This window comes from Trichosurus vulpecula, chromosome 1 (assembly GCF_011100635.1).
Source record: "Trichosurus vulpecula isolate mTriVul1 chromosome 1, mTriVul1.pri, whole genome shotgun sequence".
In the NCBI taxonomy this organism is placed as follows: domain Eukaryota; kingdom Metazoa; phylum Chordata; class Mammalia; order Diprotodontia; family Phalangeridae; genus Trichosurus; species Trichosurus vulpecula.
Window position 1 is genome coordinate 512,989,275 of NC_050573.1, and position 543,813 is coordinate 513,533,087.

Sequence of the window (543,813 nt, forward strand, 5' to 3'; positions counted from 1 at the left end):
GCTAAGATAATAGAAAAGGAAAAAGACAGAAGCTGGAGGAGATGTAGAAAAATAGGTACACTAGTGCACTGTTGGTGGAATCACAAACTAATCATTCTGGAGAACAATTTGGAACTATGCCCAAAGGGCTATAAAATTGTGTATAACCTTTGACCAGAAGTATCACTACTAGGTCTGTATCCCAAAGAGATTTTTTTAAAAAAGGAAAAGGACTGTACAAAAAATATTTATAGCAGTTTTTGATCAATTGGGGAATGGCTGAACAAGTTAGTTGTATGATTAGGATGGAATACTATTGTGCTATAAGAAATTAAAAGCAGGATGCTTTCAGAAAAACCTGAGAAGACTTATATGAACTGATGCAAAGTAAAATGAACAGAACCAAGAGAATATTGTACACAGTAATAGCAATATTATAATGATGATCAACTGTGAAAGATTTAGCAACTCCAATTATTACAGTGATCTAAGACAATTCCAAAGGACCCACAATAAAAAAGGCTATCTACTTCCAGAAAGAGAGCTGATGAATTCTGGATGAAGATTGAAGCAATCTTTTTTCACTTTATTTTTCTTGCTTTTTTTGTAACATGGCTAATATGGAAATATGTTTTGCATGTCTCCACATATATAATTGATGTACTGCTTGCTTTTTCAATGGGCAAGGGAGGGACTAGAGAGAGGGAAAGAATTTGAAACTCAATTTTTTTAAATGTTAAAAATAAATTTTAAAATTTCCAAAAGAAAATATAATTAGGAATGTTTAACAAAATAAACAAAAATACAATTCAACATAGATTTTTAAAATTAGTCCAAGCATTTCAGAGTAAATATTGCTAGACAAAGGAAAATTAATCAACACCTGAAGAGAGAGAATGCAATTAATTTCCAAAAACAGAATGATGTTCTTGATTGGTTCAAAAGAGAAATAGATATAAGCATTCTTGGTCTTGCACATGCCTAGAATGCCTAAGAAGGAAGAATTTGTTTCAGCAAAAGGATATTCTGCGTTCTGCTACCACATTGGTGGAAGCAGCCTCTTGCTATTGGCTGTGTAACCTAAACAGCCTTTGTCTTTAAAAGAACTAGCCTGCAAACAAAGCCAATGCAACAAAGATTAAGAGGGAAGGAGAAAATTGGGAAAGAAGCTTTACAACCAGTGTCTCTGATAAAGGCCTCATATCTAAAATATGCAGGAAACTTAGCCAAATTTATAGGAATACAAGTCATTCCCCAGTAGAGAAATGGTAAAAGGATACGAACAGGCAGTTTTCAGAGGAAGAAATTAAAGCTATCTATAGGCATATGAAAAAATGCTCTAAATCTCTGTTGATCAGAGAGATGAAATCAAAACAACTCTTAGGTACCACATCTCTCCTGTCTGATTGGCTAACATGACAAAACAAGAAAATGATAAATGCCAGAGAGGATGTAGGAAAATTGGAACATTATTACATTGTTGGTGGAGTTGTGAACTGATCCAGCCATTCTGGAGAGCAATTTGGAACTATGCCCACAAGGGCTGTAAAAATGTACATACCCTTTGACCCAGCAATACCACTTCTAGGGCTGTTTCCCAAAGAGATTGCACAAGTAGGAAATGGACCAATATGTACAAAAAAATTTATAGGAACTCTTTTTGTGGTGGCAAAGAATTGGAAATCAAGGGGATTCCCATCAATTGGGGAATGTCTAAACAAATTGTGGTATACGAATGTAATGGAATACTAGTGTGCTATAAGAAATGAGCAGCAAATGGACTTCATTATAACCTGGAAAGACTTACATGAACTGATGCTGAGTGAGGGGAGCAGAACCAGGAGATCATTACACACAGTTACAGACACACAGTATCTCTAAGCACTAACTGTGATAGACTTGACTCCTCTCATCAATACAAGGTTCAAGATGGGTCCAAAAGACTCATGATTGGAAAGGCTATTCATATCGAGAGAAAGAATTATGGAGTCTGAATGCAGATTGAGGAAAACTATTTGTTCTCTTTCTTTTCTTCTTTTTTGGTCTCGTTTCTTCTTTCTCATGATTTATTCCATTGGTTATAATTCTTCTTTACAACTGGACTATTATGTAAATAAGTTCAAGGTAAAGGTATATGTAGAACCTACATTGGATTACATGGCATCTTGGGGGAAAAGGGTGAGGAGAGGGAAGGAGAGAAAATTTGGAACCCAAAAAATTGTGGAACTGAGTGTTGTAAACTAAAAATAAAAAATAAATTTATAATTTAAAAAATTACTAGACTGGAACAGTTTTGTTCTATCCCCATCCCACACCCAGCAGTCAGTGGGGTGAACAATTCACTCAGACCATGAACTGAGCTGAGTGGGCGGAAGAACTACCTCTCTCTCTTCTGATTAGTGTCTGTGGCCCCAAGAATCAGACTTCGGGTTTTGGTTTCTTTTTCTTGTCTTTTTTTTTTAGTTCTAAGCACAGATTGTAGAGTCCTCTGACATGGGAACTTGAATGATATTGGAGTCAGGATTCAGTCAATCAGTTAGTCAATAAATATGGGCCAGGCACTGTGCACCAGGGATATGAAAAGAGGCAAAAAAAAAAGTTAGTCTCTGCGCTCAAGGAGCACACATTACTACCAAGCCAGATATTACTGTCAATTCAGCAGGGAAGTCTCCAGAAGCCAGGGTGTCAGGACTGAAGCCCAGGGGTGGGGTATCTGACTTGGAACTTGGTGGAAACACATTATATAGGTACTGAGTTAAGCAGTGAACCTGATTCCTCTCTCCTCTCCAGAGACTGAGGTGGTCTCTCTTCAGTCCCCCTCCCACGTTGGGCGGGGAAGGGAAAAAGGATTTTTGTATATTTGCTCTTACACTTTTAAAGTAAATACCCCTTTGTTAAAGATAATCTGACTAACTAGCTAAATGGAACTGGGTGCAGGAAATCCCTAAAATTGTGGTAACACCATCAGTTGGTGCTTAAATCAATCACAGAGAGACTAGATACCCCCCCAACCCCTTTAAGGGTACCAGAAAACTCTGGGGGGGGGGTGTAAAATGTAACATACCTGGTCATGTATTGGGAACCATGACAAACATTTGTTACATGAGAATCATGAAAGCAAAGTTTATGGCCTGCATAGTAGAAATAATTGGCAGAACAGAAATATTTAACTCCATGGTGGCAAATCTTACTCAAGAAATAAGAGAAAACAGCTGATTGGAAATTCCAATACACAGGAGTGATAATCTGGAAGAAAGGAAGCAAAGAGCTTTAAAAGAAACATTAAAAGAAAACATAATTACTATACAAGCAAAGCACATTGATCTCAAAGACAGGTGCACAGAGACAACTTAAAGATTATAGATCTCCCAGAACATCACAAATCAAAAGCCTGAATACCATAATGAAACAAAAATAACACAAGAAAATGGCTCAGAATTTCTGAACACTGAAAACAAAGCATCAATTGAAACAATCCACACATCACTTCCATAAAAAATTAATTAAAAATAATTTTTAATATGCTGGGAGTATGCTGCATACTCCCAAGATAGTTAAATTTAACCACTCAAATAGCAAACAACAAATTCTGAAGCAACTAGGAGAAAGACCCTCAAATAGAAAGGAAAGGAAATATGAAATACACAAGACTATTATCTACCCAAAAGAAACTGCAAAGGTCAAAGACAGAAATAAAGGTCCCATGTAGGCCAAGATAAACATACTACTCTTTTTTGTCATAGCAGAAAACTAGAAACAAAGAGATCAATTGGAAAATGTCCAAACAAATTGTGGTATGTGAGTGTAACAGATGTCATTTTTGTTATTGTTGTTTTGTCCTTCATGCTTGAAGAGAACCAAAATGACATCACGATGTCATAGTCGATACACCGTATGACTGGCTGTGGCTGATCATAATAAGAGCCCCGAAGCCTCCACCACAGGTCAGACACAAATAGTCTATACGACCATTTGGGAAGGAGATGTCTCTAAATTTGTGTATCTTTTGAGCTACCACAATTCTACTTTGCTCAGAGCACAGAGACTTCTTTGATGTGGGTGTACCTTACTGGACAATCCTGTACCACAACTGACTCCAAAGTTCTTCAGAGAGACCTTGAGAGAGCTCTTGTATTGCTTCTTCTGACTTCCATGTGAGCACTTGCCTTGTGTGAGTTCTCCATAAAATAGTCCTGTAAGGAAATGTACCTTTGGCTTTAGAATAACGTGGCCAAACCATCAGAGTTGTGCTCTCTGCAAAAGAATTTGAATGCTTAGCAGTTCAGCTCAAAAAAGAACCTGTGTCCAGTACCTTTTCTTGCCAGATGATCTTCAGATTCTTCCTAAGATAATTCAAATAGAAGCAATTCAATTTCCTGGCAAGGCATTAATAGATTGCTCAGGTTTCACAGGCATACAACAATGAGGTCAGTACAATGGCTCTGTAGACTTCAGATTGGTAGGCAGCTTCTCTCCCATACTTTCCTTCAGAGCCTCCTAAACACTGAGCTAGCTCTGGCAATGCATGCATCAATCTCATTATCAATGTGTACATCCCTGGAAAGTATACTGCTAAGGTAAATGAGCTTATGCACGGTATTCAGAATTTCTCCATTTGCTGTAACCGATGGTTCCACATATGAATGGTGTGGTGCTGGCTGGTGGAGAACCTATGTTTTCTCAGTTTTAATTGTCAGGCCAAAATTAGCACAAGCAGCAGAGAATAGATCTGTTGCATCTCAGCCTCAGAGGCTACATTGAGTACACAGTCATCTGCAAACAAAAAGTTGCACACCAACCCTCCTTCCACTTTAGTCATGGCTTGTAGCCTTTTCAAGTTAAATAATTTACTATCAGTGTGGTTAGATGACCTTGATACCATTTTCATCCTCAGTGAAAGCATGGGGGCAAGCACACAGCCCTCCATTGGTAACAGAGAAAGAATGACAGCATCGTCCATTATCCAGAAACCATGCAAGCATGTCATCATGGAACTGACATACAATTCTGATGAACTTCTCCAGGCAACCAAATTTTGCTTTCATGACTGAGAGTATCAAAGGCCTTGGCAGATCAATGCATGTTGTCTAAAGACTATAGTTATTGGGTAGCAAACACCATATTGACCATTCCTCAGCCATTTCTGAAGCCACACTGGCTCTCAGGTAGATGACCATCTTCCAGGTGAAGGATCAGCCTACTAAGGAGGTGTTTGGCAAGAATCTTGCCAGCAATGACTAAGAGAGAGACCCCACTGTGGTTGTCAAAGGCAACTTATTTCCTTTTCCTTTGTATAGATGGCCATTAGCAGCATCCTTGAATTCCTGGGGGGTAAACTCCTCTTGCCATATAACTAGGAAAATTTCAGTCAGCTTTTGTATGAGCAATGAACCCCCTGCCTTATAAATCTCTGCTGAGATGGAAGAAGCACTAAGCACTTTGCCACATGAGAGGAGCCTAATGACATTCAAAGCCTATTCTTTAGTTGGAAATTCAGCTAGAGGGGAATTGATTCAACCTGAGGTATATGGTCAATGACTTCAGTATTGGTTGATGACAGTCTACTGAGAACACTATGGAAGTATCCAGCCCATCTCTCCAGGATCATGTCTTTATCACCAATCAATGTGGCTCCATCAGCACTGAGTAGTTGAGATGTACCATAGGTCTTTGGCCCAAAAATGGCCTTCAGGGTATCACAAAAGCACTTTAGATTGTATTAGTGTAAAACTGAATTTCATCTGCCTTCTTATTGAGTCGAGAGTCCTACATCTCTTTGAGCTTTGTTTGCACTTTACTTTTGATGGAGTTAAATGCTGCCTTCTTAGAGATAGATGAACTATTTGCCAGTAGACCCTGTAGAGTTCTCATTTTCCATTTAGTAGCTTCTGAATTTCCCCATCATTTTCATCAAATAAATCTTGATATTTCCAAGTGTTCTGGCCCAGATGAGTAAATGCAGTGCTGTACAGCAAATCTCTGAAAGCTGGCCACTCCTTTTCTGCTCTATTGTTACCAACAGAGAATTGGCTCACTGTGAATTTCCCTCCAAGCTAGCAAGAAAATGTTCACGCACAGATAAGTGCACTAATCTGTTGATGTCGAGTCTTCCGATGGTTATCATGCCTTAAGGCTGCTTTGTTGAATGTAAAGATTAAGCTTGGAGATGATAAATCTATGATCAGTCCAGTACTTTGTTCCACACGTTGCCTTCATCACTTTCATATCCTGTCTCTTCTCCTTGCAATGACATAGCCTATTAAAACCACTGTGTTGATGCATGCATGAAGTTTTGCTGTTTACGTAAAGAGAAGACAGTGTTGGTGATGAGAAGATCATGAGATACATGAGTCCTCAATAGTAAGTGCTATTTCTATTCCTGACTCAATTCCTCCCAAGGACTCCCTACCATGTCTGATAGTCTGCACCTAATCTGGCATTAAAGTCACTCAGAATTACAAGCTTCTCCTCTTTTGGCACATTGATGATAAGAGTCTCGGGTCTTCATGAAATTTTTCTTTGACATTATCAGGGTTCATCATGGTGGGAGCGTATGCACTGATGATGGTGTCATGATACTTTCCTGTAAGTGGCAAGTGCATTGTCATGAGCCTATGACATGTCAATAAGAGTATCATGTTCACTCCTTTTGGCAGACATACAAGCTTGTTGACTAGATTAAATTTCATTGTGAAACCTATGCTACTTTCATAACACTCTCCATCACTGGGACTGCTCCAGAGGAAAAAAAAAGATATATTCAGCTTGGAATTTGGTAAGCTGGCCTTCATTTGCCAGCCTTGATTCACTCAGGGCTGCTATTTGGATGTGATACCTGCTGAATTTTCTCCCAAGAGCTGTTTGTTGGGAAAAGGACTCACATGTAAAAAATATTTATAGTAGCTCTTTTTGTGGTGCCAAAAAATTGGAAATTAAGGCAATAGCCATCAATTGGGGAATCCAGAAAAAGTTGTGGTACATAAATGTAATGGAATACTATGGTAATATAAGAAATGATGAACAGGCAGATTTCAGAAAAACTGGAAAGACCTACATGATGCTGAGTGAATTGAGCAGCACCAGAAAAATATTGTATACAGTAACAGCAACATTGTGTAATGAGCAACTCTGATAGACTTAGCTCTACTCAGCAATACTATGATCCAAGATAATTCCAAAAGACTGATGATGGGAAATGCTATCCAAATCCAGAGAAAGAACTATGGAGTCTGAATACAGATCAAAGCATATTATTTTCACTTTTTTGTTTGTATTTTGTTTTTTCTTTTTCATGGTTTTTCCCTTTTGTTCTGATTCTTCTTTCACACTAATGTGGAAATATGGTTAACGTGATTGTATATGTACAACTTATATCAAATTGCTTGCTGTCTTGGGGAGTGGGGACAGGAAGGGAGAAAACTTGGAACTCAAAATCTTACAAAAATGAATGTGGAAAACTATCTTTACATGTAACTGGGAAAAAATACCTTTAAATAAAAAAAAGAGTTGTTTGTCTTTCAGGTCTAATAGATTTCATATTGTCCATAAGTGTGAACACATTCCATGCACCAGTGGTGAATGGAATCATCTTCTCCAAAGTTTTTGTACATGTTTTTGTGGTTCAACTGCAAAGTGAATGCCATGGTAAGCAGGACAAGGTTAGGTCAAGCAGACAATTTTTAGGGTACCTTTTCTAGTGAAAAGGAAATCAGCTATTATTGATTACTTTGATTTATTTTTAGTTTGATTATAGGATTAAGGATTATAGGATTAAGCTCCCTTCCTTAGGAAGCTCTAAAATAAGCCAAACTAGCATAGATACTCTCTTAAGTCTCGGTTTACCTGTAGGTTTAGTGAATAGGTAGATTAAGACTTTATCATTTAGTAGCAGATAATTTAGAATAAGACATGATCAAATCATAGGATTATTCTTTTCAAAAGCTATGTTTTCCTTTCTGGCAGAAAAGGGAGTTGACCTGATCAGAGGCCTTTCTGTCAGCTAGAGAAAGGTTAGCCAGAGGTTGAGCTCCTCTTTCTGGTGTTATTGTATATGCTACTTTTTATTCTTGAGCTATAGTCTAAATTTAGTAATGGACTCTTCTAAGGAACATGTGGCGGGGGAGGGATGACTGCTAATCTCTAATCATAAATTCTTCTTTCCCAGTACATTTTCTGGTTACAAAAGGCACCATCTGAAGGAAAGGACTTCTGGCATAGGATTAAGAAAAGTCTGGGAGAAGCTAACTAGTCAGGTGATCTCTTTTGTCCAATTGAATTATGTTTAAAAGAAGTTTCTGTCATTTTCTGTTCCTCTTTTTTATTATAAAAATCCGCTCTGTAAGTCACTCTTTGTCATTGACTTCTGAGAAATCAGATAACCTGATTTGGCATGCAAATGCTAGCTTTGCAAATTAAATCATAGATGGCTTGGTTACTTTTTCCTCAGTTTTCCTTTTTATTTCATACAATTGATTTTAATGTTAGCCCCTTCCCCATGCCAGGAGGTGAGCAGTGTGGCTGTTCAGACACCCAAGGGGCTGCTGAATCCCACTGTTGCTTCAGTCTAGTGAGAAGATGGCCCTATGGCCTGGGCTACCCCTGTGCAGGGTTGTGACTACAACTCCTAGTGTATCTTCACCTGCTACTTTGTCACTAGCCTATAGTCGCAGCACTTCAAGGCAGGTAAAATAGTGTGGGTAATGCCTTTTCGCTTGAGCATTAATTGCTTCTAAGTGAGGCAGAGCTGAGGGAAGTCATCAGCATCACTCTCTCTTCCAGAGTCACCAGAGCTTAGTGTGCAAGACAAAAGTCAAGACGACTGGCTCTGGCTGCGGTGTATGACCTTGGCATCTTCAATGTCTGACTAAATTCTAAGCACTCTATAGCACCTGCTTCCACCATTCATGGTGCCTTGAAACAAAATGTTCACATCTGCTTATTCAGTCAGGGAAGTCTTCACATGCTTGGGGTAGTCACCCCACAACTCACAGACAGGTTTGAGGCTCATTGGTTACCCTCAACTCAGTTTAGACCATCCAAAAGAGTTTAGCAGGATGTGCCCACAAGGCATGCTACAGCTTCTTGGAGACACAACTGAAAGAGTAGCCCTGAAGATGGCTGAGCAAGCTCACCCCATATACCCCATGTAGCAAACTATTACCTTACCATAAAAAAATGATGAATAAAAAAGTAAGAGAAGCATAGGAAGATTTATATGAACAAAGTGATTTAGAACCAGGAAAACAATAACACAATAATTACATCTAAAAATAAAATATAATTAAATGACACTGAATACTATGTAATTCTAGTAACCAAAATTGGCCCTGACTCATGGTTGAGAAATGCACCCCCTCCTTTCTTTGGAGAGTTGGGAGATTATGCCGGTAGAATAGTGGGTTTCCTGGCTGACTTAGCTGATGTATTGATTGGTTTGTTGGACTTATTTTTTAATCTGTAAAAAAGGACAATTTGATGGGGAGGAAGAGATATGTTTGAAGTAAATGTGATATAAAAACAAAAAGTATCGATAAAAACAAGACATAATTTTTTTTAAAAAAGGATTTCTATAAAGCTTCTAAATTTTTTGTTGTTTAAGTCATATCCTATTCTGTGATCCTCTCTGGAGTTTTCTTGGCAAAGATACTAGAGTGGTTTGCCATGAGGAACTGAGGCAGACAGGGTTAAGTAACTTGTCCAGGGTCACACAGCTAGTAAGTGTCTGAGGCCAGATTTGCACATAATAGATTTGCAGTCACCTTTTTTATTATACATTATGGAAATGCTTGTTTTATTCCATAAACTAAAAATAAAATAAAGGCATGTCTGAGGCCAGATTTAAACTCATGAAGAATCATTCCTGTTTTCAGGCTCAGCACTTTATTCTCTGTACCACCTAGCTGTCAGTTTCTATATATATCATCCTACAATGGAATGGAATGGCATTGTGAGCAATGATTAATATGAGAGATTCAGAGGCATATTAAAAGACTTTCATGAAGTCATACAATGAAAAAAATAGAGACAGAAAAAATATACATATAAACAATATATACCACAGCAACATAAAAAATGAGAGTCAAAAAACTAGTCAATTATAATTTTGTGTTAATATCATACTATCAAAGATAAAAGGCGTATCTTACCTTTCTCTTAATAATAAACCTTATTTAAGGGAAAGTATTTTAAAAGAAGAGGGCACTTTTTTCTCTTTGTTGATAAATGTGTCTCAGAACAAAATATAAATAATTTTAAATATGTAATAATTGCTTGCAAATAAACTATGTATGAAGATTATTTTGGCTTCCTATCAACAGCTGGGGTCATTTTACACCTACCTAGAGGTATAAGGCTTTGGAAGCAATTTAGCCCCAGATAGGAGTGTTATTTCCTAAGGCCCTACCACATAGATTATATAGGCTAAGTTTGGGGGTGTTTTTCTTTCTTAAAAGACATTGAAACTGTCCTGGAAGCTCAGTTGACTGAGAAGACTACAGCTGGGGCCACTGTTATGGTTTCCTTGATATGTGAATACAAAAAGAGTCAGGGCCAAGAGAAGCTCCAGCTTTTGCTTCAGCCTCTGGAGCATGGATCATCATAGGCAACACAGAGTCAGGGAAGCCATGTTCGAGTGAATTAAGCTTAAATCCTTATTAAGAATCTTTTCTAGGACCCACAGGTACAAAAATATTTATAACAGCTCTTTTTGTGGTGGCCAAGAACTGGAAATTGAGGGGATGCCCATCAATTGGGGAATGTATGAACAAGTTGTGGTATATGAACGTAATGGAATACTATTGTTCCATAAGAAATGATGAGCAGGCAGATTTCAGAAAAACCTGGAACTGATGCTGAGTGAAGTGAGCAGAACCAGGAGAACATTGTATACAGTAACAGCAACATTGCCCAATGACAGACTTTGTGAGATTTAGTTCCTCTGAGCAGTATAATGATCTAAGACAGGGCCGTCCAAAATACAGCCCGCCTGTGGGTTTTAATTTTCATGAGCAAAAAAATAAAATAATAATTTGCATGGAATGAATATTAGATTTTTTAATTCCATCACTAATAAATAATCTCATTGATGTTAATTTTCTTTGATGTTTTTAAGCAGTATTAAGGACAGAACTTATCGCATGGAATTTTCAATTGATCTGTGGCATGCGTTCTGCCTGTACAATGCAGACTAGTCAGTAAGCACCTACCTTTATACTGTTGCATTGTCACTTTGTTGTTTTGTGTTTGCTTTCGCGATTAGCGCCTTAGCTTGTCATATTGATGATGGCTCATTCCCCCACTTTCTTAGTGTACTGTATTTTTTATTCTGGGTGCGGCTCTCGAATAATTATTTTATTTTAATGTGGCCCTAAGATTACCTAAGGTTGGACAGCCCTGATCTAAGACAATTCTAAAAGACTCAAGATGGAAAATACTATACACATCCAGAAAAAGAATTATGGAGTTTGAACACAGATAGAAGCATATTATTTTCTCTTTTTTGTTTTGTTTTCTTTCTCATGGTTCTTCCCTTTTGTTCTGATTCTTCTTTCACATGACTAATGTGGAAATATGTTCAATATGATTATATATGTATAGTTTATATCAGATTTCACGAAGTCTTGGGGAAGGGGAATGGTAGGGAGGAAGGAAAAATTTAGGACTCAAAATCTTATAAAAAGGAATGTTGAAAACCTAGTAATAAATAAATAAATATTTGTAAAAGAATCTTTTCCATGCTTTAACTATGCAAACCTCTTTTTGTTAACTGCTGTGTTCCATTTCATTTCAATCTCAAAACTGAGGTACTTGATCGAAGCCATATTTATATTGTAGAAGGAATTTGGAAGGATCCTTTCTTTGCCTATTTTTGCAAACACTTTGTATAATATTAGAATTGCTCTTTAAATGTTTAATAGAATTTGTCTGTAAATCCACCTATTCCAGGGTTTGGGATGTTTTGTGTTTTTTTTTAATTCTTGGAGAGGGAGTGTTCATTTATAGCTTATTCAATTTCATTTTGTTTTTCTCAATTTATTCTATTAGTCTAAGCACTTTATGTTCTTATAAATATTCATCTATTTCATTTAAATCGTCTCTTTTATGAGCATATATTTGAGCAAAAGATTTTCTGATCATTTCCTTTATTTAAATTCTTTTCATTTTAAATTTGCTTTTCCTAGTTTTAAAAATCAAATTAGTTGATGGTTTCTGTACTGTGTTTTTGTTTTTAATAAATCAGCCCTAGTTTAAAAAAAAATTGAGGTACCTGACTGGCCTACTCTACTATAGTTCCCTAGGCCAGGAAAATTTAATGATGACTGAAAACATAATTTGGAAATTTCAGCCTCAAGTCAATCTTACTGTTGGATGACCTTGTATGTCAGTTCCAATAATCTGGCTCTTGCCTTGCTCTTCATGACAAAGTAGAACCAAAACAAGGTATTCGTGTGCCCCCAGACAAGTTGTTAAAATATCTTCCATCTATGTTACCATCAACCAGAGGCTTTGTCCCTTTTCTGTAATAAGTACACTTTGATGTATCACAAAATAAACACCTATGAATCATAGAGAACCAAATTTTCTGAAACTAAAAACATTTGCATTTTTTCAGGTATAGGTATTTTTCTACCTCTACCCTAACGGTTTTCTCACTCTACAAATGCCTCTGCCCCTGCAGCTCCATTCTCTGATTGGTAACTTCCTGTCCAGGACCATGACTTAAGAGAGTACCCAGGCTATTGATGCTAACTTCTCTCTCAGTTTGGTTCCTCACACTCCAGATGTTCCCATCTTGCCCTAACCTGCATCTTGTGCCCTTAGTAGCTCCCACTCTGACTTCTGTGATCAATCTTCAATTTTGTATCACAGTTCCCAGGTCTCTCTTCTTTCTTCACACCAGAGTCCTTGTCTTGTTTCCTGTCAGGAACATTAGTTTCTTCAAACATAAAATTTTGCTTATTACCCCAGTTTCCTGGAGGCCTATAACTCTGTTATTGAATCTTATTTTCTATTGGCTGTATCCCTACTATTCTCTCTTCTAGAGCTCCTGACACTACCTGTCTTCTTCCCATTCTACTTCTCAACTACCTCCAGATTTCCTTTATTCCCTGAACCTGCCTGAACCCTAATGCCTCTTAAATTTCTACCTATCATTGCTTCTGTAACCTACCCTACTCAGCTGTCCTGTGAGTATCAGGACAGTAACCTACCCTACTCAACTGTCCTGGTACTCACAGGCCTGCCAACTTCAGTCAGACCTAACCCACTTCAGACAGAATGCTGGTTCCAACATTTTGCCACAGTTACTTTGAGTTTGAGTGATGAGTTCTATTGAAAGATGACCTCTTAGGACCCATCTTACTTAAGGATCTATTGTTCTATGATGTGTCAGTTGCATAGACAAAGCCACGAGGAAGATCTGATAACAATTTAAATGTTCTTCCCAGAAGGCCTAATAACTTAAATGTTCTTTCTAAAATAGAAAAGAGTCACAATTTAGAATAAATTTAAAAGACTAAAATAAGGTACTTTGAAGGTTCAAGGCAGCAAAGAAGTAATACATTAAATTTTTAGGGGCATAATTTATTGGTAATATGTCTGCTACTGTTCCTGTTAATGCTTCTGGTGCAGCTGTGCCTCATTCTTGCAGGAATGATATCACAATTCCAAAAAACAAAACCTTTCTGGCCATAAAAAACTATGAGGTCTATAGACTTGAGACCACTATTTGTATGCCCTTTAACTGATGCATGAATTATGTGCCCCTTGATCTATACATATAATCTTCAGTGTAGGGAACATGCCAATCTCCTGTGTATGATTGGTTCTGACAGAATGACTCCTAGAGTCTCCTTCCATTCTGAGTTTGTCTCCCCGGCAACAAGCTTCCTACTCAACTCATTACAGTAAAACATGGACCACAGTCCAGTTCCCTCACCAGCATAGCCAGACAATCTTCACCCATTTCCCAAAAGATAAAGTGAAGTCCACGGAAATATTAAAACAAATATAACCAGGAATTGCCAAATGTGTAGACCCTGTTTGCTCGGCTCTCCATAGGAAGGCTGGGAACCCATGGGAAGAAAGACCAGTGCTGGTGCAGGTGCAGACATTCTGTAAATCCTGGCCCACCAACCATCTGGTGAAGAAGGTGTTCTTTGATTTCATCTAGAGGCATTCTAAAAGGCCTGCCAGCATTAGCCACTTTCCCTTCACTTAATTCAGTGGCTTCTTATGTCATGGCATCAGGTGACTCAGGCTACAGGGAGAAAAGCACTAGGGCCTTCTCCCCTCTCAAGTCATGTGGTCCTGAGAAATGGGCCATGAACCTTGGCTCTGAGTATATTATTTTCCATTCTAGGTGAAGGGTGTGGAATGTCTAAGACCTTGTGAGTTTTAAGAGGTCTGGAGGGCAACTTGGTAACCAGATGTTCCACAATCTGAAATACAGAGCCAGTGAAGCAATGACACCCTGAGAAGAAAGGAATGACCTTTAAGAGTGACCTCCAGGACCTGAGCCCAGCTACAGCTGAGACAAAGATTCACTCAGCAGAGATGCTGCATGTAGACTTGAACTTGGAGGAATCAATGCTATGTAAATACTGACCTAAGTTGAGTTTAGTTTCCTCAGAAACTGAGGTAGTTCAAGAGAGGATATGCCATTAACTCTTGCTGTACCTTGAAGTAAATATCCCTTTGTAAAAACTAATTGATGTTAAATAGTTCAGTGGAACTGGGGGCTAGTCCCTGGCCTCTAACAATTGAGCTGAGGACATTAGAGAAGAAATAGCTCCAAATCCGTCCCCTGAGGGGAAGATATAGCCTGCTTCCAGGAAAATGAGCATACATACTGCACGTGATTTGTGTAAAATGCCCCTTCCTGAGCCTGAAGAGAGCTAGAGCAGATCTTTGGATGAAAGAAGAAGCTGTTCTTTGTCATGGCTTCTGGTTCAAAATAGTTTGAGGAAACTGTGCATACCCTTTGATCCAGCAATACCACTACCAAGTCTATATCCCAAAGAGATCATAAAAATGTATAGCAGCCCTTTTCATGGTGGCAAAATATTGGAAATTGAGGGGATGCCCATCAATTGGGGAATGGATAAACAATACGTGGTATATGAATGTAATGGAATACTATTGTGCAGTAAAAAATGGTGAAGAGACAGATTTCAGAAAAAACTGGAAAGACTGGTACAAACTGATGCAAAGTGAAATGAGCAGAACCAGGAAAATACTGTACACAATATCAGCAACATTGTGTGATGATCAACTATGAATGACTCAGTTCTTCTCAATAATACCATCATCTAAGACAAGTACAAAGTACTCACAAAGGAAAATGCTATCCATATCCAGATAAAGAACTGATAGGCTCTGAATGCAGATCAAAGCATTTTTTTCACTTACTTAATTCTTTTTCATTTTTTTAAAAAAATTTGTTTCTTCTTTCACAACTATGACTAAAATGGAAATATTTTTAATGATAGTCCATCTATAAACTATATCAAACTGTCTACCAATTTCAGAAGAAGGGAGATGAGGGAGGAAGGGAGAAAAATTTGGAACTCAAAATCTTGAGAAAATGAATATTAAAAATTTTCTTGATGTGTAACTAGGGAAAAAATAAAATACTATAAAAATAGTTTGAAGAGGTAAGTGGAATTGCTACCCATTCCAGGGAAGAAGTTGCTACAAGTAGAGAGATAGCAGTCTGTGGCTGACTGGGCACCACAAAGAAACTGCTACAGGAGATGAGTGGAGAAGAAAATTAGCTATCAGAGGTGGTAAAACCATAAGTAGTGACAACACTATGGACATCTGGTAGTTCTCTTGCCACCAGATTGTTCCAGTACAACATGCAAGCACTGCTTCTTCCTTTTGACCACAAAGGAAGACTTATCTATGAAGGTCTTCCTCATATTGCTGATTAAGCCATGAACATTTAGAATTTGGTTTTTTCCATATCTAAAACTTGCTTTAACTTCTGCAATATTATACAACTATGTTTATGTGCTAATAGGTATCTGTGTTTGGAAGCAGCATAGAAAGTGAAGCCCCGGAAAGGAAGGAGAGTTAGACTATTAGATTTTCCAAACATTTGCCAACAATTGGCTGGCTGGGGACTCAGAAATTTGGAGAGATAAAAAGGTTTTACTGGACCCGGGGGCAGGGGGGTGGAATTTTCACCAAGGTTTCTTCCTCTATACATCAAAAAGTTAGAAACTAACTAACTGGCACTTCCTCGGTCTGGTTGAACAGGAAACCGCTGCCACAGAGGGAGGAACCAAGGAAGGTACTAGAGAGAAAGCCATGTCCCAAGAGAGGTATAATTCAATCCACATAAATATTGGGGGGTAATAAAAGTGACTGACAGCTTTGAATGCATGCTTACCAGCCCACTAGCAAGAAGTACATTACATTTGTAATCCAAGTTCCTATTGGTATGGGATTCATTTTCTCATTCTCAACATCCCATGCCTGAATGAGGGGTGGGATGGAGTTGGTGAGAGGTGAAAGAGGAGAGCTCCAGTCTCTTCACTCTCTTGCCTTGCTTCAAATATCTTGAGTCTCTTTGGTTTCTGCAGTCACTTCAGGTGCCTCTGGCTTCCAGCTTGGGGAGAGATGAAAGATGCCAACCCTACTTCAGATTGCTGAAGGGAGAATAAACCTCTGAGAAAAAGCCAATATTAGAGGAGCTGACAGTCTCCATCAGTCCCTATCCCCAGTTTGCTATCCTAGAAACTTCAGAGAACTTCCCCTTGGGTGAGATCTGAGATTCTGTCTCTTACATGAACTGAGTTGCCTCACTCCCAATGAGAGATGTCCTTTACTCTAAATTATCTGGTATATATTCTTTTATGTATACTTTTACTGATTTCTGTTTTGCTATCAATTTAGATAAATGTGCTTCTTTGCTAGTTACTTTTTGTATGTTCATTGTGGTCATTGATGGTATCAAGCCTTGTATATAGAGCTTAGGGTCTTGCTTTCCCCAATAATGAATAATGATCAGAAGTCTGGCTGAACATGAAAACTATATATACATAAATAATAAAATTAAAATAAATAAAATAATAAAATAAAATTATATAAACTATATGTATCTGTGTGTATGTAACCTGGACTAATAACATTTAAGAGAGGATGTATGTGTGTGTGTGTGTGTGTGTGTACACATATACATGTATATATAAAATTCTAGCCTGGAACACCCTCTTTCTGAGGGGAGCAAAGCTTCTGGCCCTACTCCTGATTCCCTTCCTGGAACAAAAAAAGTCTGTCTTGGAGAGGGGTAGGGAGAGAAGAGTCTAAATATGTCTATTCTGCCTCGTTTTGAGCCATGACACCTCCATACTACATATGGAGGACAGACTTCACTGCACATTTATATAAACTGAAGGCTCTCACCAAAACCAAGAGATCTGGCAATGATATCACAAGGAAGGAAAACCAAAGTTAAGAAAGTGAGCAGTTTTTCATGCAATAACGCCTCAATATTTCAAGGGTTTATGTACTCCCTCCAGTGGTACATACTGAAACTGAGAGAGAGAGAGAGAGAGAGAGAGAGAGAGAGAGAGCACCAGCAGATCTTCTTGAGTTGATGAGGCTGAATCAATCTCATGATGATCTTCTGTGAATTTGGGAAGGCTGTTCCTCAAATGACAAACCCACACTGAGATAAAGGAATGGAATCAGCATTTATTAAGCACCCACTATGTGCTAGACACTGTGCTAAGCACAATCTCATTTGATCTTCACAATGACCCTGTGAAGTAGGTGCCAGTATACCCCCATTTTGCAATTTACGTTTTACAGTTGAGGAAAGGGACTTGCCCAGGGTCACACAGCTAGAAAATGTCAGAGGGCAGATTTGAACTCAGGTCTTTTTGATTTTAGGCCTAGTACTCTATCCCCTATACCATCTAGCTGCCCCATTAATGCCCACACTGCATAACTAGACATGTTTGAAGGCTTTCCATATTGGTAGGACCTTCTAGAGCATTCGTTCCATTGACATAGTATTTGAGAACCCAAGATTGCCTTCACATCAATGAGAAATCATAGTAGAAGAATAATGGTACTAACTCACATTTACATAAAATTTTAATTTTTACAAAGTCCTTTCCCTACAACAATGTAATATGGGTGGTATAAATATTATTATTGTTATTATCATCATCCGGAGGTTTTAAGATGTTAAGTAACTTGTTCATAGTCATATAGCTAGCATCAGAGGTGAGATCCAAATCCATGTCTCCTGACTCCAATTCTAGTATTGACTACAACATGCTATTGTGGTATAATGTCCTTAATCTCTAGTACAGTGCTACTGACTCTGTCTTCAATCAGTGATATTATTAAATAACTCCATCAGTTTCCAATACTACATCAGTTTCATTACTATTTCAATACTTACATGATTATTTATATATTTCTCTTGGTTTATTTCCCTTTGTTTCTATGTTTTTATTTTAATAAATTTCCCAAGAAGTTGGCTTTCCCTATTTTTGCTCATATATAACACTAGTATTCTTTAGAGCATAAAGGGCTTTCAAGAAGTTATTGATAAAATCCCATTCGCAAACAGGTGTTTGCTTAAATCAGCCGAGAGAGATAGCTATCTACCCTTTTTTGAAAGTTTTCCTCAGATGAAAATTTCTACCTCTGTTTATCTGTTTTATTGGTAGCTTTTTTATTCCAGTATCCTCTCATAGTCAATAAATTCTTCCTAACAAAATGCTACTGCAATTTAAGAATATTTAAGAGTAAACTAAATGCTATTTACTTGATTCTGCTTTTTATATGAATCAGTATTTCCTCAATCCATATCAATATTTCCTATATCATAGTAGGAATATCTGAGTCTCCGATTCAAGTGGCCAAATGACTGACCAAGTGCTACTGAGTTTCTGACCTTGTCAAGCCAGAGCAAAACTGAATATTAAGGAAGTAATCAAGCAAGAGAAAGTGATAATACATACAAAAGGATCATGGGATCATAAAATCATAGATTTAGAGATTAAATGGCCCCTAAATGGTAATGGTACATACACAATTATTCAATTAATATAAGATATTCTTGATAAAACTATTATGAAAATAAACTGTCATACAATATAATACACAAATTCCTTCTGGACTGAAGTAATTGATGTAGGGCAGGGACTATTTGGATTTTGTCTTTGCATCCCCAATCCCTACCACAATGCCACATAGTAGGCATTTAATACTTATTGATTGAAGCAAGTACTAGATCATATGCATCAAAACAAATAGTCACTGTGTTCCTCTGTCAAAACCTACATTCATATGCTGCCAAATGTTTTTAATTGGTTGCATAAAAATGCAATGCCAGGAAAACACACACACACACACACACACACACACACACACACACGACAGTCCTATAAAAACTATGTCATAAATGGGTGATTAGCCAAATATTGCTAGAGTGGAATTTCATGGTTTCATTGTAAGGTTTGATTATATCATATTATTGAAATTATGGCAAAATGATATTATTCTAAGCAACCTTATGCAGGGGATACCTGCACATATTTTGAAGCATATGGTGAGTTCTCATCATTTCAACTGTAAAATACAGGGCATTTGAGTCAGACGAGTGTATAGCACTGCAATATATTTTTTTAAGGAAAGGAGAAAAGGCCAGTGTATTTTTCTCTCTAACACAATGACAACCAATTATTTCAGTAAAAAATTTCTGCAAACTCTCCTCCTCCTTGCTTTATCTCTCTTAGTAAGTCACAGTGTGTTTCCATGGCAATACTGTTGCTAAGGGTGTACCCTGAAAGCACATCAATATGTTATCTGTAGCTCCTTGAGGTTGCTACTACCAAAGGCCCTGTTCACTGGAATATTGTAATTTAAAGTAGAATTAATTGCATTCTTCTTTCTATACAGTCATATCATATTGAGTAGGAACAATCAATAGTCAATGACACTCTTTTTTTCCCCCTAAAGGATAGTGAATCTGGGGCATTTCTGGGAATATCCTATGAGAATTTTAATTGCATTTGTGCCATTTTTAAATTTTGTTGCTGCCCTGCTATATTTTTTTGATGTGAGAATTTTATGAATGACTACAATTTCAAATGTAAATAAAATGCCATGAGACTAATTTTTTCCAATTGTTTATAAGTGAAATACACAAGCCAAAAAACTTAAGTTGTTAGGGAGAAACATAAAATAGTGGCCCATCAATTTTTTTCTATTCTTAAAGTATTTAAACAATAAATGTTTAGGAAGATTAAATGATGAAAATTAAAATATTTGTGAAATTTTCATGACTAATGTCCCTAAAATTATATTTTGGTAAACATAAATACACTCATTAGAAATCCAAGATAATTGGAATACTTTTTTTTCATAGAATTGACTTTAATATTGCAAGTAAATTTCTTCAAGAAGACATTGAGTTTTCAAGGTTTTCTGCCTATTTATTTGATCTCCATAAGGATAGGAACCATCCCTTTTTAATTCCCTTTGTGCCTATCTCTGAATGCAGGTAGTTTGGTAAATGCATTTTGTTCTTAGTGATTGATAGTTGTTGCTGAAGAGGACTCATTTGGCAAATACAGTTAGGCAGACACACAAAATGAATATGAATTAAGGTGATTTGCAACTCACTAGCCATGTTCTTCTAGGCACTTAACTGGGTGAAAGTCACCTGACTACACGAAGGGCTAAATGTAGCAGAAAAGTGAGAAGACAGTATCATTTTGTGGTAAAAGCATTGAAGAACTAGGTTTAAGTCCCAGCTCTTCTGTTTGCTAGCTATGTGACAGTGGAGAGGTCACTTAATCTCTCTGGGCCTCACTATAAAATGAGATTGGGTCATTAGATGAACTTTAAAGCTTCCTTCAGCTCTTAAATTTGGTAAGTTTATGGTTCTAAGTTGAACGTGAAGGAGATACCCATCTGTTAGGTGCTCTGAATCTTTGGAAAGGATCTGCTAAATCCAACAGTGTTATGATAATGATCATAGGAAGCAAGAATTTGGATGTAAAAGTATGAGACAAGGAAACCAATATTTGTATGATATTTGAAATTTTGCCAGACAAAGGAAATTATTTAGATTTGGAGGTCCAACAGCATATCAAATGCCACGCAATTGCCCACACCGCAAGCAGATCCTAAGGCTGCAAATTGAAGGCAAGGAATTCCAGGGGGAGGATTCCTCACCAGTTAGCTCAGTGTGGCCCCAGGAGATTTACCCTACAACAGTCATGAATAATTTCAGAATAGATATGAGGAATAGTTCCATAAACCCCATCATGGGGTTTATCCTAATTCTCCTGAGAATAGGAGTCTGATACTTTTCTCTTCCTTGTTCTATTCTTGTACCCCAATAGGCCACATTTGGACTAGTATCTAGGTAAGAAGGAGGAAAGGGAGAAAAGTTAACTATGCAAATGCTTTCCTGTTATGGCATTTGTTTCAATGTTATATTTATGATACCCATTCATTATGTCTATTGATTTCATTTTACTATGGCTATGTTTTCACCCTGGAGCACTACCTAAAGATAAAGATTCCATTTTATTTATACTTATTTTCACAACCAAAAAAGAAGAGGAAGTCAATGGTAAGAAATCAGGCAGGGGTGTGGGTATGTAGAGTCAAGAGTATCACCTGATGCCAAGGGATGCAAGTTTCCATAGGACTTACCCTCTATGGTTTGGTGGATCTCTGCTGGCAGTTTCTTCCTTCTCCCTCTAGTTTCAATTTAAAGGCCTTCTGACTAGCTTCACAAGGCTACAAACAAATATATTTTTATCCACCCTTGCTAGTCACACTCTAGCCCTAGCCAAGAGAGACAGCATGGGAGTTGTGGCTCATCTGCTGGTCATGAAGTCAGAAAGATCTGGGTTTGAATTTTCTCTGAGATACTTACTAGCTATGTGACCTAGAGCAAGAATTTACATTCTCTGAATCTCTGTTTCCTTATCTGCAAAGTGAGGAGGTTGGACTCAGTGACCTCTAAGGTCCTTTCCAGCTCTAAATTTATGATCCTCTAAGTCCTATGTTTTAAGCCATAGTCTATAAATCCAAATCCTATTGTGAAACACTATATTCTTTATCATCCAGTTACTTCCTCATATTTACCTTTCTCTCCTCAATCCCCAACCTTCAATCAACAGTAGTAATGAAAATACCATGAAGCCTTAAGTTCTTTGGTCTTTTGCCCAGGATATCATTATTCTTAACAACATTTTCTAGGTTCCTTCTGACAGTAACTAAAGAAGTTTCAACATGAATATAGGATAATGGGAAGTGCCAAAGGAATTGATAAATAGCTTAAGGCTTACACTTTGAATTGGGAGACCATGACATTATTGGAATACATACATTTATAAGATGCTACCTTGTCCATTCCATCTCTTTTACAACATCACCACCAAGTGGTCACCCTACCTCCGCTTAAAAACCTCTAGTGGGGAGGAATCTATTATCTCTGTAAGAACTCCATTCTACATTTAGGCACCTCTAATTACTGAGAAATTTGTCCTTACGTTTCCTTTTCTTCAAGCTGATGATTGAAGTTGTTAGAGTAGATGAGATTGTTGAAAGAGCATATAGAAAAAAAGAGTTCAGGACAGAACATTGGGAAATATCAAATATTCCTGTCACTCACTTGCTTTATGTATATGTCCCTTAATGAAAAAAGGGCTGCTAGCCTCATGCAAACTATGATATAGTTTCCAAGAATATATCATATCATAAATTTGATTTTCCAAAATAACTGTTGGAAACTTGCTCCACTTCCCCCTCTCCTGTTGATCACATCTCATCATATCAGTCTTCCTTGCAGCCATCATTCAACAGCAAAAGCCCGAGTCCCTCTGGGCCAGCACAAGAATCTCTTCTTTCCAACATTCCTATGATACTCTTAAAGAAGCACCTAAAAACTGAGATCCTTCCTACATGCAGCCTTAAACAGGTAAGTAATTTATATGATAGATACAGATGATTCACAAATAAATATTGTGAAGGAAGGTAGGCTGATTCCTGACTCATTGTAAATGCATATTTACTACTTAGCATGACTGCATAGACTTAAAGTTGACAAGCGTGAGCCTAATGTAGTTGGTCCCTACACAATTTACCTTTCAAGACTCAGTCAAGTACATCTACTGCATTAAGTTTTTCCCAGCCCATTGTTATTTCAATTACCCTGGAGCTTTGTTGTGTTTAAAGTCAGTAATCATTGTTGCTCATTCTTTGTTTTTTAAGAGGACCAGTGATATCACAATGCTGGAGTAAAATAGTGGATGACAGGTGATGTCTTGACCTTTATGTGAATTGAAGTGAGGCAGAGTTGCACAAAGTCATCAGCCTCACTCTCTCTTCCAGAGTCATCAAAGTCCAGGGGGAGAGCAAAAGTCAAGACAACTGGTGATGGTCCAGGATGCAGTGGATGACCTTGGCATTTTTGATGTCTGAACAAGCTCTAAGCACTGAATAGCACCTGCTTCTGTCACCTTCATGGGCATTAGAACAAATTATTCTCATCTACCTATTCCACTGGAGAGAGTCTTTACATGCTTGGGGTAGACATACCCCTAACTCACCAACAGGTTGGAGGCCTGTCAGTTACCCTTAACTGGTTTAGCCTGTCTGCCAAGACAGTTTTACCAGCATGTGACTACTGCACATGCTACAGCTTCTTGGAACCACAGGTGAGAGTTGGGTGAAGGTGAACACCAAAGATGGATAAACACCCCTGAAAAGGGCCTGGAGAGCCCTCACACCAGAGGTGCTAGTCCTCCCTAAACACCCCAGTCAGGAATTATATAGTTTAGTTATTAGAAGCAATTTAGTTTGCATATTTGCATAATCCTACTTCTACTGGTATCTAGTTTGTCCTCTCTAAGATTCTGGTTAGATCAATTGCTTGTTACTGCTTCAGTCTTTTTCATGACATGGTCAGTAAGGGGTGGGGGCTGAGATGTGACTCACTCTCTGGGTTCACTGACCCCACTACTCTCATTCCCATTCAGTAAAAGCACAATGGATTGGCCTTCTCAAACTCTCAAAACTTGGCTTATTGAAGCAGTTGCTGAAATAATGCTCTTGTTGGAATATCTTCCATATATATATATATATATATATATAAGTATACATATACTTGTGGGTGTGGGTATATGTATATGTATATATGTGTATGTATGTATGTATGTTGTGTGTATGTATATGTATGTGTGTGTGGTTATATATATATGTATATATACATACATATGTATATATACATATATATATATACACCCAGAGATATGTTTAATTCTTTCAACTGATTCCAGTACATTTCCTGTGTAGCATCATCTTATTTAATCCAAATAAGCATTTTATTCCTTCCATATTGATTAAGGACTTTTTCCACAACTAGTTTATGCCTTTGATGGAATGGTTCTATAACTCAAACAAAGAGTTACTCTCACTTGATAAAGGTGTCAGAGCTTAGAGAATTTTGTAATTTACATTGATTTGGGTTGAGAGGAGAGAAACTGCTCTTACTTTATGGCGAATTATAATGACTGATTAAGAGACAGCTATGTACAATTAAAATGTCCTATTTAGTATAGCTTCTTCAAATCTCATCTATCTTACAGATGGAATCTAGGGTCTAGAAGAAAATGGAGAGAAATCTAATTCAAACCCTTCATTTTATAGATGACGTAAATGAAGCCCGAAAATGGTAATTGGATTGTCTAAGTTCACACACGTAATAAGTAACAGATTTAAATCAAAGTCCCAAGACTCCAAATCCAGCACTCTTTTGATAACACCACGTCATCTCTGGAGTACAACCTTGATCCCTAAAGTAAGCAAAAAAACTTTTGAGCAGCCTTGTATTTGCAAAATTAAGCATTTGAATTATTAAACTCAGGTTCCAAAAGACACAATAAACTTCAAGCAGAAAAGAAGTTACATTAATAGCATTAATAAAGAGGACAGAAGAGATCAAACAGGTCAATTGCAAATGCAATCTTCATTCCTCAGCAGTCTCTGAAAAGACCACTATATCTAAATACAATCTACAACACAGCATAATAATTGGTGTTCATAATAAAGACCCTTAGACACAGAGGAAAAAGCCAATCGATCAAAATACGAAATTTATCAAAGCTAAGTTATTTATTATATTGTATTATTAAATTAACTTAAGTAATTGTATGAGGTAATTATTTTCTCCCTTCTTCCAAACAGGTCTCTAACAGATAAATAACTTAAGTGATAAACTATATATGACTCACAAGTAGTTATTTTGAAAGAAGTGAATCTGTCTGGTAGCAAGCCTATTTTATACAGTTTTAAGTCAATTTTTGAGAGAACATGAACAAGAGTGGCACAGGATGGGTAGACAGGGATGAGTTGTGATCTGCATCTTTGGAGGAAACTACCAAATTAATATCAATTAAGAATTAATAATATAAATTTTAAATAATATAAATTTTATTATATCTTGTTGTTTATATACTCTATTAAGGTAGAGAAATGTTTATGTATCAGAAAGATTTCTAGTTTATAATTCTAAGGTTTTGGGGCTTAAACAGATAAACTTCAGTTATCAAGAAAAATCACCCTTCCAGAATACCTGATGATACTAGGTTACTACATATACATATATACATATATTGGGCATCCCTTCAGAAATAGATGCCTAATTGAGTTGGGAGGTGGGAAAGAGAGAATCATTAGGAAGTGACTAAGATTCTAAAAAAATAAAAGAATATCAATAGAATAATTAAAGTGGAAAAATAAGAAGAAATAGGATGCTGAGGTTTTATTGTTGTTTTTAGGGAGAAGATGATCTTTTTTCTACTATTCCTGGAATTAGGAAAGAGAAAAAACATTAAATGTTAGATATCAAATATTAAATGTTAAAATATAGAGGTCACCCATAGTCAAATGGACAATTCCTAGAAAGGGGGCTCCTATTCTAGGATTTATACATACCAGTCTTCAAGGTGTCTGCTCCCAAATTCTAATGAATTTCTAAATCATTATGCCCCCCATCCCAGAGTTAGGGAAAATATCTTTAACAAAGCCTAGGTATGGCTCATGTCTAGGGTCTCCCCTAGAGCAGATTAATAGAGTCCCTCCTCAAAAAGCTATTCCATGTACAAAATAAATATCAGGCATACCTTCTCTGGAATACTTTCCCAATCTCATCTGCACTTGTGCGTTGGGTCCATGGAGCAATTAACTTCTATTCTTAGATTGTCATGTAAGTTTAGTTGAGTCTCATGTAAAGGTCTTCACACATAAATCTATTTGGGCATGTAGGGTTGAATTTGCTTGTGGATTGCCTTCCTGTAATATATATCAAGGGACAGACACAGCTCCCACATACTGAATTTAATGGAGGTCATCACATGCAAAGAACAAATGAGGAATGAGAGAATAATCCCCTGGCATTGTATTTTGCAAGGGCACGTGTGCCCCAGTTGCAGATTTAATAGCATGTAAGCACTAGTTAAAAAAATAAATCCAGGAGGACCTACTTGTAATATATTCAAGCATAGCAAAAGGGCCAGTCACAACTCCGGGCACTTAATGAACTAGAAGTCCTTTCTTGAGTCCATGGCTCCTTTATTGAGTGCAAGGGATCATGTTCCTTCAAGCTTCTTCTCTCTTCCAGTGACTTTCCAAACCCTTTTATTCATGCTGTGTCACTCTGCTCCCAGCTAGATGTCCTGTCTCCTACTGTTTCAGTCTCCTTGATCTTAGCTAGATGCATTGTCTGTAACTGGTCTTTCTGATGACATGGTCATGAAAGAGTCAGGGAGTGGATGGAAAAGAGAGACAACTCTCTCCTCCCCCCCCAAGAGTTATTCCTTTTCAGAAGCCTGGTTCCAACTCTAGTATCCTCAGCTCTGGAACACGGATTTCTTAACCAATAAACAATGCTGAAATTCCTCCAAATATTTGAAGCCCCATGAGGTATACTTAACTTGCTTGATTAGCCAATCACTCTTATTTCCTTCTTCAGCCAACCAATGGGGTTTGAATGTTATAAGGGGATAAATCATCTTGTTTATAAATTTAAAACTTCATCACTTGCATTGACGGATTCCGTTGAGGTATCTGGGCTTTCTGTGATTATATTACTTGGGAAGGAAGAGATAGGGAGGTACAGAACAATCCCCATTATACAGATATAGGTGAATGTTGTTTATTTCCTCCACAATTGTCAGTTATCATTCTTCCACCTTTAGCAAGAGATCTATGCTTTCTTTAACGCTTTTCTTTTTCCAGCATGTTGGGTTTTCCAGTATGTTAGTCACTACATGTAAGGAACAAAAAAAAATAAGTAAGGAAGATATTCCCTGGCATCTGATCATATTCTATTATCATCCACTACTACCTATGCCTTATAACTCCAAACACTGTTTTTCCTCCACACTGGGACTTCTGATCCCTCCACCCCTCATTTCTTTCCCAGGCTACCACTCCTGCATGACCTATATTCTCCTCCCTTCTCTATCTTTACCTTTTAGTGAATCAGTTCAACTCTATGATTTCCTCTTCTCTTGAGTTCCTTCCCCCCTCACCTTATTCTTAATCTTGCCTTGCCAAGGCTGAGCTTTAAATTACTCCCACCATATATTGCCTTCACTCCTATACACATTCTCCTGAACAAATCTGAAGAAAAAAACATGACACCCTGTGAGTTGGTTCACTACGAATTTGTTACCCAACTTCAACTGAACACTCTTCTGTTGCAAGGCACTCCTTAATTAACTCACTATCTGACTCACTACGACACCTTTTCTAAATCTTTTCATCCCTCCTCAAACCTCCTATAGTTCTTTTGCCCTTTATTATCTCCACTAAGAACTTTGCTTCAAATATTTCACTGAAAAAAAATGATGCCATTTGCCAGGAGTTCCAATTTGAGAAGACATATGAACTGATTTGGAGTGAAATACGCAGAATGAGTAAAACAAGATATACAGTGATTGCTTTGTTCAGTCATTCCTGACTTTTCATGACTCCATGGTCACATGACCCCACTCTTCATGACTTCTCCATGGGTTTTTTTTGATGGAGATACTGGAGTGGTTTGTCATTTCCTTCTCCCATGTGTCCCCCATTTTACAGATGAGGAGCTAAGACAAATAAGCGTTAATTGATTTCCCCAGAGTCACACAGCTAATAAGTATCTGAGGCAGAATTTCAACTCAGATCTTCCCAACTCCAGGCTCAGTGCTTTATGCACTGTACCACCTACAGTGACTACACCAATGTGAATAGAAAGAATAATCAAATGAAACTGAATTCTGTGAAATTATACTCACCAAGCTTGACCCTGGATAATAGCTGAGGAAATGCACTTTACCTTCTTTCCAGAGGTGGAGAGTAATGGAAATATTGCAAATACTGTCAGACACTGACAACATTTTGGCTAGTTTTATTTATTTTCCCTTTCTTTTTTTATCTTTGTTGAAAGGGAAAATTCAATAGCTAAGGGAGAGAGGAGGGATACTTATTCAGAAATCAATGCCATGTGAAAGCAAAAGGTATCATCAATAAAATAAAAATTTTTTAAATGAGATAAAAAGCAAAGCTATGAAATGGGTACCTCAATTACACTGGGAGCACTAGAAAGAAAATTAAAATTGCCTACCAAAAATTCCACAGGTAAAAATACTTTGGGGCTTTGCCTTGCTTTCAGGCAAAATTTTCACTATCATATAATGCCAGAAGAGTAATCTTTGAGTTCAAGATCCTTAACCATTCTGTGAGAAGAAAATATAAACTAAGTCCAGCTATACTACCTTCCTTTTTTAATACACTGCTTTGCTGCAAGAAACAATTTTCAGAAATTCTAATAGAGCTTTAAGTATCTGGACATCTTAGTTACAAAAAAAAAGCAATTTATTCATGGTATCATAGGATTTAGAGGGGGAAGAAAATTTGAAGATCAAACTCCCCTCTGCCTCATTTTACAGATACGGAAACTGACCCTGAGAGAGGTTAAGTTACTTACCCAAGATCATTGAGGAAGTAGATCCGAGATCTGAACCCATGGTTTCCTGACTCTAAACTCTCTGTCTCCAGATGTTATGGTTAAGAAGCTAAAAAATCTTGGCAAACAAAAAATAATTAAATATTTTAAAGATAAGGAATATTGCCAAAATAGGAAAATTTGAATTTATATCAGAATTTGGAATTCAAATTAAAGAAAATAGTTCCTAAAATATTTCTACATTACTTATTGATATTTTAAAAATTATTTCAGAATATTGCCAGTAATTTTATCTGAAACATTCCTCCATAAGAATTGGAAAGTCCTCTTGTATTCTGAACAAGCCAAAAGGGAAGCGTAAGCTATCTAAGGAGAAAATTTATCTTCAACAGGAATCTATCTTAAGTACATGTTAAAAGAAAAATGAAAATGAAAGGGCTAGTTACCCCTTTAAAGTCTTTATAAAAGTTGCATTTTGTGCCAATTATGTTGAAGAAACATATTACCCTAAATTGCCATAATGAATGAAATAAAACTCTGGTTCAATTCAAAAAGCTATAAATTGGGGGCAACTGGGTGATGCAGTAAACAAAGCACCAGCCCTGGAGTCAGAAAGACCTGAGTTCAAAAAACCAGCCTCAGACACTTACTAGCTGAGTGACCCTGGGCAAGTCATTTAACCCTGATTGCCTCCAAAAAAACCTAAAAGCTATAAATATAGTCAGATATTGCATATTACTTATAAATTTTAAAATACAACCACATAAGTGACTGGAAAGCAAAATATTTATCTTATGTTATTTACTGATGCCTTGCCACCTTTTTTCCATGAAAATAGAGGCTGACAAAATATTGGTTTTTTTATTCGAAAAGAATTTGAATTATTTCACTTTATCATGTTCACAACTTTTTCAGTTGATCAGTAAATAATCACTTATTAATCACCTATTATATGCCAGGCACTGGAGTGCAAAGAAAAGTTTTTTAAAAAAAAATAGTACTTACCTTCAAGAATATCATGACCTGATGAGGAAACAACATGCAAATAACTATGTCCAAATAAGCTATGCACAGAATAAATTTGAAATAATCAACAGAAGGAAAGTAATAGAATTAAGAGAGATGGAGAAAGGTTTTCTGTAGAAGATGAGATTTTAGCTGGCACTTGGAAGCCAGGAAACAGAGATGAGGCGGGAGAACCATTCCATGCTTGGGGAATAGTAAGTAAAAATGCTTAAAATTGGGAGATAGGCTAGTGTCCCTGGATTTGTTTTTTACCATCTTTTTTTTTACAACAGATGAATAATTTGCAATTCAACTAAGATAATTTTAGTATAAATACTACATTTCTCAAGAGAAAATTAGCAAACATTCATTTCTAAATTATTTCTGTCCATGCTAATATATAACATATTATGGCGCACAATTAATTGCCTATTTCAATATGTAAACTTAACTGTTTTTCCTTTCATAGTACGATTATCTTCTTCAAATGCATGTGCACTATAGAGGTCCACATCAATATTTGAAACAAAAATAAATTATTCAAAATCTGCAAATTAAAAATTATAAAAATATTAAATCAATTTGAATTTCTCAAAAATCATCCCCTCAGTTTGTAAAACTTTAGTCCTGATTTATTTTCATTTTCATTTAGGATTGCTGTTGCTTCAAAATTAAAGCTGCATTCTAGGAGCCAGTTGAACTGTGATTATGGAAATGGAGCTCTGAATTTATAGGGTTAACTTTCTGAGTCGTGACTACTTGTAACTGTCAAATTCTCTCCAAGATAAATAATGAAAGCTTCAGGAAGAAAAAGCACCCACGAAGCAGTAAAGAATGGTTGAACGTAGGTGTTGAGGGCATTCATTTTTATCCAATAGCTGAATAAGAGCACAATATTCATGCAATCTTGTTCATTCACTGCTACGTGATCTGCACCATGATGGAGGACTGCAGCAGACCTTTGAAAGATGCTGCTTTAAAAGACGAGCAAGATGCAGAGCTGTAACAGTAATCAGCACTGTATTTCAAAAATAAAAACAAAATTCAGCCTTGTGGATGTATACATATCCTGTGGTTAATATTATCCTCTGAGACAAGTTCTGCTTCTAGTGGATAACATTTGAAATACTTCCTTAAAAAATTATATTCATTTTTGCATTCAGCAGATAGACTTTCAATTCTTCCATCTTTCTTAAATCATGCCTATGATTAAACGTACTATTACAATCTCTAAAAAAAGTCTCTAATCGAAGTCCCATATATTATAATTAGCCCTAGAAAAGATAAATGTGATCTGTGCATAACATAGCGAGAGCTCCACTGTACATTCAAATTGCACATGTCCAACTGTAAAACATCTGCCAAAAAAACAACGGATGATAATCTAATAAGACTTACTTTAAGATAATGAACTGCAACAAAGGAATCTTATCTGCAGGGGATGAAAAAAAATCTTTTTTTAAGAAAAAGTGGAGAGAAGAAAAAGAGAATAGTGGAAAGAAGGCAAGATATGGAGAAAGAAAGACTTCCTTTTCTTTAGGTAGATTTCAGTCTTTTTCTATTCCTCTTGGGACACAACCATTTTCATAATAAGCACACCTCAAACCATACTTGTCTTTATAGTTCATCTTTGTTAAGTGTCCTTATGTGACCTTTCTAATGTAGTTACCCATTTAAATGTTATGTTTTAAACAAACAATTTTTAAACCCCACAAAATAATTACAATTTCTTTATGGTATGAATAAAATAATATTACAATTTCATCATGGCAAGAAAGCAAAGTATGACTAAAAATAATGAGGTTAATTTCTTCTGTCTTATGAACTTCAATCTCATGAATTTATAATTATGCTATGCACCCCTATGTCATCTTATTCATTAACTTACATTAAGACAAGTACGTTATCAATCAACAACCATTTATTAAGCATTTCATATATGTCAAACACAGTACAAGGCATGAGAATACAAAAACTGTTCCTGCCCTCAAAGAGCTTGCATTCTATCACATGTATGCGTATATTGAGAAAGAGGCAGGGTTAACAGAAGTACTCAGCATCCCCCAAGTTGCAGTAGTCTGGTCCCTGACATTGAACTTGAAAGGACTTATGAGATGAAGACTTTGGAGGAGTCTTTGAGCACAGCTTCTGTGTGGAGCCACTGCCAGTAGCTAAGAAGAAACTGAGAGGTCTGGACTGGATACCTTTCGGGTTTTCTCCTGAAATCTTAAGTGCTTTATGAATGGAAGAATTTGGCTTCACTCATGAGCTCCCCCTTGGGTTGGGAGATATATCTGGGACTTCTGTTTTTTTTTTTTCCTTCTTTCATTTACTTGTCCTTAACAGAATTACTTGTTGACTACACAGGGGCTCCTTCATTATGAAAATAAAATAATAGAAATCCTTTTTTCCTAGTTTGAATAGAATTTAAGTCTAGCATTTCTGGATAGTTTTTAAAGGAAAATTTTGCTTACATTACCTTTTCTTAAGATGTTCATATTTAACATTTTTAAAACATTTATGTTTATTCACTGAATTTTTCCAGTCCTGAATTTTTTCCTATGGAATGATTTTCTATTTTTTAAATTTTGCTTTTGCTTCATTTTATTTCCTGTCTGAGCTTTTATATCCTGTTTTAAAATATTTTGCCTTATGTTTTACTTCAGTCTCACCTATGAGTGAGGGCAGCTAGGTGGCACAACGGATAGAGTACTAAGCTCGGATTCTGGAAGACTTGTCTTCCTGAGTTCAAATCTGGCCTCAGACACTTAACTAGCTACGTGACCCTGGGCAAGTCACTTAACTCTATTCACCTCAGTTCCTCTATAAAATGAGCAGAAGAAGGAAATAGCAAACCACTCCAGTATCTTTGCCAAGAAAACCAAAATGGGGTCACAAAGAGTTAGACATGACTGTAACAACTGAACAACGATGAATGGGTGAGCCCCTTTCTCATGATCAATCTGTTGCATTCATAATGAATATGCTCCTGTTCCTGTACAATGTTCCTATTTGAGGCTACTGATTATTATATTAAGTATGTGTTGCTGAGGTAACCTGAATATGAAATTAATTTTTATTTATTGGGTGTTTCATCTAGTTACATACAGATTACTGGTATGTCAGCATAGTTGCTGTTGATACTTTCCTGTGATCCTATACATGTCAAGTAACGTCACTAATTTGTGTCCTCACTTTATTGTTTTATTTGCTATATACTGCAATCAAAGCATTGCCTCATTATATTGTTATGACATACTCTAATATTTGTTTCATTGTTTTTCAGTCATATCCAGCTGTTCCTGACCCCATTTGGGGTTTTCTTGGCAAAGACACTGGAGTGGTTTGCAGTTTCCTTCTCCAGCTCATTTTACAGATGAGGGAATGGAAGCAAACAAGGTTAAGTGACTTGTCAAAGGTCACATAGCTATTAAGTGGTTTGAGGTCACATTTGAACTCAGGTCTTCCTGACTCCAGGCCCAGCACTCTATCCACTTCACCACCTAGCTGTCCTATATACTAACAAGTTTGCTGTTAATTTATTTCTATTGATTTTCTGAATGTTATAATCATGGAACAAGCTCTTTTAAAAAATGAAGAGGCTAATTTTGTTGAAACAAATTGTTATATTATAGGTGTTGAAATTGACAGAAGTCTTCTGATATTAGGAAAGACACAAAGAGTAAAAAGAAGGGCATTAGAAGAGTATTAAGAAGAAAGGTGAAAGAATTGGGGAATCATGAGATAATTTATAGTAAAGTTAAGACAGAGGAGAACATCCAGTAAGTACTTTGTGAATAACCCAAAGATAGTAGCTGGCAACTAATCTTCAAACTTGCTCCCCACCACCACCCCAGGAAGGAGGAATTGGTCAAGAAAATAAATGTCATAACGACCAAAAGCAACTTGCCAGTGGAGAGGTAAAGAAGATTATTTAAGTCATAAAAAGAAAGTTCACCTGTGCATAGGATTTCTCTATGTAAAGACCCTCCTCCATTTGAACTTTGTAGAGGACACTCTCCATAACAGTAGTGGCAAACTATCCAACCAAATATACATCTTCCCATCTTATCTCTCATTTTGTTCCTGTTAATAAATGTATTATTTAATAAAGCTATTTTGTGACTTGACTCTATCAAGAGCTCATATCTGATGTGTATATACATTAGAGAGTCTTGTTAGTGGAAAGCTTTAAAAACCGTTTTGCTTCATTGAGTCAATATTTTTCCCATAATTAACAGACAAAAATTCTCTACACCTCTTAGTCAATAGTGTTACTAAAAATTTAGATTATTGTAGATCATTATCTGCAAAAATCTTCCTGTCCCTTTCTCATATTTTCATCAAGGATACCTTCAGTATACACATAGCCCATTCACACAAACACTTTATAAGAAAAAGGAAAATAGGTATATGGATTTGTAGTTAACTAACAGCTTTCCAGTCATATTTTTTGGTATTACTACTACCTATGGCCTTTTCCATGCTTTTAGAATCTTCCCCTCCCCCTTTAAGATATCTTAAAAATTACTCCCTAAGTGCCTTTGAAGTTATGTTGCCTCTAGCATGGTTTTCCACTATATACATGTTTATGCACATGTATATGAAGAGAGAGAGAGAGAGAGACAAAAAGACAGAGAGAGACAGAGACAGAGAGAGATAAATACAGACACACACACATACAGTCTTGTCAATGACTTTTGCCATTTTCATTTTCGGAGTTTCATGTCCATTTCTCCTTTTAGCACAACTGCTATTGAGATATAAGAATCAATGTTTCCTGTTTGTTAATAGTAAAAATAGAACACTATAAAAATTCTAGCAAATATGCTCCATTTCATATCTACCTGTTATCTTTCCAGTTTTGTCTTATAAATGTTCTCAATATCATCTGGCTTAGTTGGGTCATGTGCTGAGTATTCTTCAGGTTCAATTTCCCCTATGCTACTTTTTGCCAATTTATGAGACAATATTGTTCATAATCTCTCATCATCATTCCCATAATATTTTGCAAATTAACATGTATTCTAAATAAGTTTTGCCCTTGGCTCCTTACCAAAAAGGCAAAGTGCTTGCTGAATAAAGCATTTTCTTGGTTTTAATAGCCTCTTCTTTGTGCTGCTTATTTTATATGACTTTAGCTTCTCTGAGAAATGGCAATAATTAGAGTCAATGTCTTTACATGGCTACCATAGCAACATTAAACAACCAGTGATGCTGTATGTCTAAAGATCATCTTAAATGTGTTAATATAGCACTGGAGCCACCAACACCTTGCCAAAGGAAAGAGTCTCCACTATTTGTTACATTGCTTAAAAAGGATAGCTATACTAAGCAATCAGTAAAAAATTCATAGTGTGCTGGGCAATGGGAATATAAAGATAAAAATTAAAGTCTCTTCATTCAAGGAGTTTACATTCTACAGGGGAAATCAACATGTAAAACATATAAGTATTTATAAAGTAATGCACAAACACATACATGCATATTGATGACATTACAAGGTCACAGTATAATTGTTGGGTTCAGTTGCAGCTGGGGCTATGATCTTCTTCTAGTTTAATTTAATTCCACTCAACCAAACCTTTAGTGAAACCAGAAAGATTAAATATTAATGCCCATAATTACCAATTTAAGATCTAATATATAGGTAAAAGAGAAGGAAAAATGCTGGAGGAAAGGGAATGGAGTGAGAAATGAAGAGAGAGAAAAAAAGAGAAAAAGAAAAGAGAGAAGAGGAGGAAAAAAGATACATGGTAGGGAATGCAATTCACTTCAATGAATTTACTAAGTACTTGCTTCATGCAGAACATAGGGCTAAGTGTTAGGAGAAGCAAGGAGTTTAGATAAGATGTGGTACCTACCTTCATAAAAACTTAGACACCAGCAAAAGGGTATGACATGCAAAAATACTAATAATATTTTCTAAGTACATAGCATGTACCATGTACTTTAAAGTATTTTTATACTTTAAAGGGCTCTAATAAGGATTTACATTTACAAGAAATTTTATGGTTTACAAAACACTTTACATATATCATTGGCTCATTTGATCCTCATAACACCCCTGTAACATAAGTAAAGTATTATTTTTACTTGCCCAAGTTCACTGTTAGCAGGTAGCAGACCCACTTCTCCAGCATCTATTTCTGGTTTTCTTTGCATTATACCATGCTGCTGTAATGGTCTGAAGAGTTAAATGTTATTACCACCTGGTAAAACCAAAGAGAATATATTCCAGGGTTAAGGACAAGTATGTGTTCCTATAAGCAGTCATTCACAAAGCAAAGTTGTCCAGTTTGGTTCAAGCATAAAGTACATGGGGAGAAAATCTGAGTAAGCTTTGCATGGAAGATTGTAAAAGACCCTGAGTGTGAAGCAAAGGAAAATGAATTTTACTCAGCAGATGATAAAGAACCCCTGAATATTTTTTAGCATAAGGGAGATAACTCTGACAGTGTTGATCCAGAAACATAACCAAAGAGAGGATCGAGTGGAGGCAGAAAAGTCTGTTAGGAAGGCATTTCAAGACTCCAAATTGGTAGTAATGGAGGTCTATAATAGGACAATGGCATTTGGAATAGAGAGGAAGAAATAGACCCCAGAAACATGCTGGTGGTAAAATTAACAGAACTCAATAACTGAATGAATGAGTGGAAGGAAAAGTAAAGAGTTAAAGATAATCATAAAGGTACAATCATGAGAGACCGCTGAATTGTGCTGCCATAGAAAAATGTAAAAAGTAGAACAGGTAAAAAGGGAAAAGCAAATAAATCCACAAGATAAAAAGGTAGGTGAGACCTAAGAGGTCAACTAGTCCAAACTCCCCATTTTATAGATGAGGAGACAGGGGCACAAAGAGGTTAAATAGTTTACCTAGTGTCACATAGACTATAAACAACAGTCCTAGGATTCGCACTCAGAACTTAGGATAACAAATAGAACATTGCTTCTCTTTCCTTATGCTGCAGTTAATGATTTTTCCTAAGGTCATAAAGGTAACAAGAAAAAGAATTGAGATTCAGTTTGAAATCCAATGCCCTTTCCATTATACTTCTTCTCTTAATACATGCTCAGCTAGAATACGGTTAGAAATATTGTGTATATTTCTGTACTTGTCCTTGAAATATATAAAAAAAAGGTTGGATGGACTAGAGAAATAAGCAGGTGTTATTTTCCTCAGATTTTGATTGAGATTCTCATAGCTCAGTTTGAGGCATATTGAATTTGAGATGGCAGATGAACATCCAAGTAGAGATATAATGGAGACAGTTGTAGATGTAGGTTGAGGCTAGGAATTAAAGAGTCAATTAGCACAACTGTCATTAAGATACAAGAATAAAATATTTCCTGTTTATTAATAATGAAAATAGAACACCAAAGAAATTCTACTAAATCTGCTCCATTTCATATCTATCTGTTATCCTTCCAGTTTCATCTATAGATATTCTGGTGGTATAAGGTATATTCAGGTAGGACTAGTAATTTTGGTGTGAGAGCTGCCAAAACCTTTTTAGGGCTGTTTTCTACCTTTTATGTCCCTCTGTTTCATCTAACTCTCACCTGTGGCTCCAAGAAGCTGTAGCATTGCAGTGGCCACAGCCCAGTAAACCATTTTGGCAGATGGGCTAAACCAGTTTGAGGGTAACTGAGGGGTCTCAAACCCTACAGTGAGTTAGGGGGTGTCTTTGCTTTGCATGCAGATTTCCTCTGGTGGAATGGGCAGAGGACAACAATTTGTTCCAACATCCATGAAGGTGGCTGAAGCAGGCCACAACTTAGAGATTGGTTGGACATCAAAGACACCAAAGTCATCCACTGTATCCCAAGCCACCACCAGTTGTCTTGACTTTGTCTTGCTACTGGAATCTGATAACTCTGGAAGAGACAGTGAGGCCAACAAATTGCCACAACTCTACCTCACTTTAACCCATTTTATGCATAAATCAAAAGACAACACACATACCATTTTACCTTTTTTACCTACCCCAAAGTCCTTTGGCAACAGGCAAGTTATGAAGCAGCAGGTGCAGATACACTGGAAGCTGTAGTCACTACTCAGCACATAGGTGGCCCCTGTTATAGGGTCATCTTCAGCAATGGGATTTGGCATCCCCCTGAGGTCTGAGCAGCCTTTTAGGGGCCACACTGCTCACCTTCTGGTATGAAGACGGGGCTAGAAAAGGTGCCTTAAGAATTGTCTGCTTCACCCAATCCTGGCCTGCTTACCCTAGCAGGCAGAGATCCCACCCTGAGGTCAAAGCACAAAAAAAATGTACAAAACTTTTACAAAGATGATTCCACTCAGTATCAGGTCATAGAATATGTACACACTTATAGAAAACACAAAATCCAGCAGACCTGGAAGATGAACACCTCTTGTTGTGAGAGAACTCAGCAGGTATCACATCCAAATAACAGACCTGAGTGAAACAAGGTTGGTAAATGAAGGCCAGTTTACTGAAGTCAAAGCTGGTTGCATGTTTTTCTGGAGTGGTCACAGTGAAGGAGAATGTCATGAAGCTGATGTAAGTTTCGCAATCAAAACTAATATAGAACTTGGGGCAGCTAGGTGGCACAGTGAGTAGAGCACCGGCCCTGGAGTCAGGATGACCTGAGTTCAAATATGGCCTCAGACACTTGACACATGTACTAGCTGTGTGACCTCGGGCAAGTCACTTAGCCCAAATTGCCCTGCCAAAAACAAACAAAAAAAAAAACTAATATAGCCAACCAGCTTATACGCCTACCAAAAGGAGTGAATGACAGACTCATGAGAATGAGATTGCCACTTACAGAAAAGCACCATGTCACCACCATCAATGTATATGCTCCCACCATGAAGAATCCTGATAAAGTCAAAGAAAATTTTTATGAAGACCTGGAGACCCTCATCATCAATGTGCCAAAAGAGGACAAGCTTATAATTCTGGGTGACTTTAACGCAAAAGTAGGCACAGACTACCAGACATGTTAGTGAGTCCTTGGAAGAAATGGAGTCAGAAACAGCAACAACAGCCATTTAACTACTGAAGACCTGTGCATCTCATGATCTTGCCATTAACAACACTGCCTTCTGTTTACCTAAATGCAATAAAACTTTGTGGATGCATCTTTGCAGCAAACATTGGCATTTAATAGGCTATGTCATTATATGGAGAAGAGACAGACAGTATGTGAGAGTGATGAAGGCAATGCCTGGTACAAAGTGCTATACTGACTATAGACTTATCCTCTTCAAGCTCAATATTTGCATTCAACAAAAGGGGTGGCCCCAAGGAAAGATGACTACCAGAAGACAATGTCAACAGATTAGAGTGCTTCTCTGAATGGGAAAAGTTCATTGCTAACTTGGAGGGAAAGCTGAGCCAACACATGGTTAGCAACAGCGGAGCAGAAAAAGAGTAGGCAGCTTTCAGATATTTGGTGTACAGCACTGCTTTTACTCATCTGGGCCAGAACACTTGCAGACATCAAGACCCATTTTACAAAAATGATGGGGAAATTCAGAAACTACTAAATGAAAAATGAGAATTCCACAAGGTCTACCAGCAAGATAGTTCATCCATCTCTAAGAAGGTAGTATTTAACTTCATCAAAAGTAAAGCACAAGCAAAACTTAGTGAGATGCAGGGCTCTTGGCTCAGTAAGAAAGCAGATGAAAGTCAGTTTTATACAGACAGTAACAATCCAAAGTGCTTTTGTGATGCCCCAAAGGCTATTTATGAGCCAAAAACCTGTGGTGCATAGGTCTTCGCATCAACTACTCAATGCTAATGGAGCCACATTGATTAGTAATAAGGATATGATCCTGGAGAAATGGGCTGAACATTTCTATAGTGTTCTCAGCAGAGTGTTATCAATCAATGCTGAACCCATTGACTGTATACCTCAGGTAGAAATCAACCCCATCTCTATAAAGGTAAATGAAATACATTGTGTTGTGACAACCGGGGCGGGGTGTTCTTTCTTAGTCACCACTGGTAAGATTCTTGCCAGAGTCCTCATTAATAGGCTGATCTTTCCCATGGAAGAGCCAGTATGGCTTCAGAAAGGGCTGAGGAACAGTTGATAAGGTGTTTGCTGCAGACAACTCCAGGAAAAATGCCAGGAGCAGAATAGAGGTCTGTACACCACATTCATCAATCCAAACAAGGCTTTTGAAGCTGTCAGTTGTGAGGGTTTGTAGAAAATTGCATCAAAATTTGGTTGCCCGGAGATGTTCATCAGTATGGTATGTCAATTTCATGACAGCATGCTTGCCTGGATTCTGGATAACAGAAGATGCTCTTGTACTTTCCCAGTCAACAACAGAGTGAAATAAGCCTGTGGGTTTGCTCCCATGCCTTTTAGCATTATGTTTTCTGCAGTGTTGTCAGAAACCTTCAACAAGGATGAAAATGGCATCAAAGTCAGCTACCACACTGATGGTAAATTGCTTAACTTGAAAAGGCTACAAGCCAAAACTAAAGTGGAGGAGAATTGGTGAGCAACTTTATGTTCACAGGTGCACTTATGCTCTGTGCTGAGATACAACAAAGTATGGATTGGAGCAACTAGGTGGTACAGTGGATAAAGGAGATAAAGGCCATGGAGTTAGGAAGACCTGAATTCAAATCCAGCCTTAGACACTTGACACTTACTAGCTGTGTGATCCTGGGCAAATCACTTAACACTGATTGCCTCACAAAAAAAATTATAGATCAATTCTCTGCTGCTCATGTTAATTTTGTCCCAACAACACCAAGAAAACAAAGGTTCTCCACCAGCACCACATTATCTATACTTGGAATCATCAGTTATAGCAAATGGAGACATTTTGAATACTATAGATAAGTTCACTTACCTTGGCAGTATACTTTCCAATGATGCACATAAATGGTGAGGTTGATGCACACATTGCCAGAGCTAACTCGGTATTTCAGAGGCTCTGAATAAAAGTGTGGGCGAGAGGAAATATTAGATTGCCTACCAAACAGAAAGTCTACGGAGCTGTTGTGCTGTCCTCATTGTTGTACGCCTATGAAACCTGGACAGTCTACCAGCACCATGCCAGGAAAATGAATTGCTTCCATTTGTCTTAGGAAGATTCTGAAGATCAGCTGGCAAGATAAGGCAACACAATGAGGGCCTTTCTCTAGCTAAACTACCAACCATTCAAAACCTGCTACAGAGAGAACAACTCCGACGGGCTGGCCATGTTGCGTGAATCCCAAATGTCCATTTGCCTAAAAGATTATTTTACAGAGAACTCATGCAAGGCAGGTGCTTATATGGTAGTCAGAAGAAGTGATATGAAGACACTCTCAAGGTCTCTCTGAAGAACTTAGGAATCGATTGTAAGACATGAGAGATACTGACAAAGGACCATCTAGTATGGTGTGCCCTCATCAAAGAAGGCACTGTGCTCTATGAGCAATTGCAGTAGCTCAAAAGAAATGTGAGATATTCAAATTTAGAGACATCTCCACTCCAAATGTTCATAAGGATTATTTGTCCCCGACCTGAGGTAGAATGTTCCAAGTTCATATTTGTCTGATCAACCACAGTTAGATATACTGTACCTTGACTCCAGCATTTTGGTCCCCTTCGAGAATGAAGGACAACAACCAACCAGCCAACAAACAAATGTTCTCAATGTCATCTGGCTGAGTTGGGTCATGTTCTTAGTATTTTTCAGGTTCAATTTCCCTAAACTACTTTTTGCTGATTCATGAGACAATATTGTTCATAGTCTCTCATCATCCTCCCCATAATATTTTGCAAATGAACTTGTACTCTAAATAAGTGTTGCCCTTGGCTCCTTGCCAAAAAGGTAAAGTGCTTTAGAGTGAAACTTAAAGACAATAGGTAAAAAGGATAGTTAAAACCTTAGCGGTAATAATGAAAACCATGATTGGGAATGAAGCTGTCAGAAATCAATCAATCAAGTTGTGTGCCAGATACTGCGCCAGGCAATAAGTGTACAAATTAAAAATAAGTAAACTAGTATCTGCCCCACCATTCCATGAGGGAAGACAACAGGTAAAGATATAAGTATATACAAAATAGATGCAGAATAAATACAATGTAGTTTTCTGAGTAGCAACTGGGAAGATCAGGAAGGGCTTCACATAGCACAGAAGAGGGCACTTTGTTTCAGTTTTGATGGAAACTAGGTATTCTAAAGGATCAAGGTGAAGAGGCAAGGCATTCCAGACACTGAGATAGCCAGGTGTCATCTATGAGAAATTATAGGCAGATCAGGTTAGTTGTCAGATAGACAGTCAGTCAATAAGTACTTATTAAGTCCCAACCAACCAACCCACCAGTTAAATCCCTAGTATGTGTGAGACACTGTGAAAAGGACTAGGGATACAAAGGTGCAAAAGATATGCCTTGCCCTTGAGGATCTCCCAGTCTAATGGGGAAAACAATGCACAAGGAATTATATACAAACTATTTGTATGATAAATAGGACATAATAAAAGAGGGAAGGTGCTAGGATTAGGAGGGGTTGCAAAAGGTTTCTTATTGAAGGTGAGATTTTACCTGGGATTTGAAGGAAGCCAGGGAAGTCAAGAGGTGGAGACAAGGGAGGAGAGCATCGCAGGCATAATGTGTTGCCACAGAAAATGCCCAGAGCCAAGATATACAGGGTGTTCCTAAAGTCTCGACACATAGGCAAAAATCCACATTTTCAAGAAATGAAATGAATGAAATTTTCAATGACATTTTGTTTAATTGGAATATTAACAAATAACATCTTCAATATGATTTCCATCATTTGTGATGCAAAGGTTGATGCAATTTGCAAGATTTCACGTGAACTCAATGCAATAACTCCACATTGCCATCAATTTTAGTACATTCAACCTTTATGCATTTATGCATTCAATCAAATGTTTTGCATCTGTGATTTTCATTGAGCATACCTTCTTTTTTAGCATACTCCAGAAAAATAAGTCTCTGAACAACACAGAGTCTTTGGTGAAATGGTTAATGAGATGTTAATGAGATTTCCTATGTGTCCAGACTTTAGGGACATCCTGTAGAGTGCCCTGTTTGTGGAATAGTAAGGAAACCAGTGTCATTGGATCAAAGAATGCATGGGGCACGGAGGAGTAATGTGCAAGAAGACTGAAAAGGGGAGGGGTATGTGCCAGGTTATGAAGGAATTTGGACACCAAACAGAGGATTTTGCATTTGAATCAAAGGTGATAGAGAGCCACTGGGGTGACAAGGTTGGACTTGTGCTTTTGGAAAGTCACCTTTGAGACTAAATGGAGGATGGACTTTGATGGGGAGAAACCTGAAGCAGGCAGACCCACTAGCAGGCTATTGCAATAGTCCAGGCATGAAGTGATAAGGGCCTGCACCAGAGTGGCAGTGGCAGCGGCAGAAGAGAGAAGTGAGTGTATTTGAGAGATGTCACAAAGATGAAATTGACAGGCCTTGGCAACAGCTTGAATGTGGGGGCATAAAAGATGGTGAGACATCAAGGATGACACCTAGGTTGTCAGCCTAAGGGACTGGGTCAGGATGACAGTACCCTTAATCATAGGGAAATTTGGAAGGGGGAGGGCTTACAGAGAAAAATAATGAATTCTGTTTTGGACATGCTTAGTTTAATATGCCTGCTGAACATCTAATCTAAGATGTCTGGAAGGCAGTTGGAGATGTAGGACTGGAGGTCAGTAGAGAGGTTAAAGCTGGATAAATTGATTTGAGAATTATCAGCATACAGATAATTTAATCCATGAGAGCTGGTGAGATCATCAAGTGAAGTAAGGGAAAAGAGGACCCAGGACAAAGCTGTGGGACACTCATGGTGAGTAGGCATGACAAGGATGAGGATCCAGCAAAGAAGACTGAGGAGTCAGTTATGTAAGAGGAGAATCAGGAGAGAGTGGAGTCCTGAAAAACCTCATGCACTTCAGGGTACATGAAGAGAAATGAGGATAGAAAGGTAGGTTGAGGCCAAGTTGTGAAGTGATTTAAATGCCAAATGGAGTTTACATTTTATCTAGAGGTGATAGGGAGCTACTGGATAGGCAAGTGGCATGATCAGACCTCTCTAGGAAAATCACTTTAGAAGCTGGGTGGTAGAAGGCTTGGTTGCAGGGAGACACCTGGACCAGAAAAACCAGAATACAAGGGGGTGTGAAGTGGTGAGAGTCTTAACTAAGACAGTTGCCATGTGAGTGATATAAAGGCAACAGGTGCAAGAAATGTTGTGGATACAGAACTGACCAGACTTGGCAACTGATGTAGAGTGAATTAGGTGAAGAGTGAAGGATGTCACTGATGCTATGAACCTGACTGACTGCAAGGATGATGGTGCCCTTAGAAAAAATAGAGAAGTTTGGGAAAGGTATTGATATTCAGAGAAACATGAAATCTTGTTTGTAACAGGTTGTATTATAGTATTTATAGAAGTCGAACAAGGATAAGATCATAATATATTAAAATACATTTTGGGGTTAACATTCCAGAATAGTCACCATTTGGTTCCTTCCTGGACAATTTCCCACTAAGAATTCCCTCCTGTGATTAATATCTCAACCTTGAATTTCAAAAAAGAAAATACTATCTCCAGGTTGGATTACAGTGCCAATCACTCCAGGTGTATGTGAAGCAATAATCTCAGCTAGACAAGAGTTAAGTTTGATTATTACTGTTACTCCATTTCAAAGGAAATCCCTAGCCTTTGTTCTTCCCACTTTTCTAAAGGGAAAGATTAGAAAAGTTTTAGGCTGCAGAAATATTATTTCTTAGTGTTTCTAGAAAAACTAAAAAGGTTTTTTTTTAATATACTTCCACTGTGCTTATTTTCCCCTAGCAACTTAGCTGACAAAGGGAGAATAGAAATGGGGGGGGGGGGGAGTTGGGAGGGTGGCAGGATACAATGAAGATTTTTTAAAGAAAGGTAAAACTCGGATATGTTTGTAACCAGTAGATAAGAAAATATTGAAGGTTGGGATAGTGGGGAATGGTCAAGAAGGCAATCTGCTAGGGAAGATGGGAGGAAATTAAATCAAGACTACAAATAGAAGGTTTGACCTTCATTTAGTGATATGTGAGGAGGAGTAGGAGAGAAGGATATAATAATGTTTAGCATTTAGTGAGGCATGGATGTCAATAGATAAGGGTTTCAAGAGTGATAGTATAGATTTGAACTTGTTAATTTTAGGGCATACGTAAAGGGGAAAAAGGCCACACCAGGAATGAAGGCCTGGGGAAGTATTGAGAAGTAGAAGGACAATAAGGACAAAAAATAGGTTTGATAAAAGAAATGAAATGGTGGGAAGTCATGAAAAGAATTTCAGAGATATTAATCATGGAAGATATTAATAATTAGAGAGTGATGGTGAGATGAAGCATATGACCATCTCTTTGAAAATTGAGAAGACTGAGGAACTGGGCAGGAAGGAGAGGCAATATTAGCATATTTGTGGCAACATCATATTATTTAAGTTGCTTTATGTAAATTTGCATTATGTACATTTAACTTTATGTAAAGAATTCTGAAAGAAATCCACATTTTTTAAAAAACTATGTTCACTTTACTGCATAGTACTGTGCTCTCTCTGCTCCTCCCCTCAGCTCTATGCTCTGCAGCCTCCTATCCCCCAACCCCACAAATGAAATAAAATAAAATAACTTTCTAAAAAATGTCTAAGTAAAAGCAGAATAGACTGATGGAGAGACTGCCACTGTGACCACCACAGGATCAGGATACTGTCTGGAGACCTCTGACACACATAGAGGAGACCTTTGCCCTACTCCATCCACCCATCCTCCTCTGGTTCCAGCCCCCCACCTCAGTTTTCCATCTTTCTGCTCTTGGATAGCACAAGTCTGTCCCTGGCCCTGCATGTCACTTGTCTTCTCCTCTGTCCATTCCTCACATGTCTGCCCCCCACATGTTTTTCCTCTTGGTACGGGACAGGATTCTACATGGCTGATCCCTGCATGTTCCTTCTCCTGCTCTCATCTCTGTCCCCGGCCCCCACGTGTCCTTGAACCATCGTAACAACAATACTACTTGCCACTACTGTGGCTGTGTAAGACCAACAACACCAGCACACAGGAGGGGTACTAGCACAGATTCTTTGATCTGATTTTCTAAAAAAAAGCAACTTTAAGGGGTTTACAATCTCACTTTAATTAAATACATATATATAATTCGCTTAGTTCGGGGGGGAAAGTCAGCACCCTGAACTTCAGAGCAAATACAAACAGAAATTACAAACGGAGAAAATAACACAAATCAACAGACAGGCTTCTAACTGTCTGACTATAGCAATACATACAATTACCAGAAAGAGAAGCACCAACATCCAGATTTTCAAAGCTGGGGGGCTCCTTAACAGCAACCCACTCTCATCTGGCCAAATCACATGACACTCTTCCAGTGAGGGAGCCTCAAACAAAATGCTAACCTCAGAGTATATATACACTTCTTCAGGGTCAGAGAGCTTCACATCTCTCGAGAGCTTCACACCTCTCATGACCTAAACAGCAAAAGAGTGTGGGCCTTCATACAAACAAAGGCAAGACAATCAAAGGCACTTGATTGCCTTAGTTCTGAGAAGCCCTCCAAAACAAAAGACAACAAAAAGTCCCACTTTGCTTGCCCTTACAATCATATATTGGCCCCCTCCCTCCATAGGCACTTAGCTCCCTTCCTGCCTCCCTTCCCTACTTCCCCAGGTCTACACAATGGTACACTTATATAGAACAAGAATTGTCTGTATAAAAAATGTAGGCAAAGGGGTGAATACAAGTACTTTGATGTTCTGGTGCTTATAAGCTATGGTGGAATCATTAAATTATATAAGGAATCTACTATTTTCTAATTCAGCAAAGGAAACAGCTGTCCAGTTGGGTTTTTACTCTGGGTATGTTATAAAGCATTTAGAAAGTATAAAAGGAGAAAAATAGCCCCTAAGTCAAGGGGGTTAATCATCCCTTCCATATACCTGCAAACCACCTCTAACAACCCTGGCAGGTTGCAGAATGGTCTCAGTCTCCATAATGGGAAGAATCATCAGTGGGTCACAGTCCCTCTGATGTACATGATGGCAAACCCAACACCTGGAATGTCCAATAGTTTTGAGGTGATATAAAGCATAACCTACCTTACCATGAAGACTACTCACAGCATTAAGATTTTTCCAGTCCTCATGTGAGGAGTAGACAAGAGAATCCTAACTTGAATAGAATACACAAAAGCAGTAATGATTAATTAGTTAGGCCTTAGCCAAGGAACAAAGCAGGGTGATATTGCATCATGGTTAATGCTTAGTCCTTGGTATGAAGGGCAAACTTCATGTGGGAATAATGTATCCAGGACTCCTTTTCCCAAATCTTGATTGCTGTTGGAGTGGTCAGTAGCACTTAGAATGGGCCTTCCCAAGCTGACTGGGTCCCATTGATTTAAAGGAAGAGAAAGGACAAAAAGGCCCTGTAATTGGTCTCTGAGTGAAGGAAAGAAAGGAAGAGCCAGGGAACAGAGACAAAGTGCATCAAATCTGGAATACTGGGATGTTCCTTCCTTCTAAACACCCACTTCTTCTTCATAAAGGGCAGTAAAAAATAACAGAGAAAGAAAAAGGTAAAAAATAGGCCAGAGGATATTACAGAAAATAAAAATAATAACTGTGGAAGGGATGTGGGAAAATTGGGACACTAATACACCATTGGTAGAGTTGTGCACTGATCCAACCATCCTGGAGAGCAATATGGAACTGTGCACAAAGGGCAATCAAACTGTGATCCAGCAATATCACTCCTAGGCCTGTATCCCAAAGAGATTTAAAAATGGGGGAAGGGAGGACCTATTTGTATAAAAATATTTGTATCAGCTCTTTTTGTGGTAACAAAGAATTGGAAATTGAGGGAATGCCTATCAATTGGAGAATGGCTAAACAAGTTGTGGTATATGGATGTAATGGAATACTGTTATGTTATAAGAAATTACAAGCAGGTAGATTTCAGAAAAACCTGGAAAGACTTACATGAACTGATACAAAGTGAGCAGAACCAGGAGAAAAATGTACAGAGTAACTGCAACATTGTGTGAAGATCAACTATGAATGATTTAACTATTCTCAGCAATACAATGATCCAAGAAAATTCCAAAGGAATGATGATGAAAAATGCTCTGCACTTCCAGAGAAAGAAATGATGGAGTCTGAATGCAAATCAAAGCATACTATTTTTCATTTTCTTTGTTTTTTCCATGGTTTTTTTTTCCTTTTGGTCTATTTCTTCTTTCACAAAATAATTATATAGAAATATGTTTTACATGATTACACACATATAACCTATATCAAATTACTTACTAACTCAGGGAGGGAAGAAGTGAAGGAGAAAAGGAGAAAATTTGGAACTCAAAAAATTTTAAATGAATGTTAAAAATTGTCTTTACACATAATTGGGGGAAAAATAAAATACTATTTGAAAAGAAAGGGAAATAAATAACTAATGTTAACTGTGAATGTGAATGGGATAAACTCACCCCCCAAAAAAAGAGGATTATAGAATGTATTAGAAAGCAGAACTCAACAATTTTTTGTTTACAAAAATACACTTGAAACAGAAATATGCACATAGAGTTAAAATAAAGGGTAAAATATATTATGTTTTAGTTGAAGCAATAAAGGCAGTGGTAGCAATCACAATCTCAGTCAAAACAACAGTAAAAGTAAACTTGATCAAAAGAGATTAAACAGAAAAACTACATTTTCCTGAAAGGTTAAATAAGCAATGAATTAAAATTAATACTAAATATATAGCACCAAATAGCTTAGCAAAAGAAAAGTTAAATGACTTATATGAAGAAATAGACAGTAAAACTATAATAATGAGGGATTTTATATTTATTCCTTCCTGATCTAGATAAATCTAGCTTAATTAATTAATTAGCTAACAAGTAGATGGATAAATAACTTCTTATATAAGAAGTTAAGGACCTGAACAGAATTTCAGAAAAATTTAGAAAGACTTCTAGAGATTATTGAATGAGAATAGAAAAGAGTATGCATATTTTGCAGCTACACATTAAATATTTACAAAAAAACTGACCATGAATAAGTGTGTAAAAACCTAAAACAACTGCAGAAAAACAGAAATATTAAATGTATAGACCACATAGACCACAATATTAAAAAATATATTCAATAGTGAACTATTGGAGAAACTATTAAAATTAATTGCAGATTGAATAACAATGCTAAAGAATGGGTGGGTCCCAGAACAAATCATAGAATCAATCAATAATTTCATTAAAGATAATGACAACCACAAGAAAACATACTAAAATTTTGGGGATGCAGCTAAAGCAGTTCTAGGGGAGATTTTATATCTCTAAACACTTTCATCAACAAGAGAGAGAAAGATCCAATCATGAAAATGGACATGTGACTAAAAAAACTAGAAAATCAGCAAATTAAAAACCCCCAATTAAAGACCAAAGTAGAAATCATGGAAATCAATGAAGAAAATAATAAACTTTTTAAAATACTGAATTAAAATTATGAGCTATTTTTCAAAGAATAATAATATAGATGAACCACTAGCTAATGATTACAAAGAAGGAAACCCAAATTACCAGTATCAAATATTAAAAAGGTGAATTCCAAACCAATGAAGAAAAAGAAAATATTAGAAACAATTTTACCCAACCATATGCCAATAAAATTGACCATGTATGTGAAATGGATGAGTATTTATAAAAATACAAAATATCCAGCTTAACAAAATAAGGAATAGAAGACTTAGATGTTCAATAGCATAAAAAGAAATTGATCAAGTCACAAATGAACTTCAAGGGGAAAAACCTATAACCTATAATGGCTTTACAAATGAATTCTATCAAAAATTGCAAAGAGTTAATCCCAATATTATATAAACTAAAAATAAAGGAAAAGGTCCTACAAAATGCCTAATGATACAAATATAGACTTGACACAGAGAGTCAAAATAGAAAAAGAAAATCGTAGACCAATAGCCATGATAAATATCTATGCCATTTGTAAAAATTTTAAATAAGTTGTTATTGATGTAGTCTGTTTTTACATCAGTATAATTCCTCCTGCTTCCCCTCCCAGAGAACCATCTCATATAACAGATGGTTGGTTGTCATCCTTCATTCTTGAAGAGGACCAAAATGACATCACTATGCTAGAGTAAAATTTCAGTGTGTCCAAGTGTGGCTGACCAGACCAATACAAACTCGGGATACTCTACCACAGGTCGGGCACAAATAGTCCACATGAACATTGGGGGTGGATACTCTAAATTTGCACTTCCTACATTTCCTTTGAGCTGTTTCAATTCTGCTTTGCTCATAGAACACAGCACCTTCTCTGATGTAGGCACACCATGCTGAGTGGTCCTATGCCAATGTTTCCCATGTCACACAATCAATGCAGGATTCTTGACTCTGTAAGGAGGCACATGAAATTCAATTTTATGCTGATAATAACAATCCAAAGTGCTTCTATGATGTCCTGAAGGCTATTTATGGGCCAAAGATCTATGGTATATCTCAACAACTCAGTGCTGATGGAACCACATTGATTAGTGATAAGGATATGACCCTAGAGAGATGGACTGAACACTTCCATAGTGTTCTCAACAGATAACAAATAGTATTTCTAAGACAAAAAAGTAAGAGGGAAAAAGCAGCAAACTAGTACATAAAAAAGATTGAAAATATGTGCAATGCACAACAATTGTGGAGTTCTGTTATCATCAGAGTGGTAGACAGAGTGTGGGTTTTTTCAAATGAATATCTATTCCTTTGAAACAAGTTTATTCTATATAGTCTTTCAACATTAACTTTGGATTTTTTTTGCAGTTCTTTCTCCCCATGTTGTTGTAGCCATTGTGTTTATGGAAGGAGGAGGTGGCTCTGTTTATTTGACTCTGAATAAGTTTATGTACATATTTACATGTTTCTCTGATTTCATGAAATTTGTCATTTCTTATAGCAAAATAATATTCCATGACATTCATATACCACAATTAGCTTAGCCATTCCCCAGTCAATGCATATCCATTTTGTTTCCAGTTCTTTGCTATCACGAAAAGTGCTACTATAAATATCCTGGTGCATATGGGGACTTTCTTCTTAAAAAATAATTTGGCAAAAGCAAGCTATAGACTAACACCTCACTGTTGACCAAAATAAGCTCCAAACGGATTCATGATGAACATAAAGGTTGATATCATAAAAAAAATTAGAGGAGTAAGGAAAAATTACTTCTCAGATTTATGGAAAGAGGAAGAGCTCATGAATAAACAAGAAATAGAGAGAATCCCAGAAATTAAAATGAACAATTTTGATTACATAAAATTTTTAAAGTTTGTGCAGAAACAAAATCAATGCAGTCAAAATTAGAAGAGGAGCAGGCAAATGAGAGAAAAAATCTTTGCAGCAGGGTTTCTCTGCTAAAAGTCTCATTTATAGAATATATAAAGAACTCGTTCAAATTTATAATAATCAGAGCTATTCTCCAATTGATCAATAGTCAATGAATATAAAAAAGTTTTCAGAGGAAGAAATCCAAGATATCAAGCTATCTTATTTTCCCATTTATCCTTCTCTTTCACCCTGTCCATCCTCAAAAATATCTTGCTTCTGATCACCTCCTCCCCCAATACACCCTCCTCCCTCTTCTCTTATCCCCTTTCCTTCCTACTTCCCTGTTGGGTAAGATAGATTTCTATAGCCAATTGAGTGCATATGTTATTCCCTCTTTGAGCCAATTCCAGTGAGAGTAAGGTTCAAGCATTTCTATTTTTCAAGTCAGTCGCTTTACCAAAGAGCTATTTCATGCTTTCTGCTATTTTTTTCATTCTTTTGATTTTGTTTTATTTTCTTGATGTCTCATGGAATCATTAGCTTCTACGTGCCCCATTCTAATTTTTAAGGAATGATTTTCTTCAGTGTACTTCCTTTTTCATTCGTCCAATTCTAGTTTTTAAGGTTTTCTCTTCAGGGGATTTTTGTGCCTCTTTTACTATTTGGCCTATTCTTTTTTTTAAGGTGATGGTTTGTTTCAGTATTTTTGTGTCTTTTTTTTTTATTAAGCTGTTGACTCTTTTTTCATTATTATCTTGCATCACTTTCATTTATTTTCCCAATTTTTCCTCTCTCTTATTTGAGCACTTCTAGGAATTCTTTTTGGGCCTGAGACCAATTCACATTTTCTCTGAGGCTTTGAATGTAGCTGTTTTGACTTCATTGTCTTCTGAATTTGTGTCTTGCTTTTCCCTGTCACCACAGTAACTTTCTATGGTCAGGTTCTTTTTGTTCTTTTTTACTCATTTTTCCAGACTATTTCTTGACTTTTAACTTTATGTTAAAGTTGGTCTCTTCTCTGGGTAGAAGGGGCACTGTCCCACACTTCACACTTCTGTTTTCAGAGCAAGTTATGGGGTCTGTAAGTTTTCAGTTCTTCCAAAGTTGTATGATGTAAGGAGAGGTATGGTCAATGCTCACCTGATCTGTGCTTTGGTCTGTGAGCAACCACAATTGCTCTTTTTTTACCCTATAACTGTGACCAGGATTCTTGCTCTCCTGAGGCTGCAAACTCTAGCATGCTAGTGCTCCACCTCAACCTGTAACCATTACCCAGAACCATGTATGGGCAATGCAACAGAGAGCTACACCAAGTTCCAGCAAAGGGTCTCTTGACCAATTGTCTGACCCCCATACTATGGGTAGACTGAGGACTCTTTCCAATTTAGTTGTCCCCAATGCTCTCTTCTAGCTTGCTGGGGCTCAGCCTGTGCTAGACTGAACTCCACTCTTGCCTCAGTGAGATAGACCTTTCCTGCCATACTTCTTAGTTGTCTTGGGCTGGAAAATTGTTTTGCTTTATCCTCTTGCTGGTTCTGCTGCTCCAGAATTCATTTTGAGGCATTATTTTGACATTGTTTGGAAGCAAATTTGAAAGAGCTCAGGCTGCCTTTACCATCTTGGCTCCATCCCTTCTTATCCTACTCTTGGCCACTCCCACTTACATGCTACTAAATCATGCTCACAAAAGTCACAAAACTGTGTTTGCTGGGTCCGCTAGTAATTTACATTAACTAAATTCAACTATGTTCTCACTACCATAAAGCACTCTTTTTTTGCTCTTCCCTAATCAGCTCTATCACCACAAAGGCTATTACAAACCATTTCTTTTCTCTTCAAGCTTCCCATACCACCTCTTCACCCATTTCTTTCAGAAGAGGATTTTGCTTTACTAAGAAAAAAGAAAGAGATCTTTACAGTGAACTGCCTTCTCTTCCCTATTCTAGTTATCAAAATTTCTTTATATTATCACACATTCATCTCATTTGCTCTTGTTGCTGATAAAGAGGTGGCCCTTCTCTTCATGTAGGTTAGTCCTTCTCCTTATGCCTTGCATCCTATTTCTACCATCTCTTCCAACAGCTTGCCCCTACAATCTTCCCCCTGCCCCAATCTTCAATTTTCCTCTATCTACTAACATCTTCCCTTCTGCCTAAAAACACATAGAAGCATCCCACATCCTTTAAAAAATAAAAAACCTTCACTTGAGTGGTAGAGGAAACATCCAGGAAGTCTCATTGGCTAAGCTATTTTTTTTCTGAAACTCAGTGAAACCATCATTGGTTTCATTGGTATAGGTGACTAAGGCTCGAACTGCTGACATAGCTTTCCAGTCACCAAAACACAAAAATCATAAAACATGAGGGGCTAGACAGTTTTGATACACTCTGGCAAATGCAAAGGAAGGAAAGCAGCATCCAAATGAACCAATACTGCAACTCTGCTGAATATCCTTTATACAACATTGTTAAGAAAATCTTTTTATTATTTTAGATGTTAGATGTTTGTTAAATGTTAGAAGATCTACAAGTGTCTCATTCTGTGACAATCTCAAAAATGAACCATCTCACCTTCCTGCTCCACATTTAGCATAGGACAATTTGACAATTACCATTTTCTCAAGGTAGTGTCTTATAGCTCACCTCCCTTTCTCAGACAAACTCCTGGAAAAAAAAGCCACTTACTGGTTGCTGCTGCTTCCCCTCTCACTCTTCAACACCTTACAACCTCATCACTCAACTAAAACTGCTCTGTCCAAATTTACCAATGGTCTAATTTCTCAATGTTTTTTTTCTCAGTCTTCATCATTTGGAAGTCTCTGCAGCATTTGACACTGCTGATCACCCTCTCTTCCTGGATCTTCCCTCCTTTCTGGATTTTTATGTCACTGCCTATCTCAGGTAGTGATAGTTTTCTCAGTCCCTTTTTCTGGATCATTATCTATGTCCTATCAACATGTGTGTACCCCAAGGGTCTATCCTGGATTCTCTTAGAGAAGAGGGCCTCAATCTACATTCTCTCTTGGTGGTCTCATCATCTTTCTTGGGTTCAATCATCATGCCTAATACAGAAGACTACCAGATCTAACTCCTCTCTATGCCAAAGATGTCTTAGTCCACAGAGCTCCAAAAATTCCATGGACAGATTTTTAGGGGGTCTGTGAACTTGAATAGGAAAAAAATACATTTGTTTTTACTAACCTCTAATTTATACCAATGAAGTTGCCATTAATCAAAACAATTCTGTAGTTCCCCTTTCAAAATTGTCTTCAGAGGTAGTTTATAGGCCATGCATGAAAAGTAGTCCATTCACTTGAAAACCAAACCTTGTTTTTTACTGAAGTACCACCTCTTTGGTCAAATCACAGGTTATGTCTTCTGTGGGCTGATTATTCCAGGTTCAGGGCACTCCATATATCAGTATTCCTAACTATAGCTCATGAGTCATTATCTTAGATACTCAGCCAGTTTAATAGAGGAAATCTGCTTCTCTGTCTCCTTACCACACTCTGCAAGCAGGTTAAGCAGTTCAATTGACTGAAGCCCACAAAACCATAATGAGAAGACCTCAAGCTAAGAAATCAGAAAACTAAAACTGCAAAAATAAAATATTCTTTTCTGTGAGTATTTAACAAAGGTATGTAAACAGTTATATACCTATATGCCTGGAGTCTTCTCCCTACTCATAACCCCCACTAAACCTGACCACTCAACCTAAGAGGAAATCTAGATAAAGTATTTTTATAAATGCTTAATATGTTCCAGACACTCTACTGAGGACTAAGGATGCAAATACAAGAAGCAAGACAAGAACTTACATTGTAATGAGTGAGAACAACATGTAAAGGGGACCTGGAAAGTGAGGAAGGACACGGTGGCCAGGAAATGGAGGAAGCATAATTCTGCGCAAGGTAAGTAAAAAGCTCATCTGTCAGAGTCTGGTGTCCTGTGGGGTAGAGTCCAAGGTTAGAGGGTGGGGGAGGTACTGGAAAGGAGGAAGATGGCCAGAGTATAGGCTGCATAATTTGAAAATGGTGGCCAACAAGTGATGTGGAGACCTGCAAAAACACAAATTTCTATATTGTATAGCTGAAAATTTCTATACCTACCTACCTGCCTTGGCTATTCCATACATAGCCTAGTTGACTTGATACATTACAGAGGAAATGTGCGAAAATTTTCATCTACCAGGTTACAGCTCACTTATGAAACTCCTCATACAAATATTATAGAATAAAATAGTATAGTGGTTCATTTGCATGTATTTTAAATATTAGCAATCAACAAAAATGGCACAAGTAATTATAGTTGCAGAGTAGGAAAGGGAGTTTTCATTTCAGAGCATCAGACTTAGATATAGAGAATACTGAGAATCTTTCTTTGGTAAAATATTGTTCATTTATTTCTTTTATGAAAAATCTTGTGCTTATTGCCAAAGGAAGGTACTTACTGTTCTTTTACACAGAAAACACTAGTGAGTTCATTTATCTATAAGGAACAGAAATTTCTGCATTCTTATTTTTAGTTACTTAAAATTTTTCTTTTTCTCTGCTTACTTGCCACCTTAAATACACACATAGTTGGGTATGGAAATACATTTCACTTAATAGAGAAATAGGAGGGAAAGAGGAGAAGGGGAGCCAGAATTTAGAGGGATGGTACATTAAAGGAAGGACTAGTCCTAAACAAAACAAACTCTAAGCATGTACAAAAACATTTATAACTCTTTCTGAGGTGGCAAAGAATGGGTATCTGAGGCGGGGTGCGTCACCATAAATTGAGAAACTGATGAACAAGTTATGGTATGTATATAGTATTTGCTACAAAGCATTTGCCCCACCAAATTCACTTCTGAATTCAGCATAGCTGATGGATGAAGTCACTCACTTATTTGAACAAACCAGGGTTTCAATGTTGATTCACAGCTAGGCAGGTTTCTCCCTAAAAAGAAATGTAACTACCTGAGTGTACAAGTGGGGGTTAGCAAAGTAGCTCCAGAGCATATGCTGCCATGGACTCAAGGCCCTTCTCCAACCTGGTAGCCCTTCTCTGGAAGTTCTCCAGCTTACTAACATGCAACTTAAAATGTAATTTCTGGAATAGAACAAGCATTTCCATAACATAGTGCAACAGAAAAGGTGATTGCTTATGAAACTACAAATCTACTATGCACAACTTGCTATTCCTTTCACATATACAACAAACTTACCATGTAAATTCTTTTTCTTCCCTCCCCCCAAAGATGGCTACCATTAGACACCAATACACACACACACACACACATACATACACACATGTGTAGATGTGTGTAAAATTATTCTATACATCCTTCCATTTATCAGTTCTTTCTCTAGATGCAGATAGCATCTTTCTTCATATGTCCTTTATACTTAATTTGGGTATTTATAATATTCAAAATAACTTAGTCACTCAAAGTTGTTCTTAAAACAATATTATTGTTACTATATACAATATTCTCTTAGTTCTACTAATTTCATGCTTCATTACTTCATGAAAGTCCTATGTTTTTCTAAAATCATTGAGCTCACCATTTCTTATAGCACAGTAGTATTCCACCACAGTCATATACCACAACTTGTTTAGCCATTCCCCAGCTGAGGAGTATCCAGTTCTTTGCCACCACAAAGAGAGCTGCTATGAACATTTTAGAATATATAGGCTCTTTCCTTTTTCCCTAATTGTCTTTGGAAATAGACCAAGTAGTGGTAATTGTGGGTCAAAAGGGATAGGTAGTTTAATAACTCTTTGGGCATAATTCCAGATTGCTCTCCAAAATGGCTGGATCATTTCCCAACTCCACCAATTTCCTCTTAATGAAGCCCAAGATCAAATTGGGGTTTTTTTGGCTGCCGCATCACACTCTTGATTTACATTGTGATTGCCTAATTTTCTACGTATTTACAGCAATAACTTACATCTGCATAAGTGTCAGTTATCTTTACTTATTGATAATTCTGCACTATATATTCATTATAATATTCAAATTGTTCGTAATTACTCAAAAATATTAAATTTGTACCCTTAATTTCAACTTGTCTTTTCTCTGTCAGATCTTTTTAAGATTAATAAAGTGACTGTGTCTTTTACCATATTTGTTATCATTGGACTTCCTAATATATGATCAAATGGTTAACGATGTATTAACGATGTATAATACAGTAACTAATACACTGTTGTATTGTTGGCAAGAATTTATCGTCAGCCTTAATTAAATGACAAGAGTTTTTGAAATTTGCTTCATTCTAGAATCGATTTTATTCCAAATTTCTGTACCAGCAAGATCATTTCCTCTACATAGCTCCATCTGTTCAGTGAAATTTTGTTACAAGGAACCATAGTAACGCCTATTATTTCATAACACATTGAAGGAATGGGTTTCAAATGTCTCTGGCAAAGACATACAGAAAGGAGATGCTATAATCCACTGAAAGAGGTACTTCTCACAGAAACTCAATGGATATTTCACGACAGTGATTGATGTAATGTCATAATAGAGTGGTTAGGAAATCATTGGAATGTCTTTTAAAAGAGAAATTTTCAAAACTATACTGAATCTTATTATTTTTTGCACTTTAATAATTTTCTCTTTCCTTATTCTGAACTTAAAAGATAGTGATAAACATGAGCATTTCCAAGAACAGAAAAAAGAGGATTGTAGATAAAACCATGAATCTCTATTATGTACAGCTTGAGTTTGGGGGTTTGTGTGGGTTTGGGGGTTTGGGTTTCAGTTGACTTTTTTGGTATATAAACAATTCAACATGCTAGTTTCAAAGCTGTGCTGCTTGTCTGTATCTCCCTCTGAATTGTCTTCTGTTTTCTTCTGTGCATTTTTTTAATTTGAATTTATTTATTTAACATATTTAGTTTTCAGCATTGATTTTCACAGTAGTTTGAATTATAAATTTTCTCCCCATTTCTACCCTCCCCCCCACTCCAAGATGGCATATATTCTGGTTGCCCTGTTCCCCAGTCAGCCCTCCCCTCTATCACCCCTCTCCCCTCTCATCCCCTTTTCCCTTCCTTTCTTGTAGGGCAAGATAAATTTCTACACCCCATTGCCTGTGTATCTTATTTTCTAGTTGCATGCAAAAACGTTTTTTTTTTTTGGTTTTTGAACATCTGTTTCTAAAACTTTGAGTTCCAAATTCTCTCCCCTCTTCCCTTCCCACCCCCCCTCCCTAAGAAGTCAAGCAATTCAACATAGGCCACATGTGTATCATTATGTATAACCATTCCACAATACTTATGTTGTGAAAGACTAACTATATTTTGCTCCTTCCCAACCCATCCCGTTTTATTGAATTTTCTCCCTTGACCCTGTCCCCTTTCCAAAGTGTTTGTTTTTGATTACCTCCACCCCCATCTGCCCTCCCCTCCATCATTCCCCCCCTTTTATTTTTTTTTTATCTTCCTCCCTCTTCTTTCCTGTAGGGTAAGATACCCAATTGAGTATGCATGGTATTCCCTCCTCAGGCCAACTCTGATGGGAGCAAGGTTCACTCATTCCCCCCTCACCTGCCCTCTCCCCTCCTCCCACAGAACTGCTTCCTCTTGCCACCTCTATGTGAGATAATCCACCCATTCTATCTCTCCCTATCTCTCTCTCTCAGTATGTTGCTCTCTCATCCCTTAATTTGATCTTATTTATTTTAGATATCTTCCCTTCATCTTCAACTCACCCTGTCTGCTCTCTCTCTCTCATATATATATATATATATATATACACACACACATATATATATATATACACATACATACACATATACACACACATATAGATATATACATAAACATATATATACATATATATATACATATACATATATATACATGCATATTCCCTTCAGCTACCCTAATACTGACATCTCATGTATCATACACATCATTTTTCCATGTAGGAATGTAAACAAAACAGTTCAACTTTAGTAAGTTCCTTGCAATTTCTGTTTCTTGATTACCTTTTCATGCTTCTCTTGATTCTTGTGTTTGAAAGTCAAATTTTCTATTCAGTTCTGGTCTTTTCACTGAGAAAGCTTGAAAGTCCTCTATTTTATTGAAAATCCATATTTTGCCTTGGAGCATGATACTCAGTTTTGCTGGGTAGGTGATTCTAGGTTTTAATCCTAGCTCCATTGACCTCCGGAATATTGTATTCCAAGCCCTTCGATCTCTTAATGTAGAGGCTGCCAGATCTTGGGTTATTCTGATTGGGTTTCCACAGTACTCAAATTGTTTCTTTCTGGCTGCTTGCAGTATTTTCTCCTTGATCTGGGAGCTCTGGAATTTGGCGACAATATTCCTGGGAGATTTCTTTTTGGGATCTATTTGAGCAGGCGATCGATGGATTCTTTCAATTTCTATTTTGCCCTGTGGCTCTAGAATATCAGGGCAGTTCTCCTTGATAATTTCTTGAAAGATGATATCTAGGCTCTTTTTTTGATCATGGCTTTCAGGTAGTCCAATAATTTTTAAATTATCTCTCCTGGATCTGTTTTCCAGGTCAGTGGTTTTTCCAAGGAGATATTTCACATTGTCTTCCATTTTTTCATTCCTTTGGTTCTGTTTTATAATATCCTGATTTCTCATCAAGTCACTAGCTTCCACTTGCTCCAATCTAATTTTTAAAGTCGTATTTTCTTCAGTGGTCTTTTGGACCTCCTTTTCCATTTGGCTAATTCTGCCTTTCAAGGCATTCTTCTCCTCATTGGCTTTTTGGAGCTCTTTTGCCATTTGAGTTAATCTATTTTTTAAGGTGTTGTTTTCTTCAGTGTATTTTTCAGTATTTTTTGGGGTCTCCTTTAGCAAGTCATTGACTTGTTTTTCATGGTTTTCTTGCATCCTTCTCATTTCTCTTCCCAATTTTTCCTCTACTTCTCTAACTTGCCCTTCCAAATCCTTTTGGGGCTCTTCCATGGCCTGGGACCAGTTCATGTTTTTCTTGGAGGCTTTTGTGGTAGGCTCTATGACTTTGTTGTCCTCTTTAGGCTGTGTGTTTTGGTCTTCTTTGTCACCAAAGAAAGAATCCAAAGTCTGAGACTGAATCTGGGTGTGCTTTCGCTGCCTGGCCATATTCCCAACCAACTAACTTGACCTTTGAGTTTTTCAGTGAGGTATGACTGCTTGTAGACTAACGAGTTCTATGTTCCACGTTTGGGGGGTAGGTGCCAGCTCTGTCACACCTGCACTACTCCTTCCCCAAGAACCCCCAGTCTGGACTGGGCTTAGATCTTCAGCAGGCTGTTGCACTCCTGCTCTGATCCGCCACTTAATTCCTCTCACCAGGTGGGCCTGGGGCCAGAAGCAGCAGCAACTGTAGCTGCCCCACCTCCGCTGCCCCTGGGGCTGGAAGCCGAACCACGAACTCCTTCCACTCCCGCAGCTTTTCCCACTAACCTTCTCCACAGTCTTTGGTGTTTGTGGGTTGAGAAGACCGGCAACTGCCGCAGCTCACCGACACAGGGCACCAGGGCCCGCTTCGCCCAGCTCCTGGTCTGGTTGATCCATGCCGCTCAGGCTGGGCTCTGCTCCACACCGTTCCCAGCTCCCAGCTCCCAGTTCCGTGTAGGATAGACCTCACCCAGAGACCATCCAGGCTGTCCTGGGCTGGAGCCCTGCTTCCCTCCGCTGTTCTGTGGGTTCCGCCGCTCTAGAATTGGTTCAGAGCCATTTTCTATAGGTTTTTGGAGGGACTCGGCAGGGAGCTCAAGCTGGTCCCTGCTTTCCAGCCGCCATCTTGTCTCCGCCCCCTCTTCTGTGCATTTTAAGTGCTTCAATGACTATCTTTTTTCTTACCTGGTTTGTTTGGGTTTTGGGGGGGATCGCTATCACTAGTCCCACTAACTTGTCCAAATCCTCATCCCAAATTTAAAGGGAGAAAACCCTCCATTATAACAAATAACCATACTGATAAACAAAAAAAACCCACATATTGTCCAGGACTGAAGATATCTTTCTTATTCTACAACTTAATCCATCATCTTTCTGTAAGGAGGTGGAAAGCATGTACACGCAATCATCAGACCTTTACAATCATGGTTAGTCTTTGCATTGATTAAAGTTCATAAGTCTTTCACAGCTGTTTTCTTTACAGTATCATAGCTATGATATAAATAGTTCTGCTGCTTCTGCACACCCCACTTTGGATCAGTTCCCACAAGGTTTCCATCCCTTTCTTCATTCTTATAGTAAAGTATCATTGCATTACATTCATATACCATTATGTGCTCAATCATTCACCAGCTGATGGGCATCTCCTTAGTTTCCAGTACTTTAATATAAGAAAATGTGCTGTTATAAATATATTTGTTCATATGGATCATTTAACGCTTTCTTTGAACTCTTTGAGATATATTCCTAGTAGTGATATTGTTAGGTCAAAGTATATGCAAGGTTTAGGCACTTCTGGAGTATAGTTCCAAAATGGACCACTGGACCAATTCAAAGCTGCAACAATGAATTATTGTGCCTGTCCTCCCACAATCCCTTGAAAACTTACCATTTTCCATTTTTGTCTGATGATGTGAAGTAAAACATCAGTTATTTTAATTTGCATTCCTCTTATTACTAAAAACCTGGAGCATTTTTTCACATAGCTGATGACAGTTTGGATTTCTTCCCTTGAAAAAAATGTTTGTGTATATCTTTTGACCATCTACCAATTGGGGAATATCTCTTGCTATTATATATTTGTATCAATTCCCTATACACCTTGGATATCAGACCTTTATCAGAGAAATTTTCTGCAAAGATTCCCCCCCGCCCCAATTTACTGCTTTCCTTCTCATTTCAACTGCAGATTTTGTTTGTGCAAAAACTTTCAATTTTATATTACCAAAATGCACCATTTTTCTCTATTCTGAAACTCTCTATCCCTCGTTTGGTCCATCTCTCTTCCCTATCCAAAGTTGAGAAAGGCATCTCCTTACCTATTTCTCTAATTTGTTTATGATGTGACCTTTTATATCTAGATCATACATCTCTTTGGAGCTTATTGTAGAATATTGTTTAAGATATTAATCTAAATCTATTTCTGCAAGACTGCTTTCCAGTTTTCCCAACAATTTTCTGTAGAATAGTATGAACTTTCCCCACAGTTGGGTCTTAGGGTTTATTAAAAATTTTGTGACTATGTTCACTTGCTTCCTGATGCTATTTATCGGTTTCACTGATCAACATTTCTATTTTTTAACCAGTACCAAATATTTTGATGATTACTGCTTTGTTACATAGTTTGAAAACTGATAATACTAGGACTAATTGCTTCTTTTTTTCAATATTTCCCTTTAGATTCTTGGTCTTTTGTTCCATCAGATGACTTTTGCTATCATTTTTTCTAGCTTTGTGATGGGGAACAATATTTCCTTGAGCCCTGCCATGTAGCCCGAGCTAACTGTTCCTAAGGCCCTACTTAATGCAAGTTACCTAGTTCTTTTCCTTAAGAAGTATCAAAATTTTAATGTTTGATTGGCTCAAGAGGCTGGCTCAGGTTCTCGATGTAACTTCCTGTTCTAAGTACCAAAGGCCAGAAGTTCTGTGAATCCTTTGACAATGGACTGACAGTATGAGTGACACTGAAAAGTTCTGCTAGGCTAAATCAATGTGGTATTGCCACTGAATATCCTTGGTGAATGTACTTTGGCTATAGTCAAATCTTTTGCTCATTGTTAAATGACAAAGATCTCTTAATTGCCAGATCCAATGGCCTTTACTCAATCCTTATCCTCCTCCACCTCTCTGAAATCGAGCAACTTCTCCTCCCTCGTACTCTCTTCTGATTCCCCTCCAACCTATCTGACCTCTCCTCAGTATCCTTTGCTTGACCCTCATCTAGATTATACCCTCTAACCATAGGTGTCCCTCAGGGTTCTGTCCTGGGCCTTCTCTTCTTTCTATATCTACTTCAGTTGGTGATCTCATCAGCTCCCATGGATTTAATTATCACCTCTACGTTGCTGATACTCAAATATAACTTTCCTGCCCCAATGTCTCTCTTGGCCTCCAATCTCATTTCTCTGCCTTTCTGACATCTCGAACTGGATGTACAGACATCTTAAACTCAATATGTCCAAAACCGAACTCATATCTTTCCCCCTAAATCCTCCTTACTTCCTAACTTCTCTATTAATGGAGAGGGCAGCACTATCCTCCCAATCCCTTGGGCTATCTTACCCTCCCCACACCAACACCCATCCAAGCTATAGCCAAGGTCTATTGATTTCACCTTTGCAATTTCTCTCCTCTGACACTGCCATCACTATGGTATAAGCCCTCCTCACCTCAGGCCTGGACTATTGTAATAGCCTGCTGGTGAGTCTGCCTGCCTCAAGTCTTTTCCCACTCCAATTAATTCTCCATTCAGCCACCAAAGCGATTTTCCTAAAGTACAGGTCTGACCATGTCACCTTCCTACTCAATGAACTCCAGTGATGTCCTATTGCTTCCAGGATCAAATACAAAATCCTCTATTTGGCATTCAGAGCCTTTCATTTCCAGTTTCTTTATACCTCACTCCCCACCAAATACTCTTCCGATTCGGAGACAGTGGCCTCCTGAATGTTCCACGAATAAAACACTCCATCTCTTTGCTCTGGGCATTTTCTTTGGCTGTTCCATGCCCGGAGCACTCTCCCTCCTCATCTCTGCCTACTGCCTCCCCTGGCTTGCTTTAAATCCCAACTAAAGTCTCCACTAGGGCAGTGAGGTGGCACAATAGATAGAGTCACTGGACCTGGAGTCAGGAAGGCCTAGGTTTAAATCCAGTTGCAGACTGTGTGACTGTGGGCAAATCACTTAATCCTGTTTTGCCTCTGTTTCCTCCTCTGTAAAATGAGCTGGAGAAGGAAATGGTGAGTGAACCACCCCAGTATCTTTGCCAAGAAAACCCCAAATGGATTTATAAAGAGTCGGACATGACTGAACAATAACAAAATCTCAACTTCTGCAGGAATCCTTTCCTAACCTCTCTTAATTCTAGTGCCTTCCCTCTCTTATTTCCCATTTATTCTGTATATAGTTTATTTGTAAATAATCATTTGCTTGTTGTCTCCTCCATTAGATTGTGACTATCTTTTGCCTCTTTTCGTATTCTAACATTTAACACAGTGTCTGGCATGCAGGAGGTGCTTAATAAATGTTTACTACCTAATTGAGGTTCCAACATCAAACATAAACTACCAAAAGATAGGCCAAAATCAGGGCCAGACCACAAGTTTCATAAAGTAACTCTTTAGTGGTTTAATTGGTATGGCACTAAATAAATTAATTTATGTAGGATTGTCATGTTTTTATCATATTTTATGAGCTAACCATGAGCGATTATAATCTCTCCAATCACTTTAGTATATCCTTATTTCTGTAGAGTGTTTTGTGACTATAATCCTATAATCCTTTAATTTTTATAAGTCTATAAATATATTCATATAATTCCTATGTCTGAGTATATAAACTCAAATATTTTATACATCCTATTGTTATTTTGAACGGACTGTCTCTTCTCTTTTGATATTCATAATTTGGTTTTCTTTTTTTAAAATAAGACTAGCTAACAGTTCATCTTTGTTATTATGACTCTGTATTCACCCCTGCATCTCCCCCCAAAAAAAACCAGAAATTAGTTTAATTTTTCAATTCGTTGGATTTCGATGCTTGTTTTTTGTTTGCAATGCTGTTGATCTCTTCTTTGATTTTCAGACTATGTTGGTGTTTATTTAGGGTTTTTAGATTTCTTTTTCCTTTTCTAATACTTTCAGTTACATGTTCAATTTATTGACCTGTTCTTTCTCTTTTTTGATTACAGTGTTTAGAGAAAGAAATTTTCTCCTAAGCATTGCCTTAGCTGCATCCCCCCAAAATTTAAATATTATATTGTTGTCACTCTATTTAATGAAATTATTGTTTTATCATTTGTTCTTTCACCAGTTTTTCAGCATAAACTATATAGTCTCCAAGTTTAATCATTTCTTTAAAGACTTCTTAATGATTATAATTTTATTGCATTATGGTCAGCAAAGAATGTGTTTAATACTTTTTTTGCATTTGTTTATGAGGTTCTTATACCTCAGTATGTAATAATTTAAGACCAGGACTAACCCAATCTTTCGAATGCCCAGATCAATGATGCTCTAAGTTTGAGCCAAAATATACCTATGGCTTTGACCCTGTTCTACTCAGTCCAAGAGATGGTAAATTCTTTGTGGACAGGGATCATAACCTCTAAGATTCTGAGGACACTACTGTTCCTCAGTCTATAGTTGTCTTGTTGTTAGATTGCTAAACAATACCAGGGTTTAGAAGAGGCATAATTTCAGCTTAGCCAATGTTATTTATACTGAACAGTATTGTTCTATGTCCACCACAAATTTGTAGTGTACAACTTCAACTGGCACTCACTGATGCTGGGCAAACCTTCTATACCTCGCTAGTTAATTGACTATTCCATTCGCCATAGTGCTGCTTCCTAACCTTTTTAACCCTCCTCAAACTTGTTAAAGTTCCTTCTCCCCTCACCCTCTCAGCTGAGAACCTTGCCTTATATTTTACTGAAAAAATTGAGGCCTTTCACCAAGAATTCCCTCTTCTCCTCTCCTATTTATTTCTCATCACTCAGATGCCTTCTACCACTATCTCCTACTTCACTTCTGACTCAAATGAAGAAGCGGCCCTTCTCCTTGCCAAGGCAAACCCCCTCTGCCTAAACAAGAGATCCCTTTCCATCATCTCCTCCAATAGATTACCCCCTCTGTCACCTCCCAAACTTTCATTTATCCTCAATCTCTCCCTGTCTACAGGCTGTTTTCCTACTTTACTGTCTACAAACATACCCATGTCTGCCCATGCTCCAAAAAACCTCACTTGATTCTTCAATCCTGACTATAATCCCAAGTCTCTCCTCTACTTTTTGGCTAAACTTCAGTGGATTTTTTTTTCCATTTTTTCTTTTGCCTCCCTAATTTGGTTTTTAAAATCCTCCTTTAGCTCTTCCAATGATGCTTTTTGGGCATGAGACCAGTTCACATTCCCTTTTGAGGTATCAGATGTGGGTATAGTGTCAATGCTATCATTTTCCAAATTGGTATTTTGATCATACCTATCTCCTTAAAAAGAATCAATGGTCCTCGGTTTTTTCGTGTTCTTCATGTTGGTTAGCTTTTTCTTGGCTTTACAATGAATTTCTGCTTTTGGGGCTCAGGGCTCTCTGTCCCAGGTTTCTTGTTCTGGGGATTGTGAGTCTAGTTACTGGCTTTGTGTATTAAAGCCTTCAGTTTCCTGAGGTGTGGGGGAGGGGTCTGGCTGCCTGAAGTCTCCTCTTCCCCTGGGGCTGCTCTCCTGAACTGTTGCTCTTCGGCAATGATCTCAGTTGTTTGTTGTCTGTGCTGGTGCCCGCCACTTCCCCTGGGGGTGCAAGGGTATATCTGGGCTCCTGGTGTTTTGGCTAAACTTCAGAAGGCTGTCTATTAGAAGTGCTTCCATTTCATTTCCTCTCCCTCTCTTCTTAACCCTCTGCCATCTGAATTCCAGCTTCATCATTCACCTGAAACTGCTCTCTCCAAAGTTACCAATGATCCCATAAATGCCATATCCAATGTCCTTTTCTTCTTGATCTTTCTGCAGACTTTGATACTATCAATCATGCTGTTCTCCTTGATACTCTTCTCTCTAGGTTTTCAGGACACTGCTCTAGCCTGGTTCTCCTCCTACCTATCTGACCCCTCCTTCTTGGTCTCCTTTTTTTTGCATCTTTATCTAGGTCACCCCTGTTATCCGTGCCTGCCCCATGGGGTTCTGTACTATTTCACTTTTGGTGATCTCATCAGTTCCCAAGGATTCTGTTATCATCTCTATGCCAATGATTCATAAATCTACTTGTCCAGCTTTAACCACCCAGCTGACCACCAGTCTTTCATCTCTGACTGCTTATTAGACATCTTAGAATTAGAATTGGATGCCCCATAGGTATTTTAAATTCAATATGTCCAAAATAGAACTCATTTTCTCTACCTCTAAAAAATCATGTCCATTCCAAATTTCCCTATTACTGTTGAGGACACTGCCATCCTCCCAGTCTCCAGGCTCATAACCTAGATGTCATTCTCTATTCTCCACTATCTTACACACACACACACGCACACACACACACACACACACACACACACACAGCCATTGTCTGTCAGTTTCACTTTGCCACAGTTTTTGATACAACCCCTTCTGTCCTCTGACACTGCTATCATCTCTTCATGCCTGAACTACTGCAATGACCTGCCAGTTGGTCAATTTGCCACAAGTCTCTCCCCACTTCAATTCATCCTCTACTCAGACCCAAAGTGATTTTCCTGAAGCACAGATCTGACAATGTCACCCTTATATTCAATAAATGCCAGTGGCTTCCTATAGCCTCCAGGATCAAATATAAAATATTCTGTTTAGTGTTCAACGCCCTTCATAACCTACACCCACCTTTCCAGGCTTCACCTTACACCCCTCCCCACACAGTCCTCAATCCAATGACACTGGTTTCCTTGTTTTTCCACAGACAAAGCACTCCATCTCTCAGATCTAGGCATTTTCACTGGCTGTCCAACATGACTGGAACGCTCTCCCTCCATGTGTCTACCTTCTAGCCTCCCTGGCTCCCTTCAAGTCCCAGATAAAATATCACCTTCTTTGGCAGGGCAATTAGGGTTAAGTGACTTGCGCCCAAGGTCACAAAGCTAGTACATATGTCAAGTGTCTGAGGCCAGATTTGAACTACTCACTGTGCCACCTAGCTGCCCCAAAATAGCACCTTCTATAAGAAGCCTTTCACAACCCCTCTTAATTCTAGCATCTTCCCTCTGTCGATTATTGCTTTGTTTATACATAATTCCTAAATAGATTGTGAGCTCCTAAAGCACAGGGACTGTCTTTTTGCCTTTCTTTGTATTCCCAGAACTTAGCACAGTACCTTACAAATAATAAGCACTTAATAAATGCGTATTGACTAACTGTATAAGGTATTGTTTTAGGTATTGTTCTATTATTTTAGAAATAGTAAATCCTTTACTATTTATCCATGAAGATAGGTATCTTTTCACATGCTGAATAATTGTGTTTGGGATTTGAAGATAAGTCCATATATTACTTTTTATGTCAGAAATTAAAGTAAGAAATAATAATTCAAGATCATCTCCTCCTCCAGAACTTTTTAAGGAATATAATTGTTTGAATAAAGAAATATGCTGAGATCACTTTTGGAGATTTTTGTAAGATATCTCAATAACATGCATACATGCTGACAAAAGTAACCTGAACAATTGGAAAAGGGGATTGTGAATATGAGGAGATAGGGTCTGATAGAAAAGATTTTTGAATTGAATTAGTCACCATAACCCTGAAGTAACTAAAACACTGAGCTGAAAGAAAAAAAATCAGCACATCTGCAAGTTGATAAAACCTGAACCTGTTTCAGTAACTATAGCAACTCCACCAATGTGTTGGTAAAAAGGAAGCAAAAGCATCAACTTTTAATATCTGTATAAAATAGTTGAAACAGTTTTTGCCTGAATGATTTTTGGGACTACATTCACACACACTTACATACACATACACATATCACACACACATACACACGCGCACATACACACATATACATATTTCCTTAAATACCTTTTAAAGGAGTAATGAGTTATTTCATTCTTAGGCCAGAAGGAAGAAAAAGACAGAGGACAGAAAGATAAAACACAAAGCACAGAACAGGGCAAAGAGGGGAGAGGAATTAGTAAGATAAGGGAAGATCCATCATCTGATTGATGTAAAACACCAAGCTTCACCTTGGTCAACTAGACCGGAACTGGTCTCTAACCTGTGGGTGACTGGAACTGAACAAAGCAGGTTATAGATAGGAGAATCAAAAAGAAGCTTTATTTCAAAGTGAGAAAAATGCTTGCAAGTGGAAGTCCACAGTCCTGAGAAAGTGGGCTTGTGGCTTGTGGCAGGAGTAGGGTATTTAACTCTAAAAATTGTAAGAAGGTGGGATCCAACACAGTCATTCTTAGGTCTTGAAAAAATAGTTCCCATGGCAGGCCCACATGTGCAGGCATTTTTGGGACAACACAGGCATTTCTGGGTCCTGGGGGAAACGGTCTCCAAGTTATTAGAATTGTTCATCCTGGTAATTGTCTCAAGTCATCGAGGGTCATCAAGCATGTGATCATTCAGTGGAGTATAGAACCATGGTGGGAACAGGAAGGCAAGCCCTGGTTTGGTTCACTTAGTGGTTACAAGCACAGGAATTGTTAGAGTGTCAAGAGGTTTGATGAGCTTCTGCTGTAGGATGTCAGCTGCTTCAGGCTCTCAGGTGCCTAGGAAATAGGGAAGCTAGTAAAATTATAAATCCCTCAGGGAACACCTGTTGTTTGGTCAAAGCAATATATTTTGTCAGAGGGTGGGATCGTACAGAAGGTGAGTGCAAAGGATTGTTGTTATGCCAAGTTCAAGGCTTGCTTGCTCTGGAAAACAGGGTGTCTCCTAATATCTTCACACCTTAAATAGATGAGAATTTAATACCACTCAAAAAAGGGTAAAGTCCAGGGGTAAATCAAGTCAATAAGCTTTTATGAAGCAGTTACTATGTGTCAGGAATTATGCTAAGCTCTGGAGATATAAAAAAAAATGTACATACAGGCCCTTCCCTCCAAAGCTCACATTCTAACTGGGGAGACAACATTGCAAACAACTATTTACATACAAGACATATACAGGGTAATTTGGAGGTAATCTTAGAAGGCACTCAGTGTGGAGAGGGTAGACGCTAGGAAAGGCTCTTTGTAGAACATCAAGATTTGAGCTGAGTCGAAGGAAGTCAGGAAGCAGGGTTAAGGAAGAAGAGCATTCCAGCCGTGGGGAACAGCCAGGGAAAAGGCATAGAGTCAAAAACACAGTATCATGTGCAAGGAAAAGCAAAGTTAGTGTTACTGGAGATAGTGTATGTAGAAGGTAGTATAACATAAGAAGACTGGAAAGATAAGAAGGGGCTAGGTTATAAACAGCCTTAAAAACCAGTCAGAAGATTTTGTATTTGATTCTGGAGGTAAAAAGGAATTGTCATACCTTTTGTTCTAGGAAGATCTATTTGGCAATTGAGTGAAGGATAGCCTGGAATGGGGGGAGATTTGAGGACTGACACCATTAGAGAGCTGAAAGAAGCACAGAGTTTTTATCCCAGGGCTCTCTCTCTGACAGGTGGGACTAAGCACTTAATTGACAATCACAGGCCTGATTAAAGTGATGACTAACTATGACAAGGAATTGGTCATGTTACTCCCTATGATTTCACAAAATAATTTTTAAAAATATGTTGGATGATATTTCGACAAGTGAAATTCAGGCTTCACACACCTAAGCTATCAACAACCATGTTTTTTTTTAAAAATGCTCCAAAACACTAATAATTAAAGAAATGCAAATCAAAAGTGATTAAAAAAAAGAAAAGTGACAAATATTGTAGGTTGTGGGAAAATATGTATATTAATGAGCTGTTAGTAGAGATGTGAATTGGTTTAGTCATTCTGGAAAGCAATTTGGAATTGGGCAATCTGTAATAAATCCCAAAGTCACTAAACTGCGCAAACTTTACCAAGTAATACTTCTTCTAGGCCTATCCCTCAAAATGAACAAAGAACGAGGAAAAGGACCCATAGTGTGAAAATATTTACGTTACTTCTTTTATGTAGAAGCAAAGAACTGGACACTATTGACTTAAATAATAGTATAGCAATGTAATGGAACACTATTGTGCAGAAATGATCAAAGGGTTGAGTTTAGAGAAATCTGGAAAGATTCAATTTGACAGTGAATTATATTAGCCACCTTCTGACAGAGACATGATGAATTCAAGATGAAGAATAAGACAGACATTTTTGGAGTTGAAAAATGTGGGAATTTTTTTTTTTGCTTTACCATGAATATTTGTTACAAGTTTGTTTTTCTTTTTCTTTTCCTTCTAAATTTGAGGGCTGAAGAAGAGAGGTAAAAATAAATGCTTGGTAATTGTAAAAATGAATTTTTTAAAAAAATAAATTTAAGGTTCTTGTTCATACTCTAGTACCTGACATCTTTAATATGATAAAATTAGGCAAAGGGTTTCATTTGGCAGTATGCTGGAACTGGCTTACACTAGTTCCTGAGGGCTGGCTGACTGTTAAATTTTCAGTGTGAGCATGTTATACCTTAAAAATCAGCAAATGCTACAAATCAGGGTTTGATTTGTTTTGTTGGTTGTCTAAACTTAAAAAAGTGATGGAGAACATGTTGATAATTCAGATTAAACTTAAAAGTGATTGATTCCTGCCAACATTTTTTTTTTCCCAGAGAGCTGGTTGTTCAGCATTTACCAATTGAGAGTAACCTACAGGCCTCAAACCCATCAGTGAGGTAGGGGGATGTCCACTCCAACCATGTGAAGACTTCTCCCAGCGGAATGGGTAAATGAGAACAATTTGTTCTGACAGCCATGAAAGCTACTAAAGCATATGCTGGGTAGCACTTAGAGCTTGGTCAGGCATTGTAGATGCCAACGTGATCCAATTCATCCCAGGCCATCACCAGTCATCTTGACTTGTGTCTTGCCACTGGACCTTGATGACTCTGGAAGAGGAAGTGAGACTGATGATTCCCTGCAACTTTGCCTTGCTTAAATCCAATTCATTTGCAAGTCAACATCACCCTATGATGTCAATAGTCCTCTTGGAAACAAAGAACAAACAACAACAACCAATATACTCCCTTTTTGTCTTTGCATCTCTGCTATAGATTCAGCTATTAGCTACATCCGGAACTTTAAGTGAAATACATAAGTCTAAGCTTAAGGCCATGGGCAAGTTTTTAAAGACTTAGTTTTATACTTAGTTTCCGTATTTTTAATGTAAACAACGGCTACTTGATTTTGGGTTAAAAAATTTGAAAAAAATTCTGCCATTAAACAACCAAAGAGCAATTATTAAAAACTTGCTATGGAAAAAAAATCTTTGTGCTACTGTAATATTCAGATCCAATAAATATGAATGTGAATAAAGGCAAATAAAAATGTAGGAGCTGCACAAATAGGAAAAGAAAATTGTCTGCAAAACCATGAATATCTGATACATATAGCTTTTTTTAAAGTATATTACTAGTTCAACACCTGAGTTTTAAAGCTGTCCTTATTATCCGTGTCTCCCTCTGAACTTCCTTCTGTTTTCTTCCGAGATTTTTAAAAAATGTTTCAATGACCCTCTTTTCTTTCTTTTCTTTTCTTTTCTTTTTTTTTTTTTTTTTGGTATTACTATTACTAGCTCCCATCTCCCCTCCAAACTCACTCCATTGTAATAAATAAGTATCATCAAGCCAAACAAACTCACACATTGATTTTGTCGGGGCGGGGGTGGGGTGAGTGGGTATGTATTGTCTCAGTCGGCACCTTGAATTCGTCACCTTTCTGTAAGGATATGAGTAGCATGCCTCATCTTTGGCTGATCATTGCATTGATCGGAGTTCTCAAGCCTTTCAAAGTTTTTTTCTTTACAACGTTGCTGTCTTAATACCAATTGTTCTTCTGGTTCTGCTCACTTCACTCAGCATCAGTTCACACATGTCTTTCCAGGTTTCACTGTTTCCATCACCTGAATTTTTTTAAAGCAAAATTATAGTCTATTACTTTCGTATACCATAGTTTGTTCTGCCGTTCCCCAATTGATGGGCATCCCCTTGGTTCCTAGCTCTTTCTTACATCAAAAATGCTATCATTAATATTTTGTACATATGGGCACTTTTCTTCTTTCTTCAATTTTTTGAGGTATTACCTAGTAGTGGTAGCACTAGGTCAAAGCATATTAATATTAATAAATAACAGCTAACATTTAGGCAGCACTTGCTATGTGCCAGGTGCAGCACTAAGTGCTTTACGATTGCTATTTCATTTGACCCTCACAGCAACTCTTAAAGGAAGAAGCTACTATTATCTCCATTTCACAGCTGAGGAACTGAAGCACACAGAGGTTCATGATTTGCCCAAGGTTATGCAGCTATAGTCTGCAGTCATATTTGAACTTGGGTCTCCCTAACTCTTAGGCCCAGAGGTTGGTCAACTGAGCCCCCTAGCTAACTTTAGGCATATAGTTCCAAAGTGCTCTAGAGAATGGTATAACTCCACCAACCACACATAGCGTGCTTGTCCTCCCACAGCTCCTCTCCCAATTGTCATGTTTGAAAACATGATAGATATGTGGTAGAACCTCAGAGTTATTTCTTAATATACTTTTCTAACACCTGCAAGCCAAAATATAAATAAATTATTGATTTCTAAAAGTCTAAAACTATTTAAAACTATTAAAATCAGTGAGCCTTTCATTGGATCTTTTAGGTATTGACTCAGATAAGAAAAATGTTATAAAGATTGATACGTAACTTTAACAGTATTTTAGGCAAACATGCATTTGGCATTCAAACAATGCGGCCAACCCATTAGAGTTGGGCTCTCTGCAATAGAGTTTGAATGCTTGGCAGTTCAATTTGAGAAAAGACTTCAAGTGTCCTGTAACTTATCTTAACAGCTGATCTTCAAGATCTCCCTGAGACAATTCAAATGCAAGTGATTCCATTTCCTGGCATGGTGCTGGCACACTGTCAAAGTTTTACAGGCATACAACAGTGCAGTCAGCACCACGGCTCTGTAGACCTTCAGTTTGGTTGGCAGTCTAATACCTCTTTTCTCCCACACTTCTCTCCACAGCCTCCCAAACACTCAGCTAACTCTGGAAACATGTACATCAACTTCTTCATCTATGTGTACATTCCTGGAAAGCATACTTGCCAAGGTAAGCAAACTTTTCCACAGCATTAAAAATGTTTCCATTTGCTGTAACCCATGGTTCCACACATGGATGGCATGGGGCTGGTTGGTGGAGAACCTGTGCTTTCTTGGTATTAATTGTTAAACCAAAGTTAGCATAAGCAGCAGGAAATCAATCCATACTTGGTTGCATCTCGGCCTCAAAGGCTGCATTGAGTACACAATCATCTGTAAACAAAAAGCCACACACCAACTCTCCCTCCATTTTAGTTTTAATGCTCATAGCATTTTCAAGTTGAATAATTTACTGTCAATGCAATAGCTGACCTTGATTCCGTTTTCATCCTTGTTGAAAGCATCTGACAACATTGCTGAAAATATCATGCCAAAAAGCATGGGAGTAAGCACACAGTCCTACTTCATTCCATTAGTAACTAGGAAAACGAGAGAGCATCGTCCACTACCCAGACCCATGCAAACATGCCACGATGAAACTGATATACAATATAAATGAACTTCTGGGGGCAACCAGATTTTGCCATGACCTTTCACAAGTCCTCATGACTGACGGTATCAAAGGCTTTGGTCAGATTGATGTTGTGTACAGACCTCCCTTCTCCTGCTGGCATTTCTCTTGGAGTTGTCAGGCAACAAATACCATATCAACTGTTCATCAAACCTTTCCAAAGTCATATTGGCTTCAGGTAGATGACCATCTTCCAGGCAAAGGGTAAAGAGGATTCTGGCAAGAATTTTGACAGCAATGATTAAGAAAAAGACAACTTACCCCCTCCCCACTCCCCTGCTCCATGATTGTCACAGGACAACCTATATTCCTTTCCTTTATAGAGATGGACAGTGGAGGCATACTTGAACTCCTGGGAGATAACCTCCTCTTCCCATACAACCTGGAAAATTTCAGTAAGCTTTTGTATGAGCAGTAGACCCTCTGTCTTGTAAATCTCAGCTGGAATAGAATCAGCACTAGGCACTTTGCCATATGAGGGGAGCCTATTAGCATTCAGTTAGAAGTTCATCTAGAGAGGGATTGACTTCAACAGAGACATATGGCCCATGGCTTCAGCATTGAGGACTGTCTCTTGAGAATGCTATGAAAATATTCAGCCCATTTCTCCGGGATCATGTCCTTATCACTAATTAATATGGCTCCATCAGCACTAAGTAGTTAAAATGGATCATAGGTCTTTAGCCCATAAATAGCCTTCAGGGCATTGTGAAAACATATTGTGTTGTTATTATCAATGTAAAACTGAATTTCATCTGCCTTTTACTGAGTCACAAATCCTGCATCTCTCTAAGCTTTGCTTGCACTTTACTTTTGATGGAGTTAAACACTGCTTTCTTAAAGACAAATGAACTATCATGCTGGTAAACCTGTGGAGTTCTCACTTTTCATTTAGCAGCTTCTGAATTTCCCCATCATTTTCGTCAAACCAATCTTGATGTCTGCAAGATGAGCAAATGCAGTTCTGTACACCAGACCTCTGAAAGCTGCCCACTCTTCTTCTGCTCCACTGTTGCCAACCATGTGTTGGCTCAGCTTTCCCTCCAAGTTAGCAACACACTATTCATGCTTCGAGACGTGTTCAAATCTGTTGATAGTTGTCTTGCCTTGGGCCACTTTGGGATGGTGAGGCTCCATGTTATGATATTCTGTATCTTTGTTGAATGTGAATATCTAGTTTGAAGAGGATAAGTCTATGATCAGTCCACTTATTGTCTTCATCACTCTCACATCCTGTCTGTCTCTTCTCCTTACAATGACATAGTCTATTAAATGCTAATGTTTGCTGCAATGTTGCATACACAAAGTTTTATTGCATTTAGATAAATAGAAGACAGTGTTGGTGTTGAGAAGTCCATGAGACGCACAGGTCTTCTGTAGTAAGTGACCATTGTTCGTACTGTTTCTAAATCCATTCCTCTCAAGGACCCCCTACCATGTCTGATAGTCTGTGTCTACTCTGGTGTTAAAGTCATCTAGGATTACAAACTTGTCCTCTTTTGGCACATTGATAATGAGTGTCTCCAGGTCTTCATAAATTTTTTCTTTGATCTCATCAGAGTTCATCATGGTAGGAGCGTACACACTGATAAAGATGGCATGGCACTTTCCTACAAGTGTCAAGTGCACTGTCGTGAGCCTGTAGTTCACTCCTTTTGGGAGGCATACAAGCTTACTGACTAGATTAGATTTGATTGTGAAACCTATGCCAGCTTCACAACACTCCCTATCAATGGGGCACTCTAGAAAAAGATGTATCTAGCTCTGACTTTGGAAGGTTTGCCTTCATTTGCCAGCCTGGTTTCACTTAGGACTGCTATTTGGATGTGATACCTGCTGAGTTTTCTCAAAAGAGCTATTTGTCTTTCAGGTGTACTGGATTTCATATTGTGCATAAGCAGAGGCACATTCCACATACCAATGGTGAATAAAATCATCTTCGTGAAAGTTTTTGTACCTTTTTATGAGTTTTGACCACATGATGGGATCCCTGCTTGCCACAGTAAATAGGACAAGGTTTGGCAAAGCAGACGATTTTTAGGAAACCTTTTCTAGCCACTTCCTCATGCCAGGAGTGAAGTGTAGTCCTTTAAAAAATGCTGCTTAGACATCCAGGGGGCTGCCAAATCCCCCTGTTGCTTCAGTCTAGTGAGAAGACGACCCTATGGCCTGGGCTGCCTGTGAACAGGGTTGTGACTACAGCTCTGTGTATCCATAACTGCTGCTTCATCAGTTGCCTATTGCCACAGGACTTTGAGGCAGATAAAAATGGTGAAATGATATGGGTGATGTCTTTTAACTCACACATATATTGGATTTAAGTAAGGCAGAGTTGCTTGAAGTCATCGACCTTACATTCTCGTCCAGAGTCATGAAAGTCCAGGGGCAAGACAAAAGTCAAGATGGATGCAGTGGAAGGCCTTGGTATCTTCAATGTCTGACCAAGCTCTGAGTGCTCCACAGTGTTTCCTTTAGTCAACTCAATGGCCATGTAAAAAATTATCATCCTCCCATTCTTCTGGGGAAAGTCTTTGCAGTCTTGAGGCAGACACCCCACCTAACTCACCCAACAGGTTTGAGGCCCATCACTTACCCTCAACCTAGTTTAGTCTGTCTGCTGAGATGGTTTTACCAGGGTGTGGCCACAAGGCATGCTACAGCTTCTTGGAGCCACAAGTGAGAGAATTGGGTAAATCAGATGGATCCCAAAGGGGGAAGGCAACCCTGAAAAGACTTTGCCAGCTCTCATACCAAGGTGCTAGTCTTCCCTGAACACCCCTACACTGGTGAATGATGCTCTTGCCCTTGCAGGCTTCACAGGACCTATAGACCTCTCAAATTCACAAGGTCATCTATTAGGAAGTTAAGGGGCAACCAGAGATCCATGCTCAAGCTCACATAGTTACAGCCCAGAAACTAGCTACCATGTAAGTATAATCATCATGATACTAAAGTAGAAAAGAGACAGTACTGCCCTCACCACTCTCTGGAATCACATTTTGCTACCTGGCGAGCCAAAGTTTGTAGGGGGCCAGCCAGAATTTGTTTCTTCTTTTAAGAGATGCTGCAGCCCCTCCCTGACTGCTATCATGGGGAGGGGGACAGGGTAGAATGTCCAAGAAATTACTCAGGGTTTATCATGCTGTATTAGCAATTTTGATTTGAAGATCTTTCCCACCCATTAATAGGCCATGTGACCTGCTTACATCACAGGAAGCCTAAGTTACATGGTGGGAGGAGCTTCCTGACAGGAAAAAGGAAGTTATGTCACAGAAAATGCTGAGAGAAAGAGAGAGAGAGAGAGAGAGAGAGATGTCATGGCTGCTGGTGGCTGCTGGTGGCTGCCCTCGTGATTGTTAGAATTGAACAGGCTGACTTAACTGTACTGTGAGTTGTTTTGGGGGGAAGACCCCAGCAGGGGGTCAGAGAGATTTTGGGATGGTGAGGCTCCATGTTGTGATATTCTGTATCGAATGTTTTGGGTTCCTTGCTGTTATGATGAAGTGGACTGACTGGCTGTGGGAGCTGAGCATTTGGTTATGGGATATGGTTCTCTGGTGTCTGAATAAATGGTTTAGTTCTACCTTCTATATGGAGAGTCTCGTATACTTTGCGATACAGAACTACATAGGCGTTTTGACAATCATCATCTACATTGTTATTATTGCCTTACTGCTTCACATGCAATATTCAAATGCCAAGACTTTTCAGCAATTAGTCATCACCTTGCCAGTAGAAGCCCCAAAGTTCTAACTAGTCATCCAGAACTAGGCAGAGAATAACTCTGCGTGCTCTGTGAAATGGCATTCATTTCAAGTATATTCAAGAACTGCAAAACAAGTGCTATATTAAGTCCATGGAGGCAAGATTGGTACTGAAAGGGAGGATGAGGAAAGAAATCCTAAAGGAGATAGCATCTAAAATGGGATTTTTAAAAGATGAGTAGAAATTTAATAGGCAAAGCGGAAAAGATGCCAACTATAGGAGATATCACAATAAAGGCAGAAGACAAGAGAGTATGGATTGTTTCTCAGGACAGAAAGTAGTAGAGTTGGGTTAAAGAATAATGTGTGGGGAGGAAGAGGAGGAATATTCTGAGAGAAAGCTGGAAAGATAAGTTAGCAGTGGATTATTGAGACCTTTGAATGCTAGGCGGGGGGACTTTGGACTTTACTTAGTAGTTAATTGTATATTTTGAGCAGAGGAGGTTCATTACCAGATCTGTGCAACAAGAAGATAATTCTAGGTGTATGAATTAGGAGGAAATTGGAAGATCCCTTAGCAATATTCCAAACAGGAAGCATGTACTGGATGGCAATGGAAATAGAGAAGATGAAGTAAGAGATTTTACAGAGCTAAAATAGTCATGATGAAATAACTGATTAGATATGAAAAGTAAGGGAGAAGAAAGAGGCAAAGTTAGCATCAAGATTTTAACTATAGTACTGTCACTGATAGTTTAAGGGGAAAGGTAATAAACTTGGATTTGAGGTACTGGTGGGCGATCCAGATGGTAATATCTTAGTAGTTGGAGATATGGGTCTGGAGTTCAGAGAAGTCAAGGCTAAAGATATATATTTGGGAATCATCTTAGTAAAGGTAGTATTGGAACTCTGGGGAGTAAATAAGAGTGCCAAGGAACTTGGGAGAATTTTCACCATAAGAGATTCAGGACAAGTACAAGGAGACATGGAAGGAGAAAAAGAAGTATTGTTTAGAGAAGTACAAGAAGAGCAAGGAGTGACTGGTATCTCCGAAGCCAAGGGAAAAAAGAGAAACCAAGAGGAAGGAATAATGGTTGACAATATCAAAAATTACAAGCAGATCAAGGAGGATAATGACTAGATAACACTCCATTACAGTAATTAGCTCATTTTAAAATTGGGGCAATATAATGACCCCTAAAATCTACCTGGTTCCCTGCTCTGAGGCTTTAAGGAGTTTGTTTTTAATCAGAAAGTTATGAGTTCAATCACTATTGCTTCAAGTCCCCAGTTAGGAAAATTCCTAACATTTAGGTAGAGGTTGAGTTCTCTGTCTAAATTTACATTTATTTCTACCTCTAATTAACCCCTAGTCTCTTTGTGGTTGAGGCAAAACACATGGTACTAGAAAGTTTGGGTCACAAAACAATAGATTATATTAAGTGCCTGCAAATAGCCACTGAGAAGAAGAGGTGGGAAAAGGTAAAATTTTCTCAGGACTTCCCTCAGTCCTTGAATATATAGGTATACTAGTGACATCAGTCAGGATCTTCTGCTCTCAGATACTTGTAGAGCTGAGGGCTCTCCTCCGTATATCCCTTCTCTGCCAAAGCTTCAGCTCACCTCTTACTCCTTTCACGGATTGCCTTGGAGCTGCTGATTCTTGACCCAGTTTTGTATAATCCTACTCCTTCATCTCCACTTCCAAACCTTGTGAATATCTATCTGATTTTGAAATGTCTTCTTCCTTCTATAGTAATATTGCTAGAATTAAAAGCTTTGCAGTGTCTCTCACACAATGGCTTTGATTCAGGAAGGTGTACAGGCCATGTACCCATTCAGTTCTTCAATCAAAAAATATTCTTACCTAACAAAGTGATTATTCTTAAATGGGTAGGATAATAAATGGATCCTACCCTGACAACGATTTTTTTAAAGAGCCACTGGAATTAGTGCTTGGGGTGAAGGGTAGAGGGGAGTCACTGATTTTTGAGAAAACAGTTTCAGTAGAAACTCTCTATCTTATACTATACTCATACTTACTTTGATGCATCCCCCAATCAACTTGTTCACAGTTTTTCCTGATCATTCCTCCTATGTATGTGCTATATATTTTACTTCCCAGCAAAATATAAGCTCTTTGAGGGCAAAAAGAAAGAAATTCTTTTTGTCTTTGCAACCTCAGTAACTAGCCCAGCACCTTATACAAAGTAGGTACTTAATATTAATAAATGCTTGCTGAACTGAACTGAATAGAGGGGTTAGGATGGAAGCTAGATTTGCAAGAGTTTGAGAAAAAAACTGAGTGGTGAGGAATTAAAGGCATCTTGAAAAATATGACCTCATACTGTAAAGGGTAATAAAGTAAGTCAATAAACATAACATCAATAATAATCGTGAATATACCTATGTAGTTCTGTATCGCAAAGTATGAGAGTCTCTCCACAAAGAAGGTAAAAGAATTATAACATTTATTCAGACACCAGAAAACCATATCCCATGACCAAATGTTCATCTCCCACAGTCACTCAGCCCACTTACAGCAAGGAACTTAAAACGCCATATCACAGCCTGGAGCCTGGCCATCCCAAAACCTCTCTGACCCCGTGCTGGGGTCTTTCCCAAAACAAACTCACAGTACAGCTAAGTCAGCCTGTTCAGTTCTAACCATCGTAATGGCGGCCATTAGCAGCCATAACATCTTTCTATCCCTCTCAGCATTTCCTGTGACATAACTTCCTTTTCCTGTCAGGAAGCTCCCCCACCACATGTAACTTAGGCTTCCTGCTATGTAAGCCGGTCACATGGCCTATTAATGGGTGGGAAAGATATTCAAATCCAAATTGCTACTACAGGGGTGTCTGTTGCATTCACAAATTCTATCAGCTTGCTTGGGTGACACAACCTCTCCATTTGTAACTGAGCATTTGACTTTCCGCTTTTGTAGTTAACAGAAAAGAATCACAAGAATTTCAGAGTTAGAAGGCACCTCAATGGCCATTTAATTCAAATTGTTTCTGAAGGATATGTCCTTTAATTTTGGTAGCATAATACTAATGAAAAAGACAACTTTTTAAAGTAGTTTAGTCCCCAGTTGCCCTGCCTTCCCCCTCCAAAAAAAGATATCAAATGTAAAGTAGTTTAGTGAATAGTTCAGGGATGAGAATAAGAGTAATGAGACAGTAGCTAGAAGGGCTAGGAAAACCTTTTTCAGTATTGGGAATAATAAGGTGTTTGCAAGCAGATGGAGAAAAGCCAGTGAAGAAGAGATTGAAAATGCATGAGAGGTGATGATTGTTGGAGAAAAGTCCTAGAGGAAAGATAGATAGATTAGATAGATAGATAGATAGATAGATAGATAGATAGATAGATAGATAGATAGATAGATGGATAGATAGATAGGCCTTAGGGAAGGAAGAGAAAGCAGATTTTGGTTCTGAGAAATATTACAATATAGAACAGGAAATTCCAAGACAGCTTCAATCTTTTTCAATGTAATAGAGGCTATCCACAATAAGTATGGAGCAGAAGTACAGGTGGGGGCTTGAGAAGAAGAGAAAAGGTTTTGAAAAATCATAGCAAATGAGATATGGAATATAGCAGAAGGACTGTTGGGTACCCGCAAAAATCCAAGTGAAGTTATGTAACATAAATTTCTACTGGGTGATATCAGCTCAATTTCCTTACCTTTAGAGTTTCCCATAAATGGAATAAAAATTTAAATAAATTTTGAACCTATATTAATTAAAGATTATGTCACATTTACCTTGTTTTAGAGTATGATTTCTTATTTTAAATTTAATATATTTTTGTTACATTTTAAGTACTGCAACTATATCACCTCCCTTTCCACCCCATATCAGAGAAGGCCACCATTTTGACACAGATCTATATAGATATAGATATGTGTGTGTGTGTGTGTGTGTGTGCGTGTGTGTATAACTACATATGTATGCATTCATGTGTAGCACCAATGGGATATTCACAGTGCTTATGGTGGGTATGAATATGCCGGCGTAATTTTGAATCGCAAAATATAATGGACTTTCCACATAGAAGACAGAACCAAAACATTTATTCAAACACCAGAAAGCTGAATCCCAACACCAGAAAGTCAAATCCATCACAACAACAAAGAAATCTATACAATTAGCAATGCAAGGGGCCATCCCCAAGCCTTCCCTCTGTTAGGGCCTTCCCACAAATGAACACCCTCAAGCAAAATCACTCCCTGGCTCTCACTCACGCTAACTGCTGCTCTCTCTGGTTGCCTCCTCTCTCTCCAAGCTGCAAGTCCCACAGTCTTTCTCCCAGCTCTGACTGCTCTGTCTCACTTCTTCTTAGTTCTGCTCTACCCTTCCCGATCCCCCCATTCAGCAAGCTCCTCCCATCACAGGCACATGTAACTCAGACTTCCATGTGACTCAGACAGGTCACATGGGCCTATTAATGGATGGGAAGATCTTCAAATTGTATTACCATTACAGCATGTATATACTTACATATATAAAACCATGCTATGCATACTTCTAATTTAGTTGTTCACAGTTATTCTTAGAACAATATTGTCATTGTATACAACATTCTCTTACAACATTCTCTTGGTTCTACTCATTTCACTCTTCATTATTTCATGAAAGTCTTCCCATATTTTTCTTAAATCAACCAGCTCATCATTGCTCACAGCACAGTAGCACTCCATTACAACCAAGTACCACAACTTGTTCAGCCATTCTCCAGTTGGTGGGCATCCTTTCAATGTCCAGTTCTTTGCCACCACAAAGAGAGCTGCTATAAATATTTTAGAACATGTAGGCCTTTTTCCTTTTTCCCTGATCACCTTGGGAAACAGTATTTTTGGGACAAAAGGTATATATGCAGTTTTATAACTCTTTGGGCATAATTCCAGATTGCTTTCCAAAATGGTTGAATTAGTTCACAGTTCCACCAATAGTGAATTAATGTCCCAATTTTTCCACATCCCCTCCAACATTTGTCATTTCCCCCTCTATTTTAGCCAATCTGATAGTTATGAGATGATATCTCAAAGATTTGCATTCTCTAATTGATAATGATTTAGAGCATTTTTTCATGATTATAAATAGCTTTGATTTCTTCATTGAAAAACTGCCTGTTCATATCCTTTGACTATTTATCAGTTGGGAAATGACTTGTATCCTTATAAATTTGAAAAAGTTCACTATACATTTTAGACATGATACCTTTATCTGAAAAACTGTCTATAAAATTTCCCCCCAATGTTCTGCTTTCTTTCTAATCTTGGCTACATTGGTTTTATTTGTATAAACCCTTTTTAATTTGATGTAATAGAAATTCTTCATTTTATACCTAACTTAGCTCTCTATTTCATTTATTCATAAATTCTTCTCCTATCCATAGGTCTGATAAGTAATGTGTTCCATGTTCTTCTAATTTACTTATGATGTCTCACTTTAATCTAGGTCATATATCCATTTGACCTTATCTTGGTAAATGGTATAAGATATTGGTCTATACCCAATTTCTGCCAGACTGTTTTTCAGTTTATCCAACAATTTTTACTAAATAGGGAATTCTTATACTACAAGCTTCAGTCTATATATTTGTCGAATGCAAGCTTACTATAATCATTTGCTACCACGTACAATAGTATGTCTACTCTGTTCCATTGATCTGCCTTTCTATTTCTTAGCCAGTACCATTTAGTTTTGACAATTACTGCTTTATAGTTTAAGATTTAGTACTACTAATCTTCCTTCCTTTACATTTTTTTTTATTAATTCCTTCAATATTCTTGATCTTTTGTTTTTTCCAAATGAATTTATTTTTTTTTGCTCAGTAAAATTATTTTTGGTAATTTTGGGATGTCATTGAATAAGTAGATTAGTTTAGATAGAACTGTCATTTTTATCATATTGCCTCTGCCCACCCACGAACAATTAATATTTTTTCCAATTATTTAAATATGACTTTATTTGTACAAAAAGTGTTTAATAATTATGTTCAAGCTGTTCCTGGGTTTCTTTTGGCAGGCATACTCCCAGGCATTTTATACTGTCAACAGTTATTTTAAATGGGTTATCTCTTACTATCTCTTTTTGCAGGTTTTTATTGGTGATATATAGAAATGCTGATGATTTATGTGGGCTTATTTTATATTCTGCTACTTTGCTAAAACTATTGTTTCAACTAGCTTTTTGGATGAATCTTTAGAATTTTCCAAGCATATCATCATGTAGTCTGCAAAAAGAGATAGTTTTATTACCTATTTGTCCTTTCTGATTTCTTTTTCTTCTCTTATTGTTATTGCTGTAACTTGAAATAAAATACTAAATAATATTGGTGATAATGGGCATCCTTGTTCCAGTCCTGATCATATTGGGAAGGCTTCTAGCTTATCCTCATTATAAATAATGCTTGCTAATGGTTTTAGGTTGATACTTCTTTTCATTTTAAGAAAAAAATTTATACCTATGCTTTCAAGTGTTTTTAATAGGAATGAGTGTTGTATCTAAAGTAGTATTTCATTTTCAAAAGGGTCCTTTTTCATCAAGTTCCTAACTTTGCAGTTTCAAGAGAGAAGTCTCTCTTATATTTGTGGATCCTCCATTACTAATTTTTTTGAATATTTATTGCTTCTTTTTTTCAAGTCAAGTCAACATTTATTAATTTATTTTTAGTTTTCAACATTCATTTCCACCAGATTTCGAGTTCTAATTTTCTCCCCATCTCTCCCCTCCATCTACCCCAATATGACATGCTTTCTGATTACCTTTCCCCCAATTTGCCCTCATTTCTATCACCACCACCCTTCTCTTATCCCCTTCTCTTCTGTTTTCCTGTATGGCAAAATAGATTTCTGTAGCCCATTGCCTGTATATCATTTCCCAGTTGCATACAAAAACAATTTTGAACATTCGTTTTTAAAACTTTCACATTCTTTCCCTTCCTCCCTCCCCATCCACCCTCATTGAGAAGGCAAGCAATTTGATATAGGTTATACATGTGCAGTCATGCAAAACACTTCCATAATAGTCATGTCATGAAAGACTAACTATATTTCCCTCCTATACTGGCCCCCATTTATTCTATTCTCTCCTTTGACTCTGTCCCTCCTCAAAAGTGTTTGCTTCTGATTACCATCTCCTCCTATTTGCCCTCACTTCTATCATCTTCTCCCATTAACCTCTTCTCCACTACTTTTCTGTAAAGTAAGAGAGATTTTCAAACCCAATTGAGTGTGTATGTTATTCCCTCCTTAAGCCAAATCCAATGAGAGTACAATTCACTCATTCCCTCTCACCTCCTCCCCATCCATTATAAAAAGTTTTTCTTGCCTCTTTTATGTGAAATAATTTACCCCACTCTGCCTCTCCCTTTCTCCTTCTCCCAGTACATTCCTCTCTGACCCCTTAATTTTATTTTTAGATATCATCCTTTAATATTCAACTCACTTGTGCCCTCCCTATATAGATATATATCCATATATCCAGATATATACATATGTAATACACATGTGTGTTTTTACATGTGTGTATGTATATGCACATATACATATATATGTGGTTCCCTCCAACTACCCCAGTACTAAGAAAGGTCTTATGAGTTACAAATATGATCTTTCCGTGTAGGACTATAAACAGTTCAACATAAATAAGTCCCTTATGATTTCTCTTACCTGTTTACCTTTTCATGCTTCTCTTGAGTCTTGTATTTGAAAATCAAATTTTCTATTCAGCTCTGGCCATTTCATCAAGAATGCTTGCAAATCCTCTATTTCATTGAATGCCCTTTTTTCCCCTGAAGGATTATACTCAGTTTTGCTGGGTAGGTGATTCTTGGTTTTAATCCTAGCTCGTTTGACCTCCAGAATATCATATTCAATATCTGCTGCCCTAGAATTTGTTTAGAGTCATTTTTACAGGTATTTGGAGGGGTTTGGGGGAGAGCTCAAGCAAGTCTCTGCTTTTATTCTGCAATCTTGGCTCCACCCCCAAATATTGATTGTTTCAAACCATACTCTACCCTTGTGATGATACTTTATGGGGTAAGATTTGAGAAGTAGAAAGTGTTATGCAATAGCAAAATGTTATATTAACATCATTATTTAAAACAAATTTAAAAACAAAGGAGGACCCTCCCTAAATCTTACTAAAAACTAACTTTGAGGTGGAACACTTCAAGTGAAATAGAGGAACACTATTTTGGACAGCTAGGTGGCGCAGTGAGTAGAGCACTGGCCCTGGAGTGAGGAGGACCTAAGTTCAAATCCGGCCTCAGACACTTGACACATTTACTAGTTGTATAACCTTGGGGAAGTCACTTAACCTCAACTGCCCTACCCCCCCCCCCAAAGAAATAAAAAAAAGTTAAGATAAACACTATTTCTCTCTATTCAATTGCAATAGCAAATAATTTTGTCAAATATTGAAATCTCAATTCTATTTTTAAAGATATTTGGTTATTAGATTGGTACCATAATACAATTAGGGAAAATATTATTTTAAATGAGGAGGAACAAAGATGTGAGTTTTTTAGATTACATAGTGATATTATGTGACTTAATTTTTTGGGATTCACTCTTTTTTGAAAACTGAAATGCAGAAAAATTTTCTAAAATTATTTAAATACCTAGAAATGAGAGTACTTTTGCAAATCTACAATTGTATATGAATATTAAATTGGAAATTCCATTTTGATAGTCTGGAGAAAGCAAAATTATTCTAATTTAAAATTTTAACTTGTTTTAGCTGATATATATGTACATGTATATGTGTGTATAGATATATAGATGTATCTATCTATGTATCTATATCTATCTCTCTATATAGTATATATATGTGTGTATATGTATATACATACACTCACACACACACACACATATAGCCTAAGTGGTAGAATTTTTAGGGGTCTGTCCTAATTCATACCTTCCCATTGTACATAATCTAGACCCAGAAAAATAAATCATTCTGGACAAGCTCCAAAATGTAATCTGTGGCTGTAATGCTAAGCAGAGTGGGACTTTTTTTCACTGTTTTTTCTTTTGGAATGGTAAGCAATCAAGTGCCTTTAATGAGTCTTGCCTTTGTTTGAATCAGGCAGGTAAAGTTGGACCTTTTGTTGTCTTTCGTTTTGGAGTGCTTTTCAGCACTAAGGCAATCAAGTGCCTTTGAGTCTTGCCTTTGTAATTGTAATGGCAAATAAAGTGAGACCTTTTGTTGTCTTTCGTTTTGGAGTGCTTCTCAGCACTCAGGCAATCAGGTGTCTTTGAGTTTTGCCTTTGTTTGAATCAAGAGTCATTGATTGGAAACAATATATATGATGTGGTGCTAGTGATTGAAGATCTTTTCCACACCCTTTTGCTAAGTAGGTGCTGAGCCCTCAGGGCTCTGAACAGGGTATATATGCTCTGAGGTTGGCATTTTCTTTTGGGGGCACACTCATTGGAAGAGTGTTGGTGATTTGGCCAGATAAGACTCTGGGTAGTCGTTGGAACACTGCCTCACCCCATGCCACCCCCAACCAGCTTTGAAAACCCAGATGTTGGTGCTTCTCTCTCTAGTAACTATGTATGTAATATCTATGGTCAGACAGATGGAAGCCTGTCTATTGATTTGTGTTATTTTGCTCTGTTTATAATTTCTCTTTGTATTTGCTCTGAAGTTCAGGGTGCTGACTTTTCCCCCTGAACTAAGTGGTGTAAATATGAATTTTCTAGGTCTAGATTACCTAAAATAGCAAGGCATGAGTTATAACAGACTTCAAAATTGTACCAGTGTTGGGTCACACAGTTGGGGGGAGGTGATCATCTGGGATTTCCCCCCCCCCCCACTTTCTTTTCCCATAACAATTCTTGACTTGTTGGTCAGAGCTATAGTACCACAAACAGTGTCATCTCTGGCTCATCTCCTTACCCCTTCATGATCATAAAACTACAGTTGCCACACTTCTTTATGATTTAATCCTGGCATTGTCATGGCAATCCAGTACATTCTAGGAAATATTAACTTTATGCAGATAAGCCTCATACACAAATACATACATAGCATATAGTATTTTGTATGTATATATATAATTACATATAGATATCATGGAAGATTTTTAAAAAAATTGCATTTTACTCCACATGATTTTTTATTTCAAATGTATCATTAATGAGACCATATATCATAAAAGAACTTGCATATGAACTATCTTAAAAGAGGATGAGGTGTGCTGGCTCCAGCCATGCATATACTAAAATGATACAGAGAAGATTAGCAAAAGAGGATGAGGCAACTGGCATTGTATGATATCGAATACTTTCCACTGAGAATGCCTTTATTTCTTTGTCTAATTTTTCCTTATCTAATCAATCAGTCAACATGCAGAGGAGTTAAAGTAGAAACTAAGTGCCTATAATACATCAAGCATTGTGCTAAGCACAGTGTATACAAAGACAAAAGTGAAACAGTCTTAGTCCTCAAGGAGTTTACATGTTTGTGAAAAACAACTAGTATATAAATAGATATGTACAAAGTAGATACAAGGTAACCTTAGAGGCATTCCAGTTATGGAGGACAGCCAGTGGAAGGGCAGGGAGACAAAAGATGGAACATGACCTGTAAGGAACAAACAGCAAGTAAGCCAGTATGGCTGGACCACAGTAGTGGTGAAGGGAGTAATGTCAGTCACTTAAGTCAAAAAGCATGAATTAAGTGTTTATTATATGTCAAGCACTGAGTTGATCTTTGGGGATACGAAGAAAGTAAATAATCCCTGCCTTCAAGAAACTTCCATATCAATTGTGGAGACAACATGTAAATAAATGCATATGTGCAAACGACATACAGAGTAGATAGAAAATAACCTTAGAACAAAAGGCTCTAGCAGTTAGGGAAATTGGAAGGCTCCTGTAGAACGGCCTCTTTAGCATTTGAACTATGTCTTGAGTTTAGTCAGGGAATCTAAGAAGCAGAAGTGAAAGAGAATGTTCCTGGCATGGGGAAAATGAATACAGGCAAAGAAATGAGAAATGAAGAACTACATGTGAGGAACAAGTAGACCGGTATGACCCGACTTTAGAATGCAGAGAGGATAGTAGAGTATGAGAAGACTGGAAAGGCAGAAAAGTTTAGGTTATGAAGACCTTGCAGTGCCAAATAGAGTAATTCCTATTTGATCCAAATGATAATAGGGAGCCACTGGAATTTATTCATTAGAGGGTGAAATAGTAAAACCTGAGCTTTAGAAAAATCATTTTTTTACAGCTAAGTGGAAGATGGATTGGCACGGGGATAGACTTGAGGAAGGAGGACCAATTAGGAAGTAATTACAAATAGTCCAGATAAGATACATGTAAGGTGCTAGGAGCTAGAGATAATAGGAAAGGCCTCTTACAAAAAAAATGGCATTTGAGCTGAGTCATGAAAAATATCAGGGATGTCAAGAGGCAAGCATAAGGAGTAGTTAATGAAAAATACAATGATGAGAGATGGGGCAGATATGGCAAGTTAGCTGATATTGCTGGACCAAAGAAGGGACAGGAAAGAAAAGTAAAACATGAGAAGCTGGACATTTTGAAGAGGCCAAGTTGTAAGAAATCTTATATCTGATCCTGGAGCAAATAGAAAGTCACTGGAGGTTTACTGAGCTGGGGAAGGGAAACAGAGAGGGCAACGTGGTCAGACTTGATCCTTTGGGAAAACTAAAATAAATATGTGTGTGTATGGTATATATACATACATACATACATACATACAGATATATATATATATACATATATATATTATATATTATGTGGATTAGAGTAGGGAGAGGACTTGAGTCAGTGAGACCAATTAGAAAGCTATTGTAATAGACCAGGTATAAGGTGATAAAGGCCTAGACTAGGATGGCAGCCATACCAATAGAGAAAAGGGGACCTTTGACAGACATTGGGAAGGTAGAAACAAGATTCTTAGAAGATATGTAGGTTAGTGAAAATGAGTCATCAAGAAGGCTTAAGCTGCAAATCTGGAAGAGTGGGAAGGTTCTCTATTACTCCAGAGTAACAGAAAAGTTCAGATGGGGGAGGGTTTTGGTGGGACATAGAATGCATTCTCTTTTGGACATGTTACATTTGAAATGACTAAGGGATATCCAGTTCTAAATGTCTAACAGGAATTGGAGATTCGAGATTGGTGCTTAGAAGGGAGGACTAAGCCTGATTATACAGACTTGGGAATTATCTGGAGTCAGGAAGACCTGAATTCAAATCTAACTCAAACACTAACTAGCTGTGTGACCTGTGACAAGTCATCGCTCAGTTTCCTCAAATGTAAAAAGGTGGTAACAATACCACTTACCTCCCAGGGTTGCTATGAGGATCAAATGAGATAACATCTATAAAGTGCTTAGTATAGTCCCTGGCATTATTAGTATTAGCACAGATATAACTGAATCCGTGAGAACTGATGAGATCACCAGTGGAGACAGCATAGAGAAAAAAAAAGAGAGAGAAAAGTGCCCAGGGGATGGAGACTGGGGAGCGGGGCAGAGGGGGAGGAGTTAGGTAGAATGAAAAGGATAGAGATAAATCAAAGAAAACTAAGGAAAGATCAGACAGGTAAGAGAGGAGCAGGAGAGGTTAAAATCATGAAAACCCAGAGAGGGGAAAGCATCCATTAGGAGAAAGTGATCAACAGTGTCAAATGCTGCAAAGAGGTCAAGAATAAAGATTGAGAAAAGGCCGACCATCTGCAGAGACTATGGGGAGGAAAAATAGGAGTCACAATCATTTCACTACATCTCGAGGGAGCGACCATGTAAAAATCCTTCAACAATTACCTGGTGGCCTAAAATTAGAAAATCCCTGACTCTTAAAGTGGATGGTCTCATCCACTGTTTTTAACAACTGTTTGCTGTCCTTGAATGAGACACTGCAGTTTTGTCTAAAAGGACTGCATTTAAAATTATAAAAGTATTTAGTCTTTTCTCCTTGCCTTCTGCCCTTGAACAGGGAATATTTTCTTATTCAAATCATAAATCCTGTCATTTGCATTCTAAATACTTCTATTTTCTCCCTTGACTGACAACCCCCTCCCCCACTTCTCTATCTCTCACTTTCTGGTGAGATGCTTTACTTTTCTGTCCTAAATTGTCACAGAATGCTGCTGATTGGCTACTTCAAGCAGGCCTGGAAGGTTGTAAAAACCAAATCTGTACCCCAGGAATGTGAATATGCTATTAGTGAGAGCACATTCCTTAGCTTGCTAACAAAACAATTTGCTTTCAGTTTGGTCTCATTCAGTATGGGTCTCATTGACCCATAGTCACTGGACCCATAGTCATTGGACCCCTACTGACAAAGTATGCCTGTCCCAGGAGATTGAGAGAACTTTCTGACAAGACTTTATATACATATTTGTGGAAATCCAAGTCTTAAGAGGAGGCAAAAAGCCATAGAGAATGATTTCTGAGAAATCCCCAAGACTGAGCCTGGTCTATGTAAGTCCATGAATTACAACTCCATTACCAATATGTCACAAATTCGAGACATTTCTGTACAGATTTCTTATGCTCTCACCCTCATCTTTCAGGTACTTACTTCACAGCCTTACCTCTCAGCTCTTCTCTACTTACTGACTCCCTATAGACTTGTATGGTCTTTGAGGGCAAAGAGGGCTGTTACATTTTTGGTTTTGAATCCTGAGAACCTAGTATGGTACTCAGAACAGTTTTTTACTTTTTAAATGGAAAATAAAAACTTCCCTTGACCTTGCCATCCCTCTTTCCCACATCTTCTTTATCTCTTTAACTGTTAGAATCCTATGAGTGGCCTTTCCATTGCTACCTCCACTTCCTCATCATCCAGTCATTCCTCAGTCTCTTGCAATCTGAATCTACAACTCTAGTGAAATTGCCCTCTCAAAAATCACTTCTTAATTACTAATTCTGAAGGCTTTTTTTTCAGTTGTCATTCTCCTTGCCCTTTCTGCAGCAACATTTAATACTGCTGACAACCACTCCCTCTATCCACGTAGCACAAATATGTTTAGTCATTTAAAAGATTCAAACTATTTTACTGCAGATTGATACAACTCTGAACTAGTCCAAGACTTGATTTGATCAATACAGTCATTTACAAGTAAGAGCAGCTCACATAAGGCCTCACTAGACTGAAAAACTGATCAACTTCTCAATTCTAATACCTTCCCTCTATTGTTTCCTATAACTTCTTTCGTTTATGTTTGTTTGCATGCTGTCTTGCCAATTGCAATGTAAGCCACTTGAGGGCTTTTTGCCTCTTTTGTATCCCCAGCATTTAACAAATTGCCTGGCACTTAGTAGGTGCTTAATAAATGTTCACTGATTGATTGATTGACTGGGAGGAGGAGAGTATATGCATCAATGATCACTCAGAAGAGTAAAATTTAGCTCTACTTGAGTTGATTCATAGAAATAAAAAGAGAAGACTTCTTTATAGGCACAAAGCCAAAGATCAAATGAGAGATGGAACAATTCACAAAAATATTATACTGAGAGAGTTAAGAGGACCAAGGGAATAGACAGCATTTATACATACAAGAACACCTCCCTTAGGTAGTAACTAGAGTAACAAATTCCCTTTTAGAATTATGGCTCCAAGGGTCACACATGTTCAATGTTCCAGAGTAAGAAATGATGAGCTGATTGTATAAAAGTTGATATCTTCTTTATCAGCATAAAAGAAACTAAGGCAAGGCCAGGCAAAGAGATCAACTGAGGCTTGACCTCATCACCAATAGGTCTTTTCCAACTAGACTTGTGTCAAGATATCAGGAGACACCCTGTTTTCCAGAGCTAAGGCCCAGCAAGCAAGATGTGCTCGGTATAACAACACCACTCTTTTGCATTCACCCTCTGGATGATCCTCAGCCTTGGCAAAATTACATAATTACTGTATTGCTTTGACCAGCACCAGGTATTCTCTGAGCTCAAACAAGCACTGACCAAGCTTGGACAAGTGCCCACACTCTAGTCATGAAGCCCACTATGTCAAAAGTGTCTCATTGTTGCTATTATCCCTCATTGCCAGTACAGCTCACTGAGTAGCTGAAGTATTGAGATCTCCCCACACTGCCACAGGTCCCTCCACTAGAGGTGGGGCCCTGGCATATGTGTCTAATTTGCCTCCTTGCTTGCAAGCCATTTCCCTTACTCTGAAATTAAACTTCTGTTTGATTCCTGACTTTCCTTTCTCTAGCCTGCTCTGTTCAGCTCCGGCCAACCACAGGTTAGAGGCCAGTTCAGTCCAGTTGACATTTATATAAAAGCTTATGTTTTCTAGGTGGTAAAGCAGATAGGGCACTAGGCCTGGAATCAGGGAGATTCGAGTTCAAAGTTGGTCTCAGACATTTAGCTGTGTGACCCAGGGCAAGTCACTTCACCTCTGTTTGCTTCAGTTTCCTCAACTGTAAAATGGAATAGCACCTCCCTCCCAGGGTGGTTGTAAGGATTGAATGAGATAATAATTGTAAAATGCTTTGACAGTGCCTGGTATATAACAAGCACTATACAAATGTTAGCTATTATTATCAGCATAAGGGAAACTGAGGCAGGGGTGAGGGCAACTGGGGCCTGACCTCATCACTAATAGGTCTATTCTAGCTAGAGTCATAGGATCTCACATAAAGGTAAAGACTGAGAAGGTAAACTGCAACAAGGTCCAAGATAGGATCTCAATTCACCAGTACTTTCCAATCTTTGTATGATAAGTATTTGAGGATACCTTTAAAGCTGATAGAACTTAGACTCGGTAGTTTGAGGGATAAAGATTAACCATACCTGAGATACTATATCAAGGTGAACCTGAGACTCCCCAAGGAAGCTGTTGATATAAACAGGAAAATGGTCACTGTGGCTCTGGTATGTCTTAGACAATCCAACACTCATGGGAGAGCACTGATTGGAACCAATTCCAGCCTCTTCAAGATTCTAGCAGGATAAGTGCAAACAACAAGCTGGGACTCAATACCTGTACACTTTGACCATTCATGAAGACTGTGTAGGGATCTAGAGAGAAGAGAGGTATCAGTGAATGTTAACTTTTGAGCACTAACTTTTCAACCTCTAGACTAGATCCAGAGGTATTCTACTTTGATGACTCCCTGGTACCAGAAGAGTAGAAAAAGATTAAAGCTGAAACTCAGGAAGAGTACAGGCATCACTTCATGAGTGGGATGTAGGATTCACTCTACAGGAAGTCCAAAGAATACCGACTTAGTACAGTGCCTGGCACATAGTAAGTACTTAATAAATGCTTGTTATAATGAAAAAATGTTGGGCTATCAATGAGAAATTCAAAGATTATGTACATGGAAAAGAAGTTCAAGTATGTACTGATAATAATACACGACATATTTGACAAGTGCCTGGTTGGATCCTACCTGCCAGAGACTTGTAGCCGAACTGGCCAGTTATTTCAGCATGTATCACGGGCCTGGAAAGAATAATTTTTATATTGATGCTTTGTCCAGATTGCCAATTGACACAGGAGCTGTACTAATGCTAGAAGAAGGTTTGAGAGCCATCTATGATACCCAAGTACCTGGAATAGAACCAAGCAGAAGCATAGTTAATATCATTACTAGGTCCATACCCCAAAGAGATCAAAGAAAAAGGAAGAGATATGTACAATTATAGCAGTTCTTTTTTGTAATAGTCCCAACCTGGAAACTAAGGGGGAATCCACCTATTAGAAATGGCTAATGACCAAACACTAGATTAATTTGTTACAGGTAAACCAGAATAAATAGTTACACATGTATCCAAGCGACAACACTAGCGACTAGCTGTGTAAAATGTGTCTTGCATGTAATTGCATGTTTCTTGGTGCCTAAATTAATTACTGAATGTTTATGTTTATATTTATTATTATTATTATTATTTGACTGTATGTTGTATTGTGTTCAAATTACAGTAATACTTTTACTTTGTTCATGTATATATAGCTAAACTTTTTTATATAGACCTATTGATAGTTATTTTACTGCTAACTAGCATTACCTTGTCATGTTTTGCTGTTATTTTTGTTAACTGCAGAATAATAAGAATATACATGTGTTTTGGGGCTTTACATGTGCTGTGTCTATATGTCACTTACGTCATTTGTCACTGAAGTTACCCGGTGCTCTGTATAGCCACGTCTATTATATGTACTGTTAACGTGTGTTTATTTTTTGTTTTCAGTGGCAACAGTGGTTACAAGGGACACCAGGAAAATCACCTTTGTTTTTAAAGCAGTGATATTTGTGTTTATGCTAGTTTCAGGTTTCAAGCTTATCCCAGGCTCCAACATGTCATTACAGCCTTGTTATTAATCTTCTTTCACTCTACAATGAAAACAAATTGTCCTTGCCGCTGTTTCTCACAAGCAACTAAAACATAAAAAACATAAATAGGAAATTATGGCATAACACCACCCATTAAGCAGAACGGGCATAAAAAGGAATAGATTTATGTTGAAAACTTTCTTCTCTACTGAAATCAGAGGCAAGTTTCCTTTTATTTTGCTCTGTGCCGAAAACTTGTTTGCCAAGTTTATTCAACTGTTGTACTGTATCTTTCAATAAAAAAGAATTCTGAAAAATTCACCTGCTCAATTAATGAAATTAAATGTAACTACTAAGAAACAATTATTTATAAATATTCCTTATGACATACAATGATTTTCTTGAAAATAATGATGCCTATTTAATCACATTGCTCAAGAGCAGAAAAGGTTTTTTGAAGCTTAATAGAATTTAAGATATTCTTTATTCCATTTTCATTTTTTAAAAATTTATATTTTTGGTCAATGTTTCATAATTTGCCCAATATTTTATAATTACATTTATAATTAAAATTAATTTTATTACATTGTATTATTTTAACTATAATTACTCATAATTTTATAATTAAAATTAATGCTTTAAGTACATGCATGTACAAGAGTACATTTATGTAACTTTGAGGGGGAGGGGATTCGTGCTCAAAAACGTTTAAAAACCGATTAAAAATAACCTGGATACTACATTACATCATCACTGCCCCTCCAATCCCCAAGGCAGCAAAACGGGCCCCCACAGCACACCCAGAGGTTGAAACTCAGGAAGCGGTCGCGTTAGAGAACCCGCACCGCCCCTACCGGCCTCAACGGCTCCTCTCGCCTCCAACGTTCCACCAAGCACGCGCACGCACGCACGCGCTTAGCTGACGAGAAAACGGCGTCTCTAGAGAACTTGTCCAAAGGGACTCGCCTTATCCCTCCCACTCCCACTTAACAGACATGCTCCTCCTAGTCCAACCCCTGACCCTGATCTAGTGTACGTCATAGTTCCTCTCGCCTCCTGCAAGCCGCTTTCCTATGGGCCTGGTAACTTCGCAACAGGCCTGTGATTGGTCAATTGTGAGGAGCCGGGAGAGCGGATGAGGAATGAACGTCCGGGGTTGGGCAAAGCTTGAAGCCCTCCAGTGGGTTCCACCCCTTCCGGAGAGAGCGCGTGATGAGTGGTTGTTGCTCCTGTCCAATCAACGCCGGGTTATTGGATTCAAATCAAGACCCCTGGGGGAAGGGAGCTCCTAGCAGTTACTTGTGGTTTGCTTCTGTGCTCAGGCTTCCCCGGCGTCTTCCTCGGTGCTGCCGCTTGTTGCCGGCGTAGCTCTTTCGGGACTCCGCGCTGCCGTCAGCATGGCCCACAAGCAGATCTACTACTCGGACAAGTATTTCGATGAGCACTACGAGTACCGGTGAGGAGCCCCTTAGCGGCGCTTCCGGGCGGGCGGGGCTGGGGCGCGTGGAGAGCGGCTGTGAGGAGCCTCCCGGGTCCGTCCCCTGTTCTCTCTCCGTCTCCACGCTTCCTCTTCGGCTTCCCCTCCTTTGTTTGGAAGTCTCCCATTCAGAGAGGGCGCCGGGAGCGTACAAAGCGGCCCGGCCCTCGCGTGCTCGGCCCGGCCTGTGCGGGGCTCAACGGACGCCCAGGGCCTGAGAAGGAATCCCTGGCCGCCCGAGCTAACCTGGAGAGGTGGGGGGTGGGGAAAGCCCGGGAGAGGGATGCGGACCCCGGGCTGGGGGTGGGAGGCTGGTTCTCCTCACCCGAGTAGAGAGGCATGGCTGGCTAACTTTTCTGTGGAGCTCCAGCTGGGCCTTTTTAATCTCGAGCTAACTCAGGTGATTTTTAATCATTTGTATCAATTATAACGGCACGGAACGTGGATTCCCACTTTACGCACCTCTGAGTTTCGTGTCACAGGACCATAGGTTTGGGGCTGGAAGAGAACGTGGAGAAAAGAAAACACTCGTTTAACAAATTGGTCAGCTGAGGCCCAGAGATGACTAGCTGCATGTCTTATTTTACCCAGTAAATTAGGGGACTGCGGGGCGGGGCGGGATGGAGGAGAAAGGGAGGGTGCTTCCAGCTCTTGAACAATAGAGGTTTATTTGAGCGTTAAAGCCACTTTAGGGCCGTGGATAGGACCCTGGAGGTAGGAAAACTTAACTCCAAATGCTCCATGAGACACGCTTTTTGACCCTGGGCAAGTCTCTTTAGACACTTTGAGCCTCAGTTTCCTCGTTTTTAAAATGAGAGAGTTGGACTCCATTGACTCTAAGGTCTCTTCCAGCTCTAACTCTATTTCCCTAGTGACTGAATTAAGCTATGGCTGTTTTGGCTACAGCTTCCATTTTGTAGTTACTTTTTTCTCTTCTTCACCTTCCACCTTGACCCAAACCAAGATAAGCTGCGCCAGTTATGCCTTGAGTTGAATAGGGGTTTCACTTATTTTTTGTCTGCATTAGTTGATTTTTGCTTAAAAACCTACTTTGTGCCAGAGAAAACTGTCTCTCCCCTCGAAAAGCCTCCTTCGAGGAGCTCACAAGCTGGGCTCCCCGAAGGCTACATGCACTTAAATAGATGTAAGCTTAGATACAAGGTAATTTTTGAGGTGGGGGTACCGAAGCTGAGGGCGTTAGGAAAGGTCTCCTGTAAAAGGTGGCTCTCTAAAGGAGCTTCTGAGGAAACTAACAATGGTGAGGAATTTTAATGAGGAGAACGTCCAGGTAGGAAGGAAAATCATAATCTCCTGAGCCTCCCAAAAAACCTTGTGCCCTATGTTTCAGGGCTTGCTGTTACAAGTAGCTCAGAAAATTCACTAGTGATTGGCCAATAAACCCATAACTGATGTGAAAGAAAGAATTCAGTCTGGCTTCATTCATACCTACTTATGAAAGCCTATTACTTTGCATTTTTACCTCCACACCTAACTCCATTCAATCATTCAAGCATTTATTAAGCAGCTTTACTATTTAGAGACATGACTGATAATGTTGTCTGGAGAATAGCTACTACCTTTAAATAAAACTTTGTAAACCTGAGTAAAAAAGCAGAAATTAAAAAGACTTTTTAAAAGGTCTAAGTTAAATGCTATGTTTTCATGATTGTTGACTTTTAATTAACTGGAGCTGTTGGGCCGTCAGCTTTTAGTATCAGTAGACAGCAATGTAATGACTCATTGAAAAGAAGTAATTCAACCAAGAATTTTACTTTTTTTGGTCCACACCTGTGATTTCATTGGTGTAGGGAATTGCTTAGCAAGGACATTTCTACTAATGCATATTAGTGATTCTAGTAACTTTGAGTTTTAGAGTTAACTGGGGTAAGTTTACTTACCTCTTCACATGTTATATATTTCCATAATAAAGGTAACAGTAGGTCAGTTTAACTTGCACATTACTATAGTTAGCTCCCTGTGAATTAGGACTTAGATCTTAAATTGGCGGAAACTGCTTTGTGTATCTTGTAAACTTGTCCCCATAGTACTGTAGAGTACTGTTTTGTGCTACTTAGATTTTGCACGTGCCTGCAACTGCTGAGGCCACAAATGTCCATGCAAAAACTTCTTGAAATACTTATTAAAATTATGATTTTGTTAAATTAGCATTAGGTGACTTGAAACTACTGAAGAGTTTCATAACCCGGTATAAAACTTATCATTCGTGAGGTGTTCTCAAAATACATTGAGGAAGTATTTATGAAGTTTCTGAATTTGGCATATCTGCATGCATGTATACACAGACACGTGTAAAATTTTACTATGCATCTGTGATAGTATATATACTGCAATCAAACCCAAAATTTTTGAGGAGATGGCTAGTGAAATTTAAAATCTGTAGCTAGGGTTTCAGCCTTGTATTTATTAGTCAAACTTTTTGTTAAATACCTGCTATGTCCTAGGTGAAATTACTTTTCCAAACAAAAGGAAGACTATAACACTTAAGGATTGGTAACATACCATTGGTAGACATCGCTAAGCATTTATAGTTCTCAACTATACTAGAAATAGTTCTTATTCCTACTAGACTAGTTAGGTAAATGAGTTAGCAAAACTGGTTAGGAAACTTGAACATGTATTATCATAGGATGGTAGATTTAAAATTGTAAAGGCCACTGGTGATTATCAATGCTGACTGTATTATAATGATGTTACAGTTAAGATATTTCTTTTGGGAGAGTGGCTTCAGAAGCCAGTCAGAACATTCAAGTCCAACGTGACTTTTGCATTCTGAGAAACTGACATGAAAGATAACAAACACTTGATTTTATCCTAGAACAAGTAAAAAGTCATCATCATGGCTGCCACATGACCTGGTAGAGACAGGTACCTAGGGGAATGTACTCTCAGGAAAGCCTTTCTCGTTTTAAAAAGTGGCGACAGAGAGAGTGAACAGCTGAGGGGAAAGTATTTTACTTTATGATTAACTGTTCCAGGAGCTATTCACCTATATCTAATGGTATATTAGAAAAGCACAGGAATTAAGCCTGATCCACTGTAACAAGATGCTTTTCCAGCTGTGTAAATCACAGTACCTGGTGCTTCACTTAGAAGAATTGCAAAAGAAAAAGGGGCTGAAAAATAATGGGTAAAATAAGAGTAAAGTATTTTCTACTTCTTCCCACCTGGTTTTACCCTTCCCATCCCATTAATTCTGAACCCCTGGTAGTCATTATTCAAACCCCATTCTCTGCCCCAACCTTCACTACCTTCTCTCTTATTCTCAATTCCTCCCCCTTTCTAAATCCCCTCTTCTCCCACCCCCCAACCACCATAAGTAACAAACTTTCGTCTTAAATCTTTCACTTCCCTACCCCATTTTCTGGCTTTTGGTGCCTTCCTCTTGATAAAGCCTCTCCTGGCTACTGCCCTTTCCAGCAGTCAAGCTTATTCCCCTCCGCACACTGGTCAAGACTGGGGAGTTGGAATACTCTCCTTGCTGCCACTTCAAGGCAATCCCTCTACCTACCATCATTCAGTAACTTCCTTGAGATTCACAAAATCAGTATCAGAGAATTAAAATTCTGATGGCTTGCTGTCTACTGACCTCCAGGATACTTCCCTTCTTTCCCCAGTGAGGCCAGAGCCTGGTGCGTAGTCTTTCTCTCCTCTCCAGCTCCTACACTGTCTGTACTAGGATCAGCATATGTATTTGTGCTCCCTCGAATACCCTAACCTCCCAGTTTCCTGACTTAGTCATTTCCTAGGACCTACTTCACCCCACCTCAGCTATATGTAGAGATAGTCGTATGCTTGATCTTGCTGTTATCACATATCCCATGTTCATGAACTCTGAAATTCCCTCTTTGATCACAATCTGTTGTCATTCCATCTCTTCCCTTTCCGTCCCAAACTCTATTCTTTGTTTTCACCATGACCCCCAATCCCTGCACCCCTCAATTCTTTCCTAGGCCTTCGCCTCTGCACTGAAGCCCTCTGCCCCCTTTTCCTCTCACTGATCTTGCTCCTCTCCAGCCTTATCAGTCTAATAGTCAAGCATCCTAAAAGATAAGTAGCAGTTGTTAGTCACGTCTGTGACATAAGCCATATTGGAGTATTAATCGAAATACTAGTCTGTGGCTAATTGTCTTAGTCACTTGTTGAATTGAATGATGTATAATCATTTATTAAGTAGGCATGTTCAAGGAATGGTGTATGTTGTTTTAATACAAGTTCGTTATGCACTCAGTCTTGGTATGAAACCAGAAGTGGCGAATAGTTGTATTCCTTTCCCTAGTCAAGTGACTTTCAGATGGAGTGAGAGCCTAAATTTAGACCTAGTCCAACCGCTTCCTTTTATAGATAATCAAACTGAGGCCCAGAGAAGGGAAATGAAGTGCCCAAATTCACGAAGCTATTTAATGGCAAAAGAGCATCTAAACCCAAGCCGAGTCACTCCATTTTACTGTTAATAATTTTGTCTAAAAACAGCTAATACAGGTAGAGCACATTTACAACACCTTCGCAACATCCTTGGGGAAAAAAGTAGGTAATACAGTTGCCATCTCCATAACACCTGTGACATCACAGCTGGGCTCAGCAGAAAAGTCTAGTGTTCACTAATACTTGTATATCCAGGAGGAACAAAGGAAAATGGAGCAATCATAATGAGTAGTGATTGATTGCAACGAGAGAAGGAAGAGAGAGCGGACTGCTAACTTAAGAAAATCAGTCGGTCCCTTGTCTTCCTATAAGCTCTTCTTTTACCATTTCCAGTAGTCAGATTATTTGCCAATCCCCAATTCATCTTCCATATCAAAATCTAACTGTTGGGTACTGTTGATAGTTGCTTTTTAAAAGTCTATAGTTTCAGAAGTAACATTCTGTAATGCCTTGTGCATTTCTTCAAATAGCTGTCCTCTAATATTTGCTGAATCACTCAATTTCAGCTTTGGAACATACCTTCGTGACCATCTAACTTAACCCATAAATTGGGGGAAAAATAATATTTCATAAGTCATCCAGCCTTTGCTTAAAGACTTCAGAACCACCCCACTCTGGGGTCAGCCAGTTCCACTTTTGAATAGCACTGAATTTTTTCCTTTAGCCTAAATTTCCTTCTTTTGTAATTTCTCTGTATTGTTTCTAGTTCTGTTCTCTGAGGACCAAGTAAAACAAGTCTAATTCAGGTAACAACTTTGAATCTTATAGCTAAACGTCTCAATTTTCTAGTTCCTTTTACTGATCTGTCCTGCCATGAGCTTGAGCACTTTTGGAAATGTTCCAGTATATCAGTGTTCTCATCAAAATGTAGTTAACAAAAGTATTCCATGTGTGCTCTGACTGGGTCAGAGTACAATTAGAAAGTGGTTGGTATTGCAGTGGATAGAGCAATTGGGCCTGGAGTCAGGAAGACCTGAGTTCAGATCCACTTCAAGATACTAGTTATGTGACCTTGGATAGGTCACTCACTCACGTTCTGTTTGCTTTAGTTTCCTCAACTGTAAGGTGAGAATAACAGCACCTGCCTTGTGGGATTGTCCAGAGAATCAAATGAGAGCATGTTGAGATAATATTTGTAAAGTGCTTAGCACAGTGCCTGGTACATAGTAGGCTCTGTAGAAATGCTCATTCACTTCTTTGTGCTTCTCTTAATGCCATAGAAAGTCTTTCTAGCTTTCTGGGGTCCCATGTGCTATTGATTCATTTTGAGACTGGTCCCCACCCCAAAATTGCTTCCTAGTAGTACCTCCCCAAACTTTTATCTGTGAAGTTGATTGAACACACATGTAAGACTTTACATTTGCCCATTTTTAAATGTTATTTAGATTCAACCCTCTGTCCCGACATGTCAAGTTCATTTTAGTTTGGGATCTTAACTCTAGCTTCCAGTATTTTAGCTGTCCCTCCTGAATTCAGTATCATGTGCAAGTCTGCTAATGCTACTTAAGCCTTTATTCAGGGCATTGATTAAAATAAAAAATGTTAAGTAGCACAAGGGCCAAGCATAGACCAGATCCTGGGACATTCTTTTGGAGACCTCTTTCCATGCACTTTAATAACTTCCTTGGGTCTAGCCCTTCAACCAGTTCTTAAGCTATTTGATTTTACTTTCATCTAGCTCATGTATCTTGGTATTTTCTTATACCTGTAAATCAGAGTATTTCTTTATATTCTCTTAAGAATTAGAAGGGGGCAGCTAGGTGGCACAGTGAGTAGAGCACTGGCCCTGGAATCAGGAGGACCTGAGTTCAAATGCGGCCTCAGACACTTGAAACATGTCGTTTCTGTGTGGCCTTGGGCAAGTCACTTAACCCCAATTGCCCTGCCATCCCCCCCCCCCCCCAAAAAAAAAGAATTGAGAGGCAGTGTGAAACAGTAGGAAGATCACTGGATTTGCCATAAGACAATTCTTAAAATTATAATCCTATGTTCTTATAGATTGCTAATGAAGATATAAAAATGATAAGGAATCTTCCAGTCCTATCTCAAAGATCCTATAAATTGTTAATTAAGTCACAACCTGAATTAATTGAATTATACTTATTTAAAATACTCGGAATCGTTTATACATATCTTTAAAAAGAGGCCTAAATTTTGTTTTTTCTCTTTTACTCAATCTGTGACTTTGGGTAAATTTTCGGATATTAGTTACCCAACTAAGCATCCAACTCAGAAAATTGTTATTACATATACTTATTGTTTTTCTTTAATAGGCATGTTATGTTACCTAGAGAACTTTCCAAACAAGTACCAAAAACCCATCTGATGTCTGAAGAGGAGTGGAGGAGACTGGGTGTTCAGCAGAGTCTTGGATGGGTTCATTATATGATTCACGAGCCAGGTATGTTTTGTCATTGAAATATAAACTTTAAATTGTCTCAGTTTTGCTTAGCAGTCAGCATCTTTTATTCATTAACTAGGACAACAGTGAGTACGTTTATTTGGCATAATGTATACCCTTATTATCAGAAATGCCTTCTGGACCTTTAACCAAGAAGAACAGTGAGGAACCAAAGAGAAGAACTTCTTCAGAGTTCATTTATGTCAAAAGGCATTGCTCTTCTTGGCTAATAAAATAGTACATATAATTTTTATTCTTTAGGGGATAATAGAAGTATGATATGCAGGTATGGATGTCATACTAAGTGTTTTCCTCTTGTAATAAGCATTTAATACTAGTAGACAGGAGGCAGCTTGGGCTTAGAGTCAGGAAGACCTGAGATCATATCCAACCTCAGACACCTAATAGCTGTGACCCTGGGCAAGTCAAGTAACATCTGTTTGCCCAAATCCTGGATCACTGCCTTGTCATGACAAAAGGTGACGACCCACTGGAGAAGGAAATGGCAAACCACTCCAGTATCTTTGCCAATAAAACCCCAGACAGTATGATCCATGGGGTCATGAGTCAGACCTCTGAACAACCACTAGTAGTCAAGAATTTTCTATATCTATAAGGTGTTTTTTTTTTCCCCAATAGGTAAATATCCTTTTCATTTTAAATCACACATTTAAGTTGATGGCTATATTTTATAATGGAGGTGGCATTTAGCATATGTACATTTTAAAATTGTTTCTGTATTAAAATATTTTTTATTTTAAAACAAGTTTAAGAGTAAATTATTTTCTCTTGAGGCATGTTAACAGTATGCTGGAGCTAGAGTGGGTGTTGTGTACATGTGCGTGTACACACACATTTGTGTTGTAAGGGGAAAAAAAGCTTCCGTGTGATACTCAAAGAATCTGTTCTTGGCCATATGCTGTTCTCATGTTTATCAGTTCTTTTATTTTGAAATATATCTGGGTGTGTGCGTTTTATAAATGCTTAGAATAAATTATTGAACTGTGGTTAACAACTATATCCCTTCTTTGTAGTCTTAAGTTTTCAGTGCTTATAAACATTAGACTTAAAATGTATAACTTACTATATGTTGTGAACCCTGAATCATACATTTCAAAAAAATGATAAAGTGTAGTGGAGAGGTTGAGATTAGCTTAAAGGGTATCCTAGTTCTCCTATTTCCTCTTCCTTCTAGAGATGTAAACAACAGCATCAATGAGGACCAAACTGCCCTATATCTAACGCTATATGGCCCATATTTACCTTTATTTGTTCTGTAGAGAAATATTTTTAAAAAGATATTGATTCCTAAATTATGAATACTTTATTTAGCTTTGCATGGCTTTGAGTGTCCAAAAAGTTGTTGCTGCTGACTCTTTACCTTCTAGGCATGAATTAATCCAGGCAGGGAATGTCTTTTATTTTCGTATTTCCTTCAGGGGTCATGATCAAGGAACTAGACAGTTCCATCCCCTAGATTTTCCTGTCTCCACATGTAGTGTAGCTAGCTGAAACAGCTTTGGATAAATTGCCTTCTTTCTATGAAAGATAGTAGAGTTCTGGCTCTTTTCCTTCTGAGTCGCTAGAGGGGGAAGAAGTAGTAGTAGTAGTAGTATGGTATAGCAGAAAGAACGCTACATTTGGAGTAAAAAAAAGCTGAGTCTGCTTTAGTTACTGCTTTTTCACTTGTCTGTGCATCCGTTTCTTTCTCAAGTGAAAGGATGGAATGGCCTAGGTAATTATTAAGCTCACTTCCACTCTGCATCCTATAATCTAACCCATGAGCATTCCCTGCTTGAGGGGACAACCAAACCATTGCCTAACATGACTTCTTGGTCGTCCTACCTTTTTACCCTTGGATAACTGAAATTACATTTGGGAAGCCTCAGAAACACCTTCTATACCTTTTCCTGTTGTCATTCCATAATGAATTTTGAGAATTTGATCACTCAGATGTTCATTTAATGAACCCATGGAGTGCATAATTGGGTTACTAGTAGGTTTTTTAAAATCATTTTGCTTTTCTTTCTGTCCACTCCCTTTTCTATTTCACCCATATCCCTACAGTGATGATGATGATGAAAATTGACTATACTCCTGTATACTTGGACAATAACCTTGTTACATTTTTTTTCCCCACAGAACCACACATTCTGCTCTTTAGAAGACCTCTTCCAAAAGAACAGCAAAAATGAAGTTTATTTGGGTTCTTCGCTTAATTTTTTTTTCAAACTATGTATATGTGTATATATGGTAGTATTCAGTGAATACTTGAAAAAATGTACAAATCATTCATCCATACCTGTGCATGAGCTGTATTCTTCACAGCAACAGAGCTCAGTTAAATGCCACTGCAAGTAGGCTGCTTTACGATGTTTAAGATACAATTTTTCTCTAGTCAATTTTCTCTTTAATATAAGTGCCTATTTGACTTCTCCTTGAATTACATTTGTTTAATAAAGTTCATATGTTACATGTATGTCTGAGTACTTGCTAATTGGGGTAGGTGTTGATGTTCAAATTTCCATTGTTAATTTATGAATATGATGTACAGTTCTTTCAGTTGTTTTAGAAATTTATAATTCAAGGAAGTAAACTCTTTAAAAACAATGTAGAAAAAGTTAAATGAATGTTAAACTGCATGATACAGTAGAACTAGCATTAATTTGAACAATTAGTAACAACATCTGCTAAAACTGGAAGGCCCCTGCCACATAGCCTAGCTTTTTCCTTGAAAGGCAGTGAAACAGTCCTCAAGACAGAATTGGCCTTGGCAGGGAGTAAGGATCAAATGACACAACTTCCCAGTTGCCTAAACATAAAACCCTAGCACAGGAGTAAAGGCTTCTTGGGCTTGTTGAACTTTTGTGACTGAGCGTGCTGCAGTAATACGTAAATGTGGTGGATTGGGCAGGGATGTTTAGGGGAAGCTGCCCCCAATTGAATCCACATCTTTAATCTTTCCATGCTATTGTTAAAGTAAACTTTTGTCAAATATCACATGGTCTGCTAAGTGTCTCTTTTCATCCCATTCCCTAACCTGAACCAACTGCCTGTCTTTGAGTCAGGTTTGGCTTAGAACATTGGTATTGGTAAGATGACATTAGATCAATGACTTCATAGATAGGGGAAGAATGCTGCAGCTGATGAGAAGGCTATGAATCTTCTCAATGGAACAAGAAGAGTTCCCCCCACTGACTTGCAATTTAGCTCGTCATGAAAATAAGAGCAAATACACTGTTGGGACATTTGTGTTACTAATTGCCTCATACCATAAGGAGGATGAGAGTAAACTGGGAATCCAACAACTGGGGACCAATGTGTGTGCGTGCCCTTATCCTTTAAAGATTGCCGTGAAGATGAAGGGGCAGTATTGAAGGAGGGTGGAGCATGTAGTATGACCCAAAGTCTCACTGGAAAATTTAGTTAGCCACAGTGAAGAAATATAAGGGACCAGGCCCTTACTAGCCCTTTCCCTTCAGAAGGAGTAACTTCCTCATGGGGGTGTTTAGAGGGCAGGCTAGACTAGCTTTCATCACCAAGGAACTTTGAAGGTTTCAGGATAACTAACCTGAAGAATAAGATTAGAAAAATGGTGAAGGTATGTTCTAATGGAGTGTACTGTTGTTAGATTGGGTATCTCACCAATGACTTGGAAAAACCAGTAAAAGAAAGTTAAGGGTCCTAGATAATTATCTTTTTGTCTTGGAATTGTTGTTCAGTCATGTCTGACCCTTCACCATCCCTTTGGAGTTTTCTTGGCAAAGATACTGGAGTGGTTTGCCATTTCCTTCTCCAGCTCGTTTCACAGATGAGGAACTGAGACAAACAGGGCCAAGAGACTTGCCCCAGGTTACACGGCTAATAAGTGTCAGACCAGATTTGAACTCGTGAAGATTAGTCATCCTGATTCCAAGCTCAGTGCTCTATCCACTTCACCACCTAACTGCCCCTGATTTGGACATACCTGAGTTCCCCTGTGGCAGTTAGCAATGGAGGGAGAGACATCTCTAAGAGCTGGATTTGATGAACTGACTTGCCCCATCCTATGACCAAACAGGGTCAGATATAATTTGATTCCATCTTCTGGGTAAAGTCCCACCCCAGTGGTATGAGATTTTAGTCATGTGCTCCCCATCATCCTACCACAGGTATGGGGTGAACCAACAGATTTAAGTGAAAGATCAGCATGTGCTAAAGTGACTCTAAGCAGATAATGGGGCAAAATCAGATGAGCTCTGGATGTGGCTCTGGAAACAGGTTGATAAGGAGAAAAATGACCAGCCTGTGGAGGTGTTAATAATACACCTGAAACATCCTGGACGGTGCAGTAAGGACCTTTCAATCCCACCCCAAGCCTAGGGCATCCCCCAAAGTCCTGGTCCCTTTCATGAAAATCAGCCAAGTCATAACATACCAGGAGACCCCCCCACCCCAAACAAGTCCATTGAATTTTCATAGGGATTTCAGAGAGCAGACCACAGAGGAAAAAGACACAGACTGTTGGGAAAGTCAGTACTTGTATGGTTAATTGAGGCAGCCTCTTTGCTTAGTTGTAAGTGGAGCCAAAATAGAAACTGAGCTTTTTTGGATAGTTAAAATAATGACCTGAGTGAAAGCTCCCCACTGACTTGAGATGAAAGCCATAGTACACTATGGGGAAGCTACAGCACCAGAAGGATAAGGTGTACATAATGTGCTAAATATACTTCTTTAGTGGCAAGAAGCCATATTTCCCACAAGTAAACTTTCATTACTTGCTCCTTTTTGTCACTGCAGCCTGTCTCTGCAGCCATTTGAGTAGTCTTTCCCCTCTTTTCCATCCCCCTTTATTCCATTAAGTTACAAGTTACATACACACACATACACACACGCACGCACACGCACACATGCACACGGAGAGGGATGCAGAGACAGACTGTGTGTATGATGGGTGCAAGAGGGCATGGAATTAGACAACAGGAAATCCTCCCTTTATGACATGCATGTGGCCAACAAAGAAAGTAGCACCTCTCAGCTTAGTGTACAGAAAACTGGTGTGAACAGAAGCCAAAAAAGCTTTTTCAGAGATGCAACACCTATTCCTGTCAAAAACACCAGAAAACATAGGAACAATTGGATCTTTCCTTAATATAAGTAATATCTGTCTTCCCTGCTTATTTGCTATTTATTGATTTGATTTTCTAATTCTTTTTAATCCAGTTAGGTAAGAATTTATTAATTGTTATGTTTTTTCAAAGAACCAACTTATAGTTTTATTTATAATTTCTTTGGGTTTTTTTGTTTCCAATTCATCTATTTCCCCTCTAATTTTTTTAATATCTCCTCTCATGTTTATTTTAGGTTTATTTATTTGTTGGTTTTCTAATTTTTTAAAAAACTCATTCAGTTCATTAATCCTTTTTATATCTATTTTGCTAATGTATGTTTATAAAGATGATTCCCGCCACCAAGAACTGCTTTAGCTCAATCCCAGAAAATTTGGTATGTTGCTTTATTATTATCATTTTTCAGATAGTTATTGTTTCTATGATTTGCTTTTTGACCCACTCATTATTTAAGACTACATTGTTCATTTTTCATTTCGGTCTGTATCTCTTGTTTGTGGTCCATAAATCAGTTTCTATTTTTATTGCTATATGGTCTATAAATGATGTATTAACTATGTCCCCCCTTTATGTTTGCAATATCTCTGTACGCATGGTCAATTTTTGTAAAGTTTCATATGGTGCTAAGACGTATATTCTTTTAACCCTAGTTTCTCTAGCAATTTGTTCGGTTCTGTGTTTTTCCTTTGGTTTATCTTTCTGTTAGACTTATTCGAAATTAGAGAGAGAGAGAGATTGAGAGAGAGAGAGAGAGAGAGAGAGAGAGAGAGAGATTGAAGTTGCCTGTCACTTTTTTGTTACTTTTTATGTCTCCTTGAAGCTTAGGTGTTTCCCTTATGAATTTAGATACTAACATATTTGGAGCACACAAGTTTATTATTATTATTTGTCTATGGTTCCTTTTGGCATAATAGAGTTTCTTTGTTTCTCTTTATTTTTTGAATGTTTGTTCTTGCTTTGTCAGATAGCATGATGGCAATTCCTACTTTTTTGGATACACTTGATACATAATATATTTTTTCCATCCTTGGTTTTATTTTGTGTATGTCTTTTTTTTTAATATTTCTTGTAAGCAACAGTATGGTTTTGTTTTCTTAACCCATCTGTCACCTTGTTTTTATTTTACTAGATTGTTTAATCCATACATTTAAAGTTATGAGTTAGGTTTCCATTTTCTTCCATCTTTCTGTAATATCAAAGTTTGTATTTTTAAGTTGTGATTCCCCCCGTCCCGTCCCCCCAAACACAGCATTATGTTCCTTTAGTTGTTTTATTTTAATCTTTTTTTTTAATGTGGCCCTGTTCCCACTGGCACTCTTCCCCTCATCCTTTTTTCTCTCCTGTTTTTATCTGGTTATGTAATTCACACACACACACACACACACACACACACACACACACACACACACACATTTTTCCCCTCTGTCAGTAAAGTAGATTCCCCCTTCTCCCCTTCAACTGGTCCTGTTCGTTACAAATCCTGTCTTTCAGATCCGTGTGTTTTGCTTCCATAGTGAGTGTATTGGTTTTTTCCTTCCCTTCTAGATTTTCTTCCACTTCTGTGCATTTGTATTCCCAACTTATCATTTCTCTTTTGTTTCTTTGGTGAGGTTTGCCATGGCAGACCCCAGTTTTTGGTTTTGCCCATCATTTTTGCGGTTTAGGTAAATTCTCCTCTCATAATTCTCATTTCTCTTTGGAAGCACTCAGAACAGTGTTGTGGTTCCATGTTCTCAAATTCCACAAGCCCTCTCTCTCATTAAGTATTGGATCTTTTTCCTTTGTTTTGCAGTGTTTTTTCAAGATGTCTTAACTCACATTTCCTTCTATTGTTATATTTTTTTTTCTGTTGATTTATCTTTTTATATTCAAAGTTTTTGAGTTGTCTTTTTACTGAAATCTTTGGTAATTTTAGTCTTTTTTTTCCACTTTATCTTTCCTACTGCTCACTTTCTGATTCCCTCCCCTCTGACTGTGGTTTTCTTGAGGACTGGATCTCAAAGTGTCTCAACCTCTTCTCATGATTCAATGTTCATCAGCCAAGATGTCTGCCCCAACTAACTTTTAGGTGGTCAGAACTGTATGCTGTGCTCTATCCCTCAGGCTCGGTGGAAATACTGCACAGCATCCCCTCCCTACACATACACAGTGTCCCGTCCTGGTACCCTGTTTCACTTCCTCTGTTCCTTAGTTCTTTGGCCTACAGCCTGAAGTTTGGAGATTTTCAGCGACGGCACTACAGAGTCATGGCCCCTTGGCAGGTTTTAGTTTCTGAGGGGCTGCAGTCACCTGGCTGGCTGTTGAAGCCAGGGCAGATCTCTGCAGCCTGCAGCTAGGGTCTCTGCAGTACTGGAAACAGGGAGAAGGGACTAAAGCTTCTGTCATGTCCTTGGGACTGCAAGTACAGTTTCCCTGCCAGTAGTGTAGAAGGTTGGTGGGGGGTGGAGGGATGGGGGGGGAAGGTGCCGAGTGACCTCTGGGTCAGTGAGCATCACGGGTTCATGGGTTTGGGGATTTTTTTAAACCTCCTTTTGGATTCTGGGTGTCCTGAACCATGAAGACAGCTAGCGCTGATTTATCTTCGGTGCATAATTTCTGTTTTGAAGAAGTTTGAAAGGTTATAGGGATCAGAGAAAATGTCTAGTCCTCCATCTTGTTGTTCACATGACCTAGGTGCTAGGATTAAATATTGTCATTAGTACATTATTTACGCTAGATTAAGTTCAAAAAATCCTTGGAATTGCAATGATTTTGTACAGGAGGCTTATTTAGTAGGATGAGGAAACTTGATCATATCTTCAGGGTCATCTACAAAATGTCAAGCTAGTTGAGAACCAGTCATTCCAGAGGTTGGAGTATAGAGTTTCAATAAAACCCCTAAGGAGGAACCCCTTGTGAGAGGACAGGTTTTGACTTTAGCCTTGGCCTGTATTTCCTTCTCCCATGCCCCATTTTGGTCATAGGAGCCTTTCAAACATTGAAGGGTCCAGAAAATTTTGAACTTCCCATCCATGTCCTAGTATCTTTCCCTAGGACAGAAGCAGTAACTGGATATGATGTGTAAAGGTAAATTCATGGCTCTACAAGGATCCCATAAAAGAAGGCACGCAATTCCCAAGGGGAACTTCTTGAACATCCCATAAGGGGAGAAAAGGATTTTCAACAACCAGAAATAGTGAATTTCCCCTTTGCTGCATGTGCTATTAGGTTGAATCCATTCTCCCCAGGGACTGAGGTAATATAGGGGAGAGTGTGTCCTTGGTGTGTGGGATACAAGATTGTGAAAGCTTCCCTATGAATAACTTAGGCAAGGTGATACTCAAATAGTACAAATTTAGTTAGGATGTAGACCTCACTAGGCCTAAGTTTCGTTTTCCTGTAAATCATATGATTTCAGGGAAATCAGGTGGTCTCCCCCTCTCCCCCTTCCCTAGCCTACTCACAAACCGCCATCTTAACATTAAAATTTCCCTATACGGTAATTCTGTAGTTTCTGTGCTGGTATTGGGTAACTTATTCTGGGTTAGATTGTGAGGCCACCTGTCCCTGCAAATAGGGACAGGGGTCCAGCCTCTGGGGGTGGGATTTCTTAGAATTGTTTGTAGGAGGTTATATATCCCCTTGCCTACCCTCTCCCCCTTGCCTCTCTTCACTACCTTCTCCGCCCTGGTAGTGGGAGATGCCCAGTTCTTGCGAGACTTGCTCAAATAAAGCTTGTTTTGTTTCTACCTTGAGAAAGCCAAGTCACCTCTGTGTTTTTATTTGAGTCAGTGGTCTGTTGTCCCACACATTGGTGTTGGGAGTATTTTGCAACTTCTTTTCTTGCCATATCTCTCTTCTTGTGAATTGGTTAAATAAAACTGGAGCACTAATGACTAGTGGCTAACAGTGGGAAGAATACACTAGAATGTATGATTAAGTCATTATCATTATAGAAAGCCACCCCATTGCCCATCAGGGACACCCCTAGAGCCCTGAGGGGGAGATGTAGACAGCCTTGCTACATGCACCCCTCTCAGTCTGAAAAAAGGGAACTGCAGATGTGGCAGATTTTGCCACCCTGGTTACTCTGTCTCTATGGGACTAGCTCTCCCTTCTGTGGTATTAATATGATCACAGATCTTCCCCACCAATTTAATAGGCCTCAGGTGGGGCTAGGTGGGAAAGCTTGATTGTATCTTTGTTTGTAAGTAGGCCTAAAGCCTCAACTTACTAGGTACTAAGCCCATTTGGGCCTGAGGCCCTCAGGGCGCTAAGGGGAGTTGCTAAGACCAGAGCCATTGGTATGTGCAGAAGGTCAATCATAAATTCAGCCAATCAGAGACCTGAGTTCTAGCCAATCAGATGCTGGCTTGGACTGTATATAAGGAGAGCCCAGAGTGTGAGAACCAGGATTGAAGAGGGACAGAACTGAGAGCAGCGGAAGAGAGTGATGAGCAGAGAGTTTTGATTCATGAGTAATTGTTTACAGGAAAGCTCTAGCAAGGGGGAAGATTACAGGGTGACTTGGTTCCTTGCTATAATACTGTTATAATTTCCTTATTGCTACTTTGAGGTGGGCTTACTGGTTTTGGAATATAATTGTTACTATATCGAATTGGGGTTATTGGTCTTGGGATTTTATCCTCTGGAGTCTAAATAAATGTTATACTTCCTCTGCTTTCTTCATAGAGAATTTTTCATACTTTGTGAATCCGAACCATTCAGGTGTGTTCATGGTCATCCTCAAAGTTGTGAATTTTGCCTTACTGATACACCTTCTCTCTTTGTCCTCCCGGAGAGCCCCTCAATTCTAATGATGTTGTCCTAGGTGAAAACTTCTGCCCCGTAGCTGGTGGGAGGTGGCTGATCTTGTGTTTGTTTCCCTTCTACAAACTGGAAAGACCGTCAAATCCCAGGGGACTTTATGGCCAGCCAGTTTCTCACTAGTGGTTGTTACTCCTTCATAATTTCAATGCTACTCAAAAGTAGGCTAGACTGCCTCCACAAGGCAGAGGTAGTAAGTTCCCATAAGGAAAAAGACTAGATAACCACTTTTCAGTTGTGTTGTTGAGGGGATTCTACTGTATTTAAGGCATGGTTGGTCCCATAGAACTCTGAAATTTTGCAGAGTGTTTCTGAGTTGCCTAAGGCAGATGGTGGTTAAGTAATTTTCTGTCACAGAAACAGCGTCAGGAGTGAATCTGAACCCAGATTATTTCTTGAGTCTAACACTGTATTCAGTGGGCTGCTCAGCTTTTACTCCTACTCTCATGGATCTGCGATTTTGTGATTTCACTTCTGCCTCAGGGATGCTGTTTGATAACCCATCCATGTCTGCCAGGTCATTTGGGGACCCTGTTATTTTCATCATTACTGACTGGATCTATGATTCAACTGATACAGGGAACTTGCAGGTCAATTTTTACACACACACACTAGCTCAAACCTCTGAGGACCCCCTGTATTTGGAAATAAAGGGGAAGTAAAAATAAAAAGATCGATACTTTTTAAAATAATTGATTTGTGAGGTTAAGAACTATCAGCGGATTTTACAGCGCGTGGGCGACAACACCCAGGAGTTCTTGGTTCTCCTGGAAGAGGCCAACGCTGCTCTTAAGTAACAAACTGCGGACAGACCACGTGCGCCCAGTCCACGTGCACCCCGCCTCGGGCGAAGTGCGCAAGCGCGCAGAGGGCGAGCAAACCAGAAGATACGTGAGTCGCGCTTCTGTGACGCACTTTCCTCGCGTCGGAGGAAAAAGGAAAAGCGAAGGCGGAGGAGGAGGAAGGAGGAGGGAAGGTGTCTTTGCTCCTCTGCGGGTTCCCCTGGGGAGCAGCCTTCCCTCACCCCTCCTCCGCCATGGCCTCGGAGGGGAAGAGGGAGCCCGCTAAGGAGGTAAGGGCGGGAGAGAGGGCATTTGGCTGCCCGTTAGCCCCGGGAGACCGGACCTCCCAGAGAGCTGACGTTCCGTAGGTTTGGGTCTGAACACCCTACTTGTCCACCCCGGCCAAGGCTGCTTGCGGGGAGAAGAGGAAGCCGACTGCGGCCTCCTTGGCGACTTTCGGCGCGCCCCCCCCCCCGCCCCCCCGTCCCAAAGCTCCTCTAGTCCGGGCCCCGTGGGGTGCGGGGCTGACGCCGGTCTCTCCTGTCTCACCGACCCGGAAACCGAGTGTCTTCGTTGGCCCCGGCCTGTCCCGGGGCCTTGAGATTCCCCTGGGCTCTGTGTGTTCGCCTACGCGGCCTTACTCTTTTATGTTTGTTCTCTACTCAATTAAAAACAAAAACTTTGACGTGACCACGGACCTAAGTCTCCTAAGGGCATACTGATGCTGCCACCAGCCCTTTAACAATCTATTATATTTTTGCTCGATAAAAACAAATTGGTGACGCATCTGAATACTTACTCATGTCATCCTATGACTTTATATTCTAAGACCGGGATGATAATAGTAAATGTTAGTTGCGTTATAGTCCGAGGCCGGGAGTCAACAACAACAACAAAAATCGAACAACTTTCCCGGCATTTAGCGTTGTTTTAATCGTAACAGAGCGAATAGTGACGGCTGCTGTGCTCAGGTTGAGAGCTTGCAATCGGGAAGCCCTGAATTCAGATGTTGCTTCTGGCGCATGCTGGCTTTGTTACCTTGGGCAAATCACTTAACGTTTCAGTGCCCTGGCCCGCTCTGTAATCCAGAGCATAAATTTCAGGGTAGATGAAGTTTGCTCATTAGGGGAAATGAAATCAGACATTTCATAAGAATGAATGAAATTCTGCAAGGATTTAGAACTTCAAAGAAAAAAAGTGATTAATTTATAAAAATTTCCCAAAGTTTTCATTTTTAAGGCTTTAAAAATGTATTTGAGATTAACTCTAACCACTAGATGGTGCCCTGGATTTTGTGTTTTGTTTGGGGGGTGTTTTTTGAGAGGGGGGGCGGGAGGGAGGGGGTTAGCTTGACTAAAACCTGAGTGAATTGATTGAAATATTTTCCTATACTGATATTTCTAAAAGTCAGCAACGGCAGTTGTGGAAAAAACTCTTTAAACAAGAGAATAAACCTAGAAGTTGTACTGTTTATGGAATTGCATAGAATATTATCGTGCAAGAATAGGAATTTTAATGTTTCAGATATGTCCATATTTAAGGGGAAAATGGTAATTTAGAGTTTTCACAAAGCATGACACTTATATTCAGCAGATCTTGTGATCATTAAGGGACATGAACAGATCACTAAGCAGAAAGTTAGCATTTAAGCTTTTTTTTTTTTAACATTTTTATGATAAATTTTTGCATATGTTTGAGTGCATTCTTATTAATTTATCATATGTACTTTTAACTTTCAGAGTGAACTATCATTCCTTCATAGTCATTCTTTACAACCAAAAATGAGAGATGAATGTATCTTTTCCCAGGTTTGAAAATGAAGCAGAGAAACAAACTTCTGGCTGACCAAGTCATAGCAGATTGAAAATATATGTCTTTTAAGTTGCATTTCCCTGATTCCTTCTTCTCCTACTTTATTGAATCACGATCAAAATGTTAACCTTTTTTCCCCATGAATTCTTAAGTGATACTTATATTTCACAATTACACTTAATAGAAAATATAGAGGGGAAAAAAAGTTTGGTCAATAATGTGTTTTAGCAGCACATCAGCAGTACCCTTGTAGTATTTGATCTCTTTGAGGGTTTTTTGTATGTGTGTTTTTTCAGTTGATTTCAGAATGCATGTAGCCAAAACCCCCCTTTTTTTCCTCAGGGCGGCATCAAGTTATCAGCAGATGTCAAACCGTTTGTCCCAAAATATGCTGTGCTTAATGTGGCATGGTCAGAATCCTCAGACGCATGTGTCTTCCCTAACTTCGCAACTACATGCTATCCATTTGTTCAGGAACTACCTGTGACTGAGTATGTATCTTTCTAAATGTCATGCCTTAAAGAGGAAATTTTGTATCTTGACTTCTTTTAAGTTTCCAGATTTGGTACAAATAACTTAGTGATAGGCTTTGTGTGAGGGTAGATTGGAAACAGATCTGGGATATAGTACAATATCGTGATGTTATGTGTGGTGTGACATTACAGTATTTTACACTGAAGTACTAAGGCTTCAGCTGTGTATTTTGTTTCAGTGGAACAGTGAACTGTGATTTTAATTGCAGTGGAGAGAAGAAGGAAGGCAAGCCGAAGGGACCCTTGAGACTAGCTAATTCTTTGGTTGCGGAATGGCTCAGTTCTGCATAGTCTTTAAAAGTGATTATATATAATGGAGAGACCTAATGTTTCATGAGATGTTGAGGAACCTCAAAGTATTTTCAGGATTTATTTTCACATCTGGTGTGCTGATTTTTACTTGGTACTTCACCGAAACCTAGTTGTATAAGAATTTAATACTATCTCCTTGTGTTCTTGGGTTTCTTTAGTGAAGTAGATGTTCTATTTTAAAGTTTTAATTCAGGAGGTTTTGGTTTTAGATGTCCTTCTGATCTTCACTCCTCCTCTCCCTTTACCTTCTTGAGAATTTCCTTATCTTACAGATAAGTATCAGAAAAGTATCTTATTTTCACTTAAATTTCCCTACCTTTCAAATAGATTGATAAACTAAGACTCAGTACAGTTAAATGGTTTATCCTAAGGTTACAGATCTAGTTTGTGCCAGAAGTGAAATTATCCTTACTTTTAGTTCGGTGTGTGCTGTCAATTAAACGGCCACCTGAACTTGGGCAAGTTAATTAACCTCCTAGACTTTTGGTTTTCCTCTAAGAGAATAAAGGTAATGAACTTCCAAGAATTTGGGCTTTTTGTCAGTACAGTAATCCCCACTGTAGAATGAGTACTTTATTCTTGAAGGTCAGAATGGATTAGAAATAATGTTCTCATTTTGCTGCATAGAGTGGACCACAAAAGCCTATTTGACCTGTAGTATAGTTGATGTAATTGTAGTACTAATTATAGTAGGAATTTTTTCTGCTGTGAGAGTTGAGGGGCAGAGGGAGGTGTAACTTGAGAGAGAGAATGAATGAGAGAGAGAGAGAGAACAAGAGAACACTTTTGGGTTAAGTGGTGGCAGTAGTAAGTTGTTTGGGTTAGAAGCAGAGGCTTTGAAAATTTTTGCATTGTTAAGTTATAATACATATTTTGACTTTAAAACGCTTTGCTATTTATACTTACACAAATTTAGAATGGACAGAAAAGAAGCTACAGTCCTTTAAAACTACTTTTTAAAAACTTAGTAAGATAGGCATATACAACTGTAGTCACCCAGATTGACTGTCTGTGGCACTTAAATTAAATAATTGCCAGTCTGTCTCTTCATGCTAGATTTATAATGTTTATGGTCTGGGTCAGTTTTAGTATATGACTCATTCATGTGCATTGCACTGCTCCATTGTAGACCCATGCGATCTATGAATCATTTTTCCTCTATTCTTTCTATTTTGATGATTGAAGTGGAAAGGACAAAACTTTTTATCTAAAAAATACAGGTTTTTCAGAATTTATGTATCTTTTGAAATTTTCTTTTCATTAAGGTCCTATTCGAATACCTCATTGTGACAAAGAGGTGTGTTCCTTAAGTCACAAAGACTATGCCAGTGGCGCACATGCTCTGGCTGGTTCTAGCAACCTGTGAAGTCTGTGAGTACAGCCTAGCTAAGTTTGGAGAGATTTGTTACTAGTTTGGCTATAGGATCAGGAATTTCCCAGCTACGGCATTTCTTGAAGACCATCTACAAGCTTGCAAAGGGTTTGTGATCTGTGACAGTGAAGGAAATACCAACATAAAAAAAATCAGTTTTGAAGTATTGACATAAGAACTTTGTATTTGAAAATTTGAAATAATAGGATGAGTTGATATATTTAATAGTGGAATAATATTAAAAGCTGTGTGTTTGCCAAATTACTTTTAGAGAAATTGAAGCCATTTCTGTATGTGCATTTATTGAAGTGACATCACCCCATAGAGGGGTTTGGTGTAGCATTGGTCTCAATTTAAGTTCCTGTGGGGGACTGTTATTATAGAACTCTGAGGAAGTATGTATTGAGGCTCCCTTCTGAACTGTTGTGGAGGAGGGAAACATTTAAACAAAACTTAACATTTAGACATTTAGCATAGCATCTAAGTCTGAAAAATCGAATGAATGAGTCTATAGTGAGCCACAGTGAACTTGAGCATTATTTTCTCCTTATTCACTTTACTTCTTATTAGTTCAAGTGTGCGCTCTCTCTCTCTCTCTCTCTCTTTCTCTTTCTCTCTCTCTCTTTCTTTCTCCCTCTCCCCCCCTCCCCCTCCTTTACCACTCCCTCTCAAAGTAACTAAGAAAAGATTTTTGGAAAGTATAGGCTGGAAACACTAAATCAGAGTTAGAAAAGAACATTACCTCCTCCTTTCCTTCCGCTTTCCACTCCATTTGTGGAGATGGGGGGACAAACAACAGTGTTTCGAAAAATGCCTCATTGCAATAAAGCATGTCATCGATGATTTGAGTGCAACAGTTATATCAGCCACTGTGTGGGAATACAGAGATGATCGTTACTATACTTACCCTTGTATTTTATCATCGAGATTGACGTCCGTGTGAACAACTCATAACTGTTAAAACCTGTTGTGTCTGCATGAAACCATTTTCTATGGGCCAGGGCTTGGAAATAACCACCTTATATAGACCAGACTTTGAAAGTGGTATTTATTAAAATGAGATTCTGATTGTGTTTAGAATACATTACATCAATAACATTATTACAAAAACATGTTCTATAAATAATTTTCATCTTCTAGCTTTGTTGATCTAGTCACAAAATCTCAGAATTGAGAAGTCAGGGATCTTGGAGGTCATTTAATCCAGTCTGCTTGAACAGGAAGTCCCTCTACATTTCTGAGAAGTAGGCATCTCAATTTTTGTTTGAAGACTTCCAGTGATGGGGAACATATCTCCCCCCCTTGAGAAAGTTCTAATTGATGGGAAGTTTTTGCTTGTATTAAATCTAGATCTATTTCAAAACCATTCCATTGCTTTGAGTTCTGCTCTGTGTGGCCAAGTAAAACAAGTTTAATCTCTCTCCTCCATATAACAGTTTTTCAAATACTTTGATAATTTTGTCATAACAAAGGTCTTCTTGCCTTCTTGAACTCATCCTGTGGATTAACTGGCCATCCCAGCTTTGTGTCATTTTTTGAAATTAATGAGTTTACTCTTAAGTCTTTATCTAAGTCCTTGTTAAAAATGCTGAACAGCATAGGGCCTCTAAGAAAGGGTTTCCTGGGGCCCTCGAAGTTGGCATCAGTATGTTAATGACCACTTTTGAATCTAATTATTTGGACAATTCCAAATTATACTGTCTAGGCCACATTACTTCCTATATTGTCCACAATTATAGCATGTGGAACTTTGTCAGAGTACGGCATCTCGCTGATCACCTCTCTATTAAGTCTGTCCAGAGAGGGAATTATGTTGGTTTTGAATGGTCTGTTCTTAAATTATTGGCTTGCTGAATTAACACTTCCCTTTCTCAATATTTATAAACTTTAAAATTAACTTCTTCATCCTTCATATCTGTACCATTCTTTCAAGTTTTGGGGCTTGGGGTTTTTTTTGCATCCATCTTTTTATCTTCATCTTTCTACTTAATCTACTGCAGGCCCTCATCAGGACTTGATTTTATTTAATTTTTTTTACTAAACTGAGTACAATATACAATTTATGTAAGCACAAATGTGGCTTTCCTCATCCAGAACTGAGTATGAGAGTGATTTCCATTTTAGAATTGTTGAGATTAGGATTGCAGCAAAACATTTAAGTAGGAATATACTATTCAGCAGTTTAGAGTATGGACTTTGATTTTGAGAGATACATTTGAGATCTAAGTAATTTGAAAGGATGAGCTTTGATAGGGAAAGAGAGGAGTTGAGAACTGAACCTTAGGGAATATATTGAGGGGTCAAGAAGTGGGAAGGTTTTCGTAATAAAAATTTCATAGTTTGGTGTTGAGAGGGATTGGAGTTTGAAGTAATTGGGAATGGAAGCCAGATTGTCAGGAAGGCAAAAAGTAGATGGAAAAGTAAGAAAATGGGAGCAGCTTAGTTAAATAAATGACACATTTTTAATGGTTGTGGAGAACCATACGTGTTTAAAAGCAGAAGCTAAGTAGTCTCTAGTGGAAAAGGATGGTGCTTGTGAGCATTATTGGGCATTTTATTCCTTTCAAAATCTGTTAGGTCTTTGAAGGGATGGAATCTAATAGGTAGTTGGAGTTTTTAATTTTAGAGAAGAGATAGCACTTTCTCTGACTGGAAGAATAGACATTTAGAGCTAGGTTGCAACTAAGAGAACTAACTCCCTCATTTTGAAGAACAAATTGAAGCCCAGAAAAAAATGACTCATCCAAAGTTGCACAGCTAAATAAATGTTAAGAGTCTAAACTAGAGCACAGGTCTGACTTTCGTGTCAGTGTTCATTTGTGGCTAGATTCTTTTTGTTCTTTTCTCATGTATTTAGCTTTTTCCGACCCTCAGAACACCGCTCTCTTACCTGAACTCTTTTTAAAAACTTTATAGTATCTACTAAAACTGAGCCAGGACATATAAAGATGCAGGATTTCAGTAAAGGAATGCCTGTGATGCTTTCTTTTTCTTCTAGACAAACAGCACTTCTTTTTGATTCATGTGGTTTCTATGTTGAGGATCTTACTGGGTTATCAGTTTGGGTAGGGGAGAGGATGAATTGCAAAAGAAGTGGACCTTACCCTTAAAGAGTGTTTTAAAGTATGTTAAATAATATTCTAAAAGAAGACCTCAAATAAGCATGTCACAGTATAGGGCAACATATGATTAAGTGCCAAAATGATGGTTCAGGATGTGAGTAATTTTTGTTATTTTATTTTAGGAAGACTCGGTGTCAGCTCTCTTCTTTCTCCACCTCTTGCAAACTGTTTGCAATTTAGAGCCGTGTATTTATAATAGCATTGTTGTACTACCAAAAATAATTTGTGGAGCTTTTGAACTTCATCATGGGATTTTTACTTGGGTTTCTAATTAATTCCTGGCCAATGATAATATTATTTTATTGATTTGTTATCAGAAATCCTCTGCTATGGTTAACTCATGGTGAACTTTTTTTAGTACCTTGCTATATGATTGTCACTTACTATAAAGAAAAATTATAATCTTGGTATGTAAATGATGTTTTTTACCCAACCACTTGCCAGATTTAGTTTACTTGTTTATTCTGCTATAACTTTTGACTTATTTTGGCCAAATTTGCTCTATTACTAAAAGGTAGGTATTGTTATATAAATTGAAGGTGTAATTTAGTTTATCATCTTGAGACAAAAATGGCATCCACAGGGAAAATTTTCAGTGACTTTTGTTCCATAATTTTAATGGCTTTCAATGAAGTATCTGTAAGATACTATAATGTGTATAGAACACATACTGGGTAAGGGTTAGTCAACCATCTTAAGTGGGTAGTGTTGACTTGTACTAAGTACTAGTGTTCCATTGGGCAAAAATAGCCCTGTTACATGCTGCTTGATGTTGTTTTGTTTCTATACTGATTACAGTCTGCAGTTCACAAACATAAGTATAGTACAGTATAAAGTTGGAGCAAGAGAGGGTTATGTGAAGAAGTGGGTAATTTAGGAGAACTCTTAACTCAACCATAGTTACTGTTGAAAAAAAGAAAACTTGGAAGAACCATAGAGTTGGGATATTTTGGGGAGTCTGTGGCAGATACTGTTAGTGGTAATTGCACTTTAGATTTTCCTCTGTCTTCTTGGTGGCTTTGGGATAGGTATCACTGTTAGGCTCCAAGATTTCTGCCATACGAGAGACCTGGACATTTTCCTCTCAAAAGCAGAATTTATTATGATTCTGATGGAATTGTATAAATTATTATACCACGATCTAGTGATCCTGTACAAATATAGTCTTTTTTATGGAATATTAAATATGCCTATTTAGTGGCATGTTTTATTTCATAATTTACTAGAATCTATAAAGTAATTGCATTATTTATTAAGATTCCTTGCTCCCCTCAAATTATTCCAAGAACAAATCTGTCATTTAAGAGCACATAATGCCTAAAGAGAATTATGAGTTGAGTAATTTTTTAAGTGCATTTGAAAAGAAAACATTTCCTCCAGAGGAAAATGTTACATATATGAAATTGGCTAAATTTATACAGTATACAGAAAAAAAAAAGATTCTTTGCAAAATAAGAAATACTAAAACGTTTATGAAGCAGTTAACCCTGGGTTGGCTAGGAGTATTAAGTGCTAGAATTTAAAATTTTCTAGAAATTTCAGAAATCTAGAACTCTCAAGTAAAAAGATCATAATTATTTCCTATTTATTATAAAGTGTTAGTCTCTGCTTGCTTTGTTATGTAAAACCTTCAATTAAAGTATACAATTTTTATTTAGACAGAAGGTTTATACCGAAGATGTCTCTCTTGGATCTTCTTCACCTTTCTCATCTCAGTATTCATCTCCTGATATTGCTGTTGATCACCAGTGCACCTCTTCTCATTCATCTGTGTCTACACAAAGTATTTGTTCAGTACCTGGCTCACAGTATGATTATAACCACCCTAAATGTTATAGTAATGTGCGAATAGTTAAATCCAGAAATGAACAAATTTGTTCTCTCCCACAAGAAACTAAAAGCTTGTTTAAGGTTAGTAGAGGCTGTACTTTTATTATATTTTTTAGTTTGTAATTATAATATTTATAAATAATAATCTGGTAAGTACTAATAACACATCCATTGTTTATCCCTTTTGTTGAGTATTTTAAATTGGGCATTAGGTTAATCTTTACTTCTCTTAAAAACAATTTATTGTTATCTTAAAATGACTTTTCTTGAAAAGTAATTTTAATATTTTTATAGGAGCTTTTTTTTGATTTCATGTCACTTTAATCTTTCCTGCAGAAAAGAACATGTGATGAGCAAAAATTAAACAATAAAGGGACTGAAGGAAATTTATCCTCTGTTATAAAACCAGCTAAAGGTTCCCATCAGATTTCTACCCACACTGAAGGTGGTTCAAAATCAGGTAAAAAATAATTGCTCAGGAACCATTGACATAAACCCAAAACAAGCAACAGAATAACAAAGGGTAGAGACCATTTGACGGTCTTAGTCCTTTTGACCTAGACTAATGGCCCTTGTTCATTGAAGGTGTGCAAAGTTTTTTAGTTCTTTTTCAGTTGAGCAGTTTTATGCTTCTTTACCTTCCTGATGCCATTTCCCCTTCCAGGGACTTTACTGGAGTGAAATGACAAAACTTATTGTTCGTTATATTAGTAAGTTATTTGATGAAGCATTCTTGGTCATCCTGGCAATTTCCGATGGAAGAATTGTTGCTATAACTGTTTCAATCGGTGATTTGGCTGGTGCAAAGCACTCTGGACTGAACTGCATTGCAAATTTGACCATGGAACCAAAGTATCATGTTTCTTAATTTTCCAGCTAGATTCTAGGACTTTTTAAAGTATGGCAGAGAATGTAGGTAGTGATTGAATGTTTTAGTTGCTTTTGAGTTCTCAAGTCTATTAGAAGCTAGATGGTTTTAGGAATATACATACGCTCATAGACTAGCATTTTGTTTGACTTTTGATTTCAATGATATAGGAAGCTTGCTATAAAGCAAATCTGCACCTCCCCCCCCCCGGTAGCTTCTCCTAAGCAGAGCTACTTCTCTGGTTCATGTTACTTATAAAGATTCTTGGATGTTTCTGTTAAAAATCTTGCAAAACAGATCCCGATACAGTTCAGTGCAGCCACTTAAATTTTGCTTTGCCAATAACTAGGTCATGTGGTGAAAACTAGCTCAAACTTTATGCTTCTAATTCTATTAACCCATAGATCACTAGAAACTTTGGAGAATTAAAGTTTTTACATTCTCCTTACTATTTCTATCTTTATCTAAAAACTATCTGATATAAACACTGCCAATGACAGGCTGAAGGAAGAATCTAAAAAAAAATAATAATCAGTGAGGACCTGACTTGCAAATGAGCCCTTCTGGTTAAAGATTTAATGTTTACCGAAGTAAGGATAGAGGGAGGAAGGTAGCCTAATAGTACCAGATCTCAAACTGTATTACAAAGTGGTAATCATCAAAACAGATTGGTACCAGCTAAGAAATAAAGTGCTGGATCAGTGGAATAGATTAGGTACGCAGTACGCAGTAGTGCATGTTGATAGTGATCTCTAGTGTTTGATAAATGCAAAGATCCAAGCTTTTGGAACTAGAACTCACTCAAACATTTTTGCCAGCTTTCATTATGTGTACTCAGTTTCTTGGCCAAAATCCCATCACTTCCTGGAGCCATGGTCCAGAAATCCAAAACACATTCTCATAATAATTAGTACTTCTGGATCTTTATATGTTGTCCTGTGACATGTAAGGAGTGTAACTTAGGTATAACAGAAGTTAATCAGAATTGTTTGAAGAAACTGTAGTTATCAAGTCTTTGCTTCTTTAGTATTGAATTTTGACTGAATATAATTACACCTTTTTGAACCAATTTTATACTTAATTTTAATGCTATAATTGCAGAGGCTTATCATAAACGTGCAGACAGGAAACCTAAACCCAGCCAAAAAAATGTACCTTCTTCCACACCTGAATTTGAATTTAAGCTGTTGGATTTTCCTAAACTGCAAGGCTCTCAGAACAGTGACATAACAGAGGTACAGAAGCAACCCAAATGGGGACCTTTGAGCTCCACTGCTAGTGATATATCCCTCATAACAGAAGTGCTGAAACCTATGTTATCAAAGGTTAGTTAAGATTTTGTTGTTTATGTTTTTAACTTTCTTGTCAAAATATCTTGCATCATTAATGTGAACATAAACTTTTTCAAGTTAATCATCTCCTAAAACTTATTATTGCAACTTTAAAAAGTTGAGAAAATAGAAAAAAAAATCCAAATTGTTCCCCTCATTTTTTGCATCTGTATCATCTTGGGATTCCCCCTCCCATTATTGTTATTAAATATAAAAATTCAGAGGTACTGTTTATAGTCTTATTTATGGCATTGAAAATCTTTTTTGTCTAAGAATGTTCATACTGAGAAAGGTTGGGAACCACTGTTTTAGAATGTACATACTATAGTCATAGTTGAGATAATAGATTATTTCCATGTTATAAACCATTCTACAGTCATTTGTCTTGCTTTAACTTTTGTGGCAGTAAAAAATTAATTATGCTTCCTTGTTCATCAGTTGCAATCCAAAAGTAAAATTGATCTTTAAAAAGAATGCTAGAAATAAGGTTGACTACTTTACATTATGGAAACTATTCAAGCTTAGTCATTACCGTAATTACATAGCACTCAGTTTCTTTTTTTGTTACTTATGTTGGCATCATTGTAATTATGTGTATTTTTTTGCGTCATTATACTTACATATTTTGCTTATTTCACACAGTATCACTTCATGTAAGTCTTCCCCATGAGTGTGACTTAATTGATTTGACTTCTGTCTCTCATAATAAGAAAAATACCCTTGTTTGTTTTTTAGGAAGAATTAATTGTGAAAGCTGGAACAGCTACATCTGAGCCTGAGAATGACACCAATTCACCCTCATCTACAAGAGGTAAGAGTGCCTGTAGAGTATTTTTAAAGATTTGAGTGATTTAGATAAAGTCCAGATTTAACTGGTTAATCAGCTAATTTTGATTATTTTCCAAAACACTTAAAAGATTGCTGAGTAATTTTTGAACTGTTGTTAAGAGTATGACAGAAAAATCTTAAAGCATGAAAATGATTTCCTGGGCTTAAAGTGAGCAAAGAAAATGTTGCCAACATCTAGTTTGGTAGCAGGACAAAGAGGAAGAGGGCAACTTTAAAAATGAACTATTTTGCATTTATGTGTAAGATTGAATGGAATAGCATGCTATTTTATCAATCTTGGTTAGATTCTCATATAGGATTAAAATGTTCTGAAAGGAGTTTACTATAATTATTTTCTCTCTATAGAATGAGAACAAAATTTAATATTTCTTAAAAGAGCAAAAATAGAGTATCCTAAACATGTTGCATTTTCAAATTACTCTTTTTATAACCAAACATTCAAATTGCCTTTATTTTAGATTTGTTAGATTTTTTAAAAAAATAACTCACTTAAATCATAATTTAAGGTGAAAAGTACAAGAATACTGCCAGCATGCTTTTAAATAATGCAGCACAATCTGTCTTTTACCTTGTGGGGTAGCCACAAGCTTCTGACAGGTGTTGGCTTATAAAGTTCACCTGCAGATATCTTGATGGATGTCCTTTTGTTTTGTCTGTATATAGAGTTTCATGGGTACCTAAGAAGTAGTGTTGCTGTACTTATACCTGTGTTCTAAAAAGAAATATATTACCAGTTATTGTGATAGCTGAAGTCTAGTGATCTTTGGCTTCTGATGTTAAAGGTACACATCAAGGTTAGTAGGGATGCAGCTTGATCTTTAGCTTTTTAATTTTGTGTGTTTGCCACGTGGATTTATGGGCTGTTGTTTTTTAATTGAATTCATTGTTTGTCCTTTTTTCCTGAAAAGAAAAGCATTGTTCCTACTCCCATTAGATTAACCTTACAGTTATTGGGGAAAGTTTGATATGCATGCAATAAGGAGGAAAAACATTTAGTGAAGACTTAGTTTCCAAAGAGAAATTTTGAATAGCAGCCCAAATCGATTATGCATGCTGAACAAACAACTAGAATTTTTTATTTAGTATTTTGTTTTTCCCCAGTTACATGTAAAAACCATTTTTAACATTCATTTAAAAAATTTTCTTTGAGTTCCTAATTATCTCCTTTCCTCCCTCCTCACTCCCCTTATTGAGAAAGCAAGCAGTTTGATATAGGTTATACATGTGTATTCATGTAAAACATATTTCCATATTAGTTGTGTCGTGAAACAAAACATAGGCAAAAAAAAATCCTCAAGAAAAATAAAGTAAAAAGATCTATCTTATATTCAGACGCCATCAGTTCTGTCTCTGGAGACAGGTAGCATTTTTCATTATAAGTCCTTCAGAGTTGTCCTGGATCATTGTATTGCCAAGAATAGCTAAGTCATTCGCAGATGATATTGCTGTTACTTTGCACACAGTACATTTCACTTTGCTCATGTAAGTCTTTCCAGGTTTTTCTGAGAGCATCCTGCTCACTTGTTTTAGCACAGTAATATTCTGTCACAATTGCATACCACATTTTGTTCAGCCATTCCCACTTGATGAGCATCCCTTCAATTTCCATTTCTTTGCCATCAGTAAAAAGCTGCCATAAATATTTTTGCACATATAGGTCCTCTTTCTTTCTGTTTTTTATCTCTTTTGGGATACAGATCTAGTAGTGGTATTGCTAGGTCAAAGGGTATCATAGTTTTATAGCCCTTTGGGCATAGTTTCAAATTACTCTCCAGAATGGTTGAATCAATTCACAACTCCACCAACAGTGCATTAATGATCCATTTTTCCCACATCCCTTCCACCATTTGTAATTTTCCTTTACTGTCCTGTTAGCCAATCTAATAAGAATGAGGTAGTATCTCAGAATTGTTTTAATTTGCATTTCTTCAATCAATTGTGGGGAGTTAGAGCATTTTTTCACATGGCTATAGATAGCTTCTTCATCTGAAAACTGTTCATATCTTTTGATCATTTATCAATTGGGGAATGCCTCTTATTTTTATAAATTTGACTCATTTCTCTATATATTTGAGAAATGAGGCCTTTATCAGAGAAGCTTGCTTCAGAATTTTTTTCACAGTTACATTGCTAACTATATTTTCCTCCATCCTATCCCCCCATTTGTTCTGTTCTCTCTCTATCTCCTTTCACCCTGTCCTTCCTCAAAAGTGTTTTGCTTCTGACTACCCCCCCCCCCCACTCTGCCCTCTCTTCTGTCACACACACAATCCTTTTCTTGTCCCCTTCCCCTCCTATTTTGCTGTAGGGTAAGATAGATTTCTATACCCAGTTAAGAGTTTATGTTATTCCCTCTTCAAGCCAATTTGGATGAGAGTAAGGTTGACCCACTTCCCTGCCGCCCCACCCCCATCTCTTCCCTTTTCCACTCAGAACACTAAAAGTTTTTTCTTTCCTCTTTTATGTGAGATAATTTAGCCCATTCTACTTCTCCCTTTCTCCCCATGTATTCCTCTTTCTCACCCCTTAATTTTATTTTTTTAGATATCATCCCTTCATATTCAACTCATATCTTTGCCCTCTGTCTATGTATACTCCTTCTAATTGCCTTAATAATGAGAAAGTTTTTATAAATTACAAGTATCTTCCCACATAGGAATGTAAACTGTTCAACCTTATTAAGTCCCTTATGATTTCCGTTTCCTGTTTACCTTTTTATGTTTCTCTTGAGTCTTGTATTTGAAAGTCAAATTTTCTATTCAGCTCTGGTCTTTTTATCAAAGAATGCTTAAAAATCTTCCGTTTCATTGAATGACCATTCTCCCCCCCCCCCCCCCCCCCCCCGAAGGATTATACTCAGTTTTGCTGGGTAGGTGATTCTTGGTTGTTATCCTAGCTCCTTTGCCCTCCAGAATATAATATTCTAAGCCCTCTCATCTTTTACTGTATAAGCTGCTAAATCTTGTGTTATCCTGACTGTGGCTCCACCATACTTGAATCATTTTCTTTCTGGTTGCTTGCAATAATGTGTGCTTGACCTGGTAATTCTGGAATTTGACTACAATATCCCTGGGAGTTTTCATTTTGGGATCTCTTTCAGGAAGTGATGAGTGAATTCTTTCGATTTTTCCCTCTGGTTCTAGAATACCAAGGCAGTTTTCTTTGGTAATTTCTTGAATAGTGACATCTAAGCTCTTCTTTTTTTTTTTTTTTTGGAGCATGGCTTTCAGGTAGTCCAATAATTTTTAAATTATCTCTCCTGGATCTGTTTTCCGCGTCAGTTGTTTTTCCAATGAGATATTTCATATTTTCTTCTTTTTTTTTAATTCTTTTGGTTTCACTTTGTTTCTTGATTTCTCATAAAGTCATTGGCTTCCATTTGTTCTATTCTAATTTTTAAAGAATTATTTTCTTCAGTGAACTTTTGTACCTCCTTTTCCATTTGACCCATCCTACTTTTCAAGGAGTTTTTTTCTTCAGGAAATGTTTGTGCCTCTTTTTCCATTTGGCAAATCAATTAGAACATTTAAGCATTATTGTTTGAAATTTTTCAGTAATTACAATTATTTTTGAGCAGAGCTATCTTGGACACCAATGGGTTATGTTGTTCGGTCAACAACCACTGAAACACCAACCCTTAAAAATGTTACTTCACTGGAAAATACAAAGAAAAGTGGTTCATCAGCAACCCCTAAGAAAGTTACTGCATCATTCTCATCACCTGAAGTTCTAACTACCAATGCTTACAACAGAGAAAAACAAATAGCTCGGAATCCTAAAAAGGTATGCAAAATAAATTCCCATTCTCTCTTTGTTGATTCTGTCCATAAATATCCCTAATGAATCCTTATTGAAAAATTGCTTAGTATATATATTACATCAGATGTTGCTTAACATGTAGATACCTTGGATCTAAATATCCATAAAGTAACTACTAACAATTAAAAACTAATAGAACATAGTGGTTTTTAAGGCACATGCTTTAAACACTACATTATCAGGGAATTCCACTGTATTTTTTTTTTAATTGTGGAAAAGATTTGGTGCATTGTGCCTTGGAAAATCAGTAGAAGTTCAGTTTGACATTATAGCTTTTTGAAGTGGCAACTTTATATGGGTGAGACCAATACCTCCAGTAGCAAAGAATAGTGAAACAAGAAAAAGCTATCAATCTGCCATTCTTTTTCATGTCTTGGTCCAGAGTCCTGTTGAGTCAAAGTAATCCAGAGACTCCACTCATGCTGGTGTTATTCCGTCAATTTCTTTAAGTTTCAATTTTGCAACTATATTTTTCCTGGAACCCAGAGTGTTTTGAGGCTTTCTGGTGGATCATGGAAATAATATTGCTGAATTTGTAGTTGGCATTATTTATCGTTGGAACTATAGTCCTGGGAATATCTCATTAGCTTTTCTCTCTAAAAAACAAAAATTCTTCTTTATAGCAAATAGATAAAGTCAAAATGATAGGATCAATTTCTACCGAGGTTCCCCCTCCTACCACTATGTAGTTTAAGCTAGTTCTTTTCCTGAAAGGCAAGGAAGCTGTCTCTAGAATTTGGTTGGCCTAGGAGACTAAAGCTCAGGCAGAACTGTGGCGATGTTGCTTTATGTTTACTTAAGGATCCTAAGGCATCTTAAGGTACAGAAAAGTTGGTAATTTTTGTGGGTTTTACTTTACATGTTACTTTATGAAAGCTATTGTTTGAATTAATTCTTCGGTTGAATCACTAAAATTCTCTGAGTAAATTTGCAAAAAAGCCAATAATTTGTTTTTCTTTTTGCCTTTATGTATACCCTGAATTTGTTATTGTAATTGTTTTTCATTTTATTGCCATAGCTAGCATTTCTATAGCTATATCAAATTATAGTGGTGACGGTGGTTAATTTCACCTGTGATCTTATTGGAAAGTCCTCTGGCATTCCTCCATTACATATAATACTAGCTATGAGTTTTTATCATATTTTGGAAAGGTCTGTTTTTTTATACTTAATTTTTTTTTGCATAAATAGGTATCATATTTTATCAAAAGCTTTTTTTCTATATCTCTTGATAAAAGCATATTTACATTTATACTTTTACTAATATTGAACCAACCCTGCAGCATTGGTATGAATCCAACCCAGTCATTGTGTATAATCTTTTTTAATATGTTTCTGTAACCTTTTTTCTAACATTTAATTAATTATTTTCCATTGATAACTTATTAGAGATATTGGTGTATAATTTTCTTTCTCTACTTTATTACTCCCTGAGTTAAGTATAAGAATCATATTTATCTCATAAAAGGAACTTGGTAGAATTCCTTCTTTTTCTACATTTGCAAACTATTTATATAATATTAGAATAAATTATTCTTTGAATATTTTATTTAGTTCATTTGTAAATTCATCTGCTACTGGGGTTTTCCTTTTTGGGAGTTCATTTATGGCTTGTTCAACTTCTTTATCATAAATCGGGTTATTTAAATTCTCTAATTCTGTTAATGTCAATATTTTGTATTTTTGTTAATACTAATGCATTTCATTTAAGTTACTAGTTTTGTTCACATATATAATAAATATAAAATTCAATAAAAATAATTTTTAGTAATTTATTTTCTCCATTTGTTGTGAATTTTTCTTTTTTCATTTTTGATATTAGCAATTTGATTTTACTCTCTTTAAATCAGATTAGCTGTGGTTTAATCACATTAGCTAAGGTTTATCTTTTGTTAATGTTATTAAGAAGCTACGAGGTTTTATTTTTTCCAATTTTTTTCCTCTGGTTTTCAGAATTTTTATTTTTGTGTTTAATGTGTATTTTTTTTCTTTGTTGCTTTGTTTAGTACTGTGTTCTCTCTCTCATTTGTCAATAAAAGTGTTCAGATGTTAACTTAGCCTTAAGGACTGCTTTGACTGAATCCCAAATGTTTTTTGTTGTCTTGTGATTTTCTTGGACCAAACTATTCGTATTATTTGTTCTTTGGTACATCAGTTCTTTGAGATTAAATTTAGACTTAATTTGTTCCAATCCTTTTTTCAAATGATACTTATTGTTTATAATTTTTATTGTATGATGGTTAAATGTTTCTGCTTTTATTCATTTTTATGAGGTTTTCATGCCCTACCACAATGGTCAGATTTTATAAAGGTCCTTGCACAGCTGAGAATAATGTATATTGATTTCATTTCTTAAACGTTATTCTCTACTCACTGTTCCGTCCCAGATCTAAGCTGTTACCAGTGTCTGTTGATTTTACCTCTGTAACATCTCTCACATATGCCTCTTTCTCCCTTCTGACATTGTGCACCACTCTAGCAATTTCAAGACCTCATCATTACCTAGCTGGATTATTGCAATAGCCTGCTGATCAATCTAGCCTGCTTCAAGTTTCTCCCCACTCCTTCATTTAGCCAACAAAGTGATTTTTCTAAAGCATAGGTTTGACCATTGTTTGACTTCCTGTTGCCTCCAGGATCAAATAAAAAATGTTCTGTCTGGCATTCAAAGCACCTTGACAACTTAGTCCCTTCCTACCTTTCAAGTCTTTTTACTCTTATCTCTCCACCATGTACTCTTTGATCCAGTGACACTGGCTTCTTGGCTGTTCCATAGTATAAGGTGGTGCATCTCTTGGCTCCTGACATTTTTCTGGTTGTCCGCCATGATGGGAATGCTCTTCCCTCCTCAAATCTACCTGATGACTTCTCTGGCTTCATCTAAGTCCCAGCTAAAATTCCATCCTGTACAGGAGGTCTTTCCCAAACCCTCTTAATTCTAGTGCCTTCCCTCCATTCATTATTTTCTTTTTAGCCTGTATATAGTATGCTTTATACATAATTGCTTACATGTTATCTTTCCCAGTAGATCATGAGCTCCTCAAGGACAAGGACTCTCTTTTGCCTCTATTTGTGTCCCTAGTGCTTAGCACAGTGCCTGGCACACTGTAGGCATTTAATAATTGTTTATTGATTGATCAAGTAATTAATTGCCATTGTTTTATTGTACCTAATTTTTCTAAGATTTCTTGTTTATCTTTTTGTTAGATTTCTCTGCTTCCGAAGGGGGTTTGTTGTGATCCCCAACTATTATAGTTTTGCTGTTTCACCCTTTAATTAACTTTTCCTTTAAATTAGGAGTTCTTAATCTTTTTTGTGTGTGTCACAGATTCCTTTAGCAGTCTAGTACACTCAGAATATTTTTAAATGCATAAAATAAAATACTTAGAATTACAAGGGAAAGCAATTATATAGAAATGTAGTTATTGAAATATTAAAAAAAAAAGTTCATGGACTCTAGGATAAGAACCCTTGCTTTAGAAGCTGCCTTTCAGTGTATATATTTCAACTATTGAAATTATTTATTATCTATGGAATTGTTAAATGTAATGTAATTTCTACTGTTGCTTTGTCTGAGATCATAATTGCTATTCCAGCTTTCATGAATTTTGCCTGAATTTTCTTTTCAGGTGTATTACTTTAAGATATATTTCTCTCTTATGCTACTACCTTCCTCTATTTACAGTTATGATTGTTTATTATGGATTTTCCTTCCTTATTTTATAATTTTTTTTCTACCTGTCCTCATCCCCACTTTATGAAAGAGTAGTGACAGTATGATTAACACTAGTAATCTATAATTGAAACAGTCTGCTTCTCCTTTTGACTGCTTGTAGAATTTTTTTCTTTGACTTAGAACAGGTGCTCTCAACCTTTTTGGTGTCATGGACCCCTTTGGCACTCTGTTCCATCCTATGGACCCTTTCTCATGTTTTTAAATGCATAAAATAAAACACATAGGATTAAAAAATAGACTGATTATATCAAAGTAGTTATCATTGTTTAAAAAAAATTCACAGACTCACTGAAATCTGTCTACTGACCTCAGGGCCCCAGATTAATCTTTGAAATAGAAGCTCTGAATTTTGACAGTGACCTTCCTAGATATTTTTCAATTTGGTCTTTGTTTCGGGATTTGCTTCTTTTTATTTTAACTTTGCCTTCTGATGGCAGTTTCCACTTATGATTTCATTAAATATGATATCTAGGTTTTATGTTTTGGTCATAGTTCTTTAGGGAGTCTGATGATCCTTAAATAATTCTCTTGACTTTGTATTTTTTAAATTTTTCATTCTTTTAGCTGTGTTCTGTAACTTCTTTTTGTCTCATTGAATCGTTCAGTTCTTTTTGCTCCATTCTATTTTTCAGGAAACCTGTTACTGGGATAAGATTTTAAGCTTTTTATTCTAAATTATTCTATTTTTTATCCCTCTAGGGTTCTAATATCAGTTCTTTTTTTTTCTCTTTATTTCTTCCTGCTATTTGGAGCCATTGTGGATAAGCCTCTGCTTATACTCATTGTTGAATCATTCTCTTCTAACTTTACCTTCTTGGCCTCTCTTAACCTACTTAATTTCTTTTTGCATTTGGTATTTTTTCTTATTTATCATAATTATACCTTTAGTTTTTGGATAGTGATTTTGTGGTAGGTAATGGCTGTCCACTTCTATACTCTTGGAGTAGGCAGGCTTTATTTGGTTCTGTACCCTCTGTGGAGTGGATGCTGATGGTATTGAAGTGCTGGATGACATGATTAAGACCAAGCCTTGCAGTCTCTGACATAAGCGTCCTCTTCTGGTGGCCCAGTATATTGTCTCAGCACTTTTTTGGGGGCTGGAGGAGGCAATTGAGGTCAAGTGACTTGCCCAGGGTCACACAACTAGTAAGTATCCAAGGCCAGATTTGAACTGACGTGCTTCCGTTTCCAGGGCTGGTACTCTACCCACTGTGCCACCTAGGTGCCCCTCAGCATTGTCTCTTACCCCTGAATAATCTTCACCTGAGCTTTGGATCTGCTGTCAGTGTGACCTAGACAGACTTCTGTTGAGTGTTTGCCGTTTTTGTTCTCAGGCTTTCTTCAAAGCCCCCATTTCATATGCTCCTGGGCACTGTGTTGGTTTTGTCTCCTTCTGTACCTTCTTATATCTTAGTGCTCTAAAGTATTCCCTGCTCCTCTGTCTCCAGGTACAGTTACCCATCCAGGATGGTCCAGTCTCCCTCCCTTCTCATATAGTCCCAGGCAGACATCCAAATGTGGCTTCAAGCCTTGACTGTAAAAGTTAGCATCTGCTTTTCTGTCCCTTGTCCCCACTCAGAGTACCTGTAAATTTCAGTCCCCTTTTAGCAGAAGTTGGGCTAGTTTCTGATTCTCCTAAAGTATTCTCAGTCAGGTCATACTCTGACTTCAGACCTGCTTACCAGCCTAGGTGCTATCTCTTTTCCTTTTTAAACTGATGACTCTTAGACCTATGTCCGTCTCCTGGGCTACAAACCTTCATCATCAACTGCCTTTTAGATATTTCCAATTGGATGTGCCATAGGTATCTGAGACTCAATATCTTCAAAACAGAACCAGTGATTTTTCCCCCTGAACCAGGGTTCTTAACCTAAGGTCTCTGAAATGTTCTTTTGGGTTTTTTTTTTTACTTTGATAAATATTTCAACATAGTTGGTTTACTTTGTAATCTTATGTATTTTATAAATAGTATTCTGAGAAGGGAACCATTGGCTTCATCAGACTGCTACATAAGTCCATTACACAAAAAATTTTAAAAACCTTGTCTCAAAGTCACCTGTCTTCTAAACTTTGCTATTCCCATTAAGGGAACTAATATTGTTCCAGTTACTCATGTTTGTATCTTTGCCCTCATCCTCAGCTCCTCATTCTTAGCTCATCCCATGTATCCAAATTGTTGCCAATCATGTAATTTCTGAACCCACAACATCTCCCAAATCCTTCTTTCCACTAATATGACCACCACTTTTACTTCATCACTTATTACATGTACTATTAGAATGACCTTGAAGATGGCAGAATAAAAGCAGGGACTTACTTGAGCTCTCCTCTAAATCCCTCCAAATACCTGTAAAAAATGACTAAACAAATTCTAGATCAACAGAACCCTCAAAATGACAGAGTAAAACAAATTTCCAGCCTAAGACAACCTGGAAGGTTGACAGGAAAGGTCTTGTACCAATCAGAGAGGAGCACAGGGCAGCATAGACCAGGCCCCAGAAAACCTGGAACAAGCCTCAGGGAACTGAATCACAGGAAGTTGTGGCAGTTTCCGGACTTGTCAACCCACAAATGCCAAAGACAACTTAGAAGATCAGTAGGCAAGGTCTGTCGGACCAGCGTAAGAGAAGACCGCAGTCCCCCCAGCCCCAGGGTGGTGGTAGCAGCTGTAGTAGCTGCTGCTTCCATTGCTCTTAGCCCACAGACAGTGGGGGGATTGAGTGGCTGATCAGAGGGGCATTTCAGGGATTTCTTTGCTGGCCCTAAGGCAAGATTCTCTTGCTTTGCCATGCTTGGATCTGGGTCACAGTCCTGGGTGGCGGTCCTTAGGCAAGGAGAAGCACTGGTGTGGCAGAGCTTGTGGCAGCAGTGGAGAGGGAATCCTCACAGTTCCAAGGCAGAAAAGAGTGCTTGTGGTCACTCACAGGCCAGGAGAAGAGTAAACATCTTTCCTTGGATCATACCACCTTAGAAGAACTGAAAATTTACAGGTGCCTTGAAGTATCTCTGAAAACAGCTGCACAAAACCCCTGAAGCTTGGGGCAGTACTCCCTCCACACTGGAAGCAGAGTCCTACCTTAACAAAGAGTTAAAAAGTCAAGTAATTGGCTGGGATAAAGAGCAGACAGTGGCCGGGGTGGGGGGGAGGGACGACACTCAAGACTATGGAATCTTACTGCAGTGGCAAAGAAGATCAAAAAACACAACTAGAAGAAGACAACAAAGTCAAAGCTCCTATATCCAAAGCCTCCAAGAAAAATATGAATTGGTTGTAGGCCATGAAAGAGCTCGAAAAGGATTTTGAAAATCAAGTAAGAGAAGTAGAGGAAAAATGGGGAAGAGAAATGAGAGTGATGCAAGAAAATCATGAAAAATGAGTCATCAGCTTGCTGAAAGAGACCCCCAAAAATACTGAAGAAAATAACCCCTTAAAAACAGACTAACCCAAATAGCAAAATAGAAGAATGCCTTAAAAAGTAGGATTGGCCAAATGGAGAAGTAGGTCCAAAAGACCACTGAAGAAAATCATTCCTTAAAAATTAGAATGGAGCAAATGGAAGCTAATGACTCTATGAGAAATCAAGACATTATAAAACAGAACCAAAAGAATGAAAAAATGGAAGACAATGTGAAATATCTCATTGGAAAAAGAACTGACCTGGAAAATATATCCAGGAGACATGATTTAAAAATTATTGGGCTGCCTGAAAGCCATGATCAAAAGAAGAGTCTAGATATCATCTTTCAACAAATTATTAAAAAGAAAAACATTATTGAGGAAAACTGCCCTGATATTCTAGAACCAAAGGGTAAAACAGAAATTGAAAGAATCCACTGATCACCTCCTGAAAGAGATCCCAAAAGAAAAACTCCTAGGAGTATTGTAGCCAAATTCTATTTTTCCCAAGTCAAGGAGAAAATATTGGAAGCAGCAGAAAGAAACACTTTAAGTATTGTGGAAAGATATCAGGTTAACACAAGATTTAGCAGCTTCTACATTAAGGAATTGAAGGGCTTGGAATATGATATTCTGGAGGTCAAAGGAGCTAGGATTAAAACCAAGAATCACCTACCCAGAAAAACTGAGCATAATACTTCAGGGGGTAAAACTGATATTCAATGAAAAAGAGCACTTTTGAGCATTCTTGATGGAAAGACCAGAACTGAACAGAAAATTTGACTTTCAAATATAAAACTCAGGAGATACATAAAAAGGTAAACAGGAAAGAGAAATCATAAGGGACTTATTAAAGTTGCATTGTCTACATTCCTACATGGAAAGATGATATTTGTAACTCATGAGACCTTTCTTTAGTATAACAGTAGTTGGAGGGAATATAGATAGATAAATAGACAGCACAGAGTGATTTGAATATGAAGGGATGATATCTAAATAATTAAGGGATGAGAGAGTGCAGTGTACTAAGAGAAAGAGAAAGGGAGTGGTAGAATGAGGTAAGTTATATCACATAAAAGAGGCAAGAAAAAGCTTTTACAGTGGAAGGGGGAGGTTAGAAGGAAAGAATGAACCTTACTCTCATCATATTTGGCGTAAGAAGGGAATAACATACATACTCAATTGGGTATGAAAATCTATCTTACCCTACAGGAAAGTAGTGGGGAATGGGATGGGGGAATGATAGAAGGGAGGGCAAATTGGAGGAGGAGGTGGTCAGAAGTAAACACTTGAGAAGTGACAGGGTCAAAGAAGGGAATAGAATAAATGGTTGGTGGGATAGGATGGAGGGGAATATAGTTAGTCTTTCACAACATGACTATTATGGAAGTGTTTTGCATGACTAAACATGTATCACCTATATCAAATTGCTTGCCTTCTCATTGGGGGGGCGCGGTAAGAAGGAAGAGAATTTGGAACAGTTTTAAAAATGAATGTTAAAAATTGTTTTTACATGCAACTGGGAAATAAGATATACAAGCAATGGAGTATAGAAATTTATCTTGCCCTACAGGAAAAGTGAAGGGAAGGGGCTAAGACAAGGAAGGGGTGGGGAGTGATAGAACAGATGGCAGATGGGAGAAGCAGTAGTCAGAATGCATGCCATCTTGGAGTGGGAGAAGGAGAGAGTTGGGGAGAAAATTTGGAACTCAAAATCTTGTGGAAGTGAATGTTGAAAAATAATAATTAATTTAAATAAATGAAAAAAGAATGACCTCCTGATTGGTTTCCCTGCCTTAGTCTTCTTGCCATCTAAATCCATCCCCTGTATAACTTCAAAAGCAATTCTAAAATATAGCTCTATGTCACCTTTGCTCAGTATGCTCCAATGGCTCTTTGTTCTCTTTAGACTCAGATATTACTGTTTGGATTTTTAAATGCTTCATAACTGAGGCCCATTCTTCCTTTCCAGTCTTATTTCACATTATTCCCCTCTACACATTCTGTGGTCCAGTTGCTTTTCTCACATGGTATTCCAATTTTTGTCTGTAATTGTCCCCATACTTACTATGCCCTTTCCTTCAAAGGCCAACTCAGATACCACTTTTCATATAAAATGTTTCATGGTTCCTCTCTAAAATTGCCTTGTATCTGTTTTTCTTGTCTTTTGTACCTCCTTCTAGGTGGACAAATTAGTGTAAACTCTTTGAAGGCAGGGGCCACCTTTTGTCTTTGTGTCCCAGGGCAGAGCACAATCTTAGTGCACAAGAGAGCTAATAGATGCTTGTTGATTGATTTAACAGTGTTTGCAACATTCCATACCATTCTGTCTCATCTCACACCTCTGTAGAAGTTGATATCTTTTTCTGAGGCCACAATTATTCATTAAGATTGAGAACTTGACTTTTTTAGTGTTTTTTGTTCACATTTTTATAGTCCTTGCATATTTTGGTTTTTTTCCATTTTATGCTATATCATTTTACATAGAACATTCCATGTTTTCCAGAATTCCTCATAGTCATTATTTCTTATAACACAAGAATATCACATTTTATTCTTCTAGTACTATTTGTTCATCTATTTCCCCAATTGATGAGTTTTTGCTACCACAAAAGTGATACTGTGGTATATGTGACACCATTCTATACAAGATATTCCAAGAATCTCAGTGCAGTACACACATTTTAAGGTTAAACTACACTAAGACTTTTGAGACACACAGTGTTTGACCTTCTTAGGTATGTTCCCAGTAACAGGATTTCTGAGTTAGAGAATATTTTCACAATTGTTTTCCTGGAAAGTTGGACCATAGTTCTGTCAACAGTATCTTACTGGTACGCCTTTCTCCACATATCCTTTCCTGCAATGACTATTTACATATTTTTTCATCTTTGACAGTTTACCAGCTGTGAAGTGAAACCTGATAGTTGTTTTTAATGTTTATTTCTCTTCTTTTTAGTGATTTATAGCAGTCTTTAATATGATCGTTGATAATATTCCAGTTGCTTTTGTAAATTACTCATATCATTTGATAGATTTTCTAGATATATTCCTTATATACTTAAATTTTTTAAATCAAGAACTAAAGAAAAATTTTATTAATGGATTTTTAGTATTCTGATCTTTATTAATTTTCTCCATGTCTTATTGGTCTTAATTTTCAACATATTTCCATGTGAAATGTCTGGCGAATCAGTGCCAAAGTACCTTTGAAATTTTATATTTTCTCCGGAGTGGGGCTAGTTTTTTTCTTTTATGCTCGCTCAAATCTAGCCATTCTTCTATACTTAATCTTAAGTGCCATTTCCATTCCTTCATATAACATATTGTACATAAAGGCAATGAGTGCAAGTGAGGTTGTTCAATTACTTGATGGTAGTGGAAGTAAACTCCTATAAAAACACCAGTGAATATGTTCTCTTGTGCATCTGTCCATCTACAGGTGCTCCTGAAACAGCCCAGTTACCTGGATCTCATGCCAGATTCTCTGTACGCTGTATTTTGCTGTTTCGATAAAGACCAGTCTTGCTCTTGTGTGCTATGCCATTTTGCTTTGCAAGATGAGTAACTCGTAGTCTATATACCTGCTTTATTATCACCGTAAAATGTTTATGAACATTGTCTTTGAATGTATGGAGGACATTCTTGATGAGAACAAGCGGGTCATTTTTTATGTAGCAAGATATGTCGTTTTGGCCCTTTAAATGTCTGTTGGCTGTCGTTGTTACTTGTTTTCAGTCATGTCCAATTCTTCATGACCCAGTTTGAGGTTTTCTTGGCAAAGATACAGGAGGAGTTTGCCATTTCCTTCTCCATTTTCCTGCTCATTTTACAGATGATTAAATCGAAGCAAACAGTGTTTAGTGACTTGCCCAGGGTCACACAGCTAATGTCCAAGGGCAGATTTGACCTCAGGAAGAGGAGACTTCCTTACTCCAAACCCAGTGCTTTATCCACTACATCACCTAGCTGCCTCAGTCAGTAGTTGCAGAAAAAAATAAAATTCTGGAATATTTAATATTTGTGGTTTTAAGAAAAGCAGTTGGGTTGAGTAGAGCAAAATAGCTTTGAAGGCTGTCCTTAAATTGTCGTCTTATCAAAATAATTCTCTTACGAAAAGGAGATAAATTACTATGGATTGATTTATTTTTAGTTTGATTCTAGGATTAAATTCCCTCCTTTAGGAAAAGCTAGCCCTAAGATTAGCCAGGCTACCATAGTCTCTTAAGTCTAGGTTACCTATAGATTTAGTGAGTAGATAGATTGAGAAGACCTTATTATTTAGTAGCAGATAATTTAAAGGAATAAAATAATTGTAGGAGTATAAGGCTTTGGTTTTTTTAAAGGCTAAATTCCCCTTTCTAGTTTCTAGCCGAAAGCGGAGTTGACCAGAGACTGAGTTCTGCTTTCTGTTATCTGGAAAAAGGTTAGCAGAGGTTAAGGTCCTCTTAGTAGATAATCTCCCTTTTTTTTTTTTTTCTGAGATAGAGTCTAAAATGAGTAATGGAATCTTCTAAAGAAGATGGGAGAATGGGGGTGGGGAGGGTGTGACTGCTAACTACTGACCACAATGCAAAAGGCAACACCTGTAAGGCAACGACTTCTGGGGTAGGATTAAGAAAACCTGGAAGAAGCTAACTAGTCAGGTGACCTGCCTTGTCCAACTGAATTATGCTTACGTCATTTCTATTTAAATAAATTTATTAAATTTAAATATTCCTCTTTTTTGTTATGAAAATCAGTTCCATAAATCACTGCTTGTCTCACCTGAGGAGTCAGGTGACCTGGTTTGATATGCAAATGCTAGTTTTGCACATTAAATCATAGATGGCTTAGTAACTATCCCCAGTTTCCTTCTTATTTCAGGTAATTAATTTTAACCTTTGTGTTAAGTAATACTGAGTGATGTCCTGAGTATTAACATCAAGCAAGTTGATAAACAGAGATAACATCAATTTCATATTAAGAATATTTCTTTTATCAACTAGTAACCACATCAAAAAAGATAATGCGGTCAGTCTAGCTTGACCAAATCAGAAAGACTTGACTAAATCAGAGATCACTGCTTTTTCTAAAACCATTCCTCTTATGATACATACTAGAATTTTGCCTGGATCCACATCAAACACATTGGTTCACAATTACCTTTTTTATGGGGGGGAGGTGGGGCGGGACAGGTAAAAGATAGCATGGAGAGGAGGTAGTAAAAAAAATCGATATTTTTAGTTTGATATGACTTCATTCTCTGAATTTACCCCTCCTTCCTCTCAGTGAACCATGCCTATAACATATAATTTAAAAAAAAAAAGGAAAAAAAGTAGCCTCTCAAAACTAACTACATCAACCAAGACTGTATTTGCAACGTTTCATACACTTTGTAAAAAAAAAAGGGGGGGGGGCGTGCATTTACTCTTCAGTCGGCTGGGTGGCGCAATGGATAAAACACTGGCATAAGGATGGCATAAATTCAAATACCACTTGAGACACTCACCAGCTGTATGACCATGGGCAAGACATTCAGCCTCACTTTGCCTCAGTTTCCTTGTCTCTACAATTGCCATTATATTAGCCCCTACTTTGCAGGGTTGTCTGCAGTGCAGACCAGATCCCCTTTTCTTTGTTTTTCACGTACGACGCTCCGTTTTCCTTACTTTTGTGGGGGCCATCTCCAGTCGTCCTGAACTATATCTTGCCACTAGATACAGATGACTCTGAAAGAGGAAGTGAGGCTGGTCACTTTGCACAGCCTTCCCTCACTTAAATCCAACTCACTCACAAATCATGGCATCACCTTCCTTATGTCATGGCCCTCTTCTAGAACAAAGGACAAACAGCAACTTGTGAATAGCATGAGCTGCCCCACTGGGGACCCAGCTGGCCAGTTCCTGTTGGGAAACACAGACCTTCCTTCCTTCATCCCTCCCTCCCTCTCTCTCTCCCTGTATTCCTTCCTCCCTCCTCCCCTCCTCTCCCTCTTCCCTTCCTCTCCTTGTGTCCACATAGTGAGTCATACCTAGGGGTGCTCTGCCCAAAGCAATGTAAATTTTGATCACTGAAACCTCATAAGATACTTTGGGCCCTGATTGCTCAGAGTGAATGTGAATAGCAATTGTTTCTGTTTTGGCCAGAAACCCTGAGGATCTTCCCTCCCAAATTGATTTTTTTTTTTTTAGATTAGGTAAAAGGGCCATTCTTTGCCTCATTTCTTACCTAGTCTTAATCAATGAATGGGCATTGCCTCAGTCAGATTGAGACCTGGGAAAAACCTTAGCTTAAAAAAACCAAGGTCTCCTGCTGCATCCAGAGCCAACTTCAGTCATCTTGATCTGTATCTTGCCACTGGACCCAGATTGCTCCAGCGGAGAAAGTGAGGCTGGTGACTGCACAGTTCTCCCTCACTTAAATCCAATTCACTTGCAAGTCATGGCATCACCCTCCTGATGTCATGGTCTTCTTTGAGAATGAAGGACAAGCAGTAACAATCTTACTTTTGCACTGGCTGTTCCATATGCAGTGAAGGTACTCCTTCCTGTTCTTTACCTCTACTTTATAGATTTCCTACCTTTCAGACACAGCTCAAGCACTTTGTTCTGCATAAAACTTCCTGATTCTGTCAACTTCCAGTGCCCTTCTTCTTAAACTTTCTTGTATTTAACTACTTTTTAATTATTTATGTTTATATATGTACTTGCCTCGTCTCCTTTAGAATGTAATTTCCTTTTGAATAGGGATTATATTTTACTCTTCATACCTACACAAATGGTGCTTGTCATATATTAGGGGCTTAATAAATGCTCTATCTCCAATATAACTTTTCCCTAGTATAAAAGAAAAACAGTCAAACATAAGATAATAAATTCATAGAAGCTTGATAAGTTTAACCAAGAGGGAAAGCTTAGAGGGAGAAAAGAAGAATAGGGCCTAGTATAGAACCTTGGGGAGAGAAAGTGGTTTTATCATCTCTCCTCTGGATCTAAGACTTATCATTGCATTTCATTTGAATTCAAATGTCTTTTTGTGTACTTTTCATTTACATTTTTTGGCCATAGTGCACGCAATTTATATTTTTGTTTCTTCGTTTTGTACCATTTATGTTTTCCCATGTTTCTCTGAATTCCTTATACACATGCTAATCATTTCCTTCACATACCACAATCTGTTAATTTGTCACAAAATTGTTTTTTGCTACTACAAAAATTACTGCTATGAGTATTTTCAAAATTTTCTGTCTTTGACCTTGTTGCCCAGTAAATGAGATCCTTGGGTCAAAAGGCATGAATGCTTTTCTTGTGTAATTCCAAATCGTTTTCCAGAAATTGGACTAAATAATTTACAGTTCCAACAACAATGCAGTAGTTGTCAGAAACTAATACAGGCTCCAGAATTAACAAAGTACATTTAATATGCAATTTGATTTACATGAAGTTTTCAGTGACCAGTGACAGATTTGTTGGGTGAAAGCAAGTTATACTTGAAATATTTTAAAGCCAGTTTAAAATCTGAGAAAACATTTAACTAAGTGTAACTGTCAAATGTAGATTTGCCCAAAGTCCAAGGGAGAAAGACCCTACTTATATGACAGCCTACTGGTTCATTATCACACACTTTATCCATGTACTGTGTGCAAACAGGAGACCTCTCAAGTCCAGAATATTAACAGTACCCACGTATAGCAGTTTTCAAAATGATTTTGTCCCTGGTATAAATTATATTTTTCTGCTTGTGAACTGAAAACAAATGAAGGGTAAACTATGTATGAAAGACTTGTCAAGTAACTTTTGTCAACAAGCAAACACAACTTCAGGAAACTTAAGTGAAAAACTAGGTTTATTACAAGAGAAATAAATGTGCATGTGTAGCCCTAAGCAAATGCAAAGAATTCACAATCCAAACAGAAGCTTGCATATTTATGAAATTGCAATAGAAGAGGAGGAACAAAAATCACCTCAATGGGTGTGGCTGAGGAGGGGAAATCATGAGTAATTAACATGGTAAAAGAAGTGTTTTTTCCTCTTGGGAAATGCTAGATTATGAAGATGCTGTGGTCCGCTAATCTACAAGGGTCTGTACCTGTGATTATTGCCTTGCTGATACAAGGTCCCAGCTGTACAAGTTTCTCAGTCTGATGCAGACTGACTGGCCTGTCTTGACTCCCAAGGACACACAAGGAGTCCAGCTTGGGGCGCAAACTGGGAATTATGTCAGCTCAGGGAGGGGCTTTGTCCTTGGCATGTTCAGGGCCTCCTGCATACCCTGGCTTCATTGTTTCTGAAAAACATGGCAACTCAAAAAGACAAATTTAGGGGACCCTTTACTATTCCTTAACACTTTATAACCCAACTGAGTTTATTGTGTTTCAGTGTACTGCATTGAGAGATATTTAATGTTATCTTCTGCTGAGTTTTCTAAAAAGCAGTATTTTTTCTCACTTTTTTTCACAGACAAAAACCAACAATGTATGTGAAATTGACCAGGAAGAAATGAGAAAGAACAAGAAAAAGAAAAAGAAGCCTAAAGCAAATTACGAAACTCTTACGGTCCAGGAGCCTCCAAGGATTGAGGTATATTTGTTTTTATTATTAAGTTTCTATAGTGTGTTAAATATATTTGTGTTCATAGAAACTTAAGTTTATATTTATTTTCTAATTGAAGTTGTTTTTCTTTAATTTTCTAGTTTTAAAGAAAATAGAATTATGTGTATTTTTTTTTGACAAAACTACTTTTGTTAGGACTTAATCTTCATTTACTTAGTTACAACCTTTTTCAGGTGCTGTTTATCTTCTTGATTATCCATACAAAATAGTTTTTTGCTAAGAAGATACCTATTCAGACTTTCCAGGTTACTTAAAATAGAACGCCAACTATAGAACCTCACTGTAGAGATTGAATTTGGCATAAAGTTCTATTATCATAGGTCATCTCTAAGTGGATTCAGGAAAAGATTTTGTTTACTGTGCCTTGTGAGAGTTGGAGCACTGTAGGTTAGACTGGTGTTTTTAAGGACAGTGGAGGTTATTTAATGTTTTTGCTTCCTGAGGCTTAAGAAACCCAGAGTTGGTGTGGGAGGATTTAGTTTAATTACTACTGACCTTATAGGAATGCCTTTCTCACCTGGCTTGCCCGTTGTGGCCATTTTATCTGAACTAGTATGTTTTTAAATTTAGGAATTGATTCCTGCTTATCCTTTCTTAGTAGTAGGGTTGTTTTTTATTGCATTTTATATACGTTCCTCATATTCTTACCCCAAACCTGAATCCAGAGACCTGAGTTAATCTTAACCTAAGATCAGTGGTTTCCACATAGTACAACGGGTTTGTGAGTATGGTCCAAGAGGTTCATACTAGAGCTTCTTTGATGGTGCCTTAAACAATAAATAATTGCCCAGTTCTGTTCAAAAATATTTTCCTCTACAGCCTTTGTAAAATGTGTTTTATATGAAGTCTTGCAGATAATGGTAAGCATATGAGACTTTACTGAATTATTTCTTTCAGTCCTTAATGTTCCATGTAAAATGTATGTAATTATTTTTATAATTTTATATTTCATTTTCATAATTATAGGTAGAATAACATTTTATAATTATATAATGTAATTTTTAAAATTTGGAACTTTTGGGGACAAAAATTATGGTTGTAGTTATTTTAAGAACTTAAAGAATAAATCCAAAATGATGTACAGCACATTTTTTGTTGTTGTTGTTGAAGGGAGTTTGTGGAGTAAAAATCATGGGGATCCACTATGTTAATTCTCAGTGGCATGGACTGTAAGAATTTGTATTTCCTTTCTGTTCCGATTTACATTTTCCCTGTTTGGCTTTTTTTTTTTTTTATTTTATTTTTTTGTAGTATCCTACAATAATTAGGCTGCCTTTTTTTTTTTTCATAGCTGCTTTCTAGGAATCAGGCAAATAGCCAGTCAAGTCTATATTGGTCTCTCAAACTTTAGAGAATTCTCAAGGATTGTGAAACCGTTTCATTGAGTAAAGATGCTGAGTAGAATTAATACTGTTCACACTTGGCATGTAATGGGGTTTTAAACATTTCTACAATAATTTGGACAAATATGATTAAATTTAATGATTTCTATTTCTTGCTTTCTACCCCTGTTTCCAAGGCACACACTCACACTATGTTGACCAAAAGGACTTTATGGATAATGACTTAAATTATTTTAAGATTTTTTCTAGAATCACTTTGTTGAATTTAGCAAATATGTGAAGTGCTCATTGCATAAAACATATGTTAGGTACTAGAGATACAAAAATTAAAAATAGGTCAAGGAGTTAGCATTGTGTGACAGAGATGCAGCTGTATATATACATAAGTGATGTAAGAATGGATGTGATGGGGGCAAAGGAGATCCAGCAGAAGTGCTCTAGGAAAATTTGAGGAGAGGGAAAGAACACTTTGGGCTTTGGAAATAACTCCATTATGGAGTGTCTTATTATTTTTGGTTAGGTTCAGGATTCCAAGGTTTGTAGTGTGAGGAAGCATGGAGCCAGCAGAAAGAAAGTAAAAGCCAGGTTTGTTACAGAGAAATACAGTAGGGGACTGCCAGAGAAAATAAACCCACTGAGGACCCTGGGTGGAATTGGGCACGTCTAAACTGGTAAAGTCTCATGTGCTTTTATAAGATTCTTATCTGAGGTAAGAAGGAGAGAAAAGCCTGAACCTGCCCCTGCTGTGGGTGGGGTGAGGCTGGGTAGAAGGAACACCTCAACTGTTGACAGTATCCAGAATGCCTGCTGGCAGATATTCTGAGCTTATTTTGACAGGATGATTCAGGAAATGTGAGCTGCTGCTTTCAGTGGGGCAGTGAGGCTAACCTTACAATTGCCCCAGTCTGATATGAAATGAAACTTTTCTGAGCTGTCAGATCACATTCAGGAAAGCATCTAAAATCCAAGGAGTCAGGTAAATAGGTAGGTTACAAGTCCACACTGAAATAATAATCTTAGCCAATCTCTCCATTTGTCACCCTGGAATATCTGTCTTCCCCTGTGGCCTTCTCACCCTGGAACATCCCTCCACCCTGCTGGCCCCTTCTCCCATTGGTGAGTTCCTCCCCTTGCCTTCATTTGGGTGGGGGGGAAATCTAGGCTAGCCACATTTCATTACTTTCCTGACTGCTTTTGACTTTCTAGACATAAACACCACATGCCCTCTTTTGGGTACCTTTTCTTCTCTCTTCTTATACCCTCCACCTTCATCTCCCTTTTATATATTGTCTTCCCCGGTTAAAATATAAACTCCTTGAGGGCAGAGCCTGTCTTATTTTTTGCTTGTATTTGTGTCTCTGCTTAGGACAGTGTCTAGTACTTAGGGCTTAATAAATACTTATTGCCTTGCTTTGCCATTTCCTGTCTGAATGTCTCTGATCTCTGTGGTGGTATTACTGTGGGTTGTAGCCTATTTTTCTGAGAGGTTATGTGCCTGCTGACCTTCCTGTGTTATTGATCCAGAAGCTGCATGAAGACTCTGCAGGGTATACTTGTATGTGCGTTTTCTCTCTGTCTCTCTCTCTCTCTCACTCTCTGTCACACACACACTCACTCCACCCCACCTCAGGCAGGAAGTAATTGAAGGATGGTGGTATAGTGGAGTTAATTTTAGTACCTAATATAGGGAGGAGGAATAGTGGTAACAATAGAAGGGTGGGAGAAAGGACAGAGGCTATAGTGGGAATCCTAGGAGAAGACTCTTTAGTCCAGCCCCAGGCCACACAGGTCAGCACAGTTGTCCTGCTTTGACGGGTGATTAAGGTGATGGTATCATTTGTTGGGTGTCTGTAGGAAGTTTCCACAGGAAAGCTCTGTATTAGTGTCAGCAAACCTCTTTCCTAAGCCACCCATGGAGAAAATAAATAAATCCTCTTGCTTCTCCTCTCCTTTCTAGGGCTTTTGAACCAGATCCTATAACCTGAAGAGGGGAGGGGTTAACTTTAGGGTTGGATGGAAGCAGAGAGTCTTAGGAGCCTGGTAATGTGTGGATGATCAAAATGTCGAGTCTTTAGCAAGGCCATTAAGGAAACTCCAAAGCTGTGTCAACCATAAAGTTGCTTTTTTCTCAGATGTCTGACCAGACCACAGTGCTGGCATTTACTGCCCTCAAGTTATGGAAAATTTGGATCCTGTCCTGTCCTTAGGCTTTGGGCATATTGTTGGCTCTCACAAGCACCTTCAGCTTGGCGAGCTGGGTTTGCCTTCTTGGAAATTCTGCTTTCTGAGCTTTTGATGGTTCTGATGGTAGGAATGAGAAATGACCAGCACCTAGGGGATGCCCTCTAGTCTAGGTGCAGTCTGTCTCTCCAGGCATCCCTTCTACCATGCTTAGCCTTTCAAATTTTGCTTGAGGTTTTTCCCTTGGGGCATAAATGGAGATCTCTACAGACTTCAGTGGTGTCTGCCATCAAGATTCTTTCTCTTCTTAAGAGAGTAAGGCAGGCAGCCAGAATATGGCATTCAAGCACTAGTGCTCAGCAGCGAGGGAATGATTTTTATACTAGAAACCCATAGGTAGGAAATGTCCATCATGTGTAGTCTGGCAACTCCATTAGGCATGGTCACAGGCATAGGGTCCTAACAGGATTGTGGTGGTGACAGCGAGCATTATATTGCCTTTAAAGAGCCTGAGAAGTTAATTGATTTCATCGGGCCAATAATTTTATGTGGGACCACTGCCTTGCCCCCGTGGCCCAAATGGAAACAGAGTGGTGAACTCATAGACCAGAGCATCTTCCAAAGTGCCACCTAGGAGAATGTCATCTACTTAATGCCACAGTCACTAATCACTGGGTTTGGGAGTGGCCATCTTTGACAGGATCAAATATAGAATTCTCTGGTATTCAAAGCTCTTCATAACCTAGTCCTCTCCTGCTTTTCTAGTCTTTTTTACATCTTGCTCCCTACTAAGTACTCTGATCCGGTGAGACTGACCTCCTGGCTATTGAACGAACAAGACACTCCATCTCTCAGCTATGAGCATTTTCTCTGCCTTCCATGTCTCAAACTTGCTCCCTTCTTACTTCTACCTACTGACTTGCCTGGCTTCCTACCTGTCCTTTCTCCCATCACAACTAAAATCTTATTTTCTGTAGGAAGCCTTCACTAACCCCGCTTAATTCTAGTACTTTCTCTTCATTAATGATTTCCTAATTCATCTTGTATATAGCTGGTTTATACTTATTTGTCTCTCTTGTTGAATTATATAGCTCCTTAAGGGCAGGGACTGTCTTTTTTTTCTTTTGCAATTTATTTATAGCACCTTTTTTTTTTCTATTTTGAGATCAAAATCCTCTCCCTTTTTTCTGCTCCTCCACCCTAGAAGGCAAGAAATGTGGTATCAATTACATACATGAAATCATACAAAACATGTTTCCATATTGACCATATTGCCAAAAAAAGCCCAAAGAAAATTTTAAAAAATTGCTTCAATCTATACTCAGACTGCATCGTTTCTCTCTTTGGTGGATAGCATTTTTCATCTTAAGGCCTTTGAAACTGTCTTGGATCAATTGTGTTGATCAGAATAGCTAAATCATTCACTGTTGATTTTCTTACAGTATTGCTGTTACTATGTACAATGTCCTGGTTCTGCTCACTTTTTGCGTCAATTCATGTAAATCTTTCCAGGTTTTTCTGAAAGCATCCTGCTCATTACCATCATTTTTTATAGCACAGTAGTATTCCATAACAATCACATGCCACAGTTTGTTCAGCCTTCCCCAATTGAGGGACGTCCCCTGAGTTTCCAATTTTTTGCCACCACAAAAAGAGCTACTATAGTTTTGTACATATAAGTCCTTTCCTTTTTCTTTGATTTCTCTAGCATACAGACCTAGAAGTGGTATTGCTAAGGTCAAATGGTATGATATGCAGAGTCTGATAGCCCTTTGGGCATAATTCCAAATTGTTCTCCAGAATGGTCTAATCAGTTCACAACTTCACCAACAGTGCATTAATGTTCCAATTTTTCCATATCCCATCCAACATTTGTCATTTTCCTTTTCTGTCATATTAGCCACTCTGATAGCATAAATTTGATTCATTTCTCTATATATTTGAAATAAAAGGCCTTTATCGGAGAAACTTGCTGTAAAAAAATTTCCTCAGTTTCCTACTTTCCAATCTTGGCTGCATTGGTTTGTGGGAAAAAATTTATTTTAATCCAGATTGCCCATTTTACTTCTTGTAATCCTTTTCTCTTGTTTGGTCATAAATTCTTCCTTTATCCATAAATTTAACAGGTAAAATTTTCCTTGCCACTGCAGGGACTGGTTTTTGTCTCTTTTTATATCCCTAGTGTTTAGCATTGTGCCTGGCACATAATAAATGTTTATTGTCTATTGACTGACTGTACTTGTTGGGAGGAACACTGGGCATAGCTTACTTCCTGTTAATGAAGGAAATGTGCTGGTTGAGGAGTGCCTGCAGCTTTTTCAGGACCTTGGCCTGATAGCCCAACATCAAATTTCCCAGTAAATATGTGATTGAGTGTTGCCCTGCTACCTGTAGCCCTCCTTATCTTGGATTTCCCTTAGTGACGTGGGGTGGGATGAGGAGGAGTGGGGGAGTTGGGGAGAGGGTCACTTTCCCTAAGGAGATGTTAACAGTTATCAGCATCTAAACATATTTCTCCATATCCGTTTCACTTCCATGCCATGACATACAAGTTCTTCCTCATTGGTGTAGTTATGAACTAGCCAATTTGTCCCCTTTTAAATCTGTGCTCTGATGATATTTTTTGATGAGATTCTGAATATCCAGGCAGGTAAATTTCCTACTTTCCTGAGCCTTGGCTTCTCCCCTCCTCAAGTTACCATTAACTTTTTAGTGGGGAAGTCTTGAGGAGTCTCTTTTTCCTGCAATCCACCACCCTTTGTTATTGATGGCTGGCTGCTGTGAGGAATTTAACCTCAGGGTGAATAGGGAGTGAGAAGTTAAAGCAACTACAGCTTTTGAAGTATCTTTTAGTTCGGGCCATATCTTAGCAAGTCTCATTTGGGAAGGTCTTCTAGGAGTCTGGGCCAGAAAGCATTTAAAAGTCTTTGAAGGCTCACTACAGAGGTGGAGAAGGAATGGTCAGACTGACAGGAAGGGAATCAAGAGAAGGCAGTGTCATCAAAACCCAGGGGAGAGACTATCCAGGAGACATGGTGATTAGCAGTGTTGGGTGCTGCAGAAGTCAGGAAGGAGGAGAATTGGGAAGAAAACCGTTGAAGTTGGCAGTTAAGAGATCTGTAAGGCGATGGTTCAGCATATTTATCCTTTGTTTTGGTGCCTTAGTTTCTATTTTTGCAGTTGTATGGAGGATGAATAGAAGAAGTAAAAAGACTGAAGGAAGCAAGACTGAGATTTTTTTTACAATAGCACACATAAGGTGATAAAATTATAAATTAATGTGTTGACTGTGTGAAGAAAGAAAGATGGAGCTCTGGGTGCCATACTCATTAATTAACGATCAGAATGTTTGTCAATAATAACAGCAAGGATCTAAAATGTAGCAGAAAGATTTTTTTGAAAATAAGTTTTTGTCTTTTGTTTTCTTTATACCACCATAGTTTCCCAGTATCATCCTCCATCCCCTACAGCTATCCCGTATAACAAATTGTATTTTTAAGACAAGAAAAAAGAAGAGGAGAAAGTCAGAATAATTGATCAGTACATCAAAAACATCTGAAAATTTGTGCAATATGTGTGGTTCTTTCCATTTACATTGTTGTAGTCATGCATTTTGTTTTCTTGATTCTGTTTACTTTGCATCATTTAACGTGGATCTTTCTATGTTACTCCCTATTCATAACATTTATCATTTCTCACAGCACAATGATACTCCATTATATTCATTTACCACAATTGGTTTAGCCTGTGCTTCCACTTTTTTGCTGTCACAAAAAGTGCTGCTATAAATATTCTGTTATGTATGGGAACTTTCTTCTTATCAGTGATCACCCTTGGGATATTAACCTATTAGTGGAATTACTGAGTTAAAGCCTGTGGACATTTTAGGCACTTTATTTGCATAATTCCAGTTTGCTTTCCAAAATAGTCCTCATGATTCACAGCTCTACAAACAGTGCACTAATGTACTTATTTCTCCACAACCCCATCAATATCTTCCCTAATTTGCAAAGTCAGTAAGAAACTGAGGTTGAAATATCACTTCTAGACTGCTAGCTGTATGACCTTGGGTAGAAGGTTTCATCTCTCTGAATTTGAGTTTCTTTATCTGTAAAGTGGTGATAGTATCTATAGTATTTGCCTTGTGGGTATGATGAGTGGATCAAATGAAATGACATTTAAAGTGCCTGTATAAATATAGTGATTTTGTGAACAAGGTGAAATAATCTGATGTGAGCTTCAAAGGAAGAAAGGTTACTTAGTCATGGCATCATGATATGACATGATAGTGTGCAGACTCATCTTCCTACTCTTGTATGTCATAGGAAGTGAGAGAAGTAGTTGACAATGGATTAGGTAGCAAGAGAAGTAGTATTCTCAGGAGAAAGCCAATTTTACAGGGTCTTCCTAAAGTTTGGACACATAGGCAAAAATGCATATTTTCAAGAAATGAAATGAATGAAATTTTCAACAACATTTTATTTAATTGGAATATTAACAAATAACATCTTAAAAATGATTTCCATCATTTGTGATGCAAAGGTTGATGTGCTTTGCAAGATTCACGTGAACTCGATTCAGTAACTCCACATTGCCATAGATTTTAGTGCATTCACTCTTTATGCGTTCAAACAAGTGTGTTGCATCTGTGATTTTCATTGAGTACACCTTCTCCTTTAGCATACCCCAGAAAAAGAGGTCAAGGTCTGTTAATATTCCAGGTATTTCAAAATACGCATTTTTGCCTATGTGTCCAGACTTTAGAGACACCTTGTAGTCAGTATCAGAAGACTGAAGGAGTATGAGAACTAGAGATAGAGAATGAAGGCAAATTTGATAAATATAGGTCTGTCCTAAAAGGTACAGTGAAAGAAGGTAGAATAGTAAGGACTAGGGAGAACAAAGGCAAGGGTTAAGTCAAATGGGAATAAGAATACAAGGAAAGGCTGTAAGTATTTTTGAATATGCCTCTAGCTAAGAATAAAAACTAATCTCAGTCGATGATGTGAATTGTCTTGTTGCACTTAAATAAAATTACTTACAATTTTCTTCTAAAATTAACATTAAAAGCATTTTTTATTACTATGTATGGTTTATTCCTTTATTGTACAGTGCTGTAGATTTGGAAGAATTTAACCTTAGTAAAAAACATTGAGAACTGTTGTTAGTTGATTAAAAAGGAGAAAACATGGCAAAAAACACTTTTTTTTCTGAATATGTATATTGTATTTTTAAAGTTTTTCCACAAATAGATAAAATTGTATATGATTTATTTAGGATATTGAAGAGTTTCCTAATCTGGCAGTTGCTTCTGAAAGAAAAAACAAATTGGAGCCATCAAAATGTTTATCTAAACACCAACCAGAGGTAACATTTTAAAAGAGGTAAAATATAATTCCTGCTGGTATGCCTTTTGTGGTTTAAGTAAACACTTCAGTAGAACAGCTTAGAAATTTTACTCTAGGACTTTGTCTCCTAAGACTTCTTTTTTTTCCATTTCATAATGTTAGTATAAATTGCTTGAAAAATCAAATTCTTTGTCAAGTTTTATTTTATTTTTCTAATTAAAGCATTTTGTCTGTTGTGTAATATCCCATCCATCAACTGACCACAGCTGGGAAGAAAAAGTTTTCTAAGGAACTTCAATTTAAAAGTATGTTGTACATTGTAAATGAAAGAATCATCAAAATGAAACCAAACTGAGTAGTTGAAAAACAAGTGGTGATCTTGGAGAACTGATGAAATATACCTCCCTCTTCATTGCAGAAGGGGTGAAATGTGTTAATTTTGTCAGATGCAGTTACTGTCTTAGGTGTTTTTGCTTATTAATCTTTTCTAACAAAAGAAGAGGGGTCAGTTGAGAGGTGGAGGTGGGATGGGTCCTCTACTTCTTCCCTCTCCCTGCCCATGACCATAATATAATGACTGGTGGCATCAATAAAATGTATATTATATATCACATTTCAAAAGCTGTTGAAGTTTTAAGGTAAGCTTTAATAGCTTACAAAGCCATTAAAGCAAAATAAATTTTGGCAAACTAAAGAGAGATTTGGTTTTGTCCAGGATTCTGAAGAACTTGTTAACCATACACTGACTTCTGACAGAAGAAATGGATCGCAGTCATCAAAATTTCACTCCAAACAGCAACCAGAGGTGAGCTTAACAACAACAGAATCTCTTCAATAGGTTAATTAGTTTTCTAGAATGAAGTTGAGCCTCCCAGTGATTTTTTTTAAATTTGAGTTTACATTGTAATAGTTTATTTTATGTTTACATTTATCTTTACAACATTTCAGTATTATTCTGCTTATTGGAGTAGAATTCCTCACATTTGTCACATACATTGTGGCATTCCAGACAACTTTGCATTTTGATGGACTTTCTTGCAAATAAAACCTTTTGGCTTCATTTTGCAATCATATCATTTAGTCAACCCACATTTATTAAATGTCTGCCGGGCAGTGGAGTATGCTAGGTGCTGGTGATACAAAGACAAAAAATAAAGCAATCTTCTTTTTAAGGAGATTACTTTCTATTCTAGGACACCGCATGTACATGTACATATACATATACATATACATATACATATACATATACATACATATACATATATATATGTATGCACACACACACACACACACAGAATAAATGTAAAGTAGTTGGAGGGGAATCCCTAATAGTTGGGGAAAAGGAAAATCATGAATGGTTTCGTGTAAAAGGTGGAAGTGGAGCTGCAACTTAAAAGAAGTGCAAGATTCTACCAGGGGTAAAGAGGAGGTGCTTTCCCATCATGGAGGATGACCAGTGCAAAGGCATAAAGACAGGAGGTGAAGTTATATGTGAGAAAAGGCCTGTTTATCTTGAAGGAGAATCAACTTGGCAGCTGTGTGGAGGATGGATTGGAATAGGGAAGGACTTGAGGCTGAGTATCTATTAGAAGGCTGTTTTAATCATTTAGTCGACAAGTAATGAAGGCCTGAAGTCTGACTGTATGAGCCAGAGAGAAGGTGTTGTGATAAAAGAAGGGTCACAGATGCAGAAAGGGCAAGATTTGACTGGTTGGATATGTAGGGTAAAGGGAAAGGCAAGAGTCAAGGATAATGACATTGGGAACAAAAAGACTCAAAGAATAGTGCTGCCCTCAACAGAAAAAGAAGCGTAGTTGAGGGCTAGATTATGGGGAAAAGAAAATTAGTTATTTTTTAGAAACATTCAGTTTGAAATTGGAATAGCTAGTTTGAAATACTGATAGGCAGTTGGTGAGTTGGAACTGGAGCTCAAGAGACAGGCAGAGAACTGAATCTCCTAACTGCCACAAATTTACTATGCTGTTTTGGAGTCATTTTAATGTTTCTTGTGTGCCTCAGTTTCCTCATCTGCAGAAATAGTGGGATTGAATTTTCTAGCTCTTAACATTCAGTCATTCTATGATTATAAATAAAGATTACAAGTTTTGGTTAGTTGGTAGCATGAGTTGCCCTAAATATTTCTTGAAATGTTTTAATAACATTAGGATTATGGTTAAAATTTTCAGTAGAGATACCTGAATATATTCTGCTTGATAAGTACGTATACATACATGTGTGTATGTATGTATACACATGTATATAGACATTAATATATATATTGTTTTTATGTAGGCTGCGTATACATATGTGCATAAAGAAAATGCCCCATTTTTACTTTATTTTTAGACTACTACAAAAAAGTTTGGGAAGAAGAGTCAAATTCCAGTGAAGTTGGATTTGGGAGGAATGCTGGCTGCATTGGAAAAAAAGCAGCATTCACAGAATTCAAAACAGTCTTCCAAACCTATTGTCGTTTCTGGTAAGATTAGTCCTTTCCCTTCACCATCTGTTTGCTTCAGAAAGAAAAGGCTGAAAACAATTTATTGTTACGTCGTGTGGGTAATTAGTTTACAGTAATAATAAAAATAATTATTTGAATAATAGGTCTTCAAGGAATCATCAAAGGAACTGATTTTATTGTGTGTAAAGGAATTAAAAGCAATGGAAACCTCATTATAAAGTGGATTTCACATAGATTATTTCACTTCCTCTTACTGCTGATTCTGTCAATAAATTGAAGCTTAGAGTAGTTAAGTCGCTTAACTCAATCAAGTTCATAAATGATGAAGCTGGAAATACCATATTTATACAAGTCCCTCTTAGGAGATAAAGCAAATTTTTAAAAAGAGAAAAATTTTAGGAGAAGCTAAATTAACTCAGTTTGAAATATTGAATTTGAGGTGCCTGTGTAGTTCCAGATGTCAAAAAGGCAGTTGAAGGTAGACCAGAGGTCACAATAGGGTTGGATAAATAAATTCAAAAACCTATACATGAACTCATGGAAACATATCACTAAATGAAATAGTTTGGGGGAGAAAAGTGATCCCAGGACAGCCATAAGGGACACCCATGGTGGTGTGTTTGACCTAGATGAAGATTCAACAAAAAAGACTGAGAAAGAGCTATTAGATAGGTGGGAGGAGAACCAGGAAAGAGCCATGTCATGAAAATCTAGAGAGGAGACAGGATCCAGGAGAACAGGATGCTTATCATCGAAAGCTGCAGAAGTTAAGAAGGAAGAGGATTGAGAAAAGGCCATTAAATTGGACGATTAAGAGATCATTGGTAATTTTGGAGAGGAGAAATCTGTTTCAGTGGAATGATGAGGTCAGAAGCCAAATTGCAAAGGTCTTAGAAGAGAGTGAGAGGAGAGGAAGGAGGAGGAGGCACTGGTCAGAGATAGCTTTCTCAAGTGGTTTAGCTGAGAATTGGATGATAACAGGGATGGCTGCATCAGGTGAGAGCTTTTTGAGGATGGGGAAAACATGGTCTCATTTGTAGGCTGCAGGGAAACAGCTGGTACCTAGGGAGAGATTGAATATAAGTGAGAGAGTGGGAACAGTCTTTTCGAGAAGAAGGTTAAAATGGATCGAGGGTGCATGTAGAGGGGTTTGTCTTTGCAAGGAGTAATGCCACTTTTTCATGTGAGATTAGAGTCAAGGAGGAGATAGGGAAGGCATCTGAGTGATGTGAGATGAGGAGGGCAGAAAAGTGAGTTCTTCCTTGAATGGCCTCATTTTTTTAGGTGAATTATGAGGCAGGGTCCCCAGCTGAGGAGGGGAGGGATGTGTGAAATGGGAGATTTTAGAATGTTTGGAATCGTTTTTGTGATAAGTTCAGTAGTGAATTGAATCGCTTAAGAAGGTGCAAGAGGATTGCCTTGATAGAGTGAGGGTCCCATTGAGATTATGTAACATTTGTAGTGGTCCCAGTTAAGATGGCCTCATGATTTTCTCCAGCTCTGTTCAGCTGCAGTTGGTGGGCGACTGTCTACAAGATCTTTCATATCAGAAATGGCCTTTGCGTCCTCTAGCATTTAGGTGGCACAGTGGATTGAGTGTGGGCCTCGAGTCAAGAAGACTCAGCTTCGGATACTTACTGGTGTGATCCTGGGCAAATCACTTAACCTCTCTTTGCCTCAGTTTCCTTCTAAAGTACCTACCTCACAGAGTTGATATGAAGATGAAATGACATAACAGTGGCCCATAGAGAGTGCTAGATAAATGTTAGCTGTTAGCTAGTACTTTTGTGCCTCTTAAGAAAGGTTAAGAACCCAATTCAGGTGTAGGTGAGAAGAAGGGCAGGGAAATGAATGAAAAGTGTTTGCATAGAGTGTTAATGCTGAGCACGCTCATGTTCTAGGCTCTTCTTTGACGGGGGGGGAGGGGGGGGGGTGGCACGGCAGGGACCAAAGAAAGGAAAAATGTAAGAGAAAAAGATGAAGGTAAAAAATAATTAACAATCATAATTGTGAAAGGGATTGAAGAGATAATAGAATGGATTAGAAAAAGAATCAGAAGATAATACTTGAGACAGAAAGATTCTCAGAGGTGAAATGAGTGGCTGCAGGAGCTAGCAATCATGATTTCACATAAGGAAACAATAAATATTTCTAAGATAAAAAGAGATAAGCAAGGAAATTGCATTATGCTTAAAAGTACTTACCTTATAACATACATGCACCTAAGATAAAATATCGAAATACTGAAAGGAAAACTTAATTGGAAGTGAAATTGTAATAGTAGAGGGCCAGGGAACCTTAATGTACCCTTTCAGATATAACCATATCAGTCAAAAGATTAACAGGAAAGAATTTAAGGATTCTATTAGAATTCTAGAAAAAGTAGAGGTAATAAATTTATTTTTGTTATGTGGGGCAGCTAGGTGGCTCAGTGGATAGAACACAGAACTTGGAGTCTGGAAGACTCATGTTTGTGAGTTCAAATATGGCCTCAGGCACTTACTAGCTATGTGACCCTGGGCAAGTCACTTAACCCTGTTTGCCTCAAAATAAACTGGAGGAGGAAATGGCAAACCACTCCAGTGTCTTTGTCAAGAAAACCCCAGCTGGGGTCATGAAGAGTTGAACATGACTAAAATGATTTAACAAAATAAAGAATTTAAAAGTAATTGGAGACTTAGTAACATAATTCTAAAGAACCACTGAGTCAAAGATCAAATGATAGAAATACTAGAAAATTTCATCAAAAAAAATTATGATAATGAGACAAAATATAAAAACCTATGGGATGGTAGCTAAAGGAGTTTTGACTGGAAATTTCTTTTTCTCTCTAAGCACTTTCCTTAAAAGAAAGAAAGAATAAATCATTTGAACAAGTCAAAAATCCTTTACTCAATTAAAAAAAAGAAATTAAACTTTTCCCCAATTAAATGCTAACAAAACTAATAACTGAGGAAAAATAAATACTTAAAAATATGAAATACTGAGATTGACAAAAGATGACATAGGCTATTAAATAATTCAGTTTCACAAACAGAAAGTGAATAAGCCGTAAAGGAAATCCCAAAGGGAAAAAAACCACAGACCCAAGATGGATTTACAAATTAATTTTGTCAACCAAATAACAATTAATTACAGTATTAAATAAATGGTTTGCAATAAGACTAGGAGACACTCTTCTAAATGTGTTTCAAATATGGTCTCAAGGGGCAGTAAGGTGATATAGTGGATAGAACGTCAACCCTGGAGTCAGGAGGACCGGAGTTCAAATCCAGCCTCAGACACCTGATGAGTCACTTAACCCTAATTGTCTCACAAAACAAACAAATATGGTCTCAGTACTTTAAAGGAGAGAGAGAGAACTCGGAGAAAGAAAATTACAGATCAATATCTCAATGAACATTGATGCAAAATTTTTAAATAAAATATTTGCAAAGAGGCTACAACAACATATTTAAAACATTACACGGTATGAACAGGTTGGAGTTATACCAGAAGTGAAGGATTGGTTCAGCATGATGGACAAGCAGTGATGTGATAAACAAGTCATCCAAAAGAATCAAGATGAAATAAGCCATTCACCTGCTGATAGAGAGGTGATGTACTTAAAATGAAGAAAGGGACATTCAGGATTTCTTTTTTTTTTTCCCTTTCTGGACCATAATGGTATTTGTTGAGGTTTTTTTTTTCCAAGCTTTTGTTTTCTTTTGTTTTTTAATTTGCTTACTGAAGTTGGGTAGTAGGAGGATAGATTAATTTTAAAGTGATTTTTAAAGAAAATTTATGGGCACTTATAGTTTAGAATTAGAAAAAATAGATTAATCATCAAAGTATATTTAGAACCTAATGTCACAACAGTAATTTCATAATAAAAAAATGTGTTTTAAAAAACCCAGTGTTTTGAATTATCTAAGTGAATACTAGAACTTTTTAAAAGTCTTATGATGTCTGGCACTTACTATTGAAATAATGTGTACTACTCTTTCATGTAAATTTCCTTTCAGTTGGTGCAGTACCAGTACTTTCCAAAGAATTAGCTACATCAGTGAAAAATCACCGGTTAAATCAAGTGATGGCTCCTCATAATCCATTGGATTCCAGTTCTCCATTAATAAAGAAAGGCAAGCAAAGGGAAGTCCCAAAGGCCAAAAAGCCAACATCCCTAAAGAAGGTATACTATGTATTTTACTTGATGCAAAACATTAAACATTGGTGAATGGTCTCCCAACTAATACGTTTAAATGTCTTTACTATTTAATTTTTTTTTACCATTCTTATTTGGTAGGGATTTAGTTTTAAGGATTTCAGCTTTTGGTAATTCAAATAATGTTAATTGGCAATCCGAAAGAATAAGTGATGTGAGGTCAAAGTGAGTTCAAAATACTTCCCCAATCTATAGATTATATGTTTAGGGGAAATTATTTCACCTACTTAAGGGGAAAATTCTTAGGACTATTTTTAACTGAAATATCCTGGTCTATATCTGGCCACTGGACCCAGGTGGCTCTGGAAGAGAAAGTGAGACTCGTGGCTTTGCACGGACTTCTCTCACTAAATCCAGTTCACTTGCAAGTCATGGCATCACTTTTCTGATGTCGTGATTCTCTTTGAGAAAGGATAAGCAACAACAACATGGCAATGATTGTACCTTAAGTATACTTTTCTTTGAGGGTGGCACAGAAAATAGAAGTAGAAAACACTAGCAGCTTTTTGTCTAATTTGTAGGTTTGTGATAGCATTTGGTTTTTTTAATTTGTTTTGTTTTACATCCCCTGCCTTTAAGGCTCTCTTACATTACTTTTTAGTTGAGAGCTGGGTCATTTTGATCTATTCCAGTAAGGATAATGACTGGTATTTATATAAATCTTTAAGGCTTACAAAATGCTTTACAGATATTTTATCTTATCCTTACAACCACCATGGGGAGTTATTATTACCCTATTTTGCTAATGAGGAAACTGAGTCAGTCAGCAATTGGTGACTTTCCAAGGGTCACACAGCTAGAAAGCGTCCGGGGTCAAATTTGAACTCAAATCTTTCTGGCCTTAGGACCAGTGCTCTCCACTGCATCATCTAGCTGCTCAAGTAGAATGGGATGCTGAAGGACTACAAGAAAGCATCAGTAGGCATGGACAGTGGATGCATGTGCTAAATCTGCTGGCTGCCGTATGAAATATGTTATGAATTACGCAGTTGAACAGCAAAAGCAGATCATTTGTTTCTTTGCGCATCGGGAGCATTATTACTTGGACAGCTTTTTTTCCCCTGGGAGGTGGTAGTCTTTTTGAGAAACTACTCCCTGTGTGTATGTCATCGGCTGTTGTTGAATTTTATTTTAAAGATTATTTTGAAAGAGCGAGAAGAGAGAAAACAGAAACATCTCTTAGAACAGCTTTCAGTTCCAGCATTTACTCAGAGGATTGAGCAAGATTTGGCGAATAATGTTAATAATAAATCACCTGACCAGGTGGCCCAGCCAGGTACTGACTTCTCTTTGTTGGGGTTACTTCTGAAATTTTGAAAATAAGTAGCAGTAACAGTGATGACAGATGGGAGGTGGCCTGTGCTTGATATTACTATGGACAAATAATGATAGCTAATGTTTATGTGTCATGACGCCCTTGGGAAATGGTTAAAATTTACCCATTACTCCAAAATATGAGTGCCACAAAAAGAATTAGAAGTATGATTTGAACTTCCTTCAGTTTAAGACAGTGTCATTTATTTTGTTTGTTTTTGGAGGGAGGAAGACAGGGCAATTGGGGTTAAGTGACTTGCCCAAGGTCACACGGCTAGTAAGCGTTTCCAGTGTCTGAGGCTGGATTTGAACTCAGGTCCTCCTGACTCCAGGGCCAGTGCTCTACTGACTGCTCCACCAAGCTGCCCCAGTATCATTTTTTTTAAGACCCAAGTATTCTGGTTCCTGTATTACTTATGAAAACAAAGCTCCTCACAGCTTATATTACTCTACTTCTCCCACACTTTATGGACAATCCCTCTGATCTTCTTTATGGACAATCCCCCTGATCTTCTTCTCTCCATTCCTCTCACATGGCACTTCATCTCCTGTCTTTGTACTGACTGTTCCCCATGCCTTGATTGCAATTCATATAACTCCTCTCTTGCTTTAAGATATCACTTCAGGTCCACCTTCTCTTCAAAGCGCTTCCTTATCCCCCTAACTGCTAAACAAGTGAAGTCAGGCATTTATTAAACACCTCCTATATACCAGCCACTGTGCTAAAAGCTGATGCCCTTCTCCCTAATTAACTTGTATTTATTTTATATTTATTCTACATGCACACGCGCACATGTACACACACACACACACACACACTCACACTCACTCTGCTTCCAACAATTGAATATAAGCTCCTTGACATCAAAGATTGTTTCTTTTTTTGTCTTTGTATCCCTAGAGTCTATCATAATACCTGGCATATTGTGGAACTCAATAAATGTTTGTTGATTGTTTGACTCTGTTAAATATAATTGATATGTGGAATTTTCTTTTGCTTCTTAAACATCTAATAGAGATAGAGACCAGACTTGTTATTTCATCGGGGTTAGTATTATTTGGGTATTATTTTATGACAAATTGTAATTTGGATATTATAAAATAACCACCAGCACCATGACGATGATGATAGATAACATTTATGTAGCATTTTAAGGGTTTCAAACGCATATCTTATTTGGTCCTCACAACCCTGTTTTATGGTTAAAGATACTAAGGCTTAGAGAATGTATCTAGAACATGACTCAAACTTATATCTTCCTGATTTTAGATGAGAAAATTCTCTCTGCCAGTGCAGATGGACTTCTCTACACTGTATAGCCTCATGGAGGTGCCTGAGAAAGCTTATGCGTAGGTTTAGTGACTTCGCCAGGGTCACATAGGCAGCATGCATCAGAGATTTGACTTGAACCCATATCTTCCTGGCTCTTAGACCAGTCCTCTATCCATAAGTCCTGATGGCAGTCAGACTCCAAACAAACTCAGACTCTAAAGCCAGTTAGAATTTTAAAAATAAGACATTATAAATTAAATCTTAAGACAAAATATTCTCCCTTGTGAGGGATGTGTGTTGCTTCCAAGCCATTACTACTTTTGTTGTTGTTATTGATAACAGTGTTCTTTTGGCGGGGGCCAGGGGCTTTCATTGGAAGGGAGAAGCGTCCGGGCCTGTGGTCTCATTGGTATGGTTACTGCATCCAGTGATCCATATTGGCACTTTGTCAATAATTTAGTCTTAGAGAGTTGCCTGGGGGGCACCGAGAGGCAATGTAATCTGCCTATAATCACACTGGCTAGTATCTGACACAGAACTTGAACCTAGGCCTTTCTGACTTAGCTCTCTATCCACTACTCAGTGATACTTGTAAGGGTTACAAAGCATTACATACATAATTTAATTTGATCCTTAAGAAATCACATGAGGAAGATCTATTTTGGCTTTTATAATCCTCATTTCACAAGTAAGAAGCTGAAGATCAGAAAGGTTAAGTGACTTGTTTCAAGTCAAATGTTAATATGTAGGAGGCAGGATCCAAATTTTAGCCTTATCACTAAATAATTATTGTTCCTACTTTTTCCAGGACATTGTTCAGCTGTTTGAGTTATAGTATGTTTATATTTTAGAAGTGTATGCTATACAAGATAACAAGATATAACAAGATAACTGAGATAGAATAGAATTCTGTATCTGGAAGTGTCACTGGTGACTTTTAGAATTGTTTAGGGCTTTATGATTTACAAAGCATTAAGACAGCCCTATAAGGTAATTCATGCTTTATCCCTGTTTTACGTAAGGGGGTAAACAGAAGCTCAGAAAGTTAAAGCATAGTGTACTTCATACATTTAAGGAGGTTGGGCTTTAAAGAAGGTCATGGCCTTCCGATTTGTACATATTAAATTGCACAAAACTTTTTTGTTTTAGATTCTGAGAAAATAGAAGCAACAGAAGAATCAGTTCTTGATTCTTCTACTGTTGAAGTGGAAAACACATCTGAAGAACCCCTAGATGAAATCCGACAGGATGTGGAAGTTTGCCCTGCTGTTACACAGCCAGTTTCTCCTTTTCCAAAGATCCATAGTAGGAGATTCAGAGAGTGAGTATCTGGAAACCTATGCACTACTATTAATTTATATTGAGATCTCTGTAAGAAGCTTTAACATAGTGGAAATTCCACATTTCCATGTGGAGATGAAACTAACTGCAGCATATCTTTTCAGGTTTTATCTGCCATTGTAAATGATTGCCTTTATGTAATATTCTGACATAAACAACCATAGTTATACATATGCTGCTTTGCCATAATTCAAGTTAGCTTTTCAGCATAAGAACTTAGCTAATTTGCTGTATTGACAAACATTATTATAATATGTTTTGGGGGGAAAGCTTAACTATCCTGTCTCTATGTCAACTGAAACTTATATCCTATCATAGGATAGGAATAAGTACTAAGCGTGCTATTTCATTGATGAGGGGATTCTTTGGTGAAGAAATTTACTATTAGAGTTGGCTAAAGCAGGAGAGATTTAGTGTCTTCCCCAGAGTCACCTAGTAAGTATGTGTCAGAGGCAGGCCTTGAGTACAGATCTTACATCTTTGAAGCCTCTCTGCAGATGGTTAAGCATAGTTTATGGTAAAGATGTTCTTTAGCCAGACTTAAGGGTAGGGATGGGGGTGATATGTGATTCCTAATGAGAGTAGCTTTGAATCTTTTCCAACATTTCTGAGTGCATGAAAAAGCCTCTGTTGCATCATTCTTCCTTCTCAGTCTTCCCTTCCTCTCTATAAACTTGACTTGCTATGGAACAAGACAGCAATTGGGTTATATACGGGTGTCAAAGTCCAGAAGTTGAAATGGCCAGAATTGAAGTTAAGACCCAGGGCTGAGTCTGAATGTCTAAACCAGGAAATGATCTGAGAGGGTGGTGATTAAAGAGAGAGGAAGTTACAGTTGGAGAAGAGGGCTTTAATCCTCAAGAATACCAAATTTCTAATGATTATTTATTGAAGTGCAATTTCCTGAAGAACCTTCTGAGATGTGTGTGTGTGTGTGCGCGCGCGCACATGTATGTGTGTATGTAGTCCAGAGTTTAATTTTTAAAATCATGTGATGTTTCTTCTAGTTACTGCAGTCAAATGCTTAGTAAAGAAGTTGATGATTGTGTGATGGATCTTCTAAAAGAACTGGTTCGTTTTCAAGATCGTATGTATCAGAAAGACCCAGTAAAGGCAAAGACCAAACGCCGGCTTGTGATGGGACTCAGAGAAGTGCTCAAACATCTGAAACTCAAAAAACTGAAATGTGTTATTATTTCTCCAAACTGTGAAAAGAGCAAATCAAAAGGTATGTCTGTTGCCCATTTTAACGAGCTTAGGAACATGAATTCCTTGTAAGGATTGTTGTCTGTGTAGCCCCCTAACAAATGAGCATGGATTTGACCAATTTAGGGAAGTTAACCAAAAGGTATGCTTTATATAGTCTCTGCAGTTCATTTTTTGGTTCCATTATTAACTGTAGTCACAGACCGAATCTTCATCTATATAAAGCAAATTTACCCAACTAGGCCCAAGTTGTCCGGGATGCTCAACAATAGGCAAAAGACTATGGCTATAGCCACGAATGCCTACAAACCTCAAGCCTCATGGAGTTTTGACCCAAGAAAAGGTTTCCCCTTGTCCCTTTTTTTTTAAACATTCTTTTCAAAAAAAAATTTAGTAGATTTTATTTTTTCTCCAATTACATGTTAAAACAATTTTTAAACTTTTTTTTTAAGTTTTGAATTTCAAATTCTGTCTGTCCCTCTTTCCCTACCTTCCCCCCTCCATGAGACAGTAAGCAGTTATGTGGAGGTTATACATAAGCAATCATCTAAAACATTTTTGTATTAGTCATTTTGTACAAGAAAGCTTGAATAAAAGAAAAAGAAAGTGAAAAATACCATGCTTCAGTCCGTTCAAACAGTATCAGTTCGTTTTCTGGAGGCAGATAGTGTGCTTCATCATTAGTCCTTTAGGAGTGTCCTGGATCATTGTACTGCTGAGAACTGCTAAGTCGTTGACAGTTCTTTGTTGGATAATTTTGCTGTTACTGTGTACAACGTTCTCTTACTTCTGCTCACTTCACTTACATCAGTTCTGTAAGTCCAGGTTTTTCTGAAATCTACGTGCTTGTCATTTCTTACAATATTCCAATAATATTCAATTACAATCATATACCACAACTTGTTTAGCCATTCCCCAATTGATGGGCATCTCCTCAATTATTCTTAGCTACCACAAAAAGAGCTGCTATAACTATTTTTGTAAAAATAGGTTTTTCCCCTTTTTAAAAAAATGCTTTTGGAATATAGACCTAGCAGTGGTATTGCTAGATCTGTGCCCTTTGCGCATAGTTCCAAATTGCTCTCCACAATGGTTGGATTAGCTCACAACTCCACCAACAGTGCACTAGTATTCCAGTTTTCCTACATCCCTTCCAGCATTTATCATTTTCCTTTTTTTGTCATATCAGCCAATCTGATAGTTATTTTAAAAACAATTTTTTCCCCGTTCTCTTCTTGTAGGATTTTATTGGGAATATACAGAAATAATGATGATTTATATGGATTCCTTTTTTATTCTGCAACCTTGCTGAAGTTGTCATTATCTACAGAAATCGATAATTTTGATTCCTCTTTGTCTATACTTGTCCTTTTGATTTCTTTTTCTGGTCTTATTGCCATATGTAGCATTTGTACTACTATATGAAGTAGTGGTGATAATGGACATCTTGGCTTTACCCCATATTTTAATAGAAAGGCCTCTATTTCCCCATTACATATAATGCTAGGTCTTAGTTATACATAGATACTACTTGCCATGTTAATGAAAAATCCATTTAATCCTATGTTATCTACAATGTCCACACATATACTACACCAGACCCCCAAGAATGAGTGTTATATTTAAAAAAAGTTCTGCATCTTTTGATAGGTTGTTCTTGTTATTAATATTATGATGGTAGTTTTCTTATTGAACATTTAGTTCAGCGGTGTCAAACTCAAGTAGAAACAGGTCGGATTTTGAATTGGAAAACCACAAATTAACATCTATGTTGTGAGATGGCTAATGGTTCAGTGAATAGAGCACTGGCCCTGGAGTCAGGAAGACCTGAATTCAAACCCATCCTCAGACTCTTAATAGTTGTGTGACCCTGGGCAAGTCACTTAACCTCCATTTGCCTAAATCCTGGATCTCTTCCCTTGTGAGAAAAGGTGATCCACTGAAGGAAGTGGCAAACCACTCCAGTATTATTGCCAAGAAAACCCCATGAACAGTATGGTCCACCAGTCATGAACAGTCAGTCATACACAACTGAATGATGAACAACAGCAAATATTTTACTGTATTTTTCTTAATTTTTGACTTAAAATTCTCTATTATATTTTAGTCTGCTTCAGATTGGTACTTTAGAGTTTTGTGGGCTGCTTATATGATTTCTGTGGCTTATTGCTGTAGTCTCTTTGCTAATATTTTACTTAAATTTTTTCATCAATATTCGTTAATTATTCTTTCTGTTTTGACTTTCTCCAGCATAGATATCAAAACTATATTTGTTTTATAGAAAGCATTTTTGGGAGACCCTTTTAAAACTTTTTTCAAGGACTTATATGATATTGGAATTCACTGTCCTTTGACTGTTTGACAGGATGTTCAATAGAAATGTGAAATTTGATAGAATATACCTATGACATTATGTGTGGTCCTAGGTTTGTTTGTTTTTTTTTTCTCGTGGGTGATCATTTATACCTTGTTTAGTTTCCTTTTTATGAGACTGGATTATCACAGGCCTCTATTTCTTGTGTTCTGTTAATAGGAGCTTTTTAAAAACACACATTTATTTCATTTATACATGTAATTGGATAAAATAATTTCTTTTACTGCTTTTTTGTTGTGAATTCATTTTTTATTTTTCATTTATTTATTTATTTGGTGTATTTAGTTTTCAGCATTGATTTTCACAAGAGTTTGAATTACAAATTTTCTCCCCATTTCTACCCTTCTTCCCCCCCCACTCCAAGATGGCATATATTCTGGTTGCTCTGTTCCGCAGTCAGCCTTCCCTTCTGTCACCCCACTCCCCTCCCATCCCCTTTTCCCTTCCTTTCTTGTAGGGCAAGATAAATTCCTATGCCCCATTGCCTGTGTATCTTATTTTCTAGTTGCATGCAAAAACTTTTTTTTTGTTTGTTTTTGAACATCTGTTTTTAAAACTTTGAGTTCCAAATTCTCTCCCCTCTTCCCTTCCCACCCACCCTCCCTAAGAAGTCAAGCAATTCAACCTAGGCCACATGTGTATCATTATGTATAACCCTTCCACAATAGTCATGTTGTGAAAGACTGACTATATTTTGTTCCTTCCCAATCCATCCCCCTTTATTGAATTTTCTCCCTTGACCCTGTCCCTTTTCGAAAGTGTTTGTTTTTGATTACCTCCACCCCCCTCTGCCCTCCCCTCCATCATCCCCCCTTTCTTTTTATCTTCCCTCTTCTTTCCTGTGGGGTAAGATACCCAACTGAGTATGTATGATATTCCCTCCTCAGGCCAAATCTGATGAGAGCAAGATTCACTCATTCCCCCCTCACCTGCCCTCTCCCCTCCTCCTACAGAACTGCTTCCTCTTGCCACCTTTATGCGAGATAATCCACCCCATTCTATCTCTCCCTATCTCCCTCTCTCAATATATTCCTCTCTCATCCCTTAATTTTGTTTTATTTCTTTTAGATATCTTCCCTTGATCTTCAGCTCACCCTGTGTCTGCTCTTGCGCACGTTCTCTCTCTCTCTCTCCCTCCATATATATATATATATACACACACATACATACACATACATATATACATACATACACATTCACTTATATATATACCTAAACATATATATATACACACATATATGTACACATATATACACACACACACATATATACATACATATATATACATACATACACATACACATACACATACATCTGGGCTCTGCTCTGCTCCGCTCCCAGTGACGTGCGATAGACCTTACCCCATGAGTATCCCGGCTGTCCTGGGCTATAGCCCTGCTTCCCTCTGCCATTCCATGGGTTCAGCAGTTCTAGAATTTGTTCAGAGCCATTTTTTAATAGGTGTTTGGAGGGACCTGGGGTGGGGCTCATGCAAGTCTGTGCTTTTCACCTGCCATCTTGGCTCTGCCCCCAAACACTCTACTTCATTTCATCATCAAAAAAGGTTAGACTATTAGTATAGACTCTCAAAATCATGAACTTTCTTTCCTTATATGTAAACTTAGATATCTTGCCAGCATCACCTCATGCTTGGACTGTTACAGTGACCTTCTTGGTAGTCTCCTTGTCTCAGGTCTGTCTTTACTTCACTTTATCTTCCAGTCAGTTGTCAAGATTAGTCTTCCAAAAACACAGGTCTGACCAGTATACCTATCCCCTACCTACACACTCTGTCCTCATTAAATCAACTCCACTGGCTGTCTGTTACCTCCAGGATCAAATATAAAATCCTGTATTTTGCTTTTAAATCCCATCGTAACCTGGCCCCTCCCTGCATGGTTTACTTTCCTTCACATATCCTGCAATCTAGTGGTACTGGTCTTCTTGCTCTTCTTCCAAATGACACTCCATCTCCTAACTCTTTGCCTTTTAGTGACTGTCCCCTGCCTGAAATGATCATCTTTCTCATATCTACCTCCTAGCTTCCCTGGCTTCCCTCAAGTCTCAGCTAAAGTCCCAATTTCTGCAAAAAGGCTTTCTCGGCTCTCCTTAATTCCTTCTCTGTGAGACTGTCCCCAATTCAATTTGACAAATATTTATTAAGCACATACTATGTGCCAGGCAAACATTGGGGGTACAGACAAGAACAAGAAAGACAATCTCTGCCCTCAGGGAGCTTACAGTCTAATGAGAGAAGACTACACACAGAAAGAAGCTCCAAAGTGGGGAGGGTTTTGGGAGGGATACTAGGAGGGGGCAACTTGTTCCATGGAGTTGAATCCAGGTAGAGTTGCAGGTGGAAAGTGGACTGAGCTGAAAGTCCCAAATACTGCCCTCTGTAAAGGAAAGCTCATGGAGGAGTTGAGTGCTTTGCTCTCCCCAATTTTTCTGATATGTATATCGTTTTGAGCTCCTTGAGAGCAGGGAATATTTTTTGCCCTTTTTTTCTCCATTGTTTGGGGCAGTGCCTGATACATAGTAGGCACTTAATAAATGCCAGTTAACCGACTGGTTATACGATTTGACTAGGTTCTAACTGGGACTTGGAAGACTTTTTAGATTTGTTTTTTGACTGTATTAAAGTGAATAGTTTATAAAGCATACTTCTCCTTCTGAATAGAAATTAATAACATTAAGCCATAAAGTTTTTAAAGGATAGTGGTTCAATTGGTATAATGTGTTTGTAGATGACATAAATTTGCAGATTATTGCTATTTTCATTTCGTTTTCACTTAGTACAAAAATTGACTTAATAACAAAAAGTGTCTTTTGTTACCAAATCTAATATTTCATTTTAATGCCTCTCTACCACTTCTACATTCTTTTCTCTAGGTGGTTTGGATGAGACATTGCATACCATTATCGATTATGCCTGTGAACAGAATGTGCCATTTGTGTTTGCTCTCAACCGAAAAGCTCTGGGGCGGAGTGTCAACAAAGTAGTACCAGTCAGTGTGGTGGGAATTTTCAGCTATGATGGTGCACAGGTGAGCTGAGCATGTACTCTAGTGTTTTTTTTCTTCTTTCTCTTAGCACTGTGACCAGCCATCTCTTTACACAGCTTATTCTCACTTTAGAGCAAGGATTTTTAACTCTTTTAATGACATGAACCTTTGTGGTGAAGCCTATGGGTCCCTTCTCTGAATAACATTTTTAATTGTTGAAAATGTTCAACTTTAGTTAGCTTAGTGGAAATGACAAGTTCATGAACCTCCTGAAATTAATTCATGGACCCCAAGTTTAGAACCCTTGGGAAGATTCTGGTCTCTCTGAAATAAACTATTAACACATTCGATTTATAAAGCACTCACCATTTTTTTTTTCGAATTTCTTCTCATTTGTTTTCATTATCTCCAAAAGGTAGGCAGGGAGCAAGTGTTATCATTTATAAATGATAATGGAGAAACTTGGGGCAGCAGTGAAGGGGAGTGAGGCTCTTCAATGTCTGAACTTATTTAGTAGTCTGGTGGACAAACCAAGATTGGCATCATCTCCCTCTTTTCTCTTTAAGTTAGTTATTAATTGTATCATTTATTGTCACTTGAGGTACCTACATACGTAGTGTTTTGCAAACCTGAATGTTGTATAAATTTGTTAGATGCAGCTGCTACTCCTCTTCCTACTACTCTTTTAAACAAAAGAACTTTAATGTCCTTTTATATCTTTGAGAAAAGGTAAGCTTTATTATTGTTTTGGTGGAAAATGCTTTTTAAAAGATTTCCTTGAGAACTTCGTAAATGAAGTTTGGAATGTGTAGCATGGAATTTTTCTTTAGGGTGATATTTTTAGTAGGTCTGTAGTTGAATTCTCCAAGGATGTGTCCTTGCCTCATTATTGTTTAACATTTTTAACAATGACTTGGATAAATGATTCACTTACCAGCTTTGCAAATGACTTAAAGCTAAGAGGGGTCAGGATGGCCAATTCAACAAGTTAGCTACTGTTTACTAAGCGATAATGCAGGTGTAAGGTGAAGAAAGACTGGACCAGGGTAGTGGCAGTGTCAGGAAGGGGGTATTTATAGAAATGTTAAGAAAGAAAAGTTGACAAAACTTGACAGCTGAGTGTATATGGGGTTCAGAGTGGTAAGAGGAAAATGAAGAGTCAAGAACGACCTATTTAGGATAACATACCTGGCAGGTTGGTAATGCCCTTGACAGTAATAGGGAAATTTGTAAGAAGGGATGGTTTTGGGGGTAGAAATTATAATGAGTTCATTTTTGGACATTAGTTTAAGATGTTTATGTGCCATCCAGTTTGAGATATCCAATAGGAAGTTGGAAATGTGAGATTGGATGTCAGGAGAGAGGTTAGGGCTGGATAAATAGATCTGAGAATCATCTGTATAGAGAAGATAATTAAGGTCAGGAAGTTGACTAGATCACCCAGTGAAGTGGTATATTGAGGGAAACAAGAAGAGGGCCCAGGAAAGAGACTTGGTGGACATCCATGGGTTAGAGCAGGGATGGGAAACCTGTGGCCTTCTGCATCCTTGGGTGCAGCCTTTTGACTGAGTCCAGGTTTTACAGAACAAATCCTTTTATTAAGGGGTTTTGCTCTGTGAAGTTTGGATTCAGTCAAAGGGCTGTACTTGAGGACCTAGAGGGCTACATGTGGCCTCGAGGCCTCAGGTTCCTCACCCTTGGTAGTGGGTGTTATCTAGATGAAGATCCAGCAGTAAAGAAGACTAAGAAGAAGTGGTCAGACAGGTAGGAGGAGAACCAGGAGAGATTGAGGAGCAGTATTTAAAAAAAAAAAACCTATTGAGAAGAGAATATCAAGGAAAAAAGATTACTAACTTTGTCAAAGGCTACAGAGAAGTCAAGAAGGATGAGAATTGAGAAAAACCATTAGGTTTGGCAATTAAGAGGCCACTGATAACTTTGAAGGGAGTAGTTTTAGTGGAAAGATGAAATTGGAAGCCAAATTCCAGAGTCTAGAAGAGAGAGTAAAGAAATGAGACACCATTGCATATGGCCTTCTCAAGGAGTTTAGTTAAGGAGAGGAGAAATATAGGTATAGCTAATGGGGATGCATGGGAATTTTGAGGAAAGAGAGAAGGTTGTGTTTGTAGGCAGCAGAGAAGTAGGGAGAAAATGAAGAGTTGAGAAAATGATTTGTGGCTGTTGAGAGGATGTTAGAGGGGATGATCTGCTGGGGAAGACAGTATGGAATGAGTATATGTAGAGGGGCTTGTCTTGGCAATAAGAACCAGAAGTTAGTGTTTGAAGGAGTATCAGTATGCAAATTTGCTTTTCACTACTCAGGCTGCTCCTACCTTAGATCAGATCTTTATCTCCTCTCAACTATCTGGATGACTGAAATTGTTTCCTAATTGGTCTCGCTAATGCAAGTATTTCCCCATTCCAGTTAATTCTCCACAAAGCTGCCAAAGTAATATTCTTTTAAACTCAAATCTCTATTTCCCTATTTTGGTCTAGAATCAAATAGAAACTCTTCCATTTGGCTTTTAAATCCCTTCACAACCTGGCCCCAACCTATCTTTCAAGCCTCGTAGAGAGCACTCCCCTTCTCCCACTACATTCCGTATACACACTAGCTTTCTCTGTTTTTACCCAGACTTTATACTGTCTCCCATCTCTATTCTTTTGTTCCGACTGTCTCGTAGGCCTGAAAAGTATTCCCTCATCTCTCTCTCATATAATTTCTAATTTCAGAATGATGTTCACATACTGTTATCTACATGAAGCCTTTCCTGATTTTCCCCAACTACCAGTTATCCTCCTTCCCTAAACTACCTTATATTTATTTGGAATATATGTATATATCTTGCTGATTGTCTCTTTCAATAAAATATAAACTCCTTGCAGGCTGGGATTGTTTTATCTTCATCTTTTTGTCCCCACCACTTTATACAATGACTGGCATGTAGTAGGCATTTAATAGATAAATTATATTGAGCCAGAATGGTAATAGTCCTATAAGTTTATAAGGATTAATTTAAGGATGGGAATGATTTATTCTGAAAAAGAGAAAACTCTTTGCACATGATAATCTTCAAGCATTTCAAGGCCTGTTACACAAAAGAAGGATTAGGCTTGTTCTGCTTGGTCCCCAAAAGACAGAATGAGGAACATTTCATAGAGGTTGCAGAGAGGCAGATTTAGACTTTGATATGAGGAATAATGTGTATAAGTTAGAGCATCCAGAATTAGAAAGGACTACCTGAGGAGCTCATTAACTGCTCTTGACTAGATGTCTTCAAGCAAAAGCAAGAGATGACCACCTAACAGTTTTGCTGTAAAGGAGATGCTTGCTCAGGTGCAGATTGGAATTGACCAGTGAGGTTCCTTTGAACTCTAATTGTGTATTTTAAATTAAGTTTTTACTGCATCTGTGACTAATGACTAAAGTTTTCTTTGGTGAAGAGAAGGGCCACCTCTTCATCTGAGACAGGAATGAAGGAGGAGAGAGTGTGGGAAGATGCATGAGTAGCATAAGATAAGGAGAAAGAGAGAAGAGAGCCTGTAGCCAGTGGCCTCAGTTTTTTCAGTGAAGTAGGAGACACAGTCCTTCCATGAAGGGGATGCTGTGGGATAATTGAGGAGAGAAGATCTAAAACAGCCACTGTGGAGAACGGGATAGCAAACTGACTATTAAGGGCTTGCTTTATTTACTACGGTGATTGTGATGGGATGACCCAGTTGTGATTAGGTAATGTAAATCAACAGGGTTTCTTGCTTTCTTCCATCTCTGGTAAGCTGCATGTGAATAGGAGTGAAGGAGCTGGATGATGGGAACAGTTCAGAAAGTGTTTTTCAGCAAAATATAATATAGGTTAGGACAAGGAGGCAAAGGGATCCCAGAGTAGAAGAGGATGTAGCAGTTCAGGAGTGATGGGAAACAAGTGCAATGGGACGTTAGGTCTTGATGAACAGGTTGCATTTGAACCACCTGAATTTTACTTTGTCATAAAACTCCTGAATCTATAAATAAAACTGCTGACCCTCTTTATCCTCATCACTGCCACTCCACCCGTTCTCAACAAATTTGTTAAGATAATTATTTCTTCTGTTTATTGTTGCGTCTGCTCTTTGTTCTAGTACAGACATCCTTCTAAAATTTTAAGATAAAAAAGATTTTAAGAAAAAAATAATTAGACTATGTTACTGTTTAATGTTCAGGAATCACCAGTTTGCTTTTTCTTCTATCCCAGGATCAATTTCGCAAGATGATAGAGCTTACCATGGAAGCCAGACAGGCATACAAGGTTATGTTAGCAACTTTAAAAGAAGGAGCTGAAGCGCTACAGACAGAGAATCCTCTCCCCACCTCGCTTACTCCGCAGGGCCAGAGTTGCTCTTCGGAACTTAGTAAAACAACTGATCCAACAAAAGAGGAAGAACCAAATTACAGTAAGTGACACACTTTTGTTTGGGACTCATACTGGTGTTTCCTCTACTTTAACCAGTGTTAGTAAGACCTGCCTAACAGGAATCATTACAATGTGATTTGAGGCCATAATGTTTATTGAAGTTCATGGAACATCAAAGATAAAGGGATCCTAAAAGTCATCTAGCACTATCTGTCTGCCTAGAGGTGGGCTTCACCGTCAGTCCTCTGCTCACATGAGGTCACTGCAGGGACCAAATTCCAAATTTTAATGCTGTTTTCTTTTATATTGTTGATTCTTCGGAAAGTGAAACCCCAAACAATTGTACTTTGTTAAGAGCAAGTAGTTACTACACAATCTTAGAGCTAGAAGAAACTTGATAGGCTGTCTAGTATAACTTGCACCTGAACAAAATTCCCTCCACGGCATACCTGATCCTCAAGCTTTTGCTTAAAGACTCCAGTGAGTGACTCCCCTCTCTTTCCTAAAGGGTTCCAGTCTATTTTTGGATGGCTCTGAGTGTTAGGAAATTTTTTCTTTGTATCACATCTCACTCTGATTTTCTATAGCGTTCTATTACCATTGCTCTGAATTCTTCCCACTGGGGCCAAATAGAACAAATCTAATGCCGTTTCCATGTGACAGCCTTTTATATCCTTGAAGTTAGCTGTCATGTTTACCCTAAGTTGCTTCTTCAGGCTAAATGTCCTTAGTTCCTTCAGATATTCCACAAATAGCATGATTTATAGATTCTCCATCTTGTTTGCACTGTCTGTTGTCAGTGTCATTCCTATGATGGAGCTTTATAGAATTATTATATCAATTATAGAATTGATACTGCATTACATGTGTATGACCTTGACTGAGGAGACCACCACTTGTTTTCTGCACACTGTGCCTATCTTAATATAGATCAAAATTACATAAGCATTTTTGGCTGCTACATCATTTTTTTTTTCTTATATTGAGCTTGGGATCCTCTATGGACCCTAGATCTTGGTCATAGTAGCAGTCTTTTAAAACTTGACATTTATCTCTGCTGTATAGATCCATTTTATTAGATCTGATCGGTCCATGGTTCTAGCCTGTTGGAGATTTTTTTAAAGTTTTTGCTGTCTTCTGAAATATTAATTATCCCTTCCAGATTTTTGTGATCTGCAAGTTTGATAAGTGTGCCACTTTGCATTTTCTTCCCCTTTTTGAAAATCAAGATATTTGCCTTCACTTCTGTAGTACCTCTACACAAAGTCTTTCAAAAGGTCACTGACATGGGCTTAGCAATAACATCTGACAGCTCTTTCAGGTATACCAAAGTATAGTTTTACCAGGCATTATGACTTGATTTCATAAAGGGTAGCTAGGTAGGAGTAGAGCTGAAATTAGGTCTTTTGCTTCCTGGTCTTACCTACTTTTTTCCACTTTGTTGAATGTATGAATGTAATCTTCATCAGACGTGACAAACTAAATAGGGCTGAGCTCAGTTAAGTTCTCAACAAGGTCCTGTAAGAAGTTACAATGTAGAGAACAGCCATACTCACAAATCCCTTATGAATCTCTGTACTCTGATCTAGATTTCTCATTACTTTTTCAGTTAAGATTATAAACTTAAAATCTCACGTTTTGTTGAGTGGTCAGACTGGGTAGCTTCAGTTTTACGTTCTCTATAAATGTTCTTGTAGCTTAAACTGGATCCTTTATCAGTTTTCTGTACATTCTTATGTGGGTTAAAACATGGCCAAATTTGAATGTTTAAAAAAAGCCATTCCTTTTTTTTAAAAGATAAACCATTTAAGAAAAATAAAGATGATGTTATCCAATAAGTAAAGTTAGTGTCCTAAAATAGCCCTTATTTTTTGGAGCCTTAAGAAATTCAATAAGCTCATTATAACTAAGATATTTATGATTTGAATGTGGCGTTTTCATAACATTTTGATACCCTTTGTTAAATTGTAATGTTTTGTTTTACTTCTAGTTAAAATCTGGAAGAAAAATCTTGAAGAGTATAATCCATATGCACTGGAACTAGAGCAGACTTCAACCACTGAAATGCTGAACTTGAATTTATGAGAAAAGAATATTTGTTTTAGGATGGGGGAGGTAGGGAAAAGATGATCATTTTGTGTTCTCCCTCCCCTTTTCTTCTCAATTCTTTATGAACATTTTAAAATATTTTGTATGAATATTTAATTTCAAAATTAACTGATGGTTTAATACAATATTTGTTGATAAGTGATATAATCACCAAACTACTAATACTTTACAATGAACAGTAAGTTAACAGTTGCTAATACTTTTTTCCAAAACGTTTTCATATAAAATAGGCTTTATTGATTTAAGAATTGTGGGGTATGCTATAGATCTGAGAAATACTAGAAAACAAAAGACTTATTAATTCTCAGCTGCTAAAAGCAGCTTGTTTTTTACTCTCCAAAGACAAATTTATAGATGAGTAAATGAAGATATTTAGTTCTCAGAGAACTGGCTATTTTGTGAACAGCATTATGCTAATCATGAGAATTTTTAGCAGGAAGAAAAAAAAGACCACCCCAAATCTTAACTCTCTCTCTGCTCTGAAACTTCATTTTATCCCTGGCCTTTACTAGAAACCAGTGCAACTTAAGTAGACTTTTTCTCCCTCCATTATTGTTGTTGGTTTTTTAGTAGAGCATAGTGTACTGCATGTACTGAAGAGCTCAAGGATGAAGACAAATTACAGTATTCCATGGGGGTCCTGGGAATTTACCAGTTTAAATGTAAAAACTGTGGAAAATGTTTAGAAAAGTTGCTGTGGAGAGCTTCAGAAGGAATAATGCTTTTTTAACCCACTGTCTTCTGTAAATTTTACATTTAAATCTTTTTTTAAAAAAAATCAATATAGTATAGGGTATAAAAGAAATTTAAATTAAAATTTGAAATTAGCTTGATGATTTCACCTGAAAAAATTTTTAAGGGCCAAAGAGAAAGGATAAAAATTGGTTTCCTTTAGTCTTTAAGTTGGAAGAAGAACATGCTGCTTTTTTCTTAATTTGTCATTCTGTCTGCAGATTATTTAACCTGAATTTGGGAGGTGGGGGTGGGAAAAATAACATAATCTCAGAGAAGATAGAGTTTTTTCCTATACTAATGTTTTAAAGTGGGGAATAATTTTGGGTAACTTCTAAAATATCTTCCTAAATAGGGCTGATTTAGTTTGACTTGAATTAGCTTTGCCATGTATGTTTTACCAAATTAGGGGTAGTGTAAAATTTTACTACATACTCTGCATATCAAATTAACAGCATTTGTAGTTTTGAAAATATGTTTAGTTGAAACAGATCATGCCATAGGGAAATAGTTCACATGAAAAGCTAATTTTTTAAAAGAAAAAATGAAGCTAAAATGGGTTCTTCTTTGGGCACTACGTGTTCTGGGATCAGCAATTATGTATGGTGCTGTACTTTGTGCTCTAACCTTTAAAACAAGTTACTCCTGGAATGTTGGGCAATACTTAAAGAAAAAGCAAGTCCATTTGCTGGTCATAGGCGCCATAGATTGGCATTAGAGCTTCTCTCTTTTTCTTTCTATTTTGGCTGATCACATTAAATAGAGAAGTTTCTTTCATTTTTTCCTGTCTCTTACCATTGTGGCAGAATAAGTCTTACTGGCCTAAAGTAAATAAATATAGAAGATAATGAAATACTAGATGGTAAACATAATTTGTTTTAATATAAGGAAATTTTAATATCTAATAATCATCTCCCAAATAATCATAGAATGTTTGGCATACATACCTTCAGCCACTTTATACCTTGAAACCCAATACTTAAAACATCTTTACTGTTCCCTAGTAACAAGCTGCAGCTATTAACTCCCATTTTTTTTAGTTTCTAGGCCACATATTATTAATTACTATTGTAGTACTTTTTTTAAACCTCAAACTTAGAAGCAATAGATTTTAACGTTTCTAAGATTCAACACACTTTCCCACTTCTACAAAACTCCATTCAGATAGGGTTGTTCCTTTTGGTTTCATGGCAGTGTTGGGAAAAATAGTTGAGGAATGGACTAGGATTTTGCTAGGAATCAACGTAAAATAATTTACCATGTACGTGGTGTTACTCTTAAGATATATGATGGGTGCAGCTTTCTACACAAAGTACATTCATGTAACAAAAGGTGATGTTTTTTTTTTTACTCTTAATAGTGCAGCATGCCAAAAGATCATCTTTACAAATGAAACTTCAGAGCAGAGACATCCATACACACACACACACACACACACACACTCAATTCAATGAGCTAAATTCTGGTTTTCAGTTCTATCAAGGTGAATTTTATAGTTAAAAGAAAAAGCCTGATTCCTCACAGAAAACCACTAATTCCTTTGTCATATTCTAGATATCATGCTCCATACCCATAGTAAAAATTACAGAAACCACTGAACAACCTTTATAAATCTTTTGACAGAATGCCAGAAAGGGCCACAACATGAGCCTCTTAAATAGGTCCTTCTGGAGTAAACAAGTCATTAAATCTTGATTAAGTCAAGGCTGGTACTATGAAGATCAGAGCACAGTGACACACTCTGGGGCACATACTACAGATGGCTAACCTAGAGTTAAATCATGGTTTACTTTGGATAAAAATACTTAATCCTGTTATGTAAGGTGATATGTTCTGGTACAGTTCTCTGTTCATTATTGGACATGCTAAAGGTCTTAGTGAACTAAAGCTAATAACAGAAAACAAGGTTATGCCAGTTCTGTTAAAAAGTGCTTTTGAAGCTCATTGTTCTGAATTTATACAAAACTAAAGCAAAACAGAACAGAAATATCAAGAACCACAATTAAGCATTAGTTTTGAGTATTTGAATTACATGGTGAAAATACCGTTGATTTAACACAAACACAGATTCTGTACTAGACTTGTTTAAAACGTCCTAATACCAAACAAAAAATGGGCCATTTAAGATTAAATTGGTATCCTAATACAATATATAAAATATAAGAATAAAAATCTTGTCACTTTTTAACTTTTCAAGGTATATGCACAGGCTATATCCATAAATGATTCACCAAAAATTGAAATATAAAAATACATGAACTGTCACAAGACTGCTATGAAAACCAGTAAAAGATTTCCATGTTTAAAAATAGTACTACAGAGAGCATAAACTTTATGAAGGCATAAACCCCCATCTATTACAAAATAGTATAAAAATAGACCAAAGGTGACTCAGTTATTCATGATAATGGGAACAAGAATACCTTAAGTGAATAAATCAGAATCCCCTTCCTCCATTCATCCACTAACCTCGACCAGACATTTGTTTCACCAGAAACACTGATTATATAGATTTTTACCTTTTCCAACTCCAAGAGAATTGTATGAGCAGTCAGAATGGAAGTTAGAAAAGCAGCAGCAAGCCCTGGAGAATGAACCACAAGCCTGATCGTCAAAAATGGGCTATCATAACATCTTATTCTTTGGGGTCATTACCTTTTTTCCCTTGCCCTCGTTCATTTGTTCAGAAATAATAATAAACAGGTCTAGAGTGCTTTTAAGGTTCATGTGGTGTTGTCCATGATGCCTGTGAGGCAGGTGGTGGTGTTATCTCCACTTTACAGATTAGAAAAATGAGGCTGAGAGAGATTAATTGATTTACCTAGGGTCACACAGCTAGGAAATGGGGTCACCACCTCCCCTCGCTGCTTCTGAGCTGACAAGAAAAAGGAGTGCTTTTCAAAACAAATTAAGGATTAGTTTTGTGGGAGAAAAAGAAATCTTTAAAGACACTTACTAAAATGTATTTAGACAGTGTACATTTATTTATCAGCCTTCACTACAGAAAGGTGGCCTTCATCACCTTGACTAAGAGCTTGTAGTAAAACATCACGTTGACTCTCTGCAGCCTGTGTACAAATGGTCACATCATCCGTCTTCATTTCCCAGAATCATGATAGGATAATATATATTCCTGTATTAGTGAACACAGCATGAATTTTCATGCCCTAAGAGAAAACAGTGTTCAAATTGTGAATATCTCATTAGTAGCTGTTTCTTTTTTTTTTTTTTAAAGAAATTTCAAAATAGTGCCAAAAAAATCTTGCTCTTAATTTCTCCATTCTCATCAGCTGCTTTTGAAGAACTGATTTCCAGCTTTAAGCTATGTGGAATCTTCCTTGAAGTATGGTTGGAATAAAAGAAGCTTTAACTTCCATAGTTCTTCATCAGTTTTTCTCCAGCCTCTTGTTTAAATAGGTGTCTTCATTACAGCTTTCCTGAAAGAAAATCAGGCTTAATTTTCCCCTTGAATCTGTACTCAAGCTTGTGAAGAAATTAGTATTTTATAATAGGATTTAGGGCTTACTGCTTAGGATCTGCCTCTCTCTCAGGAGATAAAAGTAGAAATTAATACAAAGAAAAAGATTCTAGTGCATCAAGTGATACATGAGATTACTAAGAAAGTCATTGTTGGTTATTGCCAGAAATACGGACCATTGGAGAAGGTAGTATACTTCCTGTCTTATTGTTGCTACTTTTGAAGATGAACTCTCCAGACTTGAAGGTATTATTTCATGCTTGCCAGTTGGAATTTTGTCTTAACTGGCTTTGGTACAGCTCCAAGTGGAGTAGGGGACAAGGCTGCACCAAGGGTAGGGTTTCAAAACTGCATTCCATTTGTTTCCAGCCACCAGCTTTGAATCATGGAGTTTGAAGTTTTAGTTCCAGAAGGGACATTTTGAGGTAATCTAGACTAACCCATTCATTTAACATGTGAGGAAACTTCACTTCGTGCAATTTAACATCACAAAATAAACACATGCCCATTTAAAGAGGAATTAATGTGCATGTATATAGAATGCTTGAATCCCCTGCCCCAACCCCTAAGGTATTGGTCTTTTAGCTACCTAATTAGCATTTCCATAATCTCTAAGAAATGTGTGTGTAGTTCTTCCAGACAACAGGGGCATTTCTCATACTAGGTAGACAGGAAATCATAAGTGGCATTCTACCTTGTGAAGGGCTTTGCATATCCAAGACAAAGTAACAGTAGCCTTTATGTCACTAAATGATAGCTGATAGTGGAAGAAGAAAACAGGAATAAAAAAAGCTACAGGCAAGACATAAACCCTAAAAAACAAAGACCTATTGTCTCAGGCTCTTGTTGCCCTATAGGCTTCAAAGTGAAGCTGAACAAATGACCCAAAGATCCTCCTACCCAAGCTTTTTTCCAGTTCTGCATCATTTGGTCATGTTCATTAACCACACTCTTCCAATTATTGAGCTCTCTAGTCCAACTTTCTTGATGAGTGGCCTCTGAAAAATACAAACAGTTTCACAAGGTGAAAAGAAATCTATAACACAAGACACAGCCCTAGAATATATTGGTTGAATTGTCAACCTTAAGTAGGAGAGGATGTCTTCCTCAAAGACATCAAAGAGTAGGTGTACAGGTGTTGAACAAATGCTGGGGTATCTCAGGCTGGTGCTGTGAGAGTCCTCTACTGCAACCTCTCTACTTTCCAGTGTAGTCACCTTTTTTGCCTTTTCAACTTTTGTGCAAGGTGGTTGTTTATTCTTTCTAAGCATGACAAAAAATATTCCAAGAGATAGCGGATGACTCTATTGGGATGGGCTTGCCACTGATGAGACCTCTTTTCACTTAAGCTGTCTTTAGTGCCTGTGACAGAAATCTAGAATATGACTTTGGTAACATAGAAATTTAACGTGAACCAGAACTCATACTCTTTCAAGAAGCTTAGAAGCTTTACTTCATTTAATTTATTGTATTAGCTCCCTTAAAAACCTGTCATGGGCCCCTTTTCATAAGCATAAAACCTGAACTACATCATTTCTTTGCAGTAGTGCTCATGAGGATTTATCACATGACATTTTAGGGACCATTAAATGTTTTAGTTATGGAAAACAGAACAAGTAAACTAATATATAAATGAAAGCCATGAGACAAATGTTTATGGTTTATTTTTACAGCCATCGAAATGGCTCTTCAACCTGGCAAATGTTAGCACAGAGGCCTTCAAAAATCCAATAGTGAACCAAAGTGGGAATTGAGGACTGTTCATGTGTATGCGTTATCCTCTTTTACAAATAACTGGTAGGCTGCATTAACAAATAATTATAGGGAGGTAACACTACAATAACTTGAGATTTTTATTTCCCTTCCTTTCATACTGTTCCTCCTCTGCCTGCTCTCATTAAAAATCATTAAGTGGGGAACAGGCAAAGATACTGGCATCTCTAGGCCAGCCCTTTCATTTTACAAATGTGAGATGACATCCAGAAACATGAAATGACTTGTTCAAGGTGAAGGTGAAGAACTTGGATTTGAGCTGAGGGTCTCTTATTCTAAATTAGGTGCTCTTTTCATTGTGCTACACTGCCTCCCTAGAAAGATCCAGAAGAGTGGTTGCTGTTCTGATAAAGCAGTTATGATTTGGAGGTGGCAGTTGAGCAGGAAGCCCTAGGCAAAGCATGAGGCCCCTGGGTACCCGTGACAGAAAGGGAACCTGTATGGGAAGAATGCGATAGAAAGACTAGGATCCAGTCTGAGAATTATCATCTTGTCTGTGCTCTCATTTAACAAAGGAAAAATTAGATTCAGAGAGGAAATTTACCAAGTCATTAAGTGAGTTAATAGTAAAGCCAAGGGTAGCACCCTGATCACTTGATTGTCATTCCAGAGTTCTGTTCTACTCTGTCACTTTTGCTTAGGATTGGATCTGGCCTCCACTGCTAAAATTTATTAAGTAATGAGATAGAAACATTTAATATCTGTAATAAAGTCTGGTGAAAAAAGAGGTTAATGCTAATGCACTAAAATGAAGCTTTTGGTTTATGACTACGTAAGTTATTTAGGCTACCTCTCAGTGATTCTAGCCAGCTTCCTGCTGGCTCTGGAAATCCCTGCTCTTCTTCCCTAAAAGGAGGCACCCTCTTTTAAGAAAAAAATGAAGTGGCCCCTTTTCATTGATTGTTTCCCCTTGGCCCCCTGTCCAAAATAACAAATAGGATGTGTAAAGAATTCATCTTTAGCTAAATGAATTGGTCAGCTTTAACAGAAAGAACACGACCTTACAGAAAGCCAGTGTTAGGACACCCTGATTGTTCTCAGCTCAACATATGAGAAGACAGCCCACCTACCTTGTCTGTCCACGGTGATCCGTGCTCTGGAGGCCTTATTTCCTGTCTTAGAGAGAAAAGAACAACAGTACTCCGAACTTTCTCTTAGTGTGTCTTTAACCCAACTAAATATGTATACTCTGCCGTCAGGCAGTACATGAGTCTGGACAGAGACACACACATCTATTTTTTGTCCATTCTTCTCCCAAATAACATGTACATCACTGGGACCTAGGAAGAATACACAGATCCCTTCATTAATAAAGGAACCAGTCATGTCGACCAACAAGGAAATTGAGAAAGTGTGAACTAGTGAACTAAATTCTGAAGGGAAAGAGATGTCTTGAATGCGTCTGTCTATTTTGTAGCTAGCAGGCACTAACTTCTTTTTAAATTTCTCCACTTGATGGTTTTTTGTTGTGGTCCTAACAGCTTTATTTCCTTTTTTTGACAGGGGTATTAGATTGGTAAATAAGAGGAATATTGTTTGTATAGTTAGGTTTTTAGTAAATCATTTGTCAAAGTCTGTCATGATGGAAAAGATTGAAAGATGTGAGCTGGTTCAGTGGATACGGAATTGGTTGAATGACTGAACCGAAAAAAATAATGGTTAGATATCAGCTTGGAAGGAGGTCTGCATTAGAGTGTGCCAGGAATCCATGCTGTTTAATATTTTTAACCGGCCCTTAGATAAGGTTTAAAGGGCAGCCTCATCAAATTTGCAGTTGATATAATCTACAGATACCGAACACTGGTTCATAAGTCAAAATTCAAGAAGATCTTGACAAGACTGTCATTGGTTTGATTTGAGTAAAATGAAGTTAATACACATAAATGTAAAATCTTACTCTCCACAGTTTATTCTGGAAACTTCCCAAATACACATATAGCCCTTTGCTTCCCAAATACATATAACTGAGAGGTATGTTCCACAGTTGGAATTCAGCATTATGTCAGTCTTTTCCTCTTTGCACTCCTGCTTCCTTTTTAAGCCCTGTTCCACCTGAGGCTTGAAAGATCATTATTAAGAAATAAAACACAGTATATATACTTTAGTATACTTAAAAAAAACATTTTTAAAAATTAATAATAGTGTCAGGAAATGTGAGCAGACAACACAAAAGGGTAGCTAAAGACAAGGGGAAAATATGAAGGAAAGACACTTGTCTGTAATAGGCCTTTGAGTCAATTTATCAAAATTAGGTTAGTTTAAACCCCAGGAAAGGAATTGGAAGGGAAGTGAAGGTCACAGGCTGGAAAATGTCATTAACAGATTGAGTATTCATCAGTCAATGACAGTGAGATGGAGCTGAGCACAGCTGGAGGATGGCTACGGGGGTCATTCTTACTGTCTTGACACAAGAAGCTGTCATTTTCCTTGGGCATGGGAAGTTCCGTGCTGATTGCATGTGAAAACACAGCCAAAGTTCCTTATTTCTATAATGATCCCAGACAAGCTCTGAATAAACCCCTCTATTTTGGATGAAGACAGCAAGCAGAAGGAACACATTCTGTGCTTTTGACTGCCTCGATTATCACTAATGAATCACAAAGATTCATGTGATGAAATGCCAGTGGAAATTATTAGTATCAATGAACCTATCATTTTAGTGCTTCCTGTCTCAAATACCAAAAAAGATAGGCTGACACTAGAAGGTTCTAACTATTCAAGAGGTAGCCAAAACCTTTTTTCCTCTTTGCATGCTTTTTGAATTGAAGTAAAAATTATTGGGCATTTTAATTTCCACATTTCTCCCTTTTTAAAAAAAAATTTGAGGTCAAGACTTGGCATTCAAGTTTCTCAGGGGAGTCACACCAGTAGCTGACTTCCAAGGACAGTCCTAAGGTTATATTGACTTCACATGTCAACTTTATAGGGAGTATGAGGAACAATTGGTTTGCTATCATTGAAACAAGCAGGTATTCAAGACTTTCCATGGTTGGACTCTTCATTTGCCTTGAGAGAATGGTTAATTCCAGACCAGGATAAAATTGTCACAGGTAAGTTTTGGTATTTTCTAGTAGGATTATAAAAGTGTGGATCCTTAGAAAGAGCAGCTGAGCCAAGACAGTAGGTAATTACACACACACACACACACACACCCCTCTTATTGAGAAGGAGATAAATGCGGGCATGAAATAGAAAGTATATGACACAAAAGGCGAAGTTTTATAGAATTCCAGAATCTTACAGGGGCTGTCACTGTGTAGGTTCTAAACTAATCCATACTTGAATAGGAATCCTCTCTGTGTCCCTTATACCTGGCCATCCAGATTGTGCTTAAAGCTTCCTAGTTTTTGGAAACTTCCTACCTTCCCAAAGCAGTTCATTCTACTTGAGTTGTTTGAATTGTTAGAAAATTTTCTTTCCATCAAGGTAAAATCTACCCCTGCTACTTTCATCTTCAGCTCCTAATTCTCTTCTTTGGGGCCAAGCAAAATAAATCTAGAACCCTTGTCAACTATTTGATGACTGTCTCTCTCCTTTGTGTCTGTCCCTAGTACCTGCAACATATGTGTATAGCGTCAAGTCTCCTCAAAACCTTGGTCAGGTTAACCTGGTCAAGGTTGTCATTCTCCTTCCTACATGTGGTGCTCAGAACTGTACTCCAGTCTTGCCAGAATAGAGTAGTTTCTTTCTGGAACTACTCTTTGCTAACAAATCTGGAGAGTAAATTGGATTTTTTTAAATTATTGATAGCACTGACTCACAGACCTTGCAGCTTGCACGTCATTTTTCACACAGATTGTCTAGCCATATTCTCTGATTTTGTTCTTACACGTTTAAATTTCCTACAACGTGTGTTGATAGGGAGCCAACCCTCAAAAATAGGAAAACGTAGGCCAATGTCCTCCTCACATATTAGCTTTTTGACCCTAGCCAAGTCACTTAACTTGTCAGGATTCAAGTCTTCTCTCTCAGACTAAGTTGCAAGGAGTGTGCTGACTTGGAGTGGTAGACACTTCCCTCCCCTGGGAGTTCCCAATAGCGATGGAAGTCACAGCTCTAGTCCCTGTCCTAGGTATGACATACCATTTTGGCTTCCATCTTTCTGGATCCCAGTTCTGCCATTCAGCATGTTAGCTATCTCTCACCACTCTGAGTCATTTTCAGATTTGAAAAGCATGATGTCTGCCTTCAATTTAAAATAACAGCATCAAGGACAAAGTCCTTGGAGCTCTTCACTAAAGGCTGCCAGAGACAGCTGGCAGCACAGTGGATACAGAGCACTGGGCTTGCAGTCAGGAACTGAGTTCAAATTCACCTCAGACATTCAGTAGTTGTATGACTAATTGTATACGTCAATCTGCCTCAGTTTCCTCAGCTATAAAATGGTGATAATAGTACTTTGCACGGTTATTGTGAGGATAGAATGAGATAACATTTGTACGAAGCACTTAACACAGTGTCTGGCACGTGGTAGGCTCCATATAAATGCTTATTACTCTCCATCCTCCCTTTTCTTTCTGGAGGGGCATCCATTTATTACTATTTTAGATCCAGTTGTTCAACCACTTGCAAATCTACCTAACCATTATCCTCTAGTTCACATCTCTGCATTTCATCCACAAAATATGAGAAACTTTGACTGCTGCTTTGGTGAAATCTAGATGTATTATCTGCAAAATTTTCCCAGTAACATTGTTTAAAAGGGTCAGCTTGGCAAAACCAATTTTTGATGATGCCAGTTAGTGATAACCACCTCCCATTTTAGGCCCTCACAAATCATTCTGTTAATAATTTGTTCTAGAATTTTGGCAGGAATTGGAAGTCAAATCCACCAGCCAGACATGTGAAGACCCCACCTTCCCCTTTCCATGGCACTGGTTGCTTGACAACACGGGTCTAGAGTATGAAACGAGCACACACTCCTAATACTAAATAACCTCTTCCCTAGAGACAATATTGCCATCTTTAAAAAGATGTAATAGGATAGATGAAAAAAAGAGTTCCTCGTTTTTAAACTAATTTAATTGTTTTAGGGGAGTAGCATGGGGAACAGTGTTGAAAGTAGGCTCTAGTACTAAGCTTATCTTAGGGTCTGTAAAGTTAAAAATATGTATATTTAATTGCACAGCTAAATCCTGATTAGTACAAATAATGAATCCCCTGAAATGGTCACATGTATTCGATTTTGTACTGTTCAAATTTATAATTATGTGAAGTATTAGCCCAATAGAAATAAGCTAGGAGAATACCAATGATGCAAACATTTTGTCAGATTTTCTTATTCGTCTAATTGGGATTTATGTATATTTCAATATGATTGCCTTCCTTTATTTCATTTATTTGAAAACATTCAGAAATGTTTAACACATGTAAAAATGTGTCCATGACATAAAAAAGGTTAAGATTACCCTGCTGTAATAAGTTATAAGATGGGGACTCAAGGAACCTCAAGAGTTAAAAGGGGCAGTAAATATCATCTAGTCCAACCTATGCCTGACCAAGAATCTTGTCTATCATATCCCCATCAGTTTTCATCCAGCCTCCACTTAAAGGCCAGTGTTGAGGACCTCATGAGGCAACCCATTCAATTTTTGGACAGCTCTAATTGTCAAGAAAATTTTCCAGCCAAAATATGTTTTCTCTACAACTTTTATAATTGTTGCTAGTCTTGCTTCTTGAGGCCAAGCATAATAAGTCTAATCTCTTTCCCATGTAATAGACTTTGAAGTATTTGAAGACTGCTATTATGTTCTACATCTCACCCTCAGTTGGTATCTTTCCAGATTAGACATTACGAAGTCCTCAACAAGACATTGTATAATTTTTCTCTTTTTTAAGTAGAAAACCAAATTTCTTATAGGGTGGGGTTTGTGGGGGGGCACATATTAAATTTAACATAATAGTAACAAAACCATGCTTATCTGTACCTTCTGAACTTCTTTCACCAGCTGTATTTTTTAAAAAAAAATTGTTTCTTAGATGCTTTTTGAAAATCACTATCACTACTTGCCAACTCCCCCCTCCTCCCATGGAGCCCCTCTCTTGTAACAAATCAGTTGAACGAAACAAATTCACATGCTTTCCACGTCTGAAAATTTACATCTCATAAATTTGAGAACCAGTGGTCTGTCACCTCTGCCAAGACGTGGGAAGTGTGCTCCCTCGTGAGTCTTCTGAAATCATTACACTGATCAGAGTATGAAATGTTTTCTTGTCCTATCACCATCTTGGATCTTTTCTTGTACTCCAATTTGTTAATGCACTCAACACAGTAGACTAAGTTAGATGTAGATTGAATAAAACATTTATTAAATGCATGCCATGCCCCAGACTTTGTGAAGGCCTTGCTTACCCTCAAAGAGTTTTGCATTCAAATGGAGGAAGATGAACACTTAAAAAGGGAGCTTGAAAAGGGGACAGGGTGGGAAAAGGGGTTAAGTGTAAAATTCAAAGGAGTGGAGCTTGGTTAAAAGTGAATATGGTGGTCCTGGGTACTTCTCAAATGCAGGAATTCAGAGCCATGATGGAGGCATCTCCAGCTTGAGAAAGGCTGCTGGGGTGGAGGTGGAAAAGTCTGGAGAGTCTCGGGAACAGTTAGACTGTCATTTCCCTGTATTTGAAAATTATGCTTACCACAGATCCTGCTAGCTGTTTTGGCTCCCTTGTTGCTGCTTAGTTATACTTTATGGTCCACTGAAACCCCTAGGACTTTATCGTAAGAGGTGCTATTTAGCCTTATCTCCTCACATACCATAATTGTGTATTTGATTTTTTGAACTTATTAGTATTTTACCTTAATTCCTATTAAATTTCATTTTAGTAGATAAAGATGCAGATTATATCATGTTATCGGGCTAGTTGTCCCTCCTAGCCCATGACATTTACAGATTTGATAAGCATTCCCAGCTCTTGTCTAGCTTTGCCAGTAACTTGTAACCCCAGGGAAGTGGCTTCATCTCTGAAACTTGAATCTTCATTTCTAAAGATTGGATTTTTAGGTTACCTTCCAGCTAGACAATTCAATCATTCAGTGAAGAAAGTGGATTTGTTGAGTTGACTCATTTTGTCCTCAGGCACATCAGTGACCCAACAGGAAGGAAGGCATTCTATTTGAGCTACTATTATCCCTTCAATTTCCATGTTAAAATAAACTTGAGAGTGTTACAAAATGGGTGTGGGTGCGTTTAATGGAATGAGAAGATTGAGAATCCAGTGCCTTTATCCACTGGCAGATGGATCTGCTCGTTTGTCTTCCATGCCCCTCATACTCCATATCCCAAAACCAATTTGAAAATTTTTAAAGTTCCTGTAAATGAGTCTGTGGAAATTGTCCAGAAAACCCTTCAACTTTAATGGGAAGAGAAATGGGGAAAGGAGTACCTTGTCCTCCCAGTTTCTTCCTGACCTTGGTTTTCCTTCCAGGGCTATCACAAGGTCAACATAAGGCTCTGTTGAGTGTGTTTGTGAAACTCCTACTGGCCCATTATCTTCCCCACACATGCACCATTTGTCCATCCTATCTCCAGATCCTCCACTTTATTGTTAAAGACAATGAGGATTTCAGTGGAATAATTTAAGCCTGTGGTTGGCACAGAATCTTATCAAGACTGAAGAGATGTTCAGTAACCCTCTTGTTGACCTGCAGGCTTCAGCTCTTGTAGAACAGGTTCTGTTTTGTTGGTATGGAGTTCTCTCCTTGTCCAACATTTGAGGGTTGTACACAGTGAGCGTATTTAGAGGTTTCCATCCCAGCAAGGATTGTATAAACTCAGCTTCTACTGCCTCAACAGAAACATCAGAACAAATTCTGGTACTCTCTTGAACTTAGAATAAAAATGTCATGATTTTTTTTTTAAACAGATGAAACCCCTAGTTTCTGGTGTGATAATCTGGTCTGGATCATGATCCAGAGTTTGTGTCTTGATCAAGATAGCGACTCATTCCTGTTCTCTCCCTAATCATGGAAAGGTGTTTACATGAAAAATGCTTGCTGTTCCATCTGTGAAAACCTCTAGACAATCTTAAACTCAGAAACGTCACTATGATTGTGAGACTTTAGATTGTGAGCTCTTAAAGAGCAGGCCTTTTGCTTTTCTTTGTAGACCCAGCTCTTAACATAGAGCTTGGCACAGAGTAGGCACTTAATAAGTGCTTATTGACTGATTTATTGGAGTCAGGAACTCCTGGAATAGCAGCTCCCTCCACTAGTGCAAATTGACAACTGTTTTTCTAATTTGAGTTTTATATAATTGCCTGTGACCTGAAAAGGTGAAGTGACTTGTTCATGATCACACAGCCCATGTGGGTCAGAAGCCAGATTTGAACACAGGTCTTACTAAATCCAGAGGCAGTGGCCCTCCATACACTGTCATACTGCCTCATAAAACAAGAAGCAATCACACATCTTTGGAACTCCTTTTCTGTGGTGGTCTTAAAAGTCAGTTTATAAAGCATGTTACAAAGTCTCTCTTGACTGTCATTAATCATTACTTTCATCACACACCTTCTGTAACCCCTTTCCCTTCCCTAATGTATTACTTATAGATTGATCATCCACCTTTTTCTCAAATGACCCGACTTTTCCACAAATCAAGCCTTTCCCCAAGGTGAGGGTAAGTGTTGCCACTCAACCTCTGAAGGCAATTCTTAAAAAGAAATTCCAGAAACTACTTGAGCAATGGTCATATTGTTGGGATAAGTATATAGCCCCTAAAGGGGGTGCTGTTCATTTAGATTGTTTAAGGTGGTTGTTTTTAACAGTCTCATACTTTATGTGTTATGTTTGATTGGCACATTATCGTAATAGCATATATTAGTCTGGATCTAAATCAGTAAAAAGTGCCGTGCAGTTGGAATGTCAAGGAGTTGCTGAGCTAACAGAAGTTTCTTAGAGATGTTTATGACATAACTAGGCGTATGGGAGCAATGGCTGACCGCTGGGGCAAGTGGGGGTGAGGATAGCAAATTCACAATTCTTGTTGAATTGTAAATATGGAGATGAAAAATTGAAACAAATATAACAAAGTTGGCCACAAAAATTACAGATGGCTGCATGATGTAGGGCAGAGCTGTCCAACCTTGGGTTTTTATTGAAAAAAACAGTATATTTTGATTTGCCATTTTAGTGAGAGCTCTGCAGTAGCTTGGCTTCATTTACTAAAGCATTTTATTTAAATTTCTATGCTTGTAGGAGGCAGCATAAATCACACTGAAGGGCCCATTTTGGACAGCCCTGGTGTAGGGGTTAGTATTGGCCATGGAGGTCTGGATTCAGACATTGCCCCTTGTCACTATATAACCTTAAGAAAGTCACTTGACCTCATTTTGAGGCTGTTTCCTTATCAGTAAATTAAGGATAATAACACATGTAACACCTGCTGGTGGTTTTGAGGCTCAAATGGGATAATGTATGTGAAGTGTTCTATAAACAGGGATAGGGAGGGAATAGACCAGTGATTTCTTTGACCTAGGGAGCTCCCAGATGAGGCAGATCCAACTACCATTACAAATTGATGCCTTAGAGTATTAAAAGATTACCTGAAGCCCTGAGAATCAAGGGCCTTGTTCAGATCTCAACCAGTGTGCTATATAAATGCCACCTTTTGTTAAATGCAGTTTCTAAGCATTGGATCAGTGATTAAATTGTAGCAGTTGGTTGCTTGAATACTTTAAATCCAACAACAAATACACCAAGGCATTTTAAAAAGAGCCCATTTCAATTTATGTTAGTCATCCTGAATGCTTGTGAAATTAAGGAGAAGGAAGTAATAAAAGTTAACATTTTCAAGGTCTGAATATTAAGCATCATTTTTCTTAACAATATCAGTAAGAACGTGAATTAAAATGAGACCAACCAAAACCCATGCTCCACATAATAGTTGCACCAAATGCCCTAGTGCTGAAGGTAATTGATAGATTGAGCTCTCTTGAAAAAATCACACAGAGCTCTCTGCTTCTGGGAACTTGAGATAAATCCCACCTGGGGCGGATTAGAGACGTACACAACTGTAAACTTTTGCAATTAAAGGAAATATTGCAGTTAATGCTATTTCCCACCCATCGAGTAAGATAGGTTGGCAGCCTGCTGGTAAGCAAATGGCTTGATTCAATTTTTTTTTTGAAGGGGGGAAAGCAGGGCAATTGGGGTTAAGTGACTTGCCCAAGGTCACACAGTAAGTGTGTCAAGCGTCTTGAGGTCGTATTTGAACTCAGGTCCTCCTGACTCCATTGCACCACCTAGCTGTCCCTCGATTCAATTCTTTATACTGTGGTGCTTATTTCACGTGATCATTCCAGGAAAAGGGATCATATGAACAAACTACTTGGTCACTTTATATAGAGATGCTCCCTCCTACCTGGCACTGAGGAATCTGACATATCAATGCTTATCCCTAGACTGTTAGTTAAATAGAAATAAATTTTGTATTTCTGAATCACTCTAACACTCCATTTACATGTCAGGCCTAAGAGAGGATAAGAAATTGGGTGCAAATTAAGGCCACAGCTTTCCTTCTAAAAGAAGATCTTTTGACTGGCAAAGGTATTTAAGAAGAAACCCTGAGAAAAGGCCACCTCTAAACTATTGACTAATCTACTTCCACATAGGGACCATCACGGAGAGTGACAGTCTCATTACTCCCTCCATACTCTACTCCCCCATTTGTACTTTCCCATGACCCCAAGGTCCTTCTACACTTTGGTGGGTCTATGATTTCATTAATGTGGATCCTCCCTCCACAAGTCCATATTGCAATCTATCCATCTTTTTTCATGTGTTGTTCTTATCCATGTCATTTTAAATCATTCACTAGAGGAAAATGAGTGCCATAATGGCAGTTGACTATTACTACTGACCATGTTCTCTCAGAAGAATAATATATGATGTTTGCACAGCAGAGTGTTGACCAAACCTGAAAAAAAAAATCTACATGTCCTCAGACTTCGAGGACCAGAAAGCAAAATATGGTAAAGTGCTTCAGTCGTGTTTTCTTAGTTATCATATTTGACTAATCCAGTCCCCTCAGAAAAAATAAAGGAATGTAAAATTCTTTCACCAAATTCACCATAAAGAAATATAAATTCACCTGAGAAAGGGGAGCATACTACTGAATGCTCCCATACTTACATAGAACAAATCTCATTTTTCATAATTGACTTTTGGGAGCCAGGGGTGGGGACCGACAGAGGAGGATGAGAGGATAAAGATTATTTTGAGACTACATTGAATAGTTTTTATGGGGTTGGGAAGTAAGGGTAAGAAATGGATCTTATCTGTGAGTCTTTCTGTGGGCAAAGGGTAGATAAACCTTTGGCCAATAGGACCTACCGTGGAGTCATCATCATCAAAGATAGAGTTGCTTACTTCTTCAGTCATTTTCATACACTAGAAAACACACCCATGAATAGAGAGGGCTTTAGCAGTACAATGAAAAGTGATTCTGAAGCATCTGAGGTGGGATGTTTCATGCGATGTCTTCAGCAATATTTGAAATCATGACTCATTCCCGATTTTTTTTTCAATGGGGGCGGGGGGAAGTATTAAAGAGTTGGCAAAAAAAGTTTTGCTGTAACAAATAGCTGTCCCACAATAACAAGAAGTCATACAGTGCAAGAAGAAAACAAAACTGAGGGTTACTTCCAAGTCTCTTATTAGTTAAATTGCAGATTTGATTTACTTAGGGTTGTAGATTTGGAGCAGACTATCCACAATGACCCCTTCATTTTATAAGTGAGGAAACAGGACTAGGAAGGTTAAATAGTCTGTGGCAGTTGCTCTAAGTAGTAACCAGCAGAAGTGAGATTTAAACCCAGGCCCTCTAAATCTAGAACTCGTGCCTTTCCACTATACTTCCTTTTGGAAATTTACACAATCCTATCACACAGGTTTTTCCATATGTGTAGCTAAATCTCTGGAATTACATGGAATGACGGGATCGCATATCTTGTCATTGAAAAATATAATCTGGCCAGAGCCTTGTCAAAACACGACAAAAAACCTTAAGCCTTTCTAAGTTGTATGCATTTCAGTCATGGTTCCAAGCAGGAAAGAGAGGATATGCCTAGTGATAGCAAGGACAAGATAGCTCCTGCAGTGGTAAGGCACGTCCTTTAAATGGCATATAGTGGTCCTCCATGAAAGTTTATTGGATGAAATAGCGAGTAGATGAAAACAAATTCTGAGTTCCACCAAATCTTGGCTGGGGTACCTAGCAATGAAAAAAAACATATTTTTGTTTTCTTGTAACGTTCACAGTCTGAATTTTATATTCTTTGCCAGAGAGCAAGAAATGGTGTCAGGGATGTCACAGGCATCTACAATGAACACATTAGGAAAGATCCAGTTCCACACAAACTCCACAAAGGACTCCATCTCACTGGTAGCCTACTCTAGATCCGCCACATCCTTCTAGAAAGCAAGCACATATTCACAAAGCAGTATCTATAGTGATACCTTTGGGTAGAGTACCGAGAGTTGTCCTATTGCTTCCTGTTAAGATGGCATTGTGAAAGACTGTTGAAGAGCTCAGCTCAAAGAGATCAGATAGAACGAGGATTAAGAAGACCAAAGTGAAGCTGCTAGAAGCCTTCCAGAGCTGTAAGGAAGGACCTATGCAGGCCTGTACCCAACCCAATCTCACGGAGCTTAAAAAGTTCAGGTGCTTTGATGAAGGATAGCAGAAGCTCTGGTAATTAGCTTGAATCCAGTAGGACCTCAGTCTCAGGCCATCAGAGCAGCGTAAGAGATAAACTCTTGGTCACTTCACAGCAAAGCAGGAGGAAACAAGTCCAGCCAGCTCACTGGGGTTGTGCCTGCCAGGCGAAGAATCAGACACAACTGAAAATGTCTGAACAACCACAAAGAATGGGACCCCAAGTAATTACACTTTGTTAAAAATAAGGTTTATATTTTTAAAACATCGTTTACATTCCCCCGTGGATCTGACATCTGCCAGAGGGACCTTTGGGAGAAGCTCCTGAGACACGGTCTCGATAAGGAGGCAGTTCATTTGTACCGTGGCATCCAGCACCAGGGCAGTAAGGCCTCTTCAGCTCCTCTGCGTCCTAAAGCATCTGAAAGAAGGGGCTTCGTGGGCTATCAGGAGCTGTTTCCTATACAGGCTCTTTTGAGAATCCGTGCCAGTTATTGTCCGTTGAACCAAATGCAAATTGTTGCATTTGCCTGGACTATCTCACGAATTTAGTACAAAACGGTGTCAAGATTCCAGGAGCCAGAGGCAGGGCATAGAAAGATACTTCCTTCCTGCTGATGGAGATGAAGACCCCAGTACTTTACTACATCACATCCCCTTACTGTGGCCTGGAAGAAGATGGATGGCACCTGGTGGCTTACAGGACAGGGAACAACCTTGTCGTGCCAGGCAGCCCAGGCCTGGGGGAGTGGTATAGGGTTACTAATCTTACCAGTGCTTTTCTTCTGTTCTCCTCTGGCTGAGGCTAGTCACTAGTTTCCTTTCACTTGGGAAGAAGTCCGGTGTGCTTTCACACATCCTTCTCCAGGGCTACCAAACTCTCCCTCATCACTGCCACAGCCTATCAGGCAGAAACCTGAATGAGGCCCCACTTCCTGGAGGCACCGTTGTCCACCACTACCTTTATAACATGACGTTGCTTGGGCTGGGGGAGGCCATGGTGAGTAGGCGCTCCATGTTTCATGATGGTCCATATGAAGTATAAGGGATGGGGGATCAGCCATCAGAAAATCTAGGTCTAGGGCACTCAGGTTCGGAGGATACAGCAGATGGGGAGAATCTAAATGATTCTGGATGCAGTTCAGAATAAGTCACTGACACCTCCACATTTTAAAAAAGCCCAGATACTCTGAGTTTTGGAGAGCTTACATTTTCACCCAGGTATCCTGATGGTCCTTATTTAATGGATAACTCCAGAATCTGCTTCTTTTGAGAGCAGCAAGAAGAAGAATCCAGAAAACATACACAGAGCCATCCAGCAGTCCTGCTGGCTTCTTAGAACTCTTAAGATGGTTATGTGTCTTAATTTTTAAATTTTTTTGGGGGGGGGAGGCAGGGCAATTGGGGTTAAGTGACTTGCCCAAGGTCACACAGCTAGTAAGTGTGTCAAGTGTCCGAGGCCACATTTGAACTCAGGTCCTCCTGACTCCAGGGCCGGTGCTCTATTCACTGCACCACCTAGCTGCCCCGCCATTGTTTAGAAGTCTCCATCCATAAACACCAAGCTGAGTGGAGCTTTTTGGGGGGCATCAAGGGGTATCCAGGTTAACTGGTTACTAGTGTTTTAGAGCCACTTAACCAACTATTCACAATGCCATTTCTGAAAAGCAGCTTCTTGCCTGTTACTGGATTCTGGTTGCCTCTTGAGTAGATGATGCTGGTCATAGGTCTGGACCTTTTGTCCAGAGTTGCCTTAACATTATGTGGTTGATGATTTAAGATGGCCTCTGGAACAAGATGGGTCAGACACAAGAGACTATTATGAAATGGAAACGCTTGGGTCTTTCAGGTATTAGTGTCTTTCACAAACAGGTTGCAACTCCTTTAGAGAGGCTGAGGCATCTAGTCCTAGCTTCAACATCCTTCACTAGCCCAAATGGCCCCATCTATGAATTCTTGGCTCCTGAAGGATATGTTTTTCTGCTTCACAGTCCACTATAAGAATGGCATGTGCCTCTGGACATCTGAGGCAGTTAATCTGATAATGGGAGATATGTTGAGAGATAGGGATCCCGGCAAGTCCTCTCAGTGGACTGAGCTGTGGACTATGTCACTGTTGTGTAAAAAAGCTTTGAGGGATGGAGTCAGATAAAATCTTATTCTACACTGATTCCTAGTCATGGGTCTAGCTGGGTGGTCTAGGGCCCAAAGAAAATAGGACTGGACAATCAGAACCAATGCAAAATTAAATTTTTTGTTTCATTCTGAACTTTTACACTAAAAACATCTCTATGTGTAACAGAACACAAGACTTTTTCTATATGAAACTGAGTCTCCATTTCATATCTCTTGCTTTTTAAAAAAAGCATATAATAAATTCAACACAATAATTTTATGACTATACTATTTATGATTCTTCTTAATTTCCTTCTGTCCTCTTCTGTTCATTTTTAAGTCTTACAATGACCCTCTTTTTTGTATAATTGTGATTTACCATCCTCCACCATTTAATTAGCTGGGGGAAAGGGAGAAAAATAAGCATAGGCAAGCAAAACAGATCCACACTGGTAATTGCTTTGGTCATAGTTCTTGACTCTTTCAAAGTTTTTATTCTTTAAAATGTTGTTATTGTATAAATTGTTCTGCTCACTTCACTGTCAGTTCATACTACCCAGGATTCTCTGAAGCCCTCTCAACCTTATATACACACACACACACACACACATATATGTCAAACATTTATTAAGCATCTGCTGTGTGCCAGGCACTATGTTGAATGCGTTGTTGAGCTATTCTCCAACAGTCTAGTTGTTTCTTTTCCTTTCTCTCAGGTTTCCTTTTAATCTCATCTTCAGGATTAGAAGTTTTTCTTGTGACTGCCCTCTCCCCCCATTATCTTTAATCTCCCACTTCTTTATGCCTACATAGAAATGATAAGCCTTGACCACAAATTGGATGCGGGAGGATAGACGGAGGGAAAAATCGCAGATGACACCTAAGTTGTGAGCCTGGATGACGAGGAGAAACGGGTAGTTATAAAGATGGGAGGGATTGGAAGGTGAAGTTCAATTGTGGACCTCTTGAAATTAAGATGTCTATGGGACATTCAGTTTGAGATGTCTGAAAGGCAGAGGCAACACTGGAGATTGGGAGAGAGGTTAGTGCTAGACAAGTAAATCTAGTCATCTGCATCGAGATGGTAATTGAAACCATGGGAGCTTTTGAGATCTACCAGTGAAATAGGAAAAAAGAAGAGAAGAGGGCCTAAGATAGAACCTTGGAGGGATCTCCACACATCCCTCACCTTTGCCACATGACCAGCCCATCTTCTCTTATCATACAATTCCTAGATGTCATTTTATTCCTATTTTTTCTTTGGAGGGGGGAAGGCAAGGCAATTAGGGTTAAGTGACTTCCCAAGGTCACACAGCTAGTAAGGTGTGTCAAGTGTCTGGGGTCGGATTTGAACTCGGGGGCTCCTGACTCCAGGGCTGGTGCTCTACTCACTGCGCCACCTAGCTGCCCCCTTTATTCCTACTTTTGAAAGTACCCCATTCATTATATATTGCAGCCTGCTCACAATCACCATGGGCCTGTCCGTTATGTGATATTCATTTTTAATTCTTTAGAGACTATTGTATTCTGTTTCACTGCTACATAGTAAATGTTGATATTAAATGAAAAAAAATAGGCCTTTCATTTCCTATCAAGTAGAGAGTTATTAAAGGAGCTTTGCAGTTTCCTGAAAAAACTCTAGCCCACTCTCCACCTTTTGTTCATCTCTGGGCCCACTGTCCACACGTACTATAAACACCAGTCTTTGGTTGGCAGGTCAGGTTGTTTAAAGAATATTAAAAAGCTGGGAGACGGCCTGTTTTCAGAGGGTGTCTCACTGTGGGGGTCAGACTTATATAGCTGCTTATACAACAGTAGAAAAGACAAAGAAAACATCACAAGCAGGGCAACAGGATGTTTGTGGGTAACAGCTCCCTTACCAGAGAAACATGGAACAACTCAAGGATGCTGAAGTGAGAGAGAAAGGCAAGTTCTCCCCTTACTTCTAGCTTAATGGCAGAGTTTTTTTTTTTTTAAAGTAGAAGACTTTCAGCCAAGCTGGAGTCTATAATTTCCTTTCTTTTTTTTGTCTTTTAAAAGACAAGGTACTCATACTTGGTATTCAAACAGGTCAAACTGTTCTTGGGCATTAGTAGAATCAGCAGTGAGGAAGGTTGTATGAAAAATGCTAATGGCCTGTTGGAAGCATTCCCAGATCCCTTCATTGGGAAAAGGGAGGAAAAGGAGGCCTGAGAGGACCAGCTTCCCTATTATGGAAAGGTACTGATCCAGGACCAAGAGTTCTACTTAGAGATTCTATCCCCAAGAGCTATACTATAGGTTGAAGGTAGTCAGAGACTGAACTCACTGACTCATATGCAAGAACATTAAATCCTTCCCCCTTCCCCCTTCCCCAATCCTGTCCTAGTTTTGTTCTGCCAGGAGAAAGACAAGGACAATGTGGCTGTGGAGAATGACCTATGCAAGGCTATTAGCTTTGTCCTCAAGGCCTCTGTAAAGGATGAGTCAAAGGTAGAGAACTCAGAAGAAGTCACAGAGTTACATCATACATGGAGGAGGATTGGGAGGGCCATTTGGAAGACTGCCTCCCTAGGTCTCTTGGAATCTACATTGGCTACCACCTGAAAATGGCTAGAAAGACAAGGGACACTAAAAAGCATGGAATTATGGTCACTTACATTTTATTTCATAAATATGAATAGTGGCTGGTCCCCTTACTCCAGCGTATAATCCCCCTTCTCATCCTGGTTCATGATACCAGGTGTTTTTGGTCCCATATCCCTAGAGTTCTTCAATCCTTTGTAGCGTTCTTCACGGAATCACAGGTAAGAGCTCAGACACCACTGTTAGCAGTCTGGAATTCACGCCCTGAATTAATGGGATGGAGTCCTTTTTAATAGGGAACAAATGACATTTTTCACTGAAGACCTTTTGAGGAGCCACTCTCGGATACTTGGGACCTTTTAAACTTTGGGAAAATTACTTATTTATTCTTACAAGAAAATTTCCAACTTGATCCCCAGTACTGACATTTCAGAGATAATGTGGCGATACGGTAACATCACAAGACATTTACTGGCCAGAAGGATTTACTGTTAGAAGGGGCATCCAGTGATAATAGAAACTTCTATCAGGTTTATATCTGAAAACTGTAGACTGACCTCTCATGAAGCAAACTGAAACAAAATTTTCTCAGCTCTGTTTTGATCATAGGCCAGAAAATAATTTGGAACATCCCATTTTTAACTCATAATTCCACATTACTGAAGAGATATAAGAACCAGACCATGGTGTTGCAGGTGGGAAAATTTCCCTTTCGGGGGAGAAGAAAAAAATAAGGGACTAAATCCAGATGGTTCTGTCACTGTTTTCCTGGTCCCTGACTCTAATCTCCTCAGTGATCTATACTCACCAGGAACTGGTTTGACACATTGGTGGTGCTAAGTAGTACACCACATAGGGGCATTTGGCATTTTCCCTTTGCATGGTGGACTACTAATATGTGAGCAGAAATACTTTTACCTGGATCCAAGTGAGCACGGAAGCCAAATTTACAGATCCAAGAGACTGTACTTCACACTGTCAATTTCAATGCTTACCATTTATAGTAGGTACAGTTGTTACTGTGCTACCATTAGTAACAAATTATCAGTACTGTTTTATAACTGTAACACAGGATAATGCAGTATCAGGAACACCCATTCCTCCTCCATTAGAATGGCAGCTCCGTGAAGGAAGGGATTCTTTCATTCTTTGTGTTTATGTCTCCAGCACCTAGCACAGTGCCTGGCATATAGCAGGCGCTTAATCAATGCGTGTTAGTTGGTTACATCTGCTGAGCTAAAAGCATTACCTTGAATTCGTATCATATACAAGAGTAATTCATAATACATTGCAGAACAAAAATCAAGTGTAAGATTTAACAATCACATAAATAAAATGATAACATGAGATTTTACAAAGAAACAATAAATCTCAATGGAAAGGCACAGGTTAAGATTAGCAAAGTGGGTCAATATTTCTAAGGTTACAAAGAAGGTATGTATATTTTTTACCCTTTCAATATTCAGGCACAGAAGGTTACCAGCCCAAGCACTTTGCCCCTCTGTTATAATCTTAACCCTTAGTCTTTAGAATAGAATTTATGGATCCAAGGTTGAAGGTCTTTGCTACCTAATGAAGTCTTTTCCCCCCAAGTTTCTGGGCGATCTCCCACGTTCATGGCTTCAGGTGAAGATTCTAATCCTTAATACACAGTATCTGTCTAAGGAATCGTTGTTTTAAAAAAAACCAATTATACAAAAAGGTATAAAGGTAGTCAGCTATTTCATTATTTTGCCTAATTTCTCAACATCAGGTAATAACAGATGAGGCAGTAACGGAATTTAAAGTTTGCAAGTTAGCCAAAATTTGTATTGTAGCATAAGGAAAATACAAGGCAGCTACATGGCACAGTGAATAAAGCCCTGGTCCTGGAATCAGAATGACTCCTCTTCCTGAGTTCAAATCCGGCCTCAGACACTTACTAGCTGTGTGACCCTGGGCAAGTCACTTTACCCTGTTTGCCTCAGTTCCTCATCTGTAGAATGAGCTGGAGAAGGAAATGGTAAAGCACTCCAGTATCTTTGCCAAGAAAACCCCAGAAGGGGTCGTGAAGAGTCAGACACGACTTGAACAACCACAAAATAAGGAAAATAATCTTTACAACCTAAGTATCCCTTAATTGTCAGCTTATTAACCAAAGATTCCTTAATCCCTTCTTTTGTCTTGGAAGTGTTTTTATGTCAGCAACACACATGAACGAATACGAGGTAACAGTTTGCATGGCAGTGCCTGGAGCCTTTGAATGGATGTTTTGATCACACCAATGTCCTAAGTGTTGGGTAGCTTCAAACTTCAAAAGTACCAAGTTAATTTCTGCTTTCCCAGACCCTTTGACCTGGAGAAGGTAATGCTGTGCAACTACCATTACCGTACAAATTTCTAGTACAGCAAATAATGTATAAGCATTCTAAAGCAAGCAGCCCAAATAAAACTAAACGACAAAAAAATAGAATTAAGTTTAAAAACACCTCAAGTGACTAAGATTGCTTTACTTTCCTAATATACCTTGTGAGAGCAAGCATATCTTCAGGGGTGTGTGTGTGTGTGTGTATACGTACATACATACACATACATACACACACACACACACACACTGCTCCTCGTTAAGAAGGGCACGTGCTTTATATGTCAGTGCACAGTGCAGTTTTGCTAGAACATGGCCAAATAAACATTGAATATAAATTAAGCATACCTCCATCCAATGTTTAATGTGGATTGCTACATAAGCAAAAATCAAAATGCAGCCATAACGTACAAATGTAGGCTCCAGAAATGTCTACCAAATCAATGGGGACTTTATAGTTTTACTGCACGCATGTTCCTGTAGTATTATTCTCATATTTAGGTAGCAGATTGAAGTTTATATTCGATATCCCATTTATACTCCACATAAGCATTTTTTACATTATTGATCAATTTATAAACTTCTAAACAATCAAGGCAATAAACATAACCTACTGCACGGAATTTAAGATTTTGTCGAATACTTCTGAAGAGCCAGGTTTGTCATAGCTAAAAACAACCTGACGTAGACGTAGACGAGCTAGAGCTTGCACGGCCTTGGGAACTTGAGGGAACTTCATCATATACAATTTGGAGAGCATATAAAACAAAGCCACTTTTCACAAGCCTGAGCTAGCACTGAAGGGCCAATACTTTTCAGTATGATAGGAAGGGAAAGGACCCAGTTATCTTAGCTTTTCTATTCTGAGAGGAACGGTTCTAACAGGCCCATATTTAAGTATGTAATTATGTAGAGTCCATTTTGCCTTTTGTAATATATATATATTCTTAACATATTATATGTGTTCTATAATATACAGTGTACGTATTAACTTGAACTTTGATCTATATGCTCGGATGAAAATCCACAAAAACATTCTTACAGATGCTGACAAGTTTTTGTTCCTGTTTTTCCTTTCAAAGCCACTTGTTCTTCAATTTAACATCATATTTTAAGCATCTCAAACCACAATATTCAAGATTTTTTTTTCTGTCCCTCACAACCACATGTACCATTTACATTCATATATGGTGAGGAGAAAAAAAGTACCAGCTTTTTTCCAAACCCCTATGTATTGCAGTCAGAAAGAAGGAGTTATTATCTTAAAAGCTTCTGATTCCAGTAATAAATCATCTTGGCATCTTCCTTGCCCCCCAAGCCTTCCCAGAAAGCCCTGCATGAACTCTGCATCCAGACTACCTGCCTCCTGACCTGTCTTCACTCCAGGGCCTTCTTCAGTGTTCTAGAGGCTATTCCCAGACCAGACCCCGCCCACCTCCCCACCCTACCTCACCCCCCCCCCCCCCCCCCCCCCCCCCCCCCCCCCGCCTTGAAATGATAGCTTCTGACTCATGTCCTGTGAGGGGCCAGGACACAATATCACCACCCACCTTGAGGTAGGACCGTAAACAGGATAATCATCTGCCTCTTTCAAGGAATCTCTCTCCAGCCACTGATAATCTGCCTCACTATAATCTCAATGGTAAACATGTTTCATCTCCTTTACTCTCCTCATCCCTGTGCTTCTGCACCCTTGGGAGCACAAACCCTATTACCCACTCATCCCCTCACTGTCTACTCTCTTGCTTTCATCCTTCTTAACTCTACTTCCCAAAATGTCACACTTTAAAGCTACTCAACCCCTTTCCACTGTGCTAGAAAGCATCCTCAATCATGAATAAACTTGCTTTCACATTAACCTTCCATATTTTGCTTTTTCATTCCATCTTCTGGCCGTCACTGAGACCTAGTTCCCTCCTGATGACACTGAATCCCTGACAACCTTTTTCAATAACGATTGCACAGTCAGTCTTATACTCCCTGCACCCATTCATTTGTAGTGATGCAGAAGTTGTACCATTCCTTGTTCCTCACTGTTACTCCCAGACTCTTCCTCTACCACCCTCACTCAGTAACCTCTCCTCCTTTGAGGTTCATTCAATTCAAATTTATCACCCAGTCGAGATTCTGATAGCTGTTATCTATTGACCTCCAGGGCCCTCACTGTCCTTTGTGAGTTCAGTGCCTGGTTCTTTCTATCCCGATTCCAATCCTTATACTAGGAGACTTCAACTACATACTGCTGCTAACCCTAACTTCCACATTCCTTAATCTATTCAATTCCTACCAACTACTGTTCCATTCCACCTCCACTATACATACAAGAGTTCTACTTCCATGTTCATGAACTCTGAAATTCCTTTATCTGGTCATAATTTTGTCATTCAATCTTTCCCTCTGCTTAATGATACCTAACTAATCTTCATTGTGACCTCTACTCCCTCCATCCCCTCTTATGGAAGACTCCACCATCCTCTGTCACTTAGGCTTGGAACCTAGATGTCATTCATTATTCTTCACTCTCACTGCCCATATCCTACCAATTGCCAAGTCCTATTGTTTGTTTTCACAATTTCTTTCTCTGACACACCTACCACCTTGATTCAATCCCTTATCTGCTCACACCTTGCTGGTGGATCTCTCTGCTTCCAGACTCCAGTCTATCCTCCACTCAACTGTCAAAGTGATCTTCCTAAAGTTCAAGTCTGAACAGTTAAATCCCCACCCCGCCCCCATTAGATAAACTCCAGAGGCTTCCTATTGTCTCAAGAAATAGAATATAGAACATTCTCTGTTTGGCTTTTGAAGTCCTTTAAAACTTGGCCCTATCCTACCTTTATAGTCTTCTTATACATTGATCCCCTCCAACTATTCTGGAATTCAGATACGTTGGCCTCTTTGCTGTTCTTTGCACAAAACATTCCATTTTCTGACTGGGTATTTTCACTGGCTGACCCCCATGCCTGCGATTTTCTGTTTCCTTGCCTCTGCTCCCTGGCTTCCTGCAGGTTCCAACTATAATCCCACCTTCTTTTTGTCTCTCGGTTAACAAGTAAAATACCCTTTTCTCTCATTCTCTTTAACTTGTTTTGTTATTGTATTTCATTTTCTATACCTTTTCCTAAAAATTATCTTTCCCTTGTTAATTAGTTCTCTTCCCTTTCTATCTTAGACTTTTATCTTTGATTCATGGCCCATACACTTAATTACTCCTTTAGTCTGTGAATTCCTCATGTAATTAAAGCTTCTACACCACCTATTTTGATGCTGCCCTGCCATAGTGTCACTACACTATGGTGTGAGTGAGTTAATGATTGGTGATTATTAGCCTTCACTGTTAGTTCATTGGGCTGTTACCTCATCAAGGTTCTTAATTGTCTTAGATCATGGTGACAGCTTTATTTCTTACATAAATTTCCTATTTTTAAGAGGTGCTGACGATTGGAGAATCCTGTTTTATGTTACATCCTTTTAGAATTACTTTGGTTAGCTGGGTCTCTCACAATGATTTCTGTTTTTAAAAAATGTTTTTGATGCTTTTTTTTTTACATCACAGTGTTTTCTGAATGTATTCTTTCCCTTCCCCTCACCTACTGAGCTTTCCCTTTATAATGAGAAAAAAAAAGTTTAGCCCAACCAACCAAATACATCTGAAAGCATTTATAGCATACCACGCCCATAGTCTTCCACCTTTCCAATGAAAGGAGGGAAGTGCATTTCTTCATCTCTTTCTCCAAGGCCATTATAACTGATCAATTAGTCATTATAATTACACAGCACTCAGTTTCACTTTATTGTTCTTTTTCTGGTGACATTGTTGAAATAAATGTGTACACTTTTCTTGGTTCTACTTAGTTCATGCTCCGATTTTTTAAAAAATTTTTCTTTGCAACCCCTAAAACCAACATGTCACATGCACCAAATTTATAAAATACACATAGCAATGTGAATTATGACAACTTGAAAAAACTGCTCAACAAATAAGACAATATATCCACTCTATAGCTTTTATGGCAGCCCTCTACCTATACATTAGTACAGATGCTGGCCAGTAGGCTAGACATTGTACAAAGGCAGTAGAAAGACCTTGTAGGAGCTCTTGTTTCTCTACATTGGGAGGCAACAACAGCTTTTACTTCTACCTGACTTTTCTCTCTTCTCTGGAAGCATTTTGATCTCTGAAGTTCACTTGGATGGACATTGATCTTAATGAAGGCAGATACTTTATCTAATTATGTCTTTCTCAATTTTTTAGCTAAGGACCCATACAGCTTGTACAGAATAAATGTTTAATTTTTTTTAAATTTTGTTAAATTTGAACACCAGAAAAAAAAAGATAATTTTGAAAAGTAGGCAGATCTGGCGATTAGTTTCGGACATTAGTTTTGTTTTTTTCTTTTCCCCAACCTGAAGATGATCAGAAGAATGTAGGAAATAGATCAATCAATACATTAAGTATTCTCCTCTACCTGAAACTAGCCAGTGTTGAGGCTAATTTAAACTTTTACAATTAATTCAAGCACACCTTTTAGTCATTTTAATACCCTGAAACTCAGGTCAAGTTATTGTCATTTTGATATTGCAAAAGAAGGGAGGCAACAAATTATGTTCACTAAATAATTAAGCTAGACTTCTCTGTAACCATACATCTTTAACCTCTCAGTATTGTCTACTGAGACCTACTGTATAATGGTATTTAAAAAGAGGACAGCAATGTGTACAGGCAAAAGCAGAAGTTTATAATCTGAGTACTCTATTACATCGGACCTGTTAAGCCCCAAAATTCACAAGATAGATAAGGAAGCCTGAAACTATAAGTACTAAATGGCTTTGGTTGCCAAATAGAAGGATGCACCCTCCCACAGGTTTGAAATTAACATGTATAGATAAGGTCTACCTATCTGATCCTCTTTTGGAGATCTAGAAAGAAGTCAATGAAACTTTAAGAACATAGCCCTGTGTATTGTAAATATGTATCTAGTAGTTTCCCATTCAACCGTCTGTAATTTTCACAAAGTTAGCACTAAACACACACACACAATACCATACAACTGTGTGTGTGTGTGTGTGTCTATCACCTTCAAACACATGCAACTGTTCTTTGCTCGTTCAGATAACAGGACATTCCAAAGGTTAGGATTCAAATTGAGGTCTTCTGACTAGATTCAAGGTTCTTTCTACTTTACCATAGAACTTAAATTTGACTTCTCTATCCTATTGTGATCTGACTCAGATTTCATATCTCATTGGTTCTCCTGACCTTGGCTTTAGACTCAGACCCTGGCTTTGGATATCTTTAATTCTATTCTGTTGGCAACATGTCAGTTCTCAGCTTTGATCCTGAATTTTCTGAACCAGGGACTTAAGAGTCTTCTCTTTTGCTCCTTTCCTTCCAAGAGTGTCTTTAAATACTGTTGTCTTTAGCAGTGTTCCTTTTTACTACGTCCCTTCATCGTTATCTGACATCTCAGAGTAGAACTTAACTTCTCCCATGCATGACACAAGGGTCCTTGTCTTTCCTGAAACCATCTGCTCAGTACTGTTTGCAGCTGCCCTCTAGTCTTGCCCCCTCCCAACTGCACTGAAAGTCGACCCTTTATCTAGGCTAGAAATAGTTGCCTGGAATAGACCACTTGCTACCTGAGTTAGAACACGGGTTTAAATTTTGCCATATGAGAAATTCAATAGAGAGAAAATATCTCAGCTTGAAAAAAAGTAATTTTATTTTAACAAAAAAACTTTCCAATTAAAAAATCATCATCATAGAGTATCGTTGTTCTTAATCTTAGATTTCTGCCATATTTACCACTTCAATTTCCTCAGGACCGTGCAGTTTCAAACAATAGAGTGCTTTGGTGTAAGGAGCGCTGTCCTTGGAACCAGGGATTAAGTGCTGACTCTGATGCTTAGTTGTGGGACCATCAACAAGTTACTTTACTCTTCTGTGAGCCTTAGTTTTCTCATTTGTAAACTAGGGATAATGCCTGTATTACCGACTTTACGTAGTCATTGTGAGGTAAATGATTGGTAAACATTAAAGTTCTCTCAAAAAAAAAAAGTTAGCTTCTTGATAAAATAAAAAGCAACCCCAACAGAAACCCCAGGAAGTAATCTAAACTTTGTATTTCTTCCAGTACCTAGCAGAATATAGTAGTTGTTTAATATACAGTGAATGAACTAAAGTAAAGAGAAAAAGCTAATTTTAATGCTTTCACAAAAATTATTTGAATTCAAGCTTTGAATCATAAAAAAAAAAACCTGCAGTAAGATAGCCATTAAAATACTACTACTCCTAACTCATGCTGACATTAAGGCTTTGAAAGTCATTAAGTACCATCCTATGTACAACTATATGAGATAGCACACTATCCTTCTTTTTAAAGATGAAGAAAATGAGGCCAAGAAGTGAAGCGACTCATCATATCACTAAGGAGAACTCAAATTTGGGTTCTAAGAGTTAGAATTGAAAGAGACCTTAGAGATCACCCAGCCTATCTTACCTTATTTTACTGACCAAGAAGAACACCAAAGCCTATGGAGCAGAAATGTTTGGCTCAAATGGCGGGGCCAGCATTTGAACCCTGGTCCTTTCAACTCGAGTCTAGTGCTCGTGCCACCAGCCCATACTGTCTTCCTCCCGGCACTGCCCTATGAGTTTAGGACTCAGAGAAAACCAGGGTGGGCCTCTGTAAATCAGAGCAGGCATAATTTGGTTCTGTGTCTAATCTAGTACTATGTAATTTAGATTTTCAGAGGAATATGTCTGAGGTTATGGAGGAAAAACTGATTCTACTTTCTGCTTAAGATGGATGCTTAAGAAACAGGGAAGACATTGCTGGAAAAGGATCTACACACCCAGGCAAAGTCAACGCAAACTTCATGTGCCAAACAAGTACTCATGGATAGAATGATTTTTAAAACCTATTTTCAAGGCTGTAATTAATCAATGGCATTAGTTCGGAAAGATCATTGAGGAAGCCAAAAGCATAAAATGGCTAAAGGTGAGTTTATCTGGTACTTGTAAAGTCCAGACCATTACATTCATTTGATGAAACCTGGGTGAATAAGATTTATGAGTAGTAGCAGTAACTAAAACAGTATTCAACTTAAGTATAGCATAAAGGATGGAGCACTGGATTTAGAGCTGGGGTGCCTAGCTTCAAATTCTACCTCAGTCACTTATTAGCTGTGTGACCCTGGATAAGTTACTTAACTTCTCTGTGCCTGTTTCCTCACCTGCAAAATGCTGGGGTTTAGACTCCATGGCCTCTAGCATCCCTTTCAGTTCTAAATCTATGATCCTATGGTTGTGATTTAGGCTTGTTGATCACTATGTAAAAGTCCTATGATTGCATATATATAGAGTGAATACATATATACAAATATAATGAATATATGTATATCTATCTATATCTATATACACACACACACCCATCTAAATATATACAACTACAGCTATTCAGTAGTTTAATGACAAAAGTTAAACTGTTAGGACACTCTCTAATATATGTCCTTTCCAGGGGCTCACAAAATGTATATCATATTCAAAATATATCTGTGTGCGATAGGATTCAGAACTGGAATGGATCTTGGATAGCAGCTCTAGCCTAAATGTTTTTAGTTACAAATCAGAAAATTTAAAGACGAAAAGGCTAAGATTCAAACCTATGTCTCATGCTAACTACAGCCTGGCCTCTTTCTACTCACCACATGACACTGCTTCTGGTCATTCTACAAACTCATCCCATGTGTTTTATACATTGGCATTTCTCATGGTAAGGAGCAATAAATCTTAATTTTCTTGTATGAGCTATGTAAAAGAATATGATAGATCATGAGGGAGCCTTTTTTTTCTCTCCAAAGAACTTTCCAGGCTTCTTTATCTTTTGCCAAGATAAGTCCCATTTTTTTAGTGACCACATGCTACATGAAAACTTTGCCAGAATTCTTGGGGTCACGTTTGTTTAATTCCTTTGAAGTTGGTCGGATATAAGGAAGGAGAAATAAAGTAATTTCAGGTAGATCAAGTACTGACAACTTGGGGAAACCAGGAAATACCATGAATAAAAAGTTGCATTTGAGTTCTAGAATTAGTTTGGAGTCATTTTTTACAGTTGTTTGGAGGGATTTGGGGGACAGCTTGAGAGAATCCCTGTTTTTAAGCCACCATCTTGGCTCTGCCCCCAAAGGTTGCATTTGAGTTGTGTTTTGAATTAGAGGTTTTAAGGGAAGTTGAGAAGGGAATGCATTACAACATGAGGGATGACTTGTGAAGAGGCATGGAGGTGGGAGACAGAGTGTGATATATGGGTAAGGTAGGTGGGAGCCAGATTTGAAAGGTTTTAAATGCTAGGCTGAGAAGTTTTTATTTTATCTGAGGGGAAGTAGGAAATTATTAAAGTTTTTGAATTGGTGGGTATAGTGGTCACATGGCAAGATCTGAGTTTTACGAATATATACTAAACATTTATTAAGTGCCTACTGGGCTAAGCCCTGGAGTATCAGTTTGATGGCTATGTGGAAGACAGCGAGAGGCAGTTTGGTATAATGTTCACCATCACAAAGATAGGAAATTCCAATGAGCGATTCCCACAACTCATTGCTCAGTACTGCTAGATTTCAAGGCTTTTGGTCTATCTAGGGGTGGGGAACCTGCAGCCTTAAGGCCACCTGTGGCTTTCTAGGTCCTTGGGTATGACCTTTTGACGGAGTCCAAGTTTTACAGAACAAATCCTTTTATTAAGGGGATTAGCAGTCTTGAGGCCACTGGTTCCCCACCCCTGGTCTATACCCTAAACCTTCAGCTACTTGACGAGACCTAAACCCAAGTTAGTGAACACTTCTAAGGCAGTCGTGAGAGTCCTCAAAGATTTTACTTCAATCCATTTTTCCCTAGGAGTCCTATAAAACAATTCAGAACTTTCTGGGGAGAGGCCCGGCACCGCTTTCTCCTTAGGGATAAGGAAGAGTCTCCTCTGGAAAAGTCTGTGGGTGGGTGATTAATGTAGCTTTCCTCGAACCTGATCTAATAATGGTGTCTAGCATATCCACGACACTTTAAGGTTTGCGAAGCACCTCTCGTCCCATTTTATCCTCACAACAACTTTGGGAGGTAGCTGCTAATATTATTCCCCTTTTTGCAGATGAGAAACATATGGGAGACTGAGGTTAATGACCTGCGCAGGATCACACAGCTAATAAGTGCTGGATATGAACTCAGGTTGTCCTGAATCCAGGTCCGGAGCTCTGTCTCCTAGTTACCTATGGTAACAGGACACATCCCATAAAATAGAGACAAAAGAAAACATGTTTCAATGTCTTTACTGATCTATGTTGGAAAATAAGGCACCAGGCCCACCTGAAAGAATATAAAACTGGTGTAAGCTGGACTCAGACCACATGTATTTCCTATTTCCCTTTCATTAATCACATTAAATTACTTAAAAATGCCTCAAGTAGCCCCAAGTGAGGGGAGAGGGGCATGGGATGCTAGAGAAAGAGAACTAGAAGGGAAAGGCTGTAGTTAGACCCAAAATTTTGTGTCTTTATTTTTCAACCAGATAACAATTGCAGGCAACTAATTAATACCCACAAATTACTAAACCCTCCATTCTCACCTGTCACAACACTCATTTAGTGACAACTGTCTTTTTTGCTTTACAATCCCCAGGACACCTTCTGTCTTCATAGTCATAGAAGACTCCTTGTATGTGTTTATAGTCACATTAGTTATAAACTGAATGATTTCCAACTATTTAAGCAAGAGAAACTGGGCATGTAAGGGAAGGTCATAGTTACTTAACAAACCTTTATTTTTTTATAAAAATAATATAGAATGAGCAAAATCGAAGAAAAGGAAAATTAATAGTTAACTCTTTGCAATGATATTCTGAGCCAGTTCTTGCCATTGAATAGATAACAAAAGCCAAAGAAGCCCATTATTGGTCCTGATAAATAGCTAAGTGTCATCTTTTTAGCTTAGGAAAAAAAAAATGCCAAATAGCCACAGGTGGACTTTTGTCACACCTCCTCCCTTTCCCTGATTATAATTCATCATCATCAGGGAACTCGGTGTTAAGGTCAGTCTCTGCAGAAGCCCAGATTTGATTCACTCTCATTTTTTTCCCTCCAACTAATGGCAAAAAATGAAGCCGGATGCAAACACATATGATGAGCTGGTGTTACAAAAAGTCACACAGAATTTATTTTTAAAAGGGAAGCGAGCAGCAACATAAAAATAAAATATTAGTTGTTTTAATAGTTACTTTATAGTTTGAATAAAATTAAGATTTTTTTTTCTGCCATCAATTTCCTTTTTGTGTGGCAGTCTTGCTATATAGTGTAACCAGACGTCTAATGCTACCTCTCTCCCCGCTGCACTGTTGTTGAATTCAGTGACCACAAAGAGGGAGAACAGAGCCTTGGAGAATATTGCATGTTCAATGACAGCACCATGGGGAAGCAAGGAAGATTTCTAAGCCATCTCGGGGGCTGTCCAGGAACAGTACTCTGACACTTAATAGCTGTGTGACCATGGTCAAGTTACTTAACCTCGCTGAGTCTGTTTCCTCACCTGTAAAAATAGGGACAATGTTGTGCAGATCAAGTGGGAATGTATTTGTAAAAGCACATGGTGATTATACAAATATCAGCTAATATCATTTCACTTTGGTGACAGTGAAACATCTGACAGTGTTCACAAGGGTCACTTATGAGTTAATGCTCTATCAGAGTACGGATAGGAAAAGTCAGAGCTCTCTTACACCAAACCAAGATCATGTTCAAATTCATCTGGTCTTCCTTCAAAAATTAATAAATAAAAACAATATTTTAGTTTTCCTTCATTAGGCCTTGAGGCAAGTTCTTTATTTAAATTTCAAAACCACTCCTATATCTGGCAAGGCAGAAGGCAACAGGAAAATGTTTTAAGCTAACTGCTAAACTAAAAAAAAAAAAAAGATGTTAAAAGCAGAATGGTTTTTATCTGAGGGATCTAGATATGCAAGACAATAAAAATCAATCATACCTGAGAAAGAATCCGTGTAAATGGACATCATCACTAAAGTAGTCTGCATGATATCAGAATATCAACCTCTGAGCCACGTTGCAGTACCAGCTCGTATGGACACAGACAGACAGACAAGGGCACTGTTGGCATAGGGAGGCTCCTCCTACTCACCAGTTGCCTGACAGATGAGGTGAAAGGTCCCATGGGCGTTAACATGCTGAGACTGGTCACTTAGGAAAGGCGGCAACAACGTGACCGCTGGGCTTTCTGTGCCAGAGCCCACATCAAACTGGGTGCTGGTGGATGAAGGTGAGCCAGTCCCCACACAGGACAAAAAGGAGGTACCAGTAGGAGGGAAAGGTATAGGAGATGAGGCTGTGACAGAAGAGGACAGAAAAGAAAAAGGGCACTGAGGAAAAAGTTGTAAGAAATGTATCACATGCCAAAGAAATATGGAGAAAATAATCAGGAAATGAATATGGGGATGATAAAGAAAATAATATTAGGTTCTTAGTCCTCGCCTCCACTTGTGGTTTGCTAACCCACCCTTGCACACTGAGATGGTGAGAGGGGAAGACCCTTAAAAACCATCCCCCAAGTCTTCTGCCTCTGGCCCATGGGGGCAAATTGTTTAACAGAGATTCTGCTACAATAAGTTTCACCCAAACAAAGGATAGAACAGTTTATTATTTATTCTGTCACTTCTCATACATACACAATTCAAAATAAAAAAATAAAAAATGAATCTTATAAAATATACACTGTTCACACTCAGAGGATCCAGATTATATTAAATTGGAAAATGAGTTCAAATGTGCAAACGTGCACACACACACAGCAGGGTTATTGCTCCTTGCTATGAAAAAAATGCCTATTTCTGAAAGGTATTTACAAAAAAGAGAAAGTGTAAAGCAAACAATGATTAAAACACTACTGAACAATAAAACCTGTACAAAGAGCTGGGGTGAAACAGTTTTGGAATGAATTATAGTTCTGTTCACAGGCATTTTTTATTGGACAGTTCAGCCACTCAGTTCATTGGTCAATTCCCAACTTGTTTTCAGGTAGGGAGGGGACTGACTGACAAGTCATTTGAAAAATCTAGGGTGGGTGAGATTTAAGTAAAAAGAGACTTTTCCACTCAAAAACCCCTTATTTTCTTTCTTTCTTTTTGGTTTCATTGTTTCAGTCATCTGATGGCTCCAGTCTCTATAAAGAATCCTCAGCATCAGTCCTTCTGCATCACTTCCACAGTGCTGGTAGTCCCTAATCTGTCAGCAAAACTTGGGAACAGAGGCTGGGCTGGAACATTCTTTTCACTCTTGCTCAAAATCCACAAATGTGACAGTCTTCTGAACTTTTCGATTTGTTTTTGTTTAAAAACATTTTTAAATGAAGAAAGAAAACCTTTCTTAAAACCAAGTTCCCCTCATTAAAAGAAAAAAAAGTTACTTTTGCTCAAGAGGCTTTCTATGTCTAAATGTCTAAAAGCAAAATAAAAATAAAATAATGATTTTTTAGTAAGCAAGTTTCCCTGAGACTCTTATGCAAACCAAACCAGATTTTACCCCAGATTTGATCTACAATAAAATCTAGGAGATTCAGCAGCATCTAAAAATTAAATTACTACCTATGTGACTACTGTCAAGTTATTTAATCTCTCTGAGCCTCCATTTCCTCATCTGTAAAATAGAGATAGTATTGTTATGAGGATCAAATGAGAGACTGTGTGTAACTAAATTAAAACACTATTTAACTCATTTAAGATGACCTGATATACTAACAAATAAAACTAAAACATAAGGAACACAATCAATGAAAGCAAAGTTAAGTCCCAAATTGGACAATAACCTATAATTTACCAATCTGATAAACTAAAATTTCATTTCCAATCTGGAATTAAATTATTTCTTTTTAAAAGGCTGCTACGATGAGGGGAAGCTGAAGGTAAATCTCTTCTCACGTAGACTGAAGTAAAGTCAATCTTTTTGTTTCTTTCCCTTTGCTAGGAAAATACTGAAATAAATCAGTAACACAATCTATAGCTTTCCAAGATTATTTGATTTGACAATGACCATTTTCCTAAAAAGGAAAAGAGGGAGAAAAAGAGGGAGTGGGGGGGGGGCAGGGAAAAGGGAGGAAAGGGCAGGGAGAGAGTATGAGAGAGAGGAAGAGAGAGAGAGAGAGATGGATGGGTAAGATGAGAGACCCAGTTAAATAGAAACATAATGAAAAATGGTTTTCTGAAGAATATGCGTTCTGCCCTAGGAACTAGGTTTTAGATGAGACTGAATCACTGTGTATAGTGGAAAGCCCTCTGGCACAGGAACTGTCGCAACCCAAAGACTTCTGTGCCGTGAAAAACCACAGCTACCTTCATTACAGAAAGAAGAATTTCTCCTTCAGTCACCATCAGCATCTGAGTCAGCATATTTCAGTTCACACTTAACATCAAAAGGCTTGTCTTTGATAGGAAGATCATCTATTTTCTGGGAATCCTCTCTGTCTGTTTGCATTTTGCTTGTTATGGTATCTTGTTCGGTCTCATAGCCTGTATCCAAGGCCAGTTTAGGTTGCTCTCCATTTTGGTGTGAAAAACTCCCTTGTTCCACCAAAGTTTCCTTCACACTCTGCTCACAATCAGAAAAGTCAGACTTCGTTTTTTTCCTACCCAGCAACATAACTGAACGAAATTTTAAACACTGTTCTGGAAGGTAGCCCTTATAGCAGTTGTAGGAGAAGAGACAAAGAAACAGAACAAAGAAAAATAAAAAGAGAAACATTAAAAAGCGATTATCGTTTGACTTTAGGTACAGGCTCTTTTCTGAGTGAACTTCAGGGACAGACTGGATGATAATTTTTGGTTCAGAGACTGTGCTTGTTAAGACAGGGCTGAAAGGTTGTGTGACTATACTTGAAGTCGTTACCCACATAACTGACATGGCTGAAGTCTGAGCAGTAGGCCCTTTCGTTGTCATGCCTGACATTTTTGGGGCAATCCCTTTACCTTCTGTTTGTGCTGCTGTCAAGGTAGGGCTCACAGTAGTAGTGTGGGAGATCTTTTTCACCTCCAAAACATGCTTAGCAATCACTTGAGAGAATTTCTTATTCTTCACCTTTTCTTCAGATAAACACTGATAAACCCCACTGTCCCCTTCTGATAAGTTGAATATGAGCAAGGCCTTCCCCAAGAGGCGGTACTTAGGGCTTTCCACCTTTAGCACACCATTCTGGAACTTCCAAATTACTTGGGCCAAGTTGGACTTTTGAGAACACTTTAGTTCTGCTGTGCCTCCAAAATGCAGCAGGTAATTTTCTTTTACTTTTTCCTCTTTATCTGGAATATCAAAATAAATGTGCATAGTATCAGTTTCTTCCCCTAAGTTTTTAATATTGCCCTACACACAAAATGACATTGTAAGTTACAATGGCTACATGTATTCTTCCAGAATAACTAAGGAATTAACGTAACGTGGAGCTTTCCACTGATGGACTTGTTCCCTGTACAATGCTGAAATTTTTCTCACTATTTTAAGCTACTAAGAGTGTCCACTTGTTTGATTACTAACCCAATCAGAGAGGAGTTCCCACCTGCTAAAGGGATCAAAGGAAATAAACAAACTTGTTTACACATTTTAAAAACATAATCACATTCGTTAATTAACTACAATGGAAGTGTCAAACCCCATCCCTGACATATGCATGATAAGTTAAAGAAAAGCTGGGCCCTTGCTAATGATGTACCAATACAGATACACAGAAACTCAAGGCAATCCATGGAAACAGGAACTCAAATTTCAAACCTTTTTCCAGGTTATAATTCAAGTATCAGGGAATGAATCAGTCAATAAATAGTTCTGATAGTTTTGCTGGTCAACATTTTGGGTCAGCAGAATAAATGTTAGGTCATGCTTTTTTTGTTTTGGGGGTTTTTTTTGGAGGGGGGAAGGCAGGTCAATTGGGGTTAAGTGACTTGCCCAATGTCCCGCAGCCAGTAAGAGTCAAATGTCTGAGGTTGGATTTGAACTCAGGTCCTCCTGACTCCAGGGAGGGTGCTGTACTCACTATGCCACCTAGCTGCCCCTAGGCCATGCTTTTTTAAAAAACTGCTTTTGATTCTTTCAGAAAACGATAGATTTAGAGCTCAAAGTGCCCTTAGAGATCGTTTAGTTGAAACCCTCTCATGTTGTGATAAGACTTTGTTTTTCATGAACCCCATAATGTGTAACAATGGGGTAGATACATCTCAAAGTAGGTATCATACTTTAGGGAAGAAAACTTTTTTTTTTACAAATTAATAAATTGTAAAGTGTTTCACACTTGTACTTTTTTTTAAAGTGACAGAGAAATAGTAGACATTTCTGTTTGCAAGCCTTATTATACATGCACTGCCTGGACAAACTGATGGTAAAATCAATAAAAACAAATACACAAATAACTCCAATTCATCATGAAACTGAAAACGTCATTTTGCAAAAAATGCTAATGTTGAAAAACTTACCAGTACAAGAGGATGCATCACCGTTCATTTTTTGAATCAAACTGCTGAAAAGATAATCAGACCAGAAGTTATACACATATCATCTTTGGTGAAAAAGCAGAAATGCAAATATGCGATTCATCCTTATAGATAGTTCCACATTTACCTGTTATTGCCATGTTCTTTGAAGATAGCAACACATGAGGCTTTTCGTGGATTCCACGCACAGTAAGGATCCCTGGCTAACACACAATCGACACATGTGCTGTGTTTTTCACAGAAAGCAACAGGAGACTGAACCACACCAGAATTGGAACCAGCATAGATAAACCTTTTGCCCTGTAAACATGAAGGGAAGAGGAGTCCAATCATTTGGGAATATGCATATTGCTTGATCATAAAAAATCGTTACATTCATTTATCAAGCACGATGGTAAGACACAGCTCTTAATAAATGCTTGATGAATTAGAAGCACCCATTGAGGTAGTGCAGTATAGCTGAAAAGGCACCGGATCTGGAGCCAAAAAGCCCAAATTTGGGCCCCAGCTCTGTTGGTTGTTACCTGGGTGACCTCTTGAGACCTCAGTTCCATATTTGTCAAAGGGGCATAAAAATATGACAGTAAGTCATTGTGATGATCACCTCAAATGAGATGTTTTGTAACCATAAATACCAGATCTACTTCTCCAGGCCTAACCTCTTTTCTGACTTTCAGTCTCAAATCTCCAACTGCCTATTGGATAACTAGAACCAGATGTCTCCAATGTCTCATACACATCTCAATATTTCCCCTCCAGCCCCCTCCTCTTTCTACCTTACTAATAACTATTGGGAGCACCACCATCCTCCCAGTTACCCAGGCATGCAACCAGGTGTTGGACTGGACACTTTCACCTCATTTGCCACCTCCCACCTCTGAGCAATATCTGATCAGTTACAGAGTACATGGCTCCTTCTCTCCTCTGACACTGCCACCACCCTGGAGCAGGCTTTCATCACCTCATGCTTGCATTATGGCAGTTGTTTGCTGTTTAGTCTTAAGTCTCTTCCCACTACAATCCATCCTCATTCATCTGTCAAATTGATCTTCCTAAAGCACACATCTGACCATGTTACTTTCTTATTCAATAAACTCCAGTAGTTCCCTGTTACCTTCAGTATCAAATATAAAATCTTCTATTTGGCTTTTAAAACCTGTCATAACCTGGCCCCCTCCTCCCTTTCCAGACCTCTTATACTTACTCCCCTCCACATATTCTAGAATCCAGTGACACTGGCCTCCTGCCCTTACAAAAGATACTCCATCTCCTGACTCCAGATACTTGAACTGGCTGTCTGGCATGCCTGGAATTCTCTCCCTCCTTCTCTCCTGGCCTCCTTTACGTCTCAGCTAAAATCCCATCCTTTCCAAGAAGCCTTTCCTGATCCCCCTTAATAATACTGTCTTTTCCTCTAAGATTATCATATACATATGTTATTTGTACATAGTTTTTGCATATAGTTTCCATTATTAGACCATGAAGCTCACAGAGAGCAGGGACTATGTTTTCTGTCTTTCTATCCCCAGTACTAAGTAGGTGCTTAATAAATGCTTGTTGACTTGACATGATGAATTGGATAAGAAACCCCTATAAAACACTATCACCAACTGCTTAAAGACTACCTTTGCCTAAAGATCTTTAGTAAAAGGGAACCTACTACTTCTCAAGACAGTGCACTCCACTTTAGGATAACTCCATCAGGAAGTTTTTCCTTCTATCTCCCTCTCTGCAATTTCCACCCAGCACTCCTAGTTGTGTCCTCTGAGCATCATCGTCTCTCACCTGCCCCTGCTTGCTTCCATCTCCCCCCTTTCCCTCCCAACACACATATACATATATATGCGTATACGCAGACAACACACACACATATGTCTTTTCCTCTTTTTAAAAGTTTTATTGATGCCTTTTGTTTGTTATGCCACTAATATTTTCTAATATGTTCCTTGCTCACTGAATACTCTCCTGTTAACAAAGAAATACTTAAGCAAAACCAACCAACACAGTGACCAGAGTATACACCATTCTGTATCTGTGACTCCCCTTTCTATCAAGAAGAGCTGCTATTAATATTTTTGTACATATGGGTCCTTTTTTTCTTTCTTTGGGGAACAGACCTAGTAGTAATATTACTGGGTCAAAGGTTATACATAGTTTACACAGTATACACAGCTTTTTGGGAGTAGTTTCAAATTTCTTTCCAGAATGGTTAGACTAGTGACTACTCCTCCCCTTAGTAGCTGGGATAAGAAAGAAAACTCTTGGGAAAAAATTTAGGAAAAGGCAGAAAAAAATGTCCCTCATGTAGTTGGGTAAATGGAGGAAGGGAATGATAACTCATTACCCTGTCTTCTTTCAGAACACAGAATCGGCCAGCATGGAGATCTGTTAACCTATCAGGGCATGCGTGAATCTCCTAAAGACTGAGCTTGGCCCTGCAGTTGTCAGGTCTCTGTTAGCATTCCAAGGTTTGGGTAATGCCATGGCAGTACCACACCATACACGCCCTCTTATTTCTCCTTGATTCAACTATAGTCCAGAGCTTGCTGGAGGATACTTCGGTTTCTCTGAACTATGATGGAGTGAGGCTATGTTTTGGATTCAATCTCATCAAGGTTTGTGACTTTGATTTAATTCCATGGACACATATTACAGTCTAGTCACTGCTTGTTTGTTTCTTAAGTGTTTACCACTGACCAGAAGGGGACCTGGGAAAGACTATGAGAAAATCTGAATCTATTCCTGCTACTATTACTGCAAAAGCAACACAAAGCAGAAGCTTTAGAGACTGAGTCAACAGTATCAGTATCACGTGCAAAGGGTAGGTATTTTTCTCCCATAAAGCAAACAACACGTAATCAGACTTCTATTTCTCAGAGGAAAAATAGTATTGCCTTGATTTTCACAACTTTTACAAACGTAGTATATGATACAAACTATAGAAAACAAGGATTTATAAGGCTCTTACAGGTATTTTGGTTCTAGTGAAGGAACTAGTTTCTACACAAATCACTAAAATCTAACCTACAGCACGACCAAAACTATGGTACAACACTGCTTAAAAAACAACTCAAGACTGTATACTTCACTCCAAACCTTGCTTCTTAATATTAAAAATTTATCACTTTCAAAGAAAATTTTAATAGAAATCTGTTTCACACGGATTCACTTCCCTGCTCTTTTCATACGTAGTACTCAAAATTCCAAGAATAATTAAGAATTATAAAAATTTTAAAGCTAAAAGCAACTATAAGGCCCATCTAGACTAGAGAGGTCAAACTTGTGGTACACTGGGTTACAAAACTTGATTGTGGCTCGAAACCAGATTAAAATGTAATGGGGGAATATTTTAAAAAATAAAATATAATATAACACAGATAATGTTAATTTGTGGTTTTCTATATCAATATGCAGTCTACAGAGATCTGTTTCCATTTGAGTTTGACACCACTGATCTAGACCAACCCTTCATTTTAGAACCCTTTCATTCCTCTCTAGGCTGTACTTTTGACTCATCTCCACAGGACTAGAAATGTCTTCACCTTGAAAGCTCATTCTACCCCTGGACTACATCTCACAATGGAAGTGTCCTCCACCCCTGAAGCTTTACCTTCTGATTGGCTGTTTCCTCCGAGACCCTCCAATTTAAGACAGAGGCCCAGGCCAAAGATACCTTCATTCTCTTCCAGAATGCAATGCTGACTCATCTGCGCAGGACTTTTTCTATCATAACCCAAATTGGGTACTTTACCCTTTTGCACCTTCTCTTTTCAGCTCCCTTCCGTATCTTACTCCATTAGAATGTAAACTCCTTGAAGGCAGGGGTTGTCTTTCTTTCTGTTTGTATTTGATTACTCAGCACTTAGCATGGTGTCTGGCACATAGTAATCACTTAATAACTCCTTGTTGACTGAATCAGTGATTTATAGATGACAAAAATGAGTCCCAGAAAGAGTAACACTAGGACTAGACTTCAGGTCTTAACAATTGCAAACAACTGTTCTTCTACATCACCACCATAAGAAAGACAGGAACTAAAGCAGGGTTCTGACCCAGTTCTACAGTGCAGCTCTGTCTTTACCTTCTTAGAAGAGAGCAGAAGGGTCTGAACTGGTTCAAAGTCTTGGAAAAGTTGAGTTTCCTCAATGATATGCATCCCATTTTCAGAGCTGACTGCTTTGTGCAAAGCCCCTGTGTCTGAAACAGACAAAGCCAACAACATCTCAGTGCCATCATTCCAACAGAAGATATAAAATTAATTATGGCTCACCAGAAGACTCAAAGAAATAATTATAACATAGTACTGTTATTTTTCTTAACAGCACTGGTAGTACCCCCCCCCCCAAAAAAAACCCAACAAACAAACTCCAATACCTCTCTCTAAAGAGCCCAAGATCCAATTTCTTCACCTCAACTAAGGCTCATTTTAAAAGTCACAAATATACACAGAAATCAATTGGCAAAAAGAACTATGTTTAAAAAAGATAAGGACAGCTGGAAACACAAGCATGCTGGCTGCTTCAGTTATTTTAAAATATGGCTCATCTTTCAAAAATAGGCAAATTTAAAAATAGGCAAAAACTGTTGCTGACATAATATTACCTATATGTAAGATGTTTTGCTTGAAGTTATTTGTAAGTTTATGATGAAATATTTTTACATAGAGTGAAATTCAATTCAATTCGGGAAAGATTTATTACACACTCACCATGTGCAAGGCACTAGGTGTTGGGATAAAAAGTAAAAAACAGAATAGTCTCTGGCCTCAAAGAGCATGCATGTTCTTAATTTACTTCTGATCTCTGGGCCAAATGAGATTCTGGAAATGTTGGTGTTTTGACCGAAAAAGGAAAAATATGTTCTAAGTTACGACTAACTTAAAGAATGAACCTATGAACAAAATCTGAATGGAAATAACACAACTGATGCTTTGGCAACAACAAAATTTCCAGCCATTTTTGTTACAGAATGAGGATAGTAATCTGTTGGAGTTAGGTTTTTCTTTCAATATTAAACTTGTTCTTCACTTGGTAAGGTGAATACATTGTGTTTGCTTTCCAAAGGAAGTTATGATAGGATCTCAAACACAGGAATCAATAAATAGAGATGTCACCAAATTTATCATATTCAGTCGGTATTAAAAAGCACCATTATTTATAAAAAATTTGTGTGGAAGCTAGCAACTTGTATTCTCTGTGGCTATTAGGAATATTTTAAAATTTCAGGATGGCCTATTTTTCATTGTATGGCCTGTATTTTCATCAAAGATTTTGTGAAATCGATAAATAAATCTTAACTTCTCATCAAACTCTTCTAGCAGTAACTCTTTTTCTCAAGAATTTCAGTGGTCTAAGGATGAACTAACAGTGTTTGAACAGCATCTTGCAAACCTACCTGTGCTAATGAACATGACATCATATACTGTCTTGTCAAGTGCCTGGATCCTATCAACCACAATCTGTGTGTAATTCACATCTCTTTTTATTAGCCTGGGTCTGTTTGTTATTGGAATCACAGAATCATCCATCAAAGGGTGATCTTTCACAAACTGGAGTGTTTTGTCTGGCAAGTTCAAGGAACTACTGTAGTTGGCTGCTCTTGCTTCATTGTTGATGCACTGTAAAAAGAAAATCCAAGAGAATGATCACAATTTGTTGTTGCTGAGTCATTTCAGTCCTGTCCCACTCTTTGTGACCCCATTTGGGATTTTCTTAGCAAAGATACTGGAGTTGTTTACCGTTTCCTTCTCTAGCTCATTTTACAGATGAAAAAACTAAGGCAAACAGGGTTGAGTGACTTGCCCAGGGTTACATAGCTTAGCACTTCTCAAACTGCGGGTTGCAACTGTGGGTCACAGGCAGAAAAAGTTTAAGAAGCACTGAATAGCTGGTAAATGTCTGAGGGCAGATCTGAACGCAGGAAGATGAGTCTTCCTGACTCCAGGCCCAACACTCTATCCACCGCACCACCTAGCTGCCCTAATGATCACAATAGCATTAGCCTTTCGATAACAGCTTTCTAAAAGTTATTTATTAGGAATTAAGATATTATAGTTACATATTGATTTTAGAAACATTCTTTAAAAAAACTTTGTATCTTGAGAAAGAAGTAATAATATTTTAAAAAATTCACAAAATCCATCTTCAAGTATTCAAAAAGCATTACAAAGCTCTTAGAAAATGCTTTGTTTTAAAACTATGTATATGAAATTTAATTTTGTTTTTGCAAATATCTGTGTATCCAGGTCATTCTCTATTATGCAAGAAAAAAAGAAGCAAGTTTTAGGCTTTTAAAAACACATCAAAACTCGAGCTTCACAAAAAATGAGCTTCACATTTCTCATTTAATTTCTACCCAGTAATGGAAGAATACTGTTTCTAAAAAGGAATCTAACTAAACCCAAATAAACTTTGATAAATTAATCCACATGTTAAGTATTTTTAAAATTTAGATGAACTCTTGGGGATTTGTATATTTGGATAAAAATAAACTAATAGAGGAAAAGGCATCAATAACAAGAAACAGTTTTCTCTTCTTACTTCTGTAGCCCACCGATTTATAGGAAAACCAAAACATGTGACTATAAGAAGGTAATGAATATTTTGGGAAAGGTAACTCTATCTAGTACACTTTGATGGCTCAGGGATCTCAGTGAAGCTTGGAGCATCCTCCAATGATAAATACTGCAACACGGCTAGTCAAACACTCCAATGCCTTCTGGGTGAGTTTCAATTTTCTTCAGAGAAGAAAATTCCATAAATTTGTAGTGACATACCATCACCAGCAGATTACTTGAGTTTCAAAAAATAAGTTATTGTTTCAAGGAGGTCTGGGTGAGTTATTAGAAATAGTGTGCAAGTTTACAGAGATTACTTTCCTCCCTTTTAGTCAATTCTGGTACTAGTTCACTGTCCATCTACAGTTTCTTTCCAAGATATGTTTACTGAAGGACCTGCTCTACAGGCTGTCCATTCATCTATTAATCTGTTTTTTTTCCTTATGTGGATTGCTATATCTAAACTTTTTTGAGTAATTATATCTCAATGAAGATGCTTTACAGTACTCTGGGGCTTGATTCAATCATTACAGCAGCATATGCAAACAGGTGTATCTGTAGTATATCCAAAGAATTCTTCTTCCATCTGAACTCTATTCAACATCTTCCATTCGAACTTTGTTCAACAATGGTAAACATCCTTGGCAAGCATACATTTTATTCTTTGCTTGATACTAACAGACAGTTACCAGAATTCTCTGTTATCATATTTCAAGGACTCCTGTACAATTTTAACACATGAATAGGAGGCGACATGCTGTAAGGGAAACTTTAAAGAAGGTGTTTGGCTTATGGAATCAGATGCTTTTTATAGTCAAGCACTGTGGAATCTCTATACTTTTTAGTCAATTATGTGACTGTAAAGATGTAATCAATTATAAAATATTATTTGTCAAATCATTACTTTTCTCTTTTCATATTTCATTAAGGATGCCCTCAATACCTATGTATATTATAATAACACAAACTGTAGCTTATTCTCAAAGATTTTGAAGCAATGTAAAAGTAGACATATGGGTGATGAGTCACCAGTATCTTCCTCCTCACTTTTTGGTTCATAAAGATGTCAGGAAAATTTTCTAAGAGTTTGGTAATTCTTACATTCTTTCATATTATCCTAAGAATCCATCCTTTAACATCTGTAAATTATTTCCCCTCTAGCATAGACCTTTTCTATGTATCTTTGGTCTAGTCCTGCTGTTCTTTCCATCTTTGTTGTATTTAGTGGCATTTCTACTTCTTCATGCAGCACACCGAGGATGTAGTGGTTTCACCATCATTAATGGAGAAAAGAGGTTGTTATAAAAAAAATCCTGACAGATCTGTTTGTTCTTCTATTTTGTCCTTAAAGCCTCCTGATATGATCTCAAAAAAAACATGGAAAGGGTGAGAAAGGAAGATTGTAATGTTAATGGGATATAAGATCTTCTCTGCCTATTAATAGGCCTCATGTGGAGCCCATTAGGGAAGGGACTTGCCTAAGGAGGAGCTTGCTTGTAGGAAGGCTTTCACACCTTTTGGTACTAAGCTAATTAGGCCCTGAGTCATGGGTTGTGATACCTTCTGGTTCGGAGCCTATTACTCTAGGTAAGGTTTTGCTCTGGGGGCTCTCCTTAAATCAATATTGATTGGAGAAATACAAATCAAAACAACTCTGAGGTACCACTTTATGCATATCAGAAATGACAAATGTTGGAAATGATGAAGAAAATACGTATACTAATGAACTGTTAGGAGAGTTATGAACTGGTTCAACCATTCTTAGAGAACAATTTGGAAGTACACCTAAAGGGCTATAAAACTATACATATCTTTTGACTCAGCAATACAACTACTGCTAGGTCTCGTACACCAAAGAGATCAAAGAAAAAGAAAAAGAACCTATATGTATAAAAATAGTTATAGCAAGTCCTTTCTGTGGTGGTAAAGAGTTGGAAATGGAGGGGATGCCCATCAATTGGGGAATGGCTGAACAAGCTGTGGCATATGATTGTGATGGAGTATTACTGTGGTATAAGAAATGGTAAGCAGGATGGTTTCGGAAAAACCTGGGAAGATCTACATGAACTGATCAGGGTGAAGTGAGCAAAACCAGATCATTGTACACAGACAAAGAAATATCATAATGATCATCAACTGTGAAAGACTTAGCTACTCTGATCCAAGAAAATGCCAAAGGACTCTTGATTAAAAATGCTATCCACCTCCAGAGAAAAAACAGATGAATTCTCAGTGAAAACTGAAATAGTGTTTTCTCACTTTCTTTACTTTTCCTGCTTTTTGTATGATATGGCTAATATGGAAATATGTCTTGCATGATTTCACATGTATAACTGATATCATATTGCTAGCCTTCTCAGTGGGTGGGGGATGGGTATGAGGGAGGAAACTTAAAATGCAAATTTTTAAAAAAAGAATTAAAAATAAATAAATAAATAATGATTTTAAATAAAAGAGTTGGGAGATAGACATGGTGAACACTACGTAATACCACAAAAAAATTTTTAAATACTTTTTTAAAGGCCCTCCTGAGAGGATGTAGCTTGGGGATCTTGACTTTCTTTCTTTAAATTTGTTTTCTTTCCACTCCTCTGTTTTATGAGACAACACTACATGTAATCTTTCATTATTCTTTTCTACAAGATTTTACAAACAAGTTTATATAGTACTCCTTTTAGTTGCCATTTTTCTCTACTTGACAAGGAGACTAAAAGTATGCTGGCTAAGGTGGTTTCTTGGATCCTTTGGTCTCTTCATTGTAATGATTTGCATCATGGCATGACAGGCAAAGCTGTGGCCTTAGACAGAGTCACGAAGACCTGACCTCAAGTCCTGCCTCTGTCTTTTACTAGCTGTTTTACCCTGGGAAAGACATTTAATTGTGTTTTAGTTCCCTCATCTCTAATATAGGGATAACAATACCTGCCTGACAGGATCGCTGTAAGGACCAAAGGAGTTAACATATGTAAAATAAAATGCAAACTCTAAAGCTCTATAAAAATACTAGTTTTTATCATTATCAATCATATTTCCTTAGGAAATAGTGATATTCTGTAATGTTTTCATTTGTTTCACTTTTTTTCTTTAGCAATGAAATCATGTAAATAAATCAGGGTAGATTTCTTCAAATTTTATACCATAACTTTGAACGATTTCCACATTGGTAACCAGTTTTTTCCTATTAAGATATAAGCATCTCATTTTTAAGATGTCTGACATGTTCAGTGCTTACTTATACAAAACACATTCATGAGTACAGGCATAAGGATCCCATACATTCTACAACCTCTTTCATTTCTTACATGGGCCATATTTTCCAACCTAATTCCAGCTCTTTCCAACCTCCTTACTATTTGCAATGAGTCTTGGTACATAAGCCACCATCATCTTCATGTAGCAATTATTTTTTCACACCATGCAAATTAGAAGGCAAAACATTGAAAAGATGTTAATAGAAAAACTAAGTCATAAATTCATCGGTCCTTCCAGTCACAAAGTAGAATCCACTTATTCAGTCCAGGAAACAATCCACAAGCTAACAGGGAAATAAAAAATTGCCAAGTCAATCAAATATGCAGTCATCAAATTTTTCATGTTGGTATCACCTCTGCATGGAGTGTTCTACTTTGCCTCTTTTAAAAAGAGGTAAAAGCTTAATCTATGTTCATCCTGACTTTTTCTTTACTCACCGCTCCTGGTCGAGGTTTGGGAATCTCTCCACTGTAACGAACCCACTTTGTATGAGACTGTTCCACAGTGGCACTCTGCATGTATTTTCCTTTGGAGAAAACTTCTTCCACAAAGGACATGTTGTATGCACACACTGCTGACAGTCCCACATTATTCCTAGGTAACAAAGAAGAAATTGTTTTTTCTTGATGATAGTAACTTGTTTCAGAAAAATAAAACTGAAAAATCTATCTCATGGCACTTACAATTGTGGAGTGAAAACTGCATAAAACACAGGTTCTTTTAAATCTGGAGATTTGAGAATAAAAACATCATTGATCACGTTGAAGATAAAGTTGCTCTCCGGTATGGAACAGATCAATCTGGCTTTTAGGAAGGAGGTCCACTTCTTCTGTAAAGTCCTTAAGCCTCCTTGGTCCCCCTAAAATCCCAAGGAAAATAGAGGGCATAAATCCATTTTCTATCTTGATCAGACAGCTGTAAGGAATCTCCAAATGTTTAGGTGTTGTATTCCAAGAGAGTCAATGGAGCCAATCTATTGCACTGACATTGACTGCAGCCAAGAAACTCAGCCATCGCACCAGGACTGAGGATCCTTCAGCCCTAAAGTTTAGGGTATTAGCTCGGGCCAGGTAAAGGGTAGAGGCACTAAGGTAAAAAGCATATCCCCTCCTCCCAGGGGGAGGAATTGTCTCCTCTTTAGTATGTTGGGATCTGGAATAGACCCTGGTCCCTTCATCCTCGTTCTGTCTCTGCCAGCTGTCTATTATCTACCCTTTAATTCCTTACTCTCTCCCATTACAGTTTCATAGCTCAGACTCACAAATGTCAACTCTTCCTACATAAAATCTCTGGTAACACTGTTCAGTAATCGTTCTCCTCACAGAACACTTTATCTTGCACTTCTCTAATGCGCTTATCATAGACTGCACTACTGTATGCAACACTGTATATTAGTTATCCCACTACTAGACTATATGATTCAGAAGTTCAGGGACAATGTTTTATCTAAACTTTGAATCCCTACCAGTGCCTAGCAGGGTGCTCTACATAAAGAAGGTGCTTGACAAATGTTTGATGAATTAACAAATGCTTTGATGTATTCTCAAAACTTTTGGTCAGTCTTCCCTGGAGAAATCTTTTCTACACTTAAAGACAGCAGAGGTCGGTTTCTTAGCTGCTTTTTCTTAAGTTTAAATTAACCCTGGTTCCTTTTCCTCTGGAGGGTCTTTTTTTTTCAATTACTTTAATAAACTGTTATTGTTATCTTTGTGGACACTATCTGCATTGCCCTTAAAAATTTGTACACCAAAATATCATAGAATCATATAATCTGAGAGTTGAAAGAGACCACTCTTTTTGAGGCATTGTCCACTTTTGCCGGGCAGCTAGGTGGCACAGTGGATACAGTGCCGGGCCAGAAGTCAGGAAGATTCATCTTGCTGAGCTCCAATCTGGCCTCTGTTGCTTACTAGCTGTGTGACCCTGGGCAAGTCACTTCATCCTGTAAAATGAGCTGTGGGAGGAAATGGCAAAGCACTCCAGTATCTTTGACACAAAAACCCCAAGTGGAGTCATGAAGAGTCAAAGAAGACTGAAAAGACTCAACAACAAAGAATTAAGATGTTTTTCGTGTCATCATGCTTAAAAGGGCCTTTTTCCAACTTACATTCATTATTCCCTGTTCTGTCCTCTGGGACCAAACAGAAAAAATCTAATCCCTCCTCCACCAGACAATCCTTCAAATATACCTGCTCTTCCTCCTGGCCAGGTGTGTCAGAGAACATTAGAGAAATATTGCCCAGTATAAACATATGGCCAGGGCTACTGTATCTTCTACAGGGAGCTAGGTGCCCATTGGCATCTGGAATTGGTGGTGGAACTTGAGGCAAGTCACTTAACCTCAGGTCCTTAAGAGAAGGTGTTGAACCATATAATTTCTGTAGTCCCTTCTACTTCTGGAAGTCTGTGATCTTAAAAATATTCATTGAGAACAAATGTCACATTACCCTTTACTTCTCTCTTCCGCATGCTAACTCTGACCACTTCCTTCAACTGCACTAAGGTGGATGAACTCAATGTCCTTTGCCATCCTGGTTTTCCTCCCCTGGACACTCTCTAGCTTATCAATGCTTAGTGAAAACCCCAGTGAGAACTGAACACGATAAGCAAGATGAGGTCTGGTAAGGGCAGAGTACACTGGTATTATTACCTGCCTATGTCTCAAAGTGATGACCCTCTTAATGCAGCCCAAAATCCCATCAGTCTTTTGTCTGTATTATGCTGCTGACTCATATGTAGTTTGCAATCACTGACACTCTCAAATCTCTTTTGGAAGAACTGTCTAACCACGAATCTTCCATATTATATTTGTGAAACTGGCTTTCTATATCCATCTCAAGATTTTACATTTATCCCCATTTAACTTTATTCTATGAGAGTTAGCACAATGCTGAAGTCCTTTGGATGCCAACTCTGACACATCTAGTATGCTAGCTATTCCTCTTCATCATGGCATCTGCAAATTTGTTGACTATGCCCCCCCCACCCCCACACACACATCCGGATGAGATAAAATAGTTAAATCACAATTTGATTATAATTTAGTTACTACACTAAAACAGAAAGTCTGACTCTTTGGTCACTTTCTGTGGTATACACTGCAGTAGTTTGGGATTTTATTTATTTATTTTTTCCCAGCTAAAGAAGAGAAAGTAGATACACTCTGACTTTAGAGAAAACCATTCTCTAGAAGTCTGTAAGCTAAGGAAACTTTAAGAAAGAAGAAAACTAATGTGTCAAAAGTTTAACAAATTAATCATGAGAAATGGAGTTCAAGTCAATAATCATGCTAGGCAAGCATCTGATCATTCTCACAGGAAATCACTAGATTGTACCAAGATCAAATATACGTCCACCGCAGATCAATTAAAAAATCCTAATGGTTAAGATCATAGCTTTCCAGATACATCTTCTCACAGAAGTAAAAAGAAATTATTTACATGTCTCACCTTGCACACTCTAGCTATCCTGGGAATCATCAATTTTCCAAAAAATTCATACTCCACAGATACCTCCGTGAAAAAGAAGTAGATTTTGTCATCTTCTCCATCTGTGCTATTTGGATTTTTTCTGATCACATCAGCAAAGACAAAACTAGGTTCTGCAAATTCAGAGCAAAAAGTAATATCATACACATATAATGCATAACTTAATTCTATTCAATGCCTTACAGAGGTTTTTTTTTTTTTTCTGATTCCCTGCTTTGTATAACAGATGTCTATGAATCAGGCCAGGGAGAGATTGGGAGGTGGGGGAAGGGAAGAAGGAGAAAGGTCCAAGATTGTCTGACTGATTTGAGAGTGAAAATCTTGGGTTCAGGGAGTAGCCATAGTGTTAAAAGGGAGAGGTGTCTTAGAGATGGGAGGAATTATTGGGAAGTAGAAGTGATGTTGAAAAAAGGGAAAGATCAATCAAAAAAAGTATAGCCACAGCAAATAGGAGAGGAAGCAAAAATCAAGAACTCAGGAAAGTTGATCTCTTCTAGAAGTCTTACAAGAAGTAATGCAGTAAAACTCGTTCTTTGTTAAGTTTCTTTAATATTTTCTTACCATTAAGCCAAGGTATTGCATATTCTGTTCTCAGGGGACTTTGAGGAGAATTTCGAGAAATAATGGGTTCACTTCCCAAGAAATTGTAGGATGTTCCAGAGTAAAGCTCCCCATCTTTAGTGTGTTAGAAAGAAAGAAAAAGAAACAAACATTTCAAATCCAACAAATGGCTCACAATAATGAAAAAAAGTTCTTCATTACTACAATGTAAATATTTTTTCTCCTTGGGGAATAAACAAACAAATAAATTTCTCCAAGCTGAAGTAGATCTATTCCTATTGTTTATTTCCTATCTCTTGTTACTTTTCTTTGAGGTTGACTTTACTTTGCTTTATGTTTTTTAGACTATACTGTACTAAATTAAGAAACAACAACTAAACATATACATGTAATTCCAACACACCTTATGCAACGATATACATTGTCTTATATGCAGCATAATTACAGTGGAGACATCACACACTAATGTTGGTGCACAGACACGTATGGCCTCAGAAAGCCAAGGTGGAACTCAAAAAGACTACACTAACAGGAGAGCCTACTCTTTACCCAGAAGAAATACGATTATGTCTGCTAAGTATGCTTTCTACGTAACACATACAAAACTAGGTTGAAAAAAAGAGCAAGTTTGATTTTTGATGCCAACAATAATTCATGCGTTTGACATATATATGCATATATGTGACTTTTATTAAGATCCATATTTAAATTATATATTCTTAGAGAGTATCTAGTATTAAAATGTGGCAAAATAAATATCAAAATTTTAAAAATACCTGTTAAAGTAATGATAGACAGCACTTACCAACCATGACGGACGTGTAGCTTTGTGCTGGGTCAAACGGACACCTGCCTTTACCATCTTCATTTTTACCAACAAGTTCAAATGTTTTTAAAAGCTAAAGTGACAAGATAGTTTTAACAGAAGGATAAGCAAAATAAATTTGATCATAAGCTAATACTAATGGCTAGCGTTTATACAGCACCTACTTCACAACAACCCTGGGAGGTAGCTTCTGTTATTATCTTCGTTCTACAGTTGAGGAAACTGAGGCAGGCAAAAGTAAAGTGACTTGCCCAAGGTCATACAACTACTACATGTCTGAGGCCAGAACATCTAACATCTAATTAATTATTAGTAACACCCAATTCACAAGAATTTTAAATTTGTACAGTAAGAACTGCATCTTTTTAAAAAAAATAGTATTTTCTGGAATCACTCTTAAGCAAAGCAAAAAGGCTCAATTATGAGCTTAGTAGAAAATGTTTTTAATACTTGAAGGAAAAAAGTATAAAGAGGAAAGTTCCCCTCACCAGAGAAGGGATGAAGAACATAGACTAGATCTATATACCAGCTAAAAATATACGCTACCAATAAAATCTCAACAAATTACAATGCTTGGAGAATTCTAATTAATTCATGTAGATTAATCAATTAGCATTTATTTAAGCCCTTATTGCAGGCACTGTGCTAAGCATGGGGGATACAAAGAAAAAGTGAATATAGTTTTTGCTCTCAAGGAGCTCATATTCTAAAGGCAAAAGTACATATACTTAAATTGATACATAGAAGATGATACACAGTAGTTGGAAGGGAAGTTAGCAGGGAAGTAAGCACTAGCATCTGGGGAACTAGGAAAGGTCTCTTACAGGAGATAGTGCTTGAGTTGAGCCTTAAAGGTAAGAATTATAATTAGAAGATTATTGCCACATTCCAGGTGAGAGGCAATGAAGACTTGAAATAGGGTAGAACTGTGTAGGTGGAGAGAAGAAGAGACATATGAATGATACTGTAAGAGGGAAGTTTGAAAAGGGACGGGTTTACAATTAAAGATACTGAGTGATAATGAGCTTGAGATGCCTGCAGGAATCATTTGAAATGTCCAGTAAGCAGCTGATGATGTGGCATTGGAACTTAGGGGAAAGACTAGAGTCAGATAGATAGATCTGAGAATCGTCAGCATGGAGATCATAACTGAACCCATGGAGTTGACAAGATCAACAAATTAGAGAATACAGAGAGAAAACAGAAGAGGACCTAAGCCAGAGACTTCAGGGACACTCACAATTAATGGACGTGGCTTGAAGAAGATGAAGCAAGAGAGACTGAGTAGTCAGATAGGTAGAAGGTGACAGCCATGTCACAAAGCTCCAGAGTCTCCAGAAGGAGAAGGGAGTGAATAAATAGTGTCAAGAAGGATGAGAATTCATTAGATTTGTCAATCAAGAAATCACATGTCACTTCAGAGAGAACAATTTCACTTGAATGACCAGGTCAGAAATCAGACTGTAGAGGGCTTAGAAGGGAGTGGGAAGAAAGGAAGCGTATACATTAAATGTAGATGACTTTTTTCAACTGATTTAGCTGAGAAGGGGAAGACAGATATTTGACAGCTGAGTCATGCTCATGCTAGTGAGGACTTTTTTTAGTATGGAGAGGTTTGGTTGTGTTTGTAGGCAACAGGGGAGAAACCAGTGGGTTGAAAGAGAGCAAAGATTAGAGAGTATGGGGTTGATGGCTGATAATAAATGACGCACTTTATGGTTTGTAAGGTTATTTATAGCCATAATCTTACTTGATCTTTACAAAAACCCTGGGAAGTGGTCACTGTAGGTACTATTATTCACATTTTATGGATGACAAAACTGAGGGTCAGAAAGATTAAGTTACTTGCTCATGGTTATATAGTTAATAAATGCCAGAGGTGAGATTTGAACCCAAATCTCTTGACTCCAAGTCCATTGTTCCAAATCCATCTTTGATTAAAATCTTTCTAAAATGATTTAATATACTTTTCTGCCTTGGCAAGTTGAATATACTGGACACAGAAAAATCTTCTTTTAATGACTAAAGTTCTTGAAATGAACATCTATTCAAATTGTAAAGTACTATAGATGTGGGTGATATGGGGACTGTATTGAATGTATAACCATATTGAATGTATAGAAATGTTTGTTCCAAATAAATCCCTGATGTCTGGTCCTCTCATTTATCTGATTCATCCTTATAAGGATAAATATTATGAAAAAAGTAGTTAATTGAAGTTTTTGTTATACTGTTTAAAAAAAAAACAATTACAAGGCACCCTCAGTGATGTGGGACAGAAGAGAGAAATTTGATTTTTCTCTTTTAGACCTCTATGTCACCAGTCAGTTCAATTAAATAAACATGATATGCATGGATACAAAGATGTATGTATGCATGTGTACAGATTGTTCCTTTTTCCTTATTGTTGTTTGTCCTTTGTTCTCAAACAAAATCAAATTAACCTTAACATTGAGCACTTCATGTCAGGAGTCCTAAAAGTCTAAGAAAACTCCCTGGCCAGTGGTTGGAGATAAAATCTTCTTAACTAATTCACCTAGACATCAGTAATGTGAAATAAAATAATAAAGAAACAATGGGAAAAAGATTAAATCAGGGCTGTCCAACCTTAGGTTATCTTAGGGTCGCATTAAAATAAAATAATTACTCGTGGGCTGTACCCAGAATAAAAAATACAGTACACTAATAGAAAGTGGGGGAACACACTTCATCAATACGACAGGTAAAGGCACAAAGAGCGAAAGCAAACACAAAACAACAAAGCAACAACACAACAGTATAAACGTAGGTGCATACTGACTAGTCTGCATCGTACAGACAGAACGCATCCCACAGATTGAAAATTCCATGTGATATGTTCCATCCATAATACTGCTTAAAAACACCAAGGAAAATTAACATCAACGAGATTATTTATTAGTGATGGATTTAAAAATCTAATATGCATTCCATGCAAATTATTATTTTATTTTTTTCGCTCGTAAAAATTAAAACCCACAAGCAGGCCACATAAAATCGCACTGCAGGCTGCATGCAGCCCATAGGCCATATTTTGGACAGCCCTGGATTAAATAACAAACGCTCACAGTTCCATATGCAATCCTTTTTGTTCTTTGTATTTCTGAATGTGTTTTCTGATGAATAAGTTCAAAATTTAAAAAAATTTTCCATTAAAATGTCTGTCAAAAGTAAGAAATTTTGAGAATTTAAGGATTCTCAAAACAAAGGAAATTCTAACTAAGACCGCAGGAACAGACATGAAATTAATCAAAGGGAAACAGGCATGAATCCTGCTTCTGAAAATAACTAAGCAAATACCCTAGGCTTCAACACTTTCACATCTGAAATGGCTGTTAAGACATTTTAGTAGCGGTAGGGTCAAGGTCTGCATAAAGAATGGTGACATTTCAAGGTCAGAAGTAGCAGAAATTCAAGTCAAATAGCACATGAGAATTCCTTAACATGTCTTCAAGTTTTTCTAGCTTTGGCTGCAAGATAAGTCCACTCCCAAAGAAGAGACTGTGGGCTGAAGAGAATTTTAGTCTTTGAAACACACTGAAGCAAAAATTGGTATCATAGCTAAGGCTACCTAGTAAAATTAAGAAAAGTTAAAATTTTAGTGAAGAGGACACAGCAAGCGGAAGGGTAGATCACAGGGCACTGAGAATCGACAATTTTTCAGCACTCTCCTAAGTCACATTCAGAACAAAGCATGTTCTTGTTCTTAAGATCTCATAGATGCAGATAGGCAACTTATCTGTAATTATCATCTGGGGCTCTCAGAGGTTAAGTGACACACCGATGGTTATGTCAGTATATGTCAGACCACAGATGCAGTAGCAGCAATATCTACTAGGATCTCTACCTTGCAGACTGGCCCTTTTTTCCAAACAAGGCAGGAAAGCTGTCCCTGAGATGTGACTGGTTCCAGGGACTAGGGCTTGAGCTGTTGATGAAGCTTCTTGGTCTCCTAATGCCTAAAATGTCTCACAATACGGAGTCAAAGTTCCTAAGACTTAAGAAATATCTTACTGTTGTGAAAGTCAAACATGTGTCCTTCTGATCAGATGAATTTCTGTATGGAAACAAGGGTAGCTGACTGCCTACAAAATATTTTTATGTGTTATTGTAAATTTCTCATTTATTATATATAAGATAATTATGAATATCACACTTCCTTGCAGTCCTGAACTGAACCACTGGACTGGTCTGAGTAAGGCCTGGCCCATACTAGGTTTTTCTGTCTTTAATGCATTGCCTTTTATCCATTACGGCACACTACTGTTTTAATGTAATATGGCAGAGTACTAAAAGATAATTTAAAGAAAGCAAATTCCATTTAATGACTTTAAACTTTGTATCCCCAGTGCTTAACACAGTGCCTGGCACACAGAAGGCATGTAATAAATGTTTATTGGCTGATTGGCACCATCATGATCCCTAAGGAATAAGTGACATATAAACCCATTTGACAGGGATTATTGAGATTAGTTCATTAGTACAGTCAAAAAGTTACATGGTATTTTACATTCTGATTGTATTATCTTAATGTAAAGTTTGATAGACCTTACCAGATGATCACAAGTTGGCTGAAATGCATTAGTACCACATACATATAGGACAGTATCATTAAGGTGTTGTAAGACTCGGATATAGTTGAGACACTCTGTCTGTAATGAATAAAAAAAGGCAGATAAAAAATTACCTAGCTAATAATGGGAGATTCTCAATTATACTTTATTTGTTTATTACATATGAGCTTTAGAAGATGCATTGCCACATTTAATTTTATTGTAAAGCCAAGTAAGACCCTGAAGCTGACCTGACTTATTCCATCATTACAATTCTCAGATTGCTATTCAAGTGCAAAACTGGCTTCAGTTTAGATACAAATATATACTTGGAAAAAGAGTGATGACAATGAAGCAAAAAAGTCATCTATAATTTTGGCTCAGAAAGCACAGAGAGAAAAATAACTCAAGACTCTTATAGAAACACCCAAACCATTCAATCTATTGCCTGAACTACTGCCAAGTTCATGCCAACTGGCATGCTAGCAAGAGTACAGAGATGTCCCTTGGATTTCCTTCTCTTGAACTTTCCCCCTCCTTCCTCGGAATGTATTTAACAGAAAATACAGTTTCTTCCACAGCAGGTCAAATAGCTGGGTGAAGTTCCTATACTATGCCAAAGGGATGGAAATGAAACATAAACAGAGTGAAGCTGGCATAAGTGCGATTCGAATCCAAACAAGTATCACAATCACAGAAAACGGGAGAGCTGGCAGGGAGCTCAGCAGCTGACCCATCCAATCCATAAAACAAAGGAATCCCCCAACTACAGTATACCCTACAAGGGGACTGTCTGGGGCAAACCTTGTTCCTCACAATGATATCTCTCTAACACTGAGAACACTAAGGGCCTACCATTGTTCACGGGAAAGGAGGTGTCCAATGCTAAGTACGACAACAACAATTACGAAGGAGAATAAAGATCTCCTAATTAAAGAAACAAAAGCATTTAAGAACCCATTAGTACTATATGGCCAGGCTGATGATAAACTCAGCTAAGAAAAATATATGTATTTTTAAACAGGCTAGAAGTACTTCATAGCTACAAAAACACCTTGCAGTGATAATCCTCCTTGACCACCTATTGCCTACTCAGCCAGTGAGTAAACAGAAAAACTTTGGTACTTGGCAACTTATCTTTTGACATGTGACCACTGGCACTCACTAGGACAGGGAAGGAAGCATGATGGAAGAAAATAAGGGAACTGGGCAAACAAAGGTGAAGGAATCTCTGGGGAGCTGCAGGCACACAGGTCAATGTTTGTTAAGTGGAAGAATTTGATGGGGGAACAATCTAGCTTAGTTGAACTAGGCGCAAAAAATCAGTTAAGATCAGAACTAGAACTAAACTCTAGACATCTAGGATGGGCTCCAACCACAGTGGTCCAATTCTAAGTGAATGTCTAATATAAAACATGCCTTTGTCTTGTTTTTAAATAACTCTTAAAGAACTAAAAACTATATTGTTTCTGAGGTCTGCTACTTCTAGGGAATATTTTAATTTCACAATCCAAGAATCTAAACTGTCAATTAGGGACATTGTTTTAGACACTGTTCAGAAAAAGGACAGTGTACTGGCTTTAAGTAGGGGAAAAAGAGGAAGTGGGTCATGACATTAGTAGACTGAAAACATAGGTTCCTGATAGAATATCTAGAAACTGCTTTATAACTGCCTTGGGAAACCAAAAACATGCAAGCATGAGCAACAAACAATGCAATTACCACAGGTCCAAAATAATTCTCTACACTAAGTGTTTCAGGCCACTGTTACGAGCTACTCTCTCTAGTTCACAAGTAATCAATAAGTGATGGCAGCTTGAAGGGGATTTGCAAAGTCCTTGAAACTTATCATTGTTTGAAACAAGTTATTGGTCTACATTTCAGAACAGCGGTCTTCAGGAGTTAAAATATTCAAGTTCTATTTTGTGACGAGCTGGATGAAAACAACTTACCTGTTTAGATTTGCCCTTTTCAGAACATTTTGCTTTTTTATCTTCAGTAACTTTCCAGTACACCTGGAGGGAGGGAAAAAAAGCCAATTTAAATAGATGTTAACCTTTTTTAAAGACTACTGGCAGCATAATGAACAACTCCAAAAGCATACAGTATGAACAAATGCACAGACTACTGCTACTAACCTCCAGAATACTGCCTTGTGAAAACTGAATTTCAAAATGTCAAGTTCATACCCATCACTGCGGGTAATCCTGGGGTTGGATAAAGCTACTAATCATGATATCTACCTTTGAACCACTTTCTTTTGGTGGTAGTGGTAGAAGCAATTACATTTCAAACTAAATTAGAAAGAATAAATGGCTTCCTAGCATTGAAAAAATAAAATAAAGCAAAATAAAATTTCTCTCAAATTTCTAAAAATCCTCTTATGTCAAACTTCTCTCTGCTTTCTTAATAAACCAAAAATAATTTAAATGAAGTAGCAATAAAAAGCAACTGAAATCAGATTAAATGCAATGACCATCCTTGATCTTGTGGAACAGAACATACAACATATCTCCCTCAGCATGCTAGAGAGAGAGAGTACTAAATATATATTGTCACATGTGGTTGGTTTTGCTGAACTCTTTTTGTTTTATTTTTGTGGTTGTTTTTGCTATAGAGATGGGTTCAATGAAGAAAGGCTACATGAGAAAATGAATATTATAATAATAAAAGAAAAAAATCAATGAAAATTTTTTAAACCGTCAAAATATCTCAGTAGTATAGAAATAGAAAACAAAGGTTTTTATTTTGAATATCTGTTAGTTGTGGTTTGTCCTTTGTTATGACAGCAGGAAGATGATGCCATGACTTGCAAGTGAATTGTATTTATTTTTTGTTTTTTTGCTTTTTGGCAGGGCAATTGGGGTTAAGTGACTTGCCCAAGGTCACACAGCTAGTACATGTGTCAAGTGTCTGAGGCCTAATTTGAACTCAGGTCCTCCTGACTCCAGGGCCGGTGCTCTACTCACTGCGCCACCTAGCTGCCCCCGAGTGAAGTGGATTTAAGTGAGGCTGGGCTGTGCAAAGTCACCAGCCTCACTTTCTCCTCCGAAGCCATCTGGGCCCAGTGGCCAGAGAGAGATCAGGGCAACTGAGAGACCTTGGCCTTTTTTCATCTGCTAGGCAAAATGTCATGAATACTAAGCTTTGCCTCGAAAATAGTTTATTGAATTTTTCTCCGAATATGAATTTTCTGACTCTGTTGTTGCTCAGTCTTGCCTGACTCTTCATGACCCTATGTGGGGCTTTCTTGGCAAAGACACTGGAGTGGTTCGTCATTTTCTTCTCCAGCTCATTTTACAGATGAAAAAATTGAGGTAAACAGGGTTAACTTTGCCTAGGGCCACACAACTAGTAAGTGTATAAGGCCAAGTTTGAAGACAGGAAGTTGAATCTGGTGTTATAATCAATGTGCCACCTAGCTACCTCCAGAATATGAACTGAGTTTTGCAACTGTTTACTTTCTGAGAAGCAAAAATTCTTTCATTAGTGCAGGGGAGACCATGAGAATTTCTTTATACATGCTGAGAATTTAATCCAAGAAGAATAGGTATACTAATATTGTGATTAAAAAAGGAAAGACTTCCAAATACATTACAAGTAGTTTCCACTGGATATCTGGTGAACTTTGACCAAATGGAGTAAAATTAAAAAAACCAACAACACATGATTCTAAATAATCGCTGCATCTAAGTAGACAAAAATCAACTTGTAGACCAAAGTTTATGTTTTGTTGCCTTCCAAATCATCTTACTGGGAGACACAGAGCAGAAGAGAAGTAAGATACACTATTTATAATAGCTGACTTTTCTTTGTGATATTTCATAACTGATGATAAAATTAATTTTTTTTTCTCCCAGCGTAATGAAAAGAGTAAAGAATGAAGATTGGATCGGATGATTTCTATGGTCTCTTCTTCTAATTCTAAAATCTTAGGATTCAATATTTTCAGAGGTATATTTTGTACTCATACGAAGTATAAAGATCTGTAAACCATTAGTTATTAGGTATTTTTCTCTCCACCAAAAATGTTATCATCACTAAGCAAAAGCAGATGGTTTCCACAACATGCCTTCATGGCCTGGTTTGGTGGCACATGCTTGTAATCCTTGTGGATTAGGCTGAGGCTGAGGCTAGTAGATCTCTTGAGCTTGGGAGTTCTGAGATGTAGTGGGTTAATTTGACTGAGTATCTGCACTAAGTCCAGCACCAAGAGGAGAAGCTCCCGGGAGCCAGGAGCCTAAAGGGGACTAACGAGCCCAGGTCAGAAATGAAGCAGGTTCAAAAATTCCCCGGCTGTCAACAGCGGGACTGGGCTCATGAGTAGCCACTGAATTTCTAGCCTGGGTGACAGAGGGACATCCAGTCATAAGAACTAAAAAAAAAAAAAAGCCTCATGATCCTCGTGGCAAGTAGGTTCAGTTCTTCAAGGTTTTAAAAGCCATTGGAATATTTATAAAATTATTTTCATTACTGAGGCATACTGAAGTCAACCTGAAATACAATTAGATCATATGAAAGCCTTGATGTCACGGAGACAGAAATAATTCTCATCCAAGATAAGTATCTTCTTTCTGGCATTAAAACTCATGATTAGGTGGTGTTATAAAATACAGGTAAGTTTTAAAACGAAGGGATTTTTCATTATTGCACTGTGAATTTGCAAGTGTTTTGCTATCTCCCTTTAATATTCCTTCTTCCTTAATTCAAAGAGGAATTATGACCTTAAGGATGTCATCTACCTAACCCCTAAGCCATATCATCATCATCATCATCATAACTATTCTAACAAGAAATGGGGCAAAATACATGATTGGGGATTGTAAAAAGAGGTCGGCTGGTCATGTAACTAGAATAGGAGATAAGAAATGGACAATCAGAGTGGTACGGTACACTGATATATGTGAGATATTAAAAGAACAAGAGAGAGGTCACCTACTAGCATATTGAGTAGATTCTCTTTGGAAAATCTATGGCAAATCATAGATGAGAAGAGTTATTAATGCACTCTTCCTCTTCAAATTACCTAGTATTTACCTATCTGTGCACATATCCTATACTCTCAGTAAACTGCAAGCTCTTTGGGAGCAAGTACTGTTTAATTATTTCTTTGTTTTTCCAGCACGATGTCTTGTACTCACAAGGTACTTAATATTTATTTGTTAAAACGATTTTAATTGAATTGAAATTCAAATGCATTTGGTTGGTAAAATGTGGGAAGAAAACTATAATGGGAAATAAAAATGTGTCCATACCTCATGCTGTTTTTCAGCAATGTTAAGTGAATTCACAGCAAAAATCACTTCTCTGGCTCCTATGTATAAAGTATCTTTTATTTTGCTTAGCAATAAAGTTGAATAGTTTGAGATTCCTGGCTCCTGAAAATGTATAAGACGTACTTCTGTGAAGGAGGAAAAAAATAAAAATTGAACAACTCTGAGTCAATAGTGAGAATATTTTCAACACAAGTAGCAATTTATTTTGGGCATTTTACTGATGCTAACTCAAAAACAACATCTCAGTCTAATTGAGACACTATGCAAAAGCAACAAAAGAACTATACTGGATTTATCTCAGGATTAGGTCCCTAGTGTAGAAGGCTAAAAAGGTAATTGTTAGGTAACAGGTAATTCTTATATATTGATAGTTGAGACTTGGCATCGTGATTGTTTAATAAGTGCCCACTTTCATGGCTAATATATTTGACTCAACTCTGCTTTCTGGGTACTGGGTTACATTAAAAAATTCATAACCCAACTTCATAGAATTATAGGATAATAGTTGAGAAGTTACTAGAATAGAACTGGAAGGGATTTTAGAGGCCACGTGTTCAATTTCCTTACTGTACTGATGAGGAAAATGAGGCTCAGAGAGACTAAATTATTTGCCCAGGTTAACACTGGTAATAACTGGCAGAGCTGGGATTCAAAATTAAGTGCTTTGACTCCAAACCCCACTGTCTTTCTACTATACCAAACTGCCTCCATTGAATCTCTTTAAGAACTTACACTTAATTGTTAACTAAAAATGCCCATTATTAGGGTAGTTCAGAAGCAAAACACCACACCTTTATAGAGGGAGCTTCATAACAACAATTATTGATTTAAATTTTATCTAGCTAAGGTTTTTTTGTTAGTCTTAAGGGACTACAGACTATGGTACTAAGAGCTTCACTTTGAGGATCTGCATATCCATGAGATAATAGGATTATGGATCTACAGCTAAAAAAGACCAGAAAGGCTTCCTCCTTTTACAAATGAGAGAACTGAGGCCCAGGGAGGTTAAATACATCACAGAGGTCATAAGAATCAGAAACAGAATTTGAATACATCATCCATGGAGTCACCCAAGACTCCAGGGCCAGTGTTCTTTTTACAGTACCACGTAATCACTTAAATATTTTACTTCAGTGCTTTAAAAACCAATAAAACAGATACCATTTATTTTCCATCTGTACTTACTGCCAAGGACAATAGTAACAGTTATATAAAAGATAGTTAGTAGTATATTTTTCAAAGAAGAGCCAGTGCCATTTTCCCTCCTGAACTACTGGCTTCAAGTAGTCACTGTCCCTTGAATTTCCACATAATAAGAGTTTAATAAATACTGTCTATTTCCCCAAATTTTGTCAGGAGAGATGTGCAATGATTTCCTTACTGAAAGAAGTATCTCTTCTTTCAAAATATCTTTTAGTACTGAGATCACTGTGAACACAGCTTTTAAAAACAGTTTTTAAAGGTGCACAGACATCCAGTTCACTGCACTGTTGTCTGGTCAGCATTACTACATCTTCTCCACAACATGGGATGAGATATTTTATTAAAACCTTTGTTAAATCTACTCTATCATGAAATAGTGGATAATAAAAGATCAATGTCCTTGTAAGGGATGAGTAACCAAAGAAAACAACTTTCATAAAGATAAGCTGATAATGCTAAATTTAAGGAGTTAGATATTATTTCAATGATCTAGTCCAAGGGTAGGAAACTGCGGCCTCGAGGCCACATGTGGCCCTCTATGTCCTCAAGTGCAGCCCTTTGACCAAATTCAAACTTCACAGAACAAATCCCCTTAATAAAAGAATTTGTTCTGTGAAACTCGGACTCAGTCAAAAGGCCATACCCAAGGACTTAGAAAAGGCCACATGTGGCTTCAAGGTCACAGGTTCCCCACCTCTCTTCTAGTCCATAGTATTCACATGAAATGCTTAGAACTATCATTTTCTTAACACAAGAGCAAAAAATATGACAATGAACATTGTTACTCTTAGCCTTCTTTTTGTTGTTTAAGAATCAAACCAATGGCTACACAGTTCTGTTTATAAACCACGATACAGATAAGTTTTTACCCTGTGTAAAAAATACCAATAAATAAGATCTTATAGATAAAGACCTCTAGGAGCCTATCTTTATTCCTAAATGTGAAAATTAACCTTAATAACTAAGCTTCTAAAGCATAATACATCATAATAGATCTATGACACATGAAATTACAATTATTAGTATTGTTTTTAAATGTTATTCTTCTAGTCATGATTTCACACAATGATAAATTTGAAATACAGCAGGAGACTGACCTTGCAATTAATTCTAATTGAACACTTAATGGCTAGCAGCTTAAATGACCTTAATAGCTTTTTAGTTGAAGGCTTAAAGTTTAAGTAAATAAGCGCTCAAGTGAAAACCCATCATTAAGTACAAAAAAAACCAGTAAAAATTCTAAACATCTCTGTCCAAGTTTTATTCTTACCTCTCTGCTCCCAAGTGATTCTAGGTATTGGACCAAAAGCAATTGTTGTTCCAAATGACAAAACCAAAATTATAAAGAGTCCATTTAAAGCCATAGTAAGTATCTTCATGGGGCGGTAGCTGTTGAGCAGCTGCAGGAGCAAATGTCTTCAACTTGTTGTGTAACACAGGGAAATATTGTTGAATGCAACAAAGTAAGAATTAATAACATGCAAATAAACTCATAAATGGAGGTATCCAAAAGGTTATTTCTCTGAAGGAATATTCCTTTTCCAGCATGACAGATGAAGAGAAACTCCACACATGGGGTTTTTCTTAAATATTATGTTGTCTTTGAAGAACATTCTTCTCCACGGTCTGGACAGAAAATGTAACTGTAGAGGAGTGAAAATGAAAGTCGTTAAAAAACTAAAATCATGAAGTAATCATTGCTGCTTTTCAGTTTTTTTGTTTGCCCTGTCTTTGAAAATTTGAGAAATACTCTCTTAAGGTTTCCTTTTTGTGAAGTCTGCTGTAAAAAAAAAGCTTAGCAGGTACAGGGAGAGGGATACTTACAGTGTGGCATACTTAGATCCCTATCAGTGCTCACCACTGTGAAAAGATTGGGAATCCCTGAACTAGAAGGGTACAAGAAAAAGAATTCTTTGTCCAACATAGAGAGATTCTCTGCTGCCAGACTCTGAGAGAGGAAAAATCCAAGATCTTAATGCCTTCCTGACCTCACTAATCCAATACCTCAGAGTGCAGTGGAGACCCAGAAAGAGGCTTACAGGTGATCAATAAAAGGATTTCCCCAATTCTCTATGTGGCAGTGAAATTAAAAGTTGTAGAAATCAATTTGGTTATTTGGTTCTCTTTGAAACATTCCCTTTTCTATTCCATTAACATCACTGATATCAAAGAGAAAATACCGTCCTAGTATGGTAGATGTAACAAGGCAATTTTGGCAAAAGAAGGGCAAATACTAATGGATTGTTATAAAGAAATATAAACTGGTAAGTTATGAGTTGCCAAACATTTTCCATTTAACCAGGTTTTTATGCATGCTATCTATGGGAAGACCATGTAGCTCTGACAGATAGCTCTGCCTATCTACTCTTCTGCAATTACAGAGATGTTGGAGGATGAAGGGTATATGGTTCCCATTCTCCTTCTCTGTTTCCTCTGTAATCAAATTAAACAGGTGGTTCTGAAGTTTTCTCTTCTCTCCTCTGATTCAGTGCACAAATATTCCTTGAGAGCAAATTAACAGCCAGGACTATACTATACTTTTGACAAGAAGCTTCAAAAAGAGCAAAAAAGGACTGTCACATAACTTATCTTTGACATAATCATAGAGTTTAACAGAAGGGAATATTGTAGTCACCCAGTCTAGCCAATACTCAAAAGGAATTCCCAATATAATAATATATAATCAGGAGATTATTCAGACTGCTTCAAGACCTCCAATAAGGGGAAACCAACAATCTTTTGAGGCAGTCCATTTCACTTTTGGACAGCTCTAATTGTTAAGAATTTTTTTCTTAACCACTAAATTTGCTCCTTAGTTCTGCCCTCTTGGGCCAAAAGAAACAATTGTAATCTCTATTCCACATTATGGCCCTTCAAGGACTTAACTGTAGCTATCCTGTTTCCCTCTTAGTCTACTCTAGGCTAAACATATCTAGTTCCTTTCAATTGATCCTCATAGGACATGGATCCAAGGTCCTTCACTATTCTGGTTACCCTCATCTGGACACTCTTCTGCTTACCAATATCCTTCTGTAACTGTAGTGCCCAGAACAGAACATAGTACATTGGACGAGTTTTGAGAAGGGCAGAATACAGAGAGATAATCATCTACCAATTATTGGAAGCTATGCCTTTCTTAATGAAGCCAAAGGTACTGTTGTTCAGTCATTTCAGTTGTATCCGACTCTTTGTGACCTCATTTGTGGTTTTCTTGGCAAAGATAATGGAGTAGTTTGCCATTTCCTTCTGCTCATTTTACAGATGAAGAAACTGAGGCAGAGTTAAGTGACTTGCCCAGGGTCACATAGCTAGTAAGTGTCCAAGGCTGGATTTGAACTTAGATATTCTGGATTCCAGGCCCGATGTTCTATCCACTGCATAGCCTAGCAGTAGTTTTTTTGGCCACCACATTAAATTGTTGACTCATATTGAGGATTTTTTTTAAAAAGAAAAATATATTTACTTTAGCATGGGGCTCCATAGCCTCCTTCTTTGCCACCATCATCCCTCCTCCCTACCAGGAACAGCTGCTTTGTCTTGTGGCTATGACCCTGGTAATATAGGTCTGCCCCTATGTTACACCTCGCCCACCTTTAATTGTAGCAGTCTTCATAAAAGCAATACACCCTCAGGCCAGTCTTGCTGAATACAGCAAAACCTTGTTCTTAGGGATCTTAGGCATTTGTGGTAGGAGAAATACACATCTAACTCCAATGTCCGAGGAATGTCTGGGGGCCCACCAATCTAGAACCAGATGACACCTGTGGGGGTCTTCTTTTTTACTGGATACCTGGAGGTGGACCGATCAGTCTTCCAGATAGCCCCTATTCTAATCCACCTTTGTTGAGTGATCTTCAGAACTTCAGAACACTCTTGATGCTTCATCACTAGGGACTGTTTGGGTTGTGTGCCACCAGCCCTGATGAAATGGATCCATTTCTTCGACACTGCTCCTGTTGCTCTTTTCTTCTTTGCTGGGTTGGCTATAAGAACTGCAGTACTCAGGTTCAGGTCCCATTCCCCTTGGAGCTGGGAGAATAAGGACACCATTTGCTCAAGACAATCTCCTTAGTCCTGATCCAGAACTTTCTGATTTTCTGTCCAGGTCTGCAGCCGGCTGCTGTGACACTTGTCTATGTTTTCTAGAGGGATGTAAATGTTTTGGGCATCATCACCATACCCAGTTTTTCGGCTGGCTTCCATGTGTTTGACTATATCCTGCCTTTTGCAAAGGAATGTCCTATAGGGGCTATATCTCTGGATCAGGTACCTGAGTTTGGTGATGTCTACATGGAGCGTTTCAACGATCAGTTTCTTGGCTGTGCAGGTGAGCTGGAAGGACTGAGTTCTCACCAGCCTCATTTAAGATCAACAAATTCTTTCTCTGGCCCTGCACATCCACCCTGTACTTCTTCTCAGCAGAGAGGTCAGTTTCTGACTGCCACAATAAATTACTGACTCATATTGAGTTGGCAGTCCACTAAATTCCCAAGACCTTTCTCAGAACCACTGCTGTCTACTTGGAAGATTTTCTTTTGAATCCTAGTTTAGACTAAAGCATATTTAAGTTCATTTTACTAGATTCAGACAAATGCTCTTGACCAGTGGTGTTAAACTTAAATAGAAACAGATTCCTTCAGGCCATACATTGACTTAGAAAACACAAATTAACTTTATCTATGTTGTACTGTCTTTTTACTTATTTTGCTAAACATTTCCCAATTACATTTTAATCTGATTCTGGCTATACTGGCCCATGTTTGATATCTCTGCTCTCCACTTTCAAGATATCTGTGAATCCAAACTGTCATCAATATGTTAGCTATTCCAACCAGCTTTGTAAAAACTGGAATTTCATGAATATGCCATCTATGCTATCAAGAAAGTTATTGGGGAAAAAGAATTAAACAGTGCAGGGCCAAGAACAGATTCTCAGGATATCCCACTGGAGACCTCCTACCTCAGTGACACTGGACTACTTTCTGAGTCTGGCTACCCAACCAGTTCTGAATTCAAAATATTATTGTCTGAGCAACATCACTCCATCTTCTCCACAAGCAGAGCATGAGATACTTTATTAAAACCTTTATTAAATCCAAATAAACAATAAACAGATACAGACACACACACAGAGTGTATTTTTCTCATCAAACAGTTCAGTAACCCCTGTTCTAGCTGGATTCATACCTTTCTCTTGTACATGAGGAAGTTGCAACAGGTGAGCAAGGTGATGGAGTCTGTGTACATGTGAGAACCCAGTTATACTGTAATTACCAGAAGCGTCTAATTTTTAAGAATTTTCAGATATCATATGAAATAATACTAGACTATTCTTGAGTTTCCCTAATATTCTGTCCAGATATTTTAAACTCTGCTTAATGTGCTTTACTTCACCAAGCTTTTTTTTTAAAACTATTAATCTTTGATAAAGATTGAGTACTTAGGGGAGATTATATAATTGGGGCTGGGTTAATCTACAGACAGCCCCTTATTTCTGTTGAGTGGTTATTAGAAGATTTCATCTGGATGATTCTCCGTCTCCTTGATTTTTGTTTTTCATTTTATCCTTATATAGCAGAGGTTCTTAACCTAGGGTCCCTGAACTTTAAAAAATACATATAATGATAATTGTATCCTGATATAATTGATTTACTTTGTAAACTTATATATTTTATTTTATGTATTATTTGAAGAAATTTCACAGGCTTTACCAGGCTCCCAAAGGAGTCCATGACACAAAATGTTCAAGGAATCCTTCAAGAGTGCTTAACTACCTAGTATTTACTATTTTATGGGTTTATTCATAAAGTTTCTATGTATCTCTTATTTAATTTTTTAATTGATTCTGGGGGTTGCTAAGTATACCATCACATCACCTGAAAAAAAAACCAAACTAGTAATTTGCTCCTTCTTTGTGCTTATTCCCTCAATTCCTTTTTTTGGTCTTATTACCATACCACCATATAAAATTTCTAGCACTGTGTCAAAACAATGACAATGAACATCCTTCCTTTGTCCTTATTTTTACTGGAAAGGACTCTAGTTTATCCCCATTTCATATAATGACAGCTCTTGGTTCTAGATATATACAATTTACCATGTTAAGGAAGGATTAATTTATTGCTTTATTTTTTTAGTTTTTCCCCCCAACAGAAATGGGTTCTACATTTTGTTGAAAGCTTTTTCTGCATCTACTGATATGACCATATGATTTTTGTTATTCTTGTTAATAATAGTCACTTACATTTATAATTTTACTAAAATTAAACCAACTCTGAACTCCTGGTATAAATCCATAGTGCAAAATCTTTAGAACTGCTGTAGCTTCTTTGCTTGTTTTGACTCTCCTTGGTTTAGATATCAAGACCATTTCTGTAACATTGAAAGAATTAGGTAAAATCCTTTCTTCTTCTATATTTATAGTTTGTGTAATATTGGAATTATTATTTTTAATAATAAATAAATAATCCTTCTATTTATATATATATATATATATATATATATATATATGAATAAGTAAAAAATCCTTCTATTTGGTCCTTTCTTTGAGAGATATATTTTATATCTTTTCAACTTCTTTTTCTAAGATGAGGCTATTAAAATTGCCTATTTCTTGTTCTGTTATTCTAGGGTATTTTCTATTTTTGTAAACATTTATCCATTTCGTTTGTCAGTTTTATTGGCATATAGTTGAACAAAATAGTTTTCTAATGATATCCTTTATTTCTCCTTCACTTTTTTTAACTTTTTCTTTTTTTGATACTGCTATTTTTAAAAATAAAATTAGCCAGTGGCTTATTTATTTTATTGGTTTAAAAAATCAAGTTCCTAGTTTTATGTATTAATTCAATAGGTTTTTAACCCAATTTTATTAGTTTTCTTAAATTATTTCTATTTTGGTGTTTAAGCAAGGTTTCTTAATTTATTAGTTTACTATATTTTTAGTTATATGCCAAATTCATTGATTTATTCTCTCTTTTACTGATGAATTCATTTAGAGAGATAAATTTTCTCCTAAGGACTGTTATGGCCCCATCCCAAAAATTTGGTAATTTTTTTTATCATTGTTGCCATTTTTAATGAAATTAGCTATTATTTCTATGATTTGTTCTTTGACTAAACAATTCTTTAGGGTTAAATTATTTGGTCTCTAGATTATTTTTAATCTTTTCTTCAGTGGCTATTTATAATTTTTATTTCATTAAGTTCAATAAAGGATGTGCTCAATATTTCTGCTTTTCTGCATTTGAGGACTTTAATGTCCTAATAAATGGCAAATTATTGTAAAGATATTTTCTGATCACACATTTAAAGTTTCTCTTTACTCTGTTTCTTTTCTCTTTACTCTTATTTCCAGATTTCTACTAGGCTGTGATTTTTTCATCAGAAATGATCAGAAGTCTTCAATTTCATTAAAGGTCCATTTCTTTCCCCCAGACTTTCAGGTCACATGATCAACAAGATGGTGGCCTAGAAATTTCTTCCAGTTTTCATGACTTCTTTAACCTCTCCAAAATAAGAATTATGTACAAGAAGCAAGCAATTTTGACTATGTCTCCACAGTCTAAACAAGAACTTTAAGAAAGAACTCAAAGTAGAGAAAGTTCAACCCTAAAGTGCACACCCTGTGCCACCAGCTTCTACACTCTAGCATAGTAGCACAACCTCACCCATGGATGTGTGCTTCAGCACTTCCCTTTCTGCTGTTGCAGTCTCTGTTGTGCCCCCATGGATAGAATCTTGCCTCAGGAATATGGGAACCAGAGTCCCTAGAAGTAACTTCATCAAAAACAGTGGAAGATATGGGCCTAGAGAAGAGATGTGACAGCCACTAGGAACAAAAATTATCATGTGGAGGGCAAGGGGTATTAATGAACTGAACAATCAGGGGTGCAGGACAATTTTTACCATGGAATAGTATTTCTATACTCCCTGTCTCCTACAGGTATTGATATTTCTAAGAATGTGGCACAACAGAAGGAAAAGGGCAAGACCTATAAAAAGCACTAGATGGATATTTAAGGAGAAAGAAAGATGCCTTAGAAGCTTTATTCTATAAGGAATATAGAGATTATAGAAGAAATAATTAAATATAAAAGTCATGAATCTAAAAATAAAGACTCAAAATAGAAATGGAAGAGAAATAATGAGAACCAGATAAAAAAACCCTTTTTAAAAAAGTTATAGAAAAGGATTTTTAAAACCCTAACAAATCAAATTGAAGGGGAGGAGAAAATGGATTTTACTTCACTACTTAAATGAGAGGCTAGGGGAAGGAAAACTTAGGTAACTAGATACAAGAAAGAAAGAAAAAGGAAATAAGTAAAATAAGATGCCAAAATTTGGAGAAAGGGAGACAAACAGGAGGAGAGATGCTCTAGGGTGAGGAAAAGAAAACATGTACAAATATAATTTCCTATATATAGTAGATTAATCTAAAAATAACTGAAGAGAAAAAATACTTTCTTTGAAGAAGAACAACAAAAAATCCTAATTAAGAAAAAAACCACTCAATGTTAAATATAAATGAAGGAAAATATAAAACTCTAATAAATTTAAATGAGAATGGATTAAACAACTTTAATAATGAATGGATTAAAATCAATAAAATGAAAAAGTGACATACTAAAAAAGAAAACAAAAAGCAACAATCTGTTCTTTATAAGAAACATACCTAAAAAGCAAAGAACAGAATAAAAATGAGTGACAGAAACAAAATAGACTATGCAATAAATGAATTAAAAAAAGCAGGACTTGCAATCATACTATCAAACAAAGCAAAAAAAAATCATACCGTAAAAAATGCTAGTAACAGCAATAAAACGAGAAAAAAATTAAAGTAGTAAGTATAGGCAAAGAAGAGATAAAACTACCCCTATTTGCTGAGGACATGATATTTTACTTAGAAAACTTATGGAAGCAGCAAAGATAATAATTAAGATAATTAACAGCTTCAGCCAAGTTGCAGGGTACAAAATAAATCCTCAAAAATCAACAGCATTTTTATATAACAAAATGGGGCAAAAACAAAAGGAAATCCAATCCAATATAACTATAAAATGCAGAAACTATTTGGGGATAGATCTTCCAAAGCACACAAAATACTTCCTGCACCAGAGTGGCAGAGGAGAGAAAGCGGCGTATTCAAGAGATGTTATAAAGTTAAAATTGACAGGTCTTGGCAACAGATTAGGTATAGGTATAGAGAGAGTAAGGCGTATAGGATTACACCTAATTTGAGAGCTTCAGTGACAAAGAGGATAGTGGTACACTTGATAGTAATAGGGAAATTTTAAAGAGGAGAAAATCTGAATGAAAGATGAGTTCCATTTTGGACATGTTGAATTTAAGATGTCTACTCGACATTCAGCTCAAAATGTCTGAAAAGCAGGTAGAGATATGAGCTTGGAGGTTGGCAGAGAGATTAGGGCTGGACAGGCAGATTTAAGAACATTAGCACACAGAAAGTAATTAATTCCATGGGAGCTGATGAGATCACTAAGTGAAGTAGTATAGAAGGAGGAGAGAAGAGGGCCTAGAACAGAGCCAGTGGGACACCCATAGTTACTAGATGTGACCTTGATGAAGATCCATGTGAAGGAGACTGAGGAGAAGTCAGATGGGTAGGAGAACCAGGAGAGTGGTGTCCCAAAAATCCAAAAAAAAATAGAGTATCAAAGAGAAGAGGGTGATGGGCAGTGTCAAAGGTTATAGAGAGCTCAAGAAGAATGAGAATTGAGAAAAGGCCACTAGATTTGGCAATTATGAGATCACTGGTAACTTCAGAGACAGCAATTTTGGTGGAATGATGAAATGTGGAGCCAGAGTGGGAATTAAGGGAGATTAAAGGAATTAAGAAGAGAGTGAGGGGAAAGGAAGTAGAGGCACACATTATAGGTGGCCTTTTCAAGTTTAGCCACAAAAGGCAGAAGACAATACAGGATGATAATGAAAATGGAGGGATCGCATGAGGGTTTTTTTGAGTATGGAGGTAAACATGGACATGTTTGTAAGCAGTTGGGAATGAGTGAGTAGACAGGGAGAGACTGAAGACAAGTGAAACAGTGGGGATAACAGAGTGAGTAATCTTTTGAAGGAGATGGAATGGGATCATTTGTGCAGGTGGAGGAGTTTGCCTTGGCAAGGAGCAGGGCCATCTCTTCATATGAAGTAGGAGATAGTGGAAGAAGGCACCTGAATGAAATGAGATAAAGAGGATGGGGAGAAGAGAGAGCTGTGGACAAATGCTCTCAATTTTTTCTCTAAAATATAAGGCAAGGTTCTCAAATGATAGGATATGGGGATGGGGAGAAATTGGAGGTTTAAAGGAGAGATGTGCTATTTTGTCTAGTTCTAAAAAGTAAATCAGACAATTTGATTTGAATGACATTTTATCTTTAAAATTAAGTATAACTGCTATTTTCATTACATTGGCACAGCCCAATGAATATCTCTCCAATTATGTGAGTCTGAGTTTATTTCTGCAAAGAGTGTTTTATACATGTATATTCGTGTAGTTCCCATGTTTTAGAAGGTGGACTCCCAAATATTTGATATATTTTGTAGTTATTTTGAATAGAATTTCATTTTCTATAAATTCCTGCTGGTTTTCTTGGTAATATACAGAAAGGCTGATGGTTCACATGGGTTTATTTTATATCCTTCAACTTTAGTTAATTGTTTATATTAATTTTAATGGACTCTCCAGACTCTTTAAGCAAAACACCTATCACCCTGACTCTTATTACTTCAATTTCTCTTTCTTGTCTTTTTTTAAAATTTAATTTACTTAATATTTTTAGTTTTCAGCATTGATTTTCACAAGAGTTTGAATTACAAATTTTCTCCCCATTTCTACCCTCCCCCCCACTCCAAGATGGCATATATCCTGGTTGCCCTGTTCCCCAGTCAGCCCTCCCTTCTGTCACTCCACTCCCCCCATCCCCTTTTCCCTTACTTTCTTGTAGAGCAAGATAAATTCCCAGTCCCCATTGCCTGTATATCTTATTTCCTAGTTGCATGCAAAAACTTTTTTTTTGAACATCTGTTTTTAAAACTTTGAGTTCCAAATTCTCTCCCCTCTTCCCTCCCCACTCACCCTCCTCCCTAAGAAGGCAAGCAATTCAACATAGGCCACATGCATATCATTATGTAAAACACTTCCACAATAATCATGTTGTGAAAGACTAACTATATTTTGCTCCTTCCTATCCTATCTTCTTTTATTCAGTTTTCTCCCTTGACCCTGTCCCTTTTCAAAAGTGTTTGCTTTTGATTACCTCCTCCTCCTATCTGCCCTCCCTTCTATCATCCCCCTTTTTTTATCTCCTTCCTCTTTCTTTCCTGTGGGGTAAGATACCCAATTGAGTGTGTATAGTATTCCTTCCTCAGGTCAAATCCGATGAGAGCAAGATTCACTCATTCCCCCTCACCTGCCCCTTCTTCCCTTCCTACAGAACTGCTTTTTCTTGCCACTTTTATGCGAGATAATTTATCCCATTCTATCTCTCCCTTTGTCCCTCTCTCAATATATTCCTCTATCATCCCTTAATATTATTTTATTTTTTTAGATATCATCCCTACATATTCAACTCACCCTGTGCCCTCTGTCTATATATGTATGTATATTCCCTTCAGCTATCTTAATACTGAGGTCTCATGAATTATACACATCATCTTTCCATGTAGGAATATAAACAAAACAGTTCAACTTTAGTAAGTCCCTTATGATTTCTCTTTCTTGTTTGCCTTTTCATGCTTCTCTTGATTCTTGTGTTTGAAAGTCAAATTTTCTATTTAGCTCTGGTCTTTTCACTGAGAAAGCTTGAAAGTCCTCTATTTAATTGAAAATCCATATTTTGCCTTGTAGCATGATACTCAGTGTTGCTGGGTAGGTGATTCTTGGTTTTAATCCTAGCTCCACTGACCTCCGGAATATCATATTCCAAGCCCTTTGATCTCTTAATGTAGAAGCTGCTAGATCTTGTATTACTGTGATTGTGTTTCCACAATACTGAAATTGTTTCTTTCTGGCTGCTTGCAATATTTTCTCCTTGATCTGGGAGCTCTGGAATTTGGTGACAATATTCCTAGGAGTTTTCTTTTTGGGATCTTTTTCAGGAGGCGATTGGTGGATTCTTTCAATTTCTCTTTTACCCTCTGGCTCTAGAATATCAGGGCAGTTCTCCTTGATAATTTCTTGAAAGATGATATCTAGGCTCTTTTTTTTCGTCATGGCTTTCAGGTAGTCCAATAATTTTTAAATTTTCTCTCTTGGATCTATTTTCCAGGTCAATGGTTTTTCCAATGAGATATTTCACATTGTCTTCCATTTTTTCATTCCTTTGGTTCTGTTTTATAATATCTTGATTTCTCATAAAGTTACTAACTTCCACTTGCTCCAATCTAATTTTTAAGGTAGTATTTTCTTCACTGGTCTTTTGGACCTCCTTTTCCATTTGGCTAATTCTGTCTTTCAAGGTATTCTCCTCATTGGCTTTTTGGAGCTCTTTTGCCATTTGAGTTAGTCTATTTTTTAAGGTGTTTTTTCTTCAGTAGTTTTTTGGGTCTCCTTTAGCAAGTCATTGACTTGTTTTTCATGGTTTTCTCGCATCACTCTCATTTCTCTTCCCAATTTTTCCTCTACTTCTCTAACTTGCTTTTCCAAATCCTTTTTGAGCTCTTCCATGGCCTGAGACTAGTTTATGTTTTTCTTGGAGGCTTTTGATGTAGGCTCTTTGACTTTGTTGACTTCTTCTGGCTATATGTTTTGGTCTTTGTCACAAAAGAAAGATTCCAAAGTCTGAGTCTGAATCTGAGTCCGTTATCGCTGCCTGGCCGTGTTCCCAGCCAACTTACTTGACCCTTTTTGTTGAGGTATGACTGCTTGTAGAGTAAAGAGCACTTTGTCCCAAGCTTGAGGGTCTGTGCTGTTGTTTTCAGAGCTATTTCTACACAGCAAGCTCTGCCACACTAGCGCTACTCCTCCCCCAAGAACCACCAACCTGTTCTGTGACTCAGATCTAAGCTGGCTCTGCACTCCTGCTTTGATCTGCCACTTAATTCCTCCCACCAGGTGGGCTTGGGGCTGGAAGCAACTGCAGCTGTAGTTCTGTAACTGAATCACCTCCGCTGCCCCCAGGGTGTGGTGGCCAAACTGCAAACTCCTTTCACTCTGTCCCAGCAGCTTTTCCCACTAACCTTCTCTGTTTTCTTTGGTGTTGGGTTGAGAAGTCTGGTAACTACCACAGCTCAGTGATTCAGGGCACTAGGGCCTGTTCTGCCCAGCTCCCGGTCTGGTTGGTCCAGGCGCAGCTCATGCTGGGCTCTGCTCCACTCCCAGCTCCGTGCGATAGACCTTACCCTGCGACCATCCAGGCTGTCCTGGGCTGTAGCCATGCTTCCCTCTGCTATTCCATGGGTTCTGCAGTTCTAGAATTTGTTCAGAGCCATTTTTATGGGTGTTTGGAGGGACCTGGAGGGGGAGCTCACACAAGTCCCTGCTTTCCAGCCGCCATCTTGGCTCTGCCCCCCTCTGTCTTTTTGTTAGAGATAGCATTTCTATCTAAAAAGAGTGCTTTGCATTAACTGGGATCAAATGAAATAATATTTGTAAAAAAGCTTAATATAGTGCCTGGCACATAGTAGGTGCTATATAAATGCTTATTCTCTTCCCTTTTCTTCCCCCAAAACTTCTGATTTTTTGGAAAGACCACCTATTTCTTCAACATCAACTCCTATGGTAACCATATAGCTAGAAAACATGGAATTACAGGTTTCTATAGATTCTACACTTAGTAATTGTAGGTAGGATGTCATATACTGCTAACATTATCTTACAACATTAACGTGTCAAGAATGGCATAAAATATCATCAATGACATGCAAGACTGGAAGAATAAGTGTCCCTGTCATCTAGCAAGAATGAGAAGCAACGAATATTCAGCAGAAGTGCTGCCCTAGGATTGTCAAGATATCAAAAGAGCCAGAGGAAGACCTTCAGCACAATGGGTAGAGTCTCTCTCGCCTGGAAGGACAAGAACAAGAACAACAAAGGATAAGAAGGTGTGGCAAGGGGACAGTCTGCTCTGATTGGGCAAAGCACCTACAGAGAGGAGAGCAGAGAACCAGCTAAGCACTGGTGGTCTTTATCACGTGGCATTAAATTCTGATTGGGGAAACTTATGTTACCTAAAACTGAAACACCATGAGAGAGCAATGATTTTCAGACACCAGGTGCTTTCCAAAACCATTCTCACCTTTACACCCTTCTCCCTAGAACATACTTTCACTTTTTTTTCTGTGACTGCGCTTCATTTATAAATTGGGAAGATGGAAAAATAGATCAATCGAGAAGAGGGACTTGAATATATAACTTCAAAAATCAATCTGGCTTTATTTTATTGGTATAGTTTTGGAGGCGCTTATCATTTTAGATGTGGGTAATAATACATGGTGTTACAAAACACTGTTAAACCTACACTTCCATTTATACAATAGTTTGAAATGTTATACAAAACACTGAAATGTTATATAAAAATAAACACATAAGTCATTACACATGTCCATTCATTTCTTATACCTTCAAAAATACCTCATCTTAGTTTTTGGTTGATTGCCAATTAGCAATGGTTCCTGACACCATTAGGCTTCTCTGTTTCTAAGCCTACCCCTATCAAGTTAATCTAAAAATAAGCACTTAAATGTACAAGAGGCTCTACTATTTAAAGGAACTATGCAATGATCATTCTGTAAAGCAGGGAAATCAGACAGTGATCTGAGTTTTTTTAAGTTGTTACGTATCACAATCAGTTTTAGGATGATATGGCAACTTTTAAGTACCTGCCAAAGTAGGCTCTTTAATTTAAAGATAATAATGGGAGATGTACTGGAGAAAAGGAGGCCTATTAGGAGGCAACTGCAATAGTCCAGGTGAGAGTGATAAGGGTCTGAATTAGGGTAGTAGCTGTATGAGAGGAGAGAAGAGGGAAGAGGAAAGTGATATGAAGATAGAATTGACAAGATCTGGCAAATAACTGAATATGAGTGGTGAGGGAAAGTAAAGAGTCCAGGATCAATGAATAATCGAAATGTACTTATTAAGTGCTTACTATGTGCTAAACATCGTGTTAAACTCTTGGGGGTACCAAAAAAAAAGGAAAACCAAAATGAATTCAGGGTTACTGGAAGGATTTATCTTTTTATGTTCCACAGCAATTTATAGTACTTTCCACACAGTAGATACAATAAATGTGAAGAGGTTGTGCCTATTAGACATATCTAAAGAACCTCTCTTTCCTCTATTAGAATGTGAACTCTCTGAGGACAGAGATAAGATCTTTGCCTTTCTTTGTATCCTCAGTGCTCAGCAAAGTGCCTGGCACACATTAAGTCTTAAGTAAATGTTTGCTGACTCAACGGACTTATGTGTCCCTGACAAATGTGAATTTTGAGGACAAGACGTAAGCCTTTGTTCTGGTACTGATTTTGGCCAGTTGAGACACTAGAGCTTGGCCTTTAAAAGAGGAGGAACATGGCAGAGTGAGAAAGGGATAACACAGAAACAGACTGACCATTGGTATTATTTATTATGTGCCATTAAATTCTGATTCTGGAAACTTAAATTGAGCTGCTCACTAGTGAGCAAATAATGATTTTCAATGGATGCTTCCTTAAACTACCACACTCCCCTTTCTAGAATACACTCTTCCTTTTTCTGTAATTGTGCTTCATTTATAAATTGGGCAGATGGAAAAATAATAAATCGAGGAGATGGACAGGTAGATATTAAAATCGAACTGGCTAAATTATTGTTGCAAAGTTTCAGAGAGCCTAGAGAGAGACCTGTTCATCCATAGGGCTAATTTAGATAAACAGAGGTTCCTTAAATAAAGCAAGTGTACCTAGACGTGGCTCCAGTTAGACCACAGATATCCAGCAGGACCTGAAGGAAGAAAAGAACATTATTGCAGTGATGCAGGAGAGAAGGCATTGTAAGCAGCACAAATGGTTACTGCTTTAGAGTATAATTTGAGGTCTAGAAGAGTTATTCTTCCCTTGATTCATACTTTTTTCTCAGTATTTCCCTTGAGATTCTAAAACTTTTGTTCTTCTAAATGATTATTATTATTTTGTCTAGCTTTAAGTATACCATTGCTAGTTTGATTGGTATAGTAGTAAATCTATAAATTATTTTAGCTATTATTGTTGTTTTTATTATATTGATGTAGCCCTGCCATGAGCACTATCTCTCCAGTTATTTAAGCTGTTATTTATTTCTTTAAGGAGGAGTTTAAATTCACATATATATATATATACATATATTTATATACATATATATCTATATACATATATAGATATATATATGTAGTCAGTAAGCCAACAAGCATTATCAAGTGCTTATTATGTGCCAGGCACCAGGCCAAGTGCTAAGGATACAAGGAAAGGCAAAAACATTCCCTGCCTTTAAGGAGCTCACAATTTAATGGGGGAGATAACATAACAACATCTATGTACAACATCCATCCATCCACCCATCGAATAAATCAAAGGGAAGGTACTTGCAGAAGGTGAGATTTTAGCTAAGACTTGAAGGATGAAGAGGAAGAGTATTATTCCAGACATGGCAGACAGCCAATGAAGAGACATAAAACTGGAAGATGAAGTATGCTGGCCAGGAAGAAGGCGGCCAATGTCACTGGGTTGAAGAATATGTGGAGGGTCATAAAGCATAAGAAGAATGGCAATGTAGATAGAAGTCAGGTTATGAAGAGCTTTAAAAGCCTAACAGTATTTTATATTAGATCGTGGAGGTAACAAGGAGCCAGTGGGGTTTCTTGACTATTGTGGTGCTTCATCAGACTTTCACTCTGGGAAGATCATTTTGAAAACTAAGTAGAAAATGTGCCTTGGTAGACTGATTCCCAAGAGTTTTACGCATTTAATAAAACTCTAAAAGTTAATGCTGTTAAAGTGCTGCACTAAATATGCCAGAAAATTTGGAAAACTCGACGGTGACCACTGGATTGGAAAAGATCAGTTTATATCCAGATCCCAAAGAAAGGCAACGCCATGGAATGTTCAAATTATCAAAAAATTGCACTCATTTCACATACCAGCAAGATTATGCTTAAGATTCTGCAAGCCAGGTTTCAGCAATATGTGAACCAAGAATTTACCAGAAGAGTAGGCTGGTTTTCAAAGAGGCAAAGGAACTAGAGACCAAATAGCCAACAGTTGCTGGATTATGGAGAAAGCAAAGGAGTTTGAGAAAAACATCTACTTCTGCTTCATTGACTACAGTAAAGCCTTTGACTGTGTGGTTCATAACAAAATGTGGCAACTCTTCAAAGAGATGGGAAGACCAGATCATCCTACTTGTCTCCTAAGGAGCCTGTATACGGGTCAAGAAGCAACAGTTAGAACTGAACATGGAGCAACTGATTGGTTTAAGATTGAGAAAGGAGTACGACAGGGCCTTATTTATTTAATTTATATGCAGAGTACATCATGTGAAACATCAGGCTGGACAAATCAAAAGCTGGAATTAAGAGTAATGAGAGAAATAGCAACAATGTCAGATACGCAGATGATGCCACTTTGATGGCAGAAAGTGAAGAGGAATTAAGAAGCCTCTTGATGAGGGTGAAAGAGGAGAGTGCAAAAGCTGGCTTGAAGCTTAACATTAAAAGGACTAAGATCATGGAAACTGGTGCCAGGGAGAAGAAATGGAAGCAGGGTCCGATGACCGCAGCCACGAAATTAAAAGACACTTGCTCTGTGGAGAGAAAGCTATGGCAAGTCTGGACAGCATACTAAAAAGCAGAGACTTCACCTTGCAGACAAAGAGTTCGTATGGTCAAAGCTATGGGTTTTGCAGTAATAATGTATAGCTGTGAGAGTTAGACTAAGAGGAAAGCTGAGAACTGCAGAATCAAAGCTTTTGGATTGTGGTGTTAGAGAAGAAGTTTGAGAGTCCCTTGGATAGCAAGGAGAACAAATCAGTTGATACTTAATTAAAGAAATTAATTCAGATTATTCATTGGAAGGACAAATACTGAAGCTGAACTTTAAATATTCTGGCCACAAAGTAAGGGGACAGGAATCAATCGGAAAAGATCCTGGTATTGGGAAAGACTGAAGGCAAAAGGAAAAGAGGACAGCAGAGGATAAGGATGAGATTGATAGGGTCATGGAAGCAATGAACATGAGCTTGGACAGATTTCTGGAGACAGAAGGGTCTCATGTCCAGGAGGTCACAAAGAGTTAGACATGACTGAACAAGAAGAGAAAGAAGAAGAAGAGAGAAGAAGAAGAGAGAAGTAGAAGAAGAAGAGGTAGTAGTAGTAGTAGTAGTAGCAGCAGTAGCAGAAGAAGAAGAAGAAGAAGAAGAAGAAGAAGAAGAAGAAGAAGAAGAAGAAGAAGAAGAAGAAGAAGAAGAAGAAGAAGTAGTAGTAGTAGTAGTAGTAGTAGTAGTTATTATGAATGGGGCTTCCTTTTCTATTTTTAATTCCTAGACTTTTCTACTGCTATTGGGTTTTGTGGGTTTAGTTTATATACTGCTATTATGATGAAGTTATTGTCTCAGTTTTTTGCTGATCCTTAAAGATTTTCATCATGCCATATTTGAATAAGGAGAGTTTTGCTCCTACTTTGCCATATTATTTATACATTTAATTTTGCTACTGTCTTATTGCCACTGGTAGCATTCACTTGCATTCTATTTTTATACTGAATTCCAAAAAGGAAAGCTAAGCCATACTGACTAGCACCGTTCATAAGCCTAAGCATAATTCAAAAAAGAATAGAATTAAACTAGCAGAATTGATAGAAAAGAAAGTTAGAAATGAGAAGAGAAAAGATATAAAGTGACAGGAAAAGATAAGTTATGAGAGACAAAAAGTGCAAATGTGAGAGAATGGTGGAGTAACACTGACTTTAGGTGCTACCACTAGCATAAATAGATTTTTTCCTCCAACAAAGAGAAATTTTTAAAAAAGGATGTGAGTTATTTGCCCTCAGTTGTTTCATTTATAATGACTACCTCTCATCCAGGGTTTATTGAAGCAATAGGAAGGTTTCCAAGAATTTAATGGAAGTGAAAATATAAAACATAAAATGAAATAATCTTTAATAGTACCTTGCAGTATTTCAAACTTTCAGGTTATTTCTGGAAACAGGATACAACTTAAGAGATCTTCTTATCTGAAACAAATGGCAAATAAAATTCATTTAAGCACTTAAAATATTCAAGCATGAAAATATGCACAGCATTACTTCTAAAACAGTAGTTATGGAAAATTCTCTCTCATAATAAAAAAATCCAAGAATCCTGTGCAAAATATTAATTTTAATATAACATCAGTTTTATGCATATAACTTAGGTGTATGTATAAGATAGGTAGCCTGAGACAGGCTGTGTTTAGTTTTTAAAAAAATACACATAATTATGGAATTAGGACCTCAGAGATTAGTTAATTTAACTTGTACACGACACATGATCATGGAGCTTCCATTTGAAGACTTCTACCTATATACTACCTCCCAAGGCAGCCTATTCCATATTTTGATTAGCTCTCTAACTCTCAGAAAGCTTTACTACCTGCGTGACTTTGGACAAGTCATTTAACCTCAGGCCTCAGGTTTCTCCTATATAAAATGAAGGGAGTAGATAATATCTAAAAACCCATCTACATTTTATGAACCTTGATATTCAAATGAAATCAACCTCCCTGCAATTTCTGCTCACTGCTTCTAGCTGTCTCCTCTGGAGCCAAGCAGAATAAGTCTAATTACTCCAACAGTGGTGGGGAGTAGATGTTTGGCTGAGGAGGAGAGCTAGCTTCTATCTCTTTCCTAGTTGTCACCCTCAGATGGGCAGAGCCATTCCTTCACATCTCTTCTCTTTAGGCATCTCTAGTTTACCACCCTAAATGGCTCCTTAGGGTTGGGGTGGGGGTGGGAGTGGGCGGAGAAAGAGAATTGAATGGAAAAGATTGGTTGTTGTCCTTCGTTCTTGAAGAGGACCAAAATGACATCACTATGCTTGAGTCAAGATTCAATGTGTCTGACTCTGGCTCATCAGGCCAACACGAGCTCGGAATGCTCTAGTCCATGTGAACATTTGGGGTGGATACTCCAAACTTGCGTTTCCTTTGGGCTGTTTCAATTCTGCTTTGCTCATAGAGCACAGCATCTTCTCTGATGAGGGCATGCCATGCTGGGCAGTCCTGTGCCAGTGTCTCCCATGTCACACAATCAATTCCAAAGTTCTTGAGAGAGACCTTGAGAGTGTCCTTGTATCGCTTCTTCTGACCACCATGTGAACACTTGCCCTGTGTGCCATAAAAATCTTTTTGGCAAGCAGACACTTTGCATTGGTCTACAGCGCTATGGTGCTAACCTCATTGCTGTATGCCTGTGAAACCTGGACAGTCTACCAGTGCTATGCCAGGAAACTGAATCACTTCCATTTGAATTATCTTATGAAGATTCTGAAGATCACCCGGCAGGATAAGGCACCAGACACTGAGGTACCTAAACTAAACTGCTAAGTATTCAAACTGCTTCATAGAGCACAATTCCAATGGATGGGAAAGATAGGAAGACAATAGAGGGAAGCTTGCTTGAGGCCACTGCTTCATTCTCTCCTACTTGCCAAGCTTCCCATAAGAAAACCACAGCAACTCATTCTGTTAAAATGATTCAATCTAAATTTATTTAAACTTTTCCAGGTTTTGAAACGCTATAATAACATGTACTGATAAAATCTTTTGTTTTATGAGCCCGGAGCTGAGGAAAAAGCCTAATGACATAAAAGGGAAGCTCTCTTTACTGTGTACTTGGGTGGCTGTAATCCCACTCAACTCCTCTTACTCCTCTCAAATACGCATATACACAATCAACTGTATCTTAGGGAAACCAGTTTCTTTTGAGAACAAAAGACAAATACAGAAAGAAAATAAACTTTCAAAGAAACAAGGAATGGAGCACTTACTGGAAGCGGGCAAACCAGTCATAATCACAGCAGCAAAACCCATAAATTCACGTCAGACTGAATGAACAATGAATCCCAATGAAAGGCTACAATGGTTTCTTCCACTACAGAATACCACAAAAGTCAGCCAGAAGCCCACTGGCAACAGGAAAGAAGATCTGGTCCTTCCAACAAAGTGAGAACTAGATGTTGTAAAGACAGGATAAGTATAGCCTGCATTGCTCTCGGTCCAGAGGGTTCCTAGAGGAGGAACCCTTCCTTCCACATACACTTTGGAGGGTCCACACAGTGGCAACCAGGAGGTAGGCTAGCATAGGGCTGCAGCACTCAAAATGAGACAACCCAAGCCCAGAGGCTCTGAGATACTTAAAAAATACTCGGTCCTCAAACATCAGAGAATGCCCTGAAGATCCACCACTCTGAACCTCCAAAACCCAAGAAGAGCTAACCCTGAAATGTGGAGGTAAACATAAGAGTCCAGGGGATCCACAGCAAGATGAAGCAGGACCCACTGTCCCGCCAAAAGTGCAGCAGGGGGCAAAGACAAGCTTTGGCACAAAGCCCCAGTCAAAAAATGCTTGCTGAAGAAACAAGCAGAAAAAAAAAAATCCAACAACAAAAAACAAACCAGTATCATAAATTATTGGTTTAGTAATTCTCCACAACAATTGCAAACAATGACTCAAATGTAAATATGTATTTTCTATATGGACAATATGAATACCTACAAGAAACAAAAGATTAAAAAAAATTAAATAAAATCTCTGGAGGAAAAGACCTGGAAAAATAAGTAGCTTAGAAGAGAAAGTGGTCAGTCTGATCCAGGAAAACTAGGCTATCACTGAAAACTAGAATAGACTAAAGAGAAATTAATAATTCCATAGGACAGCAAGAAATATTAGAACTAAATCAAAAGGTTAAAAAAAGAAAAAGGCATCTACTATCAAAAACAGCTGAACTACAAAACAAGGTCAAGAGTTTATGAATTAATGAGTTCTCTGTAAAATAGAATTTAAACACAAAACAAAAACAAGACTGGACACTATATTTCAAGAAATCATAAATGAAAACTTCCCATATGTATTAGAATCAGAGACCAAACTGAAAATAGAGAGACTCCACCAAATCACTTCCTGCAAAAAAATCCCAAAAGGAACAATACCAGAAATGGCAGAGCTTCCACATTATGTGTATAAGCATCCAGAAAGCAGTTCAAATATCAAGGAACTACAGTCAGGGTCACCCAAGACCTAGAAGCTCCTTATAAAAATGAAAGGAGACCTTGGTATATAATGTGCCAAAAGACAAAACCTAAAGGCTTACAACTAAAAATAACTTATCCTGCAAAGCTGAATTATGTTCCTTCAGGGAAAAGAAGGCCATTAATGGAACACAGAACTTTTCAAGCATTTTTTCTTCAGAGATAAGTAGGAACTCTGAAATCAAACACAAATCCAGAAAAACCAAGAAAGTTAAATTTATTTGAGCATTTTCAAGGATATGTAGGATGATGCAGTTCTAACATTCAAATAAGGGGTGAAGAAACAAGCATCCCTTCAGAATCTTAAGGTCTTCAAAATATACTGAGAAAGTTAAATAAGAAAAAAAGAGATGCTGGAAATGAACTGAGAGTTTTTAAAAGGTGAAAGAGAAAAGAGGGTAAAAAAAAGAATATATTAATGTATTAAGGAGGAAGAAGGGAGTAGCATTTCTCATAATTGGGGTGTGTGAGAAGAACATGGAGGAAAGGGTGGGGAGAGTAGATATTAGATGAAATGAACAAAGTGGGGTTGAACACATATACATACATATAATTAGTTTGGTTTAGAAATACATCAAACTAACCTGAGAAGATCTGTATGAATTGATATAAAATAAAATGAGTAAAACCAAGAGAACAATTTATACAATAAGAACAATACTATAAAGACAAACTTTGAAAAACTTAGGAACTCTGACCATAGAACAAAACCAATCACAGTAGCAATGTTTCCATGATGAAACATACACTCCGCCTTCAGCTAGAGAGGTGATGAACTCAAGAGTGAAGACTGAAGTATGTCTATGTGTGTATGGATGCACACATACGTGTATGTGTATACATCCAATACATTTAAGTCTATGTGTATGTGTAGCAGAATGCAGACTAAAGTGTATATAGTATGTGTACACACAATTATGCACATACACATTAGAACAAAAACCATGAAAGTAATAGTTTCAAACTGGATCTCCTTTTTGTATATTGCTGTATATATGGAAATGGTTCCCTTTTGTCATATAAAATAGTCATGTAGTAGACATTAGGGACAGTTCATGTTTGGAAGAAGTTGTGGTTTTTTTTTTTTAAACACAAAAGAGGAAAGGGATATAGGCTCCACTTGAGAGGACTGGGATAAGATAAGGTAACATATTAAGTAAACCCAAACAAATCATCACCCAACAAAACCCAGCAAGAAGAGAAAGAAAGAGAACTGCCATCAAAATAGCTATAGATGGTGTAAAATACTTGGGAGTTCACTGCCAAGACACATACAGGAACTATATGAACATAATTACAAAACACTTTTTTCATAGACAGATTTAAGCAACTGGAGAAATATTAATTTCTCATGGATATGCCAACCCAACATAATAAAAATGACAATACTACCTAAAGTAATCCACTAATTCAGTGCTATGTTAAACCATCAAAGAATTTTTTAAATAAAGCTAGGAAAAAAATAGCAAAATTTCATCTGGATGAACAAAAGATTAAGACTATCAAGGGAATCAATGGAAAAAAACATGTGAAGGAAGGTACCAGATCTCAAACTATTCTACAAAGTGGTAATCATCAAAATAATCTGGTACTGGCTAAGAAATAAAGTGGTTGAACAACAGAGTAGATCAAGCACAAAATATACATAAATAAATGACCACTAGTTTGATTACTCCAAAGATCCAAGCTATCTGGGGCAAGAACTCACTGTCTCACAAAAACTGCTGGGAAAACTGGAAAGCAGTCTGGCAAAAACTAGGCATAAAGCAACATATCACACTGTATACCAAGATAAGGGTGATGTATCTCAAGCAAATTACTGGAAAAATTACCATCAGATCCGATTTGGATAAGGAAAGAGTTTGTGACCAAATGAGATAGAGAGGATCAAGGGAAGTAAAATGGATAATTTTGATTACATTATATTTAAAAGGTTTTGCACAATGCAGCCAAAATTAGAAGGAAAGTAAGAAACTGGGGGGAAAATTTTACAGAAAGTTCTTGATAAAGGCCTCATTTCTCAAATATATAGGGAACTGAGCCAAATTTACAAAAATAAGAGTCACTCCCCAGTTGATAAATGGTTAAAGGATGTGAACAGGCAGTTTCAGAATAAGAAATCAAAGTTATCATTATTGATATGAAAAAATGCTCTAAATCACTAATAATTTGAGAAATGGAAATTAAAACAATGCTGAGATAACACACTCTGTACCCATCAGACTCGCTAAGATGACAGAAAAAGAAAATGACAAATGCTGGAGGAGATGACACTAATACACTATTGGTGGAAATGTGAATAGGTCCACCCATTCTGTACAACAATTTGGAACTATGCCCAAAAGGCTATAAAAACTGGGTCCTTTTCACTCAACGATAGTGCTAGTACCACTGTACCCCAAAGACATCAAAGGAAAAGGACCAATGTGTACAAATGTATTTATAGCAGCTCTTTTTGTAGTGGCAAAGAACTGGAAACTGAAAATTCCATCAACTGGAGAATGGCTGAAGAAGTTGCGGTATATTAGTATGCTGGAGTATTACTGCGCTGTAAGAAATGATGAAGGGGATGGCTTCAGAAAAACCTGGGAAGATTCATTTGAGCTTATGCAAAATGAAGTAGAACATGGTGCATAGTAGCAGCAATATCATAATGATAATCAATCATGAAAAGACATAAGTGGACAGAAAGTCAGACCAGATATCACTCCCTGAAGTACTCAGAGCCCCAGCACCAACATAAAGTCCAAAGTGAAGAAGTAGGCTGGAAGAATAAGCAAAGAACAAAAAGAATCCCACCAAAAAGAACTGTTACAGTGATAGGGAAGCTCAAGACACAAACACACAAGAGAATGACTCAAAAACACTTACATAAAAAAATCTTTAAAAAATGCAGCTTGGAATAAGTCCAATGAAAAATTTTAGAACAGTGAAAGAAAGACTTTTAAAAGAGTTTAAAATGATTTTAAAAACCAAATGAGAGGAATAGAGGGGGGAAATGAGAAAAGAAGTGAAAGTTAAGGAAGAAAGATATGAAATCAGAATTGACAGCTTGATAAAAGAGATACAAAACCTTCTTGAAGAAAATAACTGCTGGAAAATTAGAATTGGCCAAATGAGAGATTAAGACATTTTTTTTAAATGTCAAAAGACTGGAAAAAATAGAAGAAAATGTGAAATATCTCATAGGAAAAAATAACTGACCTGGAAGACAGATTTGAATAGAGGTCATTTAAGAATCACTGAACAACGTGAAAGTCATAAACAAAAAGAGTCTAGATATCATATTTTAGGAACTCATAATAGAAAACTCCCTGGTCATCTTAGAACCAGAATTGAAAGGATCCACTGGTCATTTCCTAAAAGAATCTTCAAAATGAAAACAGGAATATTATAGCCAAAATACAGTCAAGGAAACAATTTTGCATGCATCCAGAAAGAAAAAATTTAGGAACAGAGGAGCCACAGAATGGATCACACAACATATAAAGGCCATAATTATAAAGGAGAGGAGAATTTGAAATATGATATTCCTGAAAGCAAAGGACCTAGGCTTAATCCAAGCATAACTTACCCAGTAAAACTGAGTTTAATCCTACAGGAGGAAAAATGGATATTTAACAAAATAGAGGATTTCCAAGAATTCCTCATGAAAAGACCAGAAATGAGTAGAAAACATGACATATAAGCACAAGAATCAAAAGGAAAGGTAAACATGAGTGGGCAATCATAACGGATTAAAACTACTTACATTCTTTATAGTCTCTATCTTTATTTTCTTATGTGGGGAGATGAAACATGTAGCCCCTCAGAATTCTACCATCATCATGGGTCACAGAAAAAGTAAAAAATTAGACAGAAATCCTTGGATATCTCTATATGTTTGAAGGATCTCAAAAAAAATGGCAAGGGTGGAGAAGAGGAACATATTGGGAGAGGGGAGAACAGAAAGGAAAAAGGGAGGAAAATATGTCACATAAATAGCATATGCAAAGAAGAGTTTCTACAACTAGGAGTGGACAGTGGGGGAACAAGTGACAACTGAACCCACTCTCACCTAAACTGGTTAAAGGAGGGAAGAATACTATCACATACAAAGAGTTGAGTACAGAAATACATCTTACTCAACAGGGGAACAGGAGACAAAGATGTTAAAAAAGAAGGTAGGGGAGTGCAATAAGAAGGAGGGTAGATTAAGGGAAATAGTAGCAAAAAATACTCTTAAAGAGGGAGAAGGGGAAAAAAAGGGGAGAGAATGTATAAGAGGAAAGGATGGGGGGACATACGCTTAATATAATCGTAAATGTAAGTGTGATGAATTCACCCATAAAACAAAAGAGGAGGGCAAAATGGATTAGAAACTAGAATCTAACAATTCATTTTATACAAGAAAGACACTTGAAAGAGACAGACTTAAAATAAGAGGCTAGAGCAGAATCTATTGTACTTCAGCTGAAGTAAAAAAGGCACAGGTATCAATCATGATATCAGAAAAAGAAAAGCAAAAATAGACCCAATAAAAAGAGATAAATGTAGGACAACAACATTTTACCGTAGACAATGAATTTATATCAATATTAAATATATATGTAACAAATAGCATAGCATTTAAATTCTTAAAGTAAAAAAAAAAAAACCTTAAATGAGTTACAAGAAGAAATCAACAATAAAACTATAATAGGAGACCTCAACTTATCCCTCAGACCTAGTATAATCTAACCAAAAAATAAATAAGAAAGAATTTAAGGGACTGAATAGAATTTTAGAAAAGTTAGATATGATAGAACTTTGAGGAAAATTGAATGGGAATAGAAAGGAGTAAAGAAAGGAGTAAGTTTGACATCCCTGTATTAGGGTATAAAAACCTCACAAACAAAAGTAGAAATATCAATTACATCTTTTACTAACCACAATGTAACAGAAATTATATTCAGTAAAGGTCCTTTGAGGAAAAGATCAAAAATGAATTGGAAACTAAATAACTTAATCCTAAAGAATGGGTTGGTAAAAGAACAAATCATATAAATAATCAAGTTTCATTAAAGATAATGACAACAACAAAACAACATATCAAAATTTGTGAGATGAAACTAATGCAGTACTCAGTGGAAAACATTTCTCTAAACATCTTCATCAATAAAAGAGGGAAAAAGCAGATCAATGAACTGGGCATCCAATTTTTTAAAAAACCTTAGAAAATCAACAAATTGAAACACCTCAATTAAACACCAAAAGAGAAATCCTGAAAAATTGAAAGTGAGATTAATAATATTGAGAGGAAAAAAAAACAAAACAAAGAATTAATAAATAAAACTAGGAACTCTTTTTTTATTTTTTTATTTTTTTTAAACTAGGAACTCTTTAAAAAAATAGACAAGCCATTAGCCAACTTGATTAAGAAAAAGAAAATCAAATTGTCAGTATAAAAAAAATGAAAATGGTAAATTCAGAACCAATAAAGAAGAAAAAAAGTAATTATTAAGAGCTGGATTATGGAGCAAGCAAGGATGTTTCAGAAAAACATCTACTTCTGCTTCATTGACTACAGTAAAGCCTTTGACTGTATGGTTCACAACAAAATGTGGCAAGTCTTTAAAGAGATGGGAATACTAGATCATCTTACTTGACTCCTAAGAAACCTGTATGTGGGTCAAGAAGCAACAGTTAGAAATGAATATGGAGCAACTGATTGATTTAAGATTGGGAAAGGAGTATGACAAGGCTGTATATTATCACCTTATTTATTTAACTTATGTGCAGAGTATATGCCAGGCTGGACAAATCAAAAGCTGGAATTCAGGGTAATGGGAGAAATAGCAGCAATCTCAGATATGCAGATGATGCCAAGTTGATGGCAGAAAGTGAAGAGGAATGAAGAATCCTCTTGATGAGGGTGAAAGAGGAGAGTGTAAAAGCTGGCTTGAAGCTTAACATTAAAAGAACTAAGATCATGGCAACTGATCCCATCACTTCCTGGAAAATAGAGGGAGAAGAAATGGAAGCAGTGTCAGATTTTATATTCTTAGACTTAAAGATCACTGCAGTTGATGACTGTAGCCATGAAATTAAAAGACAGTTGCTCCTTGGAAGGAAAGCTATGGCAAGTCTGGACAGCATACTAAAAAGCAAGAGACATCATCTTACAGCCAAAGCTATGGTTTTTCCAGTAGCAACGTATGGCTGGCTATGAGAGTTGGACTGTAAGAAAAGCTGAGTACTGCAGAATCAAAGCTTTTCAATTGTGGTGCTAGAGAAGAAAAACTAATCAAAATAATTAACAACTTCAGCCAAGTTGCAGGATATAAAATAAATTCACAAAAATTACCTGCATTTCTGTATATTACCAACAAAATTCGGTAGGAAGAAAATGAGAAATTCTATTTAAAATAACTACAGACAGTTTAAGATATCTGGAAGTCTACCTGCCAAGACACACAAAGAAACTACATGAACATAATTACAAAACACGCTTCACACAGATCTAAATATTTGGAGAAATATTAATTGTTCATGGATAAGCTAAGCCAATACAATAAAAATTACAATACTACCTAAATTAATTTACTTATTTAGTGCCATATCAGACTACCAAAGGATTACATTAAAGAGCTAGAAAAAATAACAAAATTAACTAGAAGAATAAAAGGTCAAGAATATTAAAGGAATTAATGAAAAAAAATGGGAAGGGAATCTAGCAGCACCACATCTCAAACTATACTACAAAGCTATAATCATCAAAACAATTTGGTACTGGATAATAAACAGAGAGACTCATCAGTAGAGAGATTAGGTGCACAATATACAGAAGCAAATGACTACAGTAATATCATTGTTTGACGAATCCAAAGATCCCTGCCATTGGGGTAAGAATTTACATGAATTGATGCTGAATGAAGTGAGCAGAACCAGAATACTGTACACAGTAACAGCAACATTGCCCAAGGATCAGCTTTGACAGACTTAGCTCTTCTCAGCAATACAATGATCTAAGACAATTTCAAAAGAATCATGATGGAAAATGCTATCCACATGGAGAGAAAGAACTATGGAGTCTGAATGCAGATTCTTTCTCATGGTTTTTCTCTTTCGCTCTGATTCTTCTTTCACAACATGACTAATGTGGAAATATGTTTAATATGATTGTACATGTATAGCCTGCATCAGATTGCTTGCCAACTCAGGGAGGGGTGAGGGGAAGGAGGGAAGGAGAAAAGGAGAAAAAAAAATGCAACTCAAAATCTTGAAAATGTTGAAAACTAAAAAACTAAATTAAATTCTAAAAAGTTAAGTGTTGACTTTGGACAGAATAGTCTGAATTGAAGGATGAGGTCAGAAGCCAGATTGCAAAGACTGAGATGAGTGAGAGGAGAAAAAAATAGAAATGAGTGAAGGCAACCTTTTCTATGAATGGCTGATAATATTTTTGCCTTACATGTAGTGGATAGGATTTTTGTTTGTTTTATATCTCTCACTATAATATGAGATTTGCAAACTGAAAAGCCAGAATCAAATATTACATAGAAGCTCAACTGTGTCATTCTTTGCCTCCATGCTTTTACCAGTCACCTGATGTTCAACAGTAATGACAGAATCAATCAGTAAGCATTTATTAAGCACCTACTACCCGGCAGGCACTATTCTAGGCACTGAGGAAACAAAGACAAAAATTAAACAGTCCATTCCCTCAAGGAATTTATATTTATATTCTCGAAAATCCAATCCTCACCTGCAAATACGTAACTCCCCTAACATCAAACACTGGCAAATAGAACTAATCCTTGTCCAGCTGCTGGGAATAGCTTAATTTCTCACATCCTCCCCAAAGTCTTTTGGTAGGATATTTATCTTTCTCTAGAAAACAAAGACCTGCCAGATCACAGACTGCATTTCATCCAGACCTTGTTGCTAAGAAACTTTTCCATCTCTAGGCTTCGATATATTTATCATCCGTAAAATGTGAACATTGCAACCACTTTATATCAAGTTACTTTATATTGCAATGGTCCTGTAAGAATACAAATAAGCTTCAAAGACAGTAGAGTTTCTCTTTTAAATTTACCTCTGAGTTAGAAATAATGCCTAAATGACAAAAAGCTTACAGTGTTAGGAGACTGGAAACCTGGTATGGTCTAAGTATTTTATTAACCATAAAGGGGGGCTTAAATAAAGCAATTTAAATCCATCTTCAGCAGAAGTTTGCCTTATGTGTAAGGATGGAGCGATATTTTTTGTCAGATTCCATTACCAAACCCTCCCCCCAACACCAAAGAGATTAGATCACACAAAGTGCAACACAGCAGAAGCTTGCTAATTGCTAAAAGTAGTAGGCTACTGCATTTAGAACAATCTGTTTCTTAATATTTTCAGCAGAACCCAGGGTTCAACTAGGTTTCCATAAAGATTTTTTTCTACAAAGATTAATAAGTTCCTAATGTTAAATTATATGAAGTATGGGATAAACAAGGATTTTTTACTAGAATTGAATAATTTAGATTCACAAGGACATGTAATTGTGGCTTTAAAATCATAAGCTGGGAAAAAAACAAAACAGTGTGTGGTGAGTCAGAGATCCTGATAATAAGAGTGATTTATTATTAGAAGCAGCCTAATTACAAAGCTCTCTGCAAGACAACACCTAAGGTTTGGGGTGGGTACACTGTGCTCTCTATTTGCTGAAGCAGCAGCACATTCAATAGGACCACTATGTTTAGAATAACAAGGAAAGTGGTCAGTCTAAAGTCAGAATATAAAATCATAGAATATTAGAGCAAGAAAAAAAGACTTAAGGAGCTGTCTAGTGGAATTCCTTCATTCTGCAAATGAAAACTGATACCTGTCCTCATGTAGTTATTTTTATCCTCATTTTACAGACACGGAAACTGAAAACTCAAACAAGTTAAAAGACTTACCCAAGATCATACAGCTAAAAGAACTGGGACTTCTTATTGCCTTCCTCTACATTCAGGAAGGTGTTTCCAGTACAGCTTTGCTATTTTTTCTCCAATTCCCTAATTTTATGTAGGGCAAATGAGATTTGCTGTATAATACTATTTGACAACATGTCAGTTCCACACTCTTTTCACCACACCATATTTTCGCTCCAAGAACTGGCAAAATGATAAGTCAATGGGGAAATGAATCTTTTTTTACTACAATATTTTCTGAAATATATCGGTTTTATTCACTGAGGCACCACTATCCTCTTCTGTGAATGCTGAAAAACCAACTCAGCTTTAGCACAGGGTTTGTCTACAACCCCAGAAGTCATCCTGAGTAATGGAGGCCCCTGGACAAAGGGCAGACTTGAATGAGCTGCTACATTAAGGAACTTTGGCCAGCCTCTTTCTCCCCCTCCCCTGTTTTACAGATAAGGAAACTGAGGGCAAAGGGCAGTTAAGTGACATATCCAAGATTACACATGTAAGCTACAGAGACATGGTTTGAGCCTGTATCCTTTGACTATAACATTAGTGAGCTCTCCCCTGTGCTACCAAGCTTTGATACTTATACTGTTAGGAAGTTTGTGCATGAACTTCAAGCTAAGAAAGGTGCCATGAAGGGTTCTAGTCAAGCCTAGCTCTCCCAAGACACATCTGTTAGCAAGGAAGGAATGTCATGTGAAACAAAACAACCAAAGAAAAACAAGCACCTCTAACAGAGGCCTCCTCATAGATGAAAATGCAAGGAAACGAGCCGCTGGTATAATCTCCCCGGGGCTGCTTCTGAGCCCACAACCTGAAGCTATGACCTTAGAATAGGTCAAGGAAATGTTCTAAGCCCATCACTACCAGTCTGAGGATAGTTCAAGAAACTAGACTAAAGTCAGCATAATCTGAGTAAGGCCATTGCAAAGTATGAAGCCTGAAGCTCTAGATCTATGGGAGGTAATTAATTACACATGGAAACAGACAAGATCAGCGCAACCAGGGTTGGGAGATGTCCAAAAGACTGCCAAAAGCTGCAGATTGCAGCAGTGAATGGATCTTTCCTTAATATGGTAAACAGCATTTACCTAAAACAAAAAGCTAGTATTATCTGTAATGGAAAAATGCTAGAGGTCTTTCCAGTAATATCAGGGGTTAAAAAAAAGAAAAAGATGTCCTTTGTTAGCGTGATTATTTAATATAGCTCTAATAAAGAAAAGTAATTCAGGGAATGAGCATTGACAAAGTAAAAACAAAATGCAACTTTTTGAAAAGATAGTGATTTTCTTACAGAACACTAAAGATTTAAATGAAAATGGCACAGATGACACAAAATGGCAAGATATAAAATAAATTCATACAAACCATCTTTCAATACATTACTCTCAAAACCAAGCAGAAAGAGACAGAAAAAGAAACTTCCTTTGAAATAGCTATAGAGTTTGTAAGATACTTAGAAGTACACTTACCAAGGCAAAGGGATTGTGTAAAAATAACTAAAACACTTTTTACAGAAGTAGAAAGGACTTAATGGAAAAGAAAAAGTGAATAGGAAAGGGCACTGTATCTCATCTTTCCTATTGCCTTTGAGGGAACTACTGTTATCCCAGGCATCCTGGCCAACTTTAGTGTTATACTTGACTTCTCATCTTTCCTCACCCCACATATCCAATCAGTTGTAAAATCTTACCATTTTTACTTTTATGGGATTTCTTTTATGTCCTCTTTTCTCTAGTACCATAGCCACCACAAAAGTACAGGCCCTCATCACCTCTCACTTGGACTATTTGTAACAGCTTTCTAATTAGTTTTCCTGCCTCAAGTTTCTCACCATACAAATTCATCCTTCACTCAGCTGTTAAAAGTGATTTTCCTAAAGCATAGGTCTGACCTATCGGCTCCCTATTAACCTTCAGAATAAAATATAAAGTCCAAAGCTTGGCCTCTTACTAGGTTTTTAACCTACTTATGTTTTACTCCTCTCTACGCACCTTATGATCCAGTTTCACTGGCCAACTTGCTGTTCCTCATACAGATACTTCCCCCGTTCCTGAAATACTCTGCCCCCTTACTTTTGCCTCTTAGCTTCCCTTGCTTCTTTCAAAACTAATACCAACTTCCACCTTTTGCAGGTCTTTCCCAGTCCTCCCTCCCCAACTACTGTCTGTCCTCTGAGATTACCTTCCTTCCACTATGTATGTATCATTAGCATGTATGTGTGTGTGTGTATGTCTTTTGATTTACATATTGCCTGCCCCCTTTGAGTGGGAGCTCCTTGAAGGCAGGCTCAGTGTTTCTGCTGTTCTGTGTATCCCATCGCTTAGCACTGTACCTGGCAAACAGCGCAAAATTAATAAATTCCTGTGGACTTGAGAAGAAAAAACTAGATCATATTAGCTACACAAGACACAAAACCAACCAAAATGAGTAGGAATGTTTCATAACTAGAAGGATTATGAATACTAGTGAGAATTCACTATTCTACAAAACTGCTTAGAAAATGGGAGAGAAGCCTGGCAAATTAAACTTTTAGGCCAACAAGTGACACCATATAGCACGATAAGCTCTAAAAGGATACATGGTCTTTAAACAAATGGTCATATAACAAATAAATTAGAGGTACAAGAAAGGGTACATTTTTACTAATGGATATGGTAAGAGGTCTTGACCAAACAAGGGACACAGGATCACAAGATAAGACGGACAATTTTTATTACATAAAATTGAAAGGTTTTTTTGGTTCATTTTTTATACCAGGTGTGATATACATTACTGTAATCTCAGCTATTGGGCAGGCTGAGCTCAGTGGATTTCTTGGGAATTATGAGCTATAGTGGATTATGCTGATATGATGTCTACACTAAACTTCACATCATTATGGTATACCCCTGGGAGTGGGGGACCACCGAGTTTCCTAAAAAGAGGAAAATACCTGTGGGTAGCCCCTCTACTTCCAGCTTGGATAAGAGGGGGAGATCAAGTCTTTAAAAAATAAAAAAGGAAGTTTTGCACAAATAAAATCAGTGCAGTAGAAATTAGAAAGTAAAGAGTTAACTGGGAAAAATCTATGCAGTAAATTTATCATTAGATTTCTTTCATATTTGAAAGATACATAGGGAACTAATATAAATGTGTAAGAATAAGAACCAGTAGATCAATGATAAAAGGGTAAGAACAGGCAATTCTCAAAAGAAGGCAAATTATCAAGAACTCCACTGAAAAATGTTCTGAATCACTAACAATAAGGGAAATGCAATTTAAAACAACTCTGAGATTATAGCTCTTATCCATCGTTTTAGGAAAGATGACAAATAAGGAAAATACCCACTGTTGGAAGGACTACAAGAGGATCCTAATGCACTCTTGGCTAAGCTATGAATTAGGCCAAACATTCTGTAAAGTAATTTGGAAGTATATCCATAAAGTCATAAATTGTATATGTCCTTTGACCCAGAAATACCACTACTAGAAAAGAGATCAAAGAAAAGAGAGAAAAGACAGATATTTTCATTTCCTCTTCTCTTTTTCACTCCTCAACTCTTTGTGATCTATCTTGGACCTCATTATTCCACTGAAATACCTTGAAACTCTCTTACTGTCCAAATCAGATGGTCTTTCTTCAGTCTTCATTCTTTTTAATGGATAATGTTGCATTTGACACTGATGACCACCCTCTTTACCGGGATACTTACTCTCGCTTCTCTGGGCTTTCCTGACATTATCCTCTCCTGGTAATCCCACTACCTGTCTAACCACTATTTCTATTTCTCCCTTGCCAGTTCATCATCCAGAATATGTACCTTAACTATATGTGTTCCCAAGTCTCCATCCTAGATTATCTACTCTCTTCTCTATACACTCGCTCAGCGATATTATAAGCTCCCACTGGCTTAATTATTATCTATGCTGATGACTCTCAGATGTATTTATCCAGCCCAGTCTCTCCACTAAACTTCAATCCTACATCACCAATTGCCCATGGGACATTTCAAATGGAATGTCCTGGACAGATCATGTGTAAGGAAAATAAAAAAGGTCAATTTGGCTATATAAAAGAATTTAGGAGACATAATGTCTATCCTCCATTGCAAGAATGTATTCCTCTTCACCTATGCCTCAAAGAATTCCTCTCTTCTTCAAAATATAGCTAACACATCTTCTATGTGAAAGTTTTACAATTTTACCCTGCTAGGGCCTGACATTTAATTACCTTGTATTTATTCTCTTTATTCTGTATATACTTAAATGTATCTTTATTGTCTTGCTCCTTATAGCTCCTTGTGAATAGATATTATTTCATTCATTGGATTTATATTTGTAGTACCTCCCACAGTGCCTGGAACATAAGAGGAACTTAATAAATACTTATTAATATATTGATACAGTCATATACCATAATTTTTCAACTATCCCCAATTTATGGGCACCTCTTTAGTTACCAGTTCTTTGCTAAAGTGCTGCTTTAAAAGTTTTTATTTGTATGATTACTTTTATCTCCTTGGGGTTTAATCCTAGAATACAGTAAGAGATTAAAACATATGTATTGATTGATTGTGATGTAAGAATAAAATATGGAAAAAAGTACCAATGAAATATTAAAATACATGGAAGAGAGTAAAAGAAAGTTCAGGATACACAAACAGGTAAAGTAGTGTAACAGCTAATGTGTTAAATTTAATGTATACTTAAACTACAAGGTATACTTTATATATATATATATATTTTCATGGTATCATGTGAAATTCTACTTTTCTTGTCTTTTTGTATGAGAAAATAAACATTTGTTAAGTTCATAATAATAAAAGAGGAACTTTTAAAAAATAAAGAGAAATGGTAGAATTGGTGAAGGAAAAGTCACAAAACAAACTGCAGATTCATAGTGTTGATCATAAAGGAGAGGTAAGAAAGAGAAAAGAAAGGTAAGAACTAGAACTTAGTTTTGATCTTTGTGAAGAGGAGAAAGATAATGGAGTATGATTAAAAATTGCTAGTGGTGATCATACTCTCTTTTGTCACTTTTGTCTGTGTAAAAGGTGTTAAGGGGGACCAAAGGGAGAAGATATTACAATAGGATATGATTGAGTAAAAAAATTAAGAAACTTAACTGAAAAGGTGAATAGAATGAACTTGTAAAACTCAAGAGGGTAGCAGAATGGATTAAAAAGAAGATTCAATGATATATTTTGCAACAAAAAAAGACAACTGAAAACATAAATATTTACACAGATTTTAAATAAAAAAATGGAGTAGAATTTATAATGTCCCAGACAAGTTAAAAAATCTGAGGTGTCAATCATGATCTCAGACAAGGCCATAGCAAAAATAGACATGGTTAAAAGAGATAAGAAAGAAAACTACATTATGCTTAAAGGCATCATAAATAATTAAGTAATGTCAATAATTAATGTATATGCACCAGATGGCATAGCATTTAAGTACTTAAAGGGAAAGTTAATGGACAACTAAATTATAATAGTCTAGGACCACAATGTGCCCTTTTCAGACCTAGACATATCTTTAAAAAAATAGATAAATTAAGTAGAAGGTAAGGATTTTAAAAGCTATATATAATAGATTTCTGGGGATACTGAATTTGAATCAAAAGGAACATACATATTTCTCGGTTATATATGGCACCTTTACAGAAACTGCATATTTCAAGAGCAAGAAAACCTCATAATTAAATGCAAAAAAAATATTAAACACATTTTTACTATCTAAAATATCATAAAAATATAATTAATAAAGAGCATTTGAACAAAAGACTCAAACCTTAATAGAGGCTAAATAATTTATGCCCAAGGAATGTGAGAACCATAGAACAATTTGTGGAAATAGTAGATACTTTCATAAATGAAAATGACAATAGCGAGACAGCATACCAAAGCTTTTGTGATCCAGTCAAATTTTAGGAAAATTTAGATTCCTAAATACTTTCATCAACAGATAATAAAAATAACATCAATTGTTGGGCAAGCAACTAAAAAAAGTAGAAAAGAAATATTTTCTAAAGCACACAAATAAACACAAAATAGAAATTCATCAAATCAATAATTTTTAACAATGTCATAATGAAAAAAAGAATTGAAAACAGATAAAGAAGAAATTTTAAAAGCTAAAAACTATGTTAGCAATTTATATGGCAACAAAACCGTTAAATGAAATGGAGGAATGTTTATGAAATAAGAAAATGCTGAGATTAATAGAAGAAATAAAGAGTTGAAATAACTCAATCTCACAAAAAGAGCTCAAACAAAATATATAAAAGAACTAGAAAGAAAACAAGGATGAGATGGACTTATTCTGTTCTATTAAATATTAAAACAACTTAAATAGTCACAAATTGTTTACAAAAATCAAGAAAGAATTTATTCTACCAAAATCCTGAGACAACACTTAAGCCAGAAAGAGATAAACCAGAAAAAGAAAATGACATACCACTATCACTAATGAACATCGATGCAAAAATATTGAATAAAATATGAACAAAGAGGTTACAACAATATATTAAAAATATTATCCACTATGAGCAGGCTGAGTTTATGCCAGGAATGAAGGACTGATTTAAAATTAGAAAAACCATAAAAACAGACCATGTTAATAGAAACAGACAAAAAACCCCACCCCACATTTTATTACTAGATACAACAAAAATCTGACAAAGAACCCAATTTATATTAAAAAAAATTTTTAAAGCATAGAAATAAATAGACCTTTTCTTAACATTGTAAACCATTTCTATTTTTAAAACCAAGAGTTAGCATTATCTATAGTTGAAAAATGTCTTCCAAGAAGCTAAGGAATAAAGCAAAGATGTCTACTGTCACCATTATTATTTGATATAATTGTAGAAATCTTAGCTATAGCAATAAGACAAGAAAAAGAAATTGTGGTAATAAACACAGGCCATTGAAAAGAAGGAAGAAGTGAGCAAAACTCTCAATTCCTCCAGGAGAATTTTGAGGGCAATGAAGCAGCTGTAATGACTTTCAAGTGCCACACTTAAGACAAAGTATCTTCAAAATGTTTCACTTATCTCTCCCCAATCATCTATCTTAGTAACAGCTCCTTCCTCAAATTATTTTTTATTTGCTTCTCAGTTTACCTGCTGTAGAATGATGGTTTCTAGAAGGCAATAAATCAACAAACACTTATAAAGTACCACTTGTGCCAGGATTTCAACTACAAAAACAAAAGCAAAACAGCCACTACCCTAAAAAAACTCAGTTCTTAATGGGATTGGGAGGGAAAGATGGATGCACATATATAAATATAGACAAAACACAGTGCCTTGACAGCAAAGGCACTAGCACCTAGGGGGACTGGATAGGACCTAGGAAAGGCCTCATGTGAAAGGTGATACTTGAGCTCAGTCTGAAAGATTCCAAGAGGCAGGCCAGTAAAGAGGCACTGAGGAGGGGATGCAAGGAAGAACAGCAAGAATGCCTATCTGGCTAGACCATAGAATATGTAAATTAAAATAAGGCATAATAAGGCTAGAAAGGTAGAATGGGGTTAGGTGGTAAAGAGCTTTAAATGATAAATGAAGGAAATTATATTTCATGTTTAAGGTAACAGGAAACCACTGGAGTTGATTGTGTGTGTGCCACAGTGAGAACTGCGCTTCCCCCAAAGCACTAGCATTTGTGTAGAGTATGGGTTACAGTGGGGTGCAACTTGGGGGAGGGTGATTAATCGGGGTAATATTGTAATATACAGGTGTGAGGTGATGAGGGCCTGTAACAAAGGAGTGGCAGTGTCAGAGGAGAGAGAATGGTATGTATATGTGAGATGTTACAAAGGTAGAATTGATAGGACTTGGTAAGGGAGTAGATATGTGTGAGGTGAGTGAGTGGGGTGAATGAGAGGCAAAGATGACAGCTAGGTTGTGAGTCTGTGTGACTGAAAGGATAGTGATGCTCTCAACAGTTAAGAAGGTAGTTAGGAACAAAAGGGCTTGATGTGGGGGCAGGACCTGGATGAAGATCCAGCAAAGGAGAATGGGAAGGAATAGCTGTACAGGTGGATGAAGAACCAGGAGAGAACAGTGTCACAAAATCCTAATGAGAAGAGAATATCAAGAAGACAGTGATGTACAGTGTCGAAGGCTGAAGAAAGATACGAGTTTTCTCACAATTGTACACCTCAAGCAACCCATTTGTCTTATCTGAAAACTGGCCCCATACTTATCAATCAGTTATTGTTTCCATGTTCACCGACACTTGAGGGAGTGGGACACCTCTTTTTCTAATTTCGGGGAATTGTACCTGTTCACTGTCCCCCTCCCAACTTGCAAAGTCCCTAATCTTTCTACCAATTAGAAATCAGATTGCCTAATGTTGTACCCCTGTTAATTGTTTTCTTTTAATCAACTGGTGTTATTTGATTGTTTTTAACGTATAAAAGTCTGTCTCCCCCTGTATTTGGGATCCAGCCTTAAGGTGAGGAAGAGGCCTGGTCCTGAGATCCTGGGTAATTGGCATGCCTTGCTTAATGAATCAATATGCTTGGAAGCTCAAGCCTTTGTTTCCCCAGTCACTTCATCTTTCACTTACCACACTTCTTCATGTGAGACAGGGTTGAAGAATGATAAAATAGAAGGGAAAGGTATCCAAGTGGAGGAAGAGGGAGAGGTGGAAAGAGGATTCTTTCCACAGATGACCTCATTTTTTCAGTGAAATATAAGGAAAGGGTCTTAGCTGAGAGAGTGTGGGGTAGGGGTACTGGGAGAAATTTGAGGAGGGTTAGAAAAGCTGATGTGGTAAGTGGGGTAGTGAATCAATTTAGGTAGAAGCTGCTATGCCGCAGAAAGGGCCTATTTGAGATTATATAACATAAGTTTGTAGCAGATCCAGTCAGCATGGTTTCATGATTTTCTCCAGCTTCATTCTGCTGCAGGAAAACAGGAAAGAAGGCAACGGATTGTTGTTTCTGCTATCTCCCACATATCTGGGTGTCCCCATCTCATCTTATATGGCCTATCTCCTTCTGCTGAAGTGTTTTCATAGCCTAATTCAGCTGTCACCACCTTGAATCTTTCTCTTACATCATCTCTCACTTCACCTCCAAATGAGAATTATCTTTCTTCAAATTTCTCATAGTGCTTTCTTGGACCTTTCTTTTGTTCTTCTTATTCTCCCTTGTAGCTCGATCATTTATGTACGTGCTATCTTCTTCCCACCTCCACCACCATTAGATTATATAAAGTCTGAGAGACTTGAGACTATGTCCGATGTGTCTTTTAGCTTCACTGACTAGTACAATGCTGAATACATAGTAGGCAATTTAAAATGTTTTCTGAATTGGTTTGAAGTACATGAGGGTTCTCAGGGGAACAGAGATGATGGGGTAGATCTGTGTCTGGTTCTCATTCATGATTTCATCAATGGACCTAAATTTGCTAACAGTTTTATATTCTTAGCCCTTGGGAAGACAATGGCTAGAAAAGATAAGTGGTCCTTGTGGGATTCTCTATCACAACCATCTATATTTTTGGGGGGCTAGCTTTACGTGATTCATTCTATCACAATAACGTATTTGTTTCAAATGGTTTATGATAAGCTTTAGTAAACAGCATGCAAAGAATAAAGAAGCATCTTATCAGCAACTGTCTCTCGGAAACATAAAATGTCATTAAAGCAGATCAACAGAATTGTTACAAAAAGATTGTTTTTATAACCATTTGCTTTAACATCATACATTTCTGTTCTAATGTTGTGAAAACTAATTTGCGTTTAAAGGAACAGAGATTCTGGGAGTCAGAACCATGTAAACAATCTTTTTCTCTCTTTCCTCATTCTTAGTCCTCCCCACCACCCCCCTTCTTAAATAAGAGAAATGTTTGTTGCAGTGTAGGTAGACCCAAATGTTTTAATGACTAGGCCAATTCACCAGGATAGAATGGTGCTAGGGAATGTCTTCTACTTTTTTCTCCTCTGAAAAGAGAATAAGGAACTATTATATACATGAGAAGAATGACTGTATTAAAAACTGTAAGAGGAAAGGGAAAAAGAAAATTGAAAGCATCCCCTATGCGAAAATGAGGTTTTCATGGGCATTATTATGCTAATTACTGCTAGAGCTATTGATCTTTTTAAACAAAATTCAATCAATATCAGGAGTGATGGAACCTGGAGTCAGGATAACACAAAGGGCAAATGCTTTTAACATAATGACACTGATCACAATTGGCTACAATAAGGCTCTCCATGTATTAATGTGTCTAGAAAAATGCATATAAGATACGGTAATAGCCTATCCAAATTTATTGTGTTTTCATGGTACAGTACAGAAAGTGCTACATATGGAGTCAGAGGACCTGAGTTTAAATCCTGAGCTATCTATAAAATAAGAGGAGGACTAGATAATTTATAAAGTCCCTTCTAGCTATAAATCTATGTATGATAACTACACTAAATGGTACATGATATTATTACCTCTTCTATACAATAGAATAACAAATGTAAATGTGTTCTACTCTCTTTTTTTCCACTCCTTTCTGATTATTCTAAATTTTCTTCATCCATTATCTGCAAAATTCTGTAGTGCAAAGAAAGGAAACAAGCAGAACACACCATCAGAAATTATAACATATAAAGCCAAATATATTTTAACACTTTTGAGAAAAATGGCCTTGAGTGTGAAAACATTAAATGCACTGAGGAAAATATAATGCAAAGTATATCTCAGACACATAGTTAAGCATTCTATATTTGGGGAATGCAATCATGCCTTTTATTTTCCACATCAGGTCATGGAAAGATAAAATTTTTAAGTAATAAGAAATGAGTAATATGTGTAGGTCTAATTCATTACAACAATGTGGGCTTCCACTGTCAGTTTTGACAAATTTTAGGTTCTTGCATTTATATTTTTCGCTAATCTTTTGCCATAAGTTTTACTGTATCATAAATTTTGTTTTTAAATCAGAAAATTCAAGTTTTACCAATTAGTTAAGATTATGCTTGTCAATGCATTCCAAGAAGGAAGCTGGGAGAGACAAATGCAGAAGAAGGCACTGCCTACCCCAGGTACTGCATTAAAGGGGAGAATAGTTGAAAAAAAAAATCACAAATCACAGTAGAAAGTAGAAAGGGCACCATAAAGTTTCTTCATCAGTAAAATAAGGATAATAACACATACGCTCTACCTGTTGCGAGAATTAAATGAGGTAATCTAAGTGAAAGTCCTATCTTTGAGTTAAACTGTAAGTGTTATGTAAATGACATTATTATACTATCATTTTCCATTTCTATTAGTCACAGTGAAAGAAGGTCTTTTTAGTCATTAAGTAAAGTCAATAAGCCTTTATTAAGTGCATACTATGCGCCAGGCCCTGTGTTAAACAAAGGGAAAACAAACAGAAGCAGAAAGAAAGGAAGATCCTGCCCTAAAGGAGCTGACATTCTACTAGAGGAAGACAACACACAAAAGGAAGCTGAAGAGCTAGATGGAGAGGGAAGAGATTAAGGGATACCTGGCAGGAGGACATGGTAAAGTCTGGAGTGCAGCCTGAAGAGGAATGAGGACATGGCTGGCTTGGGCATCCTTCTTAAGTGGAGGTTCTGGGAGAAGACATCTAATCAGAGGGAGAGAAAAGCACAAAGATGGAGGATGATTCCAATGTGTGAATTCTAGGGCTGGAATGAGCTTCCAGGATAGAGAGGTTTCTGGGGCATCGCCTTATTCTTTCCTTCCCTTTTCCCCATGTTCAAAGCTTCTCACTCTGAAATAGTAATTTATGAGAATGCAGGCCCCCAGTGAGCAAATTAGATCTATTGAGGGAGGATAGCTGAAAACTTTAAACTATGGCTGAATATCACCTATCTCTGAATATCTAAAGCTCCATCTGGGCTGCTCCCTGAATCTGGCACTCATATTCACAGGTTGGGTTCCCAGAGGGCAACTGCTACTCCATATTCTATAGTCCATGGATCTACACCTCTAACACTAGATAGCTCATGAGCCTCAACCAGTGTGCTTTCTAATAAAAGTCAGACAGCAATCACAGCTCACACGAAAGGCATTTACTAAGATGAAGATGTAAGAATAGTAGGTACACAATATTCCCCTCATAAACTAGATATTCTCTCCCACAAATATGATGAGTTAACATAAACTTAAGCAATATAAACAATAAGGTGCCTATGTAAGGAACATATGTGTCCCGGGACAATTCACAACTCCAGAAATGCAGTTACTGATGTCCTTTTTATTTTTGAGCAGTCTTTTCCTAGGTCCAATTCTCAATTTCCAGAATCAGCTCCCTTAGGAATTCAGTGCTGGCTCTCCTTTTCAAGTGGCTGCCTCTCTGTATCCATGTCTAGCTGGAGTATGTATCTCTGCCCTCCCAAGTGTGCTATGAATTCTCTCTACTTCACTTTACAGCTTCTAGATGAGGTGTCTCCCTCTGCGGCATTCTGCAGCTAGACATCACAACAGATGAGAGCTGACAAAAGAGAGGGAAGGAAATCCCCTCTTACCATCCAAGAGGTGAAGAGTTGAGTTCTTTTTACCTTCACTATCTCTAGTTTTCAAACACTGTGTTGTTTAAAGGAATGCTGGGACATGTCTAATAATTTGTTGTCCAATGATATTGTTCCATTCTGACTCGCTCAAGGGCTTGTTCAGATCTCATAAAATGTTCACCTCAAGTAGTTACATTTTTATACTTCGTTTACTTCGTTCTCATTATGGGCCTCTTTTCTATGATTAGGACCTGGGATTTCAAAGACCAACTCCCTTTACACCTGGCTGATAGCTTGAATACCATAATATATATGTCAGTTCCCAATGAAATTTGAAAGCAGTAAGCATGAAACACTTTTCTAAAAGCCTTCTTTGAAAGATTTAAAGATTTATCCTTAATTGTAATCATAGTAAGAATCACCCAAACATAAAGGATGATGCAAAACTAACATTCCTTTTTACTATTCTACTCTCTTAGTCTGAGCTATAAAATGTTCTTAGTAGAAAAAGGGAGAAAAAATAGCAATGAACCTTGTAGATCCAATTTAATTCAATTCAAATGAAAACTGCTCTTACCAAATAGAATTAACTTTATACTCTATATTATGAGAATGTCTTATTCCAGCAATCAAATGAAATACCTTTAAAGAAAATATTAAAAAAGTCTACTTTAAAACATATATATATACATATACATATATATATATATGTCTGTATCACAAAACATGTATGGAAGATTGTATTTCTTTTTCTTCATTCCTAATGACATATTAATATAACACAAATATTTTTATCTTAATATATCACTACTAGAAAGCTAGGAACACTTAGTTGACAAATGGTACACAGAGTCAATTAAACTCAAAGGCTATTTTACTTAAATGCAACAATGAAAGAAGCAGGAGTACTTATTTAAAAATAGGAAAAAAGATTCATTTTCAAAATTAGAGTCAAAATATTAAGGTAATAGGATAAATGGTCTCAAATGCTATTAAATTGAAATAAGTAGTACAATATTATTCTATGCAATTTCTTTAAAAAAACTTATCTAAATAGCATGTCAATTTACTAGACAATTTATTGATTTGAAGCTAAAGTCATAGTCTATCTTGGCTGAATGTATTAGCTGGTCAATTTAAACTAAATTACAATGCTAAAACATAATTGTTTCTTATTTTTAAAACTTAAATGTGGCCTCTATCAAACCATTACAAAAAGTTTTATGACACCATCATGCATTTTAATTTAGACATAAACTGGTCTGTGCCCAAGTTAACTACATTTTATTTCAATTATCATCACTGACATAAGGAAGCCAAGGCACAGATGATTTTAAATATCTGTAACCTTAGAAGTACTTTGATGATTATATTTCTTTCAGTTTAGTCTTTTTCCTTTGCTTTGCATAAGATGACATTATAATTAGTTTAGCAAGGCTCCTTTAATGACCCCAAATTTCTCCGTAAAACATAAATCCACATTCTTAATATCAATATTTTACCAGTGTTTTTTTTTTGACCATGAATCATGGAACACTGTATTCTCTAAATAATTAAAAGCAGACTGAAAGAGAATATGGGCTAGTTTCATGGTGAGAGGTAGGGACGACCGGCAGACAGCTTATGCATAGCATTGCTCTCCTTGCGATCAATCTCAAGACAAAGTGAGGAAGGCCCACAGCATCCTGGTTTTATTCTACTGTGATCATTAACAACAGTTGCACACAGTTGAACAGTAAGTCACACTAAGATCTGAATTTGAGTTTTTTGAATGAATATCTAGAAGTAGTTCTTTTCTTTTTGCTAGGGAGAAGAGACAATAGCTTTGTTAATGTAGTATGATTTAAAGAATGTTTAAGAAGTCATTTCCCACATGTCTGAAATTTCTACCATTGGAGATTCATTTCTTTACATTAAAGAAACTTAAGTGTCCTTGCTTCAGCAACACTTAAAAGTACAAATAACTCTGATAGTGATGACATTTACAAGTATTATTTAACAGGCAGAGAGGGGATACCCGGTGAAAATAAAGGGGGTATACTCAGAGTCAGGAAGACCTGGGTTCAAGTCCTACCTTTGACTGGTCTACCTGTGTGACCATAGGTAAGTCACTTTACCTCTCAGTGTTACAGTCTCTTAAGTCTATAAATTATAGACAAGTTCCTAATCTGCCTTGGTGGGAGGAACTGTCACACCAGAAGTTCCTATACAGATTAAATCAAAGATCCAGACTTCCTTCCTTCTCTTCCCCTCAGAAAATAGGTAGTCGACCAAGAGGGCATTGAGGTAAATGAGATAAGAGATGGATTAAGTTTTGATGGTGTCATTAAGAAGGCAGACCCCACCTTGATTCTCATCATATTCCCTTCCTTCCTTTTTTCCTCCATACTCCCAGGAAAAAAAAAAGACAAAAAAAAAAAGCCTTAGGCACTGAGATAGCAAAAGGCATGCAGCAGAGAGGAAACCAAAAGGAAGTGAGCAGTAGAGGACAGTGGGAAATATAGAATGAAAACATAGATAAAAATAAACTGTTTGACTAACCACTGATAAATGCAAAATTCACAGTAAAATTGAAGATACAAATTTAGTTTCATTTCCCTTAGTGACAATAACTTGCATGAAAAAAATCAAGTTGTCAACAATCTTTTTTCTTCTCTGGAAAAACAGGCATTTGCATTTTCCCTTACAATGTAGGCTGTGGACAAATTGGACACTGTTTTCACGCTAGGTTAATGATAGATTACCAAACCACTAGAAACAGACTGCACAAACACATCTACAGCCTAATTATACCCATTTTATTTTAGGAGTCCTTCACTGAACTTTCAAGCTTTGTCATACACAAATCCCTCTTTTCCCAGATACAAAACTAGATACTTTCTTCCATGTAGTCAGACATTGAAACTGAAATTCTTTCAGCTTTAACTATCTATGTTCAAAATATGATCCAAAGGGAGCTGAGAAAAACCTCTTCCATGATTTCTACAAAATCAGCATGATTATACAATTAATAAGACCTTTAATGAATTTCAAGTTGATTAGAAGTTTCTGCCTCTAAAATAACACTAATACATTAACTGAAAATTTTCAATAGCAATTAAAATGCAAACCTAGACAGACCAGAGATGAACGTACAGTCCTGTCCTTCTAACAAGAGTGAGATTTCAGATTCAAATCCAGGGTATAGACCAGGGGTGAGCTGGAGGTTTGCTGGTTCTGATCTTGGAGTTGTATACACGGTTTTAGGATTGTATCCAGGGTAAGAACTATGGGGACCATAGTTCTATACATTTGTCACTCTGAACCTGCAGAGCTGTTGAGCTAGGTGACAAAGGCTGGGGCTGGCAACTGACTATTAAAGTTTCACTCAGGGATAAATCTGCGGTTGTGTTGTTTAGTCTAAAACCAAGCTCTGAGGTTAGGAAAGTTCAGTCTAGGAGGGCAATGATGGGACTGTGCCCTTGATCTGCCCAGCACTCGTCAAAAGTTTGTAGAAACCTTGCTCAAGCTGCTTCTGTGATTCCTGAAGAACAGAGGAATCAACATTTGAAGAAGAAAGCAGCAGGATCCCAGACAAGACAGGTCAGGACCAGACAAACCCACAACAAGCCTACCAGAAGTCGGGAAGTCTGGCCATTACACAAATCCCAATCTGAGAAGCAAAGCTAGAAAAGTGAGTTAAAAAAGATAAAGAGCTATCATGATGCTAGAGATACATAAGACAGAAACCCAAAAGAGAATCACTCCAGAATATCTATGAGCAGAAACAATTAGAAGAATTAGAAGAAATGAAGCAAAAGGTTTTAAAAAGAGTTAAAATATTATAAATTAAATGAGAGTTCAGAATAAAGACTTGAAGAGAAAATTAACAGCTCAGTAGAAAAGGTACAAAACCTTACTCAAAGAAGACTCCCTGAAAATCAGAATGGCCTAAAGAGAAATCAATGATTCCATGAGATTACAAGAAATATTAAGATAGAGTGAAAAGACTGAAAAATGTTATCTCATAAAAACCAACTGACCTAGAAAACAGATAAAAGGAGAGATAATTTTAAAATGATTTGACTACCTGAAAGCCAGGATCCAAAAAAGAACTGACATATCGTATTTCAAGAAAGCATTAAAAAATTACGACATATTAGAATAAGAAAGCAAAATGAAAATAAAAAGAATGCACCAGTTACGTCCTGAAAGAAACCCCAAAATGAAAAATTCCAGGACCACTGTACCTAAAATATAGAGTTTCTAGATTAAAGGAAAATACTACAACCATCCAGGAAGAAAGAATTTAAGTACCAAGAAGTCATGGTCAAGATCACAAATTTGGCTGCTACCACTCACTATAAAGGAACAAAAGACTGGAATAAGATATTATGAAAAACATAGAGGCCTACAATCAAGAATAACTTACCCAGAAAAATTGATTATAATAATCCTATAGGGGGAAAATGGAGCTTTAATGAGAGACTTTTGAAGAATTTCTCTAGAAAAGATCAGAATTAAGGAGAAACTTTGAAATACAAAAGAGACAAGAGAAAAATAAAAAGGTAACTACAAGTAAGCAATCAGAAGGGAATATATAAGAAATGTTTACGTTATAAAAGGGTTATATAAGTATACCCTCAGAACTCTAATGTCATCAGGGGCCACAAAAGTTAAGACAGAAAGCCGGGATAGTTTTGTTATGTTTTGATTATCTTGAAAGAAGAAAGAAAAGGGGAAAAGGGGGGGAAGAAGGCTGGGGAAACTATTATTTTACATAATCAGTATGTACAAGTAGAATATGACATAAGTAGGAAAGGGTGGAGGGAGTGCTTAAGCCTTTGTATCACTAGAACTTCAATTACTTCTGAAATGGTCAAAGGAAAGTAAAACACATACAAGAATCTGATACAGAAATACATTCAATTCAATAGGGAAACAGGAAAGAATTACTCATCTCAACAGAAAAAGAAGAAGGAATCAGGAGGGGGTAAATAAGATAAACGGTGAATAAGATAAAATAAATTCAAGGAGGGATTAGTTATAAGCAAAGCAGACACATCTGAAGAATGGAGTAAAGAGGTATTTAAAAGAAAATAAGGAAGGGTAAGCATCTATGATTGGGGTCTAGAGAGAGCCCCTGTATATAAAGAAGAGGGGAAGAACTGATTTCATCAAGCATAGATCACTGGAGCTCAGCATACTTCTCCTTCACTATCTTTTTGTCTGTAAAGCAGGGACAGGGAGGAATGAGAGGAAATGTATGAGAAAACGGAATGGAGATAAGTATACAATTAATGATTATATTTGTGAATGAGATAAACACCTATAAAAGAATGGATTAGAAAGCAGAATCTTATAATATGTTGTTTATAAGGAACATATGAAAAATAAAGATTCACAGTTAAAATAAGGAGCTGAAGCTAAGTCTATTATACTTCAGCTGAACTAAACAAAAACAATAGGGGGTAGGAATAATGAAATCAGACAAAGCAACAGCAAAATGAGATTTGATTAAAAGATAAGAGAAAATATGTGCTGAAAGACACCATAAATAATGAATAACAATATTTAACATATAAATATGGATCAATATTTAACATAATAAATATGGATCAATTGGTACGGCATTTAAATACATAACAGAAAAGCTACAGGTTACATGAAGAAGTAAACAGTAAAAGTATAATAGTGAAGGACTGCAATATATCACTTTCACACTTAGACAAATTCCACAAAAACAACAAGAAAAGGAAGTTAAGGAATAGAATTTTTTAAAAGGTGTGCTAGAGTTTCAGAAACTACTAAACAGGAGTAGGAAAAGAGTATACATATTTTTCAGCTGTGCATAACACCTTTTGAAAAATTTACTGTGTATGAGGACAAACTATAGCCTGCAGGCCAAATCTGACTACCACTTGTTATTGTATAGCACATGAACTAAGAATTTTTTTACATGTTTAAATAGTTGCTCTCCCCAAAATAAAAAGAATCATATTTTGTGACACATGAAAATTATATGAAATTCAAATGCCAGTGTCCATACAGTTTTTTTGGAACACAGCCATGCTCATTCATTTACATATTGTCTATGTATGCTTTCATGTCACAAAAGGCATAGCTGAATAGTTGTGACAGAGACCATATGTGCCACTTTCATTGCTTCTCACTATTGATAGGAACACTATGAATACCAGTAACACTGTTATAACTTGACAGTGTATTGCTGTATTGCGACTTTTTTTAAAATTACCATTGCATACCTATCATGTCAAAATAAGAAAAGAAGTAGACTGAATGTTACATTTTTGGAGCACAGAACAGTGTGGATTGTTTTGTTTTCAAATTAGATGTCAAAGCGTGTGTTTATTATTCAATAACACTTAGCTGTGCTAAAAGAATGCAATATACATTAACATTACTTGACTAAGTACTTATCACAATATTCCTAACTTACAGGAAAATATAATCAGAAAAACTAAAAACTTTAAAACAGCAGAATTTCTTATCAAAAATAAAAAAAGGAAATAAGGCTGAAATCAAAGTAAGTTTCTAAATGACTTATTTGTTTAGCCAAGCAAGGAAAGGCATTTACCCATTGTGAGTTAATTAAATCATGTTTGATGGCAGCAGTCAAAGAAATCCATTCAGAGAAAATAAAATTGTTTAAGACTATTAGCCTTTTTGGTTCAACTAAAATCATATGCTTGTTGATTGATATCAGTATTTGTCAGTACCTATCTGAGTGAACATTTTCAAATATATGCAAAATCTCATTACATATCATTAACAGATAAACATTTACAATTAATTTTGATGTTAAGGAACATTAACTTTGAGCCCTAATTAAGTGAAATGTTATCTCCAAAAATAATTCATTACTCTCATTAGTAGACCTGTATTACTATATATATATGTATATTATATATACACTATTATTACATTTTTAATTTTATCAAGAAAAACGTGTAGAAATTTGTTTTCTCTCATGTTATATAACTGCCCACATAATATCTTGATCTTAACTTTTGGCTCACAAAACTTAAAATATATACTATCTAGTCCTTTACAGAAAAAGTTTGCCAATCCCTGTATTAGGGCACAGAAACCTCACAAATGCAGACAAGCAGAAATAATAAACACATCCTCTACTACCACACAACAAAAAAATTTATTTAAAAAAGAGCCACTGAAGAAAGGATTAAAAATTATTTTGAAGCTAAATAATTATAATCCTAAAGAACTGAGTCAAAAAACAAACTGTAGAAACAATAAATAATTGCCTTTAAAAATGACAATAAGATAACATATTAAAATTTGTAGAATATAGTCAAAACAGTCCTTAGTGGAAAATCTAAATATCTAAACACTTAAAGCAACAAAAGAGAGAGAAAACAAATAAAAGTATTGATCATACAACTAAAATGCCAACCAATTAAAACACCTACATTAAAAATCAAAATATAAATTTCAAAAATGAAATAAGAGATTAACAAAATTGAAAGCAGAAAGAACTTTCACTGAAATAAATAAAACTAAGATCTCAAAAAATAAATTAGATTTGATTTTTAAAAAAAGGAAAACAAAGCTATCAGTATAAAAAATTAAATGGGAGGATTCATAACAAATGAAAAGTAAAAGAAATTATTTGAAACTATTTTAACTATTTTTCCCAGAAAACCAACAACCTAAATGAAATTCATGAATATTTACAAAAATTGAAAATAACCAGGCTAACAGAACAAGAAATAGAGAGTTTTACCCAATTTTGGAAAAAGAAATTGAATAAGCTATAAACTCCAAAAGGAAAAAAAAAGAGAGAACATAAAGGATTTACAAGCAAATTCTACCAAATATTCAAAAATAATTCAACTTCCAGGTCACATAAACAAGACAGAGGACTAAACACTTTCTCCAGTCTAAAAATTTCCCAAAGAGTAACTGTAGTTGTCTCTATAAGTTAAGACACCAAGAACACTTTAACATGGTAACAACCTAATTAATTAACAGCAGAGAAGGGAAATCCCAAATCCCTAATATGCTCAGTCTTCACATTCTATTCCATGTGCCCCCATGGTCCATCTGGCACTGCGGCACAAAGTCAAACCACCGACTTGTTTGCTGGATCACTTCAAAATTTCCTTACTTCTGTAATCTCAGATAACATGCCTTGTTCCTGCCCAAGATCTCACCATTCTGTGGCAACAAGCAGAAGGATTCAATTCTATTCATTTTCTTTCAGAGGAGGAGGTTAGGAAAGTGGAAGCATGCAATCAGAGAAGTAGAGACTAGAGAGAACTGGGACAGGGTGATACAGCTGCACTCAGGAAGGGAGCTAATGAACGGAAGAAACTAGGGCAGGAAACCCATGTGGGGGACTGTAGCAGGCCTGAAGGAAAAAGGACTGGCATCCAGATGGGCCCAGTTCTGTTTCCCCCAAAAAGTACAACATGAGGCAAGGTACTCAGCTGAAATGATGTGGGATGGGAAATCATGGGACATTTGAGGAAGGATGAAACAATTTGGAAAAGCTGCTGTGAAGAGTGGATAGTGAGTCAATTAGCCAGGTGAAAAAGGATTGTCTTACTGAACTGCGGACACAATTGAGATTATGTATCAAAAATTTGTAGTGGAGCAGTACAGTTCTGTGATATTTTCTAGCTTCATTTGGCAGCACATGAATAGGAGCAAAGGCAGTGGACAGTACTCTGGGCTGAGATTTGGCAGGGCATGTGGATGATGGGAAGTGGGGGCAAGAAATTCAAGAGAAGAAAAGTATAGAGTTGAACTAATTCACAAAGAGGTCAAGATGGGGATGTGAAGAGAGTATAGCTAGTATGGCCAGAGAAAGAACTGAGGGGTCAAGTAATTTGAAGGTAACAGTGAGTATGAAAAACAGGGACTGGGTTTGCAAGGCAGAAGGAGAGGCAATGACAACAGACTGTGACAAGATAAGAGACTTCAGAGTTCACAAAGATTAAAGCGGAACATTTGTGAGTGATAAATACAACCATCTATGTGTAGCTGAAGGGCAAGGGAGATGGAGGAGTAGTGACAGGGAAAAGAAAGAAGTGAGGAACTGGTTTGTAAGGGTGTTTTAAAGAGTATAAATATGTACATGTTGAAATCCCCTAGAATAAGGAGTTGGGCAAGAGAGAAAGTCTGAGCCAGGCACTGAACTCACTGCAGAAAGGCAGGGTTCTAGAGGTCAGTAGAAAACAGCTACCAGAAATTGGACTGGGTGGTAAATATGGATAGAGATTGGAAATGACAATGAGAAGCAAGGAAATTGCAACCAGGCCAGGAAAGCTGTGGCATCAGGAGGGAGAGAGGTCTAAGTAAGAGCCAAAAGATGAAAGGAGCAGAAAAGGAAAAGATTTAAAAGTAATTTTTTTACTTTCTTTTTAAAAAATTTATTTATTTTTAGTTTTCAACTTTCATTTCCACAAGACTTTGAGTTACAAATTTTCTCCCCATCTTTCCCCTTCCCCCACCCCAAGATGGCATGTATTCTGACTGCCCTTTTCCCCATTCTGCCCTCCCTTCTATCACCCCACTATCCCCCCTTATCCCTTTCCTCCTTACTTCCTTATAGGGCCAGATAGATTTCTATTCCCCATTGCCTGTATATCTTATTTCCCAACTGCATGTAAAAACACTTTTTAACATTTGTTTTTAGAACTTTGAGTTCCAAATTCTCTCCCTTCTCCCCCCACCCCCCACTGCCTTGAGAAGGCAAGCAATTCAAGGTAGGTTTATACATGTATTGTTATGCTAAACACTTCCATAATAGTTATGTTGTGAAAGACTCTATTTCCCTCCATCCTATACTATCCCCCATTTATTCAATTTTCTCCTTTGACCTTCTCCCTTTTCAAAAAGGTTTGCTTTTGACTACACCCTCCCCCATCTGTCCTCCCTTCTATCATCCCCTCCCCCTCATATTCTCTTCCCCCCACCGTCTTGGAGGGTAAGATACCCAATTGACTGTGTATGTTATTCCCTCCTTAAACCAAATCCAATGAAAGTAAGGTTCACTCATTCCCTTTCACCTACCCCCTCTTCCCTTCCATTATAACAGCTTTTTCTTGCCTCTTTTATATGAGATAATTTATCCCATTCTATCTCTCTCTTTCTCCTTTTCCCAATAAATTCCTCTCTCACCCATTAATTTTATTTTTTAGATATCATCCCTTCATGTTCAACTCACCCTGTGCCCTTTGTCTCTATATATATCTATATCTATATACACACATATCTATATTCACACATACATACATATATATGTATATATGTGTATATGTATATGTATGTATATCCCCTTCAACTACCCTAATATTGAGAAAGGTCTCAAGAGTTACAAATATCATCTTTCCATATAGGAATGTAAACAGTTCAACTTTAGTAAGTCCCTTATGATTTATCTTTCCTGTTTACCTTTTCATGCTTCTCTTGGTTCTTGCATTTGAAAGTTAAATTTTCTATTCAGCTCTGGTCTTTTCATCAAGAATGCTTTAAAATCTTCTATTTCACTGAAAATCCATTTTTTCCCCTGAAGTATTATACTCAGTTTTGCTGAGAAGGTGATTTTTGGTTTCAATCCTAGCTCCTTTGACCTCTGCAATATCATATTCCATGACCTTCGGTACCTTAAAGTAGAAGTTACTAGATCTTGTATTACTCTGATTGTGTTTCCACAATACCTGAATTGTTTCTTTCTGGCTGCTTGACCTGGGAACTCTGGAATTTGGTGACAATATTCCTAGGAGTTTACCTTTTGGGATCTTTTTCAAGAGGCAGATTCTTTCCATTTCTACTTTACCCTCTGGTTCTAGAATATCAGGGCAGTTCTCCTTGACAATTTCTTGAAGGATAATGTCTTGGCTCTTTTTTTGACCATGGCTTTCAGGAATTCCAATAATTTTTAAATTCTTTCTCCTGGATCTATTTTCCAGGTCACTGCTTTTTTCCAATGAAATAGCTTCCATTTGCTCCATTCTAATTTTTAAGGAATTATTTTCTTCAGTGATCTTTTGGACCTCCTTTTCCATTTGGCCAATTCTGCTTTTCAAGGCATTCTTCTCCTCATTGGCTTTTTGGAGCTCTTTTGCCATTTGGGTTAATCTATTTTTTAAGGTGTTATTTTATTCAGCATTTTTCTGGGTCTCCTTTAGCTGTTGACTCATTTTTCCTGATTTTCTTGCATCACTCTCATTTCTCTTCCCAATTTTTCCTCTACTTCCTTTACCTGATTTTCCAAATCCTTCTTGAGCTCTTCCATGGCCTGAGACCAATTCATATTTTTCTTTGAGGTTTTTGGTGTAAGATCTTTGACTTTGTTGTCTTCTTCTGGCTGTATGTTTTGATCTTCTTTGTCACCAAAGTAAGATTCTATAGTCTGGGGTTTTTTTACACTGTCTCCTCATTTTCCCAGCCAATTACTTGAGTTTTGAGCTCTTTATCAAGGTATGACTGCTTCCAGAGTGGAGAGTGCTCTGTCCCAAGCTTCAGGGGTTTTGCATAGCTGCTTTCAGAGCTACTTCTAGGCACCTGTAAAATTTTGTTTCTTCTGAGGTGGTATGATCCAATGAGAGATGTTGAGTCTTTGACTAGCCTGTACTCTGGTCTGTGATTTCAAGCACTCTTTTCTGCCTTGTAACTGCCAGGAGGACTCCCTCTCCACAGCCACCACAAGCTCTGCCACACCAGCACTCCTCCTTCCCCCAGGACCACCAATCAGGACTGCAACCCAGATCCAAGCAGAGCAAAGCAAGAGAATCCTGCCTCAGCGCCAGCAAAGAGATCTCTGCACTCCTGCTCTGATCAGCCACCTGCCTCCCCCGACCACCTGTGGGCCTGGGGCTCTGGAAGCAGCTGCCATTGCTGTTGCTGCTGCAGCTGTGGCTGCAGCCCCCTCCACCGTCCCAGGGCTGGGGCCAGACTGTGCCCTTCTCTCACTCAGGTCCAACAGAGTTTTCCCAATGACTTACTTAGTTGTCTTTGGCATTTGTGGGTTGGGAAGTCCAAAACCCACCACAGCTTAGTGATTCAGTGCCTTGAGACCCGCTCCACCCAGTCTGCTGTGGCCTGATCTGTACAGCACGCTGGGCTGGGCTTCGCTTCCAGCACTGTGTGACAGATCCTTCCCAGCAACCATCCAGGCTGTCTTGGGCTAGAGACTTGTTTCACTCTGTCATTTTGTGGGTTCTGTAGCTCTAGAATTTGTTTAGAGTCATTTTTTTACAGGTGTTTGGAGGGATTTGGGGGAGAGCTCAAGCGAGTCCCTGTTTTCACTCAGCCATCTTGGCTCTGCCCTTGCGGTACCCAAAAGTAATTTTTTTAACCTATGAAGCATATATTCCAGAGAGCACAGTGGGAAGAGAAAGGTAGCTTTAGAGGGAGATATTGGGGGGCTAGGTTGAAGAGGGCAGGAATAAGGGATGAGATAGTAGAGGATCGAAAATTGCATTTGAATAACAATTGGGTTCAGAAACACTGGGAAGGGGAGAGTAGGACTCTGTGTGTGTGTGTGTGTGTGTGTGTGTGTGTGACTAAAAGCCATCCTCAATAGAGATGTTCAATGGATGTGAACAGTTTCCAAAAGAACTGCAAAATTATTAACAGTCACATCAAGGAAGGCTCCAAATTACTAATAATGAGATCTATACAAATCAAAACAACCCAGAGATTTTATCTCGCATCTAGCAAGCTGGTAAAGATGACAAAAGGTGGGTGTTTCACAGATAACCCACAGGAGGCACTGGAGTTTTCAGACTCCAGTCTCTAACAGGTTCACTCTTGATGTGGTTGGACCTTCAGAGGGGTTGATAATTGGCTTTATTCTATTAGTCTAGTCTTCTCAGAAAGGTTGCTGATAATGGGAAAACCAGCTTCTACAGCACTCCCTAACAATCCTTCTTGCACTGGCCAGTGAAAAGGTGAGGCAACTACCCCTATGTCTCAATGGGGTCTATTAAGACAGGCACAGCTTGTGCACTCCCCTAAATCCCCTCAGGCCTCAATGGGGGCCAGTTAAGGTAGGTACATGCATTCCTCTATGCATTACCCATGGGTTCCCCACTCACTGATGAATGCCCACTTGCTTATAGGGCAACAAACAAGGAAGGCACCTTGCCAACATTAACCTCACAGGTTAACTTTAGCAATATCTCGTAGTAAATGTCAGTTATGTCACCCCTATATCTCCCTGCACAGTCTCAACAGGACTATTATTATGATTCCAGGAATTACTATCTAGGATCCTTAGGGCTATTCTGGGATTTATTATTTAACACCTGAAAATTAGACACTGCCATGGCCATGGATTCTGAGAAACTAAACTCTAAAAGGATAACAAGATCCTCCTTACATACAGTGGGAACAGTCAATGTTGGAGGAGTAATGTAAAGACAGGCACCCTAGTGCATTGTTGGTGACCCTGTGAATCTATACAACCATTTTGTAAAGCTATTTGGAATTATGCAAATAAAATGTCCATACTCCTTGACCCATAGCCCAAAGAGATCAATGATAAAAAGAAAATCTCCATATAAACCAAAATATTTACACAGTACTTTTTGTGTTAGCAAAGAATTAGAAACAAAGTAGATGCTTATCAGTTGGGTAATGGCTAAATAAGTTTTGGTATATTAACATAATGGAATATTACTGCATTGTAAGAAACAAAGAATATGACAAAAACAGAAACATGGAAAATTTTACATGATCTAATGGACAGTGAAATAAGCAGACCCAAGAAAGCAATATATACAATGATGACAAGTTAAGTGGAAAGAATAACCACAAAATAATAAAAAATTAATGTCACAAAATTATAAAGAACAAAAATGGCCCCAAAGAAGAGATAGAAGATATTTTCACCCCTCTCCTTTACAAAGGTGATAGTGCCATGAGATATGATATATTGCATATATTTTCAGACCCTTTGGATATATTGATCAGTTTTGCTGATTTTTCTCCCTTTTTCTTTTTTTGTTCTTTAAAAATATTTGTTATGTGGGATGGTGAGTGGGGAAAATTGAGAGAAATTTTGCATTAAAAAAAGATACTTTAAAAAAAAAGAAATAAATGTGATTCAAAAACCAAAGATCTCAACGAAAACAACACTTTTTTTTTAAAGAAGCTGCAGCAAAAGAGAAGTACATACATAAGAAAGGTATTCTGCTCTTTTTGTTTTGATGAGGTGCAAAACTGGTGATGGAATATTATCATAGAAGGTTGACATTGGGACCATGGGATTTGTATCTGGAAGTGGTCTCAGAAATCAAATGGACCTATTTCAACATTTACAGAAGAAGAAACTGAGAGTTAGAAAAATTAATTGACCAGTTCAAAATTATCCAGGTAGGATTTTACTCTCATGGATGAGTTCTTCCTGGAACCTCCATTCTAAATAAGGACCCGAATCAGCCATTTCTTTACTCCTTGGACTTTTCCCCACCCAGATTCCATCCCATTCCCACCCTTCTTATGGGTAGTCTTTCCTCATTAGAATGGGGATTCCTCCAGGGCAGGGACTTTGTCTTTGCTCCAAATGCTCCAATTTGTATCCCAGCACTTAGCACAGTGCCTGGCACAAAGGAAACTCTCAATAAATGCTTGTTGACTAACAAGTAAATAGCAGAAGGAGGATTCAATAAAGTCAAGTTTTTGCCTCCAAGTCCAATAGGAATTCCCATTATATAATGCAGTCTCCCATGCAGATTCATAGTTAACAATATGGACAAGACCATCAATTCGAGGACAGAAAGGACCTAGAAAGGAACTTTATCCAACACAATTTCCAAAGATGGTTTCTAGCCAAGCTAGTTTAACAAAAATAAAATACTTCATAAAGATTCCTGTGTCATCTCCAGGCTCCACTGGCTAGGTTAAGTTCATGTGCAGTAAATAACATACCTTGGGAACAATGCCTATCCCAAGCATGCTGATTTGTCTAAAGATTAACTGAGGGATAGGAGAAAATTTAGACTAAATCTCTAAAGGTCTTACAAATATGAGAGATGACTATTTAATTATCTAAATAGAAGTTATTGTAATTCAAAGACCTCAGCTATTAAATGTGGTGGACCAAAAAGCACTTGTTTTTTCCAGGGAAAATTATTTATTTCATAATTATCTGGGCCTTTTGCTACTTTTTCTTTTTCCCAGTTTTTGCTTATTTCACTGCTTGCAAGGCAAACAATTTAACTACTCTGAGCTTCATTTTCCATACTGATAAAATAGCTATAATAATACTTATATCGGCCACCTACCTTGCTGATACATAAAGTTACACTGATAAAAGAATGATAAACAAAAGTAGTTAGGTTTATTAAAATGTAAGTTAGCATTCAAGATCTAGGTTTAATTGATTTAGAGAGGCAGAAGATGAAGGTAGCAGAGTTAGTTCCTCCTCCGGGAGGGACTTTACATTTATATTGCTTATAAGAACAATACTTTGCTATTGAAGGTGCTTCCACCTTCATTACTTTATCTGATGTTCATAACAACTACATTAGGTAGATAGAGCAGGTATCTACATTTTAAAGATGAGGAAACAGGCTCAAGATCATTTTATTAGATTATGGTAGGGGGCTAGCATTAGAACCTAATTGCCTACCTATATGAAACCAGTCAATAATTTCCAGGAATCCATCAATAAAACAATACTCTGTTCCCATCAGGCTGATTTATTCACTGTCACCTCCAGTTCTTATCCTACAAATTTAACTGAGCATTTGTTCAAATTATATCCTTTCAAGAGAGTAATAAAATTGAAAGTGAGAAAACCACTGAACTAATAAATAAAACTAACAGCTGGTTTTATGAAAAAAAACAAAAAAAACAAAACCAACAACCATAAAATAGAAAAAACCACTGGTTGATTCAATTTACAAAAAGAAAACTAAATTACCAGTATAAAAAACTAAAGGGGTGAATTTACCAACAATGAAGAAGAAACTAAAGCAAGAATTAGGAGCTATTTTGTGCAACTGTATGCCAATAAATCTGACAATCTAATTGAAATGGATGAATATTTGCAAAAATGTAAACTGCCCAGATTAGAAGAGGAAATAGAATACTTAAAATTACATCCTTTCCAACTGCATGATATAATGCAAAACATGCTTGATTTGAAATAAAAGGATCTGTGTTCTACCCATTTAAAACTTGTATGACTTTTGACAAGTCATTTAATCTCTCTGGGCTTCCATTTCCTCTAGTGCCAGGCCTAGAGTGAGGAAGACTCATCTTCCTGACTTGAAATCTGGTCTCAGACACTTACTAGTTGTGTGACCCTAGACAAGTCACTTAACCCTGTCTGCCTCAGTTCCTCATTCGTGAAATGAGCTGGAGAAGAACATGGCAAACCACTCCAGTATCTTTGCCAAGAAAACCCCAAATGAAGTCAAGAAGAGTAGGAAATGACTGAAAACGACAGAGCAACAACCTACATTAGAATATGAGTTCCTAAAGGGGTATAGAAGGGCTAAGAGAAGGTGGTGTGATAGAACGGAGGACAGACTGGAGGAGAGCAATCAGAATGCACGTGGTCCTGGGGTGGGGGGAAGGGAGAGGTGGGAGAAAATTTGTAATTCAAAATCTTGAAGTGAATGCTGAAAACTGAAAATACAGAAATTAAAAAAAAAAAAGAAAGTGAGCTCCTTGAGAGCAGGGGCTGCTTTAGAGAGCAGCTAGGTGACACGATGGATAGAGCACTGGCCTTGGAGTCAGGAAGATTCAGTTCAAATTCAGCCTTGGACACTTAGCTGTGAGAACCTTGGCAAGTCACTTAACCCTGCATCAGTTTCCTCATCTGTAAAATGAGCTGGAGAAGGAAGAGGCAAACCACTCCAGCATCTTGTCAAGAAAACCCCAAAATGGGGGCATGGAGAGTCTGATGTGACTGAACAACAAAAGAAGAGGTGGTTTGATTAAATGGCCTCTATGGTTCCTTCTAGCTCTAAATCTCTGATTTTATGCAGGATCTTAGTAGATAGACTTTAGGACCTGGAGTTAGGCAGATCTAGATTCAAGTCTAGACCATAATGCTTGCTAGTGGTTTTCTCATCTGTAAAATGGCAATGATAATAATATCCAACCTGCAGCATTGTTGTGAGTTTCTAATGAGTTAATGGATACACAAACCTTAAAGTCAATATATGAACGTTAGTAATTATTTCCTCCCCCTTTCTATCCATATAAATCCTAATGACCCTCCTCCATAAATCCTCACCTCCATTATTCTACTCCATCATTTACTGCCTGTACCATTATCTGGCACTCAATCACATTCTACAAACAAACATTCCTTATAACTTTACTAAGTGAAACATACAATGCTCAGTGCTGGGGAGATACAAAGATAAAACCTAGGCTTGCTGCAACTACATAGAACCAAGATTTACCAATAGAATGTATTATGAAAGTTGGCTTTTTTGGACCTCACATTTCCCCCAAAAAATTAGATACAAATATATTTTTATATATTTGTATATTTTACATATTTGAATATATTAGATTCAAAATATAGTTGAACTCATGTCAGAATGTATGGGCATAAGATGGACTTCAAACTGTACCACTGGATAGAATACCCATATTGATGAGGTCACCGAACCATGGTACTAAAAGCCATACAGTTTCCCATTTTTTCTAGGGAAGAAATGAGTTCCAATTAAAAAGAGGAATTCATGCCATCAGAAACACATTTGTTCAGCCCCTCTTCCTAGAAATGAATCTCAGTTTCTCCTCTTCCCACCCCCTATTATATATTCATTGATGGGGTCTCCTTCTCTCCTCTCTCACTAAAGTGGCAGCCGACAACAGAAGAGTCCTTCATCTCAGAAGTAAACAAAGGATTCTGGGGAGATGACTTCAGTTAAGATTTCAATTCAATAAGTATTTATTGAGCACCCACTACGTATCAAGGATTATTTTAGGCCCTGGGAATACAAAAATGAAAACAGTCCCTTAAGTAATATATTCTATTGGGAGGAACAACATGTACACAGATAAGTACATAAAAATATAAACACTGACTAAAACCAAAATAGGGCTAAGTGAAAATACTAATAATTGGGTAATCAGGAAGGCCATCCTGAAGGAGGTGGTACCTCAGCTACACTTCAAAGGAAACTAGGGCTTCTATGGACAGCTAGGTGGTGCGGTGGATAAAGCGCCGGGCCTACAGTCAGGAAGACTTCAGTTCAAATCCAGCTTCAGATATTTACTAGCGGTGTGACCCTGGGCAAGTCACTAAACTCAGATTACCTCAGTTTCCTCATCCATAAAATGAGCTGGAGAAGGAAACAGCAAACCACTACAGGTGAACCACTCTTCCAGGAAAACCCCAAACTGGGTAACAAAGAGTTGGACATGACTGAATGACTACACAACAATTACAAATGGGATTCTACATTAGGCAGAATTCTATCAGAAAGGGGTCCACAAAACTGGCAACACAGGTGTTTCACAACAGTACCTGTGGGATTGTAACAATGCTAAATGTGGCTCAGCAGGCATGGGATTTTTTTTACTCCAGTGTGTAAGTCATTCCAGGAACATCAGCTTGGGATAAAGTGATGAGGAAAGAATGAGGAGTCTAAAGTTTGAAAAAAAAAAATCCCATTACCAATGGTAGCAGGGAGGGAAAATGAGTTTCTACATGCACAGGGCCATTCACCTAAGGAACACTGGTAAATCAAAGATTGCCTAAACTTCACCAAATTTGATCTTCTGATTAGCAACTGCATCACATAAATATATGTTGTACAACTGTTTATTAATAAGATTCAACATCTAATTAGAAATTAACCACATTTCCTATGGACTTACGAGGATTCCACACAGACAGGAACAGTAATAATTTTATTGAGGTTCTCTAATTACAGGAGGAAGAACGTCAACACAAGAAAAGCTTTACCCATATTTTTTGCAGCCTCGATGATTTAAAGTAATTAAGAATATACTTTTCTATTTTGGAGCCACAGTAAGAGGTATAAAGTCTATTAATTCTTAATTAGACCTTTCCCTACGACACAAAGATTATATATTTTTCTGATTATGTTACATCCTTGTGGAAAATTGGTAGTTCTTTTTTTGCTAAAACAATCAAGATCGATATTAGTTGCCCATTGTGCACCTACTTACGCCCCTTATGACTGTGAGACTGTGACTGATGTGATGAGGCAGATGTGACTTCTGCAATTCCTATGAGGGAAGGAGAGGACAAAAATCTCAAGAGAGATTAGTGTGAGAGCCTGCTGAGGGAAGAACATCAGGAGTATCAACAGGATTTCAGGGAAAGACTTCGGGACTACCACAAAACTACAATGAGAAATCAGGGGAAATGGTACGAAGTGGTAGGGACTGCTCAAGCAGCTTCGGCCACTATGATACGCAAAAGAAGGAACAGGAGGATGCTGTTATTTGAAAACTGGGACTACGTAATTAGAGCCAAGCATAAGCCAGATAGAGCAATGCAAAGTGCTATGTAAGTTGTGCTATGGAGTAAGAATACAGTAATTCTATGTTTCATCCTCTGCTTCTTCCCTTCACTTTTCTGCTGTTATCTTAGGACAGGGATTCTCATTCTCTGATTCACAGACAATTTCAGAGGGTCCATGAATTTGGATGGGAAAAAAACCAAACACATCTTTGTTTTTACTAACATCTAACTAAAATTTAATATTTCCTTCAATTATTTAAAAGCACTACCCTGAGAAGGGGTCTGTAGGCTTCCCTAGACTGCTGAAGGGGTCCATGACACACACGAAAAGGTTAAGAACCCCTGCTTTAGTAAGAGTTGAACCTGATTTACCAATTCTAGTTCGTTAAGTCTGTCTGCTTGCTTTCTTTTTTTGCTACATGCTTAAAAGATACCTATTTCTCTAAGACCATGTGGTCATTTGTCACTAAACTGATTTGTGTGTACCCTTTGGGGTTAAACCTAGATGAGAGGGAATCAGATGAGTGACAAGGTACCTGGGGAGAAGGATTTCTAGAATATATTGATGCTGATAGGTATTCCCTGGCAAAATTTGGGGTATTTTTGGCTTATACTTTATAATATATATATTATACTTTATGTTTCTCTTTGAGAGAGATTTTTGGCTCATACTTTATAACTTCCCCCAAAGCAGAGAAAGAACAGGGGGGCCTGGCCCCAAACCCAGGCACAACTGAGCATACAACAGTACCCTTTTGGGGAAAGGACTGGAGTTAGCTCCACTTAGGCCACACTTTAGTTATCTTTGGTCTCTTTGTTCTTCTTTTTTAGGTTTAAAAGAAACCCATTCCAGAATGGAGGGTAATGGCTAAGGGAAAAGCATGTGTACAAAAAAGCTTCTTTCTAAATTCAAAATTATAAGACTCAAGGTTACTAATATTTTCTAATATAATTTTTTTAAATTAACACTAACAGTTCTTAGCTATGTTTTTTACATAATCAACTTAGCAACTCTTTGTGGTGGTAATTTATAAATGATTCTCCCTGCATGTTTGTCTCAATGGGTAAATGGTTAATGAATCCAATTATGTATCTATATTATTTAAACACAGTGAGCAAGAAAATGCTAATTCCATTTGAATTAGTTTTCATAGTCTCTAAAATAACTTTGATTCTATATTTTGAGATAACCTAATTTGTGCAAATATGATACACAAATGACTTTTAAACATAGAAATAAACTGATTTTTCTGAATAAAAGGTAAGGAAGTAATCTTTAAACATTGTTTATCTGAGGTCAAAGCAATTCTTCGCCTTTTTGTTTTTCTGAAAAAGTCTAAATATATAAAATTTCTCCAAATCATGTACAGCTATTCAATGTTACTTTCAGTTAACTAAACTACCAAGTTTAGTAGATAGCTGTGCCAGAAGATTTTATAATTGATCCTAGAGGTAAGCCACTGAAGTTTATTGAATATTGAAGTGACATGGTCAGACCTGCACATTAGGAAAATAAATTTGACAGCTCTGTAGATTGGACTGGGGATACCTGAGACAATATCAACCGGAAGGCTATTTCAATAGTCCAGGCATAATATGATGAGAGCCTGCACCACAGAGTCAGTGTTGGGGGAGAGAGAGGGTATGTTACAAAGGTAGCATTGACAGGATTTAGTAAGACTGGATATGTGAGGTGAGGACAAGGGAGAAACTGAGGATGACGACTAGAAAGTGAGTCTGCATGACTGAGAAGGTGGTGATGCCTTGGGTGATAATAATACAGCTAGGAGAGAGGAAAACCTGAGGGAAAGGTGAGATCAGTTGTAGGAATGAATGAATTAAAAAGCATTTATTAAGCGCTTGTTGTGTACAAAGCATGTTAGGTGTTAGTTATACAAATAAAAAAGACAGTCCCTCATCTCAAAGAGCTCACATTCTAATGGGGGAAATGAGAGCTATAGAAGGTTTCAGGGGCAGTTCAGGTGGGGAGATCCCAGGATCCTTAAGGTGCAGTGACAAAGCAGAAGGTAATGCCTCCTCTTTAATGTCATTTCCACTAATAAAATCACATCAGTTTCTAATCTTGAATCACATGACAGTGCCAAGGGGTTCTGTGGCAAGAACTGTCTTTCCTGTGTCTGCAGTAGCTGTGGCTATAAGGCTTGCAGGAGCAGGTGCCAGGAGGCCCCTCCATAGGAGTCGCCTCCCAGGATGATAGCTACAGGCGTTGTGTAGGAAGCACTGTTATTCTCAAGGCTCTTGAGTTAAGGGTCATGGACTGGCTCCATCAGGGTCTGAAGGGAGATGGTGGTCAAAGTGGTTATGTTAGTTTGACTTGAATAGCACACGGTGCCTCTTGTCTCTCAGCGTATATTGCTGCTTAAGCTAGGCTGGTTTGCCTGCCCTGTGGCAGTTCGTCAGCAGTTGTTACTGGTGGGATTAAGGAAGTCTGACTCCTTCTTCTCGATGATTTCTTCTCACAATGGTGGCTAAAGGGGGTAGGTCTGACATAGGTCTGGTGGTGTTGTTGGCTTAGAGGGAGGCACTGCTATTCCCAAAGCTCTGGGTTCAGACGCCTGGGTTGTCTACATCAGGATGTGAGGAAAGATGGTGGTCAAGGTGGCAGTTTGACTTCCATGGCACAAGCTGACTCCTGTCTCTCCCTCAGGGTCCCTGGCTGCTTCTAGGCTAGCTTACTAAGATGTCCAATGAATATCCAGTTTGAGATATCCAAAAGGCAAAGCTGGATGTTTAATACTAGAGGTCAGGAGACAGATTATAGGCTGGATAAGCAGATTTGAGAATCATCAGCATTGAGATGATATATAAATCCATGGGAATTAATGAGCTCGCCAAACAAAATAGTACAGAGGGAGAAGGCCTGGGATGGAATGCTGGAGAATACTCACAGTTAGTGAGTATGACCTGGATGAAGGTCCAGGAAAGGATACTGAGGAAGTAGTTAATAAGGAGTCAAACAGGAAGTAGAGAACCAGGAGAACGCAATGTCACGAAACCATAGAGAAGAGAATATCAAGAAGAAGGAGGTGACTGATAGTACCAAAGGCTATAGAGAAGTCAAGAGGGATAAAGATCGAAAAAAGGCTATTAGACTGGGCAATTAAGAGCTCATTAGTAACTTTGGAGACTAATTTCATTTGAAGGATAAGGTCATAAGCCAGGTACATAGAGATAAAGAGTGAGAGGAAAGAATGCAGAGGTACCAATTTTACAGGGCTTTCTCAAGGAGTTTAGCGAAGAAAGATAAAAGCCAAAAGCTATTAGAAACAGATGAATCAAGTAATGGTTTTTTGAGGACGGAGAAGGATGGGGGGCATATTGGTAGATGGTAGAGAAGCAGTCAGAAAACAGGGAGAAATTCAAGTTTGGCGAGAGTGGAGATAATCAAAAGGGCAATCTGCTAGAAAAGAGGATGGGATGGAAGACGATCACTTGTGCATGTGGAAGGGTTTGCCATGGGAAGGGGAAGGGCCCCCTCTTCACGTGAGACAGGAGTGAAAGGGAAAACTGTGGGGGAAGGCATCTCAGGATCTAAGCTGAAGAGGGAGGGGAGAAAAAAGAGCTCTCAGTGAATGGCCCGATTTTTTATTACAGTGAAATACGAGGCAAGGCACTTAGATGAAAGGCTGTGAGGAGGGGCAACCATGAGAAGTTTGAAGAGGGATGAGAAGGCTTGTAAAAGCCCCTGTGGTGAGTAGGACAGTGAGTCAATCAGTAAGGTGAAAAAAGGACTGTCTTGTTGCAGTGAAGGCACAGTTGACATAAATTTGTTGTGGAGCAGCACAGTTATGTGATTTTCTTCAGCTTTGTTCAACAGCAAATGAATAGGATCTTGTAGGAGACTTGGTGGGTGAAGAGAGTTTTAAGATAAGGGGAAATGGGCTCAGTGTAGAGTTGAACTGGCTTACTGATGGGGACAGAAGGAGAGTATAGCCAGCACAGAGGTGATACCTGGGAAAGAACTGAGCAGAGAGATCAAGGGATCAGAAGTCATGATGAATACAAAGATCAGGATTTGGGGTTGCAAGGCAGAGAGGTGAATGGCAACAGGGGGCGATAAAAGAATTTCAGAGTTCATAAGTGTGGCAGTGATTTCAACGACTTCGTTGAGGGTGATGGCAATGTCAAGAGTATGACCATCTCTGTGTGTAGCCAGGGTGGATGGAAGAGCAAGTCATAAGAAATGAGCAAGATGAGGAACTGGGAGAATATCAATATCTACGCTGAGGTCTGTGAGTGCTGGTCTTACGTCAGGATCCTTATTGTGTGTTTGGTCATTCAGAATGATAAAGGTATTGATTTGCCAGCTGATATGGTTTCCTATAATGAAGGCAGGGAAGTCATCCTTGAGGTTTGTTTGGGCATGGGAGTCAGAGCTCAGAAGAGCTGGTTTGGTTCCCTCGCCCAGGACGCACAAAAGTTTTAGCTTACGGTGAGAGGGGCTGTTTTAGTGGAGTTCCTGCAAGGGCGGGTGCTTTCTGATCTAACATTGCTAATTACTATGTTGAATGTGGAAGAGGAAGGGAATAGCATTTTATCTGAATAAGCATCTTTTTTAACCTTGCAAATTATATCCTTTTTATCCTTTGCCATGAGTAAAGTAATTTTTATTGTCTTTTATGGTCCATGAGTATCTCACTGCTTTCCAATCCTGAGCCTGAATTACTAGACTGGCCACACTAAGTTAAGCTTAAGATAGTTGGCATTAGTCAGGAGGAAGTGATTAGAATGATGCTGTGGCTAATATTATTGTTAAAGTGTGGGAAGAGTGGTACAAGAAGAAGGGGAGATTCATGTGATTGGATGGGTGACACAGAAGTCTGGTATCCTATGGCAACAGCAATTTTAGGTATATGGGAAGAATACTCTCCATGGGGTAAAGATAAAGTGCCCACTGATTCTACGGAATTAGCCCTATTCATACCTAATGAGCTTGACATGGAAAGCACAAGTATTATGAGATTGACTATTCCTAGAAAAGATGAACACTCACCAAAAGGAAAACAAAAATGAAAATAAACTGGGTATTAAGCAATTAGAGGCAGTGGTAAATGTGCTTTTCATTTTTAAGTACAATATGTTGAAGGCAGAAGTTCAGTTTATGCATCTAGGAGCAGCATGGTTGAAAAGGAAAATGCTAATGGGGCTGGGGACTAAAAGGATACAAAAGACAAGTATGATCTCCGATCAAGAGGTTTCAGTGAAGATGTATTAAAACTTTGTGAGTAGGGTACAAAGGGGAAAAAGTTTGAAGATGAGCATTGGGGGTCTTCAATGGTGGAAAGAGGGCACCAGACCTATGCTATCATTACTTCCTGGGATGCTATCTCCCAGGGAATGACTTCCTCCATGGGGGAATGTGAAATTGGGTGTGCTTTTACCACCAATGAACTTGACAGACTGCAGAAGAAAATGAAGCAAGTTAATGAGTCATTAGAACAAAGGCTAACAAGAGCAGAGTTTAATTATGGGCAACATAAAGCCTTTTTTCAGTTACCAAGTTCCATCTACCTGAACTATTTACAGAGGATTTATTCTTGTAGTCATCTTATCCCGTTAGTTTTCTTTTTCTCTTTTTAAATACCAAAAAGAGAGAATTCTGCATATTTGACCCTAAAAAGATGAACTCCCTCTGCAGCAGGTTTCCCAATGAGGCACAGTAAGGAAGATGGTCAGATTTTAGAAAGATAGGGATTTGGTCAACTGGATTTATGTCCCCTTCCCTTAACACCCTGCCCCTTTGATTCCTTATAATTAGCCTGCTTCGGGGGAACTGAATCCAAACTTTTGGGCAGAGTCCTACCTGAACTGCACTTAACTTTTGCTATTGGGTGTTTCCCAGCAGAATTAAGCAAATCAACTGCTTTAATATTTGTGTAAGATTAGAGCAGCTTCAACAGTCGAGGCAAATAGTGCTATCCATACAAATGGGTACTCTGAGAATGTAAGGAGGAGGCAAAGTGTGCTCTCTACCATGCTCCTTGGGTAAAGAGTGGCAATATTCTTTCCCCAAAAGAGCTTTGAGTATGGTTTTTGAAACACGGAATCACTGTATCATAGATTTTAGAGCTAGAAAGATCTTTAGGGACCAACAAATCTAATCCCGTGCTTTAGTTGAAAAAAATGGCCCAGGACCACAAAGGGAAACACAAATTTGAACCCAGGTCTTCCTGACTCCATTTCCAGAGTCCTATTAAATCCAATTTACTTGCAAGTCATGGCATCACCTTCTTGATGTCATGGTCCTCTTTGAGAATGAAGGGCAAACAACATCATTCACCTCCAAGAAGCCCTATATTTGATAAGACAGTGCTAACCTCAGAAGGAGGAAGACTCTCTAGTCCAATGATTTCTTGGATCCAGCATCCAAGAAGACTTACCTGATAAGGACCGACATTTAGATATAGTCCTGGTTGACTCTCTAGGCTTTCTTTATCCCATTTCCATGAAGTCACCTGAGCCTCTGAGAAGTGGCCATATAACCTAAGAAAATTATTCTGGTCCCAAATAACTGACAAGTCTTATTCTTGCTACTCTTAATCCCTTCCCAAAAGCATTTGGACAACTCCTTTCTAGAATGAGTTTGAGGGACTATGGAAGACTTGTTGAAAAGTGCTATACTTTTTGATTGGTTGCTGTCCTTCATTCTCCAAGAGGATCAAAATGACATCACTATGTTGGAGTCAAGGTACAGTGTGTCCGACTGTGGTTAATCAGACCAGTATGAGCTCAGAACACTCTATCATGGGGTGGCCGCAAATAGCCCATATGCTTTCTAATGTTGTTTCTATATAATTAGGGAAAAGGTGAATTCACCTACTTCCCTCCCCCAACCAAGTATGTCAAGGATGATAGATTTCACTTTAATGAGGGCCCAACATCATCATCACTGTTGTAGGACCAGTGTTCCTCATTATCAAAATAGGGATTAGATTTCTCTAAAAGTCAACAAAGCTGTCCCTGGGACTTGATTGGCCCCTGCCACCCTTGACACAGCTTCATAGTCACCTAAGGGCATAAAAAGTCTTATCCACATGGCCAACTCTGGTTTTCTGCAGACCATAAGTCATTATATTCTGCCAAGATGACCAAACATATTTCCACATCAAGAGTAGTGTGTCCAGAGCACCCAAGTGCCACTGTATCTTTGTTGCATATCCTTGCTGTGTGAGGGCAAAGTAAACCTCATTTTTAAACTATTCAGTGATATGTAAGTGCTTCTCATTTCATTCCAACATTAAACTTCAGCAGGGTGCTGATGTTGAGTACACCCCTAACATCTGGTATAGTTGGCAGGTTAGGACTAGATGAGATGGCCTCACAGCTCACATCTTAGTCAAGTTGAGAGAAAAAGGGTGAAAATATAGAGGGTGGGGTGACTAGATGACAAAACAGCATGGTTGGAAGAGCCATCATAATTGTGTATGAAGAGTCTTCTCTATGGATCAGGGAACAGGTTCCTACTCAGGCAAAACAATTATCTCAGTGAGTGATGAAGTTGCTTGGGAGGGTAAAGAAAGTGCCAAGTCCAGAACTTTCTGGTTGTTGTTGAGTGTTCTGCACAAGGTGGACTTACTACATAATAATACTGAAAAAGCAAACTGGACTAGTGCAACTTAGCAAATAAGAATGGATCTCTTGACTTTGTGTGTGTGTGTGTGTGTGTGTGTGTGTGTGTGTGTGTGTGTGAGTGTGTGTGTGTGTGTGAGTGTGTGTGTGTGTGTGTGTGTGTGTGTGTGTACTGTGTACTGTGTACTGTGTACTGTGTACTGTGTAAAGAAAGCCAAGGAGTAGCTAATGGAGCTATGACCACCAAGTAAAGGCATCTCTTCTGATAGGTGAGGGTCATCTCCAGGTACCCATCATATGGTTTCTGACCCAAAGGTCCTGGTTCCTGCCAAGATGAAAGTAATGAGATATGAAAATAAAGGTGGACAAGAAGTAGAGACTTGGGAATTCCCACCTGTGGTAAGAAAGCTCCAGGTTTATCCTATTATTGCTACTGGGAATGGGGTGACTCACTGTGTTGAGGGATCAGGAGATGGGCAGGCCTTCTCTACCAAGAAGCTTAGGCAGTTGTAAGAGAAGTTCAAACAGAAATCTAATGAGTCATTACAGTAATGGCTACTGAGGGCATGGTCTAATGGAGCCAATGCTGAGCCACTCTTCCCCAGCTGACTTCTATAGGAGAGAGGAGCTCTCTAAAAACATACTTTTACAGAGTCTGCTAGATTTATTGGAGCCTACAGATGGGAATACTCTTTGTTGCTTTATAGATGGCTGAGAAGGTGAGCTATTTGCATGTGGCCCCATAAAGGTGAATTCCCATTGCAGTCATCACCTTGATAAAGATCTGCAAGGGAAGAGGTGATGTTTCTTAAAGGAAATAGTTTTGATTGATTGGATTTATTCAGCTTCCCCAAGACCTGCCTCACCCTACCTGCCTCCTGGGTGGAACCCCACCCCAATGGCTTCAAATTTTAAGTATAAGACACACAATTCTACTGGTATGGGCTGATCAACTGGTAAGATCTGAGAAGGAAACTAGGATCACAGTGGATATCAAGGCAAATATGGCAGTGAGTACAAACGGGTGCTCTGAGGGTGGTAGAAGACAGATCTATATCTGTTGGCCTGCCAGGTAGGCAGAAAATGATGATACCCTTTCCTAAATGGAGCTTTGGATACGGACCTGGAATTTGAGGTTGTTAAGAAAGCAATTAATGGCTAATCCATGGGTGTACTCGTAAAACTTTACAGGGAAATTCAGTACTAGAGCACAAGGGGCCCTTCAGCACTGCCTAAGCCTGAGTCGCCCTCTGAAGTCACTGCCTCAATTGGATCATTCAGGGAGACTAGAGGATAGACCATGGAGGGGAGGGATATTATAGACTCAGTATTTGTGCAGGCCATTTCAGCAACCTCCATGACTCTTGGTTGGACCAAATGGAAACCCTTTCAATTACTCAAACCATCCAATTATATTATCAACGTAATGGTGTACATCAGTACCCTGAGGAAAGGAGGCATCTTTCAGGTCTTTGCCCACCAGAGTGGCAATATGAGGGAGAATTCAAGTATCCTGGAGGAAAGAGGGTAAAGGCATATTGGATTCCTTCCCAGGTGAAAGCACATTGCTCTTGACTAGTCTCAGCCTTGGAATGGGGAAAAATGGACAGAATTGATAACACCGTATTTCTTGCCCTGGGCCTGAGCCTACCTGGTGTACAATACTGACATGATCAGAACTGTAGAAATGGGCATGATGACTTTGTTAAACTTTCTGTGGTTGACTGTAACCTGACAGGTGACATTTGCCTTCCTTACAAGGTAACATACATAGAGTTTTGTTAAGGGGAGCTGGTATGATGAGACACTCTAGCTTTCTTTACCTCTAAAACTAGGGCAGAAAGATCTTTTATAGTCCTCCCTCCCCTTCCCCTATCCTGGATCCCAGTATTGTATGGCCTAGAGGGAGTGGGGGTAGAAATCCTAGGACCAAGTGGATTGGCTCTTGCCAATGAGTAAGGTATGTGATACTACTTAAAAGACTATACTTTTCATTCAAGATTATCATGTAATCTTGTAACTGGGAAAAATCATCCATGCATTTCCTTCTATGCAAGAGAAGATAGAATACAAACAAACAAATAAATAGGTAGATAAATGAATGAATGAATAAACAAATAAATGTGCCTTATAACCTGATGTCTTTACTTTCTTGCTCTATTCTCCTGTTAGAATACATTTCTTTTATCCCTCGATGATATAAATCCTAACAATCTTTAAAGACCAAATTCACGTCCTACCACCTACATGAAAACTTCTCCTGCTTCCACTGTTCTCTAACTTGTAGAGCAAAGAGCCTGAAACATACAATCCATCAGTAATTTCTATAGAGTCTTGTGCTATTCAGTATTATTTTATAAGTATTATAGTCTTCTCTTCCCAACAAGACTGTAAACTCTACTATATCGGGTGGGTAAAACTTTTCCCATTACTCTCAACTTAACAGATATATTCTTCTATTGCTGTAATTTACTTTTAAAAAATACACAGTATCTTTCAGTTTTATATTAGGTCCACTTCAAAATATATTCTTCAGGTCACACTAATCAAATTACCAAAGAATTACTTTATAGTTAGGAAAAAATGACAAAATTCATCTGAAGCAACAGAAGGTCAAGAACCACAAGGGACTTAATGAAAAAAAAAATGGGAAGGAAGGCATCCTGATAGTACCAGACATCAAACTATACTATAAAAACAGTGATCATTAAGATAATTTAGTAATGGTTAAGAAAAAGAGGCTCATCAGTGAAAAAGATTAGGAATACTATATATAGAAGCAAAAGAGCATAGTAGCCTAATGTTTAATAAACTCAAGGACTTCAGCTATTGGAATAAGGACTCACTATCAACAAAAACTGCTGGAAAATGTAGAAAGCAGGCTGGCAGAAATTAGATACAGACCAACATCTCACATTGCTTACCAATATTAGCTCCAAATAGGAACCTGACTGAAACATGAATGGTGACATCAAAAATAAATTAGGGGCATAGGGAAGAAATTACATTACAGATCTATGGATAGGGAAAGAGTTCATGACTAAAGGATAGAGAGGATCACAGATAAAAAGGACAATTTAGATTATGTAAAATTAAAGTTTTCTGCACAAACAAAAAAACCAATGCAGCTAAAATTAGACGAGAAGCAGGTAACTAGGAAAAAAAATCTTTGGCAAGTTTCTCTGATAAAGGTCTCTTTTCCAAGCTATATAGGCAATGGATTAAAATATATAAGGATAAGAATCAGAGCCATTGCTCAACTGAAAAATGGTCAAAGGATGTGAACAGGGAGTTTTCAGAGGAAGACAATATATTCATAGCCCATAGGAAAGAATTTTCCAAATCACTAATAATTGTTGCTGTTTTTCAGTAATGGCCATTCACATTTGACTCTTCATGAACACTTTCGGGGCTCTCTTGGTAAAGATCCTGGAGTGGTTTGCCATTTCCTTCTTCAGCTCATTTTACAGATGAGGAAACTGAGGCAAACAGGATTAAATGACTTGCCCAGGGTCATATAGCTAGTAAGTGTCTGAAGCTGGATTTGAACTCAGATCGTCTTAATTCCACGTCTATCATTCTATACTGTGCTCTCTAGCTGCCCCCACTAATAATAAGAAAAATGCTAATTGAAACAACTCTTAGGTTACACCTCATATCTATCAGATTGGTACAGTTGACAAAAAAGGAATATGACAAATGTTGGCTATGGGAAAACAGAGTATTAATGCACTATTGGTGGGGCTGTGAACTGGTCTAGCCATTTTGAAAAGCAATTTGGGATGATGCCCTCAACATTTTTAAACTGTCCATCCCCTTTGACCCAGTGATAGCACTACTAGGGATGTAGCCCAAAAAGACAGGGAAAGAGGAAAAGGGGCCATATGTACAAAAACATTTATAGCTGTTCTTTGTAGTGGCAAAAAACTGAAAACTGAGGAGGTGCTTATGAACTGGGGAATGGCTCAACAAGTCATGGTATATGGATAGCTTATGAATACCACTGTGCTGTAAGAAATGATGAAGATGATGGTTTTCAGAGAAACCTAGGAACGCCTGTATGAATGGAGGTAGAACGAAGCGAGCAGAACTAGGAAAACAATTTATACAATAACAACAATATTGTTTAAAGATGACAACTCTGAAAGTTTTCATTTTATTTGTTTTTAAAAGTGGTTATTATCTCTCCCTCCCACTCCCCTTATTCTGCCCAACAGAACAATAAAAAACAAAAATATCAAAACCAAACCCTGACATTAAATACACATAGCCTAGCAGAACAAATTTCTATACCAACTATGTCCAAATATATGTTTCTTTCTAGTGTTTGAGTTTGTCACTTGTCTGGAAAGAGACTGGCAGTATGATTCCTCTTTAGTCCTCCAGATTGAACTCTGAAAGACTTAAGAACACTCATCAATAACACAATGACTAACCATATTTCCAGATGATCCAGGATGAACTATGCTAAGCACCTCTTGGCAGAAAGGTGGTGGACTCGAGGTGCTGATTGAGACACATTTTTTGGACATGGTCAATGAAGGCATTTGCTTTGTTTTGCTTAACTAAGCATGTTTGGAGGGTTTTTTTTCCTTTTTCTTTTAAATGGAGGTAAGATGGTGAGAAAATGGATTTTTTTGGTTAATTTTAGACATTTTAATTGAGTATATGTATGTATACATGTATACCTGTGCATACATATGTACGTATATATGTCTCTCTCTGTATATGTGTATATATGTATTTATCTCTCCTCCCTACACTCTCCAGAGAATGATTCCATATAACAAAGTAAAAAGAGAAACAAAAGTAAGTCGGCAAAATTAACTAACATACGCTCCAAATCTGATAGTATATTCAATGTTCCATACCCACAATACCTGACTTCTGCAAAGAAGGAAAGAAGATCCATTTCTGTATCTCTTCTGTGGGGCCAACACTGCTGTACGTTCTCACTTCTATACAGTTTGGCAAAAGTAACACTCTCGATCAGAAACCTCACACACTCATTCAGGGGATAGCACCTAATACCAGAAATTTAGCTGACTAACTGATGTTGTCCCATAAAGAATGTTCTACTAACAGACATAAACAGTATTAACAGATAAGCAAAATGCAGTATTTATAAGGACTTGAGTGTTGACTCCAAGGAACATTAAGAAGTTAATAACAGCCTGGTAAAAACCATTTAGCTGGCAGTCACTGACCTGTGTAGCATGTGTCCTTAACAACCCTACTAATGCAAAGGAGAATGCATCTCCAGATACAGGACAATTGGATTCTGCCAAGGGCTGTCCAGGAGACCATTTCCCTGGACTCAAAAGCACCAGTATTTCTGTAATGCCACAGAGGAGGTATTCTCATTGTTTTCTTGTAAAATGATCTTGTTATATTGATAGTCTTTTAAAAAGTGAGGGGTGTGTGTACATGTGTATACATATGTGCGTGTGCATCTGTGTGTAAATGTATGGGTATAGATGTGACACATATATCTCTTTTCAAGTATCCAATAAATACTTTTGTGTCTCAAAGATAGGTCCACTTGTTACTTTTCATATAAGAAACCTAAATAAAAGCTAATAATATCATTTCCTCAATTATATAGTCTATACAAAGATGTCAAGAATAGTACTCATGCACTTACTAGGTGGGTGACCCCGAGCAAGTCACTTAACCCTTTTTTTGCCTTAGTTTCCTTATCTGTAAAATGATCTGGAGAAGGAAATAACAAACCATTCCAGTGTCTTTGCCAAGAAAAGCCCAAATGGGGTCACAACTGAAAATGACTGAATAACAACAAAGGAACACCTTAATATTTGCTGATTCTTTGGTCAAATGATGATTGAGATATTGAGAAAGTTAAGAACTGATTTCTAAACAAACCAAAACACCATAATTTTATAGGTCTATTTCTTTACTTACCTAATGATCAAATGTTTTCAAATAATCTGATGTCACATTCCAGATACAAGGATATAATTCTTCTTACTATCTAGAATCAGTAGAGTCTGAAATAACAACAGAAAATGGGATTTCACCTTTGAACTAATGCTGCTAGAAAAAAAAGATTAATAATCTCCACTATGTAACAGCAAGGCTAACAAGACTTTTTATACTACTTTTACATAAGTACACTTCTGAAAAGGAAATTTTCAACCAAGGGTATCACAGATGAGATGAGATGACATAAAGCAAATAAATACATTAATTGGCCCTGATAATTGAGCCTCAAAAAGACTCAAGAACTCTGATTAAAACAATGATCAATCCTGTTTCCAGAGGATCAATGATGAAGCATGCTAGATAACCAGACAGAGCAGTGATGAACTAAAGGGGAAAAAAGAGTCATATATTTTCAGGAATAGTTAATTCAGGAATTTAAAAAAAATTTTGTTTAATCATGTATCTTTCTTACATGGATCTTGTTTTCTATTTTTTTTCCAATGGTTGGAGGAAGAAGTGAGGAAAGTATATTTTTGTTATTTAAAGCAAATTAAAATTTAAAAATAGTAGGTATAAAAAGCAAATGTGGCTCCTATTTTTAGAATTCATCTAAAAACATTTAAAGACTAATTTCTAGAAAGCAGTCTGAGAGAAACTAGGCTTATACCAAAATTTCAAACAGTACTTGGCCTTTTGGCTAAGGGCAGGCGTTTTTGAAGCTATATAATCAAGGCCAAGTGGTCAAAGGATCAAGTTACAGGTTGATCATGTGTGAAAATGTCTCTCTCTCCTCTTCCAGTCATGTCATAGTTTGAACTTGTAACATTAATTGAAAAATGCTCTCACTTCTCTTTTTGGCTTTCATTAATCGATAAACTTGTCACCCAAAATCTCAAATAATATAGCACAGTAATCTCCAGATGGATACATGCCTATATGTAAAGGTCAAATAAACAAATTAGAAAAGCAGGGAAGTATATACATTTTGCTACTACAAACAGGAGAGAGAGGAAGAATGTCACAAAAGATAAAATAGATAATTTTGATTACATAAAATTTAAAAGCTTTTGAACAAACAAGATCAATCAAGTCAGAATTAGAAAACAGTTAACTGTGGAAGAAAAACACCTTTCAACAGATTTCTCTGATATGGGTCTAATAACCAAGATATATATGGAATTGATAAAAAAAATTATATAAACAAAAGTCATTCCCCAATAGCTAAGCGCTGAAAGGTGAATTCTCAAAAGATATGCAAGGTATCAACAACCATATAAAAATGCTATAAATCGCTATTAAAACAATTCTGATTTTTTACTTTATACCTATTAGATTGGCAAAGATGGCAAGGAAAAGGGCAGTTGTTGGCAGGATAGTGGAAGGACAGGCACACTGATGCACTGTTGCCAGACCTGTAGAGTCTATACAGCTGTTCTGGTAAGCAATTTGGAATTATAACCAAAAAGTCGCTAATCTGTACAAATCCTCTGACCTAGTGATACCACTGTTCCAAAGAGATCAGAGATAAATGGAAAATAACAGTATGCATAAAAATATCTATAGCAGCACTTTTTTTTGTCTTAATAAAGAACTGGAAGCAAAGTGAATGCCCATCAATTGGAGAATGGCTGAATTATAGTATAGGAATATAACAATATAATTGTGCCATAAAAATTATGAAAGGGCCCAGGTTCACAGAAACCTTTGAAAACTTGCATGAACTGAGACACAGTAAAGGAAGCAAAACCCAGACAATAATTTATACACTGATTACAACTTTGAAAGACTAAAGAACTCTGATTGATGCAATGACTAACACGGAAGACTGATAATGAATCATGTTGCCCACTTTTTGGCAGAGAGGTGAAGTGACTGGAGGTCTAGAATGAATAATAGTTTCAGACACAACCAATGCAACATAAACATATTTTTTTCTTGATTATCCCTTCTATTATAAGAGAGGGCTTTTATTGGGATACAGAGGAGTGTTTTGGTGGAATTTGGGGAGACAGTAATGCAAAAAAAGGTACCAATGAAATATACATAAAGAAGCGAACAGAAGCAAGTTCAAAAGGCGAAACAGAAATTTGGTACCCAGTTAAAATTGATATACACGTAAAAAAAAAGCCCAAGCTATACATGGTAGATTCATATGTAATCCTCTTTTTCTACCCTTTGCATTTTGAAGTGTTCATTTTTTTAATGATTGTCAGGTTCATAATACAAAATATATTTTTGAAAAGATGATAATGTCTAATTCTGTTTCACTCACCTCTACTCAACCTCTACTTTATATCATTTGGTCATGGAGTACATCAGGAGAGGTTCTGCCTTGATGATTGTAAGTAAAACATAAGATCATAGATCTTGAGCTGGAAGGGACCCCAGAAGCCACCTAATACAATTCCTTCATTTTACAATGAGGAAATTGAGGCCCAGTGAGATTAAGTGACTTGACTAAGGTCACATACATAATAGTCATCAGACATAGGATTTAACCCCCTGTCTTCTGACTATAGTCAAGTTTCTTTTCCACTGTTAAACAACATCTCTATATTTAAGTACATGTATGAAAAGAATTATGCAAATACTATTATTACCATTAAATTTTACTTTCAATAAATGACTCATAATGTAAACTAAGGAAAATTTCACCAAAAACATTGAAACAAGGTCCCTCATTTATAAGTATAAATTAACAAAGTAATGCTGATGTTAATAATATTAGGAGCATATGTTCTCATGGTTGTTACTGAAACTAGTTTCATGCAATAATATACTAGTGTGCCCTACTTAAAGAAAAAAAATCTAAGCATAAAATTTCAAAATTTATAGATCTATTAAGGGATGATTACTTGCTAACCAGGAATACAATTGTCCCAATGCTCTTCAAATACATTTTGCTAGTACTGTTTGTAATTATGGAGTCACCAGATTCCTTTAACTATCCACACTTGTATCAACCTTGGCTGTTTCTAAACTAACACACAGAAGAGCAGTAGGACTTGGAAGGTAGCTGTTGTACCTAAGGCAGTTCTCCATCTCCAAACTGTGAAGTGTGCCCCCCTTTTTGGGCTGGGGCAAAGTAGTGGTGGGGAGGAGAGGATGCAAGATACTGAGAGGCATGAAGCAATGGCCAGAACTGTTGGATATTTCCTAGTACAGCTCCCACATAAATATGCGCATTGTTTTCAATGAAAACAAAATTCAAATCAAAGACAACAAAAGAGAGATTAACACTGGGAATTTGTTCTGACAGTGAATGCATTGCAGTGATTATTTAATATGGTATTTGCAAACAAGGTCAAACATGAGCAAGGGGAGGAGACACAATCTGTCACTATCAAAATCCGTCAGCATATGTTCATGACAAATGAACTGTTTGCTGTCCTTGAATGCGAGGGATATAAATTCAAAATTAAACCTTCTTTGTGTGGAAGTTTAAAGTACCACAATATCTGCTGTATTGCTCATCATTACTCATTTTGGTAAGTAAAATATGATAGCCTGGCCCCCAAAAACCCGAAAACCATAGGTTTTAAAAAACAGGAAATTCAAGAATGAGAATATATTTAATCATTTGGAATTTTCAACAATTAAAATATTGTCTCTAATTTTTCAAAAGAGAAATAATAGCCCTTTGTGATAGACAAATACACAACCAATTTGAAAAAGAAGACCACTGAAATAGCTAAAACTGGTACAAAGAAAACAGAGACCATTTAAGTGGGGAAATATAGAAACGTAGAGTGTACATGTAGATTAAGATGGCAAGAGAATTTTTTCCACAGAAAATCAGATGCTTTTAACATGTGAAACAAACACTTTCAAAACCCACCTCAGTGACATCAAAAGGATTCCTCACATCACATAAGGCTTCTGACAGAAGTGCTAAGTGTAAAAAAGCCTCATTCCTTGGGGGAAATGTGGGCTATTACGTGTAACTACTGACATTGTCAAACTGATGCTTAGTGAATCATACACAAAACAGCTTTGAATGGTTCCATGTATAGAGTAATGTGATGGGAAGGGAAACTGCCTGTGTCTGATGACTTTATCATCAACTGAGAAATTAAAATCTTTATATTACATACTGCAAGTAGTTAAAGAAACCGTTGACATAGTTAAAATGCAAACCTATTGAATACAATGTGGTATAATGGACAGCATACTGGGACTACAGTCAGGAAGACTCTGGGTAGGTTACTTAACTGCTCTATGCCTCAGTTTCCTCATCTATAATGAATGGGTTGAACTACATGTCCTCTGAGGTACTTATAAAATACTGTCTGTTTGAGGTCCTTTTCATAAGGAACTGTTAATGAAAAAGGCAGAAAACGTGTTGGTTTTTTTTAATAATGGGAAAATATTTAGATTAATCATCAAAGGTTATAAGCCAGTTAACACTGCCGCTGCTATGGATGAATATCTTGATACCACATAGGAGTAGTACTGTACTTTACTTTCATGTACGCCACTAAATATATATGTAAGAAAGAACTTTCAGATGGGATTTGGATAGTTTTGGGGATAAAATGTAGTGAAGTGAAGACTCAGAACTTGTAAACAATACAGATGCCTTGCTTGTGTCATAAAATGGAAAAACAGTTAATTGTTATAAAAAGGCAGAGAAATATCTTTGATTTATTAAAAAATGAGAGTATGAAGAAAACCATTTCAAGGACAGACTTCAAAGAGCTGCAAAGCATGATGATGTAATGTTAGCTAATTTTCATGCATGCATATTTTACGGCTAAAGAGAGTAAAACAACAAAATGAGAAATATAAACATTTGGAGACTAAGCTTTGATTTTAAGACTATCAGTGTGGTAGGAAAAAACTGAGGAGTTGTGACTTTTTAAGCAAAAACTAAATCCCTTGAGAGTCAGGAGGCTACACTTAAGTCACTGAAGACAATCACAGCAAGAGGGATCACCTAAGAAAGCAACAGAGGAGGAACCTGAGTTGAAGACATAAGTGGCGCTAAAAAATCCATTTTGGGTTAGAAGCAGTCACCAGGAGGACTTCAGCTGGGAGATTCCTTATAGATCAGAGAAGAAGATCTCATTGGCCAAGAGCTCCCGGGAAAGCTTTTGCTCTTCAGTGCCACCGGAGTTGAGGAAGGGAGAAGTTTTTCACAAGGCCTTGTTGCTCTCTGCTGCCACCTTTGGTGGAGTTTGCATCTGTGGTATCTTGGTGAGGTGGCTTAAATTGTGAATTTTTAACTGTGTCAGTTGCTGACACTAAAACTGATTGGACAGCACAGCATCCAGGTGAATAATTAACTAGCTGGGATGATCTGTATAGCCCAGAGAACACCAGTTTTATGAGGTTCACAATTCTTTAGCTTACAGAAAACTGCTATTCAGTTTTGGTACTAACACTCTCTAAACTCCCTTTTAAGGGTGATGTTAATTGAAAGAACTGATAAAGGCTTTGTGTAGGTAGAGAAGAGGATTTCCCCAGTTGAAGAGTGGTGAGGATTAACAGTTAAGCAGCAAGCAGAGAAGCAGTTTCACGTGACAGTGTTCCAGAATGGATCAATACCACCGAAGCCCAAAGTCTAAAGTGAATTATCCTCAACATGGGTTGTCTTCCATATATACCTCCATGCCAGATTCCTTATAAGGGCATGCCCACTCTTTACCATCCCTTGGTGGAAGGATATGATCTTAAGTTTATGTGTACTGTGATGTATCTCATTATCTATATTTTTATTAGTATTTATAATCTTATTTCATTTACTTTATTATTATATACATGGCAATGTATAAGATCCAAGTGTCATTACTGTGTCTGGTTGTAGAAATGGCTATTAATCTCCCCTAACAGGATTACCTTTAGGACCCTGTGGGAATTTGACTGTAACTGTGTGGTAGTGGTATATCTCTGGGAACTTCAGATGTGTTAGGGTGACAGCAGGTTGCAGAATGAGCCAAATGCTAGAGAAGTGGAGTGTCTCACATACCTAAGAGTGTGAGTTCTTAAGTGTGACATTGTGTGTAGAGTTCACATTCCACTTTGCCAGTAAGCTCCACTTAAACATACATTTGTCAGTTACATTCTGAGAGCACTGGAGGAGAGTGACCTAATTTTTTCTTCATTACATTATAATGCTATGATCTACAGCAATGCCATATCAAGAGAAAACTTTGATATAAATGACAGACTTTTAAAAATGAAGTCAGATGGGAGAACTGTACTTGACCCTGCATTAAAAGAGCTCAGTCAACTTCAGATCTAAAAACAGTAGTTAAAAATATGGTTCCTTGTCCAAAAAATATAGCTCCTTGTACAATCTGGTCACAATGAAAGCACAATAATCTTGTGATGAGAAATATGACTGAAAAGGCACATAGGTTTTCAAATCGTTGTAAGAGTAATCAATTTTATTTCAAATAATCCACTAAAAGAAAGGCTCTTTGCAAAATTATATGAAGATACTAGAGCAGAGCACAGGACACTGTCATATTGGTGGAACACTTGCTGGCTTTCTCCTGTTGTACTGGGCTAACAGCCAGGCCCTGCTGAGAACCCCTCTAAGCACAGTTGTTTACACAGAATCAGGATACGGAAGTACCCCTAGGGCAGCAGCACCATGGAAAATTAACTACAGAAAAAAGGACTGTAAAATAGGGGAGACTCCAGAGACAGAATGCCCTAAACCATAGGGTACGTTTTTGAAAATTGCCTGGGCAATTTCTAAACTGATGCAGCATCCAGCATTTGGGGACAAAAGTGATCCTGGGGATGTGCAAGTTGTTGACTTGTCAAACCCTCACAATTTTACACAGGCTGTTGCAATAGAAACCAAGTACCAGGATGAAGGCAGGGGGACACCATGAACCGAACCAATAAATGGGAAAGGGCTTATTTCTTCCCCATCTCCAGGGCACTAAGAAATGAACCTGGGGTTCTGTTTTGTCAGGACATAAAGCCAATTTGATCTCAGAGCTAGGACTCCAGGTAGAATACTGCAGCCAGCCAGCCCAGCAGAGAAGTCAAGAGGATACCTGGGATTTGAGCCCAATGAAGGGCTTTGGACTTGGAGCTTGGGACTAAGTTATAAAGGAAGTAAGCTAAACTGTAAACTTAATTCCCTTACCCTCCCCAGAATACGAGATGGTACAAGGGGATTATGCTTCCCCATCCCGCTGTGTGACAGTATGTTTCTAGATTTGTTATTATACCTTTGAAGTAAATATTCCTTTGTAAAAACTAATCTGAGTGATGACAGTGGTTAGATGAAACTGGAGTGTAGGGAATCTACCCCCACAATTAGGGGAGCACCACTGGTGGGGGATGGAGCCAATGGCAGAGCCAGAGAAACCTCAGATAGCCTTGAGGGTATCAAAGAACCCCGGGGTGGGTGATACCAACGTACCCAGACTTTAGGCAGTGGGGTCAGGGTAGTCAGCATTTCAACTAGATGAGCTCTTGAGTCCTATCCACTTCTTGATACATCATCCTATGTGTCTCCCCTGATAAAATCTCAGCTCCTTTTCTATTTGTATCCCCAGTGCCTTGCACTATGCCTAACACATAGTAGAAGCTTGATGAATGTTAATGGCACCCAACTCCCAGAGTTTTGGGAGAAGTTTTGGAAGAGGCCCCACTGCTGTGATGGGTGGGTGTGTTGGCAATTTAGAAGACACTGCAATTCCAAGGGAACATGGGGAGCGGGTAGGCAGTCCCAGATCGTTAGTTCTGAAAGGGCAGAAAGCCTGCCTTTGGCAACTCCAGGAAGCTGCGTATTTTGCAAGAGAGCCTAAACAGCCTAGTCATTCAAGAGATTTAGTAATTACCCAGTTAAAAGATGTTTGGGGTTGTAAGTAGCCCCAGTCCCCTCCAGAAGCACTAGTCTCCCCATAAGAAGTGATCAAGGCCTTTAAAGATAAAAGAGAGGGAGTGGGAACAAAAGAGGGTAGGAGGCTAAACTCCTATAGGACTCAATTTGAGGAACAAGAGAAGGCTCTACCAAGCCATTGGGAAGGCAACCTGGGAACCTCCAACCCTATTCCTAGGTGAAGAGAATCTACTTCAACCCCTCTTAAATCTGGCCCTCAGTGGTTGTAACATCTTCAGCCCCTCAAAGAAGTCACAACCTAATCTGACCCAGAGCACAGACAAATTCCCATGCTGATACCCATCATTCCCATACCCTGACCCTGTCCCTCCATCATACGGCAGTGGACTCCTATGCTCTGTAGCTGCTGCAGTGAGTAATCACCTTCCCACCCCATCTTTTCCATTTCTCAGTGAGGAACAATGGTAGCATAGGATGAACAGAAATGCATGAGTAGTAATTACATTACTTCCCACACACCTCCCACCAAATTCACCCCACCCCTTACTCCACTGTTGCAGAGGGTGGTGGAGTACCATCATTCTTCCAGCCTCTCAGACCGTAAGCAGCCTTCTTAGCCTCCATGACGCACTCAACTGGAACGACTCTTCAAAGTTTTCAATAATCCCCTAACTGCCACAACTAGTGGTCTTTTCTCAGTCTCCGTGCCTCTTGATTTCTCTGCAACATTTGACACTAACAACCACCCTCTCCTACTGGATCTTTACTTCTCCTCTCTGGATTGTCTTAATACTATTCAGGCTTGGCTCTCCTCCTACCCATCTGACTGCTCCTTCTTAGTCTCCTTTGCTGGATCATTCTCCATTTTATGATGCGTCCCAGCTACCCTCTAACTGTGGGTATACCCCAAGGCTGTGTTAAAGCCTGTTATTGATTCTCTCTGTACAATTTCACTTGGTGATTTCCTGAGCTCCCTTGGGTTTATCATCATCACTGTTATTTATAACAACAAAAACCCTAGCATTTATATCGCACCTACTATGTGCAAGGACCTGTGTTAAGGGCTTTATAAATATTACTTCATTTGATCTTCCATTGAGCCTGAGAGGTAGATGCCATCATTATCCCCACTTTATGAGATGAGGAAACTGAGGCAATAAACAACTTGCCTAGGGTCATGCAGCTATTAAGCTGGGGCTGGATTTAAACTTAGATCTTTCTGACTCTAGGTCCAGCACTGTACCCATTCCATTACCTAGCTGCCTCAATCATCTCTTCCTAAATGACGTGTGTGTGTGTGTGTGTGTGTGTGTGTGGCCCTAATTTCTGTCAAACTCCAATCCTATATCAAAGTCTATTGATCATTTCAAACTAGATATACAGGATGCATACACATCTTAAACACAGCTTGTCCAAAACAGAATCATTACCTTTCCCCCACGATGCCTGTTCTGAATTTCCCTATTTTGCAGAGTGTACCAATATCCTTCTGATCACCCCAAATCTCCACCTCGAGGCCTCGCTTTCCCCGACGCCACATATCCAATCAGTTGCCAAATCTGAGTATTTCTAACCCTCGACATCTCTCAATTCTACCCCCTCCTCTCCACTTGAATGGCCTTAATTATAGTTCAGGGCCTCACTGCCTCTTATCTGGATCACCGCAATAGCTTCCTAATTGGTCTCCCTGCTTGAGTTTCTCGTCCAATCCTTCAAAAAGTTGCCACTGTGACTTTTCTAAAATCCAGGTCTGACGCGCCACTGTCCTATTTGATAAGCTCCAGTGGCTCCATATTAGCTCTAAAATCAAACATTATTTCATCTTTATCTCATCATTTTAAAATGTCTATTTCCATGTTTTATAATATACACAATTATTAGTGTAATAGTACAGGCATAATGGGGCAGTTAGGTGGTACCGTGGATAGAGTGTTGGACTTGGAGTCAGGAAAACTTATCTTCCTGAGTTCAAATCCAGCCTCAGACACTTACTGTGTGACCATGGGCAAGTCACTTAACTCTATTTGCCTCAGTTTCCTCATCTGTAAAATGAGCTGGGGAAGGAAATGGCAAACTACTCTAGCATCTTTGCCAAGAAAACCCCAAACGGGGTCACAAAGATTCAGACGTGACTGTAAAAGACTGAACAAACACGCATAATGAGAGGGAATAAATAGTAGGGTGTCCCCTCCCTCCCCACCTTACCCCCTGCCAAGTCTGCTCTAGCTAGAGCACACCCCATGAGTACTAAGTACGTATGTTATTCCATTCCAGGGAAATGTGGCTCAATGTTGAAAGTATCTGATTCTCTGGGATAAAACAGCAAACTCTGGATAGTCCTCTAGTCCTCTCCCCACACCACCTTATGACAGGAGGCTGGAGTGCTGCGTGAGTTAAAATGGAGAGAAAGCTTCCTAACTCTCTTCCTTCAATAATTTGTGTCAAGTAATTTTCCCATGAGGGGTTGATGGCAAAACAGCACAAATAAACTTTGCAAAAAAACGAGGTTGCAAAATGGAGTAGGCTTCATGCACACAAAACCCAAAGTCACGCTGACTATGCTTCCCCAAGCAATCCCCAGGGTGATGAGGGAACCAGCATCTGGGAGATAAAGGAATAGTGGAATGGGGGCGAGGAAATGTCTTCTATGTGGAGGGATCCACACTATTCCCACAGGCTGCTATCAGACTCTATGACCAAATTCTGTGAGGAACTAAAAGGGACATGGAAAGTCATCTCAAATTGTCACCAAATCCACCTATCATCAGGTTCAATAACCACTGTATCTAACTTTCACCATACATGCATAATCAATAGTGTCCCTATATCTTTTGATAGCCATAATAGAGGCTTAATTAGCACTATAGTAATCTGAGTGGTCATTTGAGCCAAATCTAGAACATAAGATCATTCATGGATAATACATGTGCCAAAATAATCTGAAGGTTTTTTAACTAAAGGAAAAAATGCCATTTTCCCTAGTGATTAAAAAAAATACAATTTCACCTTACAACAAAATTTCCTCCTGAAGTTTTCATATTTTGGAGGAGAAATTTAATATTCTAAATAAAACAGTCCCTCAAATTCAACATCATATTTTGATCCACAAAGATAAAGTAATTAAATTGAGGGGGGAGAAGGGGTATCAATAATAAATTTACAACTTTCTGTGTAGCAAGGAACTGTAGTTCCTTGGTACTTGAACTCTTTCTTGTTGCTTGAAGTATTTTTTTTTCTTTATTTCAAAATTTTGGTTTTAACATTCCTAGATGTTTTCATTTTGGGATTTCTTCCAGGATATGATTGGTAGATTCATTCTTTTTTTTTTCACTTTGCTTTCTGATTCTGTCATGCCCATGAGGTATAGTCTTAATTCTTCTCTTTTTAAGCCAAACTCCTTGAAAAATTATCTACACTCCAGGCCTCCACCTCCTTTCCTCACTAATGGCTTTCTCCAAAGTTACCAATGAGCTCTTTCATTGCCAGATCTGATGGTCTTTTCTCAGTTGTCATTCTTTTCTACCTATCTGCTGAATTTAAAACTGTTGACAACCCTTCCTCCTGGAGAGCCTCTCCTGTCTGGGTTTTTGTGACACATCTCTCTGGGATTACTGGCTGCTAGTCTACTTCTTAGCAGTCCCTTTGGGTTGCTCATTTTCCACATTCCTAACTATGCAGGTTCCCCAGGGATATATGACCTAGGTCCTCTTCTATTTTCCTTTTATAGTTTATTAGTAACTTCATCAGCTCCCATGGATTTAGCTATCATCTCTACGCAGAGAAAGATATTCTGCCTACTGTATATTTTTGTGTGTGTGTATGTGTATATTTCAAAATGAGACGTCCCTGATAAATCTCAAACTCAACATGTCCAAAACTGGACTCATCATCTTTCTCCCCAGTTCCTCCTCTCTTTCAAAATCCCCTATTTCTGTCAAAGGTAACCCCATAAATCCAGTCTCACAGGTTCCTGGCCTCAGTGTTATCCCTAAAGCTTTACTCTCCCCTCACCCCACATATCTAATCAGTTATTATATACTGTCATTTCTACCTTCACAGCATCTCATACCTGAGCCCTTCTCTCCAGTCACACAGCAAACACCTTAGTTCAAGGCCTCCTCATCTCTCACTTACTGAAACAGCCTCTTAATTGGCCTTCTCGCTTCAAAACTCTCCCTACTCCAGTCCATCCTCCACACTGCTGCAAAGTGATTTTCCATAAGCACAGATCTGACCATGATACTCCACTACTCAATTATTACTCCAGTGGCTTCCTATTCCTACTGGAATAAAATATAATCTCTTCCGTGTAGCTTTTAAAGCCCTTTACAACCTGTCCACAACTTACCTCTCCAACCTCACTGGGCATTACTTCCCCTCCCCCACCCTGAAACGCAGCTAAATTGGTCATCTCTTTCTCACTGGCTGTCTGCCCTGCCTAGAATGAGTTCCCTCCTTGCCTCTACCCCACAGTCTCTCTCTCGTCCTTTAAGATAACACTCAAGTGCCATCTTCTCAATGAAGCCATTCCTAATCCCTTAACTGCTAGTGTCCTTCTTTCTCAAACTACCTCAGAGTTAACTTCTTTGTATATGTTTGCATTTATTAATGTTACATATAATTTATATGTATTTGTCTTCCCATAAGCTCACTGGGAGTACAGATTAATTTTTTTGTACTTGTATACCCCCCAGCACCTATCCTGGCACACTACAGACATTAGTAATTACTTGTTGATTGACTGATATCAGCTAAAATTTAAAAGGAGATATGGGCTATTCTTTCAATTTTCACAAACTCAGAAATAACCTTTTGTATTGAAAGTTATCCTTTATCTATTTTCTAAAACTGTATTTATATGGGAATATAGTCACAATCTGAAAATTTAGTCGAAAGCATCCCAAACTACCTAAATTAACAAAGAAATCTAACGAGGCTCTTAGCAATTAGGTCCTCTTATCCAGAGAAATGTTATAAAGAAAAAGAATTTTTAATGTCAGTGTTTAAGTTATGTATTTAAGAAAATCCTTTTTCATTTCATTAACTGCTATAAGTTGCAAATCATCCCTTTTAAAGCAAAAATAAAAGCACAGTGCTTTACACCTCATTTTTAAAACTTTTAAGTTTATAGGAAAAAAATCAGCAACTTTACATCTGACCTTAATCTTGCCCAGGAAATACCAAAAATTATCTTTATCAGTTAACTTTTTTCTTCTCATGTCAATTTTCTAGTCAATCAGTTCCATCATTTAATTGAATTAACTATAGATCATTGGATTTTTTGAGCTGTTGGAAAGGACTTCAAAAAACATCCAGTACAATTCCTTTCTTTCACAAATGAAGAAAGTGAAGGCCAAAAAAGGTTAAGTAATTCAGTAACTGTGTGACTTTGACTAAACTGGATGTCCCAGAGACATCTCAAACTCATTATCTTTACAAAACTTATTATCTTTTCCCACCAAACCCTTGCCTGTTTCAAAATTCACTATTTTCTGTTAAACACCATCCTTTCAGCCTGACAGACTCATAGCCTTGGGATTACTTTTAACTCCTCACTCTCCTTCACCTCACCGATTTAATCCCTGTCCAGATCTTGCCAGTTTTACCCCACATCTCTCAAATCTGTCCCTTTCTATCTATGCACAAAGAATATCACTTGCCCTCTCATACTGAGATACCGCCTAACAGGCCTTCTGTCGGTTCCTCACACAGGATATTACATCTCTGTCTTTGTACTAGTTTATCTTATATAGGGCCCCAGACCTGGAATGCCCTCTCCTAACCTCTTGTCTCACAAAATCCTTTTTCCTCCAAGATGCAGCTCATGCATCTGGTCCTAGATGAAGTCTTTTCAGATTCCTTCAATCTGCCAGTACCCTCCCTTTAAATGTTATGGTGGTTGTCGTTCTTTATATACTTACATATATACTTGTCATCTCCTCCACAAGAATATAAGTTGAGTGGGGATTAATTCTTTGCATTGGTATCCCCAGAGCCTAGCACAGTTCCCGGAACATAGAAGGTATTTAATAAATAATGCTTGACTGATTTGAGCAAGCAGCTTTCTCTCTGTGCTCCCAGTTCTCTCTCTATAAGAATAATAAAAGTAGGAGTTTGTTACCCGATTTAAATAAGATCATATGATGCTTTTTACACACAAAGAGGTTAAGTAAATATAAGACATTAATATTATTCTTGCTCAAAGTCACCTGGCTATTTAAAAAAAACTAAGAGAGAATTAGAATCTGGTCTCCTGATTAGGCTAGGCAATACAATACAATATTGGCTCCATTGATTCCTAGACAATATAAAAACATATCTGTAGGGTGGCCATTTAAACTGCATTTTAGAAGTGTAGATCGGGCTTTTAAAATCAATTAAATTCAGGAGAGACAAATGAAAAAGCAACTACCACAAAATCTCATTTACCGGATGAATCCTTTTATTTAAAATTTTGTAATTAAAGCAGAACTTTTAAAATTTAACTATTTTTGGAAAGATCTTTCAAAAATAGACTATGCAAAAAATGCTGCAGGCCCATTTTGCTAGACTGTTAAATCCCAACTGAAGATGGTAACTGTCATATTTAATACTTACTAAAATACATGTCTGATATTATACTGGAGTAACCATTGCGGAAAAGTTTTCAGTATATGAAGTGTCCCAAAAGTCTCAGTTAAATTAAAGCTCTGATTGCTTAAAACAGCACTAAGACTTTGGAGTCACCCTTTATCACCATTAATTGCTGCTTTTTTTACACCTGTAATTAATATTCTGCACATGTTGCATCTTTTACAACTGGGGAGGAATTAATCACTCAGTAATAATGGTCTCCACGAATACAACAACAAGGAAGGTTATTGCAGATACAGCATATGGATTTTGGAGTCGGAGGATGAATTCAAATTCTACCACGTTTCTAGCTGTTCACAGAATATTGTCCCAGGAGCTGGAAGAAATGCAAAGTTTAGGTAAGACCTAGTTCTTGGCCTCACAGGGCATAAAGGGACATGACAAGTACAGAATCTGTAAATAAAAAGAAAAGATACCTAACGCCTAAGAGTGGGACAAGTCACTCCCAGTTAACAGAGCTCAGGGAAGGCTTCCTGGAGGAGGTCTAAATATAAAGTGGAAAAAACAAGATTGCCAAAGTACCTAAAATAACCCTAATTAACTTGTTGAAAATGAGATTCATCTCGGAATGATTCTCTAAGTATGTACTTCAAATAAACTTCCAAAGTAAAATAAGGTGGTCAATAATTAATTAAGCGTACCTACAGCAGGTGTCTGGTTTAAAATACACCACAGATAAATTTTCATTGAGAGGAGGAGGCAGGGGTCTAAAGCAAGGTGCTTGGGGCCGAGGGTCAGAGTGGACCCCAAGATGTTGGCCCCTGACGCAACACTGCGGAAGGGCCAAGTTCTCTCTGCTTCCTGGAGAATGCCCTGAACGAAGGAACCCTGGAGGGGTCCCGGGGTGGGGGGGTCTCACACCCGGACGAGAGGGGCTCGTCCTAGGTTCCCCACTCTCTCGCCCTAGGGCTGAGGAGGACGCAAGCTGGGGACCCCTACCCGGGGACAGAAAAGAAATGACCCGTCTTTTCCTCGAGTCTGTCCCGGACGGGAGGGTTAAAGATCCGGGTCCCAGCCCGGGCTTGCTTTCCCGCCGGTGCTGGGGTAGACACAGCTCCAGAGAAGCCCTTCTCCCGACGCCACAGAGGACCCCAGCAAGGCGAGAGTGAGGAGGGGGGCGGGGAGGCCGAGGACGCGCTAGCCTATCCGCGCAGGCGCAGGAGTCCAGCGGGAAAGGAAGGGGCGGGCGGACACCTCCGGCCGGGAGGCAAGTTGCTTCGTCGCCCCTCCCCCGCCGGGCCTCCGTCGCGGCTGCGCAGTGAGCGAGAGGCGCCCTTTCCCCCCCAGGTGGGAAGGCGCATTGTCACTTTCTCTCCTGCCCCTACTTCCACAATTTACTAGGTCGCAGGCCCTGGGCCTTGGCCTCCTTCCTTTAGAGACATCCTTCTTCGGGGCGGGGCAGGCTGGGGCAGAGGTGGGTCTGGGTAGGCATGAGATGGGGGTTTGCGTTCATTGTCATGCTGACCCAAGGAGAAGGGGCACCGGGAGAATCCTGCAACACCACCCCCACCCCCCCACCCCCGCCCCGCTTGAGATGCGCGTGATCAAGAACTAGGCCGTAGTGGGGGCACACGATTCGGAAGCTCTGGGTCTGGGGGAGCTAGCCCAGGTGTCATACCTGACAGTCATCCTTCTCCCCTCTCGGAAAAAATGAAGGTGGCAGGTTTACTGGGGCCAACCCCCTCTGCTCCCCTGCCACGGGTTGGAGTGGCGGCCTGGCCCAGTAGACACCAGGTGCCAGCCTGTGGCCACCCAATCCAAGCAGACCTTGGTACTTTTGGGGGGACAATGTGTGGGGAAATAGGAACTAAAAAAGAGCTCCTCCTGATCCTTCTCAAATTTGGGGTTTATTAGCATTAAATTCTTTTAAAAAATGTAAATAGCCTTTGAATACCCAGACTAGAATCTGCCCAAGCTGAAGCAAAGGGGGTCAAGAAATTGTGTTTGTTTGAGGACTTTTTTTTTTTGGTGGAGAGGAGTTGTCTGGGGCTAGGAATGCTAGGATTTGGGTGGGGGAAGAGATGGAAAAAGGGAAAGGGACCAAAACCCAAAGTATTTCTTCTCGTACCTTCGAAAAATGGAACCAACATCAATGATTAACCATACCAAATTACCAAATTAATAGAGCTAGAAAAAATAATAAAATTCATCTGGAAGAACAAAAGGTCAAGAATTTCAAGGGAATCAACAAAAAAAAAAAATGTGAAGGAAGGTGGCCTTCTTGTACCAGATTTCAAACTGCATTACAAGGTGATAATCATCAAAACAATCTGGTACCGGCTAAGGAATACGGAAATAGATGAGGTAAGCGATACACAGCTGCAAATGACAATGATGGGGCAAGAATTCACTTACTTGACAAAAACGGGAAATTAGAAAGCAGTTTGGCAGGAACTACATAAACCAACATCTCACACCATGTATCAAGATAAGGTCAAAATGGGTACATGATTTAGACACAAAGGATGATACCATAAGCAAATTAGGAGAGCTTAGAATAGTTTACTTGTCAGATCTATGGATAAGGCGAAAATTTAGGGCTAAAGAAAAGATAGAGAACATTATGCAATATAAAATGGATAATTTTTATTACATTAAATTTAAAAGGTTTTACACAAACAAAACCAATGCAGCCAAGATTAGAAGGAAAGCAGAAAATTAGGGGGGAGATTTACAGCAAGTTTCTCTGATAAAGACCTCATTTCTCAAATATATAGAGAACTAAGTCATTTATAAGAATAACAAATTATTCCCCACTGACAAATGGTCAAAGGATATAAACAGGAAGTTTTTAGAAGAAGAAATCAAAGTTATCTATTGTTCGGTCATGTCTGATTCTTTGTGACCCTGTTTGGGGTTTTCTTGGCAGAGATGCTGAAATGATTTGCCATTTCCTTCTCCAGCTCATTTTTACAGATGAGGAAACTGGGACAAACAGGGTTAAGTGACTTGCCCAGGATCACACAGCTAGTAAGTAACTGAGGCTGGATTTGAACTCAGGAGGTGAGTCTTCTGGACTCCTGGCCCTATGCTCTATCTATAGTTTATGAAAAAAATGGTATTGGTTAAAGAAATGCAAATTAAAACAAATCTGAGGCGCCTTCTCCCAACTATCAGATTGGCTAATATGACCGGAAAGGAAAATGACAAATGCTGGAGGGGATGCCAGAAAATTGGAACACTAATGCACTGTTGGAGGGATTGTAAACTGATCCAACTGTTCTGGAAAGCAATTTGAAACTATATCCAAAGGCTGTAAAACTGCATACCCTTTGACCCAGAAATAACACTACTAGGTCTGTATCTCAGAGATTAAAAAAGGAAAAGGACCTATATGCACAAAAATATTTGTAGCAGCTCTTTTTGTGGTGGCAAAAAATAGGAAATTGAGGGGGGACCCATCAATTGGGGAATGGTTGAACAAGTGGTATATGATTGTGATGGAATACTGTTATGTTAGAAGAAATGATGAGCAGATGCTTTCAGAAAAACTTGGAAAGACTTACATGAACTCATACAAAGTAAAGCGAGGAAAATCAGGAGAACAGTGTATAGTAACAGCAATATTGTATGATGGTCAGTTGGGAATGAGCTATTCTCAGCAATACGATATAAGACAGTTCCAAAGGACTTGTGATGAAAAATGCTACCCGCCTCCAAAGAAAGAACTGATGAAGTCTGAATGCAGATCAAAGAATTTTTTTTAAACTTTATTGTTCTCAGGTTTTTTTTAATCTGTGTTTTATTTCACAGCATGACCAATATAGAAATATTTTTGCTTGCCTTCTCAATGAGGAGGAAGGGGAGAGAGAGGGGGAGAGAATTTGGAGCTCAAAATTTTTAAAAATACATGTTAAAAATTATTTTTACATGTAATTGGATAAAATATTAAACATAAAATTATGAAGATGTCAAACCACAAGAATGAACTCTTTTCTCTAAAACTCTTGCCACAATGAATTCTAAAGATTTTCAAAGCAGAGAACCACTTTTTTGTAAGTGAACACTAAAGCAGAATGAAAAAAAAATCATTCAAAAAGGATTTACTACCTATTTACCATTGTGCTAAGCTCTAGGCAAAAGATCGTAACCACCCCTGAAGAAACTCAGACAACACTTTAAATAGGCAGTGACAAGATATATTAGGTCTTAGTGCAATTAAAAACTATGAAATCCTAAAAACTGCATTAAGACTTTTGGGACATCTCATACACCAAGATGGAAGGTAGTCTTAGAAAAGTCACCAACATCTCATAAAGGAAAACCTCCTCAAGGTCAGATCTGAGCTGTCTTACAGAAGGCAAAGGAAATTAAGAGGCAGAGGTGAGGAAGCAGAACATTTGAATGGCAAATAACAATGCACTGAAACATGAAATGTCCTGTAAGAGGAACAGCTCCTAAGCCAGTATAGCTGGAGCAGGCATGAAGGGAGTAAAGTTTATGAAGACTGGAAAGGTAGGAAGGGACCAGGCCAAGGTCCGCAGGAATAACTAAGGAGGAAATACATAAAAGTAGTTCAAATAAATTAGTAAAAGAGCTTCTCTAAGTGATTAGATGAAGGTATAGCAAAAGAACCTTCCCAACTTTTCTTTGACCCTGTCCAAACTTCTGAACTACATATAGCACACTCTTTTTAGTTCATTTGTTTGGCCTTATTAGGAAAAGTCAATTTCCATAAGCATTTCTTTCCTCAATATGCTAGAGACTTAGAAAATTACTGGGTTTTTTAAAAATATTTTTATGAGGTTGGCATTTCATTTGGAAAAGATGACAGTCCTCCAAAGAACTTCTATTTGGCCAGCATCCTTCCACAACAAATTATATTCATAAATGCCCTCATCCCTTTCATCTAACTAATGATGGTAGGTACTTAAGAGTACAAAGGATAGAATGATTTTTAATGTTTCATATAGATTAAATATAACCAGTTATTTTAAACCTTTTTTTAAAGAATCATGACCTTTGAGTTTCCTTCACACTCTAGATTATGTCATTCTGATTCTATGTGTTTTTTCCTGCAACTTGGCTTCCCTGAAGTTAACAACTACCAAAATGCTTTTGATTCAGTAGTACAAGCTTTCTCTGACTACTCTTGACTATAACACATATTCAATACCACCCAGTTTTCACTATAATTTCATAATTACATTTATAATGCCTCCTGCCCCCTAACTCTAAGCTTCTTGAGAACAAGTATTTTCTATATTTAAGAGTACACAAGTTGGAAAGGTTTGAGTATAGGGGTCAGATTGTGTCTGAAGTGTAGTCAAGCTAAATTTTGAGTGACTCAGCTATCAGAAAGTTTGCCACCAGTAGATTTTTTTTTGGAGCCATAGTAACTCATCAATACTTGCTAATGAATGGAGGGCTTGTGATATAATTTGGTGGAAAAAGCACTCACATGATAAAATCACAAATCTTTTAAGAACTAGAGTTAAACAGGCATAATAATTATATTCACTAGCTTAAGGTTTATTAGAGAATCAAATAAAATAATGTATATGCATTATATAACTCACTTTGTAACCATAAGGTATTGTAAACTATTACTATTACTAATAAAACCCTATTAGGATGCCTTTGAATGTGGTTTGACCAACATGGAGGCATAAAAAAGTTCCATATTATAGAGAAGATATACATTAACATATGCTAGGGTCATCATGTAAAACTGTGGCTATGTATATCACCATAGCACTTATATGTAAACTATGTCTATGCGATGCTTCTTTGATTGCCTTAGAAGGGAACAAGAGAATGAATAAACAAATGAGCGAATAGCAGTTAAAGAGAGGGGTGACCACCTCACATAGGCTATACTTGGAGTAATTATCTTTAAAAGCTCTTACACTATATTAGGTTAAAAGAAGTTAATTGAAAATCCCAGGTTTAAGAAAACATAATCAATAAAGTTTAATCCAAATTTAATAGGAACCAGAATTAAAAGAAATTATTGGTTTTTAAATTTAGTGAAGAGATTTTTTTCTTAAGGGAGATCATACAAAACAACAAAAAAGACTAAGATATACCAGAATATACCAAAACTGTATCTGGAATGGTTTATTCATTAAAAAATAAAAGAAAATTAAAAGTTAGTGCTAAGGACAAACATTTATTGGATCCATGGGAGAAAATTAGTTTACTGTGCTTGGTTTTTGAGGTTTGTATGTACTTTCATGGATGTGTGTGTGTGTTTTTTAACAAATTCTTTCCTCTTTCTGAGGGAAGGTTAGCATTTGCTGGTTTATTTTTCCTTTTTTTTTTAACAGCAGAGACTTTTATTCTTTTTTCCCCAATTCCAAATTCTCTCCCTCCCCTTCCCCTTTCCCCCACTGATTAAGAAGACAAGAAAAAGAAAACCTATTACAAATATGTAGAATCATGCAAAGTGAATTTTCACATTAGCTATGTTCAAGAGAAAAAAAATTAGCCTTTAATCTGCATTCTGAGTCTGACAGTTTTCTATAGGGAGGTGTATAGCATGTTTCATTATAAGTCCTTTGGAACTGTGGTGGGTTGATCAGAGTTACTAAGTCTTTAAAAGTTGATTATCTTTTATGATATTGCTGTTACTGTGTACATTGTTCTCCAGGTTCTGCTCACTTCACTTTGCATCAGTTCACATAGGTCTTCTCAGGTTTTTCTGAAACCATTCCCTTCATCATTTCTTATAGCATAATAGTATTCTATTGCATTCATACAACATAATTTATTCAGCCATTCCCCAATTGATGGGCATCCCCTCAATTATGGATTATTTTCCAAGAACTTTTTATTTCAAAATCTCAAATAAGGAATGAAATATTTATCTCAAATATTCTCCCCAACAAAATACACAGCCTTCACTTCCTGACCCTTTTCTAAAGACTGGTGCTACTAAAGCTTCTTGTCTCAAAATCTATAATAGAAGGTGACAAAACACAAGTATAAAAGTTAGCTCCTAAATATCCTATCAGCAATTCTTTCTTATGCTTTTCTACCTCCTCCCCATCTCCCTCCACTATCAGCTAAATCTCTAGAAATAAAAAAGTCCTTAAGAAATAGATTGTTGTTGCTGTATTTTTTAAAGCAATACAAAGAAAAGCCAGTCCTTTAATATAATTATTCTTTCTGCTTGAACAGTAATCTAAGTGGTGTTCAGTTCAAAGTCCATGACTGTTCCTGGCTCTTTAGTTCAACTAGGATAAGAAAGCAGATATTCACATAACTGTTACCTTTTTGAAGAAAAAAAAAATCTGTGTGTGTATGTGTATGTATATATGTGTGTGTATGTATGCATATATATATATATATATATATATATGAAAGCTAGGAGAGGTGATTTTGAAAGAACATAGGTTAAAACAATCAGCTACTCATGGGCCTTCAGCTAATACATCTATTTGCTATTTTGAGGCTATAAGCTTTCTCTATATTTACAAAGTAAACCCTTGACATGAAAATAACACCTTTTTTGGGGAAGGGAGGCACACAACTAAAAACACTTGCTTTCTAAATACAATGAGGCTTCACTTCTTATATGATCACAAACAGCAGGAACCCAATACAATGACATTATGCATATTGGGTTATATATGGCATATGTTGACATAAAGTTTAATTTACAGTGCCACATGATTTTCAGTTGAATTTTGTTCTGGTATGAAGCAAACATATGAAACAGATGTAGCTTGGTTTACTAGAAAGAGTGCTAGGCTTAAAGCAAGAAAGTCCAAGATTCAAATCCCATTTCCTAGCATTCTGGCCCTGTCACTAATAATTCTCTCTCCAAATTTACAAGTGATCTCTTAATTACCATATCTAATGGCCTTTTCATAATCCTCATCCTTCTTGATCTCCCTGCAGCCTCTGCTCCCTCTATACTACTTCTCTGGGTGATCTCATCAGCTTCTATGGATTTAATTATTATCTATATGCAGATGATTCTCAGATCTATTTATCCCCTGACCTCCAGTCTTTAATCTCCAACAGGGAGGGAGAAACAAGCACTTATTAACCACTTACTATGTGCCAAGCCCTTTACAAATATTAACTCATTTGATCCTCACAACAACCCTGAGAGGTAAAAGTGCTATTATCATCCGCATTTTACAGCTGAGGAAACAGGCGGTTAAGTGGCTTGGTTGCCTCAAGCTATTAGACATCTTGAACAGGATGTCCTGTAGGCATCTTAAACCAAACATGTCCACAACTGAATTCCTCTCAACTCTCTACAGTCTAGCTTCTGACCTCATCATTCAAGCAAACCTGACTCTCCAGAATTACTAACAATCTCCTAATTGCCAAATCTAATGGCCTTTTTCTAAATCCCTATCCTTTCGGACCTCTCTCTACCCTTTGATGTTGTCAATCACCTTTTTTCCCTGACTTTCCTCTCTAGTTTTTTACAACACCTGTTTCGTGGCACTCCCTTTGAAATTAAGTTTGATTTATCCTAAATGCATTTTGTTTGTACATAGTTTGTTGGTGTTGTTCTTGTTGTTTCGCATGAGCAGGGGCTTTCTCATTCTCCCCAGTGCTTAGCACTGTGCCAGACACATAGTAGGCTCTTAATAAATCCTTGCTGCTTGACTGATACTTTACCCAGCTAAGCCTCAGTCAGCCCCCAGGGACTTACCCATACCCTCGCTTGTTGTGAGTCCTTTATCTCCTATATGCCAAATCTTTATTATCTAATATTTAAATAAACTTTGATGTTTACCTTAAAAAGTCTTTACAAACATAAATTGTCTTATTTGATTTTTACAACAACCCTGTGAGGTAGTTGCTCTTTATAGATGAAGAAACAGGCGTGAGGAGATTATGTGATCTGCTCACAACTACACGGTAATCGTATGATCACACAGTATGATGTAGGATTCAAATCCAGTCACTTCTAAGACCAGAGCTCTATCTACTAGGGCAGATGCTTCTTCATTGTTTTACTTATTCCAGTAAAAAAAGGAAATACGATCAGAAAGATTAAATCACAACCACGATCACACAATTAACAAATGATATAGAACAGTCTTGGACTTAGATCTTCAAACTCAATCCTATAGCTCTCTGTACTGTACTACACTGACCCTGAATCTCATATTAAAAGAGTAAATGCTTTTCTTGTATTGTTCTGTGTTATTGGATTTTTCCCTGAAATCAGAGAAAAGACTAAAATGTGTCATGTTTATTAAAAACCGTAAACTAGAAAAGAATAATTTCTAAAAGTTATAGAATCTACCTAGAATCTCCTTGTGGAGTTATTATTCCTTTGTTCTTAGTATTCAACAATTCACCAAACATTGATTAAACATCTGTTGTGTAAAAGGCACTTTGCTAGGTTTTGAGGATAAAAAAAAGACAAAATAATCTTAAGATGAGAAAACTTCAAATGAATGAAAATTGGAATAACTTTCCATCATCTACAACCAATTTGAACAAAGTAGGAGATAATAAGTCTTACTTTTGTTGCACATTGATAGCCATATTCATTCATTACTGGTGCATGATCTAGTGGAAATCAAACCAAAAATGTGAAAGAATTTTCATTTTATATGCAGAACTGAAAACCCCTGGTTGCCCATCTTTTCAAAGACTTCAGCAATTTGAATGATCACGTAATTTTAAATTAACCATACAATGAACATGAAAATGGGAGGACGCATTAAGCTATGTATGACTTAACAGTTCCTTACAGAGGCAATATAGCATAATAGAAAAAAGAATTTGACTTAAGAATTCAATTCTGGGTCCTACCACTCATCTAGGGTTGACCTCTCTGAAGCCTCAACAATGTATTAATGACTGAAAAAATAATAATATTCCATTACATTCATCTACCACAATTTGTTTAGTCATTCCCACATCAATGGACATGTTTCTAGTTTCTCAATAAAAAAAAGTGCTATTACAGATATTTTGCTGTATATATATCCTTTTTCTTTTTGACCTCCTTAGACCATATCTCTGCAGAAAATGTACAGACCTTTTTGTCACTTTCTTAGGGTAATTCAAAACTGCTGTCCAAAATAGCCTTATAATTTCTAATACAATATAATGGCACACATGTGAAAAGAAATGCTATAAAAAGTTACATCCATATTTCTAATTTATAGAAATTAAAGGGGGAAACTAGGTGGCACAGTAGATAGAACATCAGCCCTGGAGTCAGGACCTGAGTTCAAATGCATCCTCAGACATGTACTAGCTGTGTGACCCTGGGCAAGTCATTTAACCCAGACTGCCTCCAAAAAAAGATAACTAAAGGATCAAATGAGAGTGTGTCAATCAACAAGTACTTATTAGCTGCCTATTATGTGCCAGGAACTGTGCTAGTCACTATATATAAAAATCCAATGAATGAAACAATACTTATTTGTAAGAAGTTTGTGTTCTAATGGAGGAAAATAGCAAGTACACATCTAAGCATATAAAGAGGATAAATATGAAGTAGTTGAATATAGAGTAGTTTGAGAGGGATGATACTAGGACTGTAGAAAGGGAGGAGGTACCTGAGCTCTGTCTTGGAGGTATAGGTGAGAAAAGAGTATATTCAAGGGATAAGGGATGGCCAGTGTAAACAACAAAGAAAGATGGGAGATGGTGTCTTGGGTGAGGAACAGAAAAAAGGCTACTTTGGCTGGATCACAGAATGTGGAAGGGGGAGGAAGGTCCAATGAGACTGGAATGATAGGTTGGGGCCAGGTTGTGAAAGGCTCTAAAAGTTAAATAGAGTTTTTATTTATCCTTGAGACAACAGGAATCCCCTGGGTAGGGGAGTGACATGGTCAGATCTGTGCTTAAGGAAAATCACTTAGGCAGAAGTGTGTGAGAGATGGATTTGAGTGGTAAGAGGTCCTGCAGGGAGACGATCAGGAACCTGTTGCAATAATCCAGATGAGAGATGATGAACCTGAACTAAGGTTGTAGCTGTTTGAGTAGAGAAAAAGGGTCAAATTCCAGAGATGTTGTGGAAGTAGAAATGGCAAATTCTGACTATTAATTGGGTATGTGGGATGAGTGAGAGAGGGGAATGAAGAATAATGCTGAGATCACAAACCTAGTAGACTGGGAGTATATGAAAGTACTTTATAAATATTTAACAGACTCAGGATCTCATCAATGTGGGCACTCTATGCACTTTCATAGATTATAACTCATCTTGTGGGATTTTTGTCCACATCCTTCCATCAACCTAATGCACTGGGGGCATTCTTTCTATAGGTCTTTTAGTATTTTGTGGATAAAAGTATGACCCTCAGGCTGTCCATCCTATTACCCCCTCTCACTACATGACAAACCCATTTACTTTTCCAGGTATACCTTATGCCACTTCTACTATTCAAATCATCATTTGTAATATGCTGTGGCACACTAAGGGAAGCTAGATGATGCAATGGACAGAGCATCAGACCTAAAGTCAGGAAGACCTGAGTTCAAATCCAGCCTCAGACACTAGCTGCGTGACCCTGGGCAAGTCACTTAATCCTGTTGGCCTCGGTTTCCTCATCTATAAAATGAGCTGGAGAAGGAAATGGCAAACCACTCTAGTATCTTTGCCAAGAAAATCCCAATAAGGGGTCATTAAGAGTCACGTATGACTCAACAACAACAAAATGACACACTAAATCCAATGTTTTTACGTTGCTTTTTGAATCACCTAGAATTTTGATTCTTCTATGTAGCACCAGTAGGAGGATGCTGGTTTAAATTATGGGTTCTGAGGAAAATGATCATCTTTAGGATCATTGAAAATGCATTGCTATAAGTTTCAGGATAAAAGATAAACCCAAGGAAATCATCAGCATTTCTGTATATCATCAGCAAAATCCAGCAGGAAGAAATAGGAAAAGGAATTCCATTAAAAAAAAACAAACAAACCACGAACAGTATAAAAGAAAAAAAAAATAAAAGAGCCTTCCTGCCAAGATACACACAAGAATTGTCTGGGCAAAGAATTGTGACTTTTTTCCTGGATTTCCCTTTAGAATTCACTCTGGTCCATTTTCTAGATCATTTTGTAGAAGTTTATAGTAGGGAGCTCACACTGCTTCTTTTTACTATGTTATCATGGCTCCTCCCCTTCTAAAATCTTTCAAAGTTTTTATGGAATGTTTTCATGATTGTATAAATTGTTCTCTGGTTGTGCCCACTTCATCTTGCCATTAATTCATTCCTAGTCTTCTCTGGAATTGTCCATTCCAGCATTTTTAATGGCACAATAATGTTCTACTACATTCATATACCTCAATTTGGCCATTTGTGAGGATATTCCTTTTCCCACCCCCACCCCCAGTTTCCAGTTTTTGGCTACCATGAAAAGAGTAGTAGAGTAGTATGTTTTTGTACAGAATTTCTTTTCACCTTCCTTTGATTTCTTTGGTAGTATAGGTCTAGTAGTATAATTAGGTCAGAAGATATACAGAGTTGGGTTCATTTCTGGGAATAGTTCCAAATTGCTTTTAGAATGACTGGCTCAGTTCACAGCTTCAACAACAATGCACCAGCGTTTCAAAATTTGTCCTCATTCTCCTTTGTTACCCTCACAAGGCTAATAGGTGTGAGAGTTGCTTTTCTCTAATTATTGTTGCATTTCTGCAACTATTAGTTACTTAGAGCATTTTTATGTGATTGCTGATAGCTTGGCTTTCTTCCTCCTTTGAAAATTGCTTCTTCATATCATTTGACAATTTATCTTTTGGAGAATGGCTCTTATTCTTTTAAGTTTGAATTGTTGTAAGTTTTTCATTTTTTATATGAACAATTTAGCTTTCCTTTATCTTTTTTTTATAAGATTAGCTATTTTATTTTGTTAAAAGCAGCTCCTTGTTTTATCTAATTCAATGGTCTTTTGCTTTCAATTTTATTAATCTCTTCTTTAATTTTCAAAGTTCTACTTTGTCATTTTGTTGGAGATTTCTGACTTGCTGTTGATCAAATTTTTAAAAATCATGTGCCCAATTCTTTTTCTCCTTTGCTGATGAAAGTATTTAGAAATGAAGATTTCCCCACTCAAAACTGCTTAATTGAATTTTATAAGTTTTGGTAAATTGTTTCATCGTCATTTTCCTTGATGAAATTTTCTAAAGTTTCTCTAATTTATTCTTTGAACCACTAGTTCTTTAGAATGATGTTATTTAGTCTCCAATTACCTTTAAATTCTTGCTATAAAAGCTCCATATTGAATAAATCTTATTGAATCATGATGAGTAAATTATGTGTTTAGTATTTAGCTCAGTTCCTGTCATGTGGTAGGTTCTTAATAAATGTTTATTGATTGCCTACTGCATGTCAGGAACTGCACTAAGTACTGTTTTTTAAATAGATGATCTCATTTGATCCCCACAACAACCCTGTGAGGTAGGTCCTATTATCTTTACCCCAACTTTACAACTGAGGAAACTGGGGCAAACAGAGGTGCACTGATTTGCCTAGGTTCTGTCCTGTCTTCTCTTCTCCCTCTATACTACTTCACTTGGTAATCGCATCAGCTCCCATGGTTTTAATTACTATCTCTGTGTGGATGATTCTCAAATCTAACTATCCTGCCCCAAGTTCTCTGGTGACCTTCAATTTCCCATCTCCAACTGCCTTTCAGACACCTTGAACTGGATGTCAAATGGACATCTTAAATTTAATACACCCAAAACAGAACTCATTAACTTTCTCCTTAATACCTCTCCCCCTCTTTCTACATTCCCTATTACTATAGAGGGCAACACTATCCTCCTAGTCCCTCAGGCTTGCAACCTAGGAGTCATCCTAGATTCCTCACTATCTCTCAACACCCCCCCTCCCCCATATCCAATCTGTTGCCAAGTCCCCTCTATTTCACCTTTGCAAATACAAAATCCTCTCTTTGGCGTTTAAAGCCTTTCTTAACCTAGCACCCTCCTGAGCTCTTTGTACCTTACTCCCCAACATGTACTTTTTGATCCAGAGATACTGGCCTCCTGGCTGTTCCACAAACAAGACTTTCAGCTTTGGGCATTCTTCCTAGCTGTCCTCCATGCTTAAAATGCTTTCCCTCTGAAGCTCCAACTACTGACCTTCTTGGCTTCCATTAAATCCCAACTAAAATCCTACCTTCTACTGGAAATCCCAACTAAAATCTCACCCAATCCCTTTTAATTCCAGTGCCGTCCCTCTGTTAATTATTTCCTATTTTTCCTGTATATAGCTTGTTTGTATGTTGTCTCCCCAACTAGATTGTAAGTTCCTTGAGGGCAGGGACTGTCTTTTGCCTCTTTCTGTATCTCCAATGCTTAGAACAGTACAGTGCCTGGTACTTAGGCACTTAATAAACATCTATTGGTCAATTGATTTTTGTTGTTTTACATTTTAGTTGAGATATTTATTCTCCAACACATGGTCAATTTTTGTAAAGATTCTAATATATATTTAAGAAGTATGTATATTCCTTACTATTCCCATTCAGCAATCATCAGATATCTATTATCTATAACTTTTCTAAAATTCTCTTTAAATTTTTAACTTCTTTCTTGTTTATCTTTTGGTTATATTTGTCTAAATCAGAAAGAAGTACATTAAGGTCTTCAACTATTAGAGTTTAGATGCTATATTATTAGGTGCATCTATATTAAGTACTAATATTGATTCGTTATGGTGCCTAGAAGCATAATGTAATTTTCCTACTTAATAGTTTTTATGTTCTCTATATTTGCCATAGCCTTATCTGAAATCATAACCGATACTTCTGCTTTTTTAAGCTCGTCTGAAGCTTAATATATTTTGCTCCAACGCTTGCTTTTAGGTCAGTGTGAATCTTTTCTCACACACACACACACACACACACACACACTCTTGAAATCCTCTTAACTTTGCCAGATAGGTTATTCTTTGTTGTAAACCTTTACCTCTTACTTTTTGGAAGCCCCTGGGATTTCCCCATCAGTATTGGGTCTGGCACATTTTCTAGATCTGTTTGGAGGGCTGTTTGTAGATGGCAGGAACTTAACTATACACTTTCACCTGCTTAGTCTTCCATCTTGGCTACTTTGATATTACATTTTTTTTAAGGCAATCTAGGTTAAGTGACTTGCCCAGGGTCAGTTACACAGCTAGTAAGTGTCTGAGGCCAGATTTAGACTCAGGTCCTCCTGACTCCAGGGCTAGTGTTCTATGCCCTAGCTGCCCAAATATTACATTTAAGTTTTTTTTTTTTCATTTCTTTTAGTTTTGTGTTGATACTTCTTGTTGTACTGTTGAGTCATTGTTTTGTGTCTGGCTCATTCTAATTTCAGGGCATTCAGTTTTTGAGTGATATTTTTCATCAGCTGTTCTAAGGCATCAATTGCCCTTGTCATTCTTTCCTCTCTAGTTCTTCCATTCTATATCTCATTTCATTTTTCCCATGTACTCCTGTGGTCCCTGTGGCCAGAGCGCTTTTTTCTCTGAGGCTTTATGTGGACTTGTTGTGTGATCACTGTCCTCTTCTGAGGCCACTCCCTGGGCCTCTCTTAATCCAAGAAGTATTTCCTCCTGGTGTTTTGTAATTTTCCTTGGTTTGATCATTTGGGGGCCTACACTTAGGTTACGCTCTGCAACTGACTGGTGGGAGCAGGGCCTGCTGATCCTCAGTATAGTGGGTCAGCTGCTTCTATGCTGGACTCCCACCATAGGCTTCAGGGACTACTTGGGCTGGATTTTGCCCAGGGTTTTTCTCCCACAGCCTGGCATAGACCACTGGTACCATGCTGGACCCTAACTAGAATGCCCCAAGGCTGCTCTCTCTGCCAGGCTAGAGCTGGGTTGGGGCCCTGTTGGGACTGGGCTGACCTTAGCCTGTTTCCAAAAGTGCTGAAATGCCCCCCACCCCCACTCCACTAGGATATCCTGAGACTGCTCTCATGCTCAGGCATGGAGCAACAGGTTTGGGAAAGGCTCAGGCTGCCTGACTTGCACAGGGAGTGCCACAAGTCAGACCTGCCCAGAACTCCCCAAAGTTGATCTCTCAACAGCCCTGGCCTCCTCATAAAAGGCTAGGGCATGGCAAGGCTTGAATGCTGCAGAGTTCAGGCAGGGAGTAATGAAACTGCCCAAAGGTTCTAGGGACAGCTGCCAGTGCCTTCACTTTGCTATTAGCCTGCCTTTGCAGCTTGTCTACCTCAGTATGTATGTAGGACTCTAGGGGTCCCTGTGTGGATCCCAGGGTTGGTCAGGGGATCCTAGAAGTGATTTTTTCCCTCTATTACTCATTAGAGTAGTCCATCTCTAAGCCTCAGGGGAATGTTTGCAGGGAATTATAGCATGACATCTTCCCACAATTCCCTGGATCAGCACCCTTAAAACTATAGCACATGAGCCCCTGTGATTGAAATTGTGTATTTTGTCCTTTATAATGTCCTCTATCGTGTGCCTGTTTATAAATTCTTTCTCTAGCTAAGTTATGAAAGAACATTCTATCAGTCAATAAACTTTTAAGTGCCATCTATGTGACAGGTCCTTTAGAAGGTACTTTGAACTTATTGTGTCTATAGGCTACAGGTAAATATAGGAATTTTTATCCCAAGAGTCCCCTTTTGGCCATCATCCCCTGTATGTTATTTCCCTTTTTTTTTAAGAATGTAAGCTCCTTTAGGACAAGGACTGACCTTACTTTTGTATTTGTATCCTCAGAGCTTCACAAAATAGTAAGCTTTAATGATAAATATAGTAATAGTAATAATATGGGAATCAGTATAATAATATTGTAATGTTAGTATAATATTAATGTAATAACAGTAGTAATAAAGAGTAACAAATGCTTTATCATTCATTCATTCTGGCTGACCCACGAATCTAGTCAATCTAGTCAACAGCTAGCCACCCTTTAATTCTATGAAGCTTGAAGACTTTTCCACACCTTGTAAAGGGTTAATAAAACTGCCATCTAATTCCATCAAGCTTTGATGACAATTTCTTTGCTCTTCACTTTCTGGAATTACATCAAGTAGGCTGGAGGGAAATCAGTTGATTGATAATAAACTTCACCTCCTCACCACACCTAGTTTCTTTCAGTGGTAAATTCAAACACCATCACCTCCGCCTATGTGAGAACTTTCCTGATCCCCCCAGGTCCTACAGCCCTACTTCCAAAATTAGCTTTTCTCTCTTTTGTAAATTATTTTCTCCTGTGGCTGTATTGTAAACTCTTTGAAGGCAGGGACTATGTTCGATGCCTCTCATTTGATGCCTCTCCTCAGCACTTAGTACAGTGCCTGGAGTATAGTAGGCACTTAAATGCCTGTTGCTAGAATGATGGAAAGTTATTTCACAGGTAGGTAAAGAATTTGTGAACAGGCACAGGATAAAGGAGATTATGAAAGACAAAAAAGGTAATTTCAATTATGTAGAACTGAAAAGCTTTTGCATACATGAAATCAATGAAGCTCATATTAAAAGAAAATATATGGATTTAGACAAATCTTTGCCTTCATTAATCCAAATATAAAAGATTAAGAGCCATTCCTTAATTGAGAGTTTTCAAAAGAAGAAATGTAAACTATCACCAATTATCTCAAAAATTGAATTATTTTAAATCAGTAATAAAACAAATTTAAACAACTTTGAAGTCTCATCACACTCAAATTCAGTATTAGAGGGACTATAGAAAGACAAGCATTCTTATTCAGTGATGGCAGAGCTACAAATTGTCTAACCATTTTGAAAAACAATTTGGAATCATGTAAGAAAAGTTCACTAAAATTTTCAAACCCTCTGACCTAAAAATCCCACTAATATATTAATGCCATAAGGAGGTTAACAACAGAAAGAAAATACCTATATGTACAAAAATATTAATAATTGTATTATTTGTAGAAACAAAATATGTCTGCAAATCATTGGAATGTAGCCTATGATTGAAAAATAGCCAAATAAATTACAAATATGAATGTAACAGAATGTCATTGTGCCTTCAAGGAAGAACAAATATGATGAATTCAGAGAAACATAAGAAGGCTAAAATGAAGTGATTCATAACAAAGAAAAACAAAGCCAGCAAAACTGACACAGTAACATTTATTTTCTACCTCGTAACTTGAATTTTAAAATTTATTCTATATGTACTTATGCATGTACGTATTATCTTCCATACTAGAATATAAATTCCTTGGAAATAAGAATTGTTTAACTTTTTTTCTGAATTTCCAGCATTTATCTCAGTGCCTGACACATGATAAATGCTTGTGGACTGACTGACTACCACAGTGTAAATAGAGACCATACCAAGGGCAACAAAATTCCAGTGAAAAATAATGGATAACATTAGTTTTGAAAGGATTAAAAATTAACCACGCATTCTTTTCTAGTAACAAATTTTGAGAGTAGCATGACTTTTGCTTAACTACTTTAAGGATGTACTTTGTGGTGAAGCAGAATTGGGAAGTATTTGTTGTTTACGTACTAATATTTTTAAAAATTAAATATTCTGTGAGCTTTTTTGACCACATCTCACTGTTGATGTATTAAACTTGCAGTCACTAAAGCCTTCATATTGATTTTTTTCATCCCAAATTATTTACAACAACACATTTTCCACTGTCCTCTATGTTCATAAATTGCACTGAAGTCACCAAGTATAAAGATGTGGTGGAAGTCTTCTAATATCCTTCCCTCCATACAAATTAGGCTAGTTTTCCCTTAGAAGGTATTGAAACCATCCACAAGGCTTAAATGACTCAGGTGACTAAATGTTAGCATCGGTGACATCACTTCCTAGTCAGATGAGCAGAAAATAGGCAAAAGGTGTTTTGGGAGCTAGCTCTCTGATATCTAACTGGCATGATGACTATGGGCACACTGAAAGGCAGGGGAACTTTGATCGACTAAGACAACTCGAAGTGTTCTTGATGTATATTCCTTCCTTTGCTATGGCCAGATCAAAACTTTTGCTAATTGTTGAATGGCCTACAACGGTCTTATTTTGTTCCAGTGTTAGACTTAAACTACCTGGTGACTGGCCTGAGTCAGGCCCAGCTCAGAACACCCCTTCTGTAAATGACATTCCTTGTTGCTTCTAGGCTTCAAAATGAAACCAAATCTTGTATTTGCTTCTGAGATAAGAACTTATGAGTACCCTTGCTGCAGGTGCTTTATGCTTTATGTGACAATCTGCTTTCTAATTTATAGATGAGGAAACAAAAGCCCAGAGAAGTAGTGTGACCTCTGTAAAGTCAAACAGATAGTAAGCAGCAGTGCTAGGACCTGAAGTCATTTAGCTCCTTGTGTTGGTAAGCAAAATGGGCTCCTTAGCACTTAGCTCAACAAGTGCCCTTGAATAGTTTGGCTTTTGTTCCCTTTGAGTAATAATACATTGACCCTTACTAGATGCTGAGCCCCAGGCCCAAGCCCCTATTAGGTGTAAAACCTTAGTGGGTGTGGATTGGCAACTAAAGTGGGGCCCAAGGTGGGGCTAACTCCAGAGAGGGCCTAGTTTACATGTCTAGGAGAGCAGAGGCTCTTAGACCACGTGGATTTAAGTCGCCTCTTTGTGACGATTCTAGGTCCTTGAGCTGCGTGTGTGACTCACCCGACGATGAAAAAGATATAAAAAAGGGGTTAGCCTTTTCGTCTTTGGAGCTCTCCTCCCCTGCAGCAGTTGTGGTGCACGTGACTCTGAGCCAGCCCTTGTTCTGAGCTCCCGGGCTGAACATGTTGGTAACCATGAATCTGTATTGGGTCTGTCTGTTGATGTTTATAATTTGTTTGTATGTTGCTCTGAAGTTCAGGGTGCTGGCCTTCTCCCCTGAACTAAGGGAATGCTATTTGTATGCTGAATTAAAGTGAGCTTGTCAACCCCTTCACCTTGCTTTCCTTAGTTAAGCAGATCAAAAGAACCTGTGCTGTTGGCAGCTTTCTGGGTGCTGGCTGTGGGTGGATCTTGCACCCCCACAGAAGCTGCTAGCTGGATTGTTGAAACACTCCTTCAACAGTTTTTCAAATCATTGGTCATTGCACAAAGATCTATTTTAAGTATTTACCTCCAATTATTATTTGCAGATGGTCTAAAAACTAGCTTTAGGCCCCCACTCCTTTTTCCTCTACTTAGCAGCCATTCCTGAAGGAAAAAAAGGGAGCTCACTTGGAACTGAAGGCCATTTTTTTTTTCATTTCATGGACCATCACGGTGAAAGAATTCTTCAGCTCATAATGGCCAGTACTCATCATAAGTTTCTCTGTACTTAGCTAGGCTGGTCCTTAAAGAGCAGACACATTTTGTAGTTAAAACACACTCAAAGCCTTTCTAATTTGGTTGAACCTTCCAGTGCTTCTCCTCTGCTGGCACAGACTTTGAGAACCCAGAGTCAGTCACCCTCCAAGCTTTGATAAAACCCTGGAATAATAATAAGTAGCATTCACATAGCACTTTAAGATTTGCAAAGTACTTTACAAATATTATTTTAACCTCACAACACCCCTTGGGAGGCAGGTGTTATTAGTATTATCCCCCATTTTATAGAGGAGGAAGCTGAGGCAGAACTGCTGAGGCAGTTAAGTGACTTGCCCAGAGTCACACAGCTAGTAAGGGACTGAGGTCAGATTTGAACTAGGTCTCCCTGAATCCAGGTCCATCCTTCTTCTATCCATTGCGCCACCTAGCTGTCTCATAAATTCTATGGATGACTTTGCAGATAAAAGTACTTCACTTATCATTAAAGCGTTTTTCTTAAAATCATCCTGTGTACCAGCTCATGAGAAGAGAATATTAAATTTTCCTTGTGAGCATTTACACCTCAGAAATCAACAACACTTGTTTAAAGGTTTGATTTATTGTTTTGGTGATGATCTGGACTTAAGAAAGTGATGGAGAAAATACCAATCACAGAGATTAAACTTAAAAAATGTGTCCTGTGTACTTTTTTTGTGGAGAGCTGGTTGTAAAACATTTATCACACACTCCTGGTATACCACAAGTAGTATAAATGTTGTTTTGTAAGGAAGGCAGTATATGTGATATTAAACTTATTTAAATGTGAATAAACTGAGTTTCAGAAAAGGTAGTGTGATTTGTACAAGACTAGTAAGTCAGAGCTGGAACATCTAATTATACAGTGGAAACAGGCCTGGCTTTGGAATCAAAACAGCTGGGGTTAAGTCCCTACTCTGCCCATTACTAGCTGAAACAAGTCATTTAATGTCTCCATTTCCTTTCAAAAATCATAAAATTTCTACCACCTACCTACCTAAATGAAGTTGTTGAGAAGTTCAAATTATATAAGGTATATGAAATTTTGTAAATTGAATATATTGTCTTCATTATGATAGGTAAGATATTACAACAGAAACCAGGAAATACCATGTTGAGTAAGACGTTAAATGCTTCAATCATCCAACTACTTTACTTATGTTAATCATAGCAACCAAGATGGATATAATAAAATCCATGTTACTGTTCATGCCTTCACTCATAGAAGAGTCCCTTAAGCTTTGCCTTGGAGCCTATTTATTGTTTGTTTAATCCAATTCTCACAAAAATGGATATGAATTCCACGCCCATGCACAGATTAAAAACAGAATATTAGTAATTTCTTTAGCCACCCACATTGATAGCAAGCAGTGTGCGCTGAAAAGTGAGAAACTTCTCACTTCCACAAGAGAAACTCTGGAATATAACAGAAAAACTGTGAAAGTCAGAGAAGCACTAAATAAACACAGTAGTTTGGCCCTGCCCTACATGCCTCTAAGATGTTCAGGGAAGTAGGAACTTGTTGGGAGGGTTCCCACAGGGATACAGGTTTTATACAGGAAAAGAAATTGAGTTGGCTAGAAAAACTTGCTAAGAACAATATAAGGCAAGGCTCTGAAAGGGGTGGGGGATAGGGGTGGGGAATGTATTATACTAGCCTAGGCCTCATGGTCTTTAATGCCAATTTAGGACAACAGGTAAAACCAGAAACTTCACAAAATGGGAAGAACAAGTAGCCAGCTAATTTGAGTTAAGAAAATAACCAGAACCTGTGCTGTATTGAGTATTATGTTTAGTTGAACACCACAATTTACAAATGGCTTTGATAAACTGAAACATGTCCAGAAAAGGACAACAAAAATAGTGAAAACCCTAAAGATCACATTAAGATCAGTTAAGGAATTAGGATTTTTTAGCCTGAAGAAGAGATGATTCAGGGAGAAACATGATACCTTTCTTTTAGGACTTTGAAATACTGCTATATGGAAGAGTAAATTAGACTGGTTCTACTTGATCAGAGAGGTCAAAATAAAGGGCAATGAATGGGTGGGATTTGCAAAAAGAAAGATTTAGGTTTGATGTCTGGAAAAATTTCTAGATAGTCTTCCAAAGGTAGAACATACTGCCTTGGTAAGCAGTGGATTACCTCTCACTAGAGGTCTTCAAGCAAAAGGACCAAATGACCACTTGGCTATATTGTAACAGAGATTCTTTTTAAGGTATGAGTTGGACTATATGGCCTCTGAGTCCCTTCAAAGACCAAAATTCTGTAAATAGTAAAAATGACACCCACCCACCCCAATTTCAGCACTTAGATCTTTGTTGATGCTCCCCTGTCAGAGAGAAAGAGACAGACAGACAGACAGACAGCAGAGTGAAGATCAAAGGTAAGAGAGGATTTACTGGGGCCCAAGCAATGAAAACCAATAAGAAAGTAGGAGTTGTATCCTAGTCATGGAAACATATCCCAAAGCCTAAGGAGGAAATGTTTAGGTGAAAGATAGGGGAGAGTTTTTCTTATTCAGGGAAAAAGGACTTCCAGGAACCCACAGCCATTGATATCAACAGTGAAAAGAGGCAACTGTAAAGTCCTTGCAGAATGGCCTGAAACCTAGGAGAGACATCCTTATGGGGTAAAAGCAGACTAAAAGAAAAAATTCTTTTCATTGCTAATTCTTTTCAGAGCTAAATTTGGGGAAACTGAGTTTGAGGGCTGACACCTATAGCACCTTTGCCTAATTGGACAAACTTCTCTCAGCTAGCAAACTTACTGCCTGACTCAACAACCAGCTCAGAGAGAATTAAGAGGGCCAACTCTAGAGACAAGATCTAGAAGAAAGATGGCAACAAGGAAAAATCTAAGGAAAATTAGGCCTAGTTCCTTGTAAATCTTATTTACAAAGAAGACCAAAGTTGGTTTTTAAGACTCTCATAACAGTTTTTCAAATCACTATATTTTTGTTTCCCTCTAACCATTAGAAAATTTTAACAGGCGATTCTATGCTGATGTCAAGGCAGGAGAGAAAGGGAAATCTCAGATCCCTTCATCTGGCAAGGAATTCAGGCCAGGACGGTGGCTAGTAGCTATGATAAAAGAATAGGGGAAGGATTGGAACTTGCTCATAGAAGTGAAGCAATAATTACCTGGGTCCAGAAAGGCAAAAGTACATAAAGACATTGCTATTTTAAAAAATTAAATGAATTAAAATAAAATTTGTTTTTATAACTCCTTGAAATAATGGAATATTGCAAAAGTAGCACTGGAAATTATGACTTTCATTTCCATTTCACCAGTTTCATGGGGAAGCTATATATACAAAAGAAAGCCAAATGAGTGGTATTGAATAATTAAAATTAATTTAGTGACTTGCGTACTTTATTATCTGATCATCACAACACAACAAGGCCAGTGCTACTGGTACTATTTACCCATTTTATAAAAACTGAGGCTAAGACCAATTAAATGATTTGACCAGGAGGATCACACTGCTAGCAAGTGTCTGAGGCATTCAGTTCCAGTTCTCTAACCACTACACCACAGCTACCTATAAAATGACTTGTTTGAGAAAAGCCCATTCAGTCTTTTCTAATAGAAAATATTGCTTGGATATGAAGTTTAAATATGCCACTCAGAAAAACAATCTTAAGCCTATATGATAAGGTAAAAAAATTTTTGTACTCTTTTAAAAGAATCTTCAAGTTATTCTGTCCTTTTAGGGAAAGAAAATCAGCCATACTCTTCCAGTGCATAAATTGTTTCCTGGTAATAAGTCCAACACTTCATGAGACATATGAACTCTTTGAGGCCACTAGGGAATTATTTATTAAAATGGCACATGCTAAAAGGTACCCTAGTGGCTTAGGAATTAATTCCCCTCAGGACCTGACTAATTTATTACCCAGAGAGTCCCACATAAAGTAGGTGAATCAGGGTTAATGAATATTTTAAATACCTTGAGGTATTATTCTGTTTCCAAACAAAGAATACATATGAACCTTTTTGGATATCGGGTATGCTTACATTAAAAGATTCTGTGAAGGAAATATTTAGCCTCTAGCATAGGTACAGATGGTAGCATTTATGGTTTAATTGAAAGGTGAAGCATTTTTAATTAAAGGACAAAGAAGTCACTTATAATATCCTACTTCTTAGATTTTTTAGACATTTACCCAAGCCTTTGAATTGGACACATCCAAGCAATTGTTTGAATGAGTCACAGCAAATCTGGTTTTTCATCTTTTGTAGCATGAGTATTATTATTAAATAGTTACATGACAGAAAAAGCATGACCCAGTTTCTCTACTTCCCTCCTATTGTGTGGTCTAACATGGTTAGATCCAGGGGTGTTCTGTTTAATGTTTAAGAACCAGACAATTTCTGACGGAGGTGTAAAGGTCACAAGAAGATTCAACAACCCCCTTTCTAGTACTAACCCTACCAGCAGGCTCCAGTAGATAGACAGCCCCCTGAAGCAGTTCTGAGAGTGAGGTGAGCTGGGTGGAATCCCAGCATACACAGGTATTACCCTTTAAAACAAGTGCAAGTCTCTGAAATTTAAGTTTCCTCATAGATTGTTCTTGTTGTTCAGTCCTTTTTCAGTCATGTCCAATTCTTCATGACCCCATTTGGGGTTTTCTTGGGAGAGATACTGGAGTGGTTCGCCATTTCCTCCTCCAGCTCATTTTACAGATGAGGAACCTCAAGCAAACAGTGTTAAGTTACTCACCCAGGATCACACAGCTATTAAATGTCTGAGGCCAGATTTGAACTCGGGAATATGAGTCTTCCTGATTTCAGGCCTGGCACTCTATGCTACCTAGCTACCCTTCTTTATCAGTAGGATAGGGATAACACTCATACTACCTATCTCACAAGATTGTTGTGAGGAAAGTGCTTTGTAAACCTTTTAAGTTCTATATAAATGTGAGCTATTTGTTGTCATTATAGCTTTTAGCTCAGCCATGTCTACCCCATCCCATTGTTATCTTGAGTTCCTAGCCACTCAGTCATATTGTAATTCCCTATCATGCTGACCACTTTTTTTTTTTGGTCTATCATAAATACTTTTCCAGTCTTACCTTGGATTCCTGGTGATTGGCAACCAGTGGCAGAGCAATGACTGCCTAGCTGCCAAAAGTGGGAAAGGGAGGGTTCAATGAGAGGGTGCTGAGAAGAGAATGTTTTTTAAATGTGAGCATGTGTGCCAAAGAGTACAACAGGCCCCCTATATTCTATAATCACAAATAGGTTAAGACATGCTAACAGATTTTACTAAGGACCCGCTCTGAGCAAGGACTAAACTAGGTACTATTGAGATAGACCAAAACACTTAGAAAGAGTCCCTGCCTTTAGAAAGTCTACACTCTAAGTTGTAATATCCCCCTATCCCTCACTACCACCCCAACACCATAAAGAAATTGGGGGTTCAGAGAAATTAACCTTTCCCAGTCCTTTGGTTCCAAAGCTAGGAAGTACTGTCATCACTGCACCAAACTACAGATTTATTAAGCACATATATTTATGTTCTGGAAGACGGAAAGGATGAAAATATCTTGGCCTCAGAAAGTTTATTATCTAAATAAAAAGAGGGCATATCTGAATCTTGCTAGTGGAAACAATAAATAGTTAAAGGGTTCAAGATAAGTGTGAACATTCTGTTCAGGGAATCACATACAAATTAATTTAATTATTCAGATGATAAGAAAGTTTCTCTTCCACTGCAGCTTCATTATGTTATTACACATAGGAAATGCTCAAAAAATATTTATTGAAAGAGAGAATGAATCCATGGCTTTCTACCTACCTTTTTCTGGTAGTTTTTCTACTAAGAGAACTCAATGTCTCCTTCAATAAACTATTTTTAAGTGGGCATATCAAAACTATGCACTGCTTCCTCCTAATAAATTAGATAAAAACATTGTGCCTAATTTTATTTGTGGTGTGGTGTTAAGTCATTCTTGACTACTACAAAGACTTTTTTTTGTCCCTGGCATATTTTCACCTAGTACACCTACTAATAAAACTTTTACTTTATGCCTGCCATTCCCTTTGTTTTCATTTTACCTTTGCTCTCATTATCTCTTGCATAAATTATTTTAAAATTAAAATTCATTTTTTAATTAATAAAAATCTATTTTTTTCCTTCTGCCCCCCATCTAGAAAAAAATAAAATCCTGTAACAAATATGCATAGTCAAGCAAAACAAACTCATGCATCAATTATGTCCAAAAATTGTATGTCTCATTTTATACCTTAAGTTCATCACCTCACTATCAGGAAGCAGGTAGCATGCTTCATCATCATCAGTCATCTGAAATTATGCTTGGTTATTGCAGTCAACAGAATTCATGTCTTTCAAAGTCGTTTGTCTGGTGTTATTGTAGGAATCATTCTCCTTGTTCTGCTCCCTTCACTTGCCATCAGTTCATACAAGACTTCCCAGGTCTCACTGAAACCTTCCCTTTCATCATTTCTTTTGGCGAAATGGTATTTCATTACATTCATGTTGTAATTTGTTCAGCCATTTCCCTCCCAATTGATGTTTTTCCTGCCTCACCTTTCCCTAATCCCATCCATGCTAAATACTAATTCTGTAATAATTTCCTTTTAACATGGATCTGATCAGCACTTAATCATTTTCAGTGGCTCCCTTTTGCCTCTAGGCCCTCTATTTAGCTGTTAAAGCCTTTATAACCTGTCCCCAACCTAAAGTCAAATTAGTCATTACTCCCTCTTTCAAACTCTTCAATCCAGCCAAGATGACCTTCCCTCTGCTCCTCACCCACAATTCTCCATCTCCCGTCTGTGAGCCTTTGCAATGGTCATCTCCCATGCATGTGACATACCCTCTTCTTACCTCCATCTTAGAGTCCCTCTCTACCTTTAAGAGTTGACTCAAGCACCATTTTTTTTTGCATGAAGCCCTTCCTAATGCCTCCAAATGCTAGTATTCCCAAACTACTTTGTATTTAACTGCTTTGAATATATTAGTATTTATTTGCCTTTTTTAGACTGTAAATATTCATGTATGTACTTGTTACCTCCCTTATTAGAATGTAAGCTCACTGAAAATAAAGATTGCTTCATTCTTTGAACTACCATTCCCAGTGACCAGCATGGTGACTGATTAATTTGGGAGGTTATAAACGGCAGTATGGGCAGTGGGTAGACTTCTTATGTTTCCAAGAGCCAGAATTAGAATCAGCTTGACAAACCAAACCATTCTATCAGAAAACTTTTCACTGCTTCTGCACTAATAGAACCATTCCAGTTTTCTGTAATTTTTCTTTGTTCACTTCAAACCATCCCATTAAATGAAAAAGAAACAAAAAAGGAGAGGATATAAGTCAGAAAAGATAAGCAAACCATCCTTTGTTAAGATGAATTCATGTCCTATTTATTAGTTGTAGCCAGTATAGATTGATCCTGCTTTTATCTATACCTTTTTCTATCTATACCTTTGAAGACTACTACCAATTCTGCAGCAAAAACAAAACAAGCAAAAAAACCACCAAACAATTTTGCTCTTTCTTCTACCTTCTCATGAGAATAATGTATCTTTAAATTACAAATGCAGTACAAAAGTTAGCTATTTACAGGTATTTCAAAATACCCAGGCTGACAGGTTGACATCTTCATCTTCACCAACTTTGAGTCTTTCCACCTTTCCAGTCTCCCAGCCCATCATCTCCACTCTGGCTTCACTTTCTTCCCTTCCCTTTCTAGACCCTACAGTTAAATAGTTCACTGTTACACTGTCCTCTATTCTTGAACCCTTTGCCCCCCATCCTGTCATTACTCAGGCCTTGCCAAATGCAAACCTGGAATATTTCTACCCTTTCAATGTCTGCTTTCTCTGCTTCCACTCACTTGCAAGTGGAAATCAGACAACTTTGCTGACTGGATCCACTATGAAATTATGCTGTCTTATCTCAACTAGGCCCTCACTTCAATAACTGCTTCCACAACTAATCTTCTCTAACTGATTTTCTATCAAACTCTCACAGCAGCTGCTCCAAAACTTCTCTCCGCAAGCTTCCCAAGACCTCTACTTGCCCCAACACTCTCAACAGAAGACGTGGCCTCATATTTTGCTGAGAAAATAAAGGTAATGAATGGGGATTACAGGGAACCCTTGTGGGACTGGGCCTATAAAGTCCATCCCAAGGAGCATTCCCTGGAGCTCCTCTGACAACTTCCAGAGATTCAGTGCTGAAAGTGTTGGAATTTAAGACAGCAAAGAAATTCTCTGATTGGTCACTGAGCAGGGAGAATTTCTGACTCCAAGGATCTGTAGTATGCTGGTAAATATTTAACAACCAGCTCTCTTAAAAGACATTACACAGGTGAGTGTTCCTGTGAGCACTATACCCGCTCTCTCAAGGAGCGTAATAAAATGCCTTCCTCTGCCCACTCTGAAAAAAAAAAAAGGCATTACACACTTCAAGTTTAATCTGCATTATTAACAGGGACTTCTGTCTAATACGGCAATGCAAGAGGCCAAGATAAGCCTAGATCCCACACTCTGAAACACTCCAATAAAGTTCTAAAAATGCATGAGAAGGAACAATGATAAAGAAAACCAAAGAAAAAAAGGTATACACTCTTCCAACAAGTCCAAAACTACACATGAAGACTGAAAGAAACCTGGAGGAACCTCATAAAGGAAACAAACTAAGGAAAGTGGAAGGCGTAGCACACAAGCAGCCTGGAGTCACACCAGGAGATAGAGCCAAACCAGCACAGAGTACAGGGCTACAGCAAGAGATAGGGCCAGACCAATCCCCAGCACCGGGCAGGGCCCCAGTAGCACGTGACCCAGGTAGCTTGAATCCGAGCCATGACCAACCAAAAGCCTGAATATCATATTTCAAGAAATCATGAAACTACCTTTGAACCAGAAAGTCACCTCCTGAAAAAAAAACCCAAAGTGAAAACTCCCAGGAACATCTGAGAGTAAAGAGTAGTTGACATTATCAAAAGCTTCAGAGTTTAAAAGAAAAAGGATAACCAGATCAGTGGAACAGATTAGCTAAGTAAGAATTAGGAATAATCAAACTCAATTTAGTGTTTGATGACTCAAAGAACATACACCACTGGGGGAAGAGCTTCTTCAACAAAAACCAGTTGGAAAAAAGCCTTAGTGAGGTTCATGAGCTATAGTAGCAGGAATTTCACACTGTAAACTATATTCTCCAAGATACTCTCTCCCTCCTGGGTTTTTAATGATACTACTCTCTCTTAGATCTCTTCCTCTTTGTCTATTCTTTCTGACTTGGCTTTGCTGCATCATTATCCATATCCTGCTACCTAAATGTGAGTGTGCTCCAAGGCTAATTATTAGACCCTTTTCTATTCTCTTTAGAGAATAGAAACTTTCTTCTGTGGTGAGCTCATCAGCTTCCCTGGGTTCCATTATCATCTACATTCATTTGATATTTAAAGTCCTTTACAACCTGGTTCCATGCTACCTTTCTAGGCTTATTACACATCAATTCCCTTTTACATACTTTTCACCCAGTTAACTGACCTTCTTGATGTTTGTCATACAGCACACATCATTTTCTGTCTGCCTTTTTCACAGGCTACACTTTCCTAGATGGCACTTTTTTCTTCAATGATGGTTTTTAGAATCCCTAATTTACTTTAAAGCTGAGCTCAAGTTCTGCCTTCTCTATGAGACATTTCCTGATCTTTCCAGCTGCTAGTGCCTCTCTTCAAATTACCCTGTATATATTTTTTATATATTTACTGCAGTGAAAATTTGAATAATGGGGCCACATTGAGGGATTCATCATTCAAATGAATCAAGACCTGATTATAGATGTCTTCTTACTGTACATTCTATTCTCCTATATACAGGGTGTAAACTATTCCTTGCCCTACTAATGCTTATGGTATCAACCTTTATGTGTAAATCAAGTACCCATTTTGACCTTATCTTGGTTTATGGTGTAGAATGTTGGTCTATATCTAGTTTCTGCCACACTGTTTTCCAGTTTTCACAGCAGTTTTTGTCAAATAGTGAGTTCTTGTACCAAAAGCTAAGGTCTTTGGGTTTATCAAACACTAGATTACTATGGCCATTTACTACTAGGTCTTGTGTACTTAATCTATTCCACTGATCCACCTATTTCTTAGCCAGTACCAGATAGTTTTGATGGTTACCACACCATAATATAGTTTGAGATCTGGTATGGCTAATCTACCTTCCTTTGTGTTTTTTTCCCATTAATTCCCTTGATATTCTTGACCTTTTGTTCTTCCAGATAAATTGTTATTATTTTTTCTAGCTCCATAAAATAGTTTTTTTGGTAGTTTGATTGGTATGGCACTGGATAAGTAAATTAATTTAGGTAGAATTGTCATTTTTGGCCATCCATAAGCAATTGACATTTTTCCAGTTGTTTAGATCTGTCTTTATTTGTGTGAAAAGTATTTTGTAATTATTTTCATATAGTTCCCAAGTGTCTTATATTGTCTATAACAAGGCTTCTTAAACTTTTTCCAGCTGTGATCCCTTTTCACATTTCAGCGGTGTTCACTGGCGTTGTGTGGCCCAACAGCATGCACAGTGCAAAGTGTGCATGCTTTGTGTTCAGAACCAAGGCTGCATTGAAGTTACATGATGCAACATGGGCAACTGCTGCCAGAAACACCTCAGATTCATTATGTGTTTGATTTTTAATTAATATTTGGTCATTGTATGTTGAGAAATCTTTTACTGTTGCCAAATTTTTGCTGGTCTGTAGTAATTTTAAATGGAATTTGTCTTTCTATCTCTTGCTGCTGGGTTTTGTTGGTAATATATATGATAATTTATGTGGGTTTATTTTATATTCTACAACTTGGCTAAAATTGTTTATTATTTCAACTAGCTTTTTAGTTGATTTTCTAGGATTCTCTAAGTATGCCATCATATTATCTGCAAAGAATGACAGCTTTGTTTCCTCGATGCTCATTCTGATTCCTTCAATTTCTTTTTCTTCTCATTGCTATAGCTAACATTTCTAGTACAATATTGAATAATAGGGGTGATAATGGGCATCCTTGCTTCACCCCGATCTTACTGAGAAGGCTTCTAGCTTATTCCCATTACAGATAATGCTTGCTGATGGTTTTAGATATTATTTATCATTGTAAGGAAAGCTCCATTTATTCCTATGCTCTCTAGTGTTTTTAATAAGAATGGGTCCTTTATTTTGTCAAAAGCTTTTTCTGCATCTATTGAGATAATAACATGATTTCTGTTGGTTTTGTTACTAATATGGCCAATTATGCTGACAGTTTTCCTAATATCGAACAATGCATTCCTGGTATAGATCTCACCTGGTCATAGTGTATGATCATTGTGATATATTGCTGTAATTTCCTTGCTAGCATTTTATTTAAATTTTTTTGCATCAATATTCATTAGGGAAATTGTTTTTCTTTCTCTGTTTAGCACTTTCTGGTTTAGTCAGCATCCATATTTGTGTCATAAGAGGAATTTGGTATGACTCTTTCTTTGCCTATTTTTCTAAATAGTTTATATGGTATTGGAAGTGTTCTTTAAATGTTTGATAGAATTCACTTTTGAGGCCATCTGGTCCTGGGGATTTTTTCTTAGGGAGTTCATTGATGGCTTGTTCAATTTCTCTTTCCAAGATGGGGTTGTTTAAGTATTCTATTTCCTTTTCTGTTAATCTGGGCAATTTATATTTTTGTAAATATTCATCCATTTTGCTTAGATTGTCAGAGTTATTGACACATAATTGGGCAAAATAGTTCCTAACAGTTGCTTTAATTTCCTCTTCATTGGTGGTGAATTTTCCCTTTGGTTTTATTCTTTAAAAAAAATCAAGTTAATCAGTGCTTTATCTATCTTATTGTTTTTTTTTTTTTCCCCATAAAGCCAGCACCTAGTTTTACTTATTAGCTTAATAGTTTTTTTACTTTCAATTTTATTAATCTCACCTTTGGTTTTCAGGATTCCCAGTCTGGTGTTTAATTGGGGATTTTTAATTTGTTGTTTTTCTAGATTTTTTTATTTGTGTGCCCAATTCATTGATCTGCTCTTTCTCTATTTTGTTGATATAAGAATTTAGAGAAATAAATTTTCCCTTAAGTACTGCTCTGGCTGCAGCCTATAAATTGTGGCATGTTTTCTCAGTGTTGTCATTCCCTTTAATGAAATTAATTGTTTCTATGATTTGTCCTTTGACCCACTCATTCTTTAGGATTAGATTACTTAGTTTTCAATTAATTTTTAAACTATCTTTCCTCTGCCCCTTATTAAACATAATTTTTTGTGACATTATGATATGAAAATGATGCATTTGACATTTCTGCCTTTCTATATTACGCCCTCCTACATGGTCAATTTTCGTGTAGGTACCATGTACTACTGAGAAAAAGGTATATTCTTTTCTTTCCCCCCTTCAGTTTTCTCCAGAGATCTATCATATCTAACTTTTCTAAAATTCTCCTCACATCCTTAGTTTCCTTCTTGTTTATTCTGTGGTTAGATTTATCTAGTTCTGAGAGGGGAAAGTTGAGTTCCTCAATATTATAGTTTTGCTGTCTATTTCCGCCTGTAATTCCCTTACCTTTAAGAATGTGGATGCTATACCACTTGGCACATGTATATGTTTAGTATTGATATTACTTCATTGTCTATGGTACCTTTTAGCAAGATGTATTTCCCTTATCTTGTTTAATTGGATCTATTTTTGCTTTTGCTTTGTCTGAGATCATGATTGCTCCCCCTGCTTTTTTTCTTTTCATTTCAGCTGAAGCATAATAGATTCTGCTCCATCCCCTTACCTTTACTCTGTGTGTCTCTCTACTTCAAGTTTCTTTCTTATAAACAACATATTGTAGGATTCTGGTTTTTAATTCACTCTGCTTTGCTTCTGTTTTATGGGTGAGTTCATCCCATTCACATTCACAATTATGATTCTCTCCATCCTATTTTTCCTCCTTTCTATCCTTCTCTTTCTCTCCTTTCACTCCTTCCTTCCTCACCAGTGTTTTGCTTCAGACCCCCATCTCCCCCAATCTGCCCTCCCTTCTGTCAGTTCCCCCTCCCCTTTTCCTAACCTCTTCCCCCTCCTACTTCCCTATAGGGTAAGATAGATTTCTATAACCACCATTGTGTATGTTATTCCTCCTTTGAGCCAATTCCAATGAGAGTAAGGTTCAAGCAATGACCACTGCTCCCCTCCCACCTTCCTCTCCACTGCAATAAGTCTTCTGTGCCTCTTCATGTGAGATAATTTACCCCATTCTATCTTTCCCTTACTTCTGTTCTCAGTGTAATACTTTCTAACCCCTTAATTGTTTTTATATTATCCCATTAGAGTCACCATATACCCACATCCTCTGCCTATATACACTCCTAACTGCACTAATACTGATACAGTTCTTAAGAGTTACAAGTTTCATCTTTCCATATAGGGATGCAAACAGTTTAGCCTTATTGAATGAATCCCTTATGTTTTCTCTTTCCTTTTTACCTTTTTATGCTTTTCTTGAGTCTTGTATTTGAAGATCAATTCTTTTTTTTTTTTTTGTTCAGCTCTGGTCTTTTCATCAACAAGGCTTGAAAGTACTCTATTTTATTGAATAACCATTTTTTACTCCTGAAGAACTATATGACCAGTTTCACTGGGTATATGATTTTTGGTTGTAATCCAAGCTCCTTTGCCTTCTGGAATATCATATTCTATGCCCTCTGATCCTCTAATGTGGAAGCTGCTAAATCCTGTGTAATACTTACTGTGGCTTCATGATATCTGAACTGTTTCTTTCTGGCGAATTGCAACATTTTCTCCTTGACCAGAGAGTTCTGGAATTTAGCCATGATGTTCCTGGGAGGTTTGTTTTTTTTTTTTTTTTTTTTTTGAGGGATCTCTTTCAGGAGGTGATTGGTGGATTCTTTCAATACTTTTTTACCTTCTGGGTCTAGGATATCAGGGCAGTTTCTTTGATAATTTCTTGAAGTATGATGTCCATGTCCTTTTTTTGATCATGGTTTTCAAGTAATCCAATAATTCTTAAATTATGTCTCCTGGATCTATTTTCCAGGTCAGCTGTTTTTCCAATGAGATATTTTAGATTTTCTTCTATTTTTTTTCATTCTTTAGATTTTCATTGATTGATTATTAATCTCATGGAATTCTTAGCTTCTCCTTCACCAATTCTAATTTTTAAGGAGTTATTTTCTTCAGCTAGCTTTTTTTTTTAATCTCATTTTCCATTTGGCCAATTCTACTTTTTAAATAGCTATTTTCTTCAGGAAATTTTGTACATCTTTTTCCATTTTTTTGTGCTTCCTTTATCAAGCTGTTGACTCTTTTTTTTCCATGAGTCTCTTGCATCACTCTCATTTCTTTTCCCAAATTTTCTTTTACCTTATTTGATTTTTAAAGTCTTTTTTGAGCTCTTCCAGGAGTTCTTTTTGGACCTGAGACTGATTCTCATTTTTCTTCGAGGGTTTGAATGTAGGCATATTAACAATATTGTCTTCTTCTGAGTTTGTGTTTTGATCTTCCCTTTTGCCATAATAACTTTCTGTGGTCAAGTTCCGCCCCCTCCTTTTTTTTTTTTGGCTCATTTTCCCCAGCCTATTTAATTACTTTTAAAGATGAGCTCAGCTCCTGGGGTAGAGACTGAACTGTCCAAAGCTTTTGGTGCCAGTGACTGCAGGCCCTCGCTATTAGGTTGGTGTTGCACTGGGGCCCCAAGGGCTGTGGTGATGTGCTGGGGCCATGGAAGGGGTGGGGGAGAAAGGCCTGGTCACTTGGCTAATGCTGCATTGGGATCCACAGGTATTCTTGGGTTTGTGCTGTTTTATATATTTTTATGTATATTTATATTTTCAAATCAGCTATCTGAATTTTTATTTCTTATCATTAAATCTGAAAATGACACAAGTTGGGAGGAACAACTAACCCTCTGGATAGGAGTCAGGATCCAAAATAATACTGATAACCTAGAGCAGTGGTTTCCAAACTGATTTGATTTCACACTCAGAACTTTTATTTGCTGAGATCAGAAGTTTGTGTGCTGATGTTTTAAGAACACACCCATAAAATGTGGACCTTTACTTGTTTATATATTATATATAGATATATACTACCATACTAATAATTATACACATTATAAAACACAAAAACAGACATCAAAGAGGATGAGATGAAGATGAGGTGATATTTAATATTAGAATCAAGAAGGAATCACTAGCATTTATTTATTGAGTTGGTAAGTGAGTGGCACGGTTAGACCTACACTTCAGGAAAATCTTGGCAAAAATATGAACAGATTGATGAAGGGAGACTTGAGGAAAACCAATTAGGCAAGATTTGTCAATTGTTTAGATAAGATAAGTAAGGGAGAGTGATGAATTCAAGATGATACTGAAGTTGTAACCCTGGGTAACTGGAAGGATGGTGATGCCTTCAATAATAATAGAGAAGTTTAGAAATGTTATGAGTTTGGGTAGAAAGATAATATAATGAGATTTGAGATGCATATTATAACTCATCCATGCCCATTCACCTTGTGATAGAAAACGTAATTAATCTGTGATAGCGATTGCAACCCTTTCATACTTGCTCATCCTATACCACACAAAATGAAAGGGGGAGGTGCTTTGCTATATGACACTGCCCTAAATCTCAGAGCTCATACTCCAACTACAGTCTCAAAAGGCTTTGAGAGGCCATGGGTTGGATATGTTGGAGACAGTGAGAATTTTCTCAATGGTACCTACTCAGCTGTTGGTGACTGTCCAGGGAGAAGTTAAGCTTCAACTATGGAGGGACCATCACTCAGTTTAGAAGATATTAAGTTAGAAGGGAGGCAAAAGAGTAAAAGAATGTTAGGGGATAACTGTAGATATGGTGTATTGGAGATAAGCCCCAAGAAAGAGTGGGATGCACCCCATCTTCCCACCTTCTAATTGGTGAACCCCACACCCACTGGGGTGAAGTCACAAATTTCTTGGGATCAGGCCAAAGTAGCCCTCCCCCCACCCACACACACACACACACACACATGGGCTGCAGCACTGGATGGAAAGATGAAATTCAGTGGGGTTAACTTTAAGTATTATGCTTATGTTCAAGAAAATCAACCTGACAAGACAGAGATGCATGGTTAGATAGCAATTTGTCTGAAAAAGATCAGGGTTGGAGTCGAGTGGAGAGGAGGGAAGGGAAGGTTAATGGAATGCAATCTACATATAAATCAGCAGTGTGTGACCTGCCAACCGAAAGAAAACTGAGGTGAACTTGGGATGCATTAAGAGAAGCATACTTTTCAGTAGTAAAAAAGTGATATTCCCTCTGTTCTAAGCCCTAGTCAGACCACATCTTGAGTACTTAGTGAGAAATGATTTCAAAATAAAACCCAAATATGGGAAATAAATAAAAAGCAAACTTTAAAGCACTGTATAAATGTTGGTTGTTATTAAGTATTTATCACTATTTATTAGCATTCGCAACTTGGCTCTAGCCTGTCTTTTCAGATTTATTACACATTACGTCCTTCTTTCATAAACTCCATGCGATGGTCTAGCCAAACTGGCCTATTTCCACTTTCCATCTCTGACCCTTTGCATAGGCTGTCTCCCATGCCTAAATTGTATTCCTTCTTCACCTCCAATTCTTAGAATCCTTAGTTTCTTTCAAAGTTCAGCTCAAGTGCCATTTCATAGTTAAGCCCTTTCCTGAATCTTCCAGATGCAAGAGCCTGTCTGCTCAAACCAAAATTACATATTTACTTTATATATATTCTATACATACTTAAAAGATAATAGAATAATAAATTGTCAAAGGATATGAACAGGCAGTTTTCAGATGAAGTTAAAGCTATCCAAAGTCATATGAAAAAAATGCTCTAAATCACTATTGATTAGAGAAATGCAAATCAAAACAACTTTTAGATATCACGTAACACCTATCAGATTGGCTAACATGACAAAACAGGTAAATGTTAAATGCTGGAGAAGATGTGGGAAAATTGGAACACTAATGCATTGTTGGTGGAGTTGTAAACTGATCCAACCATTCTGGGGAGCGATTTGGAACTATGCCTAAAGGGCTATAAAAATGTGCATACCCTTTGACCCAACAATACCACTTTTAGGGCTGTATCCCAAAGAGATCATAAAAATGGGAAAAAGACTCACATGTACAAAAATATTTACAGCAGCTCTTTTTGTGGTAGCCAAGAACTAGAAATCGAAGGGATGCCCATCAATTGGGGAATGGCTGAACAAGTTGTGGTATATGAATGTAATGGAATACTATTATGCTATAAGAAATGATGAGCAGGTAGACTTCAGAAAATCCTGGAAAGACTTATATGAACTGATGCTGAGTAAAGTGAGCAGAACCAGGAGAACACTGTACACAGTAACAGCCATGTTGTGCAATGACTGACTTTGACAGACTTAGCTCTTCTCAGCAGTGCAAGGACCTGAAATAACTCCAAAAGATTCATGATGGAAAATTCCATTCACATCCAGAGAAAGAACTATGGAGCTTGAATTCAGATCAAAACATACTGTTTGTTCTTTTTTGTTTTGTTTTGTTTTGTTTTTTCTTTCTCATGGTTCCTCCCATTTATTCTAATTCTTCTATACAACATGATTAATGTGAAAATATGTTTAATAAGAATATATATGTAGAGCCTATATCATATTGCATGCTGTCCTGGGGAGGGGAGAGGGGAGGGAGATGAAGAAAATTTAAAACTTATGAAAATGAATGTTGAAAATGAAAAATAAATAAATAAATTTTTAAAAAAAGATAATAGAATAATAGGTTTAGAGTTAGAGGACCTTGAAAATCATCAAGTACAACTTCCTCATTTATAAAATGAGAAAACTGAAGACGAAAGAGGTTGTGTCTGAGACTATTAAGTATCTCAGACAGAATTCAAACCTAGGTCTTCCTGACTCAAGTCCTGAATGCTATCTACTACACTTATAAGAGCATATATTGGTTACTTAGATACAATAAGCTTCTTGATGGCAGGAACGATTTCATTTTTGTCCTTGTGTCCTTGGTACCTAGCGTAGTTCCAGTTCCACAGTGGGCATTTGTAAAATCTTACTGATCAAAGATATTTTTTTTTATCATTTGAAATTTAGCCAATGTGCATCCTTGGGCACTCTTGTCTCTATTAAGTGCTCTGACATCACTTATCTCAATTTTTGGCAATGCATTATATTCCCTTGTGTCATGACTTATCGTTATGGTCATTTAAAATCTTATGTGTTTATGTCTAGTCTCTATTGCAAGATTATAAAATCCCTGTGGTCAGGGAACTACATTTTCTATCTTCTGTATCCCTGATAAGTCCAAACTGACAGGCTTTGCAACAATTTGTGTTGGCCAGTTGTCTTACTTTATCCCATGTTTGGGGGGTCGGAAGGAAAGGAAGATTAAATTTTTCCCAGAAATAACTATGTAGCATTAAAAGGCCTCAATAAAATTTTTAAAAAATTTCACTCTTTCCACTGGGTTGGACTTGACCTATGAGGTTCCTTTCATCAAGGTTAAAAGATACAAATTTAAGTGGTTAAAAGTAACAACTTTTTATGTCTGCAGCAATAGTATTTAAACTCTGTATTCATCCTACATCCCTCCTCCCCTTTGTTGCCAAACTTATTCAGAAAGCTAAAGCCACTTCCTCTCTTTTCATGCTCTTCTAAACCCTGGGCAATTTTGCTGCAGACCTCATCATAAAACATCTGACAGTTACCTCTGGAAAGTTACAAATGATTTCTTAATTGCCAAAGCTAAAAGCCTTTTCTCAATCCTAAGCCTTCTTCACTTCTCTGGAGCACTAGACACTGTTCATTGACATTGCTCATCCCCCCCTTTTTTTAAAAGCACCCACCTTGCAGGGTTGTGAGAAGCAAATGAAATAATTTGTAAAGTACTTAGGTTAGGGCCTGGCACATAGGAGACACTTGATAAATGTTTACTTCCTTTATTCCTTCTGGATATTCTCTCCTCGCTAGGTTTTCATGACACTGTTTTCTCTTACTGGTTTTCCCTGTACCTATCTAACCAACCACTTCTCAGTCTCCTTAGCAAATTCTTCATCTTGGTCATGTCTCCTAACTATGGTTAGCACTCAAGGTCCTATCCTGTGCTCTCTTGTCTTCTCCCTCAATATTCTCTCTCTTGATGATCTCATCAACTCCCATGGGTTCATCTCTCTAAAGATGATTTCCAGATCTATACATCCATCTCTAAGCCCTCTTCTTAGCTCCAATCCCACATCACCTGCTGCCTTTTGGACCCCTCAAACTGGATGTATCATAAGCATCTCAAACTCACCATGTCCAAAATAGAACTCATTATCTTTTCCCCAAACCCTGTTACTGTCAGGGGCAGCACCATCCTTCCAGTCACCAGGATTTTAACTTCGGTATCATCCTCAACTCCTCCACACTCACCGGACATCATCCAAAATGTTGCTGAATCTTGTCATTTCTGCCTCTAAAGGATCTGTCCCATATGTTGCCTTCTTTCTACTCACAGAGCCACAACTCCGTTTCAGGCCCTCATCACCTCTCTCTATGGCCCAATAGAGTATCCCTGTTTCAAGTCTCTTTCCACTCCACTAGGCTGCCAAGGTGATTTTTTTTTAAAGCATAGTTTGACCATGTCATCACCCTGTTCAATGGACTTCACTATTACCTCCAGGATCAAATAGAAACTCCTCAGTTTCCTCATCTGCAAAATAGGAGTAATAATAGCCCCTACCTCCTAGGGTTGTTATATGGATCAAATGAAATACTTGTAAAGTGCTTGGCTTCTAAAAAGCGCTGTATAAATGTTAACTATTATTATTGTTGATCATATCCCCATTAGATACAACCATATCTCCCGGATTTTCTAAGTTCATGAAATGTTTTAATGATATTTTTCAGAAGGAATATGAACCAATATGCTAAGACTTTGGTTGAAAAAAAATAGGGTTATTTAACACAATCCAATCCAGCCAACATTAATTAAACACCTACTATGTGCTAGGCTCTAGTGATACAAAGTCAAAACTAAACACCATCATAGAATGTAAGAAATGGGAGGAGTTGTTTTGTTTCCACAGAACTAAAGGTGTGCTTCCCCTCCCTCCCCCAGCCCAGCTTTAGCAGAAACCAGGCCTCAAGGTCAGTCAGGTGAGAGGTCAGAGGCTTGTGTGTGTGCATGCTTTTTGAGAAGGCAGTCAGGGGAATTAGAGGCCAAACAGCTTGAACCAGTTCAAGCTTATCTAGGGTCTGGTCTTGGTCAAGAATCCAGGCCTACCGATTTGCATAATTTGCAAATGTTAAAGAGGGAAAGTAGGGGAAGTAAAAGAATGTAGTTTAATCCTAAACTAAGACAAGGAAAATCCAATTAACTTCACTTTTGCTTCTGTATCCTTATTATCCTATCTATATAAACTGTATAACCTAGGGAAACTATGTAAAACAACAAAGATTGTAAACTAACCATAACTCTAGCAGGAGTGGAGGGAATGGTTACCCCTGTTCCTGCAGCTGTATCAGTGTGAGTGTTCCCGTGAGCACTACACCTGTTCTCTTGAGGAGTGTAATAAAATGCCTTCTTCTGCCCACTCTGGTCTTGAGTTCTTTGGGCGAGAATGGGCAAATCACATGGATCTTCCTAAAGTCAAGTGAAGGGAAGCAATAAGCAGCGGAAGCTTGTCCTGGGCTTACTTCCGGATCTTGCCTTGGGATGTCCTGTTATCCCCACTGCCCACTGTGGTGTTAAGAGGGCTACCACTCCGGATTCCCTTGGGGAACCCTGTGGTCTGCACAGCTTTCTTAAGGGAACATCACTTGGGACTTCTGGCCCTGTCTCGGCAGCCTTGTGATCTTACCGCCGTCTTAAGGGGCCATCACTTGGGTCCTCCTTAGGGTCTGACCCCTAGGAGGCCCTGTGATCCCCACAGATTAAGGGGGGGGCTACCACTTGGTCTTCCTCTGGGAGTCCTGTGGTCTGTACAGCCTTCCCTACAGATTATCACAGGGCTCTTCCTCAGGACTTTGGCGCTGCCTAGGAAGTCCAGTGATTCCCCAAAGCCGCGTGTTCTCACAATTTGGGGAAGTCCAGTGATCCCCAAAACCATGTTTCTCACATAGAATGACAGAATTTTAGAGCTGGAAGAGACTTTAGTGATAATCTGTACAACCCTCATTTCTCTCCAAACTGCACTCCAGACTTCCTCCCCTTCTGCTCCCCCACATATCCTCCCATCCCTTTTCAACTTCCTTTAGTAGGTCTTCCTCCATTAGAATGTAAGCTTCTTGAGGGCAGGGATGGTCTTTCTGCTTGTATTTGTATTCCCAGCCTTCCCCTGGTACATGGCACATAGTAAGAGCTTAATAAATGCTTGAGAAAAAAAAAAGAAATCCCAACTATAACATTTCCTGCTCTCAGTGACCTTATATTCTCCTAAAAACACAAACATATTTCACAGAAATGCACATATTTAGCACACGTGTGTTGTGTATACAGTACAAAGAAAGAGAGAGGTAAGAATTTGGGGAAGGACACTGAGGTCAAAGCTCTTTAACAGCTGTGAGTCAGTCTGTGTGCTTCACTCCACCCAAAATGAAAGAATAACTGCCAATGTGGCCTATACCCAGTTGCCTCCTACCAGAGTCAACAAGATTCATACTGACACGGTGCTTTTAAATGGCAGAGAAGGTAATCATTGCCCCAGCACTGGCACCCAACCAGGTACATCTAAATGAGTAAAGAATCAAACTCTCTCTAAAGAGTTGAGCTACACAACGTAAACAAGCTAATTCTCTAATCTCAAAGATCATTGTAATTGGCTTGCTTTTCAAATAAAATAAAGGCTGTTAGTTGCTTTCCACCCAGCATTCCTTCAAAGTTCAATACCATCAAGAGATAGTTTCTTTAATAACTTATACCTCCTCTTTGTCTTAAAAAAACAAAAACAGAACAAGCCAAAAGAGAGGCAGGGAAAAAACTGAAAGTTAAGTAAAGTCCACAGGCAAACTTTTCTCCACCACCAAAGCAAGAGAAGCAGTAAAACCAGTTTTACAAGTCTGGGACAAGTCTCTACACCAGGGAAGCACTGGACTGATATGTTTCATTCTTTCTTAGCTGAACACACATTTTCTTGCCTCACAAAAATAATGATGGGTGTAGTATTGAGAGGTGCTCCAAATATACCCTGATGGGTATCAGTGCAAAAGAGGTAACTGAGTAGGTGTTTTAAGCTGCAGATTTTTTCTTGATACTTTAAGAGTTGGTATAAATTGTTGAATGGAGAGGTCTTACATATGATAATGGAAAAAAAATAAGAATAAAATTCCAGACTGTTAATCATCTTTCTCTTCCTTTTCTGATATTTGTCTAAGTTTTCTTTATTTTTCATTTTCTATGTTTGCTTCTTGGATTACAGTGATTTCTTCTTTTTTAAACTAAAAAGGAAATTATGTCTCAAAATGCAAAATTCAGCTTTGTATTATTTAGTAACTCTTCATTTGATTACAATCAGCTTTCACCTAAGAGTTCACATATATCTTATAGTTAACAAAATAATTAGCTGAATTTTAAAGAGACTGTGACAAATTAACTTTTCTGAACCTGATATGAAACACCACGGTAGCTAACCATGTTTAACATTCAACTACAGTAAATATGGTTGTCTGTTCATCTCACAAATCTTAGAAGAGCAACAAAATTTTACACCGTGGAATGCTTAGCAGGATCCTTCTGCTCTCAGAAGGATAATGTTCACTGAGCCAGAGATATGTTAGTTGCAGGAAAATCCAAGGATCCTCGGTGTCATTTCAAGGAGTGAAACAAGAGAAGGTTTATTCTAATTTCTATTCCCCACAGAATGACATTCTCCTGATTCTTCTTTCTAAGAATAGTTTTTAACCAAGCACATTTTTGGTCTTAAATAAATTCAATGTAAATGAGAAAACAACTTATTTCAAAATTTTTAAAAACTATCATAACTTATCAGAGTGACACCTCACCATCAAGGGAGAAGAAAAGAAAATCTAGGTTGGGCCTTCACTTTGCTTTCAGCCTTCCTCAACCTCTACCTCTGGCATACAAGGAAAACAGTAATTGAAGGTGCAGGTATAATTCAGTCATTTCTTGATTATCCACACAAATGGGAGTAATAGAAGAGAAGTAGCAGTAACATAGATAATTCAGAACAGTAAGATCATAAGTTTAGACCTGCAAGGTACCTGAGAGGTCATCCAACATCCCATATTCACCCCTACATTTCACAGAGGATGAAATGGTTAAGTACATGATAATTAAATACACAGATTAAGTAACTTGCCCAGGGTCACACAGCCAGTCTCAAAGGCATTACTTGAATCCACTTCCTCTGATTAACAATCCAGAGCCTATTCCATTACATATCACGGTGCCTCCTAGTCTGCATTTGGAAAAGTGTGCTATAAACGACACCAAAATTTCCTTTTAAAAAAAAAGCTCCCTTTTTAAAAAATACCAATATTCATCTTACATAATGCTATACTGAGAGAAAGGTAATCTGGCTTAGTGATTAGAAGACTATCCTTGGAAGTCAGAAGACCTGGGTTCCAAGTCCTTCCTCTGACACACATTGGTTACAGGACCCTGGTTAAGTTTCTTATTTTTTCACTGCCCCCAGACAACTTCCTAAGAATATAGGTTGGGGAATAATAAATGATATACTGTTAGAAGTGGTTTTCTCACTTGGGAGATCCCTATACAATAGCAGGACTGGGGGGCAGGTAGGTGGTGTTGTGGATAGAGCACTGGCCCTGGAGTCAGGAGGACATGAGTTCAAATATAGCCTCAGATAGTTACTAGCTATGTGACCCTTGGCAAGTCATTTAACCCGACTGCCTCAAAAAAAAAAAAAAAAAGAAATAGCAGGACTGCCTCTCTCCCTCTAAATAATGTTATACGGCTATGAATCATGAAATAAATACTCACCACAATCTCTGAGCCATATGGTGGATAGGAGGATCAATAGGTATAGTATCATCTCAATGGTGAATTATACACAAAAAGTAAAGTAAAATATAGCATCTAAGAAATGCATGAATTGAAAACAAAATGGGCCAGTAATGAAGCAAGATGGAGGACAACTGCCAGGGTGCCTGGTAAAGACTGATAAGAGAACTTAATGGAAAGCTCCCAACAGGTTGGATGTATACTTTATAGAGGACATGAACAAGAGTTGCATAGGATTCAAAGTCATGAATGGGTTATGATGCATACAGTTGAAGAGCATGACAACGTCAATGAGAATACAAATGCAGTGACAAATTAACATTACTATAAACAGGATGGCAAAGGAAAATGAGCTTTAAAAACTACTGAATAATTAGAAGGTTACTATTATCATAGTCTCTCTCCCCTTCTATAACTTTATTCCAGAAAAAAAGAATGACATACAAATAGCAGAAATAGGCCAATAGGTAGAGAAAAAGCTACTCCCTCAAAGTATATACAAATGTATACATACATATGTGTGTACATATGTGTGTATGTAGATAGATATCTATCTACATATGAAAACATATATACACATATACACAGTGAAGGTAGAATGGAACTGAGTAGACATGGATCCTATGAGCTCAGTCCTCAAACCAAGTCCATAGATCTAAGCTCATGGTAACATTTCAGGGTGATTTGCCACGACCACTGTGTGCCTCAGTAAGAACAAAGTCAGGAATAACTGGTAGTATTTCAGCAGTCTCAAAACTTATCTGTAATTCTGTTAAAAACTAATTTAAGTACAACCTCACTGTAGCAAAGACATAAACAAACAGCATTCTTCAGCAACAGAAACCATGATTTTTCCAACCTGTGAACACCTTACCACTAATAGGCTTGAGGTCAGTTTAATGTTAAATTGAGGTTTTAGCCAGGAACCCTGATTTAATGGGTCCATAGTTAAAATCGACAGTATCTAAAATAAGAGAGAGGACAGGTCTCTCTTTAAATGAATGAAAGTTTTGCAGATTCACATATAATCCCAAAAGGAGCTGGGGAAGTAGGGAAACAACACACCAGTTCAAATATCCTTTACATGTTTTTATTGGCAAAACACCAGTAGGTTTAGCTCAGTATGCCAGCCTGCTGCAACAGGTGCATCTCAGTTAAAAACAAGGTCTACTCTCTTACCTTTTGGAATAACAACTTAAAAAACAAACAAACCTGAATTTGTCAGCACTGGGAGAAAAATTAAGCAACTTTTTTTTTTTTTGGTGTAACCTACTTCACCTATCAGGATATATTATTGGTTTCTTGTCCAAGGTTATAGGAACCTCTATGGCAGTTTACCAAAATAGCTCTATACAGTTTTTCTGGACTGTTGAAAAGGAAGTTGAGGTGAGAAAGAATGGGAGCATATCAGGGTCAGAGGGCTTTTAGCAAAAGCAAGCAGTGGGTCAGATAGGTCAAATAAGAATCCATCACAAGGGAGAAATGACCATCCCATATGAAATAGGAATGCTTTTCTAAAACATGAGGAAACTTCTGTCGTTTACTCTTTTCTATCACAAAAAGTCTAGTGCTCCATTTTTCCAGAGTCCTTTTAATCTCTAAGCCAAAAGAAATCCAAGACAATGGTTATCACAGATACAAAATGTTATGTCTTCTCCCCAACTCGTTACCACAATGAAGTTCAGACAACCAGAGAAGCTAAACCTGGATAAATATACCACCTTCTTGCAATAGTCTTATGCCACCCAATTCAACAATTCACACAAATATTAAGTGTTATGTGCAAGAGACTGTACTAGTAGCTGAGGGTAATAAAAGACAAAACCTAAACGATCGTGTCCTTCCAGGAGCTTATATTTAGGGGAGCGGGGAAAGGACGGGGTTATTTTACTTCCATCCGGGTAGCAGGTACATTATGTAAAAATGTGTGGCACGGGAGCCCATATACAGAGGCCTGAACGAATGGGAAAAACATGGGTAGATAAGTGTATGAGAATGGAAGTGGAGAACAGGGACAATTTTTTTTTCCAGGTCTGAGCTGTTTTTTGCAATAGAACAGCTAGAGCAGTCCAATCTTTTGGGTGGGCAGTGACAGTAGGCCATCTCCTTCGAAAAGGGTAAAAACCACAACCTCCCGAAGGAACCAAAATACCCTCCCCTCACTCTGCAAGATCAACACCAACATCCACTTTTCCCCCATTCGCAACTTTCCTCCAGCCAACAACATCCCCATACCAAGCCTTTTCCTGGTCCCCGGCTCACCTGCAATTTTACAACTAGGATCAACACCTTAATCCTCTACTCCGCCTTCTTTCCTAAGAAAACCTCATTCTCCGAAAATACCTTTCGACCAGCCCCTTCCCTCCCAACTCCGCGCCGCCCCCCTCCCGGAAAAAAAAAAAAAAAGCCCGATAGCACCAAATGCTAACGCTACGCAGCCAGATCACCGCCTCTCCACCCACCCCAGGCCTCCCCACAGACCTAAGCACCGGCACAGATGAGTCACGGAGACCCAAATACACTAAACAGGTCTTGAAGGGGCTGTGGGTAAGAGACCGGCAAAGCCACCCTGTTAACACGCGAGACCAGACGTTCCCAGCCACTACAGTTTCCTGTGGCAGCTTCGCAAGCATTTGCAAGAGGGTAGGAGAAGCATGCAGTGTGTATGGCTGGGGAAGCTCGTTACCTGCTGCTTGAGAAGAAGAAACTTCCTCTTCGCCTGCGCTTTCTTCCTCGCCACAATTTTGCTTTTACACTGCCCACTCTCTCCTTCCTTCAGTCCTCTTTAGCATCTAGTTTCTCCCAGTCCCTATCGTAGACGAGGGCTACTGCAGCAGGTTTAATTCCTCCGTGTGTGGCTGGAGCTAGAAATAGGGGCGGTTACAGCAGCAAGAGGAGGAGGAGGAGGAGTTGGTGCCAGTATGTAGCAAGTTTGGGTTGCCCCCAGTATGGCCGCTGCAGGAAAGTGGAGTAGAGAAAGCTCGGTGCAGCAGCAGCTCCAGCCAGAACCAGATTGCCTAGCGGTGAACAGCTCCAGGGGAAAGGGGAGGAGTAGAATGATGCTTTGCTTTGAGCTACTGGAGAGAGGGAGCGGGAGCATTGCACGAGCGCGCCCCCGTGCCCGCGCGCGCGTACACACACGTACAAAATGTGTTGTTGGGTATCCCTGGATACATTTTAATGGCTTTATTAAAAAAATGGTATTTCATATCTTTTTTAAAGTCTGTATTTTCAAGTAAAATTTAGTTGATTTTTGAAAATTTATTTTGTCATCTTTTAGGTTCAAATTAATATTTGATGATTAACCAATAGTGATCTTTATGACCAAGTATTCAGTGAAAGTTCAGCTTTTTAAAAAAGTTAAATACCCAGGGTGCACACAAGATGGAGAGGAAAACTAGTGCCTCTATTACGAAATTTGTTTTTTTTTTTCTTTTGGACTAGTTTGTATGTAGTTAGCACTACATTTTCAAATGCAACTGGTATTTCTGGGCGATGGTGTAGAGAGCCAGGTCGCACACTTTAACTTTACCATCAAAACATCAGGATGGAGCTGGAGGGTTTTTTCTACTGCCTTCTTCAACATCATTTCCCAATTCCTATACCCTGATCTCCTACTGTTTTTTTCCTGGAATGATTGTCCCTTGGGCCAATGTATACTTCGAATCGATCTAATTTACCTCTTCTCAGAGCCTTAAACGGCCTTTACAGCGTCTTCAACACCCATGTCCTGTCCTATAGCCACCTGAAGGCAAACACTTACTAAATAATTCCCAAGCGGGGCAAGAAAATTCCAGTTTGCTCTTTATTTTTCCATGGGGTAGATACAAAGTTTACCTAATTGTCTGACTTCGGGGAATTTACAGGGTACGTGATACAAAAACAGTAACAATAGTACAACATGATACATTAAAAGTGTATAAGATCAGTTGGCCATTTCTAATGCTTGTTGCTTTTAGATGACCACAGACCACAACCGTTATCACCACAGCCAGGGAGGGGTAAGGAAGGTCAAAGATGTGGCCATATTTAAAGAAAATGAGAGCTCCGTACGACCATATTTAAAGAAAAGGAAAGGCTACATACATATGTGTCATGGGCCATACTAAACCACCTTGAAAGTCTAAAAATGAGCTAAAGCAGGCGGGAAAGACCCCAAAATATTTTTTAAACCACCTGAAATAAAGCTTCCTACTCTGGTTTAAAGATAAAATGCAACAGGATTAATACAACTACAACCAATCAGCTGAAAATAAAATAGTCAAAAGACAGGGACATAGGAAAGCTACTAAATTTCTCTCCATTTTCAAAATGTAATTTAAAAAAAATGATTGTGTTACTATACATTCAAGTTTCTCCAATAAATTTCAATCTACCTCAAAAAAAGTATATAAAATGCAAATCTGTCATTATAATAATTCATAATAATAATTCACATTTGCTAGGTCATTCTTTCTTTCACAAAGAGTTCCGTAGCTGACTCATAATTTTTCTTTCTTCTCCAACTCCTGTCCTCATACTAGAAGACTTCAACATGCCTATTGATGCTCCCTCAAAATTCCTAACCACTCAGTTCCTCAGCCTACTCACTTCCCACGACCTACTCCTCCACTTCACCTTAGCCACATACAAAGATGGTCATACCCTTGATCTTGACACACCCACAAATGCACCATCTCTAGGTTCAAGAATTCTGAAATCTTGTTACTTGGTCATAATCTATTGGCTTTCCATCTCTCCCTCCACCTTCTCTAACAAAACCCTTCCTTTTGTTCACACTGTGACTTCCAATCCCTTAACCCCTCAGTGTTCTCCCAGGCTCCTTCTTAGTCTTCTCTGCTAGATCCATAATGACCATAAGGTACACTGGCAGAAATGTGGAAGTACCCTCCCTCAGTTCCAGAATAAAGTCACCCACAGGTTCCAGCCTTTGCCTATGCTAATGTCCACTTCAGTGGAGCCCACATTACCATCTACTCAGCTCTCACTTTCTAAGCTGATCCCACTGTGCTACATGGATTTCATTGGGACTCTCAGTTAATAGTCACTGAGAAGGCATTTAAAAAGACAATATTCAGTCCTCCCCTGGGGCCCAGAGACCTTTCTGGAGTTGAGTGTAAGGACAGATGTGCCATATTCACCCCAATTAATTTGCTGAGGACCGGATGGGGCTGTGTCGGTTTAGAAAGTTTAAAAGGAGAGATAACTTCTGCTCTCTTGTGAACTGTAATTTTCCAGTCTAGAACTCTTCTAGTGAGAGGTGGGTAAGGGGCACTTATGGAGTGGGCCCCAATGTAGATTCCAGAATGGGGGATCAGCAGCAGCACTCATTTGGAACAGGAGGGCATCCCCTTTCAGAAAGACATTGGGAGGTATTGCAAGGACCCTTAACTTGGAGGTAATAGAGAAGGGGAGGTGAGTTTTCAGGCCAGCAGTGCCAGCACCTGTGGCAGCCCTCTTAACAGGGTGTTAGTGGCATAACAGTACCTGTAACAGTACAAAGAGGCAGTGTTTGGTACAGGAACAAAGGGCATTGCCAAGACTTGTGGGTGGGTAGGTGGAGGGAGCACTTAGTCTAGAAGTGTGGAGGGGTAATTTAGCAGAAGTGGGTGTGGAACCCAGCAGCAGCAGGCAGTGGGATCAAGTTGGGAGATTTCTAATCCTGAATGAAACCTCTATACATTTAAATTATATAATGTGATTTCATGAGGTTTTTACCTTGAGATTTGTTTCTGTATTTTATTTTGCAGTTTTTCTGTTTTTATCCTATATCTGGTACATCATTTCTTCCCTACCTCCACTCTCCCCACCCCTTTTATTTTCTGAGGAGTCTTTTGGGCTGTTAAGAGTATAGAAAACAGTGACTCTGACATATTGTCAGTCACTTAACAATTCTTCCTGATGGCTTTTGTAAGACAGTTCATTAAAGGGGCTCTCAGACTTCTTCTTTTGAGATTTGTCTGATTAGGATGTCCATTTCTTGTTTTGTTGGGTTAGTTGTTTCATATGAAATCTGATGGAATGGAACGAATGAAGTTTCTCAAATTTATTACCATAGAGCTGTAAGTGGTGAAGTTTGATACTTGTCTATATTCTTTTGTCCTTGTTGTCATTTCTCATTTCTTACTCTAAATTTTGGTGATTTGGGTTTCCTTTCTTCTTTTTCTGGGATAATTGCTTATCAGTGCTGAAGGAACTTCTTACAGGACGTTTTAGGAGGTTTCATTCAGCATTAGAAATTTCACAACCTACCCTGAGCTCAAGGAACCTGAGGATCCCTTCACAACTATAACTCAGTCTGAATACTCCCTTGTACCACAAGAGACTGATTTGCTAACCTCTTGAAGAAAAAGGAGAAGGACTGGGAAAAGGGCGTGATCTACGTAGAAGACACAGTGTAAATAGCACAGCCCAGGACCACAAGACAAGGGTAAAAATAAAGTGTTCGTGACTGAAGAAAAGGGTACAGGAAACCCAAATGGGACAGGCAAATACATGCCTGATAGAGATTACTCTCAAGAGAGACCCTGGGCTAGCCAACCATCATAATCTGCAATGCAGGGAGACTGAAAACAACTTAATAAAAGGATTTGTTCTGTAAAACTTGGACTCAGTCAAAAAGCCACACCCAAGGATCTAGAAGGCCACAAGGCCTCAGGTTCCCCTCCCTTAGGTCCTAGCAGGACCATCTTCCAGCATCTAGGCATCAATAGAAAAGGAAGAGAGGCCAAAGGAAAATAAGAGGCAAATGATTGGCTATATATCATGTCATGGAACAATTCCAAAATGAACTATGGAGTCTGAAAACATTTTGCAACACCGCCCCCCCCCCCAAAAAGATCTGATGGTAGAACAAATAAAAACAGCTCCCAGTTTAGAGAAGTACTCTCCAAAGTAGGGGTGGGGGGTTGTACTTCAGAATGAAACTTACACTGAAGGGGTAGATGATTAACCAATAAAAGTGTGGGAAGATGAGTCACATCCCAAATCTCCTTCCCACTCCGTATAGCTTATTATGAATTTATCTCCAATATAACTACTACCCCCTTGAACACTTCACCATAACAACCTCTCTCATCGATGGTTTTCAGTGGACGTGCATTGCTTCCATCCCTCAAAGCTGTTCTAACCTATCCCAATCCACACACATGTAGTAGCTATACAGGCAGATTTCCATAACCACCATATCTCCAACTGCTGTATCCCCACACCATGATGCTCTGGACTACAGTAGCCTGCTCTTCACTCTTGGGCAATGAATAGTGAGTAAACCGCACCCCTTTCTCACACATGCACACTTTTCATTTTCAGTGAGGAACAGTGAGTACCACAACACAAATATGTTGCAATTATGTCGTTTTCCTTTCCAAACTCACTCTCTTCCAAACTTCCCTATTACTATGGAGGGTACCACCATCCTTCCAGCCACTCAGGTTCTCAACTTACTCTTTATCCTTGACTTCTCACTCAAGTGAATTCATCTCTTGAAAGTTACTCTTGATCTCTAATTGATATATCTGATGGTCTTCTTTGAGCTCCATCTTTACTGACCCTTTAATATCATTTGACACTATTGGACACCCTCTCCTACTAAATACTTAATTTCTCCCCTCTGGGTTGTAATAATGTGCTTTCTTGGTTCAACCTTCTACCAATCTGATGACTCCTTAGTTTCCTTTGCTGGATCATACCAAGCCTTCTGACTGGGTTTTTCACAAACCCCTGTTCTGGGCTCTCTTTTCTCTTTACATTCCTATTGAGTGATTTCATCAGTTTCTCATAGGTTTAATTATAGCCTTTGGGGCTAAGACCAAGAGAGTAAAGATCATGGTTAGTCCTCTGGTTAGACTGCCTCACGTAGACCTGCAAGCCTCAGTCATCCCCTGAAAAATACAACAGATAATACAGACCAGTACCATAGAAACCCTTACCATATTTTCCAGAAGTGCACAGAACCTGGTCCCAACACAAAGTTCCAATTCAGGAAGTAAGATAGGAAAAAATAGTTAACACAAGGAAACATTGATGATGATGGTGACGATAGCTACAATTTATATAGTACTTTGAGATCTGCAAAATGCTTTACAAATATTTAATGATAAAAATATTATAAAGTGAGAATAGCTTCAAGACATAAACCAAGAAGAGGAGAGTAACTCCATATAATTTACAAGTAAAGATGCAAAGAAAATCATATTATTTGCCACAAGCTCTACTAAAATTCCTAGAATAAATAAGTAAAATGTTTTTAAATGATCATTTGAATAAAATATGAAATCTCTAGAAGAAAGGAAAGTAAATGAGAGATGTAAGAGCTGGAAGGAGAATTGGTATAGGAGAAGTAAAACCTTAACCTAGTAACAGACTCCTTGAAAATTAGATTAGACCATTCTTCAATCAGAATTCATCTGACACTTGATGAAAAAGAAATGAAAACTCCCAGGAATGTCATAGTCAAAATCCAGAGCCTTCAGTTCAGAAGAAAAAAAATTATTCAAGTAGCCCAGGAAGAAAGGTTTCAGGTACCAAGGAGCCACAGGTAGGACATAAAAATTATATCACATATCACGATAAAGGAAGAAAATCTTAGAATATATTATTTAGAAAGCAAGAGATAAATTCCTATACCTAGTAACAACTTAAGTGGAAAAACTGAATAAATTCTGACAGGGAAAAGTGGACCTTCAATGAAAAAGAAGATTTCCAAGTATTCTTGATGAAAAGAATAAAGTTGAGTTGAAATCTTAAAATGCAAATACAGGAATTAAGAGAAAGCCCGAAAATAAATATACAATTGAACTCCCAAAAAACAGGGCCAGATGGATTTTCAAGTGAATTCTATCAAACATTCAAATAACATTTCATTCCAACATTTTCAGAATATGAAAAGAAGAGATTTTGCTAAAATCCTTCTTTTATACAAATAATATCTGGATACTTAAACCAAGGAGAAACTCAATAGGGAAAGAAAATTATAGATCAATATCTCTAATGACTATCAATGCAAAATATTTTTATGTTTATTTTATTTTTAATTTACTAAAGTAATAATAATAGCATTATTATTAGCCTACTGTGGGCTAGGCATTGTGTATACATTTTACAAATATTACCTCATTTGTTCCTCACAACAACCCTGGGAGTAGGGGCTGTCATTATCCCCATTTTACAGTTGAGAAAGCTGAGTTGTCCAAGTCAGTTAAGTAACTTGTCCAGGATCACACAACTAGCACGAGGCTGAAGGTAGATTTGAACTCAGGTCTTCCTAACTCCAGGCCCAGAGCTTTATCTATTATACTGCCTAGCTACCACTAAATAGAAATAATAAATTTAAGTTTATAGTTTCTAATTATTTATTTTCTCTCTCTCCACACATTGAACAAGAGCAACAACAAGAATAATTAAGCGAAGTAAATCCTCTCATTTACCATGTCCAAAATGTATATCCCATTCTGCATTTTGAGGCTATCACCTCTCAAGTTCATCATCAGTCCTCTAGAATCATGGTTTATTACTGCCTTGATCAGAGTTCTAAAGATTTTCCAAGTTATTTTTCTTCATTTTCTTCATTTTTATAAACTGATCTGGTTCTGATATGTTCTTACATGTCTTCCCAGTTATCCGTATTTTCTTCCTCTTAACCCCATCCTTGAACCTAGAATTTTACTCCTTTGTCTTTTCTTTTGAATCTACTCTTCATACTCCATATTTCTCAAATATTGGAGTTTGTTTTGCTTATTACTATTTCTTTACCTATACTGTTCTCTCTTCTATATTTCCCTTCCCCTATTCCCTTCCATTTCCCTTTTGAGTTTAGTATATTTCTATATCACAGTCTTTGTATGTGTATGTGCGCATGCACAATTGTATTCAATCCTCCTTCGTCCTGTTCAGATGAAAATAATGTTCATATGATGCCCACTTCCTCAACTGGGCATTCTCCAAGTTTGAATACTTTCTTTCTTATGAACCTTCCTATGTGAGATGGTGATTTCTTTCCCCTTCCTTTTCTCCTCTAGCACAATGACTCTCCTGTACTCAAAGTGATTCTTCAAAGGTTCTACTCCAGATTCTCATTCTCTGTCTCTATCTCTGTCTCTCCCTCCCAGCCCCCTCTCTTCCTCTCCTCTCTCTCTTCCTCTCCTCTCCTCTCCTCTCCTCTCCTCTCCTCTCCTCTCCTCCCTTCCCCTCCTTTCTTCTCCTCTCCTCTCCTCTTTTCTCTCTTCCTCCCCTCTCTTTTTTATGCCTGTCCAGTAATAGACAGTATAATATATTCTTCTTGCTTCTTTTGCCTAAAAATTTCCTATATTCTGATTTTGCCACAAATATGAAGAGGCCAAGAGTTAACTTGAGATACACAAAGAGTTAAATTAGAACAGAGAGTCAAATTTCCATCTGAATGTTGAGAATTTTTCTGACTGGAGGCTCTGAGCTATTATGATTATGCTACTAATTTTTCATCAGATATATACTCCATAAAACAGCAGAAGAAGGTTCACATGGCCCTACGGCCATTATATTGCCCCTAAAAAAATAGTTTATTATAACTGGGTATGGCTGATTAAATCTCCAGAAAGAAAGGGGTAGAGAGTATAGGAAAGTGTCTGAAGCAGAAATCAGTCATTAAAGTAACCAAAGGGTGGAGATAGGTATGGCCCGGGAAAGAATGAGCAACACACATATTCAAAAAAAAGGAGAGAGCAGAGTACCAGCTAATTAACTTTACATTGTACAATAATATCTAATGGTGTTAGAATAAGCTCCATTCTTCTACTTTTATACAATCCAGTGAGCATGATGACTTTGCACAGCCTGTCTCACTTAAATCCAATTCACTTGCAAGTCTAGACATTACCCTTCTGATGTCATTGGTCCTCTTCCAGAAGGAGGGATGAACAACAGTTTGTGAGTAGCAGTAGCTGCCGCCCCCCGCCGCCCAGCCCCCCGGACCCAACTGTTTCCAGTTAGACAATCTTCCCTCCCTCCCTCCTCCTCCTCCTCTTCTTCCTTTTCTTTTTCTCCCTCTGTCCATGTGGGTGTCATACCCGTACATGTGGGTGCTCTGCCCAAAGGAATATAAATTGTAATCAATTATACTTCACAAGATATCTTGGGGTTTGGGTGCTAGATTTTTTTCTTCCCTATTTATTTATCCTCCCGTTGTTTCCCCCGCCCCCAAACCTGGGACAATTAACTCTTTTGTCTCATGTAGTTTTCATTTAAGATTTCTTGAAATATAGCTCTGGTAAACCAGGCTTAATAAAGCCAATTGGGATTCATATGGAGTTATTTAACTATGCCTTTAAACCCAAATCATTCCGGCTCTCACTGATTGGCCAATGATAGGTCCCAGCCCAAGCCTCACTTGCTCATTTTTTGGGTTCTGATTGCTCAGCGTGAGTGTAAATAGCAATTCTTTCTGTTCTGGCCAGAAACTCCGAGGGTCCTCCCCTCCTAGATCGATTCTTTTGTGAAGTCAAACTAGGCCATCTTTTGCCTCAATTCTTACCTAGCCTTTAATCACTGAATAGGTGTTGCTTCAAACAAACTGAGGGAAACCTTAGCTTAAAAAGGCCAAAGTCTCCCACTGCATGTGGGGCCATCACCAGTTGTCCTAACCTATATCTTGCTACTGGGCTGTGATTACCCTGGAGGAGAGAGTGACACTGATGACTTTGCACAGCCCTGCCTCACTTAAATCCAGTTCTCTTGAAAGTCAAGACATCACCCTTCTGATGTCATTGGTCCTCTTGGAAAAAGAAAGATAAGAACACAATCCATTTAATAGCCTATCATTTACTGCAATGTTTTCTCTTTTCTGGTCATTCAACTACTATTCTCCATACCAGCTCTATCCTCTGGATTCACTATTTTTTTCCTAGAAAAAAAAAAGTTCCCTTGATCTAAATTAATACATGGCCTGAGGGAGCAGGTAAAACTTTTTGTCCCTTCCCTACTTTCTCCTCTTTAATCCTGTGGCTCCTGTCTGAGAGCTGGAGTTAAAATTTAGATCTATGTTTCTCTGTCTCTTCTCAAGGTGGAAGCAAAGAGAATTTTCAGCGATCTGGCTTCTTGAAGCACAATCTCACTCCCAGGGGAGTGCTCTGTTTATTGGTCTGTGTGGTCAAATGGTTTTTGCTTTAGAAAACTATTTAAAAAATAAATTATTATGAATATCTTTTATTTTTTGCAGAACAAGATTCCCGCTATATGCCACCCCCTTCCATTCCCTTCCCAGAATGGGAATGTCACTTATAACATTTGAATATAATTTGAATATAACAAATGAAGAGAAAAAATCAGCAAAACTAATCACATTGAAAAATATCTAATATTACATTCAGAGTTCCACACTCATTAAATCTGATCTTTGCAAAGAAGCAAGGGGAAATGTCTTCTCACATTTCTTTTTAGGGGCCAAGTATGTCCCTTGTAATTTGATGACATTAAGTTTGGATTGTTTTATGATTGTTGTTTATATTTACAATGTTGCTATGGTAGATGCTGTTTTCTAGGCTCTGTTTAGTTTGCTTTGCATCAGTTCATGTAAGTCCACACTTTTCTGAATTGATTTTTTTTTTGTTTCTTAGAGCACTGTAATATAGAATTCTACATATCAACCTACAAAGTAAAATGCATTTTAAATTCAGCTATCCTTTCTATCATTTGGACATAGGAATGTGAGATGGAGGTAGAGTCTCAAACAATGCTGTTGAAAAAGAAGTGCTTTTATACTTTTTTGTGGGGGAGATGAGTTTAAAAAATCTCAGCTAGATTTTTCTAGGGAGCAATTAGGTAGCACAGTGGAGAGAGCTACAGACTTTGAGTCAGTGAGATCTAATTTCAAATCCAGCCTCAGATACTTACTAGCAAAGTGACCCTGGGCAAGTCACTTAACCTCTGTTTGCCTTAATACCACAATTGCTTCATCTAGGTATAATAATAGTACCTACTTTCCAGGATTGTTATGAGGATCAAAAAAGATAATAATCATAAAGGGCTTAGCACAGTGCCTGGCACACAGTAAACACTACATAAATGTTAGTTATTATTATCATCATTACTATTAAAAAAGATTAATTTGGTTTGGTAACATATCAATTTGTAGATTTGAGTCAAGGGATTTGATTATTTTAAAAGTTTGGGCCATTTGCTCTAATGATTCACCTGTTCATGCTCTAAGTTTTTTCTTCTTTTAAAATTTAATTTTATTCTGAACTTAAGAAATAAAACAAGCATTTCCATAACATAGTAGAATAGAAAAAAATGACAATGAAACTGCAAATCTATTATGTACAACTGTCTATTCTTTTTAAACATGTAATAAAGTTATCATGTAACTATCTTTTCCCTCCTTTTTTGCTTCTCTGCCCCCCACCCTAGAGATGACTGCCATTAGGCACAAATCAGTATATATTAAAACCATTCTATATGTGCTTCTAATAATAGATAACGACTTCCTTCATGTGCCTTTTGAAGCTAATTTGAGTATTTGTAATAGCAAAAATGACTTAGTCCCTCAAAGATGTTTTTAAAACAATATTGTTATTACTTTATACAATGTTCTCTTGGTTTTGCTCATTTTACTCTTCATTATTATATGCAAGTCTGTCCATGTTTTCCTAAGATCATCAAGTTCATCATTTCTTATATCACAGTAGTAGTCCATCACAATCATATACTATAACTTGTTCAGCCATTTCCCAATTGATGGATATTCCCAAAATGTCTAATTCTTTGCCACCACAACAAGAGCTGCTATAACTATTTTAGAACAAATAGGTTCTTCTCCTTTTTCCCTAATCATCTTTGGAAACAGACCTAGTAGTGGTATTGTTGGGTCAAAGGGTATAGGTAGTTTAATAACTCTTTGGGCATAATTCTAGATTGCTCTCCAGAATGGTTGGATCAGTTCATAGTTCCACCAAAAGTAAACTAATGTGCCATTTCCACATCCCCTCCAACATTTGTTGCTTTCCTCTTCAGTCATATTAGCCAATTTGATAGGTATAAAATGGTATCTCAGGGTTGTTTTAATTTGTATTTCTCTTATCAATTTTCATGTAACTATAAATTATTTTGATTTCTTCATTGGAAAGCTGCCTGTTCATATTCTTTAACCATTTATCAATTGGATAATGACTCATATTCTTATAGATTTGACAAAGTTCTTTCTATATTTGAGATATGAGACCTTTTTCTGGGGATCTGCCTATAAAATTGCACCCCCCCCCCCCAATTTAATGCTTTCCTTCTAATCTTAAGACTATATTTCCACAAAACCTTTTAAATTTAATGTAATTGAAATTATCCATTTTACATGGTACATTGCTGTCTATCACTTGTTTATTCATAAATTGCTTGTCTATCCATAAGTCTAATAGGTAATACATTCCACGTTCTCCACTTTTTTGGTAATATCTCTCTTTATATCTAGATCATGTATCCATTTTGATCTTATCTTGGTAAATAGTGTAAGATATTGGTCTATGCCCAATTTCTGCCAAACTGCTTTCCAGTTTTCCCAACAGTTTTAACCAAATAATGAATTCTTATCTTCAAAACTTAAGTCTTTACGCTTGTCAAATACAAGGTTACCATATTTATTTGGTGCTATAAATTCTGTCTACTCTGTGTCACTGATATACCTTTCTATTTCTTAGCCAGTACCAGGTAGTTTTGATAATTATAGTCTTATAATATAGTTTAAGATATGGTACTGCTAAACCTCCCTCCTTTACATTTTTTCTTTAGCTCTTTAGATATCTTTGACTTTTTGTTCTTCCAAATGAATTTTTTTCTAATTTAGTAAAATAATTTTTTTGTAATTTAATTTGGATGGCACTGAATATATAAAATAGTTTAGATAAAATTATCATTTTTACTGTATTTGGTCCTGACTACCCATGAAATATTAATTAATATTTCTGCAATTTCTTAAATATTTATTTTTATTATTTATTAAATTATTTTCAGAATTTCAAATTATTCATTATTTTTTAATTTACATGATTGTTTATTTAATAATTATTATAATCAATAATTGATTATTTATTAAATTAATTGAATTAAATAAATTTATATACTATATTATATATTAATATTATATACAAGTGTATAATAATTTTCCATATGTTAAACCATCCCTGCATTCCTGGCATAAATCCCACTTGGTCATAATGTATAATCTTTGTAATATATTATTGTAATTATTTAGCTAGTATTTTATTTAGGATTTTTATATCCATATTCATTAATGAAGTTTGTCTATCATTTTCTTTCTCAGTTTTTACTCTTCCTGGTTTAGGTATCAGTATCATATTGATTTCATAAAAGGAGTTTGGTAGTAATCTTTCTTTGCCTATTATTCAAGATAATTTATTTAATATTGGAATTAGTTGATAAAATTCCCTTGTAAATCCATCTGGTCATGGTGCTTTTTTCTTAAGAAGCTCATTTATGGCCTGTTCAACTTCTTTTTTCTAACTGGAAAATAGTATAGCAGAAACTGGGCATAGACCACCATCTTATACCATATACCAAAATAAGGTCAAAATGGTACATGATTTAGACATAAAGTATGAGACTTTAAATAAATTAAAAGAGCAAGGAATAGTTTGCCTATCAGATCTATGGAGAAGGCAAAAGTTTATGACCAAACAAGAGACAGAGAGCATTATAAAATGCAAAATGGATAATTTTGATTATATTAAACTAAAACGTTCTTGCATAAACAAAGCCAATGCAACCAAGATTAGAAGGGAAGCAAAAAGCTGGGAAACAATTTTTATAGCCAGTATCTCTGATAAAGGCTTCATTTCTAAAATATATAGAAAACTGAGTCAAATTTATAAGAACACAAGTCGTTCCTCAATTGATAAATGGTCAAAGGATATGAACAGGCAGTTTTCAGATAAAGAAATTAAAGCTATCTATAGTCATATGAAAAAATGCTCTGAATCACTATTGATTAGAGAAATGCAAATTAAAATGAATCCGAGGCACCGTATAACACCTATAAGGTTGTCTAATGTGACAAAAACAGGAAAATTATAAATGCTGGAGAAGATGTGGGAAAATTGGAACACTAATGCATTGTTGGTGGAATTGTGAATTGATCCAACCATTCTGGAGAGCAATTTGGAACTATGCCAAAAAAGCTATAAAACTGTGCATACCCTTTGACCTAGCAATACCACTTCTTGCTCAGTATCCCACAGAAATCATAAAAATGGGAAAAGGACCTACATGTACAAAAATATTTGTAGCAGCTCCTTTTGTGGTGGCCAAGAATTGGAAACTGAGGGGATGCCCATCAATTGGAGAATAGCTGAACAAATTGTGATATATAATGTATGTGTGTATTATGTAGATAGATAGATAGACAGATAGATAGATAATACTGTTTCATAATAAATAATTAGCAGGTGGACTTCAGAAAAGCCTGGAAAGACTTTAATGAACTGATGCTGAGTGAAGTGAGCAGAACCAGGAGATCATTGTACACAGTAACAGCAACATTGTGTGATGATCAACTTTGATAGACTTAGCTCTTCTCAGCAATGCAATGATCTAAGACAATTCCAAATGACTCATGATGGAAAATCCAGAGAAAGAACTATGGAGTCTAAATGCATTATATTGAACCATACTATTTTCTCTTTTTTTAAGTGTGGGGGGGCAGTTTCTTCTTTCTTATGGTTTTCCCCTTTGGTTCTAATTTTTCCTTGTACCATGACTAATGTGGAAATGTTTTTTTTAAATTTCTTTTTCTAAAATAGGTTTATTTAGATATTCTATTTCTTCTTCTGCTAATCTAGGTGGTTTTTACTTTTGTAACTATTCTTCCATTTTACTTAAATTGTTCATTTAAATTGTCAAATTGTTAAATTTATTGGCATATAGTTGGGCAAAATAGCTTCTGATAATTGCTTTAATTTCAGCATTGTTAGGGGTATATTCACCCTTTTCATTTTTAATACTAGTGATTTGGTTTTCTCTCTTTTTAAAATCAAATCAACCAATTGTTTATTTAAAAAAAATAAAAGCAACTCATTTATTTATTTAATATTATTCATTTATGTTGTTTATTAATTCAAAGTTTTTTAACATTAAATTTTATTAATCTCATCCTTAATTTTTAGGATTTCCAATTTAGTGTTTAATTGAGGATTTTTAGTTTGGTCTTTTTCTAGTTTTTTTTAATTGCCTACCCAATTTATTGGTCTTCTTTTTCTCTATTTTATAGATGTAAGCATTTAGAGATATGTTTTCCTCTGATTACTGTTTTCTGTATCCCATAAGTTTTGATATGCTAATTATTATCATTCTCTTTAATGAAATTATTGTTTCTATGATTTGTTCTTTAACCCACTGATTCTTTAAGATTATTTAATCTCCAGTTAGTTTTTCATCTGTTTTTGTGGTTCCTTATTAAACATAGTTTTTATTGCATTGTGATCTGAAAAGGATACATTTAATATTTCTGTTTCTCTGCTTTTAACTACAAAATTTTTATATATGGTCAATCTTTGTAAAGGTACTATGAACCACTGAGAAAAAGGCATATTTCTTTCTATTCTTATTCAACTCTCTCCAGATAGCTATCACATCTAGTTTATCTAAAATTCTACTCACTTCCTTGACTTCTTTCTTATTTATTTTTTGTTTAGATTTATCTAGTTCTGAGAGGTGAAGATTAAAGTCTTCCACTATTATAGTACTACTAGATATCTCTAACTGTAATTCATTTAACTTTTCTTTTAAACATTTAGAAGCACAGCATTTGGTGCATATAGGTTTAGTATTGATATTGCTTCATTGTCTATGGCACCTTTTGTAAAATGTAGTTACCCTGTTTATCTCTTTTAATCAGATCTATTTTAGCCTTAACTTTGTCTGAGGTCATGATTGCAATGCTTGTCTTTTTTTTTCATAAGGCAATTGGGGTTAAGTGACTTGCCCAGGGTCATACAGCTAGTAAGTGTCAATTGTCTGAGGCTGGACTTGAACTCAGGTCCTCCTGAGTGCCACCTACCTGTCTGAACCCCTGCCTTTTTTACATCAGCTGAAGAATAATAAATTCTACTCCAAATCTTCCATTTTAACTCCGTGTATATCTCTCATTCTTAAATGTGTTTCTTGTATTGTTGGATTCTGATTTTTAATCCATTCTGCTATTCATTCATTTTGTGGGTGAGTTTATTCTATTTACATTCAGTTATAATTCAATTTGTGAATTTCCCTCCATTTCATTTTTACTCACTATTGTACTTCTCAGCCTCTCTTTTTACCTTATCCCTATTATCTTATCCTTTCTCCTTACCCTTCTATTCCTTATTCTACTCCAGTCCCTCCCTTATCCTTTCCCGTACCTTTCTAAATCTTAATCTACACACCCTTCTAAAAGTCCCTCCCTTATCCTGTCCCCTAGTCCACTTATTTCTTTATAAGTTTAGAAGACTTTTATATCTTTTTAGATGTGTAGGTTGTTCCCTCTTTACCTCAGATACGAAGGTTTCCAACACTATCAGCTCCCGACCTTCACCTCCTTCCTCTGTATCAATTCCTCCTTTCACACCCTGTCTTTATGAGATAATTCCTCCATTTTACCTTTTCCTACCCAATTTTGTTTTTTAGATTCACCCCATCATCCATAGATCAGCCCCAACCTTTCTTTCAAACTATCCTAATAATGATGACACTCTTAAGAATCCTGATAACATTTTCATATATAAGAAGTAAACAGTTTGACCTTAACGAGTCCCTTAGTCTTTAACATTTTCCTTATTTTTGATCTGAATCTTTTATATTAAAATTTTCATTAAGTTCTGGTCTTTTTGTCACAAATATCCAAAAGTCAAATGTCCATTTATTTTTTCACTCAGGATTATATTCAACTTTGCTGCATAAGTTATTCTGGGTTGCAACCCTAGCTTTTTTGGTCTTCAAAATATTATGTTCCAAGACCTACAGTCTAGTGTATAAGCTGCTAGGTCTTGTAAAAATCCTGACTGTATCTTTGCAGTAATTATTTTCTTTTCTTGTTGCTTACAATATTTTTTTTTTTCCTTAACCTGAGAGTTTTGGAACTTGGCTAAGACATTCCTGTAAGTTTTCTTCCTGGGATCTCTTTCAGGTGCTGAATGGTAATTTTTTTCTATTTCTACTTTACCCTCTTGTTCTCGAATATCAGGGCAGTTTTCCTTAATAATTTCTTGTAATATTGCATCAAGCGTCTTTTTTTATCATAACTTTCAGGTAGTCCAACAATTCTTATATTATCTCTTTTTGATCAGTTGTTTTTTCTAATGAGATGTTTCAGATTCTCTTCAAGTTTTCTAGTTTTATTATTTCTTGGTATCTTATAATGTCATTCTATTCCTCTTGCCCAATTCTAGTTTTCAAGGACTTATTTTCTTCTTTAAGATTTTGGACCTCTTTTTCAAATTGGTTAACTTTCTTTTCATAATTTTCTTGGAGTGCATTTATTTTTTTCCTAATTTTTCCTCGACCTCTCTTACTTGATTTTTGAATTTCTTTTTAAGTTTTTCTAAGAATTCCTTTTGGGCTTGTGACCATTTGATGTTACTCTTTGGGGTTGGAGTGGCTTTTTTTTTAACCTCACTATCTTCCTCTGAATATGAACCCAGATTTTCCTTTATACCATAGTAGCTATCTATGGTCAGGTTCTTTTTCCTTTGCTTACTCATTTTTATTTTTATTGTTTTATTTTTTTTTGTAGGCTATTAGTATAATCAAGTTTTAAACCCAAGTTGTGGGTAATGGTGCCCCAGGCCTCAGGTCCTCCTTGCTCTTATTTTATGAATTCTTTCTGGGGGCCCAACCTCAAACACATTTCTCCTCCCCTAAACCACAGTTAAGTCCCCAAGCCATGATATCCTGGAAATTCCCTTGCTCCTTATAAGAAGGGTTAGAATTGGGAGGAAATTTGGAGAGTCTGGAATATTCTGTCCTACTCTGCCATCTTTCCAGAATTCTCGCTGCACTTAGCTTCTTTTTTTTTAAAAAAAATTTTTTTTGGTGGGGGCAAGGCAGGGCAATTGGGGTTAAGTGACTTGCCCAAAGTCACACAGCTAGTAAGTGTGTCAAGTGTTTGAGGCGAGATTTTAACTCAGGTCCTCTTAGCTCCAGGGCTGGTGCTCTACTCACTGCGCCACCTAGCTACCCCATGTTCTTAGCTTGTTTATGAATTGTATGAGTTTTCGTAGACAGAATACTGACGTACTTTTACTGTTTTGTGGTCAAGGAGAAAAAAAAAATCATACTAACAATACATAACTTATGGCATTTGTATGCTGAATTTGCTTGGAGCCTGTGAATTACTTGTAATAATCAGGCTATAATTAAAAAAAACACCAACCCAATTCCTGAAAACCTCTGAAACCTACACAGTATCTTTGAATCCTGATTTCCCTAAAAACAAGAAAGAACATCCTTTCTCTAAAAGCAAATGTAGAAATCTTGGTTACAGATATGCTCTCTGCTGCCTAGAAGCTGAATCAATGCCAGTTAAGTGCTTAGGCCCATTATCTCTATCTGGCCATCAAAAATTAATTATGCATTAATAAATAGGACCAGCTCAACATTATTGTTGCATCAGACTCAAAAGTAGATAGTAAGGACTTTCTCTGTTCAAAACTCAGCACCAAAACAACTAGGCTTTGCTGATGACAGTGATGCATAAGAAAATCAAGAATTGGGGTCAGATGAGTAGAGAACAAAGACCCTGTTTCCCTAGCTTGTCTTTTGTCCTTTTTTTTTTTTGTATTTGCATACTAAACCAGAAGAGTTCTTGGGAATATCTAACCACAAATTAGATTGTTGTTTGAACTCTGATGACATTTAGGCACAGGAGTGGAAAACAAAAACCAACAGCCGTAGCAGCAACAACAACCTAGAGCTTTTGTTAGCAGGGTGCAATGACCCTAAAAAGCTGTCAGTCTGCTAGATGGCAGAAATTCTGACCACTCTATGCTAGGCTCCTGCAGGTGAGAGAGCCAAGCGGGTAGCCCTGGAGAAATTAGTCCATAAAATAGCAGCTGAGAGCAAGGGCTACTAAGATTACTATCCCCCAATGCCCAGTATAAAACCAGGGGAGTGACCTCCCTGTTTGGTGGACAGTGGTAGTCGATACTACTAATACTCTTATAATACTAAAAAACATAATAGTACTAATAGTGACTATTACCAGTATGGTTTTTTTTTTTGGAGTAAAAACTATTCCTACTAAACACTTTGGCCAATGTTTACTATGTGTTTAGAAAATACTGTTATTCTTAGTGCAAGTTTCATCTTTTACATAAAACCTCCTCAAGCTATTGGTGTCATCTCCATTAAATTACCTTGTGTGTCTTTTCTATTTTGTTTTTATGTACATTTTGTCTCCTTGGAAAGATTAAATCTCTTTGAGGGCAGAGACTTTCATTTCTGCTTTTGAATCCCCAGCAACTAATATGCGTATGATAAATGCTTGTTAATTGTTTAATGTCTATGCATAGATAAGAGTTACTAAACATTCACTTTTTGTGTTCCCTTTGCACAGAAGTTATGGCTTATTGGCAAATTCACTTTGGCTCTAAGTAGGTAGATTGAATAGTCATGTATACAATGTTAATTGTTATCTCCTTAAAACATCTTGAGATGCCTGGTAGGGTTGTCCTAAATTCTATCAGTAAAGATTAATCTCTTTAGGACATGAAGGCTTTTTAGTCTTTAAACTTCTCATTTGAAGTGTCAGGACTCCTCAGAGGGCTAATATCTTTAGCCTTATCAGCTAGTATCTTATGAAGGATTGGTTAACTAGATAGTTTAAAGTAAAATAGCTACCTGAAATGAAGTGGGGTGGAGGGCAGGGAACAAAAAAGATTGCTGACAAGAGGGGTAGTTCTGAAGAAGTTGAACTCTGCCAAAGATGAAGCTACATTCCAACTTTGTTGTGGGCTAGTCCCTAGCCCTAATTAATAATGTCGTTTTTCTATAAAAAGAAAATATGCTCAGTTTAATAAAATACAGGCAGCTGAATTCAATTCAATAAATTTTTATTATGTGCTTACTCTGTGCAAGGTGCTAGAAATCAAAAGACCCCAAAGCAAAGTACTCCCTTGCCCTCAAATGAGCTTAAATTTTACAAAGGTGTGTGTGGGAAGGAGTACAGAGAGTGTGCAGAGGGAAGGGGCTGTGATGGAGTGTGTAACAGAAAATACTCAGAACTCTGTGCTGTGTGTCCTTGATAATCAGGGCTATGATGATAAAGCTGCTGTTTCAAAAGTTCCTTCCAGCTTTCAACAAGGCCAGCTGCCTGCAGATATGACAGATGGAAAACCAAACGAATGTGAGAGCAGTGGGCCTAATGTCAAAACCGCTTCACAGTAAAATGTGTACCTTGCTGTTGTTGTTTGTCCTTTGTTCCCAAAGAGGACCAAGACACCAAGAAGGTGAAGCCATGACTCGAAAGTGAATTGGATTTAAGTGAGGGAGTGTTGTGCAAAGTCACCAGCCTCATTTTCTCCTCTGGAGCCATCTGGGTCCAGTGGCAAGATATAGGTCAGGACGACTAGAGATGGCCCCTGAAGCAGTGGGAGACCATGGCCTTTTAAAGCTAAGGTCTTTCCCAAGTCTCAGTTTGACTGAGGCAATGCCCATTCAGTGATTAAGGCTAGGTGAGAAATGAGGCAAAGAATGGCCTCAATTTGAGAGGAGAAGACCCTCAGGGTTTCTGGCCAAAACAGAAACAATTGCTATTTATATTCACTCTGAGCAATCAAGGCCCAAACAATGACTTTATGGGTTTGGGCTGGGAACTACTGTTGGCCAATCAATGAGAGCCAAACTTGGGTTTTATGGCATATGAGTGTTAGGGCAGTGGGCCTAATGTCAAAACCCTTCACAGTAAAAAATGGGTACCTTAACTGGAGTGGAAAGTGCAGCGAGGCCCATAAGGAAGAGCTTTGATGGTAGTTGCCACAGTGGTAGACATAACTAGCTTTGTAAAGGTATGTCCCGAGCATGTATCTAGTGTAGTAAAGACAAACCTGGGAATGTACTAAACCAGGGGTGGGGAACCTGGGGCCTCAAGGCCACATGTGGCCTTCTAGGTCCTCAAGTGCAGCCTTTTGACTAAATCTAAACTTCACAGAACAAATCTCATTTCTGCTAAATGCTTTTTACAAATATTATCTCATACAATTTCAGAATTCATATGTCTCCATATATTTCAATACTATCTCAGAAGATCGAGATAATCAGTTTTCCGGTCAGAGGCACACATGGAATCTAATGGTTTTCAAAGGCAAGTTCTCTGGTCGGCATTAGGAACACCTTTGAAAAGAAGTAGTTGCCTCATTACTAAAATGTCCAGATTGTCCAGTCTTTAATCTCCACCATTTTCCTAAGGACTTCACCTGCTTATTCAACTCAGCAGAGGACATATGATGTCTCTGATGGGAACATTCTTATACAGCTGTATATGGTGGGAGAAACTGGAAAAATAATTTCATTGGCCCAGATCCAGAAAGGGAGTCTTTGATTGTCCAGTCCTGTTTCGTCAAGGCCCCAGACCACCATGTCAAGAACCCAAGAATCAGGACAGATGAAGATCCCATTCCTCAATTCTCTCTCCTACCCCAGAAGTTTGGGACACAGATTGACTCAATGGGAAGACTTATCAAGGACATCATCCCTAAGTTATCTCCCATGAATGGATTAATAATCATGGGTCCAGGGTGTCTTCTAAGAAAAGGCTGCTAGGGGCCAGGTCGGATCTTCCATCTGCCCCAAAGGATTTCCCTCTCCACAAGGAGTCTATGACTTCCTGCTGCTGTCTCCAAGGCAACTTTCTCAAGTCAGAAGACCTCAGATCATGAGGTGCCTTCCACCTCCTGCTGGGTACACTGTGTCTCCTGAGGGAAGATTGCAAGGGACAGAGAGAGGTGTCTTCCATTTTCCCCAAAGCAATCACTTTCATCTCTGCCAGCATAAGACAACCTCCACCTCCTGCTGCCAGCCCAATTCTCCAACTGGAATGTGGAAAACCTCCCGTGCAAAGAAAAGCAGCCCTCTCTTTGACTTCAGGCCTCTCATTATCTGCTGCTTCTGTACTTTGAGGAAAGAGGAAGAGGAAAGTTGATAGAAAATACAACTGTTTTCTTCTGCTGTGCAGACTTCTATCTCTACTGGAGCCCCTTTCCTGTCTAATATCTAGCCTTTGGAGGGAAGAGAAGTTGTCAAGTGGGGCCTCCCATCTCACCATCTGATTGTACACCTCCTGTCTCATTTTGCTCTTATCTCCAACCCAATTTCTAATTCTGCCAGGAAGAGAAGTGATGCTATTTACTCAATGATAAACATTCTCATATCTGGTCAGACCCTTCATATCCCCTAAGTTCTCTCCCAGGCTATCTCTTCTGCACTACCCACTCTCTCATCCCTGTCTTGACTCCTTGTTGAACCAATTCAACTTCATAATGTCTTCTTCTATAGAATCACTAACCCACTTATTATTTCACCAATTACTCCTGCCAAGCTTTGGTCTTTGATCACTCTACCACCTTTGTTCCTATACAACATGCTGCTGAATAAAAGTAGAGACAATCAAATCAGAAACATTCTGACCTGTTCTATTACAAATTTATGTTACTGGGCCCTCACTGCCTCTAGGCATGTAATGACAAGCAAAGTGGGACTTTTTGCGTTTTTTTTTTGGAGTGCTTCTCAGCAATCAAGTGCCTTTGATTGAGTCTTTGATTGAATCAAGAGTCTTTGATGACCTGCTTAAGTCACAAGAAAGCCTAACTCACATGAGTTTGAGTCACCTGGTTGTGATGCCTTTTGTGGGCTGACCTTGAAGAAATGTATATATACTCTGAGGTTAGCATTTTGCTTTGGGAGGCTCACTCATTGGAAGACTGCTTCTCTCTCTGGTAACTATGTATGTATTGCTATAGTCAGACAGTTAGAAGCCTGTCTGCTGATTTGTGTTACTTGCTTTGTTTATGTAATTTCTGCTTGTAACTTTTGTTTGTGTTTTCTCTGAAGTTACTGACTTTTTCCCCTGAACTAAGTGAATGATATATGTGTGTTTAATTAAGGTGAGATTGTAAATCCCTTAAAGTTGCTTTCCTTAGAAAAGCAGATCAAAGAACCTATGCTAGCAGCCTTCCTGTGTGCTGGTGTTGTTGGTCTTACACCTCTACAGCAGCTGCAAGCAATGTTGTTGTTACAAAGCAGTACTATTATACATCCTTTATCAACTAACTATCCCACTCTCCACAGTAGCTTTTCCAAACTTTTTTTTATCCCTCCTCAAACACCTTCCTCCCCTCCCTGCCCCCAACCCCCCATCCTGGTCTCAGCTGAGAACCTTGCCTCATATTTTACAGAAAAAAATTGAGGCCACTCATACTGAGTTCCCTCTTCTCCTCTTTTCCCAATTTCCTATCACTCAAGGACTTTCTGTCATTTTCTCTTCCTTTACCTCTGTCTCATATGATGAAGTGGCCTTACTCCTTATCAAGGCTAACCCCTCTACTTGTTGAAGCAATCCCATTCTATCCTGTCTCCTTCAACAGATTCTTGTTCCCTCTCTCATCTCTATTTTTTCCACTTTTAAAAAAATTTCATGGTATTATTCCACATTTATAACAATACAATAACTGTCTGGTAATACAGAAAATATCTTCAACAATCACAAAATATTCACTTAAAAGTTCCTCTCCAGGAAAAATAGCTCTTTACATCTATATCATCTTTCAGTTTTTCTTGACTTAATTTTTTTTAAAATATAAGAGCAATTTGATGAGTCAGTCATATGGGTATCCAAAATGTGACCCTCACCTCTTTATTAAAAATAGAAAGAAAATATCATGATTAAAATGCTAAGTACTTTCCATTCTGCCTATAATCTATTATAAAAATATAATTCTGCAAGCATTTCTGTAGGAAAAAAAGGTAAACAAAAAAGCTGATAATTTTTCTTTAAAAAATCCAAGCTCGTGGGGGCAGCTAGGTGGTGCAGTGAGTAGAGCACTAGCCCTGGAGTCAGGAGGACCTGAGTTCAAATCTGGCCTCAGACACTTGACACACTTACTAGCTGTGTGACCTTGAGCAAGTCACTTAATCCCAATTGCCCTGCCTTCCCCCCTTCAAAAAAAATCCAAGCTCACAATTAGGACATTCATCGGTAAGTAAGCAAGTAAGTTAGCAAGGATTCACAATGGCTCTTTGTCTTTTCTTCTATTCAACAAAAATGCCTTTTAAAATTGGTAGCACAGGTAAGAGTCCAGTAAGTGGGTTTTAAATCCCCTCAGGTTCTTACAGTGACCATTTTAGATACTATAACTAATGACTGAAGTGTTATGCCACATGAAATTCTAACCAGTGAATGCAGTGCATCTTTATAGAACGTAATTTTCTGTCCTTAGTATTTGAGAGGAATTGAGATATTTTTGTTACTGTCCAAATCATCTTGTATATTAAAAAGTGCAGTCATTATTTTCAATCAATCTCAGTTCCTTTTTGTTGCTTTTTACAGTAGATTCTTAAGTATAGTTCTCAATCATGGAAACATAGCAATGACAAACATCTAAATACAAAATTTTTTTTGTCTGCATTAAAAATATGGTCATCATGCCATTTATTTGGTATTAGAACAACAGTAATTTTGTGCTGAGAATCACAAACCATCCTCTAGGTGCTTTACTTCACAAAGAGAGTTGTCAGCCTCCAAGAGTTTGGTGTGAGAAAGACAAATGAATTAGGCTGTGTCCATCTATACATTAATTTCTCTTCAAGTGGGCAAAACACGCACACAGAGCTGTGATGTTGGAACTGAGCCCATCTTGGGGTTGGGACACACTGCTTATATACCTTTTCAATAGGGGCTGATATCATTTCATCATCATTTCATCTGTGGATAGAGGAAATATCTCTTCTATCAGACCAACCCCAGGATTTGGGGCTATCTAGGCAGAAAAATCTATCTCCACACAAGCTTGGGGAGAACATAATGGGCCTTCAGTATTTTAGATTACATTATTTTTGAGCTTGGGTTGGGGCTTGACAAGGACAAGGAGAGTCAATGTAACCTCATTATCAGAAGTGTCTTTCTGAAGAAAAACTGAACTTAAAGTCAGGACTTTGAAAGAAGGGTTGGGGGAAGCTCTGAATCTTCAGGATAAAGATTATTAAAGATCATTTTTCAGAGGCAGAGCCAAGATGGCAGAATAAAAGAAGGGACTTGCTTGAGCTCTCCCCCAAGCCCTTCAAAATACCTGTAAAAATGACTCTAAACAAATTCTAGAGCAGCAGAAGTCACAAAGTGACAGATTGAAACAAATTTCCAGCCCAAGACAGTCTGGAAGGTCAACAGGAAAGGTCTATTGTACTAGTCTGGGAGTGGAGTGCAGTCCAGCATGGGCTCCTCCAGCATAGACTGGGCTGGAGCAGGCCTTAGGGGACTGAATCACTGGCAGCTGCAGCAATTTCCACACTGCTCAATCCATAAATGCCAGGGATAACATCAGTGGGAAAGGTCTCTCACTTGGGTGAGAGAGGAATATGGTCCAGCCCCAGCCCCAGCACCAACCCCAGGGTGACGCAGTAGTAGCTGCTTCTGGAGCTCTCTACTTACAGAAGGTGGGGAAATTGAGTGGCTGATCAGAGGGGGATTGCAGGGATCTCTTTGCTGGCTATGAGAAAGGATTCTCTTGTCCTGGTTGGGGTGAGGAGGAGCGCTGGCGTGGCAGAGCTTGTGGCAGCAGTGGAGAGGGAATCCTCCTCACAGTTCCAAGGCAGAAAAGAGTGCTTGTGGTTGCTCACAGACCAGAGCACAGGCCAGGGGAGGAGTAAACACCTCTCCTTTGATCACACCATCTAGGAAGAACTGAAAATTTGCAGGTCCCTATACATATTTCTGAAAACAACTGCACAAAACCCCTGAAGCTTGGGGCAGTGCACCCTCCACTTAACAAAGAGCACAAAAGTCAAGTAATTGGCTGGGAAAATGAGCAAACAGTGGAAAAAAATCAGACTATAGAATCTTACTTTCATAATGACAAGGTACTTAACTTCCTTGGTGACAAGGAAGATCAAAGCATGCAACCAGAAGAATACAACAAAATCAAAGCTCCTACATCCAAAGCCTTCTAGAAAAATATGAATTGGTTTCAGGCCATAGGAGACCTCAAAAAAGATTTTGAAAACCATGTAAGAGAAGTAGAGAAAAAAATTGGGAAAAGAAATGAGAAGGATGCAAGAAAATCATGAAAGATGCATCAACAGCTTCCTAAAGGAGACCCAAAAAAATGCTGAAGAATATAACACCTCTGAAAATAGACTAATTCAAATGGCAAAAGAGGTCCAAAAAGCCAATGAGGAGAAGAATGTCTTAAAAAGCAGAATTGGCCAAATAGAAAAGGAGGTCCAAAAGCTCACTGAAGAAAATAATTCCTTAAAAATTAGAATGGAGCAAATGGAAGCTAATGACTTTGTGAGAAATCAAAAAATTATAAAACAGAACCAAAAGAATGAAAATATCAAAGACAATGTGAAATATCTCATAGGAAAAACCACTGACCTGGAAAATAGATCCAGGAGAGATAACTTAAAAATTAATGGACTACCTGAAAACCAGAATCAAAAAAAAGAGCCTAGACATCATCTTTCAAGAAATTATCAAGGAAAACTACCCTGATATTCTAGAACTAGAGGGTAAAATAGAAATGGAAAGAATCCACCAATCACCTCCTGAAAAAGATCCCCAAAGGAAAACTTCTAACACTGTACCCAAATTCCAGAGTTCCCAAGTCAAGGAGAAAATATTGCAAGCATCCAGAAATTAACAATTCAGGTATTGTGGAAACATAATCAGGATAATCCAAGATTTAGCAACTTCTACATTAAAGGATTGAAGGGCTTGGAATATGATATTCTGGAGATCAAAAGAGGTAAAATTTATTTTGTTATTTTTTTGAGGGGGAAAGGCAAGGCAATTGAGGTTAAGTGACTTGCCTGAGGTCACACAGCTAGTAAGTGTGTCAAGGATCTGAGGCTGGATTTGAACTCAGGTCCTCCTGACTCCAGGGCTGGTGCTCTATTTGCAGTGCCACCTAGCTGCCCCAAGAGGTAGGATTAAAACCAAGAATCACCTATCCAGCAAAACTGAGTCTAATACTTCAGGGGAAAAAATGGAATTTCCATGAAATAGAGGACTTCCAAGCATTCTTGATGAAAAGACCAGAGCTGAATAGAAAATTTGACTTTCAAATACAAGAATCAAGAGAAGCCTGAAAAGATTAACAAGAAAGAGAAGCAAAAAGGGTCTTATTAAAGTTGAACTGTTTCCATTCCTACATGGAAGGATGAAATTTATAACTCATGAGACCTTTCTCAGTATTAGGGTAGTTAGAGGGAAGACACATACACACATACCACACACACACGTTTTATATATATATGCATATGCATATGCATATACATATATACATACATATATATACATACACATATACACATACATACATATACATACACACACATATATATGCATATACATACATATACATATACATACATATATACATACATACGTACATATATATACATACACACACACACACATATATATATGTATATATATAAATATGTTGACAGAGGGAGGGCACAGGGTGAGCTGAATGTGAAGGGATGATATCTAAAAAATAAAATTATGTGTTGAGAAGAATGTGCTGGGAGAAAGAGAAAGGGAGAGGTAGAATGTAATAAATCATCTCATATAAAAGATCTTTTAAAATGGAGAAGAGGGGGGAGGTGAGAGGGAATAAGTGAACCAAATCTCATCAGATTTGGCTTAAGGAGGGAATAACATATATACTCAATTGGGTATGGAAATCTATCTTACCCTACAGGAAATCAGGGGAGAAGGAGATAAGAGAGGAGGGATAGTAGAAGGGACAGTAGTTTGGGGGAAGGGGTAATCAGAAGCAAACACTTTTGAGGAAGGACAGGTCAAAGGAAAGAACAGAATAAATGGAGGGCAGGACAGGATAGTGGAAAATATAGGCAGTCTTTCACAACATGCCTGTTATGGAAGTGTTTTGAATGAGAGGATGTGTAACTGAAAGTTTTAAAAATGAATGTTAAAAATTGTTTTTACATGCAACTTGGAAATAAGGTATACAGGCAATGGGGTGTAGAAATCTATCTTGTCCTACAGGAAAATAGAAAGGAAGGGGATAAGTTGGGGGGGCAGTGTGATAGAAGGGAGGGCAGATTGGAAGAAGGGTTAATCAGAATGCACACTGTCTTGTGGTGGGGGGAGGGGAGAGATGGGGAGAAAAAATTGGAATTCAAAATCTTGTGGAAGTGAATTTTGAAAACTAAAAATAAATTAATTAATTTTGAAGAGTCTAATAACTGTTGAAGAAATTAATATATTTCTTTAAAAGACTCTGTTCTCTGCTGTGAATTCTTTGAATTGAATTCTTTGCTGCTGTGATGTATTGGGTGTATTGTTTTGGGGATCTGGTCCTCTAGTGTCTGAATAAATGGTTTACTTCTTCTACCTTCTATGTGGAGAGTCTTGTATATTTTGTGATACAGAACCACATAGTCATTTTGACAATTATCATCTATATTGTGATTTTTGCCTTGCTGATACACCAGGTCAAAGAGAAAAAAAGCAGCCAGAAAGAAACAATTTAAACACCATGGAACCACAGTCTGGATTATGCAGGACCTTGCAGCTTCTACATTAAAAGATAGGAGGGTGTGGAAAATTATATTCTGTAAGGCAAAGGAGCTTGGATTACAACCAAGGATCAATTACCCAGTGAAATTGAGCGTAATCTTTTAGGGGAGGAGATGGATATTCAATGAAACCTTCCTGATGAAAAGACCAGAGCTCAACAGAAAATGTGATCTTCTAATACAAGACTCAAGAGAAGCATAAAAAGGTAAACAGGAAAGAAAAAGCAACAACATGTTATTAATAAGGGCAAACTGTTTACATCCCTACAAGGGAAGATGATGCTTATAACTCTTGAGAACTACATTGTTATTACACCATTTAAAGGGGGTATACAGAGACAGAGGGCATGGGTATAAGTTGACTTTGATTTGACGAAAAAAATCTAATTAAGTGGTGAAAGGGATTGTACTGGGAGAAAAGGAAAGGAGGAGGCAAACAAGGGTAAGTTATATCACATGAAGAAGCACAAAGAAGACATATTACAGTAGAAGGAAAGAAAGGAGGGAAATGAGCATTATTTGAACCTTACTCTCATCAGATTTGACACAAAGAGGGAATAACATAATCAGGTATAGAAATCTAACTTACCCTATAGGAAGTAGGAGGGGAAAGGGGAAAGAAAAGGGAATGGGTGGATAGAAGGAAGGGAAAAAGGAGGAAGGGTAAAGGGAAGAAAAGGGAGGGGGCTGATAGAAAGTAGGGCAGACTGAGGGAGGTGGTTGTTGAAAGCAAAACTTAGTGAGGAGGGAAAGAGAAAGGAAAGAGAAAAGCATGAATTGGGGTGGGGCAGGGAATTAGGATGGAGAGAAAGACACAGATAGTAATCATGATTATGAATGTGAATAGGTTGAACTCTCCCATAAAACAGAGGCGGATAGCAGAGTGGATTAAGAACCATAATCCTACAATATGTTGTTTACAAGAAACACACTTGAAGTAGAGGGATACACACTGAGTAAAGGTGAAAGGCTGGAGCAGAATATATTATGCTTTAGGTGAAGCAAAAAAAGCAGGGGTAGCAATCCTGGCATTGTACAAGTAACAACCACATTGTGCAATGACTGGCCTTGATAGACTTAGCTCTTCTCAGCAATGCAAGAATCTAAGAGAACTCCAAAAGACTCATGATGGAAAATGCTATTGACATCCAGAGAAAGAACTTTGGAGTCTGATTGAAGCATACTATTTGCTCTTTTCTTTTGTTGTTTTGTTCTGTTTCTTTTTTCTCATGGTTCCTCCAATTAGTTCTAATTCTTCTTTACATCACGACTAATGTGAAAATATGTTTAATATAAATGTAAAAGTAGAAACTATATCAGATTGCATGCCATCTTGGGGAGGGGGGAGAAGTTGGGCGAGAAAATTCAAAACTCAAAATCTTATGGAAGTGAATGTTGAAAATTAAAAATAAACAAATTATATATATATATATATATATGTGTGTGTGTGTGTGTATGTATATACACACACATACATACATATAATATATATATATATACCAACCTTTAATCAGGTATTTTATTTTCCTCTTCTATTTCTTCCACCCCTACTTAGGTCATAAGGTCAGCAATGTTTTTTTTTTTTTTCTCCCAAATCATCAATGTGACTACTCAAGTCATCAATCTGGCCAATACTCTGGTCTGATATGGTCTAAAATTTGTTCTGCATCTGAACAGTTTTGGTATCTGTTTCCTCCATAGTATTGGTTCCTGACTTGTCAGCTAATCCATCTCTAAGGGTGGTCTCTTCAATTTATTTTCAGTCCCTCCATGTCTACTGTCTATTTCCTGCTTCTAACAACCATATCCATATCTTTCCCATTCTGAAAAAATCCTCACTTATCCTTCTATCCCCACTATCATCCTATACATATATGTATATATGTATACATATATATATACATAGATAGATAGATAGATAGATAGATAGATATCAGCCTTTGTAGCTTCATTTGAAAAAGCTATCTATTTAGATGCCTCCACATTCTCTCCTCTCTTTTCCTATTTCATCCCTTACAATTCAGCTTCCAATTTTATCGTTCCACAGATACTGTTATCTCCAAAGTTATTAATGATCTCTTAGTTGCCAAATCCAAAGGCCTTTTTTTCAATCCTCATTCTCCTTGATGTCTCTGGAGCCTTTGATACAATTGACCACTCCCTCTTCTTTTCTTTCTGGGTTTTCAGAATACCCACTCTCCTGGTTCTCCACATGCCTATCTGACCACTCTTTCTCTGTCTCTTTCCTTCTCTCTTCCAGATCACGTCCACACACACACACACACACATACACACACACACACACACACACACACGCATATGTTCATTAGGCTGTAAGCTCTTTGAAGGCAGGGACTGTCTTTTGCTTTTGTGTCAGAGGCAATCCAAAGATAACAGACAATGGAGGGGGCTAGGCTAGGTTAAGAGTAACAGAGTATTGAGCATAAGGATAATGAAAGGCTTATAGCCTCAGAACAGGCCAGATATTGCAGGCAAATTCAAGGAGAATTCAAGGGTGGGTTTTACAGGGCCTGTAGACAAATGGGATCCAAACTCATTTGGAGTTAGGGCCAAAGGTCTGGGTTTGAGCTTGTACTCATCATCTTTTTGTGTGTATTTAGAAAGAAACCTCTTAATGGTATCTCCATTGGGATTTTGTGGTTGTTTTTGTTGTTGCCCTTGGTTGCTGTATTTATTTTCCTTTTTGTATCTTGTATCTGTTGTTTGAGGTGTTCAAAAAGCAAATAATTTCTTCAGGTCTGGTTTTCTTTCTAGAAATGTTTTGAATACCTCTTTTCATTGAATTTCTGTCTTATTCAATTCATGGTTAGGCTCAGTTTTGCCGGGTATGTCACCTTGAGTTTCATCTTGAACTTCTTTGCTCTTTCAATCACATTAGTTTTTTCCCTCTGATGGTTTCTTTTAGGTGCAGACTAGTGTGAGAAATGATTATTTCTTTCTTGTATTTAATAACTAATTACTGTATTAGCACCAAAGTTTTTCCCCTTTCTATTTCTTCATCCAGAAATCAACTAATGTGGGAAATCTTTTTAAAAGAGCCACCTAGCCAGGATAATTGAGATCTAATCAAAGAAATTCCAAATGGATGGATTCCTCCTCATTGTGTTTATTCAGACAGGTCTGGGAAAATATGAGTTCTCCCTTTGGTTAGACAGGTGATATGGAAATTGATAAGTCTCTTTAAGATTTGGGTGATCCAACTCATGTACCCCAAAGACCCTTATTTTAATATAGCCCACTTTCCATTATAATATTCATTCTCTTGTTGAACAGAGTTTATTTTCACCCTTAGGTGCACACCTTTCTAAGCTCAATGACCCAAGAAAGAAATACTGCATTGTGTATTGTTGGGGAAGGGAAAGAAGGTAGGAGGAATGGAAAGCATAAGGAACAACTTTTTTTATTGCTTCAGCAGAACAGGATGAAAGTAGCATTGGGAGGGGCTAGAACAGGAAAAGCTTGTATTTCTGTTGTCCTGGCTGAAGGTACTCATTTTTTATAATTGATATTTCAGAAACTTCTATGGACAGTATTTTCTCATAAAAACTTGAAGAAATATTTAGTCTAACCTATCTACCTCTCCCTCTTCCCCCCCCCCCCCACCCCAAATAACCACCATAACAATAGCAGCAGCAAAACTTGGCCCAGGGAGATTAAATGTCTTTCTACTTCATGTTCGCTCATTGGGAGTGGTAAGGTGAATCATCTATGAAGTCTCCCACCCTCTAATTTTTAAGCCCCTGGATACTTTTCTGTCCCAAAAGAATTTTCTTATCCAGATGGCTCTTTATCGAGTGCTCCATAACATTAGCTTTAATCCTGACCGAAACCCTCCCAACTAAATCTGCTTCCACACAGGTTTGGGTTTTAGCAACTAGGACGGAAAACTGAATCTTGTCTTTAGCCCAATGATACCTGGTCCTGACCAGGCAGTTACCTACCAATCTATCCTGTTTTTATTTACTTGCAAGTATGACTCTGGTATCAAGTCTGGAATATTTCATAAGACTCTTCTGGCTGGTGAAGAGCATGATAACCCCATGGGGGAGAGTTGATATGAGAGCTTGGGAAGGGAGAGACTGAAGAGGTAAAAGGTTGAGGGGTGCTGGACACCCCAAAATATTGACGCACCGGGTCCTGCCGAAAGAATTCAACTCAAGCCTTCTCAGCCAAGGGAAAAGACAAAGTTTATTAGGGATCCACCACAATGGGCTGTCTTAAGAAATCCCCCCACCTTGTGATGCCTGTTTCCACAAGCGGGCCAGATTCAACCTACTGAATTAGATTGAATCTGAGCACCTTCATGGAGGCTAGATGGAGATTATATACACAAAGACTGCAGGAGGGATTGAGGGGTGGTCTGGGGTGACTAGAGGAGGGGTTTAGGGAGGGTCTTGAGGGGAAGTCCAAGGAGGGCAAGGTGAGGTAATGGGATTAAGGGTGGGAAGTAGCTGCACAACAAAGGGCAAGGCTAGGTAGAGATTTGGGCCTAATGATAATGTGAGGCTTGTGGCCTTAGGGGAAGGCCAGATCTAATTGGAAGATTCAAGGATGGTTCAAGGTGGCTCGCAGAGACTGTATTCCAGATTCAAGGGGGTTCCCAGAGACTGTGCCCTCATCAAAACCACCCTTTTTCTTCATGCTTCAAGAGAGGACACATGTTATGTGTCCTTTAGTTCTAGATTCTCTTTTGGAAGTGTAAGAAATAAAGATCTTACCAAGAACTCCACAGACAAACTAGCAAAGCCAGGAAAAAGAATTTTATTTAAGGTCTTGCAAGATCCAGGTGTCCAAAAAAATAGGCACACACTGCAATGTGAAAATATAATCTTTTATTCCTTATCCCAAATGCACATCCCTCCCTTGGTTCTCCATTGGCTAGGTACTGCAAAGTTTACAGCCTATCCAAAAAGGCCTAAACCCAGCCTCTGTTTACATTTCCCATTCCCCCCATTTCAAAGCTGTATTTTTCTTCATACTTTTTAGAATAATCCTAACTCAGGATGTCTGCATCACTCAGATTTATGATCTCCATAGCATGAGAAAGGAATTTTCTCCATTGCTAAGAGAGTTGACAAAAGTCTAAGTTGAAGATACAACCCAGGATATCCATAAGAAAAGTCCCATTATCTAAGATAGAGTCTTGGGTTAATGGGCTTCATCCTTAATGGAGCTTCACCTGACCTTGCAGTTTTTGACACAGGAAAAGAGCATTCTCAGAGAACAAAGAAGGGAAATCTGCTCTCAGGTATGCTGATTAATAGGCCTCTACATCCTGAGGAGTGAAATGCTTAATCAACATCCCCCACTGCTTTCTTCTGCAATCAATTTATCTCTTGCATTAGCCTTAAGTAACCAATAAGTAAGAGACTTTATGACATGTATGACTCCTTAGGTTTCATAAATTACGTATTACATGATTTCTGTGGAAACAAAAGCTTAATCAATCCTTACAGAAGAAATTCAAAGAGAAAGAGAGTAGACTAGAGGACAGACATGTAGGAGAAAGCTAGCTTCCCAACATGTCCCTGATTTCCAGCTTACCTTCTTAGAGACTTTGGAAAATTTCTCCTTGGGTGAGACTGGAAACTCCCTTGGAGAGACCTTACTTCTAGCAGGACAGCACATATGCTTGTGGATTGTCTGTTATATTCTAACATGTATAGCTTCTTTGATTTCTGTTTGCTAGGTGCTTGGGTAAGTGGGTTTCCTTACTATTCACTCTTTGTAATGGTCTTTTGGGTAACTAGAATTTGGATGGGAAGGGGTCAGGCTTTCAGAAGTTTAAGACACTCTTCCTCTTTAAGTCATAGTGACCAGGAAAGTGACTTAGACTTAAGAAAAATCAATTTAGGCCAGAAATATTTAGTGGGGTAGATAACTATAATTCTAGTCTCATTCATTTTTTTCCCCTTTCCTTTCCCACCCTGCCCTATTGGAGGAGAGCAGAGTGGCTAGCCTTGTGGCTCTTTCTCTTATTCTCCTCTGGCAGGAATCAAAATCTCTCTTGGAGAAGGATGGGTAGATTCTTGAGATATTAATGGAAGCCTCCCTACAAGCATTTAGACTGGGGATGGAGAACCTGTGGCCTTGAGGCCACATGTGGCCCTCTTGGTCCTCAAGTGTGACCCTTTGACTGAATCCAAACTTCACAGAACGTTTGTTCTGTGGTCAAACATGGTCACACACCCCTGATTTAGGCAAACCAAAGTGGACATAATTATAACCTACTATACTCTACATGAGCTTTCCTTTATTTTCATAGTGTCAAATAATTATATGTTTAGAACTGGAGGTCATCTAGTTTGACATTCTGAATTCATAGGAGAAAACTTAGGTCCAGAGAAGTTTAACAATCGGCCTAAGAGTTCTTACAGGTTTATACTTCCAGTCAACAAAACTGCAAAAGAGGTCTTGGGTGAACCAGGATTCATATCCAGGTCCTGTGAATCAAAATCCAACTCTCATTCTTCTACATCATACTCCTCTCTAGTGCAAATTTTTGGGTTTTTGGGCATTAAATATATGTTCTTAGTTAGAGAGTTGACCCTGAAACCAGAAAAATCTAGGAAGTCCCACCTCTCACAAATACTGTCTTTATGACCATTGGCAAGTCACTGAACTGAACATCTCAGTGCTCTATACTAAGAAGTTATCAAAGTATGGCTTAGAAACCACTGGTTGCCCTGAATGGGATGGATAATTGTGAAGACTTCACAGGATATATCTAATGGAGTAGGAGAGGTTTTGGGATTTGGCTTTGTGATTTTTGGAAGGTCAGGGCCTGGAACTGTGGGCGTGCCCTTTCCCCTCTCTCTCACATGTTAGAAGATAATGAACTTCCTGTGAGCTATTTGTTCTTTGCTCTAGGAAGGTCTCTCCTCCCCCCTCCCACCCCATTTCTTCTCCTAGACTTTCAGATGCCATCCTGGCAGCTGAGTTCTGATAGGGAAAAACCCGAATGGACCAGATCAACCTTGGTCCTCTGTGTAGTTTTCGCACCTAGACTGTAAGCCCACCTTCCAGCCAATGGTGAGAAGGGATAGAGGTGGGTGGGAATCTTTTTCATTAAGAGTATAAATTAAGGCAAGTTCCCTTTTACCTTGCCTCCTCCATTATGGAGGTGTGCCCAAATCTTGCAAGGTTTATAGAATAAATTTGCTTTGTTTCTCCTAAAGATGTCTCTCCTATTATTTAAAAATTCTGTCCCATACAGATTGGAGGTCCCACAGAGATTTGCACTTTCCATGTGGCCAGGCACCAGACTCAGGGCTTAGCCAGTGCACTCATGGGAGACTTCTCCAACTAGCTGAGTGCCTGAGGGCAGGCCTGGTCTCACTGGAGAGTCACAAACTCGGAGGAGAGGAGCTCAGAGAAGCAAAGTAAAAAGGGGGGAAATTTAAGTGCACTATGCGCTGAGTGGAAATTGACGGGCCGTGAAATTTTCAGTAGAGAACAGTCACACACCATGTGACCCAGGTTAAGTTCTCAGTGTTCTCTGTCTGTGCGATCCAAGAGTGTCGACTGACAGATTTAAGGACTCTGAGAAGACACTGGGGGACTGAGCTAAGATCGCAAGGTCTTAGAAAAAACCAAGCCACCTGGCCCTGGAGTGCCAGGGGATTGGAATTTGTGGGGTTTCTAACCCAGAGACAAGGATGACCTGTCTCATGTAAATTGGTTGCAAATCTCAGCGCTTGGAAAGGAATGGCCATAGAAAGAGCTCTTAATTTGACTCAGGTGGGGAAAATGGGTTTCCCCTGGTAATGTTGGAAGTGGGTCTGAATTCAAATTCGAAATTGTTCATGTGAAATGTCTGTCTAACTAATGTTTTGTCTGTGTTTTTTGTTCTATGTTCAGGTAAAAATGTTTAACTCTAGGAGACTGAAATGGGCTCCTTTGGTATGAAAATTGTTAGCTAAGGAATCAGAGCTGAAGCTGCCAGCCGGGAGGGCTGGGGGCTCTGAATTAAGGGTTGGTTAGATTCTACAGGAAAAAAAAAATCTGTGTATTTTGTATTGAGTTAGCCTATCTAACATCAGGCAAGTGTTTAAACTGTAGAGGAGAAGTAAAGGGGTCTGTATAAAAAATTGGATGACCACTTTAAAGAGGTTCAGTGGTCTGCTTAGGATGTGATTAAAAATTGTTGATCATTTTAATCTTTAAGTTTTAAGGTAAAAAGAAAGCAGCTGGGAAAAGGGTAAATATGTAATTTATTATTCACTTAAATGTTTGAGGTAGTTTGGGTCAAGATTAGGGAAGAAAGCTTGAAATTGGAAGGCAGAGGCTAAAAGTTAAAGTAAAAGTTGGGAAAGAGAGAGATAGAAGCTAGAAATAAATTTGGGTGGGGGGTTGTTGCTCTTAGCTGCCATGTGCTCCTGGCCACACCCTTCCCCCACCCTCCACATTGAAAGACTGTGGGGAGCTGAAGCTAAAAGAAACTTGTAACTTGATTGGGAAATAGGGCTGATTAGTTAGTGATGAAAGGTTTTATTGAATCTCTGGGTATTTACTATAAGAAAGATTTTGATTTGTATAATCATTAAGCTTTGCCCACATAAGGTATTACTGAATTTTGTTTTCATAGAGATTATATAAAATCATGATTTGAAGCCATATACTAGTGGCTAGGGATAGAAATTAAGCTAGCCCCCTGAAAATTAGCATATCTAATTTGCTCCTTTGTTCTTAGAAAGGCTTCCAGGCCCAAATGTAATACACCTAGCGAAAAGCTGTTAGCAACTGAGAGGGATTTTTCCCCTCCACATTATCTGAGAAAGCAGGATGGAGGGGAAACAGAAAAATATTTTAGCTTAGTATAAAGAATGAGTGGGGGAGTTCCAAACCCATGTGCTCTTAAGGACTGCTCCCTCTTATCTTTCTTAAGAGTCCAAAAGGTTTTTTTGAAGAGAAGTGCCTGCACCTCTTACCCCTCAAAATCCTTTTAGGCATTTTGTTAATTGCCAGTATACATAAGATGAAGCTTGGAGAAAGCAGGGTGCAAATAAAGTTTTTCTTTGCTTTTATAAGTTCATTCATGGCCAGGCAAATATTCCTAATACTTGGGCCAGAGGCAGTGGGTGCTGAAGAATATACAGCTGAATAAATAAAGTGTATTAAAGATATTAATGTATTAATATATGTTATGCATGTATTTATATATTAATATAGAAATACCAGAAGTAACAGGATCAACAATTCCCATATGTGATAACCTGGAAATGCAATTGATGTCATCTGAAATTTGTTGTTTCTATATTTATAAAATTATATTGTATTTCTAAAATTCTCTTAGATTGTGAAGTTTGAGAAGACCATTATGTGATTTTAGTCTGAGTTTTTGTGAATTGGGTGCTTTTAAAGGATGTGATGAAAATTTGGTAATTTTAAACTGTCATATTTGGTTTAGAAATGTATTTACCTAGACTGAAATGAGTAGTTCAGATTTTACATACATAATACTGTTTAGGGCATTATTACATTTCTATAGTATAGATTTTGTTAGAGTTGCATTAGGTTAAGAAGTTGGATAATTGCTGTAACCTAAGAAATTATAACTTCCAAGTTTTGTCTGAAAGTTCAATTGAAATTGTTTTTGTTATAAATCAAGTATTTATACAAAAGCCTTGTTGGGTTCTCTTGTAGTCTCTGTCAATTCAGGATACATTGTGAACTGTTAAAATGTGGTTTTATAAACAGTAATCTTTTCTTTTACAGTGCTAAGAGTGTTGGGCCTTAGAAATTAAAATGTTACCACTAGTGATTAAAATAATTGCTCTTATAATCTAGATGTTGTTAGATTAAGAATTGTACTTAGTTAAGAAATTGAGGTTATTAACTGAACCAAGGACTTTTGGATATTCAATCTTGTTTAAAGTTTTCGATGTAGAGGAATTCCTATGGACAAAGCTTTTAAAGTCCTGGTAAACTTTGTTATTGTGATAAAGCTAATTTAATTGGGTATGTAATGTACAGAAAATAAGCATTCTCCCCATTACAACATCTTTTTGACTAAAGAATTTTGTGATATCTAGAAATTCTGTATTAACAAAGAACTGAGTTGTTATAATACTTTGAAAAATATAGGGGTACGATTTTCTAGCCTGTATAATCTAGAGATGTATTTATGTATGTTAATCTGGAGGTTTATGGACTAATTTGTGATGGCACTTCGGGAATTTGTGAATGAATCCCAATATTTAAAGGTTAATTTTGCTTTAAGGAGAGAGATGCATCTCATTTTAGAACTGTCCAAATAATATTTCTTCATGAAAGTTTAGTGACAATCCCTGTTTATATCAGGATCAATTTTAAATTGTTTTAAAGAAGGGAAAATACTTTTGAAAAATGCTCTGTAAAATCTTTTTGTATAATTTTCAGAAGGCCTGCTGAATTTCCACCTGTAAGCTAATTGGTTGCAGTTCAAACCTACTGTGAGTTTTCCAAGTTTTGGGTGAGAACTTTATACTTGGGGAATTAATTCTTATCTATAGAAGTCTTGGGGGAGGGTGGTTAAAGCATGTGTTTTATGTACCCCAAGAAAGGCCCATTTAATTTCTTATTCTACATTTTTGAATAAGGAAGCAGTCTGTGCATTCCTTACTCCTCCCCTGCCTTAGTTTAGATAAGAAGAAAGAGTTTTACCTTTGCTCACCTGTCAGAAGGGAAGGAAGGGGAGGAGCAGCAGTTACTGGGATTTGAGTTTTTACTGAAAGAAAGAACAGTAGGGGTCAGAAGCCTCCGAGCCTGGCTCTTAAAGTCAGCAAAAAGTGATGGGATTTTAGAATAAGATTAGGTTTTGAGGATGTGGGTCTTAAGGATACAGTTTTTATTAGTGAAGCTTGTCTTCTGATGGAAAAGAACTCACCCTCAGGGGGAGATGAGATGGCAGATCTCTTTAATCAGAAATAAGCAGGTAGTGACAAAAGGGAAGTTATCTGCCAGAATCTGTTACCCTTGTGAAAGAAGTTGGCTTTATGGGGAAAAATGGAAAATTGGATAAATGCAAATATGTGAAATCTTGTTATTTTTAATCAAATGACTAGTTACATTGGTACTCTTGTATAGCCAAATGAAAGATAATATGGTTTCTAAAGTATTGATGGGAATAATTTGGGGAAAAGGGAAAAGAAGTTTTATGAGATAATATTGTTTACAAACGTAAAGTTGAATCATTATCCCATAGACTAAGGCTGGAATTTTAAAGTTATATTGTATCTATGTGAGATAGAATTCTTAGATGTTTTAAAGTGATATAGGAGCAATTAGGTATTAATACAAATAGTGTAATTAATCACTGGAACTAAATCAGAGACATCTTCAGTTTAGGGAAAAGAATTTCAATGTAAGTCTCTTTAGGAGAGATAAGTTGTAGAATATTTCTGTATTGATGGGAAAAGTTAAATGTGGATTTGAATTCATTCCATAGTCTAAAACATAAAGATAAAGTTATATGGTTCAGTTCTTTCAGATCAGGCATAATTGGAGAAGAATAGAAAAATAGAGGAGAAACTGATGCAAATGTGTTAGAGCAATAACTTATGATCTTAATGGGAAGACTTTATGAATAAGGGAGGAAATGCATGTAAGCTATTTAGATCTAGCTTTAAGGATGTTCCTGAAGCAATGTGAGATTATATTCATTCAATCTTGCCATTCAAAGACTTAATGGGACTGTTAACTGACAGTTTTTCTGAGCCTAACTCCAGTTGTGAGTATCCAGGAAGGCTGACCCAAGATGCCAGCAGCCCTGTGGGAGGGCAGGCATGAGCTGCAGGTATGATTTCTTGGCAAAGTTGAGAGGGCAACTGTTCAGCATGTGCTGAGGTGGGTCCCTCTTGACTTGATCCTCTTAACTAAAGCCTGGCAGACTAGGCCTGGCTCAATGCAGCTTGTAGTTTGACATAACTGCTGCCTGGAGTTGATAGGAAGCTGGGGAAAATATGGTCCCCTTACTCTGAGTCCCTACTCTCTTGGTGGCAAATTTCTCTAATCAGAAGGTTTTGTAAGTACAATAAAAAAATCCATTAAAATATTGATTATGGAACATCTTAGATTACTATAGGACTGGGAGTAGTGTTTAGGTTTTTCTCAGTAATGTTATGGAGACAATTAGGTCAAGGGCTTGTGAGAATATTATTTTGCTATTTGGTTAATATCAAGCTTGTCTAGGGTTTTGCTACAATTAATAATGTTAAAAGAAGAATGGCTTGTGGCTTATTCTGTAAATGCCATCAAAGAAACATGGCATGACAAAAGTTTATGATATTGCATGTACTGTGATAAAAATTGGTTATTTAATGTGTTTGTGTATGTACTGGAGCCTGTTAATTCCTTAAGTGAGGTATCATCCTCCTGGTGAGGAAATTAATGAGTGAATGTAAAATATAAGAAACTGGGTTCTGATGTGAATTTCTTAAACAGAACAATTGGTCAAGGTTCCAATTTTGAATTTGTAAAATGATCAGGTTTATAAGGATTAGAAATGGTAACTTAAAATTGAGCTAAGGTGACTTTTGTAGGAGAATGGACAGAAAGCTGGTTCCTGTAAGAAGACAAGAGGAAGGTTCTGGGATGCTGTGCTGAGAACAAATGCCAAGGACCAGAAGACTTTTGATGCTCCCTGCTGGACAGCTATACAAGGAAAAGACTTTTTGAATCTTAAAGGGACAATTGCATCATCATTTTCCTTTGGGTTTCTGTATCTGTATTTACAAAGGGGACTACCCCCTTTGATTTGTCAATGCGTCGGAGATTTTGAGGAATGGAAACCTTAGGAAAGGGTAATGGGTACGCAATTTATATCAGCAATGATGTGTGAAGCCTTCAGAATCGTAAGAAATCAGAGGAGGGACTGAATGGGATGGATAATTGTGAAGACTTCACAGGAGGAGGAGAAGTTTTGGGATTTGGCTTTGTGATTTTGGAAGGTCAGGGCCTGGAACTGTGGATGTGCCCCTCCCCCTCTCTCTCAGATGTTAGAAGATAATGAACTTCCTGTGAGCTATTTGTTCTTTGCTCTAGGAAAGTCTCTCCTCCCCCCCTACCCCACCCCATTTCTTCTCCTAGACTTTCAGATGCCACCCTGGCAGCTGAGTTCTGATAGGGAAAAACCTGAATGGACCGGATCAACCTTGGTCCTCTGTGTAGTTTTTGCACCTAGACTGTAAGCCCACCTCCCAGCCAATGGTGAGAAGGGATAGAGGTGGGTGGGAATCTTTTTCATTAAGAGTATAAATTAAGGCAAGTTCCCTTTTACCTTGCCTCCTCCATTATGGAGGTGTGCCCAAATCTTGCAAGGTTTGTAGAATAAATTGACTTCATTTCTCCTAAAGATGTCTCTCCTATTATTTAAAAATTCTGTCCCATACAGCCCCAAGACCCTTTCAGGGGATCTGCAAGGTCAAAACTATTTTTATAACAATACTAAGATGTATTTATAAAACAGTAAATATTTATAGGTATAGACCATATAAACAAAAGTTCTATAAGGAATCTTCAACAATTTTTTAAGATATCAAAGGAGTCCTGAGACCAAAAAGTTTGAGAACCTCTGCTCTAAGCAATATTAAAAGCTGCAGATGACTTACATTGAAAATTCTCACCAGGGAGTTCCCTATTCCAGTGAAAGTATAAGTCTAATCTCTATCCTTATCTTATTTGTGCAACAGTTCCTTGACATCATTCTCCTTCCTCTTTAGTCACTCTAAGGAATTATCCATTCTCTTTTATAGAATATTTTGAAGTTCCTTATTTTTCTATTGGTCATATCATTGCTATCCTTTGTTCACTGTCTCATCATGGTCTAATAGGCCTCTAAAAGAATCTTCAGAAAAATGTCCCAGGTGACCTAGACAAAAGGCAGTGTTTAACTCTGCAGGCACTTATTTATTATTACCTAGTACCTTGTGGGAAAGAGAAAGCCAGCCATAAATGGGTCAAGAAGTTGTTAATTATAGGAGAGAAATTTGAACTGGAATTAGAATAAGGTTTTTATACTATGATGGCCCTAAGCAAATGAATGTTCCCCTTTGAAAACTTCCTGCAGAGATGGATCAGATACTTTCAGGAATGTAATAGGGTCATAAATTAGGAGCTGGAAGAGATCCCAGAGGCCATCTAGACCAACTCTCTCATTTCATAAGTGAGGACACTGAAGATGAAGAAGGTTAAGTGACTTGCCCAAGACACAATAGGCTATGTCCTGTGACTTCAGAGCCAGTATTCTTCAAGTGACAAACTAGGTTGGTTAAATTATCTACTGTCATATATGTCAAGTATCAATGAACTCCAAAGGATTGTACAAATTCTTCCTAATGAAATTTTGATGTATTGAGTAGGTCAGAATAAAGATGGCTACCCATCTATAACTTAGTAGGTAAGCCTTAGGTGTTGGCTAAGATTTGGAGAGGTTAAGTTATTTGCTATTGTCCGACAGCTAGTGATGGAGGTAGAAGCTGAATTAAGGTTTTTCTTCATTTTTTTCTGATGGGGTTTAGACTGTGGAAACCCCCTTGAACCCTACCCTGAATCTACCCACTTGATCTGGCTTATCATGCCCAAATAGCCTAGCCTTCTGTTGTCTGGCTACCTCTGGATTGCCTTCTGACTGTTTCCCACCCTTGATCCTGATCAAAATATCTATACCCTAGCTCTGTTACCCTAGTTCTCTTATTGTCTGTCATCTCCAGGTAGCCTTCAGCTACTTCCCACCCTTAATCCCATTCTCTTGATTCCTAAAGTCCGACCCCATCCCAGTCCCATCAAGCTCCTCCTTAGACTCCTCCTCAAGACCCTCCCTAAACCCCTCCTCCCATCACCCCAGGACCACCCTAGATCCCTCCTACAATCTTTGTGTATATAAGTCTCATCTTGCCTCCATGAAGGCGATCAGATTCAATTTAGCTCAGCTCAGATTGATCTGACCTGCTGGCATTAGCATCACAAATGCTCAGGCTCCTTAAGAGTCTACCCAACATGGTGAATCCTTAATAAACTTTGTCTTTTTCCTTGGCTGAGAAGGCTTGAGTTGAATTCATTCGGCAGGACCCGGCGTGTTGGTATTTTGGGGTCTTGAGCCCCCCTCAACCCCAAATCTCATCATTTCCACTTTGCCATACTGTCTCTCATTGTATTGAATATGGAGGTGGGGTAGAGGGGGAGGTAGAGATAGTATACCAAAAGTAAATAAATATTCAATCCATTTTAATAGAAAAATAACAATGAAAATATCTTTTCTAAGTTTAAGCCATTCATCTGACAGGGTACAGGCTCTGGAAACCCTCTTGGACTCTCTTTGAACCTTCCTACTTGATCTGGCATTTGCCTGAGGCTATAAGCCTTTCATTATCTTTATGCCCAGTTCTCTGTGATCCTTAACCTAGTATAGCCCTCCATGGTCTGTTATCTCTGGATTTCCTTCTGCTACTTCCCACCCTTGATCCTATCAAAACCAGTTCCCTTGGTTCCTGGTGTCTGACCTCTGGTCACTGCAGCCTACTGGCCATTCCCAACAAGATCCTCCCTAGACCCCCTCTTCCCAGGACTACTTGACCAATTTCAGATCCCTCCCTCAGTCTTTCTGTATATAAGATCCATCTTCTTTCCATGAAGGTGCTCAGATTCAATCTGGCCCCTACAAGCATCACAGATGCTCAGATTCCTGAAGAGTCTAGCCAATGCTTAGATTCCTAAAGAATCTTCTCAATATGGCTGATCTTTAGTAAACTTTGTTTTTCTTTGGCTGAAAGAAGGCTTGGGTAAAATTCATTCAGGCAGGATCCGTGTGTTACTATTTCAGGGTCCCAGCACCCCTAAACTTCAACATATCCAGTTATTTTTTTGTCATGAAATTTAACACATAGTACTCAATACATGCTTTTTAAAAAAGCAATATTTTGGAAGCTTATTCAAAGGGAAGGAGCAAATGTGTCACAAGTTTTGTTGACTCTTCCTTTGGCTATCTTTGGATAAACTGAAAAGGTAATGGGGGAAGAAGGATGTAGGAATTAGGTTGTGCAGGTTCTGTCTCTAGCATAAATATTATATTGCTATATAAATTGCCTTCAGGAAGTTATTCTTTGGCTCTATGCCTCCTTTCCCCGCAAATCATTGCAATTTATACAAAGTTTCAGAGTCTAAATATAAGACCCTATATAGAGTAAATACTATTAACTAATGTCAACAGAAATTAATTTGAAAACTTATGGGACCCTGGATATAGTTCTAGTTTCCTTACCCTTTATTCCTGATACTTAGGAACAAATAATTACTTAACATTGTTGACCTCCACAGAGTTTGTTCTAAGAAGAGACAAATGAAATTATGTTGTGTCCACATTTTTAATTTCTCTCTAGCTGGTAACATACATGCATTGCAAGGGAGTTACAGTCCAGAGCTGGCTCAGTTTGGGTGTTAGGGGTACAAAGTTACATGCCCTTCAAAGAGCAGGTGTTCCCAAGGGGTACTAGTTAACTCTGATTGCTCAGCACACTGGGAAGTGGGCTATATTAAAATGAGAATCTTGGGTTATATGACTTTAGGTCACTTAATCTTGGTCAAAGAGACATCAATTTCAATATCACCTGTCTTGACAATAGGGAGGAATCAACATTTTCCCAGACCTGTCTCGGCAACACAATGAGCAGGAATAGAGCCATTAGATTATAAAGGAGGAAGAGGGGAAGCTCTGAGTCTCCAAGATAATGATTACTGAGAAAAATAATTTTTTCTTTATTAACATTAACCCTTAACTGTTTTTCTTATGAAATAACTTAAAAAATGCTAACAGCTGTAGAACACTACATAATAACAATGTAGTTATTTATTTTGGAGAACTCTGCAGGGGGCAGAGCCAAGATGGTGACTGGAAAACAGGGATTTGCTTAAGCTCTCCCCCAAATCACTCCAAACACCTGTAAAAAATGGCTCTGAACAAATTCTAGAGCTACAGAAGCCACAAAATAACAGAGGGAAACAAGTCTCTAGCCCGAGAAAGCCTGGATAGTCTCTGGGAAGGGTCTATCACACTATACTGGGAGCAGAGCACAGCCCAGTGTGGGCCATGCCAGGACAGACCAGACCAGGAGTTGGGGGAGCACGCCTTAGGGCCCTGAATCACTGAGCTGCTGCAGTTACCAGATTTCTCAAACTACAAATGGGAAAGACAACGGAGCAGGTTAGTGGGAAAACTGCTGGATCTGGGTGAGAGAAGTGTGCAGACTGGCTCCATCCCCAGCTCCAGCTCAGCTGCTTCCAGCCCCAGGCCCACACTGTGGGAGGAATCAAGTCCTGGATCAGAGCAGGACTTCAGGGATTGCTTTGCTGGTGCACAGGCAGGGTTCTCTTGCTTTGCCCTGCTTGGATCTGGGTTGCAGTCCTGATTGGCAGTTCTTGGGGGAAGAGGAGCACTGGTGTGGCAGAGCTTGTGGTGACTGTGGAGTAGAAGTAGCTCTGAAAACAGCAGCACAAAGCCCCTAAAGCTTGGGACAAAGTACTCTCTACTCTAAAAGCAGTCATACCCTGACAAAAAGCTCAAGGGTCAAATAGTTGGCTGGGAACATGAACAGGCAGGGTAAAAGGACTCAGACTATAGAATCTTTTTTTGGCAACAAAGAAGATCAAAACATACAGTCAGGTGAAGTCAACAAAGTCAAAGAGCCTACATCAAAAGCCTCTAAGTAAAATGAATTGATTTCAGGTGATGGAAGAGCTCAAAAAGGATTTGGAAAATCAAGTAAGAGAAGTAGAGGAAAAATTCGGAAGAGAAATGAGAGTGATGCAAGAAAATCATGGAAAACAAGTCAATGACTTGCTAAAGGAGACCCAAAAAATACTGAAGAAAGTAACACCTTAAAAATAGACTAACCCAAATGTCAAAAGAGCTCCAAAAAGCCAATGAGGAGAAAAATGCCTTAACAGGCAGAAGTAGCCAAATGGAAAAGGAGGTCCAAAAGACCACTGAAGAAAATGCCACCTTAAAAATTAGACTGGAGCAAGTGGAAGCTAGTGACTTTATGAGACATCAAGAAATTATAAAACAGAACCAAAAGAATGAGAAAACGGAAGACAATGTAAAACATCTCATTGGAAAAACCACTGACCTGGAGAATAGATCCAGGAGAGATCATTTAAAAATTATTGGACTACCTGAAAGCCATGATTAAAAAAGGAGCCTAGACATCATCTATCAAGAAATTATCAAGGAAAACTCCTGTGATATTCTAGAACCAGAGGGTAAAAAAGAAATTGAAAGAATCTACCAATTGCCTTTTGAAAAAGATCCCAACAAGAAAACTCCTAGGAATACTGTCGCCAAATTCCAGAGTTCCCAAGTCAAGGAGAAAATATTGCAAGCAGCCAGAAAGAAACAATTTGAGTACTGTGGAAACACAATCACAATAATACAAGATCTAGCAGCTTCTACATTAAGGAATCAAAGGGCTTGGAATATGATATTCCAGAGGTCAAAGGAGCTAGGATTAAAACCAAGAATCCCCTATTCAGCAAAACTGAGTATAGTACTCCAGGGCAAAATATGGATTTTCAATAAAATAGAGGATTTTCAAGCTTTCTCGATGAAAAGACCAGAGCTGAATAGAAAATTTGACTTTCAAACACAAGGATCAAGAGAAGCATGAAAAGGTTAACAGGAAAGAGAAATCATAAGGTACTTACTAAAGTCGAACCATTTTGTTTACATTCCTACATGGAAAGATGATATTTGTAATTCATGAGACCTTTCTCAGTATTAGGGTAGTTGAAGGGAATATACATATACATATACATATATATATATATATATATATATATATACACAGAGGGCACAGGATGAGTTGAATATGAAAGGTTGATATCTAAAAAAAAATAAAATTAAGAGGTGAGAGAGGGATATATTGAGAGAGGGAGAAAGGGAGAGATAGAATGGGGTAAACTATCTTGCATAAAAGTGGCAAGAAAAAGCAGTTCTATTTGAAGGGAAGAGAGGGCAGTTGAAAGGGAATGAGTGAATCTTGCTGTCATCGGATTTGACTTAAGGAGGAAATAACATACACACTCAACTGGGTATCTTACCCTACAGGAAAGTAGAGGGGAAGGGGATAAGAGAGAGGGGGTGATAGAAGGGAGAGCAGATTGGGGGAGGAGGTAATCAAAAGCAAACACTTTTGAAAAGGGACAGGGTCAAGGGAGAAAATTGAATAAAGGGGACAAGATAGGATGGAGGGAAATATACTTAGTCTTTCACAACATGATTATTATGGAAGTATTTTTCATGATGTTACCTGTGTGGCCTATGTTGAATTGTTTCCTTTCTCAAGGAGGGTGGGTGGGGAGGGAAGATGGGAGAGAATTTGGAACTCAAAGTTCTAAAAACAAATGCTCAAAAAAAAGTTGTTTTTACATGCAACTGGGAAATAAGATATACAGTAATGGGGTATAGAAATCTATCTTGCTCTATAAGAAAGTAAGGGGAAAAGGGATGGGGAGCAGGGAATAGGATGACAGAAGGGAGGGCAGACTGGGGAACAGGGCAATCAGAATATATGCCATCTTGGAGTGGGAGGGAGGATAGAAATGGGGAGAAAATCTGTTACTCAAAATCTTGTGGAAATCAATGTGGAAAACTAAAAACATTAAATAATAAAAATATGAACAAAACAAAAATAAAAAAAATAAAAAATTATTAAAGAAAAAGAGCTCTGCAGATGGAGAAACAAAGCAGTTGTCACTCTCATATAGAAACAGTGAGTCATTTTCCAAATTTGAGAAGTAGTTCATATACAGTCAGATATGGCAATACTTTTATAGTATTTGTAACTTCCTTCATACATAGGTCCCACTTTAATGTGACCCCAGGTTTGTGGCACTTTGTTAGTATAAATTAGCATCAAATTAGCATCAAATCTATAGCTCATTAACCTTCATTTATATGTTTGGGTTTGTGTGTGTGTGTGTGTGTGTGTGTGTGTGTGTGTGCGCGCGCACGCGCTCGTGGAGGCAATTAGGGTTAAGTGACTTATCCAGGCTCAAGCAGCTAGTAAGTGTCTGAGGCCAGATTTAAACTAAGGTCTTCCTGACTCCAGGACCAGTGCTCTGTCCATTGTGGCACCTACATGCCTGTATAGGGTTTTAATTTTTTTTTGTATCAGTCAAGCTGAGGACAAATAAGTTAAAAGCAAAATGTGTTTTAATTAAATAGCATAGCAAGATAAATAATGAGAAAAATTCCCTTAATATATGCAAAAGGTGCCTTCTTTCATAAGTTGCAACACCACCAGTAGTGGAGAGGACACACTAGTAATATATATGACCAGAAAACACATATGACGGGTAATATAGGTAGTGAGCATGTGCCTATGGTGCACATATGTCTGGGGCTTCTAATGCTGCAGAGCCACTTGCTTTCTCCACTATGCTGTGGTCCTCTGTTTTATTTTCTATGCCATGTTGGTTTATGGTAGACTCATCTATTGCTGGATACCTCAGCTGTTATTGTTCTCTTGTAAAGGTGGGCATGTGCTGTGTTTTGTCCACATCGATCTGCGTAGATGTACCTCTAAGGGAGGCATGAATCTCTGTAGTCTCATCCACTCGACCTTTTCCAAGGAAGACTTTGATTTCTGCCAGGAGAGAAGAAGGAAGTAGGGGTCCAAGGCTAGTCACTCTTTTCTCCATAGAGAAGGGACACCAGGCTGGAATTAAATCTATCCACTCCCCTAAATATTCTTGGTCTAAAGGGAATATTTTTAGATTGTCAGGATCCCCATGCCAAGACCACCCTTCTCTTTTTATGCCTCTCTTTATACTGTTGAGAGACACCCTGCCTTTCATAGCTAAGGCCCAGAAAGCAAGCTGTGCCCTGAGCTTGGCATAACAACAATCCTTTGCGTTCACCCTCTGGATGAAATCTGCCACAGCAAAATCCCAGAATTGTTTCACACCAGCCCCCTGTAGCCACAGAGCTTGGACCGTCACCTGCAGTACTCATCTCCTGTTCATGAAGTTTTACTATGAATCAAATTTGCCTCATTGTTCGTGTTACCCCTCATTGTCAGGGCCACAGCTCACTGCATAGCCATTGGCGTAAGGATTGAGATTTGCCCACACTAAAGCAGATTTCCTACTAGAGGAGGCCTGGCACGTGTCTAGTTTCCTTTCTCCAATGGAATAAAGAAAGCTTTTTGCTTGTGACAACTGTTAGCTCTTTGTTTTTATTTTATTTTATTTTATTTTTTATTTTATTTTATTTCTTAGAACTAACTGGGGTTGTAATGATCTGTGTGAGCTCTTTGATATTTTTCAAGGTTAACTGTTGTTGTGATAATCTGTGTGAGCTCTTCAGTATTTTTAGAGTTAACAGCAGTTGCATAACCTCTATGACTCTTTGGCCATTTATTTTCCGAATTGACAAGGTTCAAGCTGAATTCCTCCTGACTGTTCTTAATGGAGAAGGCATACCCTAACCTCTATATCCATTCCATCCCACTAAAGGTCACTTCCACAAAGAAACCACTTAGCAAAAAATAGATGGAAATCAGAGGTTTATGAATGAGAATGTACACTATACAATATGCAGAATAAATGAAATCTCCCAGTGGCAGATAGAGAAATCTCACCTCAACCAAGAAAGAGACTCCCAAATTTCACCAAGGGGAAACTCCTCAGTCTCTCATGTTGTAAGCAGGGAATAGGGACATGACTGAGGTGCTGGTTTCTTTACATGTTGGCTTCTTCCTAGTGTCTTTCTCTTCCTTCAAGGATTTAAAGAGAGACTGGAACTATATGTCTTCTCTTTTGCTGCAAGAAGTCCAAAGACCAGAATCTCCCTTCTTTCAAGCTCTCCCCAATTCCACTCCTCATTCAAGTGCAGAGCATTGAGTAATCAATCTCTTCCAATAAGGAGACTCCCGTGCAAACGGACTTTGAGGTTCAGGTTACACTTTCCTAACATGTGCTGGTCTTAACTACTATGTAGTCTCAAGAAAGGCATCGGCTAACTCTTTAGCTTGATAACTCCATGGTCTATCTTTAACTATTTTTGGAGCAAATCTCCAGCTAGTTGCTTCAGCCAGCTAGTTAGAGAAGGCTTAGTCATTTTTAGTCTTTTTTTTTGAATGAACTCCTATCTGACTTGGTATTATACAGTCACTTTCAACCCCTGAATTACTCCTGTCATTAGTCTCTGTTTAATATTTATAATGCCCCTTGCATTTCCTCTGTTGATTATCTGTACTTTAACCTGTCAATATCTTGTTTGTACATAGTCATTCATGTATTGTGTCTCCTTTAGACTAGGACCTTCTTTTGTATCTCAGGCACTTAGCACAGTGCCTGGTACACAGCAGGCATTTGTTGACTGACTTACTGGCTGCCATTATTAAATAGGAATGTGATTTATGCAAATAACCTATAATTCGAGTCATCTGCTTCTGCTCCTCTGTCAATTCTTCCTTCTATTTTCTCAGACTTGATCACCAGTTCTTTTACTCCCCCTCCTCCTTTTAATGTCTCTCACAATTCACTCTTCTAAAGCCAAATATTGCTTTCCTTGTGACTCATCCCTTTCCATCACTACCCTTTCTCTTAAACCATCCTCTCCATTCTCTGTCTCCGTTTATTTTCCTCTTGAATTTAATGTATTTCTACACCAAATTCCTCTGTGTGTGTGTGTGTGTGTGTTTGTGTGTTCAGCCCTCATTTGTATGGTTCAGATACAAGTGAGGTTCATCTGATGCCTATTCTCCCCAGCTATTCCTTCATGTTTGTATATTCTTGTCCTGGCCAAGTGATTATGAGAAATACTCAATCCTCCTTCTTTTCCTTCCTTTGTTCCATTTCCCTCTCCTTTCTTTCCTGTCTTATGACCCTCAAAACAAAACAGAGCCATACTCAGGCATTGTCTTTTTATCACTTAGCTCCTCTGTGACCCTTGAAGACAGGATTTTAAAGGGACATTATCTCTTCCTTCTTACAATCTAAGTCCTTACAACATAAGTAGTTCATCATGATAGATAGGCCCTTGCATTTGCTAAAATGTATTTCCATTTCTAAGTTTGTTTTGATTTTGATTTTTGCATTTCAAAGCTTTTACTCAGCCCTGGCATCAGGAATGCTTGGAAGTTTTTCTGGGTACATTATCTTTATTTGTAAACCTTTATTTTTTACCTATTATAATGTTATATTCCAAGATTTCTTTTCCTGTATAATAGTAGCTGTCACCATCTTGTGTGATTTTGACCATGTTTCCTTGGTTCTTGAACTCTTTCTTTCTCACTGCTTATAGTATTTTTTCTTGTAGCATTTCTTACTGCTTGTAGGATTTTGTCTATAACTTGCCTGAGAATTGTCTTTTTGGACTTTTAGAAGGTGACTGGTGGATTATTTCTGTTTTCATTTCACCTTCTGGTTCTAATGGATAAGGCAGCTTTCATTAATGAATGCTTGAAATATGACATCTAGTTTTTATTTTTTTGTCATGGTTTTCAGTTAGTCAGATGATTCTTAGATTATCTCTTCTTGATCTGTTTTCCAGGTCAGTTGTTTCAGATAATAGTTACCTTTAATTAAAAAAAATTTTTTTCTAATGTTTTGATTTTGTTCTAATATTCTTCTCGTATCATGGAGTCCTTGATTTCTATTCTATCCATTCTAATATAGTACCTTTTTGTTCAGATGACCAGGGAGCTTAATATAGGCTTCCTGTTAAGAGTAAAGCAGTAGGTTTCAGCATTGCTTTTAACCTTCACTCCCTTTCCAGGTCCATTCTTTCAGAGCAAACTTGTTCAAAATGCAAAAAACAACGCCCCCCTGGCCAAAAAACTCATCCAAAGAACCCAGGTTGTCTTTATCTAGAGATAAAGCCCCTTATAAAAATAGAGATGTAAAATAAGTGAAAGGTTGAATAGAACAGAGGAAACCCCCACGTGCAGAATACCTGTTGGCTAGGCATTGATGAGTCAAGAGAGAGTGAAGGGATAATTTCACTGTGTCCAGCAGTGTGGCAAAAGATACATACAGGCAAATAGCAAAATCTGTGCAATTAGAACACTTATTAAGTGAGTCAGTGAGACGGAATAGGTTCCAACTAATCATGATTATATTTAGTTAAATAAGGGAAACTGTTTCTTTCTTTTCTCATTGCTTGTGGATGTGCTCTTCACTTTCTCCTTTCTATAGAAAGCAAGAATTTCCAGGTTCTCCTATCACACTGGGCTTCCATCTTCCATTATCTTTCATTCCATCCTCTCAACTAAGAAAAAAACTATACTTATGGGAAGTATGATGCTAGTAATTTTCGAGGAGTCATTTTTTGGGGGCAAAGTTTACCATTTGCTGGTCTAAATGATTGATTCTCCTTCCAATTCTTTCTTTTCTAATCCTCATTTTATTTAACATCATTTAAGAATGTGGGCAGTTAGGAGGTGCGTTGGCCTTAGACACTTATTACCTGTGTGACCTGGGGCAAGTCACTTAACCCTGTTTGCCACAATTTCCTCATTTGTAAAATGACCTGGGGAAGAAAATGGCAAACCACTCCAGTATCTTTGCCAAGAAAACCCCAAATGGGGTCACAAAGAGTCTAACAAAATTGAAAATGACTGAACAACAACAAAGAATGGGATTCCATTGATTATCCCACTCACCCCAAAATAATTACATTTTATAAAAAAAATTTATTGATTTTTAAAATATCATTTATTTTCCCCCATGTATTTGACTCCTGTCTATTCTCAGAGAATGATGGCTTATAGCAAAAAAAAATTTAAAAGAAAAAGAGGAAGAAGAGAAAAAACCCCAACAAAATCAATCAATAAATTGAAAAAAATATGATAATAGATACTGTGATCCACAACTAGATTTCCACTCTGTCCTTCATTCCCAACTCTGCAGAAGAGTGAGAAGAGATGTTTTTGTATATCTCTTCTTTGTTGCCAAGCTTTTTTTCCTTCAACATTTGCTTTTTCTAGATAAGAACGCTTCTTGACTGAATCAATAAATCAATCAGAACCAAGCATGAATAGGATGTGTGCACTTCCTTCATTGTGTCAATGACTTGGACATGCTTTAAAGACTTCATGCAAAGGAAACGAGCTATCTAAAAACTGGAGAGAGACTCAGAGGGTCTGGAAGAGTCAGACTGGCTTGATTTAAGTGCCAGTAGCTCCAGGACAACCAGGAGAATGAAAAGGTAGTTTTAAGCTGTGGAAGAGAAGGGAGAAGATAATCAGGAGAGCCATTAACTCTATGGGCATCTTTGAGCACAAGAACTAGGCTGACACTATGAGGGCACTCAACTGCTCAAGGACTGAGAGAAGTACTGAGGAAAGATCTGATTTTTTTCAAACTCTTCTCCTAGGCACAGACACTATAATATAATCCTCTGTTTTCTTACCCAAATATAACAAAGAGGCCAGGGGTTAACTAGGGACATATATAACATTAAATTTAGTCAGAGAGTCCAACTTCTGACTAAATGTTCAGAAATTTCCTTTCTAGGGACTCAGCATGATTGTTATTGGACTAATGCTTTTCATCTAAGATATACTTCCCAAAGTCACATGGGGAGAACAATATGGACTTTAGGGTCTGTTATGTTGTCCCTCCCTCCCTCCTTCCTTCCTTCCTTCCTTCCTTTCTTCCTTCCTTCCTTCCTTCCTTTCTTCCTTCCTTCCTTTCTTTCTTCCTTCCTTCCTTCCTTCTTTCAGTGGGTGGGGACAAGTGGGAGGAAAGAAAAAGAAATGCTTGATAATTGAAAAATTATTTTTAAAATAATAATTGTAATATAGCTTTAGGTCTGGAAGTGTTGTTGCCCCTTCATCCTCACCCTTTTCCCATTATAACCCTTGTTTTTCTAGGTCATTTTTCCCCCTCCAAATGAATTTTATTATAATTTTAACCAGATCTGTAAAGTATTCCTTTGATAGTTTGATTTGTGTAATATTATAACTCTAAATTAACTTTGATTGTATTATCATTTTTTTTATGTTGGCACAGCCTAGTCATGAACACTGGATATTCTTCCCATTAGTTGTTCTTTATTTCTTTAAGGAACATTTTGTAATCAAATCTAGATAATCTAGATAATGTTTCTGCACTTTAGTAGATTGATTCCCACATATTTTATATATTTTTGTCATTATGTTCGATGAAGTTTCCCTTTCTATTTTTGCCATTTCGGTTTTGCACTTATATAGAAATACTGTTTATTTTTCTGGGTTTATTTCGTATTCTGCAACTTTGTTGAAGCTATCAATTGTCTCAAATAGTATCTTCACTGATTCAGCAGATAGGAATAGTTTTTATCTTCTCTTGGCCTACTTATATAATTTTGTTTCTCTTGTTTTATTTCTATTGCTAGCATTACTAGAACCAAATCAAATAATTGTAGAGAAAATGCTATGCCCGTTTTGGGCTTTATTTGTACTCTTGGGCTGGGCATTGCATTATTCTTATACAATATTGAATAATGGTGGTGATAATGGACATCCTTGTTTCACCCCTGATTTTTTTGGGAATGCTTCTGGATTATCCCCATTACATATAATGTTTGCTAATGGTTTTAGATAGATACTACTTATCATTTTAAGGAAAACTCCTTTAATTCCTATGCTCTCTAGTGTTTTTAGTAGGAATAGGTGCTGTATTTTGTCAAAAGCTTTATATGTGTCTATTGAGATAATCGTATGATTTCTGTTAATTTTGTCATTGATATGGTCAATTATGCTGATAGTTTTCCTAATATTGAACATAAAAATTATTTTCTAAAACCAAAATCAAGAATCATATGCAATGAGGATGCACCAGAATTTCCCCCCACAAATACAAGAATTATGCAGTGTCTGGTGCTGTGCTGAGGTAGTGGGTTGGGGGGTGGTGGTGGCTAGTGCTGCTGCAGATTGTAGGGGTCTGGCAGCTTACCTGGTGCTGAGCTGAGGTTCTAGTACTGGTATCTGGCATTTGCTGAGGCTGGTGGGGTGTTTCTGTGTTTCCCCAGGGCTACACTGAAGCATGTGGAGGTCTGGCCACTGGAGTTTCCCTGTTTGTCTGGGGCTACACTGAAGCACAAGGTGGTTCTTGGAGATGGAGTCGGCCAGTTCCCTGGCTATCCTGAGGCATGTGGAGAGTTCTGGTGGTGTTTTCCTGTTCCACTGCACTGGGGCTCAGGAGCTCCTGCTGGTTTGCTGAAGTGGGGCTTGCTGATGTCTTGCTGGGGTACTTCCTGACTTGGACTGCATTCCCCTTTCACCTGAGTGAGGCAGACCTTTCTTGTTGCTTTTGTTGGTCTAAAAGATTGTTTCACCCCATCTTTTTGCTGCTTCTGCTGTTCCAGGATTCATTTTGGAGTGCTACTTTATGGTTGTCTAGAGGTGAATAATAGAGAGTTATGGTGATTTACTACTTACTCCACCATCATGGCTTATAGAAGCCCCCTCTATTTGTTTCTAAATTCCGCGCCCCTCCCCCCTTTAGGATTTCTTTTGTTTCTCTTCCTCCAGAGAGACAATAAATTGTCTCATTTATTTTTTGCTTAGGCTATTTTTCCACCCTTCCTTTACTCTCTCTTCCCTTAACCTTTAAGCCTTCCCTCCCATGTGTGTCACCCATTTCCCTAGTTTTGGAGTTTTACTTAATACTGCCTCTATTTTTCCTTCTTTAATCTAATTTTCTAATTCTTCTTTTTTCCCCTTTAATGAAGAAGTTAAATAAGATTCTTCTTCCAATCTTCCTCTTTAACTTCTTTTGTTTGTTAGAGTTCTTTTGTTTTCTATGACTTTTTCTAAAAAGAATTTCTTTCCCTTATTCTCAACAATTTTCTTCTGTTTTATCTGTTCCTTTTTTTCTTCTTTAATTTATGGTCCTTATAGTTATTTACTCCTACTTTATTCTCTGAATTCTTTATGGAATTAATTAATCAAGGTACTAATTTTGAGTTCCTACTTCTAAACGGTTTCCATGTCATTATCATGTTTTCCTCCCTTTCTTTTTTTTCTGTTTTGCCTCACTCTTATAACTATCACTTTCTGTAGGAGACTGGGAGAATAGAGTTATTGCCTCATGGTAGCAATTTTCCTGTTTCCTTGATTATGTGGTTCATTACTATCCCATAATCTCTCTCTTATTACGTTTCCTCCATTTGCTATGAAATCTCTTTGAGGCCATGCCTTGTACCATCTTATTATCTGTTGCTCCCAGGAGATATGATTCCCTTCCCAGAAGAAGTGGTCTCTCTCATCAGATCCCTGTCTTGTAAGGTCCTCATCAACTATGACAGAATTTCTCTCTCTTCCAAGAAAATATTTTTCAGAGCAGCCTTCTCCTCCTCTGAATTAAGATTCCACCCTTTCCTTTTCTCTGCGTCAGTACCTCTTTTTATCAACTCTCTTATTCTCCTGTTGACCCCCTTCTTCCAGAGTTGCTACAGAAGTTATTTTTCTTTCATTGTGCATCTTTGACTTGATTAGGATATATCACATATTCCCCTCTATCTCTTTCTTTTCCTCTTCCCTTTTATTGCTCTCCTATCGTTCAGCTTAATGTCAACAAAAACTGTTATTTCACCCGTATGGAGGGTGTTATGAGACTAAGTCTGTGGTGTTTCTAGTCTATTCTTCCACTGTTATTTCTTCTACTTAAGCTTTACTTTTACCCTAGTCTTCTTGTGTACTTTTAGAAAGAAATCTCTTAATGGTTCCTCTGTTGTTGTGGTTGCTGTTTCAATCTCTTGATGTTTTTCTCTCTTTTTTCATATTTTTTTTTCTGGGGTGATTTATTTAGTAACTTATGCCTTACCTGTTTTTTGTATGTTTATTTTTCTTATATTTCTGCTTGTCTAGGGTTTTTGCAAAATAAATAATTTTTTAAAGGAATATTTAAACGTCTCTTTTAAAAATTGAGCATCCATTTTTTTCTATTGATGCTTAGGCTAAAGTTTGTAGGATATATGACTTTAGATTGCATCTCGAGCTCCTTTTTGGAACATATTACTCTATTCCCTTCTGCAGTTTCTAGTGAGTACATAATAATCTTGTGTCATTCAGATTTCTTTTCTTCTATATTTGAAGTTCTTCTGATCATTTCTCTAATTTATTGTTTGTCATTGTTAAATTTAACCACTATGTAAAAATGATGTGTTTTTATATAGGGGTTTTAAATGGAGATTTATTGTTTTATGTTGAATCCTCTCTTATGTTCTGCTGTATCTATAGATATGTTCTTTTTCTTTTCTTTTCTCATTTTGTATTTAAGTTTACAATGAATAAAACATTTAAAAAAATTAACCACTATGTATCTTGGAGTTTGAGCCATAAGTGTTTGTTGTTTGTTTTGTTCTGGTGTTGATCTATGAATTTTTTCAACTGAGGCTCTGGCTAATTTTCTCAAATTATTTCTTGCATTATGATCTTGAGTTTCTGTGATTTGTCATGTTCTTCTGGCAGGTCTATGATCCTTAAGAGATATATAATCTCTATGCATCTGACTGACCATCATGATTCAGAGTGTTCTATCCTGCCAATTCTTTCTGCTGTTCAGGTCATAAATTATGCTTTTATGATTCTTATTTTTTTTTTAACCATTTGGGAACATTCTGTTGTGGTTCCATGCTTCTCTTGGAAATCTGCAGGGTCTTTTGCCTTCTCAGGTGTTGCTTATTTTTCCTTTGTCTTGCAACATTTATTCAAAGATGTTTGGATTTGTTTAGTCACTCTGGTGGCTATCTTCCTTTATGTTATTTAAATCTTCCCAAAGCATTTATCTGCTTGTGCTTGAGTTTTCCAACTGATTTTTCATCCTTCTTTGAACTTTAATAGTTTTTGTCTCCCCTCCCCTTATATTCCCCTATTGTTCACTTCCTTACTCCTTCCTCTTTTATAGAAGTCCTGTTGTACAGCCTGTAGGTTAAGGTTAGCCTTCTCTGTTGTTAAGTCATTTGATTATTACTTCATTAAGGATTCATGTGTCTTACTCTGTGGAAACAGCTGAAATGGCTTATTTTGCATAACTCTTATTTTAGAGTTTTGAGGATTGGAGAAAATGTCTAATGCTTCATTGTATTGATCATATGATCTTATAGTTCTTTTCATTATTTCTCTGTTATATTTTTACCTTGTCCATTTAAAAATTTTGTTAATTTTATTTTTCTCTTTCTTTTTAAAAATCAATTTGGCTAAAAGTTTTCCGATTTTGTTAATCTTTTCAAAGAATCAACTTTTAGTTGTGTTTATCACTTTTACAATCTTTTTGGTGTTAAAAATGTTATCATATTTTGTGTTTTAGGCACATGTGACAAAAACCAATTTTTATTTATTTGTCATTATTCTAAATCTAAGCATTTCTAGGGGAAACAGAGTCAGAGAGACATAGACAGAGAGAAAGAGGAAGAAAGCTTTAAACAGAGAAAATGAGAGAATGAGAGATGCTCAAAACAGAAGAAACACTCTCAGACACATCTCTTTCACAAGACATTTTGAAGTAACATTTATAGAAATAACTCCAATTGATTTAATTAGAAATCTCATATTTTTTCTCTTTTCCTTTTCCTTCTCTCTGAAGGGATTAGATTTATTACCCAGCTAAGAGCAATACTTTCTTTCCCCATTTCCTGAAGGGATTAGAGCATTGATCATAGGGAAAATGTCCTTGTTCTTACTTCACTTATGACTGGCTTGAGGAGAGCCCTTAAGGAGAGTGTTCAAACACTGATAAGTGGTCCAGGAAAATGATTCTCTAGGGGCTTTCCTGAAAGATTAAGTGACTACTGTTCTATTTAATGGAATAGAATGTTAACCCTAAACTGTGTGACCATAATGTGTCATTTTCCTTGTTTAAGACTTCCTTCAGGTAAGTTTAGAGCTTTAGAACAAAGAAATATTTATTTCTTAACATTTTCAATCAAACTAAAAGAAGATGTTTTTAAATGTGCTTTCATATTGGTTTCCAATCTATCAATTTTTCTCTTTTTATTTATTTCTCTAATTTTTATGCTTTGTGCACATTTGAATTTTCTAATTTTAAAAATTGCATATCCTATTCATTAAACTTACTTTTAACAATTTGTTAATGTATGTTTTAAAGAATATTGTCAGTGATATTCTGATAATTGTTTACCAACTTGTTCTTAAAAAAATATACTATATACTTTTAAGTTTAATTTGAATTATTATTAATTTTAATTTTAATTATTATTATTTTATTTCTTAAGTCTAGATCAAGCCATGATTTGTAGTGTTTGCATATTTCTGAGGTGTAAATGCTTGCACCAAAAATTTGTTCTTTCAAGCAGGTTTGAACTGACTCCTGCCTGATATTTATCCCCACTATTGCTGCATCCCAGAAATTTTGGTATGTTGTCATTCATGTCATTATTGTTTCTAGGATTTCTAGTATAGTATTTAGGATTTCTTTTTTTTTTTGGAGGGTGGAAGGCAGGGCAATTGGGGTTAAGTGGCTTGCCCAAGGTCACACAGCTAGTAATTGTGTCAAGTGTCTGAGGCCGGATTTGAACTCAAACTCAGGTCTTCCTGACTCCAGGGCTGGTGCTCTACTCACTGCGCCACATAGCTACCCCAAGGATTTCATTTTTAAATCCATTTGGGTCTTCATCTTTTACTTGTGCTCTCTGAATAATTTACTAAAAGTGAGACTGTGTATATTGCCATTTTGTTGGCCATTACTTTTTTGTGATATTTAATTACATTTTGAGGGTATCCATAGGTATAAGAGGTGAGGACAGCTTTTAGATAATGGATGGCAAAAATAATATTCCAAGATTTATTCAATGTCCATTATGCAGGACTTTTCGGTCTTAGCATCAGATACTGTTTAGAGCCATTGTACTTCTTCATGGCACAGACAGATCTCTATTGCCACCTAATGGTTCAATGCAAGAAAAAAAGAAAAGTATCTTGGCAATCCCTAGTGCCTTTGTTTTTAAAGCACTCTTTCTATGGGGAAGGTTTTTGGTAATATTTTCCCTTGGATATCTCTGCATGACACCCAAACCCCAAGTAAATCTACCTGCTTTGGATAGTGGATAGGGTAAAATTGGTTTTGAGTGTTAAAGTGAAGTGGAAAGAACACTGGATTCAGAAATCAGAAGACTTGGATTTGTAGTCCTGGCATTAATACTAGGCATAAGTGACCCTGAGCAAACTACTTAGTTTTTGTGAACCCTAGTTTCCTTTTCTGTAAAACATGGATAATAATACTTATAATGACATAGCCTCTGAGTCAGGAAAACCTAGGTTCAAATCCTGTTTCCAATATATACTGTCTGGATAGGTCTGGGCAAGTTACTTAATTCATTTATGTTCCAAGGCTATCAATTACAGAGTTGATCTGGATTAGTGGGGAGAATTTCCTTACATCACTGAAATCACAGGTCCATAATGACACTACTGTTGCTAGGCAACAAACATTTATTAAATGCATACAGTGTGACAGGTGCTGTGCTAAGTGCTAGAGAGGCAAATGCCAAGCAATATAAAAAAGATAGTCCCTCAGGGAGCTTACTTCCTTTTTTCCCCATTTTTTCCATATTAAAAAAAGTATCTCCGCATTAGTCATGTTGTGAAGAAGAATCAGAACCAAAGGGAAAAGTCATGAGAAAGAAAAAACAAAAAAAGAGAAAACAGTGTGCTTTGATCTTCATTTGGACTCCGTAGTTCTTTGGATGTGGAGAGCATTTCCCATCTTTAGTCTTTTGGAATTGTCTTAGATCATTGCGTTGATGAGAAGAGCTAAGTCTATCAAAGCTGGTCATTGTTCAATGTTGCTGTCACTGTATATAATGTTCTCCTGGTTCTGCTCACTTCATGCAGCATGAGTTCATGTAAGTCCAGGTTTTTCTGAAGTCTGCCTGTTCATCATTTCTTATGGAACAATAATATTCCATCACATTCATATATCACAACTTTTTCAGCCATTCCCCAGTTGACAGACATCCCCTCAATTTCCAGTTCTCTAAGGGATCTTACTTTCTAATGGGGGAAGACAATACACAAATGGGGGCTGATGAAGAAGAAAGGTCTCCACCTGGAAGCCTTATATTGAAGTCCAGAAAGTCAGAAGCACAGCTCTGAAAGGTCATAAGCTGACGTGGTCTGGGAGATTCAGCTCTGCCCTTCCTAAAAGAGTGAAGTGGGATAGAAAGAAGGGAATTTGAGTCAGCCAACTTTCCTTAGTATCACCTGAAAGGAACAAGTAGTAAGTAATCTTATCCTGAAACTCAATTTTTTTTCCTCTTTTTCTCTGTTTAGGAGTATAAATACCACTTTGGTCCTTGGCATTTGCTTTTTTTAAGCAGATTTTTTTGTTTAATTTTTATTTTTTTCTTCTCTGAATTTTAATTTTAAAAATATGTTTTGTATGAATATTTTTGACATTTTGAGTTTTAAGTCTACTTAAACCCATTCAGTTACTTTTGAGGAAATTTATTGTATATTGCCTAGTGTAGTGAGATTAATTTACTATTTTTTTTAAATTTTCTCTCTACTCTCCCAGTGAAGTAATGCTGGGGAATGGTTTGCTTCTCACCTCTATCTAAGAGGGTGCAGAGACATATGGAGTATTTTTTGAGCTTCTAGATTCATAAAAATATGCTGATATGCATTGGAAACATATTGCCCAGCTGCCTGAGTGAAAAAAAAAGAACCTAGATTTTTAAATAACCATATCTCAATATGGTATTAATGATTGCAACCGACTTGGAGATGAGAAAGTTGGGAAGTAGCTTGAGAGATAAAGTATCACAATGGGCAGAGGCAACACAGTATGGTGTCAGCAAAGCCTAGGTTTGATTCTTGCTACTGATACCTATTAGCTATGTAACCTGGACAAGTTACTTGAATTCTCTGTAATTCAGTTTTCTCTGTGTGAAATAGAAATGATAGCAACAACTAGAGTGAACTATAATTATTAAGCATTCCAGACTCCTGAGTGAACTTCTATGTCAAGCTAGAGGTGGGTAGGAGCAGTAGAGGGAAAGAAAGTCACTATCCTAAACTGGGCACTGTATTTGAGCTGTGAGGCCATCACAACAGGGAAGTCCTGAAATATTCTTTTCTGCTGGACTATGATAGAGTCATTAATGAGGAGGTAAAAGGGTAACCACAACCCCTGCTTGGATTGGCAGAAACTGCAGGCAGAGTAGGATGGAGGAGTTGGGAACTATATACAGTGTGAAATGTATGCAGAGATTGAAAAGAGGACCAAATGAGTGATGATCAATGACATTTACTGGGAGCTATGGGCAGCTATTGTAGGATCAATGACATTTACAGGGAGTTGTGGGCAGCTATTTTAGGAGGAGCACAGAAAAATTATGAGGCATCACTTGCCATGAGCCCTTTCTAGTACATGAATAGAAGCTTTCCCTCACTGAAGTCTTAAGTAAAGGCTGAGTTAACATGTGTTGGTGTATTGTAAGGGGAACTCTAGTGCAAGTAAGTTGACCTCTTGATTCAGGTTCTGTGATTCTGTGATTATGACTAAGGGAGAGTTGCTCACTTTTTCTGTTAGCTCTGAAAAAAGCTCTTTCTTTGATCTGTAATTATATTTTGTCTTTGAGTTTCATTATATGAATACTTACAAGAAAAATTAGTGATAACACACTGGGTGGCATCATATATTGAAATGCCTCCATTTTCTGTGTAGGGGCAATGAGCTAGAGAGCTGGGAAATTCCCCTAGAAGTACCTTGACTCTTCTTTTTAAAAAAGAGTTCTTGGCATAAATTATACTAACAAAAGGCCAAGTCCTTTATTGACTTTTAACTTTTTGGTATTGCTAGAGCAGGCATAGAATACTGGAACTTGATGAGATAAACAGCAGACCTGAGTGGCAGAGGTCCCAATGAGATGGTTGGTTAACAAATTGGACAGTAGAATTAGAATAAAAAAAATTAGGATTGGCAACATAGGGTGATGGAATTTAATAGAGATGATGGTTAAGCATAAACTTCTATATGTATTTTTAAAAATCAGCTATAAAAGCAAAGGCTAGACAACTTTTTATTTTTAAAAAATGTTTTTGTTTTCCCAATTATATGTGAAAACAATTTTTCACATTCATTTTAAAATAATTTTTGAGTTCCAAATTCCCTCCCCTGCCTTCTTTAGAAGGTGAGTACTTAGGCATAGATTATACATGTGCAGTCATGAAAAACATATTTCTGCATTAGCCACATTGCAAAAGAGATTGTGGGCAAAATGTGGATTCCTAAAAAAGCTGGGCATGAGGTAGGGCAATATGGATATTGCTAATAAATTTGCTCAGTATCAGAGTTTTGTTTGTTTCTCTTTGTGCAAGAACTGGCAAAACTCTTGAATCTATACATAAAGCAATTCCGTATGGTAGTTAATTGGTGACGGTATAGCCAGATGCATCAGCTCAAGCAGTGCATTGGCTGCTGAACACAAAGCCTTGATGTTGATCTCCAGCAGTTGCTGTGTAATAGGAACCACAATATTCAGCCCATAATGGCTCTATTAAATGGGACAGATATCAGAGTATGGGTCAAGCCATTTAGCAAAGCACAGTGATTTCCACGACTGTAGGTGAGCCTGAACTAGATCCAGCCAAGGATTATTGGGGTACTGGTCTAGTCTGCCCAAGTGGGACAGGCTAGACCAGTTTCACCTACTTACAAGAAAAATTAGTGATAGGTGAGGAGGAAGCGGCGGCGGCGGCTGTGTTGATCCGGCAGCGGCGCCGACCCGGCTCCCGGGCCCATCTCAGCGCTGCCCTCCCTCGGCCCTCCATGAGCCCCCGGCATCTATGGAAGTGATGGACTTGGCTCAACTTGGCTCATCAGCAGAGCAGGAAAGCAGATCGGTCATTAGCTGCAGGGAAATACGAAGAGGACATTTTGTGTCACCAAAAGGCGGCTGCATATCTTTCTGAAGCCATGAAGCTGACACAGTCTGAGCAGGCTCAGTTATCACTAGAATTACAAAGGGATAGCCACATGAAACAGCTCTTGCTTATTCAGGAGAGGTGGAAAAGGGCAAAGAGCGAGGAAAAGTGGAAAGCCCCGCGGACTCCTGATGGAGCCCCTCATCGTCTGATGTCGAGCAGGCCGCTGGTGGAGGATGGGTCTGAGGGCCCGAGTGTACCCAGGTCTCAGCAGTTCTGTCCTGCCACAGTTCCAGGGATCCTCAACAGGGACCCAGACACTCTTCTTTTCCTCCTTCAGAAGAGGAAAGACCAAACTGAACCGTGTCCTGGCAGCAAAGTCCCAAAAGATGACAAAACAACAATAGAAGAGCAGGCAACCAAGATCGCTGATCTGAAGCGACATGTAGAGTTTCTCGTGGCCGACAACGAAAGGTTGAGGAGAGAAAACAAACAGCTCCGAGCTGAAAAGGCCAGGCTCCAGAAGACTCCGCTCGCAAAGGAATTGGAGGTAGATGCTGACTTTGTAGAAAAATCTGAATTATGGAGCCTGACTCCCTCTGCAGAGACTGCTTCAGCCTCTTCTCCCTGGCAGGAATTTGCAGCCAACACAGGGAAAGCCAAGGACATTCCCATCCCCAACCTGCCTCCCTTGGACTTTCCATCCCCAGAGCCCCAACTTCTGGAGCTCCCTGAAGATATTCTGAAAGGACTTATGAACAGTTAAATGGAAGGTCACAAGGGGCTAAAACGGTGGTGGTAAGGGAAAGGAAATCATACAGTGAAAACAGCAAAAAGGGAAAACCGTGAGGCTAGGGTCGGTCCGGTCCAGGTGGAGGATTACCGGCCGGACCAGGGTAGGAGAAGAGCCCTGGCCACGCCGTGGAGAACGATCACTGTGAAGCACCCAGCACAGCCTCGGGATTGGCCGGGGCTCAGGAAGCTGGAGGTGGCAGTCGCTCACTTCTTGAGGGTCTCTCTCCCAACTCAAACCAAATGGCGACCCTGAATCACTTTCTTCAAGCAGCAGTTATTTCCTTCTCTTAACTTCAGGGTTATGCTATATGTAATAATTTATAATACCATAAAGGATAATGCAGAATCGAATTAATACAGGAGCCCAAGGGTGGCCTTGTATTGGAAAGATGCTTTCTATCATGCATTGACTACATGCATTTTGTTACGCACAATTTATTAATTCTAATGAGGTGTGTCAGTTACATGCCTTCCTAGATGATCCCATATGTGCCACACTTTGCACTACTCCTAACATGGTGATAACCTCAAGATTATCAGGAGAAATGTTTAAATTTCCACTTTATGAAGAAAGGAACCAAATTATTAGTTCTGCTTTTTTTTTAATTATCAGTTTACATAATTAATCATAATTCTAACTTTCTGTTTGCTGTATTAAAATGTTATGCATCATTTAAAAAACACCCAAGGAATTATCCCTTTGTTTTAAATGGTGCATGAATGGAAGCAATGCTAGTCGGCAGTATTTGATTGCAAGAAATCAATAAAATAATTGTGTTTTATTAAAAAAAAAGAAAAATTAGTGGTAACACACTGGGTGGCATCGTATAATGAAATGTCTCCATTTTCTGTGTAGGGGCAATGAGCTAGAGAGCTGGGAAATTCCTCTAGATATACCTGGATTCTTCTTCTTTTACTTCACTTCAATTTCACTTGGGATAGGGATCCCACTCATCATTCCACTTTGACCATTACTTCCCAACTTTCAATCCAAGCAGCAAGATTTCATGTCCTCGTGTGGGCATCGATTTACTAGTTCTGCATTTGGGTGTTATTGCTTCTCATTTTAGTGAAAGTTTGTCTCCTCAGGTTATGCTGGGGGAGTCCAGTGGGGTCAGCGATTTTTATCCTTTCCCCTTCCATCAGTTTAGATTAACCATAAGCAACTTTGGAAATGTGCTGGGCCAATATTTCAATCCTTTCTTTTCTTTTCTGACCTGTCTGTGGTGAGGAAAAGGGAGGAAGTAAAGCTTATTGATAAGGCACTGACTTTGGTGAACTGAGTCTAGGGAGGGAGCAAATAGTGCATGCTGGCCATCAACTATTGTGAGGGGTGTGTTCTGCTTGTTGATCTGCCCTGTAAGGCATTTAACTTTATTGACTCTTACAACAATCAGTGGAGGAAAATCAATGGGGTCCAAAATACCATGTTCCAGTTCTGGTTCATACATTGAGAGGCAGCATGGGGTAGCAGACAGAGAACTGAACATTGAAACAAGAAGACCTGCCTCAGATGCTTGCTAGCTGTGTGACCTTGGGTAAGTCACCTGACCTTCCTGGGATTCAGGTTCCTTATCTGTAGAATGCAGGGTTTGGATTAGAAAACCTCTAAGGTCCCTTCCAACTCTAAATTTATAATCCTTGCGAGCCTATAAGCTTGCCATTGGATGCTTACTCTCTAGGTATATATATATATATATATATATATATATATATATATATATATATATACACATATATTATCCTCATATGAAAAGGATGCAGTTGGCTCACTATCAGTAAGATGTAGGCTTTTTTTTTAAAAATTCTCCCAAGTCATGATAGATTTTCTGTGAACCAATAACACTCTTAGAAGAATACCTTTCTGTGAGTGGTTCATTAGGGTTAGGGACACATACTGTGCCCACAGAACTGAGTTTTACTTGATATGAAGCTAACAGGTCTGTTCTTTGACTATTGTGGTTGCCTAGCAACAGGGGATATCGCAGTGGTGGCAGGAATTCTAAAACTCCAGGGAATGGGTTAGTCAGTGCCTGCCCAATGGAGGGGGGACCTCAGTGCAGCCAGGCTTGAGATGGGGTTATGCTATAGCAGGAAACCTGGGTCTGTGACCCCACGGTCTGAGAAGGTCATGTCCGACACAGCAGACAAGAGGAGGTGAGTTCCTAGTTTGTCGAATTTCCTATACATAGTAGAAGTGATAGGACAGACCAGCAGGCTGCTTGGCGATGCAGATAGAATACTTACTTTGGCCTTTCAGAAATGAGAGCAGGTTCCTTATCCTTCCCAGGAGTGGGTAGCAAGTATCTCCTCCTCTGCTCCCTACAAAAAACAACTCCTTCTACATCCGTGGTTAACTATTGTGATTCCACAGCTTTCCTCTAGTGGATTTGGTGGTCAGCAAGCTCAGTATGAGTTGAGTTTGATATGACAGCCAAGAAAGCTAATGCTGTCTTTAGCATCATTAGCAGGGGTAAGATGTTCAGCCTTAGGGAGACCAAGATAGAGCGTTGGTGAGATTACATCTAGAATAGTGAGTTAGGCTATAGTCACCACTTTACAGGAGAGAACTGATCAGCCAGTGTCCAGAAGGTGCTGCCCAGGGTGTGAAGGGGCTGCGCTCATGCCACGTGAGCATTAGTTGAAGGTCCTAGGGATGCGTAGTATGGAAAAAAAAGAAGACTTGGGGAGGACAGTGGAGTGGTCTTCAAGTATTACCAGGGATGTTATGTGGAAGAAAGATTTATTGTGCTTGACTTTAACTGTGTGGTGCAGTCAATAGAGCACTGGACCTTGAGTCAGGGAGGTCTGAGTTCAACTCCAGCCTCAGACACACCTCTGTATGCCTTTGTCTCCTCAACTATGAAACGGGAATAACAGCACCTACCTTACGAAGTTATTATGAGGATCAAATGAGATAATATTTGTAAAGGGTTTAGCACAGTGCCTGGAACATAGGAAGTTCTATATCAGTGCTTATTTCCTTAAGCTCTCCTCCCTCCAAAAACCTGAATGAGGAGTAATGGGTAAAAGTTGCAATGAGGAAAACCTGGCATTGATTTAAGAAAAATCTTCTTGACAATTAGAGTTATCAGCTATCATGGGACATAGTTCATTTCCCCTCACTGGAGGTCTTCAGAGAAAATCTGGATTACTATTTATTAGTTCTGCTGTAGACCAGATTATTTTTCAGATTGGACAGGTTGGACTAGCTGGTCTCTGAGGTTCCTTCTATCTGAGATTCTGTGAGGGAGAAAAGGAAAATTTCAAAATCTTTGAACCATTAAAGTGACTTCATAATCATACTGAGATGAGGAAGCCAGACAAAGAGATGGTTGATTCATTTTCTTTTTTTTTTTATTAAGTTAATTTATTTATTTTTAGTTTTCAGCATTCACTTCCATAAGTTTTAAATTTTCTCTCTCTCCCCTCCTCTCTCCCAAAGATGGCATGTAATCTGATATAGGCTCTACATATACATTCCTATTAAACATATTTTCACATTAGTCATGCTGTATAGAAGAATTAGAATGAATGGGAGGAACCACGAGAAAGAAAAAACAAAACAAAACAAAACAAGCAAATAGTCTGCTTTGCTCTGCATTCAGACTCCATAGTTCTTTCTCTGGATGTGGATGACATTTTCTATCATGAGTCCTTTGGAATTGTTTTAGGTCCTTGAATTGCTGAGAAAGACTAAGACTAGTTGATTCCTTTTCTACTCTCAACAACTAAAATATTAAATAAACTTAAAATCCCAAATCAAATCAAGAAAAATGTAGAGGTACAATTAAGTCTACAAATGATCAATAGGTAAATACAGGATAATCTAGAGGTTCTAGATTTGAGGCACAAAAATGCCATGTGACCTTCAGCTAGTGATTTAACCTTTCTTAGTTTCTCATTCATAACGTGAGAAGGTATCCAGAGGGAGGAATTTTGTGATTTGTGAGAGGAAGTGGACAAGAATCAAGCAGGATAAGAAGATAATGAATGAGGAAGATGAACTTGAACTAGATTACTGCTAAGATTCATTTCAGGCCAAATATTCTTTAGTCTTTAAATTGGGCTATGTTCAAGTGTTGAAGAAGTCAATTGAAAAACAGTGCTTTGGTCTACTTGTAACATTTTAATAAGACTCAATGTCCATATGGTCTGAATTTGCATATGCTCTTGGTGGTGAGAGCTGTGCTTGAGGAAGGAGAAAGAGCATGACGAGAAATAACTTCCTGATAACTTACATTTATTTGTATTTATTAGTGTATGGGTCCACTTAAAGTGATTCTAAATCTTTATTCAAAAGTAAACAAGATAGAAAAAAAATGTATACATAGCCAGCCTGTCTTCTTCTTTTTTTTTTTAAAAACAAGTTTTGGCCCGTTTATTAAAGTATATTTTTGTACAGTTTACTTCTCACTGGTCTGTTCTGGCATGCTTCTAATGATATCAGAATCACCTGGATCAATGATAGCCAGTGTACATACTCTGTAGTACTTCCCACATGCTGTTCCCAATTCAGTGTTATTGCCACTGTAGTGATGTTCGCCAGTTTTGGCCAACATAGCATAATATTCAATCTCTGATTTCCTCAAGGCTGGGCAGTTGTTGGCTAAGATGATCAACTTGGCTTTGCCTTGTCGGATCATTTTCAGGGTCTGTTTGTAGCCCAGCATGTATTTGCTGCTTTTTATGATCAGCTGGAGCCTCGAGCTGATGGACTCCAGCAACTTTTTTGTCTTCTTTGCGGCCACCATCTTCCCGCCTGCAGTGCGGGAGGACCCTCAACCAGAGACCTGCTGCCAAGATGGCCAGGAAGTGAGAAAGGGTGCCAGCCTGTCTTCTTAAGGCTTTAATTCTGCTTACTAACTTCCTTAAAAACAGACAAAAACCAATCACTTATTTTCTTTCCTTCTCACCTCTTCTTCATCCCCTGCAAACTGAAAAAAAAAACAACCCAAAACCCCAAAACTCTTGTAACAAATATGCAAGATTAAGCAAACAAATTCTTCCACTGGTTATCTCAAGAAATGCATGTCTTATTATATAATTTCAGTCCATGACCTATCTGGCAGGAGGTGGGTAGGATGCTTTGTTGGATAGGTTTCTACTCCTCTGCCCCTGCAGTTGTGGTTGGCCACTGAACTACTCAGAGTTCTTCAGTTTTTCAGTTATTTGTCTTTATAATATTATTGTGTATTGCATAAATTGTTTTCCTAGTTCAGCTTACTTCACCCTGAGTCAGTTTATACTACATTTCCCAGATTTTCATGAAACTCTCTTCACTTCTTAAGGAACAATAGTATGCCATTATATTTATATACCATAATTTTTAGTTCTTTGACACCATAAAAAAAGTCAGCTGTAAATGTTTTTGCACTATGGATCCTTTCCTTCTTTCTTCGATGTCTTTGACGGCATAGGTTTAACAGTGATTTAACTGGGTCGAAGATTAAGATAAGGTTGCATTTTGGTAACTTTTTAGCCTTATTTTCCAAGCGCTTTCTAGAATGACTGGACCAGTTCACAGCTCCACCAGTCATGTATCAATATACTTGTTTTCCCACAGCTTTCCCAACATTTGTAATTTTTCTGTTTTTGTTAACTTTGCCAATTTGATGGGTATGAGGTTGTAACGGCAAGCAGAATGGGACTTTTCACTGTTCTTTGTTTGAATGGGACAGGTGCGTGGGATCTTTTGTCTTGGGATGTTTCTCAGCACTAAGATAATCAAGAGTCCTTGAATTGTGTATGATGTGGTGCTGGTGGTTGGAGCTTTCCCACACTGATTTCTCATACTCTAAATGGTGGGCCTTGAGCCCCCAACTTCCCCGAAGAAGGGGATATAAGATGGTATATAAGATCTGAGGTTGGTGTTTGACTTTTGGGGGGACACTCATTGAAAGTATATGGGTAACAAGGCTCTGGACAAGCTGTTGAACTGCCCTGGCTTTGATAACGAGACAGATAGATATTGGTGCTTCTCTGGTAACTATGAATTGTGATTTGAATGAGACAATGTCGATGTTTGCAATTTCTGTTTGTATTTGCCTTGAAGTTCAGGGAGCTGATCTTTTCCCCCTGAACTAAGTGAATTATATATGTATGTTTAATTAAACTGAGATTGTTAACCCCTTGAAGTTGCTTTCCTTTAAAAGAAGATCAGAAGAACTTGTATTGGCAGCCCTCTGTGTGCTGGTTGTTGTTGGTCTTCCACAGCCACAGTAGCTGCTAGCAAGATTATTGCTACAGAGGTAGAACCTAAAAGTTGTTTGAATTTGCATTTCTATAATTGTTAGTGATTTGGAACATTTTTTTATATGACTACTGATAACTTTGAGTTTTTTCATCTGAAACCCGCCTTTTTATAACTGTTGGCCATTTAACAAATGGGAATGTCTCCTTTTTTTTTTTTTTATAAATTTGAATCAATTCCTTACATATTTTGAAATGAGACATCTATCAGAGAAATGTGTTGAAAAAAATTTTCCTCAGTTATATTTTCCTTCTAATTTTATCTGCATATGATTTTGTTTGTGCAAAATCTTTTTAATTTGCATAGTCAAAATTGTCAATTTTATCCTTAGTCATACTCACTATCCTTTGAACTTTTTCCCCATCTATATATCTGAAAGATAATTTCTTCATTCCTCCTCAAATTCATTTATAAGATGACCTTTTATATTCAAGTCTTGTATCCATTTGGATCTTATCTTGGTATAGAGTACATGAGATGTTCAACTAAACTTAGTTCCTGCCAGACTGCTTTCTAGTTTTCCTAGCAGTTTTTGTTGAATTGTGAGTCCTTCTCTCAGTACCTGGGCTCTGTGAGTTTATCAAACACTAGTCTACTGTGTTAATTTGCTTCTGTATATTATATACTTAAATCTATTTGACTGATCAACCTATTTCTTAACCATCACTAAATTGTTTTGATGATTATTGATTTGTAGTAAAGTTTGACAACTGGTTTTGCTAGGTGCCTTTCACTCTTTTTTTTCATGATTTCACTTGAGATTTTGGCCTTTTGTTACTCCAGATAAATTTCCTTACCTTTTCTAGGTCTATTAAGTAAATCTGAGTTTAGTTTGATTGGTATGGTACTGAATAAGTAAATTAATATGGGTGGAATTATCATTTTCATTGCATTAGTATAGCCTACCCACGAACAAGTAATATTTCTCCGGTTGTTTAGGTCTATATTTCTGTAAAGTACATTTTGTAGTTGTATTCACGTAGCTGCTATGTGTATCTTTGAAGGTAGACTGTCTTGATGCACCAATATTTTAGGACTAAGATATTTAATTCCCAACAAATTTTCAATATTTTCTTCAATGACCCTTTAGAAAAGGGTTCTAAGAGGCAGTCAGGTGGTACAGAGTTTACAATACTGGGCTTGGAGTCACAAAACCCCAAGTTTAAAGCCAGCCTCAAATATTATCTAGCTCTATGACCTCCGAACAAATCACTTTACTTTTTTCAGCATCAATTTCCTTATCTGTAAAATCAGTATAACAATAGCTCCTACCTATAGGGGCTGCTGTGGAGATCAAATATGATTGTGTGTGTGTGTGTGTGTGTGTCCGTGTGCGTGTGTGTGTGCACTTTGCAGACCTTAAAGCACTATATAAATGTTAGCTGTTATCATCATCATTATTGTTGTTGTTAGTTTTGTTGCATTGTGGCCAGTAAAAGATGTTTTAAATATATCTGTTCATCTTCATTTGTTTGTGAGGTTTTTATGCCATTTTTCTGGTCAATATTTGTAAAGGTACCATGTGATTCTGAAATTATGTGTTCTCCTTTCTATTCATATTCAGTAATCACCATGCAACATCATATCTACCTTTTCTAAAATTCTATTCAGGTGCTTAACTTCTTTTCTTTTTTATTAGATTTTTTTCTAGGTCTGACAAAGGTTCATAAAGGTTCCCTCACTATTATAGTTTTATTGTCTATTTTCCTTTCTAACTCATTAAACTTTTCCTTTAAGTATTTAGATACTATGCTATATCGGGGAATATGTTAAGTACTTATATTAATTAATTGTCTATAGTTCTTTTAAGCATAATATAGTTTCCCTATTTGATTTCTTTTAACCGAATCTAATTTGATTTTTTTTCTCACACAAAGTCATGACTATAACTATTGTTTTTTTTTTTTTCCACTATGGCTGAAGAATAATAGATTTTGCTCCAGTCCTTTAACTCTGTGTTCATCTAAAGTTTCACATGTATTGCTTGTAAACAATATGTTGTTAGGTTCTTTTTTTCAATCCATTCTGTTATCTTCTCTTTTTTGGTTGAGTTCATTTCATGCATGTGTACATTTATGACCGTTAATTGTATATTTCCCAACACTTCATTTTCTTATATTTTTTCACCCTTTTTAGTTCTTGCCCTTCTCTTGATAAAGAGGAGCCAACCTCTACTCCCCTTCCTTTCTTCTCTTCTCTTCACTCAAACATCAAAATAGATTCTTATTCTTTCTTTCTTTTCTTTGTAACACCGCCCCCCCCCCATATTTTAACCCATGAGGTTAGAGTTTGTTTAATTTAGGAGTAATCCCTCCTTGATTTTACCCTCTCTCTAATTACCTCCTTCTCTTCCCTCTTTCCTTCTAGTTTCCCAGTTGTATTTGTAAAAAATGTATTTCCACACGAAACTCTTTCTGTGTGGAAATGTTCTACTATTCTTTGATTAGTTCAGATAGAAGTGAAATTCCAGTGACACTTTGTGTGCCTCACTCCTTTCTACTTGTTTCGTAGTCTTTGACTGTGTCCTCTTAGATTATGTGAGACAGTGAGAAAGTGGCCCTGGCAGGCCAAAACACAAGGGCCTGGATGGGTGGGTCGGGGTGGAGTCATAGGCTATGATGGAAGGTGGGGAAAGAGGAGCAGCAGATCACTTATCCTCAGTTCACAGCTCCAAATGCACTAGAAGATATACAATAAATATGGCACTTTATCTTGAAAAAGACCTCATTTGCTTGTGGAATTGGATGTTGGAAAGGATTCAGCTTGTCATCTATTATAAAATGGTGCAACTTTCTCTGTTCTCTCACCATTTTTCTTGAATGCCATCTCACATAAGCACAAAATTTGATATACTCAAAATGTTCCCTAATAAATCCTGTTTGAACAAAATTGTGTTTTCAAAACAAATGTTTAGCAGAACTGACTGAACTAATGTATTTTTAGCTTTTTATGTTTCTTTTGATTCTTATTTGATTCTTATGTCTACATTTCAATGTTTTTACTCCTTGCTGGTCTTTTCATCAGCAGTGCTTGGAAGTCTTCTATTTCATTAAAAATCCCTTTTATCTTTTGTAGTTTAATACTCAGCTTTGTTGAGTAAATTAGGTTTGGTTGTAATCCTATGTCTTTTGGAATATCGTATTTCAAGTCCTCTTCTCCTTTATAGTAGCTGCTGTCAAATTTTATATGCTTCTCATTATTACTCTTTGGTACTCTTTTTTTTCCTGGATGCTTGTAGTTTTTTTTTTTTTTAATTTGATCTGGAAGCTCTGCATTTTGCCTTTGCTATTCCTTGGAATTTTCATTTTGGGGTTTTAGGAAGTGAACAGTAGGAGATTCTTTTTATTTTCCATTTACTAAAATTCTAATCCTAATGGATCTGGAGACTTTTAATTTATGATTTCTTGAAATATGGCATCCAGCCTCTTTTTTTGATCTTGACATTTTAGGCAATCCAATGATTCTTTGCTTTTTCTCTTTGACCTGTTATCCAGCTCATTTAAAAAATATGAGAGGTGTTGTATTTCTTTTTTGCAGTCTCTTGATGTTGTTTTAATACTTCTTGTCATCTTTTGGAGCCATTAACTTTTGTATGGTCTATTCTAATTTTTAAGAGATTTATTTGGGTCAAGTTTTTGTACTTCTTTTAATAAATTGTTAATTATCTTTCCAAGTCTTTACTCTAGTGCTCTCCTTTATTTTTTAATTCTTTCCTCAATAGTAATAATAATAGATAGCATTTATATAACACTTTAAATTTTGCAAGGCACTTTATAAAGATTATCTCATTTTGTCCTTACAGCAGTCTTATCTCTATTTTACAGATGGGGAAATTGAGGCAAATAGAAGTTAAGTTCTTTGCCCAGGATCATATAGTTAGTAAGTGTCCGAGGCAGGATTTGAACTCAGGGCTTCCTGACTCCAAGACCAATGTTCTATTCATTGAACTACTTAGCTGCCTCTGCAAGAGATCTCATTTAATTAATAATATGACTTTAAACTCTTACTTCATCTCTTCCAGGAATTCTGCTTGATCTTGTGGCTAACTGTGTTTTACTTAGAGGCTTTGCTTATAGATGTTGTAGAGTTGTCCTGTTTTTCTGGATTTGTTTCAGGAGTGGCTCTGGCTCCATAATATCATGGGTATTACTTCTGCTATTCTTCCACCTAAATTAGGACTTTGTGTTAGTCCCAAGTCTATGAATTTTTGGAGGGAATGGTGGGCTTTGCTTGGCCCTCATTTGTATTTTCTAGGGTCCTGCTGCTCATTTCTTTGAGACTGAGTGCTTTGTTCATCAAGGATCCCAGGAGCTGCTCATTCTGTGAATCTTCAAACTTCCAGTGCTCCCTAAGAAGTTTTGTCTAAAGCAAAGTCTGATTTCTGCCTTACTAGACCTTTGGAAACTCTAGATCTTGTTTGCTTCTGGGTGACATTCCTGTAGACTAGTATGTGTTTAGAACTTCATTAGATTGCTTCTGGCTCTATCTTCTGCCAACTAGCTAGCAGGCTCTCCAGGTTTAGAATAACAGAACTCTTGAACTGATCTCCTTTCCCTCCTTATTCAGCTGCAAGCCCCAGCCCAGGTTTGTGGATTGAATCTGCACATACTGATCTAGGGTCAGAGCCTAATCTCTCAGGCCCTGTCCATTCTACATAACCTAGAGGCCTTCTTGTGGGAGCAGAATAAATTAGAAAATAGTTTCAACAATACCTTTATTAAGAATTAAGAATTCTAATTGTAGCCAGGCTTCCAACCACATCTGGTGTGTTTTGTGTACCTGCATAAGGGAATTATGAAGATGGTCCCAGACATTCATTTCTTCAGAAGAGACAGGTAGGCAGAGAACACTCCATGGAAGCAGAGAGACTTAGAAATAGGAGATATGCATGGAAAACTGCTCCCATCATATCTATAAGCTTGCTTGTTGGGACAACCTATAGGTTGCTAGAATAGACTTCCTTGGCAATGTTGGATCCTCTTTCTCGATTTGGTATATTCTAATCTGGGGCCAGTTTTCCATTTATTCAAGAATGTCAAGAATTCTAATCTACTGACTTCTCTGAATTCTGTTACCCATTTTCTTGAATAAATGACTTTGTTCAGTATTCATTATTTGTGATGATCTTTTCTTTTTTAATTTAATTTTTTTGATATTCTTTTCTGAAATAGTGTTTGGTGGGAAAGAACTAAGAGCTACTCCTTAAGAGTGACCAAATGTAATGGCATGCAAAGTGAGATTTTTTGCTGTTTTTTCTGTTGGAGTGCTTCTCAGCACTAAGGCAATCAAGTACCTTTGATTGAATCTTTCCTTCATTTGAATCAAGAGTCTTTGACTGAATAAAGAGTCCTTGATTGGAAACAGTATATATACTCTAATGTTAGCATTTTGCTTTGGGGCTCACTCATTGAAAGAGCGTTCATGTGATTTGGTCAGACGAGATTCTGGGTAGCCGTTAAGGAGCTGCCTGGCTTTGAAAACCCGGATGCTGGTGCTTCTCTCTCTGGTAACTCTCTGGTATATGCTATGTATTGCTATGGACAGACGGTTAGAAGCCCTGTCTGCAGATTTGTGTTATTTGCTCTATTTATATAATTTCTGCTTGTAATTTCTGTTTGTGTTTTCTCTGAAGCTCAGGGTGCTGACTTTTCCCCCTGAACTAAGTGAATGATACATGTATGTTTAATTAAAGTGTGATTGTAAACCCCTTAAAGTTGCTTCCCTTAGAAAAGCAGATCAAAGAACCTGTGCTAGCAGCCCTCCTGTGTGTAGTGTTATTGGCTTTATACCTCCACAGCAGCTGCAAGCAGCATTGTTGTTACACCAGAGAAGTGATTTTCCTTCTGAAACAGATCTTTACTCCTCTGCCAACATCTGAGGGAGTAGATAAAGATTATTCTAACCTGATATTCCTCTTGGAGGTAGATGAGGAAGGATCAAGTATCCAGAGGTGGCCTTTTTTCTAGCCCCTCTTAAGGGAAAATCACAATCTCCCTTGGAGAAGTATTGCCTCAGAGTCATCCCACCCATGAGCTGCATCAATATATTTAGGTGACCTATTTGGATATACTTATCTTACGTATGTACTTATACTGTAAACATTGCATTTCATCGTTTATATTATTACTATATGCACAGGAAATTCCAAGTCTCATATTCTTTCTAGGGTACTATATATTTTTCTTCAGTCTTGCAATTCCACTGTAGAAATGGCATGAAAATGACCCTTAAGAATTTATTTTGTTAACTGTAATTTGTTTTTTCCTCAAGGCTAATAGACCTTCAAAGGTCTATATTTTCTTTATTATCTTAGGACATAGTTTTCACTTATGTATGCTGAATTATCATGATTTGCAGCCAACCTCCAATTTCTTTCAGACTATTATTTCCTTCCCAGGAATTATTAAAATAAGGCCATGAAGATGACTTCCTTTGGTATGTTTATGTTGCATAGGTGAGCACTCCTTCAATGTATACTTGAACATTTGTTAAGTTGCCACATAAATCTGAATTTATTATAGAGATCTCTTTACTAATGGGTTGTTTTCCGTTTCCTGAGAAGGGAAGCTGATAGTGCCAAATTGGATTTCAAGGCATCTTTGGTTCTATTGCTGATGATTGATTTGAGGAAAATTACTCACTATACCAGGGGTTCTTAACCTGGGTCTGTGAATGTGGATGGGAAAAAAATTACATCTTTATTTCAATAAAGGATTGGATTTCCTTTCAAATTTTATGTATCTTGTTTCATGCTTTTAAAAATATTATTCTCAAAAGGAGTTCATAGGCTTTACCAGACTGCGAAAGGAATTTATGACACTAAAAAGGTTAACCCCTGTGCTAGACAATTTCTCCATATTTTAAATAAGAATTTAATAGTTACTGGTTTTGTAACCAATGGCCAGAAACCTCCAAAGGACTCTAGGCTCACTGGGGTTAGGTTCAAATCCTTGTGCTCTTGACCCTGACCCTATGGGAATCAATTTCCTTCTTTGTCACATTTCCTTCACCTAGTGTTTCTCTATAAAAATCTTCTAATATTCTCATGGTATAATAGCTCATTTCTAGGTTTCTCCAAATGTTGTTTAACAGAGTGCCTTAGTCTCACATAGGCACTCTACGTGTTAATGTGTACTGAGTATGAGAAAGCCTTTATTTTTATTTATTATTTTTATTAGAACTCTATAGTAGCCTTATTTTTTTTTAAATAAAATTATTTTATTAACAAAAATCTATTTTTTCTCCCTCCCAGCTCCCCTCTTTGGGAAAAAAAGAAATGTGACTCTTGTAATAAATGTGCATAGTCAAGCAGATAAATTCCTCCATTGGCCATGGCTAGAAAATATGTCTCAGTTTATACAATGAATCCTTCCTTCTCTGTCAGGAAGTAATATATTTTGTCATGAGTCTTCTGTGATTGTAGTTGGTCATTAGATTGATCAGAATTCTTAAAATTTTCTGATGTTTTCTTTATAATATTATTGTTATATAAATTCTTCTCCTTATTCTGCTCTCTTCAGTTCATATAAGCTTTTCCACATTTCATTGAAATTCTCCCCTTCATCATTTCTTTCAGTATAACAGTATTCTATCATATTCATATAACATAATTTATTGAGCTATTCCACAATTGATAGGCATTCTCTCCCCTTAGTTTTTACTTTTTGCCACCATAAAATAAGAGCTGCTATAAATATTTGTGTACTATTGATCCTTTCCCTCTTTATTTGATTTCTTTGGGCATATAAAGTTAATAAATGGGTAAAAGAGTATTTATTCACAGTTTAGTGATCTTTAGGCATAGTTCTGAATTGCTCTCCAGAGTGATTTGACCAATTCATAGCTCCACCAAGCCCTGGCTCTGAGTTATAAAAATAGTAATTATTAAATTTCTATTTAAAATATATACGACAACATTTGTCATTCATTTTTGTCAACTTAGCTAATCTGATGGGTGTGAGGTAAAACCTCAAAGTTACTTTAATTTTCATTTTCTAATTATTAATGATTTGTAGTTTTTTAAAAAAGTGTGGCTATTAAAAATTTTTATTTTTTCCTCTTCAAACTACTTATTTAAATACTTTGACTATTTATTTGGTGAATAATTAATTTTTGTCTTATAAACTTGAAAATGTTTCTTACATGGCTTGGAAATAAGATCTTTATTAAAGAAACTTGTTGCCGAGATTTTTTTTTCTCCAGTCACTTGCTTCTCTTCTAATTATAGCTCCATTGGTTTTGTTTATGCAAAAACTTATAAATCTTCTGTGATTAAAGTTCTGTATTTAATCTTGTGTGATCTTCTCTATTGCTTGTTTATTCATGAACTCTTCCCTTACCTATAGATATAAAACACAATTCCTTCCTTGCATCTCTAATTTATCACATAGTTTTTAATATCTAAGTCCTGTATCCATTTGATGCTTTTCTTGGTATGTGACCAATTAATCAAGCAATAAACATTTATTAAATGCCTACTATGTGCCAGGCATTGTGCTAAGTGCTGGGGATACAGAGAAACAAAAGACAGTCCCTGTTTGAGGAGCTTACAATCTAATGGAGGAGACAATATACAAACAAATATATACAAAGCAAACTATATACAGGATAAATAGGAAATAATTAACAGATGGGAGGCACTGGAATGAAGAGGTGCCAGGAAAGGTTTCCTGTAAAAAGGGAGATTTTAGTTGGAACTTAAAGGAATCCAGGGAGGTCAGTAGTCAAGAGTTGAGAGAGAGAGAGAGAGAGAGAGAGAGAGAGAGAGAGAGAGAGAGTGAGTTCCAGGTGTGGGGAATAGCAGAGAAAATTTTCTGAGGTGAGAGATAGAATATCTTGTTTGTGGAACAGCTAGGAGGCCAGTGTCACTGGTGCAAGAAGACTGGAAAGGCAGGAGGGGGATAGGTTATGAAGGGCTTTGAATGCCAAAGAGTATTTTGTATTTGCACCTGGAGGCAATTTATTGAGTAGTGAGGTGAAATGATTGGACCTGCACTTTAGAAAAATCACTTTAGTGGCTGAGTGGAGGATGGATTGGAGTGGGTAGAGATTTGAGGCAGGCATTCATCATTATTGCAATAATCAAGGCATGAGGTGATGAGGGCTTACATTAGAGGGATGGCAGTGTCAGAGGAGAGTAGGGAGTATATTCAAGAGATGCTGCAAAGGTGAAATCTACAGACCTTGTTAATAACATGGTTATGGGGTGAGGGTAGAGGTGGGGCAGTGAGAGATTGTGAGGAATCCAGGATGACTTCTCAATTGTGAGCCAGAGGGACTGGTAAGGGGATGTTCCCCTCTACAGGAATAGGGAAGGTAGGAGAGGGGGAGGGGTGAGGGGGAAAGATAATAGGTTTGGTTTTGTACATGTTTAGTTTAAGATGTCTACTGGACATCTAGTTTGAGATATCTGAAAGGCAGTTGAAGACGTGAGATTGAAGATCAGCAGAGAGTTTGGGGAGTACAGGTAGATGTGAGAATCATTGGCATGCAGATGACAATTACATCAATGGGAACTGATTAGATCACCAAATGAAGTAGTGTAGGGGGAGAAGATAAAAGGACCCAGGACAGAACTCTGAGGGACAACTACAGTTAGAGGTTGTGATCTGGAAGAGAATCCAGCAGAGTAGACATAGAAAGAGCAATCAGAAAGGTAGAAGGAGAACCAGGAGAGAATGGTGTCCAGAAAACCTAGGGAGAAGAGATTATCTGGGAGGAAAAAAGGTTAATAGTGTCAGAGGCTGCAGATAGACCAAGGAGAATGAGGATTGAGAAGAGGCCATTAGATTTGGAAATAAGAGATGGATGGGAACTTTGGAGAGAGAAGTTTTAGTGGAATGATAAGGTTGGAAACCAATTTATAAGGAGTTAAGAAGAGAGTGAGAGTAGTGAAAGTAGAGGCACTTATTATAGATTGCTTTTTCAAGGAGTAAAGTTATAAAAAACAGAAGTGATATAATATGATAGTACGGATGGAAGGGTCTAGTAAGGGTTTTTTTCAGGATAGGAAAGACATAGATGTGTGTAGGCAGTAAGAAATGAGCCAGTTGAGAGGGAGAAGTTGAAAAATAAGTAAAAGAGTAGAGATGACAGAGTGGGCAATTTCTTGGAGGAGACAAGATGGAATGGGATCACTTAATCAGGTAGAGAGGTTAGTCTTGGTAAGGAATAAGGCCACTTTATTTGAGACAGCGGTGAAGGAAGGGAAAGGGGCAGAAGGCATCTTGAGTCATAGGAGATGAGAAAGAGGGAAGAAAAGGAAGCTCATGGTGAATGGTCTCCATTTTCTTCCTATAAAATATGAGACAAGGTTCTTAGCTGAGAGAGTAGGGGTAGGAGGAGCCATGGGGGGTTTGAAGAGGGATTAAAAGGTTTGGAAGAGTCACTGTGGAGAGTGGGATATTGAGTTGCTATAGGAGGTATAGTAGGATTGCCTTACTGTAATGAGGGCCCAGTACAGGTTGTGTAACATAAATTTGTAGTGGACCCAGTCAGAACAATCACATGATTTTCTCCACCTTCATTCATCAGCATGGTAGCAATCCAAGGATGAGGCTTGGCTGGGGACAAACAATATGATAAGGAGGCTAGAGATTCGAGAGAACAGTGTAGAGCTGAATTGGTTCACTAAGGAGTCAAGATGGGAAGAAGAGAAGTCTCTGGATAGTTCAGGAGTGATGGCCTGGTATGGATGAAGGGTACGGTTTTATAAGGGAAGGCAGAAGGAGGTCTTGGTCCATATCTAATTTCTGGCAAACTGCTTTCTAGTTTTCCTAGCATTTGTAGCATTTTTGTCAGTTCTTCTCCCATTAACCATGGTCTGTGGGTTTATTAAACACTTGGCGACTTTCTTTGTTTGCCTCTGTATGCAGTGTATTTAATTTCTTCACTGATCAATGTCTTTTTATTAACCAGTACTAAATTTTTTCATGGTTACTGCTTTGTAGTAAAGTTTGAGTTCTAGTATTGTTAGACCTCCCCTTCTAACTTTTTCCATGAGTTTTCTCGAGATTCTTGGTCTTTGGGGGGAAGCCATTATTTAATTCTCCCAGAAAATTGATGAGATGAAAAAACTTACAGGAGTGCATGTACAGGTGCACATAAATGCTTAAATAGCCCATTAGATTCCTAGGTAGAAAGTAAGGATACTTTGGAGGCTCCAGAAGAAGCAATACCCAATAGCAGGGAGAAGCTGCAAGGTTCAGACCTCAAGCTGCCTCATGATGTGGTTCATCTCTATGTTCTCCATGTCATGGGTCCAATTCTCCAGCTTCAGAAGCCATGTTGTTGATCTTTCTTCTCTAAGAAAGGAGGAAATCTCCTTCCAAAAGCCTGGTGCTCAAACTCTCCAACTTGGAATTATTCGTAAAGTAATCTCAAATATTGGTGTGGTCCAGGAAATTTCTCTTCTCTGGCTAATAAGAGAGTGGAGAGAGAGAGAAAAAGAGATCAGGAGATGAGCCTTGTGGTTCACCACTTTAATGGGTGGGATTACATATATATGTATATATATATATATATATGTGTGTATGTATATGTGTGTATATATGTATATGTATATGCATACACATTTTTTTGTATATTCCAAAAATAGAGAATGAGAATAGGCAGTTGAGGGTGGGAAAAGATCCAAGAGAGCACTATCATGAAATCAGACTGGAAAATTAGTCAACAGTATAAAATGCTGTTGAGAAATCATACTTCACAGAGCTAGAAATTGACAATTGTTGGGTGTGGACTCATGTTCTTTCTCTGAAGAACATTTTCCAGATTACTTTAAAAGTATTTTAAATACAATTTCTATTCCATTCTTTTTTTCAGTGCAGTGAAAAGTTTTGATTTGAAGTCAGAGGACTTGGATTCAAATCTTGCCTCTGTAACAAATTAGCTGTACTTCTTTGGGCAATTAACTTCTCTTGACATCATTTTCCCATTATGCAAAATTAGGAGGTTGGGCTAGATATCTTCTGAGGCTTATTCCCATTCTAAATCAATCATCTCACAATTTTGCTTTATGATATCTCAAAATTGACATTTAGAAGTTTTTTATATTTATGAATGTCATTTGCAGGTGTTACAATGTATGGAAATATTTGGTGTGCATGTGTTTTGGGACTTTATTTCAGGATGTTAAATTCTGACTTTGTTTCAGCCTCATGTCTGGTGGAAGTTCATTGATGGATACGCCACAAAGAAACAGAATAACGGTAAGAAATGATACTTAAATAGACCTTTTAAAATGTTTCCAATGAGCATATAGGTAACTTATTTCAATTTGTTCAGCATTGAAACCGCCTAAATATATATGATTTTAAATCAATTATTAACAAAGGTTTTCCAAACAGAACATGGTATTCCATGCTGTTAAGGAATGAGCATGAAAGGAACTATTATGAAACTGGAATTTTCCTGATTAGTGCTGAGACCCTAACTTTACCACTTCTTTGAGTCTCCTTATAAACTTCCCAGTTCTCTATGAGCTCCCAATTTCTTTGTAATTATACCCCCATATCAAGGCTACCAACTGTCTATCAGTGGTCACTATACTCTTATGGTGTTACATCTTTTAGACCTTCAGTTCAGAGCCATTGTGCTCGTCCTTCATTTTCAAAGAGGACCATGACATCAGGGAAATGATGACATGACTTGCAGTTGACTTTGATTTGAGTGAGGGAGGGCTGTGCAAGGTCACCAGCCTCACTTTCTCCTCCAGAGCCATCTGAATCTAGTGACCTGATATTCATCAGGATGGCTGGAGATGACCCAGGATGCAGTGGGAGACCCTGGCCCTTTTAGGCTCATGCCTTTTCATGTAGTCACTTAGAGTGAGGTAACACCCATTCAGTGAATAAGCCTCTTTAAGAAGTGAGTCAAATCCCCAATTGAGAAATGGTCAAAGGATATGAACAGGCAGTTTTCAGAGGAAGAAATTAAAGCTATCTACAGGCATATGGAAAAATGCTCTGGATCGCTGCTGATTAGAGAAATGCAAATCAAAACAACTCTTAGATACCACATCTCTCCTGTCAGATTGGCTAAAATAACAAATCAGGAGAATGATAAATGCTGGAAAGGATGTGGGGAAATTGGAACATTGTTGCATTGCTGGTGGAGTTGTGAGCTGATCCAGCCATTTTGGAGGGCGGTTTGGAACTATGCCCAAAGGGCTATAGAAATGTTCATACCTTTTGACCCAGCAATACCACTTCTAGGGTTGTATCCCAAAGAAATCACGCAAGTGGGAAAAGGACCCATATGTACAAGAATATTTATAGCTGCTCTCTTTGTGGTAGCCAAGAATTGGAAATCAAAGGGATGCCCATCAATTGGGGAATGGCTGAACAAACTGTGGTACATGAAGGTAATGGAATACTATTGTGCCATAAGAAATGGGGATGATGCAGACTTCATAACAACCTGGAAAAACCTACACGACATAATGCTGAGTGAGCGGAGCAGAGCCAGGAGAACGTTGTGCACAGCCACAGATATATGGATTCCGTGAGGACCAACCCTGACAAACTGCACTTTTCTCAGCAACCTAAGGGGCAAGGACAACTCCAGGGGACTCACTATGGAGAATGCTATCTTCATCGAGACAAAGAAATATGAAGTTTGAATACAGACTGAGGCACACTACATGCTCGCCTTTTCTGCTTCTCTTTTGTTTTTGTTTTTGGGTTTTTTTTTTTTTTTGGTTCTGTTTCTTCTTTCTCATGATTCATTCCATTGGTCAAAATTCTTCTCCACGACTTGACTAGTGCATAAATTAATTCAATGCGAAGTTATACATGACAGTTATATGAGACTTCATGCCGTCTTGGGGAGGGAGGGGAGAAAAACTGGAACTCAAAACTATGTAGAACCGTGCGTGGTAAACTAAAAATAAATAAAGAAATTTATTAAAAAAAAAAAAGAAGTGAGTCAAGGGATGGCCCCTTTAATTAGAAAAAAAGAAATTAAAAAAAATCAAGCTGGGAGGGGAAGACCCTCAGGGTTGCTATTCCAAAGAGAAACAGTTACCATTGCATTTACTCTAAACCAGGAGGGCCCAAAATGCAGCCATTAAGTGGAGCTTGGGCACGGACCTATGCATGAACTTCAGTGTGAACTGGGTTTAAGGTTTCGTGGAAGGAAGGAAGGAAGGAAGGAAGGAAGGATGGATGGAAGTGTTGACCTGAAAGTTTGGTCAAAGAAGGCAAACAGGCTAGGTGATATGTAAATCCATATTATTTATTCCCTTAAAGCTAGCAGATACATACATGCAAGGCACCAGACAAAATCTGACTGAATGAACAGAAGAATGAGGAAGTTCAAATACATTTTTAGAACAGTTGCAACTCAGTATGTCTGTGTTACTCAATTTTATGATCACCACGTATGTTTAACCATGCTACAAGAAAATGATTTTCTAAAATGAATAGGTTGTAAATACAATAAGATAAGAGAGTTGACAAGGGTCAATTGAAACTACAATCCAGCGTTTCTGTGTTTAATTTACCATTAACATTCCATAACATAGTATATGCCCATAAAATATTAAGCAAAATAGTTTCTCAGGATAAGGGTCTCATTCTTAATGGTTAATAGGCAGAGGAAAGAATGCCCTTAAGTCAGCCCAATCTGGCCTCGTTGACATAGGAAGAGGTATTCTCTGAGTTTACTCAGAGAACAAAGAGGTTGTTAGGTTCAGACTCATCCTCTGGTTAATCAGTTTAAGCTCTTCCTCGGTTAATCAGTTTAGGATCTGACCCTTATTTAAGTTACTAGATTAATATTAAATGATTATCAGAAGGAAGGAAGGAAGGAAGGAAGGAAGGAGAAAGAAAGAAAGAAATCTAGTCAGTACATTCCAAGTTAAGTGGGCAGCTTCTGGCCATCAAAATTTGCCTTCCTTTGGAGAGGAGTAGGAGGAGAGGGAGAGGAAGAGGGAGAGGGAGAGAGAAAGGATGAGGGAGAGAGAGAAGATAGCTGCGTTACCCAAGTAACTGGGTTTCCTTTCAGGCACCTTGGTCTATTCACAGGTGGTGTTGGTCCTTCTTTTTGGAAGAGGACCATTATTTCCTACTGAGAACACTTTAGAATATCCATTAACATATCAACAATGTTAATTATATTTAAATTACTCTGACCCCAATCACCAGGACATACTCCTAAATTCATAGTTATGCAGGGAGAAGGGGTTTTTTTTTTGCTTGAAAGAGGCATTTCAGAGTTTCAAAATATAATTTTAATTGGAAATTTGTTTTTAATGTCTTTGCAGTCATTTAGTCTAATATTTTTGAGTCTTTTTTTCAAATTAACAAAGTAAAATTCAAAACTGCTAAAGGGATAATTTGCTTAAGTTTTCTTATTTTATGTTTTTTTTTTCCTTCTTTTTCTTTCCCCTATGTGATAATCATACATAGATGCTTGTATGATTAGCTGGTATCCTCAGACCACTGGTTAAGATGCAATTTCAGAGGTGGAGTACAAATTGCACATTCAGAGCAACCCTTCTATTGGCTGTCCTAAGCCAGGGAAAAGTGCTAATTATAACATTTAGAATTTCTGCCTAAGGCTCCAATTTACTTCCTGGAATTTAGTGTTTCATCCTTACCAGTTTATGTTTGAAATTGTCATTAACCTTGAGGCTCAAAGTAACTTTGCTGTTTTAGTTCCTGTCTTTTTTGTTTCTGAAATAAACAGTTTGGACAGAAGTTAGGCCTTAAGAAGCCTTGGGGCCATACCAACCAAAAATTACTACTTCCTCACATACTTTTCTTCTTTCTATTGTTTTATAACTCATGGAAAGGTCACTAACAAGAAGAATAAATTGGAATTTTGAATATCCATCTTCAGAGTGTGATTACCAAATGACTCTTGAGCTTACTTATCCCTTTTTGACAATTGTGTGCTTTTGAAAACAACCCCATTCATACACAGAAAGAAAGAAAAAAAAACGATAAAAGAAAGAAAATTACTTTTCATTCTATGTATGGTGGAGGCTCAAAAAATTTCAAAAATTTAACTCATAGGAAACTCATTTAAATCTACCTCTGTTGAGGGTTGAGGAGATGAAGTCCAGGAACCCCAAGACTGAAGTTCCCAGACAGGGTAGTTGAGAGGGAATACCCCTGGAGAGGGAAGGGGCCGTCTGGAATGAATTCTCAGACCTAAGCATTCTTCAAGTCAAGGTGGCAAAGATTTATTATGCTTCTCAGCAGGCAAGAGTTCTTAGGGAACCTACAACTTTAGAGGGGTACAGTTAATGTTTATATACAATATTTTGGGGTGAAACCTGCCAAATCTGTTAATCAGTTGTTTTGGGGTGGGATTAGGGAGTGGTTAAGGGGTGGTCAGCTCTTAAAGGAACATACACTTTTTGTACCTACTGTGCAGGTATCTTACCCACTGGGAAATAGCCCAAGGCAGGGCTAGATGGAGGTGTGGTATTAGACCTGAAACATCACTAAGTCAACTAACGGTCAGAGCTGACTGGAAATATCCAGGCTGCTTCCATCAATGGCTTGTTAGACAAGATGAATGTAAGGGAGTATACATATGTCTGGGTCTAGCATGCACACAATAGGCCAATGAGTAGTAAATATCTCTATGACCCAGTACGTGGCCAGTTCAGCATGTACACAGGGAGTCCAAACTAATAAATTCTATAGGTGCAGCTGGCCGCAGTATCAGGAAGAGTGCTAAGTATTTTGTTAGGGTATGCTGCCCTTGAACTGGAGAGGAACTGCCTGAGACAGTATTTTGAGGCTTGGGAAAAAATGTGATTTTAGAGCTGGATGTGGTTTTGGAATTGGGGTCCAGGCACAGGCACCCAAGCAGAAGCTAAGGAGAAATGTGATGTTAGAATTAGAGTCCAAGCACAGGCACCCAAGCACCCCGTCACCTCCCTAACAAGTCTACATTTTATTTTTTGGCTGTCTAAGAGTAAGCAACATATTGTGTCAAAGTGGAGATAATAGTGGACCTGGCATCAAGAGCCCAAGGTTTCTGTCTTGTATTTACTGTTAACTAGCTTTGTGATCTTGAGTAAGTCTCTCACAGTTTTCTGGGCTACAGACCTCTCATTTTTAAAATGAGGAGACTGTACTAAGTACTTTTTATGATGGTCTTTAATGTTATCTCTAGCTCTAAAATCCATGAGCATTAGAGACTTTTTTTGTACTTTTTCAGGTATTTATGTTGACATTCTGTGTTAGAGAACAGTTGATGACCACAAACAGTATTCATCTAAATTTGCTTTGGAAATTTTAAAGATATTTTTTCTTTTACAAAGTTTGTTATAAAACAAGTTTGTTATTTTTTTTTAACTAAGGAGCTTTGGAAAATAAATCTGTCATTCCACTATGCTCCCCAATTCACACTGGGAAAAACAAACAAACAAAAAAATAAAGCCTTCGATACATAGCTATGTGGTTTGGCAGAACAAATTCTCACGTTCTTCGCTTCCAAATATACATACATACATACATACATACATGAATATGTATATACATATGTATGTGTGTATATATGTATATATATATGTGTATATATATATATAGTGTATATGTGTATCTTTTTTCATTTTAAATTTATCACCTCTCTCAAGAGGTGAGTGGCATATTTCAGTTTCATTCTTTTGAAATTATTGTTTATCATTGCATTGATCAGTCTTTTAAAATTGTTTTTCTTTATGTTATTGTATAAATTGTTTTCCTATTTCTACTCACTTTACTTTCTATCACTTCTTAGAGATCTTCTCAAGTGCCTCTGAAATTTTCCATTTCATCATTTCTATGGAGCAATAGCATTCCATCATATTCTCTTATTATTTTTCATATGATATTTGATAGCTTAGATTTCTTCCATTGAAAACTGCCTGTTCATATCCTTAACTTATTGGGGAATGTTTCTTAGTCTTATAAATTTGAATTTCTTACTTATGTATCTTGGAAATTAAACCTTTATCAGAGAAACTTGTTTCAAAGATTTTATCCCATTCACTTTCTTCCTTTCTAATTTTAGCTTCATTGGTTTTGTTTATGCAAAAATTTAAAAATTTTATGTAATCAACATTATTCATTCAATCTTGTGTGTTTCTCTCTATTACTTGTTTGTTCGAGAACTCTTCTTCTACCTATAGATCTGCATGGCAATTTCTTTCTTGCTCCTCTAATTTATTTGTGATGTAGCCTTTTGTATTTGAGTCTTGTATCAATTTGGAGATTATTTTATTGTGTGGTGTGTGAGGTGTTGGTCTATACCTAATTTCTGCCAGACCACATTCTAGTTTTCCTAGCAGTTTTAGTTGAAGAGTGAGCTCTTTCCCAGTAATTGGGATCTGTGGATTTAACAAACACCAGGTTACTGTATTTATTGGCTTTTTTTTAAAGATTACTTTTGTAGTAAAGTTTGAGATCTGGCACTACTAGGCCCCTTCTTTTCCCTTTTTCCATTATTATCCTTAAGATTCTTGACCTTTCTGTTCTTCTAGATGAATGTCATTGTTATTTTTTCTAGCTCTATAAAATATTCTTTTGGAAATTTGGTATGATAAATTAATATGTGTAGATTATAATTTTTATCATATTGGGGCAACCATACCCATGAGCAATGAATTATTTGTCTTTTTATTTCTGTAAAGTGTTTTATAGCTATATTTATATAGTCCCTTGGTAAATCTTAATAAGTATACTCTCAGACATTTTACAGATTCTGTAGCTATTTTGCATGGATTTTCCCCCTAATATTCCTGCTAGGGTTTTTTGCTTATATGTAGAAATACTAATGAATTATGTGGATTGAATGCTGGACTGAGAGGTTGGAAGAATTGAATTCATGCCCCACCTCAGAAGCCTACTTAGTTATGTGACCATGGGCATGCCATCTAACTTATCAGTCTCAGTTTCCTCGTTGGTAAAATGGGGATAATAATAGCACCAGCTTCACAGGGCTGATGTGAGGGTCAAATGAGATGACATACGTAAAACACTTTGCTAACTTAAAGCACTATATAAATACTACTTATTATCTTGCCATTTTATTAAAATTCTTTAATTTTGATATTGATTCTGTAGTATTTTCTTAGTACACTATAATATTACCTGCAAAAATGATCATTTTGTTTTCTCCTTGCCTATGCTTTCCTCCTCAAATTCTTTTTTCTTGTTTTTCTGTAAGAGAGAGCATTTTTAGCACTATATTAGTTGTTGCCTTCATTCTCAAAGAGGACCAAAATGATATCACTGTGTGTTTCAACAATCTGGCTAGCAGCTGCTGTGGGGGTGAAAAACCAACAACAACCAGCTCACAGAACGCTGCAAGCCCAGATTCTTTTGATCTGCTTTACCAAGGAAAGCAACGTTAAGGGGTTAACAATCTTACTTTAATCCAGCATACACTACCATTCACTTAGTTTAGGGGAAAAAGCCAGCACTCTGAACTTCAGAGCAAATACAAACAAATTACAAACATCAACAGACAGACCAAATATAATTCATAGCTACCAACATCTGAGTTCAGCCAGGGTGCTCATAACAACAGCTGGCCTAGAGTCACGCATGCCACTGCTGCTGTGGGTCAGAGCTCTCAAAAAGGAAAGCCAACCCCTGGTTTCAGGGTCAAGAGTGAGTCACACATGCGACTCACCCACATGACCTAAAATCATCACAAAAAATGTGACTTAAACCCGCGTGGTCTAAAAGCCTCTGATATCACAAACATGTCACTCAAACCCATGGAAACTAGGCTTTCCCTTGAGGCAAGGAGGTCATCAAGGACTCCTAATCTAATCAAGGAAATAAAGGCCAAACTCTTCAAGGGCACTTGATTGAATTAAGTGCTAAGAGCCCATTTTGATTGTCAATACACTGTGCTAGAGTCAAGTTTCAGTGTGTCTGAGTGGCTGATAGGACCAATACAAGCTCAGAATGTTCTACCACAGGTCAGGCACAAAGAGTCTGTGTAAGCATTTGGGGTGGATTCTCTAAATTTGCACATCTTGCCCTTCTTCTGAGAAATTTCAATTCTGCTTTGTTCATGGAGCACAGCACCCTCTCTGATGTGGGCACACCATGCTGAGCAGTCTCGTGCTAGTGTCTCCCATGTCACACAATCAATTCCAAAGTTAAGAGAGACCTTGAGACTGTCCTTGTATTGCTTCTTCTGACCACGATGTGAATGTTTGCCCTGTGTCAGTTCTCCATAAAATAGTCTTTTTGGCAAGCGTACGTTTTGCATGTGAGCAACATGGCCAGCCCATCAGAGTTGTGCTGTCTGCAGTAGAGTTTGGCTACTTGACAGTTTGGTTTAAGAAAGGACCTCATCTTATCCTGCCAGGTGATATTCAAAATATAAGACAATTCCTGCCTAAGACAAATTCAGTTTCCTGGCATGGCACTGATAGACTGTCCAGGTTCCACAGGCATACAACAGTGAGGTCAATACAACAGCTCTGTAGACCTTCAGTTTGGTCTCCCAGACTTTCTTTTGGAGCCTCCCAAACACTGAGCTAGCTTTGGCAATGCATGCATCAACCTCATTATTAATGTGTACATCCCTGGAAAGTATACTACCAAGGTAAGTGAACTTATCCACAGCATTCAAAACTCCTCCATTTTCTGTAACTGATGGTTCCACATATGGATGGTGTGGTGGTGGCTGATGGAGTGCTTTTTTTTTTTGGTGTTAATTTTTAGGCCAAAATTAGCACAAGTAGCAGAGAACTGATCCATACTTTGTTGCATGTCAGCTTCAGTCTGCACTTAGTGCACAATCATCTGCAAACAAAAAATCATAAACCAACACTCTCTCCCCTTTGAGAGGCTTGTAGTCTTTTCGAGTTGAAGAATTTACCAGCAGTGTGGTAGCTGACCTTGATGCTGTGTTCATCCTGATTTGACAACATGGCTGAAAACATCATGCGAAAAAGCATAGGAGCAAGCATACAGCCTTGTTTCACTCTGTTGGTGACTGGGAAAGCACAAGGGCATCCCATTATCCAGAACCAGGGTAAGCATGCTGTCATGAAATTGATGTACCATGGTGATGAACTTCTCTGGGCAATCAAATTTTCACATAACTTTCCATAAGTCCTCACAAACGACAGTATCAAAGGCCTTGGTCAGATCTACAAATGTTGTGTTGAGAGCTCTGTTCTGCTCCTGGCATTTCTCCTGGAGTTGTTGGGCAGCAAACACTACATTGGCTATTCCTCAGCCCTTTCTGAAGCCACACTGGCTCTCAGATAAATGATCATCTTCCACGTGAAGGATCAACCTATTAAGGAGGACTCTGGCAAGAATCTCGCCATCAATGACTAAGAGAGAGACCCCCTCCCCCACCCCCATGATTGTCGCAGGACAATATATTTCCTTTGCCTTTATAGAGCTGGACAATGGAGGCATCCTTAAACTCCCAGGGGATAACCTCCTCTCACCATAAGACCAGGAAAATTTCAGTCTGCTTTTGTATGAGCATTGGACCCCCACCTTGTAAATCTCAGCTGAAATAGAATCTGTACCAGGTGCTTTGCCTTTCAAAAGGAGAGGAGCCTACTGGCATTCAAAACCTCTTCTTCATTTGGAACTTCAGCTAGGGAGGGATTGACTTCAACCTGAGGTAAATGGTCAGTGGCCTCAGCATTGATTGATAATGGTCTGTTGAGAACACTATGGAAGTGTTCAGCACATCTCTCTAGGATGATATCCTTGTCAATAATCAATGTGGCTCTGTCAGCACTGAGTAGTTGGGATGCACCATAGGTCTTTGGCCCATAAGTAGCCTTCAGGGCATCATAAAAGCACTTTGGATTGTTACTATCAGCATAAAACTGAGCCAAGAATCTTGCATCTCTCTAAACTTTGCTTGTATTTTACTTTTGATGGAATTAAATGCTGCCTTTTTAGGAATGGATGAACTCTCCTGCTATTAAACCCTGTTCAGTTCTCATTTTTTTTTCATTTAGCAGCTTCTGAATTTCTCCATCATTTTTATCAAACCAGTCTTGATGTTTGTAAGTGTTCTGACCCAGATGAGCAAATGCAGTGCAATACACTAAATCTCTGAAAGATGCCCACTTCTTTTCTGCTCCACTGTTGCCAACTGTGTTGGCTCCAGTTTTCCTCCAGGTTAGCAACAAACTCTTCCCACTCAGAGAAGAGCTCTAAGCTGTTTAACGTGAATTCTTCTGCTAGTCATTTTGCTTTGGGGACATCACTTTTGTTGAATGTGAATATTTAGCTTGGAGAGGATAAGTCTATGATCAGTTCAGCACTGTCTTCCTCACTCTCACTTCCCATCTGCCTCTTCTTCTTACAATCACATAGTCTATTAAATGCCAATGTTTGTTGTGAGGGCATCCACAGAAATGAAAGATAGTGTTGGTAATGAGGTCATGAAATGCATGAGTTTTCAGTAGTTAATGACCACTGCTGTTGTTGTTTCCTACTTCCTTCCTCCCTAGGACTCCCTGCCAAGTCTGGTAGTCTGAGTTTACTCTAGCATTAAAGTCACCCAGAATAATAAGCTTGTCCTCTTTTGGCACACTGATGATAACATTCTCCAGGTCTTCACAAAATTTTTCTTTAACCTCATCAGGGTTCCTCATGGTGGGAGCATAGGCACTGACATGGGGGCACGACATTTTCCTGCAAATGGCAATTGCATTGTCATGAGCCTACCATTCACTCCTTTTGGTAGGCAAACAAGCTTGTTGACTAGAGTAGTTTTGATTGCAAAACCTACACCTGCTTCACAGTGCTCCCCTTCACTATGGCCATTCCAGAAAAAAGTGCATCCAGTTTCAACTTTAGTAAGCTGGCCTTCATTTGCCAGCCTTCTTTCACTCAGGGCTACTATTTGGATGTGATACCTGCTGAGTTCTCTCGCAACAAGAACTATTCGTCTTTCAGGTCTATTGGATTTTGTGTTGTCTATAACTGTTCATATGAAATTCCATGTGCCAAAGGTGAGTGGAATCATCTTTGCAGATGTTTTTGTACTTTTTTTTTTTGTTTTGACCACAAAATGGGATTCCCTACCTGCCATGGTAATCTGGCCAGGGTTGAGGAAGCAGGCAATTTTTAGGGCACTTTTTCTAGCCCCTTCCTCACATCAGGAGGTGAGCAATGTGATCCTTAAAAGGCTGCTCAGAAACCCAGAAAGCAGCTGAATCCCACTGCTACTTCCAGTGAGAAAATGACCCTATGGCCTGGGCCACCTGTGTGCAGGGTTGTGACTACAACTCCCAGTGTATCTGCACCTGTTGCTTCATCACTTGTCTGTCACCACAGGACATTGAAGTAGGTAAAATTGTACGGGTGATGTCTTTTGATTTGTGTATAAATTGGATTTAAGTGAAGCAGAATTTCATGAAGTCATCAGTCTCATTCTCTCTTCCAGTGTCACCACAGTCTAGTGGCATGACAGAATCAAGAAGACTGGCAGTGGCTCAAGATGCAGTGGGTGCTGGGGTCTAACCAAGCTCTAAGCTCTCCATGGCACCTGCTTCAGCTGGCTTCATGTCTGTTGGAATAAATTGTTCTTATTCCTTCATTCCACCAGAGGAAGTCTTTACGTGCTTGGGGTAGACACCCCACTAACTCACCAATGGGTTTAAGACCCCTTGGTCTGCCGTAAAGATTTACCAAGGTGTGGCCACTGCACATCACAGCTTCTTGGAGCCACTATGATATATAGTAGTAGTAATAAAGGGCATCTTTGCTTGACTCTAATCTTAATGAAAAAGCTTTTACCTTTTCTTCATTATATAAAATGCTTGCTTTTAGATTTAGATCCTTACTGTATTAAGAAGAGGTCTATATATTCTTATGATTTCTGGAGTTTTAATAGAAGTGAATGTAGAAATCTGTCAAAAGCAACTTTAGCATCTATTGATTGTTTTAGTTATTTTTATTACTAAAATGATTTATTTTATTTATAATCTTCATACTGAATTACCCCTGCATTCCTCATATAAACCTACCCTAGTCATAGCATAATGTTTCTAATATGTTATAATCTATTTGCTTATGCTTTATTTAAAAATAAATATTCACTAGGGGGTATTAGTCTGTGGTTTTCTTTTTCAGCTTTGTCTCTGCCTGGTTTAGGTATAAAGATGTACACACACGCACCTATGTAATCATACAAAGCGATCAGAAAAGTACATTCTTTTCTTATTATAAGGAGATTATATGTAGGATTAGAATTAATTATTCATTTAACATTTGGATGAATTGTAGAAAGCTTTCTCAAAGAGTATAGACATGAAATGAGGAGAGTTATAGGATGACAAAGTCCAAAGCCTCTAATGACCTTCCTTCCTGGCCTCCCTGCAAAGGTAAAATTATATAGAAAAAATTATAAATAAAATATATATGAATATACAATTATAAAATTATATGTGTATGTTTGTGTGTGTGCATGTGTATATGTGTGTATATGTGTATGTGTATCAACCAGCCAAAAGAAGGAGTCACAGTAAGTATTACACAAGACTTAACACTTGCCATTATAAGGAAGAGTAATGTTTGGAATATTCCAAAAGGCAAGAGATATAGTGTCTTCTATAAGTATAATCCTCATAAAGAGGAAAATAGATCTTTAATGGAACATAGAGGATGGCTAAGTATTCCTGATGAAAAGGCAATAATTAAGTATACATTTTGAAATGGAAATGCAGGCACCAAGAAAAACATAGAAAGGTACATCTACTTGTTTAATTGAAAAAGCAATATGTGTCAGTGAATTGTTTAATAGCTAATGGTAAGATAAGTAAAAAATCTCATCTCAGAGCCCTAAAGCCCTTAAGAATCATAGAGAATGGTTAAAATGAGAGATGGTCTATGGGTGGTTTTATTTTATTTTAATGATCTTAGAAGACGAAGATGGTAGGGAAAGAGGACTACCAGGGAGGAGAGAAAGAAAAGAAGGGAAATCACTACTGCATGACAGATGTGCATAAGACAGAGGGTATATAGCAATGGAAAAACAGGTTAGGAGAAATTACATCCTGTGAACCTCAGAATTGGGGAGCAGATGAGCTATCATGGGATAGGTGTTCTCAAATTTTTTTTGAAGTGACATTTTCTGATGAGAAAAGACAGAGAAGAATGCTTGAGGTGCTTGAGGAGGCAAGTGGAGATTTGAGACAGATGCTATGGTGAAGGGCATAGAGAATCAATCTGGGAAGAGTAAAAGTGAGGATTCAATTGAAATTAAAAATATAAATTTAGAACCTACTTTGTTAGCACCATTGTATGACTTACTACATTGGTGGATCCCAGGGAACAAGTAGATGATGAGCTTAGTCCCAGGTTGGGGTTTGGTAAGACATGGAGCAGTAATAGGAAATGCACTCCAGACTGTCTCCAGGAGTCTGAACAGATTGAGATCATTTTCCTATACTTTACAAATCTAATTCTTATTTGTTAAACATAATTTAACTACCACTTGCTATCAGTCATTCAGAAGACAAAGTTTGGATTTTTTAAAAACACATCGAAAATCTGGAACTGCCGGGCTGAGAACAAGTTTGTGTTAGATGTGAAAACAGCCCCAAACTAAGCAGAGAGAAGGGGAAAACACTTCTTAACTTGTATATGTTATTCTATTGTTCAACACTGGCTCCTGGAGAGCTGTGTAAAAGGGAGAGGGATTGTTATAGGAAATAACTTGACACAATTGCAGGAGAATGGTATAAGACTCCAGGCCAACAACAGGAGCAATTCTTTCCAGGGCCATTCACTCTGTTCCATGATCGTATATGCTCGATAAATGCTTCTTTCTTTTTCTTGACTTGATAAGTGACCTGTGCCTAGAGAAAGTTAGAAATCCCGATTAGTGACTAGACAGTTGAGACGGAGAGAAACACTAACCCTACCAACAAGTGGCATACTCGTAAATGTATAATGACCAGCTCTCTGGAAAGTTCTAATACGATATGCTCATATGCTCCTTGAGAGTAAGTAAGTATGATCGGAATTGAGGGATAAAAGGACTCTCTGGGAACCATGGACAGTACAGCACTAACTCTGCAATTCCACTCCCAGTAGGCCATGTGCACCAGGGTGATCATTGGATTCTCTCCAATGAATGGCTATTAATACCACCTAAAGGTTAAAAATGAATGTGGTGTTATTTTTGGGTTGCTTCTCTATGCACCATACCATGCTATCTCTTAAGTATAATATTTTAGAATTTATTTTTAAGATACCACCTTAATAGTGTGGTGGATTTTACTTGTCAAAGTCATAGATTCTTCAAATCTCTATTTTTGGAAGGGGACTTAGGAGCCTTTGTCCCCACCTCTACTTGAACAAAACTCTCTTCTATGACTTACCGTACCAGTGGTCAAACTAGCATTTTTTCCACAGGCAGCATGTTCTCCTTTTGTTAGCTCAGTGGTTCCTAGTATTTTTTGTTCTGTGAATCTTTTCAACAACAAAAATACGTTGTGAAGTCTTTTCAAAAACAAAAAAAAATATATAGTGAACCTGTAGAATAATATACTACTCATAATTTTCTTTCAGATTTATTAAGTTTATAGTATCAACAATAATAACTTTTGCTTCAGAAAGTTTCAAATTAAAATTCGTGTTACATAATATAAAATATAATAAAATAAAATATAAAATTATATTCTATCTATAATTATAAAACTTTAAATGTAAAAGTATAAAACTCTATAAAATGATCACAAGTAATTTACTTGGGACATTCCGTAACAGCTGAAACAATCCAACAAACCGACCTCATATGCTCTCTATTATTTGCAAGACTTCATATTAAATTTCCTTAGTTAATAAATTGTGCTGAATATGTGACATTTTAATGAGATAAATTACAACTTTGAAAACATTAACATAATATTTAGCATGTATAAACTTAATTACAATGTCAAACTTTATATTTTAAGAAATTTTCACAATATTTGGCTCAATACCAGACAATCTTTAATGTAATTCCACATCAAGTTTATGTCTGTATTTTGATTTAAAACAAGAATAAAATGAAAATGTTCTCTTCTATACATATGTGGTGGAAAATGGTAGAAGAATTTTATAGGCTCTCTTGATGAGAAGTGAAAATTAATTTTTGATATTTAGACACCTAGCCAATTGATGAAAATGACAAATCAGTCACAATTTAAAATATGTACTTTTCTATTGGCCAATGAAAATCATTGTATTTAATGATAAATGTACTTAAATCGCATGTGTTGCTTAATTTTATTGTTTTTTTTTTTGAGGAGGGAAGGCAGCTAATTGGGGTTAAGTGACTTACCCAAGGTCACACAGCTAGTAAGTGTGTCAAGTGTCTGAGGCCGGATTTGAACTCAGGTCCTCCTGACTCCAGGGCCGGTGCTCTACTCACCGTGCCACCTAGATGCCCCTATTACTTAATTTTAAATAATGTCTATATACAAACTAACCTTTGTAAGGAAAGTCTCTCTTCAGGCATGACTTTCTTTTCTTCTACCACTGGCTCACCAGCTACACTCATAGCTGACCAGTGTTGCCAATCAGTTCATTTGAAAATTTGAAAAACAGTAACACAAGTGGAGGTTAATTTTAAATCCTAAAATAGCTCTAATACTACAATGAGAGGCAAAACAAGGTTTGTTTCTGCATAACATTTATGATGGTTTGTAAAGCTTTCAAAATGGCTTGTAATGCACATTCCCGGAGATTATGATTTGCAAACAGCCTGACATTTGTGCTGCAAGAACTCAAATGTTCATAATATTTTTGTTCTAACAGTATGAATACATAGCTAATGAGGGTTCCAGGTTAACAAAGAGGAATGAGGGAGCTACTCTGCCCTCTGGTACAGGTTGTAAATGAGCGTATGCGCATTAGAAAAATCCTTGTAGATACTTGGAAAGAATTTGATTACAGGTTGAGAAATTGCAATAACACATAGTACTTAGTCAAAAGTGGTCAGAATTTGATGAAGAAGAAAACTATATTTGTAACATAATTAGGTAGTTATTTACTGCTTAAAGTGCCATTGAAGAATTTTTGCTTTGAACTCCTTGCACCATTGTTGCAATTACTAAAAGGGTTGTCAAGCCAGTAATGGGAACTACTGGCATACTTCTCAATCTTAAGTTTTACTTTGAGCATTGAGCTGAAATTTCCATTAACGGCTTCAACTTATTCTTTGTGGTTCTATCCCCTGGGGAAAAAAAAGAACAAGCTTTTTCTGTATTATGGGCTTTTAGGTGGCCAAAGTCAGCTTTTATGTCTTCTCAAGTGAATCCTAGATATGTCACCTGTCCATTTGAGGGTTGTTTATCATTCTCTTCTGGCTCATTCTACTCTGGTAACAAATTGATCCTTTTCACTAGCTGGAGTGATCGTTTTTTTCCTTCTCTAATGCCATCTGTAGATTCACCACCTCATATACTGCATCTCCAGCATTGGCATGGGCTTTTCCCAGAGATTGTTTCAGCTTCATGAAGAAAGTCTCAGTGAAAGTCTTTCTGCTGTAATATCAGAAGTTCTCATTGTCAGTGCACATATAAAACACTGGTTTTTTTTAGCAGGAAGTAGGTATGCTCTACCACCTCAGAGATTACCATATCCACAGCCACAAAAATATACACCTTTGTATCTAGAAAGTTCTTTACTAAGTGCCAATAATGTAGGTATATTGGGGCTCTGTATTCCAGAAATAATATAAGCTCTCTCCTATGGATTTTGTATTCATTTCTATCACTTATTCTTCATGTTTTGACCTGAGCTTAGCAACATTTTAAAGCATCTTTCAATGACTAGTTCCTTGTTAAACAGTTGTTGCACTATGATAACAAGCTTGTTTTTTTATTAAGTAGAGGAACAATATGGTCAGAGCTGTGTTTTGGAAATATCCCCTTGGCAGCTATATGGAGGATAGTTTGGAGGAAAAAAGAGGCTGTAGTCAGGTATGCGAATTAGGAGACTATTTCAAGAGTCCAGGAGACAGTTGATAAATGTCTGAACTAGATTGATGGCTGTGGGAGCAAAGATAAAGTGACTGATGTGAAAGATTTTGTAAAGATAAAATTGATGAAGCTTAGCAAATGATTGAAGATGTGGGGTCAACAAGAGGGAGAAGTCAAGAGTGACATAGGTAGATAGCTAGACAGACATACAGATAGATAGATAGGACATTTGTTAATCACTTAATATGTTCCAGGAACTGTGTTAAATGTTGGGGAATGCAAATACAAGACAGTATTTGAGATAATACCTAATGTTAAACAGCTTACATTGTAATGGGAAAAAAAAGTGTATAAAAGGAAGCTGGAAAAGTGGGAATGGGAGAGTTAGGAGTGGGTAAGGGTGCCTGCACAGGGCAAAGGTTGCTAGAGAGGAGGTAGAAAACTCTGGAGAGTTAGGAGTGGAACTGGGAGTGAAGTGAGCACCAATTGCCCGGGCATCTCAAAAATGGTAGTCCAGGTTAGAGACTCACTAATTATAGGAGAGGGCACCAGAGGCAAGAAAGCTGCTAGTGAAAGCTGCAGTGGAAAAGTCCAGGATATCATTGGTTGAGCCAGTAGTGGTAAACATGGATTACCTGGGCACCTCACAAAATGGTGGTCTGGGAGACTTCAAGAGCAGACATATCTTTAGGGTGAAAATTCTGCTAGTGAGGAGGTAGAAAAATCCAAAGAATCAGGAGCAGAGCTGGGAGTTCAGAAGAGAGATGAATTCTATTTTGGGCATATTGATTTTGAGATGCCTACAGCATAACTTTTTTGAAATAGTCAAGAGGAAGTTGGCAAGGTGGAACTACAGCTCAGGAGAGATACTAAGACTGGATATACAGGTCTGGGATTTTGTGCGTGGTGATGAAAGAGTGCTTAGGTCTTAGTTATTGGTGGGTTCTACGTATGACAGTGTAATAGGTGTAAAAGTGCAACACACAAGCCTGTCACAGATTGCAAGGTTATAAAGTGAGGGATCTAAGCACATTCACTTGTATGTCACCAAACCTCAGCTTGCCACTTTCCTTGTTGCTATAAGCTAAATGTTATTCTGATCTCTATATCAATCTAGGTATATGCTGTGGTAATTTATTTTCTTTAATAACATAATCTCTTTTCATTAATTAATTACCTCAACTTCGCACCCCAGTTCATCAAATATTATTCAATGAATTGGAGAACCTTTTCCAATAGTAATTATTCTTATTTATCTATACCTAAATACATATTGAAATTGCCAAATATATACAACTTATCTATTAATTAAAGCAATAATAAACATAAACATATGTAACTATTTTCAATATTTTAGTTATGACCCACGTCACATTCTGAAGTCGCTTCAATATAACAGCAGTTGATACTTCTTTACTTGTCTAGAAACACTGCCACCATTCAGTTCACTCAAGATACTGATTAAAGTCTTTTAAGAATCTCCTTAATATTTCTACCTAAGACTAGTTTTTCTTTTTTTTGACTTATATTCAGTAATTATAAGAAACAACTTTTGCAAATACACTGTATTTTATAAAGTCTCTTATTTTATAGAGTTTCTTTATAATACCACGATTAAGATAGTCCAAGAATGAAGGAATTTCTCCTTGCCTCCTTCTTGTTTATCTCCACAGATTATTCATAGATCTTTGTGTTTTATACATGCCTTGCCCTGGCTTGATAGAGAGAAATAATTCCCATTAAGCCATTTTCTTTTCTGACATTAAAATTTTAGAACAAACTACTTTTTTTTTCAGCATTTCATCTGTCTCTTAAAAGTACAATGTCCATATTCTTTCTCTGTGAAGTCAATATCTAAAACAGGGGTTATACTAATGTAACAGGACTTTGTTGCGCATGCCTAAATCACCCAAGATGGAGAATGGATGGCAGGGATCTGCTTCTGCGACAATGACATCCTGCATTTCCCTATCATTCGGATGGGAGTAGTTTCATTTGTCTGTAGAGTCAAAACAGCCTAAATCCTTTAAAACTACAAGTCTTGCTCTCTTTCTGGTTGCATCCAGAGGTGAAGGCTCTGTTCACCTAAAACATGGGTGCCATGCACTGTACTAGGCATAGAGAAAGGGGTGCCTTTTCCATCTTCCTTTTAGGCTCTGTGGCCTTGAGAACTGGGTTTGCATTTTGGTCTGTTTTGTTTGTCCTTTTCAGTTTTAGATATAGGTGGCAAGGTCCCTAGCCTTGGGAGCTTGAGTCACCAGGACTCAGGGGAGTCAGTATTGGAGTTAGAATTCCAGGCTGGATGTTGCAGCCAGACCAGCAGGGAAGCTCCAGGAAGCCAGAGTGCCAGGATGCAGGAAGCCCAGGATGGATTTGGATGTCAAATTTGGTAGGACCATATTATATAGGAACTAAGCTAAGCTATGGAACTTACCCTCCTCTACTCCCTTAAAGCTGAAGTAACATAAAGGGAGATCATGCCCTTTAGGTTTTGGAGGGGGATGGTTGTATATTTGTTCTTGTTAATACCTTTGAAGTAAATATCCCCTCTTAAAAGCTACTCTCACTGAATGTTGAGTGGACCTGGGGTGTGGGTACCCCAAAATTGTAGGAACACAGTTGGTGGGGGATAAAGCCAATGGCAAAGAGACTTAGACACCCTTGACCCCTCTTAAGGTTACTGGAGAACCAGTGAAAGGGGTGAAATACCCGGCCTTCAGGGTAGTCACCATTATACTAGCAAGACAATGGAAGAGAAAGATATAGACAAGCCAAGACCCTTACAAAAACCAGAGAAAATATATAATTGGGCAGCTAGGTGGCACAGTGGATAGAGTATTGCGCTTTGAGTTAGGAAGACCTGAGTTCATATCTGTCCTCAGACATTTACTAGCTATGTGACCCTGAGCAAGTCACTTAATCCTATTTGCTTCATTTTCCTCAACTGTAAAATGAGCTGGAGAAGGAAATGGTAAACCACTCCGGTATATTTGCCAAGAAAACTCCCAAAAGGGTCATGAAGAGTAGGAACAGCAACCCTCTCCTTTTCCTGTTATGCTTACGAGCATCAATTTTGCCACCTTCCCCCTTTCAAAACTAAATATTTCTCTGGATTTCAATATAACCCCAGTCATCCCAACTCCCTTCCCTACAAGATGACTCAATTTCTACCATTTTATCTTCCCTCTAGTTTTTCTAGTCTATATTGTACCTGAACTGTAGTTTGATCATTCTTAAATTATTCCTCCTTAACCAGTTATCCATGTCATTTGTTTTTGTTAACAGATGCCTTACATTTTCTTCTATTTTTAAATCTTTTGATTTTGTTCTAATATTTCTTGCTGTCCTTGGAGCCATGGGTTTCTGTTTGTTCTTTTCTAGATTTCATGGATTCCATTTCTTGGAGAAAGTTTACCACTTTTTCTTCTCTGCTATTTATTCTGCTACTACTTTCCCCCCAGAGCTTTGATTTTATTTATCTCCTGCTTAATTTCTTCTAGGTATTCATGTAATCTTGGTGGAAAATCCATGGGTTTTATTTCCTTTTAGTCTCTTCTTAAAGTTATCATAAAGTTATGTAATCTCTGTCCCAAAGCCTATTGATATGGGACTCTTTTCTTATTATTGGAGATGAATACCTTGCTTTGAGTGAGGGGCAGGGTAGAATTAGCCAGAACAGGAGAGCTCTAACCTTCTTCAGACTCCTTTGGGACTCTTCAAGCTTCAAGTCGCTTGGTGCTTCTGACTTCTAGCTTCAAAAAGGAAGATGGGAAAGGCCAACTTCAGGTTGCTGGATCAAGGGATCAAGCCTTGGATATAGAGCTTCTCTCACCAACAAGGAACAGCTGCTAGAAGTTAACTTGAACCTGATTGTATTCCCCTGGCTGAGTAATATTTAAAAGAGCAGGTAGATATAATTTTAACCTGGTACCCTCTTTGTCGAAGGAGAGCAGAGCAGCCTTCAACCTCAACTTCCTACTCTTCCTTCTGGCAGGAATTAAAGTCTCTTTGGAAAAAGGAGGGGGGAGAAGAGGTTAGAAGCAAATTCTGCTCCCCTTTAAACCATACAATGACACCTCCATGCTACAGTCAGGGAGCTAGCCCCTTGCTACATATGGGGCCTTGTTATGCATGGGAGCCTTTTCATCTATATCCAAGGCTTGATCCCTGTCCAACCAAAACCAGTTCCACAATGAACACACACAGCAAATAGCAACAAACTTCATTTATTAAAATCATAGCAAAACAGAAATCAGAGAAGGTATGCATAGGAGAATATATACCAGACAATACAAAGTGAAGGAGCTCTCCCATTGGGCGTGAGAACTCAGTTCAGCCAAGAGAGGGAGGGAGACACAGAGAGAGAGAGAGAGAGAGACAGAGAGAGAGAGAGACAGACAGAGAGACAGAGAGACAGAGAGACAGACAGAGAGACAGACAGAGACAGAGAGAGACTCAGATCTCACTCAAGGGGAAATTCCCTGCCAAAGTCTGTAGCATAACAAGTTAGGGATAGAGACATGAAAGAGACTGTCAGCTTCTCTCATGTCTTCCCAGATTCTTTTCTTTTAGTAGCCTGAAATGGGGTTGGCTTTTTCCCATTTTCCTTCTCAAAACTGGAAGGCAGAAGCAGCCAAAGAAACTTAAAATTTGAAGAATCCCAAAGGAGACTGAAGAAGGTTAGAACTCTCCTGTTCTGACTACTTCTCCCCTGCCCCTAACTCAGGTCAGGGCATTCATCTCCACTTACAAAGAGAGAGTCCCACACCAATGGGCCTTGGGACAGGGGTCACAGTTACTTCCTGCTTCTAGGATAAATTTGGGGCATCTCTAGATCTATAATAATTATTCGATACTGGTCTGGGACCCCTTTGGTTTACCTATCTTTCCAGCTTTAGTTCCCGTCCTCAGCCTTTTCCAGGGTTAAACTTGCCCTCTATTGCACATAGGGGTGCAGAATGAACTCTAATTGGTCTCATCCTGGGTCACCTAGGTTGCTGTGTTGACCCCTACCTCCTGGTGTTAAGTCCCCTTGGATCTTTGTGGTTCAGGTCTCTGGATCTTCAGAGTCATCTTATGATGTCTCAGGACAGGGTTCTAGGGACCTTGGAGACCCTGTGCTTCCTTGGACTGAGATGTGCTGCACTGACTGCTGCTGCTCCCAAGTTTCTCCCTCCCCCAGGCTTTCTGATCAGCCTTGGGCTTTTTAAGAAGAGCCCCTCCTTCTTCTTGGCTTTGGACACAGAGCCTTGCAGGCTACATGTTTCCAGACTGTCTCTGGTTGAGCAGGGAGGCTTCAGCCTTGTTTGCCTGGCCTGGGACTGGTTTTACTGGTGACCCCTCTTTCTATTGCCCAAGGGACGATATTATGTGTGGTTCTGCCCAGTCATTCTTCAGTCTAGTATGAATTCAGGTTTTCCTGTACTAGGTGTGTGGGAGTTAGATGCTCTTCTTCTAACTGGATCAGGCAGCCATGCTGCCTGGTCATCTTAGCTGCCATCTTCTAAAGAATGTTAATTTACTGGTCATTGGTTAAATTACATTTCACTGGGTTTATACCATCACTGCACAAACAAAGCCAATGCAACCAAGGTAGGAGGGTAGAAGAAAACTGGGAAAGAATTTTTACAACTAGTGTCTCTGACAAAGGCCTCATTTCTGAATTATACAGAGAATTGAGTCAAATTTACAAGAAAACAAGTCATTCCTCAATTGATAAATGGTCAAAGGATATGAACAGGCAGTTTTCAGAGGAAGAAATTAAGGCTATCTATAGTCATATGAAAAAATGCTCTAAATCACTATTCACTAGAGAAATGCAAATCAAAACAACTCTGAGATACCATATCACACCTGTCAGATTGGCTAACATGACAAAACAGGAAAATGATATTGTTGGAGAAGATGTGGGAAAATTGGAATACTAATTCTTTGTTGGGGGAGTTGTGAACTGATCTAACCATTTTGGAGAGCAATTTGGAACTATGCCTAAAAGGCTATAAAAATGTGCATACCCTTTGACCCAGCAATACTCCTTCTAGGGCTATATCCCAAAGAGATCATACAAATGGGAAAAGGACCCACATGCACACAAATATTTATCACAGCTCTTTTTGTGGTGGCAAAGAGCTGGAATTTGAGGGCATGCCCATCGATTGGGTAATGGCTGAACAAATTGTGTTATATGAATATAATGGAATACTACTGTGATATAAGAAATGATGAACAGGTGGACTTCAGAAAAACATGGAAAGACTTATATGAACTAATGCTGAGTGAAGTGAGCAGAACCAGGAGAACACTGTACGCAGTAACAGCCACAGTGTGCAATGACTGACTTTGATAGACTTAGCTCTTCTCAGCAATGCAAGGACCCAAAACAATGACTCATGATAGAAAGCGCCATCCATATCCAGAAAAAGAAATATGGAGTCTGAATGCATATCAAAGCAGACTATTTCCTTTTTTTTTTTTTGGTTTTGTCTTGTTATATGTTTTTCTTCTTCATGGTTCCTCCCATTTGTTCTAATTCTTCTGTACAAGATGACTAATGTGAAAATATGTTAATAGGAATGTATATGTAGAGCCTATATCGGATTGCATGCTGTCTTGGGGAGGAGAAGGAGGAGGAGAAAATTTTAAACTTATGGAAGTGAATGTTGAAAACTAAAAATAAAGAAATTAACTTACTAAAAAAATGAAAGCACATCACTTTATAAATCTTTATTGGGAAGTTCTGTGAAATCCACAAGGTGGAGCTATTTTTCCATGAGAGCAGATGCAATTAAAACTAGGAGTTGTGTCAAGTTAACAGATTTTTTATTTCTGTTGAAAGTGAGAAAAAGAAGCATACACATTACACTTCGCATCTCTTATACACTTATTTTGCATTAAAATTATTTGTATATGTTGTAATGTGTGCGAAAGACCATCCAGGTATGAGTTCAAGACTGGAATAAATTCGTGGAAGAGGTCAGAAGTCAGTGTGACGCTTTGTATGTTGAAGTGTAGCTGGTCTGCTATTCTGTGGCTTCTAAGATTGGAAGTTCCTGTTGGAGCAAAGTAGCCAATATCGATTTTGTGTCTCATGGTCCCCCTACTATCAAAAAGCAACATGTAAGTTGAATTCAGAATTAATTTAAATTTCTCCTTGTCCATTGGTTCCTTCTCTGCTGCTTATAAAAATTCCAAGATCTCTCCTGTCCTTAAGAAAAAAAAAACCTTCACTTGATCCCACCAACCCTTCAAGCTATGTTTTGTTTTGCTTTTTTTTTACTTTCTCCCCTTTCATAGCCAAACTCTGAGGGGAAAAAAAAAACATACTTGTTCCTTCCACTTTCTTACCTTCCACTAACTTCTGAACACCTGTCAAATGGGCCTCCAACCTCATCATTTAACTGAAACTGTTTTCTCCAAGTTTACCAAAGTTACGGGAATTTTTTATTTCCATTTATTGCTTCCTCAGTAGTAACTTATCCTGTCCAAAACCATGGAATGTGAAAATTTACTTAAAGCCTTAAACATTCCTTAGATAAGAAACTAGAGGAATAATCTCAACTATCCCTGACTCCTAGGTGACATGGTAAATTCTCTTCAATCAGTCTAACTATAAATCCTCTAAATATAGTTTAATCTGTAACTTGACTTAGTTTATCTATGGAGTTTGTTTGACAAAGTTTGTTTCCTTAGAGGTTATATGAGACTATGACTCTTTAACTAAGTTTGTTCAATTTTTATGACAATTGAAGGAAGAATGGGATTATGGGTCTATCTTCTCTTTAACTTTATTGACCTAAGAAGAATGTAGGAGATTGCAATATATAAAATAATTATTTTTCTGTTAGGCTGATGTAATTTTGCCTAAAAGAAGCCTTGTTAGAATCCTAATTGGAGTTCAGGTTTGCTCTGAGTCCTGAACCTATGCTTAAGCATAATAATAAAACCTAGCATAATAAAAAACCTAATTTCTGCATTGTGGTAGTTGTATATTTGGCAGCAGTTTACCCACCACATGAACTCAGAGAAGAGATATTTTTTCCCCACAACATTAATGATATCCTAATTACCAAATCCAATGGTCATTTTTCAACCTTTATCCTACTTGACCTCTCAGCCTTTACTCTGCATCCCCTTCTCCTTTTGGATACTGTCCTGACACTGCCCTCTTGTAGATTTTCTCCAACCCATCCAGGCATTCCTGACCACTCTTCTTTTCTAAGTCATTATCTATCTCCCAGATCTTATGAGTAGATGTCCTTTTTTCCTTATGTATTCTCTTCTTCTCCCTCTTGGTAATATCATTAGCTCTGATGGTATTTATGCAGATGACTCCCAGATCCGTTTATCTATACAATCTTAATCTCTCTCCTGAAGTCCAGACCTACATAACTAGAGTGAAATACAATCAGTCACACTAAATGCACAGAAAGTGCACTTAAAGCAAAAATATCACCAAGAAATTTTAGATCATTACTTCAAAACAGCCTAACTAACTTTCTGAAAATAAGCAAAGATTTTCACTGGGAACTGGCAGCTGGGGGGTTGTTACTGATTCCTCTGCATTGTGGCATAGGCTTCTTGGAGTTGGAACAATGAGAATACCAAGCAAAAATGGCCACTGAGTATTTCTATAAAGATTGCCATAGGCAAGACAATATGAAGACTAAAGTACTGAAGATTGGACAAAGGGCATTTTTATTGATGCATGCATTTTCTTTTTAAAATAAAAGGCTATTTCAAAAACATTGCAGAAGAAATCCAAGTGCACCTGTAAGATCTTGGCATTTTCATCATACTTTAAAACAGGGGTTTCTGACCTTTTTTGGTTCCCCATACTCTTTGGCTTTCAATAAATCTTTCCATATCTCTTTTTCAACACAAAAGAAGAAAATTATAGCATTCACCATGAATACACACATAATATAAATTAAAAAAATTTTTTCATAAAGAAAGCCTTTAGAACACAATATTTTTAGTACCATGACGGTATTAAAGTCAAAGTCAAATAAATTAGTGAGATCCTTGATTCTGTCTTATGTCCACCAATAGTTTTGTTCTTGTGATAGTTATTAAAAGAGATAACTACATGTCATATTTAGTTTCCAGTTTCTTGCTTTGGATTTGATTGAAAATAGAATCAGTAATGATTCACAGCAATATGTTGTTATAAACAGAATTTAAGCCTGGTGAACATCTTTGTCAAGATGAGATACCTTTCTCTAAGGGCATACCAAATATTCTGGGCAAATTCATTGATTAGAAATCAATTTGGAGTTTCTGATTATTCTGGAGATCATAGTGTCATCACCACTTATGATTTCTGTTGTAAGGGTTTTATATTCTAATCTCAATCACTTGGCTTGGGACAGAAAGAATAATTTCTTAAATATACCTTTCAAAGTTTTTCACATGCTAATACTGTGTCATTTTAGTACCCCACCCCTCACATGCTCATTATTCTTTCTCTAATTCACAAATTTTCTCACTATCACTACTTCTTTTAGATTATTTCAATAGAAAAATACAATTCTTTACCAAATATTCTCCATTCCCTCCTGATAACTTTTTGTACCTAAGGTTGGGTGCTTGTGCTGTGAAATATCTACCCAAAAATATTTGGGGGATTTTTCCCTTCATTAGTGGGTCTACTATGCTTGTGCCCATGACTATTGAACTAGAATGAGAATAGTGAACTCTAATAAATATATTAACACACTGGGTGGCAGAATTGTTCCAGAATTACATTAGTTCCTAAATAAAGATGGAATACTAGAACTAGAATTTGTACCATTTTATAGTTATGAAAGCTTAAGATATTTATTTAAGAGATGGAGGTAGATGCTTTTTGATTGTGAACTTGCCTTTGGCTAAAGCAATATTCTAACTCTTCCCACTGTGAGGGTTAGGCTAGTTTCTCCTTAAAGGGTATCGAGGTCTTCCTGGAGATTTTTTTGGCTCAGGGGGTTAAAGGCTTAGCCTACTGGTGTCATTTTCACATTGTCTGAGCTCCAGGGTGCTCTGATAATTGTCTGGTAGATCATGATGGATAACTCAGGAAAGGGAGCTTGCTAGGCTGAATCAGCTCAATGGGTCCTCAATGCCTATTCTTGTTGAATAGTCTTCTCCTGATATTTGTTGTTGTCCAGTCATGTCTGATTGTTTATGAGAAATTATACCTGAGTGGCTTTTCATTTTCTTCTCTAGTTCACTTTATAGATGAGGAACTGAGGCGAACAGGGTTAAGTGACTTGCCCAGGGTCACACAGCTGGTAAGTGTTTGAGACCAGATTTGAACTCAGGAAGATGAGTTTTCCTGACTCCAGCCCTGGTGCTCTATCTACCTGTTTGTTCATTGTCCATTCTCAAAGAGGACCAAAATGAGATCACTATGTTGGGGTCAAGGTACAGTGTGTCTGACTTAGGTGGATCAGACCAATATGAGCTTGGAAGGCTCTACCACAGGTTAGGTACAAATAGTCCATATGAACATTTGGAGTGGAGACCTCTCTAAATGTGCATATCTCACATTTCTTTTGAACTACTGTAATTCTGCTTTGCTCACAGAGCACAGCTCCTTCTTTGATGTAGGCATGCCATGCTGAGTGTCTCCTATGTTACACAATTGATTCCAACGTTCTTCAGAGAGACCTTGAGAGTGTCCTTGTATTGCTTCTTCTGACCTCCATCTGCTCACATGTGCTTGCTTTGTGTGAGTTCTCTGTAAAATAGTCTTTTAGGCAAACGTACTTTTGGCATTTGAACAATGTGGTCAGCCTTTTGGAGTTACACCCTCTGTGGTCAAGTTTGAATTCTTGGCAGTTTCACTTGAGAAGGGACCTCAGTGACTGACACTTTATCTTGCCAGATGTGGTCTTCAGACTCTTCCTAAGACAATTCAAATGGAAGGAATTCAGTTTCCTGGCATGGTGATAGTATATTATCCAGATTTCACAGCCATACAACAATGAGGTCAGCACAATGGCTCCGTGGACCTTCAGTTTGGTAGGCAGTCTAATACCTCTTTTCACCCACACTTTCCTTTGGAGCCTCCCAAACACTGAGCTAGCTTTGGCGTTGTGTGCATCAACCTCATCGTCTATGTGTATATCCCTGGAAAGCATACTGCCAAGGTAAGTGAACTTATCTACAGTATTCAGAACTTCTCTGTTTGCTGTAACTAATGGTTCCACAGGAGGATAATGTGGTGCTGGCTGGTGGAGAACCTCTGTTTTCTTGGTGTTAATTTTTAGGCCAAAATTCGCACAAGCAGCAGAGAATCCATCCATACTTTGTTGCATTTCAGCTTCAGAGGCTACAATGAGTGCATAATCATTTGCAAACAAAAAAATCATGCACCAACTCTCCCTCCACTTTAGTCTTGATTTGTAGCCTTTTCAAGTTAAATAATTTACCATCAGTGTGGTAGTTGACCTTGGAGCCATTTTTGTCCTTGCTGAAGGTGCCTGACAACATTGCTAAAAACATCATGTTAAAAAGCATGGGAATAAGCACACAGCCTTGCTTCACTTCGTTGGTGATTGGAAAGCATGAGGGCATTGTCCATTATCCAGAACAAGGGCAAGCGTGCTGTCATGAAATTGACATACAATACTAATGAACTTCTCCAGGAACCAAATTTTGACATGATTTTCCACAAGCCCTCATGATTGACAGTATTAAAGACTTTGGTCAGATCTACAAACATTGTGTACTGTTCTTGGCATTTCTCCTGGAGTTGTTAGGCAACAAACACCATATTGACTGTTTCTTGGCCCTTTCTGAAGCCACACTGGCTCTCAGGTGAAGGATTGGCCTGCTAATGAGGACTCTGACAAGAATCTTGCCAGTATTGACAAAGAGAGAGGATCCCCCGCCTCCCTGACTGTGATTGTCACAGGACAATGGAGAACGTTCTTCAGCTTCTGGGGTATAATCTCCTCTTGTCGTATAACCTAGAAAATTTCAGTCAGCTTTTGTTTGAGCGTCGGACCCCCTTCCTTGTAAATCTCAGCTGGATTAGAATCAGCACCAGGTGCTTTGCCACACAGGAGGAGCCTAACGTCACTCAAGACCTCCTCTTTAGTTGGATATTTATCTAGAGAGGGATGAACTTCAACCTGAGGTATAAGGCCAGTGGCTTCAGCATTGATTGATGACAGTCTGTGGAGGACACCATGGAAGTATTCAGCCTATCTCTCCAGCATCATGTCCTTATCATGAATCAATCCATCAGCACTGAGTAGTTGAGATGCAACATAGGTCTTTGGCCCATAATAGCCTTCAGGGCATCACGAAAACACCTTTGATTGTTACTTCATCATAAAACCGAATTTCATCTACCTTCTCACTGAGCCAAGAATCCTGTATCTCTCTAAGCTTCACTTGCACTTTACTTTTGATGGAGTTAAAAGTTGCCTTCTTAGAGACAGATAAACTGTCATGCTGGTAAACCCTGTGGAATTCTCATTTTTAGTTCAGCAGCTTCTGAATTTCCCCATCGTTTTCATCAAACCAATCTTCATGTTTGTTAGAATTCTGACCCGGATGAGTAAATGCAGTGCTGCACACCAAATCTCTGAAAGCTGCTCCCTCCTTTTTTGCTCCACTGTTGCCAACTGTGGTAACTTCAGCTTTTCTTGCAAATTAGCAGTGAACTGTTCTCTTTAGGATAAGTGCTCTAATCTGTTGACATTAAATCTTGTGGCAGTTGTCTCGCCTTGGGACCCCATTCATGTTGAACGCAAATATTTAGCTTGGAGAGGGTAAGTCTGTGATCAGTCCAGCTCTCTGTACCGCACGTTGCCTTTGTCATGCTCACATCCTGTCTGTCTCTTCTCCTTACAATGACATTGTCTATTAAATGTCATTGTTTTCTGTGAGGGTACATCCATGAAGTTTTATTGCATTTATATAAATAGAAGACAGTATTAGTGATGAGAAGGTCATAAGATGTAGAAATTTTCAGTAGTAAGTGAACATTGCTGTTGAAATTTCTGACTATTCTTTATCAGGACTCTCTGCCACATCTGGTAGTCTGTCCCTCCTTTTGCCTTAAAGTCACCCAGGAGTAAGCTTGCACACTGATGATTAGGGTCTCTGGGTCTTCATAAAATTTTTCTTTGACTACATCCAGGTTTGTCATCGTCGGAGCATACGAATTGATGATGGTGGTGTGGCATTTTCCTGCAAGTGGCAATCACATTGTCATGAGCCTGTCATTCACTCCTTTTGGTAGGCATGCATGCTTGTCGACTAGATTATTTTTAAGTGCTGAACATACCCTAGCTTCACAGGCTTTCCCCTCACTGTGGCCACTCCAGAAAAATGTGCATCCAGCTCTGACTTCAGTGAGCTGGCTTCCATTGGCCAGCCTCGTTTTAGTCGGCTGTTATTTGGGTGTGATACTTGCTGTGTTCTCTCACAACAAGAGCTGTTTGTCTTTCAGGTCTACTGGATTTTATGTTGTCTATAAGTGCGGGCACATTCCATGTCCCAATATGAGTGAAATCATCTTTGCAAAAGTTTTTGTACATTTTTTTTTGTGTTTTGACCCCAGGGTGGGATCCCTGCCTGCCAAGGTAAGCAGGCCAGGGTTGTGCGAAGCAGACAATTTTTAAGGCACCTTTTTTTTAGCTCCTTCCTCATACCAGGAGGTGAGCAGTGCAGTCCTTTGAAAAGGCTGCTCAGATACCTAGGAGACTGCCAAATCCCACTGCTCTTTCAGTCCAGTGAGAAGACAGTCCTGTGGCCACCTGTGTTCAGGGTTGTAACTACAGCTCCCAGTGTATTTGCGCCTGCTTTTTCATCACTTGCCTGTCACCACAGGACTTTGAGATAGGTAAAAATGGTAAAATGGTATGGGTGATGTCTTTGAATTTGCTTATAAATTGGATTTAAGTGAGGCAAGTTGCATGAAGTTGTCAGCTTCATTGTCTCTTCCAGAGTCATCAGAGTCCAGTGGCAAAACAAAGTCAAGATGACTGGTGATGCCTCAGGATGCAGTGGATGATTTTGGCATCTCTGATGTCTAACCAAACTCCAAGCACTCCAGGCACCTGCTTCAACTGCCTTCGTGGCCGTTGGAACAAATTGTTTTCATCTGTCCATTCTGCAAATGCTTGGGATAGGACCCCTACACCCACCCACCCCACCCCCACCCAAGCCCAACTCACTGAAGGGTTTGAAGGGTAACCTCAGTTACCTTCAACTTGGTTTAGCCCATCTGCCAAAAAGGTTTACCAGGGTGTGGCTTATGGGCATGTTGCAGCTTCTTGCAGCCACAGGTGAGAGTTGGGTTAATCAGGTGAACACCAAAGGTGGAAAGCAGCCCTCACACTAGAGGTACTGATCTTCACCAGAATGCATCTCACACTCCACTGTGCCATGAAACTGTTGAAAGACCTTAAAGTATTTCATTTGTTCCAATTTGGAATTTAAACTATCAGGGTATTGGCTTGGATTAGAACCAGCTGACAACTGGTATAGTTTTATGGGACTGGGGCATAATGAGCTTGTTGTATTGGGGAATGGGCAATGTTGAGGAAAGTAAACTCAGATAGGCCTTCATGTTTCCAGTGGTGCTTTTGGTGATGCCTCTGGAATGGTAGCTGCTTATTGTGAGGCATCCCCAATAATAGATAAAGAAATATAAGAGATAAAGGGCAGCTAGGTGGCACAGAGGGTAGAGCACTGGGCCTGGAATCAGGAAGACAACTTCCTGAGTTCAAATCTGGCCGCAGACACTCACTAACTGGGTGGCCTTAGGCAATTCACTTAACCCTGTTTGCCTCAGTTTACTCATCTGTAAAATGAGCTGGAGAAGGAAATGGCAAACCCCTCCAGTATCTTTGCCAAGAAAACCCCAAATTGGGTCACAAAGAGTCAGACACATTTGAACGACACATGTTCAGTGGCAAAAGACCAGTTTGCTGTAGTCTATTGCTTAGTTCAACGTAAAACTTATTGGCCCTTTCACAGTACTGTTGGTATGACACCCAGACATCATTATACAATTAACTCTTCCCCAGGGAGATATTGGAGGACCAAGAGGTGGCATTGTTGGGAGGGAACTTGCTTTATGGCCCCAAGGGGAAGGTAAAAGTATCTAACCAGCTTCCATAGAGGAAGGGTGGGAATCCCTGAGGCCTTTCATGAGGCAAAGGTTTTGTATCTCCTCTCCCTGCTTCTCCCGCTCCCTGACCTCCCACTACCACTGCTGTGGGGCTTCCAGGGATGGGGAGGTCTTGGTTTAGGAACACTATGTGGCTGGTGATATAGATCAATTCTCTCTGACCTGTAATGAGGATCAATAACTATGCAAGAAATATCATCTTTGGTGTAGGCTTGATAATCCTCATGCTGCTGCTGCTTATGGTCACCTTTTACATTGAGACCCACTGGGAACAGCAAAGATTTGGCATCACTTACTATATGGACCTTCTCGTTTAGACCCAGGAATTAGTCCTTCCTGGGTCTCTTCAGAATCGGTCATTCCTTCAGGGAACTCTTACAACTGCTTGTTTTATTTCATATTTGCTATGTTTCTATTTTAGTTTTTTTTTCTTTTTCCTTTAGTGATGCCTATTTTGGGCTTCTTGAATAATAGAGATCATGGTTGACCAGTAACAATTTTAATGGTGGAAGTTTCTGTAGGAATCCTTAAGAACCTTACCACCAAAGAGTGGAGGGTAGTAAGAGCAATATCCGAACTCCTCTCTCCATGCAAGTTAGGCCCAATTTTTCCTTAAAAGATGATACCTTCCTAGCCACTTAGTTGGCTCATTGAACTAAAGGCTCAGACCTTTGATGTAATTTCCTTGTCCTGGATGCAAAGCCTGGAGGAGTTCCAGGAAGCTCTGATGCCTGTCAGGTGGATCATGATGTGTGTCAAGCAAGGAGAGCTTTACTTACCTGAATCAAATTAAGGTTTTAATGCCTATCCTTATTGGATATCCTCCTATTATGGCTACATCTTTTTTGTTTACTGTCTATATAGTTCCACATCAAAAATCAATAAAACATTCCATCTATCGGAGAATTATAGATACATTGTACTACAATGACAACAATGCTGAATTTAAATTTAATTTGGAATCTTTGCTTTGCTATTTAATACATGTGTATCTCAGGTGTGTCGTTTAACTTCTCTGGGCCTCAGTTAACTCATCTGGAGAATGAGGGCATTGGACCAAATGACCTCTGAAACTTCTTCCAGCTCCAAATTTATGCTACTATAGTTGGAAGGAACCTCAAAAGATAATTTATCCCAGGTTCCTCTTTTCAGTATTATTATCCCATTATTTCCAGGAGGCTGCATGGAGTAGTGTATAGAATGTAGGACTTGTAATGAAGAACTTGATTCTAATTTCCCCTCTGACATTAGTTCTTTGGTTATGGACAAGTTACTTAAGCACTCTCAGACTCAGGGAACCCTTTAAGCCTCTAAATTAGAGATAGGTTGTAACTGGTTGTAGCTTAAAATGGTCAAGGTCTCCCAATGCATCCTGGACCATTTCCAGTTTTCTCAATCTTATGTTTGGCCACTGGATTCAGGGGCTCCAGAGGAGAAAGTAAGGCTGGTGACTTTGCACAGCCCTACCTCACTTAAATTCAATTGATTTGCAAAGTCGTGTCATCATCTTCCTGATGTCATGGTCCTCTTTGAGAATGAAGGACAAACCGCAACTATACACAAGTTTCGACTGATGAAGAGAGTTCCCTTAAGGACTAAATCACAGATTTTTGAATCTCTCCATTTTGATCAAAGAGGCAACTAAGATTCTTCTATGCACCCTAAAATGAACACCTTCTAATAACCTAGACACAATGGGAATTGCTACATAAACTTTACCTTAAATAAGAGAATTTCTGTTTTCTAACCTTCTTTGTAGGGAGGTGTCAAACCTTACACTAGGGGGAGGAGTTCTGGATGAGAAATTCAGTTTAACTAAGGATTTCTTTGAAGTTATAACTGATTTTAATAGTAGTATTTTTAACCTTCTGAAGTACTTTTTGTTATACTATTTCAGTTTTTTTTTTAGTTATCTCTCCCCCTTTGGAAAAAAAAATTGTTGGCAATATTTTTTGAAGTACTGTACTCATTTTGAATGCCAACTGTGAGGCAGTTAACATTTACTGATTGTGTACTTGTATGTGTGGTTCTATTAAAAATTAAAAGTTTTACGTATGGGGTTAAGTCTGACGGCAACAACAACAAATAAAACTTTTAAAGACCTGAGTCATCTTGGGCAGTAACATCTTCTTTCCTGACATATATGTTGAAATCTAAAATTATTGTCTTAACAATAAGCTGGTTTTCAAAGACATTTAGATTCAAGTAGAAAGTGAAATTCCAGTTAGTTAATATGGGTCTAGAATATGCCTCAGCTAAACTAAATTGTGACATTTCAGAATCAACAATTACACCAAATCCATGATTATTCAAAGCCCCACATTTTCCAAAATGGGCAAACTATAGCAATACTATAATTTTTACCTCTAGAAGTGAAATAGGAAAAAAAAAACCCTTGTGGTTTTTTTAAAAGGAAAGTATATTCACAACTGCAGGAGCATGAAGATTTTATTACTGAACATTCTTGGGCATACAGACCCATTCTCTACATCCAAATTAAATTCTCAGGAACTGACTCTTTCTATAGTTTTCAAAAGTTTGCATAGTGCCTGACACATAAGAGGTACTTAATAAAAACTTGTCTTATTGAAGATTTTCACAAGGCATATTTTTGTTGGAAGTAAGGTTCGTTATGGAAACGTTGATAAAATTACTAATAAGCAAATGAAGGCCACCTTTGTGACTGGAAATTGTACACCAAAAATGAATCTTCATGATTTTAAATTGTATTTATGAGTAACTCAAGTAAATGTTTCAAGGAAGGTTTCTGTGAACTAATATGTATACACACATGCATATATATGTATATATATACATATAAATAATGATTGCAATAGTGTCCATCAAAAGAATACTAAAAGAAAGATGAACCCTGCAGTAATTGTTGAAAAATAAAGTCTCAGAGGCTAGATAATGATGCGTGCCAGGGACCTAAAGTAGAATGTCTCATACATTGCCAGACTCAGTCCTTGTTGTTTTTGCTGGTAGTCACAAGAATGATTTCCAAAATCTAAAATAATTTTATAAAGAAGAAGAGGGAGCCGACTAGAAGAAGTGGCTCCCAATCTAGTCTAGTGAGGTTTACATTATATAGGGTTAGAGAAGAGTACCAACACATGAACTATATGTAGCTGGTAAGCTATTTTGTAGGGAGGGCAGTTTACAAGCAAGGTCCATTGACAGGCATATTAGTAAGCATAAACATTCAAATTAAGGATGATTGAGATTTAAGCAGAAACATTCAAATTTGTGGAACTCAGAACACTAGTATTAGTTAGTTCCTAGATTTGGGTGGGTTCCAAGCCTTCCCTGCAGCCATCCAGCTTCCCCTGGAGCTTCTCTGAGGCTGGTCCAACCTCTACAATAAGCTTTTGGGTTAGGCAATTTCTTGCCACATAAAGCTAGGTTCAAAAATATTAACAAATGATAAATAATAAAGTATTTTTCCACTTTGCTTAACTGTTTTATAAGGCAAGTTTCAGTTCTGGGCTGGGGGTGGGGGTTATGGAAGGTATTTCCAGAAATGGTTGATGTAAAAATAGAAGACATCAGTGCAATAAAAAAAAGGATTAATGACTCCATAAACAATCCGTAAAAAAACTTAATTGCTTAATAAATTTAATAAATATTCATGGGAATTATAAAAGATTTAGATAAGCCACCTGAATAGTTTAAAACAACTCATTCATCCCTCCCTAATTTATTTCTCCCCTCTTTAACCTTTTTTCATATGTTGTAGGTAGTACCAATCTCTAATTAAACTGTCGTAAGGGTGTTTTAAAAAATTTCCTCTTTATTTGATTCCAGCATGACCATTTTATTTGTAAGGAAAATCATGTAGTGAACTGAAGCTATGGAATTTACTGAAACTTCCAATAATTATCTCAAGATGATTAACTGGTAGGGGTAAAAGAAATTTGGCTCTGTTTTAAGATAACCATTTCCTATACTAACTTCTATATCAATTTGTAACTTAACTAGATGTAATTTTTTCCCTTCTGCTATCTTTGATATGTAAACCTCCTTCCTCCCCATTTGCTTGCTATAAATTTTATGAGTCTGTCTTTGAAATGTAAACCCTAATCATATCTTCTTTTCTTCTCTGATATAACTGGAAACTATATAAGTCGTAGGAAAATTTTGTCTATTGGCCATAGGTAATTTAGAAACTCTGAGCCTGTGCTAAGCATGAATAATAAGGATCAGTTCTTAAAATGTCTCTGTGTTGATAAGTATGATGGCAGTAACATCTATCAAGTAAACCTTGGATATTTCCATAACAAAACAGCGAATTGTTCCAGATGAACCAACAAGTAGAAAAAAATAGAATTAAAAAAATAGAAATGTGGACATTTTATTCTAACTTTCACCTCTATCTTTTTTAGCATCTTACCTGATTCTAAGCAGTGAGACTGTTGATTACACTTACACATTATTGCAGTACACAAAGATTGGTTACAAGAAGAATGTATATTCCAAAAAGCATTTATTAACTTTGTGTATATGTACTAATCTCATTGTTGTATGCCTGAGAAACCTGGATAGTCTACTAGTACCATGCCAGGAAACTGAATTGCTTTCATTTGGGGTCTTAGGAAGATTCTGAAGATCATCTGGCAAGATAAGGTAGCAGACACTGAGGTCCTTACTTAAGATGAATTGTCAAGAATTCAAATCCTAGTACAGAGAACACATTTCCAATGGGCTGGCCACGCTGTTCAAAAGCCAAATGTACATTTGCCTAAAAGACTATTTTAATGGAGAACTCACATAAAGCAAGTGTTTATATGGAGGTCGGAAGAAGTGATACAAGGACACTTCCAAGGTCTCTCTGAAGAACTTTGGAATTGATTGTGTGACCTGGGAGACACTGGCAAAGGATCACCCAGCATGGCACCCAGCAAGAAGGAGCTGTTCTCTACGAGCAAAGCAAAATTGTAGTAGCTCAAAAGCAATGTGAAATGTGCAAATGTAGACACCTTTCTACTCTAAATATTTATATGGACTATTTGTACCTGATCTGTGGTAGAGCCTTCCAAGTTCCTATTGGTCTGATCAACCAAAGTCAGACACACTGTACCTTGATGCCAACATAGTGATGTCATTTTGGTTCTCTTCAAGAACTAAGAGAATTATGTGCCAAGTACTGTGACAAATGCTGGGGATAGAAATACAAAAGCAAAGCTAGGGGATAGCGGGTTAGTGGGGAGAAAGTCAGAGAGATAATGAAGGTGATCTGAGAGTAAATTGACAAACTCCTTCCAGCAATAACGTCAGAGTTGATCTGATCATGTTCATAATTCCATTATTGCAAGGAGGGAGAAAACAGAGGTGTGTTGTTGAGTTAAATTTTCAGTGTGAGCATTTACACCTCAAAATCAGCAATCTGCTACAAGTCAGGCCTTGATTTATTGTTTTGTCCAGACTTGAAAGTGATAGAAAAAAATGTTAATAATGCAGATTAAACTTACTGCATACATTTTTGTTTGGAAATCAGGCTTTACCAGCACACTACTAGAAGAGAAGGAAAGGACATGAGCCCAAGGCATAAATAGGTGAACATGTCATGGAGATGTTTGCCAGAGAGAGGAAAATGAAGCCTCTAGGACTTTTCCGAAATAGTTTCTGAAGTAGTGTTCTGGGAGAAGCTATCAACCAATCAAAAGAAGGGCCCCAGGACATTGTCTTCCTTGCAGCTGGTCATACATGGCTATTTTCTCCATCACTAAGTCCCAGTCAGATCTCTAGAGATCACAAAAAAATGGGGATTTTCTTGTTTCGATTTGTATGAGAATGGGGATTTCTACCTTGCTGTAATTAATGTAATCCCCGAGGGCCCTGATTTTTGGATTGAACGAATCAATCAAAAGTATAAACTAGTTGCAATTTGACAGTAGTAAAGTGCTTTGATTAGTGGATGAATAAGCTTTTGGAGAAGGTAACAAGATTTCCTGTCAGTCAAACTTTCTCCTGACAAATACAGTTGGTCTTAGTATAGATGTGTGGCTTTCATTGCCCTTAGTCTCAGGCAGTTAGGGCAAGATTGATAGAGAACTGGGCCAGGAATCAGGAATGAGTCTCAAGAATGAGAAGTCAAAGCTCCTTTCTGAAGCTAAATAACCAAAGCAAAATATTGGAAACTACAAAAGATAAAGAAGATTTCAAACAGATTCACAACTGTTCCTCAAAATCCCTATTTAAAAATCTACCTGCCTTCCAAAAAAAAAGGAGAGAACTTTCAAATTTAAACTCTAAGTCCAGTAAGGTTTAAAAGAATAAAAACCATTCCATTTTAAAGTGAGGCCAGAACAATTAAACAAACAGATTCAAGGAGAGGCCTGGAAAGCTTAAAACAATAAATAAATAAATGAACAAACAAATAAATAAATAAAACCTAGCTACCAGAATGAGAGGCCTTTTCATATGGTAAGCCTGAAGTGTTAGACACAAGCTCCATTCAAACGGAAAGCCAGAAGTAGTAGGCCAAATAAGGATTGAATCTTGGAACTGTTTTGTCATGCTGTCTTCATATCCAGACCACCTCTCCACCACCTCCTCAGTGGCCTTGTTCTCCTGCTGGTAAGGCCTTTACAACAGCCTCTTCCTATGACTGGTGAGTTCCTCCTAGAACCTACGTTTGAGGAAGCACCCACACCAGCAATGTCTTTTCAAGGCCAGACCAGCCAGAGACTCCGTTTATTAATTGATCTTCTCTATAATCCTTCTTCCTCAACTTGCCCTAAAAGTCCTTTTAAGGTGTTTTCTTTCCCTTAATATTAAGGAAATTTATTGAGAAGGTATTGGTTTTTTTTGGTTTGTAATTCCAGTTTTTAGTGGTATTCTTACACCCTATTCTTCCTATACTGTTAATATCTAATTTGTTTTTTATTATTTAATATTTTTAGTTTTGACATTGATTTCCACAAGATTTTGAGTTACAAATTTTCTCCCCATTTCTACCCTCCCCCCCCACCCCAAAGTGGCATATATTATGATTTCCCATTTCCCCAGTCTGTCCTCCCTTCTGTTACCCCACTCCCCACCCCCCATTCCCTTTCCCCTTACTTTCTTGTAGGGCAAGATAGATTTCTATACACCATTGCCTGTATATCTTATTTCCCAGTTGTATGTAAAAGCAACTTTTATTTTTGAACATTTATTTTTAGAACTTTGAGTTCTAAATTCTCTCCCTTCTTCCCTCCCCACCCACTCTCCTTGAGAAGGCAAGCAATTCAACAGAGGTCACACATGTATCATTATGAAAAACACTTCCATAACAGTCATGTTGTGAAAGACTAACTATATAAACCTCCATCCTATCCTGTCCCCCTTTATTCAATTTTCTCCCTTGCCCTGTCCCTTTTCAAAAGTGTTTGCTTTTGATTACCCCCTCCACCAATCTGCCCTCTCTTTTGTCATCCGCCCCTCTTATCCCCTTCCCCCCTATTTTCCTATAGGGTAAGATACCCAATTGAATGTGTATATTATTAACTCCTTAAACCAAAACTGATGAAAGGTTCACTCATTCCCTTTCACCTACCCCTTCTTTTCTTCCATCATAACTGCTTTTTCTTGCCATTTTTACATGAGATAATTTACCCCATTCTATCTCTCACTTTCTCCTCTTCCCAATATATTCGTCTCTCACCTCTTCATTTTATTTTTTTTTAGATATCATACCTTCATATTCAACTCACCTTGTGCCCTCTGTCTATATATGTGTATATTCCCTTCAACTACCCTAATACCAAAAAAGGACTCATGAGTTACAAATATCATCTTTCTATGTAGGAATGTAAACAAAATGATTCAACTTTAGTAAGTCCCTTTGATTACTCTTTCCTGTTTACCTTTTCATGCTTCTTTTGATTCTTTTATTTGAAGGTCACATTTTTTATTCAGCTCTGGTCTTTTCTTCGAGAATCCTTTAAAGTTCCCTATTTGATTAAAAATCCATATTTTGCCCTGGAGTATTATACTCAGTTTTGCTGGGTAGGTGATTCTTGGTTTTAATCCTAACTCCTTTGACCTCTGGAATATCATATTCCAAGCCTTTTGATCCCTTAATGTAGAGCTGCTAGATCTTGTGTTATCCTGATTGTATTTCCACAATATTCAAATTGTTTCATTTGGCTGCTTGCAATATTTTCTCCTTGACCTGGGAACTCTGGAATTTGGCTACAATGTTCCTGGGAGTTTTCTTTTTGGGATTTTTTTTCAAGAGGCTATTGGTGGATTCTTTCAATTTCTATTTTAAGGGCAGTTTTCCTTGATAATTTCTTGAAAGATGATGTCTAGGCTCTTTTTTTGATCATGGCTTTCAGGTAGTCCAATACTTTTTAAATTATCTCTCCTGGTGTTCTATTCTCCACGTCAGTGGTTTTTCCAATGAGATATTTCACATTGTCTTCCATTTTTTCATTCTTTTGGTTCTGTTTTATAATTTCTTGATTTCTCATAAAGTCACTAGCTTCCACTTGCTCCATTCCAACTTTTAAGGCAGTATTTACTTCACTTCAGTGGTCTTTTGGACCTCCTTTTCCACTTGTCTGATTCTGCTTTTTAAGGCATTCTTCTCCTCATTGACTTTTTGGAGCTCTTTTGGCATTTGGGTTAGTCTATTTTTTAAGGTGTTATTTTCTTCAGTATTTTTTTGGGTCTCCTTTAGCAAGCTGTTGATTTGTTTTTCATGATTTTCTTGCATCACTCTCATTTTTCTTCCCAATTTCTCCTCTACTTCTCTTACTTGCTTTTCCAAGTCCTTTTTGAGCTCTTCCATGGCCTGAGATCAATTCAAATTTTTCTTGGAGGCTTTTGATGTGAGCTCTTTGACTTTGTTGACTTCTTCTGGCTGTATGTTTTGATCATCTTTGTCACCAAAGAAAGATTCTATAGTCTGAGTCCTTTTACACTGCTTGCTCATTTTCCCAGCCAATTACTTGACTTTTGTGCTTTTTCTTGGGTATGACTGCTTTCAGAGTGGAGAGTGCTTTGTCCCAAGCCTCTGGGGCCTTGCACTGCTGTTTTCAGAGCTACTTCTACTCTGAGATGGTGTGATACTCCTCTCCTGGCCTGTGCTCTGGTCTGTGAGTGCAAGCATTCCTTTCTGCTGTGTAACTACCAGAAGGACTCCATCTCCACATCCACCACAAGCTCTGCCACACTTCGTGTGGAGGAGTGCTCCTCCTCCCCCTTGGACCACCAACCAGGGCTGCAACCTAGATCTAAGCAGGGCAAAGCAAGAGAACCCTGCCTCTGAGCCAGCCAAGTGCTCCCTGCACTTCTGCTCTGATCAGCCACTCGATTCCTCCCACCTTTTGGGCCAGGCACTCCAGAAGCAGCTGCTGCTGGAGCTCTGGAAGCAGCCGCCAGAGCTTTCTGCTGCTGCCACCTGCTGCCCCAGGTCTTGGGCTGGACCACATACTTCTCCCACTCAGATGCAGCAGTTTTCTCACTGACCTGCTAAGTTGTCTTTGGTGTTTATAGGTTGAGAAGTCTGGTAACTGCCACAACTCAGTGATTCAGGGTCCTGAGGCCTGCACTGCCTGGTCTACTCAGGCCTGGTCTCTTCAGGCATGGCCCACATTGGGCTGCACTCTGCTCCCAGGATGGTGCAATAAACCCTTCCCAGAGACCATCTTGGGCTGAAGACATGGTTTCCTCTGTTATTTTGTGTGTTCTATAACTCTAGAATTATTTAGAGTCATTTTTACAGGTGTTTGGAGGGATTTGGGAGAGAGCTCAAGGGAGTCCCTGTTTTCAAGCAGCAATCTTGGCTCTGCCCGGCCCCTCCCCCACCCCCACACTGTTTGATGAGGTGATGCTGGCTTCCTGATTATTCTGGGAAGGCTCTAGGCCAGACCTCCACAACTTGGCAGTAGGTAGGGGCCAAAATTAAAATGGGCTGAACTTCTTTGGATGGCAGATAGGTTTTTAGTGTGGCTCATTTTCCAAGTAAAGGTATAATTAATGATTAAACTATTGTGCAAATAAACCACATTTAAAAAGAGAAATTTCAATTAATATCAATTAATTACACTTCTTACTTAAGATTTTTATTTATCCTGAAATCATATTAACTTTAAAAAATTTTTTTGCTTCACTCACTTTGTCCTAGTAGTGACCAAAAACACAGGGAAAAGATACGACTCTTCCTCCTTTCAGACTAGAGACAGACTGAGGATGGTTGGTTGCCATGACAAACAACAGAGAGTGAGCAGTGACCATGTACCTGCTAAGTTACATGATGGGCACGATAGTGACTAGTGGAAGGTGGGTTGAGCATTCATGACATCTTTACTTTCTTTTATATGCTCTACATTTTTCATTTGGCACCCAAAATCTTTTGGCAGGCTGCAAGTGGCCTGAGGGCCTTATGTTGTGCAGGCCTGCTCTATGCATTCAAAGCTCTAGGCTCTGGCCATTTTCTTTGGCCATTCCCCAAGCCTAGAACAATTCCTCTTCCACCAAGACTACTGACCCTGCCCTCTTCCTTGAAGTCCCAGCTAAAAGCAAAACAAACAACAAACAAAATCTCATCTTTTGCTGGAACCCTTCCCTAACCTCTCTTAATTCTAGTACCTTTCCTCTGTTAATTGTTTTCTATTTATCCAGTATATAGCTTGCTTTGTATATATTTATTTGCATGTTGTCTTCTCCATTGGATTGTAAGCTCCTTGAGGCTGGGGACTGTCTTTTGTCTTTTTTTGTGTCCCTAGCACTTAGCACAGTGCCTAGCATATAGTAGGTATTAATTGCATGATTGAGTAGTGCAATGTCCGTCATAATAAATGCTTAATAAATTATCAATCTATGCACATCTACATCTGTATATCGTTCTGAGTTGCACCTACAGTTATTCATGTTGAAATTGTCTTTTAACTGATTTTAAAAAAGGGAGAGCCTTAGGCAACATACAGTATGATCACAGAACTATCACTAAACAAAAATCAAACACTTTTAAAAATCAAGATGGGAAGAGAAGACAACGAAAGAAAATGGCTTGCAAGGGAAGTAACCAGAGGTTATGGTGAAATTGTTGTTTGCCCTTCATTTTTTGAAGAGGTTCAATGACATCATGGATGACGTCTTGACTTGCCTGTGAATTGGATTTAATTGAGGCAGAGTTGCACAAAGTTTTCAGCCTCACTCTCTCTTCCAGAATCATCAAAGTCCAGTAGCAAGACAAAAGCAAGATGACTGGTGATGGCCCAAAAAGCAGTGGATGACCTTGGTATCTTCCATGGCTAACCAAGCTCTAAGCACTCTACAATGCCTGCTTCAGCTGCCTCCATGGCCATTGAAACAAAGTGTTCTCATCCACCAATTCCACCAGGGGAAGTCTTCACATGCTTGCTTCCTCCCTCCCAACTCACCAACAGGTTTGAGGACTGTAAGTTACCCTCAACCTGGTAGGTGTAGCCACTGCACATAGTACAGTTTTTTGGAGCTGCTGTACATCCAACATACATATACACATATGTATACACACATATGCAGCACATAGTAGGGCCAATAAGAAGCTCAAAGAAAATTCTCTCTTCCCCCTTCAATGATACATGACATTTTTTCAGTCCAATATTCTAAATTAATTTGGGGTATCATTATTAATTAATTAATTGGGGTATTATTAATTAATTGGGGGTATCATTAACAATAGCCACAGTGAAGCATTCTATTGGGAGAAGGTACCAGACTGAGCAGAGACCCACCTCCTACTCCTGTACATAAGCTAGATGCTGTAGGAGGTAGAGCACTGGACTTTCAATCAGGAAGACCTCAGTTCCAATTCTGCCTCACTAGCTGTGTTACCCTGAACAAGTCTCTTGACTTCTCTCAATTCATTTCTTATCCATAAAATAGGGATAATAATAGCACTACCTCCCAGGGTTGTTGGGGGATCAAAAGAGATAACCTGAAGGCACTATATAAATGCTTATTCTTTTTATTATCAATTCTTTAGTCTTTCTAAGCTTCAATGACCTTGTCTGCAACATTGGGAGGACTGGCTGAGCAAACTCTTTCTGTCTCTAAATGTCCATAGACTTCTATCCTTCAAAACATGTCTTTCTACACTGCTGTGGAAAGGACCTCAACTACTAGTTATCAGATGCTAATCTCTAGGGTTTTTTTTTGTTTTTGTTTTTTTAGCCATGAGTATCTGGTAACAGTCCAATTAATTCTTAAAACAAACATAAAGGGGTGAGTGAAAAGAAAACTGAAAAGCAACCCAAAGAGAGACTCATCAAGGCATTATGCTCACCTGGGCCCTCAGTAGGCCTCAGGTAAGCTTCATTTTACAGGGCTACTGGCATCAAGATGAATGTGGGGTATAGTGGAATACTATTCTTATAGATAGTTTCCTACATTTCTATGTACACATGGGAATGTCTAATATATGAACATATGGCTCCTGGGTAGCATGGATAAACACTATTGGGGCTTGGTCTACCTTTTTGGTGGGAAGGCTTCAATTGGTACCACCACAGCAACATGACTTGGCCATGGAGTGGGGAAGGGCCAGGGAGTAGGGTGGCAGGATCTAGCACCATTTAATTGGAGCAATCTCTTCTATCTCTAAGAAGAATGTTTGGCTAGACTAATATCTATCTATCAGACTTGGAATATCTCTAGTGCAGGAATGTGATTCTAAAGGGTTCAGAACAAAAGCCACTTTTATGGTGGAGGATATCCCTTAGCTTACATTTGTCAGTTTAACTCTTTCTAGCAAAATGCTGGTTACACAAAATGCTGTCACAAATAGCTGGTAAATTTATGAAAGAAAGGCACAAATGAATCAGGAAGTTATACAAATTAAAATATACCAAAGAACACTAAAGAGGAACACAGTATCAGGATGAGAGAAAAGATCTCTGCTCAAATCAGGAGGGAGAACAACGTTATCTTGGAAGAATATGCTCTTGGCAATCTCTTGGGCTGTAGGTATTAGAAGTCAAAGTATTTGATGAGGTCATCAAATGAGGCCTGCAACTTGGGGGCTCTAGTCTGCCATTTTGAACTCTGTGCCTTATCTCTCTCAAGCTATCATGAAAGTGTGGTCAACAAGCTGAAGTCAGTCCCTTCTACATTCTCATATTATCACAGCTTGCTGTGGGTTCCCCACCCCTGGTTAGGTCCAATTTTCCCTGAACTTGACTGTTAGATTGTAAAGTTCTCCTTGTTAAACTTTTCATGATTCTCTTATTTGTAAAAGTGATTTTCTAGCTTCAATTTGGTATTTCTTTCCTCCTTTCACTTGGTTACTGGTAACTCTTCCATTTTTGTGCTAGGAGAGCTGCTTGTGATGATTTTCAATTAGAACAATTTTCAGGAAATTTTTTTGAGGAAATTTTAAATATCTTGCTCAATCTCCCTTGGTTAGTCAGCAAAAGACCTTGGACAAAACTCAAGTGTTCTGACTCACATTACAGTGTAGTTTCTACTACACCTCTGAAAATGTGGGCATTATACTTAGTATCTCTGGTTTAGTCTCTGTAAGTAGAGGTGACTATAATTGGGCCTGTGCTAAGAAAATTACATGTGTGTGTTTTGCCCTGAAAGATACTTATTGGCAAACAACATTTCTGTTCATTAATCTTTCAAACTATAGAGCATACTTCAGAGCCTCATTAATTTTACATTTATTTTTTTGCTTCCAATTGGTATGTTTCTTCAGAAAGTACTTGATTCTAAAATTTTTAATTCATTTTGTCTGACCAATAGTGCTCGTGTTTTCTTCTGTAGAAGATGATATTATTAATGTAATGAAATATGACCTTTTGGTTATAATATAAATATACAAAAAAGCTTAAGAGGAAAGACTTATTGGCAGCAACTTATCCTAAACAATAAAAGCACCCAGGCCAAGAATCCCAGGCCCAGATTTTATTTACTCAAATAACATAAACCCCTGACAGGAAGGGGTGGCAACAAATTATTCATTAGCTGTCTTCTTAAAAAGTTCTTTCAAGTTAAGCAACATTTTAAAAAGATGAGAACTGGATCCTCCCTGTGAACTGTGTTTCCCAGTCCAGAAAATCTTGTTTTTCTTGCCTTATGTTACCTTTAAAAAGTACAGTCTTTCTGATTACTCAGTTGCCCAATGTGAATGATCTATGGGATGACATATTCTGGTTATTTCTTCTATTAACATTCTCTTTGTGAAAACTAGATAGCAGCAGGAATTTCCTATTCAGTGAAACTTAACATTTTCCCCCAAATTTCTTCTACCTAAAAATTCGAATGAGTGGGGCTTCCATCAGTGGCAGGAATAGTGGGAGACTGAAAAGTTAAGGAAGAATTTCATGCACACAATAAAGATACTCCCAAACTCCCAGCTTTAAGAAAAGTCCCTATTTCTCAATTAGATAGCTCCCCAATCTGCTAAATCAAAGAGACTTATCAAGGCTGCCAGGTGGTGCTGTGGATAGAGTACTGGTCCTGAAGTCAGGAGCACATCTTCCTGTGTTCAAATCTGGCCTCAGACACTTAATTGCTCACACAGCTAATTACATATCCTGGGCAAGTCACTAAACCTTATTTGCCTCAGTTCCTCATCTGTAAAATGATCTGGAGAAGGCAACGGCCAACCACGCCAGTATCTCTGTCAAGAAAACCTCAAATGGGGTCATGGAGAGTCAGATATGACTGAACAGCAACAAGAAAATCAGAACTTAGCTGGAGTTCAACATGTGTGAAGGGATTTGCACTTTACCCTCTGGATGGAAGATCCAAGAGGAAATAACATAAAGATTTGTGTGCCAGTCTAGGAACATAGAATTAGAACTAAAAAGGACCTTAGAGGTCTCTTTTTGTGCAACATCCAGTCAATGTTATTAGCTTGTTTTAAGCTGGAGGGGCAATATAATTGACCCTTAGGTCCACGTGGTTCCCTCGTCTTCAACTTTAGAGGATTTATTTTAGATGAAAAGTTTCACTCTGAGTCCCCAGTTAGGAAAATTATTTAACATTTAGCCAGAGGTTGGGTTTTCTGCCTAATTTTACATTTATAGCCATTTCTAGTTAACTCTTCAGAGCTGAGACAAAATTCAGTTTATTAGAAATATTTTGGTAATGAAACAAAAGATTATATTATTATATCTGTGGATAGACAGGTTTTGGGAGGGGCATTTGGAGCTGATCTTTTTATCCTGGGTCTTAGAGCTGTTGACTCTCTACAACATCTCTCTTCTCTGTCACAGCTGTCTTACCTTTGTTCCTCAGAGTTGTACTGGGATGCCATGCTATTTCCAGACTCACAGGTTCGGAGCCTTACCCTCTTTATACCTGGTTCTGAGATAGCTCCTTCCTTTTATACAAATTCTTCAGGAAATCTTAGATTATGACCAAGTCTCTCACATAATGTCTTTGATTGATTTAAGGAGGTGTAAAGATCCTGTTCATTCTTGGTTCTGATCGATTCAGTCAAAAAGTATTCTTACCTAACAAAAGTAATTGCTTTTGAGTAATTGGAGTCCCATCTTTATATTAGGATCATAGATCTAGAGCCAAAAAGGACCCCAGAGACCATCTAGTCCAACTCTCTTATTTTCCAAAAGGGGATAAAAGATTCAGAGAAGCTATGGCTAAGTGACTTGTCCAGGGTCACCTAAGTGGTACTTGTAGAGGAATATTTTTCTTTTCTTTACTTGGCCCACTTTTAAAAAATTTATTTGTATATTCATGTGTTATAGGTGTGTGTGTGTGTGTATGTGTGTGTGTGGCCTCAGTTCCTTTAAATAGGACTTTACATAAGGATATTCCCTGTATATTGTGTTACCCAGTAGAGGATATTCTGTTAATAAAATCTAAAAATCAGGACCAAGTTGTTTGGTCCTTTCTGTGCAAGAATCAAATTCACAATTAGAGTCAATGTATTGGAAATGCCATTCCTTTCCTGGAATGCAGTATTTAAAAACTGTTGTTAGTACCCATATAAGCAAATATTCCAACACCTAGGCCCAAAGCATCCCTGGAAGACTGTCTTTTCCTTGTTGAAAAGATTAGTGTTTCTCTAGTATTCAAGGCCCAGGTGCAGCGGAGAGCTGTCCTTGCAGACACATCTTGACTCTGACACGTATTGGTGGTGTAGTCCTGGACGAGAAACCTCTTGGTATACTACCCAACTCTAACACTGTAAACAGCAGGACAGTTGCCTATCTGAAGTTCATTGGTAAAGGTACTTTCCTTTCCACACCAGCTGGGTGGCTCAGTGGATAGAGTGCTATGTGTGAAATCGGGAAGACTCATCTTCCTGAGCTCAAATCTGGCCTCAGATATTTACTGACTTTGCGCTCCTGGGCAAGTCACTTAATCCCATTAGCCTCAGTTCCCTCATCTGTAAAATGAGCTGGAGAAATAAATGGCAAACCACTGTAGTATTTTTGCCAAGAAAACAACAACAACAAATTTCCTCTCCAGGAGTTCCCTATGCCAGTGAAATCCAGAAAAAGAAAAAGATGAATTTAATAAGGGTCAGGTTTTTGTAGCTTCTTCATTCAAGTTAGAAGAAAGCTGAATGATCTAAGGACAAGAATACTTTCTGACTCATTAGTATTCCAAATTAGTAGGACTTCATGTGTTCTGGGAAATTGTGGAGAACTACCATATTAACTGGGCTTTCCTGGGGAAAATATTTAACTTTCTTTTAATCCTCAGAAAAAAGTATCTTTCCTCTTAGGCTTAAGGCATTTCACTAAAGAAGGGCCTATTGGTCATTTATTGCTGGTCTTTTCATCAATGCTATTTTGTGATAACAATAGCAAAAATTGGTGGTTGTTGTCTTTTGGTTTCAAAGAGGACCAAAATGACACCACTATGCTAGAATCAAGTTTCAGTGTGTCTGACTGTGGCTGATCTGACCAATACAAGCTTGGAACGTTCTACCACAGGTCAGGCACAAATAGTCCATGTGAACATTTGGAGTGGATTCTCTAAATTTGTGCATCTTGCACTTCTTCTGAGCTGTTACAATTCATAGATCATAGCACCTTCTTGGATGAGGGCACACCATGCTGGGCAGTCCCGTCCAAGTGTCTCCCATGTCATACAATCAATCCCAGAGTTTTTAAGAGAGATCTTGAGGGTGTCCTTGTATCACTTCTTCTGACTACCATGTGAATGCTTGCCCTGTGTGAGCTCTCCATAAAATAGTCTTTTTGGCAAGCATACATTTTGCATTTGAACAACATGGCCAGCCCATCAGAGTTGTGTTGTCTGAAGTAGAGCTTGAATACTCAGCAGTTTAGTTCGAGAAAGGACCTCAGTGTCTGGCACCTTCTCCTGCCAGGTGCTTCAGAATATTCCTAAGACAATTCAAATGGAAGCGATTCAGTTTCCTGGCATGGTGCTGGTAGGCTGTGCAGGTTTCATAGGCATATGAAAATACAGCAATGAGGTCAGCACCACAGCTCTGTAGACCTTCAGTCTGGTGGTTAATCTAATACCTCTTCTCCCCCATACTTTCCTTAGATTTTCTTGGTCCCCTTATTCAAGGCTACTAGAATTTTAGAACTGGAAGAACCTCAGGAAATATTAGTATTTTAATTTTAAAATAACAAATGGGTGTCGGGTTTAGGCCTTTCCTCTAAAGGTTGCATCTATGAAATGTTAAATGAATGAAATGAGTTGTCTGTAACATACCAAATTCAGTATTATGATAACCCAAATTTGGAACACTGAGTCAGGGAAGTATTCTTTCCCTTAGATTATTCAGCTTCCTTCTGACTTGAATAAAGAACCTATGAATGCTTACCCATTGTATCATTTCCTGAGCTGTACCTATTCAACTAAATTCAACTTGTTTTGAATGCCTGCTTAAGTGCGAGGCACCATCTTCCTGAGTTCAAATCTGGCCTCAGACACTTACTAGCTGTGTGACCCTGGACAAGTCACTTAACCTCTGTCTGTCTCAGTACCTCAACTGAAAAATGAGGCACAGAAGGAAATGGCAAACCTCTCCAGTAATTTTGCCAAGAAAACCCCAAATAGGGTCAGAAAGAGTTGTAGAGGACTGAAAAATGACTAAAAAAAGAACAACAACCAATGCAACAACTAAGTCTGACATTGTATGCAATATTCTACTGTTATAGTTCTCCACTTCTAACAATATATATATTATTTTAAATTTTTTTATTTTAGATTTAAACACCAAAAAAGCATTTCCATAAACACAGCGCAACACAAAAAGAGGTTTCTACATGAAACTATGACACTATTTCGAACAGCTTGTTTTTTGAAAAAGTAAACAATAAATTCTATATGTTATTTTCAAAACTCTTATTTGTGCTTCTTTCTGAACTTCTTTATGTTCTCTTCTGTACATTAAAATTTTTAAAAAATAGCCCTCTTTGTTGCCATCTCTTTTGCTAGCATTTCCTATTTCTCCCCTCCTGCAAAAAAAAAAGAAGTCGAAAGAAAGAAAGAGAAAAAATAAAGACAAACCTTGTAACAAATATGCATAGCGAAGCAGCATAAATTCACACATTGGCCATGTCAAAAAAATCTAAGACTCTGCACCTTGGGTCTATCACCTCTCTGTTAGAAGGTGGATAACACATTTCATGATAGGTTCTCCTGTTGTTGTCTGTCCTTCTTATTGGAAGAGGACCAGTGACATCATGGGTGATGTCTTGACTTGCAGGTCAACTGGATTTAAGTGAGACAGAGCTACACCAAGTCTTCAGGCTCACCCTTTCTTCCAGAGTCATAGAAGTCCAGTGGCAGGACAAAAGTGTCTGACCAAGCTCTAAGTACTCCACAGTTCCTGCTTAAGTCGCCTTGATGGCCGTTGGAACAAATTGTTCTCATCCTCCGGTGGAAGCTTTATATGCCAGATTAAGGGTTTTGTATTTAATCCCAGAAGCAGTAAGGAGCCATGAGGTCATCACTCTATCAAAGTACTACAATACATTTAATTAGCCTTCTAACAACGTATTTCACTTTGAAACACCAAAGCCACCCTTCAGAACCATGCATACATTCATTTTTTGAAAACAAATTTTGGATTCTCTCTCTATTACATTTCATCTTAGATTTAGCTGATAAATCTATGATATCGAGTTGTGTTATTTTGGTCTTTTCCTAGTGATTAAAAAAAAACAACAAACAACTTCTCTGCTGCCTTATCTTAATGATGCAGGACTAATCCCAGAGTATGAATCATAAGCCTTTGTGTAATTTATTATTAAGTAAAGAAATCTTCTGCAGTTAGTTCACTTTTTTCTCCAGGAACAGGCTCATAAAATCTGTTCTTAAGATAACTTCTTCCTTCCAATTCTAAAACCATCCAGTTTGCTTTAAAAGTAGAAGTTAATAGTACAAATTATAATTTTTTCACTATTTCATATTAAGTTTTCATTTGTTTAAAATAATTGCCTTGGCTGGAATGGTTAGCAATATTGTTTCAATTTTCAAGATAATTAGCTAAGGAAATAGTCATCCCTCTTTCTAAGACATTCACTAAGAGGGGTTGGCTAATGAACTTTGGCAGGAATATATACTTGTATATATAATGGTGCTGTGTGTGTGTGTGTGTGTGTGTGTGTGTGTGTATAATTTTACTTTTAGATAAGAAAAATGCCCTTTTTGTTATGTTATACAATGCAAGGGTGAGTAATATCCTTCCTCTCACCCCTAGAGAGAGGAAAAAAGAAAAAAAAACCCTAAAAATCCTCGTGCCAGCTCAATTTGTCTCTTCAACAAGATTCTTCTTTGTTTTTGGTAAAATTACTCTGAATACAAAATAGGAATAATATAAACCGATGACCCCACTTGCTTGGAGACCTATTCAACTAGTAGTTACTAAAATTAGGCAAGATTTCTTGCTAAGTGTTGTACCAATGAATTTCTTGGCCACATACATGCTTTACTGATAGGCTGATTTTAGTCAGAAAATTTTTTTTATTATAATGAGGGATATATACATGTGTATATTTTTTTAATACAATTTTTATGCCCCTGTGACTCCTTTCTCATCATTAACCTTGAATTCCCAAGACTGGTCCATTGTTCACCTGCCCTTTGAGTTCACTTACTAACACCAATCTTAAGGCCTCTCATCTTATTCTAGCTAGATCAAGGATCTAGAACCAAGGGCTGGCAAGTTTGGCCTCTGAAACAATAACTGGTCATTGCATGGATCAGAGTTGTTAGTCTTTGAAAGCTGTTTTTCTGTTGGGACACTAGTGAACTGTTGGTGGAATTGTGAACATTCTGGAGAGTAATTTGGAACTCTGACCAAAAGACTATAAAACTCTGCGTACCCTTTGACCCAGCAACTACTAGGTCTGTATCCCAAAGATATTTTTTAAAAAAGGATGTATAGGTACAAAAATATTTATAGCAGTTCTTTTTGTGGTGGTAAAGAATTACAATTTGGAAATTGCCCATCATTTGGGGAATGGCTGGACAAATTGTAGTATACAATTATGGTGGAATACTATTGTGCTATAAGAAATGACAAGCAGGATGGTTTCAGAAAAACCTGGAAAAACTTACATGAACTGATGCAAAGTGAGATGACAGAATCATGAGACCATTGTACATAGTAACAACAATATCGTACAATAATCAACTGTGAATGACTTAATTATTCTCAGAAACACAATGATCTAAGACAATTCTGAAGAACTCATGATGAAAACTGCTATCCACCTCCAGAGAAAGAACTGATGGAGTCTGAATGTAGATCAAAGTATATTTTTTAAAACTTTCTGTATTTTTCTTGGTTTTTTTTTTGTGGGAGGTGGGGTGGTCTTGCATTTTCTTTTACAACATGACTGATATGGAAATATGTTTTGCGTGACTGCACGTGTGTGTCAAATTGCTTGCCTTCTCATTGAGGCGAAGGGGAAGGAGGGGAGAATTTGGAACTCAAAATTTAAAAAAATATTAAAAAATTTCCATGTAATTAGAAAAAATATATATATATATATTTTTAAATTTATTTATTTATTTTTAATTTTAAACATTCACTTCTATAAAAGTTTGAGTTCTAAATTTTCAACTCCTCCTTCCCGTCCCCTCCCCAAGACTGAATGCTATATAGGCTATACATATATATTCATACTAAACAAAATATAATATTTTAAAAAATATTTTATAATATTCTAAATATTTTTTTAAAAGTTTTTAAAAAAAGAAAGTTGTTTTTCTTTACAATGTTCCTGGTCCTTGTATAAATTGTTCCTGTGGTTCTACTCACATGCCCAGATAAAAATGAATAACATGATATTCTATAGTTTCATGTTTTGTGCCCATTTAAAATCAGATAATTAACATTTTTATGTTAATTTTTCTGAATTAATAAAATTTACCCAAACAGGTAATATTACGTCTTGTCTGATCTTGTTTAAATGTAACTTTTCAAAAAACTTGTTTATAGGTGTAGCATTTTATTGGGGGAATTGCCCACAATGTAGTATTTTACAGACCCATCATATGTAATACTTGAAATGGGGCTAAAAGGAGGAATGTGGGTTCCCATGTGCAAGGAATGTATCAGGATATTTCCTTATGTAGCACTTAGTAGAGTGCATTTCCCTTTGAGGGAAAACTCCAAGGTGTCCTGCCAGTAACACAAATTCCTCTTTCCCTGACTTGGCCTTTTGTTGCCTCAAGAGCTAATCTCATATATTTATGTCTCCGTTATTAATCTCTTTTTGCTCAGAGGCTCTCCTGTTTATGGAACCTGTATTTGCTTAGGGATAGAATTTCAATGTGTTTCCACTGTGTTTGAGGTTTCCCAATGAAATCCCTGTCTGCTCTTCCACCTTTATGCCTTAGCTTTGCTGAAGCAGTCACTTTGCAAAAATCTCAATCTTTCCTCAAATTTCAAAGCTAGTTTTAAATACACACACACACACACACACACACACACACACACACACAGAGATTAGCAGCAGCCACATGATTTTCTTTTATATAAAAAGGGGAATAAAATGATAATAATAAAAAAAGAAAGAAAAAATAGTCATGCAAGCCAAGAGATTTTATTTGTTAAGATGGGAGAAGAAGAAGAATATAGAGCACCTACTATTTGCCAAGCATGGTGCTATACAAATATTATTTCATTTGATTCTCAGAACAATTCTGAGAAGGGTTATTATTATCCTCATTTTACAGTTAAGGAAACTGAGGCAGACTTGCTCAGTAGTTATTAAGTATCTGAGGTCAGATTTGAATTCATGCCTTTCTGATTCCAGTCTTCTATCCACTGAGCCACCTACCTAGGGAAAATGACTTTTTAAAAAATTTTTTCAATTTATTTTCTTTAAAATTAATTTATTTTAAACTTAAATACTAAAACTTAAACACACAGTAAGGAAAGAAAAATAAACATATTACAAACTTAAGTACTAAAATTTAAATATAAAGTTAGAAAAGAAAAAAAAAGAATTGCCATGTGCACAGCAGAATGTAAGAGAGGATTCAAAATATACAGCAATAAATTTCTATTTCAAGAAAGCCTATATAATAAATACTACACATTGTGTTTGCTTCCTTGTAAGTTATTTTTTGCTTTCTGTGTGCACAGGAAAACAAACTCAATGCTCTGATTTCTGTTCCAATTCTACATGGTACGGTTTTATAGTTTTTAAAAGGGAATTGGTTAAACAATAGAGGAACAACGTCAAGGATATTTTAGCATTCTGTGGTTTCATTGTTTTATTCTAATTCTGTGATATCTATGGTACATTCTAAAATATTTTGACTCATCTGTCCTGGTGATTTTATAATATAAAATGAGGCTCTAGTCAGGCCAGCTACATATGCCCCTTGGGGTTTTAGAGTACCCCTGAGAAGTTTCGAGGTGTCTCTTCTCTAATGTCATAGGCCTCCATTGGCAAGTGTTCTACCATAGTCCCCTGCTCCCATCTAGGCAGCTAGGTGTACAGTGGGTAGATCACTGGGCCTGGAATCAGGAAGACCTGATGTAACAACAATGCTGCTAGCAGCTGCTGTGGAGGTGAAAGACCAACAACAAGAGCACACAGAAGGGCTGCTAGCATAGGTTCTTTGATCTGCTTTTCTAAGGAAAGCAACTTTAAGCGGTTAACAATCTCACTTTAATCCGACAACATATATCATTCACTTAGTTCATTACTTCTGGGAGAGTCATGATAATGTGGCATGGGAATGTCTTGGAGAGAACTGAGAATGGACAGACATTATGTAACTGGTTACAGTCTGCTTTTTGTTGTTCAGTAGTTGCAATGGCAAGCAAAGTGGAACTTTTGCTGTTTTTGGTTTTGGAGTGCTTCTCAGCACTAAGGCAATCAAGTGCCTTTGAGTCTTGCCTTTATTTGAATCGAGTCTTTGATTGAATCAAGAGTCTTTAGTGACCTGTTTAAGTCACAAGAAAGCCTAAGTCACGTGAGTTTGAGTCACATGGTTGTGACACCCTCTGCGGGCTGACTCTGAAGAAGGATATATATAATCTGAGGTTAGCAATTTGCTTGGGAGCTTACTCATTGGAAGGGTGTTTTTGTGAGACAAGACTCTGGGTAGCTATTAAGGAGCCTCCTGGCTTTGAAAACCCACATGTTGGTGCTTCTCTCTCTGCTAACTATGTATGTATTGCTATGGACAGACAGTCAGAAGCACCATCTGCTGATTTGTGTTATTTGCTCTGTTTATATAATTTCTGGTTGTAATTTCTGTTTGTGTTTTCTCAGAAGTTCAGGGTGCTGACTTTTCCCCCTGAACTAAGTGAATGATATATGTATGTTCGATTAAAGTGAGATTGTAAACCCCTTAAAGTTGCTTTCCTTAGAAAAGTGGATCAAAGAACCTGTGCTAGGAGCCCTACTATGTGCTGGTGTTATTGGCCTTACACCTCCATAGTAGCTGCAAGTAACATTGTTGTTACAGTAGTTTTTTTTTAGTCTTGTCTGACTCTTTGTGATACCATTTGGGGTTTTCTTGGCAAAGATATTTAAGTGGTTTGCAATTTCCTTCTCCAACTCATTTTCCAGATGAGGAAACTGAGGTAAACAGGGTTAAGTGACTTGCCCAGGGGTACACAATTAGTAACTGTCTGAGGCTAGATTTGAACTCAGGAAGACGAGCTCCTGACACCAGGCCCAGCATTCTATCCATTGTACCTCCTAGCTGCCCATGCTCTTAAATGATATTAAATAAAGTGAGGGTTAGAAAGGAAAGAATTGAAAGGGAATTTATCATTTAGAACAGAGAATGGTAAACCTTGCCCAAGAAACTGATTCTCTGAAAATTATCAGAGGTTCTATCAGCAAAGGAGCTTATGGGAAGTATTGTTTTTCCTTAGTTGGTATTTATTTTTTACTGCTTTTCACTGTGGGAAAGAGGAGGTAGGAGAGACAAATTGAAAAATAAATAATGAAACTTACCCTAAGTTGAGGTTCTTATCATGGTGTCCATGGACTCCAAAAAGTCTGTGGGTAGATTTTAGGGGTCAATAAATTTGAATGGGAAAAAATTAACATTATTTTCACTAACCTTTAACTGATATTTAACATTTCCTTCAGTTATATGTAGGATTATTCTGAGAAAGTTTTCATTGACTTCACCATACTGTCAAAAGGTCCACGACACAAAAAAGCATTCAAGACTCTACCCTAATTGTACCATCTTGATTAGCAAGACATTTAAAAACTAAACTTTTGTTGTGCAAATGGTAGTAGCACCACATGCTTAGAACTGATGAACTCTGGGATTTCATCTGCTTGAATGAATTGTTTCCAAAGTAGTACTAGCAGGCAACACAGATGCCACATATATAATGCCTTTCTTGATAAAACCATTTAATTACCATTTGAATTCTCACTCTCATAAAAGCAAAATATTTTAAAAACATAATTGTTGGGAACGTCTTAACTAGGGAGTATGGTATAGTAAATGGAGTGCTTGGCTTGGTGCCAGAAAGATCTGGATGCATATCCTTCTGCTGACATTTATTAACTATTTAATCCCAGGCAACTTTCTGAGTCTTGGGCACTTCTCTAAGATTTACCTATTAAGTTATAACTTAATATGGATTGTGGATTGTGCTGGAATCATTGATTTTTGATATACAATATGGTAGTTATTAGAAAGATGTTATTATAATACCTTCATGCCTGGCATAGTAAGTGCTTAAATACTTCTTGAATGAACTAAAGCGATGATGTAGAAAGTCTTCAGTTTCTATAGGGAAGAGGTCAAGGGGTTATTGGGAGATTTACAGCTGTCTAATTTGACTAGAGAGTGGCTTGTGTTTGTTTGTTTGTTTTTTAACATCCTGAGACACTTATTTTATAAACTTCAAATGGTTTTTCAAGTGGAGTATATGAGGAACTTTTTCCCCTTATGAATGGCTTCCTTGGAGTATAAAGCCAGTAATGGTTCAAAGGGTATGGACATTTAAGATACTTTATTTGCACAATTCCAAACTACTTTACAAAATGGCCACACTATTTCACAGCTCCACCAACAATGTATTAATATGGTTATCTTTTTACAACCCATTCTAACGTTGACTGTTGCCCTTTTTTGTCATTTTTGCCAATTTACAGGGTGTGAGGTAAAACCTTAGGTCATCCCTCCTTTCCTATTTCAGATTAAGAGTGAGATTCATCTGATGCCTATTCTCCCCCATCCCTTCCTGCATGCTTTTGTATGCCCTTGTCACATACCCCAATTATTTCAAATTGTCAGTCTATTCTTTTAAATGGCTGGTTAGATTGCAAAGTTCAGGATGCATTTATGTACTAAGTTTCATTAAAAAATTAAAATGTGCCCCTGCTGTGATCATGACCAAGGCTCAGTGAAGACATTTTTTTAAATTTTTATTTTGTTTTTCTTTTAACCAGAGATCATATTTTAAATTTTTAGCCAAGTTCAGGATCTTTGAACTGCATGGTGAAATGCTATGATACTTTCAACAAAGAGATGGAATGACTGTGATTAGAATATTTGCCAGAAGCAAAGAAGCAGGATCTTCCTTTCTCCTGCTGGGCCAACTATGCTGAAACACCAAATATCTCTCTGTGAAAAACAAGGACAATAGACAGAGATGGGCTGGAGCTAATTCCTTCAAATGTTAAATCCCAGTATGAGCATTTAGACCTCAGAAATCAGCAAATGCTATGAATCAGGGTTTGAATTGTTTCTTTGACTGTCTATGTTTAAATGATAGAGAAAATGTTTGTGTATGTGTGTGTGTGTTTAACCCTCTTTTTCTTTTTTTCTAAAAGTATTTATTATTTTTTGTTTCTTATAGCACCATAGTATCCAAAGTATCTTTTCCCTACTCCCTCCCAGAGAGCCATCCCATTTGACAAATAGCACTTTTTTCACTGTGCTAAACATTTATTAATTATTTTTTTAATTTATTTTTTATTTTTAGTTTACAACACTCAGTTCCACAAGTTTTTGGGTTCCAAATTTTCTCCCCCTCCCACTCCTCCCTACAACCCCCCAAGATGGCACGTAATCCAATGTAAGTTCTACAAATATCTTCACATTGAACTTCTTTACATAATGGTCCTGTTATAATGAAGAATTATAACTAATGGAATCAATCATGAGAAAGGAGAAATGAAACCAAAAAAGGAAAAAAAAGAGAGAGCAAAAAGTTTGCCTCAATCTGCATTCAGACTCCTTAATTCTTTCTCTGGATGTGCATAGCCCTCTCCATCATGAGTCTTTTGGAGCTGTCTTTGAACCTTGCATTGACGACAGGAGTCAAGTCTGTCAAAGTTAGTCCTTATAGATACCGTGTAATCATGTAATCATGTATAATGATCTCCTGGTTCTGCTCCCCTCACTCAGCATCAGGTTGCATAAGTCATTCCAGGTTATAAGGAAGTCCATCTGCTCCCCATTTCTTATAGCACAATAGTATTCCATTACATTCATATATGACAGTTTGTTTAGCCATTCCCCAATTGATGGGCATCCCCTTGATTTCCAATTCTTTGCCACCACAAAAAGAGCTGCTATAAATATTTTTGTACATATGGGTTCCTTTCCCACTTGCATCATCTCTTTGGGATACAGCCCTAGAAGTGGTATTGCTGGGGCAAAGGGTGTGCACATTTTTATAGCCTTTGGCATAGTTCCAAATTGCTCTCCAGAATGGCTGGATCAGTTCACAACTCCACCAACAATATAATGATGTTCCAATTTTCCCACATCCTCTCCAGCATTTATCATTTTCCTGTTTTGTCATGTTAGCCAATCTGACAGGAGAGATGTGGTACCTAAGAGTAAATAGCACTTTTTTTAGAGAGGAAAAAAAAGTTCAAAACAACTGATTAATTCATTGAAAAAATCCAAAAACATTTGCAATGTGTATCACCTGTGGACCTCCCACCTCCATGAAGGGTAGGTTGGGGGTGGGGTGTCTTCTCCTATCTCTTCATTTAAGGTCTATTTGATATTTATCATTTTGCTACATTTACTTTTGATTTTTTTGTGTGTTGTTCTTTCTATTTACATTGTTCTAGTTATCATGTATGTTTTCTTAGCTCTGCTTACTTCACTCTTCATCCATTCAAACAGATTTTTCCATGATTCTCTGCATTCATGCACACATAATTTATTATAGTGCAGTAATATTCTATTATATTCATGTGCCAAAATTCATTGAGCCACACCCCAATTGATGGGCATCTACTTTGTTTCCAATTCTTAGCTATCACAATATGTGCTGCTGTAAATAATTTGGAATATATGGAGAACTTTTTCCCTTATGAATGGCTTCCTTGGGGTATAAGGCCAGTTCAAAGGGTATGGACATTTAAGGCACTTTATTTGCACAATTCCAAATTGTTTTCCAAAATGGCTGTACCATTTCAGAGCTCTGCCAACAATGTATTAGTGTGGCTATCTTTTCATAGCCTCTCCATCACTGACTGTTGCCATTTTTTTGGTCATTTTTGCCAGTTTTCAGAGTGTGAAGTAAAACCTTAGGTCAACCCTCTTTTCCTATTTCATATAAGAGTGAAGTTCATTTGATGCCCACCCTCCCCCCTCCTCCATGCTTTTGTATGGTCTTTTCACATACCCCAATTATTGAAAATAGCAAATTTGGCTTTTTTATTCCTCCTTTTTATATTAGTGTATTCCTCCTTTTACTCTCCCTTCTCTTCACTGCCTACAACCCTCAACGCAGAAACAATTTACCCCACTCCCTAAGGTTTTCTGTTTTTTACAATTTAACTTACTCAATATCCATTGAAGACATTAAGATTCTGAAGGGATATTTGTTTCTTTTCCCCATTAGAATCTTAGTACTACATTATCATATAGCTCCTTCCAATTGCTGAAGTAAATTTACCTTTCTAAGTGTCTCTTGATTCTTATGTTTACATTTCAAAGTTCTTATTTCACCCTGGTCTTTTCATCAGAAATGTTTGAAAGTCTATTCCATTAAAGATCCATTTTTTTCCTCTGTAGGATTATACTCAGCTTTGTAAGGTAAGCTATTCTTCATTGTAAGCTTATACTTTTTGCTTTTTGAAATATTGCACTCTAAGATCTCCTCTGGTTTTAAGTAGAAACTGCCGGGTCTTGTGTGATTCTGACTGTGGTAGTTGAATTGGTACTTGAATCTTTAGTATTTGAATTGTTTCTTGCTGGATTCTGTAATGGCAAGCAAAATGGGAATTTTCACAATGGGGCAGATAAAGTGGGATCTTTTTGTCTCGAGAGTGTTTCTCAGCACTAAGGCGATTGAGAGTCATTGATCGTATATGATGTGGTGCTGGTGGTTGGATATTTCCCATCCTCTTGGTGTTAGTGATTTCTCACACTCTAAATAGTGAGTCTCAAGCCTTCAGGGCCCTGAGACAGGTATATAAGCTCTGAAGTTGGCATTTTGTTTAGGGGGTACACTCATTGAAAGAATGTGAGTGACAAGACTCTGGGCAAGCCTTTGAACCTGAGTCTCCGGCTTTGTAACCCAGACAGATAGGTGTTGGTGCTTCTCTGGTGACTATGAATTGTGAATTGAATCACACAAGGTCTGCCCATTGATGTTTGTAATTTTTGTTAGTATTTGCCCTGAAGTTCATGGGGCTGATCTTTTCCCCCTGAACTAAGTGAATGATATATGTATGTTTAATTAAACTGGGATTGTTAACTCCTTAAAGTTGTTTTCCTTAGAAAAGCATGTCAAAGAACCTGTGTCAGCAGCCCTTCTATGTGCTGTTTGTTGTTGGTCTTTCACCCCCACAACAACTGCTAGCCACATTGTTGTTACAGATTCTTGCATTATTTTCGTTTGATATGAAAATGCTGGAATTTGGCTATGGCATTCCTTGGACTTTTGTCTTTTGGAATTTGTTTTAGGTTTAGGGGAATTTCTTCCTATGTTTGTTCTGCCCTCTGGTTCTAATAGATCTAGGTAGTTTTCATTTATGATTTTGTGAAATGTTGTGGTCCATGTTTTTTAAAAAACAATTATGGTTTTCAGGGAATCAAATTATTATTAAGTATTCTCTTGAAGCTGTTTTTGGCCAGTTATTTTTGATATCAGATATCTTACATTTTCTCCTAATTTTTCAATATTTTGTTTTAATATTTCTTGCTGTCTCATGGAGTTATTGATTTCTGTTTGATCTATTCTAATTTTCAGGGATTCCATTTTTGGTACTTCTAAAACTTATCATTCTCCTTCTAATTCTTTCCTTTAGGAAAGAGTATAAATACTGCCGCTTCATTTTGTCTAGGTATTCATGTATTCCTTGTGGAAAATCTATTCTTTTTGCTTTTAATTTCCTCTTATAGTTATGGAATTATATTTGTAATAATTTTTTATGCTGAATGGTGTTTCTTTGATTTATTAAACTCTCTTGCTTTAGTTTCTAAATTGGGGTACTGTGCTAAGGTCAAATTCTGATCCTTGCTGTGCTTTTGGGTGGGACGGTTGTCCTTGCTTGACCTTGGCCTGGGTTCCCTGGATCATCTTGTGGACTTCTACCTTCAGGGGTTCATTTCTCCCCTGATCTTAGTTGTTTAGGGTGTTGGATCTTCAGGCCCCTGTCTGGCAGCTCAGGACAGAGTGTTAGGGACCTCAGAGACCTTAGGCCTCATCTATCTGGGCTAGGCACTGTGAGAAGTGTTGGTCACTACTACTGCAATTCCCTGGGACTTCTAAGGATACTTTCTTACCTTGGGACTTTCTTGCATCCTGACACAGAATTGCACAGGCTACACATGTCCCTGGCTACCTCTAGTTATGACAATACTCACTTTGTTGGAAGAACCCCTTTTTCCTATTGCTCCTGGGCTTCTGGCTGACTTTAGGTGCAGTTCTGGTATGGAAAAAGTCACATAGCATAGTTTCTTATTGGATTTCCTGATCATTATTTGTATCTGATGTGAACTTCAGGGTTTTGCTGGAGTAAGTTTGTAGAAGCTAGATGGCCTGAATCCCATTCTTGTCCAAACATTCTCATTTTGGCTGCAAGTTCTCCAATTCAATCATATTGTTTTGCTTGTGCCTCTACCTAGGAACCACCTCCTGACCTCTTCCTCCAATATCTGAATTTGACTGATTCTAGCTTTCCCTTAAGGATATTTAGGTGCCTTGAAGGGTTTTTAAATAATCTAAAAATGTATTTATGCTTATTTTTTATTAAAGAGGTGAAGATAAAAGACTAAGAAAAGCTAATAGATTTGCAGTCAGAAAAACTGGATTTCAATACCATTTTTGCCACTTGTTTCATATGTGACTTTGCATGAAGGACTCAGCCTCTCTGGGACTCAGCTTCCTTATCTATAAATTTCCTCATCTTGTAAATTAATATGTGCCAAAATTTTACTTTGGTAATACTGTGATGCCTTTAAGATCATTAAAGATAGTCTTTTGTTGAGGCAGAGCCAAGTTGGAGGCATGAAAACAGGGACTCCCCTGAGCTCTCTCCCAAATCCCTCCAGATACCTGTAAAAAGTGACTCTAAATAAATTCTAGAGTTATAGAACCCATGAAATGACAGAGTGAAACAAGTCTCCAGCCCAAGATGGCCTGGATGGTCTCTGGGAAGGGTTTATTGCACTGTGCTGGGAGTGGAGCACAGCCCAGTGTGGGCTGTTCCAGGACAGACCAGGAAGGCAGAGCAGGCCTCAGGGCACTGAATCACTGGCAGCTGTGGTAGTTTCCAGACTTCTCAACCCACAAATACCAAAGATGACTTAGTAGGTCAGTGGGAAAACTGTTGAACCTGGGTAAGAGAGAGGCATGGTCTGGCCCCAGCCCCTGGGGTGGTGGAGGTGGCTGTGGCAGCAGCAGCAGCAGTGGCAGCTGCTTCCAGAGCTCCAGGACCACAGATGGTGGGGGGAATCAAGTGGCTGATCATAGTGGGAGTGCAGGAATCTCTTTGCTACCACCAAGGCAGTGTTCTCTTGCTTTGCCGTCTTGGATCTGGGTCTCAGTCCTGGTTGGTGCTCCTTGGGGGAGGAGGAACACTGGTGTAGCAGAGCTTGTGGTAGATGTGGAGAGGGAGTACTCCTGGTAGTTACATGGCAGAAAGGAGTACTTGAACTCACAGACCAGAGCACAGGACAGGAGAGGAGTATCATACCACCTCAGAATAGAAGTAGCTCTGAAGACAGCAGCACAACACCCCTGAAGCTTGGGACAGAGACCTCTCCACTCTGAAAGTAGTCGTACACTGACAAAGAGCTCAAAAGTCAAGTAATTGGCTGGGAAAATGAGCAGGCAGCATAAAAGGACTCAGACTATAGAATCTTTCTTTGGTGACAAAGAAGATCAAAACATACAGCCAGAAGAAGTCAACAAAGTCAAAGAACTCACATCAAAAGCCTCCAAGAAAAATATGAATTGGTCTCAGGCCATGGAAGAGCCCAAAAAGGATTTGGAAAATCAAGTAAGAGAAGTAGAGGAAAAATTGGGAAGAGAAGTGAGAGTGATTTAAGAAATCATGAAAAACAAGTCAACAGCTTGCTAAAGGAGACCCAAAAAATGCTGAAGAAAATAACACCTTAAAAAATAGACTAACTCAAATAGCAATGAGGAGAAGAATGCCTTAAAAGGCAGAGTCAGCCAAATGGAAAAGGAGGTCCAAAAGACCACTGAAGAAAATAATGCCTTAAAAATTAGAATGGAGCAAGTGGAAGCTAGTGGCTTCATTAGAAATTGAGAAATTATAAAACAGAACCAAAAGAATGAAAAAATGGAAGACAATGTGAAATATCTCATTGGAAAAACCACTGACCTGGAGAATAGAACATCAGGAGAGATAATTTAAAAATTATTGGACTACCTGAAAGCCATGATCAAAAAAAGAGCCTAGACATCATCTTTCAAGAAATTATCAAGGAAAACTGCCCTTAAAATAGAAATTGAAAGAATCCACCAATAGCCTCTTGAAAAAAATCCCAAAAGGAAAACTCCCAGGAATATTGTAGCCAAATTCCAGAGTTCCCAGGTCAAGGAGAAAACAGTTCAAGGAGCCAGAAAGAAACAATTTGAGTATTGTGGAAATACAATCAGGTTAACACAAGATCTAGCAGCTTCTACATTAAGGGATCAAAAGGCTTGGAATATGATATTCCAGAGGTCAAAGGAGCTAGGATTAAAACCAAGAATCACCTTACCCAGCAAAACTGAGTATAATACTTCAGGACAAAATATGGATTTTCAATGAAATAGAGGACTTTCAAGCATTCTTGATGAAAAGACCAGAACTGAGTAGAAAATTTGACTTTCAAATACAAGAATCAAGAGAAGCATGAAAAGGTAAACAAGAAAGAGAAATCACAAGGGACTTACTAAAGTTGAACTGTTTACATTCCTACATGGAAGGATGATATTTGTAACTCATGAGACCTTTCTCAGTATTAGGGTAGTTGAAGGGAATACATACATACATACATATATATATATATATATATATATATATATATATATATATATATATATGGAGAAAGAGAGAGAGAGAGAGAGGGCACAGGGTGAGTTGAATATGAAGGGATGATATCTAAAAAAATAAAAGTAAGAGGTGAGAGGAATATATTGGGAGAAGGAGAAAGGGAGAGGTAGAATGCAATAAATTATCTCACATAAAAGTGGCAAGAAAAAGCTATTATAATGGAAGAAAAGAGGAGGAAGGTGAAAGGGAATGAGTGAACCTTGCTCTCATTGGATTTGGTTTAGGGAGTTAATAACATACACACTCAATTGGGTATCTTGCCCTACAGGAAAGTAGAGGGGAAGGGGAAAAGTGTAGGGGAATGATAGAAGGGAGGGCAGATTGGTGGAGGGGGTAGTCAAAAGCAAACACTTTTGAAAAGGGACAGTCAAAGGAGACAACTGAATAAAGGGGGACAGGATAGGATGGAGGGAAATATAGTTAGTTTTTCACAACATGAGTATTATGGAAGTGTTTTGCATAATGATACATGTATAACCTATATTGAATTGTTTGCCTTCTCAAGGCAAGGTGGGTGGGGAGGGAGAAAGAGAGAACTTAGAACTTAAAGTTCTAAAAACAAATGTTAAAAAATTGTTTTTACATGCAACTGGGAAATAAGATATACAGTCAATGGGGTCTGGAAATCTGTCTTGCCCTACAAGAAAGTAAAGGGGGAAGGGGATGGGGGAGGGGGGATGGGGATGATAGAAAGGAGGGCAGACTGTGGAAAAGGGCAATCAGAATACAAGCCATCTTGGGTTAGGGTGGAGGGTAGAGATGGGGAGAAAATTTGTAACTCAAAATCTTGTGGAAATGAATGTTGAAAACTAAAAATAATTTTTTTTAAAAAAAGGTAGCCTTTTGTTGTTCAGTCGTTTTAGCTGTGTTGACTCTTTCATTCATTTCAGTTGTATTGACTCTTCATGACTCTTCATTCTTGGCAAAGATGCTGCAGTATCTTGCCATTTCCTTCTCCAGCTCATTTTACAGATGAAAAACAGGGTTAAGTGACTTGCCCAGGGTCACAAAGCTAGTGAGTGTCAGAGGCTGGATTTGAACTCAGAAAGATGAGTCTTCCTGACTCCAGGCCTGATGCTCTATCCACTGTGTCACCTTGATACCTAAAAGATAGCATTAAATATCTGATAAGATGACATGGGAATCACTGGATTAGGTCATCCAACATAAATGTGATTGGGAAACTCATAAAAAAAACCTCATTTAATCAACAGATACATTTGTAAGATAATCAGACATTTGCCTTTGATTTATAAGACACTAATCCGGTGCCACTACAGACTCCTCTAAGGGGACTGGCATCTGAGAATTTCCCAGCACTATTTGGGAAGATTGTCTACACTTAAGCTCATTAATCTTAGCCAGCATTCCAACACTCGCCTCAGGGATGGAAAAGTCAATACTATAGAATCTCAGTCTAACATTTTGTGCTATATGTAGCACACACTTTTAGCCAGAGTCTCTCATTTTCTTTCTTCCTGAATGCAGCCTCACCTCTCCAGATCCTTTCTTTAAGATCAGAGGAGCAGCACTAAGCTCTGATGGATGGGGGAATAATTGAGTTAAAGCCACTACAATGTCATGTCTACACATCTCAATGTTATATCTACTGATGGGAACACACAAGGAAACCTCTTGAATATTGTGAAACCATAGAACAAGAATAACAGGACTGTGAAATGTAAATATTGGAGGGAGGGACTTTAGATATCCTCTAGTCTAAACCCCTTATCCTCTTTTTATAGGTGAGGAAACTAAGGCCCTGAGAAATTATATGACTTGTTAAATTAGATTAAGGAGATAGCATTGTACAGGGAAAAGAGTGCTTGATTAGACCGTAATTCAAATCTCAAATCTGCCCCAGCTGAGCCACATTCTTTGAGTGTCATGGAACAAGGCATGTTACCTCTCTGTGCCTGTATCATATGGGATTGGATTAGATTACCTCTGGGGTCACTTAAATCTCTAAATATGGTGTCCTATACAAAGAGATAGTGGCAGAGCTTGGATTAGAACAGGGGTCTCCCAACTCTTGATCCTGCTCTAAGACATGATACAGTTTCTGCAGCTCTTTTTACAAAGCTCTTTTTAATGATAACATAAAACAGAGGAATGGACTGTGAGGACCACATCTTCATAATATTTTATAATACTGTATCAAATGAACAGGTCAGTTGAAATGAAACATTTTATTTTTAAAATCAAGTTCAACTCATGCTAAGATGGCTTTATTGTAATCATAGACCATGTGTTTGTATTGACAAACATGTGATCAAAGGAAAAAACTAAGAATTATATGTGTTTGTGAATACATATGAATGTTTCATCCCTTTCCAAAAGAAATTAGAATACAGACGAAATGGATGCCTGAAGGACTGGGCAGAAATCCCCAGAGTATTACAATTTAAGGACTATCAGGGCTGAATTTACTTGGAAGGGACAGTCTTCCTTTCCCCTTACCTTAAAGGAGAAGGGAGAGCTAAAATCTCATTAGAGGGATGTTGGGAATTGTGGGAATGTGTGACTGAATGAGAAAGAGAGGCCTGGGGAGCACCATGATGGTAAGCTATTCAGAACCAATGCTATAACCTTCTGCTGCTGAACTGTGTAGAAGGCACATGGAACATAATATCATGTTTCTGTATGTTTCTGTTTCCTGAACAAAATTTTTGATGCTCCTACCTCCCCATCCTTGACTTGGCTCTTGTGCTGAGACTATATGTCTAATCTTTTTTAAAAATTTAAAATTTTTTAAAAAGAAATAAATTTTATTTATTTTTATTTTTTTCTTATCTTTATTTCTTTAAGAAATTTTATGTAAATATCTTTTCTAAGATAGCACTCATTGTGTTTGTGTGTTCGATGGGGAATTAAGTGCACATGAGAATGGCATTATGGTTGGCCAGATATACAGAGGAAAAGAGAGAAAAAGAATTGTATCTAATTAATTGTTGGGAGTATAGTTGGGGACTTGAGTGATCTAAGGAGATTTTATTGATACACATTATTATAGCTCTCCAAAAGCAGAAAAGAATAAATAAATCTGCACTGTCCTAGGAATAGGATGAGTCAGCAATTTTCTAGTGGAAGAAGGTTTGCTAAAGTGAGAGGAAGTTAGCCTCCTCTGAGTCAGGGGCCTCAAGCCATTTTCCTTCTTATTTTTCTCTCCTAGAGGAAGTTTGAAGAATCCTAACCCTTTACTCCTAGGAACAGAGGGTGAACATTGGCTAAAGGAGAATTTGTGCTTTTGGAGATGTATGAAAGGAGGGGCTGGGAAAGTGTGGTACCATTCACAGGAATGGCAGTCCAGAGAGAGGGGGGAGTTCTCACCAAACACTGATAAGTGTGTGAGTATGTGTGAGGTGTTATAAGGGCAAGCAAAGTGGGACTCTTTGTTGTCTTTTGTTTTGGAGTGCTTCTCAGCACTAAGGCAATTGGAAGGCCTTTGATTGAGTCTTGCCTTTGTTTGTAGAAAGGCCCACACCCTTTTGCTAATTACATCATGAGAAGTGTGAAACCCCTGAGAGGTGTGAAGCCCTCAAGAGGTGTGAAGTGTTCTGACCCTGTAGAAGTGTATATATACTCTGAGGTTAGCATTTTGTTTGGGGTTCACTCATTGGAAGAGTATTGGTGTGGAGACTCTGGGTAGCCATTAAGGATCCCCTGGCTTTGAAAACCCAGATGTTGGTGCTTTTCTCTCTGGTATGTATGTATAGCTTTGTATGTGTAGCTTTGGCCAGACAGCTAGAAGTCTGTCTGTTGATTTTTGTTATTTGCTCTGTTTATATTTTCTCTGTTTGTAATTTCTGTTTGTGTTTCCTCTGAAGTTCGGGGTGCTGACTTTTTCCCCTGAACTAAGTGGATGATATATGTATGTTCAATTAAAGTGAGATTGTAAACCCCTTAAAGTTGCTTTCCTTAGAAAAGTGGATCAAAGAACCTGTGCTAGCAGCCCTACTGTGTGCTGGTGTTATTGGTCTTACACAGCCACAGTAGCAACAAGTAGCATTGTTGTTACAGGTATGTGTTTGTGCATGTAAGTATATATAAGTGTGAATATACACATGTATTTGTAAATGTATGTATGTGAGTGTTTCTATGTATGTATGTGAATATGTTTGTGTGTGTGAATGTTTAGGTATGTACATGTATTTGTGTGTGTGTATGTTTTGTGTGACGGAGAGACAGATCTATAATTTGGTATGGTGTTCTCCTGATGAGGAATTTTCTCCACCAGTGCAGACTGACACCTTCTCTGCTACTTAAGAATTTTAGAGAGTTGCCTGGGACAAAGAGAGGTTAGGTTACTTTTCCAGTGTCACATAGCCAATATGTGCCATTGGTAGGACTTGAATCTGGTACTTCTTGATTATCTGCCCACTGTGCTATGCCGTGATAGACACAAACATAGATTGTGTGTGTATACATACATGCATTATATTTTAGCATGAAGCCATGCAAATACATCTAGAAAATGCACATAAATGTGTATATATGACTTTAGGCCCAGAGAATAGTAGGAAAGAGGCTCTACTTTGAGACTAATTAGAAATGGGAACTGCAGAACAAAACATAGGCAGGGACATTACAAGAAGGTCTGTAATTAAACACTAGGCAATATAGAATTTTTTTCTTTCTGTTTTCAGGTTACTTTGCAATGACTATAGTTACCACAAAACTCAAATCACAGTCACAAGAGAGCAGCGATGGCAGCCCATCTTTTAGCCGGTCATGCTCTAAGGATTGTATTTTGTATACCTTTCAGGATATCATTAGATCCCCAAAAGTCTGTGGTTAAGAACAAATGACTTTAGAAATGTTTTGAATGGAAAATTCTACCCATCTGCTGATCTGAGAGATTTCAGAGATGTCCTGGGGGATACTGATCTGTTTTTTTAAAGCATATAAATTCTTTCTTTCATGTGCTTTTACTTTACCATAAAAGGTGAAGTTAATACTTTTAACCAAATTACAACATGAGTAGCATCATAGACTTTTAGCTGGAAGGCATCTTAAAGATCATCTAGTCTCTCCCTCCTCCCCCTTTCCAGATGAGAAAATTGAGGCCCAGAAAGATGAAATAACTTTCTTAAGGTTACATAAGTAGTAAGTGGCCAAATAAGTTGGGAACCTGTGTCCTAGGATTTCAGAAACAGACCATTTTTCCATTGTACCACTGTATCCTAGCAAGTAGATTCCAACTCTCAGAATTCCCTCATTACTAAAATTTAATGCGAAATTCTTATGTTCCCCTCAAGGTCTAAACTGTCAAGTAAGACACATTTCTCTTTCCCTAAAATCTTTACTATGGTGTTAAAGTCTATCTAAAGAAAAAAAAGAATTTATATGCATTTTCTGGCCCTTGCCTAATTTGGTTAGGTTTTATCCTAATAATGAAGTCAAGTTCATTAAAGGAGCTGTTCATGACATTTTGGGATCTGCCCACTGCTTTGGAGTTTTGTTTTTTATTCCTCTCAGGTTCTTTTAATTTGAGGGAACCAATGTAGCTCTTGGGATATCAGTCTACTATTTTTTTATTCTCACTATATGACTGGTTCAACCCCTTTTCTTTTTTTCTTTTATGTACCTCCTCACGAACAAGCCTTCACTGGTAATATGCTATAGTAAGTTTATTCCCACTAGGTCCTTTGAATTACTTGTGACTGATTCTTTTGTTATAAAAAATTAATATAGTATCATAATTCTAAAGACAGAAGTCTTGGAATCAGAAAGGATGGCCTATGCTTTGACACGCATGGAAGACTTGGAAATGTGCCTAAAAGAAGCAGAAGAAAAGGCTAAGACGTTAACAGAGCAGGTAAATATCTGCCACTTGAATTGGAAATATGCATTCTTATTAATCAATCAACAAACGTTTCTAAAATGCTTACTCTGAGCGAGGCATGATGCTAAAACATTGGAGCTACAAAGACAAAAGTTAAAGTCTCTCCCTTCAAGCTTACGTTCTAATGGAGGAGACAACATTTACTCATGTTAGTATACATCAAATGAATATAAGTTTTGGGAAGGGGTGCCTTAGGATCTGGGAGCAGGTTGGGTTAGGAAAGGCTTGATGAAGAAGATAGCACTTAAGCTGAGTCTTGATGGAAACCTGGGGTTCCAAGAGGTGAAGGTGGGGAGGGAGTACATTCTAAGGCATGGGGGAACATCTGGTACAAGGCCCAGGAACCAGAGTTGGAGCATTTAAGGTCAGTGTGACTGGAATGCAGAGTGGGTGGAAGGGAGTAAAATGTAAGAGGACTCGAAAGGTAGAAAAGGATCAGGTGGTAAAGAACAGTAATGTAGGAATGGAGCTCAAGAGAGAAGACTGTCTAGTAGGACTAGGTGTATAGATCTGGAAATCATCTGTATAGAGATGATAATTGGACCCATGGAAATTGATGGTCAGAGAGAGAGAGAGAGAGAGACAGAGAGAGAGAGAGAGAGAGAGAGAGACAGAGAGAGAGACAGAGAGAGAGAGAGAGAGAGAGAGAGAGAGAGAGAGAGAGGGAGAGAGAGATGGGGTGGGGGGAGAGGGGCAGAGAGAGGGAGGGAGGGAGAAAGAGAGAGAAAGAGACAGAAAGAGAGAGAGACAGAGAGAGACAGAGGGGGAGGGGCAGAGAAAGGGAGGGAGAGAGACAGAGAGAGAGACAGAGAGAGAAATTATTAAGAGAGATCCTGAGAATCAGACTGGCAGGGGTTGAGTGAGTCCTAGCATTGAAATGATTCTGATGCAAGGTCAGTGAGGATGGTTAGAGCACAGTCTACCAACTGGGCAACATAAGAGAGAGAACAGAGAGGGTAAAATTCTTCCCCACCCCACTTCCCTCTCTCCACCTGGGATCCTCTTGTGTTTATTGTTATTTGCTCACTTTAACTTCCTGCTTCCACCTGTCCCTGTCAGGCTAGGTGAAAAACAGTTGAGGTGGGAGCATGGGAGGAACCTGGAAGCTTTAGTCTTTTCCAAAATGTTCTTTACTTTAATATCATTAAAGCATGAAAAAACACATTGGACAACAAAATCTTAAATTGTTGTATAGTTTGTTGTACATGTTTGTTGTATATTAGCTAAAATAACTAACATGTGGTATAATTAATATACAGATAAATAGATAATATGAGAAAAGAGCACTTAGTCTGAGAGTAAGCCATTTTGTCCAGCAGAGCTGGATTGTGGGGGTGGGGCCCGAGAGAAGCAAAATGGAGGGACTGGTGCAGTTCTATTATAAAGCTCAAAGAAATACCTGGGATCAAATATAGACAAATATCCCTACACCAGTTTTCTGTCCCTTTTGTCAAAGAAAGCATAAGCTCAGAAAGTCCTCCGACTGATTGTCGACAGCTATCTTCAGTCTCAGAGGCTTTGGTAATTTGTCATTTTTGCAGGCTCCCAGGGTGCTTCAGAAGAAACTAACCTCTCAAAGTATGGGTGAGTGGGTGGGTTGGACTGGTACTGAGGATGTTGAGCATGCCTAATGGCCTAGGAGGGAGGTCTTTAACTGGACACACACAGTAGGCAAACCAGTGCTACCCTAGCAGCAACCTAACAAAGCCACCAGTGCCTAAACTTGTTTATATGCTCTTCCCCACCAAGCTGTGAGAGGGCAGTTCATCCATAACAATATTATCCTCTTTCTTCACTGATATAATGTGCATCCTTATAAGTGATTGTACTAGATGACCTCCAAGCTCTACTCTGACTTTTAACATTCAATGATTCTATGTTGTTATTTGTTTAATCCCAAGAATATATAACATATATAATATGAAACAACTAAGTATATCTCTTTCTCAAAAGTTTGTTAGGTTAAATTGACATTTAATTAAAATTCATTATGCAAAGATTAATTAATTACCTACTACATATGAAGCACAAACACTGGGGACATGCTACTAGAATGTAAGCTCAGAGACAGCAGGGACTGATCTTATCTAAACTTTATCACTCCCTCTGACCTTGGAAAAACAACTTGACCTCTCTTGCTCTCAGTTTCCTCATCTCTAAAAAGATACGTTGAACGGGAGTGATCTGGAGCATCCTTTCTAGCTTTAAGGTCTATGATCCTTTGTATACTTAAATTTAATCAAAAATATATAAAAAAATTTATTTTTCCTGGCTTCAGAGAATTTACAGTTAAAAGAGAAAAGGTACGTGAAAGCATTTTATAAATTATAAAGTATTATTGTTATTATCATAGTCATAATGAGCCCAAGGAAGAACAGCAAAATTTTTTATGGCTTTAAGAAAAATAACACAATTACATTAGATTCTTCTTCCTTAAATTTCTTCCTTAAATTTTCTTCACTAAAGTCGTATTGCAAGTATTTTCAGGGTCCTTGCTATCCACCGCACAGGTTGTAGATCAGACAAGTACACTATAGTTTATTTATGCACTCAACAGTGTGACACATACCATTAGTAGGTGATGGACATATGTGTCTCACCATTCCACAGATGGCATATAGTTAGTCTCTCCTCCTGAGCTACATTATCCAGAGTTTGGGTATGATCAGGTAGGGCACTAGGCAGAAAGGAGTATATTTTTTAGCCAAAGAAAAAGGATGTTTAATCTGTTACAAAGGCCTTTAGCATAGCCATTTGCACCAGACCAAAATAGACAATATTTTCTTTACCAACTAGTTAGGTAATTGGCATTTGTTAAGCTCCTGCTACTTACATTATTAGATGGGATAAGAGGCGTGGGTGAGTTCCTAGGAACAATTCTAAGACTTACATGTTTTCTTTAGTAATTGAGAAGTGATTAGGGGAGGTGAGGTACTGAAGGAGACATTCAGTATGTTTATTGTCAGACAGAAAAAGAAAAAAATATAGCAGCAAATATAGCATAAAATTGAGGCAGTTTTGTTCTTCCCAAAATCCACTTTCAACAGTTCCAAAGTTTTCAAAACCAAATAAATGAAAATGGACATTGATGTATCACTTTGAGAAGGTAAATATACTGCCTCAAGCTTATTTCTCTAAAATCATATTACTGGCATTTTAAATACCCTTTTTAATTAAGTTTACCATTTTATTAGAATTGCCAATCTTCACTGCTACCATTGAAGGAGGTTAATTAAAATATAGACACTGTACTCAAAGTAATTAATCCTGGATTTTTGTGTTCACTAATTCTTTAATTTGAACATTAGAGAATGAAAACTAAACAAGCATTTTCTTCTCCTTTTCTGTTCAAATGACCACTTTTATATCATGAAAGTGTGCGGAGTTGGAGTTTGTCTATGTGGCAGGCAGTAAAGGGGGGCAGGGTTGGTAAACAATAAATAGACTTTTTCTTCCTTTTTTTTTTTCTTTAATAGGAGTTGGAGTACCTGTCTCAGGCAGCCAAATGTTTGTCCACTGGGTGCCACTGTCTTCCTTACTAGGCTAAGACATCAAGAGTTTCCAAAATGTCAGATTTTCTTTAGCATCAGAAGGATTAATTATGTGCAACCTTTTTTCCCCTGAGGAATTTTCTTAACTGTTATTCAAGGCTATCTTAATGAGAAGGGATTCTTCTTGGGGAATTTTATAATGGTTTCCTAATGACCAGGAGAGCCACACACACACACACACACACACATATATATATAAAACCTGAGTTAAAAAACTTTTTTTTAATTACAAAAAGAATAGCCAAGATCACTGATCTTAATGATAGCAGATAATACGTTGTTTTTTTTTTTTAAATCACTAAATGGGATTTCTTAAAGGGACGTTAGGGAAGCACATTGGATTCCTATGATAGAGTAAGGTCAGCATTAACAACGTGGTTGCAGCTATGGGTTGTGTACAGGGGAAGGACTTAGTTTGGAGTTTTTTTTTTGAAAAGTAGCACAGGAATGTGTTATGAACCCTTAATTGCACAATTGGAAGCTTTTGAAAATGTCTTGGACTGTCAGGTAGAGGCCAGATGCTAGGTCAGGGGTGGGGAACCTGTGGCCTCAAGGCTACATGTGGCCTTCTAGGTCCTTTTGACTGAGTCCAAATTTTACAGAACAGATCCTTTAATTAATTAATTAATTAATCTTTTTATTTACCTAGCAGCTAGGTTTTGGGAGATGGTATTGCCAGGTATGGGAACCTCTCTCTCACTTTTCCTTCTCATACTTCTTCCCCATCAGACTTACTTTCTTTTTATTCACCATCAAATTTCCAGGCTTTGCCTACTGCTACATAATAAATTTTTACTTCGTTGAATTTACTTTGTTGAATTGTATAATTGTAGGATCAAGAAGACTGAGGCATGATGCTGTCATCAGGAAGGGTAAATCTTACTGAAAACCATTATTAGATTCCAGATTTTCTTGGTGTTTCACAGGGCTGCATCAGATCATAGGAGAATAGATTCAGAGCAGCAAGGGACCTCGGAAGAAATTTTGTTCATTTTAGAGATGAGGAAACTGAGGCCCAGAGAGGTGATTTGCCCAAAGTCATACGGGTAATATGTGAGAGAACTCAAATTTGAACCCAGATCATCTGATTCTTAACCTGAGCATTCTTTTCACCAGACCACACTGCCTTTCTAAATGGGTGCTGCTGGAGTCTAGTCCTGGTTCTTATACTAAATGACTTTGTGACCCTGCACAAGTCATTTCATTTTCCTGGACCACAATTTCCTTTTCTATAAAATGATGGGGTTGGATTAGGAAATCTCTGAGATCTCATGGTCATCTGTAGTGTTTTTTCTTCCTGGGATCTATATATTACCTTTTGAAAAAAAAAAAGAAACTGGCAATAGTGAAATATAAAGAACTTTTAAAAAATGTCCTGTGTATGATTATTTTTATTTAATATTTTGCTCAATATTAAACAAGAGGATATGGTTAAGATAATTTGAAATTAATAGATAATCTTTCAAGTCCCTGTAGTCCTACAATTATATAATATTGATACAGTTGATCCAGAGTGAAAAGGGAGCAATTCTTCTGGATTAATGTCAAATAAACTTAAAAATAGCCAGAGTGAGATAAAGCTAAATAGTCTATATTACATCTCATTCAACAAAGTAAGAATTTATTATCTAGCAGTAGGCAAAGCCTGGAAATTTGATGGTGGATAAAAAGAAAGTAAATCTGATGGGCAAGAAGTGTGAGAAGGAAAACTGAGAGAGAGAGAAAGGGCGGGGGGAGGGAGGAAGAGAAAGACAGGAGAATAATAATAATTAATAATGATAATAATTAACATTATATAGCATTTTAAGATTTGCAAAGAACTTTACTCGTGTTATTTCATTTGATTCTCACAACAACCGTATGAGGTAGATGCTATGGACATCCCCATTTTACAAATGAAGAATGAGTATGTGTTGGGCTTGGTTTGTGAAGTGGAGCCATAACTATCCAAAACCATGCCTGGGGTGGTTGTGTCTCACGATTGAGTAGGGGAAGTGTACGATGGTGGGATGAAGGGGTGCTATACCCTCACCAGGCCAGTGTCCTGGGGTAGAATCTCTTGTTCCCTGTCTTGGTGAAATCTTTGTCGAGATTATGGAGGGGCACAAAAAGCTAAAGGGACTTTGATTGTTTAAAAGTTAAATACCTGAAAACTATATCCTATGCTTCAGCCCTTGAAGCATGTTTTTTAAAAAGGATAGAATGAATTCTCAACTTTAAGATACAAATGAGATCTAAAGAAGCACTTGAATGCTAGACTGACAATATGTCAAGTGAAGTTATCAATGGTATTGAAATTCTATGGCAATACATCTCCAGCACTAATCTGGGCCTTATTTGCTCTCTTCCTATACCCCTAGCCCTCATTCTCTTACTCAGCAGGGACCTAAATAAGACCGTATATTATTTAAAGGGTTTGGTAAACTTCAAAGCATTGTATAAATACTTGTTACACTTGTAGTAGTAGTAGTAGTAGTAGTAGTAGTAGTAGTAGTGGTAGTAGTAGTAATACTAGTAGTGGTGGTAGTAGTAGTAGTAACAGTAGTAGTAGTAATAGTAAGAGTAGTAGTAGTAGTAGTGGTAGTAGTAATAGTAGTAGTAGTAGTGGTAGTAGCAATAGTAATAATAGTAGTAATAGTAGTAGCAGTAGTAGTAACAGTAGTAGTAGTAATAGTAACAGTAGTAGTAGTAATAGTAGTAGTAGTAATAGTAATAATAGTAGTAGTAGTAATAGTAATAGTAGTAGTAGTAGTAGTAATAGTAATAGTAGTAGTAGTAATAGTAGTAGTAGCAGTAGTAGTAATAGTAGTGGCAGTAGAAGT

General features: G+C 37.8%; 5 protein-coding genes and 1 pseudogene across 14 annotated transcripts in view; 4 read left to right on the forward strand and 2 right to left on the reverse strand.

Moving 5' to 3' along the window:
* Positions 1-96,565: 96,565 nt before the first annotated feature.
* CKS2 (CDC28 protein kinase regulatory subunit 2) lies at positions 96,566-106,983 on the forward strand. Its single transcript, XM_036767150.1, has 3 exons — positions 96,566-97,118; positions 103,856-103,983; positions 106,126-106,983. The coding sequence occupies exons 1-3, from the start codon at positions 97,060-97,062 to the stop codon at positions 106,176-106,178; spliced, it is 240 nt and encodes a 79-aa protein (XP_036623045.1). The 5' UTR covers positions 96,566-97,059; the 3' UTR covers positions 106,179-106,983.
* Positions 106,984-114,816: 7,833 nt separating this feature from the next.
* SECISBP2 (SECIS binding protein 2) lies at positions 114,817-182,256 on the forward strand. 2 transcript variants are annotated; one of them, XM_036740935.1, is made up of 18 exons: positions 114,817-114,969; positions 116,834-116,982; positions 123,489-123,741; positions 123,997-124,120; positions 125,630-125,853; positions 126,595-126,670; positions 130,286-130,491; positions 146,102-146,221; positions 155,056-155,145; positions 155,842-155,931; positions 157,473-157,605; positions 161,592-161,758; positions 162,929-163,067; positions 165,528-165,699; positions 166,727-166,947; positions 172,192-172,346; positions 176,537-176,735; positions 178,686-182,256. In XM_036740935.1, exons 1-18 carry the CDS (start codon positions 114,934-114,936, stop codon positions 178,778-178,780), a joined length of 2,649 nt encoding a protein of 882 aa, XP_036596830.1. In that variant the 5' UTR covers positions 114,817-114,933; the 3' UTR covers positions 178,781-182,256. The 2 variants fall into 2 exon arrangements, with proteins under 2 accessions (XP_036596830.1, XP_036596831.1); XM_036740936.1 differs by lacking the exon at positions 116,834-116,982 and having other exon boundaries at positions 114,834-114,969; positions 123,493-123,741.
* Positions 182,257-182,491: 235 nt separating this feature from the next.
* On the reverse strand, positions 182,492-384,041 carry SEMA4D (semaphorin 4D). Of its 9 annotated transcripts, XM_036740943.1 has the most exons (23): positions 383,636-383,964; positions 322,316-322,401; positions 288,378-288,479; positions 264,860-264,924; positions 261,624-261,664; positions 246,992-247,364; positions 244,498-244,643; positions 241,195-241,257; positions 239,243-239,341; positions 234,651-234,744; positions 233,846-233,959; positions 233,246-233,397; positions 230,480-230,655; positions 230,234-230,390; positions 225,383-225,605; positions 224,070-224,185; positions 220,116-220,288; positions 219,971-220,011; positions 218,477-218,806; positions 215,641-215,844; positions 185,858-186,067; positions 183,915-184,012; positions 182,502-182,973 (listed from the first exon to the last, which is right to left on the reverse strand). In XM_036740943.1, exons 6-23 carry the CDS (start codon positions 247,098-247,100, stop codon positions 182,923-182,925), a joined length of 2,556 nt encoding a protein of 851 aa, XP_036596838.1. In that variant the 5' UTR covers positions 247,101-247,364; positions 261,624-261,664; positions 264,860-264,924; positions 288,378-288,479; positions 322,316-322,401; positions 383,636-383,964; the 3' UTR covers positions 182,502-182,922. The 9 variants fall into 9 exon arrangements, with proteins under 9 accessions (XP_036596837.1, XP_036596838.1, XP_036596840.1 ...); XM_036740942.1 differs by lacking the exon at positions 288,378-288,479 and having other exon boundaries at positions 182,492-182,973; positions 219,971-220,014; positions 383,636-383,894; XM_036740945.1 differs by lacking the exon at positions 218,477-218,806 and having other exon boundaries at positions 219,971-220,014.
* A 63,456-nt stretch (positions 384,042-447,497) lies between these two features.
* On the forward strand, positions 447,498-448,439 carry LOC118834413 (annotated as a pseudogene).
* Positions 448,440-452,760: 4,321 nt separating this feature from the next.
* Positions 452,761-453,133, reverse strand: LOC118834418 (60S ribosomal protein L30-like). Its single transcript, XM_036741872.1, has one exon. It carries the CDS (start codon positions 453,131-453,133, stop codon positions 452,786-452,788), a length of 348 nt encoding a protein of 115 aa, XP_036597767.1. The 3' UTR covers positions 452,761-452,785.
* Positions 453,134-459,432: 6,299 nt separating this feature from the next.
* Positions 459,433-543,813, forward strand: part of CCDC192 (coiled-coil domain containing 192) — a 350,673-nt gene continuing 266,292 nt past the window's right edge. Inside the window, 6 exon segments of the mRNA XM_036748302.1 lie at positions 459,433-459,467; positions 459,804-459,865; positions 460,558-460,608; positions 460,611-460,683; positions 466,787-466,841; positions 537,306-537,413. Of these exon segments, the coding sequence (XP_036604197.1) occupies positions 459,433-459,467; positions 459,804-459,865; positions 460,558-460,608; positions 460,611-460,683; positions 466,787-466,841; positions 537,306-537,413 (384 nt within the window).

Bases quoted from the DNA above. Each gene is read 5' to 3' on its own strand.
- SEMA4D (XM_036740938.1), bottom strand. From the start codon at position 247,100: ATGAAGATACTTACTATGGCTTTAAATGGACTCTTTATAATTTTGGTT. The intron at 233,960-234,650 runs GTAAGTGCTGTC...AACACACTAAAG, and splicing joins CTACACGTCCGTCATGGTTG to ATGGGGAGCTTTACTCTGGA. The intron at 220,015-220,115 runs GTAAATGTGGAA...TTATCTTTTCAG, and splicing joins AAAGAACATGGCAATAACAG to CAGTTTGATTCAAAAAATGA.
- LOC118834418 (XM_036741872.1), bottom strand. From the start codon at position 453,133: ATGGTGGCCGCAAAGAAGACAAAAAAGTTGCTGGAGTCCATCAGCTCG.
- SECISBP2 (XM_036740935.1), top strand. From the start codon at position 114,934: ATGGCCTCGGAGGGGAAGAGGGAGCCCGCTAAGGAG. The intron at 123,742-123,996 runs GTTAGTAGAGGC...TCTTTCCTGCAG, and splicing joins AAACTAAAAGCTTGTTTAAG to AAAAGAACATGTGATGAGCA. The intron at 161,759-162,928 runs GTATACTATGTA...TTTATTTTAAAG, and splicing joins AGCCAACATCCCTAAAGAAG to ATTATTTTGAAAGAGCGAGA.
- CKS2 (XM_036767150.1), top strand. From the start codon at position 97,060: ATGGCCCACAAGCAGATCTACTACTCGGACAAGTATTTCGATGAGCAC. The intron at 97,119-103,855 runs GTGAGGAGCCCC...TTTCTTTAATAG, and splicing joins GATGAGCACTACGAGTACCG to GCATGTTATGTTACCTAGAG. The intron at 103,984-106,125 runs GTATGTTTTGTC...TTTTCCCCACAG, and splicing joins TTATATGATTCACGAGCCAG to AACCACACATTCTGCTCTTT.